The sequence below is a fragment of the Chaetodon auriga genome, chromosome 20 (assembly GCF_051107435.1).
Source record: "Chaetodon auriga isolate fChaAug3 chromosome 20, fChaAug3.hap1, whole genome shotgun sequence".
Classification (NCBI taxonomy): domain Eukaryota; kingdom Metazoa; phylum Chordata; class Actinopteri; order Chaetodontiformes; family Chaetodontidae; genus Chaetodon; species Chaetodon auriga.
Genome location: NC_135093.1, coordinates 9,905,910 through 10,466,036, shown reverse-complemented (window position 1 = coordinate 10,466,036; position 560,127 = coordinate 9,905,910). Strand labels below are relative to the sequence as shown.

Below are 560,127 nucleotides of genomic sequence, written 5' to 3'. Positions count from 1 at the left end.
TGGATACAGTCATTTACAGTCAGGTACCGACAGCTATGAATAAATCTGCATCTGTGAGCTAATATCACTTTGTTCTAAAGTGACCATCAAACTACTGGACAAAGTGGAGTGGGAGTCCCTCACTGGACAATGAACCCTCTCTTACTGTAAACGCAAACCACTTCTTTTGCTCATGCATCAGCAAATTTGTCTCCAAAAGAGACACAGAAGTATCACAGGATACAAAACTTTAACACAAATATTTCAACTGGATAATGTAAAAGTGTTCGAGTACATAAAATGTCCAAATAGTCAAGAGAAAGCGCACTGGATTTTTAGCTTCCTTTTGATGGCCATGAGAGGTGGGAGTGGGCATCATTTACTCATGGTGTCAGCTGTGTTGTGCCCACAGGCTCGCTCTGGGCAGCCTAGGTAAATAGTGCTTAGCTCTCCCCTGCAGAATCTCAATTACTTTTCTCTCTTTGCTTTCGCTGTGAGTCACCATATATCAATCCAAGTGTGCTTTATTTCTGTGGTGTCCTTTCAGCTGAAAGTCCAGACTGAAGAATGTAAGAATTTGTTTTGGGTAACTCTAAAGAAGAAAGTGCTCTCCACTGGAAAAATGGTTTTCTTGAGAACAATTTTTCTCACCTTTCATATTTACTGCAAAACAGCATACAAAGAAAGAAGAAACCTAACTTTTTTTTTCCACCACGTATTTTACATTATCAGCAGTATTATGGCCTTGAGTTATTTACAAAATAATTTCCAAACCATGTCTGAGATCAACCTGCACAATGAGAGAGTGAAGTTTGGGTCTCGGAGTGGATTAATTAGATACAGTTTTATTCATTTTCACTGCAGTCTCACCTAAAACTAGTTCAGAATCACACCACATGCAGTTAGATGATTGCTTTTTTTCTGGCAAATCAAACAGCGTGATACAATATTTTCAGTTTAATACATTTTCTTTATGAAAATTGTTAATTAGAGAATGCTTGTTTTAAATGTGTCCTGGAAAGAACTTTTAGCATCTTAAAGCTTTGGAAAATTTGGTTTCAAACCTGTCTCCCCTGTGCAGTGGTTATCAACGGGTTAATTAGCTATAGAGGCTGTACAAGGCTATAAACCTTTATTTCTCCTGTAAAAGCTGTTCATTTTAATATGAGGGTCTATGGAGATTGACTTTTGGAGACAGCCTCAAGTGGCCATTTGAGGAACTGCAGTTTTTGGGATTGGACTGGAGGTTGCTGCTTGCTATAAACCCACCGGACACCACATGCTCAGCAGGTGAACCTCAGACAGACAAAGTTAGCGACTAGCCAGTGAACACAATGAAGCATCTAACAGCTAAAGACTCAGATATTTCTCTTCGGAGTTGGTAGAGACCAAAAATAGAGCTAAAAGAAGAGTAAATATTGGACTGACATTCAGCAGGTCACCACGAACACTGCTCCAAATGGATGCTAATGTTGCTCTGTTACTACTGGATGCAGATTTAAATATTCACGACTAAATAACCAGCAATCAAAGTTAAAGTTTTATGGAAAAAAATCATCCTTACATACGACCCCGTCTCCAAAAAAGTTGGGACACCGTGTAACATGCAAATAGAATGGGATGATTAGCATAACACTGAAACCCCATATTTAATTGAACACACTGAAACTGAGAAATTCAAATTTAGATTCTCATTTAGAGTTAGATGCCAGTAACATGTTTCAAAACTGTTGGGACAGCGTCGTGTTTAGCTCTGTGTTGCATCACCTCTTCTTTTAACAACACTGTGTGAGCGTTTGGGAACTGAGGAGACAAATCGCTGCCATTTTTAAAGTGGAATGTTTTCCCATTCTTGCTCGAAGTACGATTTCAGCTGCACAACAGTCTGGGGTCTCTTTGTCATGCTTTATGTTTCATAACGCCTCAAACATTTTCAGTGGATGACAAGTCAATGTGATTTGGCATTGACTTGCAGAAATAAACAACGCCTTCCCTGAAAAACTCTTTGTGTGCTGGCCCACATATGTTGCTCCAAAACCTGTGTTTATGGTTCAGCATTAATGGTGCCTTCACAAAAGTACAGGTTACCCATGCCATGCACACTAATGCACCCCCATATCATCATAGATGCTGGCTTTTAAACTGTACGCTGATGACAAGCCAGATGGTTCCTCTCCTCTTTATCTCCAAGGATGCAGCGGCCATCATTTTCAAAAAGACCACAGAAGAGTTTTTCACCTCAGTCCATTTTAAATGAGGTGGTTGCATTTCTGGATCTAGTTTATATATGTTTTCCTTTTTGCATGGTGGAGTTTCATCTTGGATTTATGGCTGCGGCGATGAACTATGTTCACAGATGATGGTTTTTGGAAGTCTGTTCTCAGTCTCAGTCTGTTCTCAGTGAATCTGTTATCAGTCAAATCTGAGGGCCCAAAGGTCACGGCCATTCATTATTGGTTTTTGGCTTTCTCCCGTGTGTACAGAGATTTCTTCAGATTCTTTGAATATTCTAATGACATTATGTGCTGTTGGCAATGAAACCCCCAAATTCTTGCAATTTTATGTTGAGAAACACGATTCTGAAATTGTTGCACTATTTGCCAGCACAGTCTGTCACAGAATGGTGAACCCCTCCTCATCTTTACTTCAGAAAGACTCCGCCTCTCTGGGGAGCTCTCTTTGTACCTAATCATGTCACAAACCTGTTGCCAGTTAACCTGATTAATTGTGAGATGTTCAGCTGTTTTCTTTCAGCATGTGTTATCTTTAGCCTCTAAGTGTGTACATCTTGCAGCTACTAGGGCTCTTCTCTCTATTCTCTCTCTCGCTAATGAACATTTCAATTATCCGTCAGTCTGTATCAGACGTGTATCCCTGGTGTACCTGGAGACCCCCAAAATATGAGAAAACACCATCCTCTCTGTTTTTCTTTTGTTCCATCTTTCAGAAAGTGTGTCCAACCTCCTACGGGGCTTTGTGTCACATCACCACCACCTCTACCTGGGTGAGAATCTCCACCCATGCAAAACTTAATTTACCTTAATGTCCTGTTGCTGTTATCGCCGCGGGGCTCTGACAACACGAAGATGTCGAGGGCACGAGCAAAGCACACCAACTGCTCTGCTGTCGACTGTAAGAACCAACACCGAAGTCTTCATGTACTCCCACCTTGTGAGGCTGTGAAGACCCAGTGGAGTCACTTTATTCTTCTTGGAAATGTGCCCACAACCTCTCTAAAACTGTACGCGCGTGCAAACCATTCACTTGTATTCACTGCATCTTAGACCAGAAACACTATTTCCTGTTATGAAATGTAATTGCTCATACCTGCTTGGACAGTGTGGACGTATAGTCATGCCAAGACAGTTACGTCCAGTCTGATTCAGATACACCGTTACTGCTACACTAATATTGGTGACACATTACTGCAGCTCCAGTGAAACACATTGGAATATCAATATACCAGCTCAAGGTCTCTCCACTTCAGAGACCTGTTGTGGTCACTCCCACTGCATCACAAACAACACTGAGTCTCACCTGGAAAAAGGCACTTTTTTGCACAAGGATCCTACACTGAATTTACGAGCTTTATGTCACAACACAAATTACAGAAGTTAATTCAAATTAGGAAGTTAGTTCTAAAGTCAAGTGTTGTGTGTAAATCAATTCTTATTCAATAATTGATAATAAAAAAAGGGGGTTTGTTAATTTCTTTGGCACTGTTTCCATAACTACACACATGAAGTTGGTGTAACCTTTAATTGTTTCTTGCACAAAGGTGTATTTTTTTTAATCACATTTTGCTTGATTTTCATAAAAAATACAGTTCTAATACAGGTGTTTAGACTTGTCCTGCAGACTTTGATGTTGGAACATCCACTGCTCCCTTTGCAGCTCCTCTGCCAACACCAATAAAGAGGCTGTAAAGAGACCTTGTCTGGACCTTGAGGAGGAGGAGGAGGAGGAGGAGGAGGAGGAGGACAGTTCTTCAATGGTGGCTTTGCCAAGGCTGGATGTTAGTGACCCTTCAGACTCAGTTACAGCTTAGAGCCAGAGTCTGACAGTCAGTGTGTGTGTGTGTGTGTGTGTGTGTGTGTGTGTGTGTTTGAGAGAGGTGTATATTGAACTGTATGATCACTTTGGAGGATGTAGTTTTTGCAGCTCCTGAACTGTATTGCATTGCACTGACAGGTGTTTCTGTTATTTTGTCTACTCCATTTACATCACTGAGTGGGCTTAATAACGGAAACACCTCCCTGTGTAATGCAATGCAGTTCAACAGCACCACAAACTAGACACAAGCTGAACATTATAACGTCAATGAAGGTAGTATTTATTGCAGGACAAGTCACTCTTTTTTTTTGTGAAGTGTCCAGTCTGGCTCATAAGATTAAGAACTAGTGTTTGAGACCTGCATTTTGAAGCTGTTTGAGGCATATCCTCTCTGTCAGCAGGTGTGTGTAATGTTCAGACCTGAAGGCTCGCTACATCCCAATCAGTGAAACAGCTGTGCCCCAATGGAAAAACCAGCCTGTTGTGGTTCCTGGGAACCTCCAGCTTTTCTGCAAACAGTGTACATCATTTAAGGATCTTCAAAGCTGAATCTTTGAATATAGCATGTAATGTTGAATCAAGCAGCCATGCCAGGTCAAAATTGAGGAAATGCTCCAAAGAAACCCCCCTTTTTTTGTCATTTTATATCTACCATCAGATCTTCATAACAGTGCAGCTGCAGCTTTTACACCTTCTGTCAGCAGAACACAGACAGTGGAGGATTAGAATAGTAAAAATGATTTATTATCGTTGAAGTGGATAACGTTCACAGGGAGATGTTCCTAGTTGATCCAGACAGATGGGGGGCAGGTAGGTGAGGTGAGTCTGCTGGTTTTTCAGATGGTGGACTTGCTGAGTGGCCAAGACTTGTTACCAGGCCAGCGAGTGCAGGATTGGCTGCAGCTGTGGTGGCTGATCGGCACTGGGAGCAGGTGTGGGTGAGCTTAGATTGCAGGGAAACTTCCAGTCCAGGCGCACATTCAAACACAAAGACATGCACAAGGAGAGGCTGACATGACACACATTAGAGCTATTCAGCTATCATTTTGGGGTTGATGTGTTACTAAGGGTATAATGCTTTTTTCACAATTATCCAACCAGCAGGGGAAGGTGTTGCATCCTCTTTTCGAGGCAGGTCATGCTTCCCAGGACGGCTCTGATTGAAATCTTCTCAGAGTGAGAGCTCAACATGTGCCTTATTACCAGCCCTGTCACTCCATTACAGTGACAGAATCTTATTACATACCCCTTCTTGGTATCCTAATTGGGTTTTCCCACTAAGACTTTTTCAGACCCTCTGAATTACCATCCTACCACTGTGAATACAAAATCACTCAGTGCACATTAGCAAATATGCACCTCGGGAGCGGCTGCTGCTGCTTTGAATGAGTAATTGTCGTCAGAAGGCTTCCTTTGCTTTAAAAGGAAGGAATCCTTTCCGTGGTGAAGCAGCATCATTTATGGGCCGTATTCAAACCGCTGCATGACTGAAAATTTATGAGCATGCCGGTGTCTCTTGTGAAAAGCGTGCTTGTCAAATAAATGTTTGATTGATCTTTTAATAAGTGAAAAGCACTGCTTGGGGAAGACAGTCCTGCTGTGCGACTTAATCTGTCTACAAAGGACGCTAGACAAAATAGATGACCCAAATATTTGAGGTTAAATGTCATGCCCGAGAGCTATATGAATACAGGCTTCGGTGCAAGGATTAAATAGCGAGTGGTCAGTTTTTTATTCGTTTTGCAGTGACAAACTTAAGACTGCAGATAATATATGTCCTCTGTCTCCTATTGATTCCCTGCAAAGCTGCAAACTCCCGATTTCCTTCAAGCCGCGTTTATTCATCATTCATTCAAATAAAACTACACTCTTTTCTATCACTCTCCCACACAGCAGCTCTGCTACAACCTTGATTCAGGTGAGACATTCAGTGAGTGACGAAGCCATCATTTTCCTGTCTTTGATTGGTAGGAAAAATGCAGCTCTGGCACTTGACAACCTTGTCCAGCTACAACTAAAACCTTTGATATTCCAAAAGACCTTGCTTTGCTCATACAGTTTGCAGACTTCATCATATTAATTCATCTTCCCTCTCTGGATTACCTAAGTAACACATTCAGTAAATAGCATGTGGGATAATTTAGTAATCTTCAAAGAGAGGCTTGAGAATGAGGACTTGTTCATGTCCCAGGAAATTTACATATTTCCCGAAAAATTAACATATTTTCTGGGACACGGCGACGTCTCAGCTCCTCTCCTTGATTTCCATCATCCTCACAACTTTTGCATAGGAATGTTTTGTCTAGACTGTGACAGATGAGATGTCAGCTAATCATTGTTTGTTGAAAATACTGCAGGAAGCACTGCAGCGCTGGTTGCTTTTCAAACTTCTGACTCTAAATCCAGCATCTCCAGTCTCGCACAGATTTATCAACCCACAGCATGTTGGTACCAAATTCAATTGGCTTTAATATTCTCCAACTGATCAGCATTTCCGGGCTTTGTTCAGGTGTATCCTATCAAATGAAATTGCTTCCAACACAAATATATCTGATTAGCTGGGCACACAGACTTTCATTCAGAGCACTGCTGTGACAGCTGATTGAGTGGTGGGTGTTTCATGCACACTAAATTTGATAAATAATTCAAACTTTTATTATACCCAGATGCTAGGAAGAAATTCCCACAAGAGCTGAGATGAGACAACGTTGGCTGCCGGAGAGACTCTCTGAAGTGAGGAGGCAGCAACTAAGTGCTGCTTCAAGGAAGTGAAGTGAAATGAATAACATGTAAAAAAGATGGGAAAGTACTTTTACCTAAGCATTCAACCATATGTCTAATACTTATAGTTACTGTAATCAACTATTTATCCATTACGCTGAACTTTTTCAATCATTCTCTGCTCACTTATGAATTAGTTTTCACACATTCTCAAGTTAGTTTAGCAATCCAGTCTTTCCTTGTGACTACCCCATGGTAAACATGCAGAAATCCCTGCAGTGCAAGTACCCCTGTTTAAGAATCACCTCATATACTGAAGGCTGTAGTTCTGAAGGTATAACGTTATGAAAGTTAAGAACCAACAAAGTGTTATTTAGGTCGAACAGTTTTTTCTGAGGATTTCTGGACACAATACTTGTCATAACTACAAGCATTTGACTGCCAAACGTGAAACTCTGAACAGATTTGCCATCAGTGCGGCAGAATAATGACCAATAAAATGCTGTCTCACACATTCGCCAGTTTCAAGAAAAAAACAGCAGCTGAGCAAACAAGCCCTCCAGTCTGGCAAACACACAAATGTTGAGTGCACATGTCCCAGACTGGCCACAATGCCAGTCTGTCTTCTGGGAAAATGATGCAGCGCTAGCCAGGACGTAAGTTGTGCAGAAGCTGCATCTGTGCCCCGAACCTTCTTTCTTATCCAACTCCTGCCAGGCTGATTTACAGCTTCTGGGTTAGGTTAATCACTGCATGGCTGGGGACACATTGCTAAGGCTTGTCTTGACAAAGCAGATTATTCACTTATCAGGGTAATAGTTGGGAGTTCAGCAGTGACTGCAAAGTCAGCCGGTTTTGTGGAGCAGGGATTCATTCATTAAAAAATAATGATAATTTGCTTATTTATTTGGACAGCAGGTTGTGTGATGGTCAGCTGTAAAGTTTTGGGACATCAGTCAGGTGTACAAAGGGAAGAACTTTATGATTTATATACTATTGCTTGTTTGTACTACATTAAAAAAGCGATAAAGAACATGTGTGTGCACTCCTTTTGAGCTTTTACCTATTGTCTCTCTCACGGCAATGGCAGTGTCTTCTCTAGTTTATTGCACTGGCTCCAGCATCCCAGTCAATTGGGAATAGTTCCAATCAATTAGCTCTGCATTATTTACCCAGCAAGTCCCTATGGAGTTCAGTCAGAAAACAGCAATTACTGCATCTGTCGTCCCCTCCCTGGCACTCTGCCAGGAAAACTGATTTCTGATATGACTCCATGATTCCCGCCCGGCACATGCAATTTATTATTCGGTACTCAGTCCACCCAGTTGAGGAGTTTCATCATGAAAATGGGACAGTTGCCTTTTTGTCATTAAAGAATAAGCATGAGTTAATCAAAAAAACATCACATTTCAGCTGTAAGTTACATTTATCCTCATTTAGGAGCCACTGTGACTCTTCTCGAGTTTGGAATGAAATGTGATTTTTAATTCTTAGCCTGTTCTCAGCCTCATGTTGTTCACATAATCCTCCTGTACACTTGTTGTGACCATCTGTGGTTGGGGAATGGTTGCACTTGAGGGAATACCATTAGTCCAAGCTAGTGAGGGAGATGACCATCTGTGGTTACAAAGCAAATTTTAATGTGTCCTGTCCTCTGGCGGTGAGAAACATATGTGACAAAATTACTTGTGGCGACACTTTTTTTTTTTTAGGTTTTGGTATTATTTTACCTTTCACTCACTATTTTGGAACATTATATTTTTATGAAATGACTTCTTTTAATAGAGCAAGCTAATGTGCTAATGTTAATGGAGTTAGGGGTAAATATAGTCGAAACAAGCGGCACATTAATCACAAAGCCCGCAGCAAAAAAGCTATGACATACAGAATACTGGCGGGGCAGCTAGAGTGTGCCCTTGGGTTCATCCCATATCTGCTGTCAGAGTCAAGCCACGTTCATTACAGGGGACTTACTAAAACTTAAAAGAGCATTAAAGGTATGTCCTCTGAGAGGTTTGGTGACCTTTTGTAAGAATGTCTAATGTCTTGCGGCAGTAAAGTGGGTCAAGCGATCTGCTCGCTCCAGGATTGGATGAAAATCTTTTCCATTCCCGAGTCTTATGTCAGTGTTCCTGAAGCAGTGCACGACATGGTAATTATCAGCTAAGGAGGAGAATGGCTTATATGTTAAAATGCCCTTGAGGAGAAAAAAAAAAAAAAAAAAAACAGCTCTGTGCACATTATGCTCATGTAAGCTTGTCACAAGACAATTTGGCAGCTGAGATGTTGTTAGGATAGAAAAATCTTTTTCACGCTAAACGCTTTTCCAGAGAGTGGTTCTTTGCCATCTGGCTCTATTGAACTGTGAGGTAATTGTTTCGAAGAGGCAAGTTTTGCGTAATTAGGATAAGCAGAAAATGGTTTGCAGGACTTGACCCACAGCACACATTCATGGCACAACTTCTACAGCACAGGGTGATTCTATGCATTGAATCAGTCGTCTTTCATGACCACTTCCATCATCTTGGAGGCATGAAGGTAAACTTGAATCAGTGTTGTGCTGCTTGTTCACAAGGGGTTTTATCTGACAGCAGAGGTTACATAGATTGGCCCCTAATGGGTGAGAATGAGCTCTTCCTGCAGATGTTTGCAGCTCATAGATTTGCACATTTACAACCAAGTGTGAGAGCCCATACGCATGGTGTGCAAATGTGAATCCTAATGCCCAATCTAAAAAACATATTTCCAGATGTAAATACCAAGACCAAAGATAAAAAATGTATTGTTATCTGATTATATAATCAAATTTAGTTGAGGCAGAACATGCATAGATATGGATCCAGGAATATTACTATTTAGTGGCTAATATCATATATGCAAATATACTGTGACTCATCAAGCTCTGAGTATTTGGTTTCCTTCATTGAGTGGATTTACCCTTTAACAGACTGAGCTCCAGTTTTGGGGCGGACACGTTGGACCTCCCCCTCTCTCATCAGTATTCATAATGTGTCTCATGTCCTGAAATGCACTTGATAAGACTTGCCATGCTTTAATTTACCACAGAGGGGAAACAGGCGGATGAAATTGCTCCTCAGAATATCATTCCCATGACGAATCAATATTCTACTAAAAAGCTGGTCGTTTGATTTTTTTTTTTTCCAAGGGTGACCTTTTGAACTTTTGCAAAAAGCTGTGATGTTAAAATCTGTTTGGTTAAAGCTACCGCACAGTCATAAGAGGAGAGGGGGGCACAGACTGCATATAGAAAGCAAGCCCTTAATTACTTTCACCACAGAAGCATTTCCCAAAGCCAAAAACACAAGACGAAAAGATTAAGGAATTAATTGAGTTACCGTCAAAGCAAAGGAGCACATCGATCATTAACTATGACTTATCACTTATGACAAGCACCTTCAATGTGTAGCATTTTCTAAGATGGACCTGGATGCTGTCCGAATGTGAAAGCTGTCCTTTGCAGCTCTGTCCTGCTCTGTACTGGATTTGGGCAAGTTTACAACTTTTAAGGACATACAGCATTAGTCTCAGTCTTTCAGCACTAATCATGTATGCAGTATTTAAAACCTGTTATTCTAAGACAACAGTTTTAAAACGAGAGAGGAAAACATTACGATGTCGGAGGCAGTGTTTTAAAGCAGCTAACGAGCTAACGTTGGCTTAATTAGCTAAGAGGCCACCGGTGATCGAATCTGCCGCTGACTAAATCGACAGTGTCCTGCTTCCTCAAGGATTATGTGCTTCGAAATGTACTACAGATTTCAAGTGGTAAATCTGCCACTGTTGTCGTTGAATTGCTTATGTTTGCAAAAAAGGAAAGCTTGACAAGCAGACTAGTAACTGATTGCCCAATAAAAAAGAATTAGAAATGTCTTTTTCCAGCCACATACTGGATTCACTGCACATTTTACTACAATCCATAGCGTTCTTATCTGCGTCACTGTGCATAAACATAAAATAAGCCTGCAGCACAGAAACCTTTACAGTGATAATCGAATGAAAATGTTGCTTCACAGAGAGCGCAAACCGTATAAAGAGCTCTACAATGAGAGCAGGGCTGTCCCTCAGAGCTCAGCGGAGTGTCAGTAATCTCTGACAGCGGAGACCCGGGATGTTCGCTGACTGACTTCTTCTCCTGTGGTGTCATTACCTGTGATTGGCAAGTGTGTCATCAACATCATGGTAGCTACAAGTCAGTGACTCACACACACATGCGCACCCACACACAATCATGTTGTCTGCAAATATGCGAACACATCTCATCTTTTAGGGATGAATCTCATTACAGCTGTTGTCGCACTCATGCCCTCTGCGACAGACTGTCCACCTCAGCTGTCAGAGCCATGGCATCCTCTAAAGGTAAGCGGGTGACTAAAAGTTCTGCATCCCCACGACAATCAACGCTTCCCATTTTTTTCACCATTACAAGTCACATCCTCCCTGTATCTGCGTTTGTAAGCTGCTCTGGACAACAGCCTCAAGTCTAGAATAGAAAAATGGAATTAACTCGATATTTACGATTAAACGCTGCGCTGGTGGGGGCGGCCGGGTGTGTGTTTACATTGAGGGAAATGTGATTGGACTAACTATCTTGCTCTGCATCCTTTACCGTCCTGCCTTTGAAACAGTGTGTGGAGGCAGGTTACATTCATTTTCATTAACAGCGGACAAATTGTGTTTGGGAGGGACTTAATCAAATTGTGTGCTCTGTGGAGGTCTGTGGTTTCTTATACGACGTTGTGCTCCATCAATTGGGTGAATCTTCAGATTTGATTACTTGATTGATTTGATTACTAGATGATTTAATCAACAGAGGACCTACTAAGAAACTGACACACTCGCTCAGCTGGTTGGGACTGTGTTTGATTTGCTATCAGATACATAAAAACATGAAAAACTCATTAACATTTGCTCAACAGTCCGCATAAAAGCTGCAAAGCCCATATGTTTAGATATATTTATGGCTGTTATCTTTTTATAATTCGTATTGATTCTTTAAAGCTCATTTGTTAGCCTTGAACGAGCTTAAGAAATACAAGGATCATCAAATATACAGTCTAATACGGTGCTCTCACAATAAAATGCCTATGAACAGTGGAAAGCAGCAGCAGAGCTTTGAGGATGTTTTCATGAGCAGGATGATTGGATTGGAGTTGATTTTTTTGTCCTGAGGGGATTTTACCTTGAGTCGCTTTTTACCATGAAAGTGTGTATGAACATAACATTCACATATTTCTACTTGTGAGGACTTGCAGAGGTTTTTTGCCTGATCTGAACCGAAAGCTACACTAGGGTCCATGGTCCAGAAATAAATTCTGCTACATGACAGACAAAGGACATCAAAAGATCACAGACATAATCGGGATGATATTTCTATTTTTGTAGGCAAAGTGTGAGTTTACATGGATTCATATAGTGTGAGATCATGACCCTTCTTCTACTACAGTTTGTACACAGTGTGCTTTATGTTGGAAGACACGAAAACAAAGTATGTATTCACCCTTTGCTTAATCAGTCTTATCGAGATTCAGATCTCTTTTAGAGATTTCTCTTTTGAGAAACACAGCAGTACAGCAGCAGAGTGCAGAAACATGTAGAGAGTGAAGACGCACAGCACGACAAAGTTCAATCCCAGCTTCAAAAACGAATCGCAAATAACTCTCCAAATCTTTCCAGTCTAAGCTTAAAATCACCCAATGAGGTGTTTAAGTTCTAAAATCCTATCGGTCCATGAACATTTTGCATGCAAAACTCTACATAAATGATGAACTGGTCAAAAAATAATAAGCCCACAGATGTGGAGGTGTTTTGTACATGTACAAATGAATTATTAACTCTAAATCCTCAGGCTGAAATGACTGAAGCACCATTATGAGCTCAGCCATGTTATAAAGTAATTTATTTCCTCTTAAAAAGCTTATTAAAAGGCACTGATGTGGCAATTCTGTTGCATAGTTGGCTTCTGAGCTCTCAACCTTAAACAGTGCTGATGTTGGCCACCACACGTCTGAACCAGAAGCAGCACTAAATGTCACAGCATGATGCAGCTGCTTACAGATGTGTTTACTGATGTGCCTTTGAGCGGTGATGCAATCGCTCAGTGTCTACAACCATGCTAGCTGATCTGTCAGGCTAGCTTTGAGCTAAATGGTGAAGCTAGACAACACGCACACAGTGACAATGCTAAAATGTTGTTGACTGACTGACTGGCATTGCCAACTCTAGAACCATGCTGCTATAAGTCCCTATATGTACTGGATTCAGTGCATGAATGAAGCTGAATTAAAAGTACCATTATCAACTTGGCCGTGATATGCAGTGCACCTCTTGCAGTTTAATGGTTTACTGACTGCATTTGCGCAATTTCTAATGTGTGAACGTTCACATTCATTGGCTGCGAACTGATCCACTGTTTACCACAACGTAGTGGTCGTTGACTACGTATGTTAGAAGTCCAGTGATTGAAACAATTAGCAAAGCGATTAATAATATACACCTTTACTTAGATAAACTTCTTTCTGCAATAGAAGCTTTCTCTCACCAACACGTTGGTACAACAGGACCACATAAAGTAGAATGAGTCAGAGCCCACACAAAATAGACTGCAATGAGGTCAGACTCTGAGGTCAGTCAACTTATAACAAGAAAGGCACCGAATACCCCCCAGAACTCGAGGCACACTGCTTCACACTGCCTCATTTAAGTGCTGATGTTCAAGGTCAAACAGGGTTAAAAAAAAATCACAGACATCATGTTGCCATCGCCTGTAAGTTACGCATCATCATATATTAGCAGCATAGCATTCATTAACCTGAGTTTGGTATTTCTGTTATGTTCAGACACTGACTCACCATTACCTTCACTTTGTGTTTCCAGATCTTCAGGTGTCCTTGGTGTCTCATTTTAAAAACAGCCTATTCTGAATAAAACCAGCGTGCTCATTGTCTGGGGACGGTTTCAGAATTTTGCCCGCAGCAAAATTTGTGCCTCAGCTGACCTTCCGGAGGTGCTCACAGAGCATATATCTGTTTCGAAGTGAAATTCCCCAGTTCAGCTAAATGAGTGAAAGGTCATGATTCTCCCCCAAGGCCTGAAGACAGTTGGTGATCTCTGTCCACTATTCATTTCCCAAGACCGATCCTAATATGCTGTGGCATGCTAATATTGGAATCATTATACCGGTGAGCACTCAGACCTCGTGACATCCTTGAGAAAAGCTGCTTGAAAAACAGGATAAGATACAAAGTCGCTAAAGAAATACATATGGCCAGGGTTGAGGTTCTTCCTCAGTGCACTCCTGCCTGATGATGCTAGATGAAAGGTGAGGGGTCACCAAAGTTATTACACCTCATCCTGAGGGAGGCATGATGTTTGGACCAAACTGCATGGTAATCCATCTGATAGCGGTAAAGATATTTCACCCAAAACCACAAATGTGAACCTCATGCAGGTGCGTGAGGATAAGTTTTGAATAGGCAGGAAAGTCAGAAGGATTCGTTGTCTGGGGTATGGACATCCATCCAATAGGTTTTGAGATATTCCAGCCTGGATCAAGGTGGTGGGCCAACTAGCAGTATTGCTAAAGAGATTGGGTGCTTTCTGGTTTGTACTGGCTTTGTTCACATCAGGATATTGGACTAATCGACTGCACTAATTGATTTTTAGTTGCAATGTGCAGTGCTGTGACGTGGCAGTGATTTACTGAAGATCAAGGACCATAAAGCAGAGGCACTGAGGAACACCGAGAGGAAGAAGAAAGACTTTACAGAGAGGGTTAAACAAGACAACACAAGCACAGAGCATTTACATGTTGCACACGAATATATGGATGTTCAAACACGCATCGATTGGTGCACGGTGTAACATTGGATAGAAGATTTCTCCGCTCGTCCTCCCATCCATATAGGGTTTGAAATCGCCGAACTGGACTGCAGGACAGATGAGACTCGAGATGTGAAAAAAAAAAAATACATTCGAAGACTCTTGCACTTAGTACAAGAGGTGTTGTTTAAAAATGCATAAGCCATTAAAGTGAAACATGTTCTTTTTGTACCTCTGGCCTTGAGAAAGCAAACGAGTTTTGCTGCGAGGTTACAGCCAGCAGCGCTGCTCTGGCGCCGCAGGAGATAAGACACAATTACTCAAGCGAATCAACAGCTGCAACAGAATTTCAGCTGACACAGGTTTTGTCTCGTTCTGTCAAGAAAATCTATTTGTAAGGCCGTGGTTGGGTTTCTGCAAGGTGGTAAAGTGAAACAGGGCGTATATGTCAGCGTAGTCAGGGCCACTGCCAATCAGAGTGGACAAAGCTTGTGATTGATATTGTGAGCAACTGGACCTGAAACAATTCCTATGGACTGTTTGGTTGAACACTGCTTGGTTGACTTACTGTCAGATATAAGAATAAAAGAAAACATCAAATATTCCTGCACAGAAATGTCCTGGAATCAGTCTCAATGAAGTATTTGCAATCACATGCAATTTGTAAAAGATGTACCTCCAGCTACAAGGATCAGTTGAACTGGAAGATGGATTTCTTTCAGGTGAAGGTGATGACGCAGAGCAGGAGCGTTACACAACAGCCTCTGTTGTGTTATGTCACCACCAGGCTATTAAACTGAAACAAGGTGAGCGGGAGAGGCACATATTGAAGAGTTAGTTCAACCAGAACACTGAAAACTCACTTTGCTTCTCTCGTACCTCTTGTGGTATCCAGCCAAGCTGATAATTTTGCTTTTATTTGCTCAGGTTTTGAGATATTCATTTGTTTCGGCATGCACCCTGATGCAATGGATTTGTATGAAATTTAGTATCTCTGACTTGCTTATTATATTACCATTCAGCAGCAGCATCTTTTTTCCAGATAAAGCGTCCCTGTTACTCCATATCATCCACAAAACACCCTGTCGATAGTTTTCAGAGGAACCTTTTGATAATTCCAGAGGAAATTGTTCACACCGGGTTCTGTGGATTATCCGGAGTCACTGGGACACTGTTTTATAAGAAGACACAGAGCTGTTGAAGAGTTTAATTTTGCAGGGTGCCCCTGTGGAATCGCAGTATAAAGTGTGTACCATGTAATTGCAATATCCTGTTTGATTGTGGTTGGGGACCGTTGTGGTATCGCTCTCTCCAAAGGATGGAGCTTGTGTTTTAAAAACTGAGGTCACGAGTTTAAACCCAAAATGTAGCTTTAATGTTTTCACATATAGTTAACGTTTTCCGTAATTCTTTTCTATATCACTGGTTCCCTTTTTGGCTTGTGAGCCATTAAAATGAAGCTTTCATCTGAGTTTCACATATTTCCAGCTTCTGACCAGTTCAACCAAAAAGTGATTATTAATACTGAATGATGAATATTCAGTGCAGTGCTGAATATTTTTTAGAAGCCTGAAGAGGTACAATTATCCAGTAATTGATTTTTTTTTTTTTTTTTTAAAAAAAGCAAAGATTAGAAGAAAGTCTTTCTTTTTTTTTAACCCTTTCGCTTCCCTTCAGATTTATCAAGCAGCCTTGAGTGTTTAAATTCAGGTTAAGAAATAATATATTTCAACGTTAATGAAACTTTTTAATGACTTGTTTTTCCCACAAACAGTCACATTAAATAATATAAGCATCAGGAAAAAAAACTAATACTCTCTATATATGTAAATCTAACTCTTCATGTTTCATATTTATGATGTTATTTTACCCAATGTGTTTTATTGAGCTGTGTGTGTTCTCGGCTGAAATCCCTGAAAGCTCATGGATCCTTACCGACAGCTGCCTCTGCTCTCTCCTCATGCAGCTTTTCTGTCCCCATTGTCTCAAACAATCAAATAAGGCAACAAAAATGGCTGAAAATGTGCCCTTACTTCGAGCACCACGAATTAAATCCCATTCTCCTCCATTGTACTCAGAGGAATCTCAGAGAGGGACGTTTCAAAACCTGATCAAATTCAACTGAAACTGCTTTATCTGCATGGCGAGCACTGGGAGTAAGTAAGAAAAATACGTGTTGGTGAATGAGGATGAACTGATCTTTCAAGCTCAACTAGTTGCTTTATTGGACATGATGAATAGAAATAATCACAGAGGAGAGGAGATGCTGACAAAATACATTTGAACGCACACATCATGACTAAAGTGGAGCAGTTTCAGATACAATCTTAGCTCACTTTGTCCCACTGTCAGCCGTAGACACAGCCAATAGCCTGCGGGCACAGTCACACCAGGTGGGTTGGAGGCAGTTTACCTGAATGTAGGAGCTCCACTGGTTCAGCAGTCGACTTCAGGAGGTGACCTCAAAACGTAAGGTTTCCCGGGTATAAAGAGATTAATGCTGACGATACCCTGCAGTTGCTCACGTAACAAATGAAGATGAAGTGCAAAGCGTGGCCTCAGCTGGTGCAAATGTTCAGCCATTTGATGTTAACTAATGGGAACACTAAAGAGGTAAATTATAGAAGAGTACAGTTAAATGTTCTGAGCTGAAGTGGAAGAGGATTTGTTTTGACGCTAACAGCTCCCTAAGAAAACCTGATGAAGGCCTGTGTACTGAAACGTTGTTAAATAGTTCTGACTGCAAGTAGTCGACCCGTGATCTTCTCCTACGCCCTCTCGATCCACAGGTGTGCAAAAGTTTTGCTCTTTAGAGAAATTTGGACTGAAAAGAGAGATTATGGGTGGCGTATCACTTTAAATTCAGTGCTGCGCTTTGGCTCAGAGGATTTAATGAAGAACTGAGTTGGAGATTTGTCCCAGATGCATCCTTCAGTGCTTAATTAAACAAAGGAATCAAGGCTCGCGTCTTCCATGAGATGAATGATCTGAGGGCTTAGCACTAGCACACCAAGAGCCTTAAGACAACAAGCATGCATGTGTGTTTCTTATGTACAGCCAAGGCAAACAAACTGAGATACTTCTGTGCATATGTATATACTACATCTACACACACACACATACACACACAGTTGTGCACTCATGCAAAACACATACATGCACACAAGCATTCCTCTTAGGGGTAAGCTCCTGTCAAGCACTGCTCATTCATGCGCACAAAAAAACACACCGTTTTCCCCAAGCCTTAGCGCACATGGACCGACTTTAACTCGGAGCACATTCACGGCACGTAAATACACATCTGATCACATGCTCTTCCTGGTCGCCCTTGGTCGTAGTAATGAATGAAACATGAACGTTACATTGTTAATTTCTCTGACTGGAACATCCGCAGCTCCTTCCTGTTTATTGGCACACAGGGAAGCTGAAATCCCACCGTCTCAATTTGCATCTTACATTGATATATTGACGGACGTGCTGGGTCTAAGAGATAATGGCTAAGTGGAGGTGAAGAGGAAACGTCCGTTCAGATCAGTCATAACGTCGTTGAATGTACACAGAAGGATTCACAATAGCTGAGACCACGTGTGTGTTATGCATCCATGCATTCATGCATTCACGCACAACCTCATATGGCATGAACAGTTAATCAGGTGTCCTTTGGATCATGACCGACATGTCCACAAAATCTTCTACAGGTCTTCATGTGGGGCTTTTTATTCGATAGGCCACTCCCATTACCACACACACACACACACACACACACACACACACACACACACAATTGACCTCTATGTCAAATGTCAGTCTCTTACGTCACACCTTTCTATCCACACTATTGGGCCAAAATGGACAGAGCCATCTGATTGGCTATAGATAATTTCCTGTTGCATTTTTGAATTAAGCCATCAAATCAGGGGAGCCATAAAAAAGCCACACACATAAAAAAAAAACACAGTGAAGTTCACACAACTTGACAAATAGTTTGTAAATGCAGGTTCAGTATTCTGATATTTGTGTGCGTCAGAAATCTGTTTATTACATGTGGATTTGTTTGCCATCTGTGTGCAATGAAAAATATTTATGTGGAGAGATTTGTTTATATATAAATCCCACAATACATTTGTGAATCCCTCTGCGTGCATTCATTTACACTGCGACTGACCTGAACGTCTCATCACTGAAGTTCGGATAAAGGAGAGCAAAGAAGTGGGGGAGAGAAAAACCTGAAGGAGACACGTGTCTGTCTCTGTCTTTCATCTTATTCATGTGTTACATGCTCATGCATGTATGCACACACTGCTCGTTAATAATGCAGCAGGTGCACAGTGTGGCATACATACTGATCACAGCAGAGGGCCTATAACATGTAGAGCATTGTGAACCCCCCCTTCCCCAACACACACACACACATTCGGATTTCTCACACCTCTTATTGGCATAAATGCATATTCCCAAACCCAATTAGCTGAACCTAAACCTGACTTAATCCTAAACCTGAGTCTTAACCCTGAAATAGCCTCTGAAGCAGTGAAGGCTGTCACTCTCGGGGTTTAAAATTTACATCGGTGTGTTAACCTCTGTTTATCTTGTGCATCAGGAACAAAGCAGAAGTAGCATGAAGCTGCCTGAACTGAAGCCATGCGCCATTGCTTTTATTTTTAACTTTAACCCTGTAGTGTTTAAGATAAAATAAAACTTAATTGATCCCAGGCGAGGAAATTCAGTTGTTACAGCAACACAAGGACGACCATAAGTACAGACAAATAGAGAAAGTAAAAGAAATAAATAATAAGAGGTATGTAAAAGTAAAACAAGAAAAGAATAAAAATATTAACAAATGACAGCATTTGGAGACAAAGTCAACAGTCTGTGTTGACAGTGCACACCAGGCTGATATATGATATGATAGTAATGGTAATTAGTATTGTCTATATTCATATTGTAATAAAAATATACTTAATGCAGAATATGATGCAAAAATCTGTGAGCATATTACCATCATATCGTATAATATGGTAAATTATGATTAATCAGATATGAGACACAGCACAAGGGGAAAGGTTGTGATGTAGTATAACACAGATGTATGGTATAGTACAGCAATATATAAATTCTTATTAGTTTAGTTAGAAAGGAGAAAGATAAAAATGATGCTCTTCCATTCTCTCTGATTCTGTGTCCAAGCTGTCCAGTTATTAATGATTACCCTTACCCACAGATAACGAGAGAAAGATATTTTTATTCTTTGGAGATGCTCTGCCGGAGTTATGCAAATCTGCCACAGTAAATGACGGTGGTGTGAGTGGAATGGCTAAATTAACGTGGATCATTGCTCGCTTTGTCAAGCCAAAGCAAACATCTCGATTTTTATTGCAGCCCCTCAACAGATGGAGCAAAGTTCCCTCTGCAGCTCCATGTTTTATACATTTACTGTCATCCCTTATGTCCATTTCATATAGCTATGACAGGCTATAATACAATCTATTAAGCATTTTAAATTGCCTTTGTTTGCCTTAGGCTGCCTTACATTTTTCCATATATCATTCCGGCGAATGTCATCCTCCAGTGTACGGACGTCTTAAATTGATCGTTGGTGCTGTAACATTTCTATTAAACAGGTTTTGGCTAAAAGTTTCCATCTTGGTGTATGTCAGTGTCCAATGTGTCCATTTGAATATTATTTTTAATTAGAATGCAGTAAAGTGATGTGATTTAAGTGTTCACTTTCTGGAGTATTATGTGTATGTTGTAATATTATTTGGGCTCTGACATAGCAGCTGATTTATTGAGGTTGCTGTGTTAACTCCCAGGACATTTGGACATGATTTGAATATGTTAAATAACGCTTCAGGTGCTTTGCATGATTTCCCTTGGAAGTGTTTTCATCAAATATAGACTTTTCATGTCAGTGTTTCAGCTTTTTAACATATTCTCTTTAATGTGCTCCCAATCTTTGCTTACCGAGGGATTAAATAACTCATTAACTTGCTGGCAACCAAAGCAGATAATAGTGAAAGAAGATAGACAATGAATGATAACCTCATCCCTTTAGGATTTTGGTTATTTGTTAACCTAAATGAGCTGAAACCAAACAAGCTAACTGCACGGTTGTTAACAGGAGAAGAGGGCCCGAGCTGACCTAAGTGAGGCTGGTCCGACCGGAAAGTCGGGTGAGGGTCACCAAAGGGAGCAATGGAGGCAAACAAGCCGAGTACATCCAAGTTTCCTGCTGAGCAGCAACCTTGAAAATCAGATATGTTGCTGGTACGGCCACAAACCTCGAGGGTAATTAAATCCCCTTGACCTAAAACAAATCATTTCACCAGCACTATAACTGTGCTGTGACACATAATAATAATAAAAAAAAAACAACTCAGCTCCAATAAAAAGTAATGCAGTTGTAATCCTTCATTCCTTGAGAGAGTGTCTGGTAATATGCTGCGAGGGTGAACAGGGGGAGGACCTGTTCATGTTTGGCAATGAAAGATCCAGCATCCAGCATCCAGCATCTTTCCAGCACCAGGGATCCTCCACCGGAGGAGCTGTTGTGTTGAAACCCCACAGCAATTATCCAGACCTCCGATCCCAGTTACTGCATTTACACTTATGAGTGGAGGGAGAGGGGGCTCATCCATGTGTAAGTACAGTACAGGCCGAAGCAAACACACATGCAGAGCGGAAATTAAACACACACGCACAGGGCGAAAGTACTGTAACTATGTCAATAAATTACCTAATTACATCCTCAACGCAAATGACAACAAATGCATGAGCTGCCAGCAGAAACCGCAAAACACACAGGCAATAATATGGATTTCATATGATGGGATTACAATAGGCATGGGATGAACGAACACACACACGTGCACACAGCTAATTTTCTCCTACCCCCCCCACCACCACCATCACTTGTCGACATGCAATTAGATAAGCGAGTGTTCGACAAGGCACTTGGCACCCACACGCTTCCATTTCAGAGCTGCTTTCATAACCGTGAAGCTCAACTCCAGCGGCCCACTTTGACCAAACTCTATCAAACGGAGCCCCTCATCCCTCTCCAACACAGGGAGTCACATCCCACTCAAACCAGCTCTCATTTCCCCCGCCGTTGCACGGTGGCTAACCCTAATGGAGGCCCCCACCACCACACTCAGACAAATCATATTCTGTTACGGAGCATTGAAAATTACTTTGGAAATCTAAGCCAGTCTTTTTCTGCAGTTTGGTGAGTCTGATTAAATTCTCATTCCCAAATGTCATCAGTGAAAACATGTTCTGTAAATAATGTTTTTGGAAATGAAAGTGAGTCATTTATTCAGAAGAAGAGCGGACTAAACATTCAGTAACTGAGTATTTCTCTAATGTGAGTATCTTTGCAGGAAAAATAAACAAAAGCAGTGACAGTGTAGGTTCAAAATGCACATTAACGTTTGCCCATTTCTACTTTCTGCAGTAAAATGAGGTCACTCACGCCCACTTACCGCCGTGATTGGCCAGCTGTGTGCAGGTGAGAAAGTAAGAGTCCGATTCTCATCCAAAATTAATGCATATTCCAACAGAAATTCCAGAAAATCAGCAAAAGAAAATGCAAATCATGTAAATATTAATGATTGGTTCATTTAGAAAAGAAGGATTTTCACGGGCCAAACCACTGAAGGATGCATCGTTGACCAGTCTAAATGATGTTGCTGCTCTTAGCTCGTGAAAAGTTCACATTTCTTAGATGCAACATTTTTCACAGTACAGCATTGTTGTTAATTATGGGTGGTCACAAGTTTAATCCCTGCAACTTCCAGGTGGTGCTGATAGGCCTCTGTGACTGGGCAGAGCACTCTCACTTTGTAAGTCGCTGTGCATAAGTCAGCATAAACTCAACCCTTTTAAAGGTCTGATTCTCTCTCAGTCATCCGTGCTAAAGGTGGATGCACTGCACTGTGGGACACAATGAAAATGTGTTAACTGTGCTCCCCAGAGGCACCAGCTGCATATTTGTTCATTAAGTGCATCGCATTTGTGGTTTTGATTCTCCCAGTCGCAGTTGAATGTGAGGAAGGGCACCTTGAGGGTCGATGGAGGGCCGCTGCCCTTCGAGAGGATGACAGAGTCATTTGTCAAACGGGAAAGGCCATGAATTTGCTGCACCCGCCGACTTATCCGCAAATTTAACCCCCTGCGCTCTCAAGAGACACACACACACACACACACACACACACACACACACACACCACCTGCCCCTGCAATGTACGCAAGGGGATCCGGATCTGATGGAATTAGAGTGAGATTGAGCGCGAGAGCGAGGTAGAAGGAGACAGGGAGAGAGAGTTAATTTAATTAGGGGGAGACAGGAAGAGGACTGAGTGACATCATTTCAATGTCGCCTCTCACCCCCCCACCACCACCAATACAGTTCACTGTGAAGAGCTCCATCTGGTTGACACACGACGCACACACACACACACACACACACGCACACATTCATGTCCGCACACACGCGCAGTGTGTATCCACACGGACACACAGACCATCACGTACACTGCATGCTCTCTCACTGAGTCAGTAGTTCAGGAAAAAAACCTCCGTTTCACACATCCGAGCTATTAATCAGCTCCTTCATTGCTGCCATATGGCTCTGACATTCTGCCCATGTCACTGTTCCTGCAGGGGTCCATCAAAGCAACACTGCCACACGTCACACACACACACATGTACACACACACACACACGTCAAACACAGTCCCATGTGAGGCCACTGCCTGTGTGGATCAATGCAAGAGAATAAACTGAGGGGTTTTCGGGGGCATATTTGCTGTCAGTCCATCTCTTCTGGAGATGAAAATGTATTTTAAAAAGGCGGAGAACTCACCTGGCTGGTTTCATCAGGGTTTCTGACATGGAACACACACACATACACACACACACACACACACACACACACACACACACACACACACAAAGCTCATATAGGCTGTGTTCAGTCAACCATTCATAATGAACTAATCTGGATCCGCTGTGAGAGGTGGTCACACCCACCTTTCATGCCTTCAGTGAACATCAAAGAGACCTTTTACAAAATGAATTTTGCAAAATGCACAATCACAAGACTGTCCCCCCCCCGGCTGACTGATATTGTGTCTGTTTGTACTTCACACTCACACCCACTCCTCATCATTCACCCACTCACACAGGCATTATGTACACACTGATCTGCTGACAAAGGCGCTTTGTTGCACTGTTTACTTATTTCTATAATTACAACCTTTGGCACATACTTTTGAACGAGGCTGTGACAATATACTGCATATGATTGATTTAAAAAAGACCACCAGAGCATGCTAATTGAAAGGTCTATTAGTCGGGACCGTGTAAACATACATAAAACAGAATGTGATAATTTGGTCGTGTTTTGTCATAAACCAAAGGAGGCCGACTGATTAAACCACGGATCACAGCAGTCCATTCAATAGCTGTCGAGATATTTCAGACCAAAGTGACAGAGCCACGCTCTCTCAGTGAGCTGAAGAAATGGGCCAATGACTCACAGACTTGGTGTGTTTCTTTAAAACACGGACCATCGACAGAGCTACTGTAACATACCCAGAGTCCCAGAAGTGTGGGGCAAACGTGCATGAATTTTTAAACAGAACGTAGTACGGGGTGTGCAGTGAATGCACGCCGTGCGAGCGAGTGAGTCTGTAGGTACAGTATGTGTCCAATGGTGTTAATGTTTAGTATGCTTCCCTGCCTCTGTGTGTGTGCGCATGTGTGCTTGTGCATCTCAGCATGGAGAGGATAGAAGGAGTCTCAATGGAGAACCACACAGGAGGTGAAGTGTTCAGTGAAGTGTGTACAGTGTGTGTGTGTGTGTGTGCGTGTGTACAGTGTACAGTGGGACGTCTGCACCTCCCATGGCTGGATCAGTGGCTAACCACAGGGGATGAGGTGTCCATGAGAGCTGACATCCAGCATGACCGCATTTTACGCCTGAGCAGGTGACATTTAAGGGATTGGCTCTGTTTACACAGATGTACAGTGTGACAGATTTCTTAAAAGAGAGATACTGTTTTTGTGCAAATGTATGAAATCTGCCTTGGAGGCAACGTTTGATCTGCTGCTTCAGGAGATTTCAGCACTGGATTTCCTGAGCAGACTGAGGTTGGGTTTTATCGCATTTGAAGCTGGAACACTTCAAAGTCTAAATTAAAAAGATCTTTAACCAAGTGTGTCCTTGAAGTCCCGGAAGAATGTTTTTATGTATCAGGTAAAAAGGGAAGAAAGCTCAGCTGCTAACTGTGAAGATGAAGATTTATGTTCTGGGGAAAAAAGAAGAAAGACAACATTTCTCAGAATTATTGAAAGTCCCCAAGGATATATTTGGAAATACACTGATTCGCTGTCATGCCAAGAGTTACACGAGAAGCTCCATAGGACTCTGATAACTGTATGTAAAATATAAACATGGAGCCAGCAGCCAGTTAGCTTAGCTTAAAGACTGGAAAACAGGGGGAACAGCTAGTCTGGTTCTGTTCAAAGGCTACCTAATGAGTATATTTCTATTTATATGAATGAAAAACATGTAAACATGCCAATTTGCCATTTTAGTCCCTGCTCTAAGCAATGCGACACAGAACCCGCTGTTCAACAGATAATACTGACATTTTTACATTTCTGTTTTCCTCTGATCTGACTGATGGTACGAAAGAGAAGCAGCATATTTCCCTTTAACGAAAAGGCAGTTTAGTAACTTGCTTGTTGGGGACTCGAGTAAGACTCTGATGTAGCTATTGAGTGATTCCTGAAGTCATTTGCGATATACTAAATGAATTCACCTCATTAATCTCTTAAAAAAAATCTCTTCTTTGTTGTTGGTGAGGATAAAAATGACCTTACACTTGTGTGACCGTGCATAGGTGTGCACATGCAGGTGAGTGATAATGACAAATTGCGCAATTGTGGTTTTACCGCTTTACAAGACTGACATCTTATTTTTAGCCGTGTGCCCCATCCATCAAGGTAATCCTGCCCGATCACAACAAACACACAGATTAGGCTCCTCCTCGGTTCATGAAAACGCTGCCGTGGCATTATGGGTGACCTTGGGGTCATGCTGAGACGGATTGTGGGGCTCACAGCGAATGCATCCAGGCAGTGGGAGCAGAAATCATCAGGGAGGCTGTAAAACAGCAGGAAAATGGTTTTGTTCATAACCCCTTGTCAGGAGGGGTCACGTACAGATTATTTTACAAACATGTCAAAGCATATGGGTGCCATTATGGGAAACACGCTAGTGCGTGGAAATGAAGGGGTCATGGTGCTTTTTTTTTGCTGATAATAAACTTTGATAGCAGATGCTCGTAATGGACTGCACTGAGGTGAGACGTGGAAAACAAAGGAAAACACTGCAGCTACAGTGAGCGCCACAGAGAATTGAGTTTCTCATGGAAAATTGCTGATGTTGTATCACATTTATTACATCACTCCGATATACGAAGCAACGGGAGGATTCTACCCAAACAAATCTCCCTGAACATTTGTCGATATTAAGGAGAAAGCAAATAATGAAAAATCTAAATCAACCTCTGGACACTTCACCTTCACATTTTTTCGGCGTAAACGCACACATTGGCGTTACAAACGACACGAGCGGAGACATGAAAGACCGTGCTGCTCACAGAAAATTACACTCTTGAGGAAAATTGAAGTTCAGTGGAGGAAATAAACAGAGAGTTTGGGACTGAGAGGAAGAGACAGCTCTTTGATGTCATGAAATTAAAGTTTGTGTTTGTCCGTGGCCGAGAAAACACTTGGCTGTCTCCCCGCGCCGCAGACATGTGAGCACGACGGGTATTAATTTTTACTTTAGGAAGAGTGCATCTGTGTCTGTGTGCACGTGCGTGTCAGAGGAGACTGTGTGAGCATTATCATGCATGATGTAAAGCTGCACAGCGATGTGTCGTCATGTATGTACAATATGGAAATCCTTTGTGACAGTGCACGCCACACGTGTGTGCACTGACACATGCTGGAAACTGAGTCAGATGCTTGAGTTCATTACTTCCTCAGGGACCGGTTAGCTGGTCAGTTAGCACAGAGGCTAGCGTTTCCATGAGTGCTACACACTGACACACAACATTCATCACAATTACACCATCACCATCATTTTTAATAGCACTGCGATCCTTTCATCCGCACTGCAACAGAAGCCTGCAATCAAATTGTGATATTTTTCACGTTTATAGCCTGTGACACCGCAAGTGCTTTTTACAAATGGGAAAAGCCTGTTAAGGGAAACCATTTGAGACCATTAGTGAGCAGTTTTTAACTCTAAATCAGATTAATCAAGCTTGGCAACAACGAGCAATACACGCACCAATCGATGAAAGTCCACTGTCTCACAGGACTGCAGAGAGTGTGAGATCATATCCACGGCACAGAACTCAACGCCTTCTTCCTAACTAATAAAACAAAACCCCAGTCGGCGAGGAAACCCGCCAAGGCCACATTACAGACATTTCTTTTGTCCCGCTGGTGCTTTGAGATGTGCACAATAGCACCTCTGACGCCAAATTGAAGATGCCGTTGTTGGCATACAGGTGGAAAATAGCCTTTCCACTGCTGCTGATTGCTGAAGATTTGAAAGAGGAGGAGAAAGGCAGGATGAAGGATGGAGGCTGACGTGTTGGAAGAGAGAGAATGAAAGAAAAGGTAGACGTGGAGGGGGAAAGAGGAAAACATTTTCGGTTTTGAATGTCACATAAACACGGAGCTGCAGCATTTCAAAACGCCTGCGGTGACACTGAAACCCACCTGAAGATAAACTGATTGATAAACATTTTGACTGGTTTGATATGCACGAGTACTTGAGCAGCATACACTGAGTATGAGCATGTACGTGTGAGTGCAGTAAGCGTTACAGGCAAAGGTAAACACAACTATAAAAGCAATTTCACAGCATCTGCGTAGGAGAATGAGTTTGTGTAAAACCACAGGAGGCACATATACTGTAGAAATAAATGATTTTGAAGAGCGTAACAGCGATGAGAAATAGAACCTCATCAGATACTCTTGGGGAAATATGTAATCTGTGAAGTACAGATGACTGAAGCCCAAGCCCCCAACCTCAATCTAACAAACACACACGCTGTGACAGCTTTATTACACACGCCACTCAGCATCCTTGTGTTAGACCAAGTGTCACAGGTGAACTGACCTTACAGCGTCCTTGATGACACCGTGGAACAGCATCAACTCCTCATCGAACCCTCAGCGGCTGATTGGTTTTTAGAGAGGTTCAGAGGAATTGTATTCAAGGAGTTTCAATGCAAATGAGATTTTTTTTGTTGTGTAAAATTGTGGAAAAAGTGTGACACCAAGGTTGTTTTTCTTTCCAATTTTAATACCACAAGGTGACAACAGATCACACAATAGATTGTCTGCATATTGTCTGTACTCAAGATGTCAGATTTGGTTATTTTCACCTTCAGTAGTCCGACACACATCGTCCGGTAACTCACCAAAATCGATGCTGGTCCATGTGTCCCGGAAGATTTCAATGTCCTGGACAAATGGCAGAAATTCCGGTCAAATATTATCTCTGTTTATGGACCTATTTTCCCATGTTTTTGTGTCCAAGGGACTAATGGAGACAACAATTTTTGAAATTGGTCCAGTATTGAGTGTGAGCACAGCAGCCGGCAGCCGTGAAGCAGGCTGCGATGTAATCCCTCTGGGTATTTACACACCATCAATGCACGTGCACTGAAAGTGTTTGTTTGTGCCACTGATAGGATCAGATTGTTATTCTAAGTGTCTGACAACACTGTGGGAAGGATCCCTACAGAGATAGACCCTTTGTTAAAGCGTGAGGTCCTTTTTGTTTAAGCAGAAACAGCCGCGATTTCACTCTCACCAAAGCAACCAGACTCCATTCACAGAAATGGCAATTTTATCCTGGTAAAACACACTTCATTCAAACTCGACAGAAACATCTTGGTTCATTGTTACACTGTTCAGAGAAGCAGCGGGAGAAAACAGCATGTAGAGCCAGAATAGTTTCACATCTAACTTGGATGTTTTTTCATTATGACGGTAACAAGGTCGCTGTGATGTAGCTTTTGTCTGTGAGAGCGATGGTCAGAGCTAACCTGTCTGCACTGGCGAGCTTGACTTTTAGCTCATCCCTCTCCTCAAAGAGTTTGAAATGTGTTCAGTTTCAGTAGCTCTCCACTGCGTAACGCACTTGGGCTTGAGGTACTGAATCCCTCGCCCTCTGCCACCCCTGATCCTGATCACCCCAAATCCTGCAGGCTAACAGGGCCGAATCTGCAGGAATGACTGCAAGAGTTTTACTTATTGATCAGATAATTTTTCTTCCCAATCCAAAACTACGAAACACATTTTACTTTTTGATTTCTTTCACAATGTTCAGTTTTAACGATGAATCACGTAACATTCATTTCATGAACATGCTCGAAAAATCTGACATTGAAAGGTTTTTGTAGTGGAACAGCTATAAATAATCCTCCACTGCAACAGCGAAGAAATTCAGAGATAAAGATGGACTGAGAAGGAGAGCCAGAATGAGGATGAAATGGACTTAAAAGAGAAGAAAGAGGGGGAAGTGAGTGCACTAAAATACAGAAAATGAAGAACTTTTACAGAAAATTGCCATCATCTTGCCATCTTTATACATTTCGTACTCTACACAAAGTGCTCAGCTCCTTGAGGACTAGTTGACACTCACAATTGTGGAAGAGCAATTTCAGGACAAATCTATTCAGAAAAGTCAGGAGAGGAGGTTTTATATGGAGAATGGAGGTGAGAAAAAGAAAAGAAGAAAACGATGGCAGGACAGAGACGGCACCCTCGCAGAACTAATTCAGTTTCCTCTGCCACGGAGAAGGTCACTTCATATCAAACAGTGGACAAGTCCATTTAACTGTGCCAAAGAACCTGATGGGCTTAGTAAGGATTAGACGTCAGGCACAAAAAAAAAGCTCCCTGGTTGTAATAAGAGCGGACAGAACAGGGTTAGCTGAGTCCCATCATCATACAGACATTATGGTTCAATTACAAAGCCGTCCCCTGCTAAAGTCCCTAAGACACATGTAGCAAGAAGCAGGTTTCAGTCTGCTTTCAGACGTCAGTAAAGCATTATGACATGTCTCTAATGACACAGTCGTAACTGAGGCTCTTGATTTTGATCATAGTGATTTAGACCCACTTAAGAGCTCGTATTTTATTTCGACCCCAACCGTGGCTAATGGAGTTACAGAGCCCAGTCATTAGTCACAGGACTGTATCCTGAGAGTGCTGCGATGTCTTAGCTATAAGTCGACTGTCTCAGAAAATATGTGCAAGGACAGTCGGACGCAAACGTCCTGGTCCAGACCTGCAGTGGGATGGTGCAATGCACATGACACAGGCCTTACTTAAATACTCTGTTTTCACTGATTGAAACGCATGTCGAATTGGAACCCAATGATAATGAAATTTTGGTACAGACATCAACATTGAAACCAAATTTCATGGCAATGCATCCAATAGTTTCAAGTTAGAAGATCACCAAAGTCACACGATTCATCCTCTGGGGGTCAGAAATGTCAGAACATGAAAAAGTTGACCGTCTTTGTCGTCACTCTTGCCGAGTTGCTCTGCTGTCGTATCTGTTCTCCCTCTTCTTAATGTAAAATAAAACTTGAGCTCTATATTAAGCGCTTTTCTTTTGCATTTAGAAATGGTTCATATTCTGTTTCTCTGTAATACTTCATTGCAGCATCATATTGCGCAGTGATATTTTCTTCAGGAGTACACATTATATACATTATACAGTTTCTTATCATGTATAAAAGCCTTTGCACCGGAGGCCAACCTATTCCACTGCTGCTTCTTATTGAGGACTCCTTTATCAACGCTTTTTCATTTCAGTTTCAAGGATAAGGGATTATGTGTTCATATCTGTCAGCAGGGTGCTCTACTACTTTGACTCGGGCGTTCCTTGAGTATTTCTCACCTGTACCTGAACTGCCTACTGCATGCTGCTGATGGTGCAGTGTGCAGTGTGTACTATGAGCAGCATGCACTACACATACTGAACGCTGTTTTCTCATGGTAGCATGCAGCATGAAACTGCATTAAATAATTTATTGTACAGTCTTCTGACAGCTCCAGTGCTTTGCATTGTGGACCCTGTAGGCAAGCTGGACTGGTCCGATGGATATTGGAGATATTTGCCGCATCAGTATGACATCTGTACGTACTGGTAGCATTGCATTTAGCTGTTAATTGTTAGCTAACTATTTCAACTGGCTTACTAACTAGTTTTCATGCACTAATGATTGTAACACACAAACTTTAATGTGTTGAACTGAATTGGCTGGTTGGAGGTGTGTAGTGTGCATGTAGCCTGTAGCTGGTAGCTCACTGCTTACTGTGACAGTGATGTTTAGATCAGGCACATCACACAAATTTATACCCGCTTTCTGCAAAACACAAATATATGGATCATTTTTTCAAAATGAGTTTTTATTTTTTCCAAACGAGTTGAGTCACTTTTTGTTTGTTTGCCCACAAGGATGCTGTGTAGGTGTTTCTATCATGCTGAAAAGCCCACCTGTGTGTTGATCTGTTCAGCCTTTTAGCATGGTGTTTGGTACGCTGTGCAACAGATTAACAGACATAACAAGAAAAAATTGAGTTCAGATGTGAAATAAGTTAGTTAGTAAGTACTTTTGCTTCACACGTACGTTGTACTTGCGTCACAGTTTGACCTCACCTTCCATTTATCTCATTCATTTCATTGTGAATTATACTGGCAAGCGAATAGATTCAAAATCTGAACTTCACACCATCAGCCGAGACGTATCTTAGCGGAGCTTAGACAAATCCCTCCATGTCTTGAGATTAGATTTTGGGTCTTCACAGCCTCAGTCAGGTGCAAAACTTCTGGCATTAGATTACCGAGCAGGAGGAGGTCTGCGATCTGGATGTGGAGAAAAAACAAGGTCAAGTCAATGTCACTTTGCATTAATTGAAGTCAAAGAAACTGTGGTCCTCGCTCTTTCTATCAGGGCAGTTATGCCAGTGCCCCAGCTGTGTGTCTAAAACCCGTCTGGGTGACTTGATGGTCAGGAATAAATGGTTTTCTCCCTCTTTCCAGCAGATGGAACGAACAGCGAGATGATAAGCAGGCTGAAATGATGGATGAGAGAGGGAGGAAGATCTTTCAATCAATCTGTCATCCGTAGTTCCTCTCTCATCCGCAGAAAACAGGACTGATGTCACGGTCGATACAGGCGGGTTTTGTCACCGTATGTGTCAAGCTAATGCATGCATGCAGTGCAGAGTACCTGCTTTTGTCATGGTGTGGTGTGGGAATGGGAAGGTTAGGAATTTGTTTATTTTTTCTCCGTGTGGTGGAAGTTTGTATAGTTGAGGTGTATGTATGTGTGTGTGTGTGTGAGTGCGTGTTCAAATGTGTTGTGTTGAAGTTAAGTAGGCAAACTGTCACCATCTGCTGCCTGGAAATACCCGCTGACATTACACATCAGACAATATAAATGCTCGCTTCAGCAGTTGGCTCAGTGGGAGCAGCTCTCCTAATCCAAAACATGTGTGCTATGCAAGTGTTTGCTTGTTTGATCTTATTGCTTTTTTTTCGTTTATATTACAAGACGATCACCTCCAAAAAGTCTTCCGAAATCCTATTAGAGGAGAAATTTTTTACTTAATAGTCATTTTTCATGGCAGATTTTTCGCCAGGTTGCGGTAGGAAAAGCATCGGTGTCAATGGCAAAATTCAAAAACTACTTAGCCGCTTCACTTTTGAGTGCTAATGAAACACTCGAACAGAACAGAGGCGTCCTCAATGGTATCAGCAACACCTGTGCTGTTCCTACATCTTTGTACATTAGGGAGCAAGTGGAAGATGGAGTTTGTATAAATGAAACATATCCTGGAAAAAAGTCGATGAACTCAAAATAATGAGCATGTCAGTCCTGATTCAAAGACTGCTCTCTGTTGGTCTTTTGTAATTTATTTAGTTGGAGCTTTTCAGTCATTTTAAAGTTGTTACTTGTTGTATTAAAGAGTAAATTAAATAACATTTAGCACTAAGAGCAGAACCTACATCTGTTACAAAAAAAGGAAAGGAAAACTCATTGCTGGCAGTCCGACCATTAATGAAGGTTTTTTTTTTTATTATTGATAAGAATGAATTTCTTCATACCCGAGGTCTGACCAACTCGTTCTCAGTCCCCTGAAGAGTGCACAGCGTTGAGTGTGAACAGCCTGTCTGACAAAATAATCTCAACTCAAAGGTCCACATACTTCTTTGTCAGAGCTGCTTCGGTCTTTGTCAGCGAATGGACCTCTTTGTTATTAATAATAATAATAAACTTTTTTTGTATAGCACCTTTCATACAAGAGTTGTATGAAGCTCAAACTGCTTTACAAGAAAGAAATCACATGCACAGTGAATGCTTCACACAGAAAAAACAGAACGGTTATTGTGTCATCACACTTGATAGTGCATTAGGAGAAAGCGTGCACACTAAATACAGCAGATGTGTGAGTCTTCTGTTGTTGCACGCCGTTCTCCCACAATGCAATGCACAAAGGAAATGGATGAAAAAAATAAATTGTGGGTGGTGGAGGAAAAAAATCTTGGAAAACAAAACATACGTATTCTAAAGCTGCAGTTTGGCAGACATTCAGCACAGCAGGTGTTGTACCATTTCCTGTTAGGACAGAATGGTGACGGCGATTGGCTCTCAATGTGGTACACATGGAATATAATTTGTATGTAGGTTTGCTTTGGGACACGGCTATGAATCTGTAAAAGCATGTATGAGGACCTTTGAGTTGAGATTATTTTGTCACACAGACGAAAGCTCTAATCCAGGACTGCTAATAGTGGAATAAAATACCTTCCAAATACAAAAACAATAAAACACAAAGATAGAAAAACAATATTTTGCTCGCGGCAAACTTTCTGAAAAGCTTGATCGCCCTGACGTGAATCACACCTTATGGATTTCTCCATATGCTGAGGTGCACATATCGTGCAGCTCAGAGTTAATCCTGCTGCAGCCCTTAAGCAGCCTGGGAGAAGTTAGCGAGTTCATCTCAGCAGCAGGAATCCAGAGCTGCTGGGAGAGAAGTCAGAGAGCAACACTGATTAGCAACATTATCACCTTTATTCCCACTGATTCCGCTCAGCGCACACACATCGACACACGAACACGGCCGCGCAGGCAGTCAAGGTTATTGCAGGTTTGTTTCGGTTCAATATCGGCTGCTGCACTCAAAGCGAATGATGAATTTTTGAAGGCCTTGGATTTCCCACATAAAAACAAGAGTTTTGAAGGGATTTTTTTTTTTTTTTTTTTATTTCCAAGCGAGCCCAGCACGATCATTTTGTGAGTTATGAGAAATTGAAGGACTCATCCTGCTCTAAGGCGGATTCATCTCTGCTGCTTCAGCTAACAAACAGGTTATATTACAATGAAAGACGGCTCATAGAAAAGCAGGAGCTACATGTATATTGCAGATGAGCATTGATCGACTCTCTCTGAGACAATTCATTCTCCTAACATGTCTCATTTAGTCTTTTTGTTTTTTAATATTACTGTATTCTTGATGTTTTCTGCTCAGCAATTCATCAAATCTTTCAACATAAAAGGTAAAAGAGACAAAATACGTCTTAGTTTTGAAATCAGCAAAGGAGAGCTCTCGTTCAAGTCCAGCCTAGTGCATATTTAATGTACAAACATGACATCTAACAGCTGAAAAGAAGTGAAAATGTATTTCCCAAAATGTCAAACAAACTGTTAACTTCAGAAGCTTTTTACTCACCTTTACCTTTTTATTTCAGCTTACTTGATTCAACATTTCTTAAGCATGAGTTCAGGATGAGTTTAGAGCATCTTCAGGCTCACGCTGGAGCAAAATCTGGGGCCTGATCAAAGCCATTCACCTCCATCATCTCATATCCAGCTTGTTATTACTCAAACTAATCTTGTATTAGCAGCTCCATTGTTTGCCTGCTTGTCAGCCACATTGTGGGCTGCTGTGGCACCTGAGCCAGAAGGCAGAGCGATGTGGGTGATTAATGCTCGCAGGACAGAGTTGATCATAAATAAACAAACCAACCGCCCATTTGCTGTTCGAGGAGGCAGCGGCTGCCTCCTGCCATCTGTTGTGGAAATAACGCTGCTGCTGCATGTTCGTTGGCATCGGTGTGACAGGAGGATCTATAGGGAAGAGACATGGAGCTAGTTTATGATTTGATAAGCGCGTCCTTTACGAGATACACACCTGCCTCTGTGTGTTTACAGTGTGTCCGTGACCCTGGGTGTGTGATGCACAGATGTGCTGCATCCCAGCCAAGCAGGCGCTCACAATGGATATTCATGAACGTTTTTCACCCAGTGTTTGAGAAATGTCCTACCAGCCGCCAACAAAAGCAGTTTCAAGGAGCTCCTTTGTTTCTGTTTGATTGAAATGTGTCATTTTCTGTCATCGCTTATTGATCATGTACGGCTGGAGAGACTGCACAGATTTAAAGGGAAAGCTTGACAGAGTGTGAAGGTTGGACAGACAGCATCCCCTGGTGGGTAAATCTGAAGATGACTGTCACTGTTATTTTGTACAGAGTGCCTCAGTTTGCAAAGTTTCCTGAGATTTTTTTATTCAGGGGGTTATTCTGCAATTGAAAAGTAACACTTTGTGAATATTTTATAGGATTTTATAGGTTATTTTTGTAGCATTACTTTATTTCAGTGCCTACTTTTTGGGAAAAGCATTTCCCTGAATTTATTCAGTGTGAAGGCTTTCTGACAACATTTGAACTTTCATGTTCAATGTTTCCTTATAATTTAACATGTAATTGAATTAATGAAGTGTTAAAGCAGCCATCAATCAATCAATATGTTTGTTGATCAGATGACTAGCTGGAAACAAACCAACAGGAAAACTCACCTGACTGCAATTCAGCACTTTTTTTTGACTCATGGGTTTGTTTTTCCAGCCCACAACTTTACTCTTTTAGTTTATCCCACTCCCATAGCGTCTTTGCAACAGCAGAAACAAAAAAAACAAACAAAACAAAAAACAAACCAAGCTACCTGCTCAGCAAGCGACAAAGTTTCCAACTAGCTTAGCTTCCTGCTAAAATTTGAGATCTGTCCTTTGGGGTTGATGGAAACTCAGAACAGGGCTGAAAGGAAAGAGAACATGGCTTAAATTATCCAAGTGGACACAACCATTAATAATGATAATACTAAAATATCTTGAAGGTCCAGTGTGTAAGATATGGGTGGATCTATTTGCAGAGTATGGCAGAAATGTGAGGGAGTGGTCCTCTTCCATGGAGTCCACCATGTTGAGGTGACGGGCTTTCAGTTGGTTGCGATCACACTGGTCCATTAAGAATGATCTATTTACTTTTATCTCGAACATCACCCCACTGATCACAAGGCTCCTCAATGTTACTCCGAACTGTAACAACAACAACAGCATCAGTCTTGTCAGATGTGGCTCCTGGCCCGCAGACATTTTAATGAAATGGGTTTCTGACATGATTGATTCAAAGCATCGAATCAAATGAAATTACAGAAGCAACAACAGACTTTGCTCTCAGTGGACATTTTGACTTGTCAAACACAGATGGTACTAATAACATGAAGACTGGCTGTATTCAGTTTAGATGGGGCAGCTCCAGGACTCTGGTATCGTGCCCGCTGGCTCACTGGCAGAGAGACCTTGAAATGAAACAGAGCCACCGTTAATGCTATTAGTTCCACTTGTGCCTCTCCTGCTATGACAAGTCTAAATGCCTGCCATTGAACAGGCCTTATGAAACTGTTTAGAAAAATGTTAGCTCTGTGATTTTGTGTTGCAGTGTTGTGCTGTAAAAGTTGACAGATTCTACAGGATTTTGTACTTTCTTTATCTTCATAAAGAGGCTTTTCTGTCAGCATATCCAGGTTCCTGTGTAGACATTATGGCTTTAAAGCAGCAGGTGAGGCAGAGAGTCGACTTTTAAAATATCTATCAAGAACAACATAAATGACTCTCTAGTCATTCCAAAGAAGTACCATTTGTATTTGTACTGCAACAACTACATCTGCCGGTCTATTGATCCCAGTGGGCCTTTCTCACAGCAGACATGCTGGCTTGTCATAACAGGAAAAACACAGGTGCCACTAACAACACTGACGATGGCTCTGCCCTCGTGAGCTATCGTTAATTGAATTATTTACACCTGCAACAAACAAACGTCTTCAGTAAAAGGACCCATGAATCCTCAGTTTGAGAACAGCACGCCGACAACACCCAACCTCGTGCTGAAAACAAGATCAGGACCAGACGTTTTTAAAAACCGTTTATTTATAAGGGAATTTTGAGCAATAATACCTCATTTTCCCCACCACCAATGTTTACTTTTATGTGCCATGAAATAAAAGCTGGCCTGGAAGCTGGTCTCCACACACAATGCAGATCTTATGTATCACATGTTGCAACAAGCTAATACATGACGGTTAAACAAAACATTTTGGTGAAAATCATGCAGAAAATTTCCTAATTCGGACATGGCAGGCAGTCGTATTAACAGTATGTTTAACACATAACATTCCCACATTTTGCAGTATGCATTTGTGGTGTCGGCTACAGCTATAAAGGCAGTTTATACAGCACAGTCACTCTCTCTCTGTCTCTCCCCACATACCCACACACACACTTAATACTTTTAAAGTTGCACATTTACACTCTCACACACACAGATTCACAAAAAAAAAAAAATTAGAACAAGAAAAGAAAATTACATTTGGTCCCAAACAACCAGTTGATCAGAGTGCTGCCGTCACTGGCACACAGGCAGAGATTCACGAGAACCAGGAAGTATCCTGTACCGAACTGGAAGAAATAATACAGTTTGATTTGAATGGCGGTTGGTTGCAAAGTCAGAATGAACGTGTTTCAATTTTCTTTGGGATTTTTGAGTTTACTTTGCGGCACCAACGTCTGCACACGCACACCTGTTACAATGGAAAGATAAAAACTGAACGTTAAAATTACAGGACGACACGAGTCAGATGTCTAGAATACAATCCCGCTTCGCGTTTCTTTCAAACGGCCACAAATTACAGGGATTGTTGTCTGAACTTTGATTTGTTTTTCTTCTTTTCTTTGTCAGCCTCTAAGTGGAGACATTTTTCTGCACAATTTAATCCCATTACTCGAAGCTCGCTTTCTCCATGAAATATAAAAGTCGATCAATGACTCCCTCAGCTTTAAAACCACAGGCCACTTTTATACAAACACACAAACACTGTCTGGAGTAAACATGAAAACACATTCATTTATAGTATATTACATATTTATAATGTGAGGGTAACTGTTTTTACCATACAAAGAAAACATCTTGGCATCAATAAGATGAAAAATTGCACATAACGGTTGGCTAAAATATTTCAGTAACACATTGACAATGGCGTAAAAATAGATCAACATTTGAACAAAATTGTACATTTGTTTTTTTTTTCTCCCTTAAAAAATGACATGATTTTTTTCCGTGGGATAAAAAAAAGTGAGAAAAGCTGCTGGGAGCATCAAAAACAGGCAGATTTGTGGACAAACTGATGTGTTTTAGAACAGGCCCTTGCTTTTCTTCAGATTCTTCTGCTTCCAGTTTGGCAGGGCGTTGAACTCAACTCGACTCATCTCAAGAAGGGTCTGCAAAACGTAGAAATACAACTGTTACACGAGGCCAACTAAAACAAAAACAAAAAGATTGATTTCACCTCTAGGAAGCTTGCGACAGGTTTCTGTTGTCTATTTTTATTGTTTTCAACATTTTACTTTTTTACTTTGTCTGTCTGTTTGAAAGACGATCCACAAACATGTCCTACCTTGAAGTCCTGGTCTGACAGGTAATCCTCCAGGCGCAGAGGGTCCACTCCCTCTGGTAACGGTTTCCTGGTCAGCTCCTCGATGGAGTACTGCTGCTTGCTGAGCTTAGACAACGCCTCCTTCACTAACATCACCTTGTTCTTTGAGCGCTCGGCCTGCGTAGACACGCGAGTTACAGTAAGCAAACGCTGAAACTGAAACCTACTTGTTGAAGGTAGAACTGGATCTGGTATCAGTGACAAATGGCCGGTCCGGTACTGAAGACCATTAATTTGAAATAACAATTCTGCACATTTATATATGTATGTATTTATTTGATACATTTTGTTCAACAAAGTTTAAAAAACGATGTTAAAGTCAAGTCTGATGTTGCCTTACACACAGTGAGGCATTCAGGCTATTAATGAAACACTGGTATCAGACCAGTAGTGGCTGTGATCAGTGCATCCCTAATTATACATCATACATAAGGAATTTAAATGACGTTTAAGTATGTGAAAACAAAAAATTTTATAGACTGTTATAGTAAAAACAGAGACGTCACAATAAAAAATGAAGTATCCCACCTTTGAGCCGATACTCGTATCCTTTTCCCAGTATGGGAAGATGTTGGTGAAGGTGAGAGGTTCACAGCCTGCTAGGACCAGATAGGCCAGAGGGGGGCGCCGAGGGTTCTTTTCTGTAAATCACAACACAAGCAAGTGTTGACAACAAATGAAAAATAAAAGCAGCAATTTCACTGTGAAAACTCCCGATCATTCCTGATCGTCAATCAAAGAGTCAGACTGTTATGCCAGCGCCTGTCGGTGAACTCTGACCTTTGCAGTACTGCAGCACCGTCTCCATGGCGCACTTCCTCTCGTTGTTCCAGCGTAACTTTGCGGAGCCGGTGCACGGCGTGTCGTCAGGCTGCCAGCCCTGCCACAGGTACACCTCCATACGGTTATCCAGCAGGAACAGAGCTGGAGAAGCAACAGCAGGAGCATTCACAAAACATGTCCTGTGAGATCCAGGAGCACGAGGAGGAGACGTCGTCTACTGTGGGCGCACTTTAGGTCCCAACAATAAGACATTCAAACCGTGTATGTGTAACTGAGACGAAACGAAGACAAATCAGTTATGCTGACATGGCAGTAAAGTACTGAATCTTTAATCTTAATGTTTTTGTCATTTTTGTCTTGTGCTTCTTTGTGCGCCATCGATGAGAAAGCTGCCAAGACTCTGAGATTAAGGATGACTCTAAAACACTATTTTCCAAGACGAATCTCTGCAATGTACACATGATTTTGATGAATGACTCACAAGCGGGCGAAGCTTCAAAACATGCACAGTCACTGACATCTAACCTAACAATAACTGAATACTGTCCAGATGCTGTTTGTGTGCCTTCTTTGTAAGGCAAACATTTCAGCCTATATTTCTGTTCAAGTTATCGACTCCAAGCTGCCATTTAAGAGTCTTCTAGGATTTATATTCATCTACTTTCCAGAAAGAAACAGGATTACGCTTTCATAAACAGAGTAAACCTAATAATAAACATGTAATTCACTGAAATGTATCATGGCTACAGGTGTGTGTGTGTGTGTGGTACCTGGCTGCGGTGCGGAGTAGAGGTTCTCCTGCAGGAAGGGCATCGCCACGACTCCCTCTGCCACCCTGGCTGGATACAGCTGCTCCTCCCCTTCAAACACCCCGGAGCTGGCACTCAGTCGGAACAACCTGGGGGTGTAGTTGTACTTCCCCGGATCTGGAGACGAAACGCACACGCATTTCACCGCATCAGCTCACAGAGGCGGTCGTGAATGATCTTTCTGTGCTGCGTGTGAATGTGAGGACGCACCTTGCAGCATACAGTCGTAGGCCTTCTTGTCCTGCGGGCCCAGAGCCTTTATGAACTCTGCGGGTTCAGATCCTTCCTCCACCTCCTCCAGCTTGACGCTGCTGGTGCTGCTCAGACCTAACTCTGAAGGACACCTTGCAGACACAAACACAGAAAATGGGTGGTCCGCATATGTCAATCCATTACATGTTTATTCATCCACCTGCCTTATGTGTTTACCTCTGGGTTACTTTATCTGCAGCTCTCTTGGCCACCTGCCTGGCACTGGTGTGTGCTTTACAGCCGTGCCACAAGTACAGATGGCCTTTCTGAGCGTTAAGAAGCACCAGGTTGGCACGAGAGCGCAGACTGGCATGCTGGCAATCCACCTCCACCAGCGAGGCCTCCACCTCTTTCTCCCCACGGACACAGAACAACCTCCAGCCTCCTGGAGAGCAGAACCACATGTGGTTGGAAGAGTTTGGTATTAAAAACTAAAGGCAACCAAAGCCTCTAAATAAAGCAGCAGTCATACAGTGTGTGTTTTGTATTCTACCTGTGTTGTTGTCTTCTCTGCTGCCCTTGTGGATGATCAAACCTCCCTGGAAGAGCTGAAGAAAGCACGGAGGCTCTTTTCCCTCACTCACCAACACCTGGACAGTCAATCAGACACACTTTCATGAAACACAAGCAGGTTAATAAATGATGAGTGGGTGAAGACACTAATCAGGAGTTCTAATCAGGAACCTCACCCTTAAAAGTGACACTTTATTGATTGCGTGTGGCTGTGATGGACTGATACTCACTTGTGATCCCCTGTGGCTGCCCAGCTCCACCGTCATCAGAGCCGAGGTTCCTTTCTCACTGATGCTGGAGTGACGGCCTTGCCAGAAAAAACAAGCAGACCTCTCTCTTCCAGGCGCACCAGCACACAGCTCGCCGGGTTTCTGCCGCTTCCCCACTGACAAAAACAGAAGAGACCCACAGTAAACCCGGCGGATGAAATCAGGACTTCTTCTTTCAAACCTCATTGGCAACAGTTAAATGAGCCTCTTTCCCAATGCCGTCTTTCAGTCAGACAGATATTAATTAATTCTGCTATTTATCATCTTCCAGGTCTTCACATTAGAATCTCCCATTTCACACATCCACTGTTTATTCTCTGCGCCAAATACATGACTCACCAAGTGTGGTGACAGAGTACGTCCACCGGATGATGTAGGCGTCGCTCTCGTGTAGTTGTCCCACGCTCTCTTCGGGCAGTTCCTCCTCACCGTGCTCTTTGATGTGCCAGGCATCTACAGCTACTGTCGCCAGCTCTGCCTGTCTTCCGTCATCCGCCCTCACCAGGCCGTGGCCCCGCTGGACATTCACCCCCTCCAGAACGGTCTTCACCGGATCGGGCTCATTGTCCAAAAGGGCCTTGGCGTCACACGGCTGCAGGTCCAGGTCAAACGGGGAGCGTTCAGTGGATTGGACTGGGCTCTACGGAGACAAAGGATGTTTTTAGTTAGTTGCTTCAGTCAGTGCAGTCATGAATTGAGTCGCTACAGCAGAACAGCGTGTTTTCCACATCCTTTAAAACAGATGAATATACATCAACAGGCCAAAAGAAAACAAGTAAGAATGAACGTATCCAAACAGGATCTGGCCTAATATGAACCCGAAACAGTGACGAACAAGCAACAGAGTTCTGAAAGCTGTCACTGATCACAGACTCGCTGCTAATTACACGTTACTCTAATCTCTTCTACCTTGACTTCCTCAGCTTGAAGTGCTTCCTCCTTCTTCCTCTCAGCCCAGTCCAGGAACTTCTCTCTGAACAGGGCCGTCTCATTGTGCTCCGACAGCCGGCCGAACAGAGTCCAGCTGGGACGACCCTCCCCCTGACTGGGAACCACACACACATGCACGCACACATGAGGAACTCGTACAAACATGTCTCCTCTGTGCAGCTGTACTGGCAAGATAAAACCACTAGGGGCTACAATAACACAACCAATAATCGAACAAACCTTTCTGCCCGTTAATATCACATATGACCACATTCATCAAGTGCAAAGCAGGCGCTCAAAACGCCTCATATCAAAACCAAAAAATGCACCACAGTGTACTTTTACAATTACCTTAACTGCTATAAACGGTGGTGGGATTACTCACAGAGGCACATCCTTATTCGTGCAGGAGGCGTCTAAAGGGTTGACTCTGCAGTTGCTGTAATCATAGCTTCCGCTGTAGAGCTGTTTTCCAAGTTTCACAGCAACCTTTCTGTCACCCAAGGGCACGTCTTTCCCATGCCAGACGTACACTTCGCTGCCAAAATCAAACACTAAGACCTGGCGCGTAGTGTTCGGGGGAAGGAGGAGACAAAGATGGAGGATGTTTGACTTTCTGTGCTCACTTTTCCATGTGTAAAACTGATCAATTTGCTTTCCACACTTCCCAGACATATGAGGTCATTCCTCTACTTGTGGTGTTACCTCTTTAGAGTTGAGCAAGGAGACACTCGGCATGGAGGCCCAGGCATCTTCATGAGGCACCAGTTTGTCTCCCTCGAGTCTGTACACACCGTTAGAGTCTAACACACCACTCTCATATAGCTCATCCTCCTCTGGCTCCCCTGCTCCTATAAACACACACAGACAGCAGGGTGAGCTGGGTGCCAGGGCGGCTTCGTGGTTAGACAGACAAATCCTTCAAATGCTGAGGTTCAATTAAAAAGCATATACACAGTGACAGCATGCGTGTATGAGCGTGTGTATGAACCTCTGTATTGGGTATGTCCTCCCAGCAGGCTCCAGAACTCTTTGGCCCATCTGCTGTCAGTGTTGATGCCCTCCTCCAGCACTGTCACCTGGGGGGCCTTACACCCGAGGTCCCTCTTGGCCTGAACAAACGACGCCATCTCCGACGCCTGGTCACACAAGAAACACGTTTAAGTGGACGTTTTATCATCCTGCGTACACATCCAGATTCAAAACTGGCTCGGAAGCTTTGGTGAAGCTTTTCATTCTGTGAGAGGGTCACGACCTTAGCTTTCTCGATGACGTTGGCAAACTCTCCGCTCCACAGGAAGCAGTGCTTTGGTGTGATGAGAAGGAAGCAGTCGCCGCTGTTCAGAGATCTGGCTGTGGGCTCCATCAGGCGCACCTGGACGTGCCTCCGACCTACAGACAGAGCAGCTCGTCGCCTTAAAATCACTGATCTTCACTCATCTCGTTAAATGTTCTTTTCCTTATAAATGTTTACACACATCACACCGGTATTCAACAGCGATGTATAGAATACAAACACAGAGCACATTCTCTCGTGTTTCTGACCTTTGATGCGGATGAGCATGAGCTTGTTGAAGGGCAGCGCGCTGTTATTGGTCACAACATCCGTCGACTTCACACTTCGCAGGCTGATCTTGCGGAAGTTCTCCTTGCTGGCAAGACCCGCCAAGGCCACATCGGCCAGGCTTGTTTTGGAGTGTTTTGCCACTTGGAGGGAGAGAAAATGAGGCCAGTGACAAGTGAGAAATGAACACAGTTACACTGATTTATAATACAGATCAGAATATACGGGACACGTGTTCTAATTTCTTTTTTCATGTGAGCGACGCCAGACAGTCGATTAATAGCTGTGGTTGCTCGCTCCTCTTGTGTAACCTGTGAAAACGTCACTAAGGTTGGACTAGTCTCTGAGGTGTATCTAAAAGGGGAACTAAAAATAAAAAATATGTACGCAGCAGATTCAAAACTGAAAACACGGAATATCAGGTATCTCCAAAGCTCCACTCTTGAGTGCAGCTAACTGGTGTGCGACTTCGACTTGTCGGTTGATGCAATGTGTTTACTGTGCACACAGTGAAGTCACCTGGTTACTCTTGCAGTAATTGGCTTTTTAATTATCAGGTAAACGAGAAACCTGGTCTCTGTAATCAGGGTTGGGGATTAGAGGAATGCAGTTTCCCCACCTAAATTTCTGCTCGAGAAAGCTGATTTTTAACATAGAACCAGATGGATTTAACTTGTGGAGAACCTTAATAGCGCCACAGTGGGTAAGTTTGAGCTGTCTTACTCCTCTCCACTTGGATCCTCTTGGTCTCCACCGTGGCCACATTCAGCCTCTGCTCAGTGTAGACCTGGCGGATGTCGTTGCGGGCAGCCAGAGCCCGCAGAGGGTTCCTGGAGCCCTGATTCCTTCTGGCTGGTCGCACGGCTCGCTTGTGTTCTGCCACAGCTGAGGTGAGCCTGAAGACACAGATACACCAACAGAGTTGATTTTTAATCCAAGGCCTTGAGAATTACAGTTAAAAAAATTGACTTATGATCATTATATTAACTTTGGTGTATCGGCCTGGATCTGGCTGAGGTCCTCCTCCGTTAAAACCACACTGGAGTCGTGCAGCGTCGAGGGTGACACAGATTTGTAGAAGCTGCCGAACGTCTCCTCGTCATCAAGGGTCATCACCTCTTTCTCCATCTCCGCCGTCACCTCGATGGTGGACGTCTTGCTTTTGGTCACACCTGACCCGTGTGATCACCATGGCAGGAAACAGGAAAGATGGAACAGGAAGTGTTACAAAGCACTCGTTTCCTGCTTTGATGCTTTTTTTTCTGAATTATGCTTTTGGTGAAAACAAAGTTGTGATAAGGTGATTTAGATGTGGAATTAACAGTTTGTACACATACATGTACAACAGGCCCTTAATAACATGCATGTGGAAAATAACAACAAATCTGTGGATGGTACCTTTACTGTGGAGCTTGTCAAGGAAAGACTCGAGCTTGTCGAGCCTTTTATCTCCCTCCACCTTGACATCAGTTCTACTGGAGATTTCTGTCCAGCCAAAACAAACACAGGCTTGATTAACTGTGGCTTAACGTCAATAAATTCCACATTTTTAGCATTAATATAGTCTGGACTTAGCAGCATTTGTTGACACTCATGGCAACAAGACTCCAGTTCAAGTATGAGTGTACTTTAAATAGTCACAACATCTGCTGTGCTAACAGACTAATTGGATTGATCACTTTACTGATTGACTGGATGATTCACACACTGATATACTAAATATAAATTGAAGGGGAACCTCTTCTACCTTCGTGGGGCTTCACAGGCGTGGCATTACACTTCCGGAGAGAGATAAGAGGCGACTCTTCTTTTCCAGTATCTGAAACAAGACCTGGATGAACAAATGGGGAAGATTAGGACTGGCACAACATTCACAATGAATTTTAAAAAATGACTGAAACTATCAGTGCATCAAATTTGTTCTGTCGATCTGCTGAGAATTGATTAATTGACTGATAACTGCAGCTCTAAATGTGATCATTCTTAAATCCCATCTCCATGGTTTCCACATTCAGTGTGCAATTACCCTGAAGACATCCTATCTGACGTGCTTGTGCCTGTGTATGGAGGATAAAATGTGACATAGCAAAATGTCTTTATATGGTGTTACAGGGGCTGCAATGATTGTTTGTCCATTTTCACTTGTCATTTGCATTCAAAGAAAAAAAAAAAGGACTAATGTAAAGCAAAGTGTAAAAACTTGAAGTGTATGCAGAAGTCAGAGAGTCTGCAGAGACTTACAGAGACTAGCTTGGCCTATCACAGCAGAAAAATAAGGACTTGTGTCAAGCCACACTGAATAAACTCGGTGCAGTCTTACCTCTCTTGGCCATGCGTCCAGCCACAGTGAACTGGACAGAGTCATTGGCTGCTCCTTTGCCTTTGCTCTTCCACTGCTCCTCCTTGTCTTTAAGGACCTTCATCCTCTCTGCCAGCGACATCTTGGCCCCCACATCTACACTGGACTTCTGTTGGAACATTTATTCAGACAGTTATGAGGACACAGTGACCACGAACCAGCCAGAAAGGTTGCAGGAGGACAGCAGAGATTACTGTTGATGTTGGAGGAAGATAGTGAAGCAGCTTCACAGGCAGAAATTAATTTGCTGAAGATCCCATTGCTTTCTAAGTATTTCTGGGCGCTGGTGGCAACTATTTCGAGAAGTTTTCACTGCATTACTCCAACTTTATTTTTACAACACCAAACATGAAGAATTTTGAGGCCTAAAACACCAAAATCATTTTATAAACTGAGGCCATCCATCACCCACTGTTCAGCAGAGCTTTCCCTCCATGATTTACTCCTGCTGCCATTTTTGCACCTGAAGTCCACCATTAAAAATGAATTAGCAGAGGTTTACTGGTCCCACTGGACCTCAAGAGCTGTTCCAGTAATTAATGATATTCCACTCCTAAATATTTGAAGCGTTTTATGGCACTGCCTGGGTTTTTACTGGCTGCCTCCCCTTATTCCTTCGCTAATAATGAGTGTAATGTGCCATGAGTGGTGACTTCCTTCCGACAGTAGGTCAAATAAAGAATAAGCAAAACTACCTGACAACAGAGGAGGAACACGGAGAAAATAAATTCCAAGGAGATAAACGGCAAGAAGAAAAGGTCTTGTACAGGATAAGAGAGAAAAAAAGGACATCACAAACTTGGGTGCACATGTGCCGATATGAATCCATAGGAGGGCGACGGCAGGGCAGCGTGTGCTGCAGGAGATGGTCGTAAATGACAAACAAATGACTGGGGTTCCCAAAACCAAACGGCTTGTTAAAGTCAGAGAGGAATTTTCTTTGCGGTTGATCTGCTGACTGTCACACTGTAACTCATAGCATCATCTTTACTGCAAGCTCTGAAGAGTCAACTTAAACATTCACAGATGTCAGCAGCTTTAAAGCAGAGAAGATATTGTGGCCGAAACTGCAGCCGGGCTGATGTCAGTGCGGTATTAGAAGAGGAGGAGTTTTTGTGCTAAATCAGCAGTCGATGCATTTTGACAATAAATTGATGTAGCTGTAAAAGCACGCTGCAGGCAGAATGATGTGTCATTTAAACTTTGTTTTCTATAAACGAACCACCACGTCTGTCTACGCAGCATTACAAAAGATCTGTTTGTGTCAAGCGTAATCAAATGTGTTTCTGAATGAAAAGAAACACAAAAGAAATACAGTGAGTGGTTACGGCTGACTTGAGAACTTGCAGACACTGGCATGTCGAGAGCTGACACACTGAATTAGCGTGAATTAGCTACAGCTGACCACATTTTTTGGCTATAGCTGTCTTAGAGCGAGCAAAGTCACTTTTGTTGAAGTTGTACTTTCGCGTCGCAGTTTAAAGATTAACTGTTCAGGCGCACAGTAACAGAACAACCACATAATCATTTTGTTTTGTTTTTTTTTTACACCTGAGTAGGGCCCTTTCTTTTGACTGTAATATTGTGAATAGAGTTCTGCGATGAACATGGCGTGCTCTGCCTCTCACTCGGATAGTGTGACAGTACAAAAAAAGGCTAATCTGTTATTTGAGCGCCTGATTAATTCAATGCTTACAGCTACCATCCAGTATATTTTACTGAACCATTAATCAATTGCGCTACCTCCAGCTCCCAGTTATTTCAAAAAATGTCATTTTGAGGCCAAAGCCCATGGCTGCTTGGACAGAGGCTCGTGACTGGAAGGTCAAAAGTTTAATCCAGAAACAGTTTTTGTGTCTAGCAGTATATCTACTGTTGAACTGTCCCTGAGCAAGACGCTCCATCCCTGCTTAACCAATCATTTTTGATAGCCTGGCAGGGAAGGAGCTGGAAAGTAGCCTGCCTTATGACAAAAAATGTAGTAAGATTCAAATAACAAGCCTGAGGAATCCTCTGTGTTAATGTGACACGTTTGCAATATACAAACCATGCAGTGACAAAATGGAAAAACACCAGTGCCCCTCAAACAATCTTCCGCCAAACAAACCGAACGCGCCCTCTCTCCCTCACTCAGTTTACACTTTAACATGTTGCATTGTGTGGTCAAATATCAGCCTGACATGAGAGAAAAGCTCAAAGAAAAGCATTTAATTACACAGGCGTACGCACAGAGACGACACGCAAGGGCTGCACTTCAAAGTGAACTCTTGCCGTCACATTTCCTGAAGGCAGCGTGAGTGAGAAACGTCTGTGCTTCGGGCGTAAATGCTGTTTCTTAACGCTCAAACATACCACTCTCAATTGCTTGTGCACTACCTTCCATTGCAGCGTCTTGATACAATAATGCTCGTACATGCATGCAAACTACAATACCTGTCATCTCACAGAGTCCTAAAGCCTTCTCACATGCTGACATGGCCCCTCCAGCAGGCAGCCCATCTCTGGAGTCAATCAGAGAGGGGAAATACCTTGGCCTCACAGGACCCCAGAGAGAGGGGAGGGAAGGAAAGGGTCTGGGCCTCAAACCCCCACAGGAAACTATTTTTCTCAGCCCTGTCTTACTGTACGGGGCAGGCAGTGCCTCAGCCAAACCACTGACACAGATATCGACCAATGAAGGGCCGGCGAACCACATCCATGTAGCGCAGCAAGTGTGTTGACAGCTCTGATTTCTCTGCGGTAAAGCCTGGAGAGTTTGAGAGGCTGTCCAGAGCACAGATAGAGAAATAATAATAAAACGACGAAACGACAGCACACACGTATGTACACACACTCACCTGAAGGGACTGGGAAAGGCTGACAGGCAGGTGTCAAAGTCAAAGAAAGGGGAATAGCCCGCAGGTGAGGACAGAGGAAACTGGAGGGTAAACGGAGGAGGAATAGAAGAAGAGGAGAAGAGGAAAGGAAGGTTATCAGAGGAGTATGGAGGAGATAGAGCATAGCAGGGCAACATTAGACTGCAACAGCTGGAGTGAGCGTGTTCTCGCACGGAAGACTACAGAAGAGACATTTGAAGTCATTTAAAGTTTGGGAGGATGGGAGAGAAAGGAAAATGAAAATAGACTGTTTATAACAGTGCATGCAGAGAGGGCAAACGCCATAAACCGAAAGCAATGCATCCTATGAATCATTCCACTTTATGAGGGTATGAAGCTAGTCTCACGATTTAGTTGGAATCAAGTGGAAAAGTCTCACCCCGTTAGAGGATTTAACACAAACATTTGATTCCTTTCAATGCATTAACTTTCCACAAACGATGCTGTGAGTTGTCTTTTTAAATTGCCTGTTTAAAGAGCCAACACACTCACAGAGTACTGCAGATAATCAACTCATCTTTAGTTGATTATCTCTAATACATTTGCTGGGAATCGACACAAGAGCTAATTATTAGTCTTAATGGACTGGATCAGACTAGTGTTCGATGAGTCATCACTGTAATGCGAACCCAGGCATTAGGAGGGATCTGAAGGCAAACTGTAGATTTCAGAATAGTTTTTAGCAGAAAAAAGTCTAATTGAATGTACTAAAACTGAATTTGGATCGACAAAGCAGCAGTTTTCTGTCACTTTTTTATCTGCATACAATTAATCATTCACTAATGACTTGCTGCAAACAGGCAACGTATGACTAACAATCATTAATCAAAACAGGGCAGACCCCTCTTTAATCTGAATTTACAACAAGGCCTCGCTTTACAACACAACCGTGGTGTAGAGAACAGCTTAGCAGGCTTAACAGGAAACATCTGGAGCTGGTTGAAGATGACCATGGTGTGTACCATGCATGTTACATTCCCTGGTCTCCCACATATCAACCGAAGAGCAACAACATCTGCTCTGGCTTGGCAGTGGAGGAGATGAAACGACCTGCCTCAACATGTAAAGGCAATGGCTTTTCCTCGAGGGAGAAAATGTAACATGAATAATCACATGCGAGTTAATGCCCCATAGCTAATGCCGACATGGCATCAATACAAATAATTGAGGCAAACCATGCATTATCTCTGATGTGACTTAGTTTCCCTGAGCTGTACAGTAGCAGCCGCAGTGCACAGCAGGTTCCAGACCAATTCAACAACCTCAGATAGAATTAAAGGAAGAAATCCGCAAACATTTTGGACATCAGTCTGGCTTTCTTTCATGCATGCGAGTGTTGAGGATGCAGTTTTTGTACTAAATTATTATGGGCTTTGTGTTGATTCATCATAATGAAGACAGACCACACAAATCTAAAATGACATCAGTTTTTAGTATTTAGTTGACTGGGGATTTGTTCACATTTTTGGCTGCCTGTACTTACTTATAAAGTGGCTTTTTCCAGACTAAGAGTGGGATTTATTCTAGGGTTAGGTCATCCTTGGATGAAGAATGAGCCCAAACCAGAAATCCCCCAAGAGGATCATTGATCTTGGCAGACATTAAGCCAAGAGGTGAGTTGTATAAATAAGCATGACATCACTTCAATCTTAGTGTCCAATTGACTGTTTTGGGGATATTCCTTGTGGCACACAAAGGGGTTTTCCACTGCTGTAGAACCATTCTTTACTTGAACTGATTATTACAGAGTGTAATGTTGTTTCTCCACTTAAAAAACTCAACAAGGGTGGTCTTGTTTGTTCAGGAGAAGAGCACGTCGAAGCCTGCAAGTCTCTCTATTATCGCTTCAAACGATGTCAGTTATCTCAGCACGTGTCTCTTAAAAGCCGGCCGGAGTGACTCTGAAAGACCGAGATGCTTATTTGTGAGACGTTAAATGTTTGCTTATTGAATGAACTGTTTTTTTCAGGAAGAAGAGAGGCGAGTACAAAAACCAGCAAAGGAAGCAAGGCATTAGCGTGGAAGGTTTGCAGGTGTTTGGTCATGGTGTAGGGTTTTATTTTCATAAAGGGAAGGGGCGTGTCTCTCTTTCTCTTTGGGAGGCTGGCTAAGCCCTGGATCTCTGGCTTTGGCATCACCACTCCCAAATGCGCTGCACCCCCAAGCCCTCCTAACCTCACACCCTCTTGGCAGCAACTCCGGGAAATAAGCTGATTCAGCAGAGGAAGAAATGTGTCCACGGCCAATTCTCTCTCCCTGCACACAAAGCTGAGAGGAAGCCTCGACATATGGCAGGATTTGCTCATGACTGCCCTTTCACACACCCCCCAAAAAACAATGCGCTCCAAGAAAACTTGCTCTTACTCTTAAGAGGTCTTGTAGACACATTATTCAAAGGAAACAAGCAGCTGCTAAACTTCACAACACAAAGGAAGAGTTTGTCCAATAAGGACGATCTTACCTTTTTCCTCCAGGCATTTTCAGCATCCTGGAGCTGACTGAAGCGATCAGCCAGTGACGTCTGGATCAGCTCGGCTGGCTTGGTCTTCTTCCATCTGTCCTTCTTCTCGCTATCAGAGGTGAACTCTGCCAGTCTGAGAAGGCAAAAAAAGAAAAAAAAAAGAAAAAAAAAAGAAACATTCGTCAAGGCAGCATTAATATCATTATCATCGTTTTCCATTCAACTGATTACAAAAGCAGATAAACTTTCACTATTCACAGGTCTGAGCTGTAAGAACTAAAGTACAGAAATTTTCACACTCTACTGTAACAATATTTGAGAGTCTAACTGATTGTGTTGCCTTTTAAGGGGAACTATTTTTTGAATGTCCTTTTCTTTGCACAGACAAGAGGGTGCTATACTTGGTCCTTTGTCATAATGCATGCAGTGTTTGTGCACATCTAACGACCTCTGTTTGAGTATGGAGCCCTGGCTTCCATCCAAACTGCTCTCCAGGTCTTCAACATCCTCCGACACCGAGGACGTCTGCTCCAGGCTCTCGTCAGGCGAGGGGCTCCGCATCTCCTCAAAGCTCCCCCTGCTGCTGCTGCCGCTGCTTTCCTCCATCTGCTGTCTGTCGATGCTGAAGCTCCCTCCATCTGTGATATCGTCAGTTACTGACTCATCTTCTCTGTCATTTTCCCCATAGACGTCTTCCTCCATCTCATCCTCCTCCACCTCCTCCTCGCTCTCGGGGTGGCTGAGGGTGACACTGCTTTGTCTGGCTGGCCCGCACTCTGGCGTCGAACCCTCGCTGTGGTCTGACTCCACGCTGGTGGAGCGGCTTTTCTTTAGGATTCCCTTGATGCCTCGAGGCCCCGAGTCTTGGCGCTGCAGCGAGGCAAGCTGGCAGGGAGGAGAGGGAGGGGGAGAGGCGTCTCTGTTCTTGCTGAGGGGGAGAGCTTCATCGCAGTGGAGAGTGGAAGGCTGATATAGAAACAGAAAGAGAGAGAAAGGGTTTTTTTTTTAATGATACAAAGACTTTATAATATGCAAACACATAGAAAAACACATACTACTGTCCAAACTGCACTTCTGTTTCTGCTTTCAGTGACTTGCTGCTGTTAGTTTGTGTCAGATGAGCAGGGCGATGGGGTTAGAGTGGAGATAACTTAAAAAACAAGCAAAAATGAAGGCTTGAGTAAGTGGAAACAGATTGATTAGAAAAAGAGATTAAGTCAAAATCCAGGAGTTACTGGGTGAAACAAAGAGAAGCAAACAGTTTGTCAATAAAGACCGAGAGGGATTAATCCTCTGTCAATAAATCTGTAAGACCTGTTTGGGACATCGCCTGTGTTTGTGCTAAGTCATGTCGCAATGTTAAGACCAAAAGCCTTTTGTAGTCTGTGTTACCATAAAGTATTAACTGTTTTAAACACAGAGCAAACATGAACATGCAATAACCCATATAAACACACCCTTTTGAGTGTGTGTTCAATATATTAATGCTTAGGTAACACAATGACCTACTGACAGGTCGGAGGTCTTGGGGGAGTGTTGATTTAAGAGGAGATGAAGGGAGAAGCAGATCATGAGGCCAGCGGGGTGTTAAAGTACAACACTAACCAGGTGGTCGCCTCAAATGAAAAACACCAGCGCATAATGCGTGTGGCATCGAGTGCGTGTACGTACCCTCATGACTTGTGAGGGTCAGTTTTAGATCGTGGGTGACGTAATCACATTACATCACATTTTGTCCAGATGAACTGAAGCACGTGTGTGTGTGTGTGTGTGTGTGTGTGTGTGTGTTTGCATTACAACTGTACATCAGCGACATGAATTACAATCTACACGTCAACTTCAAGAACAAAAAAAACTAAACTAAACCAGACCCAGAGGTAAATAGAGCCAAAGTTAAGGTGAGTAAGGGTTTAGGAATTGGATCGCATGCTGTGGTAACGTTTCTCAGAACTCCAACAGCAGTGGTCAAAAATACGATCTTTCCACACACAATGAGATGCCTTTTATATCTGAGCCTATTGAATTTCTTTCCATGGCACTTTGTTCTGTGAAATCTTTAGAAAACATTAATTTCTGCGTAAAATTTGGAAAAACACTGACCTTTTCTTCCATAGCGGCAGCATATTCATCTGTGGCCTCTTCCTCATCCATTACCTTGCTGCTATCAGTTTTGGGGATGCTGAAATATCAGCAAAAAAGGACAAAGATGATGGAAATAGAGAGAAAGAGGAAAAAAGATTTTTAATAAGGAAAGAGGAAAGGAAAGAGCTGTGAGGTGAATTCAAACCACAAACTAAGAAAAAGACCAATCACCATGACATCTTCCTTCTGTTACGGACGCATTACTAGTGGTTAGAGATACACTCAGTTGCATTTGTACTGTAATAACAAATACACTAAGAATACAGTAGTACACAAGCACCTGGACTGGCTGCGACCACATTTATCTGAGTAAAGCTTGTATCAACGTCGTTTTGTACACAACTGAACAAGAGGTTTTTGTTTTCCTTGATTTCTACTCACACAAAGGGAGCTGCCAGAATCAATAAACAGTCACTGATTTGGTGCTTTGTGATCAATCTAGGCAAACGGCCAGCACAACAATGAAGGCACTTAACTCCACTAATACACCACAGCGAACTCTGGCAGGTCCACGATCTCATGATCAACTCATCTGATTCAAGCTTTGGAAGCAGGGACGCTCAGACACATTCGCTTTTACTTTCAGTAGGCCCCTGAGCAAGAGCTTTTTTATGCATTTGTTTTTGTTTTCATAGTAAGTTCTTTAAATTGACTTTTTTTTTTTTTATTAAGTTCAGTTTATTGCATGAAGCGTAATGGAGCTTTGCTTAAAAGGTCAACTGACAAGGTTCACTTGCATATGTAGTTCTGACTTGGGAGGATACTGAGAACAATCCCAACTCCATGTGGGCAAAAAAGGACATGAATGATCTTAGTCAGGTCTTTAACTTATCTCCACACACACACTCCGACTCTCTCAGGCCAGACTTTTTACTGCAGTGGTTACAGTGCTAAGTACAGTCTGGCTCTCACTGTTGCAGCTCTTAACTTCAGTCTGCTTTGCGTCACCATGGCTACCACGCAGCCCCGAGGGTTTGTGCGTTTATGCGTGCGCGTGTGTGAGAGAGCGTGGTATCAGAGAAGTTCTGCAGGTTTATCTGGTTTATCTCTGCAGTGGTTTACATCATTAGACAGACTCTGAATTGCTCTGTAATTACCCCTGTGCTTCGCTCAGTCTCTGTGTGTGTGAGTTGCTTTCAGGGTTCTACATGTGTTCTGCTTGTGTTTGCAGCACACGTAATGGTCCAACGGTGCTGCCAACGCTGTGGCAAACACATAGCTTCAACGGTAAAAGAACGATTCTGCTTCCCTGACCGACTCATTCCAAAGTGACCTCTGCTGTGATTGTCAATCTGCCTACCTGCTCGAGGATTCCTCTTCATCGCTGCTCATTCGCTGACACTCTACCCTGTCAGCGGCACGGCGGCGGTTGCCTCCATCTTCCGCCCCCTCCAGGTCCTACACACAGAGATAAGGGTGAATGTAGTCTAGACCTTAGGATTACGTTTGAAAGTCCTTCTGCTGAAGACCTACATCAGCTGAAAAGAAACAAATCTTGATAAGGGAAGTGAATGAATGAATGAGACTCCAACCCCACACCTGAGCCACACGCTTAACCCTTGCAAGAGCTGATGTTGTTGAGAGGTCAGCACTGCAGTGTGCGATTGAATGTGGTGTCTACCCACCCTGAGCACATACAGTAAAAACTAAAACAGAGAGAGATGAGTAATGCTGGTACTGTATTTTCCACATTAAAGTAAAAATGCCCTCAAGGGAGCCATTATGGTTTGTTTTTATTTTCATTTTTTTTACTATCTTTAAAGGTTTAAGATGCCCTTCAGACATTTTACACAGCATAAAAATACTTGAATAACAATTTGTGTCTGACATGGTTTACCCACGAAAAACTCCATTTGCCTGGTTAAAAATGAATATGTCAAAGTGTATTACTTTCCTAAAACATCCATCCTCAGCGTATGTGCATCGGGAGCTTCACATCACACTTGTGGACGTTGCATACTGGCTTGATGTCACAAAATCAAGCTCGTACAAAGCACTCAGATTTAATGTGAGCACAGGGTAACTTTCCTCCTTCGGCAGATGAATGTGAAAACAGCCTTTTAGTGTCCAACTCTGCACATACATCACAGTGCACAGTGAAACCCAAACATCAAAGTGAAGTTATAAGATGCAAAGCACATTTCTGAGGGGAGGGCGACCATAAATATTGCTTAAATGCGTCACTGTCACTTTTAACGCTCAGACCTGAGGGGTAGATACGATGACAGCGTGGGGTTGTTAGCTTATCACAATAGTAGCTGTTTAACTGACCCAGTTATCTCTCTTACTCCGTCTTCCGTGGTCTAGTGATCAGACTTATTAAAACGCGTATACAGCGTGAGTCGTGCAGCTGTGTGGGACTTCTTGTCAGTAAACACTTTACCGAGGCCCTGGGGTGACCCGGTGAGGATAAGTGGATCTCCAGCTGCGAGCCGAACTACGGAAATCAGATGCTTTACTCTCACAAAATTACACACCAAAGCTCACAGAATTAGAGGCCTCTTACAAACTGACTGATGCTCACTGATTATAAAGAAGGAACTTGTTTTCCACCCAGCATGAATAAAAAACGCGTTTTTAAGCGCTCAGGAAATTCAGTCAGGAAAGTCAAAATATAAATGAAGTGTATCTTTGTCCAGAAGTCTCATGTACTCATTTTATTGCCTCCATCCGCGCTGGAAAGCAGACATACTGTAACCTCACTCCTATTCTGTCTCTCCTGCTGGAGACACTGACTCACTGGCTTTCAACAGGGACGGTGAAGGAGTAACAAGCGATAAGGGAAAAGTGAAGACAGCGAAGGGTTATCTGTCACTGCTGATGACTTTCAAGTGAGAGGTCTTAAAATAACAGAGATCTAGGTCAGAACAAAGGAAGGAGGGAGCGGGAGGAGAGAGAAAACAAAAGTAGTATGATTGTAAGATAGTCCCGCTTGTTTTCCCAGCAGGTTTCTGGTTGGGGAAACTTGCTGCCATCTGGGTTCACTTGGCCAACCTTGGCACTGCTCCTGGTCTGTAAAGGCCAAGTTAGAACAGCTATTTACATCCAATATTATGAAACCTAACCACTTCTGAAACCTAAGCAGCCTGGGAAAGCACAATAATCTCTGCATTTTTAAGCCTATATGTGTATATCTACCATAGAATCTGGGACATAATCAAGTTTTTGTCCCTGATTCCTTTCTATACTTGTCTTCCCACCGCTGCTTTAAGACCTGCAGTAAAGTGTGAAGTCATGACTTTGGACAAGCGTGCATCCAGGTGCAGGACGGCTCAGCGCTGTATGGAACAGCTCAATTTGTAATTAATGGAGCAAACTTCCTGGGAGGGTTGAAGCGTACACCAGCTGCACTGGAAAGGGCTGGGAGTACATCAGCGAGGGAAATGAGAAGAATTAACCGTAGACAGCAGAAAATATAGATACAGCAGCTGTGATATCGCTCATATGTTTTTAGATTGTTGTTTTGAAGCTTGGATTTGGTTTAGTGCGCTGTTGCGGAAAGGAAACTGGAATTACTTTGAGTCGAATTTCTCCTCTTTTAGTTGCGGCGAACAGTCTCCAGCCCCTGCACCAAGCTATACATCCAAGCATGCCCTGAATCAGCTTGTCCACTGAAGGCAGAGAGACAAAACTACGGCTGAGATTCCACCAGGCCTGTCTCTGACGTCGCGTCTGTGACACGCTTTTGTTCTGTCCTCCACACAGCTGCGAACTCCTCCGGGCGCATTTCAGAAGCGGAGTATTTTGCCTGCCAGATTTTGCTGATTTGGTCATTTTCCCTTGATATTTGTGCCTCTACGCTGGCTTCGTAGTAAAGGATTTCTTTTTTTTTGTCTGTTTTAATCCTGTTCAGTGTCGATGTACGATCACGAGTCTGTGCAGTGTGTTATGTTTTGAAAATTTAGCGGATTCTTTACGCCGCTCCTGTGCCTGACTCAATCTGCTCTCTGCAGATTGATGCGTTGTCCATCAAAAACAGACTCGGTGCATACAAGTGGAAACACATATGGAACGTCCCTGGTGGGACTGCACACATTGTCTAGAATGGCAGCGATCTGCTCCATCAGACACGTCCACAGACGTTACATGTTCGGTAGAATTTAGCTTACTCATTAACTCATTAACGCCTTAATCAAGGTTCAGATATTCCATGCACACACGCACACACACGCACACACAATCAATGATACTCTACAAAACAAGGAGCGTTATAAGACAAACCTAAAATTTCATACCTTAAAAAGAGACATCTTAGAAGTCCCCTTGGCTGATTCCGCCGGCTTCTCATCAACTTGAAAAGAGAACACACACACACACACACACACACACACACACACACACACACACACACAAAACAGTGAGAAGACTTCCTGTAACAGTGTTCCGAGCCAGTACAGAATCATATGATCAGTCAGGGTGTCATCTTACAATGAGGGTTTAAGATGGATGGTGTGTGTATCCACAGAGGCATCCACAACATAATGCACTGTTGATGGTCGCGTTGAGGTCACACACGGTCAACCGCACTTAAGGTTTTTGTAAATAGAGAGCACGATTGCAAGCAAAGACAGAACTGAGCGCAGACACTTGCACCAACACTTAACAGGTAAATCAATGCACGCCTGAAAAAACATATTCACACAAACTCTAACACACACCAGTCTCTCCGTCAGTCCAGATACGATGGACTCAAAGAGGCAATGAGCTGTGTACACGCACACACACGCGCACGCACACACACACACACACACACACACACACACCAGATTCTTTCCAGATAATGTGGAAGTGTTCCTCGCTGGGGATAACAGCCTGAAAAATGTAGACATGGAAACTGACAGGATATAATCTTATTGGCTTCACCGGTGCTTCTCAGGTGAGCTTGGATCAGAAAAGGAAGTGAATGAAGAGATATTTCTCTCACTGGTCTGAAAAGTCAATGGGTTCCAATGGATTCAGAGTTAATGGTAGGATAATGGATTTTTTAAACAAAGGAATACCATTACTGTGTGTGTGTGTGTGTGTGTGTGTGTGTGCATCTTGTACATGCGAGAGAGAGTATTTCTCATGAGAGTTGTGTAATCAGAAACAGCCCTGAGAATTTAATCTTCTAATCCGAACAAAAGGAAGGCATTAAATTTAATGGTATTATTCCAAAACAACACAAATTTCTTAAGTCAGCACACTCTAACCCATTCTCCCACTCTAAATCTGTTTTTATTGCCTTGACAATGTGACATTTCAAGCCAGAGCTGTTCCCCCTCCTATGAAAACAAAGGAACAAACAGATCTCTGTCAAACTCCCCTTTTACAATGGAAACAAAAATGCTCTGCTGAGGCCATAATACTCCAGTTTTGATTTATGTTTCCAAGCTCCCCTGTGGTCCAGAACTTAGCATGATTTAGTTCAGGTGATGAAACGTTATGCATTGCAGACTGGTGACTCCACTCAGACTGCACTCTTTCAGTTTTGACTCCAGTCCAACCTTTTTTACATCATCATCCATCCAGAGTCCAAGCCAGGAAAAAAAAAAAAAAAGCTCAAGAGATGGAAAAACCTCCACTTAAGTTTACGGACTTTTCCTCAAGTGTTTTCATCCATCTTATGCACCAGTTATAGCTGCTGAGAGCTTATTGGATGGGCCTTTGACCTCGTAATAGCCAATAGAGTCTGCATTACATGAACATTAGCCAACAGAGTTCTTTAAATCGGCATAATGTTTGTGTGTCTGTCTTGCTGGCATGTGGGATAGCTGAAGGGTCGGGGAATCCCTTGATGTGACTGTGAGAGGCGTTCTGGCTCAGAGCACTGAATCCTCTGCCAGCTTGGACAGGAAGCGGCATCAGCCATGTGAATGCGCTGCCAATGCTCTAACACGCTCTTGCTTTCACACACGCACATACATTGACGGTCCTTTGTTCCTCCTCGGCCTGCATCTTTGGGTCTTTTCAGACAAGCGTTACTCTTGTCTTCCAACCAGAGAAACACACTGGCCCTTTATTTTCTCTAATCAGTTAATCTGCCTTCCATGTTCGACAGATAATCAATCAATGCATGGTTAATGGCTACATTTATATAGCGCTTTTATCCAAAGCGCTTTACAAGGATTTTACGGCTCATTCATTCATTGGGAGCAATGTGGGGTTCAGGGTCTTCCAAAGGACATGTGGACAGGGGGAAGTGACTGGGTTTCAAAATTAAACAGTTAAAACATCTGGAGAATATTCAGTTAGGGAACAAATATAGTTATTCAATGTCCTGTTAGTGCTAATAGGGCAGAATGGCCATTAGGTGCTAATATGTGGCAGCACGCAGCGGTGAGCAGATGATTAGCGGCCACAGATTGTTCCTGACTATCTTCACATTGTGTTTTAAATGACACATTTCTCAGTACAGATCAAAGAAGCTCGAAACTAGACTGCAGCAACGATAAAAAGCTCTACCCAAGGCAACAGGTGAGTACGCACCTCACTCGACTACACTTATCAGTTTGGATGAAACCTGTGATTTATGTGCACATGGATACAGCAGCTATCATTTACTACTGTCTCTTTTGCACTGGAGAAATTCTAGGCTCAAATGCAGCATTGATCAGATCAATGATCAGAAAAAGATCTAGCAGACCTCCAAAAAGGTAAAGAAATATCTGTTTACAATGTTGAGCAAATAAGACATGATACACAGCACTGCTTCAGATGTCCTGAAATACTGTAATAACCCTGCTGTTCTGCTCCAGGGACCTTCATATCGCCGCTCTGTCACTATCTTTTTTTCTCTTTTGCACAAATACACACACTTACTCACACATATGCACATAACCACATGCACACACACGCACGCGCACACACACACACACACACACACACACACACACACACACACACACACATCATTGCCTGGCAAGTAAGCAAGAACGAAGCAAGACAGCCAAATCAAAAAGCAAAACACATACAGAAAAGCAGGCCAAAACAATGGGTGAAAAGGCAGGAGGCCAGTAACGCAGACAGACAGGCGGGCGGCAGACAGACAGGCAGACTGACAGACAGACTCTGTGGGCTCAGGTGGCCCAATGCGAGTCAGAAAAGCAGCCAGCAGCCCATGTGTACACTTGGCCATTTTCTTCTCTCTATAGCAGCAGGCTCCAAAATTAGTTCATACTGCGAGCTGGCTGAAACAAGCTTCCAGTGTAATTGCATATGATCAAACCTTTGCACAGAAACACAAAAGTGTATGCGCACACCCACCAAGTCACGCTCTTTGAACAAAAAGTCTGCAGACCTTGCCAAAGATTATCTCCCTTATTTTTTGGAAAAAGGAAACTATCGCCTGAGGCAAAACATTCACTTTAAATTCTACAGCCAACAAAACAGAGATCAGTAGATCTGTTTTCTTTCACTCCTCCTCGGTGGCAGAGTATTAAACAGCCAGCATCTATAAACCAGGTAGGTGATCTGACATCAGCAATGAGCTCAGTATTCCTTTAACACTGAGTAATAGTGAGAACCTGAATGGGTTCAGGGATAAAGCAGTCTGTGAAACAACAGAAGATGCGAGTGCAGTGAAAGTGGAGAGCTCGTCTTACCCTTCAGCTCCTCTGTGGCATCAGCTTCCAGCAGCCTGGAGAGGACAGACAGAGACAAATGAGGTCACTCTCTAACAAACTGACGCGATGACAGAAAATACATGTCTGTTACAGCCGAGGCTTGACAACTGGACAGAAAAATGACAACATGACTTACACAACTAAAATCCAAAGATGTACGCTCAAGCCAAATAGAAAAAAACAAGGATGCAATATAAACCAAACCGACAACAGCAGCTGCAGAAAGCCACTTACTGTGCCTTGTATGATATGCTACAGCATTTACTCATGTTGCTCTTGCAGTCCCATGTTGGCAATGATATAACAGCAATGCCGGTGTAGCATCTGAAGATGGCCATTCATCTCTAAGTAATGGGCGTTAAATATGGATGGGGACAGCAGCTGCCTGTGGGGTAGCAGCGATGATGTAACAGGAGGAGGGGAGATGACGGCTTTAAACACAATGGAGAATCGTGGTGGACATCTGGGAGAGGTCAGAGGTTACTGAAAAGGGGGAGATGACCCCAAGCTGATCTGCAGGTTCGGGATGCAATCAAGTATTTATTTATTTTTTTAAAGGGTCGGTATTGGCTAAATAAAGTCAGATCCATTTCTGATCTGTGCGCACAGCACTGTACTCTATTAAAGCTGAAAGCACGCAGCAGTGAGCTGTGGAGTGCACAAAATAAACAAACAGTGGAAAGTAGCTTCACTTCACCATGACAGTGAAAAATGCAGCTGAACCAAAGGTCATATTATGCAAAGTACTCCATTATCACATATCCATTATCACAGTGACGCAGTGCATAACGTAATTAATATACGCAGGCATAGTGTCCACTCATGCTGAGGACCAGTTTATGCTTAAAATGAACTAGTCCATCACACGGGCGATTTAGGAAGCAAAGAGCTGCACAGAGCAGATCTGAATGGCCAGCAGGGAGACACGATATTGTTTGTATATGTGGCCAATGGCACACAATTTAAGACAGTCATTATGTTACAAGTGGTTGTTTACAAAAATAGAGAATGTATAATAAGAGCTGGAGACAAGTTCAACTGGTGGGATGAAGTCCCTTCAATTCCAGAAGGTGCTGGGGAAAGGGGTTTCTGAAGCTATTCGATCATCTGACAAGCACCTTGGATGGATTACATTCATGCCTTCAGTGTGAACTGTGCGGCCTTATTATGAAGGCAAAAACAAAAATATAATTAAATACAGGATCTGACTGAGTATCGTCTGACTTTCCCCTGGACTGGTGTCACGTTTGAGTGCCAAAACATTGTCGAAAAGTAATTTTAACAGCAGTATATTATTATGAGTAATTTGGGACTTGGGTTTGGCTACCACAGAAAGTTTTGACAGTTTTGGGCTGGCACGCCCCAGCACAGATTTGCGAAATAGTGGGGAATCTAAAAATGCCAGGCCAAGGTATTTATGGCGTGTGAATTATGAAGCAGTCGGAGATGGAGGGTCGCAAATTGATGTAGGTGTAAAAATAATGAAAGCATACACAGCAATCTGATACACACAAACTTTAAAATGATTATAGTGTCACATAATACACTTCACTTCAGCCATATGGGTAAAAGCACTGCAGTCTGCAGCATTCGGCTAATAGAAAGTCTATTGCAGACCATAGCGATCTCAACGACTGATGCCACATAGTCCCCAATCGCTCTGCTTTAACACCCTCCTCTGCAACCACAGCGCTCAGCGACACTTCATTAACCACCCGCACTTTGACTGCAGGCTGACGGGGAGGGGCCGCACGCGTCGGTCTTACGCTGCCATAAAAACTAATCATAGAAGAAGAGCGGAATGCAGTGCAGAGGGAGGGCAAGACGAGCGATAGCGATACAGGCGGAGTAATGGGAGAAGCTGAGGAGAAAAGTTAAACGCACATTCAAATCAAGACAGGAGTGTTGTTAAACACTTCCTACTCTATTAAATCGTGTCACACATAAAGCATTAAGAGAGTGAAACGGGGAGACAGGATGAAATACAAGTACAGAAGGGATGTAATTATGTCTGTGGCATAGTTAAAAGATTTCACTGCAATGTTTCTAATTTGTGTGTTAACTGTTGGGAAGCTCGGGTCTTCATGACAGGTATTGGATCTCTGCAATGGTTTAGCATTGCAAACAATAATTACCCCACATCCCATTCAGTCCTGTTCACAATCCAGTTGGCTACAATTACTGGTGTTTACTCCACAGGCTTAATAACAATGACTATCAGACCCAAAATACAACATTGCACTATTCACAGTCATGTTGAGGAAGCGCCTTGGATTGAACAACGTTGTGTACAGATTACTTCACAACTCCCATAATCTTACTTTTGTACATCATGCTGTTGTATGATGATGATGTCACATGATTACAGACTGCATGTACAGTACGTTTCAGATAAAGAATCACGTTTTTGTACAGTGCCTTTACGTCTGTACTGCGGTTCAGCTGCGAACATCAATGAGCAGACAAAGAAACCTGATGTTACAGTGCTCTCACAGGAACAGATAACATGTTAGGTGGTAGGACTCTTGCTTACATTTTCTTTCATTGCTATGGGTGACTTTTAGGTAACCGTGAATCGTCAAAACATTATTTTATTAAGTCACCCTGCAGCTGCAACTCTACAAGGGAAGGATTCACGTCTGAGGCAGATAAACAGGATGACAGACAGCGTTCATTATCACTGGAACAGTGGAGTTCCAGTTTCCTTTATGCTATTCCTGTAACACACACACACACACACACACACACACACACACACACACACACACACAAATATGTTGCCTGTGAAGGTTCAGTGAATGTGTGTAATGCTGTAATCATGAAGCACATGCAAGGCAAAGAGGAATTGTATTCTACTGCTATACAATTCAGAAGGATCTGTAAGTCAAACAAGAGGGACCAGGATCAACGTTTTGTGATTTTGAATCAATAAATAAAACACAGGCAACTCCAATTATTCCAAGGAATCGAAGGGGAAAGCATAATATGCAAATAAACCGCTAACAAGCTGCTGACAAGTTATTGGCTAATAACAATGACTTCCACAGAGCTGTCTCTGTTGACTGTGAATGATGTGTATGCGTGTGTGCACATGAGTCCGCACAGCTGGACTGTGACAGACAGCAGACGTCATAACAAAACTGACAAGATTAGTAGCTAACGTGGCAGGCATGTGAGGCAAACACGTCAACACGTCAGCCCGTTTGCCTGCTCTCTGTAATTAAAAATGTAGTCCATAACATTTTGTGCGACTTTACTCTGTATTTTGTCAAATATTCTTTCCGCCTCAGTGAGCTGACAGTAAGAAAACAGTTCTTAACACGTTGCATAATGTGGACACTAACTCTGTATCAACAATTTAAGACAAAACTGTGGTTTTAAAACACTTTAAAATGGATCAATTTCAACAATAAACTTTGCACTTGAGCACATACGCAGTGTCATATATAAAGAAGAACAACAAAGCTCCAAGTGCAACACCTGATGGCTGATATCTGCTGAAACATGCCGCGCTACACGTACTCTATTTCTTTTGCAAGTCTATTACAACACGAGACATGCCCATCTTTCCCAATCTTCTAAAACAATTGGTCTATGATATCTAACAAGCCATCGATCACAGCTGTCTAAATGTCTTGCTTCATTAAGTGCAGGGCATGAAAACTTGGCAGAGCCCAATATAGCCTCTATCCTCCCCGAATAAGCCCAGTCTCTGACATTATCTCAACACTCTGTCCATCTCGGTTCTTCTCTCTCTATCGTCATTCCCTCAGGCTGTTTTTCAGGAACAAACATGTCCGTCTATGTGCACACAGCACAATCCCCGGCTTTATCACAGCTCTTACATCCTCAAACCCCACGACCGGTCATGTTTTACTCCATCTATGTACAATCCTCAGACAACATTCCTGTCGACCAATGAGAAAACTCCTCCAAGTCATTGTGACCGTTCCTGTTTGTTATTCTCAGATGTGTTGAGCATGTGAGTTCTCCCACATCACTGCAAAACAAGCAGCTTGCATGTCATCAGTGCAAAACATACCATGGCAAAATAAATGAGGCAGTCCTCTGCTTTGCACACATGGCCAAGTTTGGAAATGTTAGCAGCCCTGTTTACTTCAAAGAGAAGATAGCACTAAGTGTGTTCTCCAAATGTGCCGGCTTGGTGCCTCCTCTTCTTTCATTAGGAGCCAGCAAGCCCCTTTACAGTAATCTATTAGTCGTCTTTACTAGCCAAACACGTAAGCAAATCTTCTCTAAATCAAAGGATGCCTCAGAGAGAAGCCACTGTCCTTCATTCAGTTGCAATTACTGAACATCTGGACATGATGCTCCGTGTTTAAGAAGATTTACTTGTAAATCAGGTACGTCACAGACTGTATGGCTCTTCAACACTCTGTCTGTGGAGAATATCTCAGTAATACAGCAGGATTTTGTTTGCGCCTTCTAATCCTGAGATGTTAGTCTGCGCTCTACTTGCAGTAGCCCCCTGAGTCTCCATGCCTGGGCAGCGTTTTGTTTAATGTCTCTGGCCAAGTTTACGTCCACTGAGAACAACAATGTGACTGGTCTTGAACAAACAATGGGCAATAGAAGTGTGCTTTGTCTTTAACTTGTGACAGTGTGAATAAACTCACCTGCAATGAGAGGACGTCTTCATGGTGGATAAAACGGTGTCTGTTTTGAGGTGAGTGGTACCCTCTTTTTCCAGGGCGGGCTCATCAGCAGTGTGCTCCACAGGTTCTGCTACTTTATTCCTGAGGCCCCTCCTGGTATAAGTTTGCTCTGACCCATTATCCTCGTATTTTTCCTTCTCCTTGGTTTCCGAAGACACTGTTTCGGACGTGTCGCCAATTCTTCTGTCCTTGCGGACATATTTCGAGGTGAATTCATCTGTGTTGCCATAGCGCTCAGCCAGCTCCCTCCTCCTCTCTGCCTTGTAGCGGGCAATTCGCTCAGCCTTGGTCTCTGGGGCCGAGCTCTGCAGGGTGTCTATTCCATCCATTTTTCTGTTAAATTCAGTTCAGGGTTCGAATGCAGGTGAGAGGATTCCAAGCTGCTGCTTCAATTGTGCTAACCCAGATATCAGCTTTCTTGTAGATCTCCCCTGACACCAATGTCTCTCTACATCAAAATCGTCCCAGCGCTGCAAACAAGAAAGATAGACATCATTAGCGCATCATGATTGTAGAGTACAATTTCAGATGACTGGCAGTCTGAAACTGTGTAAAACCAAGGCATATACTTCTCCAGCTTTCATAGGAAAGTGGCTCAGCTGCAGAGCTCCAAGCCAAGCCCTGCCCTGTGAGAATGATGTCAGCAAGCTCTGCACAAAGACAGCCGACAACCGCAGTGAGACTCTCATATAACCTCTACTCCATCGACTCAGAGCCGGATGGGAAAAGGGGGGGGGGGGGGGGGGTCACACATCAAATAACATCTTCATCCCATTTCATTCCTTACTTAGTTGAGGATTTGAGTCTGGGCTAATCACCTCTTGAACATTTCCCCACCCCATAACGATTTTGTATTTACTACATGGACAATGCATGCCCATAAGTCTGAATGTGTCTGTCTGTCTACGTGTGATAGACTTGTATCCTTTCCATGGTGGAGAGTGCAGAGGCTCTCAAGCATTGCATGCTGGGACAGGTTTCAGCCTCTTGTTCCCCTGAAAAGGATTATCTGTTTAACATCTCCTTTCCACATCTAGCACAATAAAAAATGTGCGCTATTTAATAACTTTTGACTTTTCAATACCAAGTGAGTCAAATTTAGGAGGTAAAAAATTAGGAGGTTGAGTTGAGCTCATTTTGTTCCATTAAGTGCTCGCGGAGCAGCAAACCACACATGCCTCGGATGCAGGGGTTTGAAAACTGCACTCACTTAAATGCATCAACAGATGACAACAGCAATAAAAATTATGTGTGCGCAGTTTCTAATTGCTCCACTCCAAGCACAAGGGCTTTCCACAGGCATCTCTCAAAACACAAGTATGCTCATGATGCCTTGGGGCTTCTGTCAGAGGACAGCTGAGAAGAAGAAAAAGAGGTGAACAAAAGGAGGTGTATATGTATAAGAGAGGGGCAGGGGTTTAAAGTAGGCCCCTGGTATCCCTCAAATTACAGGGCATGAGTTACTTCAGCACATTGGTTCTCACATTTATGGCCAGGAACAGGAGTATGGGAACAATATAAACGAGAGTGCTGTGCCTGGACAGTGTTAGTAACGAGAGCATTAAGAATAAAGAGGGAAAGTGAACAATGGGTCAAGGTAAGAGAGAGAGAGAGAGAGAGAGAGAGACTGAGGTGACTCTGGACATAAGGTGGAATAAATGAGCTGACTCCAAGAACCTTTTTCTGTAATGATGACAAGCTTGAACAAATCTCAAGTGCACCCACTCTGACCTCTGACCACCTGCTGGGCTATAAAACCAGCCCAGAATGAGGACTTTTGGTCCCCCTTTAAAAATATGGCTTTGAAATATTACACAGGAAATCAGTGTATATGTCAGGGGATGCGTGTGTTTGAGCGTGTCAGTCCTCACCTTGACCTCTCCTATACCTCCTCCACCTAACATAACAGTGCTAGGCTAAACAGTGCCTCCCTTGTGTGGATTTGAATTCAGTCCAACCATAAACTGTAGCACTGCCGGACAATTACATATTGTCTGCTCCATGTTATTGGCCTGGAGATGTCCAAGAAACCAACACACCAGGAAATATATGCCTCACACTACATAGAAAAATATTCACCATGGTCCAGCAGCAAGTATCCACAGCCAATGAAACGTAGCCAGAACAGAAACTAGAACACATTCTAGGGCTGTAACCAGGATCAGATGAGGATAAAGCTTTTTAAATGGAATTTACAGCATAATATGAAAACCAAATGGCCTATTAAATATGCAGGCATAATCAATTGGTAGCGGTAAATCCATTACTACTCAGCCTCAAGCCTGCAGGAGTTCCACAGCTCAATAAGAAAATGAAGTTACAGGAGTTGTATCTGATTTCTGCTCCAGGGTTAAAAAGGTTAGCATTTCAGGAAAAGGTTCGATTTGGTTGTGAAGTCCATGAAATATAATATCAAAAATACCAAAACCTATCTAAAACTGAGGCAGCAGTGAACTGTGATGCTCTCTGGAGCACTTTACTCATCAAACACTAACATCACTTGTTTTTAGGTTCAAACTGCCTGTCACTCCAGAGCCTGTGAATTATCTTTTGCCTTATGAAGGCAAAAAGATCCCGAGTTTGGATGTTGATTTCAGGGCTATGCACACGCTTACATAATTCACCTAGGTCACTACCTATAAAAGGAGTGCAAAACAGTACGCTAAAGCTTGTCCATGGAGACCCAGAACATCGAGGCTGCTTTGTTTGGAAGCTGCCTGTGTTATTTTAAGCAGCAAGGGGGACTGAACACACAGTTGTGAGTCATACTTTAAAAATCATCACTCCTATCAGCAAACGTGAACTCAGCCAACAGTATTTGTTTTGGTAGGTGTTTCACACTGCCAAAAACGCTCCAAGGTATCTTTACCTATTTATGGTTATTTCTTCAGAAATACAGCGGAGTAAGCAGAAAAGTGCAGGACCAAAACACATTAAGAGGGCTGTGAACAAGAGCTAACGTGCTGGAAGTCATTCAGTACGAGATGATAAAGGTGGTCGTGGAGGGGGAGAAAACACGCACTCCCATTTGCATTAAAGTGACGTGGATAAGTGAGCTTGTTCGGCCTGACTCTCGTTAAGGCACTTAGTGTCACATTTATCTCAATCGAGGCGTTTGTTGGTGGACAGACGGTAAGAAAAATATCGAAGCACATGCGTGGCTCGTGTTTCACTGACGACAGTACATCTCCTGCTCAGTATGTAGTTATACCAGTCCTACCTGCTAATTCATGAAGGCAATATTATTCCTGCTCCTTTAGGGTATGTAAACAAACCTGTATTTACAATCACTGGAGTGTTTTCTGACCTTATATTGCTCACTGGGAGTAGTCTGTGACTACAAGAGGAAGATCTGTCTCTGCAAAGGCCAAGTGTGTCACTTCCTGATTGTGCCCCATATCCTCCTCCCTAAATGCTTGATTAATCAGGAAACGTTACTCATAAGCCTGGCAAATGTCCAAAACTCTCTGGAGAGACAGGACGGGTATGGGCAGCGAGAAAACTTTCAAAGGGTTCAACAGCCAGACGTCCTCAAAACAGTTTTGCATTTGGTGTCATCGCTTCCTCTTACAAGTACTCCAAGATGGTCCCATTCTTAAATATTTACTTCTCTGCAAAGACCTCCAGTGGTTATACACAGTTGCTTAAGATTACATAACAGCTGTTCTAGACTTAGTAATAAATGCAATATACCACAAATGCAGAAGTCGCATCCTGACATCACCCTTAAGACAGATGTCATTTCACACTATTAAACTGTCACTGTTTAGGACGGTTTGGTTGAGTTTGCATTTGTACTGCTACCACTTGGAGCAGCTGAAGTTGGACATATCAACCATTTGTCCATTAGTTTTAGCTAATTAGTGTGTTACTGGCTGGTGTTTGGCCTTCATATAACATTTTACTAAAAGGTGAGTCATATAAAGCACCTGAAGAAAATCCAGTCGAATTTCATCCTGTCATTGTTACTCACAGCCCACTGATGTCATTATCTACATGGGTGAATCAATGGGAAACAGGCCTCTCCTGGGAAGAGAATACCTGTCGCACAGATCCAAAGGGAGCACTTAGACATTAACTCACTGATTCACTCCAAGACCAGGGCGAGACAGAACGCTGCCTCAGAGGCAAAAGCTGACCTGTGGCATCAGTTTGTGCATTTTTTCAGAATTCACATGTCCACACAGGAGGACAGCACAGGAATGCAGGCTACACCCTCTTCAAAAACAGTGGATTTACATAGGAAAAGAAAGGGATCTTGACTCTATAAAAATTCAGGGGCTTTCTCTTCAGCTCAGTAACACCCAAAGCAAAGCTTGAAGAGGAAAAGCGATAACCTGGTCACTTCATTGGTCCATGTCCAAACAACCAACCAAAGGCAGAAACAAACTATTGTACAAATGTTTCCAATAGCTGCAAACTGGTTCAGTTCAGCTTCACTGGAACTGCCCCTTGATTTTATCTCTTTTCTTACCTTTCAAGTCTTACTGAACAACACAGAGATTTACACCTGAAACAGCCCGTATTTTGACAGTTATTAGACTCAAAATCTCTGTAAAGCTGTACTCACACTGCACACAGGGTATCTGTTCAACACCAACACTTTGTATTATGACAACAGTTTGCCACTGTGAACCTTCAGGAATCCACATAAAGTTACGGCGAGCATCAGAGAGACTTTAACACATCAACTTTCCTCCGCTGTAGAAAAAGAGAGGAGGCAGTTAAAGACACGGCCAGCTCCTGACACACATTCTTCCTGAGGGAAGAGGGTGGAGAGTGGAAACTTTGCTCCACTGAGAAAACCAGGTGCCAGTGCATGGAAAGCAAAGGGAGCAGGCAGAAAGAGACCGATGGTCCATTTTTAAGAAAAGCTCTGGGGAATTTTTGGCAAAGTTCAGGGAACATAAAACAGCACAACAAAAGAAGGAAATATCTTCAATGCAGGGGCAATCGACAATTTCACTGTGCACGATATCTGAGTGACTTACAAAGGCATTGTTGCCTTGCTTTGAGGTTTGGTCACGTAATGTGTATCCCTAAGTACCAATGTTGCAGTGTAAAGAAAGGCACGATGAAAATAATACATTGGATAAAAGGAAAATAAAATCTCAACCACCCAGAAAAAGTGACATACCACAGAGTCCTGCAATTTGAACAGTATACATTATGTTGCATGTTTGTGTGCATGGGTGTGTATGACTGCAACCAGGTCACGTGACCAACCATTGAAAGCAGATAGGCCTGAGTACGGGTCACCAGTCCCTAATCCAATAACTCTATCTTCCACAGACTGCACATTAAGCATTGGCTTTTAACCAATACATTCAACCAGGCAGATGCATCAGAACACAGCTGGGTCGGGGGCGGTTCCAGGGTGTGTCACACTTTTTTTTAAACCACCCTCATACAACAATCAACCACATACTGAGTGACCAATGTGTTTCTCATTAAAAAGCAATCTTTCAGCACTTGAGGCGGTTTAAGTACCGTGCCTGCAACTGCTGGCAGAATTAAGTTTTAATTGCAATTGTAGAGGCTCACAACACTTCATCTTATTGAAATGGGCCTCTGCTAATAGAGAGCTTCAAAAGACAATTCTGACAGGAGGGGTGCGCTGGTCTAACATGGCAGAAGCCCTTCATTCACATGACTCAACTCTTCCCTGGCTCTGAGCTGCAATGAAAATAGGAAAAGGGGGAGAGGGGGATGAAGCGAGAGAGGAAAGAAAAGCAGAGGAAGGAGGAAGAAGAGTATGTATGGTGAGGGAGGATACAAAAAAGGATCAAAAGAGGAGGAGGAGGGTGAATGAGGAGAACCGCCGAGGTCAAGAGAGCAGAGGGAAAGAGGAAAGAAGATGGAAAGGACTGAGGACAGAATGGGCTTTTGTGAGGGTGGATGTGATGGCTTTGTGGGGCATGTGTCTCCAGGGTGCCAAGGGGCCCCAGTCTGGTGGTATGGGGGAGGAGGGAAGATAAGATCTGCTGCTGCAGAGCAGGAGGAGGAGGAGGAGGAGGATGGGGCAAAAACAGGGCCTGAGCCTAATCCATCCCTCCCTCTCTTCCCCCTGTTCTCACACAGACACAAACTCCCTCAAATCCCTTTTACCAGAAGTCCTGCTGACTGAAGCCAGTCACCCGAGAGGCAGTTGACATAACAACCCCCTGGGTACTCATGCCTGCACTCTGCTTTGGCTGAGTAACTGACACTGTAAAAACTGTACTGACCTGCTTGAGGCGGAGCTGCCATTGTCACCGAGCGAGGAAAGTGTGCTGCTTCCCCTGCTTGGAATCTTTGTCGAGGGGAATAACAGCATATGTCATTCAAACTCAGTAAGGCTATGAGGTGGAACACAGAGGAGCATCTGTGTGTTTTCCTCTTTCTTTCCCTTTTTTTTTTTTTTTTTACAGGCGAGCTCATTGTCCCAGCCTTCCGGCTTTCTGTTTGCTGCATTCAAAGGAGCCATTAAAATGTGACGTATGGGAAAGGAAACAAGCAAATTCACACAGAAACACACACACACACACTGCCGTGCACATGGACACGCAACTGGAGAATCACAAAACAGGCCGACAGAAATACTGGCTCTCCAAGAAGGCTGCAATCATGGAAGCCTGAGTGCGGAGTGGGAGGGGTGGGGCTTTATCTAACTAAGGGATCCTATACACACATATTTGCACATACACAACACACAACTTGCTTCACGGGATTTCTTTCAGTGAGTTAATGTGGGCCAGAAACAAACACCCGCAGTTTTTTTATGGGGCAGATGTACTGTTGCAGCTACAGTTAAAGCACCTACCCTCACACCGATTGCTACCCTGGCTTCGTTGCACCCTGACATACGGAAAGCATTGCCTCACTCCAGCAACACTTCGAGAGCATCGAATTTGCCAACTTTTGATGGAAAGAGTGAAAAATGTACAAATTGGCCGAGACATTCAGCAGTACGCTCAATCAAAGCTGTTTCAACTATTTTAAAACTTGGACTAGGTCCCTCTGAGTAGAGCTGATGTTTCGCTTGTATGTTTTTCCCTCTTCCTTGTTTACTTCCCACATTTACGCGACTAAACCCTGAAGCTACTATCTCCCACAAATGCACAAAGCGTAGGTGTACAATATGTCTGCATTTACTGTGCATGAGCGAGGAGGAAATCTGACAAACAAATTCCTTGGAAAATGTGAGAAAAATGCATGACCAACTTATTTTTCACAAAGTAAATGCATTAGAGGTGGTCAACAATCATTCCAGTCACGATAATATACTGTAACTACACATGCATGCAATCCATTTTAGATGTGTTATGACCATGGTACTGCATAACTTGCATGTATCGGAAGCACGCAACTCCAGCTATTTATATGGGCTAAACACACACAATTCTTGCTCTCAGTTCACTCCTGAGAAACTTCAGAGCTGTCCCTCCCGAGAAACCAGCTGACACGATTTTTCCGCATGTCAACATCTTATCAACATGGACTTCACCCGAGAATGGTCATCTGCAAGATACAGACAAGGCTGAACTGAGAGGGCGACATAAGTGGCGGGTGGGGGGTGAGGGGATGGGTGGGGAGCAGAGATCAGTGGGGTGGAATGTCTCATCCGGAGAATCCTGCTCATGGGGTTTCTCTCTCTCGGCTCTCTGGTGTCTGCTGTGCAGAGCAGACACCATCTGGCCAGCTGGAATGCTACCGAGCAGGGGGTGGAGGGGTTAAGGGGGTCTCCTATGTTGCAGGGGGATGGGTTATGGCTGAGAGATGGGGTATTAACAGTAGTGGTATTAACCATTTAATGCCAACTAGACTCTAAAGTAGAAAAAAAAAACAGAAATGGAAGAGCACCATAGTATTAAGTACTGAGGCCACTGGAGTCATTAACCTTTCTGGGTGCTGTAAATATCAATATGAAATGCCTAAAATGTCGTATAAAGGAGAAATTGACCTGTTGCTAACTGAGGTCCACAGAAATGTATTCATAGTGTGTATTGTCCCTTCCTATACAAGAACAGAAAAAACTAATATGATTGGGCACAGGGTCTGTGTCAGGTTTAAAGGAGGAGTTTGATATGCTGGGAAATAAGCGTATTTGCTGAATATTACATAATAAAACTCTAAGAATACGCTAAGCAAGGGCAGTACTGAATACCATGAATACTCCCTTCTATGCAAACTTTACACCCCCATTTCAGTTTGCATTCAAAATGTTGTGTTAAAGCACAATGCTCTGGCTATACCCATACATATGGTTTACAATGATACATCTGTTTGTGCATGTTTTATTAATGGATGTTTCATGGCATCATCTGTCACTCGCATGGTCACAGAGGCAATAAAACCCCGCCTCACATGCACACAGAAGGTTGCCCATAAACTCACTTGCTTTGAACGTAGATTCAAAACACTGTGATATTTTATTCTGGGGCTTTATTTTCAGTTGACAGTGGTGTCAGATGAAATTTTGGTCTGACTGGCACTGAGCTAAAACAAGATGAAATCTAGCATCCCTTATGCATGGAAACTATTATGCGTGTGCAAATCAGATGAAAGTTTGAAATATAACCATATGTTTACGTGTCATGCAAATATTTCACTGGTTAAAAACCTCATTGATGTGGGCCTTGGCTGTGCAGTTGCTGACCGAATACAGTTAGCGTTTTGGTGAGGAAGCTGGAAGCGGTCCACTCTAACTGTAGCTAGGTTTATAAATATGTCTTAGTGGAGATTAGCCTGAGGGTAACCCCTAGCACTCTTCCCTGTGGAGTTCCTATTGCTCACATTGTCACATCCTTTCTGCTTCCTATAAATATTTGTACTGCAGAACTTCTTGGCAGTGCAGCCGACATCAAACCCTGCTGTGAGTGGAGGAGAGAGCATGGGTCAGACCTGGAGATAGTGGAGAGATGAGGTTGAGTGGCTGGATCTTGTGCCTGATTTTTTTTGCAGCCAAGTTTTACAGTGCATCTGCAGCATGTTACTTAACGGTTACATCAGGACAGGTAACACATGCAGGTAACGCTTCAGGGTGAAAGTGAAGATACAATATTTAATACTATGAATAAGTGTTTTCCTTACTTTGTGTAACACATTTTCATACCTTAAAGCAACATTATGCAGCTATTTTTACCTTAAAATAATCTGTTTTTGCATTACATAACTTGTTGAGCGTGCAAGGGCTTTATGCGAGATGTGTGAAATGCTTTACGGCACTACATCACACCCCACCAACAAGAGGTCTTTAGCTAGCTACAGGAAGTTAGCTTGATATTCTCAGTTCCCTCATGGTAGAGGAAAACAGACCAAAGACGATGTTGAGATCCACCATGACTAAATCTTGGTCTCACTTTTAGTAGTTGGTAAGAGGACAGACGAAGAGCTGGCCTTCTTGCTGTTGGGCTAGTACATAAAATTAGCTGGCTTGCTATGCCGTGTGTTGTTGCACTTTCTTGGTGTGTGGCTGTGTTAGCAAAGCTGTCGACTTGCTAGTCTTTGATCATAAGCCAAGTCAGCCCATTTCAACAGGGGTTTAGCCGCTAGCCTGTTACAGCCAGGTGTTAGCGACATATTGTTCTGGTTCCCAACAGTTGGCATGGTTCTTTGGGGGTTCATGGTGTGATTTGTGCCATATGTATTCACGACAGCGGTGTAAAAGTAAATCACACTCTGAGACTGTAGGGGCACCATGTCGCAAAATTCTTGCAAATAGGGTTTTAAGTTGAACATCCACATAAAGGCTGAGAAGCTGCTTGCATCTTCACTCGCCCTGAACAGAAATGCACAACAGGAGAGTTTCATTAAGAGAAGTTTCAATAAAAGCAACCGACAAATGGATATTCTTCAACAATTTTGTGTTAAAATGCAATCAAACTGCCAATCCAAGATAGATATGCAAGTAAATCTTTGCTAATTTTCAACTACACTGAGGCACAAGTGTATTTATTCCGAGCCTTCCCCTCTCAGAGCCTTGTTAAAACCCTTAATTGCCCATTTAAATCTAATTTCAAATCCTAATTTAACAAGAGCATTTTTCACATCCCTTCAATTACTTTTCAGCTAAGTAACACTCTGTGGGAGGTACACTCACCGAACAAAATCACACCTTCATGGCAGAAGGCTGGCAACACTGCAGCAGTGCACACAGAATAAAAGCCAAATGTAATAATCTGAAGCTTTGAAAAGCAGGAAAAGTCCTCACAGAAGCCAAAAGACGACAGGGCAACACTTCAGTCACACAGCTTTTGGGCATAAAGTCAATCAGTGCTGATGTTTGCAGAGCAAGCATGGATTGCTTTTCCACTTATTTCTTCATCTCATATTGCTCTGAAAAGCATAATCATTGTAGAGAACAGACCAGAGGGATGCTTTCACACTGCTATAGCGATAGCTTTCTTGTAATATTTGTGATCCAGACATTGAAAGTTTATCCACAGTTGCGGTGGTGATAACTTGCTCTGCAGGGGGAAAAAAAATGAGCAGATCTTCCAGAGTTAAACAAGACAAGTCTCTGCAGCAGGAGCCCCCCAACGCTCATCCGCCCACTCTAAATGCATTCTCGGCAGTGTTGAGTAACAAAATCCCTCAAGGGGGAACGCAACACCACCCCCTGACCAACACAAGGCATTCAGGTGAATGATAACACTTACCACAACTACATAACACCTACATCTGTTCAACAACAATGGAGCGCCTGTCTCTTTGTTTGGGGTCTTTACATGGTCCAAAAGGTAAAGAGGCCGGTAGTGAGCAGCCACTCCCTGCTCTGCTGACACTCTCTGGTCCAGTTGCTCTGCACAGGATGGATATTTCTCAGTGATGACTGTGCTCTGTCAACTTTCTGTAATTTCCCAGCACAACGGCAGTAACAGAAAGCAGCATAATGTGTTAGTAATGAGTAGAAGAGTAAGACAAACGTGTGCTGTCCTGCTCGGTGCCTGACACACAGACACTCAGTATGTCTTATCAAGGTGTGCATCGGATTTGTTTGCCTGCCTTGCTCAACACCAGCGGGCTGAGGAAGGTCTTGAGAAACCTGTTGTGACACAGGACGCCGAGATTCCATAAAGTGGGAAAATTACAGTCTGGCAAGCCTCAAACACCATAGCCCTTGGATATGACGCTTCAATGAGTTTCATTCTGTTCACCAACAGCTACACCTGAGATGATCAACAGCACAAGATTACATTGAATTAAAGCTCTTTTTGGAAGTAAGCGACATCTCATGGGGTCAAATCTTCCCATATATTTTGAAGATACAGTGCATTGAACTTTGGGTTTCATAATTTCTCCCCCTAAAGTTCAATGATTCTGAACACAACATTTCATTTCCCAGCCTGGTGACAAGCGATAAGAGCCAGGCCCCATTTAAAACCATAGGAAAACGACTGCTAAAAGAAATGCACGCTGAACAAACACAGGCTGCACCTCACAAAGAGTGCAGTCGCTGTTTTTCAGAGGAAATCAAACAAGCCTCATGCATCTCCACTGTACACATCACCCAAGCACTTTGCAAGTATTTGCATAGTCATGGCAGTCTGACACAGATAAACACGACTTTGATTCCAAGCTGTTTTGTGCAAACTTACATAACCGAGTCTGTAGTGACATTATTATAACCTTCACCACAAAAGTTAAAAAAAAAAATAAAAAAAAGGTATATATTGACAGATCTCACACCTTCTTATCGCTTTGTTTTCACAGGTGCTTTTGCAGCGAACCTCTCTGTCACTGTTTGCAAAGAGGCTGTCAACCCCTCTCACTCTCTGTCCTCTGTTGACCAATTAGCCTAAGTAAGACAGTGGGGGAACGGATAAAACCAGCTGCCATGGATGTGCTGTCACTTGATCTGTCAACACGGAGAGTGCCTTCACAAAAAAGCCCAAATTCAATTGGAGTACTACAAGTGCACTGGGTATACTTATGCAAAGGCTTTAACAGAACAGTACAAATCGCTTGTGAGATTACAAAGTAGGAGAGACTAAACAAAAAGCACGATTTCCTCCAGTGTGTGCTGTCACCGTGAGAACTAGGCTGCACTTCATGATAAAGGAAGGGAACTAAGATGACTAACGCAATGACAGCAACGGAGCTGTGTCGACACAAAACTCATATCCTTGAATGCAACATTCTGTACCGAAGAATAGCACTACTGTCACAAACACGCGTTTCCTTAAACGCCTATCAAATACTATAACTTAAGACTAAAGTTTGTGCAACTGTCTGAGTCAAGTGGAGTCGTAAGCTAACATACAGCGCAACTACACACTCATTACAATGTTACAACATAAACTGCCAACTGACACTGTGCACAACATACCTGCGATCCTTTATGGGGGGTTGCTCGAGTGTCGGCAAACACAACATCCACGGAGATACGACTGTGAGACTCTCGCAGACAGCTGCTCAAACATAAGACGACGAAACCACACCGAGGTTTGCACAGCACGTTAGCTAGCGTTATGTTTTGGAAAGTTCGTGACGATGCTAACGTTCACCTCAGCTCGTCACTGGTACTCGTCTCACTGACGTTTAGCCGGCGAGAGGGACTCCTCGACGACAATGAAAAGAAAAAACAGGAATTAATGGACACTTGTCTACTTCAGAAAACAGGCTGGCTTCCTTTAGTCATCCTCCACTGAAACTGAGGGGGGACACGGCTCTGTGCTGCCCGTGCAGGGTTCAGAGACCACACGGAGAAGTGCTGGTAGATCCGGTAACTTCAAACTTAAAAAGCCTCCTCGCTTCTGATTGGTCCGCACTCAGCGTGGTGTTGCGTTCAAGTGCTTTTGGTGAACGCCCTCTTCCCCGAGTGTGAAGTCGTAATTATGTTTTGTTCCTCAGTGTTTTTCGGAAGTAGAAAATAAAATAAGTAAATAAAAGAAGTGAAAGGTATATTCACAGTAGCACATTCTTAGATACTCGCACTTTCATTTCAGTTCCTAAAAACGTATCCAATCCCCCCCCCCCCCCCCCACACACACACACACAAAGAGATAATCTTTTTACAGAGTGAAAGAGGGCGTTGGAGATGCTCTCCTAATAAGCTGTACTGTTGTAGTGGAGTAACAATGAAATGCAGCGCTGATATCTGCATCTATAATAAACATGTAATGTTAAGTCTTGCAGCGCCCCCTGCTGCTTATATTTAGACGATGGCACATGGTCTAGATATAAAGCTACAAACCACGTGTATACTGTTTTCCAATTTCAGTAGTAGTGTACCTTGTAGAAGTAATCACTGGTTGCTGTATGGTGTAAATGAATTAGATTATACCAAGGGAGAAAAAAACGATTCAAATTACTCTAACAGTGAATAACAATATGTAATATATGAATTACTGTATTGCACTTTTTCTCAAGCTACAGCCTTGTTTATGAATTATTTGTAAGGGGTGAAACCTGCAGAAACGTGCTTTCTGATTTCTCATATCATGTCCAGATGAGATTTAACTTGATTGCATTTACGCCTGACATGATGCATCTGTGGCATGCACACTGAAATGATCGCCTGGGCATGTATTAGATTGCGTGAGAGTGTCTGAGTTCTTATGTGTGTGAGTGAGGATGATTAATGATCTTGTCCTCTAATCAAATGAAACACATGAATAGTGCCATGTCACCAGAGATTATGGCAATTCCCCTAGAAATACCAGGAGACTAATGCGTGCCCCCCCCCCCCCCCCCCCCCCCCCCCCACACACACACACACACACACACACACACACAGTGGTTTACTCAGTTCTCCATCATTTCAGAAACAATCTACTCCTGTTGCAGAAACGCTGAACCCAGTGAATAACAGACGCCCACATGATGAATGTATTTACAAATGGAATTTCATCTTTATTTTGTGGGTTTTTTACAGTTTGTCAGTTTATATTTTGAGCCTTGATCTGTGTTGGTGAAGCAGTTTCACATCCTGCCAATGACTGTGGTCTTTTTATTGTGACCACAGACCTCTTCCCTCAGTGGCAACTAGTTTGGTAACGCCAAGCCCACCTGCAAAACATACACTCATTACTATGAATTACTGACAGCTGACAGCTATGAACCAACAGTGTGTGCCACAGTCTGATGTTACAAACTTGTATGACATGAAATGTTATGATCAGCTGCTCGTGTCATGAGTGATTTTTCAGCTGTCATTTCCACCAGCCTTGTTATGTGACAATGAAGTATACCATATCACAAATCAAAAAATTTAAAAGTAATTTTTTAGGATTTCTGTGTGTTTTTGGTGAGGTAAAAAAGTATAACATGTCCCTCTGAAATGAAGTGAATTACAAGTAGAATTTGGCATGAAAAAAAAAATGACTCTAGTAAAGTACAAGTACTTCAAATTTGTAGTTGAGTGAATGTGATTAGTTACATTCCACCGCTGTCTACGTGTATTAGAGTTTTCAAATGTGCAGCACAGCATCATAGCTCAAACTTTAATCTTTCCTGAAACACATCAATACTGCATAAAGAGACATCGGAACACAGAGTTTGAGATATTACAGTATTCAGTACCTTGTCTGGGCTCATATCAGGACACATCCAGTTGTACAGGTAGTAATGAAGGCCCCTGTCACTGACGCTGAATTTAAGCTTCCCCAGGAAACTCTTGTTATCCATCACGTCGAGAGCAGAGAAGATGTCAAAACCTTTCTGTCAGTGAGGAAAAACACACAATCAACCCAATCTATGCACATTAGAAGCTATTTTTAAATCAGTGTGTTTATTCTGACACACTCACAGATTTAGCCAGGACCAGTGTGTCCTCCATGAGGTTGACCGGGTCTGTGGCAGTGGAGGCAACATAACGGAGGTGAGCCGCCCTCAGGCCAGTGTGGACCGGGTGATTCAGCACCCTGAAGTAGACGCCATAGAAACTCACCACGTCTGTCAGTGTGCCATCAGCACCCTGCATGAGAGGAGGGGAGGTGAATGAATTCTTAGCTACTGCAGCGTCATATGAGTTTCAATTTTCCAGAAAATGGCGAGGAAAGCTCCTTCCTCTCCAAAGAAATTAAAAAAAGAGAGACTGAAATTGACCTCCACAACGTAGGTGTCAATCACGTTCTCCCTCGGCAGCAGCCAGTGCTCTGCTTCCTGCAAAGACAAGATGGGGCTGAGGTGGAACTTGCAGAGGTTTGTCTGGAGTAGAGAGTGTACCGCTGCAACATCTTCTTTAGTCATCGGGCGCAGACCTGGTGTCTTTGTCACCTTAGAGACAGACGAGAAAAGACACAGCAGAAGAAAAAAAATCAGTAAATGCTAGAAGGAGGTCTGTTACCACAAAGGATTTTTTTTTCCAGTCCAACATTTTAGTCAATCAATAAAAAATTCTGTGTCAAGCCAATGTCAGACTGCAATGATGGCACTAATGGGTGTTTGCCTCTAGGTGGCAGCACAAACTAACCTCAGGCAGACGGTTGAATTTCACAGCTCTCTGCAGGTTCATGGTCTGTCTCAGACCTGGATAGTTCACCTCAGACAGCTTCCGGGGATTCAGAGGCCGAGTCCAGTATCTAAAAGAATGTGTTTGTTTATTTGGAAAGGACGGGACGTGATGTAAGGGGTGTCTGAATGAAGCTAGTTTGTCAGTTTATATTTAAATAGACGGTATATTTGCTGGGGAAACAGAGAGAGCCACCGATAATAACCCAAATTAAAATTTTCATTTAATTCATTTTATTAAAGATCCATAAACTTTTAATTCTCTATAACATAAAATATTCATGGTTGGAAAAAGTCATTACCAAAAGTTATATTTGGGGTTAAAAACATCAATCTGCATGTTTTATGAAGAGGTTAACTCAGCTGATCTGCTTCATCAGGACTGGGTGGGTGTGTTTTGATCAGATTTGACTGACAGCGCCCTGCAGCACCAACAAGCATTCCGTGACACATTTCATCACATTTTTATTGGTGCTTAGAAACAAGTGACATGACCTTTCTGCAAAAGTATTCTGCTGCTTTAAATTAGTAAATAAAGAGGATAAAAACTTGCCAACAATTCTTGGGACTTCTCCAGAATCATTTGTGTTCGAGTCAAAACACATCCCTCATATTAAGAAGTGTTGAGAAAATGATTTTCCAGACCAGAAATTGCAGCTTTACTTTGCTTTTAAGTCAAGTGTGAATCAGCCCCATGAAGCAGCTCCTACCTGCAGGAGCTCAGTGGCGTGGGCAGCACTATACCAGCTGTGTAGACAGCCTGGTAGACGCCCTGCTGGTTGACCCGTCTGGTGAGCTCTCGGATCAGAACTGGAGTCATCCGCTTGAGGCGCAGCTTCTTATGAACACACAGGAATTTGACCTGTACCATCCGCTTCTCCCTGCAGAACACGTTTGGAGCGTTTGCTTTGAGACATTTGCAGGAAAATTGCTGCAATTTTGCTGGTAAGTGCTGTGAATACTGATATTGCTCATCAGATTTCCCATAAATGCATATCTTTGCATATATTTATGAGTTACTCACTTCTCATATATGCGGACATCTGCAGGAACAGCAGCAATGAAGCCGACTAGCTTGTTATTGGTGTCTACCCGCACACCACAGTGCCACTGGGCCAGCCAGTTAGGAGGTTGTAAAGCCCTTAAGAGGAAAAGAATGACACTGTCTGCAATATGACTGTGAATAAAAGTAGGGAAGTTCAATAAACTCTGATTAAGTTCCAATAAAAGAATAGAGCGTGAGATGACTACAGCAGCTTTCTTTAACCTCCGGGCAAGAGACCTGTGCCAGTTCCTGGAACACTAATGTTAATTATTCCTTTCAAAGTAAATGTTATTATGTTTTGATTTAAGCGTTCCCTGAAGATGGAGATACCATTTATGAAGATCACAGAGAAAAAATGCAGTCCTAAAGAGATTAGAGTAGCTAATCGCAACCGCTGCCGAGTGTTGGAGGGTCAGGCCGGAAAGTCGAGTGGGGAAAATAATGCTGTCCTTCTGAGACGCTCAACGCCTTAATTCCTTTAGTGTAATTCAGAGGCTAAAAGAAATAATGTGGCAGTTGCACTGAGCAGTTCGAAGGTGTGAATGTTTCAAAGCGTGCGATCATTAAGGAAATGTTTGGCATCTTGGGAAATACGCTTTTTCGCTTTCTTGCAGAGAGTTTGTTGAGAGGATTGATGTGGCTCTCCTGTTTCTGCATTACAAATAAGGCTACAGCCAACACCCACTTAGCTTAGCTTAGCACAAACAATGGAAGCAGAGGGAAAGACCTAGCCTGCCTCTGTCCACCTACAATAAAATAAACCTACCAGCACCTCCAAAGCTCATTCATTAACTCTTCATGTCTTGTTTGTTCTATCTGTACAAAAACTCCCCAAAATGTTGAGGTATTGCTTCGAGCAGGAAGAGGCTGAAACGGAGATGTGCACTCAGTAACCTCCACTAGATGAATAAAAGGTTAAAAAGAAAGTTTTGTTCGTATACACTCAAAATCTAGTAAGTAAAGGTGACTGAACGCACGTGCTTGAAGCTTACCATTGCAGATACTCCAGAGAGAAGTCATATCTGACAGTGTTGTCATCCTCCTCCATGTAGTTCTCATTTAGCAGGGTGCATAGCTCTCTCAGCTGAAACGATAGATGGAAAAATCATCAAACTTGACAACTGGAACCTCTCCTACAGATTTACAGTTCATTACCTCTGAAAGACTAGAATTTTTCATAGTTGGATGTGATGCAGTTTCCAATAATGTACCTAAAGTAACTTACATTGAGTAACTTACCACAGTGGAGCTGCTCAGGTCCAGAGTGTCCCAGGAGAAACCTTGAGGCAGAGAGTATGGCTCCTTTCTAACGCTGGCTTCATCCTTTAGTATCGGGCCATGAGGCACAGTACGGTCACCTGCACCATCTGCATTGTGAAAAGCACATATTTTTATACTTTTATCAGGATAGTTAAACATTTTACATATTTGTTCCCTTTCTAGCAAAGAGTTAGATGAGAGGATTGACAAAAGTCTTATGTTTCTGTTAAATATGAAGCATCAGAGGTGCGAGGGGGTGGATTTTGTTACTGCTGGCCAGAGACAAGCTCGCTGTTTCCCCCTGCTTTGTGCTAAGCTAAGCTAAGCTAAGCTAACTAGCTGCTTGATGTAACTTTATTTTAAATGTACAGACATTTCCCAAGAAGACGGCAAATAAGAATATTTCAAAAATGTAAAACTCTTGCTTTGAATATACGTTTGAACCACTGCTTTTTCAGAGTATCACAGTAAATACTGGTTGGAACAGGAATAACTTCTTACCCAGTCTGGGTACAGGCTGTGTTTCCCAGAAACGATATGTGTGTCTTTTGGCCTGCTGCAGCGTTTTGGGGATGCTTGGGCCCAAGGAGAAGAGGTGGAGGGCTCTCTGGATCTCCTGCTGCTTGTTCTCTGGAAGAGAGTTCAGCTATGACAGGACAAGACAGGCAAGGACATGTTACTATGTAATCTTTCCAAAGAAGATAGAAGTTTGACTGTCACTCAGCAGCATGAGTCAGCTTGATTCCTGCAGTCAAAAACCAAAACTCACACGTCCACCTGCTGCACGTGTGACATGCATCACATTGTCACAAACCAGCACACATACAGGACATCACTGCATGTATGCATCCACGCTAAGACACAAACCATGGCAAAGGGGTCCTTGGGTCCCTTCGGTGTCCAGGCATCCTCCTTCTTTTGCTTCTTTTTGTTTCTTTTTAGACTGCTGCTCTCGTCCTCTGTCGGCTTCTTATCGCTGAAAGACATTTTCATACGCTGACATTCCTGTATATTGAACGGTGGAGTTTTACTGAATAAATCTGGAAAAAAATAACCCTGAAAATATTGTCACACTTACGAGTTTGAATCAGCCATTGTGGAGAAGTGTGAGTCCTTGGCGCTGAGGGTGAATTGGGGTGTTTTCTTGCAGGTTTGTGGTTTCTCAGCTCTTATCTTGGTGAGCAGCGAGGGGAGGAGAGTGACCGCCTCAGTCACCCAGCCCTACTCCCACCCAGCCGAAAGATAACTCAGAGCAATGCTAACAATTAAATATTACTTCTCACAGTCTTCATATGTCAGACAGCTGCTGAATAAAGCACTGCAGCAGATTAAAGCTTGTAGCATCTTGATCCAGGGAGCAGATTTAATTGGTTGAGGATGTCTAATTGCAGAGTTCACATATAGTCTTCTATTTAAAATTCAGCTCTTTTTTCCGCAGCTTTATATCTCCTGTGGACTTGATGATCATTGTGTTTAATGTACAGTGTACACTGCAGCAGTTCGACCATACAGTGACTTACTGTCACATTTCTATCCTAAATCTAGGGTGGGAGCCTCTTCTCATCCTATATTTGTGTTTCATTCTTGTATTTAACATTTATTCTAAAAGATGATTAAATTAATTAAAAGACTGGTGGATAATTAAGGTCATGATCCTCAAATCTATCAACAGCCACACAGATTTCAGCTGGCTGTATTAATCATTTATTAAGCAGCTATAATGTGTGGCTGGAAATGATGTATTGTTTTGAAATAATAAGAGGAAGTTACTGCTTGTCTTTTTCTTTCTGAGGCAATGAGATGGCCTTGGTTTTCCTTATCAAATAAAATCCTCCTCCTCCTCCTCCTCCTCCTCCTCCTCCTCCTCCTCCTCATGCAAATAATTTTGGACAGCCCCTTTGGGGGGACAATAGCAAGAACAAAACAACTGCAAAAAATGTGTCATCACACACTTATTATCACACGCACGCATCGCATTTTGATTCCTTTCCTGACTTTGGTCCTGGCAGCAGATCAGCTGATCATTGTCTGCCAGCTCCAATAATCACCACTTCCATTCAAAAAGGTTAGTTGACGAAATGATCCATGTGATCACAGATTCTCCATACCAATCATTCACGCCAATGTTTCTAATAATAATTGTGATATCTCTTCAATCATGTAGTTCTTCCTCCTTTACCCCAAGGGAGGTTTTTCTGCAGTCCCTGGAGTCTGTTGCATGCTGTTTGGATTCATCTGGAGCATGTCAATTTATTTGCATAGCTCAATATAACAAATCACAAATTTGCCTCAAGGGGCTTTACAATCGGTACAGCATCCTCATGAGCCCTTCGCACCTAATGCATCTGTATAACCATTTGTGCTATAAATGGTCCAATCTCCTTTGATCTGAATGTTTTTAGCTGAAATATACTAGATGCAGCCTGCATCTATAAAGTGCAGCCTGGAGCTATTTTTGTCTCTATTTCATGGTTCTACTGCAGTATTATCCTGCACTGAAAGATAAATGCCAATAGGAGAAGGATGCTGCTAACACCTGTCACCACTCAGGGTGAAGTAGTGGAAATTGTGAAGTCCTTTAAGTACTTGGCAAAGCTCATAAACAACTGATGATTTGAAGAGGCAGAGCGCAAGACGGGGTAGAGGAGTATGTTCCTCTTGAGGCTGAGGTGTTTCAATGTAATGCAACATGGTGCATGTTCTATTACTTGTGGTCAGTGCACTTTTCTTTGCAGTGCTGAGCTACAGAGGAAGCACAGAGTGTTTGGATGCATTCAGGGTGGCCGAACAGGCGGAGGATGAAGGCTAATTGAAATTTCCAATTGATCAACACACAACACGTCTCGAGTGAGCTGATGTAGCTTCTAATACATTGCATATATAACTCTATAATTGGCATTTTGTTTGTTTTATTGTAGCTGTTAACCATTTCTGTTTTTCTCATTCTGTAAAAGCCTCAACATCCCCCAAAGGCTATTAAAATTTCATCTCATAACTGCGCCCAAGCCCTCTGTAATTACTGAAAGACTCACTCAGGTTTATCATAATGTGGAAAAATAATTTATCCATTTTTTTCGATAAGGTAATTCAATTTTAACGTATCAATGATTTCAGTCTACTCATGGTAATTACCATTTAATGTCATGGTCATGTCACAGGAGCTGGTTGGTTACTGCTGGCATTCACAGCATGAACATGAATAAATGTATACACACGATCACTCTGCATCAGATATCTGTGTGTTTTGACTTGACCCTGCAGAACACACATTAAACAGAGAGACTTTGATCGGCCGGATTGCACATACCCAGGCCTCCAGGTGAAGGTGACAATTTCCCTTTCATTGCTTTTACTTACCTAAAAAATTAACTGCAGTACATAAGACGGTTATTTGCACCCAGGAGGTTGAGTATGTGATGGCGCGTCATTATGCAAATCATGGCTCAAACTCCACTCTGAAGTTTTGGCACACTGAAAACATTTTCCCAATCCCCAAGAGGAGGGAACAAGATGAACAAACTGATGAGCAGGGCAAGCTCCTGGATTTATACTGTACATTATGTGACAGAACCATCTTGTTTTTTCTCCAAGAAGTTTTTTTTTTTTTTTTTTTGGATGGTTTCTTTGGTGGTTTACGTGTTTTTATGTCCATCTGATGAAAGACAGGCAATTTAAATGCCTTCGCTGTCTCCTCTTTTTCAGATGAAGACATTGTGTTGCAAAGCCAGTTGCTGCACCTTGTTAAAAACCCCTAAATATAACTGTGTGCCTGAGACCTAATCACTCCAGATCCTGCATCAATTGCCTTGTTTGTTTAGTTTGTTGTGCTCCAAGATGGCTGATGCACGGAGATTTCCTTACCCTAGAAAATAATGAGGACTTTAAATTGTCAGATGTGAGGAGCTGATTGAGATCAAGGGACAGAAGAGACATTCAATATGTTATATATGGTTCTTTTTTTACTACTCCAGCATTAACACACACGTTATTTTGCAGAAGTACTTGTTCTAGATTATTCTATACTTGCAATGGACATATGTAACTTAATCCCAAATATGCTTAATACAAGAAGTCATATGTTCAGACCTATGCCTGTAGATGGTGCAAAAACACCTACAATAATAAAACACACCACTATTACAGCCAATAAGCAACAAACTGCAGAGTGGCAATTTGTTGCTCTCTGCTGAGGGGATGTAAGGATAACCAGGCAAAGGTATGTTTGCTGTGTGTGTGTGTGTGTGAGTGTGAGTGTCTGTGTACATCTGTGTTCTGCTGGTTCAGTGCAGCACACACACACACACACACACACACACACACACACACACACACACACAGCCAGAACCATTACTAATCTGTAAATAGATCTGTAATGCTGTGATCTATCTGCCGAACAAGATCCTCCTCGCTTTGCCTCGCTTTCCCTTCTTCTTCCCCGTCTCCCTCGTCTGTCTCACCGTCTGTAACTCTGTTGTTTGTGCGACTGGATGAATGAGCAACAATCTCTGCATCTCTCTTTCTCTCTCTGCTGACTCTTGTCTTTCAGTTTCTCTGACTCACCGTCTCTCAGATTTCTCTTTCAGCTTGTTGTTCCGTCCTTGTCTCATTCGCTCTCACTTATGCGTTTAACTCAGCTGAATTCTTCCTGACAGCCGTGACTGTCAAGTAAGTCATCCCAAAATATACAGTAAATATTTCTAATCAGTGCACAGGAATGATTAGGCCATTTATTATCTGTGTATCTTTTTCACATTCAGCTGAATTAACGAGTGGATTGGATGATATTGGCAGGGACGAGAAGCTCCTTTCATGTCTCTCTGTTTCTTTGTTTGGCTCTTTCTTCCTCTATTTATTTCTTTTGTCAGTTTAACAGGATGAACAGGAAAGCCTGGAGGAATGGTAGCACAAGTAGAGAGGGATCACAAAGCAGCAAACTGATTCAGTAATCTCAGCAATGTCTACCCAAAGTTTGCTAACACTAACAACCACAAGCTAACGGTCATAGCAGACCAATTAGGGATTGTCTTAATTGGAGCAAGGGTGCATTTTATTGCTGATGGACTGGACTGGAAGAATGGGATGTTTCTTCTTTCAAAAGAATGTGCTGCTTAGAATTACACCAAGTTATTATTCCACATGCTCTACAGCAGCCAATAAAACATATACCCATGGATGACTGCATGTTTTGCTTCTTTATTCTCATTAAATTGAACGTATTGACAACCACATCTGCTGTTATGTTGATTTCAAAGAGACTGAAGGATAATTTGCTCCTTCAAGGACTGAGAAAATTCATCAGCCCCTCACAAGGCTCTCAGAAACCCTTTCAGATGATGTCAAAAATGGACGGTCACTCAAGTGTAGCAGTGTATTTTCATTTTGTTTTTTAAAAACGGGGGCATTTTGCAGACTAACCTGAAAAGCAAAGGCCAGCCTTCCAAGAAAATAGACTCATACTGGATGATTCTGCAGGCTGAGATTTATACCCAGTGCCATTGCTCAGTGCCAAAAAGTGTGTGCTTTATGTACCATGACAAAAAGTAAAGGTGTGGTGGTCTCGGAGGCGGATGCATGAAGGCTGAGACAATCCTGGTTCAACTCAATGACTGATCTCAGTGTCCCTTACTTGGATTGAAGAGTGGACGGAGGGGTCCATTGCCATCTGTCCTTTTTTTTTTTGATACTACCACTGTGAGGCGCCAACGTCAGATATTCCCAAATCCTGCTTGCTGGAGTGTCTTTAATCAACTGTTTTTGTTGTCCCAACAGCCCAATGTCATCACCTGATGTATCAACATTCTTGTTTAGTGAGTAGCTTGTGGAAACAGTAAAATATTCTCTCCTCAGTGCAGGAAATCTACTATCCATCAGCACTTCTTCCCACACACTTGTCACTCATCCTGATGGGCTGTCTGCCTTGAAAAAGGTGCCTAGCCTGAGGCTAAGCTAGCTGGCTCCCCCTCAAGGGTGATGATAAAACAAACACAGGACTTTCACATGAACACACTTAGCGACTTAAACTGATAAATAATACATCTCTTGTACGTTTTGCTGTTCCACATGAAAGAATTTCATGTTGTAACATTACAAGTAAGCTAACCTGTTGGGTCAACTCCTGGAAAGTTGAAACTTTTTCACAATTAGCCATAAAACCAGAACTGTGAGTCTTGCTCTGTGGTTAAAATGGAGAGGGCAGCACCAATCTCTTTCCCGCCTGATGTGGAGTTAGCACAGACCTGGCTTTGCAAGGTCCTAATCAACATCTTTTCATCAAAGAGTCCAGGACGATACTTTCATGTTGCCAACAACTCAAAAATGGAAAGCTTGGTTTTGTCCTGATTAGAGGACTCTCCCTCTTAAATCATGCAATCGCAGGGCCTTGTTTGTTGATGCTGTTTGACTATGTTGCCAGCCTTGATGAGTGGACAGGACAACATTATTTGCATTCACCTTGAGCTCTGAGCTAAATACTGCTGGCTTCCTCTCTGCGCCAGATTTTGCCTCAGAAAAGGTCTAGCTTTCAATGCTGAAGCTGGCCGGCTGTGTTATTGGCAACTTGTCATTTCTGTCTGCCTTTGTCCATCTTACATTTAAGGCGTGTAGCTGGCATTATGGTTAAAAGTGACAGGCAGCGAGCAGGATTCGGTGTCTTGTTCAAGGACATGGGGGATAACTCCTGGAGGAAATGGCTGCTGTGGGAGATCGAAACATTGACTTTACAGTAATGACCATTACATCTAGAACTGTGGACAACCTCCGTCTCACCTTTCCTTACCGTTAGCCTTTCTATCTTCCTCACTGTGTCTCATTCTCTTGTTTTATATATTCCTGTAAAAGAATAAGACAGAAAAAGGGGACAGAAACACACTTTTCCTGTCTGGCTCTGCACCTTTCTGAAATTGTATTGGGCCTGCACTGAAATCCTGAAAGTCTTTAGGACAAACAACACTTGAATGAAGAAGTAAATGTCTTCATCAACCTTAACTCTTAAAAAGTGTCTGGACTTTGGAAACAAAGGGAAAAACAGTAAGTTTTGAAAGTTTGTGCTCCACATCCTCTCAGGCGCCTACAGCTTGTTTGCAGGGTGGAATTCATTGAAATTAGTCCTGAACATCTGGGATTTTAACCACAACTTTATTCCTTATTGCTCAGTATGTATTATTGGTTGAAATTAAGCCATGTCCCCAGGAAATAAATCTAAGTCAATGCAACGTCTTTCAGAGTTTGTGCAGCTTGTATTCAAGGCAACAAGTTTATTATTTTTAGCCTGGCATGATATTCAGTACAGTCATGCATCCTCTTGTGCATCCAGGAAATTCTTGATTATAACCTTTGACTAGTTGACATGAAATAGAATTGAATAAAGATAAAGATTATCCAGCGAAGGGCCAAATGAACACACCATGAAATGATGAGATTCGTAAAATAATCCGATTAAGAAAGGCTATAATTGGAAACACGGCAGAGCTTTAATGCCTATTTGCTGTTTCACCTATACAACGATCACATTCTTGAGATGAAAGCCAGCAGCCTGTCTGAAGGGGAATATGAGTGCCCTACTGAGTGTATCACAAAAAAAATACCAAGGTCAGAAGACTGGCAACCCAGTTAGACCCTCATTTCAAGGACTGGTCCTGTGGATCATCATGTGGCTGAATCTTAACCAGTGTTCTGGCTTCTTATGAACTGTGAGAATGACCTTAAGAACTTAATGCATCTTAACAGCTTCATAAGTTTGAGGTGTTCATAAAGATGACACTGTCTAAATATGGAGGGTTTATTTTGGAGGGGGCAGTCGTTTGGCATCGGGTGATTTCATCCTACCATGTGGGGAACTTCTGTGGCACAACACTGACTCAGAGCCTTGTTGTGTGTGAGCTCGGTGTTCATATTCTCTTACAAGAGAGTGCCCCGTCACTTCAAACCCTGTGGCGCTGCCTCCCTGACAGCTACAAAACAACCAGCATGTATCTTTTTTTTTTGAAAAATCGTTGCCAAGAATGAGGCCACAATAAATCAAAGTGCAATAGAGAAGTGCATCACCGTGTTTGTACAGTAAATTGCTGTTACTTTTTCCAGATCCAAACGCTTGTCAAGTGGAAAAGAAGACACTTGGAATCAGCACAATCTACAGGCTAAACGGATGAGATCCCTTTGAGCTCAAATGCAGCAACATCCCAGAGAGAGAACTCATCAGTAACAAGTACAGTACAGAGAAATACACAATTTAAAGTACATATTTCACTTACAACAATTATCATTCACTGTTGTGAATGTGAACCGGACAGATTTTAGATCATAGAGCTGTTTTTTTCTGTATCCAGAAAGGTTACTCTTACATATATTTCATTATAAAAACAGGAATTGATAACAGATATGTATTAAATCGCTAATTTACACTTTTAATTTAATTTGTGTGCTAAGCTAAGCTAACCGGCTACTGAATGGAGCTTCACATTTGACGCACACACATGAGAGCAGCGTTAATCTTCTCATCTAACTCTCAATCAGAAAGCAAATAAGAGTATTTTTCAGAGTATTTCTGTCACAGTTTTAGAGGTGATTGAATTCAGAAACGAATGAAAAGAGTGACTCTTGCGTTGGTGTGTGAGACTCGCCTCTTTTGTTTCTGTTTTCAGGGTAACAATCTCCATTTAAACTTTCTCCACAATATTTTTCATCGTGAGCACAATTGTCTTGTGTAACTGTGGAAACCAGCATGTATGTACTCTGTTATGCAACTATATAAACTTTCTATCCTACACGATTATATTTTGAGCCGAAAACAAATCTTCTGTTGGATTTAGTCCACCATGATTTGTGCATTCCAAAATTCATCTGTCACTTCCATTATTGTAACAGCCAAACTAATTTTGTGCTTTAAGTGAACCTCCATATGCTGGTTTGGATACCTGCCAAAGTGGCCAGTAGGAGTAGACGAAGCTTAACAACCGCAGTCAAAATTTACCAGCATTTATTGGCCGTTGGCTCATATTACTTTCCCACACTGATCTGCGATCTACCTTATGTGGGATGGAGCTGGAAAGAATACGAAAACAGACACTTCATACAACATCACTGCTGAAACCTGCCAGCGATATCCTGCCATCTCTCTTTGTGAGTGTTTTGTTCTATTTCTTGTCCTATCTGTCTTATTTTGTCTCCTCGTCTTACCTGCATTTATAATTCTTTGTTCTCTGCGAAGAACTTTGTGACGAGCCTGTTTATGAAGAGGACTTTATAAATAAATTTGCCTGACACCAATATCTCCAGAATAATTTAGTAACCCATTTAAATCAGCCAGTGACCTAACTTGGGATGCTGCACCAGTTTTTGAGGAATGCCAAAGCGGAGACGTTAAGGCTTGGAGGAAGAAACATTTCTCACTCTTAACAGCGTCGGCAGCCTTTGGGTCAGACAGATCACTCTGCTTAGGTTCAGAAAACAATTTGGCTTCATTTTGGGCATCATTTCATCCAAGTTTCATCACAAATAACCATGACAGAGCATGCAACACTTACCTCTTCTTCCCTGTTATCACTATGCTCTCTGCTTTAGTTTCAGAAATCAGACCATCCCAAAAACCACCACAATCCGTCATCTTCTTTCAAAAGGTTACTATAATCCTATCCATCTTTTCTTCGCAAGCATCTGTTATTACATCAAGCTTCACATTCGCTTTCAAAACTAGGCATGATCACAGACTTCTGGAAAACTTTGGGGTCAGACGTAAAAGTCTGCTTAAGGTGACGATATGGGTTTGATTTCCTTTAGATTGCTCCATGCCTCCGTCTGAGTATCACCACAAATCAACATGACATAAGGCAGAATAGACAGATGAACTGAATAAATAAAAGGAGGATTGGGTAGAGGAGAGAAGGGGGGAATTAATAAAAGAGGAGCTGTGTTATTGGGAGTGTCAGGCTGCGAGCGACTCAGCCTGGGGAGCCTCCCAAATCACTTTGCTTGGAAAATGATAAGACAATTCATCCGACGATCATTGGCTTTGTTTGTGTGTGTGTCTGTGTGTGTGTGTGTGTATCATGCATGGCTGATTGTGTGTGCGTTCAGTTCTGCACTGCACTTGCGTTCACACATTTTATTATTATGTGTGTACAGGGGCGTCAGGCTGGAGGGGGGAGGGAATTGATATACAGGGCTCAGAAAAATACCAGAATGAATAGCTGTGGATTTTCAGGAGGGGCCCCAGAGAGAATTTCTACAGGGGCCTGAATTTTGTGCTAAGCCCTTGAGCTCGTATGCATTCATTTAATGTTTCTACCAGATGGACAAACACCTGCATGATGTACCCAGCCTCTTCAGCCCACATGTTTCACTGCTGTCATGACCTGAAGTGAACCCTGAGTTTGTGTATGTGTGTTTGCGTCACGATTCTCCATGAAAGCCGGCTTTTAGTGTTCATGTGCGGATGACCATATACTTACTGTAATGGGGGTGAAATGTTTGTCACTGAGCATGTGCATGTGGTCTTTGCACAGAAGTGTGTTTGTGTGCATGCCATTCAGATTAGCTTCTGATCCCCTCGTAAACCAGAAATCAATAGGTCTCAGTCTGCATTCAGACGGTTAGACAGACAGTTCTGCTTCAAAACATCCAAACATCACCTCTACTCCACATTCAGAGCACACAAATGTCTTTCTGACATCTATGAAAGCCAGAGTGAGAGGAAGAGAGTGGCGAGAGGCTGGCAAAAGAAAAAAAAAAAAAAAAAAAACAGTAGAAAAAAGAGCAGGAGGGAACAGGAGTGAACAGGTCTATTTTTGACGTCGGTAAAAGATGTGGAGCAACACACAAAGACAGACGGGCGGACGGAGAGTGATGGAGCAGGAGACATCAGCTCTGTTTCCTTCATTGGATAGTCGAAACAGAGAGAGAGAGAGAGAGACAAAGAGAGAGGAGAGGAAAAAGCTCAGACACATAATATAGAGCAGTTTTTGACATCTACAAAGACAAAAAAGAGGCCTTTCAAGCTATAACCTCTGCTGACAAAGACAAAGAGAGGAAGAGACGGAGAGGTCAGAGTAAAGACAACTCAACAATAACACAAAACATGTTGCTGTTTCGAGGTTGCTGTGCTTCATTCAGTCTCCGATGCACGCCACATAAAACCTTGACATGTCACCATTTACTCAATTTCACAGGGCTAGCTGCCAGCTAGCTGCTGAACAAGCTCTGCACAAGCTAGCTGGTGAGCAAATGGCTAGCATGGTAGTTTTCTAACACTATTACATTGCTCTTTTTTATTATTAATGTTTTAGCCGCCTTCAACAAGCACCATTTCCCATCAGCCCCATATGTTTGCCGACTAAATGTCGTGACTCAACAGAAAAGATGAACCCGCGGGCGAGTCGAGGGGGTTACGGTTAGCTCAGACATGTTTGTAGCAACAGCAGGACAGGGACGACTGAGCCTTAAAAGTCTTTCGACAGCTGGGATTACAGCTAGAAAATTGGAAAGAATTACTTTAAAAGAGAGTGTTGGTGAGATTTATGGATGAATCCAAGTTTGATGACATAAACGCCAACGTTTAACATTGTTCACGAAGGTTTCAATTCTCATTGCAAGCGCTGTAGTGGATGTTGACGCGCTCTATTTATTTCTTAAGGGGCCTCTTCATCTTCGTCTCTTCTAAAGGGATGTTTTGAAAATTGGATATTGTTTTATTGCTTGCTGCTATTGAAGTAGAGTCAGAAAATTTGAATTTGGTGAAGAGAAAGAGAGAAAGCCTGGGTGGAGATGAGGTTGGAAGAGCAAGCAACAATTAATTCAATTCAAGTCAATTTTATTTATATAGCACCACAGAGACCCCAAAAAATGAGCCAAGTGCTTGCTCGTTGGGGAAGCATTATAAGATGAGACGCCCATCCTAAAACTTCTCTTTGACCTTCGATAGTAGTAATGTATCAAGACAAAAAGAATCACAGTATGTTGCTGTAACAATTCTGCATCCCACCTACCATCTTAAGTGTAAATGATGGCTTAATGATGGCTAGTGGGAAGGTCACAGGGTCGTCGATATTAAAATGGTCCTTTCTGTGGGAGGCATGAATTTACTAAGCAAATTACAAGACTATCTGCCCTCTAAAATGTTAGTTTTAGCTTTAATGTGTAAAAGGCTGACAGTTTACCCTGCGGTTGGTGCCAGAGGGGAGGTCACTGGGTCATTAAAATTCAAAGGATGCCTTGTCTGGACGGGTATGGATGTATTCAGTGAAAGTTATGGTAATCCACTTAACTTATTTTTTTAAGTATGCATGCACAGCTGGGAATTTTTAGCCTAACATCATGCTAATGGAAAGGTCAAGGGCCAACCAGAATCAATGAAAAGCCGGCAAATTGAATGGGAATTTGGGGATTAGATGAACTGAAGTGTTGATCAAGTGGAAATTTTGACTTGCTGGTGGCACCAGTTGAAATGTCACCAAAGTCATTAGGAGTCAAACAATTTTGTGCCACATTTTATGGCAATCACGTCGTTGAGATTAAAATTTACAGTCTCACACATTCACACACACACACACACACACACACACACACACACACACACACACACACACACAATGGATGGGAAGCCTCAGGATAACAGGATGAGTCACATATACAGACACAAACACATGCATGTGTGTACATATGGATGTAAACAGACACAGAACATTAATCTGCACACACACAATACACAAACACACACACACACACACACACACACACACACACACACACACACACACATACATACACACACACACACACACACACACACATACACACACACACAAATGCACAAATGCACAGTGTACATGCAGGGATCTCACACGCTGAGCCAGCATTGGCACAGAGGGACTGGTAACACTTGGTTGACTGACTGGGATTGGCAGTATTGGCGTTAGCTGATTGGATGAATCTGCTGGAGCCACAATGAGAGTGTGGTTCTCAGACATTATTTTAGCAGGAAAGGGAAAATCACATTAGACTGTGAATCAGGATTAACCGTTTCAACTACAGCTGAACTAAACTCACCCTGAAGAGCTTTTCTGCCAAGTATGTGTGAAGTCCTCTACAGCACAATGAACAGAGCATATAAAGGACCACCTGTTGTGACCCATTATCTACAAAATGAGTATACTTTACATTACCGCCAGGCTCCCAGCCTTTCTCTGATTCATTTTTAAGTCTTAAGATTGATGTCCTGCCTTCAAGACAATAATTGGTCTCCACTTACTTCCAAGCACTTGAGATAATAATCAATCATTAACATTTTATTACTTTTATCCTTCATTTACAGTATGCTTCACTGTGAGGAAGTGCAGTTGCGAGCTGAAAATTCTCCCTTTTGATGAGTTCAAGGACGTTCCGACATCTGAAACTTGAGTGGGCTGCCAAACAGCAACTCACTAACAAAGACCACAGCAATCAGATATGGTTTTAGAATAGTTTAATGCATATTGTGGATGGAGGAGAGCTGAGATGATGAAGGAGGGATGGGTCCAGTGGGAGAATAGTGGGGTGAAGCGATGAGGATTGAGGGATGAAGGGATGATGAGTGAGGGGTGGAGAGATGAGGCCAGAGGGATAAAGGGGAAAGGAATGGATCAGGTGATCTTAAATACCTTTGTGCCGAAATGTGATGTGGTCTTTGTTCCCAGTCCGAGCTATTAAACTTAATTTGCCTGCAAAATTCAAACAACCTCATCATCTAGGTTTGCTTACTGTCTATTGATAGACAATAATATGGTCACCATGGGAAAGAGCGGCACTACTAATTCAGCAGAGTTGATGATAAAGTTCTCAGACTCACTTTGCCCGTAGAGCCATAAACATCTGGTGTGACTGATTTCCATAAAGCAGGAATAAAAAAAATCAATATACTTCTCATAGTGCTGAAATGTGGATATAATAAGAAAATGTAATATGCCATGTAGTGTTAACAAAATGAAAAGAAACCATAGTACTTGATTTAGTGTCAAAAATTTTTACTACAAATGATTCTATTTGTCACTTTTCATGCCACGTAATCCAGAAAGCTCTTCAAGGCCTGCCCTAATGGGGTGATTCAGAGTTTAGTATCAAATTTTGAATCATTCCTTTCAAGCATAAATTTCAAAAATTAGATTATTTGCTCTTTTCCCCTGTAAATGGAACCAAAAGAACGCTGAATTGGTGCTGTTTTTAAGAAGAGTCACTTTAGTTTGTTCCAGATGTGCATCAATGACATGAAAGAACTAGATGAACACGATGGATAGGGACATCTGTTGGCGATAAAATGTCACTTGTTGAATAGAATCCATTAGTTTCAGCAGCATTTCTGTCTCAAATGTCATTTCATAAATGCTGGTGGGATGAATTAATTGTTGTTTTTGCCTCTTTAAGGGAATAGTTGATAAAAAAAATAAGTGTGCAATAGCATTTGAACTGGTTTTATGGTTCCTAAGGACATGGATAACATTGATAACACAGACCTCGTGAAATCTGAACTGAAGTAACACTAACACAAAAACCTGAGCTTCAGAAGGTTTTGTAGCAACAGCACGGATATTCTGCTGTAATAAGAGTTACATCTTACTGAGAAGAGAGAGGATCCTTGAGTTTCTGGAAGATTTGCCTCTTCTCTGGCTCCCAGCTGATTTATTCAGCACAAACAGGAGGGGAAGGACAACAGGATGGGACAGGATTCAAACACACACACACACACACACACAGAAACATCCACGCCAGTACACAAAATATATACGTACAAACAAAACTATAATATTAAGCATGCATGGCTCACACACATATTCTACACAGTAACACATGTGCTCACATGCTTACACACATGTTTTGAAAGCACGGCCACAGGGAAATGATTGATATTGCACTTGCCAGTGACTGTGCAATCAGCTTCATGTCAGTCCAACTAGCCGGAGACTGAGCCAGGGACAGCCAACACACACAAACAGAAACACGAATATCCACACACGCAGTTAATTGATTCACAATTAAGCAGTGCTGTGCTTGTGTCTGAGAGACAGGCCAAGATGGCGAGTATAAGAGAGCGAGAGAGAAATGTGTTTACTATCTGTGCATTTTCGAGAGAGGTTCCTCTTGAGACCACAGCAGAGGGATTTTAAACCGAGAATTTCTTCTTCAAACGTCATATATCCTCCTCGCCGTGAAATAGACTCACTATTGTGAATCCAGGTCAAAGCTACGATCCCCCAATTGACTTTGCCCATTAAATCCGCTTCACTCATGACGGTGAGATGCAGACGAGGCTTAGGAGGACTGCTGCAGAGAGATTTTTTTAAGGCCTTAAGGTATGTTCATAGCGAGTGCAAGGTGAATTTTAGGAAAAAATGCTTTTGCAGATGAAGTCAAAGGAAAGATGCAAACAAGACGCAGGTTTGCTCCAGGCAGCACGAATAGAGTCATGATGCATCTGCACGAGTGAAACACCTTTCGTGAGCGCAAAATTCATGCTTTTCCCATACTGTATGGCTGCTCCACAACCATAATGTACACAGAGCTGACGTGTGCTGCTGCAGCCAGAGCAAACATCTCTACTATCGGCTGTTTCTGCTGAAACTATGGTGTCGTTTTAGATATCTAATTGTGAACATGCTGTTGACAGCGTAGCACACTCGTAGGCTGTGTGCTGACTGCAGGTACAGCAAGGTGGGAGCACCTGAAAAGCATATCAAGCACTCAGACAGTGTGGAGAGGTGGTGAGGTTGGTTTCTACCATATTTTACCAAACTACTACAACAAAAAGCAGCAATTCACATGCCTCAAAATACAAAATAACACTACCTGTGACTGTGGATTGTGATATATTTCTACAGTTGGCTATGTTTTATCATTAGTGAACTTTACTACCATCTGCTGGATTTTAAGATGTATGGCAGTTATTCCACCAGGGCCAAATGCCTCATCTCATAATGTTTATTAAAGGAAATTTTGTGTGTCCACCCTCTGATTCAGATGCACTTCAAAATCTAATGTGTTCTTCTTTGGCCCCTTCCACCAAGCTTCATGAAAACTGGGCCAGTAATTTTTCCATAATCCTGCTGACAAACAACAGAAAACACAATGGCCAAAGCAACAAGATGCAGCTTTCAAACTATAATATTTAGATGATTATGACAAGCATTGTGCTGGAGAAGGCATTATTCAGTATTAGGGCAGGTGAATCTCCTCGGAAATGTCACATTGTTTGTGTGCAGGGAGGTGAAGATGATACCGAAAAGGGAATGAAGAAAAGGAAGAACATCTTTGGCTCCGACAGAGTAGACTGATGTAAGCCATTGCTGGTGGATTGAGTTTATCCTAAAACACCCTCCGTGGAGTCTGTTTGATTTGCAAGAAGAGGTGATGATGGTGTAGCGAGGTGACTCTGAGACCTCCAACAGATGGCCGAACATAAGAGATGAGCAGGGCAACGTTTGTGGTACTGGCAAAGGGCGAGTTTGAATAGTTGTTGGACATGATTGGTTTTCCCACCACGGGGTAAAATAGATTTGGTGAGCTGCGTGTTAAAGCGTGCAGTGCTGTGGGGGAAGTATCAGTAGAATGTGTGAATCACTTTTCCCAAACTTTTGGCCATGAATTCCAAATGTGTTACACACTAAATGTGTTGTTGATGCAGAAAAGTGGCTCATTCTTTCTCTTCTTTCCTGCAAGTGCTCAATTCTCTTTTCTCTCCTCCTCTGTCCTCTTTCGCCTGAGATCTTACTCACAGAGCCAGTTACACACAGACAAAAAAAAAAGTGCATTTTTAACCATGTTATTGTTTGACTTTGTACACAGGATGCACACATTACATCCACCCTCCCACCACATGCCTCTGAGGTGACCCAAAGGACTTAATTCAGGCCAGATATTGCTGGCAGAGGATCCAAAACCCATTACTGTTGCACCACCTGTGCACCTGAGCCATTTTGCACGGATCTGACAGTTTTGACTTTTAACCAACATCAAGACACTTTAGCCGGAAGAAAACAGGTTGTAGGATAATGATGCATTTGCAGCTCTGCAGATGATAGCGCCATAAGCACGTGTCAGATTTACATGTAGTGTCGGTATGCTGACTATGAAATGGTCTAATTAAATGCCAAGGCACGGGCCCACGGATATTGTAAATGAACTGAGCTGTACAGGAAAACCCAGACCTGGCTGCAACACGTGGGAAGATGGAGTTGGAGTGCTGGTGGGGAAAAACAGGCAAAAGACAGAAAATAAGTATTCAAACTGAGCAATTTATGTACAAAAGGCTATTTAACAGAACACATTTAGAAAAAAAAATCTGACTCTACAGAAGTCGTTTCTTCGAATCAATGACTTATAGCTTGACAATCCTTTTTTTTTATCGTGGCCCTGACAGCTCAGTACACTACAGCTTCAGAAGACACATGCAAATAGACAAACAGACACAACTAAGTACAGAAACACTGCAAGCAGGCCCAACAGTGGCTGTTTCCAGGGACACTCAAAGTGATGAACAAGGCCTGGACATGTATGCATGTGTTTTGCTGTCATTTCTGCTACTTGCAGCATTTCTGTATTTGGTTGTGCATTTTGTTGTGTTTTTCTCACTTTGCTGAGTGTTTTCTAAATAATGTGCCATTTAAGATTATTAACTGTAATATGATGATGGTGAAACAACATAGCCAGTTAAAAACATGTTTAGTGGGACAAATGTCTAATTCATGTTAACAAACACAAATTTAATAGCTGAAAGTTCTGACAGAAAATTCACTGGCAACTAATAATGTATTTGACAATAGATAAATTATTAAAGTAAATTTCAAAGCAAAAACATCACACACTCTTGTGTTGATTTTCTCAATATTTTGTAACGCCTTTCAATGACGTCACTCGGACTTTAGAAAATTGTGTATTTCCTGACGTTTAATCGACCAAATGATAAATGGGTTCATGGATAAAATTGTCAAAGAGTAATTATTATTTAATTTCTTTAGATAAAATGACTTGTAAATAAAATATTGTGTTTATTTCTTGTTCATCAGTCGGTGACAAGGCGTTGCCACCAGTTTACGTTCCCACCATGCTTTTCTTTCACTCGGTGCTTGACCGCGGACGGAATGGCGGAAGCTAACGTTAGCTAATTAGCCAGGTAGCTAGCCAGTCGCTTCTAACGTGACCGAAGTTAAGCATTAATACGACAAAACTCACAAAAAGTTTTTACAAAACAACCCTGACCGTAAGAGAAAGGGAGTGTTCAGTCGCCATTGTCAATTTGTGGCTGTGAGCTGTTTCCCGTGTCAGTTAGTGAATAAGCAAACGTTGCTCTGCTAGCATAATTTAACGTTAGCCCTGAAGCGACTTGCTGACACCAGCCCGCACCGGCTGTACAGCCGTTTAATGGACTACTCAAAGAAGAGGGACTTTCAATCACTTGTACTGAACTCAGAGACATTACCAAAGATGAACCGTGTCCGACTTCGAGATGCATTATCACTGAAGACGTCAAAGGTAAGCAATTTAAGATGCAATTTTTTGAGCATATTCGTTATCGTGAAACTCATGGTGTAAAGTGAGGTTCGTTGGATTTTAGTGCGGGCGTGTCTAAGCCTCCAGAAAAGAAAGGTGGATGAAGGGTTTTGTTTGCTGCTTCCGTCAGGTGTATGTTAGTGTGCTATTTGTGCCACACTGTCACTGTCTGCCACCTGTGTACTGTATGCGAGTATCAACGTTTCCATCAGGAAGTCATATGTTTCGGTGTCTCTCTCTGGTGTAACATGCATATATATTTTTTCCATGTAGTTCGTGTTGGTGTCTGTAATATCGCTTGATCAAACTTTAAGTGCAAAGTATAATCATCATTAACTAAGTTCTTGCACTTCAGAGCAGAGGTCATGGACAGGCTTGTTTCAAGTGATTCTCTCCAAACCCACCACAGTACTTCTAATTTGAGGCCACCAAGTCAAATAATAAGTATAAAAAACCTGAAGTATGTAATACTAGTTATTATTTTCATTGTGGAGTCATCTAAAGATTTTTTATCATGACTGATAGCTTCATTGTGTCTAAAAATGCTCTTCACAGTGCTCTTCTTGAGCCCAAGGTGATGTTGTCAAATTGCTAGTATTCCTCTATCTAAAAGGATGATGGGTTATAATTCTTAAATTAAATGTAAAAAGGTAATATATTGATAATTTAATACATAGATAAATAATTGGACAAATACGTTAATTAAGTGTCAAGAAATATATTTTGAAGAGATTAGAGAATTAGAGATTAGAGAATTAGATGTTAAATTTAAATATAATTAAAATTATTATTATTATTTATTAGTTTTTTTTCATTTTGTTAGTTACCCACACAGCAGTCCCAGACCTAAAGACATTAGGTCAGAGGTAGGAAAACTTTATATCTCATGAATAATTACTTCAACAATTGATCAATTATCAGTTCAGTTCGCTTTAATTAATCCCTAATCATTCCAGCTCTATTTCAGGTTTCTCATAGCTGAAATATATAGAGACGATGATTCACTGCAGGAATTCTACTATTAAAGTATTATTTGGCTGCATTACATGGAGAGGTGTCATGTTGGATGTACTGTACTTTCAAGTGTAAGAACAGAGAAGTGGTTAGACCCTTTTTCCAAATATAAAAGTCTGGCCTTGAGTGGCTTGAGCTCGGAAGAAATGGGAGCTGTCAATCATTTTTAAATGATGATGGACAAGCAGCAGGCACTGTGCAGGAAATCCAGCCAAAGGAGAATGGAGCTGACAGTGCACACAGAGTTTAAGAATTTAGCTGGCTGTCCTGGTTACTGCTGTCTGTGGGTGCCATTAGATTGTAGAACAGTGGACGCAGTATTGGAACAAAAAAAAAAGAGGAAACATCCATTAAAAGTATTTCAGAAGCAGCAGCAGAGGATTCCTGCTGCGGTGGCGTAACTAATAAATCTATCTTGGACTTGCATCGCACCAATCACCTCCTATGCCTTTTCCACCGCCACTGATATCAAGCGTGATTCACTGCCAGAATTATTCATGCTTTCACTTAAGCCTGCAAAAAAGAGAATGTACCATTATTGGGGCACACAAAGCTCTCTCAGGGGAAATTAGGGTGTTCATTCCCATGTTGGAGTTCAGCGATGCACTGCGTTGAGGAGAATATGAGTGCCGCAGTGATCAGATGAAAATCCAAAATTTAGCACTTAATTTACAAACTGGTTTAGCATGTAGAAACTAAGAGGATCACACATTTAAGCCAGAAAGCCACTGCGAAGACAGTGTGGATTTATCTTAAATGAATCAGATTTACACCTTAATCCATGTCCCACTGTGCATTTCTGCGATATCATTACTAACCTTTCCGAAATCCCCAAATTCACACTTATTTAATCTTCTTGCAAGGTGATGATAACACCACAGGGCATACTACTGCTAAAATCACACTGATCACAACAAAAGTGTGCCAGGTGATGTAAGACATGAAAAACATTCAGGTGTTTTTATAGATCGTTGAAGCTGCTTTGGAAGTCAATAAATATCTTACTTTAACATACCGACCCTGTATGAATGGCACTGGCACAGTGCAATTCTGTAAATCGCAAACACGTCTTTACAGAAAGAACACAGCAGCAAAAATTCTTCTACACAAAGTGAACGCAGTGAAGAATCCCTCCAACTCACTACAGGGATACAGAGAAGAGACATTAATATATTTAATTTCAGATCTTTTTCTTTGCTGCTGCAGTTTTTCCTGAAGATCAATAAAGTTCATCTTATCTTGTCAACACGGTTTATGGACATTTAAGGCAACAGAATGAAATGAAGGAAAAACGAAATGGAACTGCAGATGCAGAACAAAATTTCACACGCGCGCGCACACACACAGGCACACGCACACAATAAAATGGCAACTTTGAGAATGGGTTATTGATTTGTGATCATGCCTGCAGTGGCATTTCAGTCCTTTTTAACCAGCAGAGGAAATTCCATTAAGCCATTTATTACAAATGTCACCAGAACTGCTGTGTGTGTGTGTGTGTGTGTGTGTGTGTGTGTGGTTCTGCGTGCATGTACAGTATGTGTTTGCTTACCTCTTCCTGAAAATGTGAGAACATGAGTGTCTATGCGTATGTTTTTGTATATAGTAGTTCTGTGTACATACAAAACATTTACAGGTGGAAGTGTGTATGTGTGTGTGTGTGTGTGTGGGGTGTGTATATACCCACCACCCATCCTGCAGGGAGTTTCAGGCAAGGTTCAGACAAGCGTAGAACAATCACCATGAAGAACAGAGAGAACAGGAAGGAGGAGTGCAGTCTCAGTGGGGAGAGAGAAAGAAAGAGGAGAAAGAGAACAGGATAGAGAGTCAAAGAGAAATAAAGAGATCGAGAGATTGGGAAAAACATCAAGTCAGTCAGACAAGAGAGAAACAGTGGGAGAGAGCAACAGACAAAAAGAGCGACATGGTACAGCTGAGAGTGGAGACAATGCAGGAGGGAAGACACTGGCTCTAAACATCACTTCTCATTGTCAAATCATTTAATACATATACTTAAATTGTTAATGATTTCTTTGCAATCATTTGATCTTCTTTAGCGCAGTGTAGCATGTAGTATAGTAATGTAGTTGTATGGTGGAGTTTAATGGATGCCATGTGTGTATGTAGTGTATTATGAAAACAATCTTGTACCACCTTTAACAATATGGCAATGCTTCAGCAAATATGGTCATGCCAACAGAGCACATTTGGAAAGGCCCTTGGTACACCTACACAGGTGTTTTCACTTCGCCTAATTAGAGCTCTTCTCAGGACTGTGTGGAGTGTACTTGATTGACATCTGTCTGACTCTTTGGTTCATTTCCTTTTCCTGTCAGGGTGGGACAGTCTGTGCTCAATTCAAACTATGCTCAGATGACAGTTTGACATGACACAGTGGGAAAAGCACAGGTATAAATAAAACAGCTAATGATGGCAGCATTACATTTAGCCGCTTCAGTTTCCGGATCCTGTATTGTGCTTGCTGACTGCGCATGCTGTCACGACTTACTTACAGCTGACACGACCGGCAGCCAGCAGTGTTTGTCCTTTTAACCAGTGAATCAGAAGCTGCTAGCTGACTGTTTTGCACATTGAGCTTTGCAAATAAGCAAGGCGAGATAACAGATTCATTAGCATTGGAGCTTAGCAAATTGGACCGTTACCGATCGTTATCAGTTCAGGACATCCCTACTCTGGAGTGACACAAAGACAGAAGAGAGGATGGCAGGGGGCCTTAACAGCAGCACGAGGGGAGAAAGAAAGGCAAACAGAAGCGGTGTGTATGGCACCTTAAAGCTTAGCTTCTTCACTGTAAATACTGTATATCAATATGACCAAAAATAACCACTGTTCAATTTCTCTCCTTGTTGTTACTCCAGAAAGTCTTTTACATTCTGGAGCTAAGAGAAGACATCTAAGAAAAAGGCCTGATATACAGTATGTTGCATTATACACGACATCTGAGGCATCGAGATAAGATGCTTTTGGTGAACTTTCCACGGAATTACAAAGAAATCTGGACGTGGACAGAGGGCAAGAAAGGCTAAGAGGGAGGAATAAAGAGAAGTGGTGTTAGAGGAACAGAGAGCAAAGCTGTTTTCAGTTTCTGTACATAAATTGGCTGTTAGCATGTTTGTTCAGTCAGGCTTCATTTATGTAATAGCAGCATGGTTTGTGCAATGAATAAGCTCAGTACCATTAGTTTGAACACTCCTTCAGACGTCTTGAGTTAGAGGAAAGAGGAAAAAGAAAGCACTCCACTTCTGCGGTCACATGGTGCTGCTGAACAGACGGTTTATGGTTCAAGTTAAACCAAATAACACAAGCGAGTGCAAAGTAACGCATGCAGCTTTACTGTGATCTGTGTAAGTGGTCTCTTGCCATCATACAAGAAAATATATTGAGTGTTGCAAGTTTGTTTGTTGCTCCTCCATCCCCTTTTCTCAGTTCCTCAATTTCTCTCTCTCTTTACTAACATAAATCATTGCTGACAGTCAATAAGCTCCTTGTCTAAAAGTTTTAAGTGGCCACCAAAAGGTCAGAACGTCTCAAATACCTCAGAGAGAGGTACAAGGGCCTAGATACAGACTATCTGCTGTCTAAGCAGCCAGAGTAATGACAGTGATCTAGCGCTCCGCAGACTGCAGCTGGGTCCTTGCCTTCAAGATACAGAACGTATCTGGATCAAAAACTCAGACGATAAATGACAGAGTCAAAAATGTCTTCAATCCAATAAATCTCTGAATGTTGCCCCAGACTCTGCAGAAATGCCACACTGTACAGATTGGACTGATTTATGTTGTCTGTGACCCCAAATATAAAAATGAAAGTTTTAATTATTTAGTCGCGTCCAACTAGCTTTAGACACATAACAAGCAAGGTCTTTTTGAATATTCTGACATGACAGGAATGCTTCTCCAAAATGAAAAATCTTTCTAATCTTCATATTGCTTGAAAACATTACCCAGGTTCAGGATCCAGGCCAGAACCAAGTTCAGGTTCAGAGTCGGGGCCAGTCTGCCAGCCAGTGACCTTGTTAGGCAGTGAGAGTGAGACAGGCCGGTGCCCAGCAGCAGATGGCAAAGTAAGAAAAATTACAATGTGCATACAATGTCTTTACTGTATTTGGGTCTTTTACTGTTGTTTTATGTGATACACCTTTCAGCTTTCAGTCTTTTCCTGATCTGTTTAGAAGAGAGTGAACTAGTGGTGAATGCATATTTTCTACACCACTTAAGATGTTTCAGCAGCATCTATAAAGACTGCAAATGTCCAGTTTTCTTTACTAGAATTTCACAAGTATCGTAGGAGGTCAGGCTGTTAATGGCAGATTTAGGTAATTGCCCGATAGCATTGCCTGAGCACAGATAGAAGATACATGTTAAAAACACATCATTAGTTGTCACATTGTGAGATAGCTGGATTTGCAAGATTACAAGCTAACATTAGATTACATGAGCCGAGAATCCATCTTGCCAGTGTTCAGGGTATGTGTTTGTGGGCATCGGGTAAGCAGAAGCAGCATCATTTGACTTGACTTACACTGAGCTAAAGTGCCTTTCTTCTTGAAATCTTTTTCATTTTCACGGAGTCCATATCAAAACAATTGTTTTACAGTTATACTGTTGTCACACCATGTGTTGCCATGTATTTACAAACCCCACTGTGTTTGTCAGTGAATCGTAGGGCATTTGTAAAATGTGTTAAGTTTTGGCAGGAAGTTGACGGGCCAGCATTGCCGTTCTCAGGCCACACTGCAAACAGACTATATTGGATTTTCTATGGTGCTCATGAAGTGACCAGCTGCTTTGATGTTCTGTGTTTTTTGGCCAGAAAGTCTGACAACTGTTGCACTGAGGCAGATGTCAGTGAGTCTTAACTAGTTACTCAGAATAATCTTATTTTTTTTTAGACAAATTTAGGACTTTTCCTTTGAACCACAGAGCAAACAAAATACTTCCTACGGATGTATTTCCTAGACTGGGTGCATGCATGCTCGCACATGTGCTCCTTACATTTTTGAGACAGATGGTGCAGTCGACGCACAATCTATGAACTCGTCTTCTTTTGACTTCAAGGCAAACAGACTGGTTTCATGTGTTTTATTTGTTGTTGATTTTGTTGCCATTAGACACATGCATGTGCACACACACTCAAAACGTCACACTCATGGTCTCGTAATAGATCCGTCCATCTCCCTTTTTGTCTTTCATCCATTGTCTGTCTGCCGGCCTCTGCACGCAAATGTCTGTCCATTTATAATATCAGGATCTTAATTCCAGCCAGCCTCCATTCTGTCGTGTTTATATGTTTATATAATCTGTCGGGTGCTGACTGATTGCTTCTGATACTTGAGTGATGATGGACAAAGATAAGGAGGTTCTGGCATTGTATGTGTGTGTCTGTGAATGATAAAGAGCACCATTAATGGTTGAATGATTGAAGTTGTCAGTGACAGTGAAAGATGTCACTCCAGAGAGCTGAGAGGTGCAGCTTTGTGCTTGTGCTTTATATGATCTATATGATAAATGTGACTCAGCGTAAATGTGTAAATGAAGTGTGTAATGGCAAAATTGCATGATGTGGATGGATGAATGATGATAGCGATGAGTATGCGAGATGAAGACTGTGGTTGGATAATGGTTCTTTGTGGTTTTTCATTGCTCTGGTTTCACACTCTACGGAGAATCAGGAGCAGTCAGTGCTTTTTTTATTAGATTAGTTTACACTTGAGAGCAGAGCAGAGCCACCTTCAGGTTAACTTCAGGACCAGGAAGAGACATACAAGGCACGAAATGTATTTGGGAAGTGAGCACAGTCGAGGTGTCGTGTAATGAGTATATCGCCTTAGTAATTCTGAAGCTCAATAGGAAAGGAAAGGAAAGACAAACCCTTCAGGAAGATATCGTTCTGTAACAGGAGTGTGCCTGTTTGATGGATTAGCTATTTCATAGCAGTGTTAATTATAAGCCTGACCTATTGTAATTCTGAAGGAAGGAGCATCACAGTGTATCAGCCGGGGCTTTTTGATTTTTTTGGTAGAGCTGAGAGAAGCTGGAGTCAGGTGACAGTTATCTGTGGATGTATGAGCGGCCCTGTTACATACAAGTAGTCATGTGATCTGCTGTTATTAACAAAATATTCATTATAGTGGCTTTGAGGCCTATGAGTGTAAATGTATGTGATTATAAAATCTTTCATGTTATCCTGATGTGCTGATTTCCACTCCAGTAAAAACTGGAATAGTGTCCATGGTGCTTCAGGCCGTGTGCTGTCAGCGTTAATGGTCTTTTTTTGGGGCAGCCACTTGGAGTCGCCAAAACACTCACATTTTCAAATCGTACACATATGGTCACCAGTAGAAAAATGCTTCATTGTTGAATTTGAATCCCAGCTGCTGTTTTGGATTTGTTAGTGTAAGACCATGTGATTTATTGCTGCTCATATCATATCATTTTTAAGAAACACGCTTGCAGCCTAAAGGTTATAATGAATGGGAGCTTCATAACTCTGATCCAACTCCTGCCAAGGTGCACTTCAGCGAGGGACTCGGCAACTGAAACTCTAAGATCCTATTTGTAGTTTTGACACATATTGAGCTATTTCTCACTTTGAATATATACTAATGTATGGGCCAGTCTTAATATTTGCCAAAATGTAAGTAAATCAAGGGATTGGAGCCAGATAGGCACCAATCTACAGTATATATCAAATGAAAGATTGGGTTAAATCTATTAATCAGTGCATAGTTCCTCATCATTTGTGTGTTAACCTGACATTATCATCATCAAACATATTTACAGCTGTTGAGTATTAAGTCCAATGTTTTGCCTCCCTTATACAGTTTGCCAAAACCTTCTTACCTCTGGCTTCAAGCCCTTGAAGCACTTTCAGTCAACCTACCAGCGTTAAATGAAGGTGATGATGATAAATGATGTACAGTTACCAAGGGAATGTTTTTTATTCAGCCTTTCTAGCGGAGCAGCATCAGTATAAGAGCTGGCTGTCAACTTCAGAGAAACCACATCTTTGGGGTGATGCCATGTTTTCATTAGGGAGCTGATAATACACACTTACACACATAGATGTGCGCGCACCTACCACCACATTCACTTTATCTTAAGAATGCTCTTTTTCTGTCTCTTTCTCCCCTTTTGAATTTCTCCATTCGTTACCTCCACAGACACTCCAACACACATTACACATCGGGGCCGCGTGGACACAAACAGTGTATGTGATGAATTTTTGCTGGTAACATCTGGACTCAGACACTCTCTCTGAATACTTAGCAGACTGGCCTCCTTGGAGAAAGTGCACTGAGATGGAAAAATGTCAAAAAGTTTAAAAGTCAGAGTGGATCCACACAGAAACACATTGTTTATTTAAAAACCCTGTGTGTCATGAACACAACATCAGATGTGTTTCTTTTTATGACTGTAACAGTGAGGTCAGCTCATTTCCATTTCGGACAGGAGGTATTAGAAAAGTACGACACAGAGAAGTCAGACAGCAGTCATCATTTTAAGGACGTACACGGAGAGCCATTGAACGCTTGCAAACAAATCACCATGGTGACCAAAAGTAGTATTTGCTGTGTTTCTGTGTGATGTTACATTAAAAGGATTAAGTGCCATTGAATGCTCTTAATTTAGGGCAGTTATTAACTGTGCCGTACAGACTCATTAGCACCATTCACATGCAGCATACTGGAACAGGACTTAACCTTTAGGTCACCAAATTACCATGTAAAGCTCTGTTACACATGAGTGTCATATATGTCACCTGACTGTGTTTTTGAATCTCATATGTACTCTTGATATAAGTCCCAGTTAGTAAGCTAATGTTGTCTCACTTCCTTAATGTAGTTTGTTAGTGTTTGTGCATATACGTCGGTACATTTCTGGTCCAAAGAGTAAATAAGGCAACAAAAATCAGCATGATTTCCAAAGATATACAGGTCATTTAGTTCCTTAAAATATTATTTTACTTGAAAAGGTGACCGTTTCTGATGTAGGATGATCTGGAAAATGACATAAAAACAGCTTAGCATACGTTTGAGCACTCTTACTTACTAATCAATTTAAGGCTATGAACTAGATAAATAAACCCAGACTGTCAAAATGGATATACAAGATGTTCTTACAGATGGATACTACCCTAAGTTTAACATTGTGTTCTTTAAAGTTGCACTTTGTTCAGTCATTAGTCTAACAGCTGGTTTCCTCCACTCTTCGACCATCTGTGGGTGCCTCTTAGAGTTCATATCCGATGTACTCACTCATATCCTTTTGAGATTGGTTGCTTACAGTCAAGACTCATAAATACTGCTATGCAGCTCTTTTTAAACGTGCATATTGCCACTGGTTTGTATTTTAATGTCTGAAAACCATAAGTCATGTGGTACACACGTCAGGCTGTCTGAATCTTTTCAGCTTCAGTACCGTGTTTCAGAAGTATCTGTGCAACATTTTGATGCTGTTTAACAACTTGATTTAAAAGGTCATACAACATCTCACATGTTTCACTGTTTGAGGTGCAACTGGCAGTCTTTTAAGCACATTAACATGTTGCACCCCCTTCCTCTGCAATGGTATAATGATTTTCCGAATTGGCCCCACCGACCTGTCTGCTGTTCTATTCTGCTCTGTCTCTCTTCTTTCCTCTTTTTTTTTTTTTTCAAGTTTGTTTTGCTCAAGATGCCCTTTCAATCCCTCTGACTTTTAGTCTGTTCTCTAAACCCCCCACACCACCCCCCAACCCCTGAGCCCGCCCCCCCACCGATCTCCATTCACCTGCTGAATTAAAGCCAGTTTTATAGGAGGGAATCAGCAGTGTTATTATCATCAGCAGCACTGACTAATGTCCCTCAACACAAACATTATAATTCCACAATCAATACAAGGCTTTAATTATTAAGTGGGTATCGGTGTGCAGTTTGCATTAGCAGTGCTGGAGACTCATAAATAATTAAACATATTCAGTCTGACCCAGCATTGTGTGTGTCTACAAGAGAAAGAGAGGGAGATACCAGTATATAGAAATATACTGCTTTGTAGACAGTCTTTGAGTTGGCATGAAGGACCGTTGTATGAATTAATGGAAAGCGGTATTTGTGGTAAAACCTGTGATTGCATCAAAACCATCAATGATGTTATCATAAGGACGCCGAGTGCACTGGAGCGGTAGTTATACCCCTGCGTTCTTCAACATCTACAGAGATGAAAATGGCCATAAACTAGAGCAGTGCAGCTGATGGAGTCCCAAACTCCTTGACAAGAAAATGAAGTCTCATTTGACAAACCAGTCCCAACTCAGCGTCCACTAACTCTTATTGGTGTAAAAGAAAGATGATGGCATGCTGCAATGTGAACATTTTAAAATGTGATCATGTTTATGGTAATTTGCACACAGTGATTAGGAGCTGCAGCCTAAAGTTTTGTAAAGCAACACAAATGCATGAAAATCCCACTGTGGCCCTTCAGGGACTGTGTAGGAGTTTCTCCCACATTTGTGGAGGGTTTAATACGCCAATCCTGTCTAGCACCTGGTTTAGTGTGTAACAAGAGATAGGGTGTTGAGATAATTGGTTCTTGACTGCATAAATTTCAATTTAAATCATCTTCCTTGATTCTGCTTTGGTTAAGAAAATCCACATGGACCTTTAGAGCTTGCTTCAGTCCTGGGTCGCCTCTCTGTGCGTGTTTGACATGCACATGTATGAGCATGTGTGTGGTTGTGTACATCCATGTGTACAATGTTTACATTGCTTCTAAGATCTGCCTGCACGTGCATGCGTGTATGTCAATATTCATACACACAAGGTGTGTCAGAGTTAATTGCAGCTGTGTGCGAGGGAGTTTTTTTCTTTTCCAAGCCTTTGAAATCCTATAATGTGAACCTTGTCACTCCATGCCTACGGTCTTAGAAAATCAAGCTGAAAAGTGTGAACAGCATGGGTTGTTCAGGTGTAAGGCTTTGTAGTCATAAGGTCTTTGATATTTGGCAACTTTTTAAAGCCAAGGCAGACAGGATGTACAGGTAGGAGGGAGAGCAATTAACTGACTCATAGCTGAACTAGCATTAGGCAACATAAGAATTAATATAAAACTCTTTTGAAAAGTGATCAGATGTGCCTTCCTTTACATTTTACACTCAGTTTTATATTCCTAATTCTTTCTTTCCTTTACAAAAAGAGAAATGTTCAGCTCCCTCAAAGTGGCTTTAGCAGCTCATGGTTCTTTGCAGACAAGTATTTCCAATGTTTTCAAAGGATGATAAAGTATTGATGTTCCTAATGTCTAATTTCCCAGATGGTTAACAGAACTTTAGACTTAGACAAGTCTTAAAGTAAGAAAACATTCAAAATTGAGCACAATTTAATCTACAATGTTCTTAAGTTTGTCAGAAAAAACTCTTATTTATGAGACCCATTTTAAACCATTAATCACAGCGTTCAATAACCAAATTGCTTTGTCAAATGCTGAAATGTGTGGCACCTTGCACCATGCATCAGGGTTTCGGTGCTGGTCCACTTGTCCTGGAAGATTTCAGTGTTCTGGACAAAGAGACAGTGTTTATGGACCATATTTTCCCATGTTTTGTGTGTACTGTGTGACTAATGGAGACTAAGGGTGGTGATGTGGCCAAAATCTATCACAATGTAATTTTATATCACAGTTATGGTATATATCATGGTATAGTAGCATGTATTTGGATGTATCCGCAATATCAATGAAAAAGGAGAAAGCAATATACGGGCAAGCAGGAAAAAAAAGTCTGAAGCAGCCACACAGTGCAGTGCATACTCTGTGAAGGACACTGTGTAAACACAGCTTAAGGGATCGCTTCCACGGTGGAAACAGTACTGCTGAATCTCCACCGATGGAGACACTTCTAAGTTTAGCTGACTGGTATTTCTGGTGCTGACAAGTGAGGGTTGCAACATTTAATCGACTAGCCATTTATTTGCACAGATCCCTTGGGTAAAGACATGGACGAGAAGTGTTTAGCATTGTTTACATCCATGTTCATTAGCTAGCAGCACTATTCTTCTCTGCCTTGGACGGCGCAGTGCAGCATATCTTGGCATGTTACTTCCACCTGAAGATCAGTGGAATTTCTTTTTTTTTCTTTTAACAATGTATACGTTGCCAAACATAATGAGTGACCAAAACTACTGATTGATTGAGCAAAAGAACCCAAATTTATGACCACATGAATCAAAAAGTTGGTTGTCTCTACATTTTAAAGTATAATAGACATAAAACCGTTAAGATCAAAGCTATAAGACAAATGAGGAGAAAAGATATGGAATGATACGGTTAATCAAGAGTATTTACAGTGCTGTAATCTGTGCTTTTAAAATCCAATTTTCACTGCATATATATGAAATAAACACTCAAAGATTCCTGGGTTTGGATGTTTAATGGACCCGAAGAGAGTCATTAATGTCATAATAAAGCAGAGGGAGTTATCAAAGTAAAAAGATTCAAATATGGACTGTAATTGTGTCAGTGTGTGATGAGTGGATCAGTGGCTTGATCATGTGTAAGCATAGGAATCCACTCTCATACTTGTGTGAATACGGAGTTTGAGTTTGTCCGTCTATGGGAGTGTGCGCATTCATGTGTGTTTAACTGCCCATTATAGTGCAGCTTGAGTGCAGTCAGCGTTTTCAAAGGTCTTTATCGCAACAATCAATAGGCACATTAACCGTTCGGTTTATGGAGCAGCAATACGTGAATATATCCCGAACGATCCTTCTACATCTTACAGTTGTCAGAGTTTGATGTAGATGGAAATGAATCAACAAACTTGTCGAAGCAACACTGACTCACGCTGTAGTGATCATTTAAAAGCGAGAGCCCAACAGGTTTCTACCAACACTGCTGTGTCCCTGACTACACTCAGAGCTTAGTTTCAGTGCTCAGACATCTAAGTGCTAGAATAAAAAAAAAAAAGATATTTAAACATAAAGCAGATGAGCGTCCAGGTGTTTAATAGATGACTGAGACGGCAGCAGCAGTGCTTGCCTAATGGTTGTTCCACTAACTTCTTCATTAATGGTTGATGATGCACGTTGCCTTTTATATCTCCCATTCAAACAGCGCACCACCAAAGGCTGGGTCCTATGAAATCCTTATTCATTTTTCCCAGTTTGTTTTCCAATTTTTTTTTCTCAAATTCTGTGCTTTCCATTGTAATTTTTCTTTATTCTGTTATGATTTAAGCACATTTTGTCATCTTAAATTGAGCGGCGTTGCTTTACTTAGTCGCTCTGGACAAACTAGTAATGAAGTAATGAACTTCAGTACAGCGCTCTTGTATCATTGGATGACTTTTTTTTTTTTTTGGGGGGGGGGGGGGGGCAGATTTTTCTCTTTTGGGGGGATCCATTATTAGACGCATAGATGCCTTTTTTTACACTGCACTGAGCTGTGACGTTATATCTGATCACCAGGCCCACACAGTCGTTCGCCTTATCTGAATGCTGATTGGATGCTTGCCTCCTGCCCTCCACTTCTCAGACAAACTGTCAGATTCAAGTTAGGCTGTCCACGGCTAAAGAGACAAAAGCAGCCATAAAGAGAAACTGTTGGGTGTTATTAGGCTATTTACTGCTCCATTTGTGGTTTTATGGTTCACGTGGTACTCTCAGGAAATGAGTTTGAAAATGCTTTGTTGGCAGGCAGGGGATTATGAGATTGGGGTCCCAGAAATAGTTTGGCTGCACAGTGGGGCACTAGAACTCAGTAATTACTAAATCTGTCCTGTTTCCTCTGTCATTACTGTCTCTTTTTGTCTTGTGACTGGCAGCCTTTGCATCTGTTTCCACCCTTATCATTGGCCCTTTTCCCCCTTTTTTGCATGTGTTTGAATAGAAGAGAGTTCATGTCGCCGATTCTCTGTTTATCATTATTCTATCTATTATTCCCTTCACTAACAGTCAAGCAAATTATCCACCAGTAACCATTATGTTCTCAAGATTCCTCGTCCCTGTTTCCATAGAAAGTGCAAATCGTGAGGAATTATTATGCCATTATTTCAAATCAAGCATTACATTGAACCTAATGTTTTAATGGATGGTTACACAGAAAAACATGGATTTGACAGGTAAAGATGTGGCAAATTAAAACAAGATGGAAAAATGGAAAGGAATTAAAACTGGTGGTTTTCCCTCACAGTCCGTTTTACACGAGTTAATACATTGACATGATCGTTTGTCTTGTGTGTGTTTAACTGCCCATGATGGTGCAGTTAATTAGTGCAAATCTGCTACTAACTCAAAGTCGGTGTAGGTATTTTGGACAAAGCCTCTAAATTAAAGGAAACCTACCGTGTAAGTAAAGTAATCACAGTTATACAGTCTGTCAAAGTGCAAATCTCCACACCAGAGTGTATCATATGAAAAAATAATGAAAATGAATTATTTATCATTTTGCTTGGGGGATTCTCAGACCCACTCTAAGACCCCTTGTGGACCCCAATTTGGGAAATGCTGCACTTAGCCACCCTGCAAACCCAACATGATTTATTTGCTGTGTACAAGATAAAGAGAAAAGAATCACAGTCATTCTACAGCGAAAGTTCAGCTTTATCTCCCATTCACACTGATCAACCAACCTCATGGGTCACCGTACTCTGAAAACTTCAGAAGGTTTCGTTATCATGATGTCATACTGTACTGTACTCTAGTGTCAAGCATTTATCTGAAAATGTGACATTTAATTGTGTCAGTTTTAACTTATTGTAAAACATACATAATTCAAACTTCCATCTATCACCTACTCTGGTTTGGTTGAAGTATACCTTTAATGCACAGAGTGAGATGTAAAAATAATCTGCTGCATATGCTCTGTACTGTTTTTCCCTGCTGCTGCTTTCTGTGCGCCATTGCTGCTTCTTTTCGCTACTGGGTTAAATCACTGAATTCGAGTCTGTTGCTGAGCAGACCATTAAATCACCAAAATGACAAAAATCACCCTTCAAACCACCCCCCCCCCCCCCCCCCCCAAAAAAAAAAAAAAACAGTCAGCAAAGGACTCAGCCAGTTGTAGACCCGTTCTCCCAGTCACCCAACCCTCCTACATAATGTCATTTATTCTTTTCTCCAGGCACCGTAGATCTGTCTTTGAATTTCAAACATAACAATTGTTTGCATTTGAATTTGGATTCATGTAGATATGCCCTTTTGACCCTTTGTTTTATTGAGGTGCTGACACCCACCCAAAAACTTCATCTACTTGTATGTCTTCAAGTTCAAATGTTCCACACAGACTTCAGATTAGAAACCTGATTTGCATTCAGATCACACTCAAAGTTGAGCCTGTGTATAATTTGACAGTTAAGCCATGATGTCGGTTTAAAAAGAAAATTGCTGCAACATTTTATGCTGATTTCAACCTGCATGAAGCATTTCAATCTACATAATATCCTTATCTCATAGTGCCACAGGGGCAGCTTGTCTCTGTCTCTCCCTCTCGTTTACTGTCCCTCTCTCGACTAGCTCCTGCGCCGTCTTTGCATTTTGCACAGTCCGTGTTTCTTTTCTATCTTCGAATTTCTCTCGCTCCTTTTCTTTTTGCGTCCCCCTCTGCCATAATGAAATGTGGATTTAACCAACAGCTTAAAGGAAAAGTTCATTTTGTTCGAATTAATGTCATGAAAATCTCCGTCAGTGGCCAAAACAGGAGCGCGTGGTCAGATGGATAAGAAAAACTTTCTAATAATATCACGTGACTACATACAACTCGCACGATTTATTTGTTCTACATATGAAATGTTCTTTCTCCCAAACAAACAACTTCTCGAATGCGGTAAAGCGCAGGTATCATATCTCGCAGACATGTGCACACTCTCGTTCCTCTTGTATAGCTTTTTTGACAGTGGCCACAGGATTTAATTGAGTCCCTGTCAGAAATATCAATTGTTCAATTTCTCATCTGTCACAGGGCTGGGCCGAGAGAAGTGAGAGCTGGGAGGATTTTCATTCCCGTACAAACAGAAGAGGCGAAGAGAAAGCCGAACAGACTGTATACCGCAGAAGAGATTTCTAATACATTCCCATCTGCTTTCATAACTTGTGAAGCACTCGTTTACAGACTTCCAAAGATTATTTTTAAAGAGCTATTTATCTAGCTTTTTCTTTTCTTTCTTTCCTGTAATACTGAATTTTGTAGCGCGCTTATCTATAGCTGCATCTTCAAAGGTCAGATAAATGATCAAAAGTCTTGTTGTCTACTTCCAACACCTGGTGCACTGATCATTACAGTACTTATACTGTTAATCCTGCATCTTAAACTAGATTTTTAACCCTCTTTAAAATAATTAAATAAACAGCTTTCGTGCTGAAATGAAACCCTTTGGTGTATAGAGAAAATGTACAGATGTGGAATATGAATGGTTGGCTGATAGATTAGAGTCCCGCATTGTGATACAGCAGTTGATAGTCAAGTATCAGAAAGTGGCTTAATATGCAGGAGCTGCTTTTTTCCCTTTTTTTTTTTACCAAAAGCTGGGATAATTCGAGGTTCCTTTTCACTGTGGAGCCAACAAACACAACTTGTTAGCCCCTCTTCTAATCACAGTATTGGCACCTATCCAGAAAAGTGTGGAGAATTTTAGTATTCTTACCAACCGAAAACTTAAGACTCCAGATCTTACCCTCTGACAGGTTTATGTCTCTGCTGATAATTCTACTGTGAGAAGCTGTTTTGAAGCCATTTCAACCATTTCAATTTCTAGAGGTCACAGCGTCTCACTCGAAGTTTTCCACCTGTCATAGATTTCCGTGAGTTATGTTTCAGTGTAATTGTCCCAGCTTCTCTTATCTCCAACTTGTTTAAAATGCAGGAGCTGGATTGAGCCACTGATCACACTTGTAGCATCCTTATCACTTTTAGAATAATGTTCTTCCAAAAAACTTTTCTTCCATTAACTTTTAAGGCATTCAGAAGTCTCGAGTTATAGCACAGAAACCTTTGACACCATAGAAGCCATGCAAAGAAAACTAAACAAGCTTTAACTTTAGTACTGCCTACATGCCTATAATCTGCTTATATATTTATTTAAACTAAATGTGCAGTAAATCTTCATGATTGTATGATCTTGCTTCATTAGTATACCTGCACATGAGCTCAAAAATAGAAAAATAACTGCTGCATGCTGCACTGTGTTGCTATTACCAGCATTTAGCAATAGCTGCTAAATGATATGCAGGCAGCATGCAGCGGATATTTAAAGCTTTATTAGCAATATTTGCCTGGTGCAGGCAAAAACAATGCTGATGAGAACCGTGAGTGACCTAAACCTAAATGACCTTGAAGTCGTTAAAAAGCTCCACAGAGCAGACACAGGGCATATGGCACTTTTTCTGGACTGTACAGACACTTTGGTATAATGACAAATGAGCATTTGGTCATTTAGTTCGCCAACAATGATTATCTGTCCAATAGAAAACAAGGTACTTCAGCAAGTACTTTCATGAAAAGGCCACACCACAGTTTGCCCTCTTTGTTCTTCTACTGCCGCTGTTCTCTAGTTTTTTTTCTCTCATCTCTTTTCTCTCTTCTTTGGCAACATCTCTTTAAGTCTCCTGTTGTTTCTGTCAGGGAGGTACAACAACAATCTCTGAATCGTGATCTTTGATACCATCACTTCACACGAGACAGAAAGGGAACATTTTGGCCCCTAGTCTCCCAGCCAGTGTTGGGAGACGCGTAAACAGCAGGTGGTTTAACCAATGACAGCAAAGCTCCTATCCCTCTCTTCTTCTGTGGTGAGTAAGCTGCAGGGATTGCCGCAGTGGCAATGCTGGCAGACCTTACGTAAGGGGTCAACCCAGGTTAAGTTGAATAAAGAAGCTCATTCTCAATACTTATACATTATTTAGATCACCCCATTATTGTGGACTTTTATGGATATATCTAGAATACCTCATAGCAGTGATTCTGGGTTTCTTTTTGAAAAACCATTTTTCAGTAAAAAGCCCTCGATACTTCAGATGGTTCATATTTACCATTCACTGCTTCCAAACACTGACCTGCTCCTGCAGCTGCTTCACTAACCCTCCTCCATGTTCCACTGTATTTTATTGGCTATAAGAGATGCACTGTAGTTATCCGAGCCAAAGGGATTTCCTTTGATGTTCCTGCCACAATGTGAGCTTAGTAATGATAAGCTACAGACGAAATTCTGCTTTCAAAGTTTCCCTTTGATTTTAATGGTGTACAGTAGGACAGTAGTGAGTGTGTCTAATTGGCTGTGAGATACATGAACGGAAATGCAGACACACATAAGAATAGGTGCTCAGGCTCCCCGGACATACTCTGATCCACACACAAGCGCATGTGGATCCCGTGTGTATTTGCATACATGCATTCTGCTGTGTGATATTGGAGACACACATGCAGGCTTTCAGTTTCCATCCACAGTAGATGCAGCTGCTTCTTTTACACATTATTTCCATTCCTCCATCAAACACACACAAACACATGCACACAAACCATATTGCAAGATTTATTCAAGCTGCAAAGGTTTGTGGGATTGAGCAGTGACTCACATCTAAATGAAAAGTGAGCAGAGACTGTGAAAAGTAGCCACACACACCAGCATAGCCAAACCAACTGTATTTATGTGCACACTAACTTTGCATTTGTACCCTAATAAATGTATATAAGGTCATTTCAGTCACAGAGATAGTCTCTATAGCACATTCCCTCTTTTGTTAACAACACAAGCAGGCACATACGGCATAAATATGCACAGGCTCGGTTTTTTTTTTGTCACACTGTCGCTCTCATTTAGTTATTTCACACATATACTCACAGTTGATGTTGTATATTATAATTACTTATGTGCACTGTTGCACAGACTTGTCAATTTTTTCCCCTTTAATTTGCCATGGTGTTGTCTTGTAACTCTGCAGAACGAGAATAAACAAAGATTTTCAGTGCTGATAGGATTACAAAAAAACCCCAAAAAAACTCCCAAAACATTTGGATTCCACATGTATCCTCTTTGCAAGCCTGCTCAGTGAAATCTCCTGCAGTGAAGGTCGTATTGTAGCTAAAGTTGTTTAAGACTGCTGGAATGACCTATAACGGCCATTCAGCTCCACATTTTTCCATTACGTTTAGCTAACACTCAGACTATAAAGTGGAGGGCTAACATAGGGGCTAACATAACATTGATTGTCTTTACCCACTCATCTTTCACTTTCTCTTTTTACTCTCTTCAGCCTATATCCTTTTGTGTCACATTCTCCTCATCCAATTTCTTGCTCACTCTCTATACGGTGTGTCTGGATCTCAATCTGCTGCCAGGACCAGTCTTACAGTGTGTCTGCAGGCTCACAGTTGGACATCCTGATATAACTCTTGTATGCACAGAAGAGTACATCGACAGTCCAACCAACTGACCCCAGAAGCAACTCCATCATGAGTTTAGCTAGTCTTACAGCCGTAATAAGTTACTGAGGTAGTAACTTTTAATTTTCACCTTAGTTTAGACCTCTGCTTTCAATTACTCTGTTAAGGCCGGAGTTTAAAATACCTCAGGGGCTTGTGTCTGCTGTTTCTATAACACCACTAATGAGTATTGTGTCCAGATATACTGGCCAATACTAGACCGAGGTTGTCATAATTTCATTTTTCTCTCATTTGTCTGCATCACTCCTCAGAGTTCACTGATTGGTTTTCTGTCCCGCTGCCAGACTCTACTGATTTTAAGTGAATCGTTTCTAGAATAATATCTTGCACGATCCACTTAGACTTCTGTGAGGATAATGTTTTGGTTTTTTTTTTCAAGCTGTCAATGCAGGCATCCTGGAAATTTTGGTTAAGAGACAAGCAGTACATGGTCACAGCAGGACAGCGTCTGCCAGGACTGACTGTGGTGAGAATGAGTGTGGCATGGTGTGTGGTTTCCTCTCCACAGCTCCCAGCAGGTCTCAGGGAAGCCTGACAGGAAATGGTTGTTGAGTAATGGGTCTCTTGTAAGGTTCAGTGTGTCTCAAGCAATTGAAGCGCGGCTGTCGAAGTGGAAGCACCTGCTATCACATATCTCGTACAGGGCCGGGGTGCTGATAATAAACAACTTGGCAGCTGTCTGCCTGTGACATCATGCTTAATGCCCCTTGCAACTTCCTGGCAGAGATTCAGAAGAGGTTGGTGGGCATCTTCTTGCCTGGGCCTCTTTGGCTGAGAGCTGCTGTCCTGGCCAGGAGGGTGGTCCCAGCTTGATTGACTTGGAGAGTCAAGTGGCAGCTTTCCAGCTTCAGGCAGCATGGACCAAGGAGCAGAAATCTGCTAAAGGGACAGTAGAGGATGCTACAGAGGCCAGTTTATCACCCGACGTCCAGCTTTTCCTAATGAAGCAGGTGGAGCTCAACACCACAGGCCCCTCCACACTGTTTATATCTGGCCCGGCATGTGGTTGGATTAAGAGGAATGGGATGTGGGCCTCTGTAACCCTGGATTTCCTCAGTGTGATCTGCCAGCTTGGCTGACAGGCTGGACTGACCCCAGCGAGAGTGCTGAACAGGTTTATTCATGTGTGCTGTGGGCTCTGGTAGATATAGTTCGAGGCCTTGCCTGTGGAAGAGCCCTTGAAAGGTTGAACTGTTGTTTATTCAGTTAAGGGTCACAGGTCTGTTTTTCAGCCATGCTTGCTGCATTGCTCTATCGATCCCCATGACGGCCAGCCGGTCGGTCCACAAAATTTGGTCCACACTGAAATATGTCAACAACTATTGGGTGAAAGTTTTGTACAACCCTGTCTTGGATTTTAATGACTTTGGTGATCACCTGACCTTTTCTCTAGGGCCTTCACCAGGTGGACATTTGGTTGAGAGTGAAATATCTCAACAAATGTTTGGTGGATTGCATTGAAATTTGATACAAACATTCATGTCCTTGTAATGCAGTATCCCTTTAATTCTTCCACTAGCACCATCACCAGTTCAAAATTTCATTTTGTCTCAATATTGAACCATAATTCCAAAACCTTGCTCATTGCTAGTTAATGTTACTATTCTAACACAGTAAATTAAGATGGTGACCGTGGTAAATATATTTGCTGATCACCAGCATATCAACATTGTTATTGTGAGCATGTTTCCAGGCTGGCATTAGTATTTCTGTCAGTGCACGGCTGTGGTGAAGTACAGCCTCACAGATGTGCTGGCCTGGCTGTAGACTCTTAGTCTTGTTGTAATGCACACTGCTAAGGGGAATTATTCTATGTTATGCTTCACAGAGCAGAAAGAGCTGTGCATAAGCATAAAGGAATTACAGGCTGTGCTCACCAGGCAGTATGGATGGAGTCAAGTGAACATTAATCAACTGCATTCATCTGGCACACTCGGGAGTTTGGAGATTTTTATTGAATTAAATGACAAACTACATAAAAACTAAATAACAACTGTAACACTCACTCAACTCTTAACCACACTGGTGTTAACAGATGATCTTCTTTAAGTTAGAAGTGTCCCCCAGCTGATTTTATGTCACATGTGACTATTGAATTCAAGGGTGGAATTCACATTTGGCCTGAAGCAATATTTCGTCATTTTGTGAAATTCACTTCTGGCTTTCTTGCTAAGACTTAAATGAGAAGACTGATAACATACTTCTAGTTGTATGGTGAATATAACACTGGAGCCAGCAGCCAGTTAGCATAGCATTAGCATGAAGACCACCGATTCCAAAAGCTGGCAAAAACAGAATGCAATCATTTGCAAATGAACTGTGTTTACCAACAATGGTTTTATGAAGTGTCCCTGAGCCCATGTGTGACAATCATGTGTTCACAAAGTGGTGAACCTTGCTCCATCCTCACATGTGAACAACTGAGCCTTTCCAGGATGCCCTTTTCATACCCAATCATGGTACTATCACCTGTTACCAATGAACCTGTTTACCTGTGGAATGTTCCAAACAGGTGTTTTTGGAGCATTCCATAACTTTCCCAGTCTTTTGTTGCTCCTGTCACAACTTGTTTGAAACATTTTGCTGCATCAAATTAAGAATAAACAGGTGTTCTACAAAAATCAATGAAGCTGATGAAGTAAAATATGAAATATATTGCCTTTGCACTGTTTTAAATTGCAAATTATTACATTGTTTTATGTAAGTTTTACACAACATTCCAACTTCTTCAGAATCGGGGTTGTATTTTCCTAAAATGTCAAACTATTCCTTAACTAAAGTTGATTTGCTACACTTGCCTGAGCTTCACCGTTAAACACTTAACAGTACAATCAAACAGGAGGAGATAAAAATGTCTACTGTTGTACATAATCCAGTTGCAGGAATCATAAACTGTGTTTCAGAATTCAAGTCCATTTTACACATCCTGATGAGACACTGTTAGTGGAGTCTATAATTTTTCCTCAGAAATTATATTGACACATTTATGGATGTTTGGGGACTGTGTCACAATATTTACAGTGAGAGAGGAGCACCCAGTGCTTTGAATTTCAATATCAGTTCCATCTGTCTAGGCTGCCAGCATTATAGATATTGATGCATTCAATCCTGCAGTTGCGTTTGAGTGTGGGTGGATGCTGGTGATTTTCACCCCATCTCTTCTAAGTACACAAGCTTTGAAAGATGTTCAAAAGTGAGCTGGAGAGAAAGAGTGAAAGTTTGCCCGTGATGATGGATCACCTATCTCTTGTTGAGAACAGTAATAATTTTGTTGTACCAACAGGGAAATACCTGCCTGGACATCATTGATTGAGGTGTGTTCAGAAATACATGAGTCGTTTAAGCTGTATTCCTTAGAGAGCAGTGTGACAGTGATGTTATACCTAAAATAACACAGCAAATTATCATAATGAAAGAGGCTTGTGTGACTGATTCCCTCTTTAGATGTTCCTGTTAAAAGAGAGAAATATTCAAATATATAAACCAATTTATATTTGTTAAATGCATGAGAGGCAGGACTTCTCGAAGAAACAATGCAAAGACTCATCCAAATGTAATTAATCTCAGTCATCACTAGAAGTGTGTGGTGGAGTACGCATCTACACAGGCCTTTCCATCTGCCTATATTTTCTCATTATTTTGATGTGTTCTGGACATTTCAGGACTTTAACCTTTTGGCAGTGGGTGTGTAGCCCCCGGCCAATAACAGCGCTCAATGTGTGAGGTCGGGACTCTACAAAAATGTACCGACCAGGTTACATCTCTGCCTCCGTGTCTTTCTTCTGCTGTTTCTGTCATGAATGTATAAAGAGCTGCAGGTCTGTGTGTGTCTGAGGGCGGCTGCATTCACACAAATTTGGAAATGCTGCACCTTCCCGCTGGGTTGTGTGAGGAGGTGTGGGTGTGTTTATTGTGCTCAGAACGTAGCCGCTGCAAATCGTCACAAAATGGTTTTCTTTCTCAGATTCACTACATTGTTCTCGCTAACACTGCTGCCTTCATTCACCCTCTACCTCGCTCGACCGCTGCTCTTTCTCTCTCTCTCTTGCGAGTTGAGCCGAGGAGGAGGGGCCAGCTTTGCGTGGTGTCTTTACAAACAGCAACAGATAAACCCCGCGTGGCATTGCTTTGAAAAATTAAAGACTGGAGGGAACTTTATTGTCATAGTTCATGATAAAAGAATTTACATTTGCAGCACAATGAACTTCAATGAACTAAAAGTTAAACACAATATCAAGTGTCAGTTACAAAGAAAGATGTCTCATGCCTATATATTGAGTCAACAAATATATATAATCATAAATAAGCATGTTAATAAATTCTAGATGTTAGTGAAATTGTTGTGAAATTTATAGAACCAAAGCAGAGCGCAAACTGATGATTTGACTCATGCATAAACAGAATCAAATCAAATATCATTAATGCTGCACTCAGCTCTATTTTCACATTAGCGCTGTATCAAATAAGTATGTGTAAAAGGTGTTGCACCCAGCGACAGACAAACAGAAAATTAGCACATGATGCTACCATTTCACGAAGCGTCGTTTAGCTCATTGTTTTGGTTTTTCTGCTTGTAACTCTGCTCTCGTTCCATTGTGGAATCTTTAGCAGCTAAAGAGACTGGACTTACTGGATTTATTGTCGGACTTGCGTGTAAACATAATGCTAATGTTGCTTTAAATGTGTAGGTGTGTGGAAATAGGCAATTGTTTGCTAATGTGCTTGGTGTAACAAGCTTACAAGGCGGTCCTGTATGCTATCCCATATATCAGCCTAGCTGTAGCTAATGTAGCCAGGGCTACTGTCACATGCTCACTCGTGGGAGGAAGGAAGATCGTCTGTTGCGGTTAATTATCTCAGCGTTGGTGCTCTGCTGACTTAATCATTCAGTCTGCAGTAAACTTTATTCAAAGGCAGACTTTGAGCCAGAAGTAGCTCAGAGAGGAAAGTTTCCAGATCCGGCAGGTCTGGGTTATAAGTTATGAGATTTGATGTCAACTCTAATCCTTGGGGATACTCAGTGGTTCAAGAGAAAACGGTCATGTCTGGGTTCAAAGAGATTCTATTTTTTTATTTTTATTTTATTTTCTGAAAACAGTGTGTCATCATCATGACATCATGACTTTTGACATCTCCCAGGCTACCGCTTGTTGAGGACAAAACCTCACCCCTCATTATCATTCTGGTCACGCACATTCACACATGGATATACTTTATTCTTTGAAAAAAAAAAAAAAAAAACCCACACTGTTTCACTTTCCCCCATGCGCACAGACACACACACACACACACACACACAAGACACACTCGACACACAGTTAAACAGGAAATGGAGACAATGATGAAACCTCGGTGTAATGTTGAGGGCTCAAACGTACAAAAGGACTGACCAACGTCAATCACCTGCTCAAAATCATTAGATTATCATCCCTATTCCGGTCCAGATTAGTGGGTGTGTGCGTGAGAGTGACACAAAGAGGTCCCACTGATATCTGAAATTGAATCACAAGATTGAAAGATCAGAGTACTTTGCTATTGGACACAAGCTGGATTCAAGAACACATGGACACACCATCTCTCAACACTGGCAACAAAATATCCTGTGTGTGTGTGTGTGTGTGTGTGTGTGTGTGTGTGTGTGTGTGTGTACAGTTGGTGTTCATTAAAGCAAAGAGACGTGAGTTAAAGATATCATTCATCATTTGTTCAGATAGAAGAGCAGTAGATTCAGTATCTTTTGACGGCGATCTTGAAGGCAGGACACATGCAGCGGTAAACAAATTCTTGAGATTGATAGAATCTCTAGCTGCATCTGAAGACTGGAGTCCAATTTGGTGACCTCAGGACCACATCAAAGCTTTTTGCTGATGAGGTAGTTTCACTTGCTTCACTGGACCGTGGCCTGGAGCGCACAGTTGGGGGTTTTCAGCTGAGTGTGAAGCTGCAGGGATGAGGGTCAGCCCCTCACAATCTGAGACTGTGGTACCGAGCTGGAAAACAGTGGATCCCTGTTTTTGAGGAGGGAGAGAGAGTTGCTGCCCCAAGTAAAGGCAGTAACACGGGCTTTGTACCAGACTGTTACGATGAAGAGGGAGATGAGCCTGAAGGTGAACCTCTCAGTATATCGGTCGATAACAACCCTCGTCTGTGGTCACGAGCCCTCCACAGTGACGGAAGTAGTTTTCTGTGCAGGTCGTCTGGGTTCAGCCCCCAGAAAACAGAGCTGCTGCTGCCTTTGAGCTGAATGTACACTCCTCCATGGAAGCAGTATGTTCAGTGGTATAACAAGTATTTAGATCTTTAACTAACAATACTACTGTGTTACTACAAATGCTCTGTTAAAAGTACAAAAGTATTGGTATTAAAAAGTACCAAAAGTAAAAGTACTCATTATGCAAAATGAACCATTTCACAATAATATATATTATATTACACATTATAGTTAGTGATGTATTAATGTGTATGTCACTTTAATTTTTAGGTTGGTAAAGGTGGAGCTAACTGTGGTAACTTTTTGGGTATAGGGTTGGGCGATATGACAGTAAAATGTATATTTGTCTTCAGAATATAGTAGAATACAAGTATAAAGTAGCATAGAATTGTAATACTCGAATAATATACAAGTACTTTAAAATTGTAGCGTACTTGATAAATGTGCTCTTCCCCACTGGGTTTGTTCTGTGAAGAGATCCTGGGGCTGAGACCAAATGAGAATCAGTCCTTAAAAAACAGTCATGTCTGCCATTAGAAACTCTGAGGAAAGAAAGAATTTCTTTAAAGGTATATTGGGGGGCATGTTTTTTGTTTGTTTTTTAACAATGCTACACATATGGATGTAGCAGATGATCAAGAAGAGAAATCACTGCAAACCATGCATGAAATTGAGTCTGTGAGGACTTCAATAAACCAAACTGCCATTTAATTTATGCTATTAAAAGTAGTGACAACAACAAAGAATTTTCAGTTTTGCTTCTGTTAATAAAATACTGAGTGAATTTATTTTTTCAATTTTGTTGTCGTCAAAAGTTGTGCAGAAAAAGAGGCCACACAAGATCGAAATTAGCAGTCCTGTTCAGAGAGCAGTACGTTCCCTCCTAAACAAACTGACGTTTCCTGTCAGGAACACGACGGTGCTGCATGACAAGACCGAAAACTTTAGCAGAGCTCCTAAAGGAGCAACAGCACAGATTCATGAATGTCAAAGTGGATCATGGAGTACCTTTAAATAAGAAAATGAGAGGAAGATAAGGTCAGGAAGATCATTTAAGATACGTGTGCATTCATAAACTGGTCTCATTTGTGAGTATTTGCAGGTTTGAAAGTGATGAATTGCAATATCACTGAAGTTGGATCTTACAACCTTTGCATACCGAACATTTAAGAAAAAACTGAGATCATCTGATTACAGACATAAAAATAAAACAGGCTATGCTGAATTTATCTTCAGACCTTTTGTCAAGAAAGTAATACGATTAGTCCAGGATGAGATCATCGAGTCCTGAGCTCTGCTAATTACACGCACAGACAGGTGGAAAGCATCCTCTTAAAATGGTTCAAATGAGCTCTGGCATTCGAAGCCAACACTCAAACAATGACCGACGGAGGATTCATTGCACCAGTGATTTACCTGCATGTGGATCTCACCTGACATACAGTATGTGACTCACTCGTTTCAAAGATGCCTCAGCAGAAATCCCTCAATTGAAATTTCTCCTTTTCACCAATTTCCAGTCTCGTCTTGTCTGCACGCTCTCTCTCTGAATGCGTCTCTCTTTATCTGTACTCTATCCACTGCTCTCTCTCCTCCCGTCACTCTATCCTTCCTTCTCTTCTGTCCCTCTCCCCTGTATCTTATTGATTTGATCCTGTAGTCTCCCTGAACACTCAGCCTGGTTGGGCAGCATCACGAGCTTATGATGCAGTGAAATGTCAGGTACCTTTGGGAAGACGAGATTAGAGAGCTCAGAGCGATCCGTCTGTGCCCCCCCCCCCCATCGTTTGCTTCTCACTCCTCTTTCTGTTTCTCTTCCCTCCACTCTCCATCTGTCTCTCCGCCGTCTCACCCTTTCCTTTCCTCTCCTCTCTTGTTATTACACTTCCCCTCTGCTCTCTGTCTTCCTAATCCTCTCAAGTGCTGGTTCTCCTAAACCATATTAACACAGGGATCATCTTTGTCTCGTTGAATTAAAATGGAACCGAGAAGATCTGAGTAGCTGCTGTCAGGTTAAAACCTCGTATCTGTGGGGGAATTAAGATCAACAGCTTTAAGTTTTTACTGAGATGACCCTTATTCCTGTGGTCTTAGTGGCTGTGAACTTTGTTTGACACCTGGCGGGGGTCGTGGATGGTTTCTACTGAAACATGACAGCTACAAACAACAGGTTTTGAATGTGAAGCATTGAGACGCTGTGAGGTACAAGTTGGACAAAGCTTGATCCTCTTTATTCTCTTCTCGTCTAATTAATCAGTGAAGGATATAGAAGCTCCTAAGTGGAGGATATATGAGATCTACAGTCTGGCCTGAGGGACATTAGCTCTGTTTCATTGAGAATGAACTGACTATTGCACCTTTAAATACATCATTAGTAAAAATATGATAATGTATTTAAACAGGGCCTGGATCTTACTATTCATATATTATTATTATTATTATTATTGTTAGCTAATTTTACTCACATTTAAATCCTTTAACCCTTTCAGGCCCAGGAGGCCTTTATTTTTTTTTCTTTTTATCAGCTTTAAGTCTTTATTTATATCAATTTTACTTCCTCAGAAAGACCAAGACTGATTGAAAATGAAGAAACATTTGATGTGAATAATTGCGTTCTGTATGTGTGGTGGATTTTATTAGTGTGTGTGTGTGTGTGTGTGTGTGTGTGTGTGTGTGTGTGTGTGTGAAAAGTGTGTTTCAAAATACAGTCACCACTAGGTGGAGACATTGCATGTGAGGAGAGGGCAGCACATATACAGTATATCATTCTTACAACACTAGCTTGATTAGCAGGAACAGCTAAATGTTGCAGTTTACTTCAAAAAGTATTTTACTCTACTTTTATATGCTGCTGAAATACAGCTGACTGACATGTAAAATCCCAAGCTTTTGGAAATCTCGCTCATGCGATACGGCCTCCAGAAGTGTGCGATTCAACTTTTTTCCCCGTGGTCGAGTGTCAAAAAAGCAAAAATTGTGGTAAATCGTAATATTGAATTTCTGTACTTGAGAGTCTCAACACACTTTGAATCAGCACCAGAGCATTGTGATTGTTTAGTCTCGGTAGATTAGGATCAGGGTGGAACAGTGTTCAATGTTTTACCTCATCGGCTTCATTGATTTTTGTAAATATCTGCTGATTCTAAATTTGATGCAGCACATTTCAATCAAGTTGGGTCAGGAGCAACTAAAGACTGGGAAAGTCGTGGAACGCTTCAAAAACACCTGTTTGGAACATTCCACAGGTAAACAGGTTGATTGGTAACAGGTGATAGTATCATGATTGGGTGTGAAAGGGGCTTCCTGGAAAGGCTCAGTCGATCACAAGCGAGGATGGAGGATATTCCTGCATGAGCTCAGGAACGCTTCATAAATCCGTTGTGGGTAAACACAGTTCATTCGCAGATGACTGCATTCTGTTTTTATTTACATTTCACACAGCGTCCCGACTTTTTTGGAATCGAGGTTGTAAAGCAGCCCAGTTCACCACACACGACAGCCTCAGTAATAAACAGAAAGTAGAATTATCACCTTTTTGACAATGTCAACAAAGTCTGAACATTTATTAGCTTTGTAAAAGGACTATTTATGGCAGAGCTGGTGTTGGTTCATCCCTCACTGGAGTTTATACTTCAGTTGTGCCACTTCGTTATCAACATCATCAACAATGGGCTGAGGCAGGAACCTTTTTCATCAAGCCTTTGCCAATCAGATGCTTGATTGAGACAGATCCTTCAATAAATGTTATTGATTGCTTTTGTCATCACTGGCATCCAATAGAGTTTCATTTCTGATTTGAAATAAATGAATTGGTGATTGTGTGATTGTGTCAAAGCTGAGGCAGCTTTGATAAGAGTATTAAAAATGAGCCACTCTCTCTCACACACACACACACACACACACACAAAATTGCCTCTGCCCTCCTTCCCTACAACTTAAACTGGCGGAATAATCAGAAATAAAAAAACTGCACGCTGCTGAAAAATAGTTGTCAAAACAAAGGCATCTGATGCACAAATCAGAAATGATTTCATTTATAATGCAAAGCCACCAATCAAAAGTCTTCAAACAAAATAAATAAATAAATAGTGTCACCACCTCATAGTAGTGAACTGAACAAAAGAGAAAACCCGGCGTGACACTCTGTGAACAACAAAGACGGAAAGGTTCGTCAGGGTCACACGTTTGTTTACGGATAAGGGAAACCGGCAGACGGTGATTTTTTTCACATCAGCACTGGTGTGTTCAAAAGTACAGAGTGTCATATAAAGAAATAAAGAGAAAATAGGACAGAAACTCACGAGGGAGCAAGCTTCTCCAGGTAAATTACATTGCGTTCCCTCCAGTCCTAAGCTGTTTTTCCCTGTAGGAAGATTATAAGGTCGGTGTCACAATAAAAAAAAAAAAAGAAGAAAAACACAAAACATCACATGTGCGGCATGAATAGAGGGTAATATTCTGGACAATAACAGTAAGTTTCTGTGTCGCTCTGCAAAGATCTGCCGTTGTTGAAGCGATGACAGCACATCGCAGTCAAAACTCTGATTATGATTGTGATTTTGATGCTTATGATACTCATATTTCTAAAAATTACGACCGCATTTCCCATCAAAGCTGCTTCTTCCTTTTTAGTCCAGGCTGTTCTCCCTCTCGTTCCTTCCCCCATCTGTCATTATGTGAAACTGTGAAAGCTTCAGCTCCATTTGCACTGCAGGAACAGGACCCTCTTACTATTTGGTGTTACGCATCAATCTCCTTTAGTGTTGCTGTGGTCACAAAATGGCTAAAAATCAATAAGACAGAAGTCCAAAAGAGCCTGTTGGCAATCAGCCATGGTGATGAATAGACGAGCAGCCACTCAGTCTTCATGCTTTATTCTCACCAAGATGTTATTACCTTGAAAAAAAAAAGACATCAACACACATCACAGTATCTTGAATGACTTGATTTTAGTTTTTTCTGTACTTGATGCATTTTTGACTTCATATAAACACTCTGCAGCGATGCTTGTTCGCATGCTCTAAACACAACAGCTGTTTTTGAAGTTGCTTATTTGCTTTCTTGCTGAGAGTCTGATGAGAAGATCGACACCACTCTCATGTCTTTGCAGTAAATGTGAAGCTACAGCCAGCAGCCGGTTAGCGTAGCATAGCATAAAGACTGGAAACAGCCTGCCTGGCTCTGTCCAAAAGTCCCAGAATTCTTCTACCTGCACCCCTAAAGCTCATTATGTAACACATATTTTTGGGGACAGTTTTCCAGGGCAATGTGTGCCGGGTTATTTTCAACATGTCCTTTTTCCATTTACCTTTCCACACAAGATACAAGTTAATTCACAAGTTTTAAAGTTGTTGGTAGGTAAATTTAGTTATTTGTGGACACTGCCAGGCTTGCTGTTTCCCGTTGTTTCCAGTCTTTATACTGTCTTCTGGCTGCAGCCTCATAAAAAGACAGATGTGAGAATGGTATTGATGTCCTCTAGCTCTCAGCAAGAAAGGGAATACTGTGTTCTATAGCATTTTTACAGTGAATTTGTCTAAACTCTCTTATTGTATACCAGTGCAACTGTGAAAATGCTCTGACATTTGAACAAAAAAAAAAAAGCTTCCACAAAGCTTTTGCAAAGCCGGAGTTAGAAAGAATAAAACATGCAATTATGAAAATGATGTAATGGATTTTTGTAATTTCTCTGTATTTATGTAGCCTTGAAATTTTATCCTTGAACACATTGTGGGATTTTTCTAAACAGCCTCTGCTTTTTGAGCACACAATTGTTTGCTGTGAATGATAACTTTATGTAACTTTCAGACAGCTACAAGTTGATTTTTCATGAAAAGAAATGGAAGGCGCCATGGAGTGCAAAAAAAAACCCAAAACCTTAAGTATGCAAAAGAACCATCAGTCATGTAAAATAAACAGAACTTTATGAGAGTGAACTCTCTGATTCTTCTCTCAGATGTAAATATGTTAATATACAGGCCTGTTAAAGCACCCCTGAGATGGTCTCACTGTTTACCATAATGGTATGTAATGGCTCAAAATCAATGTGCAATCATTTATTCATGTCAAAATGATCCCTATGGCAGGTTTAATACTACTCATGTCAAACATTTGCAACCCCCACTTGGATTGAAAAACCGGCTACAGAAGGATGCTGAATCCACATCTCTCTGCTGACCATGACCTCTCCTCCTCCTGGAGGAAACGAGAAACTTCCCCATGTTAATGATGAAATATCCCATCACATATTCAGCGCATGCACACACACACACACACACACACACACACACACACACAGAAAACCCCAGATGCTGAAGCATTCAGAAACGTAAAGGTAAAGTAGCAGGATCAGACATAAAATTCAGCTCCGATGGATAAATTATACGTAGACAGTTGGAGTGACTGACGGCCATTGTAATTCATTTTTTTTCACGTTTGTCTTGCACATCAAATTGCTCCATTGTGGGTTTTCTAATGTCATCTGCTCTAAAACTCAACATTATCGCAGGCTGCTCCTACTGTGTTTTGACCCACCAGACAAATCGTTTTTCTCTTACCACGTTTTGCAGAGTTTTTGAAACAAACAGCGGCAGCATGTGCACTTTGACTCAGTGTCGCTTCACATGTGTTTGTGCACACGTAGGTGTGTGTGCAGTTATGTGTCATGGGTATTTGTGTTTGTCTGGTGGGAGGTGTTTTTGTAATAGTTTGTGTATTCACAGCATGAGGTCATAGGAGGAAAACACATACTGCCAGGGAGACACATTAGGATTAACACACACACACACACACACGAGTCTCATGAAGAAACACAAACACAAAATGCTGAAATATAAATGGCAAATACAAATAGCAACAAACAGCAACCAGCCCCTCTGTTGTCTCTGGTTTGCTGCCAAAAGCTGTTCTTGCTACAGGCAAGAGGCAGTGTAGTGACTAACCCAAATGAATCACCTCCAGTGAAGTTTAAAGCTGTTAGCTTAACATTCAGACAGATTCACCAGCAAGTCATTGTAATGACAGACTCATGCACCTGTATGCTAACTTTTACTATCAATTATTAACAAGTCTTGATAGAAACCCATCATCAGAAGGGTTGCAAAATGGCCCTCTTTCTCATTGTAATATGCAAGTCTAAAATAATAAACTCCCCTGCATTAAACTGTGTGCAGCCCAAGTGCGGCCTAGGGCTGATAAATCCACCGGGCTGATATTAGCTTGTTGCGGATGTATCATTATTGATGTGCTCATCAGTACAGAGGTGCCAAATGAAGTTTGAAGTAATTCAAAAACAGTGTCAACATTACATCATATTACCACCAGAGACCATATTACCACCAAAAGAGAATATTATCAGCTGATTTAGCATCATCAGATTATCAGAACTCCCCAGTATCGATACCAGTGTTGGCTTCAAAAGCCCTATCAGTCGGGCTTTAGTGTGGGTGTATGTGTGTGGCTAGGTGCGTCGATGTGTGAATTTACCATGAATTTGGACAAAAAAATGTAGGTTCAACTCTAGTCATTACTAATATGGCAGCAACAGCAGCATTGATCTTCAAAAGCAGTTGACAAATGTATAAAATTTCACAGGTTATCTGAGGACAAAGAGGTCTGGCGTTAAGGAGTGTTTGTGTTTGTGTTTGTGAAATGTTTAATTCATCTCGCAGGGCAGCCAAGGACAAGAGGGAGATTTGGGTTTTGGAGGGGTGTGTGTATGTTCTGGAGGCTGGGGTTAGTCTGTGTTTGTTTGTTTGTGGTCTCAATGCCATCTGTTAAATAATGAGTCACCTGTGAGGTCTATAACGCCGGCGCATGTGTGTCTCTGCGGGGCAACCGTAATCGCTGTCAGAGAGCATTAACATTCACCTGATCAACAACAGACGCGCTCATATCTATCAGAATACAAGCGAGTTGTGATTGGACAAATCTCAAAGAAATTAACAAGGAATTACATTGTTCCCTTATCTCGCAATCACAATCCAAAATTCATGCGCCAGTCCAAATTTCCAAATGCTTCACCTCATTACGGGGGTCACTGTGGAGTAACGAAAAAGCCTAAAGAGTCTTTTCTTCTTTCATAGGAAGGGGAAATTGGCAACTAATCGGACTGACAGTCTAGTTGTGCTGGTTTGGGACGTGACAGCCCCCCCCCCCCCCTTCACTCTCTCCATAATGAAGCACACATCTCTTCATTTAAATGTGCTATAAACATAATGACACCAATTTATTTAGAATTCCTCTCCCTCCAGTTTTGGTCTTTGGTGAACTAATGGTGTATCCTCATTAAAAATCTCTGCTGCAAATCGCCACTTTGCTGGAATGACGCTCTACTTCAGGAGACACAAGTGATGGTAAGGTAATCACGAAGTAATGTATTCCAAATTACCACTGAGTGCACCACTTTACTTGAAGGGACACAATAATAGCAACTAATATGTATATAACAGGGGAATGATGATTAGTTGTGTGGCATTTAGCCATTTTAATATTTTTGCAAAATAGGCAGCAAAACACAGCTTGCTGAGGAGCTTAAAAGAGGGCGGTTACGTGACACAAATGGTCATGTTGTGTGAAGTGAAACAATAATGGAGCAAAGGGATGAACAGAAAAGAAGTGGTTAATGGTTGGGGATAGTTTCTCTCTTTTTTGGTGGTTTCACACACACGGCTTCAGGCAGCGTTCTGTTTACATTTTTGTTCCCTGAAGCGCCTCCTTCAACACAAAGATGGTGAGCTATGATTGGTTGGGGACCGTGAGGTCACAGCAGAAATCATGAGTAAATTATTTCATGTACCCACTTTCTGCTCCCATCTCTGTGTTTCTCTGCTGCCTTTATTTCTGGTTATAACATCCTGTACACCCAAACACACACACACACACACACACACACACACACACACACACACACACACACACACACAAGAGCATCCCATGCACACACACGCAGTGACATGTGGTGCTGGAGCCACTGAAGCAGAAATTATATTTCTTAATCAAAGTAATTGTGTGCATGTGTGTGTGTATACGTGAATGTGTGTCATTGGTAAAAGGGAGCGTGCATGTGTCACCATGTGCATTTTAACTGTGCATGTTTGTGTGTGTGTGTGTGTGTGTGTGTGTGTGTGTGTGTGTGTGTGTGTGTCTGGGGTTCATGGGAAGGTCAGCAGCTCTCTGTGACTCCAGACTTTTTAATACCCATTTAAATGCAACTCTAATTATCACACTGATAATTACACACACATTCAAACACAGAGAAAGGCTGGAGTGTGGGTATGTGCACAGACGTGTGTGTGTGTCTTAAGGTGATTCGAACATAATGAGATGGAGAGAAAGGAGGAGGAAGACGGACACAGTCATGCATCACAGGAGGATGTGACAGATGTGTTATGGGCAGCGTCATGTGTTCAAAGGCACACTCACAGAACTGAGTCGAGCTAATGTTTAGCCACCATGACATCAGATGTAAAGGGCAGATTTAGCTAAGTCGACTTTAATACGGCACTCACGTACCATATGTACTTTGAGAGAGTGATCGGCCCCTGTAATCATCTCTCCTCTCCATCTTGGTAGAATGTTGGTGCCATACTGCGGCTGCCGGCGCCTCTCCCTCCCTCTCTGTATGCTCCATACAGTAAAAACAGCTGACTGCCTGATTGTCTGTCTCGACTGACTCAGAAGAGGGGGAGGTGACGCTGAAGAATCCGGAGCAGAGCAGATGGATGCAGCACAATCATTTTTGACCTTTTTTTTTTTCCTTCAGTAGAAAATAAGATACAGTGATTGCTCATGCTGTCCTGATATGGAGCGGAAAAAAGCTCACTACCAGAAATGTTACACGAATTTGAAAATACACACACAAACCCAACATAATAAAAGCATAATTAATGAAACGAGGAATCACACGATCTCCATTCTGAATCAGAGTGTAGACGTCACCTGTGTGATGAAACGAAGCTGTGCTGCATTCCTTCCTCCGATGAATTCTTGGCGCTTGTATTTAATATCACCTCCTGAGCAGCGCTGAAATTTAGGTTCGGGAAGGAGCCCCAAAGTGGGCGGAGAATGGTTGAACAGCGGGACCCACAGTAACGAGTACACGTTGAGTTTCAGGTCGTTAAATTGCTATAGTGCAAAAAGCTGAAATGCAAGAAATAGGGGACAAAATTCTCAGTCCTAGAGAGTCGGAATGATTACCTGAATACAGCTCTTTTAATTAACACACAGCGTGCAAGTGCCGTATTAGGAATTAACCTTTAACTCATGAAATCCAAAGTCCTACTGTGTGTGTTTTTTTCCCACTTTTTCCTTGTCTTTCATTTTGTCTTGACAGTGTCTTCATCATACCTACCTGCACAGCTGCCCGCTGTGGTCTCTTTATCAGCCTGCCAACCCACAGGTGTTTGGGTTCTGTGTGAGCATGTGGTCTTTTGATCGGACTGTAACCTCCCTCCCCTCACTCTCTCTCTGCATCTCTGTTGTCTTTCCCTGAATTTGGTCGACTTCAACAAGTTTGCTTTAGCGTACAGCAATATTTAAGGACATGAAAACCACACACACACACACACACACACCCTTCCCCAATGAAACGGTTCCTGTGGTGTCAGGATGAGTGTGTTCCCATGACTACCATATGAGTTTTTGTTCCCGTGGTGATGTGAAAGTTATTCAAGTTCTTTGATTTCCCGACGGACCAGAACGAGAGAGCAGGAGAGGGGAACACAAAGGGATCTGGAAAGGAAGGAAAAAGAGGTGAGACGTAAAAAAAAAGGGAGTAAAGTGTGAGAGAATGGAGTGGTAAAGACGGATGGATGGAGGAAAAATAGATTTTGAGAGGAAGGGAGGGGAGAAGGTAGAGATAGCCTTTAAAAAAAAAAAAAAAAAACCAGAAAAAGAAAGGTGGGGAGGACCACTGGCATGGCTGGAGGATAAAAACAGATTGTTGTTTTTCTGGTTTTCAGGATCAGTGGATTGAACAGTCCTGCAGCAATCTTGAGTTTATTGCCAACTTCTATTGCAACACAATCTGTTCATCTATCTATCCATCCATCCATCTGTCCATCCATCCATCCATCCATCCATCCATCCATCCATCCATCCATCCACCCATCCCTACATCCATCCATCCAGTTAACCATCTGTCTGCTCTTCCTTCCTTCTGTCCTTTTTGCTCTCTTGCTTGTCTTTCCGAACCAAAGACCCGAGGAGCAGATTTAGATTATTGTTTTTTTTTTTCTCAGGCTCAATGAATTGAACAGGCCTGCAGCAATCTGCTGTTTATCACCAAGTTTCCCTGCAACCCGAACAGATTTATCTTCAAACCTTGTCTGCTCGGGCCTTTGTTTTAGAGAAAGAAGGGAAAGTTTGAAAAGTATATACAGTAAGATTGCCAACAAAAATACGACTAATAGTCTCTCATTTTCAAAAACAGTGTGTTCAATAAGCGAAGTCAGTACAAAGAGTGTTAGTTCTGTAGTTGTGTTTAGATGTCCACACATATTCCTTCGGCCAATATACTCAAACCTTATTGGCTAGTATACTAGACAATGTTTGTTTGTGTCAGAGAACAATGGCTCATGTCTGCAAACAGTCATGTTTTTGACTAGAAAGAGTCGGTGACAATGAGAGAGTGGGAGCTAGAGAGAGGAAGAAGGGGAGACAAAAGGGAGACAGAGGGAGATTAAAGCCCCCCTCTGCTCATAAATGTGTTTCTTAGCCTTGCTTCACTTGGACATTTTACCTGCACTTAACACCAGACGTCTGTTTTCTGCCGAAGAGAGAAAGTTTGAAACCCTCCCGCCCACATACACTAGCAAAAAACACATCTTGTGCTCAGTGGTTAAAGTTTTAAAAATGAAAAATATTGATAGATTCTGGATTTTTCAATGCAATGTTAATAATTTTATTATTATAGAGTATTGATATATTACTAAAAATGTCTGGAGGAGATCTTTAATTATCTCGATTCGTCAGTTTCTGCATTAGAGAAAGTATGTCAAATCTCGGAGGAAAGGTGTAATTAACAGAGTTTGGGTCAGTCGGATGGTTAAAGGATACTTTCTAAATTATTCAGATTGATCTGACCTCTGCTCAGGTTGAAGCCCACGCAGTCCTGGGAACAGCTCTAATCAGGCATAATAAGTGAAAGCTGTGGGTGGACCACTGGTGTGAAGGACCATGAATTTAGGCGAGAACATCGATCCCACGGGACGCTGTCTGTGAAAGTCTCCTAAAAACGCCTCTGAAGAGACGAGAGAGACTCCAACGCGGATGCTTCCTCCCGAACACCCTGGCAATTAGAATCTATTCATTGATTAGTCAGTGGCTGAACTACTTTGGAGCAGATTAACTAGGCTACACAAAGCATAGCTTCATCGGAAACACTTGGCTGGAATAAAGACAGTAGAACCGTTTCCTCTTAAAAAAAAAAAAAAGATGGAAACATTTCTGCAGCAGCTTCACAGTAAAAACTCTCCAGCAGTCAGACTTTGCTCCATTCTCTGCAGCTCTCTGTTGTTTTAATTGCTGCATAATTACATGAAACCTGATCTGGAATCTGATCACATACTGTACCACATTCATTCAGCTGTTCATGAATACAAACGTAGCCTGACGCGTGAGATGTTTGTAACTGTACTATTAATGTATAGATAGACAGAAGAAGGTCTGCAGGAGCAAATATTGATGAATATGAGGAAGCTGAGGTGGTGGAGATAGCAATCAGCATATTTGTGAGATGGATAGCAAGTGATCGGCCACGTCTGAATGTGATGGTTTGTTTGCATCTGCTGGCAGTCTAAGCTAACGACTTGCTTCCTCTAAACACTGTAAATCTGATTTAGATCGACATAATTCATTCTTCAGGTGCCCTGTTGTTTGTTTACCCAAAGTTATGCTAAAAGAGGGCCTAAATTGCGTTCATTTTGCCCAAACGCATCTTGGTGCCAGTCCTCTTTAAACAGTCCAGAAGCTTGAGTTTGTTATTCAGATTCCCTCTTCACGTTTCTCAATTGCACAAACAACAGATTCCAAATGAGGCCTGAAGCAAACTAAACCTGCGTTGAAGGCTTCTCGAGTGCACGTGCGTATATGTCTGTCTGGTCTGTCAAGTGTCGAGCATGAGTATATAATTCAGCTCTTTCATGTAGCATTAGAAACACGCTGAATATGCATGCTGCTACGCACACACATGCACACACACACACACCCCCCTAATGCAGCCTGATTGGAAGTGAGCTCTGGTATACTCCCAAAGGCTGTTGTGCACCTGCTACTGAAGGACATGAAAACACACACACTCATGCACGTACACACTCACACCTGATGCATATGTGGTAAAGTGTCTACCTGCGAGCACACACACACACACGCACACACATACTGGAGATTACCTGCCCCCAGGATATTATTGGCAGTTGTTTTGTTTGCAGACTCATTTAGAATTTGTTATTTTTATAAACTGGCCAAGTACAGTCAGGAATTTGTAGAAGAGCGACTCAATGCTTCTTTCTTGATTCAGTTCTGTTTATTTCAGTTTGATTTAATATTATCTGCTTGGCACTGAAGTTAATACCCGTAATAAGAAAGCATCCGGATAGAGGGAGCATGTGTTTGTAGATGCTGTGTAGGTAGTGGCCTGCTCTGCTGTTTTTCCTTGGAAATCTGAGCTGATGGTTAACTGACAAAGGGCTGTCCCCGGGTCCCCGAGTCCCCGGGTCTGAGAGACTGTGAAGTTTTTGTGTGCTTGATTCCCTCCTCATGAATGTGCATCATCAACAGGTTACACCCCGATTTGAATGCATCCATTTGTTGGTGTTTTTTGGAAAATATGTCGGCAGAATTCACAACAAATTCTGTTCTCTTTTAAACTTGCTTGCTCGCTAATTTGCCGTGTCATCCTTAATGCGAAGTGAACTAATTTCTATCCAACACAGAGAGCTGTTTTATTCTGTGTGTGCATAATGTCAACTTTTTATCATTTCATCTTCATTTGAGACAACAAATTCTTTCAAGGACTTTGCTTAAAACAGATTCGTATTGTGACACCTGTCTCTTGTGTAGGAGTTCATTAGCATGTTTTTAGAAATTCAGTCTCTGGCAAAACATCATATTTTTAGATATTTGCCTTATTTGAAATTGACTTTTGCTGGTTTGTCAGAATTATTGCCACAATAGTTTCCTCTTGATTTAATGAACGCAGGTCATGATTTGTTTTTGTTGAACCATGACAGAAGCTTTCAGAAATGCGACGAACAGTGAAACAGGGACACACCAATCAGTGTAGCAAAGATGCAACACTCAGATAGAAATCATCAAATACTTTCAGTGATTTTTTTTTTTTTAAGTGTTTGTTTCTGTTTTTTCAGACTGCATCAGTCAAGTCAGTCGTTTAAAGGACCAGTGCTCTGTGCTCGATGTCTCCAGGCCTCTGTGACCTACACTAAAGCAGTCTACACAGATAAATGGCACTGCAGGTAAGTGACATGTGCACCGGTGAGCTGCTCAGTATTTATGAATGTGTTGTACTTTCTGAATAAATGTAAACTTTTAAAACCAAAAAGAAACATGGTGGCGCAACATGGCGAACTTTTCTTATTTTCAGGTGATTATACGCTATTGAAAACAAACTCCTGAATGTTATACTCCATTTCTGCCAATAGATCCTGCATACCTGCTGGTCAGCCCACCATCATTTGAAATCTCTCATTGAATCTAATTAGGTGTATTTTTCTCATGTTTATGAGTAACCAAAGGAATAAATAACCAAAACTAAGATCTTTAAGCACATCATGCTGAGTGGGAGCCTAATTAATGCTCACAACCTGCAGCAGAAGGTAGGAAATGTTTATTCAACATGTGTCTGACCCATCAAAATAAGAGCCGTAGTAGTGAGGATGTCCCCATTCAGCGCTATGAAGTTGATCAGCTTAGAATATTGATAATAATACACATGAAAGTTCACCTGGTAACACAGTCAGCGAGATCATTTCTCTTAAGTTCTCTTGGTGTCGTTGAACTATAAAAACTCACAGTCTGCTGGCAGTCATAGAGTGATTTTAAGGAGGGATGTTTCTCTCCCTCACACACTACCTTCGAGTAGAGGCACTGGCTTGCATTTTAGCTCTTACAGGATCAAAGTTAATTGACTACAGTTTATATAATCTGCAGCCGGTGATGTTTATCATTCATGCGGCAAAAGCAACAGCAAGCATTGAATTAAAAATGAGTCCTGCTAACTAAAGTTTTCTGCATTGCTGTTTGCCAGTAAAAAAAAAAAAAATTGTAAGAAGAGATAAAAGGTCCCCTCCCACCCATGCCCACATGCAACGGCAGGACAGGGCGGATATGAGTTTATGCCAGCTGATCCCATACAGGGGGCCTGCACCTGGAGAGATTCTAACTTTTACACATTTTGATTATGTGGAGGAAATAAGCATTCAAGGACACGCAGCGCACTTCTGTGTATAGGCTACCACTGCAAGGCAAGGAGGTGCATCTACCTCCTCCGTGTCCGCCTTTCAAAAAGCGTTATGCTGTGCTAAGCGAGGTGTAAGAGGCCAGGTGCAAAGAGCTCTGCTGCTGGTCCTCTCCCCTCGCTCTCATGTACGCCTTCAGTTTTCCATTTCTGCTCTCTGTCGCGGATAATTATCGTGCGCTCTGTCTAGATGATGATTAGAGATGATAATGGGAGAAAAATAAGGGCAGCGCAAGACATAATATTATTTTATACCCATGACACGTCCACAGGCAAACACACACGGGCACAGACAGTCTGTCTCTGGTTAAGTAATTATGAGGAAACACTGGAGAATACAGGTGGTTCAGATCAATAACTAATCAGAGTATGACCTTCATACACAAGCGCGCACACGCACACACACACACACACACACACACACATATATGATATAAAATATGCTTTTTTTGTTTTTCCTAGCTGGGTATTCCCTGTCATGTGAGTAAGCAGTTTGCAGCTAAGGATCTTCACACTCTGACCCTCATGCTGTGAACGCCACAGGAATCTGTGTTCTCCCCGCTGTCCTCCACTCCCACTAAACTACTCGCTGTACCTCCTGCCACCCATCCATTACCTAGCTCAAAGGTGCTATGTGAAGCATTTAGAAATCAATAAATTACCATTAGCACATTCATTTTGAGTTATTAGGGTAATTGCTCTAAGTGAACGAGACCATCAGCAAGAAGACTGGCAGCTTCTCAATTGTGCATTTTGGATTTTACTTATCTGCTGAGTAAACTAAAGGCCGACTTCACTATCATTTAAATTAATCTTTACCGAGGCTTCTCAAAGTCTTCAAGTCCTTGGTTCGCATCCGGAGTGAACGGCAATTCAATCCGGACCCATGCCATACCTCATGAGATGAATAGGCTAGTAATTACTTAAAGAACCCCTGATCTATGCTTTTACAAACGTGTCATTTATAATCCTGGATTCCTCTTGTAAGCATGACGGTGAAGAAACGTGTTGTTCAAACAGCTGTGTTCGCCCCCTCTCTGCCTGTGCTTCACCTCAGCTAACGTCAGTGCTATGCTAGCAAGGTAATAAAGCAAACAGTGAAGATTAGTTTCTGTGTAATTTGAGCAAAAGTTTGAATTTCTAAGTATCATTTCTAATCCTGGACTTGCACAACAGTACAGCAAGTCATCACTAAAACTGCCATTGTCACCCGTATCTCTGTGTTTGACCCGACCTACCACTGATGCAACAACAATGAAAAGTTACCAGGGTGCTTGAGGCAATTTGCAAAGTTTATTTTTAGTAGAAATTTGTGTAATAACAACTGGCAAAAGTTTGCCATATAAAGGAAAATACATGTTGACAGATACCGCCTTCAGGCTATGCATTTTATTTAAACAATGTAAAAATCCCCTCTTTTACCATAACCATAGCATCTATTGCCAGACATTCTGTAAATGAGAGCTGAATATATTCATTAAGTTTAAAGTGCCTGAGCTCTTATGTAAGACAAGCAATGATCAGTGCTACTTTTGTTTCTCACTGATGCATCAAGTTAAATACATCTGACCTCTGAACAGTGTACAGAAATGCACATGACGTATGAATTAGTAAACTCAGCTCTGTTTGTCCTGTACAGCCCCAATTCCAAAAAAAGGCAGGATGCTGTGTAAAGCATAGATTAAGCAGAATGTCGTAATTTGCTAATTGTTACTGACATATTCTCAATGGAAAACAGTAAAAAGACAATATATTAAATGCTTTGCCCCATCAAATTCCTTAATATTTGTAAGTGTTAGCAACAAAAGATTCAGACAATCTATATATAAAACTATATATACCTATGTATATATATATATATATTTCATACTGTATGTTCTTGACTTTTAATGAGAATATTTCCAACAGAACTTGAAGGCATCATCATAATCACTTGACTATCAAGTGCCGTGATTATGCTGCTGCACATTGATTTCAGCGGAACTGACACTTGTTGCCCTCATGTCACGCTGACTGCTACAAAACAAGCGAATCAATTTTTGACATTTGGTCACATCTGTCTGTGGGTGAGTTATTTATTTATTTAATGATCTATTTTCACTGCAGATTTGTTCTGCCAGTTTCCCCGTGTTCATTTATTAGTTAGAGACAGTTCTAATTAATGCAGAACACAATCCGCCCCTCGCTGTCACCCCGGGTTCACGCAAGACCGAGTGCACCAAAGTAAAGTTGACAAGGTGAGAAAGATGGATCGGTGACGCAGTTGTTTTCTGCTCGTGATTTTCTGGAAAAAATCAAAGACAAATTCACACGCGCATTAAACAGATGCACACACTTACAAAGGTAAGTTCATACCCACAAGTACAAAATGTACAAAATGCCGTTGAAACTTAACTCTGTCTCTGTGTGTCGCGTGCTTGTAAAGACATGGATCCTGTGTTTTGACACTGGTTGACTCTATGCAACAGTCTGGTACACACAGGTGACAGAAATATCAAGATTATCAGCCAAACACAACTAAACGACATTAAAAAAAAAAAAAAAAAGCTAAATATGATGGCACTTTTTTTAAGAGACACTGGAAATATCAGCAAAACTAGTGATGGTGATGCTATTTAGATCGCGAAATTATGAGTAAAAGCATATTAGATTTTAGCTTAATAGATAAAATGTGTTCATGGAATGGGTTGTGATGTTTGGGTTGTATTTTTTTTTTTTTCCTGCTGTTACAACACGGCATGTCAGACAACCCAGAGCCAAATCCCATGTGAGTAAATTTAGCTGCAATCTGGTCACAACTTATCACATATTACATGCTCCTGTTTGTTTACACCAGTGGCAACACAGTTGGCGTCCATTTTGTGTGTGTGTGTGTGTGTGTGTGTGTGTGTGTGTGTGTGTGGGGGGCTGATTGAGAGGGAGCCACAGAGGAGGGATCAGGGGTCTGTCTGTCTATATTAAAAGTTTCCCTCAGAAAGGGACTGCTTTTAATTGTGTCTGGAGGGTGTGTTTGTTTTGTTTTTGCTGACCTCCCTGAGTGCATGCAGATGGTGCCTTGAACAACTGAGGCCAGCATGTTTGGCTGGATTCTTTCCGTTTATAGTGTTTATCTATTTAGCGGGATTATTTCGATAGAGGCACAGAGGCCTGACCCCTGCAGCATCCAGCACCTTTGGGATGAATCTGAATGCTGTCTGAGAGCCAGGTCTAATCACCCCAAATCGCTGGTTGACGCCATTAATGCCTTTGTGCCTGAATGGGAGCGCCTCCCTGCAGCCAGGTGCCAGCAGCATATTATAGCAGCCTTTGGTTTTAGAATAAGATGTTCAACAATCACGTACCCGTGTAATGTTTGGATGTCTGTCCAAATACTTTTGGCCTCACAGTATATAATAGATGGATAGATGGATAGATATTGACACCAGTAACAGTTTCTTTGAGCAAAATGCCAGAAAAACAACTGTTCTAGCTACTCTGATGGGAATGTCTGTTAGTTTCATTAGTTTTATATGAAATGTCCTACTTGATATTTATATGAATGTCAACTTGGACATTTTCTAACACTTTAGATATCCAAATCTTGGTTGTAGGCGGAATTAAACAAGCCGCCTTCAACGGCACATTTCTCAAGACCCGCCTATAACACTGCAGTGTATGTAATAGAATTCAGTTTACAGGTAATTTTGCCAAAAAGCATTTGTCCAAGAGATCCCGTGGAACCTTTTACACATTGGAAATATCAAATGCCATTAAAATAAAGGTTATTGTCTAAAAACCTTTTCAAGAAAATGTAGTGCAGCACTAACAGACAGCGAGATGTCTTCTCTGGGCTCTGCTGTTATTCTCAGATAAATAACTGAGATTTTGGGAAAAATACACAAGCCACTGCTCCATGAATCACGTTTATAAAACTCCAAGAAATCGTTTTATGATTATCTCGCGCTTTGAGTGGCATGTCGACAGAGGACCGACCATGAACTGCTGAAGACTGAGTGATCTACGCAGGCCCAACTGCTGAATCTCTTACTGGCACGGTACTCGCTTATGTTTCCTGTCCAACATGTCTTTTGGTAGCACTTCTTGTTAACGTCTACATAGTCACCATTAACTCCTGATTACTGCTTATTGGTATTAAGTTGTTGCACATGAATTACAGTATTAATAACCTAACCCTACCCTTTAATCACTCTAACCCCTAGAATAAGCAATTAATAAGTGCTTTATAACGACTAATTAAGAGCAGTTATGCTACTTATAGGCATGCTAATATGTATAATGGTGAATATGTGTACCTTAATATGAAGTGTTACCTTTCTTATTTGATTAATAAAGAAAATAATGGTCAGATAATGAAAATAATCATCATTTGCAGCCCTAATAGACAGAAACACACACTCACTGTGTTTCATACAGTAGACTGCTTTTCACAGAAGCTACAGGTTCGCACATACTTTTCCTCTCTCTCTCTCTCTCTCTCTCTCTCTCTCTCTCTCTCTCTCTCTCTCTCTCTCTCTCTCGCACGCACGCACGCACACATGCACATGCTCGCTCTTTCCCACACACTCTCCTTTTTAGATTTGTACTTGAACCTTTCGTAAGACTGCACTTTTCCTTTAAAATAATTAGTTTTCTTCGACCGAATAAAAGTCACTGTGTGTGTGAATGTGCAGGTGACTGTGTGTGGTGTGGCGGTGTGTGTTTGAGTCTGCGGTTAATAATTTAAAAATGTCCTCAGGGCTTGGCAAAGCAATGCGAGTTCCCCTGTCCCTGGATGGACAGTACATTCATGTAAAGTAGCGTTCAGTAAGACGGCATAAAATTATGCGCAAATATGAGGTTTCTTCCTTTATAAGTTAGATAAGATAGGATAAGATAACACTTTAGTTGAGCAAATTAGGGAAATTAGGGTATGCATCCTACATCCAAAGCATGTGATAATAGTATACAGTATGATGCATTGTTAGCTGACCAGTCTCCTCTAAAAGCTGGTGTCTTTTTTAGTTTTGGTTTCAGACCTTGAGAATCGATTAGGTATCGCTGGTCTGCGCGCACCCACGGCTCTGACAGGTATGATGTGTCCTTGATGGCAGCTTGAAACACGTTCTAACTAAAGCGGGTCTTGTGGCTGACATGTCAAACAATGCTCAGGAGAATTCACGACAACACCAAATGTGTTGCCTGAAGCAAACTGTCTCAGAAAAAAAAAAAAATGAAATATGTCATGCTTAAAAAAACTGCTCAATAACAAATCAAATTGCTGTCACAGGCAAAGAAAGTCAAGAAGTAATGAACTGGTTGCACACGTAACCTACTGTTCATTCCTTTTGCAACAAACAAGTTGTCAAAGATCTGTCTGTTCTTTCGGTGTAACAGCAGTGATGTGCTACTGGAGCAACTGGTATAACTGGGGCACATACATGTACTGTAATTAATGCATGGACTGTATTACTGCAGCAACGTGCCATAATCCAACACAAGCTCTTTTTCTCACAATGTCCGTGAGACCAGCACTAAAGTAAAAGTATGTTTGTTTTTAGCACCTCCAGAGCTTTTTAGTTCTCAAACTGTCTTTATTTTGTCTTTTATTTTAATTTTTGCTTCTGCCGCCAAGTCTGACAGATACATTTTTGGGCACATTGAAAGCCGTAGATGGACGTAACTGGCATGTGGCCTTTGTCTGCCCAGTGTCTGTGTGCCATGACAAAGCAAAAGTGTAAAATGAATAAAAAAATGAAAAGGATCTCCTTCTTTCTATCTGCAAGAAAGGGGAAGACAGTAAATCAGAGATGGAGGGCCAGAGAGAGAAAGAAGGAATTAATGCTCCTTGTCTCTTCTTCTAAAATGCCACCTGTGCTTAGGTGATGACCCGTTGGGCTTGAAGGAAAAGGTTTCCTCCTCTGAATTTAAATTAATCATACTTACTGTAAGAAAAAAAAAATCCTTTAATTACCATCCAGTCAAATATTGTTAAGGCCAGTGACTGCTGCACAGTATGTGTCAGAAATCTCTTCTTTTCAGAGTGAAAAAGCATAGAAATGAATGAAGTATCATGCAGCAGTAACGCACATCATAAAAAGAGGTCAGCGAGACACCTGACATGGACTCACTGGACCGTTGTCTATGTTTTCCGGCTCCTGGCTGTTCATTTTATCATATTTGTCTTACTCACCAAAAGGAAATTGCGTGTGTATGCAAATGGTCCGTGAAGTTTACCTTGGATTCTCATTTCCATATGCACAAGTGTTTAGGCCCGTAGATAAACTCCACGTTCCTCCGTGAGTTTACAGGTTTCTGCACTTCTCTTCACATTGAGGCATGATGCGGTAAAATGCTAAATACCTTGAGACAGTGAGACGGGCTAAAACCGCAAAATATGAAGCTTAGATTGCAGTTTTGCCAGTAGGCTGTTCCATGCATAATTGCTTTGAAAAATGGCTGAATTATCCCTTTAACTGGAAAACTATTTTGTGCCCCGCTCTTGGTTAAGCGCATGTGGATATATGCATGCACTTGAGTGTGTGCGTGCAACCACAGTACGGCGTGCGCATGCTGATGCCTAAATGTGCTTGTGTGCCTGTTTGTGCGACTGAGTGTATGAATTATTTACGAGTAATATCTCATAAGAAGCATATTATACAGACTGCACAAGACAAAGCCCTCCTGAACCCCGTCACTGACTATAATCATAGCCTAGAGAGAGAGGGAGGAAGGAAATAGAAGTGTGGTTAAGGGAGTGAAAAAGGTTGGAAGAGTTATTTCTCCTCACTCTGAGTATCACTTTGTCTCTTCTGTTTATTTATTTGCTTATTTTCCCTCTTGTTTGTCTATCTGCCTCCCCGTATCTTCAACTCCATTTTGTTCCACCATCAATCTTTATGTGATTCTGTGAGTTAAATAATTGATAAAATCTTTCTATCTATTAGCCCCAAAGTGGACGGTTGCCAGTTTAGGGCGCCACATTGGAAAATCTGCTTCGTAATCCCTTTTCTGTCTATCCTGCTATCTGTCTTCGTCTCTCGTGACATCTGACAATCTCCGTGGCGAATTGATAATGAGTGTTTCACAGGTCATATCGTTGCTCATTGTCTCTAGATGATGACAAACTGGCCTCACACTAACAACTGATCTGCCTGACCGACCCCCTCACCACGGCGATCAATCAATTAGGGTAATTTCCATTGATCAGATCAGTGTTACGGTCCACATATCAGATAATGACACAAGGCTGAGTGTAAACTGCTATTCTTTTCAATCAGTGGGGCAGCTTAAATGTGATCTTTTGAAATGTGTGTAATAAGCTGCAGCTCCTACAGAACCACCCTCCTCGTCTTTCACTCTTCCTGTTCTTCTTCACCTCCTATGCCTCCTCTTGTTGCTGTTTTCCTTCATCATTCATCTGTCAGATGGATGATTTCGGTCGGTTCAGGGGTCGAATCATCACCCGCTGTCCCTCTCACCAAACATACTGGCCCCACACCAATGATTGATACCTTGTGTATGGCCACTCCCTCACTCCAGCCATCAATCAACCATCAGGCCTGTTTTCATCAATCAGAGTGATCCACTGCTTCTGGATGGAGGCAACTACAAATGTTGAAGTTGAGGCAATTACATCACTTGATGACATCACTTTGAGTTTATGAGAACTTGTGTCGAGCATTTTTCACATACATACATACGTAACATACCTTCTGTACACACTTAAATGCTAAAAGACTGAAGCTAAAGCTCCACGTCCTTGGTAAAAAGGCAATACCCTCGTTAGTTGATGATTCATTTATATGATATGTAATAAAGAAGCAGCATTTTTGTTGTATTACAGGATGGAGTTAGATTGTCCTGGTATTATAATACTCCATTTGGATGCTTTCAATAGAAAAACATAGTGGGACAAGCGAGACGGGGGTAGATTTTTGCTTTATTTTGCGCATAATCTGTAGCTATAAAGAGCTCACTCTTCAGGTGATTGTACATTAATGAAAACCTAATTAAGAATATTCCATTTCTATAAATAGATCCCCCTAAATATTACAGACTGGTCCTTTACGCCTTTGGCTGAATGTGTTTCAGAATCTCTGTACATGTGACTAAACCATCTATCTAACAGTAAATCAATCAGGACTATTTTTATCATTAAGCCAAACTTAATTTCATGTATAACAGCTATATAGGAAGCATACAACATATTTATCAATGAGCAGCCTTTTGCATCTTTGTTCAGCAGACATCCCCCTCAATCATTAATACATCATCCATTTCATTGTTTACCCCCCATTCAGCTATTTATCCTCAGAGAAAAGTTTCTGTGTGAACGCCCGCTAATGTGTGCTGCAGCGCCTTTGAGGAAAACCGGCAGGAAAAGTGTTGATGGAAGATTATCTTTCTTATCTTCCAAATCTGTTTAAGTCTGCCTAATTGGGATTTAATTGAGTCAAATCAAGATTCTGATAAGAATTATCCCCAATTAGCCCATATAAGTCAGCCTCAGAGAGGAAATCTTGCATTATTTTCATGACGTTGAAGTATTTGACAAGTATATTTACTTATCTCATCCCTCTTCAGCACAGCAGTTGGTGAGCAGTTCATTTAAATTGTTCAATACTAAAACTATAAGCACAAAACAAAATGTTGACCTGATTTATGTTGTTCCTAAATTTTCACAGGCTTGGTCTCATAAACGAAACCCCCGTTGATGATGTTTATAAATCATAGGAGCCCAATCTGTACGAGCCCTCTGAAAAATAACCACCAGATATCAGCGAAAGCAGTAAATACAAGTCAGACAACCTATGTTTGGTGGAATTCTTCTCCTGTAACACTCTTGTCAATATGTAACCATCATCCATCACTGGCAACAAGGCAGCATTGCTTTGGTTTCTAGAAATTGCTTCCTTTTTCCTTTGAGGCAATAGCTTTGATAACTAGGAGCAGGTTCCAGAGTAAGTAGTCTTCAAATTGATGCTGTCAGCAGGAACTACGTCGTTGGAAGTGATACTTAAAGTTTTTACTAAAAAATATTTTGATACGATACAGCAGAGTGCGAACGCCACATTTATCTGTCTGTCTGTCTGTCTGCCTGCCTGTCTGTCTCTCTCTCTCCCTCTGTGGCTGCCAGTTTATCTGCGTGTCTGTCATGCAGTGCAGCTCAGGTTTGAGCAGGGGGATTAGAACCTACAACCATTTCTTCTTCTTTAATAGGATTTGACAGAGAGGGGCCAGTTTCTCTCTCTCTCTCTCTGTGCGTGTGTGTGTGTGTGTATATATTGCGCTCGTCAGAAAGTCAGCAGTGCTGTGGTCACGCCCCAGTCACATATACAGCATTGTCAAGTCTGACATCGTCAATATCCTAATCCCTACAGCGTTGGTGCGTGTGTGTCTGTGGGTGCTGGTGTCTGTGTGTCATGTGTAGGACTTTCCATGTTATAATCCTCATGGGATCAACTCTGTATGTGTGTCTGTGTGTGTGTGTGTGTGTGTGTGCGCACGCATGTGTGTGCACACGTGTGCAGGGGTGAGGAGGGGAACAGAGGGTCTGAGACAGTCTGAAGCTCAATCCTCAAAGGATATCCTCTAAGAGCATCAAGAGGCAAAGACTAGACATGGTGCTTGTGTGCGTGCGTGTGTGCGTGCGTGCGTGCGTGCGTGCGTGTGTGTGTGTGTGTGTGTGTGCGCACACCTTCTTTCTCAGTGTGTTTTGTTTGAGTAGTCCTCATTTTCTTGAACTCTGACTGGAGTTTGTTCACGCTGAATGTCACTCCTCACCTCAGTTAGCAGATTTGGTGTCTGTGTCACTCTCCAAGGTGCCATTTTTTATGGTTTGCTAATTATTATTATGGCGTTTATGGTTATCAGTAATACAAGGCTTTGTTTGAAAATCTTAATCTTATAGTCATTTATGACAGACAGGAGACACTGATGCTATTTTTTTTTTTTTTTTTAAGAGTACCCACATTATGGCTACTTCAGGTAATCTGCATTCCTCTGGGGACCTGAGCTTACCTCAGTCCACAGTTCAACTACACAAGCAAGTTTGTGAACAGTTTGCAGGAAGCAAGTTTGTTGTTTTCCACTCGTTTCTAAGAAACAAATATATCACGAAAGGTTCTGAAGTAAAATATTTGTTTTCATCGCTTTCATTAGAGATCTGCTACAGTCCACATTAAAGCTGATTAACACAGCACATGGCAGGACAAATGTTCTTATCCACCTCCACAGAGACATCAGAGGTCGGGGTCAGTCACCCCTGCACCATTGGACCTGGTAGGATGAGCGGCTAGCTTGATGTCAAGCAGCTTGAACACAGGACTCTGTGTCCTTGGTGGCTTTGCATTGACTGGGACTGCCTCTCTCTGGTGAGGCATCTGATGTCAGATGTTAGTGATGATGGCGATGCTACTTGCAGCTGTTTTTCTAGGTTTGCTTTGGAAAGGAGTCCTTGCTCGAGTGAGTTTAGATAAGAACAGCTCTCAGTAGTAGGTCATCGCTTCACAGATCAATGATTTTATTTACTTACTTATTTTCTTTATTGCTGATAAACAGTGATTGCTTTTTTGTATTTATGAATTGCCTCGCGGGCCAGATCAAACGGCGTAGCGGGCCATATATGGCCCAGAGGCTTGAGCTTCCCCACCCCTGATATAGAAGCATGTATCCCCCTCTTTCACTTTCATCTTCATAGTCTAAAAAGGAATAAGTAACATCGTCCCACTGCCAGTCTCTGTCGACTGGTGCCCTGTCTGAGCCACGCTACGCCACATCATTATCCAGGCCACCTGCTAGAGGGGCGACAGATGGGACAGGCTTACCTTGTGCACCCCCGACTGACGGCTCGAGTCATGCGAGCAGACGTTTGTCGATGACAACCACAACAAACTCTGCATGACATTTGTACGCTCAAACTCTTCCCATATGTGGCTCTCTCATGCGCAAACCCATATGGGCCTCAGTTCAGAGTCAGTGAGAGAGAAGTTATACTGAATGACATGAATGAGGGCTGTAGACAGATTGTAAACTACACTGTACTGAGTTCAGTGGGATCCCCACAACTGTGCTGACTAAAGCTAAAACAGGCCGTTTTTGAAGGTTAAGTCTGTAAACGTCCATGCAGTGTCACAAGAGAGAGCTAACTGAATTGTGACTTGCACAAAGCCCAGGATGCAGTGACGATGCCTTTGGAGAATGGTGTGTGTGTGTGTGGGGTGGACTTGCATGTGGGGAGGTTACAGTGATTTATGAAAACAGCAACACGCAGATAGAGCATGGGCCTGCCGTTGGCTCCTGTAATAGGTGGCCAGAGGCAGGCTGATACCTACAGTGTGCATCCGGTGAGTCCAACCAGATGAACCCTAACACATTTATTGTATTTATGTTGTGCAATGTTATTGTGTTAACTTGTTATTAAACTGTCTGATTTGCAGTCTACAGCAACATTGCTGCTTTAAAGGTTACAAATTTTAGAAAAACTTAAGCTTTTTCAAATGCATAATGTGGCATAATGTCACACAGTTTGTTATGTCATATCCAGTAACAGCTGAACTGTATCATGAAGCTCACATCATGAGCAAACGCCTAAGATTAAGTCATTAAGACAAGATTTGAGACGGATTACATCTCATGTTTGCGCAGTAACTAATAAGATAACGGAATTCCATTTTTAGCAGCAGATTGAACCGACGTCGATTATCACTCCGTTTCTCAAAGTCTGCTCTCATCGTAGAATTAGACGCTCGTTATCTCGGCCTGATAGTTGTTGACTCCGTCAGCGGCGGTAACGCTGAGCAGCCTTCTGTGTGTTTCCGAGAGGCTACAAAAGCTGACGAGCTCCGATGTGGCCAGTGTTAATGTTAATGCACAATCGATGCAGAATCAGGTGCTTTTCTCACCTGAATGCAGATCTGGTCCCCTGGCTGCAACTGCGTCTGTATGCAGTCGATGAGACAACTCTGCAAATGCCTTTGTGTGTAGGTGAGTCTGCTTTTGTGTGTGCTTCTGTGCGGACGCTCTCTTCTCCGCAGGCCCGATCCAGCCGTATTGTGCCGCATGGAGTCTGGGTTGTTAAATCTTTTTGCTCTTTCACACTGTGCTGCATAGCCATTACTCGTCCCCTGCTGCTTCCTTTCTGTTTCTATTTGTAAAATTCAAGTTTTAAATATTTCTTATTACTTCCCAAAGTCTCTAAAGGCACAACAAAAAGAAATGCAGACACACACACATACACACACCTTCCACTGTGGCCATCATCCTCCCTCTCGGTGTATCTCTTTCTCTCATGTACACAACTCTTTCTTTGGGGAGACCAGTTTATGCCTCATTCTCCATATTGATGCGTGATAAATGTGTTGTATACAGCACAGCGTGCGGTCGGTTTTAGCAGATGTATGTAGCAGCCTCTCAAGGGTAATTAGTAATGGATAAAAGTTCATTCAATTTTTGAATAATTGATGATGTTCTATCATTGATGTTTTGTTGTTGTTGATGCTGCCTCATAGCAGGCCGAGCAGGATGGCGATGGCTTCAAAGACGCTGGAATTATTTTCTGGCAAAAGCGTTTCTGTAGTTCTGTCTGTAACTTTTCCCACTCTTAAAAAGCTCAGCACTTTTTGGTCAACATTATGAAGCATATGGCTTTATTTGTGTAATCACTTTCACATAGAATTTCTTTAACTGAATGACTCAAATGACTCAACTTCACACCATATTGTTCAAACAGTAGTTACGAGTAGCCAAGTCAGAAAACACGCACACACACCAGCCTTAGTCGTAATTTGGAGAGATGTTGGAAATTTCTGACAGCGACGATATCTCCGTCTAACAACAAAAAGCCACCATTGCTGGAAAATTCCATTTAAGAAAAAAGTCTAATATTAATACTGACAAAATTTATTCAGCTAGTTTAAAAGGAGCTGCACACTTTTTGTTTGATTTCTAGGCTACAAGCTGGCTATGTTTCTATTGGCTTCCATTGCTCGATATTTGAAGGCTTTAGAGGATGGTGGGGTTTTGTTTACCCTTTAACCTTATCAAAAAGGAAACTACAAGAGCAACTGTGTGTTAATCTGTTAAAAACTAAAAATGTTTGCATATTCAGCCAGATAGCTTACTACCTACATTCGTTCATTAATATTATTATTACATAATGTTACAAGTGAACATACTGTTTGAATCCATGTATACTGTATGGCTTATCAACTGTTGGAAATGCTGTCCTTTGTGCAGGGACTTGCAGCTTTAGCCTCTTTTAGCATCTTTTACCACAATATTATGTACAAACGCAGTATCTAGCCGTCATGCATACTGAAGATGCCTTTTACTGTGTTGTCATTTAAAACAAGTTAGCTTGAAACATTAAAAAGTCAGCGGGAGATAATGTTTTCAACCAAAGCTAATGTTAGCTTTATTAGCGAGCTAGCTACAAACTACTTGCGACAGAAGCCTCCCTTGGTCTACCTCTGTTTGAAATCAATGACCCATTGTGTCTAAAAATTGGTAAATGTCCCTCTGTTATCATTGTTTATTGCATATCTGGTGTCTGAGAATGGAGAGCTTGATGTCGTAACAGCAGCTGTTAGGTTGTAGTTGTAGGGCTTCAAAAAAAAAAAAAAAAAAAAAGTTTCAAAATGACTTCCTGGCACACAAATCTGCACAATCAAACATTTTTCACTTCACCTTGCAATTCAATTGCAGCTCAACCGTCCTACTTGTATAAGCTGCCCAAGACATTCAGTCTTTCACGTCCACATCTTCCTAATGACCTCGGCTGTTGATCTGTTTGTCTTATGTGTTCTAGTTGAAATTCAGAGTCTGATATCCGTGCAGTGATTATATTGTTACTACATCTAACGAGCTCATTAATTGCTCTGAGGCATTTTAATGAAGGTTCTAATTGAAACGCATCCAGTGCTGATGGAGAGAGGAGACCCTGGAGATCTACAGTGCTGCATAGAGACAACTCCGACGGCAGATATATTTCATTATTTTTCTCCTATCAATTAATTAGTAATTATGGTGTTGGGCGAACAAACTTGGTCAGAAATGGAAATTGACCAGAGCAGGAAATAGATATTTCACCATAGAGAGAATCTGAGGCGGTCACAGTTGTTACTCACCTCAAACCAACCGCAGATAAAGGCTAACGATCACGTGTGAAAAAATATTACAGGTTACCTTTTTGCTTTTTTTTTTTTTTTTTTTGCCACTTTCCGTCTTTCTGTTTACTTCCATGACTTTGCTGAAAGTCAAAGGAACATATTGGCTTGGAGGATTTTTTTTTAAATTAACTCCTGCATTCATTCAGGTATTTTATTTTTATCTTATCTACACCTTCTCTTTGCTTCCCTGCTCCTCACATTCACCCTTTCCTTTCTTCCCTCTCCCTGTTCTTCCCTCCATAACACTACTTGAACTACCCATCCATAATCAAGACTATCATCACAGCTACCACGCCGGTAATGACCTCAACAACAGACGAATGGTAAATCAATAAGCACTCACTGACCTTGCAGCATAGTTGGACTGGGCCTCTCTCACTCATAGAACAATAACTTCATTATAGAGGGAGACAACCAAAGTAATGGAGGTGTTATTTTATGAAATTATACCCATAAAAAGATGTGGATTTCTGTGTTGTGGCAGCAGTGTGGCCTAGTAAGGGAAAGAGATTGATCTTTAACTGGAAGACTGGGGGTCAAGCTCAGTTAAAGAAATTATTTACCAGGCTGAAGAATCCTCAAGCAATCCTGTGGTCTCCCGGCGGTGTTTCCCTTGTCTTTTGAGCCTGCGCCCCTCAGTATATTTAATTATGTCCCTGCTTTTTTATCCATGTAGATAGTTGGTCCCTTCTGGCCCTCAGCCATCACAAAGTCACCACAATCTCAGAACTGGACGGGGGGATCATGGTCTCAGTTTGCCCAAGTGCTATAGAGATCCACTTGAGCAAAACACTCCAGCTGCCCCTGTGGTGCTGCTCAGTGGCCAGCAGTTAAGACTTGAGTCTCAGCTGACGGAGGGACAGGGTTGCTAATTTTGGGTTTGTCTGGGTAATTAAAGGTTCATGAGAATCACAGCCATAAATATGTGAGGCTGCACTCGGGCACAGTGATGCTCTGTGCTAAATGCTGAAGGCAGTGTGTAAATACACTCCCAAAAATCAATGGTCACATGCAGATGTGAAGCAAGGACAGTAATGTTCACCATCTTACTTTGGCATATTAACATGCTGACATTTGAGCTCACCTGCACCCACCCAGATGATCAAGAGAAAAAGGAAAGACTGTTAATACACATGAAATTTGTTTGCATCTGTTTCTAAATGTTCATGCACATGTTCAAGTTAAAGCTCTGCTTCGAAGTTAATCTTTGACCTCAGAAACCTCAGTTAAAACTTTCTAACCACAGAGTCCATTTGGAAGCTGATTTGAGCCTTTCATCATCATCATATCACATGATCTTCATTAGCAGATAGAGTTTGACCAGCTGTCACAGAGTTGCAGAGGTCAGAAGTTCCAGAGCAGCTACTAATTGGACCTCGCGATGAGGTTGTTTTCTGAACTGTTTCCAAGGTCACAAATGAACTTTGAACCTCTGTTAGCCGTTTTGACCCCAGTCTTGTCGTCCATATGAATTTCCATCAGCATGGCCACACTGCTGATTAGTAACATTTGAGACGTTTGGCAAGTGATCCTCAGAGGTTGTGAACCTGGAGAAAATGTTACAATTTGCAGCTATAAAATGCCAAAAGGGTCCAAAAGCCTGACTGACTGACCTGATCTTTTCTATTTCTGTTGATGCCCATTAATCTATCGGGGGAAAACAACACACACGACCAAACACAGAAAAGAGAAACAGATGAAGCTCACAGAATGGCACCGGTTTTTCTACATAATGGGAGCATAAGAGCACCTGAGCCCAGATAATGAAGTGAGCTAATAGAGATAATTAAATTTTGTATCACCCTCAGTTACAGTTTCACCTTCGCTAGCTTCATTTACCATCGACCTCACGGCCAGGGTATGAATTTAATGATTTGTCTGTCTTTCGTAGTTGCTAATCTCCTTCTCTCCCTCCCTCTGGTATCCTTCCCTCCTCCCTTTGTCCTTCCCTCTTTGTCTCTGTCTTGTAATCTTTACTACCTTTCTTGCCCCTTCTTACCTTTCTGTGCATTTCTCCCCTTTTGCTTTCTTTTTCTCTTACACTCTGTTCTCTGTTGCATTTAAATGCTTCAGTTCTTGTCTCACACACACACACACACACACACACACACACACACACACACACACCCAACAAATACACAGATAAAGATTCTCAAGTGTCAGTGCTCATACCCATACAAAGAGGTCCTCAAGTAGACACACACACACACACACAGAGAGCAGACATAGGTAGATACACACAAGAGGTGTTAACAGTAAATGATGGGTGTTCTGGGAATTGTGGGTGGAACCACTCCATGTCTAAATGGCTGATTGATCTTGTCGTGAATTGGGAGGTGGTGCTTTTTGTGTGTGTGAACTGAATGTAATGTTGCTGTTGATGGTGTGTGTGTGTTTTGTCTAACAGGGGATACTGGGCTCCAAACACTGAAGCTTGACATGGATTGGGTGGGATTTGCACATAGTACACACACTTTCATAGGCCTGATTTGTATCTGAAGTAATAATTGAGTGGTCGAAGGCAATTCAGAGGCACGTCTCTTAAATTACGTTGAAGAAAATTGCACCATTATACTGTTTCATTGACCTTAAGCGACTTCCATTACAGAGCACAATGTGTTTCGCGAAATCTTAACACAATAACGTCTGCTGCAATATCGCAAGGCCTTGTTTATCATGAGGCTATTATAAAGCAGACAAGTGCCGAGCGCCATTAAGACCTAACACTGTGAACTGCCAGTGTGAGTAGAAAGAGATTAAAAATTAAAAATTAAAGGGGAAATAGAAGAAAGAAGTAAGTTTGGACACATTTAAAACACCACCAGTAGGCTGTGTTAGCAAAGGGCTAGCAGCTGGTAACAGGTTTAAAGGACTGTAGCTATAGAAATATTTATCGACTACATCTACTACAGCACTCGCTATTAGGAAATGAAACCTTCCCAATTTTAACAAAGTTCAACAAGGACTCATTTGTAAGCACACGGAAAGGGATCCAGCTGAGAGCTTTAGTCTTTCATGGCAGCACTCCAGCAGATATTAACCTAGACCTATACTAACCCTTTCATATTTTGTAGATCAGTATCATCATTGTTGCCTTTGTATTTGTTAGTCTGGCCAATATTGTCTTTTTATGTGTGTGCACTAATTGGTGAATAAAGGAAAAAATAACGAAAAAGAGACGAGAAGAGGACGATAAGTGGACCAGGTTGTGAGAGCAGGAAGAGAGTCGGTTGACAGAGGCAGCGAGAGAGAGAGGTGATTGACAAGGAAAAAGGCAGGTAGAGGGAGAGAAAAGATGAGAAAGGAGAGCTCTGGGACACGCTCAAAGATGGAAGAGGGCATTTAGGTTCTTACAAACCTACACAAGTCAGGAAGAACTTTTTATCAAGGCTTCTTTGAAGTTTAATGGGTGAAACGTCATTAAAAAGACATTGTTGGGGGCTTAGATATGTGCCCGATTCTGTCCAACTTTGTGTAGTTAGGCGAGTTTTCCTGAAAAGCCTTATTAGTGAGAGTTTAATGCATGGTTTCCATCGGAACATTGTTTAGTGGAGGTGGTAGATGTGCCCCACCACTCCTGACTCTCTTTCAAAGTCCCCCAGATGTTCATTAATTTACTGTCTTCACACATAATAAGCACATGATTGTGGCTGTGTGAAATAGCGCCCACCTCTGCCCTTTTCCCGGAAGGACTCACAGGTTTCTCACTTGAAAGTCTATTCATTTCTTGCTGGGGTAAGCCGCCTCCACAATAATGAAAACCTTGAAATGCAAATGTGGCGCCACCACGCACCACCACGCACCACCACTTTTGCAGATTTTTAAACACACACTTTTGAAGCACTTTGAAGGCAAGTTTGAAACAGGTCGAAATCTATGAGCAGAAATCTGCGTCACTGGAAGCTGAATTTGAACAGCTTATGTTTGAATTTGTATTGTTTAACTTAAATAATTGCATTGAAAAACTGAGTTGAAATTTAATACTGAATTATGAGCACGCCCTCACGATTTAAGACACACTGGCTTGCCCTTCAACAAAAAAAAAATTTCTTTGTTCATTTCTCTTGGAAGGCCAGACACTCCACATCCAGTGAGCAGCGTTGAGTAATAAGCTGGCTGTTGATGGTTTCACTACACCGTTTGGTTTGGGATGAATTGAGAACAAGGAAAGAACATGATGATCAAGTGTGTGTCTGTCAGGAGGAGCTGGTGCAATACGGTGATGGTCTGTGAACCTGATATTGAGCGCCTTGCTCTCTCCCGCTGCCCCTTTTATTTGCCTCATGAATTCCCCTCAGCTATTCTACATAGTTGTTTACATTCATCCTCCTGCAAATGTTGACAGAGCCACTGATCTGTGATCTGTGGGTCAACACATTGTACAAACTGGATACCATCTCGCCAGATGCCCCCAAATTCTTGAGGACTGCTGCTTGGATAAATCACTGAAAGGCTATGACCAATATGTGACGTGTGCCACACGCATACATAGGACTTTAGATGATTTGGATTGGCTGAACATAACATGGTGAGGTAGACAAAGACCTGAAGACATCTGTGGAAGGACCATCAAGCACTGTGCTGAGCCGCTCAGCGGGGTCCTCCTGCAGATATATCAATAGCAAGAAGAGCCTAGCCTTTGCTTTGCTGGACTCCTATTCGTGTGTTTTCCTTCTGCTTTTCACACCATGCAGCCTGTCATCCTCACAAAGAAACTGCTCACTCAGTTCAATTCAACCAAGATGTCATTTTATGGATTATGGATGTTTTTAACAGACAGACCTCAGAGGGTCTGCGGTGCTTTAATATGCCATGAGAGATGCAGCTGATACAAGCTGATAGTTGCGCATCGCCTCTGTTATGGGTGTGTATCAGTACTCCGTTACAACTTTACAAGATTGATGTGAACACAGTGTTAGCCTCCGTTGGCCTGTCATTCGCCAATCCAGCAGTTCTCCGTTGGTTCTCTTCACACCACAGAGTAGTTTCTTTCCTCTGGCTGATATTTCTTCTCATCGACTCAGGCCAAAATATTACCATGGTGACGGTTAGGCTGAAGTCTTTTTCTCTGAAATGACAAGACATGAAACTACAGTTTTTACACAGAACAGAGAGAACACTTCAGGCTCCCATTGGTCCTTGATATTGTTGAAAGATAATAATCCTCACAGTATGTGAAAATGGGCTCTGTGGATCTGCACTCGATTGCTCTTCCTTAAGCAAAGGATGTGCCTCAGTACACTGAATGTGGAAGTATATGGAGAGCTGAACTTTCAGTGAGGATCGAATACAGTTTCAGGGCAAATGAATTCAATTTCATAAGATTACATTATATTACATAAATTCAGTTTCAAATGAGGCTTTTGAGATTTCTTTTTTTCAATGCAGTTATTTAACAATCCAAATCAAATTATGTGATTCAGATAGAGTTTTTTGATGCAATCAAGTTTAGCAATTCAAATTCAAATATTCAGATTCAGTTATTCTAAACTTTATTCTAGTATTTGGTTTCCACCTGAAATACACCGTTGGGGTCTTAACCTAAACTTAGAAATCCGCCCTGGTAAGCTAATGACTTGATTGCTCTCACCACTGCAGTGAACTACAATGGGCCCAAAATACATCCCACTTTCAGCAGCTACTCTTTTTCCCACACACATGCCCATGGACAGTCTCTCTACTGTCCTCTCAAAGTTATCTCCCCTCTGCTCTCCCTTTATCGCTGACCTCAGCTGTCACATTATCACAAAGATGGAGGAGAAATTGCGTGTGTGTGTGTCAGAGAGTTGAAATGGTTCTTTGTCATTGTGTGTCCAAAGGGGCTCTTTAACTTTTCAACCCATTTTAGACTGGGATCTAGCTGAGAGTTTTAGTTTTTTAGCCCAACATCCAGGCTGGTATGTACTTAGATCCTTTGGAGACTTCTGAAAATGTCCTTTTTTTTATATTAAGTGGAAAGTGTATGGTGTTCTCGGAGTACAGCCAAGGCTTTGGTAGGTACTGTAAGTTGAGATAGATGAATGTGCTTACAAGACTACCAGACACCAGGGTTTGCGTTTGGTATCCGACAGCATTCACCATTGTTTTCTAGCATGGCTCGAGGGATGGCACTGTCGGTCCGTCCAACCGCTGCTCTTGTCCTGACTGAGATATCTTTAGTGCTCAATAAATTTTCCTGAAAGTTGGAACAGACATTGATAGTGCCCAGAAAATGAATGAGATTGAAATTAGTTGTTCAGAGGAAGAAATCTTGACAATTATTGGATGGTTTTCCATTAAGTTTCTCCAATGTTTTTGATCCCCTGACTTTTCTTCTTGTGCCTCCATAAAATTGGTGTTGAAATATCTTGACAGTTGCTGATAAATGTGGTACAGATGCTCATGGTTTCCAAAGGATGAACTGTAATGACTTTGATCCCATGACCTTCAAAGCTTCGGTTTATTACCAAATTCCTGTAAAACTGATAACTAATAATGTTTTCAACAGCCTCAGCTGAACCAAGTCGAGTCAAAGCATTTGTCAAATCCGCAGTCGAAAATCAGTTTCCTTGTACAATGAAATTCTTCTTTGCCTTCCACTCTGAATGCCTTTTTTAACAATCAAATATGAGTTATATAGAGGGAAAAATCGAAATACAAGAATATAAGAAAATTAAAAAATAAAGTAAGATATCATGACAGATAAAGAAAAAAGCAAATAAAGTATCCAACGAATACTATGTACACTACAAATATACACTTCTGAAAACCTCAGACCTCCTGCCAGAGGTCTGAGGTCTCTCCAGTGGTAGATGTCCTGCAGAGGTGGCATTGTAGCAAATGTTAGCATGCTAACACACTTACCTAAGATGCTCCACATGGTAAAAAGTGCAGCTGTGTAACATGTTGTCATTGTAAGCATGTTAGGGTATTGACGATAGCATTCAGTTCACAGTACCATTGTGCCAAAGTACAGCCTCACAGAGCTTCTGACTAGCATGGCTGTAGACTCCAAATCATTATTTTCTTAGCTGGTTTGTAGTGTGTAGGGTTGGGCGATTCGATGAATACTGTGTATTGGCTATCTGCGATTGGATGAGTCCACCTCTGGGTGTTTTTTTTTTTGTCATATTTTGCTGCGTTTGCCTCTGATGAACAAGTGAGACGCTGTTCAGTGATAGACAGTCGTTCAGCGAGCTCAAAGAGGCCAGCAATGACAGAGAGAGGCAGCAGGGAACACAGCCAGAGTATTTTTACTCCTAACTTTGTGAATTAAGGGTTTGTTTTGTTGCCTACAGTTACCCGTACCTTAACCTGAGGTGCAACAGGTGAAAAATGCCTGTAATATCTAATTTTTCAAATCCTCACATGAATTGTTTTTGGGATGCTCTTTAGGTGTGTACAACATTAATCAATAAAACATGTTTTTAACCAGAATTTCTACATTTCTTACTGAAAGCATTCGTCATGGTTCTGCAAAGAACATTAAAATGAGATCCAGATGGAGTTATATGTACTGTACTTACTGTTCTTGCAGTGCTTACTCTGCTGTTAAATAAAAAAGTATTTTTCCACCTCAACTATAGACATGAAGACCATTTTGAACATTTAGATATAATAATATTTTCAAATGTAAAGGGTTTTTTGGTGTAAAGTCAAACTGGTTGCCCACTCGTTGATGGCAACGCTCTGTTGTTGCTTGCAGAACAGGTCCTTCACGGTGGAACACTGGGAAAAGGATCTCGTCCTGGCTCTTCCCGCGCCTGCACAGTCCAATCTGTTCCCAGATTTCCCTCTCCTGATGGACAGCATTGTGCCTTTGTGGAGGTAGATGAGTCCCTTCTCCAACTGGATTGGCAGCTGCTTACAGTCACGATTTGCAATATAGAGTACCAGAATCTGCACAGATGCACAGTCCAGACTGTTTGAACTCAGTCTAGTCACTGTGTAAGCTGTCAATGCTGTGATGCTTCTGAGGAAAACCTGCCAGTTTGGAAGGCAATGAAAAACTCAGTAATACCAATTTTCCCCTCAGTAGCCTACACAATATACATACAGTATGTGATAGCTGTTTACATATTTCAAATTAAGCATCTTTGATCACAGTGGAAGTCTGTGCGATCGTTTTTCTTTGTTTTAGTGACACTTTTATCTTCAGCAAGGTAACTTATTAAAACAGAGAAATCATGTAATTAAAACATGTAGATGTGTAGTTTTCCAAGAATAAGCAAAAGTGAAAATGTAGCCAATACGCCATGAGAGAAACTGATTTCTTTGTCACAAGAACTGACAGAGAAAAGGATGAGCAGACAAAAAAGGGCTCTGTGACAGGAAAGAGAGGGACTACAGACAGAATGAGAGAAGTGGGGGAAATGTACTGTATGTGTGCTCTTTGCTTCAACTGTATATGATGGAATAATTCAACTTGCACTGGATTGCCATGAAATACCACGAATGTTCCCCTCAGGATGAATTTGTAATAACTCTGGTGATCAAATGATCTAATGAGGATCTTAATTAGGCTACTGCTTAATCTGCTGATTACTGTCTTGATTAATTGATTAATTATGCGGTCTATAAAATGTCAGAAAATGCAGAGAAATGTCCATAGTAATTTCCAAGAGCCCAACATAATCGCTTCACATGTTTTGTTTGGTCCAATGAAAAGTCCAAAAATATTCAGCTTACTATCACGTATGACAGAGAAAAGCAGAAACCCTGGCGCCTAATCATGACATTGTACAATGAACAATTCCCTCATAACATGAACTGAAGCAAAAAACATGCGTTTTGTTGGGTATTTTTAGCATGTTAGCATGCTGACTTTAGCATTTAGCTCAGTGCAGCCTCACTGAGCAGCTGGCATGGCTCTAGACTTGTTTTTCCCTTTAAACAAAGGATGAGGGATGATATAAGATACACACACGCACACACATGCACACACAAGAGTACATATATAAAATGACTGAGATGTGCACATGCAGTACACACATTGTCTGTCACATTCTGCTCATTCACACACTCATACATCATTTGACTCATGTACATTCCCTCTCTTTCACACACACACACACACACACACACACACACACACACACACACACACACACACATACATTCTCTGCCTCCCGCTCTGTTTCTGTCTCTCTGGCTCACCCCAAAACACTCACACACTCCTCCACGCTCATCTGTACTGCTACGGTGACTAATGAGAATATGTGACAGCGCTGGCGGTAAGTGAGACAGAGAGGAAGTGGAATCGAAGGACACCCGAATTTGTCATTGAGGAAATGAAGGGTTACAGGGCTCAGCGCTTACCACTTCCTCCTGCCTGACCAATGGCTGATGAGTATTTGGAATAGACTTACAGACAGAGGAGACCAGATTGGAGAGACCGTTGTGAATGTGACCTCTGTCTTTTTTTTTCTGTCCATTTATCTTTATCCAGCTTGCTTTCCTGCCAATTTCTCTCTTTCTTAATACGGGTCTTCCTCTCTTTCCAGCAATTTCAATAGCTCGCTCTCTGTCATCTCAATCACTCCCCGTCTTTCCCTCCCTCTTTGGTATTCATTTACTATCTCTTCACCATCACTCACACTTTGTTTGTCTCTCTACCAACACTGCCTCTGCCCCTACTCTGTTATCATCCTTTTCCTCCGTCCGTCTGTCTATTTCCTCTACTCATCTCCTCCTTTCGTTTTATCCACATTCTCATATTTCTCTGTCTATCCATCTCTCTGTCTCTTTTTCTCAGGTGGCAGAGCAGATTAGTGGTTAGTGAGACCATCCCATTACCGTAAGGTTACAGATTCAATCTCCGAGGCAGACAGTGTGCACATCAACAGCCATGTGTGCTGTCAAAATGTCCTTGAGGAAGATGCTGAATATACACCTGCACAGTCATTTTGAGTCACTCTGGATAAGCCGACTGCAAAAAAAGTAAAATTTAGCTTTTTCGCTATATAATCTATTACTGTCCCTGAGGTTATCCTCGGTACATTCATCTGACTTTGACCTTCACTTGTTGTGCTTATTGCTGTTATTACGCTACACCTAAAGCCTTCTAAAGAAAGGCTCAGCACACATAGGTCTAGACTCTGTTTCTGCGCAGTCTCTAACAGCATAAAACATTTTTTATTATCGCGGCCCAGCGTAAGCCTGGAGGGGATCACGCATGTGCATGTGTCTGCAGCTAATCTCACTTACTACTCTACCCATCAGCCCAGTATTTGTTGTGCACCTCTATGACCATACGCTCAAGGACCTCTCATGGTTGCGGTGATTCACAAATTTTAAAAAAAGCTATTTTACTGATCATTGCTGACGCCTCACTCCTCAGTACAGCCGCGAGCCATCAGCACCTGCTCCACCAACATGCCCCCTTGTGATGTGCGGATCGGACGGCAGGGTCCTAAAAATTAACATTCTAATTAATAGTGGATGGGTTGCAGGTGGGTGAAATAATACATCATGAATGAGTTGAGTTTGTTAAATACCTGCAGGGATTCCCCACAGCAGAAATGATAAGTGCGTCCCCTCTTTTAGAGACACTGCGTGCGCGGCGTACAGCTTCATAACTTCAGTGATTATTTAAATTTCAGGGCACACTGGCGGGATTGGTCAGGATGTGATGTTAACTAATGTTCTGTGCTCTACACATCCAAAAGGTCACACACACAGCCACATGGAGTGAAACGTCCATGTGGGTGCAGATTTGGATTACATCAGAGCAGATCTGCACATCACTAACCCAGACACACCTGGTGGAGAGCTGCACTCAACTGAGTGCATTATTTTTTTAATGAGAATAAACCTGGGCGCTGTAAATAACCGCTGCTGTGCGTAATAGTTGCACTGTGTGACGTCTGCTTATTTATGGCTGACAGTGGGAGTGGACATCAGGTCCAGCTTCACAATGATTGAGGTTTATAAACCTGAGCGATGGCAATGCACAGCTTCATATAGACGCATCAAAAACTGCATGTTTCTGTTTTAGGGCTTACGCAGATTTTTAGCTATGATATTGCACACACAGTTTATGCATCTGTCTGCAACAAATCCCTTTGTCTCCCCATCTTTGCTGCAGATTCCACTGAAACCAATCGTGTAGTTTTAGAGATATTCTGCAGACCAACCAATTTGATAACCAAAGCTCTTAGAGATAATAGAGAGCCTTTATATACATATATCCTGACTTCAACATGATGCAGCAGGTCAGGTTTCACGGCTGTGATAGTCCAGGGTGGAACTCAGATACTCCTCTCCCTTGTGAGACAGAACGCTTTTATTAGACAGGAAAATACTCTCTTATCATCCTGTCATATCAAACAAATGAACAAATAATCTCATAAACCCAGAACAAAAAGGTTTTGTTTTCGCTCACCCAGGCATCCTGGAAGAACATTTGTCACATCCTCCTCTTTATCTGGCTTCCAAATGTTTATCCTTTGGAGAGAAAATATCTTTTTTGAGGGACGAGGGGGGCTGAAAATCATCGTTAACAAAAAAAAGACTTTGATTGTACGAAGGCTTCTTGGAGGGGTTGTCAAATATTTAAGGCCTGAAGAGGCAACTTTGAAGAGTGTTGTTCGTTTTCTTGATAAGTGGACTTTTGCGAGTGGTTGGTTCCCTTTAGGCTACATTTCATCATATTAGGGATGCATGTGTTAGGGTGTGTGTACACTATGCTGTATGCATCCACCCCAACGGGTGCATGAGCTCCTAGACCGCTGCTTTAATTATACTGGTTTCCAGCTTGGATAAAGGTTAGATATCATGTAACATGCAAGAATAATGGTCTTTATTAGAAGCCATTAGAAGCCACATGGTTTTCACTGGACAGGAAGTTAAGGAAGGAAGAAAAAAAGGAAGAAAATAATCATCATTGGAAAAGTTGTTAGTAACTCCAGATGCAATGTTTGCCGAATAAAATCGATACACTCAAGTAAAGTACTTGAAAGTCGAAGTAAGTATTTCCAGTTTGTGCTTGAGTAAATGTACTTATTAGGTTGTTTTGAATCAAGTTTAGTGACTGTGAATCAATTCCACAAACATGCATTCATCTCACTCTTTCTCCCTTTTTCTGTGAAGGACAGCTTCGCTGTTTCTCTGTGGTACAAAATTGTCTTTGTCCTTGTCTGTTTCTCTCAGTAAGACCAGATCAAATGGTTCACATTAGGTGGTCCACTCCTCATTTTTGTTCTTCACAGAGAGGGGCCGGGTTAAAGAAAAAAAAAGCAAGTTTATATCTCAGTGTGTTGGCATTATCTGTTTATACAGAGAGACGTAAACATAGAAGTGTCCTCGCTAACCAGCAGAATGGGGAAGAGGATGATGGTTATCACAGACCGGGCTCTTTGTCTCAGTGTGTGGGACACAGACAGACAAAGACCTGTGTCGATCATGCCTGTTGTGAAATTACTGCTGCGCAATGAAGGTCACCGTTTTAGCACTTCTTAATGTGCTCTCTGAAACAACCGAGGAATACGGATGCATGAATAATGCATTCAGAGATGAAGTTATCATGTTTGATGCTGTTGAGCCAAAGTGCAGCTTTCTCAGGAGCTGATTGACAGATGATAATGACAAGTCGTATCGTGGATCGGTTGTTTGATGTCACGCAATCCTTTGATGTTCGGCTAAAAAAAGACAAGATCAAACATAAACAAACCCTAACTAGGAAGTGGAAGTTTGCGCTTGGTATTTAACTTTCTCGAGTTTGTTATAAGGAACAGTTTGATGTGATATTACTGTCGGCTCTGTATGTAAAAAGCTCACATGCTAGCCGTGGTTGTTAGAAAGCAAATTTTTTTTTTGTCTCAACCATATTCCTTGCAAACTCTCTCTCTACCACACACACACACACACACACACACACACACACACACACACTCAGCATGACACCCTGAGTTAAACTCTCCCAGCCAAGCCAGCTGAAACAGTGTTTCCCTTGTCAACAAGAAGAAGCAGCACAACACCATTAAGAGCGCGAACGTTCCTGTCAGAGCCAGAGCAAGTGTTTCTGCTTGCTAGACAAATGTGCAAAGTTGAATATACCACAACAACACACAAGAGCAAAACACACCGTGTCTTCATTGTTGTCAGCTGGGGAGAGAGAACTGATGCAGTTCATTTCCCTGCATTAGCTCTGCTAACTAGCTATTTGCATCAGCCATCCTACCCACGTCTAACCGCAGAAATCAGTTACTGGCATTAGAAATATTGTTTTCTGTTGTAAAAATGCTGAGACATGACTTATGGACTCGGTTTTGGGGGACCTCAGACCTGTCAACCCTCCTGTTTTACCCTGGATTTTCGCATGTATTCTCTCCCGCTGTCCAACCGCATTTGATGTGATTTGATGTGATGCTACATTCCCCTCCGGTACAGCAGGTGGCAGTATGTACAACATTAAACGTAACCTGTATTAATGAGAAGTCAATCACTCGAACAGCAACAAGAAGAAGAAATGTCCCTGTCAGAGAGGCTCACCCATACGTCAAGTATGACCTTCAGAAGGAGTCCTTTCCTGCGTCCTCACCACAAAATTCAGCGTCAGAAGTTTGCAAAGAAGTGTCTAAAGAAGCCTGTGGACTGATGAGGTCAAAAAAGAACTTTTTGGCTGCAATGATTAAAGTTATGTTCGGAGAAAAAAGGGTGCAAAATATCATGAAAAGAGCTCCTTTCTAACTGGTAAGCATGGCGGTGGATCGATCGTGCTTTGAGTTTGTGGTGCAGCCAGTAGCACAGGGATCGTTTTACCGTGTAAAAAAAAAAAAAAAGTGAAGATTAAAAGAGGACGGCATCTGCAACAAGATAATGATCCTAAACACACATCAAAATTCACAATGGACTGCCTCAAGAGGTGCAAGCTCAAGGTTTGGCAGTGGCCCTCACAGTGACCTGACCTGAACATCATCCAAAGTCTAGACCTCAAAACAGCGGCGCACGAAACACGACCCGACAATCTCACACAACTAGAAGCCTTTTGAAAGGAAGAATGGCTGAAAAATCCTCTACGAGAACTGAAAGAGTCTTAGCTGGCTACAAAAAGCCAAAGGGCTGGATACTCAGTACTGACCATTCACGGTGCTCAAACTTTTGCTTGGAGCGATTTTCCTTTTTCTACTAGTTTTTAAAACTGTCAAAGAAGGGAGGGGGGGAGTAATCTCACTTGAAATATCTAAGAAATATGTGATCTTTAACTCGATGCTGTTTGGATCTCACATCTTTTACTCTCTTAGCTTTTAGAAATTTTTACCGCTTCATACCTTTTGCACGCCACTGTATATGCCCTTTTGTGTTATCATTTCTAAAACGCAGCTGCTGTATCTGTTTGCAGCGCAGCCAAACATGTTTTATGTTAGCCAGTAATAATTGCAGGTTATCTGATTTCATGCTGCGCGTGGTGCGAGGAGCTTGGTTGCCTTCCTGAGGAGCAGGAGTTGTGCCTCTTGCAGCTCACTGAGACTGCTCCTTTTCGTTCCATCACATCACTTTTATTGCAAAAATGAAACATGATCTCCTGTCAAAAAATGCCCCAAATTACCATATCTTTTTTTTTTTTTTTTTAAATTAATTTTTGATCACAGTAAACGCTGACCGCAGTGACAGATAAACTGTTTGTCCTGTGGCTGCTTCACAATGAAAGCCACCCCGCGTTTCGGCAGTTGAATGCTTTTAAATTGAAGCGGCGGCGGCGGCGGCGGCGTGCTCTGTTTAGTTTACATTAGTCGTAACTGATGCTGTGTAAACAACGGACAGTGAGGCTGTTATCAGTGCGATAGAATTATGCTTGATTACATGCATGCCTTGTTTCTTGTGATTCCCCGGTGCGGGAGTGGCGGACACCACCACAAACAATGAAAGCTACTGTGCAGAAATGTAATTACTGAATGTAAATACGTTGAACGGCTGCTGCAGAAATGGCGACCACAAAAGCAGGGTTTGATTTTTTTGAGGATTTTAACTTAGAATACAGCTTCAACATGAATATTACACCGTAATTCCAGTATTTCAAATATAATATATATTATATATGAACTCAAATGAACTCTTTCTTTTGTTCTTTTTGTCACTCATTTTCTCTCAGCGTCTCTGTGTCAGCTCCCCCAAATGCTGCTCAACCCCCCCCCTCCAGTTGCCTTCTTCCTTATTCCTTGTTTTTCCTTCCCTCCCACCCTCTCAAAGGAGAGATGTATTGTGGGGTTGTCAACATGACTTCTTATTATGGGGCTAAGTAAGTGTAAAATTGACTTTCGGCCAGAATGTGACAACTCACTGAAACCAATTGTGGTTTGAGTCTGCAGGGTGGCGTCTCATTGTGTGTGAGTGTGCGTGTGTGTGTGTGCGTGACAGAGAGAGCATGTCCTTGCATATTTTTTGTGTTTCAGCGTGTCTGCGTTTGTGCATGAAGGAAAAAGCGAGTATGAAAATCAGCATTCAATTTATCTTATCTAGACAGAGATCTAAGGAGCAGAGGGGCATCAAATGTCGCCTTTTGCCCACAGACAGTAACGTGTACACATGTTTCCCCTCAATCAAACGTGGCTGATTCCTCTTTCCTGACCCTGTTTTTTCAGACGGAGACGTGTCAGTGCATTTCTGCATTTACGCAGATCTATACAAACATGAAGCAGAGCACGTTGCGAGTGATTCCTGTTCACTCGCGTGTTTTGCGGATGTCCAATTCCTCACTCACTTCCTGACATTAGCCTCGCAGCAGTTACATCAACCATGGCCACCTACACACAGCGAGCAGTAAAATCCCTCATCGCTGGTTGAGCCCTTGTTTTCTCATAAGGAGCGCCGTAACGCTCCGTTAGCCGGAGTGCTGCTCGCAGTGAGGTCCCCCGCTCAGGCGCGTGGTCGAGGCGCTCCGTACAAAGTTCAATCAATTTGAACTCTGACCCCGTTTGCTGCTGGCCTTTCAAAGGGCAGCCGATGAGCTTACACGAGCTGTCACGAGAGGGAAGTGGAGGTGGAGGAGAAATATAATACTTCAGTAGGAAAACCAATTTCCTGTGTGTGTATGTTCCCATGTTGTTCTGTGAAAAATGTGATAGCGGCTATAATGTTAGCATTCAAAGGCAGTGGACTGTTTCGTTTCAAAGTGAGCATGCAGAGGCAAAATCTGTACTCTGGTTCAAAGAAAAAAAAAAAGAAAATATACACAGAAATACCTGTGGTTCGATAAATAAGAGACCTGTTTTGGAAGAATGCTCATTAAAGATGTATTCATGGGAATGATAAGACATCATTGCAGACATGTGGCCTTCATAACAGAAGGGCCGGGTGGGTTGGATAGTGTTGAAGTAATATAGTTTGTCCGGTAATCTTAAACTAAATGAAAAGCACATTTTTATAGTGATCCTAAGTGTCCATATCAGGGTTGCAGCATTGCTCTCCTTAATAAGTCAACACTGTGCAGTCCTGTTTGATTGTCTGTGCATCGTTTGCATGGGAGGATAAAGCACGAGTCAGGCAAAGTTCAGGTTTTTAACAATCAAATAGAAATTTTGCAACAGTTAACAGGCTGCAACTTCTGTTAGACAGCGATGGAGAAAGTATTCAATTCCGTAAGTAAAAGTACAAATACAGTACAGGTAGAAGTCCTGCATTGAAAGTGGTACTTAAATAAAAATATGTACATTTAACTATTCAGTTTTGCTTTAAAGTGAAAGTACTCATTATGCAGACGAAATGTTCCCCGTGGCTGTTTGTACTATTATACAGAATATTTTATCTTTCGATTATTAGTCATACATAAATGTAAGAGCACGATTTAACTGTTCAGTTGAGATGGAGCTCGTTTTTAACTATTTTGTGGATGACTGCAACTGTTGATTATTTTCAATATGCATGAACGTGCTGATCATTTTCTGCATTAATCCGTCAATTGGTTGTTCAAAGTGACGCCTTCACGGTGCTTGTTTTTTTCAGCTATTAGTACAAACCTCAAAAGCATAAAAAAAATAAAAATCATTGAAACAACAACAAGGAAAAGCAACAAACACTGACATTTGTGAGGCTGGAACTACGAACAGAGACTATATTCACTCTTTTTCTGGCACAATGCTCCAAGTGTGTTTTCATTTCACTTGCATGACGCTGAAACATTGCATTACTTTACTTAAACGACCAACTTTTATTCTGAAGGCAAGCAGCGTTTTCTGGAGTCTCGCTTCAAACTTTCTCCTTAACTGTGCGCTCAGTTTCCCAACCACCGTGTGCACCAACGCTTTGCCAGTCAGTGATGACAGTGTATTATTCTGAGCACACAGATTGTCATATTGAGCCCACAGTTTAGCAATCTGTGCGCGTCAGTTTAGTATTGAATGTAGTCTATGTGTTAATATTTTGGTCTGCTCTAAAACACTAGTATTTTTGTTTCTGGATGTATTTGAGTTGAGCTTTGTCCTCCTTTCTTTCTGCTGGATATGCCATGTAGGTCCTAATTTTTCCTCTTCCTTCAAATTATCTCTCCATCTCCCCCCCCCGCCTTTGTTGTTATTGGAAGCTGCCATCCTCCGTCCTTCTTTTCTTTGTTGCGATTGGCCAGCTGATAAAAACCGCAGTCGATGTCAAATGTGCTTTTTCTGAAAAAAGGTCAGCTGTTTTCAACTTTTGAAAGCGCTCTGCTCAGCCAAAAAAAAAAAAAAAGCAGCAGCTCGGAGCTTTTTTTTTTTTTTTAAAAGGGCAGCCACTCTCCCAGTGTCTCATTGTTTTGTATGTAAAAACAAAAGTTGCACAGCGTCGGCGAGATGGATGTCTGTATTAAACTGGAAAGAGGAGGAGAGATACGGAGAGAATAACAACGAGGAAACGGGAGATAAGCGTAGAGATAGAGAAGCGAGAGATTCAGGGCGTTGGATAGAGACCCAGAGAAAAGTGTGGGAGAAAACTAATGCAAGAGAGGATGGAGAGAGAAAGAGTGTCCTGAATAGTGTAACCAAGTGAATGAGAGCGACGCAGATAGAGACGGCCAGATGTCACGTTGACGGATGGGCTGACATTTCTCCTGCCCTAACTAATGCTGCCTCACTGCTGACACTGCTACTGTACACATGCACACACACACACACACACACACGCTCTTTACGTTTCTATCTTTATTGAATCTTTCTCATATTTACTTGGACACAAATGCTTATACATAGTTTTCCTCCCTTGCTGTCATTGTTTTCACTTTGGCTCTCAGTGCACACACATGCCAACAGAGCAAAGATGCATTTCCTCTCCCTGCAGATATCAGTGTTCAAACCCAGAGCTGGAATAAGGAGAGGCTTGTTTTAAAAGCTCCACAGATGAGGTTCTTTTTTTTTGGTTTTAATTCAAAGATAAATCAACAGCCATGTCTGTCCGTTCTCGCAACCTGTGTGCTAAATAAATTGGACTTCAGGTAAATGAGTAATCTGTCGTCACTGATCTTGAGTAGAACATGAAAAATAGACCTGAAATCCATTTAAGAAACCAGCAAAGAATGTGTGCTTGCACTGTCATGGAATTATGGGTCATGGTTTTCCATCAGATCCAACCTTGTGAGATGTCGGATGTGAAAAATCCATTCAGAGCTGACGTGCCACCAAAATGTACATGAATGAAAACATTGATATCAAGGCATATTATAAGGCAAGCATATTTGTATAGCAGACTTAACCCACGCTTTACAACAGCATAAAAGCTTTTCATAAAAATAACATGAAAAGGAATGTGGAATAAATGAATAAAGAATCAAATCAAATAAAACTTTTAAACAATAAGAAAGTAATAAAAAGTTTCAGCGCAGTCAGACAGCAGTAAAAAAAATAATAAATAATAATAATAAAAAAAGCCCCAAAGTTTAATAAAGTGCAGAAGCAAAGATTAATAAATCAAAGAAGCAGGAAAACAACTTTTTAATTTGGATAGTCTGTGTGCAACCTAGAAGCTAGCTGGACAAGCTAGCACACGTCAGAAATGTATTTTGGCTTTCACCTACATATTAAATTGTGGCTTCAGCACAGCGTTGCAGTTATTTCTTATGTTCTTAGGAAGGCCAGACGAGAGCTCCAGTCTCGAGCTACAATCCACTCTGCGGGAGACGATGATCACTTTTTCTAAATCCCTTGACATGAAACCTTTGATTGTGTTTTAGAAGATTAAAGGTAGGTTTAGGTATTGCCTTGATGTGGCTGCTGGAGCTATTACCTGATTCTACCAAAGCACTATTAGAAAAACATTTCCTCTGTTGGATTCAGTGCGAGCAATAAGTCTTTCATCTTGCTGCCGGTTAGAATTACAAATATAATGCTTGTCTTTGTTCAGCAACCCAGTTCAGTTGTGTCCAGCGAGTTATTGTGTCCATGCACTGACATCTTGAATCTACATACAGCACCGCAGTAATTATTGCCTTGCAGGACTTGTGCATAAGGGAGCAAAGAGGTTAACCAAGTCTCTAGACCTGAGCCCTGTGGGATTCCACATGTGGCGGTGATTCATTTTTCTTCAGGGCTTTAGTATGCAGAAGGTTGTTGATACTCAAACTGTTGTTTTTAAAACCTTCCACCCATAACTAAAGCATCATGTTAGCTGCACAGCAGCTGCAGAAAGTCTGGATGTGTTCAGCAAGAGTACTGCTGTGTGCTGTCAGCATTTTGGCAATGCTCACTTTCCAATACACAATCAAATTAGCTACGTGTGTTAGTCACACTACAAGTTGTGTGTGTAGAGAGTGAGTGCGAGCTGTTGTGCATTCATTGTAGAAATGCATCTGTTTGATCAGACGCAAATGTCGGGTATAGACGAGGTGTGTGAGTCTGGACAGCTTCATCAAACCTTTATTTAACCAGGTACCTAAGTCCCATTGAGATCACTAAGTCTCTTCAAGGGAGTCCTGGCCAAGGAAGCAGCTTTACAGCAGCAGACATGCAAACAGGCAGTGTAACCTTCACAGACTTCTTGTCTTGCAGGGTTTGTCCTGAGCCTGATAATCAGACTGACTTCCTTATTCAGTCTAACACCGTGTTCATGTTGGCTGGTTTAGGTTTTGGGCGAGTGAGAAGGGAGTTGGGGGTTTCGCTCGAACCAATCACAGTGACTGATGTATCTGTTCCATCAACATTTTTAGTCCAAACAGAGGGTGCAGTAGTGGTGCAGTTAACATTAAATGTCAACGTACTCTTAAATCTGCACATTTCTTTGCTCTACATGATAAATTTTGTCATGTAGAGCAAAGAAATGTGCTGATTTAAGAGTGTTGATTTACAACAGCCAACCTATATGGCCATTTTACTGTCATTACTTTTTATGGATGTATTTATTTTTCTGGCTTTGGCCCAAGAGCATGACGTCGCCGCTCTCTGCGCTCTGACTGGCTTGGTTGTTGTTTTTTTTCCACCTCGGAGCCCAACGCCAGAGCTTTTTCTGAATTGCTGAAAAAAATGTGCAGAGTGATTCAGAGGTACGGAAGCGGGCTTCACTAAATAGAGGTTAAATAAGAGTCCTAGGAGATCCACAGTGATGAGCAGATAATTTGCTACCATGACACCTTAAACACGGTTTTCTCTGCTGGTTCCATGAGAAAAGTAACGTGAGGTGAATTTGTATACTCCTCCTTAAAATGTTCCATTAAATGTTAAATTAAATTCCCTCTTTGTGTCTTTGAAGTTGTGTAGGCTATGATCAAAGGAAGGGCTGCGAGCCGTATTCCTGCCATCATGTGGAATCCCACATGACCCAAGGGTCCACAAAAAGGATTCAGCATCTTTTACATAATAGAAAACAAAGCTGTCAGTCTGAAAATATAGTTGTTTACTTCCTGAAGAGCTGAAAGGTTTTCACCTGATCACACAGCTTTATTACATTTTGTCCCAATACAGTACAACACAAATTTGGCATATGGGTTTTAATGTCCCACTATGCTGAAAATATAATCAATAAGATATGCCCAATTTATTTTAAATCTCAAAACTGAACAGTCTTGGACCGTTTTATTTTGGTGAGAGTTATGGGGAGTAAATGAGGTAGAATTAGTCCCCTGGGTGATGTCATTGGAGGACGCTAAATCCTTGTTGTCTTAATTAAAGCTCAGCGAAAAGGCGGAAATTAGCATGGCCCAAAGCCTCTGTGTACAACACCACCGGGAAAATAAAGTTTTCAAGCTAATAATTATGTTGATTGTGCTTGAACGAGGCTTTGTGAGAAGAGAAAACAAAACAAACCATTACGAGCATCATCAAGGGAAAAAGCCAAGCTCTGTGGAGCTATCAGTCACGCACCAGTTAGGGACAAATCACATCTTTAAAATGTATGTTAAAGTGAATCACTGATGAAGATAACTGGCTCCTCATCCCCGTGCCATGTATAGACCACGACCGCCACTGTGGAATGAATAGAGCAAACAATTAGTTCACACTGAGGGAGCATTTCTCACATAATCAGCGTTATAAAAACAACTGGGTTGCAAGTGTTGAAATGCAACTAAAGAAAAAAAGTTAAAGGCAATTAAATGTTGTTTTTTTTAATCAATTCACAACATTTACACAATTATATATTTAGTTTGTCTAATCTCAGTTGTAGAATGAAGCAGTTATGTGTATGTAAATGCAAATCCTGCTACATCTCATTTGGGACCATAGAATACACGGTATCAGAATATCACAATGAAAACAAGTTAGATTAGAGATTTGTGTCTTTTAACCACCTGAAAGTACTGGAAACCATTCTGTGCCAAGCCAAGCGCGATTGGTCCAAAACGCTGCAGTCAGACTCGTGATGAGAACAAAGAGGACACATCATATTACTCCCATTTTAGCTCAACTTCAGCGGCTGCCACTTGCAGTTTACGATTTATCTTAAAACGTCAGTGATCACATTTAAGGACCGGTTTGGACCCGTGCCCAGACAAAGATCCACGGGCAGAACTCTTTGGGTCATTTCAAGTTTGAGGCTGAAGAATAATGCTGACCTTACAGTTGAGGATATTAGAAGCAAAGTTGAGACTCTGGGACTATTTAGCAAAATCAGGACAGATGCCTTTGGGTTCCTGTCATAAGAGTTTAAGAAATCAGCTGGAGCTGTCTGTAAGGGTGACAGAGCCTCCTGCGCTTCCATAACTCTAAAATAAATTTTATTTACTTCGCTGAGTTCCAGTGCACCTTCATTTGTTTGTCTCCTTAATGGAGAAAATTGATTCAGCAGCTGAAATCAGTCGTGGATTCATGGCTGTCCTCTGAGTTCCCCTTAACTGTCTGCTTCTTGGAAATGAAAACATATGTGAAGACTATAGAACTGGTCGACATCTTGAAATTGATTTACTCAGAACATCTGTGTCTACTTGCTAAATATGCAACAGTATGTCTGTTTATTTCACAAAAATTGCTGCCACGGAAGTTGTTAGAAAACCTCTCGACAGCTTAATTTTCTGCACTGTTAGATTGTTTTCTACAGCCATTTTTGTACTCCATATATGAATATGTATAAGCCAGCAAAATTTTAACCATGCCCATAAATTAATAAGATTAGAAAGCATGATTTGTAGTCGGATCACACCTTTAGAAAAATGTGAAAAAAAAGAAAAATTGCAGGTTGTGTATATAGTGGAAAGTTGATCTGAAATGTCTGATAAACAGTTAGAAAGCTAATCGCTCATTTGGCATACAAACAGGCCCCGGTCACATCCGGCCCACCCAAGCTTCCCATCCTTCAGAATATTAATGCATTGAGAAGATGTCTGTATAAGTGTTAGTCACCAGTAGAAGAGGTCCAGTCCATCCTGAGAGTGATTGTTGATCAGCTTATCAACCCCTTGCAAGGACCCAAAAGGTCTATAATGAATCATTCACCCCCCACAGAATCTGATTATTCTCCCTCTCCATCCTCTCTACTCAGTGGACCCCCTATCAATCGCCTTGGCTCCCAGACTGGACCTTCCCTGGAGCCGACAGCAGCAAACTGGCCGGACTGTGGGAGGTAACTCTGGAGTTGTTTGAGTCTCAATGAGTTTGCTGATTAGATGCAATAGACATCACTTTGGTTTAGTTGGCCAACTGTTGTATTGAGTCTCAAACTGAGCATTTTTGTTTGCGTCCTGGGATCCTGAAGAGGAGTTTTTAGTTGAGATTAGGACTCATTCATTGGTAGTTGGAGCAGTGGGTTTTGCACTGAGCGATGACTGCCTCCTTGTCGGAGATGTGAGAGCATTTTCTAGTATCTAGTCAAGATTAGCTCTAACAGCTAATGTTACGATGGCTAAAAATGGAGGCGCTGCTGTATAACGGGCCGAGCTCCTGTTAAAACTCCAGTAAAGCAGTTTTGAAGCATCTATGCAAAATCTGAGACGTTCTCTCGGCCGTTGTGCGTGCAGCTTGGAGGCGGTCTCTAACTCCAGCTGGTCATTTAACCGTCTGCTGTCGTTCACACTTTGCTTTATAATTCACCACTTGCCAAATGGGCCTGCGGACAAATCTTCTCTTATCAGAGCTCACTCATCTTCAAAGATGCTCCATATAAACACCAGCACACACACACTTTCTCTCTCTCTCTCTCTCTCTCTCACACACACACACACACACACACACACACACACGCATGCAGAGATAACCACAAAAGCACTGACATATCTCCATGCTTGAATAAAGAAACATGCATATAATACGTCTGGAAGCTCTTTTCTCACATCTGCCTTCGTGTGCGTTTCTTCACCATTTTTGAACACATACGTGTAAATACACACACACATCCTCTCTCTAATTCACACACACTGTAATGGGTGTGTTAAGTATTGTGTTTCCTCTATTGGCTGTTGTGTGACAGATGATTAAACCCTTCAGTAACATCCTCTGCTGCTGCACCAGAGACAGACATTAGTCACTCTTATCTTCACACAAATGCATATTACACACACACACACACACACACACACACACGCACACATGCATACAGGATCAGTTGCACACACAAACACAGTTTTTATGTGGTGTGAAACAACTACTGTGTGTCCTCAGAATACGTTTAACCTCATTCTAGCTGGGAGTGAAAAACACGCGTGCACACACTAATTCATCATTTCTTTCTCCGTGCACGTAGACAGACACATTCTCTCTCCATCACTTATTTCTCTCAAGTTAAGAGGTCACTGTCTGTGCGTGGTTGATAAAAATGAATTATGGTTTTTCTGCACACACACACACACCCACACATCAATACAGTGGAAGGGGTTAAAGCACATTTAAACGACTTTGTCTATGATTGTCTTTGTGTGTGTGTGTGTATGTGTGTGTGTGTGTGTAATCTGCTGATGTCAAGTGTTCACTTGACAGCCCATAAAGACAGATATCTTCCCATTACCTCCTTAATCACATGACCTTTGCAAAGTCAATCAAAATTTAGATATATTTTCCCGAGGCTTTGAGCTGGTGATAATGTCACAGGATGAGAGGTTGGATTGATATTGAATATGCATTTCAAATCTTTGCTGTGTAAATTTCATCTCTTAATTACATCTCGTGTATTAACAGTGAATTTATTCCATTTTTTAACTTAATTGCCGTCCTTTGAATTTCTCCGTTGAAATTCGGAATCTTCTGTAGCAGCCCCGAAATTGGTTCATGCGTCGGAAAATGTCAAAATATGATGTTTAAATTTGAATGCCAAGTAAAAAACCTTTGAACATTAAAGATTCTGGCACTGCGGGGTGGTTTAGTGGAAGAGAATAGCCTCTTTTTAATAGACTCATTGAGTCATTATGCAGACTTATATGCAGACTTAGATTCGTACAAAGTTGTCCTCTCACTTATTCCCTTTTGCTGCGACCCGAGCTCATTATACTTATATTTATTCATAGAAGTTTGTTACTCGGATTTGGGAATGTGTTATGTCCTAAAGTTAAGGCCAAGTCAAACATCTCAAAGGAGTTATTTTCCTGTGTTTCATCTTCAAAAATATGTTATTCTTGGTGTCATGACAAACTCACATTGGTATGTTTTTTCTTTAAATGTTTTAGATCCTTGAACCTTTTTTTTACTCCAGGGGATGCAGAGTGCATCATTTTTTTTACCTCTTTCACAGATGTTCTTCTCCTAATGAAGATATATTTAGAAAGACAGTTTTACAGAGTTTCAGTTCTGTGGCTTGATTAACACTTTTATCCTAATTTGTATAAGCACACCACGATAAACCGTGGTTTAATTTTTCTCCTGGGATTGTTAATTTTTGCTTTTGTCAGGGTTTATTTTGTAATTACGATCTCATTTATGAAATTTCGGGTCTGTCTCTTTGAGATGTAAAACCTTACAGCTACCCGTTGGGGATGCACTCTTTTCAAGTTCATAATCAACTTTTTCCATCTTTGAGCTGTTTTAGTTATACCAGTCTGTCTGTACGCGCTGGATTGCCAAGAGTCTTCATAATAATGATTTTAAATGTCAGCATATGTACCTTTGTTTGTATCTTAGAGGAATTCCTCTGCAAAAGATGGTGAATCCTCCGGTTTTATTGGATTCTTATTGGGAATTCTTAGGAGTATGCCGGTAATAACTCGAGTGTATTTGGAAGAATCTCACATGTCGAGATTGATTTTGGTTTTCTCACATCACTTAAATGTATCATAGAACATGAGAGGCTTTCATACAATTCCAGTGCCAATATTTGCACATACTTGCCCTCAGTACTCCTATACAAAGAATTTCTCTAGCAAAACCAAACCTCAAGCTACATATTCAGTAGTTAAGTCCTTGGAGCTTACAATACCCGCATAGGCAGAAATACATTGACATTGCAAAATGATGTCTGTATCCTAAAATAATCCCTTTTAAATAATGGATTTCAGTGTTTTAATCCTTAGTTCTGTTCTGCAATATACATGTTAGATTTTTATCTGCTATCAAAAGAGTCTGACAAGGAGGAAAAAAGCCCTGGCTGCTGCTACAAGAAATATAACAAATTGCATATTAGAGCATGAGGTTATTTCAGGATGAGCTGTGTCTTGAGAACTTTAAAAGAAGACTGAGAGTCTACAGCCACATTAGCTGCTCTGTGAGGCTGTGCTCAGGCACAGCAGTGCTTTGAGCTGAATGATAAGGTTCACATGCTAATATTCTCACGGTGACAGTGTTTGCTACAACGTTCACCACCTTAGTTTAGTGTGTCGGCATGCTGACATTTACCAATTAGCACCAAACACCAAGTACAACTGGCACTGATGGGAATGTCACTGGCTTTGAAATTTTGGCCTGACGATGCCGCTGCATTAAAAGTCAGACGATTGTGAATGTTCATACAAGGTGGACTGGAACATGAATGAGGAAAAGGTTGCCAAAGTTATGATTTATCATCCAGGAACCTTGAATGTACCAAATTTTGAGCCACTCCATTGCATGGATGTTGAGAGATTTCACAGGAGAAGTCAAAGCTTTGGCCTGCTTGTGGCGCCCGAGGAGAAGTCAAGGCAGGACCAACTTAACATGAATATGTCCACCAAATTTTCTAGCAGTCATTACTGATATATGTCAATCTGCATCAGAGGGGTGGGCTGACTGACCAGTATTACCCGCCCTGTGTGTTAGCATGGCTACAAACAGTACAAATGAGTGCAAATATTATGGTACCATGTGTGTAAAACATGAGAGAATAAGGATGTGTACAGCAGGCAGACACCTTAAAAATGATTTTAGGTCCTGCATGACTAGTGAAGGAGGCTATTTGGAATGACTAATCGTTAAAATGATTAGGCTATATATGTATTATCTATTAAACTCTGCTTTAAAGGCAGTGACATTTCATCTGCCGCCATGAAAGCATCTTAAAAACACAGAAGACGAGCAGACTCTTATACTTGGCACCTCATTGTCAAATGCAGAGAGATCAAAAGTCCCCTTATATTTTTTTAATACTTTGGGTAAAAAATGATATTGTTGGCGCCTCGAGGAAGATGATTAACAGCTTGGCTAATCATCTGCTTCCTGGGAATCCATGTTGCAAATTAAAAACGGCATTTCATTTCAAAAATAGCACTCTCTGATCTTTGCTTGGCATCGTGTGAATTTATTAACTGAACTTGTATTGATTTATCAACAGAGGTTACTTAAAATATCAAAAGAAGCACCAAACAGATTCACTGTGGCTTATTTGTGTTGCTCCATGATTTCTTTTTTTTTTTTTAAACTATACTTTAATCCTAAAGTGAGTTTTACAACAAATCTGGGAAATATCTTTGGCTCTGACGTCTCAGTGATCTCAGGGTGAAGATGCTGGCTTGTGACTGTGGCGCCCCTCCCCGACTCTGAGCCGGTGGAAGTGTTTGAGTAACGCTCTCCCTCTTCTCCAGCAGACCTCTGTGGTGGTGCCCTTGACAAAAGCACTTAACCCCACCTGCTCCAGCTGAGCAGCACTGTAGCTGTATCGAGCAGCTCCCTGGAGTCACTTTGTGTAATTGAATGAGGGTGAAATAGGTGGCATTGAAAAAAAAGTGTTCCCACTGGCCTTTGGCTAAATAAAGGTTTGGAACAAAAGACTGGGTGATGAGACTGCTTTGTTATGGGCAAGTCGGAGCTGCTTTTCAGGTTTGCTATCTTTTTAGGTGCCCTCTTGGGGGATATGATTTTTAACAAGAGGCCTCAGTCTACTTCAGTTATGTTCTAGACACCAGGGGTCGAATACAAAGCAAATATGTGTATCTGCATTTTTTAGCGTCACAAAAATATCTGTATTCAGTTGGTTTTTTTCCTTTCATTTTCATTTTTCAGTTGTCAGTTTACTCCTCTTAAGTATTTGTACAAGTTACTGAATGATAATAATAAAACCCTGTTGGGACTCTATAAAATGTCGATAAAAACTGAATGCAACTGCGAAATAACTGTGTTTACCGGCAGTGGTTTTACAAAGTGTTCCTGAGCCCATGTATTAGTATTCTTTATCCAATCATGTGTTCACAAAGTGGTGAACCTCGCTCCATCCTCGCTTGTGAACGACTGAGCCTTTCCAAGATGCCCCTTTCATACCCAATCATGATACTATCACCTGTTACCAGTGAACCTGTTTACCTGCGGAATGTTCCAAACAGGTGTTTTTGGAGCATTCCACATCTCTCCCAGTCTTTGGTTGCTCCTGTCCAACTCGTTTGAAACACGTTGCTGCATCAAATTCAGAGTACGCAGATATTATCAAGATGGTGCCGCACGAGTGGCAGCTAGTTACAGCAGCTCCGCTTTTTGCTTTTTAATACTTTGCTGGCTGTAATGACTTAATTTCCCCAGTGTGGGATCAATAAAGCTTTGTTTTACCTTATCAACAAAAATCAATGAAGTTGATGAGTTAAAGCATTGAATATATTGTCTTTGTACTGTTTTTAATTGAACAGATGTCAATAAGGATGAGCAACTTATCACATTCTGTTTTATTTATACTTTAAACAGTATCCAGACTGCAACCGCAGAGTTTGGATGCTGTTTGGATCAAAGGTATTACATGTATTCATTTACATGCCTATTCAACACCTGTGTTATTATGAAGACCTTTTCAATCCTTTTGGCATCATATCATACTTTAAAATGCAGTCCTTGTCTCCTAATGTGAGTTTTTTAATTAAATAAACACAATATTCCCAAAATCTTAATTGCAATGCAGCATAAAACAGAACACAACACAATAGGTTATCTCTTCATATTGCAGGCTTTTGTCTCCAAACATACCTCAACTGTACAACTGGGTGAGTAACTAATTAGCATCGCTGTCTAGCATCAGCTGTGTAACTGTCTCACTAATGGACTGAAACACTGCTTTGACTCATGCTGTCTGTCAAACTGGCCGACATGACTGATACTTCGTGTGATTGGTTGAATGACCATCTGACAGAGCAGCTAAGTGACTGATTGACTGGCTGGCCGACTGACTAAACAACCAAGTATCTGAGGGAGTGACTGGCTGTGAGGGCAGTTGATTGACTGTCAGTATACTCTTAATACAAGGTAGGCAGCCATGTGTGTCCGTGCCATGAGCAGGCTGACTGACCAGAGGGCTAATAGCATGACCTCCTGCACAGTGCTGAAACGACAGGAGGTGGGGGGAAGCGAGTGAGGGATGGTGACAGAAAGAGATTGAGGATATGCATGAAGAGCAAAAGAAAGGTGCTTTTTATACAGAGGGAGAACATGAGTGAAAAAGCCGAAACGGGGCAAAGCCATGAAAAGAAAGGAGTCTGAATATAGTCTTTTTTTTCTTTTCTTTTCTTTTTTTTAAAGTGCTGTCATGGTGTGTCATCGCTGGTTCCATTCAGGTAGAAGGCCCCGCAGACAGGGTCACACACTTATATTAGAGGACAAAGAGGAGAAAGTGGTGAGAAGGAGACAGAGAGAAGCAAGAAAATGGAGAAGATCAGTACTTCTCAAGCAACACGGCCAACACGTCCAGGTCCATACCTGAACAGCTGAACAGGTCAATTGCCAGCGACTCCCAAAACGACAATGGTATGGTTTGGTTTTCAGTTGTTGTTGTAGGTGTAATAGAGGGAAACCATCCCTTCTATCTCCCTTGTTGTGCTACATTTTGAGTGAGTGTCTGTTTCTTTTTCCCCTTTGGCAAAACTCAGTTTCCTAGAGGCAAATTGATGATGATGACTGTTGAATTCTCCTGTGGTGTTACAGGAAGAATGACAAAACTGACGGTGCACTTTTGCCCAAGAAGTGGCCTAAAACCAGAATCTAGAGAAATAGAATCAAACACCGACAGATGTAGAATCACAGTCTCTGAACACCAAATCAGGAACTTGCTTTGAAATAATTAGAGCAATGGAGGAAAAACAATCTGGTTGAGGATTTTTAACCTGTGACAAGTTCAGCAACTAGGCGCACACGGGAAGGTACCGCTAACAGCTGCAGCCTCGCTCTCGTTAATGAACACCACATCCCGTTTTCCATGGTAATTTTTCATGGATTTGGACATTTCAAGTGGAGAAGCATGCTTTTGTTCTGTCATTAGCTCAGTATTGCCAGATATGTTTGCTCCTGTTTAGCGGCTGCTCTTCATTTTTAGCTTACTTGGCTACTTTTTGCTGGCAATACAACAGCAGGCATAGGAAGGGTGGGGTATGTGGGTGAGACTTATAGAACCCACTCGAACAATTACAACACAGCTAATTATAATACACGATGGACCCATAGTCCTGATCGATTTTTGTAACTGTGCCAATGTTGAGATATTAGCGCCTGAGCGGGAGTGGAGTTAAAGAACAGAACATGTTTTATTTGTCTAAGATTTCACCAGCAATGTCAGGGTTCAGTGTCAGGTCGCTTGAATCAAAGTGCTTTATTCTACCAATTTACACATGCAACAAGCTAACAGGGAGGAATCCAAGCAGAAAAGGAAGAGATGTCATTTCCTCGACTGACAGTGCAGGAGACATTATAAGTTAGGGACGTGAGTCACTTTTCTCAAATGGAAAAGACTTACTGGAGCAGAGGCTGCAATTGCTGTTATAATATTGAATGCAATACGTTTGAGGGCATGACAGAAATGTATTCAGTGAAAAGGAAGAAGTCATGAATTAAGCCATTGTCAGAGAAATCCAGCAGTTCAAAAATAATCCAAGAAATACATTGAACAGACTGATGATACATGACAGCGTTAAAATTGCTCCACTTCACATTTGACATGAATCTTTTTTTTTTTTCTTTAGTGAGTTTCATATGACAAAATTTTTGCTGAGTGGTTCATGCCAGGGTGAGGGCAGCAGCTCCTTCGAGTTACTAGTGGCCACACCTGATGACATAGACTGTGAGAGAGAGAACTCCTGTTGTACTGTGCTGCCTGTACGAGCAGCGGATCAGTAGTGAAGGGGAAGGACACAGGCGGACATACACTATTGACATAATTTAATTTTAACAGGGGGGAATATACCCAAATGTGTAGACCAAGAAACCGGGTGGAAAACTATCAGAAATGCTTGCAGGCGTGGACTCATGCAGAGATGCTAATGTAGCAACAATGCCATTTTGGTTGCAAACAAAACAAAAATGCAGATTCCATGCTTGAAGTCGGCATCGATCCATCCTTGATGTAACTCCAGTTCTATGAGTATGTGCGTAGCCGTCTAATTGCACGTTGTTGCAGCCACAGTGAAGTACATTTTTAACATGCTGAAACGTTTACCACGGTGATGACAGCCAGATCCATTCTGTGACAGAACGTGACACCGGTGATGGTGGTGAAACTGGTACACCGCCCACCCCTACATGTGTCATGACATTCAAGCTGCGGTTTTATTTAAGCAGATCACATGCCGGGGTGCAGCTTGAAGTTCTTGTCTTCTGCTTTTATGCTTGCTCACGCCACCTGTTACCTCAAATGCATAGAGAAATGGGTGTCATTGAAGCAGTTACTGAAGGCTGCCCCAACTCCACCAATTCTGTGTCTCCAAACCAAACACAATGTATGATCATGGGCTGTTATACAGAACCACAGATTACACTCAGTGCCAATTTTCTTTCTTTTTTGTGTTCTGCAGTCTCTGTACATGCCAATCATATGCTTAAGATCTGATTATTTGTTCATTTTTTTATTGTTTGTTGTAAATTTGAAAGCAGATAAGCTGCACTGATAGTTTCCAAAAGAGGCTCTGCCAAGTTCATTTTTATAAAAATCACAACTTCTCTTCCAAGGTCTCATATTTCTTTGACCTTTTGATCTCGGCTTTTAAGACCATCAGTGCCTAAATTTAGAGCAGTTCTCTTTATATTCAGTTTGTGTTGTGCCACTTACTCTTGAGCACATTAGTGTAAATGTCTCACAGAATCCTGAATATTTAACCTTTATTGAAATAATGACTTTTGGCTCCCAGGCAGAGATTGTTCACAATAGCTTAATTGCAGTGGAGGATGGGGAGGGGGGGGGGGGGCGGGCACTCCAAAACACATTGGATGGTTTCTGAGCGACTCCTGCTTCATGTTGGTTTACATGTCAACCAGCAGCAGTGAACACAACAGCTGTGCGTGCGGCTCGTGCCAACGTTTTTGGCTGCTCTGAATCCACTGTGTGCCAGTTGATCACTCACAGGTCTGCTCCACAGGAGAAGCAGTCTATTTAAATCACAGCAAGACTGACGCACATATGCTTGGGTGTTTTTCAGTATAACAGGCTGGAGGATGATCAGAGTTTTACTCTGTCACTTGACTTTAATAGACTGGGTCTGTAGTTTTATCGGGCAGTTGATCGTTGTGTTGTTGGTCTCACACACGCGCTCATAGGTGGCAGTTCTGTGCAACTTAGCACGCATTGTCAATGGCACAAAGTCTTTCACACTGTTTTTACTCATTTACATGCTGGTTGTCTTGTAACCTACAGCACATCCTCTAGTGCCATTATACCATCATGCATATTCATTTCTTAAAAGCATTGTTTGATCCCTTTTAAGTATTTTTTTAACCCCTGGGTTGCAGTTTTTAAAAACTTCACATTCACACCTTTGAGCTGCCGGATAATTTCGGTTCCATACATTTGCTGCTGAACAGGCTCGCTTTAGTAAATGGGGGTTAAGCACATCACTCAAAGGCAAGTAGATGAGGGATGGAGTGAAGAGTGTTACCCATCTGGTCTGGACATAAGCCTGCATTTTGAGGGATACTGGGACACCTGTTTGATATTTTATTCAACTGAAATGACCCTGTTTTCTGAGTGAAGAGATTCAGCCAAGAGGAAGACGCATGCACACCAGCGACAACGTCCTCTCCTGAGTTACACCGCGTTAAGACACACTTTCTAGTTCTACAGTCATGGGCCTTTAAACAGTGGGCCTTTAAAACTGAAAATCAGCCGTAAGGAAGCTTTAACAAGTCGCTCATCAGCACTGAACCTCCTCAGATTCATATTCACACAGTCTGACATCCAGCAACTTTGGTCACATACGCAGCGGATTCCACCCAGTCTGTCTCTGTCTGCGTCCTTGACTTTGACTCATTGCACGTCTGTCTGTCTGTCTGTCTGTCTGTCTGTCTGTTGTTTTCATCTTATTGAAGGACTGCCCTTACTCCTTCAATCAGATGCTATTGTGCTATTAGACACACGCGCGCACACATATATACACACAGTCATCTTGATTGAGCGACAAGGTGAGGAAAAACTCGGGCTGATGGATGTAATTTTCCATCATCACCTCTTCCCTCTTTCAGCTCCTCCTTTTAAACTCGTCCTCCAGTTGACCTCTGAAACTCATATTCTGTTGCATTTTCTGGGCTCTTTTATTTATCTTCAGTCTGCTTGTCCAATTCAGGGGCGCTGGAGCCTATCTCAGCACACAAAAAAAGGTGACGGAGTATATAGACTCAGCACAACATGCCAGAAGACCTCAGAGTGCCAGTGGGTTTGACCTGAAGACCCTCTTGCTTGCGCTTCCCCAATAAGCCATTGTTTTACTACCTCTCTTTCCTTTTTCAGTGCACACACACGTTTCTGTGCGTTCATGCATGCAGCGGACATCTTTGTTATGTGGCATACATCTGCTCACGTGTGTATTTTTGTTAACTTTTGTTTAAAGAGAATGAGGACTGAACTTTTCATTTATGGCTTTCAAACATTCATAGTGGGTCTTAATTCTTCCTGCTGCCAATGCTGCTAACCCCAGACTAACCTTCTGTTTCCATTTTTGAAGTTTTTAAGAATAACTCCCTTTTCAGTTGTCAGTCTGGTTGAACCGTTGGACAGTGTTTTGTTCTCTGTGTACAAAACATTATTTTTTCCAATGCTCTTCATACAAAAAGCATACAGAAAAGCACAAAAGACCATTCCTAAATATAGAGTAGTCCTCTCAGACATCTGGCTGTACTGAATCAAGCTTCTGTGCCAAGGGATTCACAATTTCATTTTCAACGACTGCATACGAAGACAAGGCGGTAAGATAAATTATGATAGTATATTATGATACATATATATTTAAGATTGGTTTAAGACCAATTAAAGCTCTTATGGGGAACTGCCAGTCCTTCAGTCATTCCTCCCTGTTTGATTTCATCTACTTCAGGTCTTAAGTGGCGTTAGCTCCTCAACACTGAAGCAACAGTGGCTGCTCACCACCGAAAATTGATTTAGCTGTAGAACAATGTTTAATGTAGAACAAGGAAAAACAAATGCATTTTGTTTTCTTTGTATTTATCTGCAAATTAGGTAAATATTTTTCTGTTACCGACGTGCTTTCAGAGCTGAACATGTATGGCCCTCCAGGGGACCTATCATTTAATCACATGAGCTGTGTTGCAGGTAGTATAATACTCCTCTAACGTTAATGTTTTATAGTCTGTCTGAGCTTGTTGAGCAGTGACCTTATGCTGTTAATCGTTGCATCCTAATATTCCTACAGGTCTCCTGGAGACTTAGCTTTGCTGTAATAGCTGGTAACATTACGTTTGATAACATTTATCTTAGCACTACAATGCCATGAAAGGTTGTTATTTTTAGCCCATCTGCATTTATAGTTAGTGAAAACCTTCAGCACTGTGTTCTTCCTCGATTTGACACGTTAAGTGCTGTGATGAAAGTGTTCACAGATACCTTATGCTGCATGTGCTGCTACCAACTAGACACAATGTTGTAATGAATTGAACTCAAGTTGATCCCTCATTTGTCTGTTGTGGCGCAAACCTTCAAGTGTAATGAACACATACTGACTGCAATCCATCGCCTTAAATCATACGACGCTGCAGCATAATTATATAAAAGCACATATGCATGAAACTATTGGCAGTGCTTGATTTTCACTGTAGTTGCTTTAAATGTGGCTCAGGTGTGCTGTCAGTGGTACCCCTGAAGTGGCTGCTGTAATTTATGATGTTGTAACAGCACTAATACCACACTGTAAAAAGTCCTGCATTGAATATAGTACTAAGTAAAAGTATTATTTTTACTATTTTCTCCATTAACCAGCTGATGTTTGGTTTCTAAAAACTCTGAAAGTGACACCTTCACAATGCTTTTGTCCAACCAATAGTCCAAACCTCAAAATTAATTATAATGAATGACCTTTTTTCAAACGATTAAAAGGAAAAGCAGCAAATCCTCATATTTGAGAAACTGGAACTATAAGATGGGCCAAATGTGATAGACAATAATTAGTCAAGGTGGTGTTTGTTATAACTACACTATGTGGCCAGAAGTCAGTGGACACCCCGGCTATTTATTGAGCTCAAGTATGTCAGTCGCAGCACATAGCCATGAAATCTCCGTAGACAAATGTTTAGATTTAAAATGGTAATTAAAAATCAAATGACTTTTGATTATTCCTAAACACATTTTTGCCCATTACATCCATAAGAGGACAAACCTATAGAAACAGAGACATACTACTTATGTATTATTTCAAAATAAGCGTGTCTTTTAAAAGATCTATATACCGACACGTTACAAAATAAACAAAATAATGTCCTATACTGTGCTGCTGAATTGCTCAGTCATATCAGCTGGACCTGCATTTCATTTTCAAACAATGAAAAGTGACAAAAGCCACAAAACAGGCTGCAATTTAATCCCTCTGGGCATTTGTCTGTTTTGTTTAACCATAAACAGCAGCTATATCGCTCTTGCCAAAGCAACCAGACTGCATTCACAGAAGCAGTAATTTTATCATTGTAAAATACACTTGATTCAAATGCAACAGAAACAAAATAAATCTCAGCAGAGGATTGGGAGAGCAGCGTCCAGACAGTCCAATGTGTGGATGTTTTTTACAGTTCGATGTTCAAATGTAGAAGATTCATTGACAGCCCTCATTCTTACTGTCTTCTTAATGCTCCCGTGAAGGATGCAGGATGGGAGACCTTCGAGAAAAACCCTTTGCTGTTCCATAGATTTTGCGGTTAGAAGAGTGTGCTGCAGGAACTTCATTGCCCTACACAGGGCCCTGACCTCAACCCTACTGAACACCTTTGGGAGGAATTAAAATGCCGATCGCAAGCCAGGCCTTCTCATCCAACATCAGTGCTTGACCTCACAAATGCTCTTTTGGCTGAATGGGCACAAATTCACATAGGCTCGCTACAAGATCTTGTGAAAGCCTTCCCAGACGGGTGGTGGTTGTTACAGCCGTACAGGGGGATCCAGCTCCAGAATGACGCCCATGGTTTTAGACTGAGGTGGTCAATAAACTCGTATAGGTGTGATGGTCAGGTGCCCGCTGACTTACGACCGCAGAGCATACTGTAGTCATGAGATGGAAAAGGAAGAAGAAAAAACAAAGTTCTGCAACACAAATTTATATTCATTTTTTATACTTTTCACCAGTTTTCTGCTTTATATTGAAACATTGGAGACTTATTTGTGCCTGACACTATTTTTAAATGAAACCATCTGTGAAGTTTGGAGGGGAAATGTCTCTTTAGAGAAACACCTGAAGCATGACAAGGAGCCCCAAACAGTCAGTGCTTGAACTGGATCAATGGGAAAGAAAATAAAATACTTAGCATTGTCTGACCTCATATGTTTTTTTTTTTAATTATGTATTAGCCTGAAATGTACTGTCAAATAAATTTAGTGAGAGTAAAAAGTGCAGTGTTTGCAAATGAAATGTAGAAGAGTAGAAGAATAAAGAGCCCCTCAATACTGTACTTGAGTAAATATAATAAGGCACTTTCCACCACTGCAACCAGATGCTTGCACACACAGAAAGAAGGTAAGCCTTGTTGCCTTTGTTAACCTTTAGATTTCTTCATGTGTTCAGATTCTTGATTTAATTGTTTATGTGAAATACCAGAAAAGTACAGATATGGTCTACTTTCTAAAGACTCAACACCAAATTTACTGTATTGGAGTGCACAGAATGTCCACGGAGCGCCTGGATTTAAACCTTATTTAGTGTGTATGTATGTTTAGGAATCATGTGATTTCTGCCCTGCCGCAGTTAAAGAAGCTGAATTTCAGAGCTGTGACACACGAGGAGGGAGTCTGCAGACGTTTGGCGTTGCTGTGGCAAAAACACCAAGGAGAATCAGTGACTGTAACCAGTTCATTAAGTCATTCATTCGATTCATCATTTTTTGAGTCGCTGTCGAATGTATGTATTCATTCTTTAATTGATTCATGGATGATGCCAGGAAAGCATGCAGAAATGGACTGAATTGAAACTGCTTGATATCCATTGTGATATTTTTTGGAGACCACAGGCTTCTTGAAGTGCCAGCTGTCGGCTAAATTACCTCAGGCTGGCTGGCTGCTTCTGTTGGAGTTGGATAAATTACAGTATGAAAGGCCAATGACGGAACAGCATAATGATAAAATAACTGTGATACCCCATTAGTATTTTTCAACAATAGGAAGTGTAGGTTTATTCTCATACGTACTCGACTTATAGTTGAGAGGTAAGAGTTTTGTGTGTTGTTCAACCAATCATTTAAAATGAGACTATAGGCTTGTTTTACTTCTCCATTTACAGATATAACTGATGTAAACAATAACAGCACCAGATTATATTGGATCATAGTTTGTGGCTTTAACGTGAGCCAACTGTTCTGCTCTTTTGATTTAGTTTCATTTACATTTACCTCAGCGTCTCTGCAGAGTGCACAGCTCCTGTGTGCACTTTGGGCGTTCTAATTATGTGACAACAAGAACACAATTATAGGTCACCCTATGGAATCTGAAATATAAAAGCTATTCACTCGTGTATATAAACTATATACTGTACAAGTAGTGTGAATGGAGGATCGGTTTGTCATCAGGCAATCAGAACCCAATTTACAGCCACATGCATGCATGTACATGCACACACACACACAAATAACACAAATATGAATGTGATACGTTCAGTGTACATTGTAAACAGCTTTGGGTCTCTGCTGGTACCATCTGGTCTTGTTAGAGAGGAAATGTGGACCATAAATCAGCCCCGAGGCTGATTTAACTGGCTGTCCTCCAGGCTCTATTTGGTGCAGAATCATGTATCAGTGTTTCCCCCTGCAAAATCTTTAATTGGTGGGATGGAAATGCCCCTGAATCAGCATTTGGACCATGTGACACAAAAGCTGACCGCTGAAACCAATACTAATGAAATTGTTTCAAACTTAATTTAGACCTTGTGGGACTAAACACTGAAATTGCTTCTTGTGAGTAGTAATTCTCTGCGACATTATTTAGACCTCAGATTCCTTTGAAACCTCCGCTAACACGGTTGAAACAGCATTTAGACAGTGCGTTTCAAACCGTGCACTGAAGCCAATAGCAGCGAATATCTTTTAGTCAGGATGGCAGCTGCTCTCAGCAGGCCTGCTCTGACTGTACAGTGCTTGATGAGACACTTACAGATTGTGACTGCTGATTAACTACTGTGCATGGACGTCACTTTTATTGTTCATATTTCAGATGTGCCTTTCTGTTTGCCATGTTGAAGCCAGTAGTGAAGTGTGAAGCAGCATATTGTAATGTAGCAGCAATTTGAACCAATTTTCTTAATGAATAGACATACAGCTGTAATTTGGCTGCTTAATACTGAAATAATATTTTCTAAATGTTCCACATGTATTTCTTTTTATTTCAGTGTTTTACAGTATTCATAACCTTCCAATACACAGGCTGAGAATTACATCCCAAGGGTCAGGGCAGATAGTGTTATGAAATATGTATTGTTTGGGCTCACCTGTCTCCAGAGAAGAGCCAACTCTTGGCTAAAGTTAGTGTTAGCTTACTTAAGAATGTGCTACTTTTTCTTTTAGCAACCATGAAGGCCCAGATACATTCAGTATTTATAGCCCTGCCATGCACAAGTTGAAAAGTGTCCAAAAAGCCAGGGCAGCCTAACAGATATGGTCCAGTGTTGTTAAATCTGTCGTTGGGCCCAACTTTTCTCCAGAGGATAAGAGCACCAGCTCTCAATTAAAGCTAGCATTAGCTTACTGAGTGTGTTACCCTTTGTTTAATCAGAGATAAAGACTCCAGTGTATGCAGTATTAACATTGCAGCAATGTGGCTGGAAAGTGTCCCCAAGATGGATGCGGCCTTTGCTCACATTTTTAACAGTTAGCCCGAGGCTAACATCTGCAGTGCTGCTGTTAAGCCTGTGCTGTTAGGGCTAGCTTTCCTCCAGAGCAGAACAGAGCTCTTAGCCGGCGTAAAAGTTAGCTTACTTGGGAATGTGTTACCTTTTGTTTTATCAGGCATAGAGACCAAGTTGACCTTCTGTGAATTGAAGAGGAGTCTTTTTCAGTGGAAACCACTTTAAATCACTCTTGAGTATCAACAGGATTTACCGTGGTCTCTGGTTGTCCATCCAGCCACTAAGAAAGCTCCATGTTTCACACCAATGGCAGTGATTAAAGCCTCACTTGATTTATTCTTATGCACATTTTCTCATCTTTCATTCATCATATGCATACTTGTATGATATAAATTTTGAACAGCATCCCTTTACGGAGGAAACGGCTGGTTTGCACTAAAAAGAGCAAATCTGAGCTTTTTTAAATTATTTTAGTCAGTATGCATCATGTTAGAAAAGAAATGAATGTAAATGAAGAATTAGCACCAAGTATTCAGCTGAAATGCTGAGAGCTTGAGTCTCATTTGATTATGTTTTGTTTTTTTTTATGACTTTAAGAGTTACATCAGAATCAGGTTAAAAATGCTGATTATTTCATAGATGTTTTGTAGACAGAAGGTGGTTTCCAACTTCTGTTTCGCAGCAGAACTCGACCACTTATCGCTAATTACACTGATTATACTGAGTTATACTGATATCCACATTAATATCTCCAAAAACAATACATACAAATAGCAATAAAGTTGTTTTTATATTACTGTGGGACCATAACATTGCCACCAGTGGGTAAATGAAAGCATGATGCTTCCATGAACTCAACATCAACCAGCCTGAAATCAGATGCATTTTTACTTACTTTTGTAGACGTGTTCATCATCCATATCAGACATTATACATATTTGAATGATGTGCAACAGAATTTGGAAGGGTGTAGTAATTAATCATTATCTTAGTCACATTCCTAATCTCCTAACTTTTAATAAACAGCTGTGCCAGTCACAGCCGTGCATGATGAAAATCACTCGCCAAATTGAGTGAGTGCAGACCGACTTAACCAAGTAGAAAAGTAATATTGTTATCCTGAAGTTGCAGAGTGTCGAGGTGCAAATATAATGCACCACGAATATGCAGCCAAAGGCAGATAATGTGTTTGTCAACTGAATTACAATTAAGACGCCTGAATCAACAGTTCAACCAGTGTCACATGATGCAAATTGCAGTCAAAAGGAGGATGGGGTGAGCACACAGGTCCCGGTGGGTGACTGTTGAGAATTTTTGGGCCTGGAGCTCAGGGTGCACATGCAATGTTGAGGTTAGAAATGCATTTTTAGCAGGTGTGTAGCAGCTGGCATAAGCCACAGTCAATCAAGTTACCTGTTTTCCTCTGCTTTCAAAACAACACAGTGTGCGCCCTGGCAGTATGACAACACGACAATTTTATGGTGGAAAGAAGAGCCCAGAACAAATCCTCCAAAAAGAGCGAGGTGCAAAAATAGCTCTTAAATAAATACATGGCACCTTAAATTGCAATAAACATGCGCTCTCCCTGTCCAAGAGGAAGCCACTTCAGTGATATGAGGCGAGGAAGTTGCACCCACCAGTCAGTCGCTGTTATGCAAAAAGCATGTGGCCACCATGACAATCCACCCTCCTGCATCATTGTGGCCAAGTGATCATTCACTGTGTGGTCACTCTCACCACAGCCACACAGGCATGCTGTCAGAGGAAAAAAAAAAATGTCTTCTTTACTCCTCCCCGAGGGAAATATCAAAGTCAAAGCTATCATCCATGAAAGGACAGAGCAGAACTGCACCTAGCACCATGTGGCTTTGATGTGGTCTGAGCAGGCAGGCGACATGCACAAATCCCAGTAATCCTTGACACTAAAACTGTACTGCGCCGCTTGATCGTCACTGACACACCCCCTACTGCGCCTCTCCTCCCACCAGGTGCAGTTGTTCTCAGCTCCATTCAGGAGATGTGACATCACTACAGGACACAGGCGGTGTTTAGAAGAAATTCGGCCTGTCAAGACCGAAAAGCTCAAGCTGAAGCAGGCAGTTATATTTTCAGGTTTGGGAGGGGATCCAGCTTGAGACTCATAAAGGACAGAGTCCAGAGAGTGTTATTTTATGGGCCCAGATGTGTTGAATAAATCATTTTTCCCAGACCTAATTAAACACTTACTGCCTAGCCCTGTTAAGCTATTAACATCTGCTCTACCGAATGAACTAGGAAGAGCTCCAGCACTGGATGGATTCAAAGATGGCAGACAGAAAATATAATGTTCTCCTTCATGTTCCTTTTCCCATTTTCTCTGCTCCTTTTCTTTTTACGTTTTAAATCTCGCTGTCTTTGTAATTGGCTCCGTGTTTCTTCTGCCCTCACTTGTGTGATTTCATTAATGAATTAGTCCTTTGCTTTTTATCTTTTATCAAACAGATTACTTATTATAAAAACTATTCTGACACCTGTAGCTCACTAGCTATCCTACTGCTAATTTTAAGCAACAAAGTCAAACAAAAACTATATTTGCAAGGAACAAGTTATAGTGCAGAAAACTTGTGGTATGGTACGGTATTGCTGTGGTAATGTGCATAAGAAGACCAACATAACAGAGCAGTTCATTGTAAATTTCACAGATTCACAGGTTTATGAGACGAGCTGTTTAATTATGATGGAGTTTGAAGGATGTGGAGGGGTCTTACAGCCTGAGGAAAGCAGCTGCTCTGTAGTCTGGTGGTTCGGCAGCAGATACTTCTGTATCGCTTGCCAGACGGCAGCAGGGAGAACAGGCTGTGGCTGGGCTGGATATTGTCTTTTAATATCATGTGGGATCTGCGCAGGCATCTCACATGACTGATAATCACTGTTGCTAAATAGAGTACCAGTAATGTTCTGGGTGGCTTTAATCACCCGCTGCAGAGGCCCCCCCCCCCCCCCCATCCTGGGCTGGGCACAAACCATGCCAGGTTGTTATGTTTCCAGTCAGGATACTTTCTATTGCTCCGCTATAAAAAAATAACAACTTGGCACGGGCGTGTTGCCTTCTTGAGTTTCCTTAATAACATCAGATCTGTCTATTGCTTTGGCACTAATAGCAGAAATTGTGACTAAAATGGATTTACCCTCAGCCCCATAATCTGAGACAGTCCCCAGAAATCTGTAGAAGAGCTCAGGGAAACACTGCACTTTAACAGAGGCAGGACAGTTAACCAGTTAGGCCTCATCCTAAAGTCATGACCAAGTCATTCTTCCCACAATACCCAAAAAATACTACTTTAAAAACTTCCAGTAAAGCATAAATCTCACCTTTGTGTCCAGGTGAGTTTCTAGTGCCTTTTGCTTCTTGTGTGCAAAGCTATAGTGGGCTCATTACTGCCCCCTGAGGGTTTTTTGACTGTTTTGCTTTGCTAGAGAAACAGACTTTCAAGGATGAGGAGAAACTGGTTGGTGCTGCAAATGAACATCTGGTTAACCGCCCCACCTCTGTTATAGTGCAGCCTCTTGCCTACCTTTTCTATGGATTATCTCCCACACAGCGGATGAGACCGGATAAGTTATCCCACGTCCTTTATCTCAAACCAAAGACTATTCAGTGTTTAGCTTCCCTGGCATTGGTAAGAGATTAGTAAGAGTACAGAGGAGGGCCATTCCCATATTTAATTACTGTCAAGTCCCATTTATTTAAAGGAAGTTAAATAGAATAAATACCCAGAAGAGAAATGACAACTTTTGCCTGCCTGTGCGACTGAGTTCTTCACTGCAGTGCCTCCACTTCCTGTAGAGTCGAGCAAGTGGAAAGAGAATTTCACCTTTATGGATCAATAATATTATAAAATCAACTGTGCTCCCTCGGTTATGTGATGGTATCTTGAACCACCAGACTCTCGGGCTGTGTGCCTCACACTGCACCAATTCTTATTTCCATAATAGCTTTATCAGACATTCAGTACGCCATCTACTAATTGTACCGACTCAGATGAGCGTTATTAATCGGTGAATGATCATTCCTTTTGATCTATCGTGCGCTTTGTTGGAAAAGACAAACTCTCTCTTGTACTGGTGGTTTGTCTTGATAAGTTCTGGCCTACTGATCTTGGCTGCCATTCCCTGAGCTCAATAGGATTTGGTGTAATCCCGCAGAGCAGAGCAGAGCAGATGGACACACAAGTAAGATCACAGTGGTATAGGGGCTATAATTGGCCTGGCCCTCTGCCTGCAAGCCCCTTTTACTGGTAGTAATTTCAATCCTCTGATTATGTAATCAGATCTCAAATTAGAGTAACTGTAGCTGTTGTGAGTACCTACATCAATTTCTAACCGTTTCATTTAGAAATCCTTTTACTCAGTGTACAGTAGATGTAGCTGTTTCAGTCCTTGATGGATTGGGCGTCACATACAGGAACTTCGCTGTAATCCCACAGAGCAGATGGACAGACAGGTAGACTCGCAGTCATACAGGGGTGTGAACTGGCCTGGCTCCCTCCCTTCATCCATCATATCTGCTGAACTTTGCCATCAAATTATAAAATAAGGAAAGTAATTACGAGATGCGCTGCAATAACATCGAGCAGATGGGCGTCTCACAGCTATCACTCTTCCTATCACATATTTTATTAGTAAAAGATAAAGCCCTGAATGAGAACACTTGCGGTTGAGCTGTGTTATTAAAGCTACTGCACAGCGATGCTGCAGAGCACTTTGTGCATCATTGTGATCGTTTAGTGCTGGGAATCGCTCATGGGAGTAATGAGAAGAACATTTTTGCCGATTTGCAGATGACACGTCTTAGTTAAAGAAGAGGGAAGGCAACAGCATTGTTTGTCGTATTGTACGGTAGGTGTCCCCCTGAAGCACCACTTACTGCCAGGTTAAAATGACACCTTGGATCCAAAATGTAACAACAAAACAATTCGGTGCCAAGCCTTTTAATGACCGCCGATAAAGTATTCTGATGACTTTTATGCATATATTGTGCTATGGTATGATAGCAAAATTCACCTTTAAATGATAGTCCTAGAAAGAAAGAAGGGGTTTGCTCATGGTTACCATTTTCTAAATAGATGAGTCAACATCAGCAGGGTCGCTGTGCCGCATAGATGTAGATCTGGATGACTTAACTCAGGGTAAAGGGTTACTCAGTTTTAGATCCTTCTCTTCCAATTTAGTGTACTTCTCTGTCCAGACAGGCTAACAGAGAATACACAAAGTAAATGAAGTCAATGTTTATCATCCTCATCTTCTAGTAGCATTTTTTTACTCCTATGTTGCTATATTTTCCTTTTTATATCTAGTTTGAGGAAGTACAACAGCTCAGACGATAAATAGCTCTTTGCAATTGCCTAGAAAGTAATCTCTTCTCAAAACAAACAGTGAGCAGATCAGCAGGCCGAGGAAAATCGTTCTAATATGAAGATGGTGAGAGCTCCAGAGCAGGATCGCACAAAGGTTTTCTACAGAGACTTCAGAGATTCATCAACCCACACTGAAGATGTATAATCAGCTTTTTGCAGATTCTTTGCAGGAGTTCAGTGTGGCTCCTCAAATCTACATATGCAAAGTAATTATTTTAAAAGACGCTGGCTGTGACGCTTCTTTAGCCAGCGTGCGCTGTGCATCTCCCCCTGTGCCCATTGACTGATTACGACGCTGGAGCTGAACAACCGATTTTGTACACGCTACCATTTAGGAAGTCATGCGAGGCTTTCATTCAGCCTGATCAGTCAAAACACTTGACAATAGATGTAGTGTTACATACATGCTGGGTGTACACAGGTGGTATTGTTGTTAGTACTGCTGGTCTTCTCATAGCAAGACACTCGAGTTCTTTCTGTGTACAAATACGCTGGTGAGGTAAAATGGGGTTTCAAATGATGAATAGTTTTATATATCATATATGCTGCAGAGTGGTGGAAAGTGTTTACTGAACAGCTACATAAAGGGGAAATGCATTGATTTTACCCTTCAAAGTCTGTTTACAACTCGCACTGCATACTGCATGTGAAAAAAACGCTGTGTAAAGGAGCCTTTCGTGGCTCAAGACCGAGCTGCAGGAAGTCTGATAAATTGCCTCAAGTGATGTCACCTGAGTCAGCGTCGGTTGGTGCTGATGACTACAAATCTGAAAAAGAGAAAGAACTGGGTGAGCTGAGTGAGAGGATACCAGATATCTGAAGCCCGCTCCTCATCTCTGCTCGAGGCTACAGGCTTGATGCTACATTAGCCGCTACTCGCATTTCAGTGGCAAATACTGTACTTCACTCTACTACATTTATTTCACAGCTAAAGTTACCTATTGTCACCCTACAGATTAAGATTTTACTTAGAAAACATAGCAAGATTGTCTAATAAAATATGACGCTATGGATTTAACTGCCTAACGGTGTGAATTAACAGTGTAAATAATGTACACAGTTACAGTATATCTAATGATGCACTCTGAAAGGGTCTGTTTTGCATGATAAGCATTGATACTCAGGTAAAGTGGGCTGTTTTTACATTTGCTTTCCTTCAGTAAAGGATCAGAGTGCTTCTTTCACAGCTCACCTTGCCTCTCACACAGTCTGAAAGGGCTGCAGTCCTTCATCTGTGTTCGCCTTCATGTAAATGCCACCGTCGCATGCTGACTTGGGGCAGTGAAGGTAAAGTAACCAAGAAGAGAAGTAACCAAGACATTTCGGGCACTGCTGGGAAAGAGTCTGACAGGTTGCTTCGCTTGGAAATATACCTTACAATAACTTCAGCGGTGGAGTAAGTATACAGGAACAGTTAATCCCCCCCCCACCTCCCCAAGAAAACAGGGCTGCTTTACAGCTCCAAAGAAGCATGAAACCCAGGCGTTAATTGCGCTGTGTCCAAGTCTGAAACATTCAAAGAAAACACACTGAGATAATTAGGTCTTTTTTCGGTTTCAGATGCGAAAGAAAGCCAAGAACAGAGAATATATCACTGTTTAATCTGAGGTGAGATATGTGAGGATCGAACTTTTTTTTTTTTTTCCTTCCTCTGACTGGAGTGCGAGTGGATACTGACGAGTTAAAATTTGATCAGATAGCCCAGCAGTGCTCCTGTGCTTCCCCCTCCGCCATGGAGAGGCGCACAGAGCAGAGCAGAGGGGAGCAGAGCCGAGCCAGCAGCCGGTAATCCGTGCGCCTTTTGCCGTGGACATAATTAGATTACGGTGGTGCACCGATGATCGCTGCTGCTCCTGCGGTAAATGCGCGGCTACCTTACGACAATACCGCCCTCTCTGACTCCGCATCGCCTCCCTCTCTCTCTCTCTCTCTCTCTCTCTCTCTCTCTCTCTCTCTCTCTCTCTCTCTCTCCAGCTAATGTCGCCATAGTCTCTTTATCCCCCCCCCCTCCTCCTTCCCTCTCTGTCTCTGGTTGAGAAAGCAGGGGGAAATACTAGAGGAGGTGTAGTGTTACCCTGTCTCTCTCCTACAGAGCTCGTAGTTACCTTGTAAGTCCCACACTGGAGACTCAAACTAAAAGAGGACCAGAGGAGACTATTTTTCCACTGCACAAGAGCCACAACAGTCCGATCTTGTGTGAGTGTGTGTGTGTGTGAGTGTGTGACTTGAAAACAAACAACTCATTTTTTTTTTCCTCGTCTTGAAGGCGCGGACGGCGGCATATCTTGCTCCCCCACCCTCACCCCCCAAAAAAGAAAAAAAAAAAAAAAAAAGTGGGGTCTGTCTTTAGCCAGGCGGGTGGATGAGTTGTGTGGATGCTATTTCCTGGATTTTGTCTTCGGGCTGTGTCTCACCGCGGCCCAGAGACGGCAACAGTGTGTGGAAAAGTAGATTTGTGTGTTAAACATATGGCTTCAACGAGGATAACGCGGTAAGTCTGTGCAATATCTCCCTTTTGAACCTGTTATTGAGTGAAACACCTCTGCTCTGACTTCCACTGTGCGTGTGTGGTGAGTTTACTGACCTAAAGGCAGCGTTTTTTTTTTTTTTTTATTGCGTGTCTCCCATCCTCTCCTGGTGCTCTTTATTTCCAGACTATTGCAGCTCATATTGCTGTTCGAGGTCGACACTCTTTTTTTTGGTAGAAGTTTGCATGTGAATAGAAAACGCTGCCCCTGATGCAAACACAGAGACAAAAGGACAGATGTAAGGATGGCTTATAGCTGCTGACACATGCCTTATGGAAAACTCTGCTCGCTTTCTGCATGACAGTGTCGTCTCCAGTAGTTTGGACAGTTGGAGCCGAGAGCCTCCTCCTCGGCTTGAATGGGAGAATTCGCTGTCCGTGGTGCTGAAAGCGGCTGAGGAGGATCAGAGCCGCCGCTGCCGCTTTAGTAAATAGACGTCGACTTGAATTAATTCGAGACAGCTCAGCACATTTATATGCAAGACGCCGCGCTTTAATTGATCTCACATCTTCTTCTGCTATTTGTCTCCAGTGATGGACGGTGATCATAACGACACGGGTCGATTAAACCTGAATTTAAGTCCGTTTTTTATGTAACCTGCACCGTCCTGGCTTTACTTCAGTGTCCACCTTACAGTGTGGGGTTTTTCCAACTGGTTTAAATGTGGATAAACTGAGTGAAGTTCTGGTGGTCGTGGTGTTATGGGTTAAGATCCATTATATAATGTGGAGTAAGTCTGTAATTGTGCAGCAATTTAGTGCTCCCGCACTCCACAGTAATTGATCTCCCACCTCATGTGAAATACTAAGTGTAGTGTGTTTTCAACAAGTCGCTTATGAGCTACAGTATGTGCATGCTGTCTAAGGGTCTTGCGGTGGTCCCGTCAAAAGCAGGTTGCCTCACAGGCAGCCTGCTGTGTCTCGGATTATAAAGAGAGAGGGAGTCATCCGATTACCTTAAATTACTGCAAGCTGTCGCCTCCTCAATGTAGAGCAGATAGTGAGGGGAGAAAGTCAGAGGTGACAAGAGGAGGGGGTGAGGTACAATAAAGTAGGTTTTTTTTTTTTTTTTTTTTGGTTATGATGCTCTTACAATAGCTCACCTTTATGATGAACTTCATTCTGCTGTGGGTGTCACCACGTGAACCCTTACATAATGTGAAGCTTTGCTCAGTCATGTGTGAAAGTGGATTGTCCACACAGGTAGAGCTGTTTAGTGCTAAAGAATCAGCAGTGACAAACACACGACTACTGCTGCTGCTGCTGCTGCTCCTGCTGTGTGTGTGTGTGTGTGTGTGTGTGTGTGTGTGTGTGTGTGTGTGTGTGTGTGTGTGTGTGTGTGTTATATGTTGAAGCTGCATTTGAGTGTCCAAGTGAGAATCCCCTTTATTTTATGTGCCTTTGCTTTTCTGCATGTGTGTGTGTGGTGGGAGGGTGGGGTGCATACGTGGGTGTGTGTTTGTACTTGCACAGCTATCTTTGTGAGAACCAGTTTGAGTCTGAGGACGTTTTGGCCGGTCCTCACTGTGAGACAAACCCTCAAAGGGCTGTTTGAGGGTTAAGGTTTGAAGGATTAGTTTAGGGTCAGGGGAAGGGGCAGGGGGATGCGTTATGTGAATGGATAGAAGTACAATCGTCTCTCTGTCTGTGTGCGTCTGTGTGACACAAATGAGTTGACACAGTCACACCGTAGGGGACAAAATGCAAGTCCCCATAAGTCATGATATTTTAGGGTGAAGACCTGGGTTAGGGTTAGGCAAGTACGTAGGTGGTTATGGTCAGGGTAAGCCTCCAGGAAATGAACGTAAGTCCATTTAATGTGGAATGCAAGCAATGAAAGTATGACTCTGTGTGTGTGTGTGTGTGTGTGTGTGTAGAGAGAGAGGGGGGGGTCAGACAGACAGAATGTGCTTTGTGAACCTGGGAACCGTCCATTCGTCACCGTGTCAAATCCTGGATGTCAGAGGCAGCAGGACTTTGGTTTAAATAACTGTTGCTACGTGTTTGCCTTTGGAATGGGAGCTGGTCTGTGAAGAGATGCTGAAAAAGTATTTCTTTATTTATTTAGTGAATTATTAGTGGACAAGAAATGTGCATTTACCAAACCTCCATTTTAAAAAGCCCCTTTCCGACTTTGCTTCTTTTTGCCTTTGAAAAAATACTCACTGACTGAGGGTCATTTGTTACTGGCTTTGATTTTTGCGCTCCTTAATGTCCGTCACTGATCATCACCCTCGCACTGATTGTACAAAAGCCGGGATAAAATCATCTAAAATGCCAATTCAATCAGCAAAAAACATGTCATATTTAATGAGATCTTTGGCACCACGTCTTCCAATCAGCTTTGCACTGACTCAAAGTTTCTCTCTTGATGCTCATACCATTCAATACTTAGACTTTCTGAAAAAAAAATGTTTTTGTTTTTGTTGCAGTGTGATAATCCAACAGCACCGACGACACTTTTAATCAACTTGTCTCCAAATGTTTTGATGTTTCAGGGCTTTTTACTCTAAAGCAGAACAAATCATCCTCTCTCCTGTAAATCCCTGAGATACACATATAAAGTGTGCAGAGTCACAGCAGCCTGGATTACAAATTATGACAATTTTAGCGATTCAACACACAAAAACTCCCAACACACTGAAAAAGGCTGAGTAAGACATAAGAGGGATTATTATGTTAAAGTGTGGCAGAAATAAATTCGTGCAGTTTATCGTCTGTTATTCCACTGCTTCTCAATCTGGGGCAAACGTCCTGCTGGTTTCCGTGTTACTCATCTGCTCACTGAATGTGACACACATGGGATGCTAAATTACCTTCGTGGTTGGGTAATTCCTGCTAATGTGGGTCCCAGGGTTCACAGTTAGGAACCGCTGCTTTAATCACTAAATGCTTTAGTTTTCTTTTGTCTCTTATTTTGAAATAAATGTAGGATTTTTTAATACTGTGAGGGCATCATGCTGTATTTAAGGTTGTGCCTCCTTGTAAATCCAAATGTTACTGGTATTTTTCCTGCAGTTTTTCTACATATATGGTGAACATGTATGCAGATGACTGTGGGACTAATCCAAGCTGATACAAATGATTTTAAGCAACTACAAAATCAATACAAAATAAGTCCAATGGTACCAAGATATATTTCATAGATAAGATGCAGTGGAAAAGGTATTTGATACAAATGAAGCTAGCAACCACCATCGAGCCTGGGTAGTCAGCTACAAGCCAGGACGCTAACTAATAGCATAGCTTATAATAGAGTTTGGCTCCAGTGTTCCAGTATTGGTTTATGAATACAGGCTATGTGCTGTGAGACTGCAGTGATGCTGTCTCCTGACTGGGGCCAAGCAGGGTCATCTGCAGAGCTCGCAAACTAGCCCGGTTTGAAGATGACATCTCAACCATAGTTTCGATTTAAGGAGAGCTCAGAATCCCCAGTGATTTGGTAAAAGCTTCCTCATAGAAACAGTTTGACCTTGCATGACCTGTGCCTGTGTACATGGAGGTAATGGCCTGGAGTTTGACTGTTTGAACCGTCAAATTCAGATGGGGAAGAGTTTCTGAGTTTGCCAGCGATGTTCATCTGGCCAGGAACTGTGAGAAAGCATTTCAAAGCATGTTTCTCTGGCTTTTGAAAAGTGGAGTCAGGTTCAGGTCAAATTTTGGCAAAAAGGTTTGTTTATTTATTTTTTTCAAGATGGTTGCATTGCCTAAAAACCTTATTTATCACTCCCAGTATCTCAGTTTGACAGATTTTGGTATCCACCCCGTGTCTGTGATTACTAATTTACTCCCTAAAACACCCACTGTTTTCATTTCATAGGACCTTTAATTAGTGAAGGTTGACGCTGATTTCTATTTCTTTTTTCTACATTTTAACATTCAAATTAATAACAAATAAAATAGCATCAAGCAATGACGATGACTCAGTTTCTGCAGTTCCTGATTCCCATCAACCTGGATGCTCACTGTCACATCAAACAGGACTGTTGGGCGAGACAGCTTCTGTCCCCGTGTCATGATTCTTTGATCATGATAGCAACAACTACCTCAGACAGCAGCACGGCTTAATAATTTGCTGCTGCTGTAATAGTCTATTTCCACACATTATTGCTACAGATTGTTTTGTGATGGCCTTGTTTTATCCTAATCAGCAAAGCTAGCGAATTATCGAAGGACGAGTCCGGAGGGCCTCTTCTTTTACTGCCTCTTGATTTTACCAACAGATCCCACCATACTCATGAAAGATTTAGAGACCTCATTAGAGCTTTATTTACATTGACTTCCTCCCCACCTCTGATATCTGTACTCTCTGTGTTTGGTCCCATCCTCCCAGTGGCCACACTACCTATTAGAAAGATGTCATATTGAATTAGCCACACTCATGTGAGCAAGGCTAAGTATTCTTATTCCTGACAGATAGCAGGCTATGGCTGACTTCTTCGGTGTCTATCTGAGGGTACAAGTGAACAGTGCAGACAGAAGCATATGTTGTCTATCTGCTCTTATTCTTAACGTCAGGCTTTTTGTGTATGTACTTCCCGCCTCCTGTGTCATACAATGTAGTATTTATCCTGTGTGCACTTCTGAATACACCGTGCAATTACATGACTCTGTTCTTTTTCTTACGCTAAGCTCATAGTTTCGAATGCTTCTTTCAAACTTTTCCCAAACAGTGGTTTTGTACCTGTGCTGGGAGGTGTTTATTTGTCTTAATGCTCACAACAAGCTGTCATGGACATGTCTGATTGAGTTAGTCGGGCCTCTGTGAACAACACTAGCTGCTTTGTAACTAAAAACATATTCTGTGGGTTTGTGAGCATAGTGTAAGTGTTCCTGTCAGATGAAAGAACGCGTGGGGAAAATCAAACACGTGAGCTTTTCAGGTCATATTAGCCTACTTTCGTCTAAAACACACCAGGAACTACTTTTATTTAGGTTTACCACTCTTTTTGTAGGCTGCTAACACAGCTGTTCATGCTTTCAGCTGATTTAGAGCTCTGTTCTCCTTTCAGAGCAACACAATAGCTGCGTGTCATTCCAGCATTGTGCTACCTGCACAGATAATGAAGAAGTGAAATGAGGGTGAAGATGTCTTCATCTGTTTTATCTCTCTGTTATTGCTACTGCAAGAGATGAAATGAAATGACTGCATTTATCCTAAATGTTACTTTCGTCTCTCTGGGACATTATGAAACATAATTAAACATGTTGTTTTTTCCTCTACGGACTCACCATTTGTACAGATATTTATGGTTCTCAGAGGATGAATCTCACTTACTTTGGTGATCCCTTGACTTTTCCCTCTAGCACCACCACTGCGATGACATTTTTGGCTTTTGAAATGAAACTATAAGATGGCTCGGCTCAGGTTGAGATCAGAGATCAAATCAAAACTTCAAGCCGTCCAGTATTTTGGCTCTTGACCAAATACCAGCAAAAGTAATGACCTTCCCATCATTCTCTGTTGTACTTTGTGTGTAGTGCTGATTACCAAACGTTAGCATGTAAATGCACGATAAGGGTCAGAACTATGTTAATGTAATAAACTAACATGGTGAACATGTTAACTGACATGCTGACAGTAGCATTTAGCTCAGAGCACCACATGGCTGCTAGCATGGCTGTAGTAGTAATGCTGTACCAAAGGAAAAAAATCTGGTGGAGATCATATATAAATTCATTAATTATAAGTAATTGAAGTGGCTTTAACTGATATTTTTACTAGAATAAGCAATAATATGACAGTGTAAAAGGGGTCACCTGCAGAGACTAATCATAGTCTGCAGCTTCCCTCAGGTATTTTTTATGGAGCTTTATATCAAGTTTCAGCTCATTTTTCAGCTTCCAGCCCACAACTTTACTGTTCTGGTTCATACCTACTGCACTCATAGCATCATTCTCAGCCACAGCAGGCATTTTCAGTGGAAAAGCTCTAAAAACACACTGCACACTACCTGCAGACAGCCACAATTAGCGACTAGCTGGTGAGCATAATGGAGCATTTAGCAGCTAAAGAGCCAAATATGTCCCTCAGGAGTTGGTAGAGACCAAAAACAGAGCTAAAAGGAAAGTGATTATTGGACTTACATTCATCAGGTGGACACAAATATGACACCAAATGAATGATAGTGTTGCTCCTAAACTGCCGGATGTGTAAATAAGCAACTCAAATGGTGTTTGTAGGTCGATGCTGTGGTCACGACTTGTTTCTGCTGCTCAAAGTAGCCAAAAAAAAAAAATCAGTAATTGCAGGTTTTAAAGTAAATATATTGAGTGAGACTCAGTCTGTAAAGAGTTTTTATAACTGTGAAATGTCAACTACCAACAAATCACAGAACTCTTGAAATTACTTAACATATGGGATGCCAGTCTTCTCTGGCATCCGATTCGTTTGTTTAATTTCTTCACAGCAGTAAACACAGAGATGACTGTCACCATCTGTTACACTGAAGAATAAGAGTTTAGTTGATTTGTTTTATTGTGAGGTATTCCGTCACTCACGCACTGGGTGAAGGTTGGGATGACTTTGGCTGTTCTGTTCCAACTTCAATGCAGGACTGTTGATCCTCATTGACATTTTGTTGGAGTTTTTTGGTTGTGGTGCCAGCTGCTGTTTTGAATGCTTCTGTGTGAGGGATTGAGTTTACATTCAACAATACAACCGAGTTAATTGTTCCTAACAAGATTATCTGCCTGCTGGCCAAAACACTGGCTGGAATCTGCATATCTGGCAACCCAGGCAGGAGAAACAAAGAAGCAAATTAGCAAGAGCTGCCCAACTTTTTTCCTTTGTGACCAAATTTTAATTCTGTTTATTACCTATGAAGAGCATCACACAGTTCATTGAGTTGTTTATAGTGTGTAACTGCTTTCTATCATTGTAACATGCACAATGAAAACACAGTGAAGAAAGCAAACAGATGAAAAGAAAGTTAAAAAAAAAAAAAAAGGGGAGTTTCAGTCGACGAGCAAAGAAACACTCTCCATGAAATCAGCGACACGCTAACTTTCCAATTTATACCTCACCCCACCCTCGATTTTCATTTCCCTAGACCTGTAGTTTCTGAAAGTGGGTTGAAAATTAGTTTTTGGTTGTTTGTGGTGGGTCTCTCTACAAGGAGAAGTTTACTAGTGTGTTTGAGTCCCAGGGTGAGATTAAATGAACTCAATTTTAATCCTGTGTGGTAAAAGTTCTGAGAACCCCCTGCCCCAGTTTAATACCCTAAGTAGCTTTCTATCTGATCAGGGGCTCCTAAACCTCTTCAATCCTGGACCCAAATAAGAAAGAATTAGTCAGTGAGCCATATTATAACATGGCACTGTGTTTGCCATGTAGACTCACCATCTCCGCTGTGGATGCTTAGTCATAATTTGACATATTGAGGTAATGATACGTGGCCAACAACAGTTGGTGCAGCAATGGCAATCTCTTTAGTGTGGCTGGGAATGTAAAAGTGGGACATAACCAGTGGGCAATGAGGTAATGAAGTGGCAGGCTTTCACCCATGTTGCAGCCACCTAAGGCAGCCTCCTTTTATGCCACCGCTCTGGAAACCATCAACACAGCAGCAGTGGTTATTTAGGGTCAGAGATGTGTTATTTTACAGCACACCAAGTGATAATGGTGTGTTACAGGGCGCATAAATAATGGCTTTCATTATTCACTCTGGAACAGGAGACATTTTGGTAGCACTTTATATTAAGGTACACATATTCACCATTAACTAGCTGCTTTTTAGCAAGCATATTAGTAGCATTACTGGTTCTTTATTCATCATTATAAAGCACTTTTTAATGCCTGGCTGTTAGGGCTATTAAAATCCTAATTCATGTACAACAACGTCCTTTCTTCAGTTTTGAGTAATTGTGGGAAAACTCTTAGTCAATGTCTTAGTAGTTGTAGAATATGGTCCTGCAGAATAAGTCATCAATAAGTGTTTTTTTAATGACAAAGAGCCAATATGCAACTAATATGCAAACAACTAGTTGATGGTGAATATGTGTACCTTTATATAAAGTGCTGAAGTGTCGTATCGACTGTCAGATGGACGGCGTTGTCCGCTAACAAGAACATAAGCATTAAATAATTGATATTCTCCTGCATATAGGAACACAAAAGCAAAGGTCCCACAGACAGCACGAGACCAAAGTTTCCCAAGAAGAGAAGCACTTTGCGTTCAGTGTAAACCTCTTTTCCTGACAGTTCCTGGTTATGTTAAATCGTGACCTCACCTCCCTATTACCTCTAGCATCTAGTATGAGTAATGCAGATAGTTTGGTTTTTACCCTGCTGCCACCCCAACACAATGAAGCTGAGTGGGATGGCATTATTAGTGCTCAAAGCACTGAAAAAGGTTACATTTAAATCTGCTCTAATCAATATTTTTATATACACAATAGGTCAAATGAGTGCATGTCATGTGAAAGGTGAACCCCACAGAGAATTATCTACCCGCTGTGCATCTCTCCTCAGTTCTGTAGAGCGCCTTGGCTTCAGCTACTTATTATGTTTTTTTTTTTGGACGTCTCATTTCCAGCTACGGCAGGCAGCTGTTTTCAGTGAAAAAACGCTAAAAACCCACTGTTTCCTAGCTTCCCAGCGCTAAACGGCAAATAAACAACTTTTGCCAAGCGTTTAGCAGCTAATGAGACCAAAACAAAGCTGAAAGGAGAGTAAAGGCCGGACTTAAATTTGACAGATCTCCAGAAACACAACACCAAATTAATAACGCTTCTGTGTCTGCTGGGTCTGCAAAACAGACAATGGTATGCTAATACTTAATCCATCAACTTCAGAAGACCAGAACATTAACAGCATACGTGTGATGGGAATTATGACTGGTTACTGTTACTGTTACTAGGTTTATCTGTGAAATAATAGCTAGGATAATGATTGGGTAAGATTTGGATCGGATTCAAACTCAGACATCTCATCAATTTCATTTCATTTTACATGCGTGGAGTAGGTTTAACTGAACTAAAATGTTCATATTTCCAGACCTAATACCAGTGATCTGCGCTGCAAACATTACAAAAATCCCTCCGCTTTGTCTGTGAGTGTACTGCCTTGAATCTACCCTCTGCCTGCTGCCCTCGTGTTGTTAAAATGCATCCAAATGCTGCTTCATTTGCGGCTGTCACTCATCTTGTTTTCTGGCGGTTTGTGTCTTCTCTCTTGATTGGTTGTCTGGTGCCTTGTGGTTGGACATGCACAATTGCGCCTGCACGGCGAGCTGATTAAAATGCTAAATGAAATGGGTTGATCAAAGAGCAAAGAACACAGGACAGCTGCAGTCCCTCAGAACTGTAGACCGTCGGACCCCCTGCCCGCTTTTAGCCTCACGCTATCTCTGTCACACGTGGTCAGTCGCACGCACACACATCAACATAATGTACTGAACGCGTGTGGAACAGATCATCCTATTGTTGTGTCTTGTATTAATTTACCATGAAAGTCGGCTCCCATCATTTACCCAAAGGAAAACATATAGACAAGTCATTCTCTGGAGCTTCAGTATTTTTTTACATTTTGTGTTTTTGGTGAGTCCACCCTTCAAAGATTTTCTGTGGGCGAAAGAAATACTCCCTTTTACTGTTAAGCACAAGGTAGACTCAGAATCCTTGTTATTCATCAAGCATGTGTCGCCTTCCAAGGTTAACCCTCCGACGTGCACCCCATGCTGTTCGGTGATGGGCAGCACACGCAAAGGCAAAGCATCACCTGTTGATAAGATACATTATTTCAGTACGGCCATAAGTCTTAAAGTGTCTACATTCGCATAAAGTGTATGTAAAGTCTGACTATCACAGAGAATTTGGTGCATTTGGAGAGTCACAGATGATTGTGCCAGGAAGCCAGCGTGTCTGATTTAAGACCTGGGATGCTCTGAGGCTGCACTGTGATACACTCCAGAGTGGAAGGCACTTTTAGCAAAACACACACTCGCATGTAGCCGTCAGCAGAAATTTCCATTATAGGTGGTATAAACAAAAAATATATATATTGTGAGTCAGTGTTTGTGTGAGAGAGAATTTAATGTTTTATCTCTCTGCACAAGAGACAGAGGATGCTGCTGCCTGTGACAATGGAAGGGTGTGTGTGTGTGTGTGTGTGTGTGTGTGTGTGTGTGTGTGTGTGTGTGTGTGTGTGTGTGTGTTTTAGTGGCCACATGCTAAGCCACAGAAGGTTGCCAGTGTTAAGTCTCGCCTCTGGCTCAGTGTGTGTGGGGATGTATGTGTGTGTATGTGAGAGAGAGCGAGCGGGAGGGAGATTACAGTGGCTATTGCCAACTTCAAAGTGTCTACTGGTGTTGTGCCAGGTCAGCATGTTTACACAGGAGAATTGGTGTTGGGACACACATACATACGCAGAATCACACACACACACACACACACACACACACACACACACACACACACACACACACATACATACATATACACGTTGTACATGCACATGTGTAGACACACCTTATCTCCTGTTCTGGCTCCTGAACATACACACACATAACACGCACACTGCCCAGAGTGCATTTGGTCTTATCTGTGGTCCCAGTGAGTTAGGGGAGGCATTTAATCAGGGTCAACGCACCGCTCTCGGCATCAGACTGATTCCACCATCTCTACCCTTCCCCACACCCCCCCACCACCACCACCACCCGCTCCTCTCCCTGTCTTTCTTTCACTCACTCCCCCTCCACACTGAGCAGTCTAGTTGGCTAAATATTTCTCAGCAACAAAATTTTGTTCCAGAAAAGTTAAAACTGGATCACTGGAGGCTTAAAATAGTTTCACACTCACAGATTTACTAACTTTCTCAGTTACTTTTGGGAAAGATTGTACAAGCCCAGCCAGCTCTGCAACATGCTGGACTCCCAGACTGCCTGGTACTTCTCAAACCTGCTGCTTCCCCTTTGTGGTATCAGCAACAGTTAAATATATAGTTCAGCATTTTGGGAAATGTGCTTATTGACTTTCTTGTGGAGAGTTAGAAGAAATAATCTATACAACTCTCATCTCTGTCTGTATATAAGTCTACAGCCAGCATGTGGTTAGCTTAGCTGAGCATAAAGACTGAAAAAAGCAGCTACAAAACCACCCACCAGCACCTGTAAGGCTCACTAATTCACATGTGAAATGTCAAGTGTAAAAAGGACAATTCTGCCTTTTCAGTTGCAGATTTTGTGCTAAGCTAAGCTAACTGGCTGTTAGCTGTAGCTGTATGTTTAACAGATATGGTTTAATTTGTTGCAGCCAGTTAGAAATCCATACAAAAATACCAAACCACACACATGCATTGTGGCTTTATGCATAAAATAACAAAAAACAGAAAGCTGTTGATACAAAAAAAATAATATCTTTATATAATTTTCCTATCATAAACCTCATAAATTGGGTCCAGTTGACACTGACTCCATCATGTTATTGTTTCATAATATTAACGTAAGCTGTGACGTATTTAAATTTAAAATGACAGTCGTTGAAGATTAAAATGTAGATGCTGTACAGCCGCTCGGACCGAAGTGGTGTTATATAAACTCCAAATAAAATTAGCCTGCCTCATTTATTATTAATAGCTCAGAGGTACAACTTTTGAATATATAATGTGAGGTAACACATGAGGATAGAAGTTGATAGGAGAGGCTATTTTTAAAGACAATGCCACAGTCCATGATAATAATGACTCATGAGAGGATCTCATTGTGGATATGATCCTCTGTGCAACAGAAGAGCTGCAGACTGTATTATAAAAATATAAGGTTTGTAACAAAACCTAGTAACAGTCCCCAGCAAAAGCCATCCATACAGTGGCACAGACACGATATGGAACCTGAGAGGAGACTGTTCTGGCATTTGAAGGAGCTCCGGAGGTAAAAGTGTGGATTTCATGCACGTATGGAGGTTGAGGATTTTCCTGGGTCACTGAACAGCCTTTGGGGGTGAGATAAAGCTTAGAGTGCACTGATGAGACTTATCCCCTCCTTACGGGAAAAGCATTTAAGTCCCTTAAATATCAGTTATTGTGACTTGAATGTTCACCTTTTTCTTTAACCCAAAAAAAAAAAAATAATAATAATCCTGACAAGGAGACTGCACTTAGCTGTGCAGTTTCTACATTGTGTAGATTTTAGCCATGCTAGCATTTAGCGCTAATTAGCAAATGTTAGCATTTTAGCACACTAAAACTGCAATGCTAACACAGTACACACATACCTGCTAAACATCAGCATGTTAGCTTTGTCACTGCAAGCGTGTTAGCACGCTGATGTTAGCATTTAGCTCAAAGCGCCACCACTAGCTTGTCCTTTAATACCAAAGTTGGCAGGTGTTTCGAGCATAGCTTTTAAGGATTTTAATTAGATTTGCATAAACACAGAGGAACTCATTCAGAATTTTCTTGCAAAAAACAAAAAAAAAATGTTGCACACAACAGCACGTCAAGGTAAAGCCCAGACAAGCAGCACGATTTTAATTGGGTCTGAACATCAGCTGTGTGTCATGGCAAAGCAGGCCGATGTTGACTTTATTTTCGTTGTGGTTTATGAGATAAGAACACAGAAGAGTTTTTTTTTTCCTTTTAAGGGCACTAAGAATTTAACTTTGACGTGCAGAAAATGTTGCCAGTTGATATATGTTGTGGCTTTCTTCAAGATTAACATGCTGACTGGGCAGAGGCTAAAAAGGAAATTGAAAACACAACCATCTCTCTTGTTAAGTCACCTCCTCATCATATCCCCTCCTCTTCCTTTTCTCTTGTTCTTCGTCTTTCTTGCACTCTGTCTTCCCTCCTTAGTGTTTTCTCTTGCTCCTCTCCCAGAACATGAAACCACTACTACTCAAAGACAGACAACTTTACGACCAATTATTTTCACTCCTTCATCAATTATTCTTCCAGTATCTTCTCTCCCTATCCATTCTTCATTCTCCCTGCTGTCATTAATATTTAACAAAGCTGTCAGTTTTGAAGTGTTTTGAAGAGGGCAAGTTTTTCTCTGTTGCTCTTTCTTAGAGTGTCCATGACCTTGATGAGGCAGGTCAGAATCAGAGAGAAACGCGGCTCTAAACATGTTTTTAATTCAGTCTAGATGGCACATATGTCATTAATAGTCAGCAGTGCCATTGCATTTTTGCTGTCACAAAAGAGCCCAAAATATATATTATCAAGCAAACTCTCAGAATTTTTCTTCAATATCTTGGAAAACGTGCTTCTGACTCCTCTCTGACACATTGTACCGTAACACATATTATGATCCAACTGAGCCAAATGCTGCAGGAGCAGCTGCTGCTGGCTGGTTTAAGGGCTGTTAATCAAATTATTAATACGTGCATTTGTTGATTTATTCATTCATCCCTTTATTGGTTTATCAAATAATGATTGAAGTCTTTAAAGGGGAGCTTTGTGCGCCGGCCATGTGCGTGCCGATCAGTGCCCTGCAGATCATTGGATCAGCAGATTTGCAGCCAAACTCAGGTGACAACATTTAAGTGGTGTTGGCAGCTGTGAGCTGCGTGCAAGCCCTGACGCCTGTTCCAGGGCAGTATGTCAGGCCTGCATAGTGAGGGTAAGAATTAGTTCACAGGGCTGACAGAGGCAGATTTTTTTGTTTTTTTTTCTCAGGCTGACATTTTTATGGAGAGAATTCACTGAGAGTGGTTGCTGGTTGTAGTGAGTAGTGCAAGTGTTTGATTCCTGGTCAGGTGCTAGCAAGAACAGGTTATAAATGTGGCCATTACTAATGCCTGCCTGCACCAAATTGGTTCAAAGGAACCTTGGTGTGAATGTTTTACAGGAAAATATATATTAGCTAAAGGGGTATTCCACATGTCAAATTATAGATTGCTGTACACAGCCTGAAAGAAAACTGTAGTCTCTGTGGCTTTGTACAAGCTTGAGTAATCACTTGAGGAATTTTTGTTTGAGCTTTGATACAACAAATTCAGGCCAAGCTGCAGGTATGGCGTGGCTGCAGGGAAGTCTGTGCGATGATGGCGACAGTCAGAGACTCGGTTGGTTGGTCGGTCGGTTGGTCCACCGCTTCACTCCAGAATGATCTTGTGATTGATTGTCACTTCATTTTCTGAGGACATTCATGTTAACCACACAAAGTTTGATTAATGATCTTGATGTTTTGTGTGTCCTGCTAATTAGCAAAGGTCAGCGTGCTAGCACGCTAAACTAAGATGCATTATACTTGCTTAACATCATCATGTTTGCATTGTCATTTTGGGCATGTTGACATTACCATACTGAGGGTTGAAAGAGATGTGTTTCGACTCTCCCAGGCAGGGAGAGTCGAACAAATGATGCTGCAGGGTTGCATGATGGGAACTGGTGGATCTGATTTCTGTTTTAGCTTGACCCATATAGGAACTAAGATTCACAATGTGTTGGCCTCTGCTGCACCAAATTGTTTTCTGTTTGAAACTGACTCTTGTAAGTCATTTTCATGAAAGCACAATTGCTTTATATTCCAGCACTGCATGAAATTAGTTATATTTGAAATTAGAAACCCAAGTGAAACTGCTCTCTTCAGTAACAACATGTAAAGCAGTGTGAACAGTGATGAATTTTTCCTCGCCTCAGAACTCCAGCCCACAGTTTTTCCATCAATGTGGTCTGTCAGGGCTCACTAGACGTTTGCTTGGAACAGATGCCATCCCAAGTAGGCCCTACAATAAATGAGTGACAGTAGTTTCCTTCTCTTCGACAGCAATATGAACACTTTTTACACCTGACTGGACAAATGCACCACTTCCTGGATGTCTCTGGGTTTCCCCCCAATTTTCGAGCCAGCGAAATATGATGGCAGTTGTGGAAATAGTTTCCTCCTTCACCCCTCACCAAAATCAGCTTCTGAATGCACTCCAGGCAAATGACTTGATGCACGGGTGCAGCATCATCAGAACTTTTGCTTCAAATGGTTTGTTCTCATGCTTCTGCAGGTTTGAGATGAGAGGCGGTAGCCATAGTTCACCGATGCCATATTGACTGAACAATCAGATTTCAAGAGATGTTTTTCAAAACTGAAACTCATTGCAGAAACTGATCTCGGAGGTGTAGTTTGGCCTTGCAAGCGTAGAAAAAAAATCCCTCCTGTAATTAATGAATTCAGAGCAAATGGCAATATCATGTCCTGAGTTTTGCTTTTTACACTTTATGTTTTACTGTTTGTGCAGGCGTCAATAGACATAACCACTGCTATAGTAATATTTAGTCCAAAAAAGACCAAAATAAACTTCATCAAACCATCCAAAAACACAATTTATTCATTGGAAAGTGGGCAAGAAATATAGAAAACGGCACCAATTTAAATGCATTTCTCCTGCCAAAGATAACATTGCTATTATTAAAAACAGAGATTTTGGATCGATTTCCTGACCCTTCAAACGCACCACAATTAAGATTTAGATTCAGATTTGCACCTGCGTTTGCTTGTTATATTTTCACCTTTGGTAAAAAACACAACTTTATCTGTAGAGGGCACACACTATACTTTGAAATGTAAGGGAAGTACTGGTAACAACCCCTGCAAGTAGAAGCCACTTTTCCAAATGTTGGACACCTCATTTTGGAGCACATTTCTCCAATCAGACTTAGCACTGGACAGCACAACAGCTACTGCATGTGTGTGTGTGTGTCCTGTCGGAGGGCCTTCGAGTGAAAACAGTGACAGCTGACAGCTACAAGCTCGCTCATTGTTAGCTGGAGTTTTTCCAGAAAAGAGTATCAGACAAATTGAAATTGGAGCTGCCGCGACATTAGAGGTGAAATCAAGCGCATGAAATGAGATGTGAGATTTATTGCTATCCATACAATTATGTGACGGTGGAATAATTGAGGAGCAGAGAGGTGAAGGCTATCTGACTGATCAACCATGGTCACCAGTGGCAGCACAATCTGTCATAGTTAACACCTACTTACACCATGTTAACCGGAGGGCACGCCTCATTATTCACCCCCACACGTATGAATGGCAACATGTGAAAGCAGCTCTATACACGCCCATAGACACCAGCTCATATATGCACTTTCACACAGGCATCCATGCAGATAGAGCACGCTCCATTGTGTCCTGTATTGATCTTCCTAGTGTTGTGTCACTTGCTGGCAGGGAGATCTGCTCAGGAAGAGAACAGGAAATGAGTCATCAGGGCTTAATGGAGGACAGGAAATAGATTGTCAAAGCTTAACGGCGCTCCTGGTCCATTAACTATGAAGTGAGTGAAATGGAAGATGTGTTCATGCACGTGTTTTGGTTCGTAAATTGACCTCAAATATGTGCATCTTGGAAAGCGTTCCTTGTTAGTTTACCACTGGATATTTGTTTTGTTTTTGTTTTTTTTTTTGGTTTGGAAAACTGGCTTTCTAGTGCTCATAAAAACAGCTCGATTGAAGTTTGTGCGCTTAATCTCAAAATGTAAATTTTCCGACAAACACACAGCTTCTGCTATTAATATCATTCTTTCAAGCGAGCGTTGCTTTGTCTCTGCTCGCACACAGAAGCCAGGGCTCCTGTTACTGCCAGCGCGCAGCCCGCTCATCAAAGAGAATGTTGATACTGAACAATTCTGCAATAACACCATAAAACATCAGATTACATTCAATTGCAGTGTTTTTCAGTTGAGTTGCTCTATAATAGCAGTGTGTGGCATCTACATTGTGGTGGTAGTTACGGTTAATGTTTGGAAAATATTGCTTAATTCTATAAAAGAAGGCAAAATATGACAAAACTTTGATTAATTTTTAAAAGAATTATGAGTATTAGGCTTTCTCTCCCTCTCTTTGATGTCTGTCTGTGATCCAGTACCTAACTAGTCTATGTGTGCTTTTTTCCTTCACTATTAAATTTTTAAAAAGGCCAATGCAGGCGATGCAAACCCAGGATTTCAGTGTCAGAGGGGAGAGTGTAAAGCGTGATTCAGGCCGACAGCAGCCCCGCGTTAAAACAGCGCAGGGGGCTGTATAACGTCTACCTCGGCCGACTGCAGGCAGGAGAGCAGCACCTGGATGCCTTCAGCACCAGTGGCCTCCTGCAGTTTCAATTTTGAAACACATATTTTAATGTTATCGTTGTGTGTTTGTGTGTGTGTGTGTGTGTGTTTCAGTTATCACACTCACATAAATCATATATTATTGCAACAACATGCCAAAGCTGTTGAAAAAGTGCTGCCTGCAGGCTGTGTGCACTGAAGCAACAGCAAGCTCTATGTGTGTGGTATGTCTGACTTTTAATGTTGGGGCCCGCTGATTGGTTGACACTGCACCCTGAAAATAACTGGATTTGGGGCGGAAACATTTAATGCCTAGGAAATGTTACCAAAGTGGCCAATTTCCCTTTAGGATGCATTATGTAGGTAAAAATTAGCTTGGGTAAGTTGACAATATTTTAGCCTGATTTGTCGTAGTGCAGATGTTTTTCCTATTTTCTTCAATGTTAACTAAGTAGCTAAAAGGCTACTTGACCAGGGTGTTCCTGGTCAGCCACCAGAGGCATGCCAGCTGTCGTCAGCCCCATCACACCGCTGCTCAACACCCTTAGCTCCCACCACAGAGGGTGGATAAAGATAGCTTCTTGTGCCTTCTCCACAGCAGACTACAGCAGACAGAGTACCTTGACTTTATTTTACATTTGTCACTCTCGCACTCTCTCCACAGAAGCCCCGATTTCCATAAGATTTTCATTTCGATACCTTGAGTTCAATTGTACTGAAAGTTTCCAGACAGCTTCCGTCCAATCACACGGGACTGGAGCTGTTTCCCCTCCGCCGTATTTCTAACAGCACCGGAATTGAGCTGAAAGGGATTAATATGATTAAAAGGCCTCAAATGAGACGAGACCTTCCAGGATTTGACAAAGCACACTGGCTGGATGAGACGCCAATTCTTCTAAGTGGAACGAATACAGTGGAAACGCTGCTAAATTGTCCTCAACTGACCCTACTTCCATCTACACCCCGTCCATCCCCGCCTCCCTGTGCCTCTCTGTTAATTTGAATCTCACTCACTTCCTCGCTGAATTTAAATTATTTATCGGCCTGACTACCAAACAAAGCAATGTTGTTGTGGCAGTTTTGAAAAATGTGCGAAGAAAACACAAACTTATATATTTAACGTCAATGCTTTTCAGTGCTTTATTGCGTAGTCACTTAGATCAGCAGGTGAGTAATACGCAGTCTCTCTCTCCTTCCCTGACTTTCTCCTTCTGTGTTCCTGCAGCCGTTCCTCATTCATTTTTATTTGTTGTTTGTTCCCACTTTTATTTTCTCATCAGTCTGCTTTTCTCTCTCTGACTTTCTTCGGCTTTAGTTCCTCGTTCTCTTTTTATTTCCTTCGTCTCTTCCTTTTTCCCGGCTCCCTGCTTGCTTTGGGCTTTTGCCAATTTGGTGTGCGTTCACAAAAATTGTCCTGCATTGCTCATATCCTTCTTTTTGCTTCTGCGGTGGCACAACAGATCAATACATCTATTTCCGCAGCCAAATTTTGTTTTCTTGTACTTTCCATGTGCTAGGCAATAACAGACTGATTATATTTGGAGAATGAAAGTCCTTTGAGGCAGATGCGAGCAAATCCCACAAATTGCTTCATTTATTTTGTGGCACTTGAGGTAACGTAACCGCAGCAAGTGTCAGTTTTGTTGACACGAACCTGCTGCAACTTTGTATTCTAGCTTTAATGCTGCTTTCAAGTGCTGTTGAAAAATATTCAAATTACTACTCGAGTGCAAATGAACAACCCAGCAATGTAGTAGAAAACAACCGGGAAACTTAATGCTGAGACTGAGAATAGGAAAAGTTGTTTTTTCTTTTTTAAAGATGCTACGATATGACACTTAATTCTTCTTTGCTCTCACTGAAGTGGCAATATTTAATTTTGATATTTGCTTTGCATATTATTTGCTCTCATGCTTGCTTGAGGAACTGCTGGCGGTCATCAGATGCTTACAGGTCTTCTTATGGAACAGTGGCCAGGCAGGGGTGATTTGACTCATTCCCAATTTCCCATCTTGGCAGACGGATCCATCTTATCAGGGGCACTTGAAGGCAGCATGGTCATCTTAGACAACTACAAACCAGAGCACACAATGTGTACAATTTGGACTTCATTACATATTGCATGAAAATGGGTTTTATCTCTAGTAGTAGAGTCAAGTGTTCACCTTGGAGGCAGGGTGAGAGGTGGATATGAGGTCAGTTGTCTGGTTTTACTGTTCCGATACTGCTTTGCAATCTGCTCTCTTTAGTAAGTGTAGAAACTTCGCTGTGCTTCTATCACTCCTGTTGAAGAATCTGCTGTCTTCTAAAATCCAGAACTTGAGCATGAAGACCTGAGGCTTTAAAAAAACTCTCTTAATAATTTATGTTCACTTCCGATCTCTCACTTACTGTCTTTCTCTCTCCACTTTTCCCGCGCTCTCTCTGCGTTTTCCTCTGTTCGCTGCTTCTGTGCAATCAGGGAAATTGTAGTGTTTTGGATGCCGCCTCTTCACACTCACAGGTGCTGACTGTCTCTGTGAGACTGGCAGAACGAGGCGAGCAAAGTGCCCCTCCATTAGCTTATTGGACAGCCTGGTCAACACAACTGTGCGCGTCTGAGTGTGTGTTGCTGCTCTCTGATGCTGCCAAGTGGGGTAGACTTTGTCCCCAATCAGCATGTTGCAAACCTGTTCAAACTGATGGCCGCTCGTACACAAAATGGAACTGACGTAATTGAATAATTCCGAGTGCAGGTGTGCAGTGATATGTTTATTCCCAAATACTGTTTGCTCTAACCCGCGTGCATCATCTGCTTCATTTTGACGGTGCACTGCAAGCTGTTTATCACATTAAAGCGCACAAAAGTGATTTAAAATGTTTTGCCTGATACTTGTCTACTTGTACTTGACACACTCCTGGCATCCACTGCTTCATCCAGTGTGTCAGAGACCGCAATGAGCCGAAAAATGAGGCTGAAGTAAGCAGGGACTGGATTAGAAGTGTTTGAATGGGGTCAGGGTTCGGACTGGACCACAGTTTGGGGGGGGGGGTGTTTCTTTAAAACTGTAAAGATCTTTGTAAAATGAGTAAAAATTATGTTCATACTCACATTTAAAGTTTTGTTTTGCATCTCTTTTTAGTCCTTTTATATCTCTTTGCTATGGTTTTGCATCTCTGTGGTATTTTTTGTGTCTTTTTAGTTGTTTCACATCTCTTTACATTTGTTTCTTGTCACCTCTTAGTTGTTTTACATCTCTTTGTTTTCATTTTGCTTCTCTTTTTAGTCGTTTTCCATCTTTGGTTTGATTTTGCTTCTCTTTTTGCCCCGTTTCACATCTCTTTGTATTTGTTTTGCTTCTCTCTGTGGTCATTTTGTGTCTCTTTGTCGTCATTTTATTGACTTTTCAGCAAGAAATGTCACTTCACACAGAGGCTCTCATCCAGGAGCCTCTGCCCAGTGTGCCCATTCAGTAATCCGTCCGTGATCCTAACAAGCCAACTGCCTATCCTTTTTCTGACTCTGATAGGGGGAGCAGCAGGGGTGGCCAATCAGATTCCAGGGGAGGGCCCGTGCGTCTGCTGGCTATGAAAATAAAGGAACTGTGCTGTGAATCAGCGAGTTTCGCCTTTGTGTTCGTGCTGTACAGCAGCGTGGCTCCATTACAAACCGTCCTTTAAGAGCCGCAGTTCAGTTGCTCTGCGTCCTGGCAAAACACCCGGGAGCAACACAATAAACCGCACGTAGTAAGTCGTTCAGCATAAGGCTGTCAGCCATCTGCCTGAAATAAATAAAAGACGGAAAATTCTCGTCTTGTTTTGGCAGCAGAGGAGCTGTGAAAGATGCCAGAGAGACACTGACAAACAGGCTGACAGACAGACAGACACACTGACACAAACACAACACAAACAGGCAAACAGACAGACTGACAGAAAAAGAAATAGACAGATGTTGACTGTGACAGTACAAGGGCAATGTTTTCATTTGTTGTCATTTTCTGCACACATGCATACGCAGCCGGTTAGAGTTACAGTAACAAGGTCTTATCAGTCCTATGCGATGACAGGCGGCTGATCACAAACAGTGAGGAAGTGAACAACTTAAAACAGCATGTCAACATCCCTCACTCTCACTCATTTTGGGTCAAGTCTCCATTTTGTTTCTTTGCTTCTTTATTTCACTATTTTTAACACACACAGACGCATATTCTCCTCTGTTTTTAAGGTCAAAGTTTTGGGTTTTTTTCCTCCCAAACTTTCTCTTTTCATTTGCCTGTTTTTCTCTAGTGCCCTTCTCTTTCTTTTCAATCTTTTCATCTTCCTCAGATTGCCGTTGTTTCTCTCTTATCCTCCCTTCTCTCCGAGCCTCACCCGAGCTGCGCCCTGCTCTCATTTTCTTCCCCATCCTGTGATCACTATACATCAACGAGAGGTTGTTGATGTTCAGTGAAACCGGTGGCCTTTAAAGTGCAGGTCAACATCTCCGTCTCGCTCCTTTTCTTTCTTTGTCTGTCTGGCTGGCTGGTATTACCTGGGACAAAGTCTCAGTCTTTGGTTTCTCTTCCTCTTTTCTAAACTCTCTCTCTCCTTCCACGTCTCTCCCTCTTGTTCTCTGTTCTCTCCCTTTCCCTGTTTCCCCCCTTTCTGTTTCCACTGCATCTCCATGTTTCCCTTTTTCTCTCCTCCTCATTTCCTTTGTGTGAGCGTCTCTCTCTCTGTCGGGTGCATTTCCTTTCCTCTCTGGAGGAATAAAACTTTTTGAAGTTCTACCAGAGGAGAAGCGCCTTCAGCCCTAATACACTTCATCCTGGTTACTGGTGCTTACAGCATGGCCTACTATTGAGCGCCATTTTTCTTTGTGAACTTCATCAGAGAATTAAACATAAGCCAGCAACACACAGTCACACAATTAGGGACAATTCATGAAGAATAACGTTGATTTAATATTCTTAAAGCAACATATTCCTTATAGTTACTGCATTGATATCATGGATCCGTTTTTTTCTCAAATTCTTATTCTGCTAAATTGTTTGGTTTTTATCACCGTACGCTTTGGACCGTCTATGATATATGGTGGTTACAGTCGTCGTCTTATGATTGTATTATGAGAAGTTATTTTGGCTGTAATGTTTGTTTTGAGCCGTGATGTTTTAATTCACTGCAGATGCAACTAGTGTTAAATCTTTCAACTTGCACATCGCGAGCAGCCCCTGCCGAGGGACCACAGATGAAAATATACATATGTGGAGCAATACATAATGTATTCAGCACATTCCCTGTTAAATAAGCCATAAATTAAACAGAAAAATCCTTATTTACTGCACATCTAGTGACCGGCTGTAGTGTTTACAATATGGTGGACTGTAGCACTGGTGCTAGCACTCACAAATGTGGCTAACCTCCATAAAAAGTAACGCATGCTTACGATAAAATTAAAGTAGCTATATCTTATATGACGGTCATGCTGGATGGTACAAAGGTTTAGTGTTTTTAGTGTCAATTACCACTAAGTTGATTTCCCTAAAAGCAGGCGCTGGAGTATACACAGTATTTCGAAGGCCTTAATTTTATCAACGTTATCAGGATGTTAGCTTATAATAAGTTGAAGGCCTATTTTCAACCCCTTCCATTCTGCCTGCTTTAATAATCCTAATGTAATAATATAATAATCTCACTTGTCTGCTTCTCCTTATCTCCATCTCCTCCTCTGTGATAAGTGTGGATTTAATAAAGAAAATTAGTTATCTGAGGTCACATTGTTTATGTAGTTTGTGAAAGTACAATTAAAAAAAGGAATTTGCCTTGGTACTTCGGTGCAGAAGAAAAAACGTATTGAGAGGAAAGAACGAGTACTGAAAAAGTCAAGAAATTTAATCTAAGAATAAATGTACAATAACAAATATTAAAATTATATTCAAGTATGTAAAATAAATTGTTTTTTACAATGAAAAAGAAAAGGGCAGAATTCAACGTATAACGTGTAAAGAATATGTGCAATGTGCAGAGATAATAAGCAAAGAAAAGTGCATCAATGACACAGTCTGTCAGATGAGGCGACTTCAGGTTAGTGTAATGTGTGGTGTCCCTGGGGGCGGGATAACAGTCCCGCGGGGGTCCCAGGTCTTGTTGATGAAGTCAGCTGCAGAGGAAAGAAACTTTAGCCTCCTGATGGAGCGGAGTACCTCCAAAAAGATTCTGTCCAGGGTGGAAGGGGTCCACCTTCCGTTTTCCTGCTGGTCTTGGGGGTCCTGGAGGGACGGTAGATGCAGCCAATCACCTTCCCAGCAGAGGAAATGATTGCTGCAGTCTGCCCGTGTGGTAATGGAGGAGGTGTGGGTGGACTTAACGATGGCGGTGTAGAAAGGCACCATCATCAGCTTTGGCAGGCTGAACATCGTCAGTTGCTGCAGGAAATCCATCCTCCACTGTTTATTATTAATTATCAGGTTCCTTTATTAAGCTAAGCTTGCAGTCCAGGACCTTCCTCACGTGTGCAGCTTGGTTTTAAGTCCAGACTGAGAGATGCAACAGGTCGACTTTAGAGGGAGGTAAAGTTCAGTATCAGTGCATCGTCTGAGCAGACCGAGCCGTAGTTTAGAGACGCTACAATGTGGGGCCAAACGTCTCTTTGTCCACTCACAATGAGCTGTTACTTGGTAATAAAGGACCAGTGATCCAAACTAGCTCAGAGAAGCAATTAAAAGCATTATTCCACCAAGTGGGCACATGCAAAGGTAAACAAGGTTTCATTTTTCACCTTTTTCAAACGAAACCGGGATAAAAATAATTCTTTGTTTGACTTGCATGCTTGAATTTGGGAAAGGTACCAAGCGATGTTTGTCAAGATAGAAATAATTTAAGGCGAGCAAACATTATCTTGACAACGCACCTTCATGTTTCTATCCAGTGGGATTTCTTGCATCGCTTTGATCACAGCTGCCGTGTTATGTTTAGCATGTCTGCACGCTTTAGGACATCTGTCTGCTTGAAATTGCTCATTGTACGGTTTGCGATACGTTCAGGCACTCAGATTGCTTCGATAAGATATCCAATTTGGACGCTTTCATGATATAATGCAGCACTTTTTGCAACTATATGGCTGGTGTTTTGCCGTACATGAGCGATGATGGAATCTGGGGTTCCATTAATTAGAAAAAAGTTCTGATTAAACTCATAATAGCGAAAGTCATTTGTCATTTTGACAATTAAAAAAAATGCCTGCTTTCCTGCCTTTGCTCTTCGCATACTGTACTTTCATAAAGTTTGACACAGTCTAACTCTGTTTTTACTGTAGTTTTAAGTATGTTGTCAAGTATAAAATCAGCCTCATGCGTCCATCAGTTTCTCGCCAATATCACAGTACGACTACCATGGGCCCATGCAGAGATTAGTCGCCCGGGGACTCAGCCTTATTGAAAAAAAACTACTAGAATTATTTATAAAACTCATCAACAGAGCGAGAGAGAAGTTTTGAATTCATAAACATGGGGCATCCCTGGTGATTCATAAAAATTAGTGCCACAGAAACAAAGTACCATCTGCTTCTCTTTCTCGACGGTGTCAGAGGTGTTATCAGTTTCCTCTGCAGGGCTTTCGCTGACACTCTGCTACATCTTCCTCACAGTCCACCCCACCTGCACGCCATTATGGATGGTCTGAAGCACCAGACTTTAATATGTTAAACTCAATTAAGGGCGGTTAAGAGCAGCACCGTGGCATTGTGAGTCTAAAGCGTGCCCCTCCAATGAAGCCGCCCTCGAGCCCCTGCGACTGTCAGATTTCACCTCTGGGGTTTGGCAGAATATCACAATTACATTTTCGTTGTCAGCCAACTCCATCTCCATTCAGGGGGTAGGGTTATAGTAATCTGACTCTGTCACAATAATCTCTGCCATGGGAACTTCACAAATCAGTTCTAATTAAACAGGCGGCAGATTTTGCGTGACGGGAAGCAGTTAATGTTGTTCTCGCTGAAGAAGAGCGGCCAGGCCTCCGTTAAAGCCCCATTCAGGATCGCTTCTCTGTGCAGAATAAAGAATATCCTCAGTATTAACATGAAGACTGGAACAAAACAATGCTAAGAGGTTAGATGTTACAGACATACATTTAGGTGTATCAAATGAATCATACTATGAATGGAGAAGAACTTAAACGGGTTGTTTTGACCAGGATATGATTCAGCTTTAATGACATAATAACATATTCCAATCTGCATGTTTGTAATTGACCGTATAAAAGACCGACCACCCTTAATTAATATTGCTACACCTCCTGCCTCCTCCTTTTTTTTTTTAATCTCTTTAAGCAAAAGATACACTGGATCATCCTTTACGAAGGGAGAGGAGATAATGCCGTCCCACAGGTCCATGCGGCAGCACGTTTAAAGCGACACATCACTCTGCCCTTCACGACGACAAACGATCAGCATGCCCCACTCCACATCCACTGCCTGTATCAGCCCAAACAGCTTCAAAGCACAATCAAGTCAGCGTTTCAAGGTGTTTACTGGGACATGGTTCTTAAGATGTAATTTACATCGTCCCATAATCATCATCTCTTTCAAGAAAAAGTCATATGAGATGAGTCAACATGGTTGAAATTTAAGAATAATGTTATGCACAGTAGTAGATTTGTTATCACTATCTTGCATAAATTTAACAATTATTTCATACAATCATGCTAATTTCAAAATGTTTAACACTAAAGCAGTACGTCAAAGCAGTCACAGAATGCATGAGAGCTGCTACGAGATGAAGAAGGGGAGACGGGCCTGGACGTAGGCTGATGTGACCTAAGATGAGTTCACCATAGTTTCTAGTAACGCAGCACAGTGAGGATACAGACGTTTGATAGAAGCCTAAACGTACATGAGTGTGTCTGTCTGTCACTGTTAGCAGACTCCAGTCTGCAGTGCAGTTCATCCACTTCACTGATAAACCTCAGAACACAGAGTAACATTAGGCTTCGTGATCAAAGAAAGTTTTGATATCACGTTGACATTTCTGTCCATATTTTCCTGCTCCCTCTCTCTGGCTCTGCTGTGAGTCTGCATCACACTTTCTTATCAATTGATGGTTTTTCTAAAGCCTGGTTTTAGGGGGTGCTGCAGCCCCCTCAGCACCCCTGCTTCCATACATCCGTACCTATGTTCCTTTTTCTCATTTCACTTTCAACCTCGTCTCCTAGCCTTCTAAAGGGTCGGCTCAGTGGCGACACACACACGGCATAGATAACACAACACTTAAATAAACAGCACAGAGGTTTATTTATGCTTTATTACTATGCTTCTCTGTTAAAAGAAATATCTTTTCTAGTATCCTTAACCAAATAAAGAAAAAAACAGAGCCGCTATGTTACAGGAAACTCTGATATAGTAGCATCCTGGCTACCACAGGATGGATGTTCCAGTCCATGCCTTTGGAAATAACACTAGGTTAATACTGTAGGTAGCGAGGTAATTAGCTGGGCATGCTAACGAATGATTGGACCATTGCTGTTTTGTGATTGCTCATAATAACACGGCTGGATCAGTATATTTTCTCCTAATTTTGTCCTGAGCACAGTGCACATTTAGCCGGCTAGGCTAGAGGTTAAAGAAACAAATTTGTGCCCAGAAGTCATTTTAAATCTGGCTGGGCGGATGGCGGAGGAAGAGGAGTGTGACTGCTCTCCCCTCCGCCTATCACACATATAAACACCCACCTAGACAAACATTATCCTTTGAGTGTCTGTGCTGAAGAGCCAAAAGATGTTTACTCTTGTAGGTCATCCAAACTCACTTGAAATGTTTGTGCGGGTAAGTGGGCAGCATTGATGCTCGATGGGTTCGAGCTGCGTTGCCACAAAGCAATCAAAAGACTGATTTATAGACACGTACGCGGACAGACTCAGACCGTGCTCGAATGTGTCTTCCACTGAGAACTTCAAAGAAACCTCGTATTTTCCCTTCAGCTGTACATGTTCTCCCTATAAATTAAGTCATTAGTCTCAACCTAAGTGAGACCCTGCACACGCGCGCACACACATCAGCCTAATGTATTTCTCTCACTCGCTCCCCTGCATGGCATCTTTCAAAACATCTAATGTATTACCAGCTCTGTCGAATTTTTCCCGCTGCAAGATCCAAGATATTGTTGCCACCACTGGCATTTTAACATTGCACAAAAATATTTCCTTCTCTATCATCATCCACAGGTTTCCGCGTTCTCCATTGTGGTGGCAATCCCAGTGAAACGATCATTTACTTTGATGCACGAGCACAAAGATGATTCATAAAAGATTGTAGATTGGCCACGTAGCAGCTGTGAAGCACAGCCACAAACTGAATATTAAAAGCCACCAGAGATTTAGACTGTGTGGGCATCTCACCTCGGGGATGTAATGGAGTGCACTGTCAATAAGGAAAGCGTATTTTCGTTCAAAGCGTACTTCTGTAGGGACAGGTCGGGAGAGTGCATACAGTTCTGCTACATCAAACTGTACGACTGCTGCTGTTTCTTTCAGTGGCAGATGTCATCTTGTAAGTATGTTAATGTGTGCTTCCACATCGCTGTACGCTGAAAGCCAGAGCACAGGTGGCGCAGCCCGAAAAGGAAGTACCTGAAAATGACTGCTTTTAATGTCGCATACCGCACAGCTGAAAATGAGTTGAGTGATTGTGAGTGACCTGTGTTTATGTGCTCCTGTCTCCTCCTCTCTCTGCAGCTGGATGCTTGGTGAAGCATGGTGGTGAAGATGGTTAGGACGCACTTAACGGGGCCGCCGTCATGGGGCCGGGTCAAATGGCCGCGTATAATGGGAACAGGAGTCCTTTATCTGCTGCTGCTGTCAGCCTGTCTCGGCCAAGACACAGAAGGTAAAGGCAGTCCCCTCCTCCGTCTCTTCATCAGCCGCTCTGTCTTCATCTTTATTCTCTGTTTTATAATTCAGAGTCAAATCTGGTCTGCTCAGCGGGGATTTGATTTCAGGATTGTGCACACACCTTTTCTGACTTCAGGCTTAGGTTAGGTACTGAGCACATCTCACTCAGCTCTATCATGTCATTTCCTGATCCATTATTGATCCTTTTTGATCTATCTGCTGATGATTGAGGATGACTAGCGCTTCGTTTAGACAGCCGCAACACAGTTTGTCAAGTAGTTCAAGTTTGGCCTCTTATTCTGATCATTTACTCCAGCCTTTTCCTGCTCTTATTCCATTTCACATTTATTCTTGTCCACCCATACGCCATTAATATTTTCTGCTTGAGTAACACCAGTAAATAATTATTTCATTGCTCTTTATTAAACAGGGACCATGCACACAAAAAAAAAAATCTCAAAATGAGAAGAGATGATTTATGCAACGTTTAGCTATTAGCTAAGTTCCATCTGCAGTCCCTGGGCAGGTACACACAGAACAATCAGCAGACACTAAAAACAGTCATTGACATGCAGCACCATCACACGGCGTCCATCACATTAACAATTATTCAGACAAATCTACAAGCACCAATCAACATAGAAATAGCAGCACATTCATCCAGCACATCTATAAGGGTGCAATTAATTGGTGTTGTGGTTGCAAATATGTACTCTCTCAATTGCATAATCTGTAAAATGTTGGAAGTTGCCAGTGGTAACAAGGGTTAGTGGAGTTCTTCCAGCCATGGTTGCCACATGGCTCGAGGTGCAGTGAGTGATTCTGGAGAACGATGGTTGATTGTTGAGTCTTGGGCCAAGCGACCAACATGAAGGGTCCGTGTTTGACCATGTGGGAATGAGACTGGACAATTAGCTGTCGTTCTCCACAGTCACTTACTCCACCTTTCATGTCCCAGAGGGGCAATCTGGCTTACAGACTGACCGTCAATAACAGAGAATATAGAAAGAATACAGCCATGAATAAAAATGGCAATCAATAGAGCACATGCATACATACAATCTAAATAAAAGCACAGTACAGAGGTCAACCCCAGGGCCACTGTTTTCATTGTTTAGATAAAAGCTCCACCTTCATTAACTTCAATGTCCATCAGTCTGGCTTTAGGATGGTCCGTCCACGTCTTTAGTCCGGGCTGAAGTATTTCAACATCTACTGGATGGATGGAATTTCATAAACTGACTGACTTTGAGGTCCACATTTGTAGTTTTTGAGAGAAATATCTCAACAACTACCAGAGGGATTGAACATTCACGCCCCTGTCAGGATGAATTCTGATAACTGTAGCAGACATAAATTTTTCATGTAGAAGTCACTAACACATCATGATTGAGTTGTGGTTTTGAGAGAGGCTGCTGGCAAGTGAGACGTTTGGTAGGAGAGGATGATTGAGAAAATGGATGGACGAGATAGTATAAATACTGGTGGAGTGTTCCTGTGCCTCTGAGTGCGCTGATGCTTGGCAGATTTGTTGCTTGCGGTACACTAAAATCCTTGTTACGAGTTGCTCTTCATTAAGTACAGGTAAGCCTCCTCCCATTTGGTGAGAAAGCCTTTCTGGCAGGCACTCCGTCTCACGTTCTTCTTCTTCTTCTTGTTTTATTGGCTGAATGATTTCACTGAATGTTACTATTAATGTTCTACATACTGCCACCTGCTGTCCCGGAGGGGAATGTAGCAAACACATGACATTGGCTCCGTGGTTATGCCTCCCATCAACGTCATATCAACCTGTTTTTAATTTTTATTTTCGGTCTGAGGTTTCAATGTTTAAAAAAACACTCACATTGATATTCCCCATGACCCGAGAGCAAACTGAAGCAAGGTAAGACAGAAATGAAGTCATCACTGATGGGAGAGCTGAGCACAGTACTCTTGACTTTCTGCTCAATTTGTCAGAATATTAATATTCCATTTAACTCTTAGTCCTTGAGATTTATCTGCTTGGCATTTAGCTGACAGGGGCTGCAGCCAAAGGTGAATGCCTGTGTGTGTGTGTGTGTGTGTGTGTGTGTGTGTGTGTGTGTGTGTGTGTCTGTGTGTGTGTGTACGCTTCTGTGCAGCGGCAGAAGAGGAGCATCTGTAAGCATCAAGTGTGTACATGCGGGTTTTCAGTCGAGCGTACGTCCCTTCGGTTCAGCTCTCCCTGGACACACCTGCCTCTCGTCTCTTCTCCTCATCGCACCACCTGCATTCAATTATGCCTGTGTTTCCTAAACAAGGTCTCCAAAACAGGATTGCAGGCGTTATTCTGGTGGATCCGCACATAACAAGAATAGTAGGTTTTAATGAGCCTGGCTTCTCGGCTTGACAGACAATATGTTGCTCAGTTTGGGTCCCCTCATGGCATGAGAGCTGGTGTGTTTTTAATGAGCTCCAGTCCCAGGATGAGCGGTTGATTTTAGCTGTTTGGACCCCGGCATGACAAGAGTACTTGTATGTTTTAATTAGCCTGGGTCCCAAGGTAAGAGACTATATTTACTGACTTTGGGTTTCCCCAAGTGACAAGAGCACCAGTACCTTTTTAATGAGCCTCGATCCCAAGGTGAGACTCCACACAATATCACCCCTCCCCCCCAAAAAAAGAAAACTTTGTCACTACTTCAGACTGATTAAGATCATAATGTGGTCATTTCTGAAGCCGGTTTGAACTCACTCAGTGTTACTAGCTCTGAAAACAGCAGAGTGAAATGCAAACCCCCCGCTCTGGTGAATTCCTGTACTTGACTTCACTCTGATTATGAATTCAATTGAAGCCTGAGGTGTGTAGGCGGTGCTCCACTGGCTGTTTTAATTGAATGTGACTTATCTTCGAATATGAGCAAGACACAACAGAAGGCCCGAAAACAGTTATGCTTGAGTTGTCATCTATTGAGAGTGATATGTGTGTCTCTGTGTTGCTGTTCATGCTGCTGTTTTTTGTTGTCTAAATGCTGGTGAATGTGTTCCTTTGCACCTGCGTGATTGTTTATTCCTGCATGACAATGAAACGGCGTGCCGGTTTGTGTGTTTGTGATAACAGGCCTGTCATTATGTGCCACAGCTGCATTGTGTTAAATGATAAGAACGCTTGCCAGAAAGAGAGGGGCGCAACACTACATCAACCAGATATTACCAGATAGCCAGCTCTGTCTTTTCCCAGACTCACTCCTCTCACCATTGCTTTCTCAGGCCAGCCAGCTTTTTTGCAAGATGTACTGAGTCTATGCAAATGACAGACTTTGGCGTGACTGTGACTCTCTCCCAAACCGATTTCTACTCACTGGCCATTCACTTCGGACTGTCACTCTGAATGAAGTCACACTTACGGCTGTGTGGGCCACTCTGCATTAAGAGGGAGGATATAAATAAACAGGTAAATTGTGGTTCATGCTCATCGCCATCTACTATGAGCAGGAGACATGAGTCACTGTAGATTCTGGCCAAGTTTCCATGTAATATTGCAAATTTACGCTTGTTTCCACCCACTTCTGTTATGCAACTGCTAGCAGCGAATATTAGCAGTTGGTTGATCAGTTAAGCAGCAGGTGGCGCTAATTCTCCAGTCGGGTGCCATTTACCAAGGCGATGAAGTGAGCGCCAGTCAAACCTCAAACAGTGGAACAAATGATGGAAATATAGCTTTTATGCTTGTGTCATGTTGTGCCATGGTGAAATCTGCTGTTTGATATTTAGTTTCTTCCTTTATACGCAAATTAAAAATGCACACAGAAAACAGCTTATTTATAGTCAGCATGCTTGTTCAGCTGTTGATGTAGCCTGTTGTATATTATCTATTGTTTAACACCATGGCTGTAACAATCTGCATGTATATATGCAACAGGCGGTTCTTTGTTTAGAGTTCCTGTCAAGTCTTCTTGTTAACACTGATGCACGATGAACGCGCTTCCTCCCTCATTAATTATTTGCAGTGCATTTTTTGAAAAATCTTTTACTTGATGGCCAACAGCTGTCACTCTCTGGACTGGCTTGAAACCCTCTGGAGGAATGTGTACCATGTTATCTGTGTATTCGTTAATGCATGTGTGCAAGCAGAGAAACCCACCCATGAAAAGGTGGCTCCATAGCACTGCTAATGAGCAAAAAATTTGCTATGGTACCTTTAGAGATGTTACAAAAACATAAAGTTAGCACTGTACCACACGTTCTATGATTTTAATCCCGCTGCGAAAGGGCTGCGTTGGAGAAGTGAATGAATAACCAAAGAATTTAAATCCATTTGTGTCTTCCTCCATTATCCAGCACTGACTCACCCACCTTACAATTGAGCTAATTAACCTGATGGTCTAATCCCATCTCACGTCCCCTTTGAGTTGGTCCAGTGGTGAATCCTGCCTCGCTATGATAGCAAGAGCCGCCATGCATGTATGCATTGACTGTCCATCAACTTCTGCAGACCAAGTGATACAGTATCTCCTTCCAAAAACCCTCACTTGTCTCTTTCCAGACCTCTGAATCAAAGCCCACATCTCTTTTTCTGCAAGTGCAGCCAAAGCAACACCTTTTCACCTTCCTCTGTTGGATGATGCAGCTGTTCGTGATATTTTGTCCACCCCTTGTGCGTCGGTGTGGTGTGCGGTGGGGCCGGTGCTGCAGCGTGTGTCGCTGTGTGTGGTGTGGGTGGAGCTTCGAGGTCATTTTAATATTTATCGCTGCTTTTGTTTGTTGTGAGAAGTTTCATCTGAAGTGAACATCTCTCCCACCTGCACTCACTTCAGCGCTGCCTTTCTTTCTTTCTTTTTTCTTTTTGTTTTTTTTTTTTTCTGTGGACCATTTCTTCTCATCAGCCCCTGTCATCTCCCTGTTATACCCCCATCTCTGAAGCAGACTGGTGTTTCTCCAGATTGGTATTTTTCCGCCCCTCCCTTTGCTTCTGGAAGTTTCCCCGTTGCACATTTATTGCTGTTTTTTTTTGCCTGTGCTGCCTTTCTACTCCGCTTCACTCTCAGTGCCCCTCTTTGTTCTCACCATCTCTGTATTTTCCTTTCAGAAGACCGCAGCTTATTTATTGCATTAAGTCAATAAATTTTACGAGAGGCCTTGTCCTTGACACTCACACACACACACACACACACACACACATACTGTAGATACACTTTATTTTGAAGCACCTCAGTGTATATTTGAATAGTGTTCTTTTCAAGTGTGTGTTCAAAGTGTCACTGAACAAGAAGAATGCAAATGAAGAATTTGTAATAATGCTTTTAAAGGAATAGTTCAACACTGCAAATTAGTTTATTTCTGTTTATTTCAAGCGCCTGCGCATTCCATACAGACTTAGGATTAAGGGTCAGGGTGAGATAGAAGACTCATAAAGAAGCATTCCTCACTCAGTTTGTGTTACACAGGTTGGAATCCTTTCTTTATGAACAGCAGTTTATTCATGTGGTTGGATTGTCAAAAGTGGATGCTGGTTAGCAGACACACAACACACACGGAGCTGTGTTCATGTCACCCTTACCCATGTTTTTAGATCAGGAGGACAAGGATAAGGGTGACATGAAAAAAAAAACAGGCTGCAGCTATATGAACAATGTTTTTGGCATCTGAAATCCAAACACAGCCCTCCTGCTGTGATGTTGCTCTGCTAGCTGCACTAGCTAACAGCTAAGTGTGGTTTTATATGAAGCTGTAGCAAGTCCCCCTAAGGTGCATCATCAAAATATTCTTTATGTATCACAGGAAGAGCAAAGAAGGACTTTGTTACGTGTCTACTGTGTCTTTAAAACATGGCTCCCTAATGTCACAGGCAGTCAGAACAGGTGCCTGACATGAAATTGACGCTGATCTCTTCATCTCATTCGCAGAAAGACAGCAATAAACGCTTGACCTAAAATTTCAAACAATGCCTTTTAAATCTTTTTGTTTTGCAAACCTTTAGAGAATCCAGGCTATACCTGCAGACAGCAGAGTGGATCCTACAGCTGCTGCGTGGCATTTGCTGTTACTGGGGGGTGCTTATGTATTTCCACCATGTGTCCTCGGAACAACTACCGTCTGATTACCACCACTACCACTGTCAGCTGTGTTCAACCCTGCACCGGCTGGAACAGACCTGACACACACAGACAGAGACACAGAGAGAGGGAGAGAGAGTCAGGATAATGGATAAGCCAGCACAGTGACAAAGTGGTGATCCCTACAGCACTGAGCTACTACACACACCCAGTGTGTATGTATGCCTTTGTGTGTGTGTGTGTGTGTGTGTGTGCGAGCGGGTTTACAATCCGTTTTCTCCAGAGATACATCAATCTAACGCAAGGTCACACTGTCTCTCCACTACAATCCTTTCCTTTTGCTCCTCTCCTTCTTTCAGTCTCTCCTCTGCCAATCCTCCCTTTCTTTTTTTTCTTCTCCGTCCCCCCCCCCCCGGATCGTCTCCTCTCCAATTTTGTCCTCCGTCCTCCATGGATGAATGGATCGGGAGGGGGGGGGAAGCATGGAGGGATAGATGAATGGGTGATGGATGAATGGCTGGCTGGTTGGGTAGAGGAGGGAAGACGGAGAGGAATCGGACCCCTGGGAGAGGCGTAGATTGGTGTACCTGCTGATGGAAGCTTAAAAAGGACATGACACATGAGAACTTTTAGAGGAAAAAAACACCCTTTCTCCTGTCTGTCCGCTCCTGTATTTCAGCCTTTTATGACCATATCTCTCAATCCTCTTGTTTGAAAGATTGCGCAGCGTATTTTTAGAAGTCATGCCTGTCAGCCAGCCAGTCAATGCCGCAGCAAACTTTCTGGTGTACGGGCTGAAGTGTATTGTGAGCCATGTTGCGGAACAGACACCAGCGCGCCGGTGAGAATGAATGGAAGAAGTCACTCGCGTGGCTTCTTGTTTTATTTCGTTTACGCAATTTTAATAATGTGCTTTTAATAAGTAAATTATCTCAAAGCGGCTCTTTGCCTATTAATTAAATTATATCAAAAAGGCCCAATTTGTAATTAACTTACAAACCGTGTGGAACGCTATTAATGGCTACACGCCCACACACACTGTGGGAATGCTACACACATACACTTATATACGTATTGTTCACAATATTAGGCCACTGTGATGCCATTAATCCTCATCAATGTCATTGTGTGCATGTGTAAGAGAAACCCAAAACACGTTTTTCTGCAGATTTTACTGCGTCTCGACAGATCTTGCTTGATGCAAGTGCAAATTGAATGGAAGACTCCTCTCTTGTCTCCATTTCACTTCAGCCTTATTGATCAGACTGGACAGTTTCATCATAAAATGTTTACTCTGCCATTTTTTGACTGTGCCACATCCAAATTCCGCGGCCATCAATCACCAGTGGGAACAGCTTTTTCTATCTCCTCTCTCCTTTAAATCTTTTCAGAACCCTGATCAACACAGACGTCTCCCGAGATGACGTCTGTTTGCCTTTTTTGTATGCTAACATATTTTTCCAGCATATTTTGGAGTTCACCGTCACTGGGTTTTCCCATTCACAGTCTAGACTCCAGGCAAGGTAGCCATGCGAGTTCCTAACAGATGGTAACAAGCAGAATGCAGTCAAGTACAACTTCAGCTCAAATGAGCACAAATATGGCACAATCAAAATCTTGATTAAAAATGCTTCAGAAACTACTCTGAACTCATATTAGAAAGAAAGTGTTGGGGCTGAATTAGGGCACCTCTGCTTGGTTTTTGCCATTAATTTGAGGGTTTTTCACATTGTTCTTGGACATATACATTGCCATACATACATTGCCGTTACTAGTTTAATATGAAACTTCACTAGCTGTTCTGCCCTTTTCCAGTCTTTATGTTAAGCTAAGCTAACTGGTTGCTGGCTGTAGCTACATATTTATCACACAGACATGAGAGTGGTGTCAGTTTTCTCACCCAGCTCTCAGCAATGTCATCAAATAATTCCCCAAACTGTCGGTTTAAAATTATTTGTTTTACTGCATTGCCAGCATTCATCCCCTTCCCCAGTGGGTAAGAAGCACAAATGCAGAACGTTATAATCTTTAGAGGACCGCCTGCTCCTTTTCCTGCCCTGTTAAATGGGCCCACAGTGCATCACTCACAGGCCCAGTCTGAAACATCATCAGATGAAACGAGTCAATTATTTCGGTGGAAGCAGGCCAGTGTGATGGCTCCAAAGTCTGTGGTATTCTTCACTGTCATCTGGGAAGAAAGCATCCTCAGCTTGCCAATGCCTCCTGCTAGTCCATGTCATCTGATTCTGTGCCATGGAGTTAACCTCTGCGGACACACTGCTGATTTCTCAGTAGATTAGTATTCAGGTTTGCTAAGAAAATTCTTTCCTATGTGCTTCTGGCCTTCCTTAGCTGTCATAAGTATGTTGCATTGCTATGCCAAACATACTGCATGCCAAGGTAAATGCTTTCTTCAAAAAGACTTTCTAGTGTATGGTAAAAGACAAGCCTGCAGTAAACGATTACCTGTTGGCTGTAAAGCAATACTTGTAATTCCCGTTCTTGGCGAGAATCAGATGAGAAGCATAAGAGAGAACATCACAATCATATCGGTCAGTTAAACATGACGCTAAAGCCAGCATCCAATCAGCTTAGCTTAGCTTAGCATAAACACTGCAAATAGGGGGAAACAGCTAGCCTAGCTCTGTCGGAAGGCTTGCACTAAAGCTCGCTAATATATCTTGTTCGTTTAATCCACGGAAGAAGTGTCAAAACAGCAATTTGTGATTTCAAAGAGGGTCAAGGAATTTCTTTTATATTGTGACAATGAGGCAGCATTAAAGCCGATATTACCATCTGAGCTGTAGGCGATGTGGCAGCTTTTCTGTGTGTGTGTTACTCGTTCTACATATCAAATGGATCCTGACTCAACACACACACACACACACACACACACACACACACACACACACACACACACACACACACACACACAAACAGCATCGTGCAGGTGCCCCATTGAGTCACAGTCGCAGCATGTATATTTTATGGTAACTCGAGCATGTGTGAGCATGTAAGGCAGACGGGCATACGGCCTCCGTTGTGTTTAACTGTGTGAAGTGGCGTGAAGAAATAGTTCCTAAACAGTGTGTGTGTGTGTGTGTGTGTCATGGAGACAGTTGCTAAGCTGTGTGTCTGTGTGTACTGAACAACAGTAGCTGTTTTAAGCCCGTTTGGACTCTTGGGTGATTGCTGTGGTCTTCAGCTGCAGTCACAGTCACTCTTCTCTTTTCTTCCTGAGTCGACTTTGTTCTTCACGGGGACTTTTTTTTCCTGCCACTCTTGGCAACCCCTACCTGCTTATTCTGGCTGCCAAATTTAGATGGACAGCATTTGAATAGTAAATAAAGAAGATATTGATTGAAACACTCACAGGTTTAAATAAAAAGGCGTCGGCGTGGATGATAAATCTGAAACAGAGGGAGCTTTTTTCCATTGACTGCCTGTGATATTGTCTGAATGGAAAGGTCTTTTTCAAAGTTTTACATCTTTTTCTTTCTTTTCTTTATGTGGTCCACACCTTGAACGCTCTACCCTCATTCCCCTCACACAGCTCCCCATGGGGCTTTTCATCACCTTGACAGAAACCTGGCATTAGATGGATTTATTCCCTTCTCATGCACAAAGTCATTTCAGTGATTATTTTTTCCAGAAACTTTGAAGGAGGAGAGCACAAGTGCGTGCTTACGCGAGGATAAGTGAGTGCTTACAGGAAGACAAGCACATATTGATGAGGGAAGAAATGCACAAGGAAACTTTGGAGGGTGAGCATGAGTAGACACTTAAAGGAGACAAGTACCTACATACAAGAGAACACTAACTATCCCATAGGAGCCCTTTCATTGGGTCTCATTTCATACAAGCAAGTGTACTCTTGTGAGGAAATGTGCCTGTGACCTTTGTGAAAGAAGAGCAGGTGATTTGCATTTCTATGCAATTGACTCTTCATCTAAATTTCCTACCAAGAGAGGTTTAACTTAACTGTCATACACAGAGAAATTAAATTACTGCAACACATGATTAAATTTAGGACCTGCTAACATGTGCAGCTTAGTTCATTTCATCTTCATGGTTGCATTTCTGTGCAAAAGCATGGAAGCATTTGTTACTGTGCCCACAGTTTCTTCAAATATATCATAAACGGGGAGAAATTGGACTTTAAATTAGCATTACCTATCCCTTGCAGGTATTCAGATTGTGAAAACGAGATTTAGCTCATTTCGGTTTGATATCTCATCATGTTCATCTGTCACTTTAAGTAACAACTGGGGCTGTTTGCTGTTTCATCCCATTTAATTTTTATTATTTGAGGGGGAAAGCAGACTGACAGGTAGAGAGAGGGAGGCAGATGAGGAGAGGCCGAGGGGAGAGAAGCAGCCAGCGATGCCCCATAGAGAACAAATGGCTGGTTAGTAATAGATGAGGGGCATCAGCTTACACTGAAGGATAAAAAGGCAGTCAAGCAGGGGATACACATCTGTCATCTGCTGTTCACACACACACACACTCATGCACACACACACATACACACAGGCCAGCTGGTAGAGTGTGATGTAACTAGTGACTATTGTTCCATGGCTCATGCATCTTTCTGGATTGCTAACCTGAGCTGCACCCTTAGAAAAGCTTCAAAAAGGTGAAGGGGCAAAATGCTCACTCCACCACAGAGACCCTGGATGGTGGAGGACGCCATGTCTGTGGTTGGAAAGCTCATGATAATTCACATCCTGGTCAAATCATTAACATCTGCTGCTTTGTTGGGGCACCTGCACAGTGAGGTGCAGCGAGGGGAAGGCCTATTAGCATGAACGTCCCTATAAAAGAAGCCGCTGGCACAGCCTTTACATTTCTTTACGTTTGTAGAGAAAATAATGCATAAAGCATGAAGACTGGGCTCGCTCAAAAGTTCCCAAATCCATCACACCTGTCACACTCCCTGGATTGAAAAAAAACATTGTCACTGATGATAATCCTTGTATCGGTTCTGAAGTCTATAATAAGCATAAAATAAAGTTGACTAGTGTCACTGATGTAGACGTAGCATTGCCAGGTAGCTAACAGGTTAGCAAATTGGAAATTCCAACAGACTATAGAGCTCACCATTGAGCACAGTTTGGGCTTCTTTACTTGACTCGCTGCCTCAAAGGATCTCAGAGCTTGAAACAGGGCTTGCTTGCTAATAACTGCCAAATCTGTGGACAAGCTAACAAGTAGCTAACATGACAACTATGAACGTAATTAATGGTTTATTTTCCACTAGATAAGTCATGTCATATCCATTCATTGTAAAATGAAAAAGCTAACATTTTGTCCGAGGGTTCATTTTAAACGAGCGTGCCGATGAGCTAAGAAAACATTCCTTGTCTCCCTCTCAGCATGACAAATTGGAAAACCAATAATTTTCAGCACTCAGATAAGCTAATTTGGAGTCTCAGGACAGTTAAATCTATATCTGGGAACATTCAATACTGTCTCCCATAGCAAGAAACAAGACACAATACCGATGGATCCTGAGATAATCTATGATGTCGCACAGCTGTAATGCTTAATCGTGGAGGGGAAGAGCGAGGGAGACAGACTGAGAGAGAGACAGAGAGAAAGTGCGATCATTGTTCCATGAAGTTTATTTTCTAGGTGAGCACATATCTGTCTTCCAGCCTCCCTGTGGGATTTTTCCCAACCGTCCTCGAGAGCTGTACGATATTGCTGCTCTGTCTGGTGGATGTGGGTGTTCTTGTATTTCCGTATTCTGGCAAGGACAGAGGGATAAAGGAGAATCCTTGAATGTCGATGCTGTTTTTCCCTCTGAATGGGACCATTTTAAGCCTCCAGCTCGGGTTAAAATTATTTCGCCTTGTAGTAATACAGTAGGTGCGGGCGGTGGCTGTGAATGGAGGTGGAAAAGCTTATTGAGATAAGCACGTCAACGCTTGTATACTGTACATGTAAACACACACACACTGTACTCTACTGTTCCTCCTTTCCAAAACTTCAAACCCACTTACGGCAGTTCATGTTTGACTCCCCTCTCTCTCTCTTTTCCATTGGTTGTTTTCGTGCCTTGCTTTTCTCTGGAGGTTATTTCTTATCTTTCATGAGTTTTTTCTTCTGCTTTTTCCTTCTTCTCATCCTCCCTCTGTTGGCTGCCTCTCCTCTTCTCTCCTCTCCTTCCTGATGGGATGCGGCCGTCTCAAACTGCAGACTGGCAATATGAGGGTAAGAATCTCCTTTCCTTTCTCTGTTAACAGTGTGTTCAGTCATTGGGCAAGTTTATTAACCCCTGCTAACCCTGCAGAGGTGGTTGTGGGGGGCTACGTCAGTCGTTACTGCTTAGGAAAAAAAAGGGCATTAGTCTCTTCTCGCTGTCAAGTCTCGCCTCCATTACCTCATCTATTTTTCTACTACATTTCACTCCAATGATATGATTCCTCTGCTGTTTCTCTCTCACTGTAGGGAGAACAATGAGGTTAATAAGCTCTGGATTATATCTGCTAAGCTTACCCTTTATTCGTGTCTGTTGCCCTTACAGCTTTTGCACAGTTTTGCCACCCATTACCACACTCTGACACACAGTAAATACACTATGAATGTGTATTTATATTTCAAGGAAAAGGGCTGCCCAAAGTGTGGCCCGTGGACCAAAGTTGGCCCGCTGTAAGGTTTGATTTGGCCCAGCAGATGTTCCTCATGAAAAAAAGTTTAAAAATGAACTTAAAAATATCATTTAAATCTCTGTTTCATTGAAGAAAATGCTCTTTAAGTATGTAGGATCCCTAATTATGAATTATTTTTCATAATCTGAGCATGGCTGGCAGAGTGACACTTTAAGCAGGAGGTCAGTCAGTTAAGGGAATCTGGGATCCTGGTACCGTTTTCCCTCTTAACAGTACAATGTAATACAATAGATGTGTCAAGCCAAGTTCCAGTTTGGGTCCTCCCAGAGAAAAAGTTTGGACGCCCCCTCTAAAAACTAACATCATCATCAAGTGAAACCATCCATGAGCTTCACAATTGAATTCAGTTTTTTCTAGGATGGATTTAAAGCAGTGAAAGCCTAAAAGGTACCGATGTTAACCCTAAATTCTCCCTTTTTCTTTGTCACCCTCCCAGAATGTAAGCTGTCTCGGTCGGGTCCTCCTGCTACCATCGTTGCCATAGACGAAGAAAGCCCCAACGGTAAAGTATTCATCTGTCCTCCTTCTTCATTCAAGGCTGATTTAAATCCTAACCTTTTACAGGATGCTAAACAAACACTGTTAGATGATCTTGACTTTTTCAGCAGATGCTGATTGGCTTGACATGTAACCTGCACTCATTAATATTCATTAGGTCAGCACCAACTGTGCCAGCTGAGTCTGATCCCTGTCCCAGGAGATGAGACATTCGCTCATTCAGTCTGAGCTAAATGACCGTGTATGAGCATAAACAACAAAACGATATGAGTGTCTTCGTGTCTGTCTCTGTATGTGTGCTTGCGTTATAGAATTTCATCATCCATAAGCAACCCAAAAACCAGCTGCTATCTGTAGCTTCATATTCACGACTGTTGAGTCTCATTCCCAGGTCGTGAAGCGCCGATGCTTTGGGTGGGCGGCTCAGTCATCGACGATGTGGGAACAATCAGCTATCTTTCTCCTCAGTCACTCACTGCACATTTAATTGCCAAACGCTGATGTTGTGTGTCAAAGGAGTTGTTTTGCAAATGAATCCTGCAAATTCATCCGATACCGCAAATGATAGTATTGGATGCTGAACATTAGTTTGACAAGAACTTGTAATTTGAATATTTGAGACAAATTGCTCGACTTTTCTCCTTCTTTTCTTTTCTCTTCTGTCACTTTGAACCACTTGACTAAACAAAAATAAAGCTGCCAGAGTTTTCAGACACCTTTTATCTGAACACCAAAGGAAATATCTTCAGTGTATTTTTGTTTCCAGAGTTAGCGCAAACGGTTTAAGATCGTCTTAGCTAATTAGTGGTTCCTGGTTTGATGGCTCTGCCATTTAGGCTGCACAGAGGAATATAAACAAGCACACGATCCCAGAGTCTCCTCAGGAGTTTGTTATAGTGCAGGCTTCTGTGTTTGGAGGAAGTTCAGAGGAGGTTATTCATGGAGGGATCACATTTTAATTGATGAGTTTAATCCTTACTTTGGTCACAAGTAAATTAAGGCTTACATTGGCCTCGATGAAGGCCACTAAATCTTTCGGGGGAAGGTGAAATGTACACAGACAAGTTGCTCCGAGTGGTTAAATCTCCCTCTTATCTCCAGCCCAGAGATTGCAGTTCAGAAACAGAAACCTGTCATAATGTTTGCCATGTCTGCTTTTTAACAAAGTTTTGAATTGTGAGTACTGATCACTGTAATCCTAACTGACAAAAAGAGATTAGCATAGCAACACCAGACAGAGAGGATAGCCGTCGCCTTCCATCTACCCAGCTGGCACGTCTATATTTACCGTGTTCTTCTATATGCTTCATTCAGAGGAGTGTTTACTGGATGTGCACATAAGCGTGGGACTGGTAATTACGTATCAGACTTTGTTCTGCATTTCCCACTTGCCACCCATGTTATCTGTCCATGACAATTCTTCAGTGTGTGTTTGCTCAAATGAAATCACTTATGTAAATGGAACTTTCTTTATATTCTAAGCAATATTGCAGCTCTCTGTGAGGCAGGTTAGGATTGATACAAGTGCCCAAGTTTAATAGAAGAAGTCCAGGAGACACAAAAGTTCTTCAAAAAAAAAGAATGAATGCTATTTCTGCCATTTTGCATTTAGATCAATTTAGATATGAAATAACATTGTTATGAAATTTTATGCATCTTCAAAAAAAAAGAGCACTGTCCTTTACTGTCATATCCAATATTCCTTATTTGAGTAATTTACAGTTTTTCCTGTTTTTAGCTGCGTATTGAGTAGCAGCCCTGACCAAGTGTCTGCAGGTCATACTTCAAGGTACAACGCCCGCTTATCAGAGGTTGGGCAGTAGCCTGAGAGGCGAAACCCAGGGAATATAAAGTCAGCAAACCACTCTGCGCGGCTGGTTAAGCTTGATGCTGTTTGCACACACAAGTTCACTGAGATGAGCATATCAACATTTTATCAGCCCGTCTTTCTGGCTTTTTACAGCTAGACAGTACGAATTATGGTAGAGATGTTTATGTGAGTAAATCAAACTGAAAAGGTGAGGGGGACGTAAATTGGATTTTGAAAACACATACAATTTTCAGAAAAAATTCACACTTGTTATTTGTGTTCATACAGAAATAGACTTGCTTGTAAGTGTGCATGTAATTGAGCGCTTTGCAATGGGATGATGTTAAAATCTCGGGCAGCTGCAGTCTCTGCTCACATGGTTGTATCTGTGCGTATACGTGTGTGTGTGTGTGTGTGTGTATCTTATTGTGCAGCGACAATGTGTGCGTTGCGTGGTTTGTCCGTCTTTGTGCTGCTGTGTTCACTGTGTACATACTAAATGTACAAGTGTGTGTTTGTGCCTGTTTGTGCAGTAATCTTGCTAACAGGGCTGTTGAAGAATAATTTAGTATTGGAATGGTTTGTATGCATAATGCCATATATTGCTCTGTGGCTGTGAAATAGTGTTACAGATTTAATAGAAAATCTCGCTTTAGGGTGATTATCTTTGGTTGGTGTTGGCAAAAGGGAGAGAGACTCGAGGAAGGGGAGAGGGGGGAGGAAGAGGAGGAGAGTAACAAGATACAAGTTCGGGATTTTTTTCCTCATAAAAGAAGCTAATATTCAAATTAGGGATGTAATTTTTCTAATATCAAGCATGAGGGTGATGGGAATGAGTGGATAGGTGTGAGAGCGGGACAGACACACACCTACATGCGCAGGAAGACACACACATATACAGCAAAGAGACTCCACTTTAGCAGGGGTCTTCATAATAACATGAAGTGCGCAATAACATTCCCCCGATGCATTGAATGTATCATTTAGCAGATGACACAGCATACAAAATTGAATGTAATAGTACACAGTCATCTTCACTTACTGCTGTAAATGTACTCAGCTTCGCTAATCTAGCTTGACCCCTGGTAATGCTGGAGGGCTCCTGAAGCCGGATAAAATATTATTATTCCATACGTGGATATAAATGTGTTCTAGCTGTCATTTACAGTAGCAAAATGTATGATTCCGATAAGGCCGGAGCGAGGATGAAGCGAGGTTCACCACTTTGTGAACACGTGATTGGATAAATGATAGTAATACATGATGTCGGTAAACACAGTTCATTTGCAAATGACTGCGTTATGTTTTAAATGTTAGGGTTAAGGTCAGTGTTGAAATACAAAAAACAAATACGTTAGTGTCGGCATGTGCATGAATGAACAGAAAATCTAGTCATGAAGACTCAGTTATGACGACGTAAAGCCGCTGTGGAAAGATCAACACATCTGAGGTGGCTTCTTTTCTTTTTTACCTTTCCTATAACTTTCAGATGAAATGAAATACACGACTGCCCTTGGGCTTTCTACAAGACATACATTCATCCTCAACATACACTGCACATGTTTTAATTTGCTTTGGTGGATGTGCCTGACTGGGTGTTCCTGTCATTTCAATGAAAATGAACCTCAGTGTTGCTTAGCCAAAGGAAACCCTTGACCCACTCTAGATGGGCTATCAGCTAGCCTCTGCAGCAAGTTATGTCAACACAAAACATTAATTAACCTCATGTCATACCAGACAAAATGAAAAAACTAAATCTATAATGCTACTGTCTTGTAAGACTCCTCACTGTGACTCATTCCCTGAGCTTTTCGTCCCTTTTGAGAAGCTTCTGACTTTGTTGGGTCTAATTTTGGTCTCTGCCAACTCCTCAAAAAAATACCTGTCTTGTTAGCTACCAAATGCTTCACTGTGTTCACCAGCTTGTCACTTAATTTTGCCCGTGTAGTATGTAGTGTACGGTGGGTTTTCGAGCTTGAACTCAGTAGACCTAAGAGAAACTGCAGCGGCAGGTGATAATTGTTTTAGGGTTCATCAGTACGAGTGAACCCTTTCACATAGAAGTAGTCCATTGTTAAAATGAAAAAGTATTAAAGCATTGATGCTTTAATTGCAGTTCATTTACCTTCCTTCAACATGACCAAACCTCGGCTAATGAATGAATTTCTGTGGTTAAATTATGTCAGGTCAGATTCACTTCATGTAGGCTTACACTCACTCCATTACTTCTGTAGTTCTACCTGCTGCGTACTGGTCCTCGGCCCTCTTTCATCCCCCCCTGCAGGAGCTGAAGGTGCAGGTAGATGTAATGATCACTTCTCAGTCCATGCCTCACACCTGGCTGACACCCGAGCAGCGTTGCCACATTCAGCTAAATTAATGTCCTGTAAAAATTCTATTAATGCGCCGCCACAATGCTCATTTCCTCCTAATATTCTCTTTACTCTTTACTTCTATCGGCCTCTCATTCAACCCAATCTTTCTCAGCTCACTTTCCGCTGCTAGCTTTCTCATTTCTCTTGCCCTCTAATTGCTCTTTGTGCTTCTTTTTCCTGGACAGTTCCCTCTTTCTGCTGTCTCTGCTGCTGCGCGCACACACACTCACAGGCTTCATGCAGTTCTGCCTGTGTGCTTTAACACACGGGTCAATTTAATCAGGTGCTGCCGAGTGCGGTGTTCAGTCACACTTCCTATGAAGTGAGGTCACTGTGAAAAGAGCCCATTTGTATTGGACAGTGTATGGGATTAAATTAGAAACAGTCACACAAGGTGTAGGCACTATCCGTCTCTTTCTTCGCCGCCTGTACTTTTGGTTTTTTTTTTTGTTTTTTAAAAAAAAAAAAAACAACTCATTTTACAAGACAGAAGCAGAAAACTAGAAAAGAGATGGCTGGAAGATGGCATGGAACGAACCTCTCCTAATGAATTCCATTTTCTATTCCATTTCTCATATAAAGAAACCAATTTCATTAAATTTCCCTGTTTATGTAACATCAGGGAATCACAGCAAGGCATTTGACACGGTTTCCATGGTAGCACAGAAGGCCATGACCCAATTTTATGTCTGGCAGATCAAGATATAAGATCATTCAGTGTGTGTGTGTGTGTGTGTGTGTGTGTGTGTGTGTGTGTGTGTGTGTGCGCAAACACACTGCTGGCCTCCTCAACTTTTTACAATCTGTCTTTATCCCATGTTTTCACTCTCTGTCTGTTGCTGTTCCTTTGTCTCACACGCACACACACGCACACACACACACACACACACACACACACACACACATACACACACAGTGGTTTGTGTGCTCATTCGTGATGGTCCAGAGGTCAAGCTACCTCACAGCCAGATTTATTTGTGTGTGTGTGTGTGTGTGTGTGCGTGTGTGTTCGAATCCAGGTGAGCCCCTAACATCTGTCAAAGGGCAGAGGCCAAATGAAATTCTTCATGAACTTTTGCTCTTTCTCCACTTACAGTCCTAATGTTGCAGCCATGTCAACACACACACAAGTGCACATGGAAAATTGTGTGTCAGGCTAAAAACCTGCAGCGTCCAGCGATGCGTAGTTGTTTTCTCCTGGACACGCTTTTTGATTAATAATGCAGCGTGTAGGGCCTGATAATGGGTCTCTTATGATTTGGAGCCATACTGAGTCAAGCAGTTACACTTTTTGCTTCTCTATTTTTTTTATTTTCTTCCTCACATATTAAAATGACCCTCGACAGGTAATGACAGCGTATTTTCATCTTGGCAACCAGACATTGGTTTATGAAACTCATTAAACACACGAATTAACATGTGAACTTCGCCAAGTGTAAATGAAAGTGTTTAAAACTCAGACCAAAGTTGCCCTTGAAATCTCTGTGAGATCCAGTATATTTAATCACATCTTAGGTGCATGTGGGAGTTTTGATATTGAGATATTAACACAAAGAATTGGAGAATTCTATGAAGTTTGGCGTCAGCGCTCTGTTTTTATTGGCACTGTCAATCACCAACAAAGTCAGGACGTTCCTATGAAACAGATGTCTATCTGACTCTCCATCTGCTTCTTCTTCATCTCTTGAAACTTTGCTTCTCTGGCCCCTCTTCCTCCTCTCCTACAACTGTTTCCTGGCTTTGTGTCGGTTGACGGAAAACATGCATGGCCTGAAAATATACAGCTGACGGTTTCCATACAGATCGTGCCTCGTCCCCCCGTTTGTATTTCTCTGCCTCTCCCTTTCAATATTCCTCTCCTTCCCAAATCGCTTCTCCGCCCACATCTGACTGCGTTAAATGAATCAAGTTGTATCCCATCTGTGCCGACCGTCTTATTAAAATGTTTACTTTTATTGATTCTGAGTGTGGGGTATTTTCGTGGAAGAAATTATGCAGATGAAAGTGTTGAAGTCATAAGAACATTTTGCTGTATCCCGGCAGACCAGCTTTCTCTCTCTTTCTCTGAAATGTTGATCTTGTTTTGTGGTCCAGTTGGTCTTAAGTATTCCAGGTACTGTATACCGAAGACGGAGTAGCTTCCATAACTGACCTGCCATATTTAATTTAATCTTACAGAGTTCCACTTGCTTTGTACTCTCTCTCTCTCTCTCTCTCTCTCTCTCTCTCTCTCTCTCTCTCTCTCTCTCTCTTTATGTTTGTGTGCTTATTCTTCTAATTGACCTTGACCTTGGCTACAACCGTAACGCAATTTCCTCATACATATGATGAATGGAGATCATGAAGAGAAACACAAGGTTCTCTTTGGACTGTCTCTGTTTCCTGTTCTTTCACTAATAAAGTTTTATTCTCTTTATTTCTCTGCAGAAGTTATTTGAATTATATCCCATTTCCAGGCACTCTAGACTTTCTGTCGCTCTCTCCACAACTCTTTTTATTGTATTTTCAGGAACGTTATTGGTGGAGAACATGCAGATAAACGGCGTGGCTGAGGGGCCGGATCGTACCATCTCTCTGTCTCTAAGGGATAACTATGACCACTGGGTGATCCTTGACCCTTCCAAACAAGCTCTTTACCTCAACAGCACCGGCCGGGTTCTGGACAGAGACGTAAGGCCACTGAACTGTTTTATTTTAGTTTTTTTTGGGGGGGGGGTCCAGCTCATTTTCTATCTTACAGTGTCTGGTGTTTCACACAATCACACAGGTATTACTACTGTTGCTGAAATAAAGAGCATATTTAATAGAGCAGATGGAGATAATACCTCCTTGTTTCTTTGGCTTTTTCAAATGACCAGAGTTTAAACATGGCAGACGCACGTTTTCACGGCTCTCTAACTTTTCCCATCTATTGTGAGAAACTCAGAGAGTTTTAGCTCCATCTCAACTGGAAAACAACCAGCCTCCTGCTGCAAAGTAATCCAACAGATGTTCTTTAAAGTCTGATTTGGCACGAAAAGTATAGTACAAGATGCAGGCAGCCGTCTGTGCAATAGTTTGATTTATTTGGTTTTATTTTCTAATTAATTATTTATTGGCACTGTAAGATTGTAGCTTTTAACCACATATCTTTTCCCTCTGCTTTTTCCCCTCTCCAGCCCCCCTCGTATATTCAGTCCATCGTGGTTCAGGTTCAGTGCACCAATGAGCTGGTAGGCACCGTGATTTTACATGAAGTTCGCATCGTTGTTCGAGACCGCAATGACAACGCACCACGTTTCCAGCAGCCAAGATACTATGTCGCTGTCAGTGAGGTAAAACACACACACACACACACACACACACACACACACACACACACGCACAGTAACACATACATAAACACACACATCCTCTGTCTCTCACAGGCATGTAGTGAAGTAAAAAAAAAAAATTCCATAAAAGTCAGTGTGGTGGAAATACTTTACAGTCTTTCACCTAAATCTAGAGCCGTTTGCTGCACTTATCCTGCAGTGCTGCTGTCTTTCATGGTGGCAGGAACAGGACTCATTGGGTCTGAGACTAGAGACCAGAGGGGGCAGAGAGCTACAGTCCAGTCCGGCATGAGGACAATAGATCAGTTGTGCTGCACCAAGCATTTCCCATGCTGCAATGGGGGTCATGCGTGGGGCTAACAGTGCCAGCGTTAGAGGCCGCATCCACACAGCGACGACCTGCACTCACAAAATGTAGCCTGGCATGGGTGCATACTGCAATGCATTTTAAATAAAGCCTCCACCAAACAGTATCATACATGGTGTTTTGCTGTCAAACTAAAGTTTAAGGGCAGTACTGTAAGCAGGGGAGAAGCAGAGTTTTTGGGGGCAGCCAAGAAAAGGATCTAAATCTGTTTTTCGGAGGCTTCCAGAATAGTCTTTAAGATGCCAATCCCACCGTTAGTGTGTCCTCCGGAGTCCTGGGGAGCAGATTTTAACTAGAGGAGGTTCAAACTTAAACTGGACAAGGATACATGTAGCCTGCTGCCAGCACAGACCAAGTCGTACCCACTAGAATATCTCATTATACAGTCTTCCACAGCCTGTCCAACTCAATCTGTCTCCTCAGCCTCTCTTTCTCTCTTGGCCTCTCTCCTCTCTGCTCTCGCAGCTCTCCCTCCCCTCCCCTCTCCCCCACGCCCATGCCCCCTCACCACTCCCAGATCTTCATTATGTCACCTTTTCTCAACCTCTCCACCTTTCCTCTGCCACACTCCATATATTTCTGGTTGTCTTTCCTCCTCCTCCTCCACCCCACCACCTTTTACAGCTCTCCAGTTTCTCATTACTCCCACTAAAATAATTCCATCCGTTCACTTCAACGACCACCATACAATTTAGGAGATGCATCGTAAAAAACTCTAAAATATGATGCCTGTGCCAGACCAAGGTAAATGTGGCGGTAATAATTTAAAAAAAGTGAATACATTTATTCTGATGTGGGTAATAATTAAGATTTGAGTGCAAGTCTGCTCATTAGGCAGACAGCTATTGTCTAATTCACTCCTGTTGCCCCCAGAACTCCAACCACCTAATGCATTATATTTCGTATTGAGTGACTGACTCAAGAGTTTATCCTGCTTTATCTTCATTAAACCTGCTTTTACTTGTCTGTTACTAACAGTTATTGAGTGCAGGAAATTGAGGCTGACAGATAAGAGAGACAGTAAGGTTATTTATAAGAACGGCGTGGACACAGTTTATGAGTTCACTGTGAAAGTTTCTGGGGACAAGGTGATCCTTGTGGCTGATTTCATAAGTTGGCCCCGGTGCCTGAGTCTGGAGTTGTTTCATTAGGGCTGTATCCAAAAGTGGCAAACTGACAGGATGAGTTGTTCTGAAGGCCATTGTTGGATCAGTGGGAGGCAGAGATAACCCTGTTGAGGGAAATGATGAAACAAATCATTGGTGCAGCAGCTAAATTAAACTTAATCTCAAATGTTTCTCGTGCTGCGTGGAGATTAGACTCCTGTTTTGACACATAATCACAGAAAATACAGCACGGCTATTTATGGTTGGCAAAGTTCTTCCTTTCATGTGCTGTGGCGAGTGTTCAGCTGTCAGGTTAAGAATTTCTCTCAAACTAAATATCTCCCTTTTGTTTTTCTGCTGTTGAATGAGTAATCTTGTTGCACATGTGCGGTTTCATTTTGGACTAAAGTCATATTTGGGTCAAAATTATAGGCCTGATTTTAACCTTAATAATAAAAGGTTAGTTGATTAGCTTGATGAAATACAACCACAACAGAGGAGACATTACAGTCAATAACAAAGTGCTCCACACCAATCACATCGCCAGCAATCAAGAATGAAGTACAGGTGACACACACCTCATATTACTAAGATTTGTTCAACTGGAGGGTATTAATCAGTTATTAATCAGTTACGGTCCCTAGATGTTTCTATTCATGTACAACTCCTAGTCAGTCGCCATTAATAGCTACTTGTTGGTGAATCCTTCTGTTTGCTCTGAAATCAAACATCATTTCCTTATTTTTTTTGGTATTTAGAGAAAGGAAACTAGCATCCTAAGTTACGAACTCACTCACACATCCATCATACTTTCATATCATATTCACTGATCAAACCAACAATCACTGCATCATCAGCAAATTTAACTTTGAAAGCACCAGATGAGTTAGCCCTGCATTGGTTTGTGTAAGGCATTAATAGAACTGGAGAGATAACAGTCCCTTGTGGGGCCCTGGTAATAATAGAGGAGGACACTGCAGCATTTACTGTGATGCATCAGTCAAAAAAGACTGATGATTCTGCCGTTCATCTCCAACTGTAACAGCCTTTCCATTAAAATATGTGGGCCTAAATTCAAAACAGTACATACAAAAGAGCATCCTCTGTGCTCCTAACGCTATTCTCTCAAGACTCTTCATCACAATAGATGTTAGGAGCACAGGACGGTAATCATTTCAGATCTGTAGTTTTGATGTTTTGGGGACAGGCATTGTAAGTGGAGATTTCCAGGTAGGAGTATGTGATCTGAAACAAAACTAAGCTCCTTAGTTTATCATTTGGTGATCATGATACATGTCATTCATATAACATTGTCCACGCCAAAGTAAGTCTGTTACTATAGTTTGAGCTCATCCAAGTTCTCACTGGTATCTGTGGAGATGCCCCATGATGTACAATCCAAACATGTCCTCAGACAGTCCGCTGACTCATCTTTCCACGTCTGGCTGGTTCTTGGCTGAGGCTTGCTGGTTTTAAGTTGCTGTTTATAGAGAGGGATCAGGTAGGTTATTGGTGATTTTAGATGCCACCTGTTATGCATCTTTTATGCTGCCAAAGCACAGGTCAAGTGTCCTCTCACCTCTTGTGGCACAGATAATATAGTGATATAAGTGGGGCAGCACATCTTCTTTGGAACAGCCATTGAAATCCTCCAATGTGAATCAGGAGCAGTGTTTTCCAACCTGACCACAGTATCATATATTACATTTGCAGCAGCCCAAGCGTTCACTCTTGAATGAATATAGACAACAGTAATAAATAACTGTCCAAACTCCCCAGGGTGACAGAAGGGTCTAAGTGACGGGAACAGAAGCTCAATATCCTCAGAACAATGTGACTCCTCCAGTGTGTAGTTCTTTTACCGTCTCTTTATTTAGAGATAGTCGATACACAGACCTTCACCCGCTTTCATCCCCATCACCAGTGGATCCCAGTGATCACAGGATCACTAAGCTCCGCTTCAAGAAATGAGGAATTTTCAGTTGTATTCTGAAATGCCTCACAGCCCCCTGAAGCTTCGACAGTTGCTTGGGGAGAGAGCTTGTGTTTGCAGCGGCTGTTTGTAGAGGTGGCCTGCTACCACGGGCCCGGACCCTCCATCACACTAATGCACACCAACCACTCTGCCTTCTTGCTGCTGATGTATCTGCTCCTCTATTGCACTCCCTCTTCAGTTCCAGGGAGGCATTGTTAGAGTCATCATACTGCCTCAACTGCCAAAGTTGTTCCCAGATTTGCTGCAGAATGCTGTGGAAGTGAGCTCTCCTGTTGTGTCAGCAGCAGCAGCAGCAGCAGAAAACAAACATGCGCTATCAGATTCATCTTTAGTGCCTTTCATGTATTTAAGGCATCGGACAATCAGTGACCAGTCGTCGATGTCATGCTTTGATTACAGGCAACAAAATGCACAAAAACAATAAAGTAAATGGGAAGTAGGGAAGCAGAAGGTGGTGATCTCAGAAGTCAGAGACCAAAATAAAGATATCCACGCTTTCTTTTTTCTTGAGACAAACACCAACATACATGATTTTCTATTACCCAATGTCCTGTTTTTATCTAAAACTTCTATTTGATGGGGCAATGAGGTGTGACAAACATTCACTGTAGTGATAGAGAGAGACTGAGGCATAAACTACAAACAGACGGAAAGTTCGACAAACCGTGCTGCCTGTGTTTTTATCTCCAGAGCCTTCTCGAGCCGCATTTGAGCACAATGAACATAAAACTGCAAATCATTGTCTGTTTGTCTTGTAGAGACAGTGGGGTATCAAGATCCCTTACATCCAGATGCATGTGAGGAGTTTTTAATGCCCCCCCCCCCCATCTCTGCCACATACAGACAGAAGATGTTTGCATGACACTGTCAGGAAGACAAGACACAACAATACAGGATAGAAGCTGTTTGATGTCAGTGGTACAGAGTGTTAAAGTCTTTGACATCATGTCGTGTGAGCTTGTAGACAAAGGCTCTGAAATTCTCTGCCTCTGTTGTGTTTTCAGCTCACGCCAGTAGGAACCACCATCTTCTCTGGTTTCTGGGGGAACAATGGAGCAGCAGACATTGATGATGGTCCTAACGGGCAGATAGAGTACACCATCCAGTACAACCCAAAAGACCCGGTAGGTTATCCATTTGTTATTACAGGCCTTTACAGACAAATAGAAAACACTGTGTGTTACCAGCCACAAGTGTTTCAGTGACTGTATTCAACACATCAGTTAATGAAGAAACTCAGAGTCAAACATCTGAGCAGCAACCTCTGTAATATTGATTGGGGTAAGATCAGGGTCCTTTCCGGAGTCATGGATGTCCTTCAGCTGGACAGCTGGGAGCTAAAACATCACCACAAAGCTCTGATCTCAGCTGAGAGGACAGACCAAGAGGCCATGCTCCTGGAAAACGCGGAGCTGAAGAATGAGCCTCAGAAGTCTGAGGCTGTGAACTCCCACGAGCTGAGCTGAGAAAAGGTGGCCTGCCCCTCAACAGCGGAGGAACTCCTTCAACAACTGAAAAGGAAAGCTTTAGCCGAAAGGCAGATGCTTGTCACTGAGCTCACCGTGGCCAAGCAGGAGTGGATCTCAACAAAGAACTCCGGAGAGAGACGTGAGGATCGAGGCAGAGACAGAAAAGCTGGAGGTTGTGGAGATCGCTGAGGCTCCTTTCAGCTGAGCTCAAATCTGAAGAACAGGATCAGCTTTATCATGAGCTGCGGCATGTGCTCCAGAAAGAAAAGGACTTGAGGTACCGTCAGAGACTGAAAACCACAGGGAGGCCTTTTGTTAAGAGTTCTGCTAACAGCTCCAGAGAGAGAAATTCCTCTTGACTCCTTGTTATATCTTGTTTTTTGTTCCCTTGTTACCAATCTCATAGAAATTCATCAGTCTTTAGCTGTGAAGCTTCTCTGCTCATTATAACTCAGCATAAAATTAAAATCATATTCTTGGAAGCCTGAGAGAGGAATACTAAAAAAGTGAAAAATTAATTGCTGACCCTGCGAGTGACTCACACTGTTTGTGCTTCTAATGTATACGTGTGTGTGTTTCAGACAACAAACAGAACCTTTGACATCCCTCTGACCCTGTTTGGCGCCGTAGTTCTCAGAGAAAGGCTCAACTACGAGGAGATAACTCGGTACCTGGTCATCATACAGGCAAATGTAAGCGCTATTTAGTTTTTTATTTTACTGGTGTTGTATATTTGTCTGGGCTATCAGCTATCAACGATGAATTCTGAGTATGATGTATTGTGTTTTCATATAACATAAAAAGTAGACATTTTTGAAAAGTTCTGGTTTTCATCTGAGAACTGTTATAAAGGATGTCTGGAGAAACTGTCTCCTGCCTGAGTGGGAGTGTAGTCTGCAGCCTAGAGTGATGTTATGTTTATGGAATTTTTATTATCATGATAACACTGCTGTTACACAGCCTTAGACCATTTCCTCTCTGTTGAGTCAGCCTTAAGAGAACTATAAGCAGGTCCTTAATTATCACTAATGTCTTTGTTAATGTAATTGCATTCCTCCTTTTATTTCATTGTACTCTCTTTATATATATTTATATAAGTGGTCTATAATAGCTATTTTCACCCACCATACAAAACAGACTCATGGGGGAATGGTGGGACACATTGGAAAGATCTCACTGAGGCATGAAAGAAAATTGTTTAAGTTGCTGATTGTGCCTGTTTTTGTTGTGACAGGAAAACCTTGCTTACAAAGACGTTCTCAACAGAGTATTCTGGCAAATATTCACATGCCTCAAGGCCCATTTACTCTGAAAGCATTATTAAAAGTCATCAGTACACTGAAAGATTAATGCATTTCTGACTGCTTGAAAGCCTGACGTATTCTTGATTCATGTGAATATAATATTAAGAGTGTTTGGAGGGACTATGAATTTGCTGAATATAAATTCTTAGAAAAGACTTAGCAACCTTGTGAAACCTAGGAAAAACATCCTTGGCTGACCTTATCAGGGGTACTAATACGTGAGAAAAAAATGAAGCAGTGATTTAGTGTGCCACATAATTATATTACCTAATCTTAACAATTTATGTAACAGAATGATGATATCTACTTGCTACAGCCAGAACAAGGTTCTCTTAGCTTAGCTTAAAGACTGGAACCTAGCTAGCTAGCCTGGTTCTGTCATGCCGTAAGTTCACATTGCTAAAGGCCTTTGAGCTAACTGCGTTCCACAGTTAAGAAATAACATGCTAGCTAGCTAATTCTTGATTCATTTTTGGTCTGATAAAATATAAATTCATCAAATTCAGCACCCTATTTTCCACGCCACACGTAATACAGCTTCTATACTTACACTAGACATCCACTGGACATACTGTAAGAAATAGCACTCTAGCTAGCTAATTCTTGTCCTATCTGTTGTCTGGCAAACAGTAAATTTATCAAATTCATGTTGCTGTTTTCCAGGCTATTGTAGCGCCATATTCACAGGAATTCATAGGCTCTGCTTCCATGACAATGCAGCCGTCAGTTGGCCGTGGTTCTATCTAAAGAGGTTGATAAAAAGGTAGACTAAAGCTAGCTGTTTACCCGGATTTCAGTCTTTATGCTAAGCTAATACATGTAAAATACATGGAGTAGCTAATATCCATCTTCCTATCAAATTCTTGGCCAGACAGTGAATAAGAGCATTTCCTCAAATGTCAACCTATTCAGTCAAACCAAACAACATCTCTTAACAATTTGACTTGTCTGGGAAAAAAGGGGTATGTTTGTTATTATTTCTGAAAGCTACAGCGGCAAACAACACATGTGGAGATGAAATAATTTAAAACCTGCAATGTGGGCAGAGTTTGAATAATTGCAAAATAGAAATACAATATTGGTGTTATTTTATGTACTGCGGAGGCTGTTCTCTGCTGTCACCATCTACTTTACATTTCCTCAGTTATTTTGCAATGCATCCAGTATATAATTAGATTCTTTGTGGTGTCAGTCGCTGCTTGAAATTAAGTGCTGTCCTGGTTATGAAAGACGCCCCACAAAAACATGGGTGTTACAGTGAAGTGTGAGAGGCACCGTGTTTTGAAGAGATTATTTCCTGGCAGAAACCTCCATTTCTTTCCTTTGGTGTCAGGTAATTGACACTAAGGAGAGCTTAATGTAATGCAGTGATGGAGAAACACTGAGGCTCAGGTACAATTAAATAAGAGTAAAACACAAAGTTTAACAAAGCCTAATTAAGGTTTTGTGCTTATTACCTGGTTTGGCCAATTTTCAAGTTCATGGAACACGAAAAGAGTTTAATTGCAAAAAATGGTTCTTCTGAATGGAAGGAAACAAGTGTTGATATCTCCCACAATGCTGCCTGATATCCAGACACAAACACATACAATGTGAAGTTGCTGGGTATCTAGATGCAAAGCATGAAATAGCAGATATTATGTTTATGTTTTTTGTTTGCATTGATTTCTCAGTTGCAGAGAGTCTTCGGTTTCCCGTAGATTCCCTGATTTGGCTATTTTGTTCTGAGGGCTTTACAAAATGAAAAAAAAAAAGGTTTGTGTATATCTTAATTATCTTGAAATAAAACTGAAAAACACAGCAGTTATAATGACCATTCAGATGAATAAGCCTGCTAAGTGTTTCCTGTGAATTTGGTGAGCTGCTACCTTTGTACATAATTGGATGGCGGATACTTCGCCAAAAGCAAAAAGACAGTAGCACTGGATTTAAAAATATGTTCACAAAAGAGTGATTGCACATTCATGCCGAAGTAGAAATAAAAGTTTGTGAATAGCTTTACTTCCAGTGCCTGACTTGGACTCAGTGCCTTTCAACTAGTCGCATTGAAATTTAACGAGGGCCTCAATCAAACCCAGCTATTTCAGCGTAGGGTCCCCTCTTCCTCCAGATAGAAAACTTTTAAATGGAGTTTTAAATGGCCAAGAAAATAGACATAAAAACTATAACTATACATAGACATGGCACCATGGTGTGTAATTTATCTGCCATCATGACGTGTTTTAGTGTGAGTGAATGCAGGACGCGAGGATGTGAATTTAAGTGAGTAAAAGACACATTTTGTTTCCGGTTGATTTTTATGTGCAAATGTATCAAGAACCCAAACCAGGTGACACAAACCTTGAAGCATGAACCAACAACTTGATGACAACTTAAGCAGGGTCGATTTAGTGTAACTGTCAAAATTTAAGAGTATCCAGACATCACGTCACTGGCTGGACTGCGCTACATCTCACGTCCAAAGTTTTGGATTGTCCACTTTTGAAAAGTCCACTTCCAGCATTTCTTTAGTTGTCTGTATTCTGAAAGCACAACAAATGTTTTCTTAGAGGCGTCCATCTTGGTTTGGACCTGTCCTACTGGAACGCAGTTGAATCAGGAATGACATCATTCCCAGCTCTGACTTCCAACTTCCAAATGAATTGAATGCACCATTAAATCCCGTATTGTAACTTTAATTAGCATATTTATGCTGTGTTCCAGTCAACTTGTGCTTTTTTCCAGTAGGAGGTCTGAAATTTCTGAGGTCCAAGTTGTTTGGAAGGTGGCATTAGAGTGAAGAAGAGGACAGTGGCCATTCTTTCAGGCTTTTTCTGAAAGGCTGAACACTGTGGAAAAACAAATGTGGATTTAGAGAATATTGTAGTTGCTTTCACCTCAGGCAAACTGGCAGACAGTAAATACCTTTGAGATCACCAAAATATTGATGCTAACATTTTTTAACTAAGTATTTTAGTCAAGTATAAACAGAAGTCAGGAGCTTTCTTTAGATGTAAATACTTGTGGAAATTAAATGAAAGATTCCCTGCGGTATGAATGCATGTTGGCCCAGCGGTATGTCTGCTTTGAGGACAAATTTGTTACTAATGGATTAGCAACAATTAAAAAACTGTGCATGACTCACCTTCATCATGGATATAATTAATCTCCGGTTGGAGATTGGGATAACTTTTTAAACATATTTGCCATTGAGGCCAATAAAAATGGTTTAGCACTTGAACCAGTTATTAATTCATTAGAAGACTGTTTATTTGTGCTTGATGAGGTATAAAAAGAAGATAAATGATCCAAATGAAGATGGTAAGTAATGCAGACACTAGCCTTTGAAGGCATGGAGAGATCCCTGCAGCTTTGTTGGTTTGATTTTCTGAAAATATTCAGCGGGACTGTGTTGAGGTCACTTTCTATTCAAGACACCGAGATAAAGACATGCAAATATCAAAATAAGAAAGTGGAATATCATCCGAAATTAAAATAAAAGCTCTCTCTGTCCTTCTAGGACCGAGCCCCTTATCCAAGTGAGCGCCGCACAGCCACCACCACTCTGACTGTGGATGTACTGGATGGCGACGACCTGGGCCCCATGTTTCTACCTTGTACACTTGTGGGAAGCACCCGTGACTGTAGTCCCATCACGTACAGAGCGAATGTACTGGAGCTGACTGAGCCGGTAAGTGCGTGCCTCTCATCTACCTATATTACATACTGTTTTATATTTGTGTGTATGGTGCAGAGGGCATGTTTCTACCTGTGTCTGTGTGACTGTGTGTACTGCTGCTTTACCTGCTGTCATCAGCAGACAAAGGTAGTGTGTGTGTGTGTGTGTGTGTGTGTGTGTGTGTGTGTGTGTGTGTGTTACTGTCAGTTTTACACATACATTTAGTGCACTTTTGTGACTTAAGATAGTTTTGGAAGTTACCTAAGTTAAGGTCAATAGCGAGACCTAATCTTTTATCGCTCATCCTCATCATTTTGTATGCTTCTACCTATTTATACATACCCATATTTCACTGTTTAAAATTCCAAGACCTTGGAGAACTGTTATTTATTCATCAAACAATTTCTCAGCCCCCTTGAAATTCAGTAAAATCTAATTCTTTCAGCACGTAACAGATGGTTGAAAAACTTAACAAGGGCAATCTTCCAACTTAATTTCGGTAACTCTTATAATGATGCTTCAAAATGAGACCTTGTTCAGCCCTGGATATCATTTGTTTATTCGTGTTGTTTTTCAAATTGAGCTTTCAAACATTGCATAAGGTGTCTGTATCACACCGGCAGTTAAGGTGAAAATGTGAGACTGTTTATTCAGCTTGACATTTAAAACTTTTGTCGCATTAAACCAGTCAATAAGGAATAGGATCAAAGGCTGAAATCATCCATCTGTCAAAAATACGTGCCCCTGTGTTGATTGTGTTCTCCAGCAGAAACTATGTTATGGTTTCATAAACAATTAGCATCATCTGAAACAAGAGCACTGACATTTTAATAATTGGATGGTGTCACATAATGAGGCCTGTACACGTCTAAATGGAAAGAATATATTTATATTACTGCATACATATAGATGATATAACCACATTTATTTGTAAAAGGTTATGTTGCTGTGTTACGGGTGATTTTCTTGTCTTTTGAGATTATAGCGGCTCTCCTGAAAAAGATCTGTACTGTTTCATTAAACTTAAATTGTGGATCACAGAATAATGTCCTTTAACTCTGTAATTAAGAGGAAAATGAGCGTACTTAATGACGCTAAGGTTTTAGACATAAAGTTAAAGTTAGTCTTTGTTATTTCTGACGGATTGTACTGTAATTCTCTTGTGTAGTCTTATTTAAAAGTGAGTCTGCAACACCAGGGCACGTATTCATGCTTACACAGCTGAATATATCATTTTCCATTTGTATCGCGGGCATTTAGCTGATGCTGTTATCCACAGCGACTTACAATACCACTTTGTAAATGAGACAAAGTTGCTGCAGGCAAAATCCTCAACTCTGACAAGTCAGCAGAGCATTCATCCCTTACCGCACACAGGCGCACACACACACCCTTGATGGCGACGAGTTAGCGGTGCGTTCATGCCCCACACATACACCTACACACACATGCCCTTAACAGTGTCAAGGCAGTGGAGCGGTCATGCCTAACTGGACATTGTTTACTTCATCTCTTTTCTCATCCTGAGATCTTTGTCACACCTGCACACACACATGCGCACCCATGCTCACTTTCCTCCAGACACACTGAGGGAACTCTTTCTCTCTTTCTTATCGCTCCTCGCTCACACATGCACTCTCACAGGCATGCACACACACACACACACTTCTCTCCAAGCCGTGAGAGACACAGCGAGGAACAACAGGAGTAAATCAACTTTACACCTTGTGGTTTTGAGAAGGAGCAAGTGTACGCAGACAAGGACAGTGTTTAAGATGTAGAGGCGGTGGTGGTGTGGAGGGGGGGGGGGGGATGAAACAGGGGGAAGGTAAAGGCAGATACACAGAGAAAGAATGCTGGGAAGATACTTGAGGGGTTTTAAAATCTGAAGGGATGCTTAAAACACGTTGCATCAAACACGAAGACCGTTTCTCACTTGTCAATTTGCTCCCAATACACAACTGCTGCTGACTCCGCATGCTTCATTGATTCGAGTTGTTATAATCGTACAACACAGCACAGCGGCGAAGAAAAACGGGATCACTCAGACAAACGCAGGTTGCTCTGCTCCTCCTGTCTGCTGGTGATTTTCCCTCTTTGAACGAGACTGTGATCCCTGGTCACTGCAGGCGCTGGGACATTTGTAGCTGCCACTTTAAAGCTCGCCTTTAAGAGACCCGATGACCTTTTTCACAGCGGACATTATCAAGGCAGGAAAAGCACAACTGTACTTAAATTTAATGATGGCTCTGTCCTGTGTGCTTTGCAGCCCTTGCATTGCACATGCTGGCTCAGTGGCACGGCTTAATCGGGCATCGTTAACGGGGCACTTGTTAATGTTGTTAGTAACACCTGTGCTTTTCCTGCTGTGACAAGTCAAAACATTTGCTGTGAGATGGTCTACGACCAAAATCTGGACTCAAACAGCCCTTGATTCTGACAAAGCTTCCTTTTTGTAGTCGCCCTACTGTCCATCCTGACTATTCTTTATAAACAGGAGAAAGGCTGACCCGACTTTTTAATGTTGTCTATCTTAGGAATTTAACTTTAATGGGGGACTCTTTGTTGTTGAATGTCTTCTGTAGCTCTGGAGGAAGCTCTCCAAAATCTGATAATTTTTCTGTCTTTTCCAAGTCTCTCTACTTTGTGGATGTGCAACACTAAATCATTTGAATGCACCTTTAATGTATGTTTAAAAAAAATCACATTTTTGTAAAGGTAGACTGATTGATGAATCTCCATGCATTTGAGAGAAGGTCCAAACATGGATTATGTGCCTTCAGGCAATGAAATATGAACCACGTTCAGTCTGAATAAGGCATCCACGAGTTTGAAGGCTCATCAGGCAGCGAGACCATGCACAGCGCTTACGACAAAGGATTGTACAACTCTTGAAATATATCACAGAGGCAATAATTGTCTTCTCCATCTGGATGATCCGAAGGTATTATCATCAGAACAATGCTACACCGTACACAGTATTCAGCCTGGACTGTGCAGGTTGAATACTCTGTGACACCTCTGCTGCCAGTGTAGTGGTCTCATTAAAATGAATAAGTAGGCTGCAGCAGCTTGAATGGTGTCAAAAGTCAGAGAGCTGAAGAGCTAGCATAAGCAGCAGCAACATCCACCATAGCTCGATGGATTAGCCACGTACAGATAATCAAACAATCATTTACTTTAATCAAACAATTTCAGGTCATTTAAATAAATACGTGTTTACGTCAACAGCCTGATCTCTCCCGTTAGGTTCGCCTGACTGCACCTCTCTCTATTCAAAGCAGCTGTCTCTTGGGGGGCCCGTTTGATTGGTTAAGACTAGACTTCAGAGCAATCCAACGTGAGAACTCTGATACATTCTGCTTGAATGAACCCCAGCATAGTGAATGTAGTTTACACTCAGGGTTCATGTCGGCCCCCCTCAAATTGTCATTGAAGAGAAAAGCAGAGGACAGAGGACAAGAGGATGGATGGATGGATGGATGGATGGATGGATGGATGGATGGATGGATGGATGGATGCTGTTGCTGTTGCTGGGGTATAAGAAAGATGAGGAGGTGAAGTGAGGAGAGGAATGAACCAAGAGGAGAGTCAAGGCACCATAATAGTTTGAGTCCTAATCAGACTGATAAGACATGACAACCTCAGAGCCTCAGAGCCAACATAACTATTCTCTCTCTGTGTCTTTCCCCCTCCCTCCCTTCCTCTCCCTCACACACACACACACACACACACACACACACACACACACACACACACACACACACACACACCAATATGATGGTCATTTATGCCGTGGAGTTGGTTGTCAGGCCACGTTCACACATCCACTTCAAAAACGTTGCTGCCTCTGCAACTCAGATGTATGGCTGTAAGGGAGACATAGATTATTGAACAATACAGTAAACAACTTTCCCAAGACCTGACCAATCCCTTTACGTCGGGCCGACAATTGATTGGCTACAAGTTACATAAAGAAGAGCAGAGCATCAAAGACAAATCGATGCATGCTGTAACTTTATTTTGTTGCTGCTTTCAATATGGGCTGCAACTTTGCAGCACTGCGGTGCACTGCATTGTGGACACAGCCTTCTGTAATTTTTTCATGTGATGGGGGAGCGCTGTGTCTCCGTTGCACCAGGAAGAACGTAGCTTAGTGGTTGACACAAAGTCTCACCCGATCGCTCGACACCCTCAGGGGCTTTTCCCTCCTTTATTGATCCCCTCGCTGGTCTCAGGATCAGCCACCTGCCTGCACAGCTGCTGCTCATTTGCTCATTAGTTCCCCAGTTTCTATAAAAGGCAGTTTCCCCACACACGTTTGCCAGTTGCTGTTGCCTAGTTGTTGTAGTGGCTGAGTTTTTCATGTCGGCTTGATACCTGTTGCCCACATTCTGCCTGCTGATTCTGCAGTGTTTGCTGGCCTGATCCTGCCTGCCTGCGTGTTTCTGACAGTAAGCCTTGAAAGCCCAGTGAGCAAAGAGGCTTTTAACATTACCTGCCAAGCTTGTTGTGTGTGCTTAGGGGTCTGCATTTTGGGCCTGTATCATTAACTGAGTGCAGTTTTGTCAGGCTGCTCTCCTTGAGTTATCTGGATTTACTAAACTTGAAAACGTAGATAACTAACCGAACACAGTTACTCACTCTAATAACCCCAGTGTGGTCAAGTCTGGACCATAGACTGGAAAACATGGACATACTCTCTTGTGACATCACCCACAGGTTTCTGAAGATCCATTGTGAAGCTCAGTGACAGTTTGGCAGCGCCTGACTCCCTGCTAATCTAAGAATGGGCAAAGAGGTGGAGCGTGGACGGAGTTGAGGCAGGCTGAATTAAGCCAGGTTTCTGAAACCAGGCAGCTAGCTGTCAATCAAAGCAGCCATGTCCATAATTGGGCACAACTGTAACCTGTAATATTATTCAAACGAGTGAGCTGTATAGATTCACTCCACAGTTATTGATAATGAATGAAAATAATTGTTCATTGCAGTCATAATTCAAGGAAGCTACACCAGTGAGACAGAGTGTACGGTTCCTTGACCTTGGCACAGCTAAATGGAATGCAGCCATTATTATTGTTATTAATTGCACTCATGTTTGACCAGTCAAAATGTCCTTGCACCATCCCTTTATAATAATATAAGAAAGTAAAGCTGTTACTGTTTCCAAGGTTAGAGATGGAAACTACAGTTGTAACTGTGTACGCAATTTAAAAGCTTGTGTGAAAGAATAAAGGAGATTTTGATCAACGCCTGATGAAAACATCCGGGCTGAAGTGCTGCGTATACGTCCTGATTTAAAGCCAGACTGTTCAAAGTGAAGTGCTGTGCTTTTAGCACTCTTCTTAGAAAGGCAGAAGCACACGAGTTAAACAAAGGTTGAACCTTTCAAAACGTACAAGTGTAAAAATGTGAAGTGGATGTCTGAAGGAAGGAGGTCAAACATCTTTATGGAGTGGATGATCAGGCCGTTCAAGGATCAAATTAGCATTTCTCAGGATAAGACTGAAGTAAATGTATCGAAGCTGAGCTTGTTGTATAACAGTCACTTTATCTGTCCAGCTCGGCCAGCTTTGTCTCCAAAGGCTACATCACAAAGTAAATACAGCATTTCCCTTCTTGCTGTTTGGCCATCTTGAAAAGCAGTGCTTATCTAAAAACACATTATCAATGATAGACATTATTTACAGTACCCGAAACAAAGTCAGTGCCCGCATCCAATTTGTGCGAGTGCGTGATTCCTGCGACCGTCTCAGACATATCTTCTTGTTTTGGGGACGTTTATCCTGAGCCTGTATCGTTAAACATAGCTGTCAGTGCTTTCCATCCATTGTGAGGTGGTGTTTAGAATGATTGTCGCTATTAATAACAAAAGCTGTTGTATCGGTATCTCTCAGCGTCTCCCTCTGACTCCCCTTTTCTTCTGTGCTGCATTTACATCTCTCTCGCCTCCTTGTTTACCCTCACCTCCTGGCTGATTCATCTCCCTTCCATATATTTACACCCTCTTTTACTCCACTTCATTACTCGCCATAACTTCTTCTCTGCCTGCGTCTCCTCCTCCTCCTTCCTCTCCTCCCTCGGTGACAGGCAACAGGAGATATAGCTCTATGATGGCACATAGATGTTTAAGTGCTGCATGACAGGTGCAGTGGTAAAGTGTTGTATTGTCGCAGGTGTACTATTGTGTACGGTGCTTATTTGTGTGTGTTAGGGATTGTAGATTTTATGCTATAGGCGTGTAATGTTTCTCCCATCATATTCCCCACACCTCAGCATATTACACTGGTATAAGTCAATGTTACAGCCGGGCCACAGTGGCTACAGATTCGGCTCCACACATGCAGGTTCATTAAATGTGTGTGTGTGTGTACACAGAGCAGACTGACATTTATTAATTGAACGGGTACAATAAATATACACAATTCAAACAGGTCCTGTTAATCTCTGTATTTTTCTGCACTCTATCACTTTTCTTCATTGCGCACATACGATATACAGAAGTTTCTGTGTTGGTGTGCACGTGCATGCGTGCTCCACATGCGATTTGAAGTGTGCCACAGTGTCTTTTTGCCAGCAATTGATTTTCCTGCCCTGCAGCATTCGGTTTAACTTCACTTGTTTTGTTGGCGTGCTCAGAGCTTGTTGTTACATAAATAAATAGCATAGGCAAAGCTTTTCTTCATCCCATAGAACAGACCACCAGGAAATTACTTTTTTAATATCTTTCCCTCTTTTTTTCTTTTAGCTGTTGCTTTAAGCAGTAGCTGCTTTTGTTAGAAATGCTCACTCGGCTGGGTTGAAGCAGTTTAAAGATGGAAGTTATCAATTACGACATGAACAGCTGAAGATGTTCTATGAGTTTGCTTGTTTGGTTCTTTCTTTCTTTGTCTCCTCTTCTCCCATTTTCTCATGAACTGTAATATTCTCACTGTACGCCACTGTAGTGCAAGTTTGCCATTGCTGTATGCTGTATGTGCTGGTTCTGACATATTTCTGTTATGTTGCATTTGTAGGTAGTTGCTGTGATATTCAACTCCGCTGCTCTGTTTGGTTCTGTTTCCAGAATAAGGTGAACCCCCTCAATGTGACTCCACCCATTCAAGCTGTGGACCAGGACAGAAACATACAGCCTCCCTCTGACAGGCCGGGGATACTATACAGCATCCTCATTGGTAGGTTTACAGTTTTTTTGTCAGTTTTTTAACTCAGCAAGAGCAGTACTGTATGTGAAGTAATTGTTTACAGGATGCTAATAGCCAGTTTGCAATGGGAGAAGATGCTTGCAAAGTTACAAAGATGGCATTGTCTTCGCATTTAATGCTTCATAAGTGCCTTAGATTGAAAGTGATTTATAAGAGTAACACTGGACCATCGCTGCAAAACATCTTGATTACAGTCTGAAATTGCAAAACGCAGAGTCACAAAAGACATTGACTTTTATTCATGAGGATCTGCATAGTCCGTTAAAAGGCGCTGACATGACTTGACACAGAGTTGATTACATTTCCCAGACTCCTCCTGTGAAACTAATCTCTGTCTGAGTAAGGATTATGAGAGACAGTATCACAAGGGGCAAAACAAAAAAAAAAAAAAAGAAAAAAGAAGGAATTAGTAGCAGCTGAGGGTCTGCTGAGAAAGCTTCACTTTTTAAAGATCGTCGTTTTAGCTCCAGTGGCCTTCATCAGACAATATGTGGACAGGATTGGGTAATTGCTCTGGACAACAACGGTATTTCAAAGGACAGGCTGTTGCTAAGTTGCAAGTGAAACATTGCCTTGATTCTCGGACACAAGGACATACCTTAAGAAGAAGCACTCGCACAGACATCAGTAACCACAGCTGTGGGGGAGGGCCATGCTGTCCTGTGCACATGTTGCTGCTCCCATCGCCACAACTTGATTTCCCTGCCGAGCAAGGCAGCAATCCAAAGCACCATATATGTATGTGTGTTTGTGCATCCCTACCTGTGGAGAGCAGAGATGAGAAAACTGGGCACATTAGCCATGCCTCTCCTGTCTCCCCCCTCCCTCCCGCTGTCTCTTTAATACTCCCCCTAGACACCCACCAGACAAACTTATATTGATTCTTAAACCAATTACTCCCCCTCTTTCTCTCACCCACACACTACCCCATTTTTGGATATTTTCTTTTTTACTGTTTGTATCTTATTGCCTGCTCTCCCTCGCTCTCCCAGGCAAACCAGAGTCCTATGCAGAATATTTCAGCTTGAACAGAACGACAGCGGAGCTGCTGCTACTGAAGCCCATCGACAGAGAACTCCACCACAGATTTGATCTGGTTATTAAGGTGAGAAACAGAGGGGCTGCAAACAGGGGAACTTTATTTTCTCCCTGCGTGTTATGCAAACAGCAGCCTCCCTCCTCAGTGTGCAGTGCTTTATTTTTAACCCTCAAATATCCATCAAGCCTTTGATCAGGAAATCTGCAAGCTTAAATAAAGACTAAATGTTCCTCCTTAATGTATTTATTTGGTGCGTCCTGGTTTCTGTCAACTAAAGCCTGCCAGGGATGTATTAAATGCCAGCAATTGTAAAGCATTAAAACCATCCCATGCTGTGTGGTGCTGTTTTTTGTCTCAATTAGGCTGTTAATGGAATTACACCACCAAGCATACATCAGGTTCTGCTCAACTTCAATTGAAAATGCAATTTTTCTTCCATAGGATGTTTTTGCTGTCATTAGAGGCTTGTGCAGATCAGTCTCTATGCGTGGACAGATACTGGGTTTATGAAATGTTATTGCATTAGGTGTACCTTTGGGATGGTAAAGCACCTGGACCCCATATGAAAGAATGAATGAGGGGAGGAGGAGGAGGAGGAGGAAGGGACGCAAAACAGCAACATGAAAGAGATGTAGATTACAATGGCAAACAGGAAGAAGTAGCAAACAGAAGATAAGACACTTATACAGGCAATCAAGTGGTTGTATAATCGTGGGTTTTAGATGAACTTTAATAAACTTGGGTGCGCAAGAATTGAAGGGGTGGCATCGAGAGACAGATGTGAGACAAAGATTCCGTGGGCTGAATTTGGGTCAAAACTCGTCAAACAATCAAACCTTGAGAGAAAGACATGACACACATTGATATTGTGACCTAGACTTACTGTCTAATCATCATTATCTCAGATGTCCATTGCAAATAAACCTACTTAGAAATCATAGAAAAGACATGAAAGAACTTGCCTCAGAATCATCACATTTTTAAGTTTTCTTCAGCTTCAAAGAAACTCTGTGACGGTTGTCTCCACATCCATGAGTACATCTCAAACAGGAACTGCTAATAGCTAATTCAGCACACTGACAACAGGGCTCAGATGAGAATACCAGCACCCACCTGTAGCTGGCATGACGACAGCCAATGTGACAACAAGCTTTTATGGGGTCTCACACACACACATACAACCTCTGGGTGGAATCAAAATCACTGACCAGCGCGGGGACTGTTAAACTCACTCCACCTCCTCTAGAGAAAAAAATTCAGTCCAAAATGGGCTTCAGCAGTTCTTTGAAGTAACAGCCAACTTTGTATTTATGCCACGCTACACACAAGTCCTTTGTTTATCCCATCAGCCTAATTTACTAACAATATAACGGCAAAAAGCAACCCTAAATTTGTTGTTTTTTCTCCAATAAAATTTGGTCTTGAGGGAAATTGCTTCTGTTTCAAAAAGTGGCAGATTGATAAAAACTGACTCAACAGTGATTAATGACTCAACCTCACCAAAAATTTGCAATCCATTCATATCCATCTTTGCACAGAAGAAAGCATACAGGCTTTGTTTGCTGTTAAAGCCAAACTCTAAGACCGGCACTATTGGCAATAGAGCATTTCTCAGAGCTTAGTTGACTGCTTTCTTATCATACATTTATTATGTGGAGGATTATCATTAAATAGCACTTGTGCAGCGGGAGCAGTGGCTGGAGTACAGAAGGCGACGCATCACAGCCAAAACCATCAATCATTTCTCCTCTGCCTTTAGGCAGAGCAGGACAATGGCCACCCCTTGCCAGCTTTCGCCAACCTTCAAATCGAAGTTCTGGATGAAAACAACCAAGCACCCTACTTCCTGGAGACCAGTTACCATGGCTACGTCAGTGAAGCATCACCAGTGGGAGCCACCGTAGCGAGCAACGCCAGCCTGTCTGCACCGCTGGCCATCGTAGCCCTGGATAACGATGTGGAGGAGGTGAGGACAAAAGCATACAGAGCTGTCGCTTTAGGCTGATAAATACTCGTGTTCTGACACATCGAGTTGTAACAGTCAGAATGAGGCTCCTGTAAATGCAGAGAACAAATGAGAAGTTACTTAAGAGGTTATCAAGATGCCATAGTTTTAATATGCTAATATACACATAGCCCTTTTACCTTTCTACAACTAGTTCAATTGAATGAATTTTAGTACAAATGAAAACCTTATATATATTTTTAGATTTTTTTTCACATTGTTTGTGTATTATGCTGTATCCCTCTACCTCATGAGGAGGTTTGGGGCTATGATTTGTTGCATTTTGAATGATTTGTTGCATCTATTTCATTCATAGCTGACAGCCAATGACGTGCCTGTAGGTATCATCATATCAGTTTGCTCTTTCTGTTCCTTCTTCTCCCTTTGCTGCTCTGAATCTTACGCTGCTTTGTTCGACAAAGATACCAATACCACACTTTGTCACAATTGCTGAGCTTTGATTGGACAGCCGCTGTTTGGGGGAGGGACTGTTTGCCACGCGTGTGCTGGTACATCCTTATATCCCGGCTTGACACAGAACAAGCACTTTGAAACTCTCCTAATCCATCATTATATAAAATGCACTTCTCAAGCGTGTAAACAAACCAATTCCTGCTTTCAAACACAATTAAATCACCATGTTAACGACAACAGTAGCTGTCTTTAAAGAGGAGGTACCGTACAGGAATGAAGGATGGAGCCATCAAAGTGGCCGTTTCAGCCCTTCTTTTTGTGCTGCTGAATCTCCACTTTGTGCCTTGCTTGCAGTGTGTGAAGTGCCCTATCTAATTTCCTTGTGAATCTGGATGGTAAACCCATTTCGCTCTTAAATTGCCTCTCGGTGATAATGTAAGAATTTACAGTGCTGCACCGTTGTTATCGCCGATGCGTTCCCAAGAGCTTAGTTTGTTTAAGACGTAGCATCGGCGTTTTCACGAAACAAGCTTTGGTTCATTGCTTCCTAAAAGACCCCCACAGCAGAGAATGGACTTAGTGTGGATAACATGTGTGTCATCCTGTGTGTGTGTGTGTGTGTTTGGGGGGTGGGGGTGGGGGGCGATTGATATATGTTGTTATTTTAAATATTGCTAACCCTGGGCTTTCCTCCAGCGATAAGTACCAACAATGATGATTAGTCCTAATTGCTTTTATGTGCCGTCCATCACTTTTATTTATGTGTGTGCATACCACTGTGAGTGTGTGTCTTTAATTCTGTGTGTGTGTGTGTTTATTTACGACTCAATATCCTCACTGGCTACATCGACAATATTATCAGCACCCCTACCCTGCTGAGCCAGCCTTATCTAGAATGAGGGCTCACACACGCATATACAGCATGCACACACACAGAGAGGTGACTGTGTGGGTAATGTCAGGGGAGGACTTGGATGAGGATTGCCTCTCCATCACACACACACGCGCACACACACACACACACACACACACAGAGCCCTCTTTGGATGAATTTTTATGTCAAGAAATCCTTGGAGGAGATGGTTTTTCATTCACCTTCTCCTGTCTAAGCACTTCTTTGCTCTCAACTGTTTTGCATATGGAAGCATTTTCATTTATGTTCTGCCACTTATTGATGCTAACTTTCATTCAGTTTGTAAAATGTAATCATTTGTTATTTGAAATACAAACATGGAGAGCTTCTTGACTTTAATTATGGGCTATTTTGATTATTCATCAAGCATCGAATCTCTCAAAATCTGAGCGAATTCCTTCGTTTGAACCAGTTTCACCTCCGTGGTTGTACTGGGCGACTCCCAGGTGTAAACATGTACCTTCCATTGGTTGTAATGTCTTCTCTGTTCCTCTGAACATCTTTCTTTCTCTCCAACAGACCAGGGATCCTCAGCTCCAGTTATCATTGGACAGCTATTCTCATGTCTTCTCTGTGTCTGCTACTGGAATCAGGAGATATCTCACGCTGGTGCAGCCTCTGGACAGAGAGACCCAGGACTCCTATACATTCACGGTACGCTAAAGCCTCGGCATTTGTGTGCATTATGTACAACACATGCAAGGGAAAGAGTCTGAATGCATTTGAATAACTTAACGTCAAATCCGAGACCTTTGCTAAAACCGTAGTGGCGGTCGTGAAACAAAGGAGTCTTACCTATAGAGGAGGTGAAACAAAATAGGAGGAGATGAGTTAAAATTGACGAAAGAGATGCGAGGAAGAGGAGGAGGCAGGAGGAAAGGGAGGTCGATGCATAGCAAAGAGGAGGATTGGATGCATATGCACCTGCAAGAGGAAAAAGACCTATGAAACAAGACAGCAGGAGGTTACAGAGAGAAAAACAATGGATGTTGAGGGAGAGGAGACAGGATGGATAAAGACTGGAAAGGAATAGTACTTCTGTACATTTATTCAGCCTGACCAGCTGTGCTTTTGTGAATGTTTGTCTAGTTTTGAGCCTTCAGTCCAGCACTTAGCCCTTCCAATGCTCAGCGCAGAAACAGATGTAGAGCCTTATTAGAGTGGTTGCTGACCCTCTGTGTTTACCTCGTTCCATTTTTTATCCTGTCTGACTGCCTCTCTTGTGTTCTTTGTTCTTCCTCTGGTCCACTTTCCCCTTTTCTCCTCCTTTCTTTCATTGTTCCTGTCCCTCTCTTATTCTCTATTTTATTTCAGGGCAATCTAATTCAGCGACTTTATTATTGGTAGGGCACAGAAAGGCTTCCCGTTGCCAAGCTGCAGAGTATCTCTCGCTATATGATGTACAGCATTGTTACTTCATACAACAGTCTGTTATCTGTCAAGTTCAGCCTGGTCACACTGGCAGTGTGCGTTTGCGCGTGCCTGCATGCGTGTTTGTGGGAGTGCAGCATGTTCTATGACTTTATGAGCCCTTTTGTGTGCATGCAGCTATTTGGAAGTTAAGGATGGAAGAAGCAGAAGGTCTGGTGTATTGATTGAAAGGCAGAGGTGTACGGTAATCATCATGAAAGCCTTGCAGGAGAAATTAAACCGGAGGGGGAGAGAGAGCGCGCTATGAGACATGGAGGATGATTTTCATTTAAAGGAGAGTCAATCAGCTTCTTGGCAGATGAGCCTGTGGAGGAGATTGGTATCAGCGAAGAGGCTGCGGTGGCTTCTGTTGATGTGCACTCTGATATGCACTATTGATGATTCTAAAATATAATGAGAAATACATGTTTTAGTCAGATTTGGTAGTATTGACTGCTTTTCTGGAAGAGGGGAGTCACCCGAGGATGAGAGTGGAAAGCAGGCACACAAGTCACAAAACAAAATTACAGATAATTTGCTGTGAATGTGAAGTGCTGCAACCTACTTCACCAACATTTGGAAGCTACGCAGGTGCTGGTAGGCTGATCATTTTGTGCGTGTTCTGTTCGCCTTGCTTCCGGTCTTGACACAAAGCTAACTCAGCTGCATGTTGGCTTTAGCTGCTGTACATATTTAGCGTGAGAGGCGTCAACGTTCTTATCTGACCATCGGAAAGAAAGCAGACGAGCGTGTTTCCCAAATTGTTGAACTATTCCTATAAGAAACTACGGAGTAATGCTTCACATGGAGGGTGTTTTGAAGCAGTTAGTGTGCATTGGCATCATGATTATTGTACATGAATGCTCATTTATGGCTCTTTTTGTGTTTTATATTTCAATCAGATCTTACATTGCGGGGAAACAGGCATATCGTGTAGGTGAAATCAAATATAGAGAAGACAACTGGGGTAGATTTGGTCAAACAGAGTCTTCAGTTGCACCTACAGAAACGAATAAATAACCCCAGAAGGGATTTAGATTGAAAAAAGAAAAAACAAGTCAAAAGAAAGAAGGAAACAAACAGACACTATCAAGATGTCAGGACAGACTGAGAACACAGTCCGCCCACCTCGGAAAGATAGCTTTTTGTAGCTCGACTAAGTGTAACATTTCCTACAAGAAGGGACATTTTATTTCTTTGCTCTTGTGAGGAAAATACAGTGTGAATCATTTTTCATTCTCGCTCTCTGTGTCTCAACAGCTCTCAGCGTCCGACGGCGTCCAGCAGAGCGTTCCGGTTACGGTGACGATAACAGTGTTGGATGCTAACGACAACACTCCGACTTTTGCTAATGTCTCTTACACTGTCAACCTGTTTACTGATATGATGCCTGGAGAGACGGTGTTACAGGTACACACTGTCAAACACGATAACGCGGTTCTTAAAATGTGAAGTTTTTACAACATACGTTATTAAATTATGTTTATTCTGCGAGAATATGTCACTTTAATGTGTTTGTGTGTCTCTTTCCAGCTGTCAGCAGTCGACTCTGATGCAGGTCCCAACGGTCAGGTCACCTATCGGATCTTAGCTGGGGACCAGGGTCATTTTCTTATTGGCAACAGGTAAATACATCACGTGCGCTGTAATATTATTCAGATTTTCATTTGATAGTTAAAGGAAGAGTTTGACATTTTGAGAAATGTGCCTTCTTCGCTGAGAGTTACATGACAAGATTGACACCACTCTCATATCTCCTAAATGTGAAGGTGCCACCAGCAACCAGATAGCTTAGCATAAAGACTGAAAACAGGGTGAAACAGCTAGCCTGGCTCTGTCTGAGGGTCAGAACAAAGCACCTCCAAAGAGTTTCAGCTGCATTTCTCAGTCATCTTTCTCACACATATCTAATGGAACTGATTAATCAATGCAGATATTGACACAGGCTCACGGTTTACTTGTTTTATTCATGTGTAACGGCAAAAGTTTTACACTTCAAGTCCATTTTCTTCTTTTTTGCATGCGCAGTGATTGCATGTTGGGCTTTGAGGCTTGCCAAAACGAGGATGGCCTCCACTGCCTGAATGCATTCTGTGTAGGCAGTGACGGAGGACTGCAGCTGCTGGTGTTGCTCTGCTCTGCTCTGCTAACACGCTGCTTTTGCTTCACAGGCTGTGCAGACAACTAATTTACAAGTTATATCTTGTTTAAAAGACGTAAAAGTGACATGTTGTGGTTTTACGGGGGAGTTATGTGGCGAACTTATGAGGCTGACAGGCAGTCAGCAGAGACTAAGTCTCGGCAAGAGAGCGAATGAGCATTTTTAACGAAATGTCAAAGTGTTCCTTAAACTAAATCAGAGGATTTTTCAGTGTGAAAAAGCTCAGTGCTGCTGTTGTCATCTCGGTAATTGGGCAGGAGACCACAAATCCACTCACAGAATAACAAAAAAAAAATGCCTCTCTCACTTAGAGTATTGTTAATGATAATGATGGTATCAAAGGTAACCTGTGTAGGATTTGTAAACACTCATATATCATTGTCATATTAATAAAACCATGATGATGATTAGTAATTGCCAGAGAAACACAAGCTCAAGAAAGCAAGGGGGTGACAAAACAGCCTGACATGTCGTGTGAAAGCATAATGAGGCCTCAGTTTTCTCTGCAATGGTTTCAGAGCTCAAAAAAATGATTTATTCATGTTCAGTCTTCATGAATAAATCATTTTTTAATGTAATTACACTTAACCACCTTCATTTTGGTCATTTGAATAAAAGTGTTCATAATCATGTGATACTGAATGAACTGTTTTCACAGCAGCGGGGTCATTACTGTGGCGCCAGGTGTCGAGCTCGCTGTTGGGCGGAGCTACGCTTTGACTGTGGAAGCCATAGACAACGGGCCTGCACCTCACAGACGGTACGGGCTCCTCTCACTCCGCTTCATCAGTCTTTTCCTCTTGTCTGTCTGTCTGGAGCCGAGTCTCCAAAGGTCATCACATTTCCAGAGCGTTCGCGCTCATTGTGAGGCACGCCGCTCGCTGACGCTCCCTCTGTCTTCCGTTTTCCCCGCCATTCTCTGCATCTTTTCACCTTTTCAGGTGTGCCCTCTTTCATTTTTCGAAATATATACGAATTAGGATTTTACGTTGGAAAATGGCAGGAAAGAACTCTAAGAGGAAAATTGATAGCACAAGTGTGAGACGGAAAGAAGAGAAGGGAGAAGAGCAAAGCAGAATCAAAGGTAATGAAAGGGTGGCTCACTTGTTACCCTCTTGGTAAGAGACGGAGAGCAAATTATACTGTCTGCATTTCAGAAAAGGGACAGTTTCAGCCAAAGCAGGCACACACGGCATCTAAAATAAATGCCACAGAGGGTAAAGTAAACTAAAGGTGATGCACTCTGTATCTGCTGCATTCTAAAGAGTAAGGACTGACTTGATAAGTTGACATTTTTTTCATTTTTGTTCTCCCCTGCCTCCCGTATTTCATCTCTCCGCGCATTAAATCAATACAGAGCCATAGCTTTCACCAACCCACAAACTCAGGCTGTTCCCCAACATGGGTTATTTCATGGAAAAAGCAGCTGCTCCTAATATTTTGTGAACTCTGTATTGATTAGGTAACTAAAGTGTGGCAGAGAGCAGTTCAATTGACGAGTTTTGGTTTTAGCAATTACCATAAAATCCTCAAAATTTGAGATCAGAGGCAAATCCAGCCATGGAGCCACTGACCCACCGGAACACAGTCAATCTGCATTGCTCCACAGATCGATGCAGCAGCTGCACTGGCAAAGAGTTTGATGCCTTTAGTGGGGTTTTTTTTGCTGCACCGTACCTCAACTTGACTGAAGAAACATCATAAAACAGGCACTCAGTGGAAACCTGTCATGTGCTTTTGCAGGTTTCAGAAAAGAGGGGACAACATGCATCAAAAGGTGTTAGCTCCTTTTCATGCGCGTTGTCCCCTCTTTTCATTCTCCTCCCAGTTTTCTTGTCTTCTTCTGTATCATCCAATACAGAAACACCAGAAGGAAAAACTCAAAACCATGTGAGGAATTGGCATCAGTAAAAAGAAAAGCCATACATCCTGAGCTACGGCTCCAGCCTGAATTACGGCCTGTTGTTTGCTGATACTCAAAGCGCACTTGGGTGGTTCTTTGTCTTTTACACTTTGGAATTTCCCAGCATAAAGATAAATTAACACTGCAGTGTCCTTCTGGAAAGGACAAACAAGCCAAGTCCTTGCTCTTCAAACGGGAAGCGCAGAACAAAAGCAGCTCTTGGTTAAACACACGCAGGAACATTTAATAAAGATTTTTTTTTGTTTAAAATTGAGGAGAAGGCACAGTGTAATACTGAGGCAAGAATCGTTTGTTGGGTAGGAACTTAGTTTTATAGGTTCATATAAGCTGAGCAGGTCAGTGGGGAATATTCCTCCTTCCCTCAATTATTGATGTGTTTATATCAGAACACACTTGTGGAAGTCACTGAATGGTTTGATGATTAATTTGATCTGTCAGGGGCCAACAGCGAAGGTTTCCGTTCATCAATCTCCTCATGAAAATGTAATCAGATTTAATCAACTCACCTGGCACCTGGTTAAATGATAAAATACAGGAAAGCAATATGAGCATTTTGCATTTGACGGCGAGTCCACCAGCAGTTGCCTCCCCCGTGAGGATTTTTGAACTCCACACATAACCCCTCACTGCTCCCAGGAGATGTGGTCAGGCCTAACATGTCTGGATACAGATCACATTAATATACCAGGTGTAAATGGCGTCCTAGATTCAGGTGTGCCATTCTAATAGCAGCTACTGTAGCCTTGAGCCCCCAGCTTCAAAACAGAGATGAGGAGCGGGTTACGGAGTTGTGGTGGGCTCACTTCCTTCTAACTCCATACCCCCAGATTTTTTTCATTTTCAGATGTGCCTTCAGCCGCAACCATCACCTGAGGCAATTTATCAGCAGTTCCCCTGGAAGCACAGAAGGCTTTGTACAACGTTTTTCACATATGCGGTAGTCCTCCCCAAGACCTGGGAGCAGACTTGGGAGTCCCCTTGAAACATTTCATGACTTGGTCATTTGCATTAAGAACGCGATAAGGTGGAGGGGAAAAATAAGGAGAAACTGAATGTATTTTTCGTGAATTTACTAAATTTATCAGGCTATACAACCAGTCGTAGAGCTCAGACTGACTGTATTCACCCTCATTCAACAGGCTCCTTTGACCAAACGTCACGAGTGAAGGCCAACAAGTACCCGGTGGTAGTAATGTTGGCAAAATCGTGCCAAAAAATTTAATTTGGGTACGTTTTGCCTCACTTTTAAAGGTATTTGTTGCCATTTATGAAAACTAGGCATGTCCTACTTGACCTAAATGTCGATTGTGTATCTATTGTATCTGACACACTGAATTAACAGCTGTAGGCTACTTAATCAGACACCTTATTTTTCACAAGGTACTCGATCCAAATACTGGAGAACCTGCCTCAGAAATATTAATTTGATAGGCTTCAATGTGTCATTCATGTCATATGAGACTGGAGTGCAGAGAGCTTTAACCAGACAACAGACAAGTTCCATTTTGGCCTGTCATCCAGTTGCTCACAAAGTTGACACTAATTAATGACAGCTGCTATAACCTGCTGCTTGCAACGTTTGTCATTTAAACCGAGGGAAGCAGCAGTCAGTAAAATGCGAAGCTGCTCCCTGAATATTTTGTACATTGCTCTTTGCTAATGGTAATTAGTGTTTCGCCAACCTCGGTGCCTGAACCCAAAGCCTGGTGTCTCCAAATATTATTTCCACATTCACACATTTCCATTTACATGTGTAGTGTAGAGCCTGGCTGTGGCAGAGGAGAGCAGTGGCAAGCTGAGGTGGACCAAACCCAGTAAAGTTCATTGGAACATCTCATCCTCAGCATCTCAAATTATTACCGTGACTTACTTACACCTGGATCAAAATGTTTTGTCACACCTGCAGTGGATTACCCTCACCAGCAGTGTTTGTCAGTCATCATAAAAGCTCGAATCCTCTCCCCTCTCGCGCTCGGCTCCAGCTATGCAGCTGCCAAATCAATACAGAATGTGAACCACTGCAGATTGAGGTGGTTCCAGTGATTGACTCACAGATTGTCCCTAAATTTCCCCAGACCCCCTGTTTATCTCAGCTGAAAACATAACCCGCATAACAAATCAATATCTATCTCTGCTGCCTGATTTATTAAAAGTGTGGGTCAGGACCCAACATGAGCTGTGTGTCCTCTTACTGGTGGCCACCAACAAGACATGAGTGACAGTGACAGTAGTTTTTAATGGCTTTGGATCTCAGCGTGTGAGTATGACTTGTTAGGGGGCTGAAACCGTTGAGATACATGTCTCATTCAGATTGGAAGTGCTTTCGCATGGCCTAGATAGATACACCCCAGAATACTGAAAACAGTTCATGCTCGGGGGTCTCATTTCTACTTTCATCAAACTGTAGGGTAAGAGAGAAAAGAGGCCACCACCAGAGAGAGCAGATGAGATAAAGATGTTAGATAAATCACTTGATAGAGATGAAGATAAAGAGATCATTTTCCACTGTACCCTAAGAGGCATGTAGTAAAATATGGAGGTGGTGTGAAGTCATTGTATTGCAATTCACAAACAGTGTTGGGAACTTACTTAAAAAATGGAATAAATTCCTCATTACGTATTACTCATATCATTTTACTTCTTTTTTTGCTCCACTTCTGTTAAAGGTGGCGACCCTCGTGTAGGATCCTAAGACTCGCCTTACTTTTTTCTACTTCATTTTCTACCATAGGCAGAATTCTTAGCTGACCGTCATCGCGATGCCGCGCTCCCTTCACTTTTTCCAGCTGTTGTTAAACAACACAGGAGCTTTACTGTTGCCTTGAGAGGCAGCAGCCCAAACTGTAACCTACACTGTGTATTTACTGTAAAACTGACTACTACTTCTTCCACTATGCACACAAAGGAGCTACACTACTCTTTAACAGAGGATATTGAAGGGATGGTGGCTGGTAGTGGACAAAGAACAAAGCCTGAGCAAGCGGTGGAAAAGACCTACAAGTCACCAGCTTGGCTCAGTTACAGAAACCACGTCCATTAATTTAGTTGATTTAAGAGTTCATTTGGATGAATGAGTTTCAAGACAAGTCACTTGAATCCAAGTCATGTAGCTCAAGTCTACAGCTCAGGTAAAACGCAGTTGTATGAAACATATAAAGTCTGTACAAGGCAGCCTTGGCTCTCAGCCAAAAATTAAATGTATTACTTAGATGTAGCAGCTAAACACCTTGTCTGCTGCAGCCATCTGTCAGTATCATAAAATGTGTTGCGGCTGGTGCAGAGAATTGTGTTGATTAAAATCAAAACCCGCGTCGTCCATCAGACACCCGGGAGACAAATGACTGAAAAGCAGGGCAAAGAAAATTGTCCAACGTAGACTTGGTCTTTGGTAATGAGAGGAGCAGCAATCTGACGCTGAGAGTTCAGAGAAATCTAAACAGGATGGTGAAGTGCACTCAGTGACAAGTCCGCTCACCTAAACACTCGTCTAACCCAGTAATTATTTGCAGGACCACCAAATAACCCTAAATGACTGGAGAGGAGGAGGTTATTTGTGTTTGCAGCAGGGCTGAGTGGTGGCTCGAATATGAGGAGGACAGAACATGCTGAAGACGAAGCAGCTGTATTTTTTTCCTGCATTTCCTCGAAGAATTGAATGTGCAAGTTAGTGTTTGTGAGTACACATGTGGGTTTGTGTGTGCGTAATGTACAAGCAGGAACAGCTATATATATATACATGAAACAGATAATGCATATTAAATAATAAAGAAGAGCTTTAAAAGAAGGAATTGCTTCCACTGGTAAACAGAAATGTAGGATGGAAACACAGAGAGAGAAACAGGCCCCAGCTACAGTAGAAACCACGATGAATAATCTCCGGTCCCTCAATCGGTTTTCATCAATAATGCCATCTGAATTGTTTTAATAAAACACTGGCTTTCACTCTCTCTGGCGGCTTACATTTTTCCAGCCTTTATCCATTTATTTATTTATTGTTGTGAACGTAAACAGATTTTGCGGGCTATTGTTTAGACCCGAGGTTCTTTGGCTTTTTCGTCAATGATCCAGTTTGAGTGGAGTTAATCTCTCCGTTCTCTCTCTGCTGAAACTCGGCACACTCGCCAAGTAGGAACACAAACTAAATCCTTGTGGTTTCTTACTCTGAAATTCAGGGTGAGTAAAACTTGACATCGCTCATATCATGTGGGGGCAGAAGTGGAACACGGGAGCGACTGGGCTTTTTCCAACTCCAAGTGTTTCTAACGACAAATTTAATTTAGTTTTATCTGGACTTTTTCTGCAAAGTTGTAGGACTAGAGTGGCACCGTCTTCCTGTTAATAATTCAGAGCATTTAAACCAGTAAATCTCGGTCAGTCAATGCAAACTCACGCTGTGCAGCCAAACACTGACCAGACCTTCATTTGAAGTTCAAGTTGTGATTCCAACATTTTCAGTAACATGTCTGGAATTATCCCATTTGATGTCTGTTGATGCCAAAAAAACAAAACAAAAAAATACATAACGCCTAGAACTTATTATACAGTTTCACTAAAGAGTTTGAACAAGCTGATAAAGTAAATGCATTTTCTAACTTTATATGAATGTAAGCTTGAAAAGATGTACTGTATCTTTATAGGGTTTCGATATAATAACATAAATATTAGATATATGTTTGCAGAAAAAAGATATTTTCCTGTCGATATGAGATGAATCTCAGTAAGTCCAGTCCATTTTTTTTGTTCTTGCCTTTTCTTATCAATGCAAATTTGTATATTCTTCCCTCACTTGAGTGTTCCACCTTTCCTATTTATTCCTGTTTATGAGTGTACAGACACCCAACAAGAAGCCTGTTCACTCTTAATGAAATTACAGTTCTTTCTGTTATTTCAAAGGAGTGGTGTAATATACATATAACCAAGAAAAAAGTAACCTGTGCCCTCAAAGTAACCTGTGCCCTCAAAGTAACCTGTGCCCTCAAAGTAACCTCAAAGTCATGTTCCCTGCCAGTGGAGCGTTTCATGTTGCCCCGGCTCTCTTGCATCTTGTTCTTTTGGGAGGGAGTTGTTCAGGATCAAAATTCTAGACTTAATTATCTAAAATAATTGGCAGAGCAGATGTCAATTTTGTTTTCAGTTGGGTCTTAGTTTAATTTGCACTTAGTAGCTTGTTATCTCCCAATTATGTAAGGCAGTCAATTTGCCAGAGGGCTGAAAAGTGTAGTTCTCTAAACACGACAACTATGTTCCAGGTAATCATATATTTTCGGAAAACAACACTGTAAGTGTTGTTTTCGTGCCGGAAAGAAACAGCTCTGCCAGTTGTAGGTCATTACGGTGACATGCTGTGTTGGGATAAGTGTTACGTTGATTAAAAAATGTCAGTGTATACAGCTTATTGAACAGCCAAAGCTGTTTATCAGAGTGGAAGTAAACACGGTGTAATTAAGACTTCATTTCACAAAGCGAACCAGTCTATTGTCAGATACTACTCCAAATGCATTTTCCTGTCACCAGCTTAGAAATGTGAAACTCAGTGTAATTCCCTTTTTTCTTCTTTCTCTTAATTCACCTCTCAGCCTGTTTCCTCTTCTAAACCCCTTTTTCTGTAATTCCTCCTTGAAATACTTTAATCAAGTTTCCTTACCTGTCAAGGAATTTCTGAATCCCCTTATCATCCACAGCTGGTTTAGTTAGCCTTGTTATATAACTGTATTTAAGTCATCTGCATAATGACTCCATTCATGCTTAAATGCAGTTCTGGACGTGTGTACAAACCCCTTACTATTAATTCTAATATGATTTAAAGATTAATGTGTTTCAGTGCAGGGCTCATCTTTAAGTAATAGTTGAGATACTGAAGGTCTTCAACTGCACCATGCTGAATAATGAGGTTCATAACACTGCATAATAAAAGGCACAGTAAATGTACATGAAAGAGGCGTCCAAACAGCAGGATAGGTTTTGTCAAGCTGGACAACAGAAGCCTTCATCTTGGAAAAGAAGGCGGCAGAGCGCTGCCTCGTCTCTTTGCCGCTCACGCTGTTGTTCACTTCACGTTCCTAACGATTAGTTAAACACAGCGTGAAGTGCACAGAAACAATCACTGGGCAAACACTCATAACTTGAATAATAGACCATTCGCCCTCCCTGCCACTATCCTCTTGTGCTGCCCTCCAGCTCTTCTCTTCCTCCTCTCCTCCTCTCATCCCTCGCCAACATTTCACTTATACTATTCCTCCGTTATCTGCTTCTCTGTTACAGGCTGTTTCTCTATCTGTCTTTGTTACTGTCTCGGTCTGTCCTATCTGCCTTACCCCATACTCTCCCTTCTATCTTTAGGTCATCCATTACTACGGTCTATATCGAAGTTTTGCCCCCAAACAACCAGAGCCCTCCTCGCTTTCCCCGGCAACAGTACAACCTGGAGATCAGCGAAGCTATGAGGACCGGAGCTACGCTGCTTAATCTGCAGGTACACTCATACTTCACACACACACACACAACACCTTACAGATTATCTATTCAACAAAGAGACCAACATCACATTTGTCAGTAGGTATTCTCTGAAATCGTCCAATGACGTAAACACAGTGCTTTGTCTCCATGCGTCTGCAATAGGCTTCAATAGAACTAGTATTTTTGCTTGAATTACTGCTGTATTACAAGCAGGGGCAAGTTCTGGACCCTGTAGGCATCCTCTATGGGTCCCTCTGCAAACTATAGCTGTACATTCTCCTGTTTTTGTGGGCCCTAGAAGAGGATCTGTGTGTGATTGTGTGCGTCTGTCTCTGTTTACTACTTAAGGCAGTGGATCGGGAGAGGGATCCCATCACCTACAAAATCCACAGCGGAGACCGCCATGGACATTTTGCCCTGCAGCAGAAGTAAGTAAGCAGGCCTATGCACACACACACACACACACACACACACACAAACACGCAGTTCTAATTCATCATGTCTGATTAGCTCTGTGGAGCTTGCTGAAGTTGATATTTTCAGAAATTATCGCAGAACCCTTTTTCTTATTTGTGTGAATATCAAACTTGTCTGAGTATGACTGTCATGAGTATCTGCGTGCTGTATAACCCTGGTTTATACAAGTATGTAGTTATTGTCTACATGCAGTTATTGTCTGTGTGTGTATATACAGTATATGTGTGGTTGAAGCAGCCATCATTTCAGGGCTCCGGCTCCGCCAAGGGCTTCACATAAACACACCCATACTCTCTCCCACATGCACATACTCACCACACTGACTCCAAGGGCTTTTGTTGTATTTATTCATTTATTGCTCATTAAAAATGCATTTCTTATGCTGGGGGAAGATCCTATCTACATTTCTAGAGGGAAGAGGAGAGAGAGAAACAAAGGAAAGTACGGTGAAAGACTGCAAGAGAAGGGACAGAATTGGAAGGATTGAGAGGAGAGTAAAGGGTTGGAAAAGGAGATAAGGGAGCAGGGCAGGGAGAGTGAAAGACGAGAGAAAGAAAGAGTGTCAGCGAGCTAAGGAGGAAACAATACACAAATGAGGATTTAAAAGCAGAACCAAAGAAGAGGAAGCATTTCTTCTGTGCAGGAATTCATTGGCAGCAGAGATTAAAATGAATTGGACGGCTTTCATTCCTGCATTCTAGGAATATTTGACGCTTTCTTTTGGACATTGTAAAATCTTGCAACATGTGCCAAAATCTCTCAGTCCTTCAGCTGTGTTTTTCCTCTGCATAAGTGCAACATGCCACACAGCTCAAATTGGGAAAGGGTGAAGTGATTTTTCATTGTTTGTGTGCAGAATTTGGTCCAGTTACGTCCTCCAGAAGTGCGTGGTGAGAGCACCTGAATGGGTCTGGTGTTGGCCCATTTTGCAAGATGGCTGACATTGATGTTTAATACAGAAATAGAAGAGCCGGCGTCAGTACAGGATGCAAGAGATGAGCTTCAAGGACGTTAATCACCATTAGCTTTTGAATACATTTGAATTATCTCGGGCTCATCCTGAACAATGGGATTTACTATGAGTCCTTCACACGTATCCGCAGATGTTTGGATTGAGAGCAGCAGGCATGTGAAGAGAACGTGTCAGAATTTGTGGTATAAATAAGAAAATAATAATTATGTGTGTGTGTGCGTGCACGCCCGAGACGATGTGCATGTGTGTTCACAGACTTTGCTTTTCATGAACCATCCATAAATATACATGAACCATCTTTTAGTTTGTTTTAAAAAAAAAATAAAAAATCTCCCTCTATAGACCACTTAACATTTGCACAAATACACACATTGACTTGAGCATCAGCACACACACCTCTACACACACTGTCAATATTTGGAGAACATGCGTGATTCAGAGGGAAGTAGCTTAAATTAAAACCACTTCAATCATTATGTAAATCTTCACTCGGAAAAATGAAAAAGTGGAATCAATCAGAGCCAACATCAAAGATTACTGCTGGTTTTGATTGGTCAGAAGTCTCAGACAGGCTCCTCTGAAGCTGTTGATCTTCCAGAGTGCTTTACTTTATTTCACTTGTGCGGTAATCATTTGCTTTTAAATCTGACTTTTATCTCTTTGCCTCTGTTTGGACATTTTTGATTGCTGAATTGTGTTCAGTGTGTAACTTGAGTCTGAGATTATATGACTCATGAGTAATAATTCACAGCCTGTGCTGTATGAAAAATTGATTTGAGGAGTTGGTTGCTCATTTTTCCAGTTTCTCCAGTTTTGTCTCATTCATCTGATTACACTATAAAGTGCATAACAGTGGTGCACGTTGTCTACCAGTGCACCCGTATATGGATGTCATGAGACCTCTTGTTTAATCTCCTCTGGCCAGTGAAATACAATAGTCTATATTTAATATGCAATTAATCAGTATTCAGATTCAGAGAAGATCTTATTGCTTTGAGGTGTTTTGCAAATAAAGTCTTTAGTGTTTTTTGATGACACATCACTGTCTGAGCCATTATAGCAACAGCATCCATAAGGGCATTCCTTAATATCATTGTGGGTGAGCTGATGGGTATGAGGCGTCATCTGCATCACCAAAGTACCCATAATCACAGTAGAAATACACTTGTGGGGGTTATGCGGTAGTTATCAGTGCCTGCCAACTGTCTGAAAAGTTGTCTCCAAAGTGGTGTATATAAAGAGGAAAGAACAGTTTGAGGAAACAAGACAGGTTTCCTAAGCTTTCCCATGTTACCGGAGTTAGCATAGAAACTACTTACAAATGGCTGAAAGTATCCGCATGAGAACGACTGTGGTTAGCGATCGATGACTTATGAAGTGAAACTTCTCATGAAGTCACAGGATTCTCCAGTACTACACCATAGTTTTCTGTCCTGCTCTTGTTTTTTTTTGTTTTTTTTTTTATTGTACTTAGGTTTCAAGCTCATGTCTAAGGGGTTAACAGGACTCTGTGTATTCTGTCTCCAGTTCAGGGTATTTGGTTCTGGACAAGCCTCTGGACAGGGAGTCCCTGGATTATTACACCCTGGTGGTCACAGCCTCGGACGGACACCCAGATGGGGTAAGCTGGACCACACAGATATTAACTGGTTGTCTGTACTTGAGTTGTTTCACCTCCCCAATGGAATTAAGCTGATGGGCTGCCGAGAGGGAAACTAAATCCTTCACAGTGAAATGCCACAAACAACAGCTGTGGCATTAAGAGGGATATTAGAGGCATTTTGGGGCAAAAGCTTCTCATTCAGTTATAATAATAATCATAATAACCATCATCATCAAAATAAAAGACCCAAATCTATTTGTAACAATGAATTTTAAACAACTATGGATACTTGAATGAGTGGATATGAACATTAATGGGTGCTATAGGCTCCGGTTCTGCAACCCTGAACAGAACAAGCCGTTTAGTAAATGGATGGGTAGAAAAGAATGATGATGTTATTACCTGGAAAAAATTTGATCTTTGGTGCAAGTGAGGCTCACATGACCTTCACAGTTTTGTTCACAGCTTGAACAGTCAGATGTGATGGAGAAGACCCTGTAGCATGAACAGTATTTAGTCATATACATACCAAGCAGGACTAAACGCTTGTCCACCGCTCTAAACTTTTCAACTGGCTGGCTGTTCTTTCTCTCCATTTTGGCCTTCTGTCAGCGAAAAAACACCGCCCAAAGAGGAGAAATCCAAAAATGGCAGCTTGATGTTTGACAGTGGGTATGGAGAAAGAGCTTTTTGAAATCAGTGATGTAGGCCTGTGCAGTCATAGTTGATGGCTGTGGAGCAATGAGGTTACTCTTTAAAGGAACAATGTGTGAGATATGGTTAAAAAACCTGAACTAACATTATCAACAGATTGTGAAGAAGTAAGAGTTCTGGTGGTAAGAAAATGGCTATGGATTGCGTTGCAGAGATATCTTCTGTAGCTAGCATGCTAACCAGCTAGCTCTGCTCTTCCCTGGCTTGTAATACCAATTTGTACCTCAAAAGACTGACAGTCAGCTAACATGACCACCACCTGCCCAGCTAACTGAACTAACAAGCTAATGACGGCTAGTAGCTACAGCCAAAGGTATCTACAGCAGAGTATAGTGAGCAGCAGTCAGTGATTACTCTGATGATGTGCTACCCCCCTACACACTGAACCTGTGAAGACATTTCGTCCTCACACTTAAACAGTATCTACATATTTAAGTGGCTGAGTGTGGATGCAGTCAGAATAAGTTACAAGGGCTAAAAAATGTCTTCGTTAGTGCGCTGCAAGAGCTATTTTGCAAAGATAAAGGAGTGTGGGCCCTTTCTCACTTACCTAATTGATCACAGGTCACCAGAGCCGCTGTCTCCATCTCTCTCTGTTTGTGTATCTCTCCTGTCCTTTTTTAAAAGTCCAATAGTCCCTCCCTCTCACATGAAAGTCAAATGGAGACATTGGATGCCCTCCCCTCTTTCTTTCTTCTCCTCTTGCTTTCATTTGTTTCCCTTTCTCCTCCTCCCTTCCCTTCCTCATCATCCATCTATTAGTCTAGCATTAACAGAGATTTGTCTCCTCCTCCTCCTCCTCTTTGTCACTGACCCACCCCCTCCTCTACATGTTAATTCAAACAAAAGGTAAAGTTTAACGTCCCTCTGAGGAGAGAAAATGCTGATTTGAATCCTCTGACCTTCTCTCACGCACACCTTTGCTCACAATATGATGGGAGAGAACAAGTGGGAGGAAGTTAGAGAGAGTGAGGAGGGGAGAGAGATGTGAGAGGTATTCAGGGGGCTCTTATTACCTTAACAATTGTACTGTGTGTTCATACACATTTCTACAAAGGAGTCTTGATACATACACACTCACGGACATGCACACATATACTTAGTCAATCCCTCTCTGGACCTTGACAATTAGTGTATTATCTTTGTGCCCCAAAGGTCTTTAAGCCAGAAAACGGCTAAAAGTAGTCGGCACATTTTTCTGCTTGACATTCCATTATATTTTGAACAAGAGGCAAAAAGAGTGCAGAGTTGTGAATAGTGAGAGAGAAGGTGTGCGAGAGAGGAATGGTGTGAGATACACAGAGACACGGAAGGGAAGACGAGGAGAGAAAGAAAAAGGAGAAGAGAAGATTGGGGTGTAGTTGCCTTATACAGGCCCATTAATCAGCATCACTCGAAAGGCCTTGGGTTGTCTTCATATGCGTGCGCACACACGCACACACACGTCTGTGTCCCCTATTATTAAATGTCCCGTTGTGAGAGTGTCAGACTACAAAGTGCCTAATTGGCTGTTTGGCCAGTGAATCCATCATACTGCCACAGATTGAAGACCATACAAGCTGGTGCAGTAAACCAGCTCCACTGTAAGGACACTGGGCGTCATCGGATGCAACTTAAACTTTATTGCAGGACAGTTTGCTGTTGTCTAACGGACTGTTCAGCACCTTATCACGGAACGGGCATGTGAATCAGCTCGTGTTTCTCCCATGAAATAATGTTGCTGCTTTACATAAATGAATGAAAATGATTTTATTCATCACGAGTGTAAAGAATAAGGTTTTTCTTACGTTTTCCTTCAATGTGAGCGAATCCCATGAAAAGAAAAACCCAGCAATCAGTTATTTCTTCTTACCTTACTTTCCTCCCTCTGCAGTGTCAGTTCATGCGCTCGAATACTGGCATATTGTCAATGAGAAAAAAGGAATAACGAAGTAAATAAAACAAATGACTCTGACCTAAATCACTGAGCAACTCCAGCTTGTTAATACAGGGCAGGCACAACAGACTGGTTAAAATGCACATGTGAGGGCACACTGTGGTATATAATTAGCGTTTAAATCCAGTATCCTAATGAGTGTGGTTGCATACCCACAGCGACACTCTGTAGCATTCGTTATTGCTTTGGCTCAGTCCGAATCTACAATGACAGCCTGACTGAACGCTATGGGAACATGTGCTGATGCTTTTCAGTCTGTTTTTGTCTCATTCCGCTAATTGACACATTTGGGCGACGCTGGTCTAAACGACAGAGCGGATTTACGTGTTTCCACAGGCAAACGCTGTTCAGTTGAACAATGTCAGTGCACAGTCTGACGCCCGTCTTTGTCCATTTTCACTGTAACTAACCAGGAAACTGTTGTGCTGCCGTGCAGTCGATCTAAATGTCAAAGGCAGAATCACATTCTAATCAAAGGGGGGTGAATCCAAAGCACTGACTTTTTAACCTTTCGCCACCCACTGCTCTGCTGCAGGAAGCTTGCACAATATGTGTGCAAGCCAGCGCTATAAAAAGACATATGAATATGAGCATGTGCTGTGATTGATTAGCCTCTCATATTTTAGCCGCACTGGTCATTTTGCCAGGTAACCATAATATCAGCAGGGTAATAAACTCTGAGGTGTGCAGTTATCCAAAAATGATGTGCTTCGAGCCCCCCCGATGCAGAATGAAGTTTCCTGCATCACATCTCTGTCCTTGTGTGTCTGCCTGAGCGTGTGTCTGCCAGCGTTTCTCACAGCCCGCCTTTTCATTATATCAGAGCTCATCCGACTTTACATATATTGGCATTCAGGTAAACTGTTTTGTCAACTGTGAGCTCTTAACCTCAAATTACTTGCATCACCGTGTGCCCTGCCAACCTCAATAGCCTGTTGTCACCTCTATGATTGTCACTCTCCCACACACGCCCCCACACACACTGCTTTTCCTCTTTTCATCTCACTGTTGTGAATCGGTTAGCTCTCCCTCATTTTCCACCTCCTCCCAGTTTCCTTCTTTAAAAGTCAAATCTTCGATCACTCTCTCTCCTCTGCTCTCATGAAAGTCAAATTAAGAAATTGGTGACCTCCTACCAGCTTCTCTCTCTTTCCTGCTCCTCTTCCCTGACTTGTTTTTGTGTGTGTGTGCGCCTTCGCTGTTGGTTGTGTAACAGTGACAATCAGTGACATTTACTAAGAAAAAAACTCCAGATTTTTAATGAGTCCTCTCCAAACATTCAAAAACCTGCTCGAATGTTTCAGGTGATCAGTTAACTCTGCTGTATTTCCCAACTCTGTTGGCACAGATTTTCATGTTTACGGCATACATCCACAATCAGTTCCATATTGGACTTTGAGTAGCTGATCCACAACAATCGTTTACACTTAAGACTGTCATATAATTATTGTCAACACTTGGATTTTCCTCAGAACGAGCGCTCATCTCCCATCTGTCCATCTGACTTTTTGGTAACAGAACAATAGCATGTGGTGTGTTAAGCTTATTAAAGCAACTGAGCTGAGCATCATTTCTGTGTTGTTATTGGCTGTTAAGCGGTGTGACCTATGGAAAGTACATTTAAATCTTTTATTGTATCATCATGGCAGTAATTGATCTATCAGTTTGAAAGATCCCCTGATGCTATGAGACAAGATTTTACAAAAAGAAATATCATGGTGACCGTTTTATTTGCCTGCGAGCGAAAAATGTGCCGTTAAGAAATCCGGGAATGATGCGCTAATGAATTGATTGGCTTTGCAACACCTTGGCCAGGATGATGCTGCATTGTGTTGCAACAAACTTGATCCTCGACGTTGGGTGTTGGGGGGCTGCCTCTTTCTTTGACCCTTTGCTAACCTTCTTAAGTCATTTGTACATCTGTCTTAATTATGCATGTCTCAATGCAAATACCCCCTTTAAGGTAGGCCACTGGTGAACTGTTTTTAAAATCTATTTTTAAAATGAACAGTTGTTAGAAGGACAAACAATACAACCAGGACAGCCATTTGCAGCCATTTAGCGAGCAAAATGGGCTCTTTAGTTTGCTGCGTAAGGGAGCTGTTAGTGAGAGGGACATTAAACGAAGACAGCAAAATAAAACCCCTGAAATCTCAACATGGATTCATCCTGTGAAACTTTCCGACACTCGTCAAAAATGTTAAATGAGCACAGCTTCAGATGTTTTCTGGACTGACCAGAATAGTAACACAAGTTTGTGTGTGTGTGTGTGTTTGTGTGTAGACCTCCACTGCGATGGTGAACATTGTGGTGACAGACGTGAATGACAATGACCCTCTGTTCAATTCCTCACTGCCGGTGAACCTCACTGTCATCGAGGAGCAGGATCGCGCCTACGTTGGACAGGTCATGGTAGGAAGATGCACACACACACACATGCACACTAAAACACACACAGGCATTTTGATGGTCCTGTATGGTACATTGAGTCAGACAGTGTTTATATGTGTGTTTGTCTGTTAATGTGTTACACACGTCCATGACTGTGCATTTATTTGTGAGCTTTTTGTGTTTTTCCTCGCACTAATCCTTTGTTATAATGATACGACATGAACAAAACAGCCAATTTAGATGCAACGTATCTCACTGTATCAGTAATTCCTCACTGCACATTTGTCATTTGACATGCTCTCTCACTGCGTTGGGCCTTTTAATTGCAGATTACATTTGTCTCTGTTATTTCTCGATCGGCGCATTTGAAACTGGTCGCGCAGCTCTTTTTATTTATGCGGCACAAATCCTAATGTCCCACTTTAAGTCTTGTTTCTGTGATCCGAACACGAGGTCACTACATTTAGAGAGGCACATAATTGCTTAAACTATAAAGGTGCCTTTAAGACTTGCCCACATTCGTCTTCCCCTTTGCAGTCTCTTAGCACACAAACACGCAGCGCACAAAGATTCACAGAGGCTCTAATTAAATTCTGCTCTTATAATCTGTTACAATGGGGACTAGAGATCACTAGCATAACTTTGTAAACCTTGGCAGCTTTGTAATTAGGCCTGTATGTTATTATACTCAGAGGACTGTGTGTTGCTGCGTGTGTGTGCATATTTGTAGGTGGACAGAATACAATTTGAGAGAGCGGTGTACGAGTTCTCTCTTCTGCACATGGCAGGATGGTGTCTGGTAGCATGTGCAATAAGTCAAGGCAACAACTGTAGCCGAAAAACTGACTCACTGATTTTGATGTATTCATGGCAATTCAAGGTTGAACTTGTTAGCATTTGGCGACAGCAGATGCGTGGTCGTGTTCTTGAGGTTTCAAGAATTCTTGCAGGTATTTTTCTCAGGAAAAATGGCCAGACTTTGACAAGAATCCCTGGTTACTGTGACCTCAACTCCCACTCTTCAGTCCTATTCTGTATGGAAGTACTGGTAAATATGAGTGACACTGTAAAAGAAAAAATTTAAAAAAATTGAGGACATGTATAAGTAACACAATATTGTCTCCGCAGCGTGGGGTGCCTTTTCACCTGCATCAGCACCCTCATCCCCACTTACCCCAAACACCCCTGGACTTGTTCCAGACCTCATAACTGACTCATGTATTCTCTAGACAGGGGTCATGGCTAAATCTGACACTTTGATAGGCTCTGATCTTTAAAGATGCTCCCTCCGTTGCGCGCTTGCTTGGATTTGCTCCAAGCTTAATTCATAGCCTTTATACACCAGTGTCAGGAGGTCTTTGATCAGTCTGACACTTTGCCAGGTTCTAAATGTTAATCACGCTTCTTTGGTCCAACAGGACTACTCTCAAGATAAATATATGGCCCTTGTACATGCATGTCTAGGATTTTAAGTATTTCTTTTAACAGTTAACAATTTTAAAAGTTGAATACCTTTCCTTATTTGGACGTTTGGGTACTTTTCCAGACTCGTAAACCCAGCTTTATCCTTAAAGAGGACATTTCATTACAAACATTCAAAATTTTAACTCTCGCTCAGACCTTTGGGCGTGTTCCAAATTCTACATCCAAAAACCCACCCTAATCTTCAGAGAGGGCACTTGAAAGTATTCCAATCCTGAACTTCCTCCCTTTCAAGGACCCTTGGATATTTTCCAAACCAGAACAGACGGCGTGATCTCTCAGCGGGCTGTGCAAGGCACGACTCTGGGCCTCATTCCAAACCAGGGTCCCTACCTGTAGGTATTAAACAGATTTCCGGAAGAATGAATGGGCCTGACCTTGGTTTGCTGATGCCGGTAGGGTAGAGAGAGATGGGAAGAGGGAAGGAAGTGAGATATGCATGGGTGGCATAGAGGAATGGGAGAAGGACACTGGGGAGATGTAAGAGGGGTGTAGAAAGAGAGAAGGGGGGGGGGGGCGACAGCCGAGGGAGTACGGGTGCATTCTTGCATTAACTTTCAGGAGTTTAAGATTTGGTTTCTGTTTTAAAGAATAGAAAAGTGCAGCAGACAAAGGAAATGACCATCAAAGTTAGACTATATTTTTTCTAATACTCTACACGTTAACTCATTTGCTTTAATTTGCTTTAAGATGTGGCGTCACCTACGTACTGCATGTGATGCCAGTTCTTATTGGTTCTGACTGAGGTGAACACTTTTTTGAATTTGGACTATATGGTGGTAGACCACTTCTGAAGCGATTTCGTTCTCGTGTTTGTCTGATAACGTCAAACCTGGAGAATCCGACGCTGCGTCCAAGGGCCTGTAATTTGGCTTCAAAATCAAGCGTTTTTTTCAAGCTGGCTGCCTCCCAAAGTACCTCTTCATCACTTTACAGTTTGGTTTATCCCTCCACGGGAGCCATCCCTCCTCCAGGGCTGAGAAGGACAACACAACACCAGATGATTTCGCTGATTTCCACACTGTCAACCACAGAGAGTAGAATGAATCAGTGGAATCACCTGCTGCACTTGTTAGCTGGAATGAAAAAATAGCAGACTGTTGTTTGTTCATGGCATGATTGCTTGTCCGTACAGCGTGGTTGTTTATTCTCTGCATGCACTGACAGTGGCCATACTCTGCACAAAAAAATGCCTTGAATAGGACCGGCTGTAGATTTTGTTTTTGTTCTTCTTGGGGTTCTTTTAATCCGATTCACTTGAAGGGGAAAAACTTGAGGAAGTAGACAATATCGATGTCTCTTCAAATCAATGGTGTGGTGAACCATGTTTCCACTTACCATAACAGCATATCACAAGAAACAAACAAATAAACAAATCTGTTCTGATTTAGCACATCCGAGTAAGCCACCGTTACTGCTAGGAAGCACAACACTGATAGAAAAAAAAAAAGGGGAAAAATAAAGGATATGGAATACATGCTGTGAAGTGAAGAGCTGTCTTCTTACAACCCGTCATCAGCTCTCACATATTTCTGACTCTTTAGAAGCCCAAGGATGGAAAATGATCCACTCTCTAAACCACAGCATACTAGAGCGAGTGCAAATGCATTTTTGGTGGACATAGGCTACAAACATACACCTCATGTGTCATTTGGATGTGTATATAGCAAGTGTTCCTCATGCAGAAAAGTACATCATACCATGTGACGCTACACCAAACAGTTGAAATGAAGTTCAGGTGGAGCACAAAATGTACCTGATGGGAAACCGATTTTAATAGAAGAAATAACAGGGACACATATACAGAAGCAATCACACAGTAACACACAATGTAGGAGTAAGATTACTAGAGTGATGGCTTGTCTGTATGCCTTTGTCTCCCACACTGTTATAATACCTGCCTATATGGTTTATTGGTGCAGCAAAAGAAATGTGCTCAGAGAGGGATGGAAGAAAAATCTCAGTAATTTAGTTTCAGTTGCAGGTATTTCTCTCGCTGTATCTTGGAATGAAATTAGAGGTGGAGGTGTGAAAGTGATGAAAAGAGAAAAGAAAAAAGAGGGGGAAATTGGAAAAAAGAGGTATGAGCACCCGAACAGGAAAGGCAGAGCTAGCGATGGTAGAGATAGTGTATACTTCAGTCCTTAAGCTACCTTTTTTTGTGTGTCGGTGTGTGTTGAAAGGCAGCAGAAGTAACGCGCCTGAGACATTAATCCTATTGTGTTTCTGGCTTTTAACTGTCTGGCAATGTAATTATGCTGAGAGAACTGTGAGGAAGACAGTGAGGGAGGGATAAGACAGAGAAAGAGTGAACAGGAGTAGGACAGAGGCAGAGAGAAAGTCACACATATACGCACACTTTCTACAGCACCTAACTCCAGGAACTGCAGACATCAATATGTCTGACATCGAGACGATTAATCCAGCCGACTATCGAAAGGAGTTCATCCAGTGTCTGAAATGCAATGCTATGACAGCTTTACTGTTGGCAGCTTGAAGGAATACTTAATGCACAATAATGTTTCCCTGTCATATATCAAGCATCTGCCCTCTTCATAATTCTTTATATTTCATGTAGGCAGGAGTAAATCGCTGTTCATTTATCTCCCTCGTCAGTTTTCCCAATCAGTTCAGTTGGCATCACAGGGCTAAATTTTCCCCTCATCTCTCACAAAATGACCTGAGACTGACGCTGTGCACATTTGGGTGTGCTATGAAGTGATTTTCCTTTTGAAATACATGCCCATGGGAACAATAGTCAAGAGACCTGAATGTTATATTCACTGATGGTGGCAGCTTGAAAATTTGTCACTTAAAGGAATGTTTGACATTTAGCACTTATCCACTTATTCACTTTCTTGCTGGGGGTTAGATGAAAACATTGATACCTGTTTGATATCTATTGATATCTGTTCATCAAAATATATGCCTTCAGCCAGCTGCTGCGTAGCGTAGCTTAGCATAAAGACTGGAAACAGCTAACTTGACTCTGTCCAAAGGTACCAAAATTCACCTTCTAGCACCTCCAAAGCTCACTGATTAACACTTTGCACCTTGTTTAATCCTTTAAAAAAAGTTGAATTGACCAATAGTTTCCTGGAGTTTGGTTGCCAGGATGGGTCATTGCAGATAACCAAATATGCACACAAGTCATCAACATGGGAATCTTTGCCATCTCTACCATCCGTTCATGACGTAAACGGAGCATTAGCGGTGCTGCTACGAGGAATTTGTTACTGGACCTGTTGAAGCAGCCAGACTAGCTGTTAGCTTGTGCAGTCCCTTTATTGTGTCTAATACTGCAGGCAGTTCCATTGCGTCTTATTTTTAAATCATGCTTTGGTGCATCTGACATCAGTTTGCATAATTGGTCAAGGATGTTTTAAACTGCAAAACATTGCAAGGCTGTTCTACAGCTTTACAGGCAGCTGGACATGAGTGACTATTGGGCTGTTTGGCCAGCAGCCAGGACTTATGGAAAGCTCTTAGTCTTTATGCTAAGGTAAGCTAACCAGCTGCTGGCTTTTGCTTTAAGAGTGATGATTCACATCATTCAGTTATATCACTGCTTTGCATGGATGGGACTGTAGAAATACAAACACATGAACACACACTTTACATCCACGTCTTCCTCGTTTACATCTACCAAACCTACACGGTTTACAAAATGTCTTCTCTCCTGTTTCCTTCACCACAAAATGTATCTCTGCTGTCTCAGCCCCCTTCCTTTTTGTCTCTTTCTCTCTCCTACTTTCCTGTTCTCTCTCTGTCATTGTCCATGTTTCATTCTGTGTCTCTCCCATCTCCAAACAACCCAAGATAATCACCCAAAAGCTGGATGCCCCATTAAATTTATAATAGTTTTACACCCAGATATCGATGAATCACTGAAAAATATACCAGAGGACTTCATTCTTCTCGGTTACAGTCTACATAACGCCGCCAAGACATAACCTAATTTCTATTAATCCTAATAGTCACTGTGTGAGATAAGATAAAACTTTAATGATCCAAAATTGGGGAAGAGGGAAAAATGGGTCAGTGCCACAGCCAGAAGTGACACAGCATGGCAAATAAAATGGAATATAGATATGAGTTGAATAATGGGGGTTAGATAAACATTACTGTTTATAATCAAGTTTATATAAAGGATGTGAAAATGACAGCCCACAGACATTATGATATACATAATGCAAGTCATAAATCATTAGTTTGGCATGTAGTCTTCATTTACAGATGGAGTTCAAATGGACCATTGGAATTTGTTTTTGATGGCTGCAGCTAAAGTTCCCTTCACTGTTTGGATGTCATGGCCCTCGTCTGTATCTTTGGTCAAAAGTATCAGAATCTCAGTCCCAGCAGGTATCACATCTGATGCCAAAGCGTCGGAGGAGCTCACTTTTCGCATTAGCTCTCCAAGCGGAGCCAGAACACAGAGTCTTTTCCAGAAGTGTCCACTGGTGAGCGGTAACATTGTTGGGAAGCTCATATTCTGATCCAAATGTTCTTAGACCCCATTTCTGCTCGATTAGACTGTTTGGTCATGCTGTTCCTGTGATGTGGTGACGGCTGGGGATCTCATACCTCGGCTCCAAAATCCTGAGAAGATGACAAAATGCGATATTACCTACAAGTGACAATGGCTAGTCATCAACAGTAATGTACTGGGTGAGAGCTTCTGTCATTTTTGCCACCTGTGGGTTTTCTGTGGACATCTTCTCTCACTTCTCCAGAGTCGGATGCAAAGTTGGTTGCTGCTGTTTCCTGCTGCTAGCATTAGCAAACTCCTTGAATTCTTTGTTATTGCTTATCCTAAAATACCTCCAAAAACCTCCTCCTCCGCCCACCTGCTCAGCTGACAAGAGGTTAACGTTACATTCCCATAAAGTGGGATCAGTTGTCGTTGTTTCAGACTGGTTTTATGATCCTCATCATTTTCAATTCATTTCCAATTGCCATGAAATTTTGAACAAACACTCAGGATGAATCCTAATAACTTTGCTGATCCCTTAACTTTTCATCTGGTGGCAATAAAGACAAAATGTTTGTCCAGTGCTTCAGTTAATGATCAAATACCTGCAAAACTGTTTCCCATTAGCCTCAGCTGCATTTTGTTAATTGACAAATGTTAGGGTGCTAACAAGCTAAGCTAAGTTAGTTAACTTGGTACATTACCTGCTAAATTCTGGCCCGTAGGCTTCGTGTGAGCATCTCGACATACTGCTGTTAGCTCCAAGAACTGGAGCTGTGCTTATGTCACAGTTTTTATCCACAGTGATCACGAAGTTCCTGTTAATGTCAGATGACCGTCACAGTAATATCTTTAGTTGAAGAGATGTAATGTATGCAAATACCATAAAGATTATCCTAAAACAGAAGGCAGTCTGTATTCCAAACGTTTATAATAATATAATAATCCTTCTCCTGACTCATTTTGTTATGCAAAGTCAGAGTCAGAAAGCAACGTAAGAAAACATTAGCCCCATGCACACAAACACACACCATGTTAATATTTCCTCTGCTCTGCTCTCCTCTGCTCTGGTCTCATCTATTTTAATGCCGTCAGAATGCTCATTGGACAGGATGAACAGTCAGAGAGGGTGAAAGGAACACCAGATAGCAATTTGTCACCTTCTCAACACCTTATTTTATCAGTTGAAAGAGATGATGTGGAGACGGAGTCGGAGTTTGACTGTTATCCATGAATATGGAAAGATAGTCGGATGAAAGTACAACAAAGAAAAGACACCCTGTGCTACTTTTTTTTCCAAGTGAAAGTTGAGACCACTGTCTCATTAACTCTTGAGTTGAACAATCACTACTTTTGGAAAGTAAGTTTAATTCCTCTGGACAAGTTGCACGAAGGGTAAAAAAGGGAAAACAAAAGCAAACACCAGAGGAGACGCGAGACAGACGCAGAGCAGCTCACCGTGGCTTGTCTTTGTCACCTTGTCGAAGCTAAAACCTGTGAAGTGTGAATTTTTGCTCAGTGTGAAACCAACATACGGAAGTAAGAGCAAAAAAATAAAGTGCTCATTTATACTGACATTTTTGCATGCAAGTATGTAGAATTGAAGGGTGTGTTAGAATTACTGAAAGGGTCACAAGATCCAAATGAATCATGAATGGATACCAATTTGATAAAAGCTCCTCGAGTGAAACTTTGAGGCAGGAAGTGACTTTGATGATTCTCCTCTAATTTTCCAGCCGCTCTCCTTCTCATACAGACAAATATATACAAATATCACATTAGTCTTGTGTATCTTCACAGACGTGCTCACACATCTTTATACGTTTAGCTTGATTTGAGAGGAAATTTGCTTGCATGCGTTTCAGAACAGACAATTCAGGCCTTTAGTCCTCGTTTCTTAAGTGTGCATGTCATTGCTGTGTGTCTGTGTTTAGGCTACAGATCCAGATATGGGGTCAAGCGGTCAGGTCCATTATCGACTCGTCAACCACCAGAAGCTGTTTTCCATCAATGCTACTGGAGCGATCAGAACTACCGTACCACTGGACAGAGAGGTCAGAGGATGTGATAGATATGCTGTTGAATGCAATACAACAAAAAAAAAGATGGCGGTAAACACATCACTGACTGTGACTCTCTGTCATCTTGAAGGTGAAAGGCCATTACTTTCTGATCGTTGAAGCCTGGGACGGTGCAGTGGACCCTCGGCGATCCAGATTAACACTGTCTGTCACCGTCCTGGATGTAGACGACAACAGCCCGATATTCACCCAGCAAACCTACAACGTCACCCTACCAGAGAACAGCCCCAAAGATACAGTCATATTGCAGTTAAAGGTGAGCCCGTGGATTGATGGATCTGTCCATTTGCAGCTAATGTGGAGTTATTCTGTAAAGTATTAGCTTTCTGGGAAAATGCCTGACCAGTTATAGTGATGGTTCCAGTGTTGCATGACAGGAGAAAATATCATTTTTCACACAAATGCCTTTCGATTTTGAATTTGATTTCCAGTCCAGAAAAGCATGAGTGACCCTGAATCATTACTGAAACACAGCAGTGCAACTGGACTCTTTTTGGATTTTGGGAACTAATTTTTCATTGGACTCTGTCTGCAGTCTACTCAGCTGTTAGATTGAATAGGTTTAGACTGGGATTTGAGTCCATAGTATATGTTCAGTTGATAGTCCGTGATCGATAGTGCTGCTAGCATCAGACTAACCATCTATTTCTGTTGTGGAGTTTGAAGAATAGCTTTGCTAAAGCAACACGCCTGTTAATTCCTGTTAGTTATAAGCGTTGTTGTGCACTTGTGACTGAAACAGGAACTTGTTCTTACTCAAACCTGCCCTGATTTTAATGATAAGCTTCCAGTGTCTTTTACAAACAGCTTGTGATTCCTCATACGCTTATTTCAAGTTCTGATCCTTCAGATTTCAGTCCTGGCTGATTTTGCAGCATCTCTATTCACTGGTAGTAACAGCAAATATGTTTTAATACTGCAGGTCACAGAATCCCGGGGGCAGCAAAACAAAGTAGCGTTTTAATAAAGATGTCAGGCAATATTTGGTCTTTTTCCAACTTTCTGTGAGCAATCATGATCTGATTTTATGCTGCAGACGGCATGAGTCTGCAAACAGCAGGCTACACTGAAAGGAGTTGGTTGCCTTGCTGAGAAGTTGTAGGTATGCGCCGTGTCACCTGCGGCTCTTCTTCTAACAGCTCACTGTGGCTGCTCCTTCTTGCACAGTGAGCATAGTCTTGCTGATGAACGACAGCGGTCGGTGCTAATCTCACTGACAATCACATTACATTTCCTGTGACTACTTCGTAATAAAAGTCATTGTGTGTTTGCCAGGTAAATGCTGTTAATGCGAAGCTGCAGCAATGTCACCTCAGATACCCAGTTCATTATACTGCAAATATACTGTATGTATATATCAGTGCTTTCATCAGTGGACCTTATGCTCAGTCATCATTGTGTTCCCTCTTTCAGCAGTAGGTAGTGACTTTAACAGTCATTTATCTAAATGAAAATCTTTGAGATTTTTGCTTTAATTGTTGCTCAGATGCATCCTTTGTCTCTTTATGCCCTTTCAGTTGTCTGGTTGAATCATTGGGCAGCGTTTTGTTCATCTACAAAAACATCCTTTTTTTTTCTACAAACTTCATACAAAATAACATCTATTTCTAAAGAGGGCTTTCCACAAGCTAAAAGCATGAAAGACCACACAAAAATACAGTCATCCTCTCAGCCATCTGACTGCACCACATCAAGCTTTAGTGGCAGGAGATATATGAGGTTATTTGACATAATTAACATGAAGAAAAATGTGTAATAACCAGGACAAAACTGTACTGAGTCATTACATTACACACAACAGGTTCTAATTCTATGAGTTCAGAATATTTCTGACATTTTCTGCAAGTTAATACATTGAGTTTTTGACTGGTTAAAGGCAGAGTGAGTGCACTGATCCTAAGCAAAGACAGCAACAAAAGTCAATCAAACCATCAATAATCAAATTAGCATCTATTGTGTTGTCACTACCAATACTCACTGTGGAATCAAAGTGTCCAACAAACTGTATGCAAATCCAAATTGAAACAGCCAGTTGTTTTACAGTTGCTTGACATGCTTAAATAGAAAACCAGGCAACTTGAGATTAAGGCTCTGAGTTATTACTGCACTTTCAGGCCGCCTGAATCAAATTGCCTGCAGGTCAAAGCTGAGCCCTTGACTTCAGTTCAGTAAAAGCAGTCATAAATTCAGTCTCAGAGTCCAGCCAACGAGCCTCATCATCGCAGCCATACAGAGACATTTTTAAAAAGTCATAATTTTAATTTGACAACACTTGAAAACACACTGAGTTGCAGAGGAGTGTCAAAATAAAATAAAAAAAAAAATAGCTTTTTCCCTTCAGCCACGCAGTAAAATGGTTACAGAAGGAAAAATAAGATACGGACCACCAGCTGGACTGTAAATTTTACCACCACAGGCATTTCAGACGTACCAGCTCAACACAGACCTAATGAAACTACTACAGTCTGCTACTGGCTCCAGCACATTGACATGCTTGTCCCTGTGGCCAACATAAAAAAATATTCAACTCGCCATAAAATTCACAAGGCGATGATATTACTTTCTCTCCCATCCTCTGACTCCGTCTTTCTCTGTAGGCGATAGACGCTGACCTCGGCTCCAACCTCACATATCGAATCAGAAGTGAAGACTTGGACCAGGAGACCGTTCAGCTTTTCCACATCGACCCAGTGACCGGAGAGCTGTCGGTTCTCAAAGTTCTGGACTATGAGGCGCTGACTGGCTCCAAACCCACATACTCATTCGCCGTGGAGGCCGTGGACGCAGAGGGAACCATGCCTCCTGGACTTGCCTCTGTTACTGTCAGAATCATGGTGGGTGTTGTGTTTACGAGTTGATTCGTCTATCTAAGCAGGACAGAAGGATGCGTGAGGCCGCTGCGTCTCTCTTTTAGTTCAGTGTCTTTTCAGCTTAAGGGAAGAGTCCTGTAATGGAAACATTGTGTGGTGAAGCATTATTGTGAAGACGCAGAAAAGAAGTTGGCATTGTAGGATTTGTAGTCTCTGTGAAAAAATGACTGCGGAGGAGAAAATGATTATTGTAGTGACTCTGGAATCCATCTTTTGTGTGGCCTACAAGATTACAGATACAGACAAAAACAAAGTGTGGCACGGCACAAAGTCACGGAAATTGCTGGAGAAAATCAAAAGTTGCTTGTTTGCGTAGTGTTTTCCAACAAGCGAGGCAGTTGGTTTCCAGCGCTGAGCAATCAACCAAATTACAGTTTATCGCCAGTGTCGGGAAACTGGTTTAATCATTAATAAAAGTTGAAATTTGTATGTACAGCGTAGCTATGTTGCCATGGATGCAGTTTAATGTTGTAATACACTGCGCTGCTGCCAACTGGCAAGCTTCTTTTGTTTTCCTCCAAACATGACTGACGACTGCAGACTGATATTTGCAGTTAAACATCATCTGCTTTGTTTTTCCCTCCTCGTGATGCTGCTCAGCTACAGACGGGGAGTGTTCACTGTTTCTGCTCCAGGTGTATCGGTATACTCACATTCAGGGGCCGTAACACTGTCTTTGCATGCATGAGCACATTTACTAAATTCACAGAAGAGATGCGGCACCTTGATCGCTTGTCAGGATGCTTTGACATCCAGGACTTTAGAGGTGTAATTGTCGCACTTAGCCGCCGATTTCAGTCCTTTTCAAACCATCTTTACTCATGTATTGTTTTTCTTCTGCGTCTCAATTTGACAACTGTGAAAACAAGTTTTAAAATCCACCATTCAGCCCAGTGATTAAAAGGAAAAAAGGGCCCACAGGTTTCCCCGCCGGTGATCATCTTATTTATTCCACTCAGTGCTGCATTTATCTCCTAACTGATAAAAGGACATTTGTTTCTAAATCCAAGCCAAAACTAAACTGATTTGTGGCCTCCCCTATGAATCGACTGGGGACTGCAGAGCGGTCAAATTTTAAGAGTGAAAGCAAAAAGCCAACATACCTACAAAAGTGGGTTTTTGCTCATCATTCATATTAAACATGTAACGTTTCAGACACTGCGTGGAAAACAAAAGCAGTTTGCCGTACTGTATGTTTACAATGCTAATGCAATGCTGCTGCGGGCCTCTGTGTTTATCTCTCTGCAGGACATGAATGACTTTTCTCCGGTATTCAGCCAGCCAGTGTACCGAGGCATGGTTGCCCCGAATGCTGTCAAGGGAACTGTTGTAACCACAGTGATGGCCAATGACTCTGACCCTGCGGTGAGCATTTCCAGCTGCTGCTATTCAATCAAGCTGTTTTTCGCAGTCCGTTCCCTAAATTGTGTATGGGAATGATGCAAGATAATGATGCTTGTCTCCAGTCCGTGTGTTTTTGAATGCGTTTGCACTTTGTTCTTCAGCGGAGCCATTTTTTTTTGTTTCTTTCTTTCTTTCTTTTTGGGTTTTTTTTTTTTAGCCCTGTGTAGCACTTAGTGATACCTCAATTGGGCTTTTAAGTCTAAACATCTTTGTAATATAGGTTGTTTTTTTTCTGCTTGCTGTAAAATGAAGGTTAGCTCACTTTAGAGTTCCATTGTGAGCCATTAGATAGTCTGGTGCACTTAACCCCGGGTTTTAAAGGTTGTAAAATGCTCAGACCAGGATCTAAGTGCAGTGTGAATATAGCCTGTGTGGAGCTGCTGAGTCACAGCCTTATGTTTGGATGCTCATCTGAAACGCTGTGGCTGTATGAAAAATAGCTCTCATCTTTACTGGAAACAGAAAACAACCAGGTAAATCAGCAAATAAATATTTAGGAAAAAAGACCAAAAAGTACCTTGCATTGCTTTCAACGCATCTCCATGTGAAATCTTGTACGCTGACATTGTTGCCCCATAAGCCTCTTTAAAAGCCCTGTTTTCCTTTTGTTAATGTGCTCGCCGTCTTCCTACATCAGCAGAATTGATTCAGACTTGAGGTTTAAGCACCTTGCTAGACTCTCTTGGGTTAAAAAGTAACATTATACTGTCCAGCCTGTGTGCTTTAAAGGCTCCCAGTGCTCAAACAAGGTACTAAATAGCACCTTGATATAATATTCGAGCGTCAGTGTCCGACCCCTCAGACTGAAAATTTACCTCAGAAGAATAAACCTTTATGCGAATTCGTCACAGTGAAATTTTTTGATGACTCACTATGAGCTGTTATTTAATGAAAGCTTACAGTGGAGCAGACAGCTCTGAAGTACTGCAGTGCTTCGACAAAATCGAAGTCGTTTCAGAAGAAATGGAACAATAATGGCTGTTTACCATGTGCATTATTTTAATAAGAAAGATCTATGTTGTTTTTACACTTTGATTGTGTTGAATGCTATTTGTACAGATGTTTTTTCAGACTTTTAATTTGAAACTGACACAGAATCTGTTAGTGTTGTTGCATCAAAAGTCTTTTAAATGTGAGCTTTCTATAACTTTCTATGCAGAGAAGTTTTCATGACTGAAACACATGGAGAGATTCTGATCCAGAGTGGGTAAAACTCTGCCAGATTGTACAAAATAATGTAATTTTATGTATTTCCTGACATTTTGAGTCAAATTAGTCTTAGAAACTGATGGCGCTCATTATCACTTGAGAGGCTCGTGATCATCTGAGTGCCTAAACTTGGACCTCGTTTATCCCCAAGTGATGACGTGTGAGTCTTCACTGTTTCATGTGTGTTTGGACAGCACACTTTCTGACATTTAGGTCCACACTAATTGCTTTAGATATTAAATATACCCTAACATTCATTACACAGTCATTACTACAGTGCGTTTTTAATTTGAAACTACTTTCCAAAAAGTCTGTAAGAGTGGCAGCATTCCAGAAAGCAAGCAAGACATATTTCACCCTAATGCCACATTCATCTGAATCTGTCATCCTGAGCACGCTGTTCCTCTTCACAGGGTACCCCAGCAGGTCTAGTGCGCTATAAAGTGGACCAGGAGGCTTATCCATACTCTGCCAGTATATTTGGTGTGGACGAGAAGACGGGAAATGTCGTAACCAGAGTAAACCTCAACGAGGAGCCCAACCTGAAGTTCAGTGTGAGTATCCACACACACACAGTTTAACTTGCAGGTCACCAGTAATAAATAATAGACACCATGTTGTATGCCAGAGGTCACGACCCCCACAAGGGCTCACATGAGGATTATAAGAAGATTTCCCGGAGAGTAAATGAAAAAAATAAATTCTGCCGCACCAGAACCACGTGACCCTGATCAGAACTGGACACCTGTGCCAGTTTTGTAATTTTTTTTGCACCAATAACAACAAAATTTTATTTGAATTTTACAGACGTTATTAAACAGGCACCTCATTAACTCAATTTATTAAATATAACCATGTAGCAGTGAGTCTACTGTATATCACAATGTAAATGATGTATGCTGCATCACTTAAGGTAATTCCCAATCAATCAAATTGATCTACTGGAACTGTAAACATTGGCATCGGGGCTGTAGTCCAATAAAGACATCGCTACAGGAGGAGATTTATCTGGTGCATCCCTGTCTCGCTGTAGCTTTTGGTATTTGGTGGGCGGCAGATTAGCATGGCATCACATGAACTTGAGTCTTTAAAAATGTATTTGGTCATCATTCTCAGATTTGACTCGCTTACTTTGTACTTAACTTTGTCTTTGTACGGAGCACCCTTACACGTAAACTGTACAGAGTATACCACAGTAGCTTATGAGTTGCAAAACTGCCTTTCCCAGCTGCACTCCAAACGGGGCTTTGGGCCATGCTAATTTCATCTTTTCATTGGGCTTTAATTAACACAACAAGGATTCAGCGTCCTCTGAAGATGTCACTCAGGGGACTAATTCTACCTCGTTTGCTCCCAATAACTCAAACAAAATGAATCCGTCCAACACTGAGTACAATTTTTGGATTATGACTGAGATGAATATTGTCTGAGGTATTATTTTGACAAGGACACAGACTCTGACAATGTCATTGACATGTTGCAAACGTCTGTCTAATGTCCTTGCATCACAAAAAGGCATCGCAGCTTTAGGTATTTTCGTTAAACACATTGGAGCATCGCAGCTAGAAACAGGTTCAACTAAAAGACGACAAATTCCAATCCTCAGTGCAGCTGAAAAAAGTCATTGTGTTATTGAAGTTAAAGTTATCTGTGCATTCAGCGGCTTCCTGGTTAAAGCGTGAGTTATTGTGTGAATATAAAGAAGGGCAATTCAGCATCAGTAATGGAATAAGAGGGAGGATACACAATATTTCAATGTCTTGATATTTAAGCTTTTCCCTCATTAAGATTCCTTTGGGTCCAGTTAACAGTAGTTACCTCCCCAATTAAATGAAGAAGAAAGGCTAAGCGGGAAAAAAATGAGCATCCCAGAGGGATGTACACTCATCCTGTTCTCAAATTCCCATGCAAATAATGTGCTTTATGAATGTGGGCAACAACGATGCAGACGTTTATTTCGGTTTATTATCAGCCTGTCATGTATTAGCTGCATCAATTTACTTGGCTGTCTCCACTGTCAGCAGACTGTCAAAAGGTGTGAGCTGCATTCTTCGCAACGTTAGAGGGCATAAACCGAGAACAGTGGCAGCACTAGACAGCCATGTTGCAGACAATAATGTGGATATCTAGTGAATGTGTTGACTTTGTCTTTACCTGTGTGTGTGTGTGTGTGTGTGTGTGTGTGTGTGTGTGTGTGTGTGTGTGTGTGTGTGTGTTGTACTGACAGCTGGTGGTGGTGGCTTATGATGATGGTGAGCCTGCAAAGGAGAACACAACTCTAGTGGAGATCACAGTCCTCCAGCCGTCTGTCATTCCTGTGTTCACTCAGGAAGAATACAGGTACACACACACACACATACTGTACACACTGCATGCTTATGGTATGGCAAAGCCTGCTGTTACTGGTGATAACATAAAGAACATCATAGCTATACAAGCACCACAGGCCTTTATGAAATAACATATTCATAGATCACTGGGGTCAGGAAACGCAGTCTGAGCAGCTACTAAAATACATCTGAAGCAACCTCTATAACTACAGATTTGTTGTCTTATATATTATTGCTATACTGTACTCATACTGTTGCAAATGTGCTTCATCTTCAAAGCTCAAAACTTCAATTCATCCAGTACGTGCATGTGTTGTTTGAAGTGAATGACTCGCGCATGTGCATGCTATTGGTATTCAGTGCAGGGACAGTGGTGTTCAGCATTGATAATGCAAACTACTCACTGATTTCATCATAATTAAACATGTTTTAGTTCATGACTGATCACAATTATACTCACAACATCTACTCACACATTTGCTATTCATGCACACATCTAAGTGCTTACATGCAGCACACTGCACATGGAAAGAAGAGATCTTGCCATGAGGCTTTGTTGCAGCTGTTTGATATATTGTGGTGCATTATGGCCACACAAAGCCCAGTCCGACTTCCCATTAGAGCTTCATACATATACAGTTCTTTCTCTTAGGAAATAAATGCTACACTTGTTGGTGGTCTTGTTGTTGATAAGACCTGCTCAATGCAAATGTTCTGAAATGGCTTTTTTGGCCAAAAAAGAGAGAAATGTCTACCTGAGCATCTGTCTGCAGAAGCTGTAAATTACCAATAAAACACCAATAAACCTGGGGGCTAATATCACACGCTCCGTCAGACCGGCCCACACACAAACTCACACAGAGGGTTTATACTCTGAATCAAAATGTGAGAATGAACCCATTTAGTTGTTGCAAGGGTGGAAATCCTATGGAGAGAGAGACATCCATCTCAATTTCACACACCCAACCAAGAAAAAAGCGTCTGAAGCGGATGGGATGGAGTGGATGGTAGCTGCTCCTCCTGACTAAGACGGATGATTTGTTTTTCATCTGGCAAATTAATAAATGACATCAGTATAGGTGTAATTAAAATACGGAGAAAAAAGTTTGACATGCAAAGAACAGAATCTATTACGATTAACTTTGCTCTGATGGATTGAAGCTAAGAGCGTTTAATGTGGCTCCACCATATTTCACTGTAAACCATTAAAAATGTAGGAATGCAACCATGCAAAATCACACCATGAGGCATTAGATCTCCAATCAGATGTTCTACTCACACACACACATGCACACCTACATTTTTTTTTTTTTTTTTGGTCTCATTTCAGCATTTTTCTGAGAACCTGTCTGAATGTTTAAAAAAAGCACATAAATAACCTCTGGAGCGTAAATGTCCTCGTTTTGAAAAATGATCCTCACTCCGACGGTTACCGCTGGTCCTCACAAAGTTGGCTGTACAAACACACGCACACATTGACAATAAAACAGAAGGCGTTAAGTCAGAAGAGCACGATTGATGTTTGCTTGCCTAATTCAGTTTTGATTACAACTCAAATGATGTGCTTTAGTGTCAAAAAAGAATAAAAATAGAGAATGCATGAACTTTGCTTTTCCACTCAAAACAAATATGCACAAATATGGCAGCGGCACGCTTTGCACGTCTGCTGGAAATGTATAAAAAAGAAGCAGACGCTCACTCCGAACTAATCCGAAAAGGGCATATTGAGCAGCTTTGTGCTCACCACTGGTCTGTCTGTGACCCATCATCAGTGGATGATAGGCAAGCCGGTGCATGGAAATTCCTTACAGTTCTTCTGCTTTAGTGTATTAGAATTTAGCAAAACTGGCCAACCATGCCCCCCGGCAGTGTAACAGCACATAGAGAGTTGTTTACAAAACAGGAATGCATTAAAGGCCTGATGCCAAAAAATGTCATAAAGAAATGTCTCTAATATTCTTTTAGTCCAAAACAAAGCAAAAAAAAAAAAAAAAGTGTTTTCCTTCATGCTCTAGATGTAGACGTCTCTGTCCGCTGAAGCTGTAAAATAACAATAAACGTGATGGACTGATATATTTTTGTAAAGACAGCACTGACACAACACACGCTGTTCCATTCGCTGCGTTCTGGAATGCCGGTAAATCCTGCGCTCGCACGCTACAAAGCATGAACATGAAGAAAAATACTCTCATGTGACGACGTGCTTCTTTTGTGAGGTCATGGGGTCACCTCAGGTTTTCTGTTCCGTGATTGGCTGTGTGGACGGAGGGTTTGAGCGATGCCAAATTGGCCTAAAATCCACAGTTATTACCTGTTTATTTTGACTAGTTGTTCTTGCTGCATTATCTCATCGTTCATTAAATATCCATTTTTCCTCTCTTGCTTTTCAACTTATTCCTCTCTGTCCTGTTACAGTCAGTCTCATTCTTTTATTTGGCTTTATTTCTCCGCAATGCAGGAGCCTCTAAAACTCCTGGTTTTCATCAGCCTCTCTTTATGTGTATATCTATTTGTCCCCCATAATGACGGTGAAGGGATTGAATTGGTCTCTTTCCATTTGATTGCTTGTTATGTTGTCTGTCAGGCACAATGCATCCGACTTGGATGAAAATTGCACAAGAGGATGCTTATAAACATCATATTTTCCTGTTTTGAGCGGAAACCGTGTCCAACCCTGAGCCAATCAAAGTGAGCTTTTGGCAACAGTTTGTCAGAGGGATGGCTTCAGTTTTTTTTTCCTTTATTCCAGATTTTGTTTCCTATTTATGCGTCTTCCTGTCTCTCTCATCATGGCCACCTTCATCACATGTCAAAGCATTCCACAGTTTTCGGCATTTACTGTGATGCAGCTCACTTTCACGTAGCTTACTTGCCATCTGTCACGCTTCATGCAAGAATCACCCAACTGCCTCTGTGACACCTCAGCGTTCAACATTAGATTCAACAACAATCGCAGCTTTGATGCTGATTTTGTAGACAAAATGTATCTGCGTTTACATTTCAGTTGCTTTTGGCGTCGCTTATCCAAACACCTGAGCACCAGAAGATCTAAGCTAATGAGCCTGTTTGGGAGTAATATGCAACATCAGTGTCAATGCAGACGTATTTCCCACCATTACAGGCAAAATTTCAAGATGTCAGGCTTTGTCTTTCACAAGAGCAGAGTAAAGCTGCTCTCTATTTTTAGGAAAAGGGTTAGAGGCAAGAGAGAGAGATGTCAGCCAGCCATATAATACTGCATTTATGAATATGTAACATAGCTTCCAGCGAAAGGTGTTTGTGCTTGACTATGTAAGTGTGCACTGGAATCTAGTGTGTATTTGTTAATCAATACACAGTTCGCATTAATGCATGAATACATTTTTATGTTTGTGCACTGTGGATGTCCCTCTCTGTGCCTATTTGTCTTTTGTATGTCTCTGTTGGTGCGTGCGTGTGCTGTTTTATCCATTTTTGTGCTTGTGTTTTAGTGTATGTGTGCATGAGGGATAGTTTCTAGTTCTTGTAATTCCATGTTGTATTCACACAGAGTAGAGTGTACCAGCTTTGAATTAATTATCCCAGCTTTATTGAATAAAAGCTAACCATTGTACCAGTGTGGTTTTAAGAGCTTACTAATGCAGCTTAATGATTTTGTATGGTTTCAGCACACAGGCCTCCAGCCATGGGCAAGGCTGATTTAGTAATATTCAGTCCTCTGTTGAAAAAGAGGGATCTGTTAAAAGCCGGTGTTTGGCAAAGTACATATTTACTGTTCATCGTGATATTGAAATGTAGAAATTTCAAATGTCTTATTAGATCCAAAAATCTGCACATATTTAAACTGAATTTCTCTATGTGGGATTACTTTCTAAAGGGCATGTTAGGTAAAAGCCACCACGTGCTGAACAGCCAAACCGTAATGCATGCAGCAATCTTAACATCTGATAGGAAGACAGTCTTTGCATGCATTTACCAAACTGGTTAAGTTGTAAGTGATTAATGTGACACAAGTTAGTAAGTTGGTTTGTAGGTTTTTAACATTTAAAATGAATGCCCCTCTTATCACATATTGGGTTTCGACTACACATATTTGGACTTAATGTAATGAGAAACTTCAGCAGACTGCATTTCAGTTGTTTTCAGCCTCAGTTTTGAAGTACAAAATGGATTAACAACAGCAAAACGATGGGAGATGGATGGATTTGTTGGGCTAACCAAGGAACAATAGAGGAGATGCACGATAAAATAATGTCGGCCGAGTCTCAGTGTGTCAGAGACAGAAGGTAGCAAACTGAAGTTGTCACGGAGAAAAACATGGAGAGATGTGAAATCACACATATTGTTCAGTCCAGTTTAATAGAGGATAGTGGTCAGTCAACCACAAAACTTCAAACAGCCCAGACGTTCTGTAACGTGTTTGTGGGACCCCCAACTGAGAAAAAGTTCCCTTCCTCCCGATCGCCAGACCAACCAAATAATCGTGTGAGAGCTTGTCAAACATACTCAGGGCATTTTTAAAGATACTCACATTGTTTGTTGTTTTGGCTCAGTACTCCAGCAAACTGCATTTCAGTTTCAGCTCAGCTTAAAGTGCTGACTTTTAGCTTTGACTGTGTTTCAGGTTGTTCACATCCATTTTAGGTGAGCAGTGTAGGATTTGTAGCCCCCACTTGTACCCTCAGGGGTATGTAGAAAAATGGGCTACAATTTCTTGCACGCTTCATCTAACGATGGTAACTTAAAGTCAGCACTTTAACCTTTACGCCGTTAATTCGATGCAGTACAGAGCCAAAACAGAAGTGTCCTTATTCTTAGAAACGATACACAACGAGACGCAGACAAGATGCATAATGGAGATTTTCAAGTTGCCTTGTCATCATTGTCAAAATTGTAGTCGACATTGTTTTTTAATTTAGTTTATTTAATAATATAAGAAGCTGTGTCACATACTCAACAGAGAATTTTAACATTTTACAGTTATAAAACATGTAGATTTCCAACATTTTCTTCCATGTTTGTCTGAAGGAAACAAGGTTTGTGTGTTAAGTATGCATTAAAGTTGAATACGATGGGATACAGACACACATGCACAGACACACTTTCGCACACACATATGCTCACAGCCCTCTGAGACTGAGCACCAGCGAAGCGTAGCTTTGCCACTATAACCTGCTGTTTGTGCTTTTTCACTCTGTGGGTTTCTAATCTAGTAAAATAGTTAACGAGCAGAGGAGGGAAGTTTGTTAAATAATTGTAGCAACTGTGTGTAGAGCAGAATTTCTCCCCCTCCTCTTCCTCTCTCTCCCTCCCCCTCTCTCCCTGTTTTCTCACTGTAGGAGCATCCTTGCACCTGCAGAATTAGTATGCAGTCAGTATCACATACATGTGAATAGTTATCAGCTGCCAGGGGCAATTATCAGCATGAGGTTAAGTGAACAGAAAGAAAATATTGCGTCTTCAAAGATTATTGAAATCTACAAACCCCTCCCACCACTTTCCTAGCTTGTGTATGCATGTGCAAGCATGAGAGCATGTATGTGTGTCCTCTTTGTGTTTGTGTGTGTGATTGTTTATCTGTGAGTGCAGGCGTAGCCCCCCCACCCCCACCCCCACCCCCACCCCTCCATACTGTCAAAATGCCTCATGGCCTGTTACTTTGTTAATGAATCTAATTAGAAAGTGTTGAGAGTTAAGAGCCAGAGCTCTTCTAAACATGAAAGCTTTGTTTTTAATGGAGAAATTGAGTTATCAAAGATGGCGATATGTTGCTTTGTCTTGCGTCATTACAAAGATAGAGATAAAACACTACAGTATGGTAAGAGATTTAGTGAAATCAGGTCTTATCTATCAGCTTCTGTGCACTGACATACCGTTAATATGCTCTATTCAGGAATCACAGGAATTCCAGTATGTTATGATCAAAGGCCTCTATATGGTAAATATTCATCATTTCTGAATATTTATGCTCCAAAACACTCTTTACAAATACACACATGTTCTCTCTCGCTTTTCAACTGGTTGTGTGCTTCCTCAGTAGAAGCTGGACACTTTGACTGTTGTCTCCACTGTTATTGATAAAACTGAAATCCCAATCCAACCCAAAACTAGGCCAGTCCCTGGCACAGCATCCTGTGAGTTAGATATGATTGACACCTGGGAAATGCTACATGCCAATAACAAAGAGATCTCCTTCTATTCAAATGAACACAAGACCTCATCCAGATTTAGTTAAAAGATCCCACATTTAGGAAACATTTTCGAGAACACTTCCAATACAATATTAACAAAACTCCTGAAGTGAAGCCTCGTCTGCTGTGGGACGCAGCCAAAGCGTCTATTTGAGGGACCATTATCTCATACACAGCACATCAAAGACAAACTCAAACGCTCGGAGCTCAAGAATCAATCATCAGACTTACAAAATGAACAGTAATCCATCAGATAACTTGCGGGTAAAGCTTGATGAACAAAAAGTGCTCTTGAAACCATTCTTATATCGGAGGCTGAAAAGTCATTATTCTTCTGTAAACAAAGATCGTACATATGAGTATGGAAATGAGCCAAGGAGATAGCTTGCAAATCCAGACCGTGACAAAACTCGATGTATCTTGGCTATAAAAGACCACCTCCACAATAGACTGAACCACAGAAAAAAGATATCAATGCCACCGTTCAGTCATGTCATGAGGGTTTGTATAAGTCGGAGACCAGTAATATGTCCAAACAAACAAGAGCTGCTGGAAGTTTTCTTATCACAGCAACCACTTCCTTTTGGATAATTTTAGAAGTTTTATAAAGAATACCAAGGCTGCTGAATAACAACACTGCTCGTTTTGCTGACTCAGTCTTTTGAAGAGGGTGTACAATGGAGGCTTGTATTTATTTGATTCGCAAGAAGGGCAGACTGCTAAATGAGCACTTCAACACAGGAAAAGATCGGCCAATATAGCTCGGCATCTCAAGGATGTGTTACCGTAGTTAGTGTCTGCAGAACAGAACATAATTCATGCAATATGACAGTTAGTAATTATAGCACTGGCATGGTGCTGCTGTGAAAGACGAGGCATTGGTTGTATGATTGAATGCAGGAAAAGCTTTTGATGGAATAGACGGGCTCTACTTACTTCATGTCCTTCTAACTTTGGAATTGGTGATAACTTGCTTAAAAGGATAAATGTGCTCTGTGCTGCCTCTGTAATTACAAATGGCAAATGATGTCCCACTTGAACGAGGCGCTGCACAGGGCTGCCCGCTATCATCTGTACTCTTTTTATCAGCAATAGAGCCACTTGCAGAGGCCCTTCACACAGATCCTGTCATTAGGGGCATTAAAACAGGGTCAAAGCAGCACAAAATATCATTGTATGCTGATGACATATTGCTCTACCTACTGAATCCTGTTAAGTCTGCTCTGATCTTTGGTTACCTGCAGCTGATGCTTCTCCTTTTCAATGGTCTCTGTCAGGTTTATTAGACATCTCATTACCCCTTTCTTGTTTTGTATAAAACCAATTTCACTCCTTAAATTGGTCATATTAAGCAGGATCTAGCCCATTGGTCCAGTCTCCCTTTGTCTTCTGCTAGGGAGGGTACACATATTTAAAATGAATGGTCTACCACAGGCAGTTTAGTTGTTCGTACAGCAGAACTCTTTCTGTTTATGACCTGGAAAAGGCATTAAGACACTGGGAAGCACTTTAGAAAGTGGTTCAAACTTGACTTTTGATCAGTTAAAAGTTTTTTAGGTACTTACAGTTGTGCAACTATGTATACAGTCTGAAGCAGTCTCAATACTGTGGTGCAGCGTCCTCTTTAGAACAAATACTTGTTAATAGCGAGGACTCAGCCAAGCTAGTGGCATGATTAAATAGGTCACTCTCCGGGACAGTGAAGGAAAATACAGCTAAAATTAAAACAGTGCAAGGAAAATGACATTGGTGTTGAACTGAAGATGAAGAGTGGGATGATATGTGGCTCGACTCTATCCACCTAAGATAAATCATTGACTACATATTACCCCAGTGAGACACAGCAAAATTAACCCAGATCTATCTAAGTTCTGTAATAAGTGTAACTTTACAGAGGACACATACTTTCACTGTTTACTAGAATGTGTACAGACGTACAAAGTCTGGAATGATGTTGTTAAAGAAAGCAATGACATAATTGGTCAAACAGTGAACATTGTTGTTACAGATAATCCCTCAAATATTCCTCTAAATCCATTAACTCTCCTGAAAGTCCTCTTCTTCTGTGCAAGGAGATGCATTTTTTTAAGTGAGTGTCACACATTGGATAAGTAGTGTGTTAAGAGTTCATGCCTCTCAAAGGTCTCAGCTTTTATTAAAGAGAGGAACTCTTTGAGGTTCAGAAAGTTTCCTCAGGACCTGATTATTGGCGAACAATAACAGCGGGGCTCTGTGGTCTGGCATGGGGACAGTAGATGTTTTATTTTCGATGCGCTCTGTTTGCACACTCCTGTTTCGCATTGTTATTAGCTTTAGCATTTGTCAAATCTGTCATTAAAAGTAAATCAGTTTTGAAAAAAAGACAAAAATAGGAATCCGGGCAGGAGGTCACTCTTTTTATCGCTATCAGCCAGCTGGACAATTGCAAACCCCGAGCTGTCAATTTTCTCTTTGAAAAACAACAATCCCAACAATTTGTCTGCCATCATCATTTTGCCATAGATGCATGTGCTAATTTCTGGTAAATTGATCCAGTGTTAGAGCATTGTAATTTTGCACTTTTGCCTTTTCTAGGCAAAACTTCTGGACATGCCTGCAGCTGTGAAATACACAGAGCCAGGCTTTTTAATACTTTACTTTATAGACCGAATGATCTAAGTTTGAATTGGACACAACAAATACTATTAAGTTTTTTACATTTTCTGATTGGTAAGAAAGAATTTGAAGTCTCACACATTTAGTCTGAGACCAGAATCAATCAATTGGTCAGTCACACTTGATATGTATAGCTCTGTTTGTACAAGTTAGTGCAACTCAAAGTGATTTACAAATAAAACCTGACAAGACAGTACAGATACAAACACTAAAACAACGGGACAATAGCCTCTTTCCACATATTCTTTGCGTTTTGTAAGACTTGTAAAGAGCTTTGACCGCATCGGGAACTGTTGCAAGCCTGTAAAGATCATTTCCACTGAGACACTGTATGTGATAAAATGCTAAAAACTTGACTTGCTTGTGTGAAAGAAAAGCAGTTAAGGCTCAAGGAGCAGCCATCTAAAAGAGTGTTTCTCCCACAGATGTGCATAAATAGGTCATTTTAAATCTGGTTGCTCTGAGACTGTTTTTGTTTCTTTTTCTTCTTTTGGATGCTCTCAGTTGCTCAGCATTTTAGCATTGATTTTGATTGTATTTGTAATTTGCATCTGATTTTTGAACCTAGTTTGAAATATTTTAGTCCTCTTTTCACCTCTCCCACTATTGCTACTTCCTTCCTGTCTTTTTTATGAAGTCAGCACCCTGCTTCATCCGCTGTAAACTATCTTCCATCAAATTAAACGTCTTCTCTGCCAAAATGAATAAAGTCCCCGAGGCCCTTAAACATTTTAACTGTGAGATAAACGCCTCCTCCCCCGATGTACGTCAAAACAAGCACGTCCGATCTGTTGCTCTATAAATCCAGTATATGTCTAACCAATTCAGTTGAAGGTTACCTTGTTTTGTTGACACACACAAACAGGCATGTGCACGTTCAGTGGAGTGCTCCTGGCAATGTTACGACTGTGACAACAAATGGCAAACAACCATGGTGTTGTTATTTATAAGATTGCTTGCAGCTGGGAGTCAGAGAGAGAGAGAGAGAGAGGGAGAGAGGGAGAGTGGGAGAGAGGGGGTGACATGGGAAGCTGAAAAGAGAAAAAGGATAGATAGAGGAAGATGTTGGAGGATAGTGGAGAGAAGCATTACAGAGATGTGGAGTGTGGCTTTTAGATAGGGAGGAGGGAGTAAGCTGGGGGGGTGCATGGGAGAAATTACAGTAAAAGTTTGAGGGTAACAAATAAGCCCACACACACACACACACACACACACACACACACACACACACACACAGATCAACATACAGGCAGAGATGTCTTTAAAGTGGCAGATGAGCTGACACGCTAACAGATTGAAGTAAATTGAGGCAGACAAGCAGGTAAAGACTCGAATAGAGAAGCGTTGAGACGCACGTGGACAAGGAGATATGCAGACAGGCAGACTGACGCTGAAATTTCAGCTATCTTAATAAAATCATAGCGTAGTCAGTGATTCACAGACTGGAGAGACTGTGTAAGGACATGGGTCTTTTGCATGTCTGACCTTTCTGTTCTGTTTTTTATTGCCTTCTGTATCGCAATAACGCTTTACGGCTGAGTCTTGATCCGTCCTCATAGACAGCACCCACCTCTTTAATACAATACAGGAAAAAAATGGGATCATTGAAACACTCATTTCAACCAATGGAAGCAAAAAAGTAATGAATTGCAGTGGTGGGTAGTTGACATGGACGATGGTTGACACATAGCAACAGACTCCTTAAGGCTATAATCCAGCAGATACGCATAAATAAACTAACTTGAATATCAATGCTCACCTAGAGTATAGGTGACTGTAGGAACTACTGTACATCTCCAACACGCAGCAGGTGGACAGCTCTCACTCTGTCAGATCAAACAGCCCAAGTCTACAGCATATGTCTGCTTGTGTCTGAAAAATAACAAACCTCCAACATCAATGTTTCTAAGCCTGAGAAATAGGAGTTGTGGCATGAATGCATGCAACTGCCTCTGCAGGTTTGAGTGACCCTAAAGTAATGCCAGAGGGTCATGTGTGAATCTCTTGAAAAGGAGGGTTTGACACACGCAGCCCTCCTCATCTCCTATTTGAACAGGTTTGTGTGGTGTCGCTGGATGTCGGTTATCTCGCGACTATCTTTTAACAACTGCAGGGACAGTTTTCTTGGCTTTGACACCCAGATTGGCAAACCAGCAGCTCAAAAAAAAAAGAAAAAAAAAGCTAAAATGGGCTGTCTGTAAAACTCCAGAACTGAAAAGCAACTGCTGACAGTGTTGCACAGCATGCCTATGTTGCTCTGAAATGTCAGATGCTATTAATTTGTATGTTGCAGCGTGATCTCTGGTTACTGAAATATAGCCGCAGTGCAGTGTGAACATGAACACAGGGAGGAAAATTATGATTCGAAATGTATTTTTGAGCCAGCACCAAGCAGAGCCTAAATATAGTCATTATTTCCCAGCTCCTTCCATAAGGTGTGTTGTTCTGTCCCTTTTGAGTGCACGGTGTATTGTACTACTGTTGTCCACTGGGAATGTGCTGCCACAGATACGCCTTCATTAATTTGCTTCATGTTTGGAGTCAAATCGACTGTTGTAAATTACATGCTAAGTTCTGTGCACTTTTCTAAGCTACTTTTCAATTGATATCCACCAGCAGGACACAGATATATGCAGAAATACTAACACAAGGAGGTATAAAGGTAAAGAGGAGCATACCAGATCCATTCTGGGGGGGCTCCATCCTCCAGTCACACACATGCACCGAGGTACAAGTGCTCGCTCATGCTTTAAAAACGCAACATACAGGTGAGCAGAAACGTGTGGCGTCTGGGTCATCTCATTTCAATCACACTCCAATTCATCTGTCTCTCAAGACCTTTGACGCTTGCTTGTCATGCACAGTGTTTCCCTTGTGATTTAATACTTTGTGAGACTCTGAAACTCGCGAGGGGAGCCATAGGTCCCTTCCTGTCTCGCATCCACTGACAGAAACTGGGGTGTTCTGGGCAGATGAGTGAGGCTGAGTCCCAAATAGTGTCTTTGTCTTTGAGGTAGAGTTTATTAGTTGGACAGTCAACGTGCACATTAGCAGCAGTTCTAGTGAATGAAACAATGGCTTTGTAAATCAGATTAATAACAACCTTTCCTCATGAAGAGGACGGGCACCACCTGCCACTCGTTAACTAAATGCCACGCAAGTTTAAAAAAAAAAAAAAAGACTCACCAGACACAGAAATCAAAGTTCATCTCCAGACAAGAGGTTGATTTTACTTCAGGTTTTTATTTCATATTTTGCAAAATGTGGAAAATTCTTCTGGGTGAAGCAACACCATCGTCCTCTCTGACACGAGAGAAAGAGGCACAGTAAAGTTCTCTCATAGTCCAAATCTTTTATTCCAGTCTGCCCTCTGTCTGGTCTCAGCTGTCTGTTTACAAGGCTGTATGGGTGCCACCCTTGACCCTCACAGGACCTGAAACAGGTGAGAGGATCTCCTTTCAAACCCCCCCACCACCAGAAAAGGATCACACTGACTAAGCGGAGGTGGAGATGTTATCCGCTCAAAGGAAGAGATCAGCTTTTAGCACGGCAGAGATATTTACAACAGAGGCCTGGTGGGATTAGCAAGACTCAAAAGGAAACAAATGGTAATCAAATTCTCTTCAAAATGAAAACGAGTTTCATTCCACAGTGGAAGAGCAATAAGACCTCTGATTGATATTGACTGTCTGCTGCCCCAGAGAAAGAAGTAACCAGAAGCATCAGTAAGGTGTGAACTCTCATGCACACTTCAACTCCTGCCAAACCCTGCAGGGGACGTATGGCCAGAAGGGCTAGATTAGAAAATGACCATGAATCTGCTTGTATATCAGCAGTAAAAAAAACGAATATCTCTCCTTTTAAAACATGTTGGGATTAAGATTAATGAATTGATTTTTTTCCTCTCCAACCGAGGTAATAATATCCAGCCAAGGATCCCATTAAAGGGAAAACGATTCCCATCTTTATTACACATGCCATGCCTGATCTTTAAACTGTTGTTGTATGGTGTAGTTCTACCAGGGGACCTTACTCCTGTCTACTGTTCATGTATAGATAGTTCCCTGCAATACCAGCGTATCTTAATGATAATTTCCAATGGTACTTTAATAGTATTACTGAAAGAATTGCATAATCTCATTTAGTGGTTATACTAGGAAGCCTTTACTCCTTTTTTGTTGTCCTGTTTCTCATATTTTATACTGTTAACTTGTGTATTTAAAAAGATGCTTTTTTGTTAGTTTTTCACTCTTGTTGTACGAAGGCAGGCATTTACAACCTTTCACTCATCTGTTCAAGGTTTAAGTTCATGCAAGCAGGGACAGAGTTTGCCATGCAGTCTTGCTGTAGGCTTGGGTTCATGAGGGACTGGCTCTTTACAAGACCCTGCTCACTAAATGTGGAGAGTTAAACCAGCCTGTTGTGGTTAATGATATTCTTCGCTCCAGAAGGAAGGCTGCAGACAGTTCAGGGTGACTCACCGTCACAATGCCACACCAGCATCTCTTTATCGACAACATATCTCCAACGAGTATCTCTTTTTTAACAGGTTTCCACATGTTTGAGTCATCATTTCTTGTTCTGAAGTGGATCTTTGTTGTTCATTAGTTGGTGTGGTCGCGAGTGTGAAGCGTGTAATAAGAAAGACAAAGGATCATGAATAGAGAGATTGATGGGGTGGTTTCAAGACACTGAGAGATGGTAATTACAGTTCTTTTGTTTTGATTAATGATAATAACAAGCAAAATCATTACATCGCCTGATGTCTCTTCACTCCCTTTGTCTCTCTCTGTCTCTCTCTCTCTCACACACACACACACACACACACAGAGTTGCATTTCCATCACTTTTGGGAACATTGCATAGACTTACATTCATTTCATAAAGATGAAACATTTAACTCACTGCAGTCTGCTTTTAATATCAAAGGCCTTTTAAGTGTATTTTTTATATTAGTATTTATTTCGCACTTGAGCAATGATTTTTATCTCCACATTTTGTATGCAAACCCTCATATATTTCTATTATGCTATAATGACTATAATTTTTCCCCTTTTTATACCTACAGACTCAAAAATTGAACACAATTAGCACATCATGTGCTCCCACCTACACCCGCTTCGGTGAAATCATTGTGGAAAACATGAAACTGTGACTGTGTGATGGGTCAAGTCACTGAATGTGAGAAAACAATTATCCAATCATCTTTTTGCAGAGTATTACTTATTTATATTCAGTTGGCTAATGGGGTCAACCTTAAAAACCAGGTTTTTGATTTTACTGCGAAGCGACTGTGAGCTCGTCTGCTGTCAATCTATGAAGATGGTATCAGTCGACTGGCAGGCGCACAGGCTGGACAAATGATTTTCACAGAAGTGATGTTCGATGAATCTTCTTGTTACAGCACATTTGTGCACACACACAGACTCTGTGCTTGTCAACCATTTTGATTCAGTCATTTTAACAATGCAAACACATTTTTTTTTCATTTTCTTCCACTGTGCTGTCCCTTTTCCTCCCTTCTTGCTCTTGTTGCATGTTTCTTTGCCTCTATATCACCTTCCCTCTCATTCTCTCCTCTCACCCACCGCCCTTATATACACTGCTGGTCCTTTTTCTCTCCCTGCTCTGTCTTACATATGTTTTATGTATTAGCACTTCAACAATGCTCCACTGAAGTTCGGGCGTTTGACTGTCAGTTGACAATTACGACAAGACCGTAATGCAAAAGGGGAGAAGAGGGCCATGATAAGGCGGGGAAAAAAATTGCTGAGACACTTGTCGACAGAACATGGAAAAGAGAGAATCAGTTCGGGAGATAGAGAGAGAGAGAGCTGTAAAGACCAGAGAGAGTGACTGACAGACAGGAGTGACAAAAATGGAGAGGTCGTGCGTGAACCAGTAGAGCAGAACGGAGAGAGGTAGGAAAGAGAGATGTGGGATTAGAGAGAGGAGGAGAGTGCCAGAGGGTACAGAAAATGAATTTAGATTATTCAGACAGTGCTGAGCACAAGTAAGAAACACAAAAAATAGATTAGTTACATGCCCTGGCAACTGTAATAAATATTGGCTCACTGCTCCAACATTTGTAACTCCAGTCTGTTTTCTTAACAGGCCAAAACAAACAGTTCGGAAAACCTAATTTTAAAGAGTCTGATGTTGTAAAAATCGTAACACCTGCCCTATCAGAAAACTGCTTGGATTTCAACCAGCATGTCTCTGTAAGCTCTTGAAATTGCGGGAACATGCGGACTGAGAATTGAAGCCCGACAGTCCTGAAAAATGGGCACAGCAGGAAAAGTAACTTACAGAACTCCAGCCAGCCTGTAAAGGTTATTACTGCAGGCAGTGAACATCCCTCGCTCAACTGTCTCCTGATGAAAACCCTACATTCAATTAGCAACTTTCTCGAAAGGGAGAGAAGAAAGGAGCAGAAGGACACAGTGAAAGATGTGGCGACTGTCGAGAAGAACAGCGTGTCGGTGTTTTCGGTTGGTGTTCGTGAAGCGGTCATGGCTGCCAGCTCGGGCTGCTGACCGCTAGTTGTTAAATGTATTCAAAGCACAAGAGCATAGAGGTCTCATTGGATGTCAGACTCTCTATGCTAGACTTGAGAGGAGACGAGAGGCTCAGTCTTTGGATGATGTATATGTCTAGTTCATCCTTTTGGATTGTTGACAGCAGTTAACATCATTTACCAAAGACAGTCTGTATAAAGGGCTGCAGTAATGAGATTAAAGAGCGTCCCCAGAATCATGTGTAAACATACTTAAGGCACCAACAGAAGTGCTTGTCGCACATTGAATAGCTTCAGAACCCCGTTGACCTTCATTGTAAAGTTCTTTTTTTTCATCCTTTACAGTCATTTCACTATGGATTCATTCCAGGACAGACTGAAAATCAGCACCGATACCCCCACGGTTCTGTTATTATAGCGCCTCGCCTCAATCTATAACAGCCAGCTCGACCCCCCACAGAACAGTGTGGCTGTTCACAAGAGCAAACACTGTTTTTCCTCTCAGACGTGCTCAGATGTCACATCGTACCAGCGAGTTCTTTTCAAGCATACGTGACCAATAACGCCGGGCAGACGCTGTACAGATTTAGCCCAATTTCAACCCCCAATTAATTGAAAAAATGTTGAATTTGTGCCCAATCAGCGGTCATTTGAGGACATCAGTTTGGATTTAGGAGGCTCATAATGTGAAAATCAATAATCCAGATGTTGGACAGTCAGGTGGATTTCTTAGGCTGCCTAGTGGTTTGAATAATTATATAATCTGATTGACTGCTGTCAAAATATCTCAACTGCAATGTGCTTGTTTTAATATTATTCTAGTAATGTTTTACACGTTTTGACGAACTGCAGTCTTGACACAGTCTGAGCTGTGATATAAATAACACTGAACTTTGCTGCAAAGCAGAACACATTGTGTGCATCTTCCCACCGATGTGCAGATCGAGATTCTTTTCTTCTTACTTTCTTTTTCAAGAAGAATTGCACAAAATAGCTTAAGTAATCTTTCAACTGTCAATGGACAAACACGGTCGGGGGTAGATTAAACTCCAAAGAGTGAACATAGAGGTTGCATTTTGGTGTTTAAAACCTGTTTTTATGTGACATACAAGATGTTTAAAACTGCAGAGCACACAATTTGCCCATGTGAGATCATAATAACCGGAAAGGCTTCTACTGTGGACTCAGTAGGATTTGAATGAGTGTGTCATAGAGAGGATCAAACATGACTGTCGTGTGAAGAATAACCTCTGCAACGAGGCATCACCAGAGCCCGACAGAACCAAAGCACTACTCTGCACTGAGGATATTGTAGTTAGATGTGGACAAAGAAACACAGAGACAGAGAGAGATTAAAAGAAGTGACAAAGGCGGAATTGCAAAAGAGAAAGAGAGAAATGAAAAGGGAGTCGTGTGAGGGGGGGGGGCAGAAAGAATAATGACGAGGAGGGGAAGATGATGAATCGTACATAGCTGAAAGAGATGGGCTAAAAAGCGAAAAACATAATGAGTGAGGCAAATGAATGACAGTGGCTATAAGGGAAAGACCCCCTGAGAGGAGGGTATCATTGCCAACATCTGTCACTATCCTCATAATAAGTGTCACACTGCTGAAACACTGAACACACTCGTAGCTGTTAAGGTTTGTGTCCTGTAGTCTACATTCAGTCTGAATATGTGCTTCTGGTTTGTGTGTGTGTGTGTGTGTGTGTGTGTGTGTGTGTGTGTGTGTGTGTGTGTGTGTGTGTGTGTGTGTGTGTGTGTCTTTCTGTTGTTATCAGTGTCAGCCCAGCTTGCTGTAGTTAGGACAGCAATGATTAGACAGTGCAGGAGGGGGAAACAGAGGATTGATAATAAGCTGTGTGTGTGTGTGTGTGTGTGTGTGTGTGTGTGTGTGCTTGCTTATCTGCACAATGTCATGTACTATAAATATGCATATAGCCTTGTATGCCTGTAAATGCGTTTTGACCCGTCCACAAGTAGTCGTGTGCGTTGGTGTGATTGTATTGTACGTGTGCACACGTGTGTGTGTGTATGTGTGTGTGTATGTGTATGTGTATGTGTATGTGTATGTGTATGTGCACATGTCTTCTTCATTGTGCTCCCTCACCCCTGTCAAATAGCCATTGTGGAGAGGGAGGGATGGAGGAATGGATAACAATCGTAGCTTAGGTCTGCTGGGATGTTGGCTAGGAGCATCAGCCCGAGGGAGGAAGGAGAGATGAAGGTAAAGATGAAGAAAAGAGGAGATACAGATGCAGGAGAAGGAGAGATAGGCGTGAACGGAGTGGGTGTAAATGGGAAATTGAAATTCTAGCAGGGAGGAAGTAGGAAGAGGGGAGAGAAAGAGGAAAAGGTTGGAAGAGCAAAATACTTAAGTGAGAGGAATAAAATAATTTCATGTTTCTAAGTTATTGCACTACTACGAAACAAGCCCAAATTTATTGATTGACTGTATTCGTGCTGCTGCTGCAGCTAAACTACGTTAACTGCAGACTTCGAGTTTCTCACTTTGTGTTCCATCTGCACAATGAGTTCATAAAGCTTCTCCTCCTGAATCCCACAGTCCTATTCTGTGTCATTTGAAAAGCACACGTATGTGACAGACGTGATTTTCTTTCTTTTTACCGTATGCCGTTTAATAAAGGCAGAAAATCACCCAAGAGTATTTCCGAAAGGAACATTTCAGCCCTTGGATGGGGCTGTACGGAGGAGAAAATATGCCTTTTTCTCAAGAGACTTTTTTTGTCACAGGAGGAAAAGCAGAGGTATGACAAAGAAATGAATAATGGCTATTTAGCTGCTTCAGTGTCAAGGTCTTGTGCATGCTGGCTCATTGTCACACTGGTGTGGCTTACTGGGACACATCGAGCAGAGCCTTTGTTAGTGTTATTAGTAGCACTAATGCTTTTACTCTTTTTTTTTTTTTTTTTTTTTTTAGTGCCTCTATGCCAGATAAAGCTGTGGCCGGAGGCATTGTGTTTTCAGGTTGTCCACCAATCTGTCTGTACATCCGTATGTCCCATTCTCATGAACACGAATGGGACGAAAAAGCCGTGAGGGAATTTCATGACATCTGGCTCAGACGTCCGCTTGGACTGAAGGATGAACTGATTAGATTTCGGTCGTTAAAGGTCACTGTGACCTCACACAGCACATTTTTGACCATAACCCGAGAACGCATACGCAGATTATGACACAAAGGTCTCGTAGGATCAAATGATGGGAGTGATGACATTTTATATCCAAAAGGTCAAAGGTCAGCTTCACTGTGACATCGTAATGTTCTGGAAAATCACTTCTCTGGCTGTTATTCAGCACCATAATCAGGAACAGAAGGGGAGACTGTGACCATAGTTCACACTTGGTCAGATACTGAGTTGGTGAATCTAATCTTGGGTTTCCACCTTGAAACTGTGCTGATTGTAAAGATCTTCTGTGCTGCTGCCGGGGTGAAGATGTGCCTGAAGCATCCATGTTTCACAGTTTGTAGCTTCTTTGCAGCAACATCCATATTTGAAGCGTTACGGTCCACCACAAGCTCACTGGTTCTGCTGATACTGAGCTTCAGGTGATCGTTGTTGCACCAAGTGATGACTAAGTGAACTCAGCATGTTTGTCACTGGAAGTTATTCACTGGAATCATACATGTCAATTCCCCCTTTCACCCAAAAATACACAGAATACTACATATATTAAATGAGTCTGGACAGATGGACGTAAATGCAACTTGACTGGTTGGTGGGGGAAAACAGGGTGTAGGTGGTAATTCTAGTTTTTTCACTTGCTGCTTTTAAACTTCTTGTTCTAGTTTAGTTGCACAACAAAATCCTTTTTTTTTATTTAAATCTATATTCATGCCATAAACTGCAGGTTTATTATGTATTTGCTTGGAGGAGTGTTTGGGTAGAGCAGGTGGTTAGAGGAGCAATTGACTGGGCTGGAAGTTAACATCTACACACACACACACACACACACACACACACACACACACACACACACACACACACACACACACACACTCTCTCTCTCTCTCTCTCTCTCTCTCTCTCTCTCTCTCTCTCTCTCCCCCCAACAGTCCCATTTATCATGTTGTGATTACTTGATAGCTTGGCCAGTTGGTAGCCCATGTTATAATGTTTAGCCAGCTGTGACGGTTGGCCTAATGACTGGACTGGGTTTATTTAATGGACCAAAATCTGCTGGAAGTTTGCGAGTTGCCAGATTCTTCGAAAATCTATCAAGGTTGTAAGCAGGAAAAACTGCCCACCACATGCAACGGGAGGCAGGTGGAGAAAAATAAGACCGTGCCTGGGTTCTCTTTCAAAGCTGTTGATTGTTTACTGTAATTTCACCACCTGCCTCAGACCTGTAATAGGCCCTGTCAGACACCCGGTTCCAAATGTACTGCATCAGACCAAGTTTTACCCAAACACAGTGCACACCGTCACATGCTAACTTCTTGCATGTTATTACCACAAAAGGTTGAAACAATTACTTGATTAATCCACGAGTTGATCAGCAGAAACCTAAGCAGCAACTACTTTCATAATGAATTCCTGTTTTTGTATCAAGCACAAATGTCAGACATTCTCTGCTTCCAGCATCTCGAATTCAAGGATTTTCTGACACAGTAAACCGAATATCTTTCTTAAAATGCCGCTTGAACACATCACCTGGGCTCAGGGAAATTGCAATGGCCTTTCTCCAAAGCATACCCTACATTTATGAGATGGACTTAGACCTTTCAACCAGCCACTGGCCTCAGTTCAAGCTTGCAGAAACTCGAGTGAACTAGACAGCGCCTTTATTTTCGCGTCTTTTATTTTAGCGGTTTGCGGTAGTTGTGAGGGATCGCTTCGACCGCTTTGGCAGTTTCGATATCTGACTGACGTTCAGCTTCCCGCAAGAGTTGGCTGGACAACAACACTGCACTGATGATGTTTCCAGAAATTTAAGTGCAGAAGACAACTTAAATAAATGTTGTGACAATAAGATAAAGAGAATAAGAACAGCTTCCTACCTGACTGTTCGACCCTCTAAGGGTGAACACCGCTGCTGTATTTTATCTTTTTGAGGTAAAGCTGTCAGCGTGAAGGAGTAAAAAGTGTTGGACGCCTTTGACAGATATAACTCTCGGCTGTATTTAACTTGCCAAATTGCAGTTGGCCCATGAGACGAAGTGGGCCCACAGTCTACATATACATATTTAATTTTCTTATCAGTTGATATTGACTGACTGATCCATTCCCAGGTTTCCGCCAGTGAGCGAGGAGGCTGCTGTGGGAACCCCGGTGGGAGCCATAATGGCAGCTGCTGTCAATCAAACTATCGTCTACTCCATCATCGAAGGCAACGAGGGAGGTGGGTACGCTCCGAGCTTTTTATACGCGGAGCAGTGCCTGTTGAAGGCTGACCGCTGATGGAGCTGAGAAAGTGACCCGTGTTATATGTTATATGCTTATTAGCAGTCATTACACAGGACATATATGGGGCAAGCAAAACACTAATTTTTCCCAAATTACAAACACTAGTGATCCATTAACATGTTGTTATGCATCTTGGAGAAAGGTGTAAATGGATGCATCTCTCCAAGACTAATGAGTAAAAGTTAGTCACTCTTGGTTAACTCTTGGGGAAATGGCCTTTAACAGGGTCTGTGTATTAAAATGCATGTGAAAACTCGACAAGTGTAAATGGGGCCTTGGAGTAACAGGTTTCAGGTTAGGTTGCTTTTTTTTGCTAAAGCTTCTTATTTAAACTCTCTCTGTCAACAGCTCAGGCACACAGCCGCCTTCTCACTCTGTAAAACTATAAAAGTGTCTGCTCGCTATCCATCTGCTTTATACGAGAAAGTAAAGTGTCCCTTTTTGACCTTTCCCTCCTTTATTTTGCTCTCTGTTTCTTTCATCCTGCTCCCACGCTCGCCGGCTTTCTTCATCTCTCTCTCTCTCTCCTTCCCCTCTCCAGGTGTGTTCGCCTTAAATGAAACGACGGGAGTGATTTCCACAGCCAAGCCCCTGGACTACGAGGCCAACTCCAGCTTCGTTCTAAAAGTGGAGGCAGACTCCATGAGATTGGCGTCCTCGAACCTCCGAGCTCCCTCGAAGAGTAAGTGCGCGGCGGTGCTTATGAACTCTCCGCCTCTGAGATTAGAGGACTTACTTTTGACATCGGGTTGCATCACCGTGGATTTCATGGATTCTCTTCTCTCTAATTACACACACACACACACTCTTTAGGTTTCAAAAACAACAGTGCATTACCCACTATGTGATATTGTTAAGATAATTGCCACAGGCTGCAGCTTTCTCTCCTGCACACACACTTAGCTCTCTCTGACTCACACTCTCATTCTCTCTGGAGCTCTCTCTACTTTCGCCTTGTACAAACTCCCTCCAACTCTTCTCCTCGCCTGTACAGGAATGTCTTGGAAGACATGTTCTATTGGGCCTTAGCTGTTGTTGTTACCTTTCACGCATCTTTTTCCTGTCTCTCAGCTGTCTGTCAAACCTTCAGGCTACACCAGCTTGTTGTCTTCACTGCTGCTGTTTCAAAACACTCGCCTTTCCTCCTCCTCCTCCTCCTCCTCCTCCTCCTCCTCCTACATTTGGGTCTCATTGGCTGTCGCAGGTCTTTGCCGAAACCAAATCATGCAACCGTCCATAATTTAACTCTCTGATATCAAACATTTGCAATGATCAAAGTGGCCAAATAAAGCTGGCGTGCAGTTTGAAGATTGAAATTTTTATCTTGAAAGCTATAACTTTTTCCCAAGCGTTGGCACAGAATGATCCGTGCAGGTCAGGTCAGCGTTAAATTACGCTGAACCTGCTGTAATCCGAGCACAGCCGTAAAGTCTTTTCGGCCTGTCGTTCTTTTCCTTTTTGTACTTTTCTCTGTCTTCATTCTGTCTTAATTTTCTTTCATTTCTATCCTCATTTCAATCCAGCCAGAAATGAATTTCTCTTCGGTTGCATGTGGGAGGAAAAGCCCGACCAAAACAAGTTTTCACGGTTTTAATTGAAATTATAACTGAAGTGAAAGTGGCTCTAATTAGCCTCTATCTCTTCCCCCTCTATCTTTCTTTCTTCCTGCCTCCTTTCTCTGCCTTTTTTTCGAGCTGCTGGTCTTTCTCTCAGCTCTCCAGGTTTCTCCTTTCTCCGTTAGTTATGGCGTTTACCACACGCTGTTGTCATTTCATCCGACTATTTGAATTCAAGCATTCTGTGGAGATTAAAACTACAAATCACTGTAGTCACTGGCAAATCTCCTTCAACTCTTTTTGGCACACGTTTTAATCAGGCAACAAATCAATAGGACTCTAACAACGTGTTAATCCGGTTTTCTAGTTTAAGTGGAGGTTGGAATCATAAATAGAAATTTGGTAATATGGTGTCTAATTGGCTGTTGGAAAATAAGCAGATTAATGTTTGCGTCTGCTTGTTTGTGTGTTTGTGTGTTTGCGTTTTTCTTTTTATGTGCCGGTGTTTTTTAAGTGATTTTTTTTTTTTTTTTTCCTTTTGTCTGTCTTGGAGTAAAACTTGAGCAGTCCACAATCCTGAGATTTGTCCTTTCCTTCTGATGCATGACTCACCCTTTTACAGAATTTGCTTGATGGCATTGTGCTGCTGTTTCACGTGGGCGTGATTCACAACTCCCTGTTTTCGGCCAGATAAGACTGAATGTGACTGGCTCCATGTTGCAGTGACAGAGGCTCAATCTTTTGTCTTCCACTGAATGTGTGGCTTGGTTGCATCGCAGTAATGTTCAGTCTATTTTATTGGTCATTTTGGTGCAGTTTGGTTGTGTATAAATACATCTTACAGTAATATTGGTGCAAATCTGGATTCAGAATTTTTGGCATACACATTTTCTTGGAAGACTTTTGACTTGGAGAGGCCATGATGTCGGCTACAGTTTGTCCATAGCCGTGGCAGCCAGTGAGGTCCTGCATAAATTTGATCAGCTGGATCAGAGCAGGGTCACCTCTGCTGCAGTATCCTCAGGCCTTCAGCACTTCCTTATATTTCTCACAGCACGTATTCAAAATCTGTGAGCGTCTTCTATCAGCTCTGGAGGTGAAGCCAACAATCCTTCAGTCATTACTCACTCTACTGTCCCTTTAATCACTATGTAAATTTGTAAATCCCCTGAAACGCAGTTTTATCAGCTTTTTACTTTGATTAATGGACATGAACACAATATTTTCTTGCAAAGTTAAAACAGTTTTGCTGATTTCCCATCGAGAAATCTCTGTTCAGCTGGACACAGCATCGATGTCACGTACGTACGTCCCTGCACCAATTTAGGAACATTTACTCAAAATGTGATGACAGCTGTGGGGCTGTTTGCTGACATTTAAATGGACTCATTACTCGTTTGTCTTAAGTGAAAATAATGCACACCTGCAGAGGATAGCAAACGCTGATCTAATGTCACTCGACCTTACGGAAGAACAAGACAGCTCAGGTTTGCTTTTCGTCATCGTGATTATACAGTTTTTAATGCAAACTGAACTCAAAATACTGCTGATCACTTCATGGCTTCACGTAGTGTTTCAAAGAGGAGAGGCTGTTCAGTCACCTTCAGACCAGTTTTGCAGTGGGATTATAAACACATTGATACTGTAAACTAGTCAAGGCTGCTGCCATCGTAATATTTATGACACCTGCAGGCAACACTTTCCCTGCCTGTAGATGGTATGTCTACATCTGCTGGTCTAAACAGCTGCTGTTGCTCTTCTTGCCAATATGTGGCAGAACTGCTGGAGCTGCAGCTGGATGACGCTGCCTGGTCTCAGTTACGGGTGATTGACATCAATAACTGTGTTAATCCTTGCTAATTCATTTGCAATTTACTGTTTTGCTTTTTTATCCCTGTAGCTTGTTCCTTTAGTAGAAAACACGCTTTCCTCAGGCAGCTCTGTACCACCTGTGTACCAGCAAATACTGCACTACTGTTTTGTCCTAACATGTAAATTGTGTCTGTGTCTCCTAGCTAACATGGCTAAGGTGATAATTGACATCCAGGATGAGAACGACCACCCGCCTGTTTTCAGCAGAACTCTTTACATCGGAGGGGTTGCAGAAGATGCTAAAACGTTCACCTCCGTCTTGCAAGTACAGGTACGGACATAGATACACACACATACATATACAACAAACTGCAGGAGGTAAATAGGATATAGGAGCACATGATGTAATTAATGAAGCGAAGCTCACGTTCCATTTCAGGCGGCCATTTCTCAAGTCACCCCTACACTCACGTGGCATTCTCCTCTCACTCCAACATATATCCAACAAATTGTTTTAATCATGGCGGAGTACTGAAGCCGTGTTCACTCTTTGGCTGCTTGCCTGCTGCCACACTGCTGACCTGACCGTGATGCTGCTGTTACACCACGTGTAGGCTCCGAGCCCGTCTCACCCTTGAGGGGGATGTTGGTATGGTGACCGCCCACTCCCTTCTGCGCTCGCCTTGATGTTTCCTGGTGGCCGCTGACAGAGATAGACGGCAAACATTAATGCTGTACATATTCTACATTTACATAATAATCTGTTCCACGTGAGTTGGCCGACTGAAAGGCTATTGCCTTGGAATAAATGATGTCTTTGTGAAGCTTACGATGTTCAGTTTTTCCTGAAACTGCATCAGAAGTTTGAATTCATCGGCCTTCGTTTGTAATATTGTGGCAAGTATTGCTCTGTATTTTAAGATGTTCCTTTCACTTGTGTCCCCTCTTGTCTTGCCAGTTCTTGCTTAATGTGAGGCTCAAAATATTATGAAAAGTAGCCCAACCATGACAGCTGTCCAGCACAATTCATTTCAGCTCAGAATGAAAGCGCTGTGTGGATGTGTGTGCTCGTATCTGTGATGTTTGTTTTAAATGAAGACAATATTTAACCCAGTAAATAACAAGATCAGCGAGTAAGAGTATTCTCTGTCTCCGTGTCTGTCCCTCGACATCTACCTCCATCGCCCTGTTAATTGATACATCTCTTTCTTTTTACCCAACTCAGGAGAATTTCATATCACTGTAAACAACTTGAGCGGCTCCCGTATTATTAAAATGCCTTTCAGGACCCAAAATGGGTCACACAGTCTGTCTCTTTCAGCCTCTATCTGAGAAACAGCAATATGTTTTAATGAGCCTGGATGCCACAGGAGACTCGGGCAGGGTCTCTGGCAGAAAAGTATCAGCTTTAATATTTTATTACAGTTTTTAAGATCATTCTTAGATATTCCTGCTTCATTAGATCATACACAGCGAGAGTGACAGGAGAGATGAGAGAATGGGGGGGGGGGGCATGCAACAAAGAGTCATATTTAAAAGTTTCACAAGGAAATGTGCTTTTCTCAAATTGTTATTCTTCTGCTGCAAACACCTGAGGTGGGGGTTCTGCATACAGACTTTCAGTGACACGGGTCCAGTGTGTAGGACTGAGGGGGAGGATGTAAGTCTGTTTGCATTAGTGTGTGAGAACCTATGAGCTCTTCATATCTACAGAGGCAGCGGATCCTCTTCCACAGAGTCCGCCATGTTGCACCAGCATGTTTCTACAGTAGCCCAGAGCGGACAAACCAAAAGCTGGCTCTGGAGAGCCTTTCGCGAGGGTTTTCCTCCGTCCTTGGAAAGGGAGGGTGAAGCAAGGGGTATTCAGGGAGTTGTAATCTACAGTCTCACCGGTAGATGCTGCTAAATCCTACACACTGGCCCTTTAAGAGTGTATTTGGCTGGAGATGGTTTACAGCATCCTGCTCGACAGTCACCTGACCTCTTTAAGTATATGAGCAGACTGACAGGAAGGACTAACGGCCTGTTAGTAGGCTCGATCACCACAGCAAGCGGTAATAGATCTGGAGGTTGGAGGTAGGAGACAGGATTGATGGTGAGATAAAGATAACTGGCATCCTGCTGAGACACAAACTGACTGGACAGAAGAAGGCAGGGAAGACATACATGATTCATGGGTGGATGAATAGATGGAGTCAGGGTGGCGGGGCGGGGACGGCTGGAAAGATGGAAGAGGATGTTGGCGGCACACTTGCCAACATCCCGATGAAGAAGTGAGTGACACAAAAGATGGCGAGAAAGTTTGAGACGTGCATTTTCAATCTCAGTGGTTTCACTCAAGTATAACTAATTCCATCACATCTGTCTGAAGCACACACGTTGTCTTAATGAGTTTTGTGTGTGTGTGTGTGTGTGTGTGTGTGTGTGTGTGTGTGTGTGTCTGTGTGTGTGTGTGTGTGTCTGTCTGTCTGTGTGGGCCAGGCTGCGTTCTGCTATCTGTGTGTTGCCTCATGCAGACCTGTCATACCTTCAGTGTGCGTGTTCAAGTGCACGTGCAGGAGTTCTGTCTGTTTGTCCCTCAGAGGATGCCAGAGCACAGAGATCGATCAGGTTGCGGATGAGTCTCACATTAGAAAACCTATTTGTTGCCACCAAAGATTGTTTTGTTCTTCAAATTCAATTCAAATCACATTTTGTCTTCCCCGAGATGTTTCTGTCACTTTACCCACTACAACAAAAAGCAAATATGTGGAATTTACTGTTCTTTCTTTCTCCAGCGTTTCTCTCCCCTATAATTACTAATTCTCGTCATCCTTTTAGTAGGTCTTTATATCGACAATTGGCCTTTGTTGGTGTGTTGGTGGAGGCACCGGAGATAAGAAATTACATTCCAGAAAGTCCAGTTTAAACGGTGCATTTGTGAGTTTAAAGTCTTGTCAGATGAGGATCATGAAACGTTTCATTCTCCATGTGTTTGACTGGCAAACGCCTGACCTTGCCACATGATTTTTTTTTTTGCCAGAGCTCTGCAGTGGCACCAAGTTCCATTGACATTAATGAGGAGGCAGCTTCTTTTCACTCAGTGTTGTCTGAACATGGCCTTATTCACCAAAGTGATTCAGTCCTATTGTAAAAATGCTCTTGAATGAGGCTCAGGTGTGCGGGAGACTGAGTGGCTGCGTTTATTTTGGCTTCTACATTGCTGATTTCTCGTTAAAATGGGCAGAACATTGGATTGGAAGCGCTTCAGTGAAATGTTTACCGCACTTACTGACGCTGTTAAAGTCCATATTTTTGAGGACATACTGTTTTACTCTGTTAAAGTGATACCAAAGGGCTTTTAAATTGACATCTGTGCGCCGACAATCATTACTTAATAAAGAAATCATTATAATGAGGGAGGATTGTTAAAAAAGTCAAAAGCTTTGTCCCGTTTCCATACTGCATACTAATTGTATGCAACATATACACTTTATGGTAATTTATGGTTGGAGTTAGCATAAAGGAAATCGATATACTTTACTGTTTTATACTCGTGTGCGCTCAAACTGCAGCTTTACATTGACATTTAGACGGCTGCCAATTATTGATAAGTCCTTATTTCTTGTTTTCTGTGGTGTTCCTTGAGTTTTTTCACAATCATCTAGAATATTTATTTCTCCCTTTTGTTTCACCGCTGTGAATTAAATCAGTAATCAAGGGTTTTTAATATCCATCCTGACTGTTTCTTAATTTTTCTATTTTTCCACCGAACACATTAAGCACTCAAAACTTGCTTTGCATTTATCTGTTGCTGGAAAGTTATCCTAACTTACCTCTGCAAGAAAGAGCACACACCAAAATACAGATCTGTACGTCTTGTTCTCCCTTATTCCCTCATCTTTCTGTATGTACGCCTCTATATTTCCTTTATTTCTTCTTTTCTTCCCTGCTTCCTCTTCCTTATTCCCTGGCCATAAGAAAAATACATTTTTTTTTTTTCTTTCTTGCCAGCATATTGTTACCTTTGATGCGGCAGGTGTCTCAGAGCAGGATCTGTAGTCTATGCCCCCAGCCCCTCTTGTAAAGACCCGGCAATAAATCAATGTCGGCCTGTGTGTCTGGATGTGAATGTGAGATTTGCATGTGTGTGTGAATGAGGGAGAGACTTGATAGTTAGCCAATATGACAGAACAGATGAACAGGCCTGAATACGGCTCAAAGCACCACTTTACCCCCTACTGGTGATGCAGAGTACTACGTCAAACAAGACAAGTACTGAAAGCCTCCCACGGGAGGACAGAATCCAGAAAAGCAGCACAGTGTGCGGCCTTTTGGCGAGTGAGAAATACAAGATGGACATGACTCATGCCCTAATCAATATACATGGCAGCGCTGTTCATTGATTAGCTGCTCAAACACCTGGGATCAAATGAGGAGCTGGAGGGATCACTATCAGGATGAGAATCATCACAGAATTTGAGATCATTACGATAGAGGCAACAATGACTTGATCACAGTGTTGTTTGCCTGGATAATGATGATGACATTTCATTATAATAGTGATTATGATGGTAATTATAATAATGATGCTGTCTGGTGATTCTTATTTTCCTCATTTTACAGGCCCTGGACCAAGACACTGGTAACTACAGTTCTATGATGTACCGGCTCATCATTCCTCCTCCTGCTGGTAAAGAGACTAAAGACAGCAAAGACGGCTTTGTCATCGAACCGTACAGCGGCGTGGTGAAGACGGCAATCATGTACCGCAACATGAGGAGGTCGTATTTTAAGTTTGAAGTGGTCGCTACAGACAACTACGGTCGAGGACACAGCAGCAAGGCGGAGATAGTGGTGTGTATATGTTCATTTTTGACATTGCAGACAGGTTTCTAATGTTCCCATAAGGAGGGTTAATTTCATCTTGTACTCAGCTAATTGAATGACACGATCGTGATGTTAATTGCAGTGAGACTCACGTGTGTCCCAGAATGTCCTCGAAGCAGAAACGTGAAAACAAATTGTCACAAGCTTGAGGCGAAGCTGGATTGGATATGTTATCTTTTCCAATGTAAAGTTTTTCTTTTCAGTGACGGAGGCGCCATCTGATAAGGTTTAGTGAAGCTACACACAGCTGAACACACTGTTTTCAGCCCCATTGAAATGCAGAAAATGAGTTTTATTTGTATTCTGTTTCAGGTGTCCGTGGTGAACCAGCTGGACATGCAGGTGGTCGTATCAAATGTCCCTCCAACCTATGTGGAGAAAAACAAAGACAAGCTGCTCAGGTAACCTGCACTCACATTTTTATCTATTTTAAAGAATACATTAATTAATCATCTGCGGTATTAAGCCGGCTGCACCTACACTCTGAATGATGAAACTTTTCATCCAAGGACCGTTTTTCATGCTCAGAAAGTTTTTTACAGGGCAGTTTCAACATGTACCATCAACACTGCAAACAGCTGTTGATGGGCGTGTCCAGTTGCCCACTCAGGTATTTCAATACCTTAGAATATGTTGTTTTATAAGTTATAGGTCAAACACATAAGTACAATGTCACTGCAAGCTTTAAAGGTCAGCAGTGGTTAAAAATGCACTGTTTTGTATTAAGAGTGGGTGTATATTAAGTTAACATCCATACAATACTTAATTTTAATTTTTCCCCTTGATTTGATGCCATTTTAGGTTACACAGTCACACCAGTCAGTGGTTCCTCTATATTGATTTAGCTATGGTGGAAGGACTGAGGCTGTAATTGCCACCATGGGGAAATCAACAAGACTTGATAAAGAGGACAAACAGTGTCGTGTTTAAAAAGTTTTCATCCTTATGAAGTGTCCTAGTAAGAATGAAGCTCCCAGTACTTTGTTGAGCTCGAACCCACACTGGGACTGTCACAGGGACACGCATCAGAGCGCCACAGCGAGACCACAGTTACAGAGTAAACAATGTCCCTGTTAACATCCTGAAACAGACCAAGCTGTGGTTACACAGCTAGATCTCTATACATCTTTATATCTTATGTGTTTTTTTACTTGTGTGTGGAGATGAGGCTCCACTGTGACCCCCCCCCCCCCCCCCCCCACACACACACACACACCTTCTGTCCCTTGAAGCCACCGCAAGCAATTTTTCCTTCCCACATTCGAAACGTTTGAGGCTCGAGCCCAGAAAGCATGACCTTATCAACACCACAGCGCTGAACGTGACACACTCTTTGTTCCAATGCAGCTCAGCATGTTCAAGGAATCAGCTTCAATCAAATAATGTTATCTCCCTCCACAGTCCGTCACGTATATTTTCATTCATTTGAAGAAAGGCAAGATGTTACTGCTCAACACAAACTACACATTCCTGCACACGTTTAATGTTGTGTTTCACTCACCAGCGCGCCTGTATGCACCCACAAACGTTGCACCACTGCTCAGCCGGGTTGCTGCTTTCTTTTGCCTCGCGCCCATGCAGTAACTTGATAATGAAGTTTTAAAGCACTAACCATGTTTTCTCTCTACCTCATTCACTTTCTCGCTCTTTTACACACACACACACACACGCACATAAACGCATACCTTAGTGGGACCATTCCTGCTGTGAGCTGATGTTTCTTAGGGGACAGAAATCAATATCGCCCAGCACGAGCCTGCCTCGCTGGCAGGATGAAAAGTGCTTGTTTGTGTGTGGTTGTGTGTGTTGGTTTGGTGTGTGCGGTGTGACCAGAGTGTCTGAGGGCTTTGTCTTTACACGTTCGTGTCCACAGAGGTGTAGTTTTGTTGATGTGTCGGCCGTTTCGGTATCCTGAAGGAATCAGAGTAGCATGATCCCATCCTTTATTTTTCATCCGCAGCATTTTGGAGCGCTACGTCCAAGAACAGATACCGGGAGCAAAGGTTGTCGTGGAAACCATCGGACCCCATCGCCATGGTGATGGGATGGAGCAGGAAGACTACACCAAGTCGGACCTCATGATTTATGCCATCGACCCGCTGACAAATAGAGCTGTAGCAAGACAGGAGCTCTACAAGTAAGAACTGAGCTGACAAATCCAACGGCAGCTCTCCAAAAGCTTTATGTCACAAGATGGGACAAAACCTGACCCGGCTGACATCACAGTCCAGTCATTTTTAAATTAATTGGCCTCAATTAGTTTTTTGGAGTGCTGCCATTCACACAGGTTGTCACGTATTTTTGCTGAAGTCAGTCCTGTTCTTCCTGGCAGCTTACTCAAACAAGAAGTTCTCTCTGAGTTTTGGCCGTCCTCGCTCCGCATGGGAGCTGCTTCGAGCATGAGGCCTTAGGAAACACAGACAAACAGAAAAGTACTGAACCGATTTGCAAGTACAAAAAGCACAAGTCAGTGGGCGTGATTTTAGGGTGAAACTTGACTGAGTGACCAATTTGCTGTCTGGATAACTGTTTGACATCTAGCTAGCAAATTCTGGTATTGACCACCTCGCTTTGACACTCGTTCGATGTTGGCATCGATGTCTCAGTTGCACTATTGCGTTTCTCCTCCCAAGGTTTCTTGATGGTAAACTCTTGGACATCAATAAGGAGTTCCAGCCCTTCCTCCCTCCTGGCGGACGGATTCTGGAGATCCGAACCCCTGACGTGGTGACCAGTGTGAAGAAAGCTGTGCAGGGTGTGGGCTACACAGAGGGGGCGCTGCTGGCTCTGGCGGTGATCATCATTATCTGCTGCGTCCCCGCCATACTGATCGTCATTATCACCTACAGACAGTAAGTGTGAATTACGTGGAGTATTTCTTTCTGCAGTTTTGGAATAAAAAAGGCACTTTAACTGGGGACAACTCAAACTAAATGAGGCTGTAGGGGCTCACTGCCCCTCTGATGGGCTTCTGTTGAGAGGAGAAGGCTGGCAAGTCTTTTCTTTTTATCAATAAATCCCACGATCCTACCAATTATTATTGCCTGTGTAGCCAAAGTCGTACATCTTATTCCTGTGTACCACAGACCCCTGCTGTTGTCCAGAAACTATTAAAAACACATAACTTAACCACGCCTTTGCACTTTCAGGCAGGTTCCCTCATTAAGTCATTGTGTACTGATCCACAGCTGAAAATATAGGCCCAGCGGATCCACTGTTTACTCAGGAAAATGTCATCTGTTTTGACTATTTTTTTATAGATTTACACCCTCAACACTGACCACTGAAGTCAGAAAGTATTGAAACTAACAAGTGTGTCAGTCCTTTGCAAATCCCATCCGTCTGTCAATGCACAAAGTGCTTGTGTAAATCCCATAGGCAGCTATTAAAACTATTTCCTTCCAACATAACAGCTTTCTTTTGAAGCCTATAATGTTCTTTGTAATGTACTTTTTTTTTTTTTTTTTTTTAATGTGATTTCTAGGTTAGGCATTCCTGCCAGTAACGTAATTGTGCTTGAAGTGAAACCGTCCGCTTCAACTATAATATATGAATTTAGGTCCTCCAAACATGCCAGTCCAACAAAGGAGGATTTGACTTTAAATAGGAATGCCGACAAAGATAACAAGCCATTTTGAAAATGTATGAATTTCTTTGAAGAGAATGCAGACAGTCAGAAAATAGACAAAGCTGGCAGTCTCTCCCACAGGACGTCCTTTTGCACTATTTATCATTTTATCACCTGGGCCAGTCACTTCCCTCGATGATTCAGCATGGCAGCCTGTCCCACAGTGCCAATTCTAATAGTTTGTTTAGCTAACCACCGTGAAAGGCTATTAATTTCATCCGTCTCACAAACACACACACACACACACACACACACACACACACACGCACACGCACACTCATTTCAACTGGATCAGTGCATTTTGGAGAGAGCTACTCATCCTGACACAAATAAGAGAGAGAGGAGAGGAGATTTGAAATGAGAGAAACAGAGTGGTAATCATCACTAGTCCCTGTCGCTAAATGACTCTAATGAAGACCAATTGTCCAACTTGTTTGTAAATTTCAATAAGTAAACCTGACTAACAAGAAGTATGGTGTGATTTATGTGTGGAATAATCACTGATCTTTCTCTTTCTCTTGACTGCTGCGTCTGCCACCACCAGATTCAAAGAGTGAGTATCGCTTTCATATCCCCAATCTAAAATATTAATGTCACGGCCGTCTTAAACACCTTTCATTGTGATTAATCCGTTGACTTTCATTGTACAATAAAATGGATGAGATCAGGAGGGTCGGTGAAACGGAGAGGACGGCGGACAATCCAGCGAATGAATCCCGAAGAACATGTAATCAGTAAATGTCCGAGACCGATGCTTTTATTGGAGTATGGTCATATAGGAGTCCAGATCACAACTGTGTTGACTGGACGAGAATACCAGTCAGCTGGTTATTTAAAGTGAAACCTAACTTTGTTATGAAAGGACACCATTGGTATTCATTCGCGGGGTAGTGACTCTGCAGTAGTCACAGGGATTAATCAGCTCCAGCTCTGATCGGCGGCGATGGAAACATGACACCCAGGTGGACCGGCTAATTTTCACCCCTTTTCCGACACGATGCTATAAAACATGTTGAAGTTCCAAACGTTGATGCATTAACAGCCTGGAAACGCTTGAACATCAGTGAAAAAGATAAAACAGTAACCGCAGCATAACAATAACACCACCACCAACCTCCAACGCTGCTTTTCACTGCATAGGAACGCTAATTTTGAAGTTGGACGAGAGTCCACGACCATGCTAGCAGCTCTGTAAGGCTGTACCGAATGCACATGCTAGAAACATGATCACAACGACAATGCTAACATGCTAATGTTTAGCAGGTGGGGGAAATGAATTTTGTTTTGTAGATATTTGTGACATACAAAATTGTGAAAAATTGCACTGATGGTGGAAAATGTATCCTCTTTAAATTAAACCTTATCTGGGATCACTAAAGTGACTGCAGCTGATCCTGAGGGGGATACAGTGCAAATAAACTGTAGTAGCTGTCATGAGGAATTGCTTAAGGACACAGATAGAGATGGATGGCGGTGGTTAAAGGCCTGAAATCTAAGACCTTTTCAACAAGGAAAGTTGTTATAAACCCTCCTGCCCTGATGATGCCCATCTACTTTCGAAGGTCAGGATTTTCCTCTAACTTTGAATAACTAACTGTGTTTCCTCTCTGCTGTGTCCAGACGCCAGGCAGAGTGTGCCAAAACAGCCCGTATCCAGATGGCACTGCCAACGGGCAAACCTGGGGGAGGCACTGCCAACAACCTGTATGAGGAGCTCGGTGACAACGCCATGTAAGTGAAGTGTGAAAGTGGCGTTTGTGTTGAAGGGCCAAAGCAGAGGCATTAGCTCACATTTCTATGGCTGTTAAACTTGAGCCTTTGGCAGTGTGCCTTTTCCTGCTTTGAGAGCTTTGTGGTATGCACACATGCAGTCAGTCCCGTAACATTACATCTCCCCGCATTTTAACTATCACTATGGAAAATACTTATGCAAATACGTCTTAGGTTCCCTACAGGCCAAAGCTGTTATTCACAAGGTAAGGTTAAGCACAAGTCCCATATAACACAAAGTAACTTGGAATAACAGAGAAATCTGCATCAAAACTAAGCAAGATAACATTAATTAAGAATAAATCTCAGTTTTGGACACCATGAAAGCTTCTTCACACTTAAGTAGTCAGGACCAGTGACCACACTCACAACCAAATGCTGCTGCAAGAGGACCAGGAAGAAGGAAAAAGAAGGCTCTACACACGCAGGTCGAATACAGTTTGAACACAGTTTATTCTCAATGAAGGGAAGGAAATAATGGACAAGGAATAATCCCACAAACAGCTCTTGGACGTTCTCGCGGTCACTGATAGACAGGCATCCACATCATCGACAGACTCGTTCAACAACCATATTTAAAGGCTTGCCCGCACAGGCCAGCAATTGAACTAATTAGTCAAAGTCTTGAGCCAGTTTCATGTCAGACTGATAAATGATAAGACGGCTGCGCTCAGAAGAGCTGGCAGCCCGTTTCAGCCTGTGAAGACTGCTCTTAAACATCTTGTAAAATGATGTTCCTCTGACTATTTATTGACAATTTAAAGTTAATTATACATAAATGTCTTTGAAGTCTGATCGAAGCACGCCGAGCTTTTTCTTGGTCCAACGCACCAACTCACTGGAATGAAACCTGTTGAGTCGTCACAATGTTCCCAAATCACTCCTAAGACTGGAGCCCTTGCAAGGATTTACCAACCGAGTTAAAGTCTCTCTTAAGACGTTTTCGCAGTTTGGAGACATTTCCGTCATTTCACGTTTTTCAGCGGCCAAAGAAACTGACATTATGCGGGCACAGACACAATCTTGGATTAATCAAGCAGGGCCTTGTAACCCCACATCAAACTAACACCAAACAAAGCTCTGATTTCTGAATATATTAACAGTCTCAGATAAACCCTGCAATTTTATCTTCACAGAGTTCAGCGACATTCAGCTCTTTCTTTGTCCCATTCCCTCCTGTAATGCATACCAATGTCCTCACCATACAAAAGACAAAATGAAGGTCAATGATCTGCCCAAAAATATTCAGTTTGCGTGCAGCCTCTCAAGTTTACTTCATTCTTACTTTCATTGATTGATGCCGTTCAATAACACAGTGGAAAAAAAAGTCCTCCAAATGTATCCTCTGAGATTGCCCTGTATTTGTATTGATGGAGGCAATATAAATACACTTTTTGTTGATTATGTTGAAATTACTTTTACTTTTTCTTAATTCAGTTTTATGTCTCGTACCCCATCAGTGCTGAAGGGCATTAAGGCCCATCCACTCCGCACTGCCTCAAAAAGTTGCTTTATTATTATGCAGTTTAGTCAGATTGTCCTCACCGCTTACTGTACTCCCCCATTTCTGTGCATCGTCTCGGAAATACTGTTTGATTTATCCTCTCGCCAATTTCTCCTGGTTTGATACTTGTTGGTTTGGCTAAGCAAGAATCCAATAGCGACTGTATGTCAAGGCGCCATATTAACTTTTATCGGAAAGTTTTAACAACCACACCCGCGCACGCACGCACGCACGCACACACACAAACACTCAAGGCAATGCACAGAGAGTTCATTTTTAATTCCTTACTGGAGCGTTAAGAAGAAGTTGAGAGGAAACTCTTATCAGCATTACATGCATCACCGGTTTCCTGTCTGTCCTTGATATGCCTCCCCACTCCCATTAACATGAGAGCAATTCATATGCAAGATTGTAGAAACTATCTCCAAATGACAACAAGGGATTTCCGAGTGTGTGTGTGTGTGTGTGTGTGTGTGTGTGTGTGTGTGTGTGTGTGTGTGTGTGTGTGTGTGTGTGCGCGGGTGGGTGTGTGTGTGCGCGTGTCTGACTAACCGGCTCAAACGATCCGCTGAAAAATGTGTGCGGAAATGAACTTGGATATGAGATAATTGAAATAAATGCAGCCCGTAATTTATAAAGACCACCCTGGGCGATAATTAATTCTATTGATAAGCTACAGAGCATGTTTAATTGTGGTGGGGAAGGTCTTTTGTGAGTGTGTGTGTGTGCAAAATATGCAGTTTGGGATTACTTGTGTAATACTTCTGTGTGTACATGCTCTGTATCACTGCTATCTTGTAAAGACTAAATAATCCCTAAAGAGTATAAAACCTGGCAAAGTGCAAAAGTTTGCACATTCATAATTAAGGTCCATTATCAAACTGCTCAGTAGGCTGATTTTCGAGGCATTTTTTCCCCTTTTAATTACATTTGGCTGTTCTACTGACAAGCTTTAATGTCTATTTTCAATTATGTATGAAGAATAAAGTGTTCTTTAACTTATTATTAGCAGAATATTAAATGAAGCATGTTCTTTAAAAGTTTTTAAATTAGAAGTCGTATTATTTAGTAATATAGCGGATTTTATTGTCATCCTTCGTGTGACGGAAGCCGTGATCAGCTCTGCTCGCAGTTGTTGCTTTAATGCCGTTATGTCGAGATCACGAGTTAATTATTTCATCGCCTCAAAATAACGAAGCTCATTTCTCGTGATGACGGTCCACTCTTACAAATCTGAAATAATCTCAAGCAATCAACCTGCTGTTTGCTGAAGATAACGAGAAAATGAACTCGTGATCTCGAGATAACGGCGTTTAAAAAAATTAATGAACAGCCACTCTCAGCTTCCTTACTGTGTCAGTGACCTGATGTGTATAATATGCTCTCTAACAGTCCACACTGTTAAAACGTGGTTTTGTTCACGTGTTACATGTCTCCATGTTTCCATTCTAACTTGATCATTGTAGGGTTTTTCTTGTTGTTTTCCATAATCATCACAGTTAATGGTCACTCATCCCCCCCACCCCCCCCATTCCATTTCAAAAGGCAGAAAATTACTTCAGCGTGTGAAATAAAATATAAATTAAAGCCTTATTATTAAAGGCTATACTGAAAAATAAAAAAAAAGCTAATATATCATTACTTGATTAAAAAAAACTCTGAAAAATGATGTGTGATGAACGTCTCTAAACAACAAGATTGATGATTTGTTAATTCTTTCTATGATGCAGTCTCTCAATTTCAAGGCGTTTTTCTGAAATGTGACACGCACTGTATCGAAAATGGAGTATTTCTCTTTATATAACTGATTGGCAGATGTGTACACTGTATATGAGACAATTTAGAGACAGTTTTCTATTCGTTATCTTGTAGCACAATGACAACCTGTTTTATTTCCCAAGCAGGCACTGAAAATTTACTCATAAATTACCGTTAATTTGATAGTACAGTAGGTTGTTTTCGTTGTTATAAGGCATCTACCAGGTCCTGAAATGTGTATGTGTATCATGAAAGTACAGTGCAATGAAGCGAGACTGGATTTTTGCTAATCTAACCATCCAGGACAAATAAATCTTTTGTCATTATGGCCGCAAACTGACCAGATTTCATCCCAGTGTTCCCCTACTCTACCCTTACACCCTGATTTGTTTTACAGTACAGTGTATAAACCTTTCCTGCTGGCTCTTTCCTGTCACAACGCTGAGCATTTTAATGTCATTCTGTCTTATCATGTCATCACTCTACTCCTCCTGCTCTCATGTTGACTGATGCATTCATGTCTTCTTCTCATTCATCCACCTTTATCCATGACTGACAGACAAAAGTGAGTAGGATGCTGAAAATTGCTCCTCATCTCCGGCGAGTTTGATACTACGCTGTGACAGTTGTCTTGCTTTAGTTTTGTGTTTCTGTCCGTGCTTGTTAGCGGTTCCTCTTGTTTTATGTGCAGGGTAAGTCGTGCTTTGGTAGATCAGAAATCAAAGTTGCGTTGCTGAAGGTTGTCTGTGCTTCTGGCTGATCAGTCATGAATTAGAACCGCGGTGAAGATGCGTCGGCTGCCTCGGCATAGAAGTAGCAGCCATGTGCCATGGAGTACAAGAGTCTGCAGAGTTTCAACAAAGTCTCAAACTACACTAGAGATTTCACAGATTAGTGCTCCCCCAACCAAAGAGGAGGATATAATCAGTCTTTTGTTGGAAGGAAATCTGCATACTCTCAGAACTCCATGACACACAGTTGTCTATCCATGCCCCAAAAGATCTGGCATTGTTTATAGTCGTGATGCAGTAGCGTCTTTGTAGTGCACCACTTTTAGCTTACATAAAATCTATTTGCATTCTTTCCTTTGTGTTTCAAGACTATTTTTTAGTGCTCCATCTCCTGCCCCTCTGGTAAAAACAGCACAGAAAGAAAATGCCATTACCTCTTTTAAGATCCCTCCTCCTTCTCCTCTCATTGCTTTACTCATTCATCTCTTAATGTGAAGTCTCTTTTCATTGCATATATCAAACAACAGCTCAAACAGACGCTCTGTTGTTTTATCTGCCTTTCTACCATTCTTTATGTGTCCTTCTGTCACCACTCCTCTTTATAAAACATTTTTGGTTAACCATTGTGTGCATCACTGCTTTCATTTAAATTTCATTCAGTCCCCATCTCCCTCTTCCATTTTGTTTGCCTTTGATTTATCGAGTTACATCTTTCCAATTCACTATGCTCTCCACTCTGTCATATTTTATCTGTAATTCTTTCATTTCTCCCTTCATTCCGTATTTTTTTTCTCATTTTTTTCTCCCATCCATGTATCAGCCGGTCAAATCACAGTGGTGGTGGGAGTGGTGGCAGTTTGGATGAAAGTGACCGCCAACGTCTGATCTCAGATTTTGCCACACGAGCGATCGCTGCCCATCGTCAGTGTGTTGCTAATGGAGGGGTGCTCAACAACCTGCCCAAGTCTGAGTCCAACATCACCTTCCTCTCTGATGAAAACCCCCTGACTATCAAAAACCCTATCTACCACGAGGACGGGACTTTGAGTAGTCCAGAGACTCTTGGAAGAAGCCAGAGGAGAAGAGACCTTCTTGGGAATTTCTCCCCTTCCAGGAAAGGCCTTCGAGAGGCCTGGCTGAGGCTCAGCTCCCATGGAGGAGATGTGGGATTTGGTGGGTACAGTGGCAGTGACAGTGGATGGGGATCTGGGGGTGGACACAGCTGGACCCTCCCATCGAGATTACATCGAAGGGACATGTATGATGCTTTGAGACGCCAAGTGGTCATGGATCCTGTGCAGTGGGAGCTGGAGCTTCTAAAGGCCGAATTTAAGGAGAGTAAAGATGCTGGTCTGGATTCAGGGTTTGACCGGGGTTTAGATTCAGACTTAATGGGAAGCCAAAGTCTGGAACCCAAGCTGACAGTCAAAGAACAAGCCAGACAGTTTGAGCAACAGGCGCTCCAGGAAATGAGGCAAAGGCAAAACAGAGACTCACGAGGATCTTTGTCACCTGATATCCTACTTTCTGTTTACCCGGAGTCTCCTCAGCACCACAAGCAAACCCCCACCCACAGTATCTCATCTGTTCAGGTTAAAGAGGGTCCCCCGAGTATCATTGTCACCCAGAGTGATGGAGGGACCCCTCCACCAAGTCACAAGCCCACTCCTCCTGTGCTGCGGCGCTTCGGGGCAAATTTAACAGGAAATCAGGGCACAGAAGACAGACTCCATGTCCATTTAGAGGTTATCCCTGATCCTCCATCAACTCCTCCGCCACCGCCACCTCCTCCATCCCCACCACCTCCACCTCCGACATCTGCTCCTCACCCTCCTTTATCTCCTCCTCCACAGCACCCGTCCTCCCCTCCTCCTGTCCCCCCTGCCTCATCCCACTCCAACCACACAGAAAATAAGACGCCTCCTCCTCCTCCACCTCCCCCACCTCCACCTCTCCCACCCCCTTTGTCGCCCTCGCTCCTGCGACCATCCACCTTTGTCCTCCCATCACTCTCAGAGGTGCCGGCCCTGCGGCCCGTGTCCCACCGTCCGCCGCCTCCACCCCTCCCCGTGGAGCCTGAACCTCCCCGAAAAGAGCTGAAAGGAATCTTAAAGAACATCCAAAACATTGCGGACATCGAGAAGTCGGTGGCCAACATGTTCAGCCAGATAGACCAGAAACAGATACCGCTCAAAAAGGTCATAAAGAGCAGAGCCTCCATGGATTCCCTTGATTCACTCGACTCCTTGGATGCATTAGCAGCAGGAGCAGGAAAAGGAGCAGAGGGAGGAGAGGAAGTGAAAGAAGGAGCGGGAGGAGGAGAAGAGAATCCTCCACCTCCACAGATTCAGCCCAACCCAAACATGAACTCCATCGTGGAAGAGCTTGAGAAACGATTCCCCTCTCAGTCTACAATTCTCTAGCCTTTGCCTTGATTATATGGAAAGCACACAGAGGGGAGTTTCTGAACATTGTTACGTCGTTGCCGTGAAGCTGTCAGGGGACCGATGCTCAAAATAGCTTCAGTGGGACGCTGTGATGATGTGGTGATTTCTACCGTGCGACGGCTGTGCTCTTCCAACATGACTTCCTGTTTTCTACACAAGAAAAGAAAGGAAAAGAACTCGGCCTAATATAAACTCTTTGGGTGGAAGAGAACTGTTTCTCCTCTCAAATGACGGTACTTGCTGGGAACAGTAAAGGAAACGGTTACACAGCAAGAATGGTCATGTCTTGCGTAGCCCTAATAAATTCAGTGATGTAATAGCTGGAAAGGGCTTGCACTCTGTTACTGTATTCTACATTATTTCTCTTTGACTGTTACAAGAAGAGAGGAGGATTAAAGGAGTGTTTAAGGACGAGGAGGAAACGCTAATCAGGTTAAGAGGTTAAGTCCATTTTTTAATTTGTGTCCCCACTGAAGTGAACCTGGACTGCTCAGAGGATTTCAAAAGCCCTGCTTCCCAACCCAACACCGAAGTCGTTGTTTGGAGGGCTAACTTATCTTACTCTGCCATTATCTTGGTTTCCCTACAAACAACATTTCTGGGTCTTGTTTTTTAATGAACACTGGGGAAAATTGGCTTAAATAGCTGCAGATGGGAGCAGTGAAATCAAGTGATTAGAAGTGGCAAAATGTCTCTTGGTTAAGTTTCAGTTTGACTACTATTATTAAGATTTTACATTCTCACCAAGCAATTGACATTCTTGTCAAAGACAAATTATAATCAATGAAAGACGTGATTGTTGATGAGGCCACTTGCTCCTGTGAGAAGCTAATTATACGTTTGGGATGGCTTCAACACACACCCTCTGGACATCTAAACTAATTGATTGTAGATGTACTGGGAATGAAAAGGAAAATCAAGCAAGAAGAGAGAACAATGTTAAACCTGCCAACTTGGATTCAACTTTTCTGGACATGGAGTCTTAATATTTTCTTCGCTATGGATAGTTGTGCTGCAGTGTTTCACTGTTACAGGGCTTCAAACAGTGGCATGATCACTGTCACATTTTGTTTTTGCTCTCCATTTCATCAGTATTCGCTGTTGCAGATACCTAGTGCTGTAACACTTAGTGTAAGATCACACATTCTGTCTGATCTGTACTGTAGTAGGTGGCTGTCTGCAAACTTTCCATCTGTGTTATGAATTTGAGTCAGTGCTCAACTACGAATCTTTCTCAACCCGTCTCCTAGAAATTACATATGCATACACATACACATGTATATGCCTACACTGTGTTCACAAATGAAATCGGTGGCTTTAGTATCTCCAAGGGCAACGTTTTTTGTGTTACATTCAATACAGTATCAACATCTTTGTGAGGTCTATATGTCTATATGTTCATAGAAAACTTACTACTACTTACTACTATTTACAGCTGCAAATTACTTTTATATAAATGTAATTTCTAAGAGACGGGGTTTATCTTTTCATATCAGTACTCAAGGATATCAACATGTTGTTGGTGTCAACCTTCTCCACACTGCAAACACAGACATGGTGAAAATGAAAGATGCTTTAAGTGGTCTTTATCTTTTTGTGTCTCTTCTGCTTTGTCAAATACTCATTTAGTTGGTAGATATTTGTCTCTAGTTCCCCCTGTTGATTCTTAGCTCTAAAAGGTTCATACAAAGTCTTCCTGTTGTTCTCAGTCTGTCTTCTATTAACTCTCATTTTCATTTCATTTGGCCCTGCATTCTTTGCGTATCCACAATGATCCTGCATTGTATTTTAAAGGTATGCTCTGCAGGAATTGTTGTTTCCGTCTGTAAGCAAACAGTTTTGTGTCCATCGTTTTGCTAGCTTCTTCATGCATGCGTGCAGCTTACAGTCTCGCATCTGATTGCAATGTTTTTATAGTCCCAACCACACCTGCGTGCTGTTATTGTCTCGGGGCTAAACACCCACTGCCCAAAGGTTGTAACCCAGAGACATTCTGACCACAACAAAATAAGAAGAAAATAAGAAAATACAGCCAGAGGGCAAAGTTTCTGCAGATAAATAGACCACCACACATTTCTAGTGGGTCATAAGTGATGATTGAGAGGGATTACTTTTGAGTCTAGACATTGTTTTTTAGGAGAATCCTGCATAGTATACCTTAAATGTTCCACAAGGTCATGTGAATGCTTCAATGAGACAAATGTTAGTACGTGGGTAGATGCATAGCTACGGTAAGAAGATGTCTGACGTTTATGTAGAGTGATATTTTTATTCACAATGTGCTAAATTTTTATGATTTTTTTCTTGAGGGTTCTGTGGTTTCTTTTATCCAAGGTTTCCTTTGTCAAAAATCATTTTGGAAATAATTGATATGAAAAATACAAAGAGGCCATGAACATGGGACATTTGTCAATAAAATATGTTGGTGAATTCGAGTGCAAGACCATTTTCACTTGACAAAAGGCTGAAATCACTTTGAAAACCAAGATTTTATAATACATGATGTGTTCAATGGCAGGCATGAATAAAGTGGTCCACCCTGCATCGGTTGCCTTCATACTGGAACAGTAACCATTTACAAGTTTCCCCTCACATTAACCTATACTGGGAGCTACTGCAGTAACTCACTCTATTTAGCACTGTAGTCTCCAGTCTTGTGTCAAGATAGAAACCCCAATCATGTGCATTTGTCCTGCATCTTTTTGGCACTTTTTCCCCCAAAAATGCCTCAGGGAGGAGCAGAAGTGAAACAGCAGTGCTATGGGCAAGTCTAGCATCCGCTGACTGACAATGACGGCATCTCTGTAGTTGTTTTCTCTTGATGGAATCGTGTCAGAAAAGTATGCAGAGGGAGTCATGTACACAGCCTCCTACATCTGCAGCATATTAATGAGGAAATCGGATGTGTCACTCACCTCAGATATGAGATCCTGTGTTTTATGAAGGTCACTGAGCCACATCAGGTCAAAATGAAACTACCTACTGATCAAAAACACCCTGAAGTAACGTGTCCATGTTGAAGCGTGAGCCTTGTGCATGAGAGGTTTTCGCATTTTTAGCTAAACAAGAATCATTGCATGTATCATTTAAAACAAAGAAAAAAAAACTTTACAACAAAGGAATCACATGCACCGAGTGCTTCATATAAGAACTCAAGGTAGTCATAATATTGCAGATGAGGTGGTGCTGTGGTATCTTGCCACATGTTTTTACAGGCATTTCTTCCTCCTCAGTCCAAATCTTATCATAAATGCACACACAGACCTTACAGGTTACTTTCATGTACGTGGAGTTTTGCCTCGTTCTCTTTGATTCACATTTTTTTTTTGCAGCTTATATACATTTAAATGACATGAAAACACCTTTTTTTGCGATAAAGTCAGTCTCTCTACTGGCTGAGATCACCTGTAACTGCTTGTGAAACCCCTCTTTTCCTTTCCCTGTCCATGCGGTTCAATAGGAAAAGAAGTGGCAGCCTTGGAATAGCTGGCATTACCTTCAAATATCTCAAATGTACGCTTGAGCATCAGAAGTTCTTTCACTTGATGTGGAACCAAAGCCTTTGGATATACAGTAGCTCTGTCAGCAGCAGATTTCACTGCCATCTGCTAACACAGTTTCAACAAGTTGTCTCCAGTCGCACACTGTCATCGTGAAGTGACAGAATCACATCTGTCCCACAAGACCAGCATGCCACTGATGATCATAAATGGATTAAATCATAATGTGCGGCCAAATAAAACAAATCCTGATGGCCATATCTGTGGTTATCAAGTGATGAGATTATGAGAGGATTTATACTGCCAGATACTACACACACACACACACATGCGCGCACACACACATCTTGATGTCTCTTTTCTCCAGTGATCTCAATAGAGCCATTAAGACAGAATGAGCTGCTTTAGACACACAGCCTCTGTAATTGTTCGGCAATGTGTTTCTTTTCTTACGCACACAAAAACACGATCAAGCTATAAACATTGTGTTGTTAAGCTGTGAATTTATAAAAGGCTCAATCCATAAACTTAGAGCATTAACAAAGACAGTCACGCACGAATATACACAAGAACTTGGGCTTAAACAGGAGCGCGAACGCTGGCGCGCCAACTCACAGCTGCATTAAGCAGGTTGCAGGCAGTGCTGCTGTTTCAGCTGACTGGGTTGGAAACGTTTTATGTTAAGATTAGCTTTCAACCTCCGTGCGCCGCCTGTCATCGCACACACATTCACACACACTCGGCGCATCTTCATTGTCTCACAGGCGGATTGTGCTTTCACTGCTTCAGCCCTTGTTGCGCGCTTTTTCTAGAGAACAGACGTCTTTTGACATCTTTGGGAATATGTATTGTTTTCAGCATTCAACAAAGCAGACTGCCTTTAATTGAAACCGAATTGAGAAACACGGATACATGACAACGTGAGAGGCTGTCATGTAATTGTAAAGTCACAGGTTTGATCCTCGCTACAGCAAAGATTATCATGGGAAATGTGGTCATTGAAGCAGCAAATAGCCATGAGAGGCAACAAAGAAAATTATGATATGCTGGAGTAGATGGTGATTATTTCAACATCGGTGTGACATCATGAAATTGCACTTGAGCAAATCTTAATCTCAAAGGATAGAAGAGGCTTATTACAACTTTCATGTCATTTCCTTGGTTTTGGCCACCATTTTCAGTATTAACACAGTATGTACAAAGTTTATCACGGAGATCTGGGAACATGTTAAAGAAGATACACATTGTGACCATATAAACAAACCTCACTTTTCCTCTATGTACCCTACGAAGCTGACATTTGTTTGACAAGTGACATTTGAGCTGACAATATCTCAATTATTGGATGGATTGTCATGAAATCTGGGACACGCATTCATGATCCCCTCTGGAAGAATTTGTCCTTTTGATGATGCCGTAGCGTCATAATCAGGTCCAAATTTTAATTTGTCAAATAATTAAGATCAAATTTCTGCAAACCTAAACATGTCATAGTCTCCTGTACTTTGTGTTTAGTGCTCATTAGCAAGTACAGTATTAGCATGCTAACACGCTAAGCTTGTAAGCATTACATCTGCTAAATATCAGTGTGTTAGCATCCTCTCTGTGATCATGTTAGCACTTTGTGAAACCATTGTTGGTTTTATTTACGTTTCATGTGCCGTCCCATCTTTTTTGGAATCAGGGTTGAAGGTTTAGGCAAGAAATTTAAACCCTGCACCAAACTGGCTGTTTGTATGCCATGATCCTGGTCGGTCACCACACAAAGCAGCGAGCTTCCTTCCTTACTGATGTATTCCCTCTTTCAAACTGGTTTATTCTGGAAATGTGAAGAGACCTGGTTGTTTTTTGGAGTCATTTTCTACATAACATAGATGAGAAAATGTTCAAAAAGAGAGAAGGGGTTGTGGAGCGAGAAGAGGCTGAAATAGGCATGGAGAGTGAAACAGGGACAGTGCAAAGAGCAAGGGGGCTAGAGTAGCTCCATGAGAGAGAAGTGGGAGGCAAAATGTTGGAAGAAAATAGAAAAAGAGGCAAGAAGAGAGTGCTATTAGGTGTTATGAGTCTGTTCTTTAAGAGCTAATAATATTTCTCTCCAGACTTTCTCATACACGCTGTGAGACAAGGTGGAGAGGACACGAAGAGCGAGAGTCAATCATGTCAGAAGTGTGTATGCTTGTGTGTGAGATCAGATAGCTGTCTGTGTGTTTTTGTCTCAAGAGGACCTAATAATGTGTCTGTCAGAGCAACAAGGACACAGAGATAGACTTATCTTCGCACACTGAAGCGCTACACACACAAACACACACAGATTACACAATGCCAGGCACATACTGCTGGCGGCCCTAATCTGAAGAGTGTACACAAATATACACACGCTGATGGTGAAAAGGTGGTGTTTCATTCAAACCTTAGATCGGGCTAAAATCAACCTTTTCATCTCCGTATTCATCCACTTATCCCTCCATTCAGCCTTTTCTATTCATCCACTGATATGTCCGTCTATACATCCGCCCATCCTTCCTTCCACGCCTTTATTTAGCCAGATAATCTTTTCACTCTCGTCCCTTCAAAACTGCGCTTGGCTTCTGAATGAAAGGCCAACGTTTCTCCTTGAAGTGTGTGTCCGCATGCTCTGGAGCCACAGTTATATTCTCATTTGACTGCATTTAATGAAATGCTCAAGTGGTTTGATAGTTTGCGTGTGAGCCTGTGTGCGGTTGCACTCTAACAACAGAAAGGAGAATCTGATGTCCTCTAAAAGTCACCGTTTGTTGTTCTGTGATACATCTTCATTTGGCCAGCTCATTACCCTGGTTTCACGTGACAATGCATCCTGCTGCCAACGTAGTTAAGACGCATGGACGGAGAGATTTTTGGCTGTTTTTCTTTGTTTGCTGTTTGTTTCTTTCTTTTTTTCTGCAACCTTTTCTAAATCCCAGCATTGTTTTTCCCCTCGTTCACTGGACGACTCTTGTGATCGTGATATCTCAGGAACGCCTTGAGGGAACTTCTTCAATTTTGGCACGAGCGTTCACTTGGACGCAAAGAAGAACTGATTAGATTTTCGTGGTCAGAGGCGACTGTGACCACATGTCCGTCCCATTCTTATGAACTTGATGTCCCAGGAACTCTCTGAGGGAATTTGATTACATCCGGCATAGAAGTTCTGTCGGACTGAAGGATGAACTGATTTGATTTTAGTGTTCGAAGGTCACTGTGATCACACGAAACACAGTTTTTGGCCATAACTCAAGAATTCATACACCAATTACGACACAATTTCACACAAATTTCTCAAAGGAAAAAAATGATGTGATGGTATTTTATGTCCAAAAGGTCAAATTTCAGCTTCACTGTGACATCGTAATGTTCTGTAAAAACACTTTTCTGGCCGTTATTCATCTATAACTTAAGAACAGAAGGTCAAATATTTGGTCAGATACTGAGCTGGTGACACTAATCTTGGTGTCCACATTGAAACTGTGCTGATCGTACAGATTTTCTGTGCTGCTGCCGGGGTGAAGATGTGTTTGAAGCATCCACGTGTAAGAATTTGTAGCTTCTTTGCAGCAGCATCCATATTTGAAGCACTGCAGTCTACCACAGGCTCACAGGTTCTGCAGAGATTGAGCTTCAGGTGATTGTTGTTGCACCATGTGATGAAGCTCTCCATCAGTCCTCCTCTAAGTGAAGTCAGCATGTTTGGCATTGGAAGATATTCGCTGGAATTTTACATGTCAATTTCCCATTTCACCCAAAAATACACAGAATGCTTTTTATTAAATTCCTTCAATGTCTTCACTACATATTTTATTGAGTCTGGACAGTTTTTCTGTGACTTATTTCCTCTCGCTCTCTCCCTCAGTTCACGTTTCTTTGTCTTTCTGTGTTTGCGTTTTGTTTCCTCAGAACAGTAAGTCTTGATCTTCTCATTCAGCTCCCACCAGGAAGGCAAATACTTTATTACTTGAAAGGAAAAAGCTATTAGGACAATGTTCATACAGTATTTGTAATACACAGGAAGTTTGTAAAGTCAGCGAGCAATTTGTGTAGAAAAAGACTCTGAGGTGCTTCAACTTTGTTGTCAGACCAAAACGTTTCCATGCATCATGTTACATACGTCGTACCCAGTCGGTACCCTTAAAAGTAACGAGCTATGTACCCAACCCTAATAATAAGGATTAATATGTAATGGTAAAGCTGCAATAATAACAGGCTACACACGGCCATAAGTTCATGTATATAAGCCTCAGCCTCCTGCAGTCAATTCAGCTGACATAATTATGCCACTCAGATAAGTACTTGAGAGCTTCTTCTTTGGACTTGTTTGATTTTCTGTCTTCTCTTGATGTCAGACTAAGTCGGGAGTAATTACAGGCCGGAGTTGAGCCGAACAGAACGTAAGCAAAGTTTTCTGAGTGCCTTCAGGGTTCCCCAAAAAAAATCAGCCAGACTGGATGAAGGGTCTTATCTCACAGGAAATGGTCAAATGTTTAGAAGGAATTTCAATTTTCTCGGGACGACTGTAATGTGAATATTTTACTGCTTACTGCTGTAGCAGCATTCGGTCTATGAAAACTTCTTTCGAAAACCTATCCTGCCACCGTGGTGGACACTTCAACCCTGTATTGAAAACCATAGTAATGATATTCTTTTAGGATTATCAGCTCCAAAAACTCATCGGCAGAGACATTGTAACAGAGGACTTTCATGCTACCAACCCAGTGTCCAGAACGTCTGTCGACCTCAGCCTTTGCCTGGTGTCGGCACAGAGTTCCTTGCAGCAGCGAAGGATGTTCGGGGTTGTTTTGATTCCTTTGTGCTGCTAAACTTGAGCTGACATCTGTTGACTGTCGAGTCGAGAGTGTTTACCGTATGTTTATGCCGAATAGTGTGTTTACATGCACAGGCTTTACACTTTATTCATGTGCTGTGTGTATCTTTCCTGATCCTGAGCCCCGCAGTCATGAATAATACAACCCGCCCAATAAGCTGGTCACAAATTACACAGTAATTGAAATATGGTTTTATTATTGTTGTGGCTAATATTGACAGACCCCATCTACAGGTTTTCTCTACAATAGGACGAGCTCATTTGGGTTCAGATTGAGATGTGCCTATCATATATTTATGAAGCTATAATCAGAACATTTCCCAGAGTAAGACAATGGAATGAACAGTAAATAACAGCGAGTAATGGCACACTGTAGTTTCTCAGCTTTCTCATTTTGTTTCTGTCTCTTTCTCTCTCATGTAGCCCCCTCTGTTTATCTCAAAATACACACACTCCCATACATACACTCACACACATCTCATCTCTTGCTTTCTTCTTGGAAACTGGGTTAAATTTCACAAAATGTGATAGATTTCCAGCAGCCACTTCCATTTGGGTCTTGATTTAAACATCCCATTTACTCTGCAGCGCACAGCGAAGTGCTGACGTGTATTAAAGACACGTCCACGTCGGGGGGATTATGTTTAATGACAGGTTTTTCTCGGCAATGTTGGTTAGTGTTCTTTCTGTTTCTCTCTTTGATCTTCCAGCCGTGGATATGGACAACATGAGGTAAGCGTCTCTCTCAGCGTGCACGCCGTATAGCTGCATGTATGTTATTCATTTTTTCTCCTTTTCCTCTGATGTTTGGTGCTGCCCTTCATTGTTTCCTGCTCTTTCTATTCTTTTTCTGTTTGATGTAATCAAGACGGAGCAGCATGTAATCAGTGCTTTTTATTTGCAATTTATTGTATCTACATAATTGGCTTTCTGCCATTTCTAAAAAAAAAAAAAAAAACATTTTAAGACCTCTGTGGTCCTTTGATGGCACATGTTAAAATGTGAAAGCACAAAGACTGATAAAGAAAGTCATCCAGTATTTTTGATGATGAAGAACACTGTTAATCTTTTCCAAAGCAGCATATAGACATGCTGGAAAACAAATTGAAGCAGATGTTCATTTTATGCGCTACAAGTCTTATTCTTGCATATAGAGTAGTCCATTTGCACAGAACTGACTTTTTAGTTAGTGAATATCCGTCTCCCAAATGGCTGTCTTTGATTACTGGCAATCACTTTGACAGCATCTACATTTTTAAACTTGTAAATATGTTATTTTGAGCCGGAGCTAAGTTGCTGAGTGATATATACTCTGAAAAAAAAAGAAAAGAAAAAAAAAACCTAACACCTGCTCCCACAAAACTGATTGACAACACCGAGCCAAAACAAATAGGCAGGATCATCTGCATTCGAGCGATATTGAATGAGGCACATCAGATATCGATTTTACGCTTCTAAAATAGATGTACGCCATTTTCGGGGAGAAGTCTTAACTTCTTCCATTTGTCTTGTCATTCGCCGCTTTTCTTTTTCCTCTGGCAGACACAACAGCTGCTCCGACCTTCTCTGCTCAGACCAGAGGTACTCTGTCTCTTTTCTGAATACTTCTATACTCAGCATATGTTTCTGCTTGAGCGTGTGGGTCAGGGTAATCAGAGGTGAAAAAGTGTCAAGTATTAGACCGTAAGTATGTATGTATGTATGAGTGTGACTGCTTGTACAGACAGATACGTGTGGGTGTATTAGTACATATTCAGAACCCATCGGCTGTCGTCTCATGATGATTTAGCCTCTATGGGCAACAGGCAGCTTTCCGGGGCGTCCGGTGCAGCCAGCGGATATCAAGATGACTTCCTCTTCTGAGCACCGATCGTTGTTTACAGCCCAGTTAGCAACAACATTCTGGCTAATCTCCATAAAGAGAAATCAACATATGAATGCAGACAAATTTAAAAAAGCTAATTAAAGAACTAAATTGACTTCAGACGAGGGCCAGTGGATTTGGGGACTGCATATCGGCCAATACGTTCCCGCTCTTTTGCTCTCCTCGCACGCTGTTTACCTGCATGCAACCAAAGGCCGCTCAAACGTGATTGGTCAGCACTACTCGGGGCTACAAACAGAAACCGGAACGCTTCTTTTCCCAAAGTCTTGTCCCTTGTACAGTCGCATGCAGATATCAGTTAACAGAGATTCGTTCATATCTGTGTGTGTGTGCGTGTGTGTGTGTGTGTGTGCGTGTGTGTGTGTGTGTGTGTGTGTGGGGGGAAAGCTGCTAACAACAGTCTGTTAATCTAACAGGAGTTATCAATGGAATCTGGCATCGATCCCGGCCAGGACTACTACACACAGGATTACTACAACTATGATCACGGGTTTGTATCTCTCTCTCTGGACTGTTTCCCAACCATCCTACATGTCACCTCATATACATACAGGCTGCGTGGGCGTATTGGTCTTTTTTCTAAACTCAACCTAAAATCGAGTTCATTTGAGAAAAACATGAACATGATTGTAATGCGAATGCGGTTGATCAGATCTCCATTTCCAGTGCATTTTAAGCACTTCTCTACTATATTGGATTAAAAGCCAAACTAAACTTGCCTTAAGGTTACTGGAGTGCTCGGCTTCATAACAACCCTCTGCAAAAATCAATGTAGCTCTAATTCAGTTTTTTAGGTTATTAACTTGAAACAGAATCATGATACGTGATATGATCCGTAACGTATGATGTCATTAGACAAATTTTTCCTGTGAAATTGATGCACCAAAGAAACAGAATTAGTCACTGAGCTTTGGTTTTGCTCATAAAAAGTGTTTGGTGTCATACAGAAGTTGTTTTGCATAGATAATTAGATACTGTTTTCAACCATTTTTCCCAGGCCTAAATATCATATTCCCAATGTAATCTTCATCATAATAATCAGTTTGTCTCAAAATAGCTCAACAGGTTAACTTACAGCTGTGTAAGCAGCACTGTAATAGTGGGTGAAAAGTCATGTTCGCCCCCTTTTCTCAGCAGTTTATATTTTAATCTAGCAGTGTAGTGATGATACAGTGTAATAAAGCACCGTGTTGTACATACATTATTTACCAGCAGTGACATGCAGCAGCTATGATACGGAGGGCAGTGAATTTCATCTCCAACCTTCGATCTCTCGCGGTGACCGACAGAGTTCACAGCAACACTGATGAAACGTATTTCCTCCTACGCGAGTTTGGAGTTCACCGTGTGCACTTTATCCAGCTGAGCCTCGTGTCAGCCGCGTGGCAGCTGCTTTGATATCAAGCTGACCGTGTCAGTCACACAGTGCGCTGGCTACCGTGAGAGGTTGACACCGGTGACCTGCCTCGCACCTTCCCACTCGTGGATGGTGTTGATGGTATGTTTTTGAACTGCAGGAAGCCAAAATTGTTGGAGGAAGATCTTACAGTGGTTTTGTTCAAAGAGTGTGTGTGCATGTACTGTATGTGCGTGTGTGTGTGTGTGTCACTACTTGGATGTTGAAAAAACAAGAAATGCTATATAGACATACACATACAGACACATTAGATCAAAGCATTCATGTACAAGACCTCTGAAGATTTATAGCATCCCTCTCAAGTGTGTGTGTGTCTGTATGTGTGTGTGTGTGTGTGTGTTTTATTTTGCACCCAGCCTGCCATCTGTGATGCATTGTGTAATTTTTATAATTTTAGCTGCAGACTCCCGGGAACTTGATTTTATACGCCCACCCACACTCACACATAAATACACAGTAGCACACACACACACACACACACACACACACACACACACACACACACACACATACATAAATTCTCTCATGGCAAACACATTCATTCACTCACTCACTCATACACTCACTCAGAAATGCTCTCTTGCCCAGTCTTTCCTTCACACACACGTCCGCGCGTGCGCGCACACACACACACACACACACACACACACACACACACACACACACACACACACACAGAGCTAATTCTCTCTGCCTAGCATTGCAATACTGTAGCAGCTAATCAGGCAGCCAGCCGTGGAGGCAGACAATGGGCCAGATGCTGTTGGCTTAGAGCAACATCCACAAACTCATGTCTGACTCCGTACGTACACAGGAGCAGGAAATCAGACTTTGTGACCCGGTGGGACTCAGATTTAATCAACTTAATTGTCACAGTTGGAAATGAAAGGTCCCCCCCCCAAAAAAAAAAAAAAAAAAAAACGATGCTAACAAATGCTAAACCGCCTCTCGGGATATATACAAAGTTTTCAGAACTCAGAGGGTTTTTTATTTTATTTTGGAAGAAGATAAGTTCCAGTATTTACCTCCATAGCCGTAGTAACCGAATGGAAGGACTGATCGTGACCTTTTGACCCTTCCTTTCATCTGTCTTCTGAAGATGAAATCAAAAAGGGATTTTCTTTGCATGTGGGAATGCAGCCATCTGCCATTGGCATGACTCTGATTGGATTTATACAGCTGCTGGAAATAACTTGAACCATTTGTTGCACAGGTCTGATGTTTAGATGCATGTCTGAAAAAAAAGAAACAAAAACAACAAAATAAGCCAAATTCATGTTGCCCTCTAGTCAAGAGTAAAATACTCAACCCGTACATGCCACGGAGCAACAAGGGATTAAATCTTGCTTTTCCAAAATTGGTATTGGCGTGGGTGATGAGCAGTGTGACTGTCATGAAGCTGATAGGTGCTGAGTTAGGGCACCCACATAAAAAAAATATAGGATGAGGAGAGTGAAATCTGGCATTATCGGCTCAATGAAGATGCAGTTTTCATGTAGTCAACAGTAGCAGGACAAAGCTGAGAACAAAAAAGGAGAGGAGTTGAAGTCTGCATGTCCGGCTTGTTTTTTGGCAGGATGCAAGACGTATGAAGACATTCAAATGGCAACAGTTAATGTTTGTTCGCTTTCTTGCCAAGAGTTAGATGAGAAGATTGGTAAAACTGTTGTGTTTGTACTTTTAAATATGAAGCTACAGCCAGTTAGCTTAAATTAGCATAAGACTGGAAACAGAGAAGACAGTTAGTCGGTGACAAAATCTGCCCGCCAGCATCCTCCAACTCGCTAATTAAAAAGTTCCGTCTCGTTTTTGTCCATTCATTCATACAGAAGCCTCTTCCTGGCAAATAGAGAAGCTAACATTCTCCTGGCTCGATGAAGCTCACTGAAATCTAGCAGCTAGCTGTCACTCAAAGCAGCCATGCCCCTAATTATGCATAACTTTAAATGCTTAATATAATTTAAATTGGTGAGTTATGTAAGAATTCACCCCTATACAGTTATGTCACGAACAGGGAAATTAGTAATAGAGAGCAAACTGTAAACATGTTTAGTTCTTATGTAATGGTGGGCATTTTGATATGGGGGTCTATGGGAACTAACTCACTTTTGGAACCAGCCTCAAGTGGCCATTTGAGGAGTTTTCAGCACTTCCGGTAATGAGAATGGAGTCAATCTTCTCATTTAACTCTTGCCACGAAGGCAAATAGCTGTTCCTTTAATATTTGTTCCCATTTGTAATTAATGTCTTCAGATATTTTGCACGTAATTTGAAACAAGCTGGACATGCCGACTTCTGCAGATTATCACATTAGCATAGCGTTGGGTGCTTTGCAGAAGACACAGAGAAGAATGACTGAATGGAAGCAACAGAGGGCGAGAGCCGCTCATGACTTTCTGACCCTGCTATCAACCTCCAAAAACATTTGCTCTCAGACGTCCCATAATGCAACTAGATAGCAATTTTCTTAAGAGCCCCCCTGTCTGGTAAATGGCCACTTCTTTCAATCTCCATACTGCCACTCTGTAACACATGCTCTCTGTTAAAATAGGTGGTGTTGAGGCTCATGCTGAGACTATTCAACTGACTTGAATAATTTTCTTTTCAAATCTCACTGCAGAGCCACAGAAGACACTGTGCAGCTGTTTTTACCGGCTGTTTAAGATTAAGCATGACTAGTGAACTGACGTTAACATGTGAAATTAATAGGCTCCCCCTTTTTAGATTTCAATGGAAACTTTGATATGTGTCAACCTATTTTTCAACCCTATTTTCCCATGTTTTTGTGCGTAAGTGACTAATGGGGACAACAGTTTCACAGTGTCACTGCTTCAGTATTGAGCCAATGCAGTGTTTCATTTTGAAACAAAGCCATAGATAAACTCAAGCTGGTAATTATGAAGCTAAACAAAACCTAATGTGTTTCATCTGGCCGTCAGAAATTGGGTTGATTTTGCCCATCTAGTGACTATTAAAGCACAGTAAAGGTGCTCTTTGTCATGTTTAGGTCTCTCACTGAGTGATTGTGATCACAAATCCTTGCACTGACCATTAATCAGTCATTTAGCACTTGGACACCCACCTGAAACAGGCTAGTGACCCAATTTGGTCCGTAAACACTGTTCCAATGGCAACTTTAAACTGCATGCACTGATTCTCAGTTTATTACTGCCCCCTAGTGGAGGCAAGGAGAGGAGTGAGACAGAAAGGGGAGAAAAGGATGCAGGGAAGAAAGACCAGTTAGATGGAAGAAAATGTAAGCAAAGAGTTACTGTAGCCTTTAAGTAATTTGATTGTGTGTGCACTTCAGTGTGAGTCTGCGAGTTAATGACTGTGAAATCCCATAAGAAGGTTTTAGTAGAAGGTTAAGACTCATTACATTAGCTTGCAGAGGCCGTACTCGAAGGATTATAACTGTGCAACAGTTGTGACTGACCGGGCCTTTCTGTTTTGACCTTCCCATTCTTCACGTCTTCCTTTCTCTTGCCTACGTCGCCCTATCACACCTCTACCTCCCCTTTTTCTCACCCGCACACATCACTCTGCCCCTCTCATTTGTTTATTTCTTAGCTACTTAATGCAATAGGATGGGGAAACTTCTCCGTGCAGCTCTGTTACAGAACCAAACCAAAGGACTTCCATCAGATTTGTTACTTTAATCACACCGGGACATATTGTTTCCAGGATAGCTTTTGAAAAGATGTGTTTTTTTGACCCCCTGGCTCCCCGAGTTGCTTGCTGCGAGGCACGGAGCCCAAGCCGTGATACACAACACAGTTTTTTGGCCAGTGGAGCCAGGCAGCGCTCCCGGCAACAGGCAACAAAGAGAGACAAAAGGGAGGAAATCGATTCCAGTGTTTTCTGCTAACAAAATGTCTCCTGGCAACAAAATGCTCCGTTTGTGATTAAGGCAGCTTTGCTTAGGCAAGTCATTAGACACTGCTTATCATTGGAGTGAGGCACAGTGTTGCCCTGTGTGTTACTGCTTTAAGTGGCTGTGGATAAGCATTAGCCAAGTGCAACAGTTCTGTTCGTGCAGCAGGTTTCTTCCTGTCTTCACTACTGATCGGCCAGAGCTGTTGGACAATACAGCTTCATTTTATTCAGTCATTATTATTGCGAATACCAAAAATGAACCACTGCATTGCTTGTTAGAGAAATAACCTTTAAGGATTAAAAGTAGAAACATTTTGAATCTGCTCTGCCTGGTTAATCTGCAATGCTCTGTTTTTTTCCCCCCCCTCCCTCTCATGGTCCAGGTATGACCTTCCGCAGTACGGCAGTCGCAGGAAGCTGATCTCACCCTCCGGCCTCTACGATGAATATGGAGAAGTTGTTGTTGATGACGACGGTAGCTATTACTACAGCCCACAGGAGTCTGACGGGGAGGTAAACACAACAGAAACCTTTACCACAGACTAGTACCAGCATCCACGATGTGTCATGTATTAATTTTGCACAGTGTTATAATGGAGACGAAGCAGAAATGTGGTGAAAGTGCTGGAATAAAGTATCATTCAGAGAAAAAGTATTAAAAACTTATGTTCCTCTCGTGACCACTGGAAGGTTTCTTAGGGGTGGGCTTTGATTTTTAAACAATTTCAATGAAATGACTTTGTAGTTTTTAAAGAAGTTATCACATTGAGTGAAGGTTGGGACACGCCATTGATTTGACAGAACAACTCAATATTTTAGGAAATATGCTTTAGCTGAAAAGATCTATACTCTCCTGTCTGTACAATATACAGTATATGACACTACAGCTAGCAATGATTAGCTTATCTTAGTATGAGGACTGAAAGAAGGGAAAAATAGCGAGCCTGGTTCTGTCAGAAAGTAATAAAATCTGTCTACCAGTGCATTAAAGACATTAATTCTGGTGCTTTCTGAAGTCTACATGTCTTATTTGTTCCTTTCCTAAATGCTCTTATTTGGTTTTGAACTATTATCACGACAGCAGGTGAGGAGACAGTTTCAAGGAGGTAGACTAGCCCCACACCCTGCCTACCTTCAGCCCCGTCCACCTTTTCATGGGCCCTCAAGGAAGATCTCAGGAGCCCCAAGAACCGAGGGCCACACAAAACAACCATCAGAAAGTGGTACCACCGTGAACACGAAGCCTAAGAGCTCAAGTGCGTCCGCCAGGTTGAAGACCGTGATGAGAGTGAGCGCACTGCTGTCCTCTGGGAGTAAAACGTCTGGACAACCTCCTGCCATCCACCCGCCCTGGAACAAAGCCAGAGTCAGGCCAGTGGAAGAGGGAAGTAGAGACATGCTGGAGGAAAGAAAAAGCGAAGGCGTGGGAAGAGGATTAGAGAGAGGGGAAGTAGGGAAAAGAGAAAACAAAGGGGGAGGAAGAGATGAAGCAACAGAAAGAGGGAGGGAAAGAGGAGGCAGAGGAGAAATGGAAACATGGGGAAGAAGCAACAGAGGTGGCGTGACGAACAATGGAATGAGAAATGCTGCTGAAAGAGGAGAAGGCGTCAGGCCAGAGCACAGGGGAGAGCTCCCTGGCTTGTCATCTGCTGGCCACTTCGCCAGCCTGGACGGCAGCATAGTCATCGACGGGAGTTATTTCCAGACGTCCGCTGAAGCCAGCAAACCCCCTCCAGTGAAACAAAAGCTGAGCGAGGCCCTCAGCCTTATCTCCCTCACCAGAAGGCTCCAGGGACCCGCCAGGGTGGGAGATGAACAGTGGAGCAGCGGGAAAAGCTGGGACAGAGGAGAGGAGAACAGCAGGAAGATGTATGGCTCTGTAGGAGATATGAGTGTTTCTGCATCAGTGTCTGAGAGAGCCGCGGGAGAGGAGAGGAGGAGGTGGGAGAGGCAGTTAGGAGAGGAGAATGGTTCCTCTGAAGTGTGGCGGAAGAGAGGAGACAGATTTCATGACAGCGGTTCAGAAACAGGGAGTGGCAGCAAAGAGTCCCCATCAGAGCTCAGTCTCTCCGAGGCAAGCAGCCCCACGTCGTCTGCAACAGCCGAGCGGGACAAGACCGAATCTGATACAGAGACGGAAAAAACTGAGTCCGACTCGGCAACAGAGAAGGACACAGACAGAGAGTCGGAACAGACAAGCCAGACGGGGTCAGAGTCTGAGTCAGGGTTAGAGAGTGAGGGTGAGGGGGAAGAGTCGAGCAGCTCAAAAGGTCGTGTTAGCCGTCGTTCTGCAGGTGGAAGCAGAAGCAGCAGTGCCAACAGAAAGAGACGAAGCAAAGGGGCCCATAGAAACAGCAGCAGCAACTATGAAAGATGTTCAGGCTCTGCAGTTTCTAGTTCGAGGCCCCAAACGTCCAGACACTCCCGTTCTTCACATGAAACAATCGAGGAAGAGAGTGAGGACGATGAAGAGGAGGAAGAGGAGGAGGTGAAAAGCACTGGATCCCGAAAGTCTTCAGCGGGCCGGAGAGCCATCAACCGCATCCAATCAGACACGGGCTCGGGCGTGATGGACGCCTCAGACGACTTGTCACCCATCATCGAGGACACCGAGGAGGAGGAGGAGGGGAGCGGCGGCCGTGGCGGGGACGGAGACGAGGATGAAGAAGAGGGGGATTTGGAAAATGAGTCGGCTGATTGAAATGCAGATGAGGCCTTAGCCCCCCCAAAGATTAAATTCTTTGCCACTAAGTAAGATCTCGGTGAAAATGCCTGGATTGGGTGTGCAGTCATTACCTGGGTGGAATTTATTGCTATAATCTCTCTCTTTTTCCTTGTTTGGTGTGATTTACATTCGCAGGAGTAGAAACTGCCTGCGTGTCCTCTGCTGCCGTCTCGCAGTATCTCTCTGCGGCCTCTTTCCTTTGCTTGTATCTTCAGCGCCCTTTTTCCAATCGGCCTCTCTCCTCCCTCCTCTCTCGCCTTCCTTTAAATGATATTGAACTGATTTACCTTCACAGTTTATCTCTTGCGTGTTGTCAGCTTCCTTTTGTCAAGGCTTCACTTCCAGCTGCTTATTCCTCTCTATTCACTGACCTCTCTTTGTTGCACTTAAGTTTCGCTCGAGCTTGTAACGGTCGTCATTTCTTTTTCTGTATCCGTCAGTTCTTCCAGTACCTGTTATACCTGAGATGTCGTCTTTGTAATGGTGAACGTACTCTTTCTTCCCTACCATTAAGGTTAAGTGGGAAAACGGAGGATAATATCGAGTAGCAGCGGGTCAAATGTATTTTCTTCTTCTGAAGCGTGTGCACGCGCAGCAGTGTTTGCTCAGATCTTACAAGGACGAGGATTTACTGTCAAGTCATAGTCTGGGATCAATACAGAGTATATTTTAAAAGCATTTCCTCAATGCTGTTATTTGTCGACATTAACACCATACAAGGCTGCTTTGGGTCGCTTTCACTGAACAGTCTGGAGTAAACACTGCTGCTCTGATCTGTCTTTGCTGTGTTTGCTGTGTGACTTTTATTCCGTACATTTCTTGATTTTACAGGACAAATGTCTCACAAGGTAAACGAAGATGGTCACAGATTACATTTGAGCTTACAGAAGCCTGACATGAGTTGAAAATGCTGTTTCTACTGACCTCTAGTGGTCAAAGCTCTCAGCTTTCCGCAGTAGAGATGAGCTGAGACTGTGGTTTTTCAAGTCTGTCTTAAAACAATACTCACATGTACATTGAAAGAGTTGATGGTTGTTTAGTGAGTAAAAAAGAACTCTTCCTCTTGCTGTCAGGATCACAGGCATCTGTGTATGCAGACCCCCAACTATAGTATGTGTCGACATCATGTTAAAAGAAAACTCCAGTTTTACGCATCATGGTGTGTTTACAGGTCACCGGCAGTCTGAACACTGTCTGAGTGAAGCCTTTTGTGACCAGAGGTATGAAGTTCAACACTGATCTTAGCAGACCTCTGTGACTGCTCCTCATCCCTGTTTGAAGCTACATTAGCCGCTACTATCTCTGACCACACTACTGTTGATAGCTTTGGTTCTGCTGCATTGATTTTGTTATTTTACTGCCATTGTGAGTAATGTGTTAAGAGAGACTTGCAGAAAATTTGATTTCTAACTTAGTGAGCAGGAGTGAGAAGGAGTGCACAAAAACCAAGCAAATGTGTGCCCAAGCATCTTCAGTTCACCTCTCGTTTCTCTGTAAGAAGAAGAAATGGTGAATTCAGACTCGGCATCAGAACTTTAATGACAGATTATTTGTGTGTTTTTCCAGCTCGGCAGTAGAAAACGTCGCATCAAGTTGGTGGTGGACCGGGAGTATGAGACGAGCTCCACCGGTGAGGACAGCATGCCGGAGACCCAACGCAGCCGCCTAACCTCCACCCTCAACAGCCACGCTAACGTTAACGGCAGCATCTACGTGGCCCAGAATGGCTCCATCATCCGCACCCGACGTTCAGTAAACGCCACAGGACCCACACATACACACACCAACACCAACAACAACCTCAAACTCCCCTCCCCCGTCTTCAGCTCCCGGCTGGCCAAGCACTTTAAAAAACTAGACAAAATGGCTGCCACGCTGGAGGAACGAGTCCCCCTGAACAGCCCCAGAACAGACGTTGGGTGCAACACGCTGCGCACCTTCCAAAGTTCGGGATTGGCCACCTCAGCGACGGCCACTTCCTCTTTCTCTAACACTGACAACAATAAAACGCTGAACGAGTTTAATGCTCGACAATCCAGCGTTTCTTTAGGGTCAACCAGCACCAGCAACACGGGCACGGAAAGTGTGGCGTCCAAATCAAACCTGCTCAAAGCGGCGCAGGGCGACACAGAGCAGCCTCAGAGCACAGCGGAGAGGGACGAGTTGAAAGAAGGCGAGAGAGAGTCGATGGTAGACCGCAGTAACGATGAAGACGATGGCCTCGTTACGAGGGGGCTGCTGGAGTGCCCGAGTGACAGAACGCAGTCGGATGAGGAGGAACTTTGGATGGGCCCATGGAACAGCCTCCACATACCCATGACCAAACTCTGACTGATCGTGATCCCACTGTGTTCGCTCTCTATTGCCGAGATCATTAAAGCATTCAGACATCATTTCTGTTCAATAGTTGTGGAACTAATGGGGATGCTCCAATCCAATTAAATGAAATCTAATGAACAGATTGGTGTTCGGCTAAATGGTGAATTAGCATATATTCAAACTAAATTTCATGAAGGCGTAAGATTCCCGACTTATGGAGTAAAACAATTTGTTTTTGTTTAAATTCAGATGGTAAAAATACATAGAAAAGAAGAAGGAAATTGGCATCTAATTGGTTGTTGTGCCGGTTTTCTCATTAAAACGTCTGTTTTGTTTCTGCTCAATCTTCCAATCGGAGCTTCCCTTAAGCCCAACAGAGCTGCAACACCTTTGGAAACGTGGACCTAGAGTGAGAGGACTTATATTTCTACTTTGCTAAGAAATAATGAAAGAAACTTGAGGAAAAAGTCTATGAACTTTTTATGGCCCTTTAAGCGACTGGTGTCTCTGTTTGGAACCGCACTCGTTTCATTCAGTATTATGGCGACCGGTGCGACTCATCTTGACTTTGCCTGACACTTGCATTGACAACATGACGTCTTGTATTGTTCAAACTTGCCTTTTTAACCTTGTCAAGTTGCTTGGCAAACTTTATCCAAATAAAAGACTATTTCATCCATTGAAACATGGAGTTTGGCCAACTTGGCGCTGTGTTGATGTCTCTTCTATCTAGAACAGGACACAAACGTGGCGATTTGTTTACTTTCTAAACGACATCATGTCAGAGTGCAGAGGACAGTGGTTGATGTTTTCACGTGAAGTACGCCCTTTTTAATCCCTTGCCAAGAGTTAAATGAGAGGATGGACGGCGCTCTCATATCTGTACAGTGACTAAATATGTAGTTAGAGCCAGCAGACTGTTAGCAAATCTTAGCATAAAGCAGCCAACGTGGTTCTGTCCAAAGGTAACAAAGTCCACCAACAGCAGCAGCACCTCTAAAGCTCACTAAAGAACATCTTCATCTGGACAAATAACGAGTTTACAGACAACGATGCTAAAATGTGGCTGTTTCCCCCTTTTTCTGCTCTTTATGCTAAGCTAAGCTGACAGGCTGTTGGCTCCCGCTAGCCCACATGTTTACCATACAGATAAAAGAGTGATATCAATCTTCTCATTTAACTCTTGGAAAGATTTTTTCTCAAAGTTTAAATATTATTTCATTCAGTAAAAATTAGCTCAAAACGGCTATCCAAGACATACCCAGAGTATATTTAAAGCTTTTCTTGAACCAAATGGAGTGGATGCATGGTTTTTTTTAGTAGTGTGTAGAGAAAGACTCAACAGTGGCAACAGCATTGAGAATGCAATAAAAGGGAGACATTTACATACAATCCAAAACAGAGTGGGTGTATTAACAAGAGGAGGAAATAAGAGGAAAGAGCAAGTTATGATAAGCAGGCGGAGAATTGGGCACAGCAGCCTTTACAGTACACTTTTCATCACAGGAAAACATCCAACAGGCCTTTGCAGTCAGTACCATGACTGAGAATAGGCAAGAAGTGATGGCGCAGTTACAGAAAATAGGAGAGGTGGAGGACAGCGCTAAAGGTATATTAGACTGTGGGGACAAAGAGCGAGGGAGGAAATGGGTATTTCATTTTCTAAGGACTGGTGAGACGGCTCCAGAGGGATGCTGTATTATCTCCCCTTAAAATAGATAAAGATGGAGAATAGAACCTCAAGGGGGCAGTAATGCAACATCATGGATGCCAGCTGCCATAAAACCTCAAAGAAGAAGAGACAAGTGAAGCCAAGATGGCGGCTCACACGCTTCTGGGAGTCGTAAAGAAGCAAACAGGAGACAAACACAAGAGGCCTGCTTATTAGAAAGGAGAACACATCTTTCTGAGGATTATCATCATGTTTTGGACTAAATATCTTTACTGCAGTGGATCGTGTGGACCTTTGTGGATCCTACCAGACCGCGTTTGCCAGAGTGTCACCTGTCTGTGGATCAACAAGACGTAACCGGTGAGTTTCTTCTATGTTCTGTCAGTGTTAAAAACGGGCTGTTTGTCTGCATCTGGTGTTTATTGTGCCTCCTGTTGTGATTGTATCTTGAAATGGTTTGATTCTCGATTCACGATAGCCTTATCTTTCTCACAGTGTTTGATATGTGTAGAAATGTGACCGTGGCATTTGGATCAATAGATGGGAAGGAGAATAAATAACAAGAAGCGCTACCACGGCCCGTTGGCGGGCCGCTGATAATATGATAAGTCTTTACCACTAGAATATATAAGCTCCATAAATCAATGAAGAAGCTTCGGTTTTATTTCAAACTTAAAATATGACATTAATGAAAACAGCAGCGACTTTTTGAGGCCTGAAAAGGTATTTTTAGGATGAGATCAAATACGCAGTCAGGTCGACGCAGAGTGCTAGATTTGAACTCTCAGCTCCTGTTGGTAAATTACCCGAATTAGTCATTCGACATTAGTCATGAAAGAGAAATGCAGATGAAAGAGAGGAGGCAGATAAAAGCTTGAACTCGATTACAGGCTGAGAGATTCACAGTGTTCCACATATTTTCGTCTTGGGCACCAAAAGGCATTAGCATTCTGTTTTTCACTGAGGGCGTTCACGTTGTTTTAAATCCCCCTCATCCCACTGGATCCCTGAGAGATCCCATTAACAGAGCACATGGATCCTTCTCCTCGACAAAGTTCATCACAGTAAAGGTGGAGAACTTTTAAACCAAGAACAGTGAATTGTTTCATCTGAAGTCAGTAGAAAAGGGACCATTAAGCTGCAGAATTACCAGGTTTTTAAACTCTCGCATTTAATTTGATGACTGCATAATTTTGCATTAAGGAACTCAACGGAGGGTGCCACACCGGTGGTGATATTTGAAACTGAGTGCTCCTTATTACCCGAAATTAGCGGACTGTACTGGAGAGTAATATTTTAAACAGTTTCTGGAAGGAAGGGCACGCCTGAGCCGCTCTTATTGATTCAACTAAATGAGCTGATTATGTCACTGATCCCTGAGTCCAGCGTGCTTTATTGGAGGAGAAGGTAGACTGAACTCGGCTCATTAATCTAAGACACGCGCACAGAGATTTGATTAGTGGCTGAAATTATGTTCATTGTGTCCATGTTCATTCATAAAGAGATGAGAAGCTCCAAAACTTTCCCGCTTGTGGTGCATTTCTAGCTGTTCATGGACGGGCCTTTTTCACAGCAGACAGTTTGACTCATCACAGAACGAGCTCGGGCTCAGTTATATTCAGGTTTCCCGTTTAGACATGACAGTTTGACAGGGGCCAGCATCCAGGGGGACGTGTCTTCTTGTCAGCATGCACAGATACAAGCTAACTGGAATTCAGCCATCAATAACTTCATCTGTTCTTTTCCTACATGTCAAAACATCCTCTCATGACAACACAGTGATAGACTGCAACTCGACTCCAACAGTTTGAAGCAAATACACTTAATTTACTGATAATCAGTATAAAGATTATCCTGCTGCGTATCATCTTGTAGCGATGCTCAGGCGTGTCCTCTTTATCTGGCAGTCTTTGCATTGCACACTCCACCATATTGTTAGCGAGCCACAAATTATGAGCCATGTTTTGCTGTTTTCTTGGTCGTTTGGTGCCAGAGGTCACTGGTTGTTATCGTGGAAACACGGCTCATAGGACTGAGGTAGCTTGATGGTAAGGTGGCCAACTTTTTAGGCTTGAAATTGGTCTTTCGTGGAAGTGTCCAACTTGCATTTGACTAAGGAGGACTTGTGAGTGCAGATCAGACATACACACGCTTTAAACGCTGTTATGTATTTATATTTTTTTATTGTGATCCTGATATATGACAAATCCACCATTTCTCATCCATTGAAAAATTCAAGTAAATAGACATATGCTCACTTGACAGCCACATCATAACATGGACAGTGGATGTTAAAGGGTATACTGCACATTTTATGGAAACAAGAGTGCTGCAGGTGAAACTCAGCCCACAGTCAGCTAACACACGTCTTATTCAGTGGATATAATGAATACACCAACAACTGTACCAGAAACCATTTGACTGTCAGCTTGAATCCACGTTTAAAATAAAGGGCATTAAAAGATGCTGCTCTGTACTGCAGAATAACATGCCAGAAATATGAATACTATACTGAATATTTTACACATAAAGTAAAATATTTCTTTATGTATCTAAATAAGTTTGAGTACAATTAGGCCAGTAGAGAGTTTATCCTCTCACACATTCAAATAAATAAAAAAAACACTTAAAACTACTTACAGGAAATTATACATAAACAACAACAACAACAACAACAACAACAACAGGTAATTGCCAACCAGGGCTTCACATTAAAATAAATAACATCCAAACACACATTTGTCTCAGGTTCAACAAGTTAAGAAACATTACATTCAGAGATGAGGTCTACAGGTCAGAAAGAAAGAAAACCAGGATCAGAGCTCCGCCTGAACGGTGCAAAGCTGTCATGACGATTACAGGAAGTGATTATAGATTTACAGTTGAACAGAAAATGTCCCTTTCTGTTTAAAGTCAGTGTGGATTTCACTTAGTTCTATCAGCTGATATCATTCAGAACGCTAGTTGTAAGTAATCACCAGATATGAAACAGGAGCTTTTCCATTGTTATACTGGATGGATGAAACTGTGACTGCTCAGCTGATTATCACTGAGCTGTGGTTTCTATGACCCAATCTAATCTCCCGTCATCAGCATTAAGAATTCAGTTAAAGGGTTGAAGTGAGAGAACGTCACTATTGCACTAGAATCCAAACGTCTTCACTTGGCACTGAGCAAAGTTTTACTCAGAGACACATGAAAGTCGGCGGACAAACAGCCGAAATCTGTGGCTACATCTTCCAGACAGCCTATCAAACGAAAGCCAAACATTTTAAATAACGTTCTTGACATAAAGTGTTCACCTTTTGCAGGTTCTAGGACATTTTCCAAATTTTACATATGAATGTTGGTTAAAAAGTTGACTTCATTATAACAGTATGATTCATTCTTAACCCCAAATTCTTAGTAGGTTCAGAAGCAACTCACAAAACTGATTTTCTTCAGATTTAAGAATTAAAGTTTTCATTTTTCTTAGATTTAAAGAAAAAAAAAAAAAAAGTGGGCTCCTTGAAGATCTAAGCATTAAAAAACAGAAATGCTAAATAAAACCAAACTATGTTCTAAAGAGAGAAAAGAATCCAAACTTTATAAAAAATAAAATCAAATATGGAAATGTTACACATCAAAACAGAAAAAAGGGGGAGAGTGGCCCCAAATAAATTAAGCTTTAGTTAACTCATAGAAAATGAGCAGTAAGAAAGAAAAGTCTACAGTCATTATTGACAATCAATCAATTCTAATAATCTATAAAGATACTGCATTCAATCAAGGACAGTTCACGCAGGCCAATAAAGTGAAATGCTTTTCATTCTGTTAAGTCTGATGTGGGGAATTTCAAGTTTGGGCTCGGACGACAGAGTTACACAACGATCCAAACACTTAATTTGTGCTTTCCTCCAAACTGAATTCATGACTGGGCTGAAATTAAAAGTAATAAATACGATGATCATAGTAGCAATTAAAAAATAAACAATTTCGACCATCTCAGCAATCAAGTCTCTCTGTCGATCATCAGACAGGAACACAAACAGAAGATGACAGTAAAAGGAAAAATAAATGTGCAAAATGCTGTTTGAGGAAGACGAGGCTGTTTTTTCCAAAGCATCTCAGTGCTGAAATCATCACTGAGGAAATTTTAATGTTTTGACTTTCACATTGAAGTGAAGGTGTTTCATTTTACCAGTTCAGCCATAATGGCTTGTTAGCACAATTAGCATTAGGGCTGAGCACTGAAAGTCCTGAAAACACAGAATGATCTGAAACCTGGAATTAATTAATTAAATGTCATATGGTCACATTTAGGCTTCTTCTTTGATCAGGTCACATTGGATTCAAATCATGATTTTGTCAGTTTTTATTTTTGTAAGCATTCTTCAAAGAAAATCTTTGCTTTTTACTTTTAAAATTTCTATTAATTATTGATTTGGCTGACAAGATAAAACGCGTGTTGTCAAAGTGCACAATGACGACAGAACTGAAACACTTTGTGAAACAAGCCACAGATCTTCCTGATACACAGCGACAAAGTAACCAAAAGTTAAAGGCAGCGCTCAGCACTCGAAGGCAACATAGATGATACATCAGTACACACCTACGGTGCCTTGAAATGCCGCGTGTGTCGTCACCTTCAGGGCAGAGACAGTAGTGTCCAAAGAAACGGCCTGAAGCGTCGCTGCGTCGCTGACGGAGTGTCCTCACAGGCCGTCTCGCTTTGCTGCCTCGGTCTGTGAGCGATGCACAAAACGTGCCTTTACAGTACTGCGAAACCAGAACAGTGAGAAAAGAACCAAACAAGCCAGCTTGTCAGCCTCCTTCACAATGCCTCCGCCAACAGAGCCCCTGACCTGAGAGAGAAGAACACCGTTTCGTTCTCTCCTCCCTCCGCCTGCTGTGTGCTTTCTGCGTGTGACACCACAAAAAGGGAGTAATTTATAAACTAACTTTAAAGCAAATACGTGATACAGGAACTCGCTAAACTCCTTCAGTCCTGACACCTTTTTCCTGCCTGTGCTTAGGAGTCACTGTTGGGAGATAAGAAAGTGGCACATCTAAAAAGAAACCTCTTCATCCTTTGAATGTGACCACCAAGAGAATAAGCTTTTTTTGTGTCCCTGATCACATACCTGATGACTCCAATAACAGCAGCTGCCCCCGGCACCGTGGCCTCCCTGTGGAGCCCCCAGGCCCATCACTGCTCTAAAGTGACGCTGGCTGAGATTTCCAATCAAAACTCAGTCTGAGTGGGTGAAACCCCTGAGCATCATTTAACCAAGCAGAGGGCTGAACATCTGCCACCTTAACCCATTAACGGGGGCTTGGATTAAACCCTGTCCTGCACATGCTCAGCTAACACCAGACAGGATCAGACTCCTCAGAGACGAGCACATCCCAGAATTCCACACTGTGCGGGACCCTCGCCGAAACACCAGAATCCTCCAAGTTGTAGAAGTAGTCTTCTCTCTCTCTCTGCGGATTTTATTTGTGGATCTTCCAGTTCCTGAGGAGGTGAAGCTTCCAGGCAGGGGGGGTCAGAGAGGAGGTGGGCAGGTGGACAGGTTGGTGTAGGCCACTAAAGGAAGAGGAGGAGGAGGAGGAGGAGGAGGCCTGTAGGAACCTTCCTGCCCCCACCCTGCCCTCTGCCACCAACGCCCTCAGACCTGCAGCTGCAGACAGACACCCTGCAGAGCATCACAGAGTCAGGCTTTAAAGGCAGCACCAAGCGGCGGCATAACAACCCAAAACATTTATTAACGTCACAATGAATTGTTGCTGCACTGCAAACTGAGACCATCTGTTCAATATAACGGATGAAATGTTGCTGGAAGTGAAGTGTTAGATTATATGAGGTGGAAATAATAATGGGAACAGTCGTGATAACAGACTGCGAGGGGCACTGTCGTACCGGGCTGGACGCTAATAAGGAGCATTTGTCAGCTCCCTGAATGCTGTTTAACTATTAGCTGTCTGTCTAGCTTCAGCATGTGTTTGACTGCATTGACCAGATTTATCTGCACATAATTTTGTGTCTTTTTTCCCCTCACAGTTTGAGTTTTGGGGCCACTGCTAAAAACAAAAAATCGCATTTTGAGTAAAGAAGCTGAAACATTTTAACACCACGAGTAAACTTGTAATATTCAAAAAAATAAAGGTTCGGAATTAAGATATAAGCTTCAGACTACTAACTCAAGACCAGAGACATCCCACAAACCTAATTCAGACCCTGAAATAGAAAAAAATGATTGACAAATCATTTTTTTTCCAGTTGTGAGATGAAAAGTGAGTTTCATGCATTACCAGCGCTTCAGTAAAATCCCCAAATTCAACCAAAGTCCCGCTCAATTCTAGTTTTCCCACTAGGCATCTTATATAAATCACTTCTTACATGACGCATACATCTTGCACAGTTAGTATTTAGAAATGCTGTGTAGATGAATGTATGGAGTGCACCTTAAGTGTTTCTGCTCCTTTTGTGGTGTTAGAGACAACATACGGTACCTCTGTTGCCTTTCCATGCACAGACAGCAGGCAGAGTGTGAGCCTCACTCCTGGAGCTCTGTCAGAGCCACACAGCATGCAGCTCTATCATCCTTACTCTGGGCAGGACCGTCCACCCCGCCGCCAGTCGTCATGCTGCGGCTGCGGCTCGTCAGCTTCTTCAGCTCGCTGGCGAAGGAAATGACTTTCTTTTTGTCTTCCCGCGCCACCTGGAAGCAGAAATACATTCATGTTACTGAAATACATAAAAGAAACGTGCAGGGAGATACGGGCTGCCCAACCATACATTTAATCCTTCAATCAATGCTTTTTCACAGCATTTTCTTCACTCATTCTGTCGCCATTATCTTAGAGGAAAAAAACTGAACAGAACTTTAAAAAATGATTAAGCCTTTATTCAATGAGGCAGCTCGTTTAAACACACTCCTATTTACAAAGTGAAGTGCACAAAAGGCCTCAAGTGTAAAAGGATGGTTCATGAATAAAATCAATACTGACAGACGTGCCACGTGTAAAAAAAGCTTGAATGAGATAAGCAGAAAAAAAAAACACAAAGCACACAAAAAAAGTGACTAAGGGAAGCAGCAACAGGTTACAGGCACAGACAGGCGGTGAAATGCAGTGATAAGCACACAACAACATGGATGAAATGAGCACATACAGGTTAAGACCATGAAGCTGTTGGTTAAATAATTTTAAGTCCAAAATTACAACAGCAGCACAGTAAAAAAAAAGTACAGAAACATGCACATAAATATTAAATATATTCAATAAAAACATGGAATAGAGAAGCTATAAAGTCTCTAGCATTGCAAATGAGTCAGCACGTTCAGAGCTACCTGCTCCTTGAGTTTAAGTATGAACTTTCCGGCGCCCCGCCAGCGACTCTGAGCTTGATAGACGCACTCGTGATCCAGCAGCACCCGCTGCAGAGGCTTGGGGGTGGAGGACTTCTTAGAGCTGGCGTCCTTGGTCACTTCCTCCATCAGGACGTAGTCGCATGGATTGGGATTAGATAGGATACTGTAGGAATACTTGGCCTTCGACAAAGTCTGGACAAGACAGATGAGACACAAATGAAGCCGCTTTAAGGTTCGTGTACACGTCGTGGAAACGTCCTGTGGAGCGTCCTTGACTCTCCTCACCTGCTGGATGATGTCCTGAGCAGTGCTGTAGCGCGGGGCCTTGATCACAGTGTGAGGCTGCTCTGGTGAAACTTCATGGACCTGGACGAAGAAAATATCATCATCTGCTCCTCCTCCTCCTCCCCCTCCGGCTCCTTCTCTACCTCCCACAGTCACCTCCTCCTCCCCCTCCAGTGCCGTGTTCTTCTCATTTAAGTTCTGCAAGAAGAAAACCACAGAGCAAAAGTAGAAATGTTGCCTGTAAATAAGTGTGTTTATAGCAGAGCTGCTGTAACAGATTTATACTTGGCGGCCACAAGGGGGAGCCATAGTCTACATGATAGGCTCCTTTGGTTTAAATGGAGGTGTTTGTGTAGCCTGTGTGTACCTCCTCTCTTGTTTTGAGGCACATCCTCCCCACGTATCCGTCCTCAGTGTTCCAGCTGGACACCAGTCTGACCACCTCCTCCTCAGGCGCTAGAGGACGATGCTGAGCACAGCGCTTCACCTCACTGCGCTCCTTCAGCAGGGGAACCTTCTCCTCGCACAGGAAGTACTCCGATGGGTTTCCTGCAGATGCTACCACCTGTGGGGCGGCGACACCTCATATGACAATGGAAAAATCTCCAAGAGATGGACAGAAATCTCTGATGTCTGAAGAACTAACCATGTCTAGCAGCTGCTTGGCGGTCGTCTGCTCTGTGACACAGAACACGGTGAAGGGCTCAGGACCGGGAGCGCCATACAGCGTCACCCTGTGCTGCTGCGACCCACGTTTCTCCTCTGAGCTGAACAGCTGTGACGACAGCAGGACAGACATGACATTTCTGTATCATCACACAGTCTCTCTTCATTCTCTCAGAGAGCATTTCTTTGTGGTGGAGGAAGTATTCGAATCGGCATGTGTGCGTGACCATAATTGTATTTAAAGTATTACAAAAGCAAGTTTTTATAGTAGTCAGTAGTATTATCTATGCAGTATCAACCCTGGCAGTCTCTGAACTTGACATAACAAGTCATACCAGTGATGAGGGAGTGGCGCCCCCTGTTGGACCGTCCTCAGTTCTGCGGCTGTAGATAAACAAGCTGGACACTTCGAGAGGTTCGTTATGTTGTGTCCTCAACTGGACGTGTCTGTAACCTGAAACACGCCCACACACACACACACAACAGGAAAATGTATTTGGACTGCGCGTAAACAGATAACGTTTGTACACCGACGCATGACGAGACACAGGCCTCTGCTGGTGTGCAGAGCGGCTCAAGTTGATAAAACAAACCTCAATCACGTTCACTTTCTGTCATCTCTCAAGACATTTTCACAGATGTTATGGCAGTTTTCTGGATGGAACTGAGCCCACATATTAACAGACTGAAACAGGCTTTTTTACATGCACTCTGGTCAATAATAGCCACAGCTTAGACCCGTCCTTTGTCAACGTGACGTCTGTTGTGTGTGAGACCCCTACCTGGCTTGAGCGCCTTCAGAGGCAGAGTCCTCTGCGCGGTAGTCTGGGAACTGTTGTTCTCCACGACGGCGAAGCGCAGGAAGCACATCTCTTCAAAGTGCACGGTGAACTGAAAGTGCTCGCTCCACATGGGGTTGAGGGTGTTGCGGTGGATGGGTTTGGTTCGGAAGTGGCAGCTGTCGATGGGCATGCCCAGAACGTCCACCTCGATGCAGGGGCTGCCGGCGGTGTTTCCGGGACAGACGTTCTGACCAGAGACAATCTGAGAGAGGACAGAAGAGGTGATTAATGAGTAACAGCCATTACACCATGTAGGAACACTTGCAGTTAAGATTCTTTGCCGTCAATAAATCAAGCTTATAGTCAGTTGATTTGATGAAGCAGGCTGGAGAAGCCAAACAACCTTAAGTGAAGTCACTCTGACCTGCCAGCAAAGACTATTACAACTTCTTTCAGTCTCTCGTTCTCTCTCTCTCTCACACACACACACACGAATGCACAGGTTTTATTAGCTTGAGATCATCCCTCTGTTTATACTTTACCAGCTCAGTGTTCATGTTGCCTCTGACAGCATGAGAGCACATAATCTGAAGCTTGCAGATGATCAAGAATGTCAGTGGATAAAGGCAGAAACTTTATCAACATCTCAGCATTATTAACATGACATTAATATTTTTTTGTGCATTACTTAAAGCTGTTATTCACTCGGGAATGAAACATGAAAAACACAAATAACCACTTCATGTCAACAAATTGTACACTGTGACTTAGAACACTAACACACTATTACTTGTGTTCAAGCAGACACACACAGACCTCTGAAACCGGATTTGGAGCAATAACGTTCAAGCTTTCATTGTTCATTTCCAGACACAATGCGCAGCAAGTGACACAAAGTGATGAAAAGCACAGACAGAACAATAAATACAGTCAGAGAGGGAGAGTGTGGGGAGTTCAGACAAAGCGTGGACGTATTGCAATGCCGAGCTTTTATGAGGTCCTGTTCTCATTCACAGTTATATGGAATTAACTGGGTGGTCTTCATGGCTGTCAAATAATGAAAGCGCATACAGAACACCTCACCATAAAGCTGTCCAAACATGCCTTAATGGACCTAATTTGAGCACATGAGGAGTGTGTGTTTGAGTGTCCAGTTAGCAGGTACGCTAATGAAGAACAGGAAAGACACACTTCAAATATTCAGGACACATTTTAAAAAAGATCTGCATTTACAATTTCGTTTTTGTCAAAAATGAGATTTCTTTCAAGGCAGCATCTAAGAAACTGAAGTGTTTGCTCATCAAACACTTTGCAATGGTGGGTAATGATGTTATTTATTACAGGAGAATGAAAACGCAGCGCTCCTGAAATTGAAACTGACAGTATAAAAGAAGTAATTTTTGGAATTTCTACAAGCAGACAGGACGCTTAAGAAGTGAGGATGAAGGTGAAGAGGTCAAACTGTTTTCTTCCATTCTGCTCTATATGTCAGTTTAACTCACAGTGAGGGAATAGACGGCGGGGCTCATTTTCTCCACGTCCCTCTCCACCGGACAGAACTGCTGATAGAGCGGACAGCTACGGTCCCACAGCACCGCTGGCTTCAGGACGTAGCCACAGCCACCGTTAGCCTCGAACAAGGCTGTGTTCAACTGCATGGGCAGGTCTGCGAGGGGAAAGAGAGTGAGTTCAAAATATTAACAAGAGCACCAAAATAGCTTAGATTAAAAGCCTCAACTCCACCTTGAGGGTGTTGGCAAAAGAGGTAATTAAGACAAACATGATCCAGTTTGGGTGTGATGTAACAGCAGTGACATTTCCTGTTCGACCCAATTGAATTTAAGTGTCCTATAAACACAAATCTTCCATTCCAACTGGAAAAAAAAAAAAAAATTAGAAGCAGAGAGGACATGAGGGGTGAAGATGCGAACTAGAGAAGAGAAGGATCAAAAGAGAATGAGAGAGGAGGATGAGAGATTTTTCTTTAATGTAATATGCCTTTTAGAGAAAATAACTTCATCTATCAGAGGTCAGACAGCGAACACGGAGGACAGAGAATGTGTGGAAATGGAGAGAGAGAAACAAATGATCCCTTAAAAGGAGCATGATGGATCAATTTATGTGTGACTTTTCAAAGATGTAACACAAACTCATTTTAACATGTAGTCTCATCGAACTTAATCTGAAATTTTTTACTTTTTCTCAGTGGAAAATTGGCTGCAGACGCTCACTTAGATTTGAAGCCTTTCTGCCAATTTCAAGGCTTTGCAAAGTAGAAAGAACAGACATTATCCTGCAGAAGAGACCCTGGAGTTGTTTTCTATTGCGTTATGGAGGAGGAGGAGGATGGTAGAACAGAGCAGAATATACTCTTCAGTCATCTCTTCTTCATACGTGAGCCCTGAGACGCAAGTGAGAAAAAAATTCTGGTGATCCATTTTCGAAGGGTGATCTAAGACACTGACAAAAAATAAATAAAAAGGCACCTTCCAAAGCTTTTTTTTCATCTGTTTTTACAGATGAAAAGGGTAAGTTAGAAAAATGATCCTGGGCATCACCTGTTCTTAAGTTCTAACAGAGAAAAGAAAAAAGATCAGACTTACTCACTTGCCTCTTCGGGCTCCTGTACACTATCTTCTACTAACTTATATGTCAAAACATACTGTAGTAGTAGTAATGTTTGCTTGTGAGTGACACAAACCACCAAATTCATAGAAAGCGATGCACAGAGGAAACAGCATCTCTGCAAGGTGTCCTCACCGTCAGTCTGGTAGTTGAGTGCCACCAGCTGAATGCCGTGCAGCCAGAAGAGCAGAGGGTTGGGGTTTGTGGAGTCGATCCTGGTGGCTGCTGGGTAGGTCCTGAGCAGCTGGCACACCGTGTGCTGGATCAGCTTCTGAGAGTAACGCCGGCACAGGCGCTTGGCGGCGTTCTCGTTGACGGAGGAGATGTGGTAGCACTTGGGTGTGCGGATGATGGCGCTGAGAGAGGTGGGGGGGTTGAGGACGGGAGACGTCTGCTGCTCCTCCCAGCTCAGCCGCTCAGTGCCACCTAGGGGAGGGAGAGAGGGAAGTTTTACGGGCTTGCGTTCTTTGGCTCACCGATAACAAATACTCCTAATACTGGTGTGATGTTTTGCAACAAATTATCCTAATGGATCACTTCAAAACTATTACAGCATATTTGTTGAGCCTGTTTTGCACTGTAGAGAGTCTTTAGCTGCTCTCCACTTGCGACCATTTTAATCTGCACCTCTGAATGTGCTTAGCTGGATTACAATGTTTAAGTGGGAGTCCTTTGCTGTTTACACTCATATTCAAATATGCATCCACCTACTCTTCCTCAGACATTTACATTTTAGGAATATCTCAACAAAAATACATATATTAATATATCTTCCTTTTCACGCACACCCATACTAAAAAATAGCACCCCTTGGCCCTGTGTACCTTTCCCAGGGGTGCGGCTCTGGGTTGTGACCTCCCCCGTTGTGCTGCAGCGAGCGGGAGCCGTGCCAAATATGGACTTCCTGCTCTTTCCCCGGTCCTTCCCTCTGCCAGAGCCGGCTGGAGACAGCGTGGACAGGCCTGGGTTCCCACACAACGAGATGTAGACAGAAGAAAGAGGTCAGTAATGAAACACAGACTGACTGGAGACACCACACACCACACTCATGACAGAAGTATCTGTCTCAATTTGTCTGTCAAAATGCAGAAATCACTTTCTCTAAATGCTGTCACTTTCTGTCATATTGAAAGAAGTTGGTCTTCTCCCTCCCAGGCATCACTCCAACTGCATCTTAATGAGGTTTAGGGCTAACAGCAATGATTTTAAGTTGTGTATTATTTGCAATACAGCTGCAGAACCGTATGTTTCGCCTTTAAAACAAACCCTTTATTATTCTGTAAAGAATTCCTTAAGAATTTGCTTAAAATCTGTGTTATAACACGGAAAATGCAGCATAGAAGCAGATCGATGCTTCTAATCTTCTTTGCAAAGGTCGTGTCTGTTAATCGTACTAAAATGAATCAAATTACAGTCATTAAATCGATGATTTATTCATGCAAAATGCTGCATGTAACGCATTTAAACGCTGTTAATCTTCGCATTTGATGTCAAATCTCATCTTGTCTCCAAAAAAAATTTTTGAGATGAAAAATGTGCCATGCATTTCTGAATAACGAGTGATTTAAATGTCTGCAGACAAGCATTTAGAAGAACTATGTCCATCTGCAGCTACTAGACAGCAGACAGCAGAAACCAGTCCGCTGTCTGTCTGAATTGGGCTACATGCCCCGTCGTCTCTCCCTCTCAGATCTCAGGTCCCTGGAAACAGTAAACAAATAAAATACCAAGTGGAAACACAGGAAGGTTTATAAGGGCAAGTGTCACGCAAAGAAAAGAGGACGCAAGCAGAGAAGGGAACACTTGAGGGAGGAAAGAGGAGATAAGAGGTTGATATTTAAGGGACAAAAAGAAATAATGGAGATAAATGGTAGTAAGGAATGAAGACACAGTGGATCCCAATAAATAGGAAAGAGTTTATAAGGGTAGAGAAAGAAAAGTCAAACATCCTGAACTGAAAATTCAGCCCATAACCTCATCTTAATCACACATGTGACAAAGGCCGTGGGTCAAATTTGAACCTGGGATACTAAACTATAGTCCAGGACATGCCAAAACATCCCCTTAAAGAACAGCATATCACAGCTCTGCTGCTGTTGTGCTGCTCTGGGACTGACAACATAATAAAGTAACCCTATCTTTCCCATGGGGGAGAAAAAGATTCCTCATCTGGGTGGGTGTCCTGTGTGGGAGAGATATTAAATGTCTTGCAATGAAAAAAATTCGAGAAACACAGGGAGAGGTTTGACCTCTTACATATAACATGGGAATGGATTAGAGAGACAAAAAGGAGACAATGATAAGCATATCAGGAGTAAAAGAGGAGAGGGTGGAAGAAAGATCCTGACAGAGAATAAATCACTTTGCGCTGGGAGAAGAATCCGCGTAGGAGAGAAGGGAAAGAAATGTGTGCGACAATGGAAAGAAAAGAAAGGGAAAGAAGTGTGTGTGAAGTGTTCTCTACCGGGGAATTTCACAGCCTGGCAGTAGATGATGAGGTCGGAGAGCTCCTGGGCAATCTGTCGACTCTCCTTCTTGTTCTGAGGAAGGTAAAACTCCTCGCCCAGCTCCATGTCAAACACCTACATGAGCAGGTAGACACAGGACAAGGAAAACATGGTTTGACCTGAAGAGACAGCGATGGGACATCATGCAGAAGATACGCAGGCAGAAGTAGAACTCATTCAACCTCCATGCCAGGTCCCTATCCAAAATCAGTCTAAACAAACAACTTTCTTTTTTAACTCATTTCTGTTGACTTCAACATATTTCCAAGTCTTTGATGTAATCTGCCAGAAAAAAAACATCAAGCAAATAAACCCCCAAATAAATTACTTATAAGCAGTGGCTTGAATCCAAACAGCCAGAATACCCACTGGAACCAAGTAGCTATGAAATTGACTTCTTCTTTGGAATATTTAAAATTATACAAGTTCAATGATTCAATGCAGGCACAGTTGCAGCAGTTAGGTCACTTTAAGACTGTCGTTCCCTACCTTTCCTTTGCTCTGCGTAGTGCTATCAGACTTCTTCATCCTCTTCGGTATTTCATCAACAGGTTGCTCTTCTTTGTCTGCTGAGCTCTTCCCCTCGGGCTTGTCATCCAGGATGTTATCTATGTCGAAAAACACAGTGAATTATAAAGGCTCCCTGCTGTTCAGAATGGATCTGACAGAGCACACATCCCCAGGAAATGTTCTGCAGGTGAATCGAGTGTCAAAAACAATGATTTTGAACCACATGGAAAATGCAACAAATATCATGGTTGAGTCAGTCAGGTTGAGATATCTGCAAATCAAGCAAGCACGCCCCCAAACGCACCTCTTTTTAAGGCTTAGTTATTGCTTAAGGACATATTTCTTAATGAATTGTATCCCTGTCAACCATGCTACTATATGCAGCAGCATAGCAGACGACATTTGAGCCAGCTGGGATTTGAAATTTATTTCCTAAGTACAAATTGTGCATCAGAGTTGACAGTTGCTCTTGATGTACTGTATGCTAAATCACCAGTAAGACATACATCCGAAGAAGTATATTTAGCTTACTGCTTGTAAAAATAAATGCTGAGTTGGGTTTTTTTTCTTGTCAATCCAATAAAATCAGAGCATTCAGTGGAGACTTGATTTAGATAGTGCAGGTGGGGACAATTACAGAGCAATTATAAAGGGAAGAAGCCGTTATCTGTATCCCTAACTACTTGCAGATCCCACGAGCATATTCCCAAGCCAAACACCCACAAAGCCCCCCTCCTCATTGACTTTCAAAGCAATGTCTATCAACTGTAAACAGGGGCAACAGTAGGGAGTTCTTCCCTTTGCTCCTTTTGCTTCCCAGTCCTCCTACATGTACATCGCAGCCAAAGAAATATCAGCTCGAAAATGCAGAAGCTTTTTATCACAGGAAACTTGTTTAATTCCTGACATTCGGGATCTTTTCATTGGAAAAGTGTTTGGCAGTAGCCAGAGAGGCGACCTGGATCAGCCTGTGACTGGAGGGAGCTACCGTTAAACAAGAGATGGTGGCAACTTGGCAGTTTAGTGCCCAAGGGTTTGTGTTTCCTGGGGCGGCTGATGTTGTGTACAAGCATGTAGAGTAAAATGGAGACGAAAACTGAAACCACTCTGAGGTTTAGTTTGGAGAAATGGTTTTTGAAAGGTCTGTGACTGGTAAACACTTCCGACAGGGACAAGCAGAGGGCAAGGATTAGGAGAGAGCAGCGCTGGGACTGGGAGCGGGACAGGGTAGTTTCCCCTGGTCTGTTGTTTAGTGTGGGGGCAGCGTAGGGCCTGAGAAACCAGATGGCTTTGTTTTGTTTCCCTGATGAGCCTGCCCAGCCACTGGCGAGGTCACAGACAAATACAGTAAGAAGAGGAGGAGGGAGGGAGGTGATGTGTTTGTGGGAGAAAAAGAAATCACGCAGTGTTTTATTGTAAAAACACTGAATTTTGATGTCATGGACAGTCAGCCTCGAGGTAGACACTTTGGTCACATCTTGCCCTGAAAGCGGATCAACAGATATACTGTGGCTTGCGTCTTAAAGCAGGACATCTAAAACACATTGTATCAAACAAGCAGGCGCACACAAACACAGCACAAGCTCACATCACAGGTGACCCGAATCACACTGTCCATAGTTACTGAAGAATGATTTAGTCATTTTGGATGATGAGTGAATATTAACAAAGACACTTTTGTTGAAATGTGGCACAAGACAAACCGCTGGAGCAAGCTGGGAGTTAAGGATGCTTCTTGTATTATTGCAATTATATCATAGTCATAAAACAATCATAGCAAACACTGATGTCGCTAACCACCCACTGTTAGCAATTTAGCAGTGATAGATATGCTCTGATGGCACCCTATTGAGATTCTAAAACCATTATGAGTTCGAGTGATTACAAAGTGGAGTCATAATGTCTGTGCTGTTGTAAAAATGTCTGAAGAACACACATGGTTGGCCTTATTTTATTAGCCACAGTGGAGATTGAGGGAGGAGGTCAAACCCTCGCCGTTAGCACATTAATTATATCTCCAAATGAGAAACAACAAAACTTCCAGAATCCTTTTTGCTATCAAATGAACCGGGGTTCCGCAGCTGCTGCTTACTATGCACGATACACAGCTACAGTGCTGCAGAGCATAACCTGACATCCACAAACAGCAGAAAGCTAGCAGCTGTCACAGTATGCAGGCACATACAGGAATCATCTACAGCAATGATGCACATCACTGATGCCTAAGTGTTTCTTCTGTAGTCGTTCTGCAGTGGTAGACAACCATGGCAAGAAAATTTGCAACAAGGACCCATAATTTCCCCCTAAAGCTGCATTGCAGGCTCAAAACAAACTTTTTAGAGCCCATTTTAAGATACTAATGAGGATTGATCACAATGAATCAGTGAAAGACCGCAAACTACCACCGCAAAGCAAAACTAGATGGAAACACTGGTACACAGAGAGGTGCATCAGAGCCGTGCATTTACCTTCCAGGCCATACGAGGCAGTAGAGGCTGTGAGGACATCGGCTAAGTGAAAAACAGGCAAGATAAAATAGGAAAGGTATGGAGTGAGAACAGTGTCAACGTAAACAGAGACTTAAGTGTGGGGGAAAAAAAAGAGAGACAGAATAAAGGTGTGAACAGAAACTGATTCGACAGAAGAATCTACACAGAATCTATGTGGTGTATTAACCTGAGAGTCCACGGAAAGCTTGTTCGGTTGAGCTTTGTGTTCGTCTTTTGAGGTGTTTTCTGCTTACCATCTGATAGAGACTCGTAGTCATAATCGTACTCGTCTTCCTCCTCTTCCTCCTCCTCATTGGTGTGGTTTCCAGGCGAAGTAACCCCTGATGACCCATTGCTAGCCTGGGCCTGCATGTGGGCCAGTTGGTGAGCCTGAGATTAAAATATTGTAAAGTGTTACAAGAAAACGCGTGCGAGAGGAACTAACGTCCACAAAAATATCCCTGTCTGATCAATATCTAGTACATTACAAGCTCTTATCTGCAGAGATATATTATACTTTAGCATTATGTGTGCAAGGTAAACTGAAAATGGTGTGATGGGCACATTAGCATCTATTATTTACGTGTGACAGCACTCTAATCAACAGTGTTAAATATTCAATATACTAATGCTGTCTGGAAGGCCATTTAAAGAATGGCTTACATGAAATATAAATTATGTACATGTTTATATATGTGTGGACAGGATGTCTTTCTTTCTTCTCAAACCTTCTGTTTGAGTATGTCCACCGGCGCCTGGTGGGCTTTGAGCTTCTTGTTCTTGAGGAGGATCCTCCCCCGCAGCTGCAGCGGCGACGGCAGGTGAGGGTCATCGCTGAAGTCGCTTTCAAAGAGGAAGCGCGTCACGAGACGTTCCCCGCACACCGTCTGATGAGTAAATATGCAAACGCGGCAGGCAGACATCAATAAATCACATCCTTTAATGTAGCCAGAATGTAATGTCAAGTGAGAGGAGGAGAGGAAAATCAAAAGTGCTTTCATCAACACAAAACAACGTTGCAAATAAACAAGCCTGTGGTGACACAACGTAGCCAGAGGCACAGAGCTATCTGAACATGAAAGACTTCTCCTTATCAAGCCACTCAGAAGTCCGTCTCCAGGGAGGATAGCATGCTGGGAAGTTTTGTTGGATGAAAGTGAGATGATATTCCATGATGCGTCTGTCATGCCCAGATATGTGTGGCCTTTAGTGTACAACTTAAAAAAGAAAAGACGGTTGTAGCCTGAAGATTAGAAAAGCAAGCCTCTGGCTGGAAGCCGGCCAGTTCCAATGCTAGCGGCAGCTGAGAAAATCTGGGAAAGTGAATGAGTGGAGTTCTGCTCCTGCTCAAAAACTGCTGTTACAAGTGCAATTGAGGAAGACATATGCTTGTACTCAGAACTAGACTACTTGAAGGTGCATGTAATTCTCAAGATGCAAAGGATGGCAAAGGTGCATGCGTGCTTCTATAAACTACCTGTAAATTCTTCAGTCTGTAACATCAGAAACACAAATCTTTTTTTAGACACAGCTTCTGTCATACCTTGAAGATCTCAGCCATCTTGCGTTGCTGTGGGAGGGAGCAGTGGTTCTCTATGGACAAGATGACGGGCATGTCAGAATTGACAAATGCAGACCGGTTAATGGCTTCCACCACATCCTGGAGGATTCATGGGAGAGATTCAATCTTTAGAAACAGCACTCCAAGTCAAATAAAAGTCAGTAAAACGCTGTGGAAACCAATATTAATGAGATTGACTGAAACAGCCCGTAGATACAACATCAAATAAAATGCAGGTGTTTGAGGGCTCCGTTCAGGCCAACTCTGATTACATAAAATAAACAGTATTGATATGGCTCTCAGCCGGTGAACTGAGGTCAGTTCTAAAAATTCACATTTGTTTGGTTTACTGAAACAACAGAATTTCTGCCTGGACTACTTTTGTCAAAATAAATACATCATACATGATGTTTGGCGATAAGTCCATGAAGTGAGGCATGGGAGCAGAGCACAAGGAGAGCCAGCGATTGGTTAGATCAGTCATATGGATTTCTAACCTTAAAGGGGATCTTCGTGGTGAGCGTGTGTCCGTGATAAATAACGGGCATGCCATCGTCTCCATCCCAACAGTCCAACTCGACGCTCCTGCAGCCTTGCAGCAGCACCTGGTGTAAAAATCCATTCAATGATCAGATACGAACATAAAAAACCTTAAAGTACGATCTAAAAAACAAATCGTCTCTCTGACCTGACTGTAAAGCTCAACAGAGGACTCTCCTTTGAGCTGGTGTCCAGTCAGATAGGTGTTATGAGAAGACTCGATGTAGTAGTAGGAGAGAGGGTACTGCAGCTCCTCCGTGTTCATCTGAGACTCCTCGATACGAGAAGCAAAATTCTCCTTGTCCATCAGGAACCTGGTTTGGAGAGACGGATGGTTAGATAATAATACATGAAGCTAACAAGCAACAAAAAGATGTATTCAGGATTTATTTTAAGTGTGTTTCAGTGCTGACGTGAATATGCAATTTCTTTTGAAACACTTCATTTTTACTTTACCTTGCAAAGCCTTCAAATGACATCCAACCCATCTGTCTCATGCTTGATGAGGGCTCAAATTTCTGCAAGAAACAATTAATTACCATTATCGATCAGCAGTCCCTTTTCCTTCCTTGTGTCTCAAGTTTCTTTCAACCTTATTCTGTCCATCCATCTGGTGAATTCACAAATCTATTTCAGCCCTTGATACAGTATATATCCTACATCCAGCTCATACTGCTATATAGTTTTTTAAGCACTATCCCTCCAGGCTCCAGATTTCACCTGTATAATGCTGAGAATCTCATCATAGCTCAGGTGCTCTCTCTGACAGTTGACTAGGAAGTCGTTGAGCTGAGGGATAGCCAATCCCAAGACACCAAGCGATGCGTTTTCCACTCCCGTGCCGTTGGTCACAATGCTGGCTGCCGCAATGGCGTCTGAGATCTGCTTCTGGTTGTCAGACATTTGCTGCCTCGTCCGGATAAACAGGCCGAGATCAGAGCCATTACGGGTTAATAAGTCTGGAGAGGAGAGGAAGAGGTTCGGTGTGAGTGAGGGAGAAGGAGTGAGAGGTGGTGCAGAGTGGTGCTTGTGCACATGTTTTTGACTGCTGACAGTCTTACCAAGGTCTGGCTGTAGCCCAGTGTCTTTGTCGTCTATCCTGAGGTTGGTGTAGAGAGGAGCAGACTCTGGACCTGAACGACTGCAGGGGACAGCATAGGTGTCAAACAGCTCCTTCAGGTCCTTCCTGCTTCGGATACTGCGGAGGAAATGACGCATAAGTAGACTGATTAGCAGTTCATTATAGGATTTAATTTAAATAACAAAGAACAGACAGATGTGCAGAAGCATTGCCTTGTGGGAGACAAAATAAAATTGTCTGTCTCGACTTCGGAGCGCTTGAGCTTTGGATGAACTTACTCCATATTTAATGCATTTGATTGCATCTACATGTCTTGTCAAGGCCAACTTAAAAGTCACATTTATAGACTTTGATTCACTTGTTTATATTTTGTTTGGCTACACCTCGTATGAGTTCTTCTGAATGTTCTCGATAAAGAAACGGATGTCAGAGTTGTTTGAGTTGTCAAATGGCTAAATATAAGACATCTCTTAGACCAACTCTGGGAAAATAAGCATGATTTTTGAGAGGCTGATCTGCTGAAGTACTGCACCTCCATTTTCTCTGCATAGCTGAGCAAGAGCGGAATTCAAAAGGAAACTGCTGGGCAGCAGATGAGAGGATACGCTACAATCTAAGAAATGTAGGAGGACTGGTATGAAAATAATCCACTGCTTATCAAGGCAAAACACTGCTTCCTTTCATTTGACAGGGGAAAATATTACAGAAGCTAAATATTATAAAGACAAGAATCCTAGGGATGGCATGATAACCTTGAGAGGCATTTGTTGAATGTGTTTTATCGTGCTGTTTTCAGCTGCTGTTGATAAAAACAGGCCATTACTTCAGGCCATTACTGACTGTGAACAGAAACATATTTACATTATGTGAATCTCCGCTTTAATGGCAGTATCTTACACTGCAGGACAATAAGAATGTCAAACCACAGGATCTACTAGAATCATTTTTGGTGTTTACCTGAAGGACTTGAAGAGCTCAACAAACTCAATGAAGCTCATCGTGCTGTCAGAGATCATGAGGTTCTGGAAGCCTTTGAAACAGCCTTTACCTCGACCATGCCACGACCTGCTGCTCCATGCCCTACAACCCACAAAGAAGAGCCAAAATATCTTAAACTGAATGAGAAGCGAAGGTTTTAAAAGTCAGATTTTAACGCCGTCCATCCTCATATACAGTCATATTCATACCCTGGCTGTGATTTGGCGGTTCCTGAGAGGATTGGAGAGGACTGCGGTCGGGAATGGTTGGACCCCGCCATGCTGGAGGAAGAGGAGGATGAGGAAGAAGAGGCTAGCAATCCTTGGTTTTTATTGGATGAGAGGGAGAACGGTCCAGGGAAGCTGTCCTCTACGGAGACAAAGAGAACTGAGCATGAATAAAAACCATACAGACGAGGACAATATCGCAGGAAATCATCTATTAAGAGCTTGATGGTTTGTGAAGATCTTTGATTCTTAATAACGCCGTTAAATGTCACCTGGATCTTCTTGGTCGATGCTGTCAGATTCTGGTCCATTTCGATACAGTCCCTCCTTACAGCTCCGCGTTTTCCTGGAAACCATCTCGTCGTCCGTGGCGTCCCCGCTGTCTCCCTGTGTTTGGTGTGTAAACACATACAACACATTAAAAACACACTACATCTGTTTGAGTCGCTAGGTATCACGAGGAGTGTAGAAACTGAGCTGCGAAGCACCAGAGGCTTGCCATATGTGCAGTGTGCTCAGTTTTTAACCATCTCTATTATAACAGCTGTATCACTGGAGGAAACGGCAGAGAGCAGGGAGCTCTGTGAGGGCTTTTAACACGTCGAATCAGTGGTATAATGGTGGAAATCCAGTCTTCCATGTGAAAGATCGAAAGTATACCTGCAGGTACACTTTGCTTTCAAAAAATAGCTGGTGAATACCTGCTTTCTCATTTTTGATAAGGATCTCGGCAACAGATTTTTTTTAATGTACTGACCCTAACGAGGACCTTCTTCTTCTTCTTGGTCTTATCATTGATGCTCAGAGGGCTGTTTTTCTGGCTGGCAGGTTTCTCCACTCCGCCCGTACCCATGTTCCACCTCCTCCCACCAAACAGCTCAATGGCATGGGCGAGCGTAGGGCCTTCATACCTGCCATCCTCCTAACAGAGACAAACACGCAGAAACGGTGAACAGGGAGGCATACAGGCAAAGACAGGTGACGACGTCCAAAGAGATTTATGGAAAAACAGGCATGTGTACAAGAAAGGTAGTTCACCTGATACAAACTGACATACTGCCTCCTCAGCCACTGCAGCCTTTGGTCAGGAAACTTCTTCAGTTTTCTGGTTGCATTCACCAGCTCTGACAGGCCCTTATGGAGCATTCGTGCCGTGTGGTTTGGGGCCACAAAGTGCAGCAGTCTGATGGCAGAAGTGAGCAGGTTAGCTAAAATACTGAGTGAACTGCGAGGTGTTTTACCGATGTATCAGTGTTTGAAAGTGGATTTCAAATTAGTGTGCTGGTGGTAACAAGGCCCTAACCTGTTATCGGTGGTGCTGAGACCGTAGAGGAGGCTGAGGCCGTTCTCCTCCACCGTCATCTGGCTCAGCTTGTTTTGCAAACATACAGCATGAACGTCCACTCCCTGGTGACCCAGGAAGACTGCCTGCATATTCCAATAAACACAATATTAGGACTATTATGAGGACAGTCTAACTAATGAATGTCAAATGCTACTAAAAACAAAACTGGTTTCTAATCCTTCAAGTGAAATTAAATGAGAATTCAGTGGGAAATAACCATATTTGAAATAATGCAGCTACATTTTCTGGGGTCAGTGAGAAGTCATATTTTACTTGTTTAAAAAGATAGAGTAGAAACGTGTTTTTTTAACAAACCTTCACCACCCCCAGGTCCAAAAGCCCCTCCGCCAGTCCTGCAACGACAGTCTGACCTAGTCCCAGCGGTTGCTCTGTGGGGGAAGCCCCTCCGCTCTGAGGCTTACCTGCCAAAAATCAACACATTTACGATATGTTTGAAATGTAGTAAAGACACAGGAAATTGAGCAGCATGCACACAAATGCACACATTTACAACCAGTTTAGCTTGTGTGTCCTCCAATAAACCCAGTGTTTACCTCCAGTGGATAATATGTTTGAAACATAATAATGACACAGGAAATATGATTTTTTTTATATATCGTGGATGCCTGTTTTCCATTTGTTTAAAGAGTATAATGAGACAGGAAATGGGACTCGTCAGATATAAACATGTTGTAATGTTCTGATGTGAGTAAGTCTTTTCAGCAGTTCTTTCAAGGTCACCTTATATATATTCACCTTAAAAACCTTGTAAATAACCCTTTAAAATTAACAACAGTAAACCAAATTCTATGTATTATGAATCTAAAACAATCTGAATAATACAAACTCCAGACAACAAGTATGTAAGTGAGGCTACATTTTTAAAATAAACATGAATGACAAGCGGTTCCCTGCAGGGGAGATGCACATGTATTTTAAATTATATTGAAATCTTTCACATGATGACACTGTCATGATTTACCCCAGGTGAGTGTTGTGTTGTCAGGCTGCAGTCGCAGCAGACAGCGAGCTGTGAGGTGGCTGTCCTGGTCGTAGTGGATGACTGTAGCCCCCTGCAGCAGAAACTGGTGAACATCTGGTTGCAGCGACAGTACGTACCTAGAAGAAGAAGAAAATACACAAATTGTGGAGTGTCTGCTGAGTTATATACAGTATGTGTGTTTGTGTGTTTTTCTTACCATGGAATGAGCTCAGTGCCGTGGCTGAAAGCTCTGTGCGTCTCCTCAGTCCCCTGAAACTCCACCTCTTTCACCACCGGCTCAGACGACAAGTCGCTCTCTGAATCTGACAAGTCCCCGACCGTGAATCTGAGGGAAAAAGTAAAATAAATAAATAAATACAGTATCTGCATTTCAGAGTTTTAGTTTACCAATTTCCATGGGAATCTGCAAACGCATCACTTTCTACATGGAATTTCAACTACTGCAGCAAAAGCAGTCATTTAGAAAATACAGTGAGGTCCAGTCAGAAGTAAGAAATGACCTGCATCTACACATAAACAGCACAAAATCCATACTGTAGTGCATCGGTTGAACAAGCAAAAACACATCATGCATTTGTCATTGCACATTCCTTGACTACTAAACAAGCTTCTACTCAAACTGCTAATCTGCAAACTCCCGGTACGTTTATAACCACTTACAAGACACGGTTTGATTCTGGAGGCGTCCTAATTGAATGTGAACTAGAATGGGAGAAGGGGACAAAGAAGGAGGAGAAGAATGAGACGAGTAAAGAGCAGACAGAGACGTTTCCACACAAGTTCTCAGAAGGGAAGAGAAAAAGAGCAAAAAGAGAACGCCAGTGGGGAAGATCGTGGACACAGGAGAAGAATTCCTAATCCTCTTTGAGTAAGAAAGATAGTATTTATCAGCATCCCAGTGCAAAAAAATGAACACCATCCCCCTGGCCAAAATGAAATAGAGTTGTTAGTCAAGCTCCACCATGAAACAATAACTCAGAGTCAGAGAAAACTGTCGAGAAACACAGAGAAGATAATCCAGGTTCCCTTTATACAAACACCAAAGGTCAAGCTTGAAATAAAACGAGATTTCTAACATTTTCACAACCAAATTCCAGCTTGTGCCATTAGCGGCTTTCCACCAGCGTGCTGAAAAGTACCAGAGCCCTGTTCCTTCCCGTCCCGACAGGAAACTAACCTGTTATCTGTTTTCTCTGTGACACAGGAGTTTATGTGATCGTCACCTCATCTCAATAACAATCTGCAAATGTGTTCCTTCACAAATCCGTTATCCCATGCCAGTGTTTATAAAAGAAAATACACTGTTCAGTGCGAGCTCGGTAAGGAAATCAAAGTGTCTATATCATGTTCCTAATTTTCAAAATGCTTCTTTTGCCATTGAAAAATTCAACTTTTAGCCTTTTGAAAACATCACGGAGCACTTGTCTTATTATTCCAAGAGTAGTAGCATGTTGATGAAGCACAGCAATTACGTTTTTATTCTGAAGTGAGATGAATACGGCGTGGCAGCTCATAGTTCCACTATAAATCTATAATAGAGCCATTTTCTTCAACTTTGTCTGTGAGTCACTGTCTGTGAACGAACAACGAAAAAAAGAATTCAATTTTGGAAACAGACCTTTGGCAGGATGGGTCACAGTGCTAAGCAATAGAGTATTTTCAAGTCTACCTTATAGGAGTGCCTCACCACGAAAATGAAGTACTATTGTGTATATTGATAAACAAACTGACACCAGCTATATAATTCCTATATAATTAAAAATCTTAAAGCAGCATAAGAGATGTAAAGGGACTTTAAAGCATCCATATCGCATAGATTTAGGATGAAAAATGTGCTCTTTACACCACACACATTTACATTAAAACAAGAATGTCCAGTTAAAACACCAGAGAACCAAACGTGAAAACAACTGCAGTACACCATGTCCCACTGTCTGCATCACATGCTCTGTGCTATTTGATACTGTACTAAATGTCTCAAAAGCTCGGTCACAACTTGCGCAACATCCCCCACAGTCGGAGATCATCCTTCAGGTGGATGGGTTCAAGACCCTGTGTCGGAAAACACTGACCCTTCTAAGGTATCGTTAAACAAGACGCTCCAGAGTCGCTGTTTGATGCAGAACTCTCTGGGGTAAAGAAAAATGTAAGAAACAGGCTTATGTCATGTAAGAAAAAAGGGTGACTGACTGATTGCGGCAGCGGTCCCTGAAGGAGTTGTTTCTGGATGCAGGGGAAGGGCCAGTAGAGGAGGGACTGGTGGATGCCTCATCAGGATCCTCAGCCTCCAAACTACGATTACAAGATCTGAGGAGCAGAAAGAGGAGAGTCAGAGGGGAGTCGAGCGAGAGGAGAAGATTTGAGATCAAAGCAAAATTGTGAGTCGAAAAAAGTGGTGAAGCAGACAGATCAAGAAGAGAGGAACCACGTTTTGAAGGATGGAGCGTACCTGATAATCTGGAGGATGTTGCTGACAGTCGCTTCTTTCTCTGGGACGTGTAGACCATCTGGACCAGACCGCGACATGAAGTTGTGTTGGCCGCTGTAGTCAGACACAAACTAGAGAGAGCAGGGTGAATTAGACCAACACGACCTCTGATTCTTACTGCGGTTTCTGTGAGATGTGTGCATGTTTGTGCAGGCATACGTCTATGGAGTCCTCTGTATTATCTAGAGGTGGCTTGAGGCTCATGATGCTTGCTGTCCCATCCAACGCGTCACTCAGCTCCTTCAGAAAAACCCCACAGAATGGCACCACCTACAGTGCAGCGACGAAATAATGTGAACTATTATGAAACAAATGCATACTGGCATAAAGAGGTAATTTACGACCAATTAGACAACTCCCAAACGTCACCTGGATAAACAGCAACCCACCTTGCATCCTGGAATATTGAGAGCTCTGGTCACCACCTTCTTGTACTCAGAAGAAGACTCGTGTTGAGCCATGGCGTCCTTTAGGCTCCTCATGGTCTCGATGTCTGACTGGTCCATGAACTGCCACATCTTCAGCACCTTGCGGGACCTGGAGGACAAAGAAACTCTCACGCACAAGTCTGTGTACAGTGTGGGAGCATACACGAGTTCGTGTCCGTGTGTCCCCAACCTGAGTCCAGCCAGGAACTCCATGACACCGTTGTAGTTTCCCATGTTCCAACAGCATTTAGCGACATGGACCAGGTAGGAGAAGACCTCCCTCTTCTCCTCCATGGACCCTGCTGTTAGGATCAGCCACGTCACCCATGAGCTCACCTGTTGATATAGAGGTTTACATAAGGTAACGTTACTATCACGTTTAAGATGATAAACAGAGTAAAGACAGGACTCTTCATTAAACACAGAGAAGCTGTACCTGGTAGAAGGCCAAATTTATTTTTAAAACAATATGTTTTTATGCAATTTATAACAATTTTTAATATTCAAAATGAATATACTTTTAATAGTCACTGAAAAATGATCCTTCTACAGTGATAAAATATCTCATAAGCCTTGGCACTGGCTCAAAATGCTGCACAGAATTACATGAAAATGTTTTAATAGTGGACATTTCTGGGACATTTCTGACACTGGACAATCCTCGTGATGGTTGACTTTATGTACCAAACCAGAGGATGACTTGTAAGTGTGTTTGTGTTACTAAAACGCTGCTACTCGGTGTGTTAGAGCCCAGCAAACAAGAGGAGTCCACAGCCAAGTGACCATCAGCTGAAACTCTGTATTCTGTGTGGTCTTACTTGTGCTCATGTCATCTCATAAATTCTGCCATGGCAAGCTGTGTCTAAAGTGGTAATGTATGCAGAGGACCTGCCAGCTGGCCACACACTGACACAAACACACACACACACACACACAAGAAAGAATGCGACCAGATATCTATCAGCTGCGCTCTGCACTGACCGCCCTCTAACACGCGCAAAAGACACAATGAAGACGCAGATATGTATCACAGTGCATCCTGTCACATTCTCTGCCATTGACAAACACAGACTTAAACACACACACACACACACACACACACAGTACAGGAAAAGATCAGATTTCAATCTGGCTGCTTCTTGCTCTCTGGTGTCTCTATGCGTTAGAGCCTCATGAATGTATTCACACACACATAAAAGCGCACACACACACACACACACACACACACACACACACACACACACACACTCAAACTCCCTAACCCCCTTGCAGGCGGTAAAAACATTCCCCTGGCCCAGAGATCTATTACTGGGTTATGTAAGGATCTGTAAAGCCCACCACAGTCTTACTTCACTGGGACTAAATAAAGCCGCGAACGCACGCACACACGCTCCACAACATGTAACAAAGTACTCAGTTTCACAGTTAGAGTGTGTGTTTGATGAAAAGCGACTAATCTGAGTGGATTCATTCACAAGCAAGCACAGAAATCATACATAGCAATCAAACCCCGTGCCCATGTACAGAATACAGACCATTAACACGCACTAGGTATGAGAGCACAGACTCACATATCAACCTCAAGCACACACCTATACATATATATATATATACATACAATTTAACACACAGTATAAACAGACATCTTAGATATGAGCTTGTGCATACACAGAGCTTACTCCATAAACACATAATCTGCCGTCTTTGATAGAATGCTAAATTTCATTTGTCTGGCTCTAAAAAGCTGGTTGTCATGATTTCAAACTCACTTATGTTAATAGTGTTACGGTTTGTTAGGTCTCACATTTTCTGCCTATCCGGCATGAGTGGAAACACACCAGTTCTTGCATTCCTGTGTGATAGGAGCATGGGCATGAGGATGGCTGAGGGCTGAGACGGTTACTGTGAAAATGTAATCCATCTCTGACAGTTGACTGTCTCCTCTAATCTGCTGTGTGGCGCCTTTTTTCACTCAAACTGAGAAGCCCGAAGAGAAAGGTTGCACAAGTTTTCCTTCAAATCCCACAAAAATGCATCATGCAGCAGAGTGGAACTACAATGTAATTGATTTTTAAAGGTTATTCCTGAAAACGGCTGAGAAAACAATCTCACCACGAGGTCAATTTAGGAGCTGTTCTGGAGCTCTATATCATATCACATTGTCTTCATCAGCTGAGGGAGTTTACCTCTTTGTCATGAAACAGCAGACGACTAAAGGCACCTCATAGTGGGACTGGTTTCTCAACTGTTGCTCCCAACATCATGAGAGAACTTTTGAAGTCAACATGCATAAGAAGCCCTCAACATGCACCAAAAAAATGGACACCTCAAGTTCTGGAAATACTGATCAGGAGCTGGATGCAGCGTCTTACTTTATAAGGCATTAAATGTGCAGAAGCTTTAGCTAGAATCTACTGTACACGACTCGCTGACAAACAGCCCTGCTGCCCTACAGTCTCTTATCTGTTACTCTCCTGCTCTGTGCATGCACTTTGCATGAAAATCTGCTATCGGCCTCTTCTAGTCAGCAGCTGGGTTGGGTTACAGTCACCATCTAAACCACTCCGACGGTCTGCAAAGTGTCTCTTTGAATCACCACTGATCAAGGCATTGTACAGAGTTGGCATCTCTTCTGATATTCCAGATAGCAAAAGTGTGTACTCAGTGTGATAATAGACAGGATATGAAGAGAGACTATATATAGAGAGAGCGTGTGATGGCACAGAAGAGCAGAAAAGAGCAAACAAGAGACAAGGACAGACAGGAGTTATGCACAAAGTTTCCTTAAACAACAGCCTCCTGTACATACACAGCATAGGTGGTATCACTGGCAGCTTGACAATATTTCAAACACACACACACACACACACACACACACACAGAGCCAGAGCTAGGTACAAGCTGATCCCCCTTTGATGTTTGTGTATGTGTCCATCTGTCTGTCCATCTCCATCTGTGCACATGTTATTAGTTGAACTATGAGGGTCAGTTTCTCCTTGATACATGAATTACATAACCAAGGTTGACAGAGAACTATTACAAACTCAGCGCATGAGCACATACTGTACTCACCCTGTCAAAGCTAAACACTACGGACAGACACGAAGGGGCCCAAACTGCTCACCCTTCCCCGCTGCCAGAGTTTCTCTTGCCGCGCTGTCCTCTTATCTTTCACTCCCATACATGGCTCGAAAGCGAACAGAATCGAAACCATTTGATACTTTTGGGAAAATTCGATTTAAATTTATGGAATGTTGTCTGTCAAGTGTGAGGAGAGAAATCAGACTCTAAAGCTAATAAAGTCATATCTGAAAAGTGTGGATCCACTCCAGGGCAGTGTGGTCAGCTCCTCCACAACATGTTACCTACATAATGGTCACTTCTTCCTCTTGTAGTGAAGATCTCTTTTTTGGAATACGGCTTGACATCTTAAATCCTGTGTTTTGTTCAATCATCGGTCAAGTCATACATCGTAAATCAACCAAAAAATAAAACAATAGGTAGATGTTGTGTGTACAGAATAGACCAATATAATAAATTACAGACAAAATTCACAGTTATAGATGGATTATAAGCACACATGAAGAAAGAACTCAAAGATTTTCAGTTTCTAAATATATCAGACTAAACAAATGAAGGGAAAATCATGCATTTTTTTCCCCATTTTTGCTTAAAAACTGCTTAAATTAATCAAAACAGTTGCTGATTAATTTTTCTCAACTAATCAATTAATTGACTAGTGGTTTCCGCTTGACTAACGGTGCGAGTGATGGTCTGTTGGAGCTGTTAAAAGAATTAAGGCAGAGGAACTGGAAATTGAAAGATCCTTTAACACGTTTCTAATGTAAATATTTGACATAAGACCGCAATCGCTGAGGAAAATCCCACAGAAACCTCTCCAAACCACAGCTTGCAGTCAAAGCTACAGCAGAATACTCCACCAGCATCTCATCTGCCTCTGACAGCGTCGTGATCTGAAGCCACTCCATCGGGGTCTTCACAGGGAGGATCACTGTTGTCATTTGACTCCATTGTGCCCATATATGGCTACAATGCACATTTGGGAGACTATTTTTTGTGCGTCTCTCCTCTCGCTGACTTAAATGAAAACCAGCTGATGCGAAAGGCATGCAACTTAAAGATGACATCATTTCCAATCAATCTCTCCCTCTCTCGCTTTCTCTTTCTCAGCAGCGCAGCGTTGTGATTGTTTATTCTTGAAGTCCCTCACCAGAAAAGACGCAAGGGGAGAATAACTTTAGCCCGCTTTTGCCGCAGTGAGCGTGTGCGCTTCAGTCGTGAGCTGATAAGTTGCTACGACTCGCACGGCAATTACAGCAAGGCAAACACAATTACTGGTCTGTTATGCTTTTCAGCCTTTCACGTTCATGTCAAATCGTGATGCCTGCATGTTCCCTGTCCCTGGTGATGTCATTAAAGAGAGGTCACTAAAGGGCCCTCAACACCGCCGTCAAATCAGGAGAGGCGCCATTTTTTTTTTTTTTATCAATATCTTCCCAACAGTGCAGAAGTGCCCTCTTTCACCATGAACAACGTCTCTATATGGTCTTGTTTAAATCGTTCCGGGCATTCGGGAGTCACACCGTTAAACTATTCGCTGATTGGTATCACTGGTTCTCAAGTGATCTCATCCAGACTCAAATCCTGCAGTAAAAACTGAGCTTGTGAGATACAGGCTGACTGTGCAAGGTCACTGTGATGAATCACAGCCCGTAAAGCTGAGATACTTATTTCTAAAGGTCACACCACAAACGGGGTAAAACACGCTGCTGAAGCAGAGCTGAAACAATTAGTCGATTTATTGATTGGTTGATGGGCAGAAAATTAGGTTCCAGCTGTGAGCAATTGCTGTTTTTCTTTGCCTTTTATGACATGAAATTCAATATATTTGCAATTTGGACTTCTGTTTGGACTAAACAAACACTTTGCAGACATCACCTTGGGCATTTTTAGATCATTTATAGACCAATGATTTAACAAATTTTAAAATTAATGGATAAGAAAAATAATCTTTAGTTGCTGCCCTAGTGTGAAGAGTGACAACCTTACCTCTGATTTCGAGCCTATTTTCCATGTTTATGTGTTTGATTGCATGTGTATGAGACATAAATACCAAACACACGCATTTTATATAAGCAGACTCCTCACCTCATTGAAGCGCGCCACCAGGTCCTCCACAGCGTTACTTCGCTGAGCACTCTGGGTAGGCATGGTGGGGACTGACAGCGAGGCCTTGAGGTTTGGGTGGCGTTTGGTTTGACACTCGGGACTGCCCAGATCTCGAGTGAGGAAACAGAGGTAGTCCAAGGGAAAGACCTGTGGACAGACGCAGTATGGAAGAGACAGATGAATGATTACGGTATAAATGCCAGTCTAGAAAAAAAATACAGATTCATTTCTGTGAAGAAAAACCAAAACCAATTCATTTTGTTCATATTTTGTGACATATGTGTGTGTAAATTCCTCCCACCCGCTGGTAGAGCTGCTGTTCTTGCTCGGTGAGGATACAGGCGATCTCCTCGGGGAACTGGACAAGGTGGCGCACCTCTGCCAGCTCCTTACTGATCCCACTGACACTGGGAGGAAGAGCGCTGCTGCTGGTCATACTGTTAGCCAGCTGACGCTCTGGATGGACAGACGGAAGAGAGAGATCATGAATTTTACACCGCTGATCCGACTTTTTCCACATGCCATGACAGCGCCGAGCTGGCATTTTAAGTGCGCCTTGAGAGAAAAAGGCTGAATGCATTAAAAGAAAAAGACATGGAAGGGGAAATCAGAGCGAAGAGACATTATCTACTCTGATGTTTCCCTTTCACCATAAAAGTTTCAAGCCTCAATGAAATGTCTTTCTCTTTTTCAGGGATAAGCTGAATGTCTCAAGTCTTCTGAACCATCAATCTCTGCATACCATCCATTCTCAACCAGCCAAAAGACGCCCTCACACTTCACCCACCAGAGGTAAACAGCACTGATCACCTGCCAGTTCCTGTGTTTGGATTTCAGTCAGGTCCATTAGTCTGTCTGTTTACACACATACACGCACGCACACACACATGCAGACCCGTCCTCATCTCTGCTAACAAAGGACTAATGGACAGTTCCTGCGCTGGTGCTGGAGCTGCCAGGTAGACATACTGTACATTGTCGGGATGAATGCCACATAAACTAACAGGCTCTTTCCACTGCGGGAGCTTTTCCAGGAAACATTTGAGGGACTTTTTGAGGAATTTCACCTGCAGTTTGATCGCAGAAATGTACAGAAGCTATTGTAGTTACTGGGATGTAGTTTCTGCCCCACAAACAGTACCATCTTCTGAGGCAGGGACGACTGGGGTGAGGTTTCCAGTCGAACTGAAGCTGCGACACTCAGGCTGAACAATTAAAAAATCATAAAAGAAATAAAAGAAAATAAATAAAAATAATCACAGTATGATTTAATCATCTATTTATTTATTTTTGCACATCGTTCAGCTCTACAAGAGACTGAAACAATGTATAAAGTGCAGTACCATGAAGGCAAGGCAATGTTTGATTGAACGCCAGGAATTAGACGGTCTCTGTCCACACACACAGTGCATGCATGCAGTATGCAGACACACTTAAAGGTCTTCCCTAGTAACCCTTGAGATGTGCAACAGGTAGCCATAGCAACAGCAGCGACTGCTCTGCAGGAAGAAAAATAGCTTATTTACACAGTTTGATTTGTGGATCCGGCTTCACAGCTTCTGCATTGAACTCTCAGTGTGTGTGTGTGTGTGTGTGTGTGTGTGTGTGTGTGTATGTCATAGACAGACTGAGCCTGAGAGATGAGGAAGGGAGGGAAGGGGAAAAGAAGAACAGATGTGAAATGGGGTTTAGGACAAAGCAAAGGATGCTTGAACAGAGACAAGATCAGTGAAAAGTTCTTTAAACAAGCAGGAAAAAATACGAGAGAAATGAAAGCAGAGGAGAGACGGGAAGAGAGGACAGAGATACGAGAGAGAGGAAGGAAGGGATGAGTATAATAAGTGGAAATTTTGTAGTGTACACTATGTGGCAGGTGTGAGCCATCTATCTCCGTTAGACAGACAGCATAATCCCCTAAATCCTTTAAATGTCCTGCAGAGGAACAAACTACAGGTTATGAATGACGCTTCAGTGTATAGTCCAGACCTGGAGCACATTCGTCACATAAATATTTGGTTTAAATGAAACAAAGGATAAAAACAATTTGCGGACTGGGGTCAGAGGTGGCCTGCTGTCCTGAAACACAGATCATTTGGCCTGTTAATAATTTTGCACCCCGGAGAAGATTATCATTGAGCAAATTCAATGCATAAATACTCCTCAGCACGTCAATTCATCATCATCATCACATATCACGTCGTCCCAATGTGGATTTTCATCTGGCTCATAACATTTGTTCTCTTCCTACTGAATGGCAGAGGGTTGTCTTTGCCCCTCAGCTTTCCATAAAGCACAGAAGCCTTTACTTAAACTGGTGTTAAAATGATTACATTGTACTAAGAAACAGTGGAAGAACATGAAACATAACTTGATCATCAAGAAGATTTTAGTAAAGTTTAAAACTCTCAAACAGAGGAGCTTCATCTTCTCATCTCTACCACATCACATGCTGACCTTCTGAAGTGGAAATGGAGACACCCTCGACTCAGTGATATGAATTTCATGACCATGTAGATGCCTAAAATCATACATTAATTCATCCTTTAAACTGGAAAACACACACGGCAGACAAAGCCGCCGCACGAGGCAGTGACAAAAAAGCTCTGAAGAGATTCTAAAGAATTAATTAAAAGCAAATGTGCTTTATTAAAGAAAAATGGGACATAAATAGTTTATCAAGACCTCAATTCTCATAAATCACTGTTTTGTGTTGAAGGATTGGAATTACCAGATAACAGAATGTGTCAGAATGAACGTTCAACAGTTCAATATGCTTTATCGTGTTGTTCGTGAAATCCTCGACCTGTGCCTGCAAAGCCTCACATGTCCTGTACAGCATCAGTCATGACAACAGAAAGCTGTGATGCATTAACGCTGGGACCGAAGACTGGACGGAACGAGACCTTGGAATTCCAGTGATGGTGGTAAATGTATCTGATATAATCTGCTGTGGACCCCCGAGAAAAAGGCCCCTGACCTGATACAGATCACAAACACTGATAATTATATGTATTCATATTGCAGCACTTCTACTGGGAGACTGAGAGAACATGAACCTGGACTAATTGACCATGGTGTCCCTGTGATTTTTATGCATGGGGTTATTCAACTCTAATGCATCATGAATACAAATCCCCTGTGTGTGCATGCGTGTGTGTGTGTGTCATAGATGCCTTTCTAAATGCAGAGTGGATGGAGTAGATTGGCCGAACATCCTTTTTAACCATTCTCATGACATGTCTGTTTTGAGAAGTAGCACACCATTAAGACAGCCAGGAAGTACAGGTGTGTTTCTACATGTGTGTGTTAGATATAGCCCATCAAAGAGAGCATGAATCAATTTGTGACCATTAAGGTTGAAGCTTAAGATGTACAGTTAAAGCTGATATTTGCATCATGTCATGATTTGAATCCCTAATTATAACTTACCGCCACTTCATCCATCATCATACATCCAATATAATTATACAGGTATAAGAAAATCAATGCTTCCAGGGGTTTAACGTCAAAACACAGCAAAATGAGTCTTGTTCAGTGAGATACACTTTTTTGAATTATTCAGTCAATCAAACTCTGACTCATGGCCAATCCTGTACGAGGACGTGCGACTGGAAAAGCAGCATGAAAGGATGTATGTGAAATCTTTCAACACTGCTTTGAGGTTTGTTTGGTTCATTGAGTAAATGACAAGTTATGCATACTCAACCAAAGGAGAGGAACCTTGAACTTAACCCCGCCATTTTCTTCTGCCAGCTAAGGGCACACGCACACACACACACACACGCATACTGTCCCCACACGCACATTGAGAGCTGATGACAACTTCCCCACAGGAGTATGTAGGGCACTCAAACAGGTGCAGCACAAACAGCCTGAGACTGTCAGAAATGATCCTTTTGAACCTATAAATATCACTGTACATGTAAAATTATTTCTCTTCAAAACATCAACAGTCTTCTTTTGCTTTCCGGTCACAAAGAAACTGTCCTATAGCACAATATCGACATCTGAAATCTGATCCTCTCCAGGTTTGCATGGAAGCATCGCCACATGTGTGAAATGTCCCTTTAAAATCTGCCGTTTTTCAGACAACAAAATTAAAATCTCCAGTTTCCCTTCAGACCAGAGCAAACCAACGGTTCTCTGCTTTGCTCTCATGGCATAAACTGCATGCATTAAATAACAGAGTAACATCTGGTGCGACCTCGTCCTGACTGGCACGCACGCACGTGCACGTGAAAGCACATGCAAGTAAGGTCGCATACACATAAACGCAAATCAACAAGGAGTAGTAAACAAACTGACACATGCACAGCAGCAAATATAAACACACAAAAATAAATTGCGTAAAGGCTCATAATAACACAGACGCAACCAAATACACAGACACACAGCAGCAGCAGAAGCAATAAACATCGATCTGTCTGACGTCTGACAACGCTGAGTTATCACTGGGAGTTTGCCCCTTGGGTCAGATACGCACACTGCATGCACACACGGAATCATGTGCAGACATAAATATGATGTTAAAGGTTCTTTCTTCATTTGCGACGAACACCAGGACGAAGGTCAGAACTATGGACTGACTAAGTAAAAGGCTCCTTGTTATGAAACCAAAGATCAAATTACTGTACAGCATCAAGCACATCACATAACTGAGTCTAACAAGAGTACACTTAGATTGGATTACATTAGATTCTGAAAGAAGAACGTAGTGCAAAATATGTGCTTTTTTGTGTGTGAGAAGCATCAAATTTAAGTGTGAATGAGACCTTATTCAATCTGCAAAAAAGAAACCTTCATCAAGAGAGTTCAGCGCCGCTTCACAGTGACATGATTCAGGTCAGATGGAACATATGGGTCATTTCTGTGGTTTGGTTTTATTACCGTATCCTCAGAGTCTAAACATATCCACAGCCACGTGTGACATTCATTCTTAGGGTCAATTCAATGTGAAGTTGCCCAGACACCTTCTGTCAGCTCTGTGGAATGGGGGGGGGGGGGGGGTAGTGCACAACATTTCCTCACACACATTTTTCAAACTGCATCATCCATCAAATATTTAAATCTAATGTTTTAAGCTGAGTTGCAATGTCCACTGTGGTTTATACAGGTTATGGACAATTACAGTGAGTTGCTGGGAAATCTGTCTGAGTTAATAAAATCTTGCATTTCAGTATGCAATGTATAAAGGAAGCAACAATGAGGAAACAATGGGGAAAAAAAATCATGCATGCTGGTCCAGCTGACCCTGACGTGAAAAGTCACACAAGGTGAGGTAGGTGCTTGTTTGCAAAGATAGAAAAAACACAGAATTCAACAGGATTCAAATGGCACTTTTAAGATATAACTCAATCACAAAAGACCACAAGTCCTGCCAAGACTGATCAGACGCACACTGAAACTACCAACATCTATAATCAATAGACCTTATGTAATCCAAAACCTGAACAAGGATTTACAGTCAAGATAAAATCAAATCTGAAGTGAATCTCACTAAATGTGTAATACTCGCTCAGCAAATGACTTGATTACCTTGTAAACATATGGTTCAAGTACTCCTTTTTAATGACTCAAGTCCCCTCCACTCCTCATATGTGTAACAGCTAAGTGCTGACCACGCTAAACAACATCCCATATTAACCTATACATTTAAACAGACGCAAAAGACATGTACAGTGCTCAGTCAGTGAAAATCAGCTGTGTGAAGACACCAGCAGCCACACTGTAACTCACATTTCTTCTACTCACTGATCAGCTTGAAGTCCATTCTGTGAGAGTGCTTCATGGTTGCTAGATACAGCTGACAGTTCAGTGCCGGGGTGACCGAGGTACGCTTGTTCACATTTCAGCCGGCGAGTCCGGTCTCTCCTGCAGCTGCTCTCTCTTACACTCTCTCTCTCTCTCTCTCTCTCTCTCTCTCTCTCTCTCTCTCTCTCTCTGCTCTATTTCTCTCTCTCTTACTCCATTTCTATCTTACACTGTCTGCAGCTCTCACTGTATCTTGGTCTATTGCTCTTCTTTCCCCCTCACCTGGCTTCTCTCCCTTTCCTTATCAGCACAGTCCTTGCTCTCTCTCTCGACTACATTCACTATTCCTCCCTCTCTCTCCCTCCCTCTGTCTGTCTGTCTCTCGCCCACCCTTCACTGACACCATACATAGTTCACAGCCATGCACTAGAGTTAGACCAGCCAGACCAGCCCACCGCACCAACACACATGGTCGCAGCTCATACAGTCATATGGACAGACTGTAGATCCAAACACCATTTTCCCCTCTCTGTCTGTCTATAAGAAATTTCTGGAAAAGACATTTCCCATCACATGTGAAGTCACAGGAAGGAGCTGATTGTTACTGAATTGTTTACATGATACTTGTCGATGTATCTTAAACTACGACTAAGTTACTGTGCAAGTGCTGGAGCAGCGTTGATTATGGTTAAAGTCATTTCTGAAGCATAAAGCCATGTTTTCACAGGTCACAGCATCTCAGATGTGACGATTTGTTGCTTTTCTCTGTTTCCTATCACTGTAATTTGAATGTCTGGATTTTAGATCGTTAGGACTGACAAAACAAGTCATTTGATTACGACACTTTGGAGTCTGGGAAGCTGTGATGGGCACAATGTTTAAGATGTTTTATTAACTAAACAGTACATCTAAAACTAAATTAACAGATTAAGCAATACTGAAAATAAGTGGTGGTAGCAGTTTGGGTTGTAAAGGGTTGGAAATTTCCAGAACGTTTCCTTTGGGAGTTAAGCTCGGGAATTTGGGCACAATTTCATGTTTTAATAGTAAACTTTTTTGGCAAGAAAATACACATAAAAAAGCAACACCAGGTTTTCTGGCATGTTTTGGTAAAACATATGTCCATTTAATTGAATTGAAACCATGCACACTGGAGAAAGGAAGCTGCCTTGTTTTTGTCACTTTGTTCAGAGCAGAAATGATTACACAAGGTTTCAATTACATTTTCAGCAGTGAGCGTCTCTTAAATACAACAATATCCTTTTATTTAGAGGAGGTGTCACAAAACAAAACCAGCTACAGTATATGAACAGTCTGTCTGTCACAAGGAGAGTCACGTTTCCTCCAACCTAATCTGACAACATGCTGTTTGTCACAGCTGCAGCTAGCAGGGCTGTTCAAAAATGTTATCTTTGATTTCACCAAAGCTAATGCATGAACATGGTATGTTTGTGCAGCATATACTGAAAGGTTTAGAGAATTCACACGTGAAAAAAAACGTCGGTCTAAGAACTTTCAGATGAGTATTTTTAACAATTACAGCCATGTAAACAATATGTGCCCCTGAAATCCTTGAGACTTCCCCTCCAGTGTGATTCCCCACCACATCTGCTGTCAATGGGTCTTAACTGCTGGCAGGCAACACAATGTACACTGACGACTGACAGGAAGAGGAAAAAAAAAAGAGAAAGAATGAAGAAAAAAGAAAGAAACACCAATATTGAGCTGGAAGGATGGCAGCCTATTACTGACCTACCTACTTCCTTTCTGGCAGTACACTAAATTGTGCGATAAAGGAAACGAGGTCAAGTCAAGCACTTAAACAACTCCCGTTTATAGTTCACATGAATATGGCTAAGTCCCAGCGGTCTCCACAAGAGCTTTTCTTTGTACTCGTAAATGGTGCAACAAGCAAAAGTGTTTTTGCTTGAAAAATGTCTGAAAGCATTAATCCTTTATCAAAATAGCTGAAAATTTCTATGTCAAGCAACTAATCAGCTAATTGTTTCAGCTCTGGTTTTGTCGTAGTTTCTTGAGGTGAACTAAATTATTTTGTGCTTAAGACTGCTAAATATGTCTCAAAATTCATCCCGTGGGCCAATGGCAGCCCCCGCTCCTGACATGAAATGCATACATTACATTTTAATCATTCAATTTCAATACTTTCACTTTCAATAGGCTACATTCAATACACTACTCAGCCACTGCATCAAGCTGTCCCACCCACAAAAGTGTCTGTCAGGTTAGCAATGACAACTTGCAGAAAGCTACTGGCTGTTGTATGAGAGCTGCATTTTAGTGGATGTCTCAGCAGTTAAGTGTGGAAGTGAGATGGAAAAGCAACCACGTTAAAAAAAGAGGCTTCAGACAAATGGATCAACACTTGCTTCGTCGGACCTCTGGAGACAGATAAAGTGATCTGCCCTGTCGGCAAAAAGGTGAATTCAGGACGAACCACAAATCAGATGATAAGCTCATGGGCTCGCTCCCTAAACTGACACTCGGTCATCAAAACTTTGGTGTATGCCTACAAAAAACATACTTAAAACATGCATTTTCACACGAAATCTACTGCTGCCAGAGCCTCAAACATCAACAGTGTTTAAGCTGACGTGGACTGGATGAGCATCAGATTTCAAGCATTTCACACAGACAAGCTCCACAAAATAAAAACAACTGCTTCTAATTACTGACATATTCAGCAATGATTTATGTCCTCTCTATTTGTCAGTATCTCTACACACACACACACCACCTTGACTTTACCCTTGTCTTACCTAGCTGACACTTTTTCCAACACCAGTATTTGTCTTTATAGGTGTCAGTTTACCCTCATAACAAAAGCCTGCCATACTGACCCAGACATGAGTAAAATATCATTTATCATCTCCAAAACCTTCCTCTTGACCTGCTGCTAAAACCAAATGATTGCAATTCCACAGAAAGGCATAAGTCATTCAAATACATCAGAGGAACCAGCAAAATGCTTTCAGATCATTACAGTGGATGTGGCACGCAGAGAAGGTGTAGAAAAACATTCCACCTCTCACCATCCACATTAAAACTCTAAGAATACACCAACCCTGGCCAGAAGATTAACCCGGTAATCCTTGAAAGCATTTGGGCAAGAGCCACTGATCGAGTCTGCTGAGTTGTACTTGCAGGCCCAGCTATCACTAAAGTGTATCTGGAATCAATGCCTTATTAGGACAGGATAGGATAGGAATAATAAAACCAGTAAAACAAAGATGGAGACCTCTGTATCTCATAGCTGCAAGTTTGGGCACCCCTGGTAAATAACAAAAATGGCAAGTGTCACAGCTTGTAAAGGCTCTTTGTAGCCAGCTAAGAGTCTTTCAGTTCTTGTTTGGGATTTCTGCCCATTCTTCCGTTCAAAAGGCTTCTAGTTCTATGAGATTATTGGGTCGTCTTTCATGCACTGCTCTTTTGAGGACTATCCACAGATTGTGGATGATGTTCAGCTCAGCGGACTGTGAAGGCCACTGCAAAGCCTTCTGCTTGCACCTCTTGAGGCAGTCCATTGTGGATTTTGAGGTGTGTTCACGGTCATTATCTTTTTGTAAAAGCCATCTTCTTTTCATCTTCAGCTTCTTTACAGATGGTGTGATGTTTGCTTACAGAATTTGCTGGTGTTTTATTGAATCCATTCTTCCCTCTACCCGTGAAATGTTCCCTGTGCCACTGGCTGCAACACAAGCTGATGTATGATCGATCCGCCCCCACGCTTAACTGTTGGAGATGATCTTCAGTCCACAGAACTTGTTTCCAGAATGCATCAGGCTTGTTTAGATGATCCTGTGCAAACATCTGACGCTGAATTTTGTGGTGAGGACGCAGCACAGTTTTCTTCTGATGACTCCTCCATGAAGGCCATATTTGTGCAGTGGGACAGTGCACCACCACTCCAGAGTCTGCTAAATCTTCCTGAAGGTCTTCTGCAGTCAAACAGGGTATTTGATTTGACTTTCTAGCAATTCTACGAGCAGTCCTCTCAGAAAGTTTTCTTGGTCTTTCAGACCTCAACGTGACCTCCACCATTCCTGTTAACTGACATTTCTTTTTTTTCTTTTTCTTAATTACACTAGGAACTGAGGAAACAGCTATCTGAAAATGCTTTGCTGTCTTCTTATAGCCTCCTCCTGCTTTGCGGCAATCCATTATTTTCATTTTCAAAGTTACATGAATTAATTAAGTAAGTCAATAATGAAGAAGGATCAAAGAGGTGTCATTAGTCTTTTTCCCTTTGTGAGACAGGTGCATTGTCATTTCAGGATGAAGAGGATGAAAGCAAAAAGAAAGGAGGAGAGGAAATGCATAGAGAGGGAACACAAAAGCTTTTCTATAGGAGGTGAAGCAAAGATGACCCTCAACACAACGGATAAAAACAAAGAAACCTTTGATTTTCAGAGGACAGACACACTATGTTTCTAAAGCTGCATGTCTGTTTCAAACCCAGTCAGTTTCACATGACAAAATCATACTCAGTGTGGATGAAAAAAAGCAAAAGCTGGTGAAACTGAACTGAAAATGCATGAAACAGCTGTTTTTTCAACAGTAACATCCTGGATGCAAGGTTGTACATCAATAAGCAGGCACAAGCTCTTTGCTCATCAAGGTAGAAAAGCACATTATGTAAGTGTTTTAATTATTTTTCAAGAGTGGTGGCAAGCTTTAGGGGTTTTATGTTCTGCTACATTTAAAAGCATGTTCATTTTAAACTAACATACACAAGCTAGATTGAGAAAATGCTTTATTACTAATGCATGAAAGAATAAAAGCAGGTTGTTCTGAGGAAACACTGAAGAGAAGAACGATACCATAGATGGTAAGAAAGCAATAACTACACTAACACTATCCACACTTGAAACTTAAATCAGACCTTCCCCATGCTTGAGGATAATGAAATACCTTTTATGACATCTGATATTTAACATTAGAAACAGAAAGTAGTTGCCCTTAGTAAAAATGGCATTTGGAGTCAGTTGGAGTAGTTACATTTAGCTCGAAAATTAGTTTTTCAAAACCTGTTTGGAGACAGATGCTGCTTTCTGGTACACTAAATGTCAAATCATTTCAATGGCACGGCCACACAGGTGCTTTTCCTTGTGTGTGAAAGGCAGAGATGAATGGCTGATCGCAGACTTTTTAAAAACACGCCGGGTGGCTATCTGAGTCTTCGACGTAATTCTCATGCACAATATCTGGGTAGCTTTGGAGCTAGGTTAGAGAAACAAAGACAGTTAGACAGGGAGTCTGTCATGCTGTGTGTGTGTGTGTGTGTGTGTGTGTGTGTGTGTGTGTGTGTGTGTCTGCCAAGACTTCTAAGCTGCTATGTGTGCGCGTGTCCAGCGCTATTCTGTTTCCTGCAACACCCATTAGAACAGAACACAGTGTCATGTTGAAGATATGTGCGGTCTGTGTGTGTGTGTGTGTGTGTGTGTGTGTGTGTGTGTGAGTGAATGTTTTTGTCTGGTCTGACACAAAGTTTAAGTTTAAGTTTTGTTATCAACGTGATTAATAATAACGCAAGTCGCAGAGAAACAAACACAAGAAGTCATGTTTTTGTGTTTGTATAGGTGTTACGCATGTGAGTGCGTGTGCGCGCGTGCGTGTGTGTCTCCTTCGTCTTGCCAGCGACAGCCTGTCCCCTGGCTCGCTGCCAGTGGAAATTAATGTCAGGATCGGCTTACATTTAAGTCATACGTAACATCGCTGAAGAGAAAGTGGACGGACAGTCACCAGCTGAGCAACTGACCAACAGGCTGGACGATGAAGTCATGTGGAGAGCGGGAGTGAGAGAGAGCGAGGTGACACAGTGTGTGCATGGTGAGAATTTGTTTAAGTTTTACAATTAGCCTGTTAATGTCTTTCTCAAGGCATTCCAGGGGCAGAGCTAGCTGCTGCCATGTGGTGTGGTGAGTACAATGAAAAGCAGGCATAAGCGTGTTTGAAGTGTATATCATCGCTTCTCAGATGTTAAGACATAGCCTGGTTTTTGTGTGTGTGCGCGTGCGTTAGTGTTGTGTGAACCCTGTGTTGTCAGGCAGCTTCTTCTTCTTCCTGTGTGTTTTACACCACTTCATCAGTCTGTGGATGTGTGTCTGAACTGGAGAATGAAGAGAGAGGATGGGTATGAGGAGGGAGAAAGGACAGAACAGGATATAAAGAGGAAAGTAAATGGGAAAGGGCAACCACTGGGATCAACTACAGACGTGCTCCTACCGACCCAAAACCCACTGTGGATGAGGGACCATGTGGGAAAAGAGCAGAGAGGAAGAAGGAGAGTGGAGCAGTAGACCACAGGGGGATAGTGAGAACCTTTTCTTCTCAGAATCAGATACAGGCTGCCTGCTCAGAGTCCCTGCTGCACTTGTCATCCAATTTGATGCGGATGAACATATCTACTACGAAACGGCTGATTTTCATGCCGTATTATCGTGTCAAATTCAAAAGCTTTGCACGCATAAACAAAACCTCTTCTGTACACAGCCACACGACCGGACAGCACTCACCTTTTAGCACGGCGTGGCTGTTGGGGCCCTGGGGCACAGGGTAAGGTAGAGCAGAGCGGGCACCGAGAGCGGCTGTTGCCTCCAGCAGGGCTCCGGTCAGTAGCGAGCACACAGACGTCCTCTGGGGACAAGCACGGTAAAACCTGGAAGAAGCAGAGACGAGTCGAGTTCACACCTTAAGAAGCAGAAACACACATTACAGCTACCTTTACTTATTTCTAAATGTTTAACTGTTTAACCTCAGAGGACGAGAAGGATGAAAACACCAGGGACTAAGGCAGGGGTTCAGATCCAGACTGGCTGGGCTGGTGCTGGTGGTGTGCGATGGCCAGCGAGACTCCCTGAGACACACACATCCAGGGCAAGACAGCAGGAGCTTTTGGGCAGGATGGATCAGGTTGAGCTCCTCTCTGCTCTGCACATAGTTGGTCACCTGTTGAGGAAGCGATTGGCAAATGCGTCACTTACTCACAAAAGGCTACATTTATATAAGTAAAGGCATCCACAGATAGAGTAAAACACAGTTAATATGGTGCAAAGAGGTGAAGCTGATTGTGCTTCATCAACCTTCAAGTAAGCATTAACAGAATAAGTGTGATGAAAGAGTCATTTAAAAAGCTTTCTGGCAAAATTCAGTTCATCCGGTGCCGTCTTTCACCTTTCAGACTGTTACATAACATCTGAGTCAGAGGTCATTGTCATCGACCCCTCTGCTGTGTTTCATTATCGGAAGCAATTTCCTCTTGACAGAAGAGAAACCAAAGCGTGAAAAGAAGGAATTAAACGGAGAGAAACACCACTGAGGCACACAAGAGACAGGAAGTAAGGTGGGAGAGGAGATCCCGACAGAAAAGCACCTGAGCGAGGTCGGCAGATTCGCAGGTATAAAGAGAGGGAGGATGACGAGGAGGAAAACGAAGGTGGGAGGCAAGAGAGAAAGAGGAGACGTCAGCGAGGAGTTTTAACCGTGTGAACATTTTGACCTTGAAGTAAAGCCTCCTCCTCTTTCTCTTCACACTCTTCTCGGAACAAATCCATCTGACATAAAAGGAAACACTTATCCAAAACGATTGACTTGTCCTTTGTCCCCGAGTGAACCTGCGGACGAGCTCCTCTGGCACGAATTTCAGAGAAAAGCCATTATGGCAACATTCTGTGGCGCTCTAAGTGGGCACTTCAGCAGGGATGGATATTACAAAATTGGACAAAATCAATACCGGCGACAAAGTGGGGGGTGAATACAACGCAAGTCTAATGAGAAAATACGCCTGTAATTGTCAGTAATGGTGTCCATCTGCACCGCTTCATAACAGTGCTGGGAAGGAGGCCACAAGGCTCATGGTGTAAATTTGCAGATTAAGTTCATGTGAATCTGTGTTCACTCGTTGAAAAATGTCCTGTTTGTATAAAGTGTTGGCTGGCATAACATGCACACACACACACACACACACACACACACACACACACACTCACAAACACACACACAGTGCATGGCAGCTAGTTGTCTCGGTGGGATGGGTTTCCTGCACGGGGTGTAGGCCTAGCTGTTGTCAGATCTGGGCCATCCCGAGGGAACGGAGACATACCAGCCTGCACGTTTAGAGAGCGAGAGAGGCAGCGTGAGGGACGGGGAGACGCACAAACAAAACAAACACGCTTATTACTCAAACTTTCGACATTATGAAATTAAAAATGTTCTTTACTGAAAGCATTTTTTTTTCTCTTTCCTTTTTGAGAACATTCACTGACTCACATTTCTGGGAAACGACCAATTTCTTTCTATCAGCATCTGGATACTGTGCATGTCCACTGAACATAAGGAGAAGGAACAGACATAAAGTCTACTACATTAACAGTGTATTTTTCCATATTTAATAAGGAGCTAAAAGCAAAAACAGTGCACTTGGCCTGGCTCACACATATCATCTACTCTACTCTACATTTAGATGGGCAGGTTTTCAGTTAATTAAGCCTGGAGTTTCTGTTTTCCCGTTACTAATAAACAAATAAAACCCCGAGGATTCATGGTGGAGAGGTTTCTGAGCTGTTTTACATTCCTTGAATATTTTCAGTATCAAAGCAACAGAAATATCAATGAAAATCATTTAAGTAGCTGCAAACAGCCCCAAACAACAGCTAATATGGACTTTGTTTTTGTCTCTAAACCATTACTCCACTACGTCTGTGCCAACCAACACAATATTTTTCTATTACTGTCCTCAGAAACACGAGTCTGTCGTTCTGCTCATGACTGCAGCGCTCCAGAAAAATGAATAAAAAGGGCCATTAACATAATATTGCCTCATTTTCATCAGTCAATGGGATACCATTTCCATCTTGTTTAATATTTTTGCCTTGTAAGGCGCCTATTCTTTTTCTTAAATCTTGTTAAATTAGCATTTTTGGCAGCACTTTTTACGAAGGCAACTAGAGATGATCACGGTCTAAATTAAAGTTCATGAGAGCCAACATGCATTTTCAGCTAAAGTTAATCACAGCTGGCATTTTGTGATTGTTCAAGATTTTTAAGTAGGACTTATCGTGACAGTGAATGACAACCATTGAATGATTCCCCTGGGATTTTTCTGATGGTTGTCTACCACAGCTTGAAAACCTTTAAGAAACAACAAAACAAAGAGTATTCTGTAGGATTAGTAGCTCTTTCAGGCAGAAAAACAAAACACGCTTTGTGTATTTGGTGGAAACCTCTAGGAAATGAATTTACAAAAAGATTAAAAAGGGTTACTAAATCACCGAAAGGGACCAGTTTTTGCTTTATGTTTTCCTGTACGTACTCTCCTCAGACTGCACAGGTTAAAAACAGCGCTCGATCTCCTAAACCACGCCAACCGAGAGTGTGAAAAGGATGACTAATGAATCAGAAAAAGCTGTGTGTATGTGAGTGTGTGACAGAGAGTCTGACTTCAAAGGCCGTTACAGGGAATGTGGAGTTGCTTTTGATGGACGCAGAGCAGCTGTCTTCACACACATACACAAAAGCACGCAAACAAACAAACCCATCTTCGAGCTCCAAGCAAACACGTGTACACACAGACCCGCCGTCCTTCAAAAATCACCAAAACACACATGTAGTACATACAAGCAGAATGTGTGAATAAGCACACAAAAAGCCCAAAGGGTGGAGATGTTTTCAAGAAAAAAAAGTTTGTTTCTGACCCTGATTCACAGGAGTCACAGATGTCCCAAGACAAGTGAACCCATAAATAACAAGTGCGTAATGGAAATGTACTATTGTTCAGTAGTGAGTAAAAAATCAAAGCCACAAGGGAATGAGTGAGTGAATGTGTGAAGGAGTGAGCTACTAGCTGGTTTTAACATCCATTAAAGGGGAAAAAATGAAATAAATCAGGGGACCTGTTTCACTAATACTTTTTCAATCTCTGTATAAAAAATGATCACTAACGTGGGCAGGAAGGCCGTCGGACAGAAAGTACTCTTTTGTTTAATGAAGCCAAAGCCACACCGGGCATGGGGGCAATAATTACGTTTCAGCTCAATTACATAAGTGCAGGCCATCCAACACCAGTACAGTATATCCATTGTGTTCTTCACCCGAGTGAGTTACAGCACTACTGGTCTTGCCATTTAGCCCGTTAGCAGAGCTGTAGCTATATAAGTCAACTGCAATTAATACAGCTCTATGTCTCATGTTACACTGTGCGTGTGCAGGAAATGCTAATGGCTTAAGCCCAGTGAAGGTAAATTCTAACTGCTGCAGGCAGCTGCACTGATTGAGCTCCACTTACTGTAAGTTACAGTAACTTCAAAAATATTCCTCCTCTTTCAAAACTCTATGGTATGTAGCTGACAGTCAAAGTCTGTTTTGCTCATCGCTGTAACAATACTAATTTTGTTAGCGTTACATACTAATTTACATTTGTTATGAAGAGTGCATGTTACCCATGTTGTGAGCGTAGAGTTTATATTAGAATATTTTGATAAATATATTTATTCATTTGTTAATTTTTAATAGTATCCTATTGTTTACATGTGTTGCTGCACACTAACTGCTCTCATGGTGACATTTGACTGTAGCAGGCAGCTATATTCAGCCTAAAAACCCGCTTTCCTTTCTCAAGGTTGGGGACCAAACCTGTGACACTGGATCCAGAGCACACTCATAAATTAACTGAGAATAAAACAATTATAAAGATGCACAACATCAGTATAGAAACAAGCTGTGACTTCCATATTACTGGTAATCAGTCCATGTAATCTTGAGTTATGAATGAGTTTGCCATTAAGTACCATTAATGCCACATTGGGTAATTTCTCTGCCTGGCAACAGCCATTCTGGGAGAGGATTAGCAAGGGGCACTGCACAGATCTACTGAACTTTGAGCTGGAATGCACACACACAAAGACACACACATGCATGCACATACTAAAATCCAGACATGCAAACACTGTCTGACTCATGCCTGCACCATTATGTATATCATACCAGACACACACAGTATGTATGAGCATGCAGGACACTAGAGAGGCTGAAATCCAGCCACCCACATCTCGACCTCTCTACTTTGATGTCTCTGGCCCACCACACACACTCACATACTCCAACACTGACGCCCTCTCCCCGTACTAACACTGTGTCTCTCAGTCTCACACACAGTCCTCTTCAATTACTCTGAATATTCTCCAGTACTCCCAGGCAGAGATCCCATGGTACACTGTAGGCCAGCTGTCTGTGAAATGCTGCAATGGTGTGTGTGTCTGTGCTGTATGTTCCGCTGTTGCCTTTGTGCCACACACACACTAGGCCACAAAGTCTAGTCTGGTAATGATATCATGATTCATGCAAATACTCACATGGGATTAGACAAATCATTGCAATAGTGCCCCACCACCCCCCACATACTCTCCCACGAAGCTGACATTCAAGGAATAGAAATACAGCGTTTCAGCTACATTCTACTTTTAGCAGCATCATGGAGGGTAGAGGTCAGCTGAGGTTACTGGGGGGTCAGTGTTAAAAGAACTCTGTTATTCTGGTCTGTGGACTCAGAGCTGAGGTCACTGGGAGAGATGTCAGCTTTAACCCTTCCTCCAATGAGCAAGTTGACTTTGCCATACGTCAGTGTATTGGTTATTTTGGTCTTCGAAAGTTCATTTCTGATAGAAGGCTGAATTTACTCTGCCAGACTGAGCAAGTTTCATGAGTTTCAGGTTGAGAACAAGACTCTTTGTGGAAATGTGGCTCATTTCACTTTACATGAAAGTAAATCACATGAAGTCGGATGCAACAAAGCACATGAAAGGGGTTCAGAACAGCATGAAAAAGCGACAGGATGTGACATAATTTCCTATTAATTTTCTCGTCCCATGAAATGTCCAATTTCCAACTTACACCTTTTTAAAAGCCAAGATTAGCAGCCAAATATTTAAGGTTTTATTTTTTCTAGGCAGGCTATGGCCATTAAGCCACAGAAAACAAAAATGTACATTTAAAGAATTCGACTAAGACCAATTTTATTGCTGCAACTTGACAACTCGGTGAGTGATCATCGAATCACCTCTCCTCGCACGTCACCTTTCAGTGATTCTGCTTAGATAAAATGATTTTGGCAGAGCAAAAGGAACTCAATAAAACTCAGGTGCACCGGTCCACCCTTCGGCTCATTCTCGAAGCACTTCAAATCACTCCAAGATTTAGGTCTGAGAGAGTCCAATATCCCTAAAATCTTTCATACCACTTGGACTGTGTGTTTGCTTTAATGCAGTGAAGAAGGAGCCGACAAAGCTGCTATGAGGGAAATGAAGAAAGCATATACGCTGCCCACCCAACGCGACAAGTGCGCTTAAATCCACTGCACATAGTCTATTTGAAAACTCTGTGAGGAGCCAGGTATGTTCAGCAGCTCTGGTATCTCAGCACCCAGACACTCTTAACCCCACCCACCAAAAGACATAAACCAAGCACATCCAAACATGCCAAGCTCTCAGGTTGAGCATGAGAAAAGTCGCTTCAAACGCGCTGCCTGCTCTGCAACCACTGGTCTCTGTGCATATGCGTGTTTTGTTGTGTGTGCACTAACACACGCGCGCACACCAATCCTGGTTTACATCACCAAGAAACAGACAACCTCTCTGCACTGTCCTGTTATGCTCTGATCTTTTCTGCCGTTTCTGTCTCCACAAGGTAATGTTTGCTTTCCTGCAGCCTGAGCCTGGACTGTCTCACTGCTGAGTGAGTGCGGTGCTCATTTGTGTGTACAAGCTCATAGAAACTTGTGTGTACGCAGATACAGATTCTTCGTATATATGTTTTTTTCTGTATGTACCCTAGGTTGTGTATACGTAGGTACTTACGGTATGCTCTGTGTATGTATGTACTTTGAACATGTTCTTTCTGAGTGTGTGTGAGCGCGGCGTATGTGTGTGTAGGTGGTCCTCGCACTCACTCTGTCTTATGAAGAGTCAGTATTGCTTAGACTAGAGGAGCCTCATGTCTGAGTATGTGCTTTGAATAAGACAGAAGAGTGCATGCTATGGGATAAAATACACACAGACACACTTGGAGAACTCTCATCAAAAAGATCGCATTCCAGCTGAAATAGAAGTTATTAAATGAGAAATTAGATATAAATATGAAACTGTTACGAATCTCACACACACACGATCAAACACATGTAGAAGTGAACACAAACCATGCACAACCATCGAATTACCACAAATCCAATCAAACCTCCTACTCATGCATGACCTAATTTTTTTAAACAAGTAAAAGATGTTTTTTAAGAAACATCCTCTACTGCCATTTTATGGTTAATTTTCAATGCACCGTCTTGGCCTCAAGGTCAGCAAATGTTGTCTTTGTGGGAGACACAGCACCGTCAACCGCATTAAACAGATGGAACTGCAGACAAGAGGTATTTGCCGTACAGTGAGTACTGGACTGACAGCGAAATCCCCTCCAACAGAGATGGACGAAGCGGGTGAATGAAGGCAAACAAGAGAGAGAAACGACCTCTGCATACCTCGACTGAGGAGAAATAGCCACAATATGAAGACTGAAAAACCTGGATTGTGTTGTTTTGCAGATTAAGCCCTGAAAGAAAACCCCTCTTGTGTGACTCACGTCTTAGGTCAGGCCCTCTGTGTTTGGGTGGATTATGACGCGGACATTTCTGTGAGTTTGGCTCATGCAAACACTGCACTGTAAATGTCATGTGGGTGTTGTAAGCGTGTGAGCGTTTGGGAACCCCCAAAATTTTTTAGGAACTACTTTTCTCTGGGATTCACTGACGTTTGCTTTTGTCCTTGCATGGAAAAGTGCCCTAAATTAATACAAATCCAGTAGAAAAAGCATTAAAAATAATAATAACAACAACTTAGTATCTAATATGTCTTTAAATCTTTATTTCAGAGCTTTGATAACAGTATATAATTCACTGTAGCTCATAACAGCACCTGCTGGCCCTGAGCTTTAGTTATGTAATCAAGCTTAAGACTTCCATACAACATTTGATTAACCATTTCTGTAAAGGAATAAATGCACAGCTGTATCAAAAACATTTAAACCTGCTATGCTTTTGGTTTAGGCCCTTTTATTCCACAGGAAATCAAAATAAATCCTCACATTGCTCTGCTGAAATTGATGGAGATGGAGAGGAAAATGAAAGGAAGGAGAAGAGAATTAATTAGGATGAACTGCAGAGGTGGAAAAGGTTGGAATGATAGGAAGAAAAAAAAATCATTCGAAAAGAGATTGACCAGGTTTGAGGAAGGTTTGTCAAAACAGGAAGAGAGGTTCAACAGAGATACAGGAGACAGAATGAAGAGGAGAACAAAAGATGGAGTGGAAGAGGAGGTAAAGGGATATGAAAAAGGACAGTGCAGCAGGAAAGACAAAAGAAGGAGGCGAAGAGAGAAAAAAACGCAGGGGAGCATAACAGAGGAAATGGAGAGGGAGGCCAAGGGTGACTTGAATCATAATCCCCTGTTGAATTTCACAAGGAGCCGTTTCACCACAGATCCAAGAGCTGGGCCCCCCTCCCGAGCTCTGCCTCACACCTTTAACAAGCTTAGGGCATTATTGTGTGTACTCTGTGTGTGTGTGTGTGTGTGTGTGTGTGTGTGTGTGTGTGTGTGTCTGTATCACACAGAAATGGAGAGCAGTGGAAAACTCGGGCAAAAACACAACCTGTATCCCATTTACTAAAAACTCAAACAAAGATGAAAACGAGAAAAGAAATGTACAGATTATTTTCTGGTCATCGACCCCTTTTAGAGCCAGACCGGAACAAAAAAAAAAAAAAAAAAAACAGCAAGGAACATGGAGAAAGTGCGACAGAAAAGACACACTTACAGGAAAGGACAAACTAATCTAATTTGTGCAGAGTGAACAGAAAGTAGGAAGGAAACGACAAGTTGTGCTTGGTCACACTTGTGGGATGCCAGGTCACCATGTCAGCAGATAATGGTACTTTGTGGAGCACTTCTGAGGAGACTACATATTAATATTAAACAGGTATTAGGTATCATTGTTACTATTTATCACTGTGGGTGATTCCTAATGAGTTAACTGAACTCAGAGAGGATAACAGCGAGGTGACAGGAAACGTGTCACCGTTGAGCCTCGGTTTTATGCTCATAGGTTTGGTAATCAGTTATGATACCATGTTGCTCACCCGCAGCGCCGCAGCAATTTAGGAGATGAAGACAATAAACAGAGCTTAATTAAATAAAGCAACATGAGTCTCGTATTGGTTTCTAATGCCTTATTAGTCTCTGTTACGATCATGCACTGCGGTCCGGTTCGTGCAGGAGGATTTACCCATAATAATCCTGAGTTCACTGTTTTTTTGTGAACAGGAAGCTGAACAATACCACAAAAAGCGAAGGCTGGAGCAGAAAGGCGATGTGTAGAGTGTCCCATAAGGCAGCTATTTAAGAAGACTGTTTGTATTATTGTGGCTATTACATACTGTGCAGCCAACACAATGGTGAAATTATAGGGAGTAGGAGGTCATGTACGCTGTCGAGCGGAGGCGCTAATGACTTTATTTGCAGTTGAAAGACCAGAGCTAAGACTTGTACGGGTTGAATCCTTTTCTCCTAAATCTCTGCAATGGAGCCGTTGAGTAACGTGTTATCATCACTGACAGAGCAAAATATGATTTAGCTCTACACCGTAAGAGGGAAAAGCAGAGGATGTGGAACGGAAAAGAAATACGACAGAGAAGTTGGAGAAAGAAAAAAAAAAGCGGGGTCATCTCGAGAGCCAAAACAACCTGGAACCCATTACCCAGAGCACCCAGTGGGACCCCTCCACACCACCACACTCCCCCACTTACAGTTCTCATGATGTCATACTACAGCGAGCTGCTATTCTCTCCAACATAACGGCACACAGACCTGCTCAGACAACCACAGATAAGCTTGATGAATGCTTTCCAGCTCTTACAGTTCCAGAACACAAGAATAATCCTGGTGCTTCACAGTCCAAAGAGGTCCGAAAGCAGCGGCTGCATGAATGCTTCTGCTTCACTGTTCTAGAGACTTGAAAGAAGGCAATGACTATTTCTCTACTACCTTATACTGTGATATGTTATATATTTATGCAACTGAAGTTTTGCACTTGACAATCTATTAACCTGAAGCTGATTTAATGTGACTTCTCCTCAATCTACCCTCCTCCTGTCATGCTACATTTGATTTCCTTTCTGTTTAATTATGACAAGATCCAATGTCTGGGTCTAAAAGGCCTTTCTGCACAACTTACTTAACTTTTGTCATATTTTATAGATTTGACCCACAGGTGTATAGCAGATAAGCTCAAACTTATTTTGACAATATCAAGCTGCTTCCCTGCATTCAACTTTATACAACACATTCAGCTTAACGAACAGAAGCAAATCCCTTTGCTGTAACACTGACCAGAGTGAAGAGGAAATCTTAAAGTGTAGCTCCTCACGGCCACAAAACACACTGAATGAAAGGATGCTTGAAGCTGAAGTTTTTCTCAAAGTGCAGCAAGAGCTCGTAGTAAACAGTTTACTTACTGTGGCACAGAAAGGGGCTGATGTGTGACGAGAAAGGGAGAAAAACCACCAAGCTCCAATCCCTCTTAGCCTGTGCACACTTAGAAAAGTGAGAGAGGAGGCTAGAACGAGAGAGAGAGAGAGAGAGAGAGAGAGAGAGAGAGAGAGAGAGAGAGAGAGGGGGAGGAAGAGAGGGAGTGAGAAAGATCTCTACATCAGTAGAGCAAGCCTAAGGAGGAGAGATAAGACGGACAAAGGAAGATGGAAAGGAAAGAGACAAGAGTGAGGGGAAAAGACAGACACTGGGAGATCTCTTCTTGAAGCAGAGGGTACCCCCATATTAGGTTATGAGGCAACTGGCCCATCACACCCAGCAGCAAGAAGGGAGATTTTATCAGCACACTCTAAACACACAAAGACGGAGGAGACACTAGTATACGAGATTTCAATCGATCCTCCTCTGGCAGCCCGTAAACAACGTCTTGACAAAACTCAAATAAGCCCTCTGTGTTTTGGTTCGGTGTTATTACGCAGACCCTGAAAATCGACCACTGAAGCCCTTTTTTTTTTATTTTTTAATGAGTCACACTGGCCCCATCCAATGGCAATGCAATTTTTTTTTTCCAGCAAAGACAATCAATTGTAAGTGTGTTCAGTCAGTCAGAGTTAGGAAGAGGTCATTTTGCTGAAAGACAAAGTGAAGTTTATTTCGAGAGAGAGTGCTCACAAATTTTTAGTGAGTGACACAACCTGTGCTTCCTGCTTGAAGTCAGGAAATGGTGCAATGCCTTTCACCTGGTGGTCTGATTAAAGCGTGCAGTAGCCTACCACACAGTGTTACAAGAACAATATGTGTGTTGACAAAGAGTGGACTATGCAAAGAAAATACAAGATCTCCTACAATTATTTAACTGCAGTCTTTTTGAACATATTTTTATGGAGCTTGGGGGGTGAACTGAGGGGTCTTACAGCCTGAGGAAAGCAGCTGCTCTGTCATCTGGTGGTTCGGCAGCAGATACTTCTGTACTGCTTGCCAGATGGCAGCGGTGAGAACAGGCCGTGGCTGGGCTGGATATTGTCTCTTAATATCATTTGGGCTCTATGGAAGCACCTCACATCACCAGTGTCGGCAGGTGGGTACCAATGATGTTCTAGGCAGTATTAAACACCTGCTGCGGAGCACACCTGTGCTGGGCCATGCACAAACTGTGCCACTCTTTAATGTTCCCAGGAAAAAGCTTGTGAGGGGACCATGAGTTGCTGTTGTTTTGACAAAACCCACCCACTGATGAAAAAAGCTGAAAGCTCTGGAAAGAGCTGGCAAGCGGACCTTGAGTCGGGGTTGTTTCATCAAACTTTGTTACAGCTTTCAGCAGCATTTACACCTGCTGTTTGTGTTAATGACATCTTCTGTGCATCTATGTGACATTTTCGTGTTTTCACAATGCTTCCCCGCAAGTAAAATACAGGCCGAAACACCTCAATATGGCATCCTGTGCAGTACAACAGGACCCTCCATAATGCCCCCTCCTGGGTAAAGCCTGATTAAGTCTAATTGAGCACAAAATCACCTTTAAGGTGTCATAATGGCTTCACAATATCCACGTGCCAGCTTTGCTTTTCAAAGGGACAGGTGACGCTGTGGGGCCATTAAACCAATAGAGACTGAGGTCCAGCCACTTGATCCCTGTTATTAGCTTTGCTCTGGTGAGCGTTTCTATGCCAACCTCTAATTAAAGATTTGTGTTGCAGCTTTTCTCAATGCTAGCCCCGAGCACTTTATTGTAACAAAGTCTGTATTTTCATTATGTATCAACACACTCTGTTGACACGTGAGACACTGTTCACTGCTAACATGTCATAATTTAAGGTACAAAAAACAGTGAACTCTTAAAACTAAATATATAGAAATGCATGCTTTTACCCAGCAAACACAATCACCAGTTTTTCTAAATTATCCATACTAGCCAATCACATTTTCTAAAAATCTCAGTGATGAAATTGCGGTTGTGAAATTAAGCCTCTGCCCTGCTGAAACCTTGCCAGCTCCCAACACGCTGCAGTGCAGCACTGTTGAGGAGCAATTATCACCTCTGTAGTCTAGAATGGGCAAGAGTTAAAACAACCTAAAATAAAACATTGTCATATAACACATGATCACAGGGAGAAACGTCTTATTTTTAGCAAAAGACTCAAATTTTGCTGAAAACAAAGGCCTGATCTGTAATTGCAGTGTAACCCAGCACAGACGCATATAATTAGAGCAGTAACAGGTCTAAATGAATACAGTATGTTCTGTTGAATCTCTCTAATCAAGTGGAAAAATTAATCTGTTTCATGCCCAGTTGACATCAAAGTGGTGTTCAGAACAAAGCAAACAGCTGGCCTGCCCTCAGTCTCTGCTTTGCATGTCTTTGATCAATACCCAGCTAATGAGTCCGGCCTCCTGAGCCCGTAATGAGGGGTCACATTCATGCATTATACTACATTTATTACATGAATTGCATTTAGGAGGCATAAAGTCCTGCAATCAATATTAAGTATGACAGTGGCGCAGTATGATGTGCTCTTCTTCTGTGATTGAGCACAGTTTCCAACCAGCGAAGCAGACGCCAGCAAAAGCAGAGTTTAGACTACAACATACCATTTGCAAGGATAACTCTAGAAAACGCCAGATGCCCTGTTCTATTTTGAAAAGGTGTGCTGCCCTCTGGTGGACATGCATTTAAGCATATTAAAATTAAGCATTTCCTCTACAACTTAGAAGACATCAGATTTCAAATTAAGGCTTTTTTTTCCTCTAAAAAGAGGAAAAATGCCTTTCTTTTTGCTTCTCAAACAAGAACTGATGACGGTAAAGCTGCAATGATTGGATGATTAATCAGCTATTGTGGTAACTGATAAATTGCATAAGTCGTTCTTTCAGCAAAAGTGCCAAAAACTCTCTTGTTTCAGCTCCTAAATTGCGATGGACATTATTCATTAGACCAGATTATTAATCAATGAACCAAGAAAATAATCTGCAGATTAAATTATAATGAAAATAATCCTTACTTGCAGCCATCAATTCATCTCTTGATTACTGTTTCAATTAATTTACTAATCCTTTAGTCTTTAAAATGTTAGAAAATGGTAAAACAAAGCGGCTATCACAATTTCTAAGAGTGACAACTTTAACTTGCTCTTTCTGCCCAACAGCCAGTCCATTTCCCAAAAAAACTCCATTTACAAAGACATAAAATTAAGAAAATGTGCAAATCCTTACATTTGACTCCTCTAATTTATCAGTTATTACAATTCATTTTCATCCAATCACACTTCTCTTACATGAAACACAAGCATTCAGATCAAAGAGCAACAGGAAGTACAGTTTATCATCCAAGAATTACTGATTTCTTATGAAACATAAATCAGGACTTCAGCAGTCACACCTCAAAAACATCCAGAAATCCAAGTTCACCTGCAGCATAAAATATCCTCTTCTCCACTAGATGGCACCAAAGGCTGACTTTTCATATGTCACTGCTCACACCAACCCAAATCAGCTCTCTCACTTCACCATAGCTACTGGAGGGCTATTACATTTTTTATATCACAAAAGAAAAAGGCTGACGAGTAAATGGAAAGCATCCTTAAAGCCATGCTTGCCCATTCAGATGCACACTTTGATTTAAGATCACACTAAAACATTCTCTCTAATAAGATGGTGTCAGACACCCCCCTGCTGCGACACAGCCTTTGGCGAACCAATTTAATGCTGCTCCACGCAAACAAAAACAGCAATCAAAAACTATTACTGTGCAGCTTCCTGTAGGCTTAAGGGTTTAATTTTGGCTAAATCGCCTACAGCTGACCTCTCAATTTATGAGTCAAAGTGTTAGGAAGGGGAGGAGGCGGGCTATTTTTATGTCAATTGTGTTATTCTTCGAGTGCAACAATAAAAGCATGACCCACAACTGCCTCATACTCTGATTTCATCCATTTTTTGGGAATCTACTAAGTTCATGTGCATCCAAATGCTCTTTTTCTTCATCAAACCAGCAAGTGTTATTGGTGTTAATGACTTATCTTTAATATTTAAATGTGATGACATGACTGGGTGGGGTGCAGAAACAGTGTGACACATGTTGGAGCCGTGTAGTCAAAGTGCTGCAAGCAGAGACGTCACATGAGGGTGATGGAAGTGGAAGCGGTCAGAGGAGCAGAAAGTTCAAGTGCATGTGCTTGTTTACATTTCTAATATCCCATGTGGCCCCAGTGGGAGTTAATTTAAGTTCATGTTGTGTATTTGTAGTCGGATGAAATTCCACATAATGCCACAAATGAATGCATTTCCGAGGTCATCACCCAAAAAGTGACGCATACAGGCTATGTTACAGTGATCAGGAGTGTGTGTCCATCTCATCTCAGGGGGTCAAAATTCTCTGTCCACTGTTTGTTTTTGTATGTGTGTGTCGAGTCCTGACCCACAGTTTAACAACCTCGGCTCTGGATCTCTGCGGGGACTCTTTCCCAGTTTCTGGAGCAGTGCAATTTTCCCACAATATCACAAAGATGCGAGAGGCCTGAGCTAACTCACACACACACACACACACACATGCGCACGCACATTTTAGCCCCACAAAGAGAAAACACACCCACATGCAGTTTTGACACCCTTCTGTCACCCCACGAAAACAAACAGATGGAATGCGTTCCAACAAAAACATGAGCAGCAGCCACATGGGCTCCTGTGCGACTCAGAAACAGCGATGGAGCCGGGAATGGAGTCACGCCATGTTTAAAGAGCAGAGAGGTTACGTTGTTTAAGATGCTATCACTGTGAAAAACAGTACTCCTTACAGAGGCACGCTAGATATTTACTGTCCTACCCCTTTTCTGTGGAAGCAGACATATGACTAAACACACACACGCAATCACACACACACACACACACAGACTAATCTCTGACTAAGCTGCGACACCCAGCTGGGTGAGAGAGTGGCCTGCTCGGCACATTCCTTTTGTAGTGGCACAACACACAGAGGGAGAACATAAGGGTGATAGACACAAGGTTAAATGAGTGTGACACACATGGAGGGTAAGTCTATGTGTGTGTATTTGTGGGGGTGTATTACTCATGTTGTGGGGACATAAATCTGTTTACACAGTCAAGTGGTGGGGACTTCCTTTTGGGCATAAAACGCACATCCACATAGAGGAATCATTAGATTTCAGTGTGAGGGCTTTGGTTGGGGTTAGGTTTAGACAAGTGGAGGTTATCATAAGGGTGAGGGTAAGTCTCCAGGAAATGAATGTACTGTAAGTCTACATAATGTTCCCAAAAGTGATGGAAACATGACTGTCTGTGTGTGTGTATATGTGTGTCTGTGTGTGTAGGATTGGATGCAGAATTGATCAGAGCTGAATCCTTCAAAAATCCCTGAATCTTTTTAGGTAGTTAATCCTTTCTTGAAAAACATTTCCTTTCTTTCTTTGGTGTTTTTACTGTAATAGTTAGATATCATATTACATATTTTGTTTTATTTTAGTTTGTGCATTGGCCTTTGGTAATAAAAGCAGATCTGAGGGGATAAAAGATTTGATGATTAATTTGATTCTGAGCTCCACAAATCCAGGAATTTTACCTTCCTGGAAAACAATCTGAACAGATTTCTTAATTAATCTTGTGCCGAACTCTAACTGGAAGAGATTCACAGCTGCCACTCAGAGGGGAATTCTCCATTAACAACCAATAATAAAGACTCCAGCTTGTCTGTTAGTGTGACTCTTGTAACTAATAAATCTTCAAACCAATTTGCCCAGAGCCTCTCAGATGGCTACCAGTTTGGATGAAATATGTCTGACATGTTCAGCATGCATCCTGTAATATGCTGAGTCACCAGATAAACACACGTCTACAGTAGCAAACGAGCGCTGTGCTTTATTCTGGTACATTCTGTGCTGCTACGATGATGCAACGCAAACCTGCTGAATTGATTCATAATGTTGAACCTAGGTCAAGTAAAGAATTCACTTTTCACTTACATGCCTTGTTGATTACACACACGCACAAAAAAAAACTACAACAGGTGTCCTGGTACACCGCAATGTTGCTCAACGCCAGTTCACCTTGCAGAAATGCTCACGCCATGCTCAGCCAACTTTCACCGGCTGGCTTCATCTAGGTCGTTTTTGTTTTAACTGTCATCCAATCTGGTTTTCAAGGCGTATTTCAGTGGATACACAGCAAGAGGCAGCTCGAAAAGCAGTCAAACACGAGTCTGAGTGAAAGCTCCGGCTCTGAGTTTGGTTACTTTGTCAAAACATGGAGTGTGTGTGTGTTTTAATTACTAAAAGAGGCAACACACACTCATTGTAACCCTATATTTAACTTCTAACTATAAAGCCATTTGTTAATTTCCAGTAGCTCAAACTGTGATACTGTGTAATTTCATTCACTTCAACCTTTTCAGTAGCCCCAGCCTAATGAGTTTCAATAAAATTGTTCAACACTGTGTGCTCATGCACATTAATTACCAATTACCAAGGCCAGTGACTCTTGGATCCCTTCAATAGGGTCATAACAAGAAGGAACAGGCATTAGCTGTGCATGCATACAGTAAAGTATGAGTGTATGCATATCTCTCTCGCCATGCAAATACGACGCTCGCTGTCTGATGACCCTAACAAGAAAGCAGTTACCTGAAAAGCCAACCAATGCAATGAATCAATTCAATTTGGATATCATAAAACCGGATATTTGCTGGACATTTTATTTTCAAATGCTCCCTTTGAAACAAGCTCTAACTGGTTACCAAGATGTAAATGTGTTTGCAAGAGTTATTACCTGGGCTCTAAACATATTGACCCATTTTACAGGCATGAATATTTAACCAGCAAAGGGCGAGTGCCTTCAGCAGCACAGACAAGAATGAGTTCAACAACAACATCCATATGTGACAGGCTGCATTTTATCTTTTAATCGTAATCTTATCTCTTTTAATCTTATCTTTAAGTTCAGACGAAGCATAGTTTGAAAGTAAATTCTGACTAAAAGACAGAGTTCACACGCTACGAACATTTTGACCTTTGCACCAGCTGAAATTGTTTCAATACAGGTTTAAGTTTCGACTTAAATCTTAAGCCTCAGCCATATGAGATGATTATCAAATTTGTCCCAGAAAATAAACTGCACATTTGTAAACTCGTGTTTTCAGTCACTCTCACTTCATTAATATACGGAGCAATTATCACACACTGGGTTTGGAGCAGAATTCAATTTTGTCTTCAGCGACCGAGAAGGGCAGAAAACTCGCTTCCTTTGATATTTCAGCAGCCCTTATTCCTCTTTAATCAGCTGCAACCACTGAGTGAAGAGGCGCTTAGAGGTTTAACCTTTACTATAAACAGCATTTCACACACCAATTTCCTCTACGGACACGGTGCTGACGGCCAGCTTTGCAGCTTAAACATGAAAAGCAATCTGATATTTGTACATTCAACCTGAAAGACCAAATAAGAGGAACAGAGATAGTCAGTGCGTGCGTGTGTGTGTGTGTGTGTGTGTGCGTCTTACTTTCACCAACAGCAAAGCAACCATATGGGAGACTGACTAAGCAACAAAGTTAAGTGTGCTTGTGTGCCTCCCTCTGTCAATCCACCCTGACAGGAAATAATAATGCATACAGTCAGTGCTTTTAAATGGGGTAAAACAAAATAAATAAATAACAAGAGACACGCAACAAAAGTCAGATGATAGATCACCTCCCATGTGATTAACAGCCCTGAAAGCCCAATCTCAAAGGTATTTCTCAGATATGTAGGAAAAGGGTAAACAGATATTTGGTCCTGATAATAATGTGGTCACAAAAACTTTAAAGCTGAAGGTTGGAGAACCTAATCTGGGTTTATTTATACTGTTTTAAAGTGGGAGGGGTGCAAAGCATTTCAGGTGAGTGGTTGGAGGCTGAGTGAACTCTACAACAACTCCCAAAGAGACATTTTTCATTCACTTTCCCAGCGCAGATATTCCTAGATTTGAGCTGGCAACATTTTGGCTTTAAGTCAGTAAGTTATGACAAGATACACTGAGGGAAACAGGAAAGCACAGAGTGTCCCTGGAGGGAAGAACGCATTCCCGTCTCCGAAGACTATTTGCATCCACGGTAATGGGATGTATTTACGGGCATCCATCTCTCAACCCCACTCCCACTCAGCTCAAACTGCTCGGCTAAGAAGTGTTTAAGTGCGTTTGTACATGTCTGTGCCTACGTGTGTGTGTGTGTGTGTGTGTGTGTGCGTGTGTGTGTGTGTTCAAAGGTGCTCATGGTCACCAACCACTTAGCTTGACACCACCCCCTGTTAAATGAAAAGGCTCAGCAGGGCTGTAATTGGTCGACTACACAAAGGCCAACAATAAAATACTTCTGGCCTCAGAGACAGTTTGATCCCTACGCCAGGTGTGTGTGTGCATGTGTGTGTGTGTGTGTGTGTGTGTGGGGGGGGGGGGGGGGGGGGGGGGGGGGTTGGTGTGTGATTCACCAATAAATCTGCACAAAGTAATGAAATGCCCATTTTGTGTTCAACTTCCGTGACACTTAGTGGGACAACAATTTAAAAAAGACTGCAGGTATATTGATCAATGCATTGAGGGAATTAAAAGAGAGGAACAGGGAGGAAAAAACTGCTTTATAGATGAGAGAAAAACAAGAAGAAAGAAAAAGAAAGAGTGACTGCACGCCCTCATAAACATTCTCTTATTTGCACCAATGTGAATCTTGTCCTGAGAAATATTTTTATGACATTTAAAACACTTTATAGCATTTGGAAGATGCTTGTAAGAGAATGCAAAACTCTGCAAAAGTACAGTTTCCATCATCTTTGTTTTCCACTATGAACTTATGTAAAAACCTACATAAAACATCAGTTCACAGCTCTGTCTTGGTCTAGGCGTTCTTTTTGTTTCCTCTCTCCCTGCTCTCTGTCTCAAATGGCCCATGCCTGATCCCCCCCACCTTGTTTCTCACTTTTCCTCCATGGTAGATTTTCTTTTTTCCACTGTTAAAATCTCATTTTATCCCTCTTTCTCTCCCAGTGTGTTACCCCTCCCCTCTCTCCCTTTCTCCCTCTGCCACTGTTGCCCTGCTCCAATCCCTCCTTCATATAATCCTGTGTTCTTTGGCTCGCTTCATTAGTTGTAGCAATAAACACAGAGGGCCACAGGATACCTCCAGAAAACTCCTCAACATGATGACTGCAGAGTCAGGCTTACATGCCGCATAAAGGGGCCTGTGTGTTATAACGTATGGCTGTGTGTGTATAAGACAGAGGAGAGTAAAGACAAACAGAAACAGTGGGGTTTTTTTGTTTTTTCTTTGGTTTGCTTGTGTGGAATTGAATTCATTTGCACAGTCACATTTTGGGGACTCACCTTCCCTCTGGAGCCAAAACACCCCATTAAGTCCCAATAATCAGTAGATTTTAGGGTCATGTAATGTCTATGTAATGTCCCCAAAGGTGATGGAGAGACAACAGTGTGTGTGTGTCATATAGCAGTGCATCCACCCAGTCCATAAAGACATTCAAGCAATGGCCGTCTAACAATATGTATGCACAAATTCATTCAAATATGCCAAATGCAAATTATGTAATCATTTACAATGTGTGCTGAATACTGCATACATATTATGAAAATGACAGTCTGCCTCCATCAGTGTGACCAGATGGTTCGACGAGAAAAGAAACATGCTGTTCTTCTTTGGTTTAAACACTGCGTTTATGGTTTTGACTCGAGTGTCGTATACTTTCTGATCTTCCATTGTTAAATAGAAGGAATGTTTCTGAGCGACTGCACATTTTAGACTGCATGACTCCCATTTGTTTGCAATGGGATGTGGTCCGGAGTTTTTTTACGATCCTGATGACAACTCTGCTGCAGCTCTACTTATTCACTGCTGCTCAGCGTTCTCAGAGTTTCACTGGTGACCCCTTACAGGAGTAGCTCATATGGTGTTTTGACAAGGGAAGTGCTGGCAACTCCCCCATATTCAATAGGCTCATTATTAAAGCAGCTCTGCCTGGACTTAACTCAGCCCGTATTTCTACGACCACAAAGGACTCATAAAAACACTTTGGCAAAGTCAGAAACCACACTGCAGCATGCGCAAGAGTATGTGTGCGTTTGTATGGCGTGAGTGCACAAGCGCCACTCCGCACGTGAGAAACTTTAAACAGCGCTTGGCTCTGTTGTGGCTTTGCATGAATCCATATAAAAATAAAAGTACATATCCATGCATATATGCGCACACATATCCAGTACAGCAGTGCACATTTCAGAATTCATAGAAGTCTTAAGAATGCAATGCATTAAAAATTCAAGTGCCCACACAGACATGCCCTCTTCAATGCATGGAGACCTGACTTGAATTATAAAGAGATGTTTTAAACATGCTGGAAATGACAGCCGGCTGCGGTAATCATGGTGAACACAACTTGATGCAGTGGTGACCTGCAAAGCTACTGCCATCTAATACCTGGGTAACAAATATACAGTTACTGTCATACAGCGACAGCTAAATAAGCAGAGAACTAAAATAAAAGCCTGCTCCCGTGTAATTCAGTGGCTGTATATGTCCTGAAGGAACTGGGTTTCAGTCCCCAGTTGTTTTGAGTTTTCACAGGAAGAGGAGGGATGCGATAACAAAAACCAACAGGAGAGCATCCTGTGTGATGCTGCTGATTCCTCGACAACACAGACCCTCATAATGTTTGCGCCTCCCACACTGAAAGGCATGACTTATGACAAAATGCCTTTTATTGACAGAATGAATAGCGGCTGCCAAGTTGCTCAAGTTGAACAGCTCCTGCAAGAGGTTTTCATGTTTGTCAAAACACTCTCTCTTGCTTGGAAACTGGATAATAACACAGCAATGTCCTGGATCTCTCCCTCTCTGCCTCACTTGGCCTCTTTTTCCTCCGTCTCCTTCTACCTTTTTCACTCTGTGCTGCACATTTACCCTTTCTACAATTTCCATGGCTGTAACTTTAATGCACATGCCAACTGTGCTCAGTCCATTTCCACACACACAGACAAACACACACAGAAGGCTCAGTCATTCAGTCTGTCAGTAATATGGGGAGCAGAACTAACAGAGAGTAAATCATTTTTCCACAGCAGGGGCCTGCCCCGAACAAAGAGCCTGTGTGTATGTGTTTTTTGGGATGTGTGTGTGTTCGTCTATTAACATATTCCTTGAACAAATTATTCATCTTTCATGCATAACAGGCATAACATTTCAACAAAAACACAGGAAAGCAAAAGCCAAGAACGATTCTTCTCCACTTGAACCAAGAATCAATCAAGTCATAAATACTATTGAGCCGCTGCAGCTCATAAGTATTGCACTTCTTCTCGTGGCACAGAAAAGAGAGTTTGAAAAGAAAAACCACACATAAAACCCAATGCCTTATCACGTGTGGAAATTCCACGTCATGTTGGAGCACTTGCAGAATAAGCACATTATAGCTTGAGGCAAAACGTCAGTGATGCAAGGCCATGAACACCATAAAGATTGAATAGTTCCCACTGCAGCATATTTCCTAAACCCATAAAAAGCCAAGCTTAATAATGCTTGGCTAAGGATGATTGTGGAAAACATGTTTAATTGTGCTGATTAACACTGCAGACTGCAGAAATCCTTTTGAGATGCGCTGGTGCAGCTCCCCCTTAACGGGACTGTGTTAACGGTAGCCTGGATGTGAGAGGTAAACAAGAGCTGAGAGGTTCGCTGCATTGCCGTCCTGGTTTCAAGTTTTCAACAGCTTTTACAGCAGAATGAATGCATGAAATCCATGCACGGAGAGTAGGTGTATTTATTCTCTTACCTGCTTAAGCTGAGCAAGACGTAGTATCTCCCTGCAGACTCTGAATTCCTCTCCCACACCACGCTTTAAAACTGGCCATATATCCTTCTTGGTGGGTCGCCACGTCCTGCGATGAACAACCATGTCCCAGACCTCCTCCGAGATGCGTCCTGACGGCAGCGTCTTGACGATGGCTCTGGTTCCAGTACACACTGACTTGGTCACCTTCAGGAAAGAGGAGAGGTATTTCAGCATGTCTCACTGTTTTGAAGCAAACTCTAAATGATGAACACTGTCAAGAGTGACGACAGATGAACAGATGTGTTCAGATTTCAGATTCAACAGTAAAGGATTAGAGCATGTAAATACCTTTTGATTATTCTTGGTGAAGCGTCTCACCAGGATAGTGGAACGCTCTTTACGGTTCCTAATAAACTCTGTGTTATCCAAGAGACCCTCTACATCCCCCTCATCACTGCTGCTGCTGCTGCTGCTCCTGTTGCAGTTCCTGGTCGCTCTTGAGGACGACCTCTCGTGGCTCCTCAGGGTCGCCGTCATGGTTTCTAGGGATGCCCGTCGTAGGAACAGTTTCTCCAGGGAGCCTTTCTTAACCCTGGGCCTGCGGTTGAGCCTCTCTAAACTCGAGTAGCCATCTTTCAGCTGGCGCATGTGTCCGTTTTGGTGATGCTGGCGGTGTTTGGGAAGGGGCGAACCAGCGGGAGATGACACCAAAGAGTTCGGTTCACTGGATGGAATGGACCAACATGAGAGGCAGGATGTCTAGAAGCAGAAAACATGGCAAATTATGTGAGGACTTGAATGGGCTATCTAATGCGTTAAAGCATTTAATTTACAGTGTAAACAGTGACTACATTTCCATGCACACTCATTTTCATTTTCGTGCATGTAAACAGAGTCAGCTGATGTTTGTATTTCTCATCTTGTGCAAAAAAAACAAGCATTTTAGAACATATAAAACAGCCTTGGTGTAGCAGTGTAAGCGTATATGATTTGCAGGTAACCAGGGCTAGCATCTTCCTCCTAGTTACCTTGTGAAAAGCCAGCATAGACACGGGCAGGCTGCTGCGACGGATGTGTCGCTGGTTGGGCCGAGAGGGGCTGGAGCTGAGGCGAGGACTGTGAACAGGGCTGGGGCTCAGACTGGATCTGGGGCTGTGGCAGCAGTGGATGTTTGGACTCGCGTTAAGGCTAGACATGGTGCAGGAGCAGTTGGTGCTGCCAGTTCTGTTACTGCCTGCTTCCACACCCTCTCCAGGGGTGTCCAGCTGGCACACTAATCCCTCTGAACTTTTCCCAGGTATCTGAGTAACTGTGTTAGTTATTCCCTCAATTCTCTTGCCAGCCGACAGCTCTGGGTAAAGTTTCTCTTCGGTACTCAAGAGCTTCGAGGCGCAATCCAAACTCTCACATTCCTCCTGCAAAATCGTCCCTTTCCCGCTGTCACACGACAACTTCCTGTATAAGAGGAGGGATGGGCTGCTCCGCTGTTTTGAAAGCCGCAACTGGTCAGAATATCGCAGCACTTCCTGGCCGTTGTTTTCATGTCTGCTGGATCTGGTCCCAGTGGATGGAGGTGAAGCCCGTTGAGTCAGAACTGCAGCACCGACCTGTGTCTGATTTTCCTCACTAGCCATCGCGACTCCCTGGAGGGCCGGGCTTTATCCTTTGTTCAACTGCAGCTTTGAAAATAATTGACAGTTAAGCAGGAGAAATCTAACCTAACAGCATTTAAAAGATCAAGTCCTTTATTTATTTAGCTAAAATTGATTGCATTATACCCCATACATTTCTCTAAGACTCTTAATTCCTAACATTTGAGAAGCAACGTCTTCCATCTCAATTAGTGGCTCCGTAGAGCAGCAAGAGGAAATGAAATTTGCAGAGGAAATGAAATTTGCAGACTTCAAAACCCATATATTGTGTAAGGTGAAAGCGTTCTCATGTTTATGACTAATAGGCCGACTTCCAGATATTAAAAAAGTCTCCTCAGCTTCAGCTTATGATGAGTGACTGAATGATGATTGACTTACATAATACGTGTGTATTTTTAATCACCAATTACCCATCATCAGTATTAAACTGTATTTTAGTTGAAGGAAAAACACTTACTTAGATGATGAGAAAGATCCACTTGAGGTCATGCGACACAACAGACCCAAGCTTCTCGTTCAATTTCAGTGTGCCATCATGGTCAAAGGCCTGCGCTCGGGGGAGCAACAACTTCAGCTGCCAGTGACCTCTTAAGTGACTAAGACAGCACGTCCAAACAGAGTGTGCTCTCTGTGTGTTTTCTGTGTGTGTGTTCTGGAAACAGAAGCTTGTGCAGCTGTACAAACCGCCAGATACAGAACCCACGGAGGTGACCCTGGAGGGCCGAGGAATTTCCTTGATAGTGCGGTTCACAGTCGCAGCTTACAAGGCCGTGTGTGTGCCTGTGGGCGCGAGCTCCGATTGGTCCTGACATGTATCTATGGCATAGTCATCCACTTGCAGGCCCTGAGAGAGACAAAGAGAGAGAAGACAGATGCCCCAATTATCAGTATTTACTTGGTTTTCATGAGTAATTTCCATCAAATTTTTAATCCACAACTGACTGAAACGTCATCACAGAGGACAGGGTGAGATAAAAAGTTCAAGGCTGGGTGAAAAAGAAACTGAAAGACATGAGAAAGACATTTCACTGACATTAAAAGATTTCTGTTTTCTCACAGTTCCTTCCGTCTCTCTCCTTTCATCACCTCAGCTTTCTTATCTGTAACTATTCAACTCAAATCACCACACAGAGCATGAGCCATTGTGACCGAAACAACTGAAACAACAAATACTGAATTTGAGCGAGAAGGAACAACACTCACTTTGCACCCTTCACAACTAAATATCTTGGGCAATAAGAACAAAAGTATAAATAGTACATTTATTCCTGAGATGATGTATGGGGTGTTAGATGTGTTGTGTGCTTGGTATAGTTAACAAATGAGTGTGATTGGCCAATTGCCTCTGACTAGTGGAATTTAATTCTTCAGCGGTGTTTTGTCCTAAATTAACCCGATGGGAAAACTTCGAGTCATATCATCTCCACAATACACGAGCATCTAGATAACTCACAGTTATCATCAATCATCATAAACGTAAATTTTCTGGAAAATGAGAAAAACTGCGTTGGTTAGGTGCAATGCCACTGGTATCTTTAAATGATCTTTATCTTTAAAACACCAGCTGTCCAGGGCTTAAGGCCTCAACTATGAACTAATGTGGTCCTGATTCAGATCTGACCAGGAACTTTTGAACCATCTCACGCTCTCTCCCCTTGTTTCCTGTCATCTCTCTGCTATCAATACGGACAAAAAAAATACTGATGGATTCCAAGAAATGTGTGCAATCATGCCCTCATATCACTAGTCATTAGTGGTATATGTTGTTACATAATCCATGTTGCAATGCAAGTTAAATACAGAGGAAACTATGCAAACAGTAGAATACGAGTTGGGAAAGAGAAAAGGTAACGATGCCTGTGAATCTGAACAGTCCATTTTCAGTATCTGGCTTTCATCACACAACTCTTCAATAAACAGAAATGTTGTCTCTTATCCAAAATCACAGGAAAAACATGATTTATTTCACTTCTCTCTTTATCAATTCAGCACACTGGTAGAGGAATAAATCAGAGCTGGGCAGAGACTAGTCGTGCACCCTGCTCGTTACTTCCATAACAGGCACACTCACCCACAACATGCACGCCTGCTAATTGTGTGGTTCTGGTATCGTCATGGTGGCCAGCGATGAATAAATCCAAAAAAACTAGTGCCCGAAACCTCATAATTAGAGTGACAGCCCTCAGCTCCCTGCCAAAATGCGTGGGCCACAGTCGGAATGTGGGACCGACTCAGAGGAGGACGACCGGCTACACATTTTGTGTGTGTGTGTGTGTGTGTGTGTGTGTGTGTGTGTGTGTGTGTGTGTGTGAGTGTGAGTGTGTGAGAGAGGGGAAGAGACAGACAGACAGACAGGGATACAAATAGGGAGGACAGAGCTCATTGATCCCTCGGCACACACTCATATATCAAGGTGTCTGCGTTGGATGCCTGCAGCCTCTTTTCAAGACTCTGTGCCACATTCACACAGACAGACCTTCAGCCAAAGGGACGACACAGACAAGCGCTCCATTCATAAGAAAACAGTGACTTCAACCTTCATACAACTTCCTCCTCTTTGCAGCTCAGCTGTTGCAATATTTGAGGACATTCAAAGAAGACAACCTTCAATGTTGGGACATGTTCAATTCAATGCCAGAACATTGTTGCACATATCTACAATGGCACTTACTGACCTCAGCACAGCAACACAGGCAATCATTACAGTTTTACAGGGGTTGCTGAGACAGCTGTAAAAGAATGAGCCACTCGTGTAGCAATAAATAGGGGACATTTTCGGAGACATGCCAAGATTCAGAACTTCCCAGAAATTAATTAACATCTAGTAAAAGTGAAATGTTGAAGAGGGCAAGGAAAAGTGGTTACATGAAGATTTTTATTAAAAATAGGGTTTAATAATCAATATAATGCAGCTAATAAAAAGAGTTATTTTGCATAAAAAACATGCAAAACTACTTGCTGGAAAATCGTTTTACCATACTTTTCGTAGCACATCAACACTGCAAAATCAGACTGATGGAAACAGAATTTTTAGCATTTCATAAGACAGATTTGGGAATCTGGGAAGAGCTTTGGTGATCACGGGATTTCTCTTAAATAAACCAATGACCTCTCTTAGACATAAAAAGTTGGAAACACTCAGTTTCTCCTGCATGGTATAAGCAACATTTATCACATTTACTGAAATAAATGCAGCACGCCTGGAGCTACACAGACTGAGAGCACACACCTGAGGACCTCTGACCGACACACGTGCTGCGCTGGTTTTCTTGCAAGACCTCAGATAAAATATGCTGAGCAGCATTTTCACCTTTTATGTTTGAGGGGAAACCTCTCCACCGCAGCTGAGCGAATCAAAACTTCAGGGCAGCTTTCAGGGGAGCATGTCTTAATCAGCACGTTACCAGCAATCATGTCGGATTACATTGTTTTCAGTCTTCACTGTGGTGACAGCCCACCCAGGTCCATTACAGGAAGAATCTCATCTGCGTGTGTCATAGTCAACCAACAGGTCCAACCAGATATTTCATAAAGTACAAAACTTTAGCCACTACATGCAACACTGTACAATATCTCTCCACAGAGCCTGTGTTACTGTTGTCATTCCTGCTTGATAAGAAGCTAACCTTTTAGCATCAACTCAAATGTTTCACTTTTTTTGTCTTTCTTTTATATTGAAAGTAAGAATAAATAAATACTACAATAACACCTTTCTGTCAACTTGTGCGTACATGTCTATATTCCTAATTGCCTGAAATCACAAATCAAGTTTGGTATGTATGACTTGTTCTGGGCACTAACCTATCATTGAGCTTGGGTGTAGTTATGAAAGGGAGTGCAGCAACCATTGCACAGGCAAGTCATAGCAACTGCTCCAATTGGGGGGGGAGCAAAGCGAAACAAAAGTGCAGTAAAACTAAATGCACAGCAGACAAGGTGCTATTAAAAGCATGCAAAAACAGCAATCTTCTGTTTGGAAAGTGTGTGTTCGTCATCTGTTGCGGGGTTCAGGTAATGCTGTGGCTGTACAGATGTTCGCTGTCACATTAAGGCTGATGTCATCTGAGGACACAAACTGACACATGACACACTTTAGGGCATGAACCTGTCCAATTACAGGGCAGGAGGGCGGTACTAGCATAACAAGACGTTGCATACTGTAGCTTTAAATCCTGTAGCCATGTGCCTGGGGGCATGATAGACAGCTGTGCTTGCCATCAAGCTAATTTAAAAACACTCTGAAATTAGCAACAGGATAGCCTTTCCACACCGTGGTTCCTTAAAATGGAAGCATGAGGACTTAAAGTAAGGTTTGATATAGATGTGCTACAGCTGTTCATGAAGTGTTTATCCTCATGGCTGTATTTCAATCCTCTCATTTACAGAAATAGCAAATGAAATGGCAATAAAAACCAACAGCCACACAACACACCTGCTATGGGATTATTTCAAAGGGTGAAATTTGCAAATCAACACAGTTAAAAGTAGCCCTTGTAACCAGATGAACTGTGACCCCGGCCGGGGTAGCAAACGGCTCTTTCGGGCTAAATCTCAGCCTTGGGCTACACACACACACACACACACACACACACACAAAGGAAACCAGGTCACTCAGAGTGAGAAGTGCACTGACCAAGAAAACCCTCAATCACTTCTACTTCACTTGTTGTATTATATACGATATTGTCCAGCACATGACACTCACTTTTTTTCCTAGAAAATATCTCAAAACAGTAAAAAATCAAAGTACTCCAGTTTAATCTGATGACAATACTTACATGAATGTAAGCAACAAGCCTTGTAAAAAGTTTTGTAAAGCTAACGCTCCAGGCTTTCCAGGTAATCCAGGATTCCCGCTCACTGTTTTGCTGTCAACAGTGAGACACATAGCAGGAGAGTGAAAGAGTGTGTGTATGTGTGTGTGTGTGTGTGTGTGTGTGTGTGTGTGTGTGAGAGAGAGAGAGACAAAGACTGACGTGAGGGATGGGCCTTCCACAGTCAGTCTGCAAGCTCAGCAGCCAATCACAGTGTGTTTTCAGTGTGCATAATTTATTGACATAAACGTTTCACCTTGGCAGTCATGTGACTGACAGTTACAACACGAGGAGTGCAGTGACACACATGTGAAGCTGCTTCATCTCATCGAATACTATACTGTCCTAAATGAGATACTGTAAATCTGCAGTATGCTTCAGGACGTACATGCATTTGCTTTCTTGCAAAGAGTTTGATGAGAAGATCTGTACGGTAAATATGAGGCTATAGACAGCAGCTGGCTAGCTTAGTGTAAAGACTGAAAACAGGGGGGATCAGCGAACCTGTTTCTGTCCAAAGCTAACAAAATCCCCCTACTAGCACCTCTAAAAGTCAGCAATTTACACGTTAGATCTCATTTGGGAAATCTGTTTAAAAAAAAGAAAAAGGATGACAGTATCATAACTGGAAAGAGCCAAACTGCCTTAAACCTGCATTCATTCTGATGGCCAGCAGGGGGCGACTCCCCTGGCTGCAAAAGCAAGTTAAATCGTATGTAAGTCTATGAGAAACTGACCCTGTTTCTCACTTCAATTATTACTTCAACAAACAGTTTCCTGATGAGTTTATGGTCTCAATTGCTAGTTACATATCTTCTTCAATACAGCGTGACATTCATTTTATAAATTATGGCGCCATTCAGAGTCAAACAGAAGATAACACACGGTTTGCATTAGGGCGTGCCCACCTCGCGATTGGCACGTCATTCCCACTGCGTGTCCTCAGGTTCGTCAGGACAGAAGCGTAACTATAAATAATTCAATAAAAATTAGGGCAGTCATTTCTTCAATTCAATTCAATAACAGCAAAGGTTTGAAAGGCTTGTACGTGTGCAGTATACGGCTTTAAAAAGCTCGTTTACTTTGAAATAAGCCAAAGAAAAGTGATCTCAACTGCGCCACTGAAAAACCTGACAGAAGAAGGACAGACAGTTGTCTGCCCGTCTCGCTGTAAGACAGAACTGTTGGGTGCTCTGTCCTATGAGTTCCAACATTACCCGTGCTGCAATAAAGTGCAACACATGTTGATGAAAGCAAAAGGGGATGATCTCAGCACTTCTGACAGTCCTGAAGAAACTGGATATAATCAGAATCAGATGGTTAACAACAGAACTGTGGAATTTTTTTTATTTTTTTTTGAGTGTGTGTCAGTTGTTCCCTCATCTATCTCACATGGTTATTTCCAAACTGCCATACATCATTCAAAAAGTGATGTACAGTGTAATTTGTTTTGGAGCAATGATCTTTAGTGATGCCATGTAACACTGGCTTTCACACACGGGGCATGTTACAGTATTTCAATGCAGTGTAGAGTAGTTTTAGGAAATAAGGGCATCTCACAGCCATGAAGTTAAAATATCAATGACTGTCACATGATGACAAAACAGAGCAAATGTGTTTTATAGCCTTGGTTCTGTGATGGAGAGCCCATGTTCTGACACCATTCCTGCATCAGAGGGATATAATGACACTGAAGAGTGAACCTAATGGGGCAAACGCAAGGAAGCAGACTCCAATGCAATGTCCATGTCACCACATTTCAATACATGCTGCCATCAGCACTTGATGGCAGATCAACGCTCAAGGTGGTCATAGCTGATTGACTGATTTGAAAATGGGCCGCAGTTGTTTACAACTTTACAATTCAATCAGTAATTAAAATGATGGATTTAAACACTAATGCCCATTCAATCACACTGAGTAACACTTTGTTTTAATGAGTCTGTGTCTCAGGACGGGAACACTTTCTGAACCCCTGTCCTAAATCATTGTTTATCCCCTCAACAGGGGGGCCTTCACTCTCACATAAAAGCCTTTCCCTAATGTTCATTCATGAGGGATTATTTCACAACCCATCCAAACGATGACTCACCGCCTGGTATGTGATTAGGTCCAACTTCACATGGAGCGCAACAAAAGTAAAGCCCGGTCAGTGAGGTAGAACGCAGCACCATAAATTACTGGTAGTAACCTTTGCACTTCATATTTACGACCACTTTTAAGCTTACTTTGATGCTACACAGCCAGGGGATGAGGAAAGTGAGAGTAAACGGCATGGAAAATGTAAAAGCGCAAAACGAGAACTGGACTCAAACTGAGCTGAAATGCCTCTTATCCTCCTGAGCCTCCAAAATACTCCGCTAAATACTTCACACTAAGATTCAGCATTGGATCTTTAGCATTCCAGCAGCATAATAAGCAGGTCAGGGAGGGAAGGAATCCCCTCTTCCGTTGTGTCGGGGCCACGGAGGAAAAAAGGCATGCCATGTGAGCACAATAGACTGACGCTCCAACCGGTGTCACCCAACTGTAAAGAAAGAGCCTCGCAGTGAAAACACGGATTTCAATTAGGCTACTTTTCCAGTCACGAAGACTTCGGTGATGTCAAAAAGATGACTATTACTACTGCACAGAAAATGCCAAAAAAAAAAAACTTAGGAAAGGAAACAGATTAGACTTCCATGCATAATCTAAGAAGTATTTCAGTGGGCAACTGAGTCATAATAAATACAGAAAAAACAGGAAAAAACAACGCCGTAGAAAGAATAGTGCACATATTAGACAGCTAATGCAACTAGGTATGCACTGATACCATACTTCACATTGTTATCAGTCATAATCAAGCAAAAAAACACTGGACGAGCTACGAAAAAAATAAACGTTCAAATATTAACTAGTATTCCCTGAATCTATGAAAATGTGATGCAAAACTGCACAATATAGCTGCAGCGAGCTACAGAGTCATGTGAAAATAACAGCACCCATTAAAGAGGAGTTTAACTCATTGCATCATGTTCTCCGAGAGGCATCCAAACCACAGAACATAGTGATGACTTATCAAGAGTTTTGGACGTACTGAGAGAAGAATGTGTGAATCAGGTTGTATAAATGAAGAAAGATGCTCCGTGTTATTGAACTGCATTGGAAATCAAATGTGATCCAGTACCAGAAAATGCTGCACAGTTCCCTTTAAATCTTCAGCCTACTAACACACTCTTCATTCAAAGAACCCCCCACACGCCCCCTCTTTTTAACACAGGGGGGTCAGAGAAGAAAAGACACATCATATGACTACAATAGGATCGCATTCCTTAAACTGGTCGAGGCCGAACAGAAGCTGACGAATTGCAGTGCAAAGACATAAAGGGAGAGATCAGTGCAATAAAAGTGCTGTAAAAACAAACACTATGTCAGTCTTTCTGATTACAGCATCAATAACTTATAACTTCATTTGGATTATTGCATCATTATGAAAATGACCGTGGGTCGCAGAGAGAAAACTAGACCAGGCTCTGATCAAAAAGCTGAACCAATGCAGCACTGACTGAGTCTCAACCCTGCTAACGCCTGATTTTTAGTCACAATAATCAAACTCTAACTTTTAAAAAGGAGTTACAACCATCAGACATGAACAGTTCATTTTAAATTTCACCTTCTTAATTACACATGATGAGAGTCAGCCATCAGCAACAAACTCCAAATACCAGAAGATTAGATAAAACAACATAATTGCATTAATTACGGTAATAATTACTTTTTGCAGCTGGAACATCTAAACAGCGCCTTGAATGGCAACCTAATTCCAGTTTGAGCAAATTCAAAGAGCTCGAATTGGCCCGAGCACAGCGGGTCGAACCCGGCCAGCTTTGGCCAGAGAATCGCAGCTCAAGCGGTTAAGACCTGATGGAAAAGTGCTTTCCATCTGCTGGCCTGTAAATTTCAGCGAGGAAAATGAAGCTGAGTGGAACCTGTACTTTATCCATAACCAGATAAACAGGATGGCATCCCCCTTATTAGCAGAATGTAAAGCACGCATTATCCTTCACTTGAAGGGAGTGTTATTAAATCTTTGGATTAGGATCAAAAATGAGTCACATCCCAGTTTCTGGTGGCTGCCCACATAACAAGAGCGCTGGTTGTGTTTATTATTAGTCATGGTCACATAATGGGGCCAAACTGGCAAGCTTTCTCAGATTAATGAATTTGGGCATCCTCATTTTGGCCTCCTGGACCGCAGGGGCTTTCTTAAATACTAAAGACTGACAGTTGACTCATCTGAAGAGGCGACGTGAGCCTACACACCCTGAAAATCTTTAGCACTGTGATCTGTCAGGACCAATCGAGGCAGTGTTTTATCAAACCAGCCACCAGGAGAGCCCCTAAATACTTAAACAACTACACGAGAACCAGGGGAACACAGAGGATTTAAGTGAGGGAAAACAGTCCGCCGTCCCATTACCAAACTCTAGCACCATGGAGACGATGCTGATAACCAAACAGACCTTGAAACAATAATGAAAAAGGAAAGGAAAAGTCAGATGAAACATCATCCTGCAATCCTTCACAGGTTACCCTTCATTTTCAACACAGTGTCCCTCTGCCAGTAATAAAGTGAGAGGCTGGGTGCAGTGGGAACAGCACTGCAAACAGAACAGACTTTTCATGCGAGGACCAGGAGAACATATGGCTTTGATTAGAGGGCAGGGCAGACAGAGACTCCAGTGGAAACTGCACAGAACGAGTGTGTGTGTGTGTGTGTGTGTGTGTGTGTGTGTGTGTGTGTGTGTGCATTAGTGTAACAACAGAGGGAGAGGGCTGACTCAAGAAGGAGTGACTGTATTTTCATGGAGGATGAGTGTGTGAATGCTGGTGTGTGTGTGTGCGTGCACTCATTAGCAAAGAGAAAAAAAGGATGACTCAAAAGGGGGGAGGGGGCTGCTGAACTTGAGGAATAGAATGAAATGAGTGCCAGTATTTGGGAATGTGTGTGTCTATAACAACAGAGAAAAAAAAAGTGTTAAGCGTTACAGAAGTGAGCAACGCCAGCAGAAATGATGTTGAGCCGCGTCCATGTCCTCTGAATATGGTGCAAGACCTTCACGGTGACCCTGCAGCCAGCGGTTAAAGGTTTTCCATAAACAAACAAGACACTTAATGCTGTTGGTAAAAAAACCAAATGAGCTGGCCTGTGAAGTCAGTCCTGTGCAGTCAGCTATTTCTGATAGACTAAAGATTATGTAAGCGTATGGCAATCACGGAGCATATGCTTTAGCCTGACTATAATCAAAATGTCATTATTCATTCTCATTAGCCACTTTACGTCCCAGTTGTTGCCAGACAAAGTTCATATCAGAGGCTAGTTTGAGCTGAGGAAAATATGGTTTTAACGGTGAAGCCAGATGACTCTGGTGCAAGGGATCTGGCTTATATATCTGGATGATTACATCCAGTAATTGCTTTGTTCTGTGTTTTTTCCCCCTTTGCCGAAAATCTGATCATGTCCACATATGTTGCCTGTATGCAAGACAGCATGAAATGCATATTATTATGAATAGCTGAAGGGGAAAACTACTTGAATCTTTAGCCCTGGCAAACATGCCGGAAAGTCAAATAGGTGCGACAAAATTGTATTAACAGCTATGGCACACAGTCTGCTGCCTTTAAGGGCTAAAGGGATGCACATGGATGCGCAATCACACGAACGATGCAGCACATATTCTTGCCACCAGTCTCACACTGATCGGCGGGTGGTGGAGGGAAAATGCAAATGAGCATAGGAATGAGCCAGCTAAAGGCAGGGCAGGACAGGAGTACATGGATGTAAACAATGCAGGATTACAAATACTCAGAAACGCATCTGTTAGACCTCAGGGATTTGTGGGAAGCATTTTGGCAAGAAACACTTAAAGAAAAAACTCAACAGGGCACCTTTAATTTCTAAAACACAGGTAATCAAAGTGCAGCAGCAGCTTGATAAACATTGCTCTGTGCGTTGATTAATCACCCATTACAGCTGCAATTAACACTCTTCCAAAACCACCCGCTAGAAAAACTGTGACATCACCAAGACCAAAACCTGGAACTGATCCACAGCTGAACAAGTGGGAAGAGCCCACTGGGTTTTCTGCAAGTTAGGATACACCAGCAAGTCTGAAAAAAAAAAAAACAAGTCCAACCAGTCTCCCATCCCATCCCTGTCTGCTCCACATTGTCTCAAGACAGTGCCACACCTTCTGCCCAACTGCTGCCTCACAATATGCCTTGATGTTGGAACGCACTCGTGACTGGAAGTTTGAATAAATATGCATAATGCAAACCTTATTGATTCGGGGAGAAAGTGATCCACCCTGTAAAAATACTGCACGCTTGTCCTAACTGTGTTGTAAGGATAGTTCCCTTTAAAAGAACATGGTCCTAAGCTGTGTCTCAAGAGGCCCTGTTATCCTGTTAGTGTGTGTCAGGCTGTCATATGGGCTATATTGTCTTCCTAAATTACCCATGTACCTTTTCCTGGCCCTGTGTCAGAGATTCGGATCTGGATCTGATTCATCTTTGCTGTGTTTCCCTTTCATTTCCTTTTGGATCTGAGAAATGTCTTTGAGTTTGAAGCAACTTTAGCTGCATCATCACATCCAGAGGAGCAAAGTATCAATCCCCAAGAGATGCCTGTCTATGTAAACACTGACCTGACCTGTCAGTCTAGAACACTAGCACGCGCGCGTGCACAGACAACTAGCAAATGAATCAAAGTGCGAGCAGCTTGGGTCAAAAATAATAACAATAAATCAAATTTTACCTATTTTTTGGCCAATGTCATTTAACACGAACAGCTTTGACCGCTCCACACAGGAATGCAAGCAGAGAAAAAACAATGGCTGACAGTAGTTTCAAAACTTTAACACCAAGGGCTCCCCCCCCCCCAAAAAAACCGTAACCTCTGCCCCTGTCAGCCTGTTTGTGGTTGAGGTGGAAGAGGTGTTCTCGGTTTAGTGTCCCGACTGAAACACAGTCAAGCTAGCAAACACATCTCACCTACATTCCTGTGTAGCACCGGGTAAACCCAAACGCATGCCACAACATTACTACTCTGGTTTGGGGTGCCTTGGTTGTTCCTGGACACCAGTTTAGGAACCGCTGGCACTTCGAGGAACTTCACAAACAAACCGCGGTGCCGACGTGCAACGCAGCCCGCTGAAAAGGTGTCTAACGTGACAGTTCGAGGATGTGGCGGCTCAAACTTACCGACCAGTGGTGTCAAGTCCAGTTATCATCCAGAGAAACTCACGCACGCTGAGTAGTTCAACACATGTTCGGCCAAGCAGTTGACTGACTCGCTCCGCAGGTCTCGCGGACAGACAGTTTATACAGCAGCTCGTGCTGCGGTGGGAAACCGCTCTCTTCTCTGGTGCCTTCAGGTGCTCCTCGGAATCCCGTGTTCCAAAATCAAAATCAAGAGCTTAAGATCATTTTGGTTTTAGTAAAATAAGTTCAATAGTTTTTTCAGAATTAAAATGCAGGCACGTGCACAGGCTAGCTGATAGATGGAATAGTATAGCTAAACATGTGGACTGACAAGCAGCTGGATGCACTGCTGCGTGTGATATTTACATCAGCGGACAGAAAAACCAGTTTGGGCAATTACACTAGTTAGAATGTGCTGTTGTGAAGAAGTAAAGCAATGAGTGAATGCCACAGATGTTTATCTTGCAGACTTGTAGCTCAAAAGCCATGAAAGGGCGGCATGTAATATTAGGAAGGAACAAGGTTCCATTACCAACTTGGCAAAACAGGTAACTGCTCTGGGTCCCCAAAGCCTCAGGTTGCCAGCATCTCTTTTGTTTTTACGTCATTAGATTAAGTCAAATATGTTTAGAAATTTGCACCACTAAAACAATATCTCCTGAGGTGGGTCATGCATTACTAAACTTATGCCTCTCTCATAGAGGCGCCCTGTTCACTTTTAAGACTTATTTTAGGTGATAGTGTGCTCACATGCTGCATATTCCAAAATTAAGTTGTTTAATTAAAGTACCACAAATTAACTGGCATTCAGAAAGCTTTAGGGCAAAAATAGTATTGCTCCAGCATAGGAGATTTGGCTGGTTTGGTATGTCACATGTACTTCAGTGTTATGATATATGAATTCATTCACGTTCCTCATGAGCGTTTGGAACGTTTAAAGCTAAATGGCAAATATATCCAACAGCACCCGAATGCAGCATCTCCTTCTCTCACAAGCCAACTGAGCTGCGGACAGGAGGACAATAACTGCGGCTCTGGGTTACTTTGTGGTACTCCGTGTGTGTGTGTGTGTGTGTGTGTGTGTGTGTGTGTGTGTGTGTGTGTGTGTGTGTGTGTGTGTGTCACCACATTGGAATGTCTGGCTACAGTTTCGCACCATAGACAGTGGTCCACTTCATGCAGAGTGCCGTATACATTGTTTCGTCAAGCCCAAAATGATGTATGTTTCATAGCAATTCAGCAATTCAGACTTCAGAGCTAATGTGCTCAATGTTATATAGACTTGCGCAGAAATATTTTCGACTACATGACAGAATTTTCCAGTAGCTGGTTGGCCCCACATAAGAGTCACCTGTTACCCAAATCAGTTGGCCCATAATCTAGAGCCAGATGTGCCTCCTCACCTCAGCCGAGTCAGCCAGATTTTTAATTTTTGGAATAAATCTTGTGATAATGTGCTCCTTTGGTTGTCAATGGCTAAATTCGCTTGCAACAAATGCACGCATGTGATTTCATTACTCGCCTGATCATTATTATTATTCGTGGTAGTTGTGGTATTGTAGCAGTAGTAGAATCGAAAGGTAGCAGCCTTTGAACGCACCGCCGCCCCGCCCCCGGTGACAGCGACAGCACGTGCTTGATGCCCCTTTCCGCTTCACAGCCTATAACTTCATTTATTTCAGCTTGGAAAATGAGGGATTATTTTCCTATTCCCTGCCGCTCCGCTGATGGGAAGTCTTATGCCATCCGACAGGAATGTGCAAGCCTTCCATTCCTCCACCTCTCCTCCACCCAGGAGCGCGCAAACCTTTGGGAATCCCCAGCTCGCTGATAAAAAGGAGGGCGGGGGGGCTTTTCCAGCGGTATCTACCATTTTTACATTCCACCATGCACTCAGTGACATACTTAAATATGACAGTGACCTTTGTCACAGCTCCTCCCGACTAACAACTGCACCGTCATGACTGTGACATTTTATATGACGGTGGAATTGTCACAAGAAAATGCAAATGGTATTAAATAACGTGCACTGACAATGACATTTGCACACATGCACACACTGAGTGGAGATGGATCTCACGTCCTTTATGAGTTTATTGCAGTATTCAGTCATTCTTCTTCAAATGGACCTTTGAAAAGATTCTGTATGAAGTTCAGTGATAATATTTGGATATATATTTCTTCATACAGTCACTAAACATCCCACGCTGGTCACCCAATGTTTGCCTTTAATAGTCTGCACAGTCTGTTCATAGCTTCATCTTTCATCTTTCTTTCCCAGGGGGTGTCTTTCTCTGCCTCTGTCTGCAGAGAATTAAAGATTGAAGACTAAAAATCACAGCTTTGCTCCTGATAGCGTTTCACACCTGCTAGGACCAACTGAACATTTTTACACAGCAAGCAGAAAAGACCACACTGGGCACTTAGCCAGGAGACAGTGAGAGTACAAATGTCTATAACAGAGACATACAGGTCAAGATGAATAATACAGATTGCATGTGTGCATGTGAGAGTACTGACAAGCAATGTAAATAAGGAGCTGTAGGTATAGTGATAATACAGAATCTTGTTAGACTATCTTACACACACCTCTGACCTCATCTGATAAGAGTGAGTACAAACCTGCGTGTCTTGCAAGGTTTTCCACAGTAAACTGCAAAATGAACTACAATTACTGTGTCCTATTTTTTTTTAACCTTACAGGCTTTAATGCTTGGTGGCAGAGAGGACAGACATCAGATGTTTTCTCAGCTTCTGCTGGGGTAGTAGACAGTGGTCAGAACTGCTTGATGCAGCTTGTTTTACATTTGTTCTAACAGAGCTGCTGCATTCCTTTCTATGGGTTGAAAGTCGGGCTTCAGGCCACACCTCGATCAAGAAACAGGTGTTCTTCCTGCCAGGGATAATGAGCAACTACTTGTGTGATATCATTGTTGACCTGACAGAGTCCATGCAGCAGCAGCAGCAACAGAAAGTTTCCCCGCCGTATCACACCCTACCACGTTTGAAAATGTGCAAAATTGCAGATCACCTTCAATCATCTTGTTTATCCTCTTCATGACCATGAAAAATTAATAAAACCACCACCACTTGCGCTACTTCCCAGTGTTTCCAGTGAGGTTGCGGCCAAGAGCGAGTCCTTCTTTTTTGTGGATCCTGCCCTCTGCTGTCAGTAAAGGTTCATTACATGTGCAGGAAGCTCCTGCACTGATGCAACATTAATACTAATAATAACGGTATTGAACATATTGAACATAGTAGTGGCAATATTAATACAATACGGGATTTATTTATTGTAAAGATGACTGTGCCTTTAAGACATGGATGATGATCCATGTTGAAACTGAACATAGAGGGCGACAATTACCTCTAAAACTGAGATACAAAAAAAAAAACTTTTCATACAAAAACTTGACAACAGCCTCAAGCTAGTCTTAATTCTACTCTGCAACAAAGAGCGACTCTGTTCTAGTTCAGCCTTTTTCACACTTCACTGAGCTCAGTGCTCAGCTCAAGAATTACCCAGCACCCGTAGCCTAGATCCAGAGTAAGGTTTATAACACCATCTGCGTGCAGTTAGCCTTCTATGGAAGGCACAAGCCTTTGTTCTGCAAGATATGGCTTACATGGCAGCACAACGAAACACAGCCATCCTGCATGAATGCACAATGCCCCATAATTGCGTTGTTTACAAACAAAGGGGAAATAAACAAAGGTGTAATGCTCACAGAGACAAATAACCTGCATGTACACGTGCGCACGCACACAATGACTACAATCCACTCAGCCAGGTACCATTCTGAGCAGCAGCTACCTGACTCAGTGGTTTGTGAAAAAGGTTCGATGGTCGTGGCCTGGTTTGGACAATTGTCACCCATTGAGTCATGAGTCGAGGCGGGGTGACAATGCGGGCTTCTGGGACAATGGTGTCCTGATGGGACAATGCCTCTGCACAGCTTGGGCCTGTTCCACAAGGTTCAGTCATTTAGAAAGATGTGAAGAAATGCGGTTTCTCAAGAGATTTATGAAAATAAAGCCTGGCAGAGAGAGTTCGACCGCACGAGACAATATGAGCTACTGAATATTAGAAGACCACAGACAATAAGATTATAACGTCATATAGGATTTATTAATAAATCATAATATACTAAATATAATCACAATGCAGAAATATATACATCTCATAGAATATGTTGATGTAATACAGTACAGAAATAGTAAAATAAATACTATCAAAGCATAGTTTAAAAACCGTAATAACAGCTTTAGTAGGTCTGTAAGGCTTATAGGTCTTAAAACAAATGTTTACCCAACCATTCGATGGAAATACAACACATTGTGCTTACGCTACCAGCATCCAAGTCAACTAAACTAATATTCTGAGAAGCAGAAATCAAAGCAATCAAACAAGAACATAAAATTAGCCTCAGAATGTCTAAAGTGATTGTGAACAACGATTTCAAAACCATCACAGGGCCTTGAAATAAATGCCTCCACTCTGAAGCATGACTGATGTTACTGTTCATGACTTACATCCCAGGGTTTCATACACAAAGAACCCAAACGAATCATTTTGGTATATTCTACTCTTGAAAACCAGAGGGTAGGATCAGAATATCATGCACTGATCCATTTTTAATTAACAGGTATTCTGTAAATCTCATAGGAGTGTAATCCTAATCAGAATAATGTAACCTCTTGTTGCATAACGGTGAGATGAATTTCAAACCACAGCAAATTGCATGGAAATAAACATCAACTGAACGTTTAAAGCCAAGAGCTTTGTCCAAGCTTCATTTAAGATGTCACATGTCACACTGTGCCCTGCCCTATAGGACCACTGTGAATACAAAAATTCCCCTTCATAAAGAAGAGATTTAAGGAGACAAACAAACGTCAAAGTCACTGGAAGCGTCACATTAGACCATCCGATTTAAGAAAACAACAACGCGCAAACTGAAGAGTTCACTTGCTACTGAAACAAAGTTTACTTCACAAAGAGACAAACTATAATTGGAGGCAAGTCTGATGATGGTGCCGTGCTGACACAGCTCTCAACAGGTCGAAGGAGAGCAGAAAACAGAGGTGTGTGAAAAACAGCAGGAAGGAACTTCAGGAAATCAAAAAGCGCTAATTGCCTTCCTTTTCTAGCACCCAATTAAACTCTTATGTAACTCAGGACTGCAGTTGCACAGAGACATCAAGAGTCATGACAGCGGGAAAGGCCTTGCTAAATGCTAAGAATACATAATGGTTATACCAGACACACCCCTTGAAATAAGGGTATTTTGGGGCTTTCCCATAAACAATAACATAAAGAACACCTTTTATTCAAGGTAACACTTCAGTGCCAAAGAACACAACACGTTTGCTTTTAGCAAAGGATCTTTTTCTTTTATATTTTAACACTATTACTAAGTCTCAAAGTGTTTTTTTTTTCTTTTTTTTCCTGGGAGTTAAACCCCACCTTGCCAGGAACGAGGATCATGGGTGATCATGCGGGGACGACAGACGTCCTCACGCTGGCACAAGAATCACACAGATGGTTTTTCAAGTCACAAAAACAACAACGCTCAAATGGAAATCCTCAACACCGGCTTTCTTCTCTAGGTCCTTGAATGAACAGAGGGAGTCCTTATCTAGCAGTCCTTGTGTGCAGCTGTCTGGATGATCACCGTTCTGCTGAATTATAGTGGCAGGCCACTGACACTTTTCTACCCTCTAGCGAAGACAAAGTGCAAGCAACACCCCTCTATGAGCATCATAGAAAATATATTTTTAGACTGCTGTAAACACTAATTAGGTGCTTCAGTTCTAAGATGACATTAGGTGCTAGCCAACACGAGAGAGATGACCCCTCCTGAGATGATGAAGAAATCAGCGTGGTCTTTGTGGGTCACCACTGAGGCGCCTCGTTAAAAATGCTGTTTTGATTTTGTCAAACAAGCGTTTTAAAAAATCTTTTTTTTTTTTTTTTTCAGAAGCACCCTAAATTTATATTCATATGTATATACAAAATCACACCTGAGAGCTGCCCAGTACAAGTTACCTGTTACTGAGTAGCTCCGCTAAGGGAAGCTGGAGGTTAACGTTCCCTACTTAAGGCACTTCAAAGATAGAGATGATAAGCTATGGATAGGAAAGTAATGGATATTAGCGAATTATCTTTTCAATATATTTGGGTAACTTACAAGTGTGCGAGAAGAAAAATCAAATCAAAAATCAATAAAATATATCACAAAGGAATATATTCTTCATGGATAAAAACGTGGGATTGGACTCAGGTGTGATTGTAAGCAGCTTGGCAAGAAGATCCCTGAGAGAATCCTACAGCATGCGTCTGATTTCAAGTAACCACTTTGGGGCGTTTATTGTCAGCTTTTATCTTTCCTTCCCGTGGACTCAAATATTTGTCTTTTCGCTGGTCCCAATGCAGTAAACCTCTCCCTTTAGGTATTTCATTCAGGTTAAAGCAAAAGGAAAATGGGACTGAAGACATCCCTCATTAAACTGCTTCACTGCGGTGATCTTCAGCTTTCAGCCCCATTTATGCTGTGCACATTTTTAGTTAGGAGAAAATAGGAAATCTCTGTTGAATGGGCAGTTAGTTCTCCACACAAGCTCTGGGGAGCAGGGTGTGGTGCTGGGGGCAGCAACAGTTTCTCCTTCCACTTATGTTTGTGCTCATGTACACAAATATAAATGCATAACAAAAGAATCAACATGTATAGATGTACAGTGTTCAGTTTGGAATTTAAAACTATCATAAGCTCATAACTGACCCTGACTAGATTATCCTATATTTCTGCTCCCAAAAGAGTTTAAGCCTCCTCACCGGTTTGCATGGAAATAACAAGTAAAATACAGAATAAATCAACATATGATAGTGAAAAATAGTATTACCAAAGCATCCTATTTTGCTTCTTCTGAGCTCTTGCGAGAGCTGCTGTACCATTTTCTAAGTGCTACTCCACTAGTGCTCGCCACAACGCACACCGCCCCGCCGAGGCTCCACCAGGTCGGTGCACGGTTAAAGAAAATGAACTGGAAGATGAACGCCAGCACCACATCGACAGTCCTCATCAGGGCCACGGGTCCAGCCTTCTCAATCTGCAGGGCCTTTGTGAGGAAGATCTGGCCGCCAATGCCCAGGACAGCAATCAACATCAGCAACCAGCGATCACGGCCACAGAATGGGATCTTCCATTCCCCAAGGACGGATACAGTGATGATGCACTCCATGAAACCGATGACGGCATAGTACCACACAGAGAGGTAGTAATGGACGCTCTTCCCGATCTTGCGAAGGACAACAAATGTACAAGCAGCCCCAATAGCTCCTATGAATAAAAAAAAAAAGACTGCGTGAATACAGCAATCAGAAGAAAAATGAAAATTAACCATAGTCTTTTCTACTGATGCACATAATAAAAAACAGTGGAACTGGTGGCGTCCTATCTTCCACCTCCTGCCAACACCAGAATGGAGGTCAGTGTATTTGAGGGCCTATTTTGGGGTGGCAAAGTTCAATTAAGTTGCACTTAGAAAACAGGAAAAATCAGGGGAATGAACACTGCTGCGGCTGCGTAGCCGCTGAGGAGAACGCAGATGCACTCTCCATTGAAAATAATGGCCTTATTTTGCACAATGTTGTGCTTATGTGTTTGGTGTGAATGCAGGGTTATTTCACAAATGAGGGGAGGAAGGCTTGTGGGATGAATCACCAGTGAGGTCAAGATGTTGCATTGGACTACAGAAGTGAAAAAAAAATCACACAAAAGCTCTCAGCACTCAGGACCAGCATTCATTTTCTGGTTCCAAAAAAAATATTTGGGAAATTTTGGGAAGCCAGTGAGGGATCACAACTCTATTGCTAAACAAGCAATTCATGCTAGTTGAAAAATTCAAGCCCAAATCGAATCAATTTTAGCCCAAGTCACAAATATGTCTCAAGGGATTTCACCCTCCATTTAGACAGAAAGGAAAACTCCCAAAAAACCTTTAAGAAAACATTGTAAGAAACATCAGTAACAGCCCATTTTCATACGAAGTCACCTGAGCGAGCAGCTTATTACGATGCATATTTCCATTTATTGTTAGGCCGTGACCTCTAGTGGCCATAGTAATTATGACAGGAGCAGAGGAGAAAGTTAGGTGATGTAGTATAAAGAGCAAGAGAGTCTGTATGTGGAGGAGAATGGGATGGATGGAAGGGTAAAACACACCAAGACTCTCACCCAGGAGGACAGCTGTTCATGTCTCGTGGGAAACCAAGTCAATGTTGACCCATCTTTTCCTAAACTTTACCAAGAAGTTTTGATTCCGAAACCTAACCAAGCTGGGACTGTTTGCTGAGGAGAACCACGTGACGCCGAAGGCCTGTTACATGAAGGCCTGGCATGCCTGTTGCTGGTACTCTCAAATGGTTGTATATGTTGGGAGTGTATCAACTATTCAGTCGCTGAGGCTTGAGGGTGTGACACACAGACACACACGCAACAGGTGTCAAGTCAAGCAGCTAAAACTAGGTTTCTCAGCCAGGTGACTCACGCTACTTTTTGAGATTGTGTAAGGTGTTGATAAATCTCAAACTACCACTCCTTCACATGTAGAGGAGCTGTAGCATTTGAGGACTATTACTGGAAGGAGACTATCACTAATTGGAAAGACCGTCCCTCCCAGCTGACCCTGATGTGCCTGGGACACAGTCTGTCCTGAATGATTTTATGGTCTTATTATGGTTGAGCTTTACTGCTATATAACTGCTGTATGAAACTGAACCTATAGATGGCATCACCTGCAAAAGCAGCTATAGTCCCCTTGATGTGGTTAGTGTAGTCTCCCTCAATGCCGTGTAGACGCTTGCCAAAGATGAATGGTGGTCGGGCGATGAGGATGACCCCAGTCAGGGTAAAAACAGTGAAGACACAGTCCCAGATTGTACATCTTTCCTTCAGGAAGATCCAGGCCAGGAGGGAGGTAAAGACTGGATTACTGAGGGATGGGGTTTGGACAATGAAAGAATAATAGGAAGTAATAAACAGTAAAAGTAATAAATGTATGGACACAGTTGATGTTGATTAATGTCTCATATGAGGTATTCAGCTCTATTAATAGCTCTAACTTATTCGCAGTCTTAGTATAATGAACAACAATCAATTAGGTTCTGCCTGCTCTCACCTGAACATGATGACGGTGGCATCTGCCAGGGGCATCTGCTGAACAGCATAGAAGAGCAGGATCATGGCATTGGAGCCAATGAAACCCCGAAGCACCAGATATATACGTTTATCTCTGGGACCCAGGAAACCTGTCCTGGAGGAGCAGAGATATGAGGATGATGGATGAATGAATGAAAGACTCAATGGATCGATGATTAGGCTGACTGACAGACGAGGTTCTAAACAGGCTTTAGGAAGAGACGGATGGAGGAAAAATGGGCAGCAAAGTAAGCTGAGAGATGACAGGTGGGTAGATTTAGGTAATGTGGAGGTGAGTGTGATGGATGGACAGATGAGTGGGTGGGGCTGAAAAGAGAGGCGGTTATGAATGAATGTGAAAACGAACAGGATGCATGGATGAATAGGTAAATGAATGAATAAAAGTACTGGTAGTCTTTGGGAATTAAGTTAAGTTTAATTCATAATGTGATTATAAAATGAAAAACATTTCTATGCATCCATGCAAAGATGAAAGCATAGGTATACGCTTTACTCCCCAGTCCTAAGCTGATCAATTATTAATTATTATTGTTGTTATCTCTTCAGGTACTGTCTCCTTTACTTCTGTTATTTGAATATTTGTGTTTTCTTTGTATCGTCTGGCATTGTGACATAACAGTTTCACGTGGCTTGTTTTAAACATTATTTTTAAAAACTTGCGTGTCTCTACTACAACCTAAAATTAAGGTAATGACCCGAAACTTGGCAGCACACTGGGGACGTTCATAAAACATCCTCTTTTGGTTATGAAAGGTCAAAGTTCCGCATATGACTTCAGGGCAGCACACTCATATGTTCACATAACAAAGAGTGACGTCCAAATAATCACCAAATAACGTTAAAGAAATCCACATGACAAGCATTTAGAATTTAGGGAACATTGGAAGGTGACATCTTTCACACCAGCAGGGATGTTCTGTGAATGTACAATTTCTAGCTGGGACAGTATTTAATCTCTAAAGTTGTTTATTTAATGGATTTATTTATTCTGTTCCACTTAAGAACTGTTAATCGGATGTGAAGTTCAATGTATATTTAACTGAAAAGCACAAACACAAGTACAACAAACACAGGTAACTTCCTGTGGGAAAATTCCAAACACTGGATCGACATTGTATTTTGCATCAACGGGGCAGAGGGGAATAATAATGTCTCTCACAGTATTTTGACAACCTAAACTTGTTTGAGCAGTGCTTATGTGTTAAGCCAGGATACTTGCCTGTGAAGTGGGCGCTAAGGCATGAACACAAAAGCAGAAATCCCCACAGACAACCAACTGGCAGAGATATGCACTACCTTGCTGATTTTATGCACTTAATATAATCACAGCATATAAATTGTTGGTTTGGGAGTGTTACTATAGCACTAATTATGGCATATAAAGTATTTGTAAATCTTAAATCTGCGGTTGAAATTGAACAGTGTGAATGCAGTAGTCTAAATGTTTGAGATCCTCCAGCATGCTTACTTGTGGTAGATAAGCAAGGGCGCAGTAAAGAGCATCTGGAAGAAGCAGCGTATGGCGCTGATCTCTATGGCGTGGACTCCCTCGATGGTTTTCACCAAGAGGGAAATGATGGAGAACAAAACCGTGGCAAGGAAAGCATAGAACAAACCAATACCTGGACATCTCTTTGGTTTCTCTGGGTCTGTGAAAAAGACAGAAAAGGAGGAGAGAGTCGGAGAACACAGTGTTCCACACTTCACAAAAAAAAAAAAATAGTGCTTCTTTCGTTGCATGTATGTTGATACAGGAACTGCAGCACGGAGCAGTGAAGCTGGGAGTATGTTATTGAACTCCATGTGGCCTTCAAATTGAACAAAACACAAACAAAAGACCTGCAAAAGTCAGTGGTGTAGTGTTTGCAAACCCTGCCTGCGGAGCAGATATGCTTGTGGAGATTAAATTTCAACCTGAGGTCACTCACATGTTCCTTTGTATTTGTCTGCAGCGTGTGGTCTACGAACCATTCCATTTATCACATACGGTATTTGTTTTCTCAACCTTGCACCAAGCTGAAGACATAGATGTCCATCTTCCCTAACCTTTAAATTGTCATCATACTGGAGTAGTGCTATTAGCTTTGTTTGTGTTATTTACTACGCATGCTACACATAGAACTCATAGAACTGGAGTTACATCCACTAACTACTATTTCCCTCGCTATAACACGACTACCGAAAGTTTTCTGGTTAGCCTGTAGAATTTGTTGTTAGCACATTCCGGTGCTAACATGGCTAGTAGCATCTACTGCAGACCAACATGCTGGAGCAATGTTGGCCTATTTAATAGAGGGCCAGTCATTTACATAATAGTTTAGCGCACTTCATTTTCCAAGAAGCCTGCCCAACACTGGTGTCTGTTGCTGTCGTGTACATGTACTTGAAAAGACATAACCCATGGTACACTGACTGTTACAGTTTGAGGTTTTCTGGCAGCTACATACTGTTGAGATGTCTAATCATACCCTTTGTCTAACTCTGAGAATGCATGCAATAATTAACTTACATTACAGGACAGGCTACTCCTTCAAAAGCACTCGTGTGTTTATGCTTTATTATCATTCCATCATTTTTCTTTCTATTTAAGTACAACACTCATTTGTTAAACCAATTTGCTTGGAATCACTGACTTGCATTATATTATCATATCATCACTTCATTATACTGATGAATTACTGCCAAGTTTAATATCAGAATTGAAACTGAGAATGTTTGCATGCCATTTTTCACCAGGAACAGGAGCTACCAGAAACCGTTGGGCATTGAGGGCATTATTCACTTCCTTGTGAACTTTCCAAATAAAGCCAAACTGCCTTTCTTCCTCATACATGCACACCGATGGGAAAACCCTTTTATGGTTTCACGCGTCTGTTGCTGATGGCCACTTCCCTGTTGAACTAGTTTGTGGAGGAAAAGAGATTCACCCTGTAGTAAAGCTCTGACTAAACTTCAAGAGAAGGAAATGTTTTGTTTTCATGTGTACCATGCTGAAGGCCTCAAGGTGTGGTGTTCCTGTAAAAGTGCACAGTCATCCATCCTCTTTAAGGATGATGCAAGTGTTAAGCTGGTTTACTGCAGTTTATCTGCGACACACTTGGCAACCGACTTACTCATATATGAACGCGATAAGGGGGAACTCTGTAATGTTATTATTAAGCAAAAAACGTAAATGAAGAAATAAGGACTCTTGTTAAGGCCAACCACCATCTAATATTACCGTTTCACTGTACTCTGAAATAAAAAAAACGACCTTAAAAAACACTATTTCGATCAAAAACATTTTTAGAATCGCTGGACTGTCGGACAACCGTGTAGAGTGACTTTAACTGTGCTTTCCTTCCACTGATCCCCTGCTTATAGGCTAATAGCCTTCACGTGATATCAGCGCTGCTATTACTGATACGTGACGTTACACGGTTGTATAACGTGCGGCTACGTCGGAAGCGCTTCCCTGCCTGCTTCTACTTAATTTCTGCATCTTCTCCACATCACAAAGTTCACTAACAGCCGCCACTGATGTGAGGATGAGGAGGCTCTCATCTCTCCACTTAAACTAAGTGCGTGCGCTCTTCTACCTTCACGTGCGCTTTCTTCCCGGGTCGCGGGCTTGCTTCTGACGCAAAACGCCGGCGGGCAAAGTCTGTTCTTCCCGCTATCTTCCGTTGAATTCTCGCTTCCTCTCCCTTCCTCCGTGTCCGGAGCATCATCGTCGTAGCCACACGACACGCGGCAGTTTCCTCTCAAGTGAATCCTCTCCGCTGTCCGGTCATCGTCGCCGCACTCGTCGTGGTCGTCGCCGCCGCTGTTTGTGCCATGGCTGTCACTGTCAACTTTGTGAAACACTACAGTAATGTCGTCCTCCACGGATAAGGCCCGCTCGTGTGTGCAGTGGTTGCAGTCGCCCATGGTAAGATGTGACGGCTGAGCGACAGCATGCCTTGGACAGAGTGCTGTCCGCCTTCTTTGCTGCCCTGAGTGACTGAGAAGACAAGGTTAATGACTAACCTTGGTGGCAGGATACTAACTCCCATGCGGTGGTTACTTTACCCACAGGGGGGCAGAACTGAACCTAGACTAGCTCTGCTGGACAACTAAAACATTACCCAACGTTTACGCCCATCGCAGAGTGCGGATTTGAACCAACCAAAACTCGGCTTCCACTCTTCATGAAACACATTCATGTCTAGATGATGGTAAGAAGTGTTAAAGTTGCTCATAATTTCCCTTAATGTGCACATCATGATTGTTATGTCTATACATTTAAGGATATTTGAGTAACAAAATTGAAACTGTGAGTCTGTCAGCTATCTTTTCCAAAATGTTCATGTATATTTTAGCTGGAATTGATTTTGGGCATCAATATGTTTCCTGATAGTAATGATGTTTTTGTTCATTTTTTACCCATAATGGATTTACTAACAAGGTCATAGTTAAACCCTCTCTATTGACCACCTCAGTGGGATGCCCACATCATCGACTGACTGTCTGATATAGCTATTGGCTATATAAAATTGGCTATATGAATAAGAATCATAAATTGCTGGTGAAGACTGTCATTAATTGAATGATGATTGACACCACTCCAGATTTACTGTGTGAGAAATAAAACCCCATGTTTGTGGTGAATCAACAGCAACAATAAAAGAACTACATCTATGATTTTGCATTTTAGTATTTTATTACTACTGTACATAAAATACAATGAGCAACATGACAAAGGAGTAGCTAATATCCTCTATCCTCACCTAACGAGACTGACACAAGTAAGCCTAAACTGTTTTGCAGAAGTAGCATGTTACACAGCATTTAAGGAGGTGATCCTTGTTTTTTTTCTTCTTAAATCTACACTAACCTCTATGAAAAATTAAACACTGAGTGTGGTCCCCTCTACATACAAAAGCAACATCATATAAATTACTTTACACAGTATTGTAAAAACGTAAACATTATATTTGGCAAGTTGTTGTCAGTGAAGTTGCTAATTGTTATCAGAAATCTGCTTCCTTTGTGTCAGAATAAGAGGACCGTGTGAAAGCACAGGTACTAGGTGCTGCACAGTGGTTGGCTTTTTAGTTGCGGAGTAAAGACAACAATGGTTTTGTCGGTGAGGGAGAAATGGGGCAAGAGTGCAGTGAAAGGGGGGGGCGAGGTGACACAGAGGGACGCTTCTAGCGAGTTATTCATCAGGAATCAACAGTATGAGTGTCTGCATCATGCATGCAGTCTTGCTTAACTGATGACTATAGAGTAGACAGGAGACGTTTTTTCGTTTCTCACAGTGTTAGTGGATTCTTCGTTACATCTACTCGGGTCGCTTCTTTAAGTGTAATCTAACAACAAGACTGATGGAACACGGGTTGACTAGCTGGCAAGTTGTGGAAGAAGAATGGATGTAATGTTGTCCAATTTTTACCCACATTTGGTTCCAAGCTCTACTCTTGTCCCTCATGAGGTTGAAATTCCTTAAGCTCCCCACCAGACTTTTGCATGAATGGTGAAATAGTTTCAACTTCAGTGTAGTAAATAGTAGACGAGATGAAGTGAGGTAAATAACCCAATTGCTTGTGTACAATGTCCACGCACCTCACAGCAGGTACCGTTTCATGCTGAGTAATTTTAATGAGTCAATTTTCCTGAAGTGCTCCGTTAAGTAAAAGACGACTTAAAGGAAAACCATACACTTATTATTGCATGGTGATTAGCACTACCAAACTCCCTAAAGCTTTCCTATTAAAACCCTACAATAGAAACAAAACCAGAGACATATACTGTCCACTTGCAGGGTTGAGTAACAGACACAAGCACAGATTTCATTGTTTTTCCTGAAAGATAGTCAGTTCGCACTGGGTGGAAATCAGCTTTTCAAATGGAGAATAAGGCATTCCCAAATAGTGAGGAGTCAAGATGAATGGAAATGGTGCCTCAGAACAAACACAATGATAGTAACTAATAGAACAATTTCAACGTCTTAATATCAACCAAACCAAAACTAAAGGTCCTGACCTGTATTTGAAATATCCCTTCATATAGTTTGACCTTCTCCTTGACACTTCCTTTAGTTTAGTCGGGAATTGCTGGTGGATTCTAACGGGACTGACAAGTAAAACAAATCACAGAAGAAAGCATTTGAATGGTAGCGTGTACACTTTGTCCCACAGTGACGATGGTTTAATTACTCAAATCAATCATGAGGTGCTCGTAGATCTGAGTTTTTCCCTTGAAGCTGGACGCGAGCAGGAACACCCGGTCGTCAATGGAAACCAGAGAAAATGCACGAGGCGCCTGGATATTCAGCTCCTGAGATGGGACAAACTGGCCCCTCTTGGTGTCCCATTGGTAGACCTGTGTCAGTGAATAATCGCTGCCCAAGATGGCATACTGCCAGTTGCCGACAGAGACGGGCTGGAACACCATAGAGCCACGGGAAGGAAATGTCTGGACCTCCTTGAACATGGCGCCGTCCCAACGCATCACCTTGGAGTCCCCGATGAATCTTGTCAAGCATATAAACAGCTCACCTTTGAATAGGACAAAGTATTCAAGAGACTCTTTAGTTTATACTTTCAGCTTCTGAATCTGGATTTGAAATAGGGAAGCTCACAAACAGTTTATGTAATTTCACCATGACTCATAGCTTGTTATCAACAGCTTCTTAGGAAAGAGTGACTAATAGGTGAGGCATCCCTTCAGAACAGGCATGTCCAAACTATTCCACAAAGGGCCATGTGGCTGCAGGTTTTTCCTCCAACCAATCAAGAGCACAAAGTCTGACCAATCAGCTCTCTGAAGACTGAGATCAGCTGATGAAATGAGTCTGGTGTGCTGCTGCTTGGTTGGAAAGAAAACCTTCAGCCACTCGGCCCTTTGTGGAATAGTTTGGACATGCCTGCTTTAGAAAGACAAAATACAGAGAATACTATACATTAATGATTAATAGACATGTTAATGGCAGTGGAAAGTGATACTGCCTCTTAGCGCCTTCAAAAAAGAGTAATAAATTCCAGCTAAGAGTGTGAGTCATGAATGTTTTTATCAAGTAAACTACATCAGAGGAAATGCCGACCTTGAATCAAAGTCTGCTGTTCATCATAAGACACACCCAGTGCGGTAAGAAATATTCAGTGCTACTGTAGAGTTAGACACTGCTTGCAGTGTGCACAGTGTCTTTTTAGTAAGTGCAAAAATAAAGTCTGTGTGTGTACATATGCTGCCACTCAAGCTGCAGCTCTCACCTTTGACCCGAAAGTGTTTGACGGAGAAGACGTCCTCCATGTCCGGTATGTCAGTCCTGCGGTCAAACTGTTTCTGGCTCCTGTTCCACTGGTACACAACAGGCCTCTGGGAGCTGCTGGACAGGATCAGGTGGGGTTTGTTGGAGATCTCCAAATATTCCACATCTGTGTCCCGGTACCACGGGTGGAGTGACTGGTGGGAGTAGAAGCCATTGCCGTTCCATTTGTAGACTGTTGTGGAACCGGCCTATGAGAGGAATATGTGTAAAATGTCAACTCAAGTCAGCTTTGTTCAGAACAGGATGAGATGAGTGTGTGTGTGCTTGAGCGTGCCCATGCAAAAGCATATGCGAACATTTGGCAATGTCAGGGTAATCGGCAGGAGCAGACAAAAACTGTCATGCTGCAGAGGACAGCAGGGGAAGGACTGGCTGACACAGTGGAAGAGCAGTTTAGAGGAGCAGAGTGCATGCAAGTACTGGACACAATAACAGAAACACCTGCACACTTTAATGTAATCAGGTACCATAAAGTGTTTTCTGCTTTCCAGTGCTGGAAAAGCTAAAGAAGCCAACCTTAGAGCTGTCAGCGATGACAAAGAAAGACTCTCCGTCGATCATGAATGTCTCAATGTCATTAGGTTTGCGAATCTTCAGGATATCGATGTCCTGGATCTTGATGAACTTGTTGGCGGAGGTGTCGCGTTTGTAAATGTGCGAGCCCCCGAACAACTGGGCCACAATGACAAAGAGGTGGTTGTCGATCACCATTGGCTTGCAGACTACAGTGGAGGTGCCTGAATAAGAAAAGAGATGAGAGGACGGTGCAGGAAAACATCATTAATATATAATGTGACACAACATCAATGCTGGCATTGTTTATGAACTCACTTTCAATTGTGTCATAGGTTCTAAAGGTCATCTCAACATGATCCCACTCCAGGAAGCTGCACGTCCCGGCAAATGGTTGAGCAAACACAACATACTGATCTGCACCAAAGGTGAAGGCCTCCACCGAAATGGACTCAAACTTCAGCGACTGATAGGAGGCAAACTCTGAAAAACATCACGTGACACTGAATAAGACATTAGAAATAAGACAGGGCAACAAGAACAGGAAAGAAAGTAACGAAAACGGTAACAGAGAGCTATTGTTAGCATAATGCTTCCATGGCAGGGGGCCAGACACAGGAAGATGATACCCGCTGTGATGCAGTCAAAGGAGTGTGGCAGCAGGTCATTGAGCTTCTTCCCCTGGTGAATGGGTGGACCGCTGCAGTAGATCTGGTCCAGGGTGGCGTTCGTGTGGTGCATCCACTCCACCAACCACTTCAGCTTACAGTCACATATCAGGTTGTTTCCCCGTAGATCCCTGCATGCATGCATGGACCACATGGGACATCAGTTCACAGAGAAATGCACATGTTAATTTGTTAATATTTACTATGGAAACATGTAATTTAAACTGCTTTTTATTTCCAATCCCTGATCTGCTTCCTGTCTCGCCGTCTGTCTCGCCACTACTTGGCTGCACTTTGGCTTCACGCCAGGAAAGCCACAACAAGTGTCCTATCTCCTGAGTAGTCTGTGCTCGTCGCCCACTCTCAGTCTGAATTGCTGTTGACCTTGGATGTGTGTATTGAATCCACACAAACACAGACACTGTAGCCTGCATTATTCCATCTGATTGTGGCAGCCAGGATCCAATTCTTTTCTCTGTAATTGACTTGTTTACCATTTGCACTGACACTCTGGCATTCCAACCCAAGCCTTCCTCTTCTCTGCTTTACATCTTAACCTTCTTTTTCTTTTCTCCATTGCAGCAGGGAATAGCTTCTCCTTACAACCCTTTTCTGTTCTTCCTTTCAGGGCTTCTTACTTTTACATCCTCTGTCTGGTCTGGGAATTCCTCTCTCTTACGTTTTAGCACCACAAGCTCATGATATTACTGTATTTAATCCAACAGTTAAGAAACAAGAGAGGAAGACAAAGGAAGATTATTCTCAAAATGTGCCATTAATCCTCTCCCTCCCCTCTCCAGCGAATCTCTCTCACAGACCACCAACTAATATTAGATTTAATTATTATTGTTCCACTATCATACTTGACCATTTCAGAATAAACACCAATCAGGAACACTATACTGGCAATTACATGAGCACATAAATGCATAGAAATAGCTTTTATAGACCAATCAATCAATGAGAAAACTGATTACTAAATGTCCTGTGTCTCAACAAAGCCTCCCAGGTAAAAGAGACTGAACTCACACTTTGGTCAAAGCGTCCATGCCCTTGAAGACATCTTTGGGCAGCGTCTCAAGGTTGTTGTAAGCCAGACTCCTAATCAACAAAGATAACAAAATAATACACACAGTGATCGAATTAGAGGCAGACTGTCTCTGTACACTTAATAGACAGTGAGTCATTACACCGTATTACACTCTTCTCATTCATCCTGTTTGCCAGACTGACATGAGCACAGTAGAATAAATGAATTCTCATACCAATGAAAGTACAGGCAACCAAATGTGAGGGAGGCACAAGTCAGGATCTCAATGCCCTGACAATGGTTATGGGACAAAAGGCTAAGTGGTGAAATGAAAGGGAATTAAATCATTAGTGATTTATTAATCAAGGGACAGCAATTACTTCGAGCACAGCGAGGAAATATCATTTGTTAGCGACGGGCGACATGCTGTTCTTTATACACCAAGCTCATCCATTAAATGGAGATGTAGATGTAGAACATTTCACTCCTTTAACACTGGTCATACTCATATACAAAGCAGTATTACTGTTTCATGCTTTTAACCAACTTGAACAGAGCTCTACTCTTCTCCAAGGCTGTCAAGTGGATGATATCTTTGCCAGCCTGTTAAAACCAACCATTCAAAGATGGCCCCATAGAGACATTTCATTTGTGAGTGAGGGACTGAGCTTCAAACCAAAAAGAGATGCAAATGAAATGAAATGTCAGCGTAATTCATGAAGGCTGCATTATTTATCTGAGAGTCAGTTTTCCAGGGAGAGAGGCCATTTTACTTTCAGTTTGTGCAAGAATGCACTTTCCAAACAGATGGGGACAGAGCAGCAGAACGGACCAGATTCCAGCAGGAGCCCTGCCGGTGCCCTTTAATAATGTATTTACTGTATATGACACATACAAAATGCCCTCTAATGCATTTATTTATCTTTTTTTGTGTCTTCTTACCTCCAAAACAAGTACAAGTATCCATGGGACAGGAAAAATAAAGCAATTTATCCCACCGTGCGGCTGCATATGACTTTCTGAGCTGTGTTAGAACAGATCGAATGAGTAAATCTTAGTTGACATTCTGTAGTTGTTCACACACTATTGGCTAATAGCTTCTTACTTGTGAATTGATTTAATCCTAGACCAATGAGACCAAACTGCAGGCTGGTTATGACTTGTCCCCGCAGTCATTATGGGTTGGCCTATGAACAAGATTCACATTCTGACTCTTTCTTCCAATTTACATTAAAGGCGCAGCTCTGCAATGATTACACCAGACAGGGGACTGCCCATTATTATGACTGCCTGATATTTGAAAACCTAGATAGTCCAAAAAATGTCTTATTGGACCTTAAACTCTTTTGTCCGACAGCCCGTTATCCTGAGGATAAACACTCCAAAGGCCCGGTGCACACCCTCTGTTGATTTTTGTCCCACCTGCATTCCATGAAGACTTGTCCAATTCACCTTTTGACTGACTGGTCTTCATTTCTTAGTTAGGGTTAGAGGTAAATGGTTGGTTAGATGGTTGAGGTTAGAAAAACATGTCAGATTTAAGGTTTTGTCATTTCTGGGAATTTGCTTTCTTACCAAGATTCACATGAGTTGATTGATCAGATCTTTCCATGCAGCAGAAAGCTGGAGCTGCAGCCAGTTAGTTTAGCTTAGCATAAAGGGGAAACAGCCAGCCTGGTTCTGTCCAAAGGTAAAAAAAAAATCTGCCAACCACCACCTCTGTTATATTTCTTTTGCCGAGTTTGTACAAAATCCGAAGCATGCAAACAGCAAGATGTACTTTTACTTGGGGTTTTGTGGCGGACTGTTTCTCTCTTGTCCAGGAGCAGTGGCTTCCTGAAGTTCCAGGTGGTTGACTGGCAACTTCCTAGTGGTAACAATCATCACAAGTGAACTTCCCCAGCTGTTTTCCCCTGTTTATGCTAAGCTAAGATAACTGTCTTCTGGCTGTAGCTTCATATTGATTAGATAGATGTGACAGTGGTATTGATCTTCTTTCGTGACTCTTAGCAAGAAAACAAATAAGTTTATTTCCTACAATGTCAAATAAATGCCTTTAACGTTATACTTATCCAAGGGCTTTACTAGTACAGAACACACATACCAGCTTTTCTATAGTTTTTTATCATTAGCTCAGAATGTCATGTTGAAATTCTGCAGCATTTCTTGGTCTGAATGTACCCTCATTAATGTGATGTCTGCTCAGAGAGTCATCAAAGCAATAATTCCTCTGATGTGGATTTGCTGTCTGCTCTCTGACAGCTTCCATCAGACGAGTTGCTGTCAGTAATATCTATCAATGCTCAGGGCAGACATGAATGCAGACCCTTATCAAGCTTAGGACAGATTTATGGATGTGTTTACTTGAGTTTCAATGTGCGAAGTCATGCTATTGATGTGTTTAACCTTTTACTTTTGATATGGCCCAGTAGATGTAACAAATTTGATTTCTTTCCTCCACAGATAGTCTGATACTGAACATGTAAACACTAATAGTTGCAGTCTTAATAATGCTTCTTTGTCTTATCATCAGAGCTATACATTCTCTCACCTAAAGCATGCATGAGGAAATGCTGAAAAACTACTAAACCCCTCGTATTTGAGTAGTAGTAGTACTAAATTTCCTACATTTGAAAATATGATGAGTTAAAAATCACCCATCCATTCAGACATCAAGTCACACATGGTGAAGAATGCAAGTATACAAGCCTTTGTCTGCACAGCACAGCATAAACCCAAACTGTGTTAGGAACGACCTGACAGAGACTTGCGGGACAGATTTTAGGTCCCTCGGTTTAAGGTTACAGTACAGTTATATTTAGTTGTGACCTACAGGTCGCTCACGTTCTCACCTATCTTTAGTTTTGGCAAGCTTTGCAGTTCAGGAATGTGAAATCGTGTTGACAAAAACACTGTTCATAAGCTGCTGTTTCCTGTATTAAGATGTTCTGAACGCAGCATCTGTTAACACAGATACCGTACATACAATGCATCACTTATCACTCTCACAATAGACCCCACAGCAGCCTACAGAAGATACAGTCCCACTGCTGACAGCTGTTCCCTTCCAATATCAAGAGCAATAAATACATATTAAGAAAAATTAAGCTACAGGACAGTTAAAATTCACAAAATTATTCTGCCGCAAATGTGTCAGCTCTACAGGAACACTAAAGCAATGTCACATCCACATCTGCCCTTCAGTAACCTGATCCAGCTGACAGCTTCAGTCAGTAACCTTGGACATCACCAGTGGCAGCAGCACTTCTGCCTACCTTTGCATTTCAGACACTGACAAAGTGATACATAGAGAGAAAACATGAAATTGATGCACAGTTTGTGTTAGAATACCTTGAATACTAATATCACATTACCTCTCCCACAGAGAAAATACTTAACCAGAGAATGGCTTCTCAGATTATTAATGATTAGCCTTAAAGATAAAGTAAAACATTTTTAAAACTGGACAGGAATAAAGGAGGAAAGAAGGATGAATAAAGTTTTCCAACATTGCACCACAGAGCCAAAATACTTACAGATGTATCAGCGCTTTCAGGCCCCGGAAAGCAAATGGGGATATTGATGCAATTTTGTTGTTTTCAATAAATCTGTGAATGAGACATTCTTCATTAGTATCTTCATACAATAACAATGATGTAGATAATCCACACACAAATATATTGTGACAGAAAACACTGAAATCTTTAACTTTCTGCATGTCTTCTTCCTTTGCAGTTGTGAGAGGTTGACAGCAGATGCGGGTGGTTGTGCACAGGAAAAAATGTCAAAATGAATTATACTTTAAAGGCCCGGCACACCCAAACAGGTGTTTTGTATTATTCTACTGTAGCTAATTATACTTGTGCTCTGGTTGATGTTGGATGCGGTTGGGCTGGGTACCGCGTGAGGTCAGCAGCATTTCTGAACTAATAAAAATCAGAAGGATGTATAGCCCGAGTCAGGAAACGTAAGTGAAAACACCTGTGTGGGGCGTTAACATGCTGGTGTGATGGACACTTAGACAAAAAAATGTAATATAAATAGAAAGTAATACATATAAGAAAACTGTTGTGCTGGTTTTAAGATTGAAATTGGAGGTGTCTTTGATTGATGTTCATCGGTGTGCGCCTTGCATCAGTTTTTATGAATACAATACAGAAAATATGCAACTGGGAAATAATTTGTGTAGTTTATGACCCTTAACCACACAGCATATCATCAACCATTTAGAAATTAAGGATAAATACTTACAGATATTCGAGATGTGGTAAACCCAGGAACGCATCCTCGTCAATAAGGTCAAATGAATTTGCTGTGAACAATCTGTGAAGAAAACATACAAAAACTAGAAAAATAGTATAGAATTTAAAGATACAGTACTGCCTTGAGTTAACATAGTTTCCACTGCGTTCCTAAATCCCAAACTTTGTTGTTGTCATGTTTTGTAAGTCAGATGGGGACTGGGTTGAACTTGGGAGGGAAATGGAAATGCTGTTTTGGGATATCACATTGGGATATATGTTGTGATCTATTGTCACCTCCTCCCAATACTAACATCAGCTCCTTTAAGTCAAAAACCGAGGGCGAGAGTTACTGCAGCAGACAACAGACTCATTCAGCATCTCTGCCCACAGTATGCAGTTAAAGAATGAATTAAATGAATAAAACGGAGGAATGGCACATCACTCCTACATGTTTTTCATGGAATGAATGAAAGAGAGAAACGGATGCCTCCTCCCACATGTTTCTGAGTCACCCTTTATACCAGCAATGTAAGAATAGTGTCCACCAATAATATACTGCATTATGCAACTCACTACATCTACTCATTACATCTTATTGAGAAATTCATTTGTGTGCTTCCAATTTAAGTAAACTGTTCTGTTTTTTCAGGTCTTTCCTTTAAAACACTGTAAACCCTGTGGAAAATTGCCCCCTATTCATTGAATGTATCCTCAGAATAAATCTCATTAATTCTTGAAAACATCTATTGTTTCAATCCCAAAACATCCCTGAAAAAAGGCAATTCCAGGATATCTGCATGCTGGAAATCTAATTCTGTGATGAAACTCTTCATGCCTATTTCTCAGCCTTTGCACCCTCAGCGTTGGCCTTAGAGAAGCTCAGTGGAGGTTAAGCTAGTCTAGGTCACCTCGGCAGTTAATAATGACATGAGGGGTCGATGCCACTCGTTCACTTTACCCAGTTTAAAATTAACCTCCTTCTGGTCTCAAGCCTTCATGCACATCCTGACTGATTTAGTGTCATCTGAGCATATGGAAGAAGGGATGCCAGGAAAAACATTCTGCTGTTTGTGCAGTAAACTGAAAGAAGTGTGATTAGAGAGCACAGTGAAGCCTCACCTCGCGCTACCAAGATATATATATGTAATAATGGATGTCATAAAAGAAATAGTGAGGTAAACGCCATCATGATTTCACTGTTATTCCCCTTTTTTCTAAGTGCTGTCTCTGGGAGAAAAGAAGAACATGTTCATTATTTATCTCTGCCTCTGTATATCTCCCCAGCAAACACACACATAGCTCCTCTCTCCCCTTCCCCTGCTGTTAGTCGCTGTAGCCATGTGGTCTATTGCATAATCCTGACACCATTACAGAGAATCCCCCTCTCAATCTGCATATCAGCCTCAATGCAAGTCCTCTGGGGGAGCTCCTGTCCCATTGTTTGGTTCTGTTAGACACTGAAAACATATTAGCACAGATAGATAGATAGACAGACAGATAGATACTCACAGCAGTTGCAGGGCAGGCGTGTGAACAAAGCTCCCTCCTGTGATTTCATTAAATCCAGACTTGACAAAAGACCTGGAAGGATGGAGAACAAATATCAAAGGGAAATGTGTCTAATTATAATAAAGGCATAATAATAATGATGAGACCTGAACGTCCTGAAAGGCAAAGACAGAGGATTTCCCTAAGATTTCCTGACAATTGTCTACATTTAATGGCACAATAAAATCAAGTCACTTACAGTGAGACGACGTCGGGTGGGAAAGAGTGAGGCACGGATCGGACATTCTCACACAGGGCGTTATCTTTGGTGCAGGTGCATCCAGCGGGACATCTGGGCTGCCTCACTCTCCGTCCGTCCGCCAAAGCCAAGCTGACAGCGGCCACCCAAACCAGGAGCGTCCATCCGTTCCACCCTCCCCATCCTCTCACTGCTCTGCCCGGGTATCCCATTCCTTCTGTCCCGGTCGAGGATTATCACTCCTGCACATGCAACTTCTCGGCAAAATCCTCCACGATTTGTGACCTCGGGTTTAACAGGCAGTGAGAAGTGTTTCTGGTGTTTTTCTGTCTTGTTTGTTCTAATGACAGAAGCTTGGTGTTGTTGCGCTCTGATGCAGGCTTGTGTCTATGCTTCTTGCGTCTCAATAGGAAAGGCACCAGTCCAGCGGATTCGTTCTGCAAGGCGCAGGATTACAAATGCGGGACAGACAGGACATGGGAGCGGAGAACAGTCTCAGATTTTTTTTTTTTTGGCATGAAAGGAAGAGGAATTATCTCAACCTCCCAAATAAAACACGCTGCTACAGAATCTGATCCACTCCTTATAATTAGTCTGCTGCGTTCAAATAAGTTGTTCTTGAAGACCCAGTGTTGGAGCCAGGAAAGGGGGGAATTAAAAGCGTCAATTCCCGTGAGAGAGAAAGAGAGGGGAAGAAAGGGGATGGAGGAGGAGAGAGGGGGAGAGGCCCCAAGGTGCGCTTTTTTATCAGCGGTGCCAGCTATTATTTATGCGCGCTTCAGAGCCGCGCATGGTTAATGGGAATCGGCTATTCATGAGGCTCTGTGCAAATGCACCTGCCTCACTCATTCAGCGGCTTTTCTTCCCTGCTTTGGCATAATAATGATATTAGCTGTGAAAAGAAAATGAGTTCATACCGTGTGGTTAAAAACTAACATGTAGCCTCATTTTGATTTTGTGGCAAAAAGAAATAGTTCCTGATCCCCGAAAGATTCGCACAAGACAAACAACAAAAACATGAGTAGCTTATTATAAATTAAGGTATCTTTACTTCTAGGAAATCTTTTCCACGTTGTCTTAACGCCAAGATAAAGAACTTATGATAAAACATGGGATAATATACATGATAGGCCACATGGGACAACACAGCACTGGATTTCATAAATATTTCTACGTTTCTTAAGACAACAAAGGATGAGAGTCATTCACGCTCTCTGGAGCGTTTGTCTCTCACTTCCTCTCTTCCTTCAGTCCCACATTGAGTCCTTTGTTGGGTTCGATGGGTCGTGGAAAAGTCATGAAACACTGGACTTCTGTTCCGAGATGTGGCGAACGTTCACAACTGCCACCCCGATTAACCCAGGGACACAGAAACATTAAAATAGCATAATAGCCTCTTTATTTTCCATCTACAGATCAAACGCCTACGTGCATCCTCTCTATGTTGGCCCTCAGCGGAAATGAACGATATGATACCCGAATTGCCAATTAGTGGGTGTTGTTTGAGGCATTTATTCAGTTGTACCCTTTTTGAATTTAATTTAAAAATAAATTAAATTGTTATTATTTTGTAGGTTATTCACATAAACACAGTTTGCGATGACTGCCCTCCAGTAAATAAATTGAGTAAATTGAAATAATGGGTTGATGGATGGATATGGTTATCCTCATAGGGGTGTTATTACGATGGATAATCATGAAGAAAGCACAACGAGCTTACAAACGAAGTGATAAGATGAATGCAAACCGAAGAACTGGCAGATGATCAGAGGCACATCCTTCGGTAGCTTATAGAGATCCAAATCATTCAGTTTTAATGTCACCAAAACAACATCTGAACTCAAGTGGCCCCAACGACTGGTGTATTAATATTTATGTCATCTTTTCTCAGCAGATTCTCTCAGAATAATTCATGAAGCTAGAAAGGACGTCACCATACTGCGTTCCGCTCCTCTACGTCATCATCCGGCGACTTGCCTCTCGCTTTGTAAACATTTGCCAGCAATTGCTGGAGACTGAAGTGACGGAACTCATGGATAATCTTGTGAAGGTAACCTACATGGTTTAACGTTCAAAAGTATTTTATATGCAAACGTTTGGGCGGATATTTAGCGTTTCGTGTATTTGTTACAAGCCAGTTAGCTAACATAACATTAGCCTAAGTGTTGGTTAGCCTTACCTACGTTACCTGCAAACGTTACTGTCTTCATTCTTGACGGCTTTGCTGGTTACAGTTAAGCTTTAAGCAAAAAGCAGCATTGTACCACACTTCAGATGAAGGACAACATACAAAATAGCACCTCGAGATGTTCCTTATGCCTTATAAAAGCGGATAGTACAGAGTTTGTGCTTCCTTTTCTAGCCTCAGGTGGTGTCTGTGTGTTTAGCGTTCATGGCGCAACTCTGACAGCAGTAAACCTTTCAATAGAGAAACGTATGTACAGCAGTGTTTACAACTAATAGAAGCACGTGTATGCAGACATTGCATGTTGTTGGTCGTTGTTGACACACACACTTTTCCACCTGCTTGTATGTGTATAGTAGTTCTAGGTTTATGTTTACATATCTTTGTTCAGCTTCGTTGTCCTTGTTTTGAAGCTGTAACATTGTCCATTTCTTTCTTTCCTGTATACTGTTCTTGCAACTGTGTGTAAGTACATTGAGAATAACTGGAGTCAAATTCTTTGGATGTGTCTTCATGCAGTATGCACATACTTGGCCAATAAAGCTGATTCTGATTACTACATTGCCAGTTATAGCCTGACTTGTGTGCAGTGGAGAAACATTTGTAAGAGTACTCAGTACCGTGTAAAACTGTCACTCATTACTCTGCATGTGTTAAAATGTAAAGGCCAGGCAAAAAGCAAGGAAGTGAACCCAATGATGCAGACTTAAACAAAAGGCAGGGCAGAAGCAGTTCAGAGGATTTATTTAACAACATAAGGCAACCAAAATGATAATAATAATAAAAAAAAACAAAACAAGGAAGCAGCTCCAGGGAAACACAACAATTATCTAAGAAACAGGAAAAAAAGGGACTCTTACCAGAATACTACAAATTTCCCTGGGAACAGGAAAGCCACACGTAAAGGATGATGTGATCAAGACAAAGGGAAACACGCTGACTTAAATAGACAGGGAAGGAGACGAATCAGACACAGGTGGACATAATCAAACAATCACAGGGGCGGGAAGACACAGGAAGTAAAGTAAGCTTTGACACACGAGGGAGGTGGCTACAAAATAAAATGAAATAACAAAACTAAACAGTCCAGATCGTAACAGCATGCTTCTGAATTCCTGTGGACTTATATAGGCACACAGTTATGCTGTGAGAATCTGCATCATTCTGCAAGCAGGTGTGTTTGTGTGTCTGAGTGTATCACCTGTGATCGGAATGGACTCCTCCTGTGTTTCCTCAGGTGCACGGAGCAGGCGGCTATGACTCTGACTTCAGCGATGACGATGAGCGGGCAGAGTCCTCAGAGAGAGGCCTTAAAAGGTAAAATTAAAGGCTAAATTACAAAGGCTCAATAATATATTTACCAATTTATTCAAATTTTGCTCTTCAGTACTCATGGGATTGTGTATCTGTGCTGACCAAATGCTAAAATGAGTTTAACTGTGTAGGAAGTCTTAAAGGTCATATAAAGGCTAATATATTCTGCATAAACATGAGTGCTTTTTCTACCAGCTAAACTCTTGTCTCCAGTAGCTTACATTTAGACTAATGTTGGCCGACAGCCTCATCCGCCAACATAAACTTTCTGTGTATATTTGTACCTTTGTCAGGAAACGTGAGGAGGAGATCTTACAGAAACCGTTCCAGAGAGGTCGGCACTCGAAGGTGGCTCACCGGAGCTTCCACTCTAATGAGCTGGACAGGTACAATTGCAGTGAGAGTATACGAGTCATTTAATTTTACATTTGGGTTTATCTACAATCACGGCAGAGCTTCCTGCTCGCTTCTGTCATCTCAAAATAATTGTTACTCCTTTGCAGTCAAATGGAATTTACCTGTTCACACAGCGATTAAGGCCAGTTCTGAGAATATATAAGAACTGCCAATAGTGAAATGAAATCATTCAGTCAAAACGAAATTTTATTTGCAAACTGTGTGCTTCTGATGTACGACACAATTAAAATGAGAGAAATCCAATTTTAATTTTCATGTTTGAAAACTCATCATTGCTGCCAAAATTAGATACATTTTCCCATTGTCCTTACATTACCATCCAGAGAAGATGTTTTTTTTTAATTTATGCCTCTCATAAAATCAAATGGGATCGTAATTCCTTTGTGTTACAATAGTTTCCTGTCAGTCCATTGTTCTCACTTTTGATCCATGTTTCAAAAAAAACATTAGGGGGACTTTAAAGAGACCAAGACACTCAAAACAAAACTGAAGCAGCTCATTGTTCTGTTTTTCAGAGAGGAAGCCAGGAACAGAAGAGCCCACCTGATATCAATGAATGCTGTATCCTTTTTCAATATGCTTTAATATGAAATGTATATGAAATGATAGAACACTTTTTTAAAACTACATACATTATGCCTTGGGAAAAAAAAATCATATAGCAGTCATCATGTAAGTGCTTAGTTGCTTTTATTTAAACTGAGGAAGGTGGGAAATTTCAGTTGTTTTTGCATTTCACAGTCTGCAAAAGTAAAAGAGAGACTGACCTTAAGCAGACGTCTCCAGTTTGAGCGGCACAAGAAGTTTGTCGGTGACTACATACTTTATTATGGAGGACAGATGGCCGACTTCAAACGCTCTGCGTAAGTATTGTGTCTCACAGTCGGGCTTGACAACCGGTCATCTGCTGTCACTGAGACAAAGACAATATGTTCACCATAACAGAGCATTGTTCTTATATGTTTATTTGTGATTATAAGCCCTCTCATTTAAGCTTTTCTTTCCCTCTCAGAGCCAAAGACAAAACAGATCTGGATGTGCTGCGTGAGAATCACCGCTTCCTGTGGAGGGACGAGGACGAGGAAGACATGACATGGTGATGGTCCTCAGTCAGCCGTTCATACAGGCTATCGAGTGTTCTTTTGATTATTGTCCTGTTCTTTATGAAAATGTTCTTTAAAGGAATTATAAACATGTGGGCAGTCACTCACTTACTTCTGGCCTTATTCTGTTTCAGGGAAAAAGAACTTGCCAAGAAGTATTATGACAAGCTGTTTAAAGAGTACTGCATAGCTGACCTCAGCAGATACAAGGAAAACAAGGTGGGATGAGTAGATGAAATGACTGAAGCAGAGATGCAGCCGCAGTAGGCGTTTATTAAATGTCAAACAATGTGACAGCACATACAGCAACAGGTGGCTCGTGCCTCCTGCTGATTAAAGACTGCTTTAAGATGCTGAAATAAGAAGCCAGTTTCAAACGAAAGAAAGTAAAGGGTGTATCTGTGCTGTGTGTTAGACACACTAATAATAGCAGAGTACAGGTGACGATGTTGGCAATAGGAGGTAAAAACACAAGTTCTCCTAAGGTGAAGCATAATTATGGAATGTGCAGGAAGAAAATAATTCATTGAGTATAGACACCTCAGCCATCCCAGACACCACTGCCAGGACTTGGCAAGATGATCCATTTTTGGACTGTGCTTCAAAATGACACTAATTGTCCCAGCGGTGTTGCCACGAGTAAAGGTTAATATTTCATAACGCAGACACTAATCCCCACCACTGTTAGATAAATGTTTGGGGTTTGCTGTGTTTTGGCACCGTGCTCTGTCTCCAGTGACCACTGTGCCCATTCTGGTCCGAGGCCAGGCTTTAAAAGTGACAATATTTTAAACCCAAGGGCAGTGTGCTTATGGCTCCCGTGTTTGGTCTGATCACGCTGTACTCAAATATCTTACAAAGTCACGTGATATCTGGGGACTGTCAGGCTGTCAGATCTCTGAGAGATGACATACATATATAGATATATAGCACGTAACACCCCATTTGACCTCATCAGAGGTAATGTAGTTGAAATTATGAACCTAGTCCTCACACCATCAGTCCAGTTGACTCAAAACTTGCCACATACACCCAGATTCCCCTACAAATGAGTCATATTTGTTAATGATTGCAAATGTAGGCGCGAGCTGCATCATTCCCACAAGTTTAGTCAAATTTTGATCAGTTGTGTTGGGTGAATATGTCGGCATGTAGATGAATCCACAGACGGAGATTGTGCTGTGAGAGCTCTATGTAGAGGCACTGGCAAAAATACCAGAGACTGCGCCATCTGTTCTTTGATGCATCATTCCAACTATTGGAGATGGTGCATGCACACCCCAAATTACATCTACAGTAAGCAAAGCATCCATTCACAAGAAAACATGATAAAAATATTTGTAAACAGTATTGACATGAAGATATGTGTTGTATATTTCACATCTGAGGAGATTTTACATTTAGCCTGTCTAATTTTAGACTGGTTCGGCTATTTAACAGCATTCAGACCCTGACGCGCTGAATTCTTCCGCTTCAAATGCTGCTGAATGCTAATGGCTATTCAAAGACTGAGCTGCGGAAGGATTCCTAAATTAAGATTGCAAAGCTTACTTTAAGATTGATCAGATTATGGGAATTTGTGTTGTGTTTCTGGCTGTTTCATTGTAAAGGATTTTGCTAATTTACATGGGTCTTTTTAAATGTGTGCAGTTTGGATTTCGTTGGCGGACTGAGAATGAAGTTGTATCAGGCAAAGGTATGGCAACATTATCCCCATTCTGTGTTTACACATTTCTGTCTGTTTTTTGTATTTTGTGTATACTGCTGTACATTCTTCTTAACTAAAGAGTCCCTGTGACTTAATGAACTCAATTTAGGCAGAATGCCTGTTCAATACGGTTGTTTTCTGAGCGTGCAGTTGATGGACATGATTGTCCCATAATGCAAAGGAAATGGAGGAGCTGCTCACAAACATTAACATCGATTGTAGGTGGCGCTGAAACGGCTCCAAATGATCAATCTTCTGAAAGATTTTTTGCTTTCTGTCTAAGTTTGCAGTCCAAACTTGACTTATTTTGTCATTTCCTTTCAGTAGAAAAGCAGTTTTTTTGTATACTGACTGATAAAACGGTATGCTATGGCATTTAATGTGCATGTAAATACTGTATAGAATTAGTATGCAGAGTGGATTTGGGACACAGCTGCTGCAACCCTGCCCACAAAACAATTTACAATCATCTCCACTAGATGGCGACAGAGATAAAGGCAATTTACACAGCAGTCGACCTCATGCTGTGGACACTTTCTAACACAAGTCACTCCACATCTAAGACTATTATTCAAATATGCTTCTTTCATGTGCTTTTGGTGTATTTGCTTGCCTGAAAAGCATCAAAACCTTTCCCATATTTCACCTTCCACTCAAGTTTTCTTGTTGTTTTCTTGTGGCTCCCAGCGTTCAGGGACTGTTCACACCATTCAGTTATTGACTGGGGCAATTGATCTGTTGGTTCACACAAATGTTCCCTTGTACCTAACATTTGGATTCCTGTTTATGTCTGACGCCCAGAGGAAAACCTCATTCTACCCCTGCACTTGTGATGCGGCCTACTTTTGACAGGTTGGCAGGGCTTCGACGATTACCGTCTGTTAATTGTTTGGGCTTAGTACAACACCTCCACTCTGTCTACTGCTCCTTCTTGTCACAGTGACGAGCATTTATAGGTTTACCTGGAAAGACATATCAGCAACTCGGTGAGGGTAAACCTGCCTTGACAGCTTATTGATATGCCCTGAGCCATACGCACTAATGTTTACATCAGTGTAGCCGCACAAGCAGACACAGTATGTCTGAGAAAGCTGACTAAGCCAATATATTGTTCCAGATTAAGACTGTGTAATCCTGGTCTCTGACAGGTCACCCCCTGTAGCAATACTCTACAGGAAGTGAGATTAGATCAGGTCAGAGACACTTCACTTCAGCTGTCTGTCATTTGTGTACATTAACGATTCCCATAGAAATACTTCCTGAGCACTATTTAGAGCATGTGTAACCAGACTCGCCAGTGAAATCAATGCTAATGTAATCCCATAAGGTGGACCCAATGTCCTCATTCAGGCGTGGAGAAAACACTTAAAAGAGGTTGTGTTGCAAGTTAAAGGTGGAAGAAGTTTATCGTTGAGCTTGATTTGATTAAAGGGCCGTTAAAGTGGATCATTCAAACACAGGCACTCGACTGCAAAATCTGTACAAACTGCAGATGAGTCATCACCGAGAAGGCTTGCTTTGATACTCACTTATTGGACTGAATGTCGTGAGGCTCAGGTGCTGCACTTGTCAGGTGACCAGACTCGACTTCTGCTGACAGACAAAATAGACGTGATTGAACTTTTCCCCAGTTAAACTGATCCTGGATCTCCCTGTAAGGGTCGCTGCACTTCCACTCTGCCGTGGAGACCTTTTTGGAAATCATCTCCATGTCACTTCCTGCTGCCCATGTACTTCAGGTCATGGTGATATTAGACATGTTGACGGCTCTCCACTCAATAGGGCAGATTAGAGGGAGCAGCGACCCTTCTTTTTCATGGCCACAGTGTGATATGAGATGGAGGAATGTGCGGTACTAAAAGGTTTCCATCTCTCTTCCTCCGGAAATTGATATATAGTTGTTTTTAAACAGGTGGAGGATGAGAGAAAAAGATTGTGTCCTTGAATCAAATACGTGAGAGCAGCATCACATGTCATCCTCCTCCCTTTTGTCTAATCCACATTCATACCTCTGATTCACATGAATTCTTCCGGTTGTGTAGGAGGGAAACAGGATGCCAGGAAAGTCCTTGAGTTGACAAAAGCACCCATAGACAAACCTCAAAGGTGCCTCGTGGATTAACACTTTTTAAAGTCAGTGTTCCTTGAAGTCTAACAAAGGTTTCGAATGTTTTGTCTTTCTCACAGAAAGTTCACAAAGCAGATTTTTCTGCAAATCTTTCATCATCGTCCCATCCAGTTTTGATATCTTACGATTCTTCTGATCAGTCAGATAGCTTGAAACTGGTGGCAGGAACGTGTATCCCGTCATCTGCTCATGTGTCTATATGCATCTACTCTATAGCGCTCCCAGTGGTCAAAAATGCCACATGGTACCTTTAAGTCATGTAACCAAAGTCTATGTAATTTCTTTCTTCATCAGCACATGAAACTATGATGGAGCTGTGTTGCCAAATATTATCTGTGCTTCCAATTAAATGTGTTTCTGTAACAGATAAATCCCTCGCTGAATGAGCATGTTGGGTATTAAAATGTGTCTTGAGAGCCTTTTAGGCTGGAGCAGATGCACATGTGGGTTGTAAGACCTGCAGGCTCTACATGCCGAGCCATGTTTTTCTGTGTGTTTCTCTTCTGGTATAAATTGAACTTCAGTCTTGCTGTCAGGGGGAAGTCAAAGGCCAAAGGTAGTTGAGGCCAGACTTATTTTTGTTGGGCCTCCTGTCAAAGTAAATGGAGTATGGTCTTGGCTTATGTAACTCTCCTGTCTTTAAAAAATGGTTTGAAAATGTTTGCTCCCACACGTTTAACTTCAGTGCAGGAATCAGGTTTGACTCACGTCTGCTGCCTTTGTTGAACCAACACTTAGCTGGAGTGTGAGGCCACTTCAAGTCTGCACTGTGACATTATAGTTTTCATAAGTTATTGACTGAATGACCTCAGATTTGAGTTTAATTCTGCTGTTGTGGATTTGTGACGCAGCATTTTTACTCATTTCAACTTGCTCTTGCCTGAGTTTTCTTTCATTTACCTGTCTGATCCTACGTCTGCCCCATCATCAGACCTATTTGTCAGGTTGGTATATAGGATTTAGTCTGTTGAGTTCGAACAGCGTCACGTTCCAATGCACCCTGGCAGTTTCCTTTAATTTTCTGTTTTAAGTAAAATGAAAGTGATAGCCCACTTTAAAGGTGAGATCTTCTCAGTTGCTTTAGCCTGGCCTATGTCCAAATGCAGACAGGATTTGTGCTTTGTAAGGATATCCTGCTGTGCTCTGTTGTGCCAGGCAAAATAAATAAGCCTTGGAGATGTTACTGAATGTATTCTAAGTGTTAGAAGTGATAGCTCATTAGCCCACAGCCCACAAAGCTTTCAGAGTTGCCCAGTCTAACAACAGAGACTGCCAGTGTCTATGTTTTCATTGTTTTAGTGTGTTTATCCACGCATGTAAATAGGGTGTTGTGCATTAAAATCAAGAAATGTAAGTCTATCTCAATAGTCTGCAGAGACAAATGGAAGCCAACACACACAGTAGAAAACATAAACGTAATGCTCTTTGGTCTACTTCGTTAACAGGATGCTGTGGAGTAAATAAAAATAGCAAAATAGAGTGTTGAACTTCGGGTCAGCAGTCTGGACGACTTGTCAATGTGAAAGACAGACGTAAAAAAGGGTAAATTTGATCCACGTGCGGATGGAAAAGAATCAGTCTTTTGGATGCCAGTTACATTCCCAATATTTGAAAAATCTGCCAGCGGGCAGTGAGAGTGGATCGTTCAGTGTTTCCCACAGGCCCAGAATTTATTAAAGGTGGTCGACCCCAAGGAGCTGCAGGGGTAGGGGGTGATGAGTATCAAGAGCTGGCTGGAGAACAGCCCTGAATTCACAAGCAGAATAAGTATTGCACATGAATGCACCATTCTGACAGACTTTTCAGTCAGGTCGACATTGTGAGGATACAAAACTATTGTCTTGGTTGCGGGCAAAACTATGTGTTTGGGCCAAGTATATACTGACAGCACTGATGACTTTTCACGTCAGCTGCTCTTTATGTGGCTTTAGGCGGAGCCATTACGTTCTGCACACTGGTTCCTCACTATCGGTAGAAGTTGATGAGTGCATTTGGCAGCTCCTTGTTGGAAATATGTATAGTTTTACAACAGCAGCTGTTCTGCAAAGCCGTGACATTAAAGGAGCAGTTTGACATTTTGAAATGTACGCTTATTTCCATTATTGCAGGGAGTTAGGTGAATAGATTGATGCCACATTCAGCCAGCAGCTGGCTATCTTAAATTAGTACAGAGATTAGTACTAGACAAAAAGGTGGGGGTGCCTTCATTCTGCAGGTTGCCTAGCAACCCTGTTGTTACAGCAAGACCCCAGGAAGTGACTGTGCCAGATCAGAAAATGGTCCTGCACCTACGCTGGTAGGCAGACTTCGTCACCTTTTGAAGGAGCTTGGCTAGCTGTTTCCCTCTATTCCCAGCCTTTATGCTAAGCTAAGCTAACTGGCACATATTTACTGACTTTAGATTGACTTGTGTCAATCTTCTCATCTAACTTTCATTAAGACTGTGAATAGATGCCTTTCCCCAAAAAGACCAAGTATTCTTTTAAATAAGAGTCTATGGTGTCATAAGGTCTGACCTGTTTTGCCTGTTTGGTCAGCATCCCCTGTGAACTTTACCTGTTAAATTAGGATATTTTCTCAAAAACCACGTCTAGTTTTATAGTGTGTCCTTTTTTAATTGCTGTCCAAGAGTGAATAGAAAGTGAAAGATCACTGGCTCAGGTCACTGCCCTGTGACTTCATCCAGTGAATGTTAATCATGCGGCCATCTGTCCTGCGGTGTATCCGTCTTGATCTCAGGCCGTGGGCTGGTGGCATTAGTGACCATTGACGTAGGAGGACAGGAGTTTCCTCTCTTCACGGGTTTACTCAGCCAACCCGGTGCCAGCTCTTTTCATGGGGCATGTGAGGCTCACGTGATGTGTCAGGATACCCACTACTTATCAGCAAAACGCAGTGGAGATCCTTTATTTGTAAAACTGTCAGCACAGACCCATACAGGAGGTGTAGTATAAAGCTTCTTCTGTAAAGCAGGGATGCTCTGTGGGCACTATTTTAAAAATGTCTCTTCTACCAGTGACTAAAGATGTGCTTATTAGCTTTCACGTGAGAAAATGTGGGACCTGTGGGCTGAAAACTATCAGAAATGTGAATAATTGCTTGCTGACCTTGATTATATTTTGTCTTTGACATTTATTTTCGAAAGTGGTTGTCCAGAAACCGATTTCAATTGACTTCACTCTCCAGGGTTGTGGTTGTGAGTAGCTGGAGGGTCAGACGCATTCACACTCTCCATGTGGTAACCTTCAAATATATCACATTCTTTTATATTCGACACTGAGCTGTCTCTCTGCTGCAGCGAGGGGATTCAGTGCCTTGTTCAAGGGCTTTCAGTTGTGTGTAGGCAAAGCAGAGGCTTTTACTCCCTATCTCTACAGATAAAAGCAGGTATGTGAACATATAGAAGGTGTATTTGATTGACTCTCTTTGTGTGCGCGATGGAGCGAGTAGGATATTGTGGGAGAATTCCATTGCATTTGTAATTGACGTCACTGGTGATGGTGAACACAGGATTCTCTTAGGTCTCCGGGTCACTGCTCATGGTGTCATGTCGGCACCAGGTTGAAAAGATGGCCTTGTCCCAAGTCACACCCATATAGTGTCAGAAAGGACCAGCCATCAAGGATTTAAAGGGATACATTAACATTTGTAGTTTTAAGACATTTTGAATGGAGATAGGTGAACATATACGTATATCTGCTTCCTAAAATGTGATTATTAAGCACTTACATGTCCAAGTTATCAATTCAAGCCATCAAATTGTTGCTGTTTTTCTATGATAAGGAAGTGGTTGATTCATTAATGAGTATAATATTTTGTAAGGCCAGAGGTCTGGTCTAGGTATGAGTCAGACAGTTTTCAAATAAATAAAAAAAAGCCTCAGAAATGAGAAGTTGCCATCAGGCTGAACGATTTGTGCGGTTATGTTGTTTATTGCAGAATCATTGAGGTGAGGAAACCATAAAGTTTGAAATACTGTAAGTAAAGGATCTTGAGGTATCATAAAAACAATGTTGAATGTTTATGGCTTACAAAGGTAAAGGTTGGGTGTTGAAAAACAGAAATCAAAAAAGGAAATGTAGTAACTGTATGCTGTCCACTAGTCCAGAAAAAAGAAATTAAAATACATCTCAGTATTCTGCTTTAAAGCTGCACTGGCACATGGCCCCTAAATTTCAGCTTCAAACTCATATATTTTCTGATTTCATTTTACATCATTGAATATAACATCAGACCCTTGCAAATGAACTGAGCCAACCTCATCAAAACCCAGGACGGGAGCCAGAAGTGTCTTTTTTAGCTGACGTCATCGATCCTTAATCTAATACAGCACGTGAAGGGAAAGTCTGCCTGTTTACAGTCTCAATCTTAGGCAGGTGAGGACCGGCATCACTTTCCTCTCACAGAGTAAGGAGCATTTCCTGCTCCTGTGCCAAGAATGGACCGCTCTGACGCACTCGCTCCCTCTGCTACAATCTGGAGGAACCCCGGAGACCAGATCAATGCCACCTTAAGCTCCTCTAGGGATAATGGGCAGGCTGTGCAGCGGCTGGAGTGAGGCCTGAGGGTGTGAGGGGAGGTGAAGAAGGGGAGATGAGAAGGGGTAGGGGGTTAAGGAGGACGGGGTGTAGAGATAGATGGAGGGGGGAGGCGAGGGACAGCAGCAGGGTTTTGATGTTGCCTGACTGAAACTGAAGTGTTTGCAGATTTATAGTCCCTCATCAGTTGTGTTGTTTTTTATAATTCGTTCTTTGGCTCTATATCATAGATGATAAATCTTTACACACGAAAATATTTGTGCATTCACTTTCATGGTTCTGCGGCTGAGACATCTCTCCACTTGCATACATTGTAGATCGCTGTGGATAAGGGATAAACGGCTAAAACACCACAAGAATGTAAATGTAATTGAAATATGTCTTTTTCTATATGTGCAGTACATCTGCTCTCTGGTCTCCCAGGTCAGTTCCAGTGTGGCAACAAACGTTGTGAGAAGCAGGAAGGCCTAAAAAGCTGGGAGGTGAATTTTGCCTACGTGGAACACGGCGAGAAGAGAAATGCATTGGTCAAACTCAGTAAATACTTATTTTTTCTGCTCATTCTTTGTAAAAGTTTGTATGTGTGTGTGTGTGTGAGAGAGTGTGTGCGTGTGTGTACGTCTGCCTGTGGCCTGGTAGGGGTTCCCGTCTAAGACGTAGCACATAATAATCCTCCTTCAGGTATCATATGCAGAAAATCCTGTTAGAATAATTACCGTAATTGGAGGACCCACCAGTCATAGTGAACTCAGTCAAGCAAGAAATGACAGACTGTTTTAACAAGCAAGTGCAACAGGTCACATCCAGACAAGTTTCTCCTCATCAACTAAAAATGTAATCCAATTTGTAGTAATTCCAAATTCAGTGTTTTGACTGTCATAAATGTTTTGACAGTAATGAAACAGTCTGGTGACCCTGGAGCGTAAACTGAGCGAGGCACATTGGAGAAATGTAATAGATAAGGATGATGTTGCTGCGAATTAATGAATATAAATTGATGAATACATTTCTCAAAACAACTGAGCATTTCAAAGTAACATAGTTTCACATCTCAGTGTGTTGTTATTAACAGACAGCCTGACAGAGTGAAACAGGAGTTCCACAGGGTTCCGTCCTTGGTCCTCTTCTCTTTACTGAAATGATTTACTGACATTACAACCTGGACGAGTTTTCCAGATGCATACAGGTGATAGTGTTATTTATGTGTATGGTAGAATCATTTTCTCAGTTTACACACATTTGTTGCAGCATTTATATTTGGGAGCAACACACATTTAAAGTGAAACTCAGATCTAATGCTCACAGTAATTTCAAGAAAATGTGCTCTGTCACCAGAGGTGAATAAATTAATGCAATTAAGAGATTAATAAATGAAATGATACATTTTCTGGGAAAACTGTTAAAAGGGTTTCTGAATATGAATGTATCTGTAAATTCCTTCTTGCTCTTTGACTTAATCCTGCTCATTTTCCTCACCAAATTCATCTTTATGTATGACCTTGTGAGATGAAGAATAGGTGTGAAGTGCAAGAATTAATGTTACAGGACCTTTATAAATGCTTTAATAATAATGATGAGATTAGAAAGCATTAAAAGCAATGAAAACATTGATAATGATGATGTTTCTGTTCTAGGACTATGCCCTGAGTGCTCTTTCAAACTCAACCACCACCACCAGTAAGCTAACATGCTTTTTACCTTTGAGACATTTTTACATTAAAAATGTATATCTTTTCGCCCACGATGAGTGATTTTTAAAGAGTGTGCACTGGTCTGCCAGAAGTAGGGCAGCTCACCATGGACAGTCAGCACACATTATTTTCTAGCATGCAGGGGTTTAGGATTCAGACCACAGTTTATGTCTCCCATCTGACCTTCTTATCAGTCGTGATTGTAGTATATCAAATTTTGTTATTTTTACAAGTGGAATCTGGACACAGCTGAATGTGATAATGTAGCTCGAGCTGGTTATGGATGGAAATCTGAATAAAGATTGCTGTAATCTGCAAAAGTTAGGCTTTAGATATGTGATGCCAAGGCTTTCTCTCTCTCCTAGTGTTCCAGCAGACTTTGTGGCAAAATGTATGGAAAGCTTTCATGCATTTAAAGTTCTAGCCAAGATTAATTCAAAGGCCTGTGAAAGTGCCTTTGGCCCTGAAGGAATTCAGGATGTCTTCCAAATAGTGATATAATTGGCTGCTTTATAAGGTGAGTGCATCTTGTTCACGGTGTGAATCTGTTTGCAGGAGGAAGGAGGTGAAAGCAAAGCCTAAAAGGTTATCAGAGGAGAACAAGGAGCCACTACAGAAGAAGAAGAAGAAGAAGAAGAATAAGAGGAGGAAGAGATCGTCTTCACACTCCAAGAAGCACAAACACAAGAGGCACAGAGGTAAGACTCCTCTCTCCAACTCAACTGTCCCATTAATTAGGCCAGTAATCTCATCAGATGCGAACAGCTCGTGGGAGCAGCCTTGTTTATAATTTGTTCTTGGAAATGATAGAATTTCCATTTTTATCTTGTGTTTAACATTATTGTTCTGTATCAGCTCCCTTTTGATTAAAACGTGCCTTATTTTCTGACTCTACAGATCGCTCTGCCTCTTCCAGCAGCTCAGAAGACTCACAGAACTCGGACAAAGGTAGCACTCATAACTCTCTCACACACACACACACACGCTCAGAAGTACCTCCCACATTTAAAACACACACACACATTGGGCAGTTTATGATCTACCTCCCCCAGGCCTCCAGACCATGACATGTGAAAACACCCTCACAGTCCTGTTTGGAAACCCATCCATTAGCCCTGTAGTGAATAGTAATAGACCGACAGCAGGTCTGCTTTTTCTCAACCGTCTTACTCCCAGTTCCTCTCAACTTTTTGGCATTCTTCCTCGTCTTTTTGCCCTTCACTGTGAGCAGCATGAAATGAAGTATGTCTTTGCCCCTGTGTCCCTGTTCTGTTTATTCCAGGGTCTGTCTGGATGGATGGATGGGTGGTGGGAGGGTGAAGTAGAACACAAAAACTACATTTTTAAGTCCAGAGGTTATTTCAGCATGCGATGGAACCAGAGGCACTCTCACACTTTCTTTCTTTCTTTCTTTCTGCTTTTGTCTCACATATTTGAGGCGGTTGTTGAAGGCTGAACTTGATTAAGTGTAGGAATCTTAGAGAATCGTGTAATTAGTCCGCGATGCGTTCAAGGAGAGTTAGGAACTTTAAGGTTACGTAGCTCTTGTTCTCCTGGAAAATGGCTACATCCGACATGGGGACTGGTGAACCCATAATTAGTGTTTTGCACAACGTGATATGGTTTGGCTCTGGTTAGAGGGCAAACATATGCTGCTGACATTAAAACTGATGAACAAGGACTGTTGGTCGACCCAGTTTTCTCATCCTGGAAGTCTGACTTTCTCTCTTCCTGTAGACTCTGATGCTGGTGATGAGCCAGAGGGCCAGTCAGAGGCCGACCACTGGCGAGGACCCGCCCCCGCACTGGAGGAAAAGTCAAGGTGAGGTTAACAGCTAATGTTCACATTAAACCACACCCTCTCAGATGCTTTAAGACCATCAGAGACAGTCTAATCACTTAGCCTACATATGTTAGCGATCTCTATATAGCACAGCATGCAGACCACTTTGGCACCTTGCACAAAGCTGTCCTGAACTGTCAGGGAAGTCACCAGAGCTTAACCTGCTCCTGTCACGCTTCTCCTGACATTTGGATATCTGCTCTCAGAAAGATCTGGTATTAGTGAAAATGTCAACAGTAAGAGACAGTGTTTATTCAAGCACACACACGTACACACACACACACACACACGAGTAAAACTCTGATCTCTAGACAAAACACTTTAGATAGTATGTAATGGTAACGCTTCTGAACCGTTGCACTGGCTCCAAATGACTTTAGCACAGCATTGATCTGATCCTGTGAGTCATGGTTCGATGATTTGTGTAACGATAATGATGTCGGAGAGGAATATCATGTCTTATTTAAATGTAAACACAAGTATCACATTCATACCAGCTGCTTTGATATATTCAGTTGAGACGAGTGAGTACATTTAATGCCTTTCTGAGTTATTCTTGCCTTTGTTTAAAAAAGGTCTTTTTTTTGTTGCCCGTCTCTATTTATTTGTTTGTATTCTGTGCCGATGCTTGCTACTCCACATCAAGTCGTATCATCTAGAGCTTGAATAAAATGTAAATGAAATAAAAAAAAGCATAGCGCTAACACTGCCAGAGTTAGTCAGGGGCCACCCATACAAAGAATTTAAGTCTGTGTAGCGGCGTGCATGACAGGAACTAACACTTCTGTGATTTTGTTTGTTTTATGTGTCTAGGGAGGAGGAGTTTGATGAATACTTTGAAGACATGTTTCTTTGACTGCTGGTATCAGCGGCAACCCTGCTGTGGCGACGCTTCCTTCTGTGTGCCGCTGACATTAAGCATGTTCTGTTTGAGTCTTGTGTGCGTGTAGGTCTCTTTGACTGTATGTTTCGGTACTGCTACAGAAATAAACTTCATGTTTATCCTGTACCTGTCAGAGCCTTTATTTTACGTGACTGTCACCACACTGTTTCAATCCCACCACTATCATGGTGGATAATAATTGAAAATATTTATAGCCATGGTAGCACCATGGCTCTAGAGTCCACAGCTGTGGCCCAGACTGAAATGACCCCACTACTTTTGGATGGCTTGCCATGGAATTTGGTGTCAGACATTTATGTTCCTTTGGGATGAATTGTAATTAAAGTGATTCCACCGAAAAACTAATGACATTCTCATTAGCCTCAGCAGTACTTTGTGTTAAGTGCTAATTACTGTTAGCATGATAGGAACATGGTAAGGTAACCTGTTTAACATCAACATGTTAGCATGCTAATGTTAGCATTCAGCTGAAAGCACCGGTGCAGCTTCATGGAGCTGTTAGCATGGCTGCAGACTCTTAGCCTCATTTTAAAATGTCAGAATGACCTCATTAATTAAACCTGTACTGTAGATTTGGCACATTTTTTGGTACTCTTTCTCGTGTGACACAAAGTCAGTGAACTAGTCGTACAAAAGAGCCAAACACTGCTCTTAAAAACACAACAAGGATTAGCTGGAGGTGTCTGTCTGGCCAAGGGCAAATTGAAGAGCTGCTTTCATTTCAACTTCCACAGAAGGAAACTGCGTGAGGTTGCTGGGAGATTATAGACCTTGGCTTAAATAAAGGCAATTACTTTACCCCTTCCTGCTCTGTCTGCCTCGTAACTTCTCTGCTTTCTCAGGAGAAGTCACTTACTGTGTGATTCATGGCAACATAAGCTAAGGTTAAGTGTAGCGAACGGTACATCGAATAATAACAGCCTGTTGTTTTTGAGCGGCGGTGGGTCGTTATTTGGCCCCTGGCTGTACTTGTACACCTGGATGACCTCACAGTTGATCGATTGTGTTGTCAACACTCTTGCCTTCACATTTCAGGCCCTTACCAATGTCCTGAGAATTTATGAATCCCAAATAACAACTGAATTTAACTCCATATCATGTTTTAACATGCATAAAAATGCCCTCATAGAAATATCAGTAGTGTTTGGTATGGTCTTTCAACAAAAAAGTAGAATTAGCTAGTTTAAAATGAACTACTCTTATGTGTGCCAGAGGTCTCAAGTTCAAACATCACACTTCTTTAAGTTGCGTACTGAGCCACAACTGGCTTTCAAAGTAGTTGCAAAATCATGCACGTCTTAAGAGTTTAGGTGAGCATTGAGACGCTTTCTGTTTTCACATTCATCAGATGAAAGTGAAAACAGCCTTCCAGTGTCAAGCTCTGCACTTGCAACATTCTCCACAGTGAAGTGAAGGAAGGAAAACACATTTTTCAGTGGAGGGGTTTGACAGTCAAAGTTTGAGTGAGTGACGTTTGTTGTCTTCTAAGTGACTGTATACTTAAAATGATGACAAAACACCACACAAACTCCACTTTTCTGCATGCAGCATCTGCAGAGAGGACACTGGGGTGTTGATCAGCATGACCAGACAACATTGTATCAGGCAGGGATCAGAACCAATCCACTGATCCTCTTTCCCCCGAGGCTCATCCAGCTTTGGAGCCTCTAAGATCCCGGCACGATACGTGACTAAGAACGAGCGCTGTCGCAGCTAAGCCCAAGGTTTCACTCTAAGAGTTCATTCTCACTCTCTAACCTTCATGTGCATGTCGGTTGGGTGTGAACAAGAGATAAAGTGTACCTTTGTGTGTGTGCTTTACTGTCATATCGAGAAAAGGCGATTCTCTCTTCTCACACCTCCATAAATTCCTTTATTTGCTTACACATATTACATCTCATGACACATACATACAGTAGAGGACATTTCATACGTCAAATGATAGGTTTCTAATGTCTGAATGACACTGATGGGATAAAGTACACAGTGCATTATTTGGTATCTCACAAAGGATCCTTGATGGAAAAGTAAGGTGCCATTTTTTTTTTGTATCGCTGGAGGCAGAACTGGTGGTGTAACCACCCATGTAAATGTGTGCTGCAGGAACAATGAGGTAAATGCTTGAATCATTAAAACATATCACTTGGGGGTTGATTCAGTGAATGTTTTTTTGCACAGTTTTGGCTCCAGTAATCACAACAGCACCTCGCTTCACCTCAAGCAGCAGAAGAGGAGTTTCCAGGTAGTCCCAAAGCCATTCTGATAGGATTAAGTGCCTTTGATTGATGCCCCGTTGATTAGAGGAGATGACATTGCGTAACAGGAAGTTGAGAGCTTGCCTTTGCACCCAGGAGGGACATTGCTAAAAGTGTTTCAGAAAGTCCACAGGGGTAGGTTGGGGGGGGGGGGGGGGGGAGAGGGTTGTGCTGTCAACTCAGATGCCTGACCAGATCAAGTTCACTTCAGGCTTGCATGGAGATGAGTTTTGCTGAGATTCACTCTGAGTTGACATCAAACAGTCAGTTATTGCGTGATTCATCACTCCGTTGCATCAGCGAAGAACGAAGCCTGTATCGTCGTACAATCGATGCTGTAGCTGCATCCGCCATATTTCAAACACAAGTCGCCCGCACGTACATTTAAGGCTTTGGTAGCCTGGTTTACCTCCTCTGTAAGAAGGGTATTTAAAGTCTAAAGCTGTTTGGATCTCAAACGCTGGCTGGCAATCAAATCAAATCCCATCAAATCTTCTTACAGGAGAGGTAGATCTACTGTGCCCTGTTTGCCTGACTCTCTTGCCTCCTTAGAAGAAACAAAGGTTGCTTTCACTGTGCGTCCTTCAAATCACTTTTATGCTTCACATATTCTTAAGTTTACACAATTTACAGTTTACAAATGCTATGCAATTAACTATATACACGTGCAATCGTGCACTTTTAACAGGAGTTATCTTTTTTGAATTGACATGGATTTGTAATTTTTGCTCTAAACATAATTATTATGTATATTACCTTTATTTATTTTTTTCCAGGTCATTGGACCTAAAGATAACAGGTGTTTTCCAAAGCTGACAATAAAGTTTTCACATTTTGTCGACTCACAACGCCCTCTCTCACAGCTCGCCTCAAACCCTCCAATCCATGAAGACAGTTCAAGTACAAAATTCTCAGACAAAGAATCAAAAAAATACATACGTATGTAGATAGATTGCATATTAAAATAAATATACTCTTCCGCGACTCATCGGCGCCCTTTGAGGTAAGAGAACGTCAGCCCTTGTTTGGCTGAGCGTTATCACTCGCTGTAGCATCTGAGCTTCATGGTTTGTTACGCAGCATTAACAGATGCTTCAGTTTTCAAGGAATACATTCCACAACTCTACTTTAACTGTTCACCAAAAAAAAAAAAAAAAAACCCAGATCCCTGTTAGGTACAAAGTTACATGGTTATTGTGCCTGCCTGCCCTCCATTCATGGCCCGCCACTGCCAAAACAGCGGCAGCTAAGTGCATTGTGCAACTATAGTACTACTATACTGTGTGTGTGACTGAACCCTGTGTGAAAACTATTGCCTTGGCATGTATACACCCCACATGCAGCCCCCTATTTCAGCTTTTTATATTAAGAGTTTGTAGCTGTGCTTTTCAGCTTGACCTGGAACATCTGTTTACAGCTTTTGGGCATATCCAACAATGGTCTTAAACCAGACATGTAAGAAATGTCTCGAGTGTAGCTACGCTAGGAAATATCTGTTGTCCATGTATAAGTTGGGTTTCAATTGTTCATGGCAGAGGAAGTTTCAAACACATCACGTCCTCTGAGTCATCTCTCGCAGTCAGAGTCCCCGACATTACTTCCTGGTGATGTTTCTGACTCTTCCCTCCTTGGATTCTTGACTACACTAGACTAAAGTTAGGCTAGACTGAACCAGGCCAGAACAAACAGGGCTGGACTGGACTGCACCAGAGCAGTGAGCGCCTAACCAGAGAGAACTACGCCGGTGTAGATCAGACCAGACCAAACTAGCCCAGTCAACTAGACTAGTTGTCTAGACCAGAAGAGGCTAGCGTAGCCTAGATTAGTCCTAACCAGACCGCACGAGTCCAGATCCAGATGTGCCGGAGGAACTTAGCAGATGGTGCAGGTCTTTGACTTCCCTGTCTCGCCTCCTCCAGCTAGATGAACACAGAAATTAAAAAAAGAAGTATTGATATAGTATGATCCCTCAATCAGGCCATTAATTGGACCAATGGACACAGTTTAAGTTTTATTTTTACCTTTCTTGGCTTCCTCTTCTTCCAGTTTCTTCTTCTCATCCTCAATGGCCTTCATCTTTGCATTGTACACCTCTGCCAGCTCGTTCCAGTGTGCCCTGTTGTTGTTCAGGCCATCAAACATGGGCTGGATCTCTTTGTGGAACCTGGAGAACTCCTGATAAACGAAAGAAAACACACTGGATGGAGGCCTGTGTCGTTCACATCACAGGACACACATGCAGAGGGGCGAGGAAATTTCGTTTTGCAAATACATGGTGTGCCTCTTAGACCAGAGGTCCACAGGGACGACAGACACATGTTCACAGTTACGCACGTGTGTGTTCTTGTCCAAAATACCATCCTGACACACTGACAAACAGCTAACAGACATTCCCTCTGTGGCCAGCTGGGTTCAACAGGTTCATATCTGTACATCCTCATGGCTAAAGCTACATCAACATGTCTTTAAAGCTCATAATGAGGCTGTATGAGAAATTGTTGAACTCAAGCTCATTTTCACGGGTTTTTTCTTTTATAAATTAGACTGCAATACAACTCAAGTGTGCATGCGGGTTTGTGTTAGTTATTCAGCTCTCGGCTTCACCTTTCTGACACAGTCAAATGAGTATTTAATGCACAGCTGGGGCTTAAAAATGAATGTTATTACCTTGAAAATAGAAGTCACACTTTAAACTATGGAGTAAGGTTAATGACTCGGTTATTTTTACAGTTGAGCTGATATTCTCTGAAAGTATCAAAGTCGGTTAAATTGAACGGAATCATAACAACTCGTGGACAGATTATGGTTTTTATGGTGCTTTGCTTCGCTTTGCCAAAAACCTAAATCACATACAGGGTGGATTAAATCATTACACCCCTCTTAAACTGTGGGTGTGTTTAAATTCTAGCAGTTGCAGATTTGTTGCAACACTGAGCGCAGGCCAGAATCCAAAACTCCAAATGTCTTTTTTCATGCCTTGAGATCCATCTTTAAAACATCGCCTCCCCTTCCTTGTTCAGAACACTTTTTCTGAGGAAAAATGGTGGAGCTGTGCAGTGCAAGAGCTGTTCGTTACCTTGTATACAAAGGAGCACACAAAGTCGATGAAACCGCACTGCATCTTGGGCAGCTGTTCGGCACAGTTTCTGTCCATCATGGGCTGAGCGGGACAGAGGAGAGAGTTTCAGATGACAAACAATCCTGAGAGAGCTAAAGAAATGAATAAACCATGTGAAATGAAGACCAGAGGAGAAGGCACGGGATGCTTACAATTGGTTGCTGGTCCAAAACACTTCGCTCCAAATCTCCTTGTTCCCAGAATTCAGCAGCGACCATCAGAGCCACCTGGAGAGGGACGGACGGACAAACACAGGAACAAAGAATGATACAGGGACATAAGAGACAAATGTAGGACAGAGAGGATGTAGCCAAAAATGAAAGACATTTCACTATCAGCATTATTTTCAGTCCATTCCAACCAACAGTAGTTACAGTTAGTAGTATGAAGCTTGTTTTGGACCTACTGTAAAGCTATGCATATATATGTAAACTGAGTGTTATCCTGCCTGTCCTCAGTCATCTGGTCTTAGCAGAACAAACTACATGAGTGTCTCAAAAATGACTCCTGTGCATTCTGTGTATTGATTTGCTTCTTCACAGTATATTCTTTTATCAGCCTGTGTGAAAGGCCGTGCAGGCCACCCACCTTGCTCTGTACCTCCCAGGGTTTGGTGATAGCTGACAAGTCACAGCCTGTCATCATCATGGCCCTGCAGGTGAGAGAGAGGCAGTCAGGGGACAGAAGATGACTCTCTGCTACTGGTGCTGATGGCTCACTAGGGTCTGTTGTTGCAGAAAGCTTCTTGCAAATATATATTTCAAAGTGAACTGGACAGAGTTTCCTCAAGAGCTGCGCTATCTTCTGCTTGAATCGGATACATACATGACGATTTCCTTCCTGGTGGGGTTGTTGGAGACAAAGCCAATGGCCTCTTTTTCATCTGTCATCGGCTCCGTGGCATTCACAATGTTCTGGAACATGGTTCTCTTCCTGTGTGGGGGCAAAAGAGATGAGACGAGATGGTCAACGGAACTATCTGATTCCAGAGCGTGCTCAGTCAGCCAAAAGAGGGACACAGACGAACACTGACCGAGTGCAGCGTTTCAGAAAACCTACTTGAAGTAAAGGGCCAGGTCAGTGGCGATGATGCAGACGTCAAACAAGTGCTGCACATGCTCGAACTGGCGCTTCTGGAGGTTGCAGAAGATGTTCAGGCTCTGCGAAAGACAGTGACGAGTGGTCAAACCGTTAAGTACACCGTTTCAGTCAGACATTTCTTCATTTATTGTCCATGAATGTGCCATACCTCGTCAGCCATGAGCACCTTGCTGAACTCCAAATGGTGCCTCTCCATGATGGAGGAGCCATGAAGTTTAGCTAGAGGAGATGCACTCCTGCAAAATGCAAAAGGATTTTAAGATAAATTGACATTGCACATTAATTTCCTCCATGCACAAAACAAAATATCTTGACTTGCTTTGTCTGGTAGAGGTTGTTGGTCCCCCTGTGGTCGATATCGTGGCAGAAAGCAGCAGCCACCATGGCAAAGGCATCTAGATCAGAGTAGTACTTCCTCAGCCTCCCTGTCTGTGGCCAGAAGAGACAAATCCTGGATTATTATGAGCGGATATGTGTGGTATAGATTGTGACCTTCTAGAAAAAAGCATGATTTGTTTGTGTGAACTACATTTTATAGACGCGACTTTGAATCCTGCTCCTGTTAATCTGGAAGCTCTAGTGTTTCGTGTGGAGGCAGTGGATGCTGTGCAGCCGTTACCTGCAGCAGGCAGAACATGGTGTGGCCTACGTTGAAGCCGTGCCTCCAGTTGTGGTAGGTGATGGCACGGTAGCCCTTCCTCACTGTGTACATCCATTTGGTCAGCGTCTGAGGTGAGAGAGAGGGAGGGAGGGAGGGTGGATTCACAGAGCAGAACACAAGAGACTTGTCGTGTATTTTACAGAAATCCTAATAAAATTCCAGATTTTCGCAGAAAACATACTGGGATATTCTCCGGATGATAAGGACCATTTGCACCACCTGCACCATTAAGAGCGTCCAGTTACATTCAGATGACTCACCTCTGCTGGAACTTTAAACTTCTCAATAACTCCGAGCTCAAAGAACATGCGAATGCCGGCTTTGATGAGGTCAAACTCGGTGACGGGGAAGTCGCTGAAGGAGAACAGGTACAGACTCTCTCCGTTGACATTGTCAGCTGGCGGGCAGGTTGCTTTCTGAACAAAAACACAAGACATCCATGAATGATTTAATACTCGAGAAGAGCAGACGACGCCATGATTACAATGTCTCAAGATAGTCCCAAAAAGTTCTCTCATTCATACATTTATTTGGTTTGCTGGTGCTTCGACAAGTGCGTAATAATCTTATGTAAGTGTCCTGAAGATTTAAACAAAACATACCAATAGTTTGTACATCTCTTTCTGGTCGCAGTCTTCAGGCTCTGCGTCAAACTTCTCTTTGGTGTTCTGGTGACAAAGGAGAGAACAGTCACTTATAGCAGCATTTACATTCAACCCATGGACACGCAAAATGTTTTAAAACACTTCAGACAAGTGCTGCAAGCTGTAACCTTGTACACCACAGTGCCATCATCCAGAATGTTGCAGAATGGATAAGTGATCCACCAGACCTTTCATTAGTCCCCTAATGGCTGCTATTGGAGGACTGCTACTCAAAAAAGTATTTGCAGTGGATTAACCTCTGACTGCCTTTAATTCCTGCTTGAGTGGCCTGTTGAGGAAATGCTGAGAAATATCAAAGGGGAAAGGAAACGTGGAGGACAAGCACGTCGATACTGACCAGAATGGACTGCATCTCATCTTTGGTGCATCTGGTCTGGTACATGAGCATCTCCTGGGCAATATCTTTCCTGTGCTCCATACGGTTCAGCTTGTCGTAGGTGTCGCAGTTCAGCACCGACCAGCCCAGGAACTGTGTCAGGGCCTGATACAGATGAGAGTGAGGAAGAATGAGAGAGAGGAAACACCTCCAAACAGGAAGCACCAGAGCTGCAAACCCGTCATATCACCCTGATGTGTTTCTAATATTTGCTGTCATTAATTAAGCTAATGAATGCACTGAGTGGCAAATATTTCTAGATGCTTTCCCACACTTAACACATGGGTGGATCTACAGCACTCTTAATATCTCAAAGCATTATAAAGTTACTGCCGTTTTAGGACCTCTTCTTCATTAACATGCACAGTTATGCTGCAACAGGCTCCAAAATCAGAACAAATCTTTCCTTTCATGGAGGAAACCTGCAGTGCGGAGTGTGTCTACACACAGACAGACACGAAATCCCACGATATGACACAGTGTATGACAGGAGATAAAAGGAGAGCACGCTGCTGACCTCAGTGATCTGCTCATCATGCTCGTCAAACGGTTTCCCATCTTTCCTGTTGAAGAAAGTGGCAATGCCCACAATTTCTTCCTTTTTGTTGACAATGGGAAGCGACAAGACGTTTTTGATGACAAAACCCGTTTCATCCACAGCCTCTTTCTGGGAGACAGTGAAATATAATATTTAGACCACACATCCCCAGGTTTAAAGCCAAGCTCCACTCTCCTTGAATTCAGGCATCAAAACAGTAGGATATTTACGGCCTTAATGTGTGTGAATATATTAAAACTGATACAGATGTGTATTCTATTGTGTGCATAGGTGAAATCAGTGAGGGACATCATGGTGGCTGTGCACAATTCCTATATGTGGATAGACAGTGAACGTCTCCTCACCTGGAAGGTGAAGAAATCATCTGCAGCCACGTTCATCATGTTGCAAATCTGCAGGCAGTAACATGAAAAACATTAAACTCTGGTATTCAAAGTACTGCAATCCACATACCACTCGCTTCTTTCCTTCACAAAAATGTAAGTTTGCCCGCGTTAGATGTCATTTCTCTGTGCCGATTCCATTTTCAGTCTGTCATAATTTTAGTGATTCTGGTAATGAGGTGCCCTGCAGCAGCTGCGAGAGACTTACAAAGCCATTCTCTGCCACGTAGGTCGGTAGTCCGCTAACCAGAGCCCAGTGGTCTGCAGGCGGACCACTGAAAAAGAGAAACATATAGTGCTGTGAGCTGGAGAGAGCAAATTATTCCCTGAGAAACAAGTGAAACAGTGGTGGCTCTCTCAGAAAAGCCCAGAATTGTCAGTAGTCAAGCATGAATGCTTCATGAATTTCAGAATATGATGCCTCTACTTTCTTAGCTTTACATTTTCTTAATTTGTGGAGTGTGAGATCAGATTCTTACTAAAAATTAGTTAGGACTTTTATTTTGAAATGACATTTCATAACGTCAATAATACTATACATCACTGAACCAGTTCTGCTTTTATGCTGCATTTTGAAATGTACTGTGTTGGTCTGATTTGTAGCTAATGCTGCTCACGGTATGACTTTGATTTCTTCTTTGGCTTCCAGGAGGTAGTCAATGATCTTGTAAAAGATGACTTCCTGCACAAAAGGCAGACGCCTGTTAGAAATTATTGATCATCCTCTAACTCAGTGAGACAATAGAAAAGTTAGACAACAGAAAAGATGAAGAGAATAGGATTTAAAGTAATACAAAACTGAATAAATGAGGAGAAAAACGAGTTTATTACCCTGCCGTCTGGCGTTTTTGGTCCTTTATAGGGTTCCACGTCTCCCAGTTTCACCGGCCATTCATCATAGAATTCCTGCAGGGGGAAAAAACACAGAGGATAATAGTTTTAAGTTATTTATCCCCATAGCCATGAATGCTATTCAATCCTGTCTGTAAAATTGAATCTATTCTGCAAAACCAACCTTCTCTTTGGTCATGTCCAACAGACCCACTGAGTATCGCTCGCATTGCAGATAGGTCCTTACAGTGTAGAGCGCTTTGTGGAACTGTCTCTCAATGTCTGTCAACTCCTCAAACACTTTACTGGCTGACCAGAGCAGCACCTGCAAGCCATGAGTGCAGGTAATTAAATGTTTAGCGACACATCACACATTCATTGTGCATTAGACCAACAGGTAGCTAATGGGAGGTTTACCTGACTCCTTCTGGACTCCACATTGAACATGTAGGCTGTGTAATGCTGCAGGGCGATGACTTGAGCAAAGTTCATGTACTTGTGGAAGAGCTAAGGACCAAATCAGATTAGAGGTTTCATTTATACACAACAGTAGATTAAACTTTTTCAGAGCACAAACAGGCTGCATTTCCCCCAGCAGAGATACCATTTATCATATTAAGTGAATGAAAAAGGAAAAATATGGTGGGTGCGTCCTCAGAAAACTGCTCACAGATGAGGATCTGACATCAGTAAATGCTCACTTAAACAAGGTTCAATCAATGTTTGGCTCATCTTTACACATATTACACATCTTATGCATGTGGATTCACAGAGAAATACATTTCATAGTTAGAAATCTTCCATTAAACTCGCCATTACCAGATCTTTTGATGATAAATCAAGTAAATATGAGTCTGTTCAACTTAAATACTGCAGTTTACATTTTGAGGATGCAAGATATTTACCCAGCAGAGATAATATGTAAAGAAAAAGAGGTGCAAACAATCGTCCTCTCTCTGTCTATGGGTCCCTCGCACAGAGAATGCAGAGATATCAGGCATTGTAATGCATGCTAGCAGTGACAGTCTTTGCCCTGGGCTGGCCATCATTTCCACCAATCCTCTCCTTAGATCTCTTTACTCTCTGTTTTTCAGCTTCAGTATAACTGAGAATCAAACTCAATAGCCTGTAAAAACATCATTTCCATCTGACCCAGTTCAATCTTTTTGTAACTGTGCCTCAGTGTGAGTTTATAGCCTCTGAATAATAAGAGACAGGAGTGAATGCTCTCTGATACAGACTACAGAGATAACACATTCCCAGTTAAATCATTATGCCTTTTTTTTCCCCAAGTTGAATGCTCAAAAGCAACCGCAGCAAGGCAGTCAGGTCTGATTGGCTCCCACTGACATAATGGGAGTGTTTTGCACCCTACTGATGAGATGTAATTACAGCAATAATCTTTATTTAGTTGCAAATTTCAAATGGCAGAGTGCAGCCTTTTTTTTTTTTTAAAGTAGCAGACAAGCAATTATGACAGGAACAGAAAAATTCTTGCAAAATAGTGTGTATTTTAGCTGCTTAAGACCAGGAAGACTTTGTAATGATAGCATAATGGTCAGATTTAGTTTTACTGTGTGAGACGGTCTGTGTCTGCCATGCGTGACAGTGTCCAGAACACAACCCTTATCCAGCTCACTCTGTAAATCACTACTGATACGAGTGAACGGACACGTTTAAGTGTGCCTTCTTACCGTCTCATCCTCTGCAGAGAACGTATCAGCTCCTATTTTGTTTAGTGCCATGACGACTCCAATGCACTCTTTTTCAGCCACCAGAGGGAACGTGAGCATGCATTTCGTCTTGTATCCAGTCTGTTTGTCCACAAAGTCACAGAACTTTTTATTCTGCATTGAGAGAGAGAGAGGGGGGAAAAAAAGTTCATGTTTGGCAGAAAACAAAGGTTGGATAAAAAAAAAAAAAAAAAAAAAAAAAAACCAAAAAAAAAAAAACCAACATCACTGACACACAACACATTCACAGTTTTTCATTTCATCCTGTGCAGGTCAGTGTTGTTTTCTGTCCGTCAGCATGAAAGATTCATTTTCACAATGTATCAAACGCTGATACATTTTTCAAAGACAGGGCAGGTGTGCTCTTTTAAATAAATAAACTATGATTTGATCATCAGTATTCTATTATTGGCTGCACTTGGCTGCGTTCACAACGTGGGCGTGCGCAGCATCAGATTCTTCAGATTTGATAATCCGATGACGATGCAACTGAATTGAACACATGACAATAATCTTAAAAAAGGATCTGCTGAGTTTTCATAAATCTTGTTGCATGCGAAAAGTGACACTTGATATGATAGATCATTTAACGCGAAATAAAACCTTTTCCCCAATGTTTGATCACTAATTCTGTATCAGTGATATATTTCAATGACAATAATTGAAGATATTTTCAAAGCAAATATTGCAAGAGCCTCATCATGTATGTTAGGCATTAAAAAATACAGAGATACAAAACAAAGTAACGACAAAAGAAACTTTGTGCATTTTATCACATAGGTGGTGGTATGTTGCTAATCTGCGCACATTTATAATGAAACCACGACTTCTTTAGAGGCTTATTTGCGCAGCTTCAGTCCAGCAAATGACCTTCAGCCAACAAATTTAAGTTTACAGCACTGAATTAAAGTCAGTTCAGCTCTTTTTAACCACCCACCAAGCCCACAGAAGCAATTTCCTCTACTAATAAACTCTCATCTCAACGTAATTTTTTTGACAGCTTCACAGTCACGCACACACAACCTTCTAGGAAAGCGCGCGCCCTACAGAGCGCGCGGACTGCGCTGCCTCTCACCGCTGATACGTCGGGAATGTTTTGCGGCTTTTTGGACTGTGCGGTGAAACCGACAATCCCCATGTCGAGAGGGAACACAATCTCAGCCTGCGGATGGACCACGTTGGCCTCGTACTTGGACGTTGGCGTCACGTCAAAGAGGGAAGTGGCCAGCTCAGGTATTCCGTTCCTGGCCCGGCACAGGTAAAAACTGACCCTGTCGGCCTGCAAGATCAGGGCGACCCTCTGCAACACTTTGTGAAGGGACTGTTCCATCGGCCCCTGTTTCTGGAGCTCCTGGACCAGCTCGAAGATGATGGCGGCCTCCTGGACAGAGTTCACATCCTTGAAGGAAGCGGTGTCTTTGACGTCGACCTGCGCGGAAAAGGCGGCGGACAGGGCCTCCGCGCGCACCTTCTTATCAAAGTATTCTTTGGCGAACTGCGGGTTGTTCTCCAGGTATTTCTCCACGCTGTCCTTGTCTGCCATTTTGAACTGATGAACTGTTGTTTTTCTGTGTGTGGTCCCGTTGTCTGTTTCACAGAAGCATCACCTTGCAGGGACGTGTAGGAACGCAGAGCGGAGCGGTGCCGTGGCCTACAGGGTCGTTTGGATCAGTAGCATCCGTTTGTGCATCCTCCTCCGCGGTCCCCGAGGGAGTCTCTAACACATCCCGTGTCCTCCGATGGACAGGACAGGAGTGAGGCTTAGAGGCTGAAAGGATCAAAGTGGCCGCTAATTAATGTGACGTCACCACATTAAAACCCCTGTCCTAAGCGTCCTTAACCCGCAAATCCCCACGCTGATCATTTTATATCGGGCTATCCTCCCCATCTGAGGGCGGAGGAGGCTGGGAGCGAGGCTGCTCTCAGATCAGATGCCAGGTGGGATGCGTGGGGCCGCATGAGGAAAGGATGGGATCAGGACCGTGGGGAAATGACCAAAAGACCAACAGCTGTCCTGCCTCATTGGTCCAGGGGGGTTTCACAAGTCCCCTTATCCCCTATGCCTGAAACACACACCAGGACACCTTAAATGCACTTGGTCCAAACACCGCCTGCTGAGTTGGAGCTGTGGAAGCTCAGGTCCCTTCAATGTTTGCTGAACAGAGCTGCTTCAGTTTTCTGGAAGCCGGTGATTCACACCAGCCTACTGTTCCAGTTAAGCAGTTCCATTAATGTGTCATCCCTGTTTTTAAATGTATTTAAAGGGACATGATATCAGCTTTCCCAGCCTCAAATAACCTCCAAGTGAGCCAACCCTACATTACCACTGTTCTATCCTTGTTGTTGTTGCTGCGGCAGAGGAAGTACCTAAATAGTGTCTGCTGCTGGCAGTGATGGTGCTCCGAGCCATAATGGTCGCCAATCTAATGCTCTAAATGTGTAGGGCCTACCTGTGCGCTCTAATTAAACCACCATCATCGTGGAGGTATCAGTCCGAGAACTGGAAATTGGCCAATTAGTGAGACCTGGATGTCTGAGAACAAGGCCCTAAACAAAGATGGCTGGCTATTATTAACTAAGTGCACTGTCTGGTTAGCTGTTGGCAGGCTGGGAAGACAAGGAGTTCTCCACTATTTTTTGCCGTGTGGATTAAGGCAAGCTTATCAAGGGAGAACTACAAAAGGTGTGTGTGGGTGTGTGGATGTGAGGTGGCGTGGAAATAGATAAGAGCAGCCCATTGCACGGTGGGGGAAACTGGTCGGACGAGGACAGACGGATGAGGCAGCCAAATGTGATGACGACCATGATGAATAAGGAAATATTCCTGATAGTCAATTGCAGTGATTGATCAATGATGTCTTTCTAAGAAGTATTTTTGTGATTGTGTCAGTTTTTATCAAATGTATGTACTCAAAAAAAGGGATTTTTATTCATTTTGTGTGTTTTGGGCACCTGTTAAATTGAGACGATGTAACTTTTACTCAACAGTGGCCCCTGTGGCCTCAAGGAGAAATCACAGGATGACGGCATCTTGGATTTCTCTTCGTTTTCCAAAATTCAGTTTAGTCAGTTGCTTTAAAGACGCTGTCATTCAGGGGAATCGACTGCAGAAAACTGTAGTTTGCTAGCATTAGCTAACATTAGCCACCATACGCTTCTGGTCATACTAGACCACGAGGAGCTGTATCACCAAAACATACAAGTGCATCGAACTGAGCACTTTACTAAACTTTACTGCTTAAGAATTCAACTTTTCATTTCTAAGAGGAACAACGTGACATTTGGTCTTGCACAGGTGCACAGTCTCGCTTTAGACAACAGAAAAGTTCCCAAACTTTGCCTAAGTTACAGCTCTTCTGTTACATTAAATTAAAACTAATCAGCTGGTAAAAATGCCTCAAGTGATGTAATAAATCAAGTAATTACCAGTTTATAAACTACACCAGCACAATCCATTTCAATCCAATCACCCTGCAGCAATACCATCTTTGTTGACAGCGTTGATTCAGCTCTTTGGCACTTCAGGCCGGCGGTGTTGTCTGATTGGATTGCATTATATTGGGTTTGTGGACTAAGTACTTACTTTGACTAAATTGCCCTCTTTAAAGCTCAGAACCCCAGATGGAAGCAGTGCATTCAGCCACCTTTTGCCCAAATCTCAATTTTGTAGGGAATCATTTGGGATTTCGAGTGAGTTTTACACCCCAGCAAAACAAGAATCTGACTCCTGCTTTAAGCCTGACATATCATTTACCACTATACTGCCCCAAAACATTCAACGCATGCACAAACCAGTGAAACATACATCGATTCTTGGCCAATTTTTACGATTATGAAATGTTGCGCGGCCTCTGGCCAAATTCCAGCCGCTATTATTTCTGCTGAAAATGACTGATTGCGCTGTTTTCGACTGGCCAGGCCCGTGGTTATGCAAGCTGCAGATGTTTGGCAGTGCTGTGCTCTTTTATTCAACCGAGCCCTCAGAGGGCCGGTTACATGATCTCAGTGCAAAACAACAGCATCCATTTATAACATTCTGCCACAGTAAATTTAAGTCCGATGAAACGCAGACTTGTGTTACAGAGTACTTTAGTTATTTCTCATAGCTTGCTTGTACTGTGAGTGATGCACATGGTAACACCGGAATAAAACTGACACAAGTAGTTTGACCCTGGTGTTTGGGAAAACAGCATGTTTTTTTAACTAGGAAAGAAAGAGGTTCTTGTGTATGAGATTACATCAGCTTAAGCTCAGTAGTCACAGGAACACAGTGCACACTACTTTCACCAGTGCTACAAACACCATCATAAAAATCCACGATTAATCCCTGATTGATCCCTTAAATGACAACAATGCTCAGAGAGGCCGGGGTAGATTTCACTGATGAGATCGCATTATTCCATCGTCACCATGTGGTGTTTGGAACTGCAGACTTTGTGCTGAGACAAAAGTGATGATTATCTCTCTTTCACATTGATTAATTTCTGCTGCGAGTGGACTTGAGTACCCTGTCTGCTGTTTATACAAACACAGTGCTGCTAGTTACAACGGAGTCCCCTGACAGCATCATGAAGTCAATATCTGATGCAATAACATGGAAGCGTGCAAACTTAATTTAGGACGTTTTATTTTAGTATATTCTAGTAATAAGAGAGGAGAAAGGGCTGAAACATGCATCTAGTGCAATCTAGAGGGAGCGCAGGCCATGCACTCAAAAACATTCCACTCAGATTTGCAACACTAAAGCTGTAACTTCTTGCAAAAACAACCACTCGCTACTTTGTGTTCTCAGCGTGCGTGTCTAAATGTGTTTGTATCTACACATGCACCGTATAGCTCGTTCCAGATGGTCTTGGCTTTGCTGGTGGTTGCTTTCATAAGCCCAAGAGCTCCTCAACAGTTCTGACAGGAAAGCACATTTTTGGGGAGGGGGTATGGAGGGGCGGCCGGCCAAATGTGCATAACACACAAATCAATAGGACTGGGTCCTGCAGTTATGTAAATGTTTGTCCAATGGAAGGCAAGCTAGAAATGGGGAGAGCAGGGGAGGGTCAGATCTCCAGAAGTCATTGTGCAATACTCGCCAACTGTATATAAGGCCACAAACTGACAGGAAAGGAGAGGATCTCTGTGAGCTGTCCACATTTTGATAACCAGGTATGCATCGTCAGTGGAGCTGTGTTTTTACTAAGTGAATGATTGGTGCTGCTGCAAAATATCCTTTTTCTTTAAATCATTTGGATTCCTTTGCTCAAAGTGGGGTTATTTGTGACAAATAGTTTGTAGCACATAGGGAAACATTTTGTGGACTCTTATTACACTTCGCTTGACTTGAGGACTTGAATGGAAATGTGCTGGCAATGTGGCTGACGAAAGAGTCGCTGTCCCCTGCTGTGCCTCCTTCTCTCAAACTGTCCCTAACCAACCACTTGTCTTTGTTTCTGTCCATTTTCTTTCCTCTGAGGCAGAATGCTGCGGTACGTTGTGGCCCTCTGTCTCGTGGCTTTGTCCTGGGCACAGGACTGCCAGGTGGCCAACATCCAGGTCATGCAGAACTTTGACAGGACCAGGGTGAGTTGAAAGTATAACTGTTATAGTTAAGTTCTTAACTTCTAAGATCATATTCACATCCGCTTTGTATTATCCAACATCACTTTTCTTTAAAATTAAACTGTGTAAATTTAACTGCAGATCTTGGATTTCTTACATCTAATTTCCTCTGTAGCCTCTGTATCCCTGCTTTCACTTGAACTATTCTGGGTTTTAACTTTTAATGAAAAACGTGGCGGTGTGAAGTGGCCTTACAGGTGGATTTCTTTCTCATAGTACGCAGGGACATGGTATGCCGTAGCAAAGAAGGACCCAGAGGGTTTGTTCTTAATTGACAACGTCGTGGCCCAGTTTCATGTGGCAGAAGATGGTACAATGACTGCCACTGCTAAGGGCAGAGTCATCATCCTCAAGTGAGCTCTCTTCTTTCTTCTGAAGTGTTTACCATGCTGAAACCAGTATGCTTTCCCTCCTCTGCATCGCCTCCATTTTGTCTCATATCTTTCACAATGTCCTCCTCCCTCTTTGACCTCCAGCAATTGGGAATTGTGTGCCGACATGTTGGCCACCTTTCATGAAAGCACTGACCCTGCCAAGTTCAGGATGAAGTACTGGGGAGCAGCGTCATACCTGCAGACTGGAGGTGAGTGGTGGGACACGTGCTCCTGAACATTAAGAGGAACTCATTTGAATATCTGACTGGAATCTGTTGGTTTCTGGGCACAACAACAGTTTCAGTGAATGTATGACCAGGCAACTTGTGACAGGGAGTATTTTGACCTTCAGACAACTGTTTGATTTAATTTAATCTTCAACTGCAGCACTTGGTTCTCTGTGACCTCGACACAGACTGCTGTGCTTTTAACTGGATTATTATCCATATTATCGCGTCAGCTGTTGACTTGATTATGCCACCAAGGGACGCCTTTGTAACTCCCAGCGTAGTGTTTGTATAAACGGTGGATGGAGTCCACTTTAAACAGAAAATAATCAATATGAGAGAGAGATAGTCACATCTTCTCTAAGCTCAAAGTCTGTCATCAGTCAGCGATGGTGGGATAACATGAGAGTCAGCCAAAAACACACACACATGTTTTTTGTGTACTTCTGCACGTGTCTACAAATGACAAGTTCACACATCCCTACCCCAGTTTGAACTGAAATAGCTGCATCTTGTGAGCAAACAAATACTACCATATGGAAGCATCCAAGCAACTCCGAGACATAAAGACCTTGTGTATTGTGCATTTCATGAGAGTTTGTTCAACAAATCATCAGAGGATGGTTGGTAAAAGCTGTCACACCCTTCCCTTTCTCAGATGATGAGCACTGGGTCATCGACACTGACTACGATAACTACGCCGTCCACTACTCCTGCAGAGTAGTCGACGAGGATGGCACTTGCCTGGACAGCTACTCCTTCATATTCTCCCGTCATCCGGCCGGTCTGAGGACGGAGGACCAGCACGCTGTCAACCAGAAGAAGCTTGAACTGTGTCTGCTGGGCAAATACAGACGCGTGGCACACACTGGTGAGTTGAGCTCATGTGTTTATGCAGTGGTTTATTGATCGGTGCCTTTGGTCAGTCAGTGTCATTCGATAAGTGTGAGACACCAGGTGAATGATTGACTGAGTTGTGTAAGTCCTCGTGATCTCTGTCTAACTTGATGAGCTGATAAGATGGACTTTATATCTTTTAGTAGTAAATCCTAAGTATGACCAGTATTGTTACAGCTGCTATACTTTTAGCATATTTTTAAGATAATAAGATACAAGATTTTAGCAATCATGTGTTTGTGCTTTCATGCTCATATGGTATTTTGTAGTAAGCAACATATTTTCTCTCTTTTCCACTGCAGGCTTCTGTGATAGCAGCTGATCTGTCGACAATCAGAAAGCTTCTTTTTGAAGCCCCCCACCCCCCCTCCGTTCCTCTGGGACTGTTCGCCCCTCTGCTGGTCTTGGACTGAATCCCACCAGAGTCCTCTCTCCTCCACTGACTTTGTCTATCTGAACTGAGAAAGTAGTCCATTCTTTATAAATACACCAAGCAATGGTGAACTATAAACTGTCACAATCCACATGACTGCACTGTAAATAGAAAGGAAAGATGATTGTTGATGCTGGTTTGTTGCCTTAAATTTGCTCATCAGCATAGGAGACCCTGCTCTCTGGTTCCAGTGAGAAAAATATCAGATCCCCTAAAACGTTTGGAGTTTTTTCAGGCCAACGTGACAAATAATCGGTTGTGAAAATCTATTTTAAGTGAAGCTGAACTCTTTGCATTATTGCAGCTCTGGAGCATGACCACCATGTTTACTGAAACAAAAACAGGTTCACAAGCCACTGGCTTTGCTTTTACACTGAAGGACTTACAGTATCTTGTAGCACAAAAGCAGATATTGCTAAGAAACCTTAATACACACATATATAGTCATGTGCTATAGGCATACTAGTGTGGTTGTCTCTTGATTGTATGATGTATACTTCTTGATCCAGTTTTTGAAATAAAACATTCATTCCGTGCAGGCTCGTTCAATTTTTTATCGCCTTGAAATATTTATCTGTATTCCTGGATTGCAAATAATGAATTCATGTTGTCTGACTTTGGATTCGGTCAATCAAAATGGATAAAAATCCAAGTACATGCAGTCATCATTTATCAGTGCAAATAAACTACATCAAACAAAAACAACGGTGTGCAACGAGCTTCCAGCAACACCTTCCTACGCTGTGACTGAGAGCCTAATACGCCAGCTCTAATGGGAAACTTTTAATGAATATATACATTATATACATTACATATATTCAGTATGCACATCATTATGTATGAATAACATTTCCACAGAGGCACACTGTCATTGACTGACTTGCTGGTAGTATGTGCAGCTTAGAGCACCTCAACACCCTAGCTGTCAGTTTTTGGCTGACATGCTGTGACGTGGCTCCATGGATGGCAATGTCCATCTGTCTGTTGGTGGTCGGCGGAGTATTGACTTCACCTGTAGCGCCACCAGCAGGAGAGGTGTTCAAAAGACTGACTGAATGTTTTCTATGAGACCTGGTTACTTTCTAGATTAAGCTGAAATCATCTGAATCATTTACAGTGTGAACCATCAGTACAGTAACACACTGATGATGCTTATTCTGTTCACTATCAAAGTACAGTTAAATGAACACCGGCCAAGACACACCAAGCTCAACATGAGCATTTATCTCAGACAGGCAAATGTTTTCCATTAATTTAGCAATTTTTATTTCAGTCTATTTAGTAATTGAGGAAAAGTTAAAAACGCTATTGGTCTGAAAGTACACTGATGTGACAAAGCAGACAAACAACTGTTGCATTGGAAGGAGATTTACATCTTTATTGCACATTTTGTACAGTACAGTGCACAGAAAAACAACTTTGGAGCACATGATTAGAATAAAACAAAGACAACTTTGAAAAACACACAGCAAAATGGACAAAAATTGGTCAAAACAATGTGATTTTCAGCTCACACTTTTAACAGACACATGATAAAACAACTGCCTAAAAGATGGCAGTATACAGGTGCTGTTCAATGAATTAGAATAATTTGAAATGGTGCACTCATTACATTTTTGGAATGCATTTTTGTGCAGAAAGCAAATCAGGTGTTCACCGCACCTGTCCTACTCGTTAGAGTAATCACAGAACTCGTCACCTGTAAAAAAATTAGCTCAGCTGAGCTTTCCAAAAGGCCCATTTAGGCTGTTTGACTGCGACACTGTTGTTTCATTGAATTAGAATAATGGAGAAACTGTTTCATTGAATTAGAATAAATGCTCAAATTTTTGTTTTCTGTGAAAAGTGTTCACTGTGCAGTATAAAGTCAGGGTTAAGTAGAATTTCTAAGTTGTAAAATCAATCATGGGTAAGCAGCGCGACCTCTCAACCGGAATAGTGGCTCAAATTCAAGCCCTTCGCCAACAAGGCCTGACCCAAACTAAAATTGCTAAGCAGCTCGGCATCAGCCAGTCTTCTGTCTGCAAAGCTCTCAAGAAAAACTGCAGCAAGCGCACCAACTGTTCCGCCGTCCGAAAAACATCTGCGCGCGACAACAAGCAGCTGAGAAAGATCGCAGTCAGCAACCGGTTCAAGTCCACTTCCGAGCTCACCAACTTGTGGAACAAGCAGACCGGTGCTGACGTCTCCAGATCAACCACTTACCGTCGTCTGCGCGAACTCGGCTTCAAATCTCGCGTTCCAGCAGTAAAACCGATGCTGAACAAGAAACAAATGGAGAAACGGCTGAAGTGGGCCAAAGAACACCGCGAGTGGACTGCTGAAGACTGGCAGAAAGTGGTCTTCAGTGACGAGTCACGCTTCTGCATCTCCTTCGGTGACCAAGGTCCTCGTGTCTGGCGTCGTGGTGGCGAAACCTACAACCACGAGTGCCTAAAAAGATCCGTCAAGTTTCCCCAGAGCGTTATGGTCTGGGGATGCATGTCCGCTCGGGGTGTAGGGAAACTCTGCTTCCTCAAGAAGACTGTCAATGCTGCCGTATATCAAGATGTTCTGGAAACGTTCCTGATTCCGACTGTTGAGGAACAGTTTGGCGAAGAAGACTTCATATTTCAACAGGATCTTGCACCAGCTCATGCGGCAAAGTCGACCAAAGATTGGTTCGCTAAAAAACAGCTTCAAGTTTTGGCATGGCCAGCCAATTCGCCTGACCTCAATGTCATTGAGAACGTTTGGGCCATCGTCAAGCGGAAAATTCGCGACAGAAAGCCGACTACGCTGGACCAACTGAAGCAGAACATCGCCACTGCCTGGGAAGCTGTGAGTGCAGAAACTTGCAACAAGCTGGTCACATCGATGCCGCGGAGACTTCAGGCAGTCATACAAGCCAAGGGGGCAGCCACAAAATACTGAGAAAGTGATAATTGTACAGTAATTATAATAAAAATTATTCTAATTCAATGACATGGTTTCTCCATTATTCTAATTCAATGAAACAACAGTGTCGCAGTCAAACAGCCTAAATGGGCCTTTTGGAAAGCTCAGCTGAGCTAATTTTTTACAGGTGAAGAGTTCTGTGATTACTCTAACGAGTAGGACAGGTGCGGTGAACACCTGATTTGCTTTCTGCACAAAAATGCATTCCAAAAATGTAATGAGTGCACCATTTCAAATTATTCTAATTCATTGAACAGCACCTGTAGCAGTGTCTATCTGTCTTAAGTCTATCTTGTCATTGCCACATTGCCAAGGCTGCAGGCACCTTAACCCCTTTCCCCTGCCACGAGGACCTTCACTAATCCCCTGCCTTAAATAGTTTAGTACAAGGAATTAAGTCATGCAATCTCATTCCAGCCTCACAGGGCCGCAGGCTCGAAAAGTCAAGGTGGAGATGGGAGCGAGCTTCACTCGAACAGGGACGAATACACGGACAACCTGGCACCATGTGACCAATTAAGCTCCAGGAGGAAGTGTGTAAGGTCTGGTTGAGTTTAGGCAAATCAAGCTATGTGGTTAGAGGAAGATCTTGGTCATGGTTACAGTCGCATGTTTGCAACACACCAGACAGAGAAACACTGCCACACTTTGTAATGGAACACAAACACTGGGAATGTAATAGGTAAAAACATGGCAGGAGACGTTTTGTCTAAAATCACCACTGACTATGATTGTGGTGGAGAACACAAAGAACCTGGAGCATAGAAATATTTTTCCCGACTAATTTGTCCTTCACCTCAATACTGCCAAAACAGCAAATGACCACTGTTGCTTGGAGGTAAGAGCAATGTCAATATACCTTCAATATTACACCTGCTGAGGAAAATGTTACACAAAAAGGTACTAACCACTGAAACGAGGAGTGGAGCAACAGTGTGGAACACATGAGGAAAGGTTGTAAACATTCATACAGAACACAATAAGGAGGTACCTCCCATGATGACGCGACAATGGCCATTATAAATGTACAGTAATACATATTTATCATTGGTTACATTTACCGAAGGAAAATAAAAGCTTTCATTAAAACAACAGTAGCTCACTTGTACAAGAAAAACAACCCAAGAATAAATAATTTCATCTAAGGCACACAAAAATAAAGAGCTTCACAACAAGAAAAACACAACTGTGCTACAAAAAGGAGCAGGAGGACAGCAGAAATAAACATACGGAGGGAGTGTGACAGCTTTGGCCTGATGGTACGCCGGAAAAGAATCAAACTCGTTCAATATGAAAGACTTTCAAATAGTTTTCAGGTGATTTAGACACGAAATCTGCAGCATTATAAGAATGTCCCTTGATTCCCATTTATATATATAAAAAAAAAATAAAAATTCAACTTGTGTATTTACTGAGAACTAAGACAGTCTAGCTGTCTGGATCTTAATCCACTCTGAGGCAAAAGGAACTATTTGAATACGTCTTGGAGCGAAGCCAAAACGACGATTCACTGCAGCCTGTTGTGGTGATTAAACGATGTTTGTGGAAACCGCACAAACTTTCATGCTTATTGAACGTATCATATATTTGCATCCAGTGATCATTATGACAGCAGGAGTAGTATTTCAAACTAATCACCTTGCATGAGGTCTCAGCCAATTTGCAGCTTTCATCAGCTTTTGGAAATTAAAACAGAGGGCTGGTTGGTAGTCTTCCAAACGAGTTTAAAAATATCTCTCGCTCACCGTTGATGCTGTGCTTGTGGAATCAGTGTTGTTTTTCAAAGTCGAACATGGCGAATGTACTAAAGCCGCCTGGCTGTGGCTGTCAGGTGTTCCTTCCACGCCACGCAGGTGTTTTAACTACGCTGCAGGGGGTTTCTGCAAAGGATGGGATCGAGGCCAGTGGTTCCCACCCTTTTTGGTGTGTGACCCATTACAAGGACGCGGTGTTTGCTTGATACCCAGGATCACACACTGCTTATCAATATGGCCAATATTTCCCCTCCCTTTACTATTTGAAAAATACATTTTTTGCCATCTTGCTGCCTGCTCGGGTTCAGAGGGGTCTCTGACACCCAGGCTGAAAACCACTGATCCACACCCTCCTCTAGCTCAGGCAAAGCAGTAGTCGATGTGTGCCAGGAGCTCCCTGTGGCGGCTGGTGGGATAGGGAGCCCGGCACTTTGGGCACTCCAGGAAACTCTCATCCAGGAGGTTGGCGACTTTCGAGGGAGATGTGGGACCGTGAGGGTCATTGATAGTAAGGCGCTCAAACTCCAGGCTGTTGTAGGAGCTGGGCTCTGAGAAACGGGCATTTGGCGGTTTCTGAAACACACAATATTCCTCTTTGATGCACAGAAACTTTTCAGATTTGGCATTACGGTAAAACCATTAATTACTACTGAATGTATGTAAGAGTTACGGTGACCACGCGGTTATGATGTGCAGTAACACTCACAGCAGACTCCAGTTTAGCAATCTGATCTCGGGCCTTGCGGAGCTCCTTCAGCACCTTATGTAACTGGTGCTGCATGCTCTGACGATCAATCTTTTCATTCTCAAAGTCCTTGGCAGAGAGCTGGATCTTAGGCGGGGGAGAAATTTATATGAGAAGCAGCGAGCCAAGAACTCACTGTACTTAAAATGCACAACTGGGATCAGTATGGATTTCACTGCTTTTAAGAAACCAGAACAGTTACATCTCTATGTGCTACATACTACGCAACAGGACTGAGGTGACAGATTTTAGGCTCATAACTGGGCGGTGAACATTTCTTGTGTGTCATTTTTATCTCAGTGTTTGCTTTGAACCCTCATTTCACACAAAGCAAAAAGACGGCGCTGCAGGTTGGGATGATACAGATGTTGTCTTGGTTTAACTTGAAGGGCTCGACCGTTTCTCATTAAAACACATTCATGGTGTTACCTGTTGCTCCAGAGCGGCGATTCTCCTCTGCTCTTCATTTTGGCTCAGGAGAGACTTCTGCAGCATATTTACCTGTCAAGGCCAAATTAACAGTAATACAACATTCTGCAATTAATCCTGGAATGAGATTCTTATTCAAACATTGTCAGATATGTGTTCGTGCATCGTGAGTCTTTGGTAAAACTTTCAGGGAAGTGCAGGAAACATGGCGGCGAATGCGAGTGTTACCTGCTGTAGAAGGTCAGCAGATCTCTTCCTCTCCTCCTCCAACCTGATGTCCATGCCCTCCAGCTCCACCCTCATCCTGTCTGCCCGCTCAGACGATGCCTTCCTCTCCTCGCACACATCATGTCTGGATGTAATCCACAGAAACATTCAGAATAATCCTGTTTAGTTACATCGCACAGTGGAAAAACACTAGTCTGGAACAGATTACCCGCGGTTATTGCGAGCAGATTCATTTAAAGGGGTTCATCAACCAAGGTCAGTGAAACAGTTTGTTATATTTTGGAGTTGTGTCCCAATCAATCTGCAGTCTGGCCTTATCCAAACACACGCCTGTGTTTCTCTGCACCAGTCACATTTAAAGTTAACCCGAGTTGATCTGAGAGCAACCTCTGTTCGATTTCTCCAACAGGAGCAGACTTGCTGTACCTGTTGCTGAGTCGCTCGGCCTGCAGCTGTATCTTGGCCTCCTCTAGCTCTCTGCTCCTCTCTTTGTACTTCCTCAGAAAGGACGACAGCTCGCCGCACTTGTCCTCATAGCTCCTCCGCAGCGCTGACAGTTCCTCCTGGAGCCTGGTGACCTCAGCCTGAGCGCTGGAGGACTGCGGAGAAAAAGAAAAGTTAAATTTCAGAACGCTGTGTGCTTTTTGTCTGTTCGTTTCTCTGATCGAGTCCTGCAAATTAATTAGAAAGATGCCTGAATCCAAGGACAAGACGAATTCAACAGGGCTGGTCCGGTTGCATGCAGCAGTAATACAAACGTTTGAACGGAGTGAACGTCAATTAATTTGTCCATAGTTTGATAAGGAGACTGCAAGGTGTCTCAGGAATATGAGCCAGAAGCAACAAGCAGAATAGAAAAATTAATTAGGGAGTCAGTCTTTTTTATTTATTAGACAGGAACAGGAATCCTTACACCTGGAAATTAACTCCCTCTCAGTGATCAAATAGTAATTAACTGAAAGCCTGTAGCATTTACCTGTTCCCTCTGCACACCGAGCTCCTGCTGGGCTCTGGTGACTTGATCTTTCTGGCTCTCCAGATCTTTCTGTAACCCCAACATCAACTGCTCATAGTGGCTCTTCAGCTGAACATCCTTTTCTGGAGCTGCTGAGCTGGCAGGGGCTGAGATAAGACGTGTCAGTAAGCAAATTAAGAAGCTAATCTAAGAAGTTCATCGCAATTAAAATGTTACATTTCTGGTACTAAGCATTGTCTGTGTAGAAGATTCATGGAAGGTTTCACCATTTAATTATCAAAGCCGAGCAGTCCTCAGCGCTGCTGCTGCTGTTAATATTTTTAATTCCAGGATTATTACCTTTCTAATCTTCTCATCTCCTTTTCTAGCTCAAAGGCTGTTGCCTTTTCAGTGCTTAATGTTGTGACTAAAATACTAATATCTGAATCAAACTGCATAGCCTTCCCTATATTCCACTTTCCACATTCAGTGCCGTATGTTTCAGAGCACAAACTTAAGCGTTTGCTGAGTTCATTTGAATTACTTTAACACTTCGTGTACTTCTCACCATCCGAAGTGGCCTCCTGTTTGGTTTGTTGCTGCTTCGCCTGGGCCAGCTGCTGCTCCAGCTCCATCGTGCGGGCGAGGACGGACTGGACGTAGGCCTCTCTCTGCTGGTCGTAGCTCAGCCACTGCTGGTTCTTCTCAAGAGCCTGGTGGTGAGATGCACAAGTCCTACACTGACAAACTGTTCTCCATGCATTTGGACATTTGGGCTGGACACTCAAGGGGAAAAAGAAAAATGTTTTGTTCTATCCAAAAAAGTAACACTCAGCGTGTCCTTTGCTGATAGTACCTTTTGATATTGACACAAAAAAGGGTCCTAGATATTTTGGAAAGATTAATTGATGAACTTCATGGAATGATTGCATTCCCCCGGCGCTGAGCTGGAGTGTGATGGAATGAAAAGCTTCAAATATAAGGCGGATAAGAAAGCATGCACTGAAATTACAAAACAGGCACGCAGAAACACACACAGTAAATCACTGACTGGACTCACGTCTCTCAGCTGATCTTGAACCAAAGCCAAGTCTGCAGGAGGTGCTTGTCCATTCTGTCGAGAGAAAAACATTTCTTTTTGAAATAATCCCAGCGCTGTTGGAATCAACACTTCTGTCTGATCTAGCGGTCACAGAATGAAGCCTTATTTTCAGTCACACTGGTCTCTAAATTAAACAAACTGGATTGAATTAGCAAGTCCTAATAATGAAAAATCTATGCTCTGCTGTCTGCCACTGTGCCTCTTTTGTTTCTGTACATGATTATTCTACACACAGTGCTGTGGACTTTAAAGATGACTGTTATCTACAATGCAGTTCAGGACATCGACATGCTGCTTCTTCAGAGACATGGCCACAGGACCCAGGCCACCATCACTCAGGCCAGTTCCTCGACATCCATCCTGAGAAGACAGTCAGTCATCTCATAACTCTGTGACCTCACCCTGAGGTCTACGTGTCTGATCCCATCCTGCGTCTAAGCAGAGCAGCAGACATGGAAATGATCATCTCTGCGCTAAGGCCTAGTGAGCTTCTCCACTACCAGACAGGCATCATGAGCTTGTCAACTTTTCCAGATGGACTTAAACGTATGTCCCATAAGCTAAGCCTGCTAATGGCTTTTGTGAAGGCAGGAGCCGGGCAAAGGGTAAGTCAGGGGTCTGTTGGTCAGATTATTTCAAGTAATACGAGAGGAGCTCAGCCAAGGGCTTTGAAAGTGGAGAGCATTCCTGGAAAATTTCCTTTAAGACATGCAGGTGAGGAAATCCACTTGCAGTGGCACCTGAAGTCAGCGTCTGTCACTGTTACTGTATGCATACAAATATCGAGTATTCCTATTCATTTGTGTACTTATACACTTTCCAACCTTGAGTCTAAAAAGTAGTGACTTTACAACCAAAGCAGGATTTATGCAAACAACCTGAGAGCATTAAGATTCAAAGACGGTATTTCCAGCTTTGTGGTGACCTTTATGAGGAACAAATACAAGCAAACTTAAAAAAAAAAACAACAACAACAACAACAACAACAAAAACCTGTATCTGTATTCCTGAAGGGCTCATTTTAAATATTAAAAGATCTTTGCTTTACATGAGTGATTGGGTAGTATTGTGGGTATTTCTTACCCTTGACGGCATAATTATTAAAATTAGGCATTTTTCAAACTGAAGACTTTGTATGAACCCTGCTCTCAGCCTGCAGCCACGACTGAAACCACAACGTAACTTCAGCACCTACATTTTTCCTAAGACTGTTTTTGTTATTTAGCAACATTAATTACATAATTACACTCATTTGCCGCAAATGTTTCTTATAATAACATAATAAGAGCCTTTAATAAGGTGCAGCAACTAAGATTTTTACATGAAACACGTCTTCATCAGATTAAAAAGTCATGTTTTATGCTTTATGTCGGCTGATGAAGGGAGATGCCTTCATGCTACCTGCTTTAGAAGATTGATTGAGATAGAAGAAAAGCAGGAGCCGTTACACTGAGGCGGAGCTCCTGGAAAAAAACTGGGTGAAAATCAGCAAAATTAGAAGGGCTTGTCTTCTTCTTGGGACAGAGTTTGAATTGCTTTGAGCCGGGCTTCACTCTGGGTCCCAGAAAGCCCTCTGAGTCTTCAGCCATTTGAACTGCTGAAGCCCTTACTTGTGATTTTGCCACCTAAACCTCTCCAGGAGCCGAGGAGAATCCTGATGACCGCTCTCTAAGGGTGTAGCGAGGGCCTGCTGTGCTCAAATCATCAAAGGGCTGACCGGGAATCAGTGCTGCCTTTTGGTCGGGAATGAGAGTCTACAATTGTGAGGGAACTGAATGGGAACCACGGATTCACCAACGGCAAGGCTTGCACCGATAACTGTGAAAATGATGTTAATTATACAAGTGTGTCTTGGACAAAGATGATATATTATCTTTCAGAAAATTACTGAAAGTGATGTCTGTCTTTACATTTACCACATTTTCTTCTGAGCCATGCATTACTCGCACCTGTCATGACAGTAAAGTGAGAAAGTACTGAGGAAAACGATCAGAGGTCACACAGTGCCACCGAGTGGACAGAGGAATAACTGCATCTGCACTTCCAAACCAGTCTCCTTTCATGCAATGGAGTCTCAGAGCTGAAATGCAATTTAAACCTCTTGAAATGGAGGATATAAATCTTAGGTGCACTGGCTACAGGTGCAAACGACGAGCAGAAGAAACTGCCACACCCAATGTTCAGGAAGTTATACATTCGCTTTTCCCTTAAAGCACATTTCTGTTAGACTTTAGCGTGACTGGAGCTGAGGTCAATGAAACACTAAAATGGAATTTGTTTTTTCAAAAATCTTAGAATTCATCAAAAACATGTCTACTGCATCAGCGCTACAGATAAGGAAAAAGAAAAGCTCGGAGATGGAGGATATCAGAAGAGGAGGCTGAGGACACAAAGCTGTTGCAGGATTTAATCATGGGCCAGGAGGGAAGAATATGCTGTCAGAGGAAAAAAAAACTCAACTAACTTTGTTCATCAGTGATTTCTGACTACAAAGATGTAACTTTGTCCTGTGAAATCTAATTCACATCTACATTTTTTCCCCCCCATTTCTCCACATTTTTGTTACAGCCAGAGGTAACATTATTAATAATATCCCAGGGCCAGTCATCAATTAACAAACATAGGTTGCTGAATAAGCACTGTAATCATCAAAGTCACATCATTAATACTGACCCGCACCAGCTACAGCAGTTAGTCTGACACATTTTAAAGCCAGCGACATCATGACAAGACCCCCGATCACATAATTGGTTGTGTGGAAGAGGGGACAAACTTTCACAGCAGTGCCAACTTTCCTGACTAATGAGAGCAGCATAGAGGCTGTACGCTGGTCCACCTACCACTGCCTGTGTTTCCAGGGACTGGCAGCGGGTCGAAACAGTGCCCAGCTGGTTTTTCAGGTTCTCCGTCTCCTGTGACAAGTTCTGGAACAAGACGTCCCTCTGCTCAGCCTCCCTCCTCCGCTGCTCCAGTTGGGCCTGCAGCGATGCTACCACCTGAAATGCACGGCAATATGAAAAGGAACCAACGCCACTGTGGTTAATTTATTTATTTTTTTTAACCTTTGTTTATGCACAGACAGTTTGCTGAGGATATTTGCTCCTCTCAGAGCAATTGTCTGCCTCACACAGATGACATTACATGGCTGGCTGGCAATGCCCACCGAGCAGCTCCGGTTTTAGCTCTTTTGTTGATGAAAGTTAATGAGGAAGAGGCAAGTGTGATTAAATCGAATTACGCAGTCACAATGTCAAATAGCTGATGTTCCATTTACCAGCGTGCCATTTCCAAGTTTTAGCCCGGTGCCGCTATCACTAGCCGAAATTAGAAAACGATTTCTGCAACAATAGAAAAAGCGATTTCACAAGGATAAGAACCTCAAATAGATAGCATCCATTTCTCCAGCAGCACCATAAACAGCAAAAGGGCATGAATGCTAATGCACACAGAGACCCACTAACGTGAGAGATAGCTGGTTTATAAATATCAAGTGAACAGCATACACACCATGTGTTAGTATGCAGCTTTTGCTGGCTGTCTAAACGTCACTTAGCTGAGCTGCTGTCAAAATGGGATAGAAGCTATTTCCCCCCAACTGTGTTTGTGGCAGCTCAGAGAAATTCTAGCATCGTTGTTTTTTTTGTTTTTTTTTTCCTCCTCTGACAGTTGTCTGAAATGCATATGCCACCAATACAATGCCAAAAAGTGCAACAAATGTTCACGAGTTGAGGAGCACTCTCAAAAAGGACACAGCTGTAGGTATATCTTCACATGCTGGACAGAAAACTGCAGCTTCAGCGTGTCCAAATCTGTTGTTTTTCTTTTTTTTTATGTGTACGTGTTTACAGAGGACTTCTAGCTTGATTTGTGCAGAGACGTGTCATGTGTTCATACCTCTCCTCCTCTAGCTGTCAGCTGCTGTCTCAGTGTTTCTAGTTCCTGCTCTTTAACAAGCAGCTGCTGATTGTTTCTCTCTCGCAGCGTCTCGAGGGAAAGAATCCTCTGAAATAAATCAGCAGAAGATGCCATACGCACATTCAAATACAAAAAAATAAACAGGCAAAAGACAGACATGCAGGAGGTACTGTGGTTAACCCTGAAATCCCTGAACACAACCAAACAAAGGCTGCCCTCACCTCCAGCAGCTTGCTTTTGTCTGAATCGGGTGGTTTGATGTGCCGTTTGGCCAGTTCATCAATCTTTTTCCTCAGGTGAGCGTTCTCCTTCCTCACTTTCTCCAGCTCCGCCTCAGCTTTTGAGGTAGAGCTGCTGGATTTGAAACCCAGCCTGGTGACGAGGGTCTCTTTAGCACCTTTAGATGTCATGGCCGCTTTGTCAGTGTTGAGGAAGTAACACTGGGCGTCTGTGGGGAAAGAAGGCATTCACAGACTGTGGGTTTCAATTTGGCTGTAATCATTTTGACAATAAATGATCAAATTGAGGGTAAAATGAACAGCTCTCAAGCCTTATGAAACATGCCAAAATATATACAAAACTGTTAGCATACAGCCTTGTTACTGAATATCAACATATATATAATATTATGTCATTAATGAAAAAAATAAACACATTGGTCTCTACGATTTTATGTTTATTTAGTTTATCAGTATTAGTTTATTTATTTAGTACCATCATTGTTTAATTGAACACTAAATCAAAATAAATATCTATTAAAAATACATGTCGCTAATAAAGCTGTTTTTGAACGTTGCATCCACCCTCGCACCTGTTTAGCTAAGCTTTTAATAAACTAACGTTACATCGTCTTAATTGAAGGCTGTCCATTTGGATACTATATACTACGAAAACAAAGATAACTAACAAATAAAGACAAAACATTTTACACTTACGGACAAAACAAGGTGGAGATATCCCCTCAAACGAGTCTGTTCGTGACAACAAGACCGTTTTCTAACCAAACGCTTTCGTTTCCTGAAGTTTGAATTGCAGCGCGTTTACGTCATATCCGTAACGTAGAGCGGGGAGTGGGGTGCGTATGTTTATGTCATCCGGGGTGTCTCGAAACGTGACGCGTGAGGCGGTGCAGTACAGAAAATATAGCGATTTTTAAACTTGTCTGCAAAAGCAAGGCAGAATACTGCAATTTTTTACTATTCCCCGACACGTACTCCAGTTTTTATAATCAAATGAATTAGAAAGGTACTTTTTTCCAGCTTTTTTCGATCCTCGATGACGGACCGATCTCCTCCGCCGGACTGTCCGTTGCTTTGGATGAAGCGAATACACGAAGGAGCGCTGGGTTGCCTTGACAAACTGGTTTGACACGTGTCTGTCTTTCCTGTGCAACATTGACAGACATGGCACGTAGAAAGACCATTTTTCTGGAAATTGCGTTGCCAGGAAACTACTTCAATGCAAGTATATTTCCTGTGTGATCTTTGATAATAGCAAGCAGTGCAACCTATTATCAAGGGGCATCATAAGAGATTGGAGCTTGGGTTGTACTGCAAAGACTTCAGCAGGAAATTGGCTGCCTTGGACCTATTTACAATATTTATGTCTGAAGGCAAAATGTATATTCAGAAAATGATGAAATGTGTGTACATCAAGCATGTTTTCCGGGTCAGAGGATGAAACTTTGTATTGACTTTGTATTTCCAAGCTGTATCTCTTTTGTAATAGTGGCACAACATGTGAAAGTGTACACTAAGCACGAACAGTAAAATTCCAGTAGGTGCAGCATTGTATTTTGGACACTAGCAGTGTGTGTGTGTGTGTGTGTGTGTGTGTGTGTGTGTGCAGCCTGCATAAATCATAGGTTGTCTTCCAGGTGTGTAAGGCCTAGAAATGCAGAGGGTAAGAGACTCGGTGGGTGTGGAGGAAAGAGCACTGAGACTGAGGTGTGCGTTTTCTCATTGTAGAGACAGATAATAGTAGGATAATGCAGGCTAATTATGATGCATTTTAGGCTGTAAATACTTTGCATGAGGTGCACTGGCCTCATATTTGAATAATGCTGAATACAGAATTGAGAAACCAGTGCCTAATCCCTTCCTAAATGAAATGTAAAAAACAGAATCAACTCAGGACATGAGCCTAATGTCCTCGGCACAGTAATGACATGTGTGCTTAGCGGGTCAGGGGCCATATTATGCAGTTATTACTGGTAGTATACTTATCCTGTAATAGCATGGTCCTTGTGCATTTCCTGTTTTTACATTAGCGTGAAAGCCAAGAAAACGTGTCCAATAACTTTGTGGTATATCTCAACTGTCTCTTGTTAATTCTTTATTTAGAAAATGTTTCACTGCAGGTGAAGTTGGACTTGGGATCCAAATAGTTGTTGCCTTATTTTTCCTCATATAGATTAGATTCAGCCACAGGCACATTTAAGCCTATAAATAACTCCACTAATAATGCATTTCCAACCAAATTCTCGCCCTGAATGCAATTCTTCAGTTTCTGTATGTTGAAAATATGCCTTCACTGGGCTTTTATGGACTGTGGAGAACCTTTGCAAATCTAAAACGCCCTTCAAGGTTTTGTTTCACAAAGAAAGTGGAGCTGAAAATATCCTTGTTTTCGATAGAGGGCAAAATATGCCAGTATTTCAATATTATAGATGATTTGATCTGACAAAGGTGAAAACTACAGATAAATACACATGAATGATTTTTATTTGACTCTCTGGCTGCATTAGACTTTCTCTAGACTTCCCTCCTCCACAATCAGTTCGTTGTACCAAAGTAATCCCTTGTTGGAAACTTGTTTGTAAGTTCGTCTGACCTTGCCTCAAAAGCTTCGGCAGAGGAACAAATTCTCTTCAATCTGTTAAACTGGCAAAGAGGCAGAACGTACATATTTGATGTGCGTCAGCTGAAAACTGCTTGCAGTCAATAGTGTTCCTGGCCTTGGTGTAAAATAATAGTGGTTATCAAATGTGAACTGTGAGTAGTTTATATTCAGAGCTACAATTCATATGAAGAGTGAAAGTTGGATTCAAGTTGCTCAATTACTCTTTGAATTTGAATTATAATCACCACACATTTTCAAATTTCAAAGAACAAACGAATCCGTCCTCAGGGGTAAACTGACGGTATAAGTTGACTTTGCAAGTATGTTGTTATGACCCATGTTCATGTTTATTGTTAGATGTGAACTCTAGTGGCTGTATTAATTATGACGGGAGCAAATTAGGAAGTCAGGTGACGTCACATACGTAACAGTGAGTTTTCCTAAACCTAACCAAGCAGCTGTGGTACCTAAACCTGAGAAAACTACGACCATTTCACACTGTGAATGACGCGAGGATGAACATCTGCCTTCACCTTCACCTGTCTAATCTGTCAGTATGTTCCGTAATCGCAGCAGTGCCTCCACCAGCTTACTATTCATCAAGGCAAAGGTTGTCTTTGTTTTTAATGGATCTTTTATTTTTCATTTGGAAGTGCGTCAAAAATTCAGAAAGTTATAAAAAACTATCTAATTATCGTCATTGGCTGGTTGGCTGTGTTCAACAGGGATCAGTATGAGGCCTTCTCGTGGTTCTACGGTGGAGCCAGTCGTGACCTGTTTGGGCAAATGATATCCCAAGATGCACTTTGTTATTGTACCATCAAAGCAAGGTATCTGTAATGCTGCTCCCTGGTGAGAGGCAGAGAGATGGAGACATGATGAGTACTCCTCGATATGGAGAGCCAAAGCTCCAGAGCCGGCTGTTACACTCTAAACCTGGAAAACTCTGTCCAGCCAGCTAATTAAAGACTGCGGGGAGATAACAGCACCACAATTAACATGTCACCAACTGAAATTAGGTATAAAACCTATAGGAAGCCCTAATTTATCTGGACAGTATGGTGTTAAAAATATCTCTGTTGATTCACAGAGCTGCTAGACTCTGGGCCTGCCCCCCGGGGTTTTTTCTCGCCACGGCGGGGAGGAGCTTGGCTCACGGATCAGTCTCCTGGTGAGCCATGTCGGCATCATCAGCAGAGCACAAGCAGCTCTGGCACTTTGCGGCAGACCTCATGCTGCCCTGCATCACCTCCAGGCTGTGCTCCTACCGCCTGGAGCTGGGTCGCTCACCTATGAGAGGCACACTTCTGTCATGGCTTGCATTAGCACTGCACCGCACCGGCAAAGCACCCAATCTATCACTGCAAGAGATTCTGCGCCCTGCAGAGTGCTATGCTATATGAACCAAATCATCTACATTGTGGACTAGATCAGGTCAGATGAAACTTTAATGAAACTGGGCTGCAGCTGGTAAACAGCGGTGATTTGCACATTTTCCTGTGCTTGTATGTTATATTTTCCTCCTATGTCTAAAACACATTGAGGTCAGGTGGGTTGGAGATTTTAAATTGTTCACAGGTATTAATGTGAGTATTAGTCTAGACAGTTATTCTGTGCATGATCTCTCCCAGTCTCGTATGCTGGGACAGGTTAATGCCCCGTGACCCTGAAAAGGATTAAGCTAAGTAACAGAAAATCAGCTTTCTCACACCAACAACCTCAACTTGGAAATATTAAGCAGAAAAAAAAAAATCAACTAATGAAAAACTCCACAAACAGAGATTTCAGGCTGCGCAAACCAGCAGCAGTGCCACAACAATCACGGCAGCAAAACATAAAACAAAGTGAGATTCATAATCCATCAATATTTCACCACCATTCATACAAATTTCCAGATGTTTACAAACACTTTGAGCGAGTGCTCACCACAGACACACACCGACAGCGCGACATGTGCGGCGTGTCGGAACAAAAAACAAAACCATGTTTTTTCACGCTTTAACGAATAAAAGAATGAGATGGCAGACTGGTGTTCTGGAAGTAAAGACTTCACTGGCTCTATTGACTCTTTCAAGTTCATTTTGCTGCTGAAATCCACCTGCAGATCCACAGTCTGCCTTTGCAGAGTGAAAATGCAGCTGCACCAATATTACATTGCTGACTTTTCCCGTCAGCACAACTGAGCATCCTTAACATCTCTCTTTTGTTTATGAATATATTGTTTCCCAGCTTGACCAGGCACTTCCCCCACAGCTCCTCCTGACAGTGAAGGCACCTGACATGCTGGCTTTTCATCGCTGCATGGGCACTTTATAGGGAAAAAAAAGAAAGAGGAAATATTGATACGAGCGATCTTGGCATGCACGGATTCTAAGTTTGACACTATTCTGCCTCGGCAGCAAACCTTAAAGGTCCTGAAATAAGAGCTGCAACACTTTCTTGTTATTTCATGAGAATTTTTGGTTTGGGATGTTGTGCTTGTGCTCCTCTTTCTTTGCAACATGTTCCATTAAACCTGAATGTAAAATTGAGTGATGTAAAAACTGTGCAGCCTCAGATCTTGTTTGGTTTTAGCTGCACACTGTTTGTCTTACACACTTCTTCTATGATCATTATTTTCATTTTTACATTCTGCCAGGTGTTGGTATCATTCTTTTAGGGTCACTATTAAGGGAAAAAAAAAAACTGATGGTGGCATTGGTGCACAATTAAACACTTAATTAATGTGGCAAATAATGATTTCTACACATGAAAAGGAAAATGTTACCCCCCCAAAAACTACAAATCAGAGCTCTAGCAGTAAACAAAGGATTGAATTAATCAAGCAAATCAGGTCATCACTACTCATTTACTTCAATTAATGCATTCATTATCCTATTATATAGTTAACATTTTCAAGGCTTATTAAACATAAGATCTGCCATAAATGCGACACAAAGCAATTAAACACTCCAATGAATATTAGCCAAACAAAGCATAATAAAAGAGCTGTAATGGAAGTATATGTATAAGTATATTGTGACTAACATAAATGAATCACTGTTTTCAGTTCTTGTCACCTTTTCTACCTACTTTCCCTTCTCTGCACTCCATCATCTCACACTTTTTTCTTTCCCTTCCCTCCCTTGATGCCTGGATGACTTTTCACAGGCTCATCACAAAAACGCTGGGCAACATCTAATAATGGCTGCAGCTCGGGCCCAAGTACTTTTCACACCATTGAGATATTCTGCAGGCTTTTTTCCAGCCACCGAAATTAATACACACCATTAAGATCACCGCTTTTGAATATCAGTGTTATCTGTCTCCCTGTGCATGCCTGTATGACATTTGTTTATCCCGCTCCAAGAGACACGTGCGTCTACACCTCCTCATGTTGTGATGCCCTCACTGGTCTGACTTCAAACCATCTTGGTTTTGATGAATAAATTATTGCCCTTCACCCTCCACAGAGCCGGCCACAGCCATGCATGCTATGACCCGCTGTACACACCGACGAGCCAGAGTGGACGAGAGCAGAGTGAGAGAAAGTTGGAAAGATTGAGATGTGACTCAGACCGTGAGTTTGCAATCTATTAACAGCCTAATAGATATTCCCTGGGCCTCTATGTTTCAAGGAGAAAGAAAACTTATTTTCAGAGCCTTGAAAGCTTGATTAAATGTTCCACCCGATGACATTAGGAAAGGACCGGGATGGATATTTTTGTGTTGCCATGAAATAAACAGCCATTATCCCACCAGTGTAATAATCATGTTCAACAGAAAATATTCATTACAAAATGTAATTAATGAACAACCAAATCCTGCCAAGCCCAACTCAGACGGATTCCAGGCTTGATTTCCCCATGCTGTTCCATGATGGGCAAATTTAACAGAGATAAGGCTAATGAACTGCTCTGCTTTCTACCACAGAAAAACCAAGCGCACACTGCTTGAGAGTTCATTACGCTTTCGACAGCATGAGAGTGAATTAAAGTAAGTTATATTGCGTCCCCATGTGTGTTTTTTGTGCTGTGTGCACCCTTCTGTTACAGCAGGGGTGAATCAACTCTGAATCACCATCAAGTAAATCTCAACTAAGACTCAAATACTCAAGTCCAAATCCAAGTGTGAGCAACGAGTGTTGATGGAACAAATTAAAAACCCAACACAGAACTATACGTTTGTACATGTGTTGCTTTAAAATCTGTACAATGGTCTCTTTATATTTAGGATTTACATGATTTCATATGTTAACTGTATAAAGAAAAGACCCTAAAACATACAGTTTACTTAATTATGCTAACCATCACGTTACCATGTTTTAACCTTACAAAACATGGTCTTAACGTTACTGCTGATCATTTTTCAAAGCACACCATACTGCTTTTGATTACTGGATATGTTCTTTCTTATTGAACAGGCAACTTTGTTTTTTTATTTAGTTCCATACAGCATGAAAATAGCCTTGAAACTCGCAGCTAGGTTATTCATCAGAGACTGTATGTAGCTATTGTTGTCATTATGTGGTAATTCATTCTGAGCTATTGGCATGTACTTCAGAATGCACTTAGCAGCTGGTGTGTGCTGAGAGTACATATTTAAGGGTTGGTGGCCAAACAGCATTGTATATGTGAAACATGGTCAAACACTCGGTGACATTATTAAGGACTTAATGCTGATTTGAATAGCTGTGTAATCAGTGATAGTGATTACTATTCATAAAACTATGAGATTTCATAAACAAGAGTAAAACCTCAGGTATTGTAAAAATAAATTCATGCAATAACAATGAAAGTGGATTCACCAAGAGAAACAACAGGAAATCAAAGGTAAACATTATGTCCCCATAGGAAGTACAACACAGTTACTCTAACGCACAAACAGAGTGTTAAAGCGAGTCAAATACAGCACATAACAGCCCAGCAGTAAAGCATGGGCAGGGTATTGAGCACAGAAGTCTAAACAGTTAGCTAAAAGACCTCAGATTAAATAGCTAAAATATTGGCTGAATGGTGAAATGAAGGCTGAAAGTGGTGGTTAAATGGCTAAAGGTAGTGCATAAATGACTGAAACATGATTAGCCAATAGTGGATCATTGTTGAAATATGGCAAACTAATGGATTAATAAAGAAATAATTAAAGGTAATGGATAAGTGGGGAAAATAACTAGCAAAGTTGAAAAAGCTAAAATATTGGCTAAATGCTGAAAAAAGTGAAATGTGGTGGATAAATGGTTAACATGGCTAAGAGTAATGGATAAATGGACAAATAATTAGCTTGAAGTAACAGATAAATCAATAGTTAGCTAAATGTAATGGATAGATGGTTGAAAAAATAGCTGAAAGTAATTGATAAGTGGTTGAATTGTTCAGCCTCGACCAAACCGACTTAAACACTGACACTTCAACTGCATGAAAAATGACTGCTACAATATTCACGTCATATAATTGATATGAATAACATGCATGTGTAAAACCAGTTCTGTTGCATTATATCAGACAAAAACAATTGGGAACCATTGATTTACGGTGCCTGCGATGGTAAATTACCTGCGCTGTTTTGTCTCAGAGTAATGTAAGATGGTAAGGGGTGACCCTTTGCTTTGTACCGCTCCTCAACAGTTCTGCAGCACGTCTAATGAGCAGCAAACGTATCGCTGAGAGTCAAGTGAATGACATCTATGATCAACAGTCCTGTCAGCATTCAGAAAAGAGGAGTTTACATTGGCACAATTGGCTGGCCCTCACTACTGAGCACTGTGCTCTTACTGTTGTAGCCTTTCAGAGACGACCCCACTCTTCACTGACTCAAATTGGAGCTAAATACCTTGAAATATGACAAAAGACCAAAGATCAAAAATGAAAGAAAAGCATTTTGCTATACAGATTACACTCATAAGACTTTCCATCACGCTTTATTTAATGCTTTTTTTTTTTTTTTCATCTCTTTGCTTGTGGTGAGTCAGCTTACATCATACTGAAGGTGAGCTAAGGACCCTCGTGGCTCCTTCATTTCCCATTTCCTTCTTTTCATCAACTTGCCTGAAAATCTTTCAGTTTCTCTCCTTTGCAAAAGTTGTGGTGGATAATCTCACATCATATGAATGGAGATCTATCTTAGGAACTCTCTGAGGCAAAGTTTTTCGTTTCTTAAGAGGATGAAAGATTATTGTAAGATTCTTGCCATAGTCAAGAGAGAGCTTAAGCATTCAACATCATTAGAGTAAAGAATGAACATCATCTACATCAGACTGTGATGTGTGTTGAGTCTTTGCCTCTTTCCAGTCACTGACGTCTCTCAACCCCCTCTTCTGCCTAACCTCTCCCACTCTGAACAGTGCAGTAAGAACACTGGTCGTCCATTCAGCCTTAATCATAACGACATAAGAAACTGCACTCCTTGACTGAGAAGGGCACAAACCACTTTGCACGTGCAACGCTGTTGCTAAATTAGCTACACCTGTCATGCAAATGAGGTAGTTACAATTCTGACACTCTCTGAGGCTGGATTGTGCTCAAAACACCTCATTAAATGGAAGAACAAAGAAGGATCACCGTGACAGGCACAAAAACACCCAAAGAACTGTTTATCCCGTCATGTCCTGGCTGGTCAGCTGAATGCTACGCAGCTCATCTTTGTTTTCAATCAATTCAGACTGACGATCAAACTGCTGTTAGCTAATATGTGATTCGGAGGTGGTTTGTTGATGCTAAATAAATCATGAAAGTCAAATGAAACTTAACCAGCTGTCTGTTGTGAAGCAAAAACTCTGCACCGGTTGCATCAAATACAGAAATTGGATTCATTGCAGCCTCTCTGCAGCTCCCGTAATGTTTCCTACATCTGATATGAAGCTGTGGGGCAGGTGGTAAATTACCTGATGTCTCAAATTACCATGTAGTTACTTATAAGTTCATCTCTCTGCATCTTTCACCAGGCCAGCTGAATTTGTGATGGGAGTAAATCTTCCTATCTTTTAATTGTAGTGTCATTTGAAGCGGTGTGTGCACAGGCTTACTACTGCTAATTGGACAGCTGCCATGAACGTACAGATGCAGAGCGCCTTGACTGCATCAACATGAATATGCGCTTGGTGTTCTTCAGCCTGGTGAGAGTACTGAATCAGTCGTAGGTTCTAAAGTCTATTGAGGAAGATTTCCATATGCATCCACCAGACCACATGTGTAAAGCTGCAGCCTATCGCTCACTTATTGATGAAACTTGGATGAGCTGTGAGGATAGCTGCTTAATGTTGCATTTGTAAAACTAGCACATACAGTAGCTATTAATAACACAGCCCAGCTTGTCAGTCCTGCAGCCACTCTAAAGTGCTTCAGTATAGACAGACAGCCTCACTGATTAGACATGAAAGGAATAACAAAAACATATTTTACTCAATCTTTCTCTTTCTGTGCCTCCTCCACTCTTCTTCTCTGGCTGAGGTTGTCTTCTCAGTGCACAGGACATGTTTAAAACATTATGGAAGTGGTCTATGCTGACACACTTTGAAACTCAAATTTCACTGCACAAGGATTAAATGTTTATGGCTGTGCATCCCTGCTGTCAACTTCATTTTGTTGTCTTACCCAAATGGATACACGAACGTGTGTGGCCTCAAGAAATGTGAATATAAAAGCGGTTATAGTGCCTGATAGATGCACAAAAGAGAACAATTAGGCATGCGGTATAGTCATTCAAGCACACGCGTGTGCAGTTTGTAACTCGAGCTTTAAGCTTAAAAATGAGCATGAGATCTGGGAGGAAAATGACTCTTTGAATCTTTTTTTTTCCATTGTGTTGTCCAGGTGTTCTTGGCTGAAACCTTAAATTGCTTGTTATAGTTCCTCCATCTGGATGTTTAATTTTTAGGAGGCACAGTAGTTGAAGTGAATTTAAACCCTTCCATTAAATTTGGTGGCTTTGGGAAATATGTGCTGTGGGCAGCAGAGTTTTTTTTCCATTTTTTTCTAATCGTTCCATCGTTCTAACCAAGAACAAATGCCAAAAAAAGCCTGATATAGTTTCAACAAGTGTGTCACGACAGCAAAACTCTGACAGTATTACAATTAATCAACCACTGTTACTTCAGAACAAAATTAAATTGTTCCAAAGTTTTGCATGAACTTCTCTCACGATCTAACTCTTAGCGCTGTGGGTAACATTATGCAGTCTGAAACCACACTGTTTGAATCACTTAGAGTCATTCATCATGCTTCATCACATTTCCACAGCAATCTGCTAACAGCTGGCCTAAGCACCTGCTTCTAGTAATGGTCAGCAGCTACTGCATTGCCAAAAGAGACATGAATAACCAGAAGAGACCAGCGTTTGAGCAGTTTATTGTTTTTATTATTTTTCATATATACAGCACATTTGGCCAAAACAAGCCATGAAGTTACTTAAAGCATAAAAGTAAATTCATTAAAAAAAAAAAAAAAAAAAAAAAATACCTGGTGCAACAATGAAAACAAGTCGAAGAACTTTATGGTTTTATCGCTCATAAAATTTGAAGAAGTGTGTAATGAACCAAAGCAACCCAAAAAGCTTTAAGTACTTGTATACTTATGATGTAATGAGCATTAAAGCAGAATGGGCCAGTGGTACCACCTATTATTTCCACTCAGTTATCGACCTCCCAACCAAGGCTGCAACGAAGGATTATTTCAGAGAAGTCATAAAAGAGTGAGAAATTCCTATTACAAGCTCTCAGAGCCCAATTTAACGCCTTCAGTGTTGTGTTGTTCGACCAAGAGTCTAAACCCCAAAGATATTCAATTTACTGTGCAGTGATTTAAAATAGAGAAAAGCTGCAACCCACAGATGGTTGCCATTTCTGTTTGCTCTGTTTCTTAAAGTATCACTCATCTGAATGATCTACATCACCTGAACACACTGTCAGTATGCAAGAACAACGTTACACACCCGTGTTGTTTCTATCTCTAGACGCAGACATTAATTCTTGACATCAGTGGATATTTCAAGTTTTCTCTTCCCAAATCCAACATTTTCCACCAGCTTTCAACCAAACACTGGGTGAGATTTTATTGATTACGTACCTAATTGGCCATGATAAGTAGAAATATGAGTTGTGGGACGCACCATGGCAGCTACAAAGCAAATAATATCTAATCTCTTGCTAAATCACGACAGTTTTGGTACATTTCTGACACCCTTTAATCTCCCTCTTCGTCTTTGATTTAAACAGCACAATCCTCTTCTCGGGCTCCTCTAATCGGGTTATATGGAGAATGACTCGGAAAGCTTTGAAAGTCTCCTGTGGGTTAAATGTCTAATTATACTCTGCACAGCACACAACCCCCTTTGTGAGGAAAGCCTGACACATTTGACAGAGAACGTAAAATACTTTGAAACACCGAAAAGGTGAACAGGCTGGTTGAGGAGTTACTTGGCAGAAGAGCAGAAGAGTTTTACATTCTCCCACAGAACATGCTGTTACACTAAATTGTGCCTTACTACACAATGTGCCAGTGTTATCTCTGATCCAGTGAAAAGCAGTACTCAATCCTGAGCAAGGTTTTCATCATTAACACTCCCTCTGGCAGGGCCTACTTCCATCTCATGGCGCCAGTGGCATATTCTTCATCAGCATGACTTTTCCACTCCTTCAGCATCAATTTTGAATTCCAATTTGTCGATGCTGAACCTTGTCAGGGCGGAAAAGATCATCAGAGAGATTAACGCCGCTGAGTTTCTCAGAGCAATTCCGTTGTGGATACAAAAATCTGATATTTGTTGAGATTGATGGACTGGATTTCATTCAGCAAATTTGTTAATATTTCTTGCCTTGTTTTGAAAGGCTCATTCCAGCCAGGGTGGAACCAGCAGAGAGAGAAGAAAGGAGGTGACTGCCATTACTGAAACAAAGCACTGAGGGATCACAATAATCTTATTGTTTCTCTTAAATGCAGGGAATAGTTTGTAATGATTAGTGTATTCAAAGTCAGTTGGAAAAATAAAAATAATCCCCTGTGGTACCTGTTATGGAGTATTAGATTTCCACACAACAGGTACTAACCATGGGTGCAGAGAGGAAGAAATGTGACTTGATGCAACAAAGAATGTCCAGGATGTTAATTAAAAGCTTTAGTTCAAAATATAATAATACAGAGGTCTTTTTTTTCTTTTTGTTACTAACCTGTCGGGTAGGTTTTAGGCAATTTACACAACAGACTGTGATTTTTAATCACTTATTCACAAATATCAAGCATAATAACTAAATATATATTGGAGTTGTCAGCACAGTAGGGATCTTATACATAGACACCAGTTTCGTGACACTCAAACTAAATATTTCATTTGGCGGTAGCAAACATTTAGGCACTTGTTGGAGTCGAGGGGAGGTGGTCGGGGTTGACGTTGTGCACACAGATGCAGGACTGTGACACCAGAATCTCACTCTTGCTCACGTCCAGTCTGTGCTTGGGTTTAAATGTTAAATGGATTGTATTTAAGTAGCACTTTTTTAGTCTGATGACCACTCAAAGCGCTTTTGCAAAGTCTGAACCCATTCTTACGATTGTAGCTCGACCACCTGCTCATTGCAAGCTTTTTAACAATTCACACACACACACACACACACACACACACACACACACACACACACACACACAGTGGTGGCACAGCATTTCTTGCTCAAGGATACTTCAATATGTGGACTGTTGAGGCCACTGACTTTCTAATAAGTGGACAACGGCTCTACCTCCTGAGCCACAGCTGCCAGTCTAGGCAGCACAATATAGTCCTGTCAGCATTCAGAAAAGAGGAATTTACACTGGCACAACTGTTGGCCCTCACTACTGAGAATTGTGCCCTTACTGATGTAGCCTTGCAGAGACATCACACTCTTCACAAAGTGGAGTTAAATACCCTGAGATATGACAAAAGACCCCAAGATTAATGTGCATAGGTGACATTTCGTGACTGTTTCACTAGCTGCTGTGATGCGGAGTTGGAGGGGTAGCTTTGTAGGACACTCTTGAGTAATTCCTAAAAATTTTACATTATTTTTATTATCATATTTTTCAGTTTTCCAGACCAACTCAGTGTAATTATCAGTACAAAAACCAGTGCTTTATAAGCTTCTTTTAAATTGTCTCTGTACTCACTCCACATTACAACATTAGCTTTCACTGTATGCTGATGATACACAGCTCTACCTCACCATTGATGAAATAGAACAATGACTCTGAAGTGAATGGGACAATTTTCACACTTGATTTTCAGGTTTAAAATGTTAAAGCCATAGAAAATTACAGTCCAACTCTGCAGCTCTACACAGCATTTTAACATCTTTCAGCTCATTGTTTTGCTTTTCCATCTTGAAACTTATCGGTTCACTCTCGTCACTTGTTTTGAGGCAGCGAAAAAGCTCCAAAAACCCACAGTACCTGCTCAGCACCAAGCAGCAGACAGAGAAAGGTAAAGACTGGTTGGTGAACATAGTGGGGCATTTAGTCGCTGATGAGCCTGATATTTCCCTCAGGAGTTGGCGAGGAGAAAGCTGTGCTAAAAAGAGAGCGAACATTGGACTTAATTCACCAGGGACACAAACATGACGATAAATGAATGCTAATGTTGCTCCTTATCTCCTGAATGTGAGTTCACAATATCACATTGCAATATGTCCATGTTAGGTTTACAGCTTGTTTTCTTCTGGCACGAAAACGGGTGTTTACATCACTTTTATCACCTGAAAACAGTGAAGGAATTGCCTTTTAACATATCGCATGCTCAATATACTGTGCGCCATAAGGCAATGTGATAGGGCAAAACAGTACAATGTTCATGATTAGCCAAATCACCTGTCACCTGACCTTTTTTAGCTGCTGAAGATGAGACTAAAACCATGGCTGTGTTTTGTACCCGCTATCAAAATGAATTAGTCCTGAGGAAAGTGTCCGTTAAGATGAACCAAATTAACGAGCAGGGCAGTGTCTCCACATGAATACTGAACACGTCACGTCATTCTCCATTTTCTTGGCAACTTTATCAGAGAGCGCAGTGCTACCATTTCACCCCCAAGAGACACCATCTCAGTGCGGTCTTTAATCATTTGCACCCACGTGGTCACGGCCGTGTGGGAAGCGATACTCTCACCTGCAGAGAACTCTGCACAGAGGCAGACGTGTCAGCTCTTTTATATAAGGGCTTCTCACCACCAGAGCTCCCTCTCTCATCTTGTCATCCCCCCTGCCCAGATATTCTGCCCTACCTTGGCAGGCCTTTTCCAAGCCTGTAGAAGATTCTCTGTGAAAAAATGACCAGCAAGAGGAAATTAAAGAGAAAAAGAAATGACAGAAAGAGGCTAGACAAGTGCCTGAGGGGAGCAGATTCATTTGAATTGAAGATTAAGCTGACCAGAGTTTAAGCAAGCAAAGCACACCTGAATTGTGAAGTAGGCGCTACGTGCAGGCATCTATGCACGCAGCCACACACACATGCTATTCAACCCCAACCCTCTCTGTCTTTCTTGCCAATTTTCTAGTTAAGTACCTTCCTATCTGAACATTTTGTTCTTTTATATCCAAGATGAAAAGATTTTTATATTTCCCTTTGGACATTTTCATAAACCGTTCAATCATGCGATGGAATAATTCCTACGAGGCCAGTTAAAAGAATACTGAGAAAACACACCGACGGAAAAACGCACAGCCCTAAATTTTTATGGTTAACTGTCTGTGCTGTGCAGTGTGCTTCAGCCCTGATTCAGTAAGTGCAGCACTCACTCCAAAGTCAGAGCCCAGCAGAGTTCCTGTGCTGCCCTTCAAGACATTTTCTTTCCAGCGTCCTTCCACAGGTGACTTTCCCCATATCAGCCCCCAGCTGACATGACAGGAAGCAGACAATGTCATTAAAAACACTGCATCTGCCGAGGGGGTGGGGAGGAATGCTAAGTGTCCTGAGATCTGCCACTTAATGTGACAAGGGCATTTCAACACCTGACACAGAAAAGGCGACTTCAGCCTAAATAGAGATGCTGCACTGTAGGCCATGCTGTGAGCTTTACCTCTAAATGTTCTTCACTTGTCTTTGCATTTTTTTCTTACATGTTGTATTCAGGCAAATGAGTCCAAGTTGTCTTTTTAGATTCTCTGAGAGCCTTTCATTAGATATAAGGCCAGTGTCCCTAACCACAAAAGCACGGTCTATACATAGAAAGAATGTCAAGTCCTAGTGGTGTTTTGGATAGTCCATCAGTTTTCAGTGGCATCATCCATTTGATAATGTCACACAGTCTGTCACACAACTGGGAACTATGACACAATGGGAATTATGAGTGGTTTGCGGCACCTCAGTCTCTGCATGAGGACCAGGAACAAGACCATAAAACTTCACTGTCACTGCTGCTGAGCCTCCCTGTCGCTTGAAAATCCTCGAGTGGTCTGGCCACTTCCTTTTCTGCCTCTTGAAATCTCTGTCCACGTGCATTAAACAAATAAAATTCAACCAATTTTGTCACCAGCAGTAGCTTTTCACATATTAAGTTGGTGGTGAAAATAAAATAAGTTCTTTCTTTTGGCGCTCTGCAGACCCTGTTACATGCTTTTATAACTTCATATCTTGACTACTGGAGCTCTCTTTGTGTGGGAGTCAGTCAGTCCTCCCTCACTTGTCCCCCACTGTTAGATCTTTAAAATCCCTTTTTACCATTGCATTGAGTACCCTTAGTTATTAATATAACAATAAACCTAATTAAATTCTTTTCTGCTTTGGTTATTTACCGATATATTTTGTTTTAATGATATAATTGTAATTTCACTGGTCAACACATGCTGTTGTCTCTATTTAAACTGAAATGTCTCAGAATGCTGCACATATGGATAACTTCTGACAGCGTTTTTGGGACATAAGCTCATTCACTTTTTTACCAAGACTTAGACCGAGTAGATTGATTCCACTCAAATGTCTGTCCATAAAGTATTATTATTATTATTATTAGTATTATGGTTTATTTGATCTGCACAGATAAACTGAAAACAGCCATCTGATGCAAGTATCATAGTGTTTATTGTCGATGCTAATTTGCAATATCTATCCCAAGAAGAGCTTTTATGAAATAATGAGATTAAAACAATGAGGTAAAAAGACAGTAAACTGAGCACAGCAAGATACAATAAAAGCACATATTTAAAAACAGTTCAGTTAAAGACTAGACATAAGTACAGGTTTGTTCCAGAGCTCCAGGACTTTGATCCTCTCTCAGAAAAAGGTGATGCTTTGTAGAGAGGAACTTAACAGCTGCCTCCTGAAGCTGCTCTGGTGAACCTGCTGCAGCTCTGCACACTTTGATGTTTGATGATGACTTGCAGAGGCTGAGGAGCAAGTCCATTTAAACATATCAAAACAAGCCTTACATAATGAAAATCAATTAAGTTTGCCAAACTTCAAATATTTTATGTACTCAAAACGCAACAATGCTGGTATTACATGAAGCTACAGATAGCATTAGCTTATCTTAGCATAAAGACTTTACTTGGACAGTCAAGCCATGTCCCCTGCTTCCAGTCTTTATGCTAGGCTAAGCTAATCAGGTGTTGGCTCCAGCTACTTGATGGACATGTGAGGCTTGTGTCAGTCTTCTCATCTAACTCTCAGCAAGAAAGTGAATTAGCATCTTTCCCAGAATATCAGACTATTGCTTTAGCAACAGCAGAATTTATCAAAGTATCTAAAGTAAATGTGTATACTGTCAGGTAGTTATTTATGCAGTGCATATGTCATGAAATGATTATTTTGTATTTAGCGTACTGTAAATCTGTAAATGTTGCTCTGCAGGTGGTTAATAATGAACTTCAGATACAGTCACGGAGACACATGTATGTTACCCTCTGAAATGTGCTGTAAAGTTTCCCGAATGGGAAATCAGAAGTAGTAGAATACCTCCAAAGGTATGTTGCATGAATGCGTGTACTTTACACATCCTATTTGGTGTTATCTCTTCATCCATCATCTGCTTGTTGCCATGGTGATCTGTAAAGCAGATCACTTCATCTAAAGGCGTTGCTGTCAGACTGCTGATATGGACAGATTCACTGAAAATGAATGACAGCATGTACAGTGTTGATGTTTGCTGTTTAGAAGCTGAACATATCACCCCTCGCAAACATGCAGTTTAAAGCTTAGCTTTAGAGGAACACCAATATTATTTTTCCCAGATCTGGTCAGAGTACCACGTACGTCTTTCAGTAGATCATCGACTGACACTGAATACTGATCTGAGTATGAATTAGTCATGCTGCTGTCAGACATGTGAGTGCATTTACTGAGGGTGAATGCCAGTTTGTACAGTGGCTCTGAACTTAACACTCCCTGTGAACGTACAGCTTACCTTAAAGCTGCTTTATGTGTCAGTTTACCTCATGATGGACATACAATGACAGTCGTTTACTTACAAATCTGATGTGATTTATCTTGGTTGACTCCAGATAATCCAGCAATCTGAGAGAATATTGACAAACTTGACCCCAGAAGCTAGTCCATCGTGTCTGTCCAGAGGCGCTCCTCATGTTGCCTGATATTCCAGATGCACACCATGCACAGAGGGTAAACAAGGTCACTCTAACATCACATGGAATTTTCTATGTGTAGGCCATCATGTGACTCTCCTTTCCCTTGTGCCCATTTAATGCAACATGCTATCAAGTGAAATCTGTTTGTGGCCATTCCTCTGATAAGCCATGTCCAAATGGATACAATATTATGTTCACCTGCAGCAGCCGTAAGATGAGCAAAAGCATATCAGCTTTCAGAGTGTGAATGTGAGCATGAGGCCTTTTTAATTGATCAAAATCTATGCAGTGAAATGTGATGGGGTAGCAGGATAGCCGCTGTCAGCAGACACAGTTTAGGATGACCCAGTGTTCTGCAACTCACTCAGTGTCTGCTCCACTCTCCTGACTTCTCCCCAAATCAGGATTAACCACGCTACCTAAGTGAAATATAGCGTTGGCAGTCATTTTGCATACCACACATGCTTTGATGCCCTTCTCATCTGTAGCACTGCAGGACAGGAATTGAGTTTCCTCTGGAAAATAGACCCATGCTGCTCGCTTTCATGTTTGTCAACAACCCCTACGGATATTGTAATGGCAGGATACTGCCAGTGTTGGGCAGAAAGCTTTGGAAAAAAGGATTTTGTTCCTGAATGCTAAAGGCTTCATCCTAAACTTGACCAGTAACTTATTCTGTCACAAGACTCAAAAAAAAAGTTACATTTTTGGAATACATTTAGGCCATCCTCCACAGGGAGGCAGTGATGCATTTGCACCTTTAAAGGTCGGACAAATTTCATTATCTGAGAGCGTGTGAATAAAAATTCTAAAATGGAAACTTGTTAATAAAAGCATTATGTCCATATTATCTTTCACTGCAGGCTCGAGCAGAGCGGAGCTGATCTGTTGGAAGCACATAAAGACAAACCATAGCTGCAACCTCATCACCTTTCAGCCAAAAGTTGCAGTTTTGAATGAAAAATATGGCACCTGCATGATTTTTGATGTATTTTTTTTAAATCACAGACACACCCACATTTGATGTAGGACCATCACATGTTTGTGATTTGTGTTTTTTTCATTGCAGTTAATTGAAATTTTGCTGTTTAATTGAGTTACAGCGCATTAGCATGTCCAGCCAGCTTAAGCTCTGCTTTAACCAGAGACACCGCCGGACAATTAAAAGCAGCGTGTTGAGCGGCCTAGCTCATAATTGCATTCATTTTCTATTGAACACAAGCAGTTCACTTGTCAAGGCAGTGTAGCTGACATCCTATGATGCACGTCATAACACCCACGCCTGTTGTTGTAAAGTCCTACACACTGGCAGCGCCTTGATGCATGTTAAATCCTGAGAAAAGCCCACTAGAGTTTGCAGCTATGATTGACATGCCCCCAAATTATTACACTTACAGCCCACCCTAAAGCAAATGTACAGACAAGCTTTTTTCATAAGCACGACAAAAAAAAATGAAGGCACCCTAGACATTTAAACCTTAAATCCTTAAATCTTAGGGTTACTAAAAATGTGCTGCTATATATGCAGAGATTAAACTTCACCTGTAGTGTTTTCTACTGAGAGAATCAAGGAGAATTTAATGTGCAAGTTCCTAATGTCACATCCCCCCACCGTATTATCCATTTATTTATTTCAAAGTCTAAGCCAGTAGCCAGACTACTTCAAAGACAGCAGAGGGTCTCTTGTGAATTCATCCAGAACATAAAATGTGAGTCTTACTAGGGTACATTAACTGCTGCATCATCAGTTTAACTGGAATAAAAACACATGACCCTGTTTCTAATTACTGGATGATACGAATAATCTCCATTCGGTACTATGTTTCTGTTATTAGGCAAAGCTGGTGTCTAAGTGATTACGTGAGAAAAAGAGGCTTTCTTCTGTATCTGATCTGATGTCATGTGTCTTCTGTAGATCTCAATATGAATTCAGAGTGCAAATCAAAGTGAATCAGTTTGGGATTTGTCAGGAAAAATGGGAATCTTTGAGATCAAGGAGGCTCTGAGATCAAGGAGGCCATTCACATCTCACGACAGAGATCAACTTTGAACAGAGACAGGGGTTACACACCCCCTGCCATCCACCTTTTATCATGTGACTAGTGCAATAATAAAGTCATGTGAGCAACCAACCAACTGAGCAACTCCAACCTGCTGAGGACTGCTGCTGTTTTCCATGACAGTCATGGATAACGGCAGCTCTACTGTTTGAGAAACACCTTTGTTTAAGTGAAAGATTCTGTGTGTCATCTCAAAATCACTATGAAAATACCACAATTAAATGTGACATTTTTGGGGAAACGTACATTGATTAAGATAGCATAATTAAATAAGATTCAGATCATAACTGTTGTTTATTGATGCAGTAGTGTGTATGTCTCATAAAAAGTTGAGGTCATTTTAATTCTATTTATATACTGCTAGTTACTGCAAGGTAACTAGTCACGTAATGGAGTATAAAGATGATATTTTTCTGAATTATAGTGGAGTAGAATAAGTAGTAAATGGAAGCACTCATGTAAAGTATAAATACTTTAATGTTGTGATTGGTTTGATATTTTAGATATCATATTAAGATATACAGGAACAAAATTTCCAGGGAGTTGACTGAAGGGAACTGAGGCATCTATAGACTCATTAGGATGTTGGTCAATATATGACATGCTCACATCAGCTTTTACAAGACTCAGATTGCACTGGTGGCAGAATTTACCAGGCTTCAGAGGAAAAACAGGATCGCATCTGGGGGATATGACAGACGTGCTGGTGGAGCAGAGCAGAAATACTCTGCAAGTGCAGTTCTGGCAGTTCGAAGTTGAAGACTTTGATGATGCTGATGCCAAACCTCTTCTGGTGTGGGACGTGTACACCAGCATGAAGATGAGACATGCTGGATTCAAAGCCAGGAGGTTTCTGAATTCACCATGGGGCAGAACTCCTTGTTTTTAACTTCCAAAGATCTTCAACTGGGCTCAGAAATATGTCTGAAAGAGCAGCAGCAGGAGGTGATCAGATGCCTGACCCTCGAGAGGTGGTGGTCCCAAAGTCTTTAAGGGCCTCTGGGTGCACATACCAGACCAGATCTCCACTGCTCTGGTAGACATGGTTCAGTCTATCCAGGCAAAGGGAAGACAAGGTTACACTGAAGTCCTCCAGGTGGAGAAACTTAAATGTTAACCAACATCGTCATTCCAGTCAGAGAAGTTTGTGTTTCAGACTCACACAGTAATGCCTACTTGAACACCAAAGAGGTGGAACAGGACGATCACAAACAGGCAGCAGACGTGGTGGATGGTGCAGGGAGTAGAAACACCCTGTCTGAAAAATGTCATTTGGACAAAGAGGACACAGAATCAACCAGCGAACTAGACTCTGTTATTTCTTCTTCCACCAGCTCCTCCAGCCAACACTGCCATCTAACATGGCTCGAACTATAGCCTGGATCAGGCAGACGACGGGCCAGTGCTCAGACGAGAAATAAACTTGACTGTCGTTCCAGCTCCATATCCCGCCTGATGAACCTCCTGTCATCACGGCAGTGCAGGATGACGTGACCAACAGCCAGGGTGACACATAGCAGCAGGAAGAGGTGGAAAAACACTTAACACCACAGCAGAGGCCAAAAAGAGGAGTGGAATCAGACGCTACTGCCATTGGCTTCAAGAAACAAAAACACTCCAGCCTCATGAGAAGAAAACCCTAAAACTCAGACTGACATTCCATGTGACTATTCTTAATTTTGTTTATTTCCGTGGAAAATAATAAATTTTTGAACATACTGTGTAAAAGTTCCTGTAAAAGTAGGAAGTAAACTGACTAACAGGAGGTCTGGAGTTTCACTCTACAAATGAATCACAGGATATATGGAGGGTAATGTATAGAAAATAAGTAAACACCACACATAATCATATCAGATAAGATGTAATGACTCTTCTGGAACCGGAGAACGAATAGAAAATATTTATCCCACATAGAATTTCTTCAATGCATAAAAAAATCCTATTGAGCTGAGCACAAATATTGAAGCTTCTAGCGATAAGCCCCTCGTAAGCATTACATGGGGAGCGTTTAAGGCATATATACATTCAGAGGAATGATACAAACACCTGATGCCAAAGATGACGCGGAGAGATTACAAAAAAATGTGATTATGATAGTCTGCTCAGAAATGTGAAATGTGTTGTATAGTGTAATCCAAATAAAACAGACGACAGTATGTATCCGCAAATAAAACAGATAAGCAGTTAAGCTATTTAATAAAGAGCACTTAAAAGGTTTTAAGGACATGATTTCCAACATTCCCATAAGAGATAATACAGTATAATTTTGCATTATAGTAGTACAATTTGTATAAATCAGAGTTTTAACAAGAGAATTATGACCCAATGCCATAGCTGATGTCACTGAGGTTTAAAGGCGACACTAAAAAAGGAAACGACTGTATCAGAAGTGAAACGTGGATTCGGAGTTTCCTTGAAATTCTACATCACATTCAGATGTTCAGATAATAGTTCTGGAAACTCCTGGCTGTTCGAGGGGTCACGAGGGGCTGTGCATGTCATATTATCCACCGTACAATGTGGCGTGACTTGTGCTGCTGTGTCGCTGGGTGTGCGCCTCATCCCACAGTAAAGGGGGGGGGGACTCCATGGGAGACGGTGCTGCAGCCTGTATTTCATTGTGCCATCTGGGTTACACCTGATTGCCCTCAGTTCATGCACAGTGGCATCCCCTGTTCCCTCTCCTGGACTGATTGATTTGCCGTGGCAGTGGCTTTGTTAGTCTGAAAAAAAGAGAGATCCGCTCAGGTAGTTCGCACTGCAGGGCCTGGCCTTAGCTTTTGCTTTATTTATGAAGGCAACATATCCAGCTGGTACACGGCTCTTACGGAGTCACACCATTTGCATGTCACTTGGCTGTTGGGTAATTAAAGGAGGGTATTTGAGGGCTTCGTGACACAGGATGTAATTCCCCTCCCTGACAAACTGCAGTTTGTTAAGAGTCATACATACTGTAACTGTGTGCCATCACGGTGAGATCTGGAGTCCAGGGCAGACAGCGGGGCCAGTATGACCAATATGACCGCGACTTAAGCGTTTCTTTCGATTCCTTCCTCTGAAGTGATCGTACCATTCATCTTCACTCATATTACCTGCTCTAAAAGACCAACATCTGTCATATTGATCTCTCACGGGGGGATTGAGTGAGAGGCTTATCTCATGGAAGTCTTTCACAAACACATGCCCTTGATGAAAGAAGGAGAGGGGCTGTAATGTTGACATGCACTCAGAACTCCAAAGTGGCCATCAAGCCAACACCCCCTGCTGACCTACAGTAATAAGAACGGAGACCTTTCGCCACTTCTTGAGCTTTCTTTTTTTTTCCCACACACACATGTTGCATGATTTTCCCTCTCAGCTCTCTCGGGCTTGACCCAATGAAGCACAGGCCACGCCGCCAAGCTAAAAAGTGGCAGAAACATGTTCTTGCACTCACTTTCTCTTTTTCAAGATCCATGTAATGGGAATGGGATGATCCCTCTTTAGGCCTTACCAGACCTTTGTCTGACCTACATTAAGCATCATGAGCGTAATCGACCACCCAGCCAACATAAAACCAATTTTCAGCCAAGTCCATATTTTTCTGAAAGTGCTTGAAAATCCAGTCATCACAGCTGAAGCTCTGCTGAGTGCAGGATCATTTTTTTTCTTCAGCAATGGCAAAGCCTCATTCAAAAGTGCATTTAATGTGATAATGGCCAAGTACCATAGTAATGCAGCACTGATTTATTTCTTCATAACTACCTTTACCATTGATATATCTGTATGTATACATGCTGTTGCCCCCAAATTAATAATTTGGGCTTTTATATAGTGACATTTTTAAAGGAAGTTTATTCAGTTATTAAAGTGATGATTTGATAACACATTTCTAATTATAGAATATGTGATTGACTGATCTATCACACAGTTTTTTTTAAAAACTACCACTAAGAGTTGCCGAAGTCAGAAATGGTCCAAGTCCTACACATGCAGGCTTTAAGGAGATAAGCATGCTGGAAAATTGAAGATGGGCAGGCAGCAGTGGAGGATGGACTGAAGAGATTGGAGGTGCTAAGAGCAGATGAGAACTGAGAAAAGCAGACGACCCTTGACTGGGGACTGGAGAAAACTGGCTGAAGGAAGAAGTAAGAACAGACAGTTGGTAGAAATTAGGCTGCGGGGTGGTTATCAGAAACAGAGCAGAAGAATCTTGCTCCTCTTGTTAGAACAACTTGACAAGAGGTGTCTGGGGGATTCTGCTTTAAATAGACCAGAGCAATTATCAGCAGCTGGTGAGTAATCAGGACAATGCAGGGCAGGTGAGGTTAAAATAATCCAGGTAGACTTGGAAGCTATCGCTGGGTGCAGAGAGCCAAATCATGATGTAATGCCAGCCAAAGCAAGACAGTTTCACCTGCTATAGATATAGTAGAATTTATTAAAATGAAGCTTGATTTACAGTTTCACTTTGGTGCTTTTTTTGGTTATATTTAATATTTTTCAGTAATAGTTCAACGTCTAAACATGTTCTAGTTGCATTCTACAAAAACTGAAGCATAAAACAAGTGATGGTTTCACAGGGAGACTGGAGAAAGTTTCCAGTCTGCACTAAGCAGCAGTCAGCTAACTGGCCAACTGGCTGTGGCCTCAGAGATGATGTGAGTGGTGTCAATCTCATGTAACTCTCAGCATATACGTAAGCAACTATGTATATGTCAAACCATTGCTTTAAAAGAACAAATCTTAACATTATGCAAACCCATGAGATGTTGTGAGCAAAGATATTGTTGCTCTGATGTGTCAGAATTGTTGTTGTGGAGATATCTGGAGGTGTCATTATCAGGATTGACTTGACTGAATAATTCAAAACGATAGTTTATTCTCCTTGAAATATAATGAATTGGAAGCCGCCCTGACCTTAAAATTATTGCTCATAAAATTTGGATTTGGAGACATGTTTTCTACCCTTTTCTCTCCATTGTCATATGAACTTGTTCCACTTTGAACTCAGCAGAATACCAAAGCGTGCATCTTGACAGCTTGTGCATAGGGAGCATCCTGATTATTGCAGACCAAAACACAGTCTGAGGTCAGGACTGCAATCTGTCTTACAGGCTGACTTGGGAGTCTCAGAGGATCAGGGGGGCCTTGGCCTGCGGATGCCCCAGCAATCATAACCACCCGTAGGGTTTATATGTGCTGTGGGGAATCCTTATAAAAACATGAAGCATGCCTGTCATTCCTGCTTGTCAGCAGTTTAGCAGAGGATTGTTCTGTGAGGAAAGGCGATTTTTCTGGCCATCTTGAATTTTATTTTTTTGCTTTAGAATCTAGAAAATCTGTCATTTGTATGCTCATAGAGTGCCCTATGAGGCAAACACATGTAGACTGTATAATAAATAGCAGATGGAGCCACCTTTATGTCACCCATTGGTTTGTGGACTAACATTTTGAAGCCTTGAGTTCGACATTGTGGGCGTCGCCATCTTGACCATATGTGATTGAGAGGGTGGGGCTGGGGAGGATCCTGAGGACATGCTGTTGTAGTGACTTCCCAATCAAGGTAGACACGCCCTAAAGCATACCCTGCTTTATCACCAATTTGACTCTAAATGAGACCATAATTTATAAAATGACCATCATGCTGTACTGAAGAAGACATGAAACTAGTGATTGAGACCATAAACTCATTAGGAAACCGTTTATTGAGGTAATAAATCAAGTGAGAAGTAGGGTCATTTCTCATAAGCTTACATACAATCAGACTTCTTTCTGCAGCCAGTGGAGTCGCCCCCTGCTGGTCATTAGAAATAACACACATTTAAGGGACTAAAACAGCATTGGCCTTACTTTTCAGACCCAGATGCTCTGTCCTCTCAACTCTGCACTTTATTTAAGCACAACTTTAAATACTCATACTTCATCTCCCTGACCAAAACCATTGGAAAGTTGTGAAGTATTCTGCTGCCAGAGCATGAAGCAATTTCATTCTTCTCCTTCTAAAGCATCCTAAAGTAGTGCACTGGTTCCATCTATGTAACTACGCTCATTAGGAAAAGATTTATCCGAGTATTGATCCAACCTGTCTTCAAAGGCAGGGCTGCCTGCACATGCTGTTATTTCAGAAGTCTTTCTACTGTCTGTCTTTTATTCTACTGTCTGCATTGTTAAGGCATTGTGTGACACTGTTGAGGGCAACAGAACCACTGACCTCTCACCCATTTGGTCCACCAGCTGCACTGGACTGTATCAGTATTATTACTGTATACAGGACAGGGCCCTTTTGACTGCAATCCCTGTGAGGCATCTGGTCCTCATTATGCTGTATGTCTTTGGCCTGTTGGGTCAAAGATGACATGTAACTGAATGCCATTAAACCCAGATAATACACAACAAACTACACACTGAGGCCAACATTGTTATTCTACAGTGCAGGTCAACAGTTTCTGACCCTCTACATGTAAACATTCACAGTGATGATAGAGGCGAGTTTTATATTTCACTGACACGAACACCCCGACTGAACATTGCATTACATCGCACAAGGCTCGCTTACACCTGTAAACCAGTGAGTCATTAAGCGTGGGGCCAGTTCAGCCACAAGCCAAGTAGCTAAACAACTTGGATTGAAATATGAGCTGCTTTCTGTTTCACTTGATGATGTATGTATTAGTAGATCCTAATGATTCAGAAACAGCCCAAACACACTGACCATTACTCTTGATGTGAGTTTCTGACGTATCATCTTTTGCTACTTTGCAATCAGGAAATTCAAACTGTCAAGTTTCCTCGTACAACCAAATGATTTTACAGGGTGTTTTTGAATGTATTAATTACCTCTCCCTCGTCCATATGTCCTGGCTGGCCATTAAAGCCTGAGGGATGTCAAACGTTGTTAAAAATATGGAAATATGCCTCTTAATGGTGTGCTTAATGATGCGAGTATGTTTCAGGACGCATAGGGTTTTTTGCACTGCGGTTTCAGAAACGTCATGAAAAATCTGCATGCTGGTTCTTCACCGACACACCAGAGCTCATGTCGGGTTTTGCTCACTACTGGATGCCAGTTGTGCAGGTAAAACTCCTAAAATCATAGATCCAGAGGCATCCAGTGTATTTCTGTCTAAATGCTGAAATGTGTGTTGTGTCTGGAGTTTGTTCTGTACAACACGAATCAATGAACACACACATTTTTGTGATATTTTTGTATTGCATTGTTGCCAATGATGCCAGCATTGTGCAAATCAAATTCTTTGTTGTTTGTGAACATTTGTTTATTGATTCCAGCCCACGTCTGGGCAATATTATGGCAAAAAGGAAGCAGATGGACTATTGTAGTTATGTACTGTTGCATTGTTCCATTGAAAAACTAATATGTTAACTACTGTACATTGTTCTATTAATCCCACTAAATCTAATTACAACTCTATATAAGATGATATATTGCAAGTGTTCCCTAATGGAAAAGCGAGCCCTTGTCCTATCCGCATAGACAAATGACTATAAGTATGATGAGCCGTCACAGTGAGAATTTTCCAGGGCAGCTATATTAGAGTTTAAAAAAGAAACAGTGAGCTGTCAAAATCATCATTGTTCAAGACTCATACAGAGAGAAACTTCTTCTGTTAGAGGCAGAAAAAACCCTGATTCAAAGTCTGGTTAAAGGAGCGATATTTAATAATGTTAGCTTAAATTATATTATTTAAATATTCAAAAATGAACTACAACCATCAAGACAAAGTGAAGAACAGTTGTGATGTCAAAGATGTCTATGTTTTGTGTTGCAGAGCTATCTATTGAAGTTAGCATGCTAACCAGCTAGCACCAACCCGTCCTGTCTCCGAACAGGCTTACCGCTTCTGTGCAGTTGGACACACTATGTCTTTGTTGTCCCCTGAGGCAAAGTCCTGGCTGGAGCTGCTGTAAATTACCTTGGTGCTGCAGTCCCTATTGTTGGCTGCGTTTGGTCCCGGTCTGTCTGTGTTCAGAGGTAGACTGTTGAACCCGGCTCCATTGCCCACTCACCCAGCTCCAGTTCTGGTGCCAATTCCGGCTCTGCTCCCTGCCAGCATTCCCTGCTGGGTCCCCCAGGCCCCGGGCATGAAAACCTCCTCCCCCCGGTGAACAAAGCTCCTGTGCTAACAGTGTAAAACTTAAACACTGCCCAGGTGTTCTCAGCTCTGAGTTTGGGTAAAGCCAGCTAGCAGGACTGCTAGCTTCACGGCTAACAGTCTACAGTCATGCTAGCGGCTATGTAAGGCTGCACAACAGTGCTTTGAGCTAAATGCTGACATCAGCATGTTAACATGATCCCAGTGACAAAGTTATTAAATGTCATTGTCTATTTAATGTCAGTCTTTTAACTAGTTGTTGAGATACTTCAGTCTGGACCAGAGCTGTGGCCTAACTGACAACCAACGTTACTGTTACTGAGCCATACCACTAGCCTAGCTCCAATCAATCCAACCATTGCTCTTATGCAGATATTTTAAAATATTTAGTATTGGAGGATCCAGCAGCTCATAGGAGCTACATATCTCCTAACACATTAAGCATTCATCAGTGTTAGAAAGAGGCTGCATTAATGCACTATGCATAGACAAAATAGCCGACAATTTACTGTTTTTGTGTTCGAGATCCTATCCTATGAGCAAATCAGATTTCATTTCAGGAAGGAGATTTGTATCAACACGGCCGCATATGTTAAATATCACCTGATATCCCACGTTGAGGGGAGCTGGTGAGAGATGTCAGCAGACATCCACACTGGTTGTGCTGCATTACACATGCTGGCCTGCTGTCCTCATAATCTCCATGCCATCTGGTGGGGAACCTCACCGTCCCCCTGCACCTCTGGCACATTTGTATTCCTCTCACACCGAGCGAGGGAGACCAGTGTCTGTGCGACATTCCTCTGAAACATAAAAGAGTCAACACCAGTGTGGTCCCACCCCCTACAAACCTGGCTCATTTCAGGTAATGAGAACACTTACTTTCTAATCTTCTTCATTGTCGTCCTTTCTTGTGTGCATTGTAGCCCCCCTCACAAAGTCAGCATCCTCAGACCCACAGCTGTCACTTCATGCCTTTGTTAAGTGTGGGCTAAGAAGTTCTATTGTTATGAAAGCATTAATTTTTGGTGAAAAAAAAAAAGTCATCTTGTGGAAAACGTCTATTATAATCCCTAATAAAGGCCTAACCAACGTGAAACAATGTGACATCAAAGCCGTATTTTTCATTGAATGCACCGTGTTCTCCTTTTCAGTGTCTTAATTACAGTTACAGCTACAGTTCACCAAGTCACTGTAGCTTCGGGCTGGTCTCCTCTTGGTTCTCTGGTTCCTATTTTCAGCAGGAGAACCCAGTCAGCTAACAGCGCGCGTGGTCTTTTTTTCGAGCGGCGCTTCAAACGGTGTTTCCAGCGTTTAGTGCGAGCTGTGATCAAAGACTGATCGCTTCCCTTTCAAATCCACATGGCCTCTCATTAGTGCCACGCTAGAAGGAGTTCTGACGGGAATCCATTATGGTGTCATCGTTTCCAAGTTTCACATTTGACTGCAAATCAGTGCTGTTTTGGATGAATGTGTCATACTTTATGGTGTGCTTTCACACTGTTTATCACAATATGTGGATTTATTAAAAAAAAAAACAATTAAACTTACAATTACTGATTTTTGGCCACACACTGCAGGCTAATTAGACTTGTCTGTCCGCACTGTTTTTTTTGTAAATGATCAGATTGGATTTGTGTGTACAGGCATCACCAACCTATCTGCATTGCTTGCTGTGGTAATATCGTAGGTGCAAGTAACTACAGACGCTGGTGACGCAGCTTTCCAGTGAGAAATGGCCATCAATCATCTCGCCACTCCAAACAATTGTGTTGTCAAGTCACGGTGCAGAACTCGCAGCAGACACACTCAGCGATGGAGGAGGCTGGTATACGCTGACATGTTAGATTCTGCTCAGTCTCTCTGCTGCACTTCTGTCACCAAGCGTCAAAAATCAATGCGTTGTCACGTACATACACACAAGGTACCCTTTAATGTTTGTATGAGAAGCACCCGGCTTTCGACTAACTCCAATGTAATATTAGACAATATTAGATGCCCAGAGCTGTCGAACATGTTCTCATCCCAGCTACGCACAAAGCCTTCCTGCCTGAGAGCCTTTCTAACATGTCATGTTTCGAAGCGGTTGCAGCACCAAAACCACATGGTTCACCCAGTTGTGTGCTTGTTTGACTGATCCATCCACCCCACTTTCCTCCATTTGCAGACTTTCCTGCTCTTTGGATGCGTTTACAGTGGAGTTCACTGGAAGCCTGGTGCGTCTGTATGAGACACTGAAGGGGTGCGGCAAAGTGGTGACGCTCTAGGAATGAGGCTCGTCACTCTGAATTTGACGTTGTCATTTTGGGTGATAAAAGACACTTTGAAATCCAACTTAGGCAGCCAGATCTGGACTGAGACAGATCTGTAGAAATCCAATTGGAACTGCATTTCAAACCACCTCCAGATGTGGCTTGCATCTGATTTCCAATCCAAACTCGCATATTGTTTTTTTTCCGCTGACCAGACTTTCGAAAATCAGTCTGGATATGCCAATAAATAAATAAATTAATTAATTAATATTAACAATAAAAAATGCCAGTCTGAACAAGGCCTCATGTGAACAGGAAAACAGAAAAAAATAGATTGAAAGCCTACAGGACCATGAGGCAGGTGGACAGACATGTCACAGGGTCCCAGGAAACAGGTAAAAGGTTTGAAGGTACCTGCCTGAAACAACAGTGCAACTTTGAAGAGCTGACAGAGGAACAAAGGAAGTGGATTAGTGTATTGATTAGGGAGTGAGATACAGGTGAGGAGATCAGTGAGGAAGGTCATTCAATTGCAGAGCAGATGAGGGAAGTGGAAACAGCTGTGAAGAGGGGTGGGGCCGTCAGATGATGGGGACTGGAGGGAAAGCTCGAGGGCAACTGCTGAATGGAAGGAAAAGGGAAATGAAGGTGCCTGGAGAGGAGAGACAGGGAGACTGGCTGTAGCCATGTTTCCATTACTGCACATTTTGAAGTACTGCATTTGAAAAGGTTGATGGAAAATAATAGTAAAATCTGCACTTAATGAGATGCACTTAACTTTTTTTGTTTAAGTTCTGATGATTCAGATGTTTGGTGCTCAGCAGGTAGTCTATGCTGGGTTTTCAGAACTTTTTCACTGGCAACAGCTGATACCTGCAAGAAAGTCCTTTGGGATCCTGTGTTATACAATATATGACTGCCCACTGTAGCATTGTATAAGTACTTGTTAAAAGGAGTCTACGAATCTTGCCCTGTTTTGAAACAAGCCATACCTACTGCTTTAATTTAAACAAGTTTCCAAATGACTTTTCATTATTAGAAACAAAAAAAGCAGCAGTGCACATGTACATTTTGGATTCTGAAGGAAATGTGAAATATTTTAGATGCAATATCCAAAAACATGTGCCTGCTCTCACAGTGTTGTTGAATGAAATATTTTTGACTATTTGTTATTGTATGTGAGACTAAGAAGTGTGCAAATATTAACTACTGCTCCTACACATGAGGCCATTCAGTTGAGTTTCTAAAGGATTTACCTGTGTGCTCTCAGTGTTTACACTTTATCTCCAGTTAATGATGATGTTGCACCCAAAGAAGCTAATATAAATTGTAGTGGTGACTTCTGCCCACAGCTTACATTTAATAATATTAACAGCCAATGATGAAAATATGTGCACCTGAATCATAACTATGATAATTCGAAAGGACAACAGTGCATGAAGATGGGTGAGGTGGTGGGCTACCATGAGCCTCCAGGACCACTTTAGTCCTCCATGGAATAGATTCTATTTCTGGATCTCTTGATGATGGTCGTGGATGGTGATGCGTTAATACGTCAGTCCAAAATCTCCCATAGACAAGCGGGTTGAGGTCTGGTCATCAAAGTACAGGATGTACTTGTGCCCTGTCTGGAAGTATTTGCATTCATTATGTTTCTCCACTTATTTATTAAGATTTCCATTTCAATATGGCACTCGTCTGTATTTGCACACCTTCCCTTTGTGGTCTCGCAGTGCAGAGTAAATACAGTATGTAAATCTGTAGACATCAGAAAATTCAGTGAAACGTGTGGTGAATCTGTCTAACCAACAGTCACTGTATGTATTTAGAACCATAAATATTTTCTATTTATGATAATTTTATCTTTCCTTTGCAGCTGCCTTGGCTCAATTTCCCCTCTGGGATCAATGAAGTTCATTTTAATCTTCATAAAAACCTTCTTATAGACTCAATATAGTTTTATTCTGCAGAGAAGTGATGAAGAAAATCTCAGTAATACCCATTTGTAAGTTCTGTACAACTTACCTTGCCAGCAGTCATTGCAAACCTGAAAGAGAGGAAACTCAGATATACTGAATTTGACGTAAATGAGGCATTAATAAAGAATAGTTCTCGGCTCGTATGCTGCTGTGCTTCATTTCCATCCCCAAACCTTGTGGCCATTGTTATAATTCAAAACAGAGAAGTTGATCTTCTTTTATGTTTATAGCCTATGGAGACAATATAAAGTGCATCATGGGAAATAATGACTATAGACTGAAATACCCTTTTCTTCACATACGCAGTGTTAATGCTCCATCACCAAACCATTAACCATTACCCTCCACTCATTTTGTACCTTCACTGTGAGATGCATGTTTGAACTACTTTTTTTTTTTTCTAAACTTTAGAATAAAAGATAATTTCAGGGGAGTAGTTTCTCCTTCCTGAAGCAAAATCTTTTCCCTTTCATTAATTCCAGTGGACCACCCACACGCACACACACACACACCTGAAGAA

At 42.1% G+C, this 560,127-nt stretch overlaps 11 protein-coding genes and 1 long non-coding RNA gene across 18 annotated transcripts; 5 read left to right on the top strand and 7 right to left on the bottom strand.

Annotated features, from left to right (window-relative positions):
• Nucleotides 1–36,722: 36,722 nt before the first annotated feature.
• On the bottom strand, nucleotides 36,723–78,474 carry svild (supervillin d). 3 transcript variants are annotated; one of them, XM_076760034.1, is made up of 29 exons: nucleotides 78,092–78,474; nucleotides 65,743–66,251; nucleotides 61,085–61,119; nucleotides 57,737–57,792; nucleotides 54,802–54,899; nucleotides 53,460–53,538; nucleotides 51,808–52,325; nucleotides 51,360–51,492; nucleotides 45,984–46,131; nucleotides 45,411–45,494; nucleotides 45,062–45,148; nucleotides 44,652–44,835; nucleotides 44,387–44,559; nucleotides 43,645–43,806; nucleotides 43,355–43,491; nucleotides 43,091–43,238; nucleotides 42,805–42,950; nucleotides 42,485–42,660; nucleotides 42,079–42,214; nucleotides 41,509–41,809; nucleotides 41,131–41,285; nucleotides 40,881–40,977; nucleotides 40,565–40,772; nucleotides 40,346–40,479; nucleotides 40,097–40,252; nucleotides 39,324–39,467; nucleotides 39,072–39,184; nucleotides 38,505–38,660; nucleotides 36,723–38,328 (listed from the first exon to the last, which is right to left on the bottom strand). In XM_076760034.1, exons 2-29 carry the CDS (start codon nucleotides 66,108–66,110, stop codon nucleotides 38,242–38,244), a joined length of 4,419 nt encoding a protein of 1,472 aa, XP_076616149.1. In that variant the 5' UTR covers nucleotides 66,111–66,251; nucleotides 78,092–78,474; the 3' UTR covers nucleotides 36,723–38,241. The 3 variants fall into 3 exon arrangements, with proteins under 3 accessions (XP_076616149.1, XP_076616150.1, XP_076616151.1); XM_076760035.1 differs by having other exon boundaries at nucleotides 78,270–78,452; XM_076760036.1 differs by lacking the exon at nucleotides 78,092–78,474 and adding an exon at nucleotides 72,009–75,025.
• Nucleotides 78,475–79,673: 1,199 nt separating this feature from the next.
• On the bottom strand, nucleotides 79,674–84,508 carry LOC143339249 (glycylpeptide N-tetradecanoyltransferase 2-like). Its single transcript, XM_076760412.1, has 11 exons — nucleotides 84,389–84,508; nucleotides 84,023–84,167; nucleotides 83,501–83,619; nucleotides 83,254–83,345; nucleotides 82,241–82,357; nucleotides 81,927–82,097; nucleotides 81,179–81,287; nucleotides 80,812–80,982; nucleotides 80,513–80,680; nucleotides 80,287–80,424; nucleotides 79,674–79,773 (listed from the first exon to the last, which is right to left on the bottom strand). Exons 1-11 carry the CDS (start codon nucleotides 84,506–84,508, stop codon nucleotides 79,750–79,752), a joined length of 1,374 nt encoding a protein of 457 aa, XP_076616527.1. The 3' UTR covers nucleotides 79,674–79,749.
• Nucleotides 84,509–203,683: 119,175 nt separating this feature from the next.
• LOC143339170 (protocadherin-15-like) lies at nucleotides 203,684–372,129 on the top strand. The gene is made up of 40 exons (XM_076760258.1): nucleotides 203,684–204,110; nucleotides 231,822–231,972; nucleotides 244,196–244,210; nucleotides 245,105–245,170; nucleotides 251,861–252,021; nucleotides 252,510–252,665; nucleotides 257,139–257,258; nucleotides 258,185–258,295; nucleotides 262,407–262,577; nucleotides 269,632–269,740; nucleotides 270,763–270,875; nucleotides 272,569–272,775; nucleotides 274,661–274,795; nucleotides 276,812–276,961; nucleotides 277,085–277,176; nucleotides 278,371–278,472; nucleotides 285,976–286,108; nucleotides 286,441–286,520; nucleotides 289,070–289,163; nucleotides 294,079–294,207; nucleotides 302,074–302,193; nucleotides 302,291–302,476; nucleotides 304,818–305,054; nucleotides 306,339–306,455; nucleotides 308,117–308,257; nucleotides 309,931–310,043; nucleotides 330,630–330,739; nucleotides 331,346–331,486; nucleotides 334,376–334,503; nucleotides 338,778–339,008; nucleotides 339,354–339,442; nucleotides 341,002–341,178; nucleotides 341,675–341,893; nucleotides 343,214–343,222; nucleotides 344,290–344,400; nucleotides 359,927–359,948; nucleotides 360,759–360,797; nucleotides 361,518–361,591; nucleotides 366,778–366,907; nucleotides 370,686–372,129. Exons 2-40 carry the CDS (start codon nucleotides 231,840–231,842, stop codon nucleotides 371,448–371,450), a joined length of 5,436 nt encoding a protein of 1,811 aa, XP_076616373.1. The 5' UTR covers nucleotides 203,684–204,110; nucleotides 231,822–231,839; the 3' UTR covers nucleotides 371,451–372,129.
• Nucleotides 348,250–358,306, top strand: LOC143339259 (protocadherin-15-like). Its single transcript, XM_076760428.1, has 3 exons — nucleotides 348,250–348,266; nucleotides 349,253–350,630; nucleotides 358,292–358,306. The coding sequence occupies exons 1-3, from the start codon at nucleotides 348,250–348,252 to the stop codon at nucleotides 358,304–358,306; spliced, it is 1,410 nt and encodes a 469-aa protein (XP_076616543.1).
• A 1,098-nt stretch (nucleotides 372,130–373,227) lies between the features above and the next one.
• LOC143339191 (uncharacterized) lies at nucleotides 373,228–406,385 on the top strand. Its single transcript, XR_013079313.1, has 3 exons — nucleotides 373,228–373,470; nucleotides 385,657–385,824; nucleotides 405,865–406,385. It is a non-coding gene; the product is annotated as an uncharacterized LOC143339191 (long non-coding RNA).
• plce1 (phospholipase C, epsilon 1) lies at nucleotides 375,293–453,141 on the bottom strand. 2 transcript variants are annotated; one of them, XM_076760289.1, is made up of 45 exons: nucleotides 453,035–453,141; nucleotides 441,436–441,822; nucleotides 440,355–441,005; nucleotides 439,675–440,085; nucleotides 439,327–439,530; nucleotides 417,694–417,887; nucleotides 417,455–417,597; nucleotides 405,472–405,626; nucleotides 405,150–405,317; nucleotides 400,171–400,316; nucleotides 399,942–400,089; nucleotides 399,712–399,822; nucleotides 399,514–399,623; nucleotides 399,255–399,371; nucleotides 397,261–397,389; nucleotides 397,044–397,180; nucleotides 396,377–396,483; nucleotides 396,020–396,144; nucleotides 395,755–395,899; nucleotides 395,474–395,638; nucleotides 394,989–395,103; nucleotides 394,699–394,858; nucleotides 394,469–394,591; nucleotides 393,492–393,628; nucleotides 393,151–393,389; nucleotides 392,887–392,948; nucleotides 392,579–392,744; nucleotides 392,388–392,495; nucleotides 391,873–391,989; nucleotides 391,058–391,216; nucleotides 390,584–390,719; nucleotides 390,309–390,350; nucleotides 387,820–387,938; nucleotides 387,288–387,405; nucleotides 385,648–385,785; nucleotides 384,959–385,249; nucleotides 383,701–383,864; nucleotides 382,199–382,460; nucleotides 381,752–381,870; nucleotides 381,397–381,525; nucleotides 381,118–381,315; nucleotides 380,751–380,948; nucleotides 380,445–380,657; nucleotides 379,606–379,814; nucleotides 375,293–378,788 (listed from the first exon to the last, which is right to left on the bottom strand). In XM_076760289.1, exons 3-44 carry the CDS (start codon nucleotides 440,958–440,960, stop codon nucleotides 379,650–379,652), a joined length of 6,999 nt encoding a protein of 2,332 aa, XP_076616404.1. In that variant the 5' UTR covers nucleotides 440,961–441,005; nucleotides 441,436–441,822; nucleotides 453,035–453,141; the 3' UTR covers nucleotides 375,293–378,788; nucleotides 379,606–379,649. The 2 variants fall into 2 exon arrangements, with proteins under 2 accessions (XP_076616404.1, XP_076616405.1); XM_076760290.1 differs by lacking the exon at nucleotides 390,309–390,350.
• Nucleotides 453,142–459,012: 5,871 nt separating this feature from the next.
• On the bottom strand, nucleotides 459,013–466,907 carry slc35g1 (solute carrier family 35 member G1). 2 transcript variants are annotated; one of them, XM_076759166.1, is made up of 5 exons: nucleotides 465,834–466,907; nucleotides 463,724–463,904; nucleotides 462,215–462,349; nucleotides 461,832–462,028; nucleotides 459,013–460,374 (listed from the first exon to the last, which is right to left on the bottom strand). In XM_076759166.1, exons 1-5 carry the CDS (start codon nucleotides 466,162–466,164, stop codon nucleotides 459,947–459,949), a joined length of 1,272 nt encoding a protein of 423 aa, XP_076615281.1. In that variant the 5' UTR covers nucleotides 466,165–466,907; the 3' UTR covers nucleotides 459,013–459,946. The 2 variants fall into 2 exon arrangements, with proteins under 2 accessions (XP_076615281.1, XP_076615282.1); XM_076759167.1 differs by having other exon boundaries at nucleotides 462,215–462,561; nucleotides 465,834–466,331.
• A 7-nt stretch (nucleotides 466,908–466,914) lies between these two features.
• On the bottom strand, nucleotides 466,915–478,176 carry lgi1b (leucine-rich, glioma inactivated 1b). Its single transcript, XM_076759164.1, has 10 exons — nucleotides 477,752–478,176; nucleotides 477,514–477,585; nucleotides 476,012–476,083; nucleotides 475,297–475,368; nucleotides 471,760–471,831; nucleotides 470,692–470,861; nucleotides 470,381–470,545; nucleotides 470,066–470,286; nucleotides 469,491–469,737; nucleotides 466,915–468,776 (listed from the first exon to the last, which is right to left on the bottom strand). Exons 1-10 carry the CDS (start codon nucleotides 477,961–477,963, stop codon nucleotides 468,427–468,429), a joined length of 1,653 nt encoding a protein of 550 aa, XP_076615279.1. The 5' UTR covers nucleotides 477,964–478,176; the 3' UTR covers nucleotides 466,915–468,426.
• A 1,532-nt stretch (nucleotides 478,177–479,708) lies between these two features.
• Nucleotides 479,709–495,687, top strand: fra10ac1 (FRA10A associated CGG repeat 1). Its single transcript, XM_076759163.1, has 14 exons — nucleotides 479,709–479,801; nucleotides 481,174–481,253; nucleotides 481,544–481,636; nucleotides 482,183–482,228; nucleotides 482,454–482,530; nucleotides 482,680–482,763; nucleotides 482,905–482,989; nucleotides 484,421–484,466; nucleotides 491,568–491,681; nucleotides 492,779–492,821; nucleotides 493,391–493,533; nucleotides 493,733–493,783; nucleotides 494,573–494,657; nucleotides 495,492–495,687. Exons 1-14 carry the CDS (start codon nucleotides 479,784–479,786, stop codon nucleotides 495,532–495,534), a joined length of 1,008 nt encoding a protein of 335 aa, XP_076615278.1. The 5' UTR covers nucleotides 479,709–479,783; the 3' UTR covers nucleotides 495,535–495,687.
• Nucleotides 495,688–497,432: 1,745 nt separating this feature from the next.
• Nucleotides 497,433–527,856, bottom strand: pde6c (phosphodiesterase 6C, cGMP-specific, cone, alpha prime). Of its 2 annotated transcripts, XM_076759751.1 has the most exons (31): nucleotides 527,806–527,856; nucleotides 527,092–527,318; nucleotides 526,850–526,957; nucleotides 525,796–525,951; nucleotides 522,914–522,967; nucleotides 522,422–522,566; nucleotides 521,875–522,020; nucleotides 521,325–521,497; nucleotides 520,899–521,022; nucleotides 520,671–520,742; nucleotides 507,226–507,378; nucleotides 505,949–506,038; nucleotides 505,716–505,856; nucleotides 505,532–505,606; nucleotides 505,318–505,382; nucleotides 504,909–504,975; nucleotides 504,662–504,709; nucleotides 504,276–504,425; nucleotides 503,720–503,863; nucleotides 503,320–503,385; nucleotides 502,978–503,133; nucleotides 502,676–502,783; nucleotides 502,376–502,485; nucleotides 502,205–502,292; nucleotides 502,015–502,115; nucleotides 501,781–501,888; nucleotides 501,544–501,607; nucleotides 501,108–501,182; nucleotides 500,914–500,997; nucleotides 499,859–500,012; nucleotides 497,433–499,756 (listed from the first exon to the last, which is right to left on the bottom strand). In XM_076759751.1, exons 2-31 carry the CDS (start codon nucleotides 527,278–527,280, stop codon nucleotides 499,710–499,712), a joined length of 3,261 nt encoding a protein of 1,086 aa, XP_076615866.1. In that variant the 5' UTR covers nucleotides 527,281–527,318; nucleotides 527,806–527,856; the 3' UTR covers nucleotides 497,433–499,709. The 2 variants fall into 2 exon arrangements, with proteins under 2 accessions (XP_076615866.1, XP_076615865.1); XM_076759750.1 differs by lacking the exons at nucleotides 520,671–520,742; nucleotides 520,899–521,022; nucleotides 521,325–521,497; ... (5 more) ...; nucleotides 527,092–527,318; nucleotides 527,806–527,856 and adding an exon at nucleotides 508,340–509,010.
• rbp4 (retinol binding protein 4, plasma) lies at nucleotides 508,293–515,339 on the top strand. Of its 2 annotated transcripts, XM_076759752.1 has the most exons (7): nucleotides 508,293–508,744; nucleotides 508,863–509,478; nucleotides 512,733–512,835; nucleotides 513,091–513,227; nucleotides 513,351–513,457; nucleotides 514,134–514,346; nucleotides 514,675–515,339. In XM_076759752.1, exons 2-7 carry the CDS (start codon nucleotides 509,354–509,356, stop codon nucleotides 514,692–514,694), a joined length of 705 nt encoding a protein of 234 aa, XP_076615867.1. In that variant the 5' UTR covers nucleotides 508,293–508,744; nucleotides 508,863–509,353; the 3' UTR covers nucleotides 514,695–515,339. The 2 variants fall into 2 exon arrangements, with proteins under 2 accessions (XP_076615867.1, XP_076615868.1); XM_076759753.1 differs by lacking the exon at nucleotides 508,293–508,744 and having other exon boundaries at nucleotides 509,392–512,421.
• On the bottom strand, nucleotides 518,018–520,655 carry cep55l (centrosomal protein 55 like). The gene is made up of 2 exons (XM_076759754.1): nucleotides 520,203–520,655; nucleotides 518,018–520,069 (listed from the first exon to the last, which is right to left on the bottom strand). The coding sequence occupies exons 1-2, from the start codon at nucleotides 520,275–520,277 to the stop codon at nucleotides 519,857–519,859; spliced, it is 288 nt and encodes a 95-aa protein (XP_076615869.1). The 5' UTR covers nucleotides 520,278–520,655; the 3' UTR covers nucleotides 518,018–519,856.
• Nucleotides 527,857–560,127: the final 32,271 nt, after the last annotated feature.

What these genes read in the sequence shown, in the direction of transcription:
- svild (XM_076760034.1), bottom strand. Translation starts at nt 66,110, where the DNA reads ATGGATGGAATAGACACCCTGCAGAGCTCGGCCCCAGAGACCAAGGCT. An exon ending in GAAGAGGAATCCTCGAGCAG is followed by an intron (nt 53,539 to 54,801) that starts GTAGGCAGATTG and finishes CTGATATTTCAG; the next exon opens with CATCCCCAAAACTGATAGCA. An exon ending in TGTCAGACCAGGACTTCAAG is followed by an intron (nt 38,329 to 38,504) that starts GTAGGACATGTT and finishes TACGTTTTGCAG; the next exon opens with ACCCTTCTTGAGATGAGTCG.
- LOC143339249 (XM_076760412.1), bottom strand. Translation starts at nt 84,508, where the DNA reads ATGTCTTTCAGCGATAAGAAGCCGACAGAGGACGAGAGCAGCAGTCTA. An exon ending in CCAAGGACCCCTTTGCCATG is followed by an intron (nt 84,168 to 84,388) that starts GTTTGTGTCTTA and finishes GTCCTGTCATAG; the next exon opens with CTGAACTCTCTTCCAGAGAA. An exon ending in ACCTGAGCAGCTCCACTGTG is followed by an intron (nt 83,346 to 83,500) that starts GTAAGTTACTCA and finishes CTATCGTTTCAG; the next exon opens with CTGAGAGAGCTATGCACCCT.
- LOC143339170 (XM_076760258.1), top strand. Translation starts at nt 231,840, where the DNA reads ATGGTGGTGAAGATGGTTAGGACGCACTTAACGGGGCCGCCGTCATGG. An exon ending in CCTCCGTCTTGCAAGTACAG is followed by an intron (nt 334,504 to 338,777) that starts GTACGGACATAG and finishes CTCATTTTACAG; the next exon opens with GCCCTGGACCAAGACACTGG. An exon ending in AACAAAGACAAGCTGCTCAG is followed by an intron (nt 339,443 to 341,001) that starts GTAACCTGCACT and finishes TTTCATCCGCAG; the next exon opens with CATTTTGGAGCGCTACGTCC.
- plce1 (XM_076760289.1), bottom strand. Translation starts at nt 440,960, where the DNA reads ATGGCTAGTGAGGAAAATCAGACACAGGTCGGTGCTGCAGTTCTGACT. An exon ending in GAGTTCCTGGCTGGACTCAG is followed by an intron (nt 400,090 to 400,170) that starts GTTGGGGACACA and finishes TTTGTCCTCCAG; the next exon opens with GTCCCGCAAGGTGCTGAAGA. An exon ending in TACTTAAACTCAAGGAGCAG is followed by an intron (nt 379,815 to 380,444) that starts GTAGCTCTGAAC and finishes TTCTGCTTCCAG; the next exon opens with GTGGCGCGGGAAGACAAAAA.
- slc35g1 (XM_076759166.1), bottom strand. Translation starts at nt 466,164, where the DNA reads ATGGGCGACTGCAACCACTGCACACACGAGCGGGCCTTATCCGTGGAG. An exon ending in GGAAGAAAGCGCACGTGAAG is followed by an intron (nt 463,905 to 465,833) that starts GTAGAAGAGCGC and finishes TCTTTTTCACAG; the next exon opens with ACCCAGAGAAACCAAAGAGA. An exon ending in GACTATAGCTGCTTTTGCAG is followed by an intron (nt 460,375 to 461,831) that starts GTGATGCCATCT and finishes TTTTATTCATAG; the next exon opens with GAGCTATTGGGGCTGCTTGT.
- lgi1b (XM_076759164.1), bottom strand. Translation starts at nt 477,963, where the DNA reads ATGGGATACCCGGGCAGAGCAGTGAGAGGATGGGGAGGGTGGAACGGA. An exon ending in CTGAAAGCGCTGATACATCT is followed by an intron (nt 471,832 to 475,296) that starts GTAAGTATTTTG and finishes TTTGTTGATTAG; the next exon opens with GAGTCTGGCTTACAACAACC. An exon ending in TCATCGCTGACAGCTCTAAG is followed by an intron (nt 469,738 to 470,065) that starts GTTGGCTTCTTT and finishes TTCCTCTCATAG; the next exon opens with GCCGGTTCCACAACAGTCTA.
- fra10ac1 (XM_076759163.1), top strand. An exon ending in CACTCTAATGAGCTGGACAG is followed by an intron (nt 481,637 to 482,182) that starts GTACAATTGCAG and finishes TCTGTTTTTCAG; the next exon opens with AGAGGAAGCCAGGAACAGAA. An exon ending in AAATGCATTGGTCAAACTCA is followed by an intron (nt 491,682 to 492,778) that starts GTAAATACTTAT and finishes TTTCTGTTCTAG; the next exon opens with GACTATGCCCTGAGTGCTCT.
- rbp4 (XM_076759752.1), top strand. Translation starts at nt 509,354, where the DNA reads ATGCACTTGGTCCAAACACCGCCTGCTGAGTTGGAGCTGTGGAAGCTC. An exon ending in AGAACTTTGACAGGACCAGG is followed by an intron (nt 512,836 to 513,090) that starts GTGAGTTGAAAG and finishes TCTTTCTCATAG; the next exon opens with TACGCAGGGACATGGTATGC. An exon ending in GGCAGAGTCATCATCCTCAA is followed by an intron (nt 513,228 to 513,350) that starts GTGAGCTCTCTT and finishes TTTGACCTCCAG; the next exon opens with CAATTGGGAATTGTGTGCCG.
- cep55l (XM_076759754.1), bottom strand. Translation starts at nt 520,277, where the DNA reads ATGCAGCACCAGTTACATAAGGTGCTGAAGGAGCTCCGCAAGGCCCGA. An exon ending in TTGCTAAACTGGAGTCTGCT is followed by an intron (nt 520,070 to 520,202) that starts GTGAGTGTTACT and finishes TGTGTGTTTCAG; the next exon opens with AAACCGCCAAATGCCCGTTT.
- pde6c (XM_076759751.1), bottom strand. Translation starts at nt 527,280, where the DNA reads ATGACATCTAAAGGTGCTAAAGAGACCCTCGTCACCAGGCTGGGTTTC. An exon ending in TGGAGTCCAGAAGGAGTCAG is followed by an intron (nt 505,857 to 505,948) that starts GTAAACCTCCCA and finishes CATGGCTTGCAG; the next exon opens with GTGCTGCTCTGGTCAGCCAG. An exon ending in ATGATGAGCAGATCACTGAG is followed by an intron (nt 503,864 to 504,275) that starts GTCAGCAGCGTG and finishes CATCTGTATCAG; the next exon opens with GCCCTGACACAGTTCCTGGG.